The 572,928-nt window shown below is 45.7% G+C and overlaps 13 protein-coding genes and 1 long non-coding RNA gene across 36 annotated transcripts; 5 read left to right on the top strand and 9 right to left on the bottom strand.

Annotated features, from left to right (window-relative positions):
• Positions 1–72,778: 72,778 nt before the first annotated feature.
• Positions 72,779–95,215, bottom strand: SEC22C (SEC22 homolog C, vesicle trafficking protein). 4 transcript variants are annotated; one of them, XM_009085765.4, is made up of 8 exons: positions 95,154–95,215; positions 90,803–90,991; positions 90,147–90,356; positions 87,407–87,570; positions 85,856–86,038; positions 78,358–78,476; positions 77,699–77,764; positions 72,779–76,306 (listed from the first exon to the last, which is right to left on the bottom strand). In XM_009085765.4, the coding sequence occupies exons 3-8, from the start codon at positions 90,326–90,328 to the stop codon at positions 76,106–76,108; spliced, it is 915 nt and encodes a 304-aa protein (XP_009084013.1). In that variant the 5' UTR covers positions 90,329–90,356; positions 90,803–90,991; positions 95,154–95,215; the 3' UTR covers positions 72,779–76,105. The 4 variants fall into 4 exon arrangements, with proteins under 4 accessions (XP_009084013.1, XP_018764683.1, XP_050827767.1 ...); XM_018909138.3 differs by having other exon boundaries at positions 90,940–90,991; XM_050971810.1 differs by lacking the exon at positions 95,154–95,215 and adding an exon at positions 92,413–94,780.
• Positions 94,871–97,710, top strand: LOC108961510 (uncharacterized). The gene is made up of 2 exons (XR_003945160.2): positions 94,871–95,109; positions 96,970–97,710. It is a non-coding gene; the product is annotated as an uncharacterized LOC108961510 (long non-coding RNA).
• A 17,224-nt stretch (positions 97,711–114,934) lies between these two features.
• NKTR (natural killer cell triggering receptor) lies at positions 114,935–153,232 on the top strand. 14 transcript variants are annotated; one of them, XM_030232149.2, is made up of 17 exons: positions 114,935–114,996; positions 115,249–115,328; positions 123,458–123,532; positions 126,388–126,495; positions 127,114–127,158; positions 128,844–128,931; positions 136,785–136,814; positions 137,633–137,778; positions 139,458–139,680; positions 140,221–140,373; positions 141,418–141,505; positions 142,873–143,018; positions 143,927–146,857; positions 147,449–147,544; positions 147,673–147,732; positions 149,046–149,144; positions 150,851–153,232. In XM_030232149.2, the coding sequence occupies exons 2-17, from the start codon at positions 115,271–115,273 to the stop codon at positions 150,927–150,929; spliced, it is 4,425 nt and encodes a 1,474-aa protein (XP_030088009.1). In that variant the 5' UTR covers positions 114,935–114,996; positions 115,249–115,270; the 3' UTR covers positions 150,930–153,232. The 14 variants fall into 14 exon arrangements, with proteins under 14 accessions (XP_030088009.1, XP_050827755.1, XP_050827754.1 ...); XM_050971798.1 differs by lacking the exon at positions 114,935–114,996 and having other exon boundaries at positions 115,023–115,328; positions 139,458–139,653; positions 140,224–140,373; XM_050971797.1 differs by lacking the exon at positions 114,935–114,996 and having other exon boundaries at positions 115,023–115,328; positions 139,458–139,653.
• Positions 153,233–175,768: 22,536 nt separating this feature from the next.
• Positions 175,769–195,443, top strand: ZBTB47 (zinc finger and BTB domain containing 47). Of its 2 annotated transcripts, none has more exons than XM_050971805.1 (6): positions 175,769–176,268; positions 186,876–188,240; positions 191,551–191,698; positions 192,209–192,324; positions 192,678–192,822; positions 193,668–195,443. In XM_050971805.1, the coding sequence occupies exons 1-6, from the start codon at positions 176,266–176,268 to the stop codon at positions 194,033–194,035; spliced, it is 2,145 nt and encodes a 714-aa protein (XP_050827762.1). In that variant the 5' UTR covers positions 175,769–176,265; the 3' UTR covers positions 194,036–195,443. The 2 variants fall into 2 exon arrangements, with proteins under 2 accessions (XP_050827762.1, XP_050827763.1); XM_050971806.1 differs by lacking the exon at positions 175,769–176,268 and adding an exon at positions 185,957–186,091.
• Positions 195,444–200,432: 4,989 nt separating this feature from the next.
• Positions 200,433–211,853, bottom strand: KLHL40 (kelch like family member 40). Its single transcript, XM_009085762.4, has 6 exons — positions 210,540–211,853; positions 206,907–207,067; positions 205,373–205,480; positions 204,143–204,328; positions 203,030–203,176; positions 200,433–202,047 (listed from the first exon to the last, which is right to left on the bottom strand). Exons 1-6 carry the CDS (start codon positions 211,683–211,685, stop codon positions 201,936–201,938), a joined length of 1,860 nt encoding a protein of 619 aa, XP_009084010.2. The 5' UTR covers positions 211,686–211,853; the 3' UTR covers positions 200,433–201,935.
• A 3,932-nt stretch (positions 211,854–215,785) lies between these two features.
• Positions 215,786–234,452, bottom strand: HHATL (hedgehog acyltransferase like). The gene is made up of 12 exons (XM_050971808.1): positions 234,239–234,452; positions 232,505–232,655; positions 231,770–231,837; positions 230,875–230,988; positions 229,938–230,132; positions 228,675–228,884; positions 225,283–225,454; positions 223,802–223,946; positions 223,428–223,463; positions 222,159–222,360; positions 218,928–219,069; positions 215,786–216,935 (listed from the first exon to the last, which is right to left on the bottom strand). The coding sequence occupies exons 2-12, from the start codon at positions 232,608–232,610 to the stop codon at positions 216,811–216,813; spliced, it is 1,515 nt and encodes a 504-aa protein (XP_050827765.1). The 5' UTR covers positions 232,611–232,655; positions 234,239–234,452; the 3' UTR covers positions 215,786–216,810.
• A 6,909-nt stretch (positions 234,453–241,361) lies between these two features.
• On the bottom strand, positions 241,362–268,343 carry CCDC13 (coiled-coil domain containing 13). The gene is made up of 15 exons (XM_018909124.3): positions 268,195–268,343; positions 265,364–265,584; positions 261,473–261,621; positions 259,316–259,458; positions 256,940–257,029; positions 256,613–256,729; positions 255,697–255,801; positions 254,379–254,543; positions 253,662–253,838; positions 252,054–252,248; positions 251,162–251,238; positions 247,986–248,114; positions 245,573–245,727; positions 241,949–242,048; positions 241,362–241,757 (listed from the first exon to the last, which is right to left on the bottom strand). The coding sequence occupies exons 2-15, from the start codon at positions 265,576–265,578 to the stop codon at positions 241,676–241,678; spliced, it is 1,899 nt and encodes a 632-aa protein (XP_018764669.3). The 5' UTR covers positions 265,579–265,584; positions 268,195–268,343; the 3' UTR covers positions 241,362–241,675.
• Positions 268,344–269,573: 1,230 nt separating this feature from the next.
• HIGD1A (HIG1 hypoxia inducible domain family member 1A) lies at positions 269,574–275,152 on the bottom strand. Its single transcript, XM_009085760.4, has 4 exons — positions 275,079–275,152; positions 273,115–273,222; positions 270,576–270,710; positions 269,574–269,731 (listed from the first exon to the last, which is right to left on the bottom strand). Exons 2-4 carry the CDS (start codon positions 273,215–273,217, stop codon positions 269,682–269,684), a joined length of 288 nt encoding a protein of 95 aa, XP_009084008.1. The 5' UTR covers positions 273,218–273,222; positions 275,079–275,152; the 3' UTR covers positions 269,574–269,681.
• A 2,577-nt stretch (positions 275,153–277,729) lies between these two features.
• Positions 277,730–283,962, top strand: ACKR2 (atypical chemokine receptor 2). 2 transcript variants are annotated; one of them, XM_009085761.4, is made up of 3 exons: positions 277,730–278,503; positions 279,072–279,129; positions 280,797–283,962. In XM_009085761.4, exons 1-3 carry the CDS (start codon positions 278,309–278,311, stop codon positions 281,912–281,914), a joined length of 1,371 nt encoding a protein of 456 aa, XP_009084009.2. In that variant the 5' UTR covers positions 277,730–278,308; the 3' UTR covers positions 281,915–283,962. The 2 variants fall into 2 exon arrangements, with proteins under 2 accessions (XP_009084009.2, XP_018764670.1); XM_018909125.3 differs by lacking the exon at positions 277,730–278,503 and adding an exon at positions 278,586–278,756.
• A 200-nt stretch (positions 283,963–284,162) lies between these two features.
• Positions 284,163–285,818, top strand: LOC103812684 (7-alpha-hydroxycholest-4-en-3-one 12-alpha-hydroxylase). The gene has a single exon (XM_009085759.4). The coding sequence runs from the start codon at positions 284,175–284,177 to the stop codon at positions 285,702–285,704; it is 1,530 nt and encodes a 509-aa protein (XP_009084007.2). The 5' UTR covers positions 284,163–284,174; the 3' UTR covers positions 285,705–285,818.
• A 142-nt stretch (positions 285,819–285,960) lies between these two features.
• On the bottom strand, positions 285,961–467,311 carry OBSCN (obscurin, cytoskeletal calmodulin and titin-interacting RhoGEF). The gene is given in 118 exon segments (XM_050971811.1): positions 285,961–288,858; positions 289,228–289,377; positions 289,950–290,025; positions 290,477–290,700; positions 291,796–292,035; positions 292,870–292,990; positions 294,324–294,494; positions 296,766–296,888; positions 297,315–297,482; positions 297,592–297,702; positions 298,870–298,995; positions 299,560–303,142; positions 304,015–304,092; positions 304,521–304,566; positions 305,282–305,434; positions 305,721–305,747; positions 306,291–306,463; positions 306,586–306,663; positions 307,285–307,345; positions 307,872–308,072; positions 308,555–308,636; positions 310,075–310,243; positions 311,881–311,993; positions 312,352–312,485; positions 312,813–312,936; positions 315,551–315,790; positions 331,867–331,972; positions 333,053–333,182; positions 333,751–333,853; positions 334,667–334,834; positions 335,685–335,798; positions 337,664–337,841; positions 338,844–339,002; positions 340,840–341,004; positions 342,359–342,475; positions 342,945–343,104; positions 344,976–345,149; positions 347,322–347,404; positions 347,747–347,947; positions 348,892–349,031; positions 349,758–349,886; positions 350,192–350,211; positions 350,313–350,379; positions 351,112–351,330; positions 351,803–351,901; positions 351,994–352,026; positions 352,445–352,642; positions 353,541–353,659; positions 354,018–354,096; positions 354,777–355,055; positions 355,604–356,956; positions 357,977–358,249; positions 359,741–360,028; positions 362,271–362,543; positions 363,704–363,976; positions 366,207–366,473; positions 370,253–370,525; positions 371,171–371,437; positions 373,034–373,300; positions 374,766–375,032; positions 375,616–375,885; positions 376,730–376,996; positions 378,843–378,966; positions 378,968–379,119; positions 379,888–380,160; positions 381,907–382,173; positions 383,391–383,657; positions 384,339–384,605; positions 385,675–385,941; positions 386,596–386,859; positions 387,213–387,479; positions 388,818–389,081; positions 390,124–390,387; positions 391,288–391,551; positions 391,847–392,110; positions 392,859–393,122; positions 396,084–396,347; positions 397,207–397,473; positions 398,325–398,588; positions 399,832–400,098; positions 401,147–401,413; positions 402,358–402,621; positions 403,550–403,816; positions 404,767–405,030; positions 405,642–405,911; positions 406,790–407,056; positions 411,143–411,415; positions 412,974–413,240; positions 413,990–414,256; positions 414,960–415,229; positions 416,091–416,357; positions 417,414–417,680; positions 419,761–420,027; positions 420,824–421,093; positions 421,703–421,969; positions 422,632–422,736; positions 423,456–423,617; positions 424,949–425,102; positions 426,070–426,182; positions 426,477–426,743; positions 428,120–428,383; positions 428,681–428,950; positions 429,612–429,878; positions 430,452–430,727; positions 432,237–432,512; positions 433,373–433,648; positions 434,749–435,024; positions 436,131–436,406; positions 440,556–440,831; positions 441,500–441,775; positions 442,656–442,931; positions 445,856–446,128; positions 450,217–450,492; positions 451,803–452,069; positions 453,161–453,463; positions 455,926–456,186; positions 459,321–459,590; positions 466,213–467,311. Coding segments are annotated over 118 exon segments (29,631 nt in total). The 3' UTR covers positions 285,961–288,680.
• Positions 467,312–487,276: 19,965 nt separating this feature from the next.
• LOC103813045 (uncharacterized) lies at positions 487,277–515,775 on the bottom strand. Of its 2 annotated transcripts, XM_009086255.4 has the most exons (9): positions 515,691–515,775; positions 510,305–510,431; positions 506,106–506,214; positions 505,726–505,892; positions 503,882–503,983; positions 501,592–503,371; positions 498,586–498,708; positions 496,766–496,946; positions 487,277–494,026 (listed from the first exon to the last, which is right to left on the bottom strand). In XM_009086255.4, exons 2-9 carry the CDS (start codon positions 510,340–510,342, stop codon positions 493,785–493,787), a joined length of 2,742 nt encoding a protein of 913 aa, XP_009084503.4. In that variant the 5' UTR covers positions 510,343–510,431; positions 515,691–515,775; the 3' UTR covers positions 487,277–493,784. The 2 variants fall into 2 exon arrangements, with proteins under 2 accessions (XP_009084503.4, XP_030089622.2); XM_030233762.2 differs by lacking the exon at positions 515,691–515,775 and having other exon boundaries at positions 510,305–511,205.
• A 7,851-nt stretch (positions 515,776–523,626) lies between these two features.
• Positions 523,627–529,600, bottom strand: IBA57 (iron-sulfur cluster assembly factor IBA57). Of its 2 annotated transcripts, none has more exons than XM_050971807.1 (3): positions 529,434–529,600; positions 527,500–527,831; positions 523,627–525,285 (listed from the first exon to the last, which is right to left on the bottom strand). In XM_050971807.1, the coding sequence occupies exons 1-3, from the start codon at positions 529,583–529,585 to the stop codon at positions 524,894–524,896; spliced, it is 876 nt and encodes a 291-aa protein (XP_050827764.1). In that variant the 5' UTR covers positions 529,586–529,600; the 3' UTR covers positions 523,627–524,893. The 2 variants fall into 2 exon arrangements, with proteins under 2 accessions (XP_050827764.1, XP_009084005.1); XM_009085757.4 differs by having other exon boundaries at positions 529,189–529,528.
• A 10,388-nt stretch (positions 529,601–539,988) lies between these two features.
• Positions 539,989–570,733, bottom strand: GJC2 (gap junction protein gamma 2). 3 transcript variants are annotated; one of them, XM_018909120.3, is made up of 2 exons: positions 570,635–570,733; positions 539,989–542,188 (listed from the first exon to the last, which is right to left on the bottom strand). In XM_018909120.3, exon 2 carries the CDS (start codon positions 542,166–542,168, stop codon positions 540,918–540,920), a length of 1,251 nt encoding a protein of 416 aa, XP_018764665.1. In that variant the 5' UTR covers positions 542,169–542,188; positions 570,635–570,733; the 3' UTR covers positions 539,989–540,917. The 3 variants fall into 3 exon arrangements, with proteins under 3 accessions (XP_018764665.1, XP_018764668.1, XP_018764667.1); XM_018909123.3 differs by lacking the exon at positions 570,635–570,733 and adding an exon at positions 560,246–560,341; XM_018909122.3 differs by lacking the exon at positions 570,635–570,733 and adding an exon at positions 546,118–546,264.
• Between the last annotated feature and the right edge of the window lie 2,195 nt (positions 570,734–572,928).

Below are 572,928 nucleotides of genomic sequence, written 5' to 3'. Positions count from 1 at the left end.
CTTATCTTTACTTTGCAATGCCATATACTGTTCAATTTCAGATATTTGGGTCAAAGTATTTACCACATACCCAAAGACATCCAGACTGAAGAGGCAGCTTGAGTTTCTGAGGTTTCAGATCCAACCATCCCACTGAAATTGCCACAGTGGAGTCTCTTGTCTCCCCTGCAGTCTGGTCCTCACCATGATGCTGATTTTCAACCCTTGGAGGAACTGGATGATTCCCCAATCCCTGCTGGGCTAAAAGGTCTGAGATTAAAATCCCAGGGCAAAGGAGGAGTGGGGATTGCAGCCCTGGAGAAGGGTTTCTCAGGCACAAAGAGCTTTGTGATGGCCCTGACCAGAGACCCTAAATTTGGTGTTAAGCAATTCATGTTTCCTCAGGGTCACTTCTAGAGAGGTATTGGGTGGTGTCCCTTCAAATGAAATATGAAATTGCCTGCAGGCTTTTTATTTATTCATTTATTTGTCTACTTATTTATTTATCTCCTGTGAAGGGGAGAGATATCTAAGTGTAACCTGCTCCCTGCCACTCACGCTGTGAAATTCAACCTCAGTGACACAATTTGTCTCTTTCTATAAGTGTCAGGAAGCATTAAAACATTTTTGAGCTGATAAAGACTGGAGAAAGTGATCTCAGACCATGCAATCCTCGATTCTTGCTGATATAAAAACTACAGTAAATTCTGAGTTCTGGAATGGGGCTTTGGAGGATTTTTTCCTTCAGAATATTCATCCTGTTTAAGAGTTGTCACATCAGATTATAAGTGACACTATAATTTGTACATTAACACTTCAGGGTCTTCTGATTTTGAATATTCCTTTAATAAGTTATTTTTTCCTCCAATTTCTCCAAGGAATTCCTGGTGAGGAACAGCAGGAATTCCTGAGTATGCATCTCCCTGCTAAGAGCTGGCAGCGATTTCCCATTTGCAGATATGAACTCTGTACAAAGATGTGCAGGAGGAAAAGGCAACTTCCTACACCTGCCCTGCCACCTTTGCTGCTGAAGGACATTCTGGATTGCTGGAGAAGGACTTTTCGGATAGTTGCAGAAGGACATTTTGCATTGCTGCAGGAGGGCATTCTTGATTGAAGCAGAAGAACGTTCTGGATTGCTGCAGAACATTTTGGATAGCTGCAGAACATTCTGGATTGCAGCAGAAGAGCCTTTTGGATTGCTGCAGAAGGACGTTTTGGATTGCTGGAGAACATTCTGGATTGCTGGAGAAGAACATTTTGGATTGCTGCAGAACATTTTGGAGAGCTGCAGAACATTCTGGATTGCTGCAGAAGAACATTCTGGATTGCAGCAGAAGGACATTTTGGATTGAAGCAGAAGAGCATTTTGAATTGCTTCAGAAGAACATTTTGGATTGCTGCAGAACATTTTGGATTGCTGCAGAACATTCTGGATTGCAGCAGAATAACATTTTGGATTGCTGGAGAAGGACATTCTGGATTGCAGCAGAAGGACATTTTGGATTGCAGCAGAAGAGCATTTTGGATTGCTGCAGAAGGACATTTTGGATTGCAGCAGAAGAGCATTTTGGATTGCTGCAGAAGGACATTTTGGATTGCAGCAGAAGAGCATTCTGGATTGCAGCAGAAGGACATTCTGGATTGCTGCAGAAGGACATTCTGGATTGCTGCAGAAGGACATTCTGGATTGCAGCAGAAGGACATTCTGGATTGCTGCAGAAGGACATTCTGGATTGCTGCAGAAGGACATTTAGGATTGCTGCAGAAGGACATTCTGGATTGTTGCAGGAAGGAGAAATGGTGCCTGGGACTCTGTCAGTGCCTCCCAGGGCAGCAATCCTGGCTCATTCCTTGTACATGGCAAGCAGCTCCTGGGGGATGTTGTACCCCTTGCATGAGATCTTTTGGAGTGCTCCACAAACAGGACTCTCTGATGCCTCTGCAGAAGTCTGAGCCTTGAAACGTGTAGTTTGTTATTATTATTAAATTAATTCTTTGTTGTTAATACTGTGGTGGGCTGACACTGGCTGGATGGGCAGCCAAGCCACTCTGAGCCTCCCTTCTCCAAGAGGGCAGGGGAGAGAAAAGGTTCATGACCTGGGATAGGGACAGAGACACATCAGTCACCAAATGCAGTCCCAGGCAAAGCAGACTCAATGTCAGGGATGTTAATTGAATTTACTATCAACAAACTCAGAGCAGGGTGGTGAGAAGTAAAATAAATCTTAAAACACCTTCCCCTCATCCCTCTCTCCTTCCCAGCTCTGCCTCCTCCCCACCAGAGGTGCAGGGAGATGGAAATGGGGGTTGTGGACATTCACATGTTGTTCCTGTCACTTTTTAGAGAGAGGAGCCAGAGTTCTTCCCCTGCCCCTTTGTGAGGTCCCTCCCACAGGAGACAGCTGATCTCCACATGAGATTTATTATCTGCCTCATAAGGATGGAAAAAAAAATATTCCAGCCTTTCATTATCACAGGGGAGGTGAGGCAGGAATGGCTGAACTGTCTGGCCATGCCAGAGGGAGCTGAAGCACAGATTTATCACAAGGGCTGCTTTGGGCACCCAGGCCTAGAGGGGATCCTTGCTCAGGGGGCAGAGGGGCTGAGGGTGACTGGAGCTGCCTCCCTCCCTGAGAGCCCTGCTGGCTGCTGGAACTGGCCTGCTCCTCAACAAACACTGCTGAGGAGGAGTTTTGACCTTTTCATCTGCTGTTTTGTCTCCCACATAACATTACTGTAGGCCCTGCTTATGTCTGTTCATTTTTTTCTTCTTGACAGATGGTCTGATACAGCCCTTAATTCTTGACAGCAAAGGAGCAATAAATATTTCTCTGACTTTCCTTTTTTTTTTTTTTTAATTTATTTTACAGTACTTCAGAGTCCCAGAAGCATTATTGTAAAACTTGTTTTAATGGTACCCCTGAAATCCCAAGAATTAAAGCCAGTTGAGGGAAGATATATGTGATATTTTATTATGATGTTAGGGAGTCTCTCCCAGGTTAAGCAATCTGTTTCACTAATATGCTCCTTCTGCATTTTCATTCTTTTCTGACTCTGCTGCAGCCCAACAAGATGTTTCTATCTGTCAGTTAATTCTTCCAAGATCCTCTCCTCCTTTCCCTTTTGACATGTAAATGTAAATTATCTTGCTGGTTGGATTTGAATAACTTCTAGTTCAAATTTTAGAATTACAGTTTAAAAGCTTAAATGCAGACAAGGGGGAGTGGCTTTAAACTTAAAGAGAGGAGGTTTACACTAGAAGTTAGGGAGAAATTCTTCCCTGTGAGAAGAATTCCAGGGTGGTGAGGCCCTGGAACAGCTTCCCAGAGAATCTGTGGCTGCTCCCTCCCTGGAAGTGTCCAAAGCCAGGCTGAACTTGGAGCACCTTGGGACAGTGGAAGGTGTCCCTGGCCATGAAAAGGATGGACCAAGATGAGTTTTAATGTCCTTTCCAACCCAAACCATTCTATGTTTCAATGCTCTTTGTCCCTGATTTTTTCCAAGGGTCATTCCCACCAGAGAGTTCCTCTTTGAGGGCTTTGTGGCTTTGTTAACTCACAGAATCCCAGAATTCCCAGAATGACCAGGTTGGAAGAGACCTTCAAGGTCATTGAGTCCAGCCCAGCCCCAACAGCTCAACTCAGCCCTGGCACCCAGTGCCACATCCAGGCTTTGTCAAACACACCCAGGGATGGGGACTCCACCACCTCCCCGGGCAGAACATTCCAGAACTTTATCACTCTTTCTGTGAAAACTTTCTCCTGCTCTCCAGCCTGTATTTCCCTGGGTGCAGCTGGAGGCTGTGAGCTCTGGGTGTGTCAGTGCTGCTGCAGACAGAGCCCAGCCCCAGCTGAGCACAGGCACCTTTCAGGAGCTGTCAGAGGGATGGGGGCACCCCTGAGTCTCCTTTTCTCCAGGATAAACAAGAGGTTTAACTCCATGGGTTTCAACCCCTCAGAACGTGCTAGAAAATCTGAGGACTCTGCTAAAACACAAATGAGTCCAGTATGGATTGCACAGGATGGGGATTCAGGCATCACCTCAGGTAGAGCTCTTGCCTGGTGCCAGAACACACTGCGCTGTCAATTATTGCAGCTGAAAACTCTTGCCATGCTGGCTCATCCCCTCGAATAGGCAAGCAGCCGGGTCAATAAATTCAACATATTTTCCATTACCACAGAGAGGTCCCACAGAGTCACTGCTCACCCCTGTGAATTCCTGTGCTGCCAGGCTGACACAGCAGCAATGGACACGGGAGGTCTTCAGCTCTGCAAAAGGATCTCAATGAGAGTGGCTAAAAATGAGCTAAATGAGAAAAAAAAAAGAACAAACATAACCCCAGCTTTGAGTGATGTCCATAGAAATTCAGCTTCCAATTTTTATCATGTTTTTGCTTCAGTGTTTGTATCACATTTGAATGCTTCTGAAGCTGAGATCTGTTGGCTGGAGAAACCTTAAATACACATCAGTTCTTTTCCTTTTTCATGGAAGGAGGTAGAAAACCACTAATATTTTGTCTAAGGAGCCTAATTCCTATCAATTTGCTGGAACTCTTGCTCTCAAGTATCTCTTAGTGCAGTTCTCAATTCTCACTTGTGAAGGGGCTAAAACTGAGCCCAGGATTTGAGGTGTGGCCTCAGCAGTGCCCAGCACAGAGGGACAAGCCCTGCCCTGGCCCTGCTGGCCACACTGCTGCTGGCACAGCCTGGGGCCACTGGCCTTCTTGGACAGCTGGGCACTCCTGGGCATTGTATTTGCTGTCTGTGTCCTGACAAGGCAGGGATGATGAATCTGACTCCATGTTCTCAGAAAGCTAATTTATTATTTTATGGTAGTATATTACATTAAAGAATACTAAACTAAACTATAGAATACAGAAAGGACACAGGCAGAAGGCTAAAAAGATAATAATGAAAACTCCTGACTCTCTCCAGAGCCCTGGCACAGCCTGGCCCTGATTGGCCAAAGAGTGAAAACAACTCCCAGCAGAATGCAATGGAACAATCACCTGGGGGTGAACAATCTCCAAACACATTCCACATGAGCACAACACAGGAGAAGCAAATGAGATCAGAATTGTTTTCCTTTTCTCTGAGGCTTCTCAGCTTCCCAGGAGAAAAACCCTGGGTGAAGGGATTTTTCCAGAGAATTTGAATGCCACACCTGGCCTCATGTTCAGCCCCACATCCTGTAAAGGATGGAGATTCTCCTCAGTCCTCTTCTTGTTGTTGATGTATTTACAGAAAACTCTCCTTTTATTCCTGAGTTCCACACAAAACTCTCAATGGGGCCAGGCCTATCTTCTTATGTTTTAAATTTTCTATCTTCTCCTTGCTTTGAATCTTGTGAGCCACAGGCACTGACCTTGTTTTTGTGCTATTTCTCTGACTCTCTGGGACCACTGGGAAGACTTTAAGAACATTTTGCCCACAAAAGTTTCCACTTTCCAGCAGCTGTGCAGAAATGAAGCCTTAAATTTCCTTTTTTTCAAAGACAACACAGATTCTGGAGCCCTGTAACTAAACCCCATTTTTGTGGGAGTTTGGGAAGGTTTTCTCATGGGTCTCACACAGCTGAGGCAGAGGAGGGGGAGGAATCAGGGATCTCAGACTGAATGAGACTGTTTGTAGCCGAGAGGGGAAAAGCAGCTCTCTTTTCTTTCAAGGTTTTATCAAATATCCTGCTGTGATTGCCATGTCTTTTATCTCAAACCACCTCAGCCTAGCCCTTAAAGATGAGAGGTTTTCATAGCACACTGATCATGAGCATGAATTTGTGATGATGCCCAAAATACAATAAGAGGAAGAGTGAGGAGAGTGCAATAAAGGACAGCACAAATAAAAATTAAGGTGAGTATGAAGTTCTTCAAGTGGCAAATTCTCAGTGAGGGGATGAGGGGCTCCCTGCAGAAATGTTGGTTAATATTACTGAGCTTAGTGAATTGTGGCATAGCTGGGTGTGATGCTCCTGCTGGGTATTCCCTGTGCAGATATCCTGGGCTTGTATTGCAGATCAAACCCAGCCAGGGCAAATTTTTATTAGCCCTTCATTAGAATTATTCATCTTCAGCTTTTTATGAGCAGAATATCTGTGATTTTTAGTGGCAATTATACCCCTGCAAGGACATTCAGTAGACCTACACTCAGCACTGCAGTCTCACACCTCTGAGGTATGTCCTGTCTCCTTAAAATTGCCCACAGAATGAAGAATGAGCACAAATCACTGCTCTTGGCAAGAAAACAAAACAGCTTCCTCTGAAAGACTTCAGGGTGCATGGCTTGGATTGCTTTGTTCATGCACTCACCTTCTTGTCCTAATTTTGGAAAGGAATTGAGGCAAAATGAAGCGGATTGAACACGGTGAATAAATAATGCCTTGTTTTGATACAGCTTTAAATAAAAAGCTTTTATGTAGCTTTTTCTATAGCCCAGCCTCACAGAGTCCTTGTGGCAGTGCTATTCCAGGCAGCCTGCACCTTATGTAACAGAGCTGTCCTACTGCTGACTTTGACATGGATTTGCTCTTGGCCTTCAAATCATCTCCTGACAGATCCTCAGCTGCTTCTTCCAGCAGTTTCACTGCTTGCTGTTAAATCTGCAAAGGGGAACGTGGAGTTCTGCTTTCTCCAGGTGAGCTTCAGCTGCCAGGTGCATCCTAACAGCAGAAAAATGTTGGAATGAGAGAATTTCTCCCCACACATATTGTTTTCCTATCGCATCATCAATAATACCCTGCACAGAATGAGGGGAAATGATAAAATTCACAACTCTGTGTAGTTTGCCACTTCTTACTTTGTTGGATTGATAACACAGATGGTTGAAATGAGCTTTTCATGTCACCCCAGCCACCCTGTGTTGTTTAAGGAGAGGATAAAGCCCCTCCCAGGTGTAATTTACATCACCCAAGAGGAGGTATCCAAGAATAAAAAACTCTCTGCATGCCTGCTTCTACAGGTGATGTTCTGTGTCTATTACATCTATAAAATGAAATAGTCTTCAGTTTAATTCTATGGAAAGCAGCTTTGCTTCTGAATATAAGTTGTAATTTTTAGACATAAAGACCTTTCTCAAAACAAGTCTGATTCAAAAAGTGGCATTTTCCAAGTTCTTGTTTGTAGAATCTTAGGGGGGAAAAAAGTGTTCCTATTAACTAACTATACTTATTTGATAATTTTAGTTTTGTACTTAAATTATTTTTCATAAAGTAGCTCAGTTTAGTTCCTAATATAGCACAGAGCACAAGCCATCCAGAAATCTTGAAAGTGAGAGGTTTTCTTTTAGCACTTTATTTTTCACACACCACAGGAAAGAACAGAGTGTTCATCTGAAAGCAGGAGAGCTTGTGCCTGATTATACCCAGCTATTTAAATACTGGTCCTTATTATACTGCAAAATATTGCATGCATTTATTAATTTTTTTTTCTTATTCTTTCAAGCTGAGGTAATCTATTTATTGATGTGCCATAAATCATTCTGTTCCACATCCTAATCAAAAGAAAACACACTGGGTGACAAGAATCAAGTGACTATTTGAGTCAAGGACATATTCACTGGTGTCTTTCCCAAATACCATATTGTAAATATAGAATTATAAAAGAAATTTATCCTTAAAACCAAAGAACTCTGCAAAGTAATTTCAAGAATTTTGTTTTTACTACTGTTCCCATGAGGGACCATTTTTATCATATGGTCTAAACATTGAGCCCAAAGTGAAATATTTTGTGTAGTGACTCGTGGGGGGAGCACAATTTCACTCTTTCATGTGAAAACAAACATGACTGAGAAAAGCAGCACAAAAACACTTGTGAGCTGACACAGACTAATCAGGGAATCATTTTTAAGTAGCATGACTGCTGGAGGCAAAGCAGAAACATCTGTGTGACACTGAGAACAATTGGGCTGATCATATTTACCCATGGGCAGAGGGGAGATTTAGATATTTATTTGTTTTACTCATGCTAAACCTGCAAATAACAGAATAAACTGAAAACCTGAATTATAAATTCTAAGTTTAGAATTTGGTTCCAAGGTTGGCTTGAGCAAAGCCAATGACAGCCCAAGGTATTAATGTCTCATCCCTCTTCCTGGGATGGCTCTGTCCCATCCAAAACTCCTCAAAAAATCCAAAAATCCCAAGGAATATCCACTCCAGCTGAAAGGATGAAGTGACCACGTTCATTTGGGAGGAAGAACTGAATTCAGTCCTCTGTGTGCTAGCAACAATCTCATGTTTTAAAGTCTGTGGCCTATTTCATTTCCTGTTGTGGTTGCAGTCTGTGGATCCTTCTCTCACATCCTGGGGTGAGTTGTTATTCCAAGTCAGTGCTGTGGTGTTGCTACCTAACCTAAACCTCACCACATTTCAGGTGCTTTTCCTCTAAATTTATTCACCTCAATTCAAGCTTGACATTCAGAACTTTGCAGGTGTTCTGGATATTTGTATGTGACCAAGAAACCTGGCCCTGCTGTGAGACATGGGCCAAAGAGTGGATTTGTGTGACAGGAGCTGGTGGAACAACTCCTTTGCCTCGGACTTTTGAGACCACAAACAGAAGCAGATAAAATTACAGTGTCCCACACTGTCATGGTGCTTTTGCCAGCACCATGAAGAACATCTCAAACCACAGAATAAATGTGGCAGAGGGAAGTTGTTGGCAACAAGAGTAGGAGCAGTTTGCATTTGTGATTTTGAGTTTCTCACTGAAAAGCAACTCTTCCTCAACAGCTATCCCAATAAAATGACTGCCACAAGACAAATATTTCCATTCATCTGCTTAGAGAGGGGCTCCTTCTGCATTATGTCCTAAAAAACCTAAAAATGTGTTCACCATCCCTCAGAAAGTTTTCCCCAGAGCAGCAACTGCTCTGATTATCCCCATTACTGCACCCCTGACTCCTGGCTCCCAGTCAGAGAAGAAAAATTATATTTGCTTGGACACTTTGGAGTTTTGAAACACTTTTACTGCTGTGGGAGACATCCAAGAGGCAGAACATTGAGCTTGTCTGACCTGTTTGCCATGGACCACTTCAGTCCAATTCCTTTGGTATTTCTCATGTCTATGGGGCTGGATTACTACACTGAATTTTTTTTTATGAATGCTTTATCAGTTCCTTTCAGCCAGGATTCAAACTTCCTCCCTCTGCCTTCCTTTGCTGTGTGTAAAACTCCATTTCCTTTCCCTTTATGGGCAGAGAAGATAAAGTGATCCAGAACTGAGCAGTGTTTGTTTGGGGCCAGCTAAAAGCCCCACAGAGAGGCTGGCTGATAAACACCAAGAAATATCTGGATTTGATTGGGCCTTTCTGTCTTTTAGTTTTGGGTTTAAGGAGGAAAATGGAATCACCTGGGGAAAAAAAATTAGAGTTCAAACTGAAAGAGGGGAAATTTAGATTACATATGGGGAAGAAATTGTTCCCTGGGAGTTGGTGAGGCCCTGGCACAGGGTGCCCAGAGCAGCTGTGGCTGCCCCTGGATCCCTGGAAGTGTCCAAGGCCAGGCTGGACAGGGCTTGGAGCAGCCTGGGATAGTGGAAGGTGTCCCTGCCCATGGCAGGGGTGGAATTGGATGATCCTTGATGTCCCTTCCAACCCAACCCATTCTGGGATTCTGGGATTCTGTGGCTCATTACTCTCATGGTGGATTGAAGGGAATTGGCATTATCTAATGTGCAGCACACTCATACCTGGAGTTGTAGCTGATTGCTCAACCCTCTTCCTCACCACTTCTCTCTCCCCTCCTAGATCCATTTAATTCCAGGACATAGAAGCCTGTAGGAAGAGAGAGGGAGAAAAAGGAGAAATTGGTGGGAATGGAGTCAGAGAAAAGCTGTGAGGTGAGTGGGTTCATGTAGAGGGATTTGAATTCCAAACCAAAGGTGATAGAAGGAAGCTTGAATGAAATTAAAACCAGCACAGTAGGGTCTGGATCAGCTCTGGATTGTCAAACCAGACAGGGAAAAAGGATGCTGCAATGTTTTATCAGAAGAAAAGTTCTCTGAAAGGGCTCTGAGAGCTGAGGAAATTCAAGATTAATGAAATTGGAACCAGCAGTGATGAGGGACAGCAAACATCTACATCTGGGCTGAGTGGAGCTGTACAGTTGGATGGAATTTAGAGATTTTTGAGGTGTGGGAATGATGCCTCAGGTTTCAGCTTTTATATTTTCAGATTCTGTGCTGCTTTAGTGTGTGGGGCTGAGCTTCACATCAGGGCATGGTGAGCTCTGTGCACAGAGCAGGGAGACAAAACAATTCCTGCTCCAGCTGGGCACCAAGGACAAATGAGCCAAATCTCAGGCCAGGAGCACAAACCCCGTGGGCTGGAGAGAGAAAAACAAGCAGGGTGGGAGTGCCTGGGCTAAAGCTGGGCTGGGACAATGAACTGCAAGGTGGGAATGGAGCAGAGCTGATCCCAGGGAGAGACCCCGGGAGTGCTGGTGCATTTTGGGGCCATTTTGGGTCATCTTGGGTGCAGCCCTGGCTGGGCTCTGCTGCTGCCCAAGGTGCATCCATGGAGGAGATCCTTGGAATAAATCCCTGCTCTATTCTTTAGCTCTGTCCAGCCTCTGTTCTAGCCCAGCCTGCACAAGGCATCAGGAAAGCAACAGGATTTGGCAAAGCATCCCTGTGAAATGGAAGATTAATGGGGGAGAGGTTGATCTTCACCCAGTCTTTGTGACAAGGCTGAGGACAAAACCAGGAGAGCTTAGACAAGATGATATTTGACTGTGACAGTCATCCTAAACCACCAAGGAGTTCAGCCTGTCTCCCTCAGATGAACTGTGAATCCTGATAAACCCATGTGCATGCTTCAAAGAGATTGAAACCCAGTGTAACTAAACCCATATTGAATTACAAACTGCTGCAAGGTTATTCCAGTTAAAACACAGCATTCAGAGGGGAAACATTAAAAAGCACTAAAAAAATGAGCCAAAAAAAAATTGTATTTAAAAAAACCCTGTATATGGGCTAAATCAGCCTCCTAAAACCATCTCCAGGAGGCTGAAGACTGATCTCTCTGCTGTTGGGACAGAAGAGCCAGAGCACAGAGGAGTGAAAGAATTCCTGAGAAAGCACTGGCAGAAATCAGAAAGCCTTGCTGAACTATTTGTTCTCTCCACTACACCCATTTCTTCCTTATTCTCAAGAATGACCTGGGATTGTAAAATATTCCAGGTCTTAGTAGCATTTGGTTCATTGTGTGGTGAGTGTAAAATACCTTTTTTTCATTGTGTCTGAGTTGAAAAGGAAAATAAATATTTAGTGACAGGTTCTTCAGACCATTTCAGCACCTGCTTTTTCTCTCCCCACATTATTATTTATTATCTCTTCCCCTTTTCAATGAGTTTAATGATATGGTACCATATTTAATCTTGTTCTGATGCATTATTTCTTTTTGACTGCCTTGAGTAAGTAAAGATGTTAACAGGAAACAAAACCTAACTCACAAGGACAGGAAATGGAGAACATTCCCTCTGTTTCTCCCCCCCAAAAAGTTGTGCAGAATTACTTTCCTTAAATGGGAACAGAGACTGAAAACCCTGCCAAAAGCCCAAGCTCAAAGGTAAATATTAGTGTCAGAGTACAAGTAAGGAAAACACTTCTAATTTTATAGTGCCTTTCATCCAAGTGTTTCAAAACATCCCCCAGATATTGATCAAGACTTTCTGAGGGATTTTTTTATAGGTCAAGCACGTCAGGATGAATTTCCTATCACAATGTAAGAGGTGAAGAGCCACTAGAATGGAAAAAATGCCTTCTGTGGTTTGTTTCCAACAGCTGAGAAAGAGAAATCCAAATAAAAGAGTTCAATTCTTTTTGTAATTGTAATAATGGGGTTTTTTTGTGTGTGTGTTTAAAGGGGTGTTTGGTGAGAAATCCATAAAGAAAAATTCCTGGATTCAGAATTAACCTTTTTATATGAAACAAAATTGGTGGGCTTTAAATAAATAAACTTTATTTAAAGTTTTTCCATAGACTCTCAGAATAGCAGATCAAATGAAACAGAAATCAGATATGATGAAATTTGTTCATGTTCTTTCCTCATCCTGATTCCAGCAGTTCCTGGAAAGTTGTTTTTCTTCCATTGCTTGTGCAGATTTTTCCTTAACCATTTCTATTGCAGCTGATGCCAGTTTTATTCCAGTTTTACTCCAGCTGATGCCACAGCATCTCATTTTCCATGAGATGCCTTTTCCAACCAGATCCCTTTTGGGTGTAGAGAGTTGAACATAAGGATACAAATACTTTCCACTGCTGGTATGGAGGTACTCTCCAGAGTAACCTACGAGTAGAATCTAGAACAGAAATCAAAATTCACTCAATCAAAATCAACCCAAAATTTGGGTGCCCTCGTGATTGGTGCAGTTTTTAAATTAGCTGTACATTTATATTCTGTTGTGTTAGCTCAGTATCCAAAGGGATTTTCCCACCTTTTCAAAAACAGATTTAGGGGCAGCAGTATAAAAGCTAAGGGAGCTTGAAGGCAGAAAAATTTCTTTCCACTGCAAAATTTAAAATGCAGGAAGGCAGAGAGAAATCTTTAGTATTCAGGAATGTATAACACTGTAGATGGGGTTATTACTCTGACAATTGGAAGGAGAGTTCCAATAAAACTTTGCAATTTAAGGCATTTCTTGTATTCCAATTGAATTCTTGGGGAGCAAGTTTAGGGGAACTATGTACAAATGAGACATTAAAAATGGTCTTTTTAAATTTTTTTTTTCAAAACCCAGTTTCTGTGAAGCTTTAACAGTGACACAGGTGCTGTTTTAAAAAAGTAAGGTGTAATTATCTGAGATTTGGAGAGTTACTAATGGTTCCCAGAGAGAAGGAGAAGCAATTTGGTCGTGCTCTGTTAATGTGGGAAGTGATTTATAAGGGGAGCAGTAATGAATGTTGTCACTTCTAAACAAAACAAAGCACTTGTAAAGAACATTGATCTGTCCTTTTTTTTCCCCCCAGAACTTAGATGGATGAAGATTGCAACATCAGCAAGTTTAACAAAGTTAACTCTGCCAGCTACAAACCATTCTTCAAAGCTATTTCTCTCATTCTACATAAACCAGACTTATTTCATTTGCTGCATAATACATTTCAATTTTGATGCACCTCAAGGCAAGTGCATATTCAAATAAAGCAAAATAAACTGGGAATTAACATTAGCAGTTTTTATTATTTATATCCTCTTACTCAAGATGACAACCAGACTCTAATTTTGTTTCATTCCTTTTTTTAATAAAGAACACCATCCTCATGATTAGAGGAAAATTAAGAAGTTTATAAGCACAAGCCCTGCAATTTCAGCCAAATTATTCTGCTGGCACCTCTTGATTACCTGTGGATTCATTATCCTGTTTAACGTGGCAAAAAAGATCTCATAGGATCATAGAATATCCTGCAGGACTTCTCTCAGTGTAACCCCCTATTTATTTATTGTTGATGCCTCTTTGCCATCCAAAAATGTTTGAATAATGGAAATAACAGGATTTTTTAGTAAATGATGTATTCTTGGTTAAAAAAGATAGAACAAATTTTAGGTATTGCAAAGATAATCAATGAACAAATATCCTCATGAGACACAGAAATTAATTTTAAAAAATTAAATGTGCTAAATATATCGGCTACTTTGCCTCTTATGAAAGACCAAACTTAATGAAATGTGCTTACTAATCTTTCATTTTTCAATTAAACACAGGCAAAATATATTGGACCAATATCCTATTCCCTATCTCTTGATCTCAGGGAGAAAATAAATTCTTTGGTTTCTACAAGGGGACATCCCAGATGCACTTGCCCAGGAAAAGGGTTCAGGTGTCTGAGAAATCTGGGAGGAGAAAAGAACAAACAAGTTGGAGGTTCCAGCTCTTTTTTTTGGTTTTTTTTTCCTACTAAATACTCCCCTCCCCTCCCTCTCCCTGGGAGCAGGATGGTGATAGCCAACTCTCTTTTGCTGTGGGGCATTGGTGGGCACAGCAGATAAATCATTCCAAGGAGTACAAAAACAAATAAATTGTTTGGATCATCACACTTGAGTCTTGATCCTGTGCCATGGCCAATCATGAAGAGGTAGGAACTACTCCATATCCAAACAAATTTAGAATTTTATCCAAATAAAGAGCACAGCAACACTTTTATAGACAGCTGAAAGTCATCCAGAGAAAAAGCAAACAAACTGCAGTAATTTCTCCAGCTGTCAAAAGGCATTTGACAGAATTAACCAAAATTAGTGTGGATATCTCCAGTTTCTGAGTAAATGTGGGTTTGGTTCTCATTTTGCTTTCATAATTGGAACAAGATGCGGTGAAATTGTCAGGACGCCTCGGTGTTGGAAATAAATTAGTTCCCCTTCATAGTCTCTTAAGAAGAGAGACTTAGCAAAGCCTTCTGCTTTCTGCTTATTTACTGAGGCTCTGCCTGTGTAACAAGGCAAATAGGACTGGCTAAGTAATGAGAATACAAATGGAAAATGCAATCTCTGAGGGGCTGCCTTTGGGCACAGACAATGATTCTGCTGCACACACCTATCTGCATTTATTTCATCGGGTTGGAACATCAGAGCTCTACCACAACATAAGCAAACGTGGTTTGGACTGAAAGAAGTGCCATGAGGGGGAGTTTCAGATTCTCAGCCACCATAATCACACCCTGAATGACTGCAACCCCTAGGAACTGGTAAGGAATTTGGCTCCAGGAAGTACTGAAGAATTTGGTGGCTGGGATCATCTGAGATGACCTAATTCTGCTCAGGGTCCTCCTCGAGGGGATCACAAGCCCCAGTTTGACTGAAATGCCCAGGGATTTCCCTCCAAAAAGAGGTGTCAGGTTTGCTGAAGGTGGATTGGTGCAAAGGAATGATGGGAGAGTGTACTGGGAGTTGGGATAAATTGGTCAGTGCTCAAATCCAGACTGACCGTGAGGTCTCCAGGAGCAAACACGAGATAGGGGAGTTTTAACCACATCTACCTCCATGTCCTTCTCCCCACCTCAAAATCCAAGTTTTCCATGCCAGATGGGAAAGATCTTTATGAGAACATTCCTCCTGAGGCCTCCAACCCGTCTTCCTTTTATTTTTTTTTTTCATTTGTATCCTCATTTCACTCACCTCAAAATCTTAAGGATAATGGATTATCTTCTAGTAATTCCAATATTATTTTGTTTTCTCTCTCCCTTTAACCCCACTGACCTCTCAGCTCATTTCACTGAGCCTGTTGGGGCTGATCTCCCTGCAAATACTTTTCTATGCATCCCGCCCTACCTTTTAGCTTTCCTGGTGTTCCCATCCCATAAACACCAAAAAAAGCCTTTCAAATTCCCATCAGCAAATTGAACAGCACTATCATCTCCCCTGAACTCAAAATAAGGAGTAGTTATTATCCATCCAAAGGCAGAAATAAACTTTACATTCAGGAGCTTTAATTTTGAAGCTCATTAAACTCACCTTTCCCTGAAATTCACCTTGGTTTATGAACACAAGGTGCACCCACCATGGTGAAACAGGTATCTCACACATCACTTCTCATAAACTTAACTCTGGGGTTTTTTTTGTTCCAAAAGACCCCAAATTTGTTTATTTACTTTGTTTGCTTTGTTTGTTTGTCTTTAAGGAAAGCAACAAATAATATTCTGCTCTGGGAAGGTAATAACTTCAGGGCAGTCTCTTGAGTAATCATATTCTTCAGAGAGTAAAATAATTTTTCACAGTTAATAAAAAAAAGCAAGTTAGAGGTCAAATGTCAAGCATCCATTGATATTCTAATATTCTATTTCTTTATTGCCTTTGTTTGCAGTGAGAGAACAAAATTACAGTGACTGCAAATTTTTAAAATAAAATTAGAATATGGTGTTGGTAGATTGATGGCTCTTGGCACTCAAAGTCCTTGAAGAAGCCCTCAAATAAAAAATGCTGAAAGGAGAACCTCTTCTATTAAAGTCAAACTAAATTTCAGTGATGGCTTCCCAAGTCCAGAATTTCAGTGTATTCCAAGTGTTCTTCAAGATTTGATGATGCACTTCAGACCTTGACTTAGACAGAAAGAAAAGTCTTGCCTCTTGTCCATGCTCCCTCCCTGACTCCAGAGTTTCTTTTGGTGATTTTCTTTGCCTTCTCATTGGTCTTCCCTGAAAATGTGAAGAATCCAGTCCTAAAAACTCCAGCAGAGTTTTTTTCTCCTCTTTCTCCCTTCCTTCCACCACCCCTTCCAATGAATTCTTGTGCTGGTCACTTCTGCAGTGCTGCTGACACTGGGTGGGGGAAAAAAAAGAATGGGGGAGAAAAGAATGATCAAAACAATTCTTACCCAGTAATCACCTGCACAGCTGAGGTGTTGGCTCCCTTGTTCACTCCTAAATTTCCTTTTATTTTACCTCAAGGAATATCTTGAGCATTTGTGCTTGGAATTCTGATTTGTTGAGTAGGATTTCAGTTCTCTGGAATTTTCTAGATCTGGCTGTATTGTGGTTTAAACCCAGCCTGGAGCTCAACACCTCACAGCTGCTCACTTCTGATACCAACAGGATCTAGGGAAAATAAATGGGAGGCTAAGAGTGAGAAAACTCACAGGTTGATAGAAGAGCAGTTTAATAATTCAAATAAAATAATAATTGTGACAGAAAACAACAATAATAACAACGATAACCATAGCAACAATAACCATAATCATACCCTTAATACAATATAATGAAAAGGGAAATAACTTTTAAAGCAGAGCGAGCACAATAAACCTGCAGGAAAACAAATGATGCAAATGAAAAACAATTTTTCATGAGCAACCAAGCAATGCCCAGGCAGCCTGTCCCCAGGCAGCCATCCCTGGCCAAATTTCCCAATAGTTTCTGTGCTGAGCATGATGCCACAGGGTCTGGAATACCCCTTGGGACAGTTGGAATCAGAAGAGAAAAGACCTTGACTCTGTGCAAGTGCTGCTTAGAAATAACTAAAATGTCACTGAATTATCAATCCTGTTTTCAGCACATTTCCAAAATTTTAGCTCATATTAGCAACCATGAAAAAAGTAATGCTGCTCCAAAAAGAAATTCAGCACATGGGGTTTTTACTGTGAAGGGGACAGGAAGGGTATCTTGTTCCCTAGAAGTCTTAATTCCTTAGAAGTCTTAATTCCTGAACACCCCCATTGGGACAGACAAGAACAGAAGTTGGCTACCATCATAATGGGGTTAAATTAACAGGGATTCGTGACTTTTGTCTGTTTTTCTCCCTTGTGTCATTGCAGAAATCCCTCCTGACTTCATGGAATCTTCGCACAGAATTCACCACAATAAATACTGGCTACAGAAACACATCACTCACAACACCAGGTTACATTTGATTTACTTCCTGGAACCACATTCCTTGCCAGTTCCCAGGGAGCTGCAGTCATCCAGAGGAACATTCCTTTTCCATAAAAAACCTACCAGAACTTTCAAAAATCCAGCCTCTCCAGTTCAGTCCCAAAGGCATTTCTGGGGGCTGTTCAGTGTCCTGAATTTCCAGGAAGGTCATTAAGCTGGAAGGATGTAAGTTGCTAATAAATTTTAAGTTCTGTGTCCTGTAAATAGAATCCAAGAGAAATTAGGATCCTCTTGCAGGCACTTGATATAGACACTGTCCCACTGCAGTAAATCTTCTCTTTGTGCAGTGATTAGAGCTGTGATTTAGGATCATTTCACACACCTACAGTAAATAACAAGGTTTTTCAGTGGTTGTTTCGTTGTCATATATCCTGCAGCCTTCCCATTCAATTTTTTTGGGGGGATTGATTTTAGGGGACCTACAGGAGATTGCTGATCTGGAATGGCTGAAACTCTTCTTTTCCTGGATCTGTGTCACAGACACATCTACAAAGGCTCCCTGCCCAAACAAAGCAGCAAGTCCCCTTCAGGAAAGCATCCAGAAGCTGCTGGCAAGATCAGCTCAGCTCCAGACAATTGGCTCCAAGCAGTTATGGATGTGAACCGTGTCTAATTCTGGTGCCCTTCATCCAGAGCAGTCCTTCAGTGCCATCCCAGAAAGATTTGTGCATTCCAACACTTTTCTTTCCAACCTATAAACGTGTGAATGAAATGTGTGTAGAGACGGAGCTCTGGAGTGTTACGATGTGGGATTCACAGTCTCTGAACCTGAGAGAAGCAGAGAAAAGAACGATCAAAACAATTCTTGTCTCATTTGCTGTGCCTGTGTTGTGCCAAAGCGGAATGCATTGTGGAAGATTGTTTACCTGAAGGGAATTGGTAAATTGGATTCTGGCGTGTTTTGATTCATTGGCCAATGGAACCCAGGTGAGGACTGTGGGCTGACAGTGATGAGATTCTGGGCAGTTGAGCTGGGTGCTTGTGCAGATTCACTCTAGATGTAGCGTAATATAGTATAGATAATATTGTATAATAAACTAATTAATTAGCTGTCGCCTCTCTCCCGCAGCCGCGGGGCTGTGCGGTGCCCAGCTGGGTGCCCCCGGCCCGGCCGAAGATGCCACACCAAGTGCCACTGCCGGATCCCCCCGGAACCCTGGGCAGTGGTTACCGTCTGCGGCGTGGGTGGCACAGGCGGGATCTCGGCTACCAGGTACCAAAGCAAAGGAAGGAGGAATAATGCCTGTATAGGTACCAAGGATCTTTTAATCTTCCTCAGTGGTGTCAGGGACAGGTGACAAAGATGGGGTCTTGGGGGGGCACTGATAGAGGGAGTGGGTGTGATGGGAGGAGACACAAAGCTCACCAATAGCAAGGACCCAGGGAGGAGCGTGGGTTACAGCTGAGCCACTGAGGATCACACAGGGGAGGGGAAGAACCATACAAATCATCCATGAAATTAAGGAATGAGTGACACAGAGAATTCTCGAGATAAGGGGGGTGGTGACCATGACAGGCAGGGGAGGGGGGGCAGCTGCAATAGGGAGAAACCATTGTGAGGGAAGCACATGGGGGGAACCGAGGACCGAACCATTATTGAGTTACAAAAGGAATAACAGATTCTAAAAACACACAATGCCACAATTTGCCTTCCCATAAGATGGAGTCCTCCTCGTCATTTCTCCCTGCCATGGGGGTCACTTTGATTCCGATATTACAGCTCTGTGTCCTCACATGAGCAAAGAAACCTCCAGTAGTTCCATTTCTGGCTCTCCAAACCGTCTGCCTCTCCCCACCTTCATTCCTCACTCAAATATGGAATCACAGAATCACTGAGGTTGGGAAAACCCTCCACGACTATCGAGTCCAAGCTGTGCCCAATCCCCAGTTTGTCACTCAGTGCCACCTCCAGGTGACACCTCCAGGGATGGGCACTCCAAACCTCCCTGGGCAGCCCCTGCCAAGGCCTGAGCACTCCTTCCATGGGGAAATTCCTGCTGGTGTCCAACCTGATCCTCTCCTGGAGCTTACAGAGGCCATTCCCTGTCCCCCTGTCCCTGTCCCTGACCCCAACCCTGGCTGTCCCCTTGAGTGGTCAAATACTGGAATCATCTGCCCAGGGAGGTGGTGGAGTCACCATCCCTGGATGTGTTCAGAAAAAGACTGGAGGTGGCACTTGGTGCCATGACCTAGTTGAGCTGTTAGAACATGGGTTGGACTCGATGATCTTAAAGGTCCCTTCCAACCTAGAAATTCTGTGATTCTGTGTGATTCTCCTGTCAGGTTCTGCACAAAACCAAGCTCAGAATCAACCAATTCCTCCCCGTGCTGCCAAAAACTTCCAAACTTTTGTGGAGAAAACCAAAAGTGAGAAGGACAATTCGTCTGAGATGGATTCCCTGCTTTGTGGCAGCAACGCTAATAAAGCAAATTTTGTGTGTTTTCCCTGGAAGATGCAATAATGGAATTGAGAGGGCCATGTCTAAATGCAAGCTGTGTTTTTAAAATATATTTTTCTCTTTGCTCTCCATCAACTGCTGAAAAAGTGCGGTTGAAACTTGGTTGGTGTTGGTTTTGTTGTTGTTTTGGGGGTTTTTTTGATTGCTGTGTTCCGGAATAGAAAGTATTTAAAAATTTACATTGAATAAGGGAATTAGAACTGCTAAATTTAAAAATAAAGGGAAATGTGGGTGTTGAAACACTAACACAGGAAATATTTTAGGGTTTTTTTTTTTCTTTAACACATTGATTTAAATTCTAATTAAAAAGCAAAAATAATGGCTTTTGGGTGTTCTTTTTCAAAAAAAAAAAGATTCTACACTTATTTCTCAGCTCTACAAGTCACTACTTCTTTAGGAATTAAAAGAAAGAGATTCTTAGAGAAACAAAGGTAAAACTGTGAGGCAGCTCCACATAATTTCAGGTTAAATTGCCTTCAGCCTGTCTTCTATCACAGCTGCATTTAGTGCTTATTGGGATGTGGAAATTTCTCTGTAGTGGCTAAAAATAAAGAACACTCCAGCAGGGATGGAATGAAAAGCCATTTTTGTCTGTGTTTTAAAGTGCCCTGTACTTCACACACTTAAGTCATAGCTGAGATTTTATTAGGTGGAAAGAGAAACCTTTTTTTTTTTTGAACTTCTAGGAGTAAAATGGTTTTTGAGCAAGAAAAAGAATGCAGTTTTAGGTTTTAAATACAACAAAAACTATGGCCTTTTCAATTATTGCAATGTTTAAAGCATTATTTATTTAATGTCAGGCATAAAATAATACACCATGTGTATAGAATATATACAGTATATACCTTTTAAAAGAGGACCAAAAGGTAACAGTTGGAATAAAACATAAATATTTTGACATTGGAGGAACTCTTGATCTAAAATTTACCTTGCCTTTACATTTTCTTCTTGCCTTTCACTTCTCAAGTCTGTGTAGCTCCATGAAAATTTGGCCTTGAGTCAAGATTTTTGTTGATTTTTTTTTCAGGCAAAGTATTTTACTGGATCATTTCCATGGATTTCAGCCCCTGGTTTTGATGGAAAAAGTAAAGATTGTCCTCTGGTTGAGTCTTTATTTATTCAGGTGTGTGTCTGGAGAAAGTTCTACCTCGTTCCTTCCCTTCTTTAGATGGTCTGTACAACACATCACAGTTTTTCAGACCAAGTCAGAAAATTTCACGTTCAGAGATTTTACTGATGTATTCACTCAAATTCCATGAAGCCAAACTTTGTGAGGCATTGATTAGAAAATCTTAATAACAAACAAAATGGCTAAAATCGTAATAGAAAATATTTCATCCCTCAAAATGGATAACCTTTGCTTCTGAAGGGCTGTTTACTCCTTTTCTCTGACCACACAGGAACAGATATTTAAAATGGCCAGAGCAAATAATTTTTCAGTTCACTGAATTAGGGTAAAATCACTTTAAGTTCATTTTCTAAGCATTTCTTCTGCTGCTAATTTCAATATTGGTTGTGGGCTGAGTTTTCTTCTGGGAGGAGGGATTTTAAAAATTTTTTCTTTGCTTAGTGTTTTGAGGGTTTATTAAATATTTCCTTTCTTTTTCTTTTTGAAGGTGTGACAAATTTTTTCTTCACTTATTAAGGTTGTTTTTTTCCACAATGGTAAAACATCATAACCAATAGAATGCATGAAATGCAGTGTGGTGGTGTTGTCAGCCAGCCAAGGGGAATGCAGAGAAAAGCACCTCAGTTTTTAAACTTCCCACTTTTATTTAGGATTTCTGAAGTTCCCAGTATGATTTATTTCACTCTTTCCTGTGCCTTTCCTATGCCAGAAGTGCCTGTTAACGGCAGAGCCAAAACTGAGTGGCTTTCATCCTTTATCAAATGGCAAAATCCATTTTGCAGGGACAGGACAAGGAATAATGGGTAGAAATTAAATGAAATTTAGGGGAATTTAGGTCAGATATTGGGAAAAAATCGTTTCCTGTGAGGGTTGGGAGGCCCTGGCACAGGTGCCCAGAGAAGCTGGGGCTGCCCCTGGATCCCTGGAAGTGACTCCAAGGCCAGTTTGGACAGGGCTTGGAGCACCCTGGTTGTAAAATTTTAAAATAAATTTATGTTAAAGGAACTTCATCCTTTCATGTTTTTACTTGAGTGGAATTGGATCAAAATCACATCCAGAGCTTGAATTTTTAATAATCACAGACAGATCTACAAAATTAGAACAGATATTTAAAGAAGTCAACAGTGTCAACAAGAATCATCTTTACTGGAAGTCAAATTCAAGATTTTTTTTCAATGTATTTCGTTTCATTTTAAGCTTTTCTTAGTCATTATGTTTTTCTTTTTATTACATTATTGGCTGAGCATATTAAAGTGAATAACCAAACACATTTTGAACCTTTTGCCACAGGGACGTGACAATGTCAGTTTGCTGTAATACACCAAAACCAAACATCTGCTGATGTTTTTTGTTTGTTTTGAAGAATGCTGATAATCACTGCTGGAAAACAGTCACAGAGGACTGAAAAAATACTGAAAATAGTGAAAATTTGGCATGTGATAATTGGTGATAGCACTGCTTCCCAAACTGGACGTGTCTTTCTCATTATAATTTTCTTTTTAGTGTCAGAGTGCATTTTTTACCCTTTGTTTGGAAAAAAAAAATCCTGTTGAAGGGTTTTCTCTCATTTTTGACTGGGATTCATCTCGCTCAGCTACAGAGACCTGAAAGCCTGTGGGTGTTGGAAAGTTTGGCTTTTCCAGAGTGGTGACTCCAGGTGTAATTTCCCATGGGATCAGACAGAATTGCTGAGCCTGGCAGGGCTTTCTGGTGAACATTTAGTCCTGGCCCAGTGCTCTGCACTGATCAGAGCCTCAGCTAGAGCAGGGCCTGGTCCAAACTGCTTTTGAACCTCTCCAAGGATGGGGACTCCCCAACACCCTGGGGAAACCTGCTCCTGCTCAGCCACCCTCTCACTAAACACGAGTTTTCTTACACTTAAACTGAATTCCTGCCTCATTTATGGTATTTCTGGCATTTCAGTTCCTGATTTATTGCTGTTTTCCTGCCCCTGAGAAGACATTTGCTCTGTCTCTACCCCCCAAGCAGGTGTTCACACCCACTGGGAGTTGCCCTGAGCCTCCTCTTCTCCAGGCTGAGCTGTTCCAGTCCCAGCCTGTCCAGGTGGGTCAGATGTTCCCATCCTTCCCCACCTTTATTTGAGGTCCTTCCCTGCCTCACCCCAGGATCTCCCAGTTTCTCCTGTCCTGGTGCTCAGGGCTGCACCCAACGCTGCAATTCTCTCACCAGAGCTGAGCTGAGGGGAAAAAAATTATAACAATAATTATTATCTGGATAACTCCTGCCCAGAAAAATTATGGATAACTCATGCCCAGAAAAATTATGGATAACTCATCCTTAAGAGAGTCCAAGGCCAGGCTGTGTGAGAGCCCTGGTTACTGAGAATTTTCAGCTTTCTGTGCTAACAAACACTGACCCCCAGGAGAACACTGCGTTCAACCTAAAGCTGTAGAAAAAAACTTCCAAAATTAAATAATACAACTAAGATTATAAATATATAGTTTCTGTAATACCACATTGTAAAAAACTTAACATTTTAAAATACAATAATATATATATATAATGAAAGTTATATATATTATGAAAAAATATATATAAAGTGAAAGTTTTAAAACAAAAACTGATCCTTCTTCACCTTCTTCCTCATAAATTTTAGTATTATATATTTTTAAATTTAAAAATTTAAGTGTTACATAATTAAATTTAAAAAATCCCTGAAACACAAGTATTTAATTATTAAATTAAAAGTAAAAAGAATTTGAGCATCATTTCTTAATTAATGTATCCTTAAAAGACCTTATATAAAAATATAGCTCCGTTTTTAATTTATTAAAATAAAATTTATTAAAATTAAATATTGTAAATCTCACAATTTATAAAAACTATCAATAAAAACTACAAAGTCCATCAAAGTCCAAACAAAAAATACCATCTCACACATTTAATCCCATCCCTAACAAAAAAATCCCTTAAAAATTAAAACTCCACAAAGCTGGAATGGGCTTGGAGCAAGCTGGGGTAGTGGAAGGTGTCCCATGGCAGGGGGCTGGAATGAGATGAGTTTCCAGGTCCCTTCCAACCCAAACCATTCTGGGAGTCTGTGCTGGTGCTCTCAGGGGTCCCAGGAGGAGGGAAGAGATGAGAATCTTGACTTGATTCAGAAGGCTGATTTATTATATATATTATATCAAAAGAAAATGAAATAATAAAACTACACTAAAGAAAGAGAAAGGATTTCATCAGAAGGCTAGAAAGGAATGAATAACAAAATCTTGTGACTGACCAGAGAGCCTGAGACAGCTGGACTGGGATTGGCCATTAATTAAAATCAACCCCATGAGACCAATCACAGATCACCTGTTGCATTCCACAGCAGCAGATAATCATTGTTTACATTTCATTTCTGAGGCCTCTCAGCTTCTCAGGAGAAAAAGATCCTAGCAAAAGGATTTTTCATACAATATGTGTGTGACAGGAGCCAGGGAAGGATGATGTCCCCTGACCTGCTGGCCATGGTTCTCCCATGAAGCCCAAGAGGCTGATGGCCTTTTTATGCCACATGGACACACTCATGGTCAATCATCAATCCCAAGGACTCCAAGGGAATTTTCTGCCAAGTTTCTTTCCAACCTGTTGGCCCCTGGTGCATCCTTCTGCATGGAGCTATTCCTCTTCAAGGACGAAAATGAAATGTAAAACTCACTTGGATTTAACACTGAAATATGAAGATGTTGCTGCATGAACCACTCCTGTGGCAATGCACCTGCATCTAATTCCTCTGGGCTTTAATGCATTCCAACAGGAAGCAAGTGCTTATACACCTTTCAAGGGCTGGAACTAATCAGTCTGCCAAAAATCATAGAGAATATGCATGAAGGTAAAAAAAACTCAATCATTAATCCTTTTTCTGTTTCTCAGAATTGCCAGAGTCTTCAGAGCTTCCAGATCCAGTCTATTTTAAATAACCTCAGCCTGACTTCTGATGCTGCTGTTTGCTTCAAGCTCCTTTAATATTTGAAGAAAACTGTTCCAGTCTGAAAATTGAATGGATCATCACTGAATTAAAATCTAAGGAGGGGCATGAAGCTCTGCTGGTCTGACTCACCCTCCCACTGCCTTCATTATTTAATACAACACTTGAGAAGTCACCTAAACTTATGGGAAATTACAAATTCCCTCAGTGCATTGAGCACAAGAAACAATTCTATTTCCAGGGCAGCTTTTGGATCAGAACCCTTTGTTCCATACAAACAGGTGTGTGCTTAAGTCATTTTGCTTTTCAGAGAGCACAAACTCACCCCTTCAGTTTATTCTTCACACCTGAATGAGTCCCACCTCCAGCAGGAACGTTGAGACCTTCTCAGTGAAAAGGAGAGCTTTGTTCCTAGCAGCACATCACACACCAGAGCTGCTCAGAAGGAGAAAGTGTTGCACAAGACTGGGATGGAGAATTGCAGGTGAAGGTTCTCCCTCTTTTCAGGTGTTTTCTTTGTGGGGTCTGAGCCAACATTTGACACCTTGGGTAAACTGAGTGAAACTTTCTCCTAGAGCAACCCCACAGACGCCAAAGGAACTCTCTGTGGAAGGTGCTCTGCTCCCTGAGAGCAAATATATTTTGATCTGTGAAAGATCTAAATTTTGATCTTTCCTGCACAGGATTTGGGCAGACAGATGGATTAAAAGGCTTGTGGTAGACTGAGGGACAGACCCTTTATGTGGCACCTTTTGGGACTCACTCTCCCCTCTGACAGAGTCTGTGTTTTCCATTCTGTGGCCTCCAGCTGCCATCAGTTGCTGTACCTCATGGTGTTCACCCTTGTGTGGGGTGATACCACTCCTCTATCCCATCTGGGAGTGTGCAAAGCAGATTTCTTCTCACATTTGAGGCTAGATTGTTCCTTTATCTAGTAGGTCATTTGATGCATTGTTCACAGGGGTCCCAGGATGAGGGAGGAGATGAGAAAGTTGACTCCATGTTCAGAAGGCTTGGTTTATTATTTTATGATAGATATTATATTAAAAACTATACTAAAAGAATAGAAGAAAGGATTTCTGCAGAAGGCTTAGCTAAGAATAGAAAAGGAATGAATAACAAAAGTTTGTCTCTGACTGAGACAGTCTGGACAGCTGGACTGGGATTGGCCATTAATGAGAAACAACCACAGAGACCAATCCCAGATCCACCTGGTGCATTCCACAGCAGCAGATAAGAATTGTTTGCATTTTGTTCCTGAGGCCTCTCAGCTTCTCAGGAGGGAAAAATCCTAAGGAAAGGATTTTTCATAGAACATGTTGGTGACAGTCATTCTCCTGGTCTTTGTATCTATTTTACCTTTTAATAAGAAGGGAGAGGGACTGGAGGTGATGAGGTGATGAGCACCTGGATTGGAAGGATGCAGCCATGGGAGGTGCATAAACCCAAGGCAGGAAGCATTTTTAAATACCTGAGATTTTTCTGAGAAAAACAAAAAGTACAAATTGTATAATCTGGCTCTGCTTCATTTTTATCCACATGCAAAATAGGAACTGCAATATTAATTTCTCAGCTGTGTATGAAGCACTGTGTCAAACTGGGAAAAAACATCATAGAGTAAAAAAAGGCTGTGCACAACCAGATAATGTTTCTGATAATAAAGGAGACAGTTCCCAAATCCTCTGGTTTATCTCTTTGAAAAACTCACTTGAATCACAACCTTTATTTGCAAAGTGGCCACAAAACTATGAGAGCAAGAGGGTGACAAACTTCTGGACAAAAATCTGTCTTGGTTTGAAAAGACAGGTGAGTGCTAAGGAAGGGAGGAGCCTCCTCTGAAATGGAAAATGTAAACCCCCTCCTTCTGAATTATTATAATTTGAAAATAAGGGGCTCTCAGGCAAAGATATGGGAATAGGAATAACAGCTCTTTACTAGGAAAATTAAAATACAAATGCAATAGTACCAAAAATACAACTGCCGGAGTCAGACCATGCCCTGGCCCCTGTGTGTCAGGCTGGTGGCACAGTCCCATCCCAGGATGGCTCAGGGTGGTGGCACAGTCCCATCCCAGGGGGCTCAGGCTGGTGGCACAGTCCCATCCCAGGGTGGCTCAGGGTGGGGGCACAGTCCCATCCCAGGGGGCTCAGGGTGGTGGCACAGTCCCATCCCAGGGTGGCTCAGGGTGGTGGCACAGTCCCATCCCAGGGGGGCTCAGCCCTCCCGCAGTGCCAGCTGTGGTTCTGCTGGAGCAGGGATCCTGCACAAGGGGGGAGTTTTCCTCTGCAGCTCCAGGGCTGCTGGAGATGGGCCTGCTCTCCCTCTGGGAATGCAGGGCAGCAGAAAGCTGCTCCTCTGGGAATGCAGGGGGCAAAGGCTGCTGGGCTGTTCCCAGGGCAGATTGGATCCAGGTAGGAATGCTTGGCTCCTCCCCTGGGCGCAGCATCTCCCCATGGGATGGTGGGATTTGATCAGCCCTGCAGGGACACTCAGTGGCCATGGACAGCAGAGATCTCCTGGAGGGAGGTTGGGCTGTGGGAGAGATAAAGAAAACTGCCCCATGAACAGAGAGACCTGCCCAACTCTGACAGATAGAAATAGAACACACACAATACCTTGCAATCTAGGACAAAACCCCGCCTCTGAATGGCCTTGCTTTGACACAGTGGGACAGAGAAAGTTGTATTTTAAATTCTAAATGTTTTTTTTATGGCTGAAGAGGGGAATGGAAGGAAAACCCCAAAGCCCAGGAGTGTGTGCAGGTGCCTGCTGTGCCACCAGGCTGCTGAAGCCTCTCAGGAAAATGTCACCTCCCTCTCCTGGGTTCACAGTGACTTCAGAGGTTTAAGAGAGGGAAAACAAATGTTTGACAGCCTCAAACTCCACGGATCAGAGATGCAATGAATATTGTTTTACAGGGATATTTTTAGACTAAACTAAAATAGGTGGGAGTCAGTGCTGGCAGTGGAATATTTGCTTGCAGAGGTGATTGATACTGAGTTTAATTAAAATAGATCCTCCCACGCAAGTCCCTCCTCTCCCATTAAAACCCTTCTAGAAATTACTATTTATTGTTTATACATAGCCAGAGGTTTTATAGCTCATTCTTGGCCTGACCAACGGTAGGTTTGACCTTGGCTTTGAAACAAGTGGGGTTTCGAGTTAATAAATTTTATATTTTCCATTTCATTCCTCTTCCCATACAAAAGTTTGTTTGCTTTCTCCTTTCTATTTCTCCTCAATCATGCATGGATTGTCTTCTTTTGTTTCGTTCTACTTTATTTTCCTTCTATTGCACTCTTATTTCTTTCCTTATCTTCTTCAATTTAATATATGCTCTGTCAGTGTTTGCTCCACAGCTCAGAATGTTTTACATTTATCTGAATTAGATTTCACTTCTACCTATAACATTTAAATTGTTCCTGTTTTCCTTCATCTGGCTACTCCTAATTCCTGAAACTTTCATCCATTAGCTTGAAATATACATTTTTCAATACCCTAGTCATAGTTATTTATAAAAATATTCAAAAAAACCTGCAGACAGAGAGCAGATCTTTCCATAAATCAGCGACCCAGATTTGCTCTGAGCTGTTTTTAGATGGAGCTCATTTAGTGTGACAACCCTTAATTTATATTGGGAAAGAGGAAAATGTAACAAGAACTGGTACTGGAAAAAATTGTATTTAAGCCCCTTTCTCTTGTGTTCAGAAGGGTCTGCCACCCAGAAATAACAAGAAAACACAGTTGTAGGACCACTTAAAAACTCCAACAAATTTGGAAGGTTTCGTTTTATCACCTCAAGACCTCTTTTTCCATTAAAACTTTTTATTTTCCTCACTTTTTTTCTGCCCTCAGTGCACCTTGACTGGCGAGACTTTCCCTGGATCACAGCCTCTCAAGACTGAGGACTTTTGGGAAAAGGGAAAGTTCAGCAAGAATAATGGGGCCACAAAAACCCCTGCCAGGCATTGTTCTACACGAAAATATTTCCATTTTTCTGCAAACAGCAGGATGTTTCTGATAACTGTATTTTCCCTGCAATTTGGCTGTGCAAAGCAGCTCTCCCTGTTTGCCTGCTGCTCATTGGTGAGGTGTGAGCTGGGCAAAGTTTCACTCTGGCTTTTGCAGCAGTGACATCTGAGCTGGGCTTAAAGCTGGGCTTAGAAACGGGGCTGGGCTTGATCTGTCTCATTGTTTTTGTGACTCATCTTTACACAGTGATGGGGCATCCAGATGAAATCCCAAAATTCAAAAAGAAGACAGAAATATTTCCCCTTTTAGGATGTGTAGTCCATCTAAGTTAATTGTCTATATTCTTCAGTTGTGGGTTGAGAGGTGTTCATCAAAATACCAGAATCACAGCTGTCAAACATTGTGCAGCACACAGCTGATATTTCACCGGACATTTCAGTGAAATTAGGAAGAAATTACCCTCACAATAAGGAATTTATTCCCCATCTTTAATCTAAATCTGCTCTTTCATCTTCAGGCCTTTTCTCCTTGTGTAAAATCCCTCTCCTTTTCCACAGGACATGGTTGGGCAGCAGTTTAAATTCCCATTGAACTTTGGATCTCTCTCAATTTAATGTTTTTTAATAAGGCTGGGCACATTCCATATATATGTGTATGTCTGTGTATGTATATATATATAGATATAGATATAGATATATAGATATATAGATATAGATAGAGATGCAGATACAGATATAGATATAGATTATATATAGATTAGGTATATATATAGATATAGATAGATTAGATATAGATATAGATATAGATGCAGATATGGATATAGATATAGGTATAGGTATAGGTATAGATATAGGTATAGATATAGATATAGATTAGATATAGATATAGATATAGATATAGATATAGATATAGATATAGATATAGATATAGATAGATATGGATATAGATATAGGTATAGGTATAGATATAGGTATAGATATAGATATAGATTAGATATAGATATAGATGCAGATATAGATATAGATATAGATATAGATATAGATATAGATATAGATATAGATATAGATGATATAGATATAGATATAGATAGATGATATAGATAATAGATATATAGATATAGATATAGATACAGATATAGATGATATAGATATAAATATAGCTATAGATATAGGTATAGATATAGATAGATAGATATAGATAGATATAGATGATATAGATAATAGATATATAGATATCGATATAGATATAGATATAGATATAGATACAGATATAGATGATATAGATATAGATAGATATAGATGATATAGATAATAGATATATAGATATAGATATAGATACAGATATAGATGATATAGATATAGATAGATATAGATGATATAGATATAGATATAGATATAGATATAGATATAGATATAGATATAGATATAGATATAGATATAGATAGATAGATGTAGATATAAATATAAATATAGATAGATATGTATGTGTGTATGTATATCCCCAAAGTTGAGCTGCTTATTCCCACTGAATCAATTCTGGTGTTCTACGATTTGGAGGGGTGGAAAGATAAAAATAGGAAACTGCTCAGCAACCCAGTTCAAACCCTGTTTGTCACAGCCTTGGTACTGCCATAGTTCCCTTCACAAATTTATTGTTCTGTGCTTTGAATGCAGCTGGCCTTTGTTCCCCTCCTCTTCTTGAGAGGCTGTCACAAAGCCCTGAAAACCAGAAATCCTGGTAATTTCCATTCTATATGCTTTCATATTCCATTTCCACCTGTTTTATCCTGACCCTCCGTGGCTTTTCATTGAAATCTCTCTCCTTCTGCTCTCACCCAGCCTGTTCCCTCTCAGGCTTCATTTTTCAAGGCTGAAAACATTCTCTGACTCCTGGAGAGTTTCCCATTCCCCTGGCCAGCCTGGACACCTCAGTTTTTCCAGCTTGGCCTCTCAGGTTCAGTTGAAAAGTCCAGGAGAGCAGGTAAATATCCCTGATCATTGGAATTTCACAGCAATAGTTATTTTTCACTCTGCTTTTGGCTCTGAATAATGAGTTTACTTTTCATTGTGGTGGGAATACTGGGATGAGAGTGCTGGACTAGATTTAGGGATGGAGCTGGGGCCTGATGTGTGATGAAGATTAACAATGGCTAAAAACATTTACCATTATATGGTTTTTCTCAATAAATCATTTGGTGAAGTTATGCCAGGCCCATTGTCAACATGAAAGGGTTTAAATGAGGGAGAAGACAGAAAATGCTTCCAAACCCAGAGATCTTTCACCGTAATTTGTTCATATCTTGGATCCAGGAACATGAACTGGCATTCTCAGCTGCCAAAGCATTCAGGGATGCTGCAACTCAAATTCATCCTGCTTTTCTCCTGGACACCTGTGTCATATCCAGAGTCATTCCAAGAGACATGTTTATTATTGCAAATACTGGCATGTGCTGAGAGATTTTCTGATCCAGGCATTTGATCTGTTTCTTTTACACCACAGAATTTTTCTATGAAGATGATGTTGAGAAAAAATTTTGCTATTGGCCTCTAGAATTGCACATGGAGCCTGGAAAACACCTTCATCAAAACAAAACAAGAAAAAGCAAAAAAGTAGCAAAACTTCAACACCAAATGTACTGAACTTATCAGAGAATCATAGAATGGGTCGGGTTGGGACAATAAAGAAAATATTTCCTGGTTCTCTCAGGCTTAGGTCTGAGTAGGAAACATGGTGTGTAATTCAGGTTCATGAATTAAAGGAAACAGAAGAAAAAAAATAGGGGGAAAGAAAAGGTCAGGCAGAAAACCTCTGTTTATCTCTCCTGAGCTAAAACTGCATGTCAGGAAAAAAAGTAGTATTTTGTTATTATTTTGAGATGAGACATTAGGGTTCCAGTGCTGGGCAATATAAAATTTTCTACCCATGCTGAAATTGTAAAAATTGTAGGAATTGGAAACCTGAGGTAAATAATCATAGAATCATTTGGGCTGGAATAGATTCTTTAGGTTATTGAGTTCAACCATAAACCTGACACTGCCAGGTCCAGCAGTGTATACAAATAAAAGGTGTAATACACTCTTTTTACCTTATATTTTTTATGTTTTAAATTCTCTTGTCTGTCACAGTCCAGCACCCAAAAGCGAAGAGGGTTGAGCTGGTGATGAAATGGTGAAAAGAGTTAAAATGTTTAATTTTAAATTTGGCAGCTGTGGCTGCAGAAATTACTGCGAGTCAGGCCAGTCTGGGCACGGGGGGAATTTAGGTGGGGTTCCACAGTAAATCATTTCTTTGATAAATTTGGTGGGACATTTTTCCACCCAGTGCTGAAGACTCCCAGCCCACCCAGCTCCTGCTTGAAGTTAATGACAAACCCAGTCTTTTTTAGGATGGTCCAGGAGAGTTTTAGAAGGAGATTGATTGGCCCAAATGTTTCACTATTGACTGATGGTAATGGGGACCAAAACTCAGCTTTTTTTAAGCAAATATTTCCATTATTTTAATTCCTTGAACTGAATTGCAACGACAAAGCAAAATTAAGTTTGTACAATGGTTTAACTTCCTCAACTGATATTTTCCACTTTAAAAAAATCATAGAATCACAGAATGGTTTGGGTATTCAGGGGCCTTAAAGCCCATCCTGTTCCAATCCCTTGCCATGGGCAGTTGTCACCGACATGTTTATGAAAAATCCTTTCCTTGAGATTTTTCCCTCCTGAGAAGCTGAGAGGCCTCAGGAACAAAATGCAAACAATTCTTATCTGCTGCTGTGGGATGCACCAGGTGGATCTGGGATTGGGCTCTGTGGTTGTTTCTCATTAATGGCCAATCCCAGCCCAGACTGTCTTGGTCACAGACAAACCTTTGTTATTCATTCCTTTTCTATTCTTAGCTAAGCCTTCTGCAGAAATCCTTTCTTCTGTTCTTTTAGTATAGTTTTAACATAATATATATCATAAAATAATAAACCAAGCCTTCTGAACATGGAGTCAACTTTCTCATCTCTTCCCTCATCCTGGGACCCCTGTGAACACCATCACAGGCAGTGACACCTCCCACAATCCCAGGCTGCTGAATTAAAGGATAAAATTCCTTCTGCTGTATCTTTACTCTTTGGGATGCTGGGATAATCTCCAATCTGGGTATTATTTGGGCTTGGATTAAGTAGCATTGGAAGGGAGAATAAAAAGATCCTGTGTGCATTCCTAAGATTTAATTCAGGATATTTTCCCATCCTACAGGACACTGAACACTGCTTGAATTTCTAGCAAGATAAAATTTTAGGTATGTGGTCCAATTTGGATTTTCAAAGTCTACAGGACAGAAATCAAATTCATGCAGAGTTAAAAATAAAAACTTCTTTCTTTTCCATTACAACACACCTCAGGGTGATTACTGGACTTTGAATAACTCTTTTTCTTATTTCTTTTTCCTGAACAAATAGTCTTAGCAAATCCCAGTTGTATGACATTAAGTAATATCAATTTAAATAGCAGCTTTATATTCCCATTCTGCCAATGCACTCACTAAAAGATCATCTTTTTCTCTTCACTTCACAAATTTCCAATGTAAACATTGGCTGAATTACCAGCATTTTTGAAGGCTGGTCTCTAATGAAAGAAAATAGAGATTAATTGCTAAGAATAACAAATTATTATAGACAGAAAAATGAGCAAAATCAGTCATTAATGTGAATGGCATTTTGCAAAGAGGAAAATCATCTTTCAGACCTCTGCAATGTCTGAATCAAAACTTTTTTGAGACTTGAAGCTGAGCCGTAATTACTCCTTTTTAAAGCTTGAATGCATACACAGTTCAGTGGGATAAAAATAAATTCGTTTGAAACACAGTTCTGAATAAATAAAATGAACAATAAAGAGCCCGGGAAGGCAAGATCTTTTCAGCTATATCAAAAATAGTAAAACCTTTTTGATTTAGTGCAATACAGAGAATATAAATTTAAAGCTGGAGTAAAAGTTGAGGGAAGTGAGAACACATCTTAACACCTGTGAAAAGGAACAATATTTGCTGAAGAAATGAGATCCCTGATCATTGCTGGGAGGTAACTTCTGTCTTTTTGACCAAGAGAAAAAGAAAATCACATTTAGTGCCAGGTAAAGAGTGTGTGCACTGACAAACCTTCTGCAGATAAATTAGTACTGAAAATTCAAACCTAAATCCAGCCTATTTATGGCTTCTGCTTTAACCTGCATTTCTCATTTGGAAGTGTTGCTTCTGAACCATACAAATTGCTTTTGAGGTGGCTGTTACCATCCTTGTCTTACTGAGAAGCACAAATTCTTCTCTGATACATTTGGAAAACCTCATGAGGTTAGAGGAAGAAAAAAAGTAGCAAGAATCCCATTTTGGATGTTTTGCACTTGTTATTATTTTTGGAGCCTTGAAGAGTTCCCAGTTATACTTTCTATTTCTACTATCCTTTCCCCATAGTATTTGTGCAGTTCTGTGTTATAAAAGCTAAACTGTAAATTTCAATATGTATTTGTGTTAATAAGGGATTTTTAAAACTAGTATTGGGAGAAAAAATAGGATTTTTTTTTGTATTTTTTTCCTTTAAAAATACAATAAGAACCCTAAGAGCTCCTTACTATTGGAAGCTGAAATGAGATAATCTTCAGAAGGTCAAACCAGGACATGCAAATCTGGTGGCTGTGAAATACCTGCACAAAATGTGGCTCAAATATTCATCCAAAATCTCTTGACTAAAGCAAGGACTGACTGCTGGTCTCAGAAAAGTGTTGGCATTGGGGCTGAGCCTCTTGGTGACCTGAAGTGGCCAATACAGACACAAAACATCTTAATATCTCTTCCCCCTGAATTAAAGTGACAAATATAACCCCAGAGAGAACAAGATCCTTTTAGTTTTCATCAAGGACTAAGACTGGACTTTCTTTCCTCACTGCTTTTATGAGTCCTTTGTCTTTGTCAAACTTGTGATGCATTTTAGTCTTCTTCTATACTTCTGCTTTTCCTTTGGAACCTTAGGGCACAACAATGAAAGAAAATCATTTTTAAAAAGGAACAAAAAGTAATAATACAGCAAATCTTTCCTTGCCAGGCAGTAGATGAGTGACTAGGGAGGGAAAAACTGGAGAGTGAGGAAGAGCTTTTGTCTTAGGTTGCAAAATGGGGGTTTGTGTTCTATCCCCATCTGTCAGAGCTGGGGCAGTTATCTCTGTTCCTGGGGCAGTTTTCTTTATCTCTCCCACAGCCCACCCTCCCTCCAGGAGATCTCTGCTGTCCATGGCCACTGAGTGTCCCTGCAGGGCTGATCAAATTCCACCATCCCATGGGGAAGATGCTGCGCCCAGGGGAGGAGCCAAGCATTCCTACCTGGATCCAATCTGCCCTGGGAACAGCCCAGCAGCCTTTGCCCCCTGCATTCCCAGAGGAGCAGCTTTCTGCTGCCCTGCATTCCCAGAGGGAGAGCAGGCCCATCTCCAGCAGCCCTGGAGCTGCAGAGGAAAACTCCCCCCTTGTGCAGGATCCCTGCTCCAGCAGAGCCACAGCTGGCACTGCAGGAGGGCTGAGCCCCCCTGGGATGGGACTGTGCCACCACCCTGAGCCCCCCTGGGATGGGACTGTGCCACCACCCTGAGCCCCCCTGGGATGGGACTGTGCCACCACCCTGAGCCCCCTGGGATGGGACTGTGCCACCACCCTGAGCCCCCCTGGGATGGGACTGTGCCACCAGCCTGAGCCCCCCTGGGATGGGACTGTGCCACCACCCTGACACACAGGGGCTCAGCTCCTGCTCTCTCTCTGTCACTGTTTGTTTTCTTTTTTTTTTTTTTTTTGTACTATTGCATTAATATTTTTAATTTTCCTAATAAAGAACTGTTATTCCTACTCCCATCTCTTTGCCTGAGAGCCCCTTAATTTCAAAACTATAATAATTCAGAGGGAGGGGGTTTACATTTTCCATTTCAAGGGAGGCTCCTGCCTTCCTTAGCAGACACCTGTCTGTTCAAACCAGGACAGCTTTCCTTCTACTACGTTGTGGAAACTTATTTGTCATTGCTGTCCATTGGGGATGGAAGGACAGGATCAGGGGCAGAACACATCCCTCACATTAAATCTGTTTCCTGGGAACATCAGAACCCTTTGGATGAAACATTTCTTGCACTACAGAGAACCAAACTCAGTGAGTTTATCAGTCCTGGACTACTGAACTTCTAAATACTGAATTTTAAAGCTTCAGTCATGCCTCTATCTTTTTCTTTGCTATTTCTCAGTCTCCACATATTTCAAGTGCCTTTGCATCTTGCCTTCTTGTAGTGAAGAACAAATCTGAAGGATAAATAAGATTATCAAAGACTGTTTCCCTTTTTCTTCCTTTTCCTTTACCTAGACTTCCCCAGGCTGGTACTCCCTGAGGCATTCTGTGCTCTCAAATGAAGAACATGTGAAAAACTCACTGTTCTCTGTTCCTGCCAGAGAAATAAATGAGCAAAACAAGAAAATTAGGCATGTATTTAAATCAGAAATGTGGTTTACTCTGAGCTATTATGAAGCTGACACAGGAACATCTGTCTCAGAGCAGCTGTGGCTGCCCCTGGATCCCTGGAAGTGTCCAAGGCCAGGCTGGACAGGGCTTGGAGCAACCTGGGATAGTGGAAAGTGTCCCTGCCATGGGTTGGAACTGGATGGACGTTGAAGACCCTTCCAACCCAAACCATTCCATGATTAAATAACTCCAAAAGTGAAATTAATGTGCTCCTACCACTAAAGTCCCATCCCTGGGACTTGACTGGATTTAATTTGATGCATGGTGCAGAGTTTATTTGTTGAACCCTCATCACAACTATTTCCATTTCCATAACCACTTTAGTGATCTGAGCACCTCACTGACAGAGAATTAGACACTGGTTCTTGAGCCTGGGAATTGTTTCAGGATGCTGTTTGGACCAGGAGGAAGACTTATTAAGGATAATAATGTCCAAGGACCTCACAACATTTTTCCTTGGAGCAATGTATTCACATTTTATTTCTGACTCTTCTTACATGGGCAACACTACCTTTAAAATGAAAACAAATCCATCATTAAATAAGAATGCAAAATGAGTCAGCTTCTTTAGTTTGCACTGCTCTGATTGGAAAGCTGTTCCAGCAATTTCCTGTTGTTTTTGGCCAAAACTTTCCCACTTCCATCTTAATTTCCAGGTGATGTTAGCATACAGCTCAGGGTTGTCAGTGTCAGTCCCAAGTGTCACAGTGTCTGGGACTCAGACTCAGAAGAGATGTGGATTTCTCTGAGCTCAGCAGTGATTCTGGACTCTCCAGAATACCTGGTGAGAAAAAAGCACTTCCTGTTCAAAAATCTCTGGGACTTCAGCGATTCCTTGGAGCTCTGAAAATGAAATTTATTCTTCAGTGCCAGTTGTGGTGCAGCTGTGTCAGGGTTGTGTCTGTTCTTGCATTTAAGCCATCAAGGCTGTTCCAGGGACTCTGTGGCTGTTTGTCTGCACAGATGAGATAAAGGCTTTGGTGTCTGCTTTGAGATTCTGCACAAAACTGGAACCAATGGACTGGCTGAGCAATCAACCACTTAACTGAGTGTTTCACAGCCTGGGGATTTCAAACACTCCTGGAGATTCCCCCAGACATACCCTGTTCAGCCCAGGCCAATTTGTGTGGTTAATATGCTGATGAACACCCTGGGACAAGTGACTCAGGGCAATCTAATGCTGAAGTTGTTGGAAAGTGCAGAGATGTCTGCAAACAAACAGTGCAAACATTGCAGTGGGTGCTGAGATGTTCCCACAGGACAGCCCTGTAGGTGGCTGAGTTTTCGGAGGGTTTTCCTGTAGCCATGATATTTACTGAAAAATCCCTTTGCCAGGATTTTCCTCCTGAGATGCTGAGAGGCCTCAGGAACAAAATGCAAACAATTTTCATCTGCTGCTGTGGAATGCACCAGGTGGATCTGGGATTGGTCTCATGGGGTTGTTTTTAATTAATGGCCAATCCCAGTTCAGCTGTCTCAGACTCTCTGGTCAGTCACAAGATTTTGTTATCACTCCATTCTTTTTCCTTTCCTTTCAAGCTTTCTGATGAAATCCATTCTTCTATTCTTTTAGCATAGTTTTAATATAATATATATCATAAAGTAATAAATCAGCCTTCTGAAACATGGAGTCAACGTTCTCATCTCTTCCCTTGTCCTCGGACCCCTGTGAACACCACCACACTTTCCCTCCTAAAATAATAGGATTATGTGATTAATATTATTGATAAAATGGATTGTAGATCTGCTGGAGGGTTCACGTGGAACCATAGAGCAGCTGAATTATAGAACATGAACTGAAGAGTTTGGGAAGCCTCACCAGATTTAAGTGAAGGTGTTTTTCAACAGAGACCCCTTTGACCAAAGCCAGTGGTGCAGCTTGAGAAATGGGATTTCACACCTGAACATTGCCCTACAATTAGATACTAAAAACCTCTTTGTTTGTTTGGGGTTTTTTTTTCATTTTAACAGGCACCAACCTCTGAGCATTTGTGCAAAATATTTCCTTCAGGATGAAAGGAGTTCCTCTGAAGACTCCATTCTTTAGAGGGGAGAGATGTCTGCTGGCCACAGGAGAGAAGTGGGTGGCACTTTCCCTACCCCTACACTGCTGCTCCATTCACCAAGACACAGTATGAGCCCACATGGCTAAATTCCATTATATGAAACTTTCAAAAAATTGGTATTTCAAGAAGCAATGGAAGAGCTGATGGAGAAATCCATATGTGCTCCATGGCCATTTATAATCCACAGTGCCAAAGCTTTCTTGTTATCTTTTAAATTCGCTGTATTTCACTTTTGCTGTTTGCTTATCAAGACTATTTTTGGCTCCTTACACCATAGCATATAAAATATAATTTAGCATGGTCTGGAGGAGTTTTATTAATGTCAATGTGCAGGCTGAGAAACCACAGGGCACCCAGTATTATTTAAAAATGAAATGTCTTCACACAGCTATGGAAAGGTGTTGGTCCTGTTAATTAATTAATCCAAGTAAATAAAATAGCAAACTATAATTTTTCTAATACCAGAAATTCCATTTTAATATTTTAAGCTCACTGTATCCTTTATTGAGTTATGAAATTCAATAAAGTAAGGGTAAACTCAATTGTAAAAACAATATACAGTCATTTATTCTGTTTGGAAGTTTCTTTTCCTCTGTACCTAAAATATGATGTCATTAGTATCCACCAGGCTGGATACTGGCGATGCAAATCTTTCTGTCAAGGCTTTTTTGTGGTTTTTTCCAGTGATATATAGCAACATTAAAGGAGCATAAATACATTTCACAGCATCCTAGGCCTGAAAATTCAGTTTGCTTCTCCCAGGTACACCAACACTGGGCAAAAGAAGATACAGAACGCTTGGAAAATCAACTCTGAACTGTTTAAAGGTTTAATGAGACAGCAGTTTGGTTTTTTAAATATGTGAGAAGGTTCCCAGTCTGCAGCTTTCCCCTGCTCCTATCACTGGAGCCATGGAGATCAGTCCCAGTCAGCCACATCTTGGGAACAGTGGGCTCTGAAACTGATTTAAATTTGAGACAGCGTGTGTTCCCTCAAATACATAATAAATATATCTATTTTAAAGGTGTCACAGCTCTGTTTGGTAAAGAATCTCTCATGCAAGTATCCCCATGTTTGGCTGCAGGATTTGCATCATTTATCTCTCTGTTATTTCAGTGGGGTATTTTAGAAAGCTGGGAAAGTATTTTGCAGAGGGCTCCGAGCTTCCCCTGCAGGGCAGTAAAGCAATTTTGCCTCAATGCAGGGATTGAGGAGGGCTGAGGGGAGAATTGGAAGATTTGCAGTGTGGTTCCTGACTGGAAGATGAGGTAAACTGGGAACTGGGCTGGGTGCACACCAGCTGATGCCATGGGGGGTTCAGTGATGCCAAGGGAAGTCCCCAAGATCATTTCTTCCTTCAAAGCCATGCCCTGAGCCCTGGGCTGAGCTCTGCCTCCCTGACATCTCCCACTCCCCTCATTAGAGGGGTCTGGGCTCTTCTTCTGGGGGTTGGGAAGCAAAACCTGCAATTCTGGAGCTGTGGAACTGAAAACACCACAGGGGATCAAAGCAGAGCCTGATGCTCCTGCTTTTGGGATGAAATCAAAGGATTTCCTCAGGGCTCGAGGGCTTTGTGCTTCCTACAGCATCAGTTTCTGAAATAATGAAATTACATGAAACAGCAACTTTCCAAGGGGGGAAAAAACACCCAAAGAACCAACAAAACTCTGGACTTTTACTATTGGAGAGAGAAGCTTAATAAATGTTGGAGTGTAATAAAACTCTCAAGTGTTAACAAGGGAGGGTTAAGAACAAAAATCCAACAATTCATTTTCAAAAGCTCCCCCAAACCCATTCTTCTCTCAGTTGCTGCATTTTTAGCAGTTGTGACAGAAAAATGGAAGCTGCTGATAATGAAGTAATGTTTCTGAAACTGATATTGTGCTTCCTCTAACTCGGTGATTTACAGTTTGTGCACAAATAAGCTTCAAATTGATTCTTTTTCTCCTTGGACAGATGGGCTTGAAGGTATTTTTTGGCTGTTCTGATTCAGCAGCATTGAAGCATGGCTAAAAGTGAAATTCTTTCTCTCCTGGTGGCGTGATGATACTGCCAAATATGAAAAATACCAACAGAAATAACACCTGATGTTGAAAAGTCTGTCAATCAAAAAGATCAAATTATTCAGCTGGATGGAGTGGGTTTGAGCACACAAAACAGGGCAACAGAATCCAAAAAGGAGGGGTAAGAAGATGTGATGTGTCTTTGCTTTTAGCTCTGATTACTGAATATTTATTTTAGGTCAGCTTCTTTCAGTATTTGTATCATTCACATAATTTGTGACAGAAAAAACAAAAAAGAAACAAAAAAATCAGAAACAAAAAATATTTCTTCAAGATCCAACAGGTCACAATCTTCCAGATTTTAAAATTTCACTTCCTTACAATTCTTTTTGGCTTTTGATCTTTAAAAAAGAATGATCCAAAGGCTGAGTCAGGCAAGCACCTTGCTGGGGCAGCTGGCACACAATTCAAACTCTGGGAAAGAATCTGAGCACGTTCCTCAGTTTTCTAGAGCTGCCCCAATAAATTCTGTCACCTCAGTCATTAATTCTCCAAATAAACGAGCAAGGGCCTCTCCTGCTCTCTGCAGATACCTCAGCACAGGATATTTCTTAGGACCCAAGGACATTCCCACATTTCCACACCAAATTATTAAATTTAGCTGAAATTGGGTTGGGTTATTGTTGTTTCCTTGGAGTGAATTAGGGGAGGATTTGGTTTTGGTTGTTTTTTTTTTTTTTTTTTTTTTTTTTTTTTTTGGTTTGGCTTGGTGTTTTTCTCTTTTTGTTTTGTTTTTGGCTTTTTTTTTGTTTTGGGTTTTGGGGGATTCATGTGGGAATTTTTTTGTGGATTTGTGTTTTCCACAGAGATCTAAGGGACAACTCTGTGTGCCTTGATGGATGAGGTACAGAGAACAGGGGAGGTGGGCAGGGGGAGGAACACACCCCACGTCCTTCCCAACCTGTCCAGCAAGCCAGTGGCAAAATAAAGAGGGAAAGGAAACGTCCTCTGTTCCAGCTTTTCCTCCTGATGAACTCCTGGGACAAAGAGGGACAAGTCAGTGCCACCAGTTCAGGCTTGGGGCTCCTAAATCAAAAGCAAGATTCTCCAAATCTTCCATTCCTATCCCCAGCACAAAACCCTTCACCTCTGACTGCCCAGCAGAACCAGGAATTCAATTATCTGCAAAATCTGCCAAGTGCTGAAAGTGAACAGTGCCATAAAAATTCCAGATTTTGTTAATATTTCAGTTTTTCTCTGCTGTGGTGTGGGATTCCAAGGAGATCCTGCTGCCACTGAGTGTCTCTAGAAAGGAAATCCCCCCAGAAATTCACACAGCTCTGACTGGCTTTATGTGATTTGTTAGAGAACAAATTAAATTTGACTTGGGCAGGGATTAATCCTCCTCCAATCAAGCAGTTCAGCTGAAAACAGTTTTGAAAATAAAGAGATTTGACAACACAGACATTTATGAACTCTATCTCATTTTATGCTCATCAAACTCTGGTGTTTTAACCTGTGGATTCTATGGCATCAAAGCAAACAAAAACCTGTAAAGTGCATGAAAATGTGGAATACAAAGGGTTCATCTCCAAAGTAATTAAATATTGTTATCAAACATGCTCTGTTATAACAAACTCCACATTTTTGGAGCTCCAGAGCTGCAAAACCTCTTTCAAAAACTAAAGACTTTCAGGACATAAAATTTACCTGCCTACCTGAATATCTAATAGCATTGAACTGCCAGCCAGTTTGTCTTCCTCTATTTTAGGATATAGACAGAACCCTCGTCACCCCCAGCTTAAAACAGATAAACCAGGGAAGAATTTCCTCAACACAAACTCCCATGGCAGAGTGGATCATTCTGGATAATTTTGCAGGCAAAGGCAGCACTGTTAGTACATTTCTCACCATTAAATAATAATAAAAAAACAGATTATTCCAATGTTTGAAGATGTGGGGATCAGAATCTGCTGATTTATAGATTCTGGGAATTTCAGCCTCTCCAAGTGCCACTGAAATACCCAAGAATTCCATTCTTTGTTTATTTGCATTCTTTGTTGATTTATTTAGGGTCTTTTGATGGTCCCAGACTTCCTCAACTCAGACACTGCTTTTGAACCCAATTGAGTCAAATTCACTCGTTGTCATTTGCTGAATTCAGCAGTGGAAATACAGTTTGGGAATGTCTAGACAAGGTTTCTGTCTCCACCCACAACCTGGAAATATACATCTGTGCATGGAAATATACATGGAAATATAGATGGAAATATACATCTGTGCAATTTATACAAGGCACATTTCAAAGGAGTGCAGGAATGTGTGAAGGAAAATTACCCCTGAAACACAGGGGAAAAGCCACATTTGCTGCACTCAGGGCTGTAAATGTTTTCTCCAGCTGGAATTGTAAATGCCAGTGATCTTCTTGCTAAAGAAAGCAATAATGACAATAATAGCAGAGCTCTCATCCCCACTCCTGGGCTCTGGTTCCCACAGGATTTGGAGATTTATTGCCTCTTGCCTTCTGCAGCACCTGAATCTTGGTGCATTGCACAGAAATGCTCTTTTCTGGGAGTTTGCCACTTGTGGGGCTTTTCTTCCCCCTCTCTCAGTAAAGTGGGAATGAATGCAGAGCAGCCATACATGGAGTTAAGGGGTGGATTTCAGGGGTTGGTTGGGAATTCTTCCCTGCTCTGCCACTGCACTGCTGTTTTAGCACAACCTGCTTTTACAATCCTTCTGCAGATCCAAATGGGACACATTGTCCCAAAATTACTCATCACAACAGTGTTCAAACCATGCTGAAATCCCATCTTAGACCAATCCTCATTCTGATTTTTATAGGAGTATATTTAGCTTTTGGCAGAACTAATTTAGACAAGGTAATTGATTTTGGAGCAATCACACCAGGGCTGTTGAGATGGGGGCATTTTAATAAAAATGCTCATCATAATTATGAAGTGTCCTTTTGCTGTTTATTGAAACATTAATTTTATGAGTGTCTCCTCTAGAAAAAAGAAAAAAAAAAGCACCATGTGGCACAGAAGAATGGTTAAAGGATTTATTCATATTTCTACTTGTTCCAGCATTTGTATTCTCAAATTTATTACTCTAATCCAGCTTAAAAGTTCTGCCTTACTGTTTCCCATTACCTCACTGGGATGTTTCACCCCCAAATCAAAATTCCAAATTTTATTTAATTAGGGTCAGGGTCAGGGTTCTCCTGGCACAGCCCTGGGAGCAGCTGAGGCTCATTTGTCTGATCAGGTTATTTGGGTTCCTCTGCATTTGTGGAAATCAATTTATTTTTTCTTTTCCAGAACCAAACACCCCCTGATTTGCAGAAAACCCTGCAGCCATCAGAAGCAACATGAGCATGTCCTAAATCTGTCTGTCTGTCTGGAAACACAAAAAGACCTCAAGCTTTTATCTTTTCTATTCTTGATAACTTCTGCCACTGGTTGAGCTGTAAGCACCTAGGCTAGGCTGGGTGCATTGGAAAATAAAATATAAAATAAAAATAAAATAAAACAAATAAAAAAATAAAATAAAATAAAATAAAATAAAATAAAATAAAATAAAATAAAATAAAATAAAATAAAATAAAATAAAATAAAACCAGCCCAGTTTTAAAAGTTTTAGGTATGCTTTATGCATAAGAATTAGATGAGAGAGCGGGAGAAGGAGCTTTGGAACCCCCTTATACTCAGGTAGGGATGGTGCAAGCACTGGGAGATTCATCTGGAGACAGAATTTTGAATAAATGTGAAATTTTAGAGCCAGACAAAATATCTGGAAGATACAGAACTGTCCAATTCTTCTCTTTTGCTACAGTAGACAACAATTTTTGCATAAACATTCAAAAATTGACATTTTAAAATGTCAATTATGAAATACCATGGCATGAAAAGACTCTCCAGAACAACTGGTAGCATTTTCCCAATTTCCATGCAAACAGGGCAAGGGATAAATCAAAAGTGCTTTGGCAACTGCTGAAAAGGATGACAGCAGTAACAAAAATTCCAGCTGGGAATTGGGAAGTGGAATTACCAGAGCAAACCCACAGCCAACAACTCAGAAACAGAGCTTGGAAGCTTCTGTCCTTCAGGGAAGGAAAATGAAGCTTCCAGTGCAATTTCTTGGGAAGAAATTGGGATTTGGTGCCACCATGAGTTGGATGGAGCTTGTCTGACAAAAAAAGGTCATCAAGGCTGAAGAACAAAGGCCAAACACAATTCCCTGCCTTGCTGTATTTGATCTCAAATCTCATTTTTCCCCTCAAACGTTTGCAGTGGATCAGGTGTCTCTGTTGTCTCAGAGAGGATGGGGAAAGAGGAGAGTGAGGCCAAAAAGCCAACACCAAGGGAGCAGGAATTACATGTTCCTGGTGACATTTTAAATGAATTTCTGTGGATTGCCAAGAGTAGAAAAATCTGAATAAAAGCAAGGAATGTGCAGAAATGCTGCAGAGCCCTCCAGTGCCATGAGCACCCAGCAAACAGCTTGCAGACATTTTTATCTTGAAGAAATACAAGATTGGCTCACGCTGATCTATTTCCCCAAGTCAAATAACTTGCACAAAATTAGGTTACATTGATCACTGAGTGCCCAAATTATTAATTACAGGTTTTATGGGTTTCCAGTTTGGTGTTGGTGGCACAGCATTATCAATCAGGCAAAACCTCACCAGCACTGGTGCTGGTTTAGACTGGTGTGAGGCAGGAACTGAAATGTAAAAGCTCAGAGGAAAGGTTGTGTCCTTAAATGACATATCTGGGGTGGGTTTGGGGGAGTGACTGTTGAGTTACACCAGCAGGGAACTGAAATTCCTGTTTGGAAATGTGACCAAAGATGGAATAAAATAATACTCCAGTAAAAGGGATTTATTCTGTCCATCTGGACATGCAAAAAAATCAGTGGTTTTTTGGTTTGGTTTTTTTTTTTTTTTTTACTGACTGTTGAAATGAAAGTATTTTGGATCAATGTCATGCAACATTAAACACTTGTCTCCACAGGGATTTTCAGAGCAGCAGTCCTCACCTACACCACTCACCTGTGCTCTGCATCATTTGGGTCACACACACCCAACAATCCACAGAACCTCTGCAGAACCAACTGAAATTGGTTGATTCACTTCTAAAAGCTAATTTTTTAAAAATACCCTTAATCAGACTGCTAAACCAACTTTTTTTGATCCATCTGTAACAATTTCTGCTGCACATTTCATTCTCAAGAAGCTGTTTTTGAATAGCACTGACCTGGGGACACAATTCACATAAAAGATGGGGCGCCACAAGAGGGGAGTTTACAAAGAGGGGAATTCTCTTATCTGGTGCAATGAATGAGATCCAAAGGAAGGAAAAACGTTGGCCAGAAGTAAAATTCCTTCAGGGTTTTGAGAGGTGTTTCTGTTAAAATGGGCTTCTCACAGAAACATCCAGAAATTCAAAGGAGTTCTCATCATCTACACGTGCACGAGGTGACATTTTGCTGGTGTCTTGTCAGGCACAGAGAAACAATGGGCAGGAATTGGGAGAAATGTTGTACATCAGGAGGAATTTCTCCATGGAAAGGGTTGTTCACCTTGGAATGGGCTGCCAGGGAGGTGGTGGAGTCCCCATCTGGAGTCCCCATCCCTGGAGGTGTTCAGGAATTGCCTGGACCTGGCACTCAGTGCTGTGAGCTGGGGGACAAGGTGGGGATCAGCCAAAAGCTGGACTTGATCTTGGGCCTGAATGACTCTGTGATAAGGGTTAGATTCAGTTTATAAAATAAAGAGTAAAAGCAGATGTGTTTGTGCAAAAATCTCTTTTCAAGAGAAGTAGGTCAGGAAGAAGTGGTTCAAGAGTTTCCTGTGAAGTGAGAGATAGTTTAAATCTTCTTCTATTACCTTAAATATTAATGATTAGCAAAGTTCCTGGATTTGGAGTGCCAAGACAACACCAGAAGGGGTTAATCTAAGAGGTGTTGAGCAGAAAAAGGAAATTACAGGAAACAGAGGTAAGTGGGGGCATGGCCAACTGTTTTGGTTTGGACAGACAGGTGTCACTTAAGGAAGACAGGAGCTTCTCTTGAAATAGAAAATGTAAACCCCCTCCTTCTGAATTATTATAGTTTTGAAATTAAGGGGCTCTCAGGCAAAGATATGGGAATAGGAATAACAGTTCTTTAATGGGAAAACTAAAAATACAAATGCAACAGTACAAACAAAAAAAAAAAAAACCAAAACCACTGTCAGAGTCAGAGCATGCCCTGCCCCCATGTGTGTCAGGGTGGTGGCACAGTCCCATCCCAGGGGGCTCAGGGTGGTGGCACAGTCCCAACCCAGGGGGCTCAGGGTGGTGGCACAGTCCCATCCCGGGGTAGGGTGGGCTCCAGGGGCTGGTGGCACAGTCCCATCCCAGGGGGGCTCAGGGTGGTGGCACAGTCCCATCCCAGGGGGGCTCAGGGTGGTGGCACAGTCCCATCCCAGGGGGCTCAGGGTGGTGGCACAGTCCCATCCCAGGGGGCTCAGGGTGGTGGCACAGTCCCATCCCAGGGGGGCTCAGCCCTCCTGCAGTGCCAGCTGTGGCTCTGCTGGAGCAGGGATCCTGCACAAGGGGGGAGTTTTCCTCTGCAGCTCCAGGGCTGCTGGAGATGGGCCTGCTCTCCCTCTGGGAATGCAGGGCAGCAGAAAGCTGCTCCTCTGGGAATGCAGGGGGCAAAGGCTGCTGGGCTGTTCCCAGGGCAGATTGGATCCAGGTAGGAATGCTTGGCTCCTCCCCTGGGCGCAGCATCTCCCCATGGGATGGTGGGATTTGATCAGCCCTGCAGGGACACTCAGTGGCCATGGACAGCAGAGATCTCCTGGAGGGAGGGTGGGCTGTGGGAGAGATAAAGAAAACTGCCCAGGAACAGAGAGAACTGCCCCAGCTCTGACAGATGGGGATAGAACACACACCCCAGCCACATCTTGCAACCCAGGACAATTCCCAAGCAGACAAGCTGAATTCCAGGCTTTTCTCCAGGGCTCCAAAGCTAAATACATCCTCCTCCTCCTCAGTGTAGAGCAGTCTGCACAGTCTGCAGCCAAGTCTGACAGCTTAAATCCTTTCCAGAGCCCAGAGAGCTGAGGAGCAGTGCTTTCCCCTCCCAGCAATGAATTCCTCCAAACCACGACACCCTGGACATGATCTATAAGCTGTGGTCAATCAGCACAAAGTTTTAGGCAGCTGCTCCTCCTCTTGCCCCTCTCAGGCTGTGCAGAAGTGACAATTTTGGCTCTGCTGAGGGCAGGAAGGGAGAGAGCCCCACTCAATAAGCAGCAAGGCACCACAGCTCCTGTTCAGGCTGGAATTTGATCCCCTTCCTTCACGGTCACTGTTTAGAACCTGCTTGATCTGGCAGGTGGCTTTTGCAGAGCAGGGTAACAGCACAAGGAAAATTGACAATTGTTTGTTTAGAGTACAAATAACTGGGCATTCTCTGTGTATTTCCACCAGACTCCTCCTTTTGGGCTGGTTTTGGCAAGGGGAGCTCCTGAGTTTGCTCCCAAGGAGGTGAAAATGCTGCCATTCATTATCACAGTGATGAAACTCAGTTCAGCCTCCAGAAAAGCCAAGACCAGCTCTCCCAGGAGACCAGGAGGAGGCACATCCTGGCAATCTGGGCTACTTCTTGTTTTGCTTGAAAGAGGTAAAACCACTACAAACATGCAAAGGGAGCACAGATCTCTCTAGGAAGCCATTTACATGGCCTGAAGAGCACAATTTGCAGACAGAGGTCAGTGATGCAGATGGTTTTAAAAGACTTCTAGAGGAAAAAAGCAAAAAGGAAACAGGAGGAGAGTCAAAAGATAACCACAAGGATGATTCAAAGACTTGAGAAAATCCTTTACAAGACTTGGGCAGTCTGATCTTGGTGGTAGCATCCCTGATCTCACCCATCTAAGGTGATCTTAAAGTCCCAAACCATTCAGCAAAGAACATTTCATTGTCTTTAAACAGCCCCCCACAGGTTGGTGCAGCAGCTTTGTCCCTGGCCAGGATGTGCATTGGGCCAGAGCAGTGTCACTTATCCTGTAAGAGCCCAAAATTGGGGGTTGAATGGCTTTGGGCAGCCTGAATTCCTATTTTAGACTTTCCATAAGAAACCAGGACAATTGTGTTTCATGCTGGAGAGATTCCCTGCAAAACAGGGAAGGAAAAAGTAAAAGGAGTGAGGTGGAGAATTCCTCAGTGCAGAGATGCCACACCTGACTGAGCTGGCTCCTTGTGTCCTTCCTCTGGGGAAAAGCACCACAAACTGCTCCCAGGTCTCCAGATGGGAGCAAATCCTGATTAGCCCAGGGGCAGCTGGTGAAATTTGTGACTTCTGGGCTTTCTCTGGCCACCAGAGCAGCACGGGGACAGAATTCATCCCTGGCTGTGCTGGTGGCACCATTTCTGCTCACTGAGCCATGCAGGCTCCTAGGAGTGATCAGGGAAATGGGGTGATGGTCACAGCTGGGTCTCAGCCTCAGGGTCAGCCAATTCAGGCCTTGCTAAAGCCCTGCTGGGGCAAATGTTAAATCCAGAGTCTCAAATACAAAACACAAAGACACACAGGGCAGTGCACGGTGACTGCTGGTCTTACAAAGGCTTCCATTTGTCCTTTTTGGGGGGAAAATCAGGAAAACTATGTCAGAAATGAAATGATGATGGATTTGAGGTCTTCTCAGAGCCTGGTGTGACCAAATGTCTCTAAATAACTTTTGTAACACTAAGGGAGAAAGATCCAGGCTGGCCCATGCTGACACATCCACATCTCTGAAGAGCACGAGCCAGGTTGGACACAAAAGTCTACAGGTCTCAGAGAGAACAGTTCAAATGAAATGTGGGCCATTTCTGGCTTCAGAGTGGCCAAAATCAGCAGCTTCTCCAGGCTGGGTGCCCAGTGCTGCTGTTTCCAACACCTCAGGGAGCAGGGGAAAGTGTCCAAGGCCAGGCTGGATGGGGCCCAAGCAGCCTGCTCAAGTGGAAGGTGTCCCTGCACATGGCAGGGGGTTGGAACTGGGTCATCCTGAAGGTTCTTTTCAGGAATCTGATGTATTTTATCCCTTTCAGCTCTCTGCCTGCCCATTCAGCTGAGTTTGGTCTCAGCATTCAAGGGCCATCATCCAGCTCTGAGGGCACTTCACTCTGAGACAGAGCAGCTTCCAACCCTCAGGGCAGGCTGGAAACCAGAGTGTGTCCTTCACCTGAGAAAGGCTCTGTGAGGTGGTTCCAGCTCTGGGTTTCTCTGGGCTCTGCACTGAAGGCACTTGAGAGTTTATTTCATGTTCACACTCAGGTGTTTATTATTCCTTATCACTAAAACAGTCTCACTGCTGGGAGTTCAGCAGCTTTTCATCAGAAGGCACAAAATGGCCACAATCTCTTGTTCCAAGGGATTTTAAGACTGAACTATCCAATTCAGAGCTGACACCTGGATTATTTTCCCTTTTAACCCCATAACTGATCCCACAGAGCCCCCAGTGCAGACTTGTCTGCCCAACTACAAAATGCCACCCAAACCCCTGGAGAAGGAGGAAGAAGAAGGATGAAGAAGCAGCCCAGGATGACACCCTGTGCCCTCCATCTTGCTTCCATCCACAAGACCCTAAAAACCCCAAACCCTCAATTTCTCACCCAGTGACACACCTGCACTGCTCTCTAGAATCCATTGCACACTTGTGTGGGTTCCAGTCTGTCTTGGAGTCTGGGAAACTTTCTCCATGAGTGAGGGTCAGAGTCAGAGCTGCCCTGGGGGTCAGGGCACCCCAGAGCAGGCACAGAAATATTCCCAGTGCCCTGGGTTTGCACACCTGTTATTGCCTCAGCAAGATTAAAAAAACCCTCAGAGCAAGGATTAAAAAAAAAGAAATCCCAGCATGCTGGCACCCAGGGTGTGAGAGATATGCCATGGATATTCCCTGCTGGGAGCTGGAGAAGGGCATCCAAAAGGAAACATCTGAAAGGAAATTCTCCTCTGAAGGACTAGAAGCTTTTCATATTAAAACATTTGAAGTTTTCAGGCTTTAATTCAGTTTTTCACTGGTAAAGGCTCAGGTAAGGGACATCCTGGTTGCTGGGGTTTTCCTCTCTCCCATCCTGGTCCTGCCCTTCCCTGGGGGTTTGTCCTTGCAGAGTTCCTTAGCTCAGCCAGCACAATTTCAGCTCAGGGTTCTGCAGGATCCCATGGATTCAGAGCTCCTCATCCTCCATGCCCCTCATTGAAATCCAGCCCTGCTGGGTCACAGCCCGGATGGGAAACCCAAACAAGAGGGGAGAGCAACACAAATACTGGCTGCTGCTTTAGGCTGAGCCTAGGGGCACAAAGGGGAGTGTTCAGGCTCCAGTCCCTCATTCCTGGCTCCAAGGAGGGCACAAATGTTTTACACAAGACAAATTCACTGTGGGGTGTTCAGGGCTCCTCTGCTGCTGAGGGGACAGCACAAGGACATCAAAGACAGGACATCATTTCAAGTGTGGACTCGCTCATCTCAGGGGACTTTCCCAGCCAGAATGATTCTATAATTTTTGGATTTTTCCAAAAATTAAATCAGCCCCTCACAGTCAGTCAAAGCTGTGGAGAGCACAGCAGGGATTTTTGTGTGTGTGGTCGGTTGCTTATTCTGACTTGTTTTATTTTTTCCCCCCTTCCTGTTCCTCTCCAAGTCTGAGTTTTCACACCCCAACCCTTAAGAGGAAGGGTTTGTTCCCCAGATCAAGCTGCCAGGACCCTGCCTGGCTCTCACACCTCCTTCTTCCCCCTCCAGTGCTGCCTTCCCACCTTCCTTCCCAGATTTTTACCAGGGAAAAAAATCTGCAGAGTTTCACTGCCTGTGACTCCCCTGCCCAAATCCTGAGGTTGGTGTTCTCCCTGTGCTCTCCAAGAGCAGGGACTGGGTTTGCTGTGCAGTCCCTCACATATGGGATCACCCTCCCTACCTGTTCCTCATTCCTTTGAGCAGACAGCAAGGAAACATTTCCCTGGGGGGAAGTGGAAGGAATTTTCTGATTTTCCTGGTTTGAAGCTCTGGGGATGGTGTCTGTCCTGCTTCCTGCACCACCACCTAATGGCACGAGAGAAAACAGCACCTGGATCCCAGGGAATTCTGTGAGCAGGAGAGGAACAGCCAGGACTGGGTGGGCAGCTCTGTCACTTTGGATTTGCTGCACAGAGCAACCCCTGCCAAAATATCCCGAATTTATCCTCCCTCACCCTCCACAGGCACAGCAGCCCTTCCCAGGGACACAATTCAGCCCCTAAAAAATTATGGTGTCCATTTTAGATAAGAAACAGAGGCCCAAAAAGGACAAAAGGATCGAAGAGTGGAGGCAATGCAGAGAGAGGAGGAATTAACTCAGGTTCTTTTGTCATCACACAAACAAACAGAGCTCCTTCCTCAATGTCGAGTCTTTAACTTCTTCTCTGCCTCTGCCAAGGTCAGGATTGAAGCACTCAAGATGATATTTCATGTTCAGACTCAGATGTTTATTAGTTCTTATCTATGTCACGGTCCTAAAAACCCTGAGCCCTGCAGCATTCTACTAAAAAGCTACAAAATGCTCACTATCTCCCTCCAAGGCCTTTGAAGGATCAACTGCCCAATTCAGAAATGACACCTCAATTATTTTCACTTTTAACCCAATAACCAACACCCATGGCTGCAATGGGGACTTTTTATCCAATGACACAAAACCACCCAAACACATGGAGAGAAGGGGAAGGAGGAGAAGGAGGAGAAGGAGGAGGAAGAGGAGGAAGAGGAGAAGAGAGGAAGAAGGAAGAGAGGAAGAAGAGAGAGAAGAGGAAGAAGAAGAAGAAGAAGAAGAAGAAGAAGAAGAAGAAGAAGAAGAAGAAGAAGAAGAAGAAGAAGAAGAAGAAGAAGAAGAAGAAGAGAAGAAGAGAAGAAGAAGAAGAAGAAGGAGAAGAAGAAGGAGAAGAAGAAGGAGAAGAAGAAGGAGAAGAAGGAGAAGCCCCCACCCCAAAACCCCCACCTTGCTTTATATCCATCACTGCATTCCAAACCCTCAAACTCTGAGTTTCCCACCCTGTGATATCACACACTTCTATCCCATCTCCACACCCACAATCCCAGCTCTCTCATTCCATTCTGGAAGCTTCTCCAGGCCCTCAGGTCAGTGCAGTGTTCTCCTGGGGGGTCAGTGCCTGGCAGCACAGAAATCTGGAATTCTCACAGCCAGGGCTCCAACACTTCCCTGCTCCATGTGTGCCTGTACCTGGTGTTCTGGGCCAGGACTGCTCAGCACAGCCAGGCCCTTCCAAATGGATTTTTAGAGTCATCAAATGGCACAGGACAATTTAAATTCTGCCTCCCCCTCACACCACAGCAAAGCCACAGATTTTTCTGACCTTTTCCTGCACACCAGTGTGATCCTTCATGGTTTATGTGACCTCCAGCATGCAATGTGTGGATAAATCCTGCACTTGGGTTCAGGATTTTTGGTGCCAGTAGATATTTAAGGTTTTAATTCTTTAATGAGACACTTCAGAGGAAGTTTAAAACCACACATTGCCTGTGTTAGCAATAAAACCCTACTCAAAAAGAGATTTATCTGAGATTTATCTCCATGCTCTTTAGAGCATCTCCCCTCCAAAGATCCACCAGGCTCAAACATTTCCCTGGATTTAAACAAAAAAAAAAAAGTCTGTTTGAACTGTCAGGTACAACAAAAAATGCTGCCAGGCCTGCCAGAGCTGAAAACCACTGGCAGGGCAAGGGAAAAATCAGGATGTGTGTTATGTCAGGAATGTCTTGTCCCTTGAAAGGTGAAACAAGGAGGGAAATCATCCTTCATGGAGGGTCAGGAGCCTCTTGTCACAATCCTGCTCCACTCAGGATCCCCAGCTGCTGATGCTGCAGGAGGAGGAAAGGAGCAATGTTGTGATATACTCAGTATAACTTCATTTAACACTCCTGGGAGTGTTTAATCTGGAGAAAAGGAGGCTCAGGGGGGACCTTCTCACTCTAAAACTCCCTGACCCCAGGGGACAGGGACAGAACCAGAGGAAACTGCCCCAAGCTGTGCCAGGGGAGGTTTAGATTGGATTTTATGGGAAATTTCCCACGGAAAGGATGGTCAGGCATTGAGAGGAACTGCCCAGGGAGGTTTAGAGCCCCCAGCCCTGGAGGTGACACTCAGTGCTCTGGGCTGGTGACACAGTGAGTGTCACTGACATGTTCTATGAAAAATCCTTCCCTTAGGATTTTTCCCTCCTGAGAAGCTGAGAGGCCTCAGGAACAAACTGCAAACAATTCTTATCTGCTGCTGTGGGATGCACCAGGTGGATCTGGGATTGGTCTCTTGTGGTTGTTTCCAATTAATGGCCAATCCCAGCCCAGCTGTCCAGACTGTCTCGGTCAGAGACAAACCTTTGTTATTCATTCCTTTTCTATTCTTAGCTTAGCCTTTTGATGAAATCCTTTCCTCTCTTTTAGTGTAGTTTTAATATATTATCTATCATTAAATAATAAATCAAGCCTTCTGAACATGGAGTCAACTTTCTCGTCTCTTCCCTCATCCTGGGACCCTTGTGGACAATACCACAAGTGAGGATCAGTCACAGCTTGGACTCCAAGGTCTTGTAGTTCTTTCCCAACCTTAAAAACTCTGTGATACTTCAGGGAAAGGCATCTGCTTTTCCTCCAGCCTCTCTGCATCTCCAGCAAGAGGAATCTTACCTTGTTGATGCACTAAAATTATTTATGCCTCTTGGTGTTGAGCTTGCTGAAGGAGAGGGCTCTGCTCCCCACCCACAGCCAGGGTTAAATTTGCTTTCTCTTCACACCCAGTTTCACAGCTCTGGCTGCCTTTTCTCCAGGAGCTGGGATGACATGTCCCTGGCTTTGACAGCAGGGGAAGGAGCAGGTTTTCCCTGCTGGCTGGCATGGGAATTTGCTTCTCTCCTGGCAGGAGCCCACGAGGAAAACGAGCACCACATTTACCCTGGCCACCTAAACCCTGCAGAGCAAAGAGAGGGGAAGGCACCAGCACCCTGAGACCTTTCATGTCCCCTTTGCACAGACAGAAAATAAAATAAAAATAAAAGGGAAAATAAAAAGGCAAACCACATTTTCTGTTTGCTAACACACACAAATTTCAGCCACCTCAGCTCCCACTGGGCTTTAGCTCAGCTCTGCAGAGTCCAAGTGTGAATTGACACCTCTCCTCACCAAATTCTGCATGGGCTGGTGGAGCCCCTGGCATAGTTTAAGCTTTTTTCTGGGTTGTTTTTGTTTTTAAGCTCCCCAAAGGGCTGCTGGGCCACAGGGTTTGGGGTTCAGCTTGTCCCCAGCAGCCAGGCTGGGGAGGAGGAACTCCTGACGGGTGAGGTGAGGATTTGGTGTGGCACTCCTGGTCTGCCCAGTGGCACTGGGATCCTCACTCCAGCTCTGGGAGACCCCCAGCTAAGCCAGGCTTAGACACAGAGCCCAGCTGGGCTGACCCTCCCTCAACAGGAACCCCAGTCCTGGGGCAGGCTCTGCCCCCTCAATCCACTCTGGACCCCCAGATTTCTCTCCTGGCCTCCAGCTGCCTGCTCAGGAGGATGCTGGTCCCTCATAAATGCTCTGTGACACCTGCCAGCCCCATAAAAATGTCTCAGATGCCATTCCCATGGGATTTGGCAGCTGTGTGAGGGAACTGAATCCCACCTGAGATCTGCAGGGTCAAGGGGCTGAGTTCTGGGCCACTGGTGTCTTTTGTTCTCCTAGAAAAGGATTCCTGGGGGACAGGGTTGGATTTGAAATTTGATTTTTACATGTTAGGTAGGATTGATCCTCTGCTGAAAATGCTGGGGTTGCTCAACCTCAATAAGAGAAAACTCTGGGGGGTTTGATAATTCCTACAAATTCCTGAGGTGTGGGGAGGGAAGAAGATGGAGCCAGGTTCTTCTCAGTGATGCTCATTGGCAGGACAAGGGGCAACAGGCTCAACCCAGAGCAGGGCAAATTCCTCCTAGACATAAGGAAAAGATTATTCAGGATCCAGCTGTGGGCAGATTTTGGAGGAAGCCTCTGAATTGGGGTCCTCTAGAAAACAAATCTAAGTGGTTCCCCCAGCTGGGTTGGGAAAAGATTCCTTCAGAGAAAAGTGGAATAAAACTTGTTTATTTAACAGGCAAAGCATTTACTAGGATAAAAATTGAATAATACCAAAGAATAATAGAATTCCCCTGGGCAGGAAGTCAAGGCAAGGAAAGGCTAAACCCAGGAATTCTGGGGGCAAGGAATTCATCCCAGGTCTCCTGAGCTTTTTTTAAGTTCATCTTCTTTCCCACACCTCTTAGAAGCAGGGTTTTGTCTCTGCTGCTGTCCCTGCTTTCTCCATGGAGAAATGATTGAATAGGTACTGGAACCAGCTGTTAGTTCTGCCTGAACCATCCTGATGATACTTCATGGTTGTGATAATGTTTTTGTGGGTTTCCTTCCTCCAGGGATGCTTCACTTCTCCTAAATCCTCTCAGATTTTGAACCAGCCTCAACACAAGGAAGCTTTTCTTAACATTTAACTAAAATCCCCTGTTGTAGCATCAAGCTACGATTTCTGTACCTTTCCCTTTGGAGATGGGAAAGAGTTTGTTCCCTCCACCTGCTCAAAGATAATAAAATCCCCTCAGCTCTCTCTCCCAACACTGAGGAACAGAACTGAACTCCAGCTCCCCCAGCCTGGCTCAGAGCAGAGGGGCTCCAGCTCTTGGATCATCTCCAGGGCCTTTTCTGGAGCCACCCCAGCAGCTCCACATCCTGATGTGGGACCCCAGGCCTGCCACACTGCAGGTGGGGGCTCATGAGAGTGGAGGGGAGAGGAAGAATCCCTGTCTTGGTTTGGAGAGAGAGGTGTCTGCTGAGGAGGGTAGGAGCCTTTCTTGAAATAGAAAATGTAAACCCCCTCCCTCTGAACTGTTATGATTTTGAAATTAAGAGGCAATCAGGCAAAAATATGGGAGCAGGAATAACAATTCTTTATTAGGAAAAATAAAATACAAATGTAATAGTACAAATAAAATTTAAAAATACCCCACAAAAATACCAAAAAAACCCCAAACACCAGTAGAGTCAGAACAGGAGCTGACCCCCTGTGTGTCAGGGTGGTGGCACAGTCCCATCCCAGGGGGCTCAGGGTGGTGGCACAGTCCCATCCCAGGGGGGCTCAGGGTGGTGGCACAGTCCCATCCCAGGGGGCTCAGGGTGGTGGCACAGTCCCATCCCAGGGGGGCTCAGGGTGGTGGCACAGTCCCATCCCAGGGGGGCTCAGGGTGGTGGCACAGTCCCATCCCAGGGGGGCTCAGGGTGGTGGCACAGTCCCATCCCAGGGGGCTCAGGGTGGTGGCACAGTCCCATCCCAGGGGGGCTCAGGGTGGTGGCACAGTCCCATCCCAGGAGGGCTCAGGCTGGTGGCACAGTCCCATCCCAGGGGGGCTCAGCCCTCCTGCAGTGCCAGCTGTGGCTCTGCTGGAGCAGGGATCCTGCACAAGGGGGGAGTTTTCCTCTGCAGCTCCAGGGCTGCTGGAGATGGGCCTGCTCTCCCTCTGGGAATGCAGGGCAGCAGAAAGCTGCTCCTCTGGGAATGCAGGGGGCAAAGGCTGCTGGGCTGTTCCCAGGGCAGATTGGATCCAGGTAGGAATGCTTGGCTCCTCCCCTGGGCACAGCATCTCCCCATGGGATGGTGGGATTTGATGAGCCCTGCAGGGACACTCAGTGGCCATGGACAGCAGAGATCTCCTGGAGGGAGGATGGGCTGTGGGAGAGATAAAGAAAACTGCCCCATGAACAGGAGATAACTGCCCCAGCTCTGACAGATGGGAAATAGAATACACACCCCCAGGCACATCTTGCATTTCCAGCCTAAGACAATCAGCCCCTCAGCTGTTGGCCACCATCCCTCATTCTTGGAAAGGTGCAGCTGGAGGTAAAAGAGGCAATTTAGAAGTGAGGATGACCCAGCCTTTGGCACCTGAGCTCAACCTCTTGCTCTTTTATTTTGAAATCTGAAGAATCTTCTGTTTACCACAATGGAAAGTTGTTCCAGACCAGCTCATGCCCCTGCTAACAGAGCAATGTCCCACCCAGGGGACACACACAACAAATAAACACACCCAAAAATATGTGCCCAAACCCCCTCGTGGTCCAAGGTGTTGAGTTCACCTCTTCTGCCACCTGGCCAGGCTGATCCTCTCAGTGTCACTCAGCTCCTTCCCCCAGACCCTCATCCATTAGCTCATTTAATTGCAGCATTGCTGAATCGATGGGATTCCATCGATTCCCGAGGAGCTGCTCTGGATTTACGTGCTCAAACACATCAGGGCCAGCTGGCAGCTTTGTTCTGTGTCCTCCCCTCCAATCAATACCTGATGGATGAGAGGGATCCTTGAGACTGAGCACACTTTGGGGATGGCAGGCATTTTACACCCTGGCTGTCTGCTTTGTTTCCTGCAGCCCCTTTGCAGTCTGTTAAAATGATCAGAGGCATAACTCACCTCAGAACAAAGCAAAGGCCCCCCTGTGCAGGATAATGCAGGAGTGCTCTGGGCAAACCTCCCTCTGCAGTGATAAATGGGTTTCATCACTCTTCTTAGAGGATCCAGCCAAGCTCTAGAGGCAAAAGTTGTACTTCAAAAGCAAATTCAGCTCGTTGAAATGTCGCATTCATATTCTCTGGAATAATCCCTTCACCCAGGGTTTCTCTCCTGGGAAGCTGAGAAGCCTCAGAGAAAAGGAAAACAATTCTGATCTCATTTGCTTCTCCTGTGCTGTGCTCATGTGGAATGTGTTTGGAGATTGTTCACCCCCAGGTGATTGTTCCAGTGCATTCTGCTGGGAGTTGTTTTCACTCTTTGGCCAATCAGGGCCAGGCTGTGTCAGGGCTCTGGAGAGAGTCAGGAGTTTTCATTATTATCTTTTTAGCCTTCTCTAAGTATCCTTTCTGTATTCTTTAGTGATAGTATAGTTTAGTATTCTTCAATATAATATAGTATCATAAAATGATAATTAGCCTTCTGAGAACATGGAGTCAGATCCATCATTCCTCCCTGCCACGGGGCACCCCACAAATACAATATTGAAGGGGGAATGGTGCTGGGCAGCCTGAGGTAGGTGGAGGTTGGATCTGGTGATTCCAGAGGTCCTTCCCAACCTCAGCCATTCTGTGACTCCAGAACAGCTCCCAGTGCAAACACAGAGGCAAAAAGATTTGCATCATCACAAAACATTTACATCACTCACCCTGCTGCCAGCTCAGTATGTGTCATTCTTGTGGCACCTGTGGTTTTCCTAAAGCTTCAGACCTTCAGATTATGCAAGAATATAAAGAGAATTAGCAAGCCAAGGTCATTGATAGAAGCCTTGGAATGAGGAATGACCCCACTGTCACCTGGTCCTCCTCATTCAAACCAGGGCTGCAGCTGCCTCCAGTGACTCGACTGATAAAAAGGTAAATTTACCCCAAATAAATTCAAGGTGAACACAAAATGAAGCAATGGGAAATAGAGAAATAAAGAAATCACTTCCAGAGGACAAGCCACAGCTGAGCTGGGCTGGCTTTACATCACAGTGACAGCCTAGCCCAGGAAATCTGGATAAAACAGGAGAGCAGGTGATTGAAGCAGGGCCATCCAGCAGATCCAAGAGGAGCTGGGCAGGATTAACCCCATCCCATCATCAGCCCCACCAGCTGTGTGGGTGCCCACGTGCCTGTGTGGCCTTCAGAGAGAGCAGCAGGCACAACTCTCTGCCAGGATTTGTCTGAGGAAGGCAGTGAGAACCTCAGAGAAGAGGAGAAAACAACTCTCACCTCTGTTCGCTGCTCCTGTGGTTTGGCACATGTGGAATGTGTTATGGAGATTGTTTACCCACAGTGATTTGTTAATTCACACTGGTGAAGGTGGTTTTGATTCCTTGGCCAGTTGGATCCATTTGTGTCCTGGCTGTCTCCAGACAGTCAGGGGTTTTTCTGTAGCATTCTTTGGTATAATATCTTATTAGTATGTAATTTAGTATATATTATACTAAATTACAGTATATACTATATATACTAAAAATATTTAAAATATTAAAATATTTAAATATTTAAATATTTTAAATATTTTAAATATTTAGTATAGTTTAATATATACTAAATATTTAGTATACATTATATATTTATAATGTAATAATAAATATATAATATATACTATCTATTTATATATAATATATTTATATTTATATATCTTTTAATATATTTATAGATACTATATATTTATTATTATACATAATTAATATCTAATAATACATATATATTAATAATATGTATTTATAATGATAGTATAACATTTGTTCAGCCTTCTGAATCATGGAGTCAGAGCACATTATTCCCCACATTGGGGTCACCCTGTATCCATGTGCCTGGGAGAAAGGGAGCTCTGTGCTCTGAGGGAGGCACATATTGCACGTGGTGACTCAGGAAATAAATCACTTTTGCAGAAGAACATGAAATGGTGAGGCCAATTCAAAGCCTCAGGGTGCCCAGAGTGGCTGTGGCTGTCCCTGGGTCCCTGGCAGTGTCCCAGGCCAGGCTGGATGGGGCTTGGAGCACCTTGGGACAGTGGGAGGTGTCCCTGCCCATGGCAGGAGGTGAGGCTGGATGATCTTTAAGGTTCCTGCAGCCCCAGGCCATTCTGGAATGGTGTGGTTCCATGATTCAGGGCTGGGGACACTGAGATGTCCACACAGGACTGGACCACAACCCACAGGAGACCCAAACCTCCTGGGTTTGGACCATGGGGCCAAACAAGAGACCTCAAACAAGAGACCCTGTCACAGACATATTTTCTAAAAAATCCTTTCACCAGGATCTTTTCTCCTGAGAAGCTGGGAAGCTTCAGCTTCTCCAGGTTTTGCTACTTTGGAATGTGATTTGGAGAATTGTTTACCCAGCATGGGAATTGTTTTTTCTTAATGGCCGAGGACAGCCAGATGTGTCAGACTCTCTGAGTCTGTCAGGAGATTTTATTATCATTCCTTCCTTTTCTAGCCTTCTGAGGTCTCCTTTCTCTTTCTTTTAGCGTAGTTTTAATATATCATTTTCTTTGAATATAATATATATCCTAAAATAATAAATCAGCCTTCTGAAACATGGGGTCAAGATTCTCATCTCTTCCCTCAAACGCTCAAACACCACCACATTACCCCAAAAGCCAAAAAATGGATACCCAGCACCTGAATGTCCCTGTGCACAACTGAAGGAACACAAACATTCAGAGACACACGTTTGCAGGGCTCTTCACCAGAACCACATTAATATTCAGATGTTTGTCTCACCACTTATGCCACAAATCATTTCTCTTTAAAAGCTGCTTTTGTGTGCTTTGGAGAAATCTCTTTGCAGAAGAAAACCAGCAATTATGTTAAGCTCACTTCAAGTAATTTGAGCCTTTCTCATCCAGTCCCAGTGTCTGCTTGTCTAGGATCTGTACTACACCCTCTGCTTGCATTTCATGAGTTTTATAACCCCTTTTCAGACTGACAGGTTTTGTCTAATTTTCTGGATAAAAACCACACTGCATCCACACTGTCAGAGAGCACCCGAGGTGCAAAATGATGGAAAGACTGTCGAGTAACTTTTAAATTTCAAATCAGAGAAGTCTCCCGTGCTCTTTAGAGATATCACAGAATTATAGGATGGTTTGGGATGGAAGGGACCTTAAAGCTCACCCAGTTCTAATCCTTCCACCAGCCCAGGTTTTTAAACAGTGCCTTCCCTTCATGTGTTAAATAAGGCCAAAGAGGGTGAGCTCAAACCTTCAGACTGAAATAAAACCATAAATACTGAGGGCAAAAACAAAATGAGGGGGAAACACCCCAAATCTAATGATACCAGACATTTAGGCAACTTGCAAGTAGCAAGTAATTCACACCTACAGAACTCAGGTAGGGTTAAAAGTTTATCAGACCTCCTGAGACACAAGATAATGGGATGGGGAAACAGTGGGAATCAAATTAATTGATCATTTATTGTCTGCCCCTGCCCGGGGGGAATGAGCACAGCATGGGGAAGGGGCAGTGTAAAATATCATAAAATCAATGCCCATTGAGTTTCTACATGCAGCAAGTTGATCTATTTGACTCAAAAGGCTCATGCTCCAACAGATTTTATTGGTCTTCCCTGGGTGAACATGACTGAGCAGACACAAAAGGGTGAAGCCTGCAAAAATATTCCCAGCTGGGCACTGGAGGGTTTCTGACTGTATTATTTTGACTATTTTGCTCATTGTGGTTTTTTCATGTTCCTGGGGTCTCTGGCAGTTCTTGGAATGAAATCTCTGTCCAAGACTTGGTGGGTTTGGCCAGTCTTGTGCTGATATATTTCTAATGGATACCTACAGAAAACCTTGGGGTTTGGTTCAGAAGCTGTGGCTGCCCCTGGATCCCTGGAAGTGCCCAAGGCCAGGCTGGACAGGGCTTGGAGCAGCCTGGGATGGGGGAAGGGAGTTGGAACAAAATGATCTTTGAGCTCCCTTCCCACCCAAACCATTCCATGGTGGGTTTGGAGGTGTCAGAGGTGTCTCTGTGACCTGTGGGGGTTTCTGCATGTGGTGTCTTGGGGCTGATTGTGGGGTCCAGAAAACAGAAAAGAGACCCTGGGATAGAGGGAGAATGACAGGGAGGATGAAAATGGGTCAATGGCAGCACCAATGAGAGTGACTGAGAGCAACCAAGGAATAAGAATGAAGTGGTTCTGGTTTTATTTATTGCATCATATTTAAGATGTGAATTTGGAATATTTTTAGTGGCCTTTAAAGTGCAGCCAAAGGTAAATCTGGAAGCCCCAAAGCTGTGCTCGTGCTGAAAAGTATCACATGCTGCCACCCTGACTGCCTTTTAACTTCCTAAATCAGCTGAACAGGAGGGTAATGGATGGCTGGAGAGGGAGAGCAAATGCACACTGAGCAGTTCTTTCATTTGCTTTCCCCAGCTTGTGAATCCAAGTCTCCAGTGGCACTTTGCCCAGTTCATTTTCCTTTAGCAGCTGGTAAATGAATATGTGATCAGGAAGCGTTTCCAATAAATGTAATTACTCCTCTGCTGGGGGGGGTGGTGAGGGAAATGCAGCCCAGCAACATTTTATATGAAACAATTAAAAGGGAGAGAAGAAATTATGAGGAATTCCAGCTTAACTCAGTTCTCATGGGTTAAAGGAGATCACCAAAGTCCTAACCTGGTGAAAATCAGGATGAGCTGTGGAAGGAATTCCCTCCAGTGCATCCACCCACTTTGACACTGCTAGAATGGCAGACCCAGGGAATCATGGAATCTCAGAATGGGCTGGGTTGGAAAGCACCTTAAGGATCACCCAGCCCCATCCCCTGCAGGGACACCTTCCACTGTACCAGGCTGCTCCAAGCCCCATCCAGCCTGTCCTGGACACTCCCAGGGATCCAGGGGCAGCCACAGCTGCTCTGATTGACCTGTTCCAGTGCCTCAGTACTCTCTAAGAAAAGAATTTCAGCCAAGCATCCCATCTAAACCCATTCTCTTTCAGTTTAAAACTGTCTCTCCTTGTCCCATCCCTCCCTGCCTGTGTAAAGTTCATTTTATGGCAGGAACAGCTGGAGGCTCCCCTGGGAAGAGGCTGAACAACCACATCTGCTGCCACTCCAGCTGTGGCTTTTGCCCCCAGGCATTTGGGCACTGAAACTCTGCCCCATCCACTCTGCAGCCACAAAGGGTGGCCTCTCTCTGGGCAAATATGCCATAAAAACACAGCTGGCCCAAGTTCACTCAGCTCAAAGGCACTCCTGAAAGTCCTGCTCTAAATGCAGAAGAGAGGAATATCTGCTTGGAGATCAGATTATTCCTTTCTGTTCAGGTGTGCCTGCAAAAATATTGTTGTGACACAAAAGAAGCCAAAAAAAAAAAAAAAAAAAAAAAAGCTGAGGTGGTTTGTTTATTGGGTTTTTAAATAAATTCTGCTGGGGGGTGTTTAATTGATCCCAGAGTAATGAAGGGGAATGCTGTAAGAAAACCTTCACTTTTCTTTCTTTCACTGGAAGTTCCAAAATGCTGTCTGGTCATTTTGAGTGAAACTTCATCAAAATAGGCATTTTGATTTTTTATGAATTTCTCTGAATTTTTCTTTGGAAGAGAACAGTTCAACAAAAAGGTTCTGCAGCTGTTTGAGGCAGGAGGAAGTGAGGCACAGAGAAAGTGAGAAATCCCCAAATCTTGAGTGGGGATGACAGGAGTCTCACACTGGTGTGGTATCTGTGGATCCCAAGGGAATTTGATCCTGGAGAGCAGATGCTCCAACTCACTGCCCTGAGCTCAGAAACACTTGTTGGCCATAAAAACTGATTTCTGCATGGCTTGAAATCTGTCTGGAGTCACACAGGGAATTCCTGGAGAGCAGGAATTGATCCCAGGTCCCTTCAGCTGTGTCAGAGCCTCCCTTTGGTTCATGGAACTCTCCAATGATCCCTGGGGTGCTCACTCCAAAATTGGAGCAATCAAAGTCTTCCAGTTGGAAAAGCACTGTCAAATGGAGTTATGCTGTAAGCTGGGTTCAGTGGGATGAGTTTTAGAAATCTGTCTCAAAATCTAATTAAAGGAAGGAGGTGAATTCTCAGAGGGGCTCTGGAATCATTCCTGCAGCTCAGGTTCCTCAGTGTGTCCCTATCTCCCTATATCTCATCCAACACATCAACACCTCCTGACCTGACTCCAGCTCCTGAAGTTCCTCAGGCTTCACCTTTCCTTCCCTCTTCCCCACATTTCCATCCTCATTTCTCTTGTAGTGTTGTAAACAGTGACCAACTCTCCCACCAGCCAAAGGTTTTCCCACCAGGACCTGCACGTTTTCCTTTTTCTCCTGAATTTTTCTGAGCTCTCAAACATTCCCCAGCAGGGCTCACTGATCCCTGGCAGGAAAGGTTTGCACTCCAAAGTTACCTCTGCATTCAGCATCCACAGGCCAAGGAAAACTGTTGGAGCCCTGGATACTGAGAGTTTCAGATTTCTGTGCTGCCAGGCACTGACCCCCAGGAGAACACTGCACTGACCTGAGGGCCTGGAGAAGCTTCCAGAATGGAATGAGAGAACTGGGATTGTGGGTGTGGAGTTGGGATAGAAGTGTGTGATATCACAGGGTGGGAAACTCAGAGTTTGAGGGTTTAGAATACAGTGATGGATAAAAATCCTTGTGAATAGAGTGGATTCCAGAGGGAAGAGAGTCCTCACACCAGGGGTTTTTTGACCATCCTGAGGGATGGGGATTTTTGACCATCCTGAGAGATGAGGGTTTTTTGACCATTCTGAGGGATGGGGATTTTTCACTATCTTGAGGGATGGAGATTTTTGACCATCCTGAGGGATGGGGATTCTTGACCATCCTGAGGGATAAAGTTTTCTGACCTCCTAAGGGATGGGGACTTTTGGCCATCCTCATGGATGGGGATTTTTGACCATCCTGAGGGATGGTGTTTTATGACCTCCTGAGGGATGGGGTTTTTGACCACCTGATGCCGTGGAGAAGCTTCCAAACTGGAAAGACAGAACTGGGATTGTGGGTGTGGAGTTGGGATAGAAATGTGTAATTTTGACCATCCTGAGGGAGGTGGGTGTGCAGGAGGTGCCCCAGCTGCCAGACTGCAGTGGGGCTGTGCAGGTTTGAAAAGGCAAAGCCCATCACTCACTGGAGACACCTCCACACTGTGTTTAATGCCCTGACCTTTTGCATTATTAAATATGCTCAGTGCTATAAAAAGGATTGATTTTCCTCCCTGGTGGTGATGGATGGAAAGATCTGATCCAGGGGGAAGAGCTGCTTAATAACCTGGGTCAAAAATATTCTCAAAGGCCTTTTCCTTTCTTGCCCACATCCCCAAGTGTGCCTAAAGCAGCAGGAGGTGCCATAATGAACCAACTGAAGCCCATAATTCCTCAGCACATCAATGGATTTGGGGACTACACAACTGACCAGGCACCGAAGGATGACTTAATTTGCAATCATTAATTTATTAAGCACTTAAATTTTTAAGTCAGTCTTAAAAGGCAATGGGGTCTCCACAAAACTGAGCAGTGAATTTTAACGACTCGAGACTGTCAGAACAAGGGCTGAGAGCAGTTATACCCTGCCTTTAAAATCTTTATGGCATTAAACTCTTTGATCAGAGCCCACTGTTGCTGTTTCTAGGCTTTTTCTGGATGAAAACTCTCTCGAGCTGAACAAAAATTTCATTTTCAGGATGTTTTCTTTTTGACTTTTAGCGAGGTTGAGGCTGAAGGGGAAGTATCAGTTTGAATGAAAATTGCAGCATTTCAAGTTTGCTTTTCTTAAAGACAAGTTTGGATTTTTCTGTTTGTGACTGAAACACCAGAAATCCCAGAATGGTTTGGTTTGGATGGGACCTTAATGATCCTCTGATTCCAATCCCCTCCCATGGGCAGGGAGATCTTCCACTATCCAAGGTTAGTCCAAGCCCTGTCCAACCTGGCCTTGGACATTTCCAGGAATGGGGAAATACAGTCATTCAAATCTGCAGTAAAAAGTATTTTTAGGTCTTTTTTTTTTTGAGGCTGATGTGTCTCTATCATCAGAAAAGGTAATTACATTAAGATATGGGAATAATGCCACATTTCTATCCCCATCACACTTCCTTCCTGCTTTGGAAGGCACTGGTGGTGCCAGGTTATTTTAACTCTCCCATAAACCTATCAGAGACTTGTAAATTGACAGTTTATTGAGTCAGATTCCTGATAACAGGGGGAAAACAAAAGTTTTTCTAAATTCTTTTGATGTCCAATTTCTATCAAGAGAGCCTTCGGGGAGAAAAATTTGATTTAGGGTTGTTGGTGAGGATTTTTTGAATGCTGTGCTAATTTAGGACCTGAGTGCTGTGAGGCAGCTGAGCAGCACCCAGAACCCTCAATCCCAGGATGGTGAAATGCCAGAGATGCTGCTGGGCAGGGACATCAAATGACAGGGTGCCACAGGTTTGTCAGAGCACGGGGATGTGGTTGGAAGGGGCATTAACTCAGGGAGAAGTGGCTGGAAGGGACCTGGAGTGCAAGCTGTGGCTTGGGGCAGGACTGGCACCAGCACTGGGGCACATCAGCTCTGCCCAGACACCATGGGTCAGGCTGGGCATGGAAAAACTGTCACCCACATGTTCTATGAAAAATCCTTTCCTTAGGATTTTTCCCTCCTAAGAAGCTGAGAGGCCTCAGGAACAAAATGCAAACAATTCTTATCTGCTGCTGTGGAATGCACCAGGTGGGTCTGGGATTGGTCTCTGTGGTTGTTTCCATTAATGGCCAATCCCAGCCCAGCTGTCCAGACTGTCTCAGTCACAGACAAACCTTTGTTATTCATTCCTTTTCTATTCTTAGCCAGCCTTCTGATGAAATCCTTTCTTCTGTTCTTTTAATATAGTTTTAATATATTATATATCATAAAATAATAAACCAGCCTTCTGAACATGGAGTCAACTTTCTCATCTCTTCCCTCATCCTGGGACCCCTGTGAACAATGCAACAGAAACCTCATCCTGTGGGAGCTGCTCCAGAGCCTCACTTCCCCCCTGGTGCAGTTTATATCCCACATCCAGCCTGGACCTGCCAGTTGCAGTCACAGAATCCCAGAACCACAAAGGCTGGAAGAGATTTCCCAGGTCCAGCCTCAACCCAGCCCTGGGTTCACCACCAAACCCTGTCCCCAGGTGCCACATCCACACTGCTTTGAGCATTTCCAGGGCTGCTGATTCCAGTCCTCCCTGGGCAGCCTTTTCCAATGCCTGAAAACCCTTTCCATTAAGAAATTTTCCCTAATATCCCATCTAAACCTCCCCTGGTGCTAACTGGGGCTGTTCCTTCTCCTCCTGTCCCTGTTCCCTGGGAGCAGAGCCCGACCCCACCCAGACCCCAACTCCCCAGGGAGCTGTGCAGAACCACAAGGTCCCCCCTGAGCCTCCTTTTCTCCAGGCTGAGCCCCTTTCCAGCTCCCTCAGCTGCTCCAGCCCCTTTCCCAACCCCATTCCCTTCCCTGGACATGCTCCAACCCCTCAATGTCCTTTATTCCCAAAACTCTCTTGAATTGAACATAATATTTCATTTTCAGGTTGTTTTCTTTTTGACTTTTATGGAGATTGAGGCTGAGAGGGAAGTATCAGTTTGAATGAAAATTGCAGTGACTTTTTCCCTTCTGACAAACTGGTTCCAGCCCTGCCAGTTAAGCAGATTTGCAGCCCCAGAGTGATCATCCTACAGTGTCCAGGGTGGTTGATCTCCATTTCAGGAATCCTACAGCAAAATCTGCCAGGAAAAGTGCAGCATTTGTAGGAGCAGGGAGGAAATCTGGCAGGTTCCCCTCAGCTTCCTTCCCAGCCTTGTGCACTGGTGCCTCCCAGTGCCTGGAAAAGGGAGAAGCAGAAAGCTCAGAAGAACTGAAGAATGTTTCAATATTTTTAATTTAAATCAAATTATTCCTTTCTATCATAGAATCACAGAATCTGAGAATGGTTTGGCTTGGGAAAACCTTCGTGACCATCAAGTTCTGAGGCAGGGAAGGGACAGACACCTTCCACTAGACCAGGCTGCTTGAAGGCCCATCCAACCCAGCCTTGAGCACTCCAGGGAAGAGTTATTCAGAGAACTCCCAGAATTCCCAGAATGACCAGGTTGGAAGAGACCTTCAAGGTCATTGAGTCCAACCCAGCCCCAACAGCTCAACGGAGCCCTGGCACCCAGTGCCACATCCAGGCTTTGTCAAACACACCCAGGGATGGGGACTCCACCACCTCCCCGGGCAGCCATTCCAGAACTTTATCACTCTTTCTGGGAAAACTTTTCCCTGCTCTCCAGCCTGTATTTCCCTGGGTGCAGCTGGAGGCTGTGAGCTCTGGGTGTGTCAGTGCTGCTGCAGACAGAGCCCAGCCCCAGCTGAGCACAGGCACCTTTCAGGAGCTGTCAGAGGGATGGGGGCACCCCTGAGTCTCCTTTTCTCCAGGCTGAGCACCCCCAGCTCCCCAGGCTCCTCTCAGGTTTGTGTGTCCCCGCCCTCCAGCCTCGCTGTCCCCTCTGGATGTGCTCAGTGTCCCAAGGTCCTTCCCAAGCTGAGGGCCCAGACTGGGCACAGCAATCCATGGTGACCCCGCAGGTGCCCAGGGCAGGCAGAGTGACCCCCCTGCTCCTGCTGGCCACTCCATTGCTGAGCCAGGCCAGTGCTGGTGTTGACACAGTCGTAACAAACAGAAGAACACCCTGTATTTGAGAGGGCTCCTCTCTTTTCTTTTAGCACCATGCTGTCTTTTAGACCCTCTCACCAAGTTTATAGCTGTTCATGGGCCACAACAGATCAACAGAGAGTTCATGGGTGCAGGGTGGTCCCCACCATTGTTTTCCACCACAATCTGACTGCAGGCCCCTCGTTTATCTCTTCCTCTTGTCCATTTCCACACCAACAGCCTTGGTAGAGCTCCTTTCAGGAATAAAGGCAACTCTTATCAGCTTCTCCTCTTCAGCTAACTCTTCCTGACTCACAGAGCAGCTGTGAGCCCCTTCCACACTGGGTTTGTGTTCCCAGCCCCTCTCCAGCCTCGCTGTCCCCTCTGGATGTGCTCAGTGTCCCAAGGTCCTTCCCAAGCTGGGCACAGCACTCCAGGTGTGCTGCACACCCCCAGTATAGGGGAGTGTTATTTACCTGTTCATGTTTTGGGGGGAATCAGGAAATCCTGTGGGAGCTCAGGGGACAGCCAAGGAGCCCTGGGAATGGGGGGAACAAGGCTGGGTTCAGTGTATCCACCACAAAGTGCTGCTGCTCCCCACCTGCCCCCTCCAGCCACAGAACAAACCAGGAAAAATTTCAAAGAGGAGAAAAATCACTTTATTGCTTAAACATGGGCCAGACTCAAAGCAGGAGCTTCAGTACCACCAGCACAGGGCACCATCACTGGAAGTGCTCAGAAACCTTTGGGTGTGGCACTTTGGGACAGGATTTAGTGCTGGAGTTGAGGATGATGGACTCAATCCATGGAGGGCTTTTTCAGCCTTGTTGATTCTGTGATTGTGACTCTTCAGGGGAATTTTGGCTTCTGAGTCCAAACCAAAAACCCAGCTCTGGGATACCTCAAACACCAGAGGGTCCTGCTCTGGATCACCTGAATTTCTCAACCACCTCTTCCCTGGTGGGCAGCCAGTTCCAGTGCCTGCCCACCCTTTCTGTAAAAAAATCTCTCCTAAAATCTAACCCAAGCCTCCCCAGGCTGAGGGAGAACCTGGCACAACTTGAGGCCATTTCCTCTGGCCCCATCCCTTACCTGGCAAAGGTAACCACTGTACATAAACCTGGGTCACACCTAAAGCAGAGCCAGCACATCCCAGGGTGAGGGAGTGCCCCTGGCCCAGTCTCTGTCCCCTCAGCAGCTGTGGTTGTGCTGTCACCTCCTCTGAGCAGCACTCAGGGCACACTGAACCCCCCCAAACACAGGGGGCTCTGCTGCTGCAGGCCTGGTGGGACCTGCACAGCTTTGTTCAGCACCTTCACTGCAGCTTGGCTGGGGTTTTGACCTCATCTGGCAGGTAAATAGGGAAATTCTGGGGCCAACCAGGCCAGGTCTGTGCCCTTTGCTGCCACCCAAGGCCACCACAGCAAGAGGAGGTGGCAGCTCCCCAGAGAAAGCCTCGTGCTTGCTTTGCCCTCTGGTGGGCACTAAAGCAGTCCAGGGCTGAACTTTGAGCCTGATGTGTCTGTTATTTCCCTACAAGTGCCCATGAAAAAAGGGATTTGGGATGATAATTGTGGAGTCTTGGCTTCTTTTTTGCAAGGGTCAGGATTAAATGTGTGAGATGGAATTTCTTGTTGGGACTCAGGTGTTTATCAGTTCTCATCTCTGTCACAGTCTCACAAACCCTGAGCTCTGCAGCACTTCACTCTCACAAACTGAAAATGGAGCCCCAGCTCTCTCTCTCCAAGGCCTTTGAAGGATCAACTGCCCAATTCAGAAATGACACCTCAATTATTTTCACTTTTAACCCAATAACCAACAACCATGGCTGCAATGGGGACTTTTTATCCAATGACACAAAACCACCCAAACCCATGGAGGAGAAGGAGAAGGAGAATGAGGAGGAGAAGGAGAAGGAGAAGGAGAAGGAGAAGGAGAAGGAGAAGGAGAAGGAGAAGGAGAAGGAGAAGGAGAAGGAGAAGGAGAAGGAGAAGGAGAAGGAGAAGGAGAAGGAGAAGGAGAAGGAGAAGGAGAAGGCCCAGCCTCCACCCCAAAACCTCCATCTTGCTTTATATCCATCACTGCATTCTAAACCTTTAAACTCTGAATTTCCCACCCTGTGATATCACACACTTCTATCCCAACTCCACACCCACAATCCCAGTTCTGCCATTCCATTCTGGAAGCTTCTCCAGGCCCTCAGGTCACTGCAGTGTTCTCTTGGGGGTCAGTGCCTGGCAGCACAGAAATCTGGAATTCTCAGTAACCAGGGCTCCAACAGTTAATATTTTTTTCCCAGCATAATGAAAGGATTAATCTCAGCCCTCCATGCTGTTCTGACTGGTGCTTTACCTTTTAATGGTCATTATTTCAAGCCTTCCTTACCATTCTTACATCCAAAGACATTTATTCCACCAAAGGGAATTTTAAAGGCATTTTGTGTTTTGCTCACTGTGTACTTTAAGTGAGAACAGGAAGCAAAGACATTTTAGGGCTCTTTGTTTGGTGTTGCCATTTAATTCCTTTGTAAAGGATTCTTCCAAGAGCTGGAGAAAAGTGGCCCAAGGGAATCATAGAAGGGACCTCAAAGATCATCTCATTCCATCCCCTGCCATGGGCAGGGACACCTCCCACTATCCCAGGCTGCTCCAAGCCCTGGCCTGAGCTTAGGACAAGTGGCCCAGGGCTTTTAAAGCCATGACCCCTTGAGAGGGGCTCTTCACCTGTGCCCACCTCCTGCCTGTCCCTGCTTTTGTGGCCATGATTTCCTTCCCCCCCTCACAAACAGTTTTTCCATGGAACTGGGTCACCTTTGAAAGGCAGCAGAAGTGGAGTTACTTTGTTTAAAATAAAAACAAGTATTTCTATCACCTCAGGAGTTGTTTCTGTTTCGGCACAGGGACCCTCTGATCCTCCCACCTCCTTTTATCAGCATCTTCAAAAGAGAAAGGCAGTTATAATTGCTTTCTCCCCTCACCACAGAAGAAAGGGAGAGGCTGCTGTTCCCCTCCGCTGGCATCCTGAGGAGAAACATTGCTTTGAGCAATCATTTATTTACAGAATAAAAATAACATCTGGATTTCAAAGGGCAGGGCAGTTCAGAGGAATGAGGCTCTCTCCTCCTGATCCCCACCCCTGCTCTGCCTCTCTCCTCACTCCAGGGGCTGCTCCCTCTCTCTGAGAATTCTTCTGCTTTTGTCACACAATCCCAGAGTGGTTTGGTTTGGGAGGGACCTTAAAGCCCATCCAGTGCCACCCCAGCCATGGGCAGGGACACCTTCCACTGTCCCAGGCTGCTCCAAGCCTGGCCTTGGGCACTTCCAGGGATCCAGGGACAGCCACAGCTTCTCTGGGCACCTGTGCCAGGGCCTGCCCACCCTCAGAGTGGGGAAATTTCCTAATATTTAATCTAACCCTGCCCTCTGTCAGTGTGAAGCCATTAGATACCCCGTGGAGAAGCAGGGAGCAGAAAATTGGGAAGAAATCAGTAGTTCCACAAGCCTGATTTCTTCCAGCTCTTTGATTTTTGCTGTATTTTCTGGTTCCTGATTCAGCAGAATCCTCTGAGTCCTGTCACACAAAGCATCTCTCCCACACATCAACCCATCCCAGTGAGGGAAAAGCTGAATTTTCTGTCACATTAACCCTTTCACTGCTTTAAAACTGATGAATTGGTGTCTTCAGAGCCATTAGCAAAGGTGGCTGAAATTGCCCAAAATAATCCACAAGCTCTCAGTAGGGACAGCTTAATTAACAATCCTGTTTTCATTAAGGCTAAAAATGCACCTGCAAACTGCCACATCCCCCCTGTCCCTGCCAGGCAGCTGGAAAGGCACCTTTGGGATGTGTCACATCTCATTTCACCACTTCAACACACAAATTTTGCAGGCAAAGCCCCTGAGAGTCTCTGAAAATAAAGAGCAGGCTTGTTAAAGCCACAAAGGGATTCCACCCCAGCTTCCTGCAATCCCCTCCCTGGATAACTCCATTTCTATAAATGTGTTCATAAATAAGTTTATACAGTTCAGCTGATGAATTGGCCACAGGGATCACTGAAGGTGCCTGCAAAAATGAAATGATTGATTAACCTTGTTCCTCATGTAATAAATTCCAAACACTCCATGAAGACAAGCATTACAAAAAAAGCCATTTATTAGATATATGTACATATATACACATACATGCAAAATGATTTTATACACATTTACACAGGTTCAATTATTAATACAGTGCAAAAAATGTCTAAAAAGGTACCAGCCCACCTTCTACAAACTCAACAGATCTTTGGGAAAAAGGGAAAAAAACCAAAAACCCAGAGAATTACCAGCTTCATAAAGTGACTAAGCACTGACTAAGCAAACCTGGAAATTATTGAAGTTTATTCTTTGCCAATTTGCTTGTGCTGAGCTGCTGGGGGAGGAGAAGAGTTTCCAAAAGACTTCCCTTGCAAAGTGACAGAATGAAGAAGATGCAATTCAAACCACATTAACCAGTTTAAAGCTGAAAAAAGGGATGGATTTCTCTTTGGGGATTTGATTCAATACAGGAGAAATGCCACATCATGAGTCAGATTTTGTGTTCTCAAACTGCAAGTCATTCTTTTTTATCAAATCTTAAAGCACAGAGATCAATGTAAACTATTCTGTTCCTTGTGGTGTTTTGCAAAGAGAAAATGTTTAACTGTATAAACACTGTGTGGACATGGGATAAATACCAAATTAAAAATAAAAATAGATCAAATTTTGGGTGCTCTGCCTCATCCTGGAACCACAACCAAACCTATGAAGTGCACACAGACAAACCATGAAGATTCCTTTATGTGGTTTACACCTATTACAGGAAAATAAAAGGTTGCAAAGGGATTAAGACCAACACCAAAACAGAGCTTTGTCATTGGGTAGAAAACACCTGAAGATTCAGCCACATTCCCCAAAAATCCACAAAGCAAAAAAAATCCAAGTTTAGGCAAAAGCAGAACTGAGCAACTGATTTGGTTTGATTTTACTGAAATGTTTTTAGGAGAACCAATTCAAAAAAAAGCTGAAATGAACCTTTCTCCACTCTGCTAACTGCACAATTATCCAGACCCCCCTGTTCTAGCCCTCCTCTGCAGAGCTGTGGCTGCCATCCCCTGGCTCAGGGATGGATCTGTTCCAGAACAGAGCAGTTGGATGCTGGGGAAGCAGCAGGAATGTCTCAACTTTTCCAGTCAGCTCTGAGGAATGCCCTCTGGAAATGCTCTGTGAGGGCTGGCTTCAGCCAAGCCCAGGAGAAACAGGAAAAGCTCTTCTGGACCTTTAGCCAGAGTGAGGATAAAAAGGCAGGAGCAGGGAGCTGGCTCCTGTCCTGAAGTCCTTTTCATGAAGATTTGTCTGTCTGTATAAAATGCTTCATCCTTTCCCCACAGGAATCCAGGGGGTTGATATCAATTGATGCTCCTGGAAAACACCACCAGTCACCAGATCCATGATCCTTAAACTGTTAAATTTCTAGTGTCAGATGTTTGGGGTGCTCTTTTTGCAGATTTTTTTTTAAACTTGTAATCCAAACCTGTAACTTTTTTTTTTTTTGTAACTTGTAATCCAAACTCTGAGTGGCTGAGTTCCCTTCAGTCTCCAGAAGTGATTTACCAGGGAAAACTGGGAATGAGCAGTATGAAAATTAAGAGCAGCACAACACCCCTCACATCTGTGGGGTCATCTTGGTGTCTCAGGGACAGTGCTTGAATTGTGACTTCATTTCTCCACTTGCAGCCTGACAGAAAACTGGGACAATGACAGACAAACCAATTTAATCCCCTCCCTTAGAACAGAAAACCTTTCCCTCATGGCACACAGCTCCAGCTGTGTCCTTAAATGCCTGGCTGAAATATTCCTCCATCATTCCTACCAGACTATTCCTCACACTTTGGAGGTTTTTATCACGTTGCTGTTCCACTTGCTTTTCCAGTGAAAAAGAAATTCCTACATTTTCCTCCTGGGAAAAGCTCTGGCACTAAGTCTCCTGATGTCCTAGAAAGTGTCCAGGTTGGAATGAGCTGCCTATGGATGCTGCTGCTGCAGTCTGCTGCATCCAGAAGTGCTTCCAAAGTTCAGCAACTACAAATTTGTGGTCTGATCTTCATGTTTGCATCCTGAGATTCCAGGAAAACTCACTGAGACAAAAGCAAGTAATTTTGTCAAGTGTTCTTGCAAAAAAAGACAACTCTGCTGCATGTTAATCTCTTTGCAACCAGAGGTAGAGACTCTGTGAGAGGAAAAAGAAATCTTTGGTGAAAGAAATGGGGATGACCAGAAAAAAAGAAAAAAGGAAATTTTAGGACCATAATTCCACAATAACATACTTACAGTCTGAATCTCTACAAGCCCTCAAGGACAGCTGCATCAAACTGCTATGCATTTTTTTTAACAGCCAGCCTAAATTATTCATCTATGCCCTAAAATGCCCCTGTGCACCTGGATCCATGAGAGAGCAGAAGAGCCAGTGCAGCAGAGGTTGGGAATTCCAGTCCCCAGTTCCAAAGTGCACGCCCAGAAACTCAATCTGAGTGTAAGAATTCACCACCATTAACCACAGGTGTTTTACAGAACAAAGAGAACCTGCTCTTGCTTTCCATTCCTGGAAATGGCTTTCTAGCCACCAGCTCCTCATTTTATTACAAAAAGGTGAAGGAGACAGTGGCCTGTCATAAATAGGTTTGGAAGATTTATTACCCAAGCAGGCCAAGCAAACATGGAATTGCCCTTATCCTAAAAGTGACCTTAGCCAAGGAAACAAAGGCCACAAGAGCTGACAGATCACTTACACCCACTGGGATTATTTTCTGCTGCCCCAAGCATATTTGCCATTAACCCATGAGCACACACCAAACTGCAATGTGCTGTTCAGCCAAGGAGATATTTATAGACTTTATGGTTTATAAAAGAGCCCCAGCCTTTCCCTGTCCTTCCAAATCTAGAATGACCCTGAAGCTCACCCTCAGCATTTTTCCCACTGATTCTGCACTCACCTAATTATAGCAAACAACTCCTTTACTCACATTTACCAAGAGAATCTAGAAACAGAAATGTTACCCATCTCTTTACCCTTGTTTTACTACACAAATTTGCAGCAGCAGGGCAAGACTGACCTGCCAAGCTGTCACAGAGCCAGGGGGACAAATGGCAAAATGCTGTCTGGATGGTGGCAGCCAAGGAGGAGAAGCCTGCTGATGGTAAGAACTTCCATCTGTGGTGACACCTGACAAGCTCCACCATGCACCATGTCAAACACAGCTGCACCCCTTGCCCTGTGCAGGACATAGTTACAGGATCCTGCTTATCCCAGGTTGCTTGGAGCTGTTCTCCTTGCAATAACCATTGCCATGGATGGTTAAAAAACACTCTGAGCTATTTCTGGCCAGGTGAATACAAAAAAAAGGAGTTATAAAAACAGAGTAGCAAACCCCAAGTTTGTTTTTAGTTTTTTTCATACACCACAGTCAGGCTGCTTCTCCAGGAGCTGCCTTGTCAGGATCTGGTAAGAGGAAAGAGAAGCCACTCCTATGTGGAAGGAGATTTGCCAGAGGTTCCTCAATCCATACAAGTAGATGTTGCATGAACAGACACAGAAAAGGAGCACAAATGTCTTCACCTTCCTGGCTGAGCTGTAGAAGAGGTACAGGTAACACTGCAAAAGGAGCAGAGAGGGAGAGTTAGCACTGAACTCTGCACAAAACCAGGGATCCAGCTGGCAATTGCTGCCTGGGACCCACCCACTGAGCATGTGAAGGGCTAAACCCTCACAGGAGAACATGAAAAGCTCCCAGTGCTGACAGAGGAGTCACTTCTTCCCCTCAGGCAGTGGCAGATCAGCCTTTGTCAGCTCAGGTCACAATTTCAGCTGATGCCATAGGCAGAGGTCAGCAGGTGGAAAGCACTGCAGGTTGTGCACAGCTTTTGGGGAGCAGCTGCTATAAATCAAAAGGAGAAGAGAGAATTCTCCTTTATTCAACTTCCTGGCTTCAGGTATTCACAGGGAAAGAGGCAGCACAGAGCCTTCCTTTGTGAAAAACAACTTGCATCAAGTACTTAAATCTAAATTAATTTATTAGATCTAAATTCATCTATTAGATCTAAATTCATCTATTAGATCAAGATATAACTATTAGATCAAGATATATCTATTAGATCAAAATAAATCTATTGGATCTAAATTCATCTATTCGCCGCAAAGCTATGCCATGAGCAAAGGTGTAAGAAAGCTGAAAGACACTAAATTGTATCATAAAACAACAAATAATGCCATAAATGCATCAAAGACTGCAGATAGTGGTCCCCAAGCCATGATCCAAAAGCAACAAGAGCAATGAATACACTGTAGGCATCAGTTATTCCTAGAAACAAAACTGCAGCACCTTTCTGCAATGCCAGGCTGGAAGTTGAAGATTTTCCAGCATATATTGCTCTCAAGTTAAAGGTTGTGGGATTTTTTAGGAATTCAAGGAGCCTTTCAAGGAAAACCAATTTGGAACATGTTGTATTTTCCTCACTCAAACTCTTCTGTGTAAGATCAGAGGAAATAACCCCATTATGGAAAAAACTGAAAATGTGGAAAATATGGAAAATATGGAAAAATCCCATTAAGGACCCACTAGGATTCAATGTGTAAAATCCATTCAGGATTTTTCATGTAAATTACAGCATTTTCAATAATGCTGCTGTCCAATATTTGCTCAGTCCTCAAGGTGGTTGTGCTGCAAAAGCCCATCACTAAGTCTGACACTGGCAGGAAGATGTGTCCATGCCTTTGGGAACAAACCATCTTTAGGATGGCATTTATCCATCACACCCAGCCCCCCCTCTGACTTGTCAGAACCTGGTAGCACTGAAAAAGCCTGCAAATGCAATTTTCTAAGGGTCAAAATGTGCCTTGAACTGCTTTTGTGCCACTTCACTGGAATAGCTCAGTGGAATCACCTGGGTAGGATATTAAAAACTTCTGCTTAGCTGCAAATGGCTCTGTCTTGTGAATTGCAACAGCAAAATAATCAGCAAAAATTTTTATTTGCAGTTAACATACCTGAAAAATACAGGCTAGAAAAGGTAGAAAAAAAGCTATCACATTTCCAATTCCTTCATGGTCCTCCTGTTGGGATTAAAAGAAGTGACAACTACGTCAGGCACAGCTTTTAGCAAGTGCTGCTTGATATCTGAGAACATTTTAAATATAGTCAAGAACCTCTCATCCCAGTTTATGGTGATTGACTGTAACAGTGTCAAACAGCAAGATCAATATCATTGGATAAGACACCAAGAACTGAGGCTTATGTGACAGTTCCTGCTAAATAAAACTGTGTCAGGATACAACCAGGACACTTTTTCCCCCCCTTTTTTAAAGTTGTTTACAGACTCATGTTTATTTAAAGAAAAATACAGAAAAGGATCTAAAATAAAATGCAAGAATGGAGAAAAAAAAATCCAGGCAGCCTGGTAAGAATCAAATATTTCTCAAAATTTAAACTTGTATAGAACAGAATAAAATGCAGAATATTGTGATGTACAGCAAAATACACAAGGTACAGCAGGTGAGTAACCAACTGTACATTCCCTGGAGAAACAAAACACTTCTTGTGCAGAGATGTGTGCTCAGCTGAGGGGCAGAACAGGCACCCTTGCACCTGGTACCCAAAAACTCTCTGCCCTTCACTCATTCTCAGGTCTGGGAGCACTCAGGCTTACCTGAAAGGAATATTCTGCCAGGTGAACTCCTCGGATGAGGTTCAGAGCTCCACACATGATGTTCAGAACGAGTGACAGAATCCCCAGGGGGGTCACAGGCTGCATTCTGTAAGTAGGGACTTGAAATGAAAACCAGACATTAGTGAAAGTTTGCACTATTACTTTCAATCTTTTAATAGAAAACCTCACAATTACCTTGTGTGGTTTGAAACACTTTCAAAACCTTCCATGCTTGCTCCAGGGAAGATTGATTATGAACAGAAACCCCCTCCTCCTTATTTTTTTTTTTTTTGGTTGAATTGCACTATTCAGTTCTTCAAACATCCAGAAATCATCAAGAGCTCTGGAGTATTTTTAAACAGGTCAGCAACAGATTTTTCTTGACCTATTTGGCATCAATGTCTTCTACTATGGTGCAAATAGATAATTCTTTGTTTATTCCAGCAGATGAGGATGCTCAGCACTCCTCAGGTCAGCAGAAAAGCCAGAGGCCTTCACCACCCAAAGGTCTGGGGAAGGGCTTAGATTTCAGCCACCCACCACAGCAAGGCAGCAATTCATCTCCTCCTTAACCAGTAATTAAATATTTTATCCCCCTTGAGGGCTCAGGCTGCCCCCATTTCCCAGGTAGTGAATTATCTGCCTCCTTCCTTTCTCACCTTCTCTGCTACTACTTAACACCCACACTGCGGAACAGCACTTCTGCATGATAATCTCATTGATACATCCCTAATTAAGGTCAAAGTAATTATCATAAATGTGTGTTTAGCTTTGGAATCTGCTGCCTTTAATTCAGGCTTGGCCAAGAGCACACCTCCAGTTTTCCTGCACTTGTTCAACAACAATTCCACACCTTGATCCTCACCTACATTTCATCCCTGCCCTTGGATCACCACCACAAGGACACTGTCAGTTTCATCAAAAATGATAATTTGCAGTTCAGAGATCAAATGCAGATGTTCTCCTGCACCCAAGACACAGGAGAGAATGAATGAGCCCTCAAGGAAACCATCTCCTCCCTGTGCCCAGGTGTCCCCAGATCCTACTGCTCTATTTATCTGTTTATCTGACCATTACAGATCAACTGCACCTCTGGCTCCCTCTGAGTGACAGATGAATCCCCACAACAGCCACCACATGATTCCAGAGAGGAAAACACTCCTGCCTACTCCTTCAAGCCAGATTTTTATAGATGGATGTAAAAGACTCTGGTGCCAAATTAATACAGGGATGTAAAGCACCTTTCATCTGTGTCTCTGTAATTAATTTGTCTGGCATGCACTCACACACCCATAATTTCAGCTCCAAAGGAACTGGATCAGCTCAATTTGACGTGTGACACTTCAGGGAGCATTATTGGGTGTTACAGACAGAATGGTGTAACTCTGTCACTCAAATTTGGCTTTTCTTTTGCTACACAGTGACATTTCCAAAGCATTTGTAGCAGCATCTTTATTCATTCCCTGACCCCAGAATTCGGTTTCCTTCTATTTTTTCCTGCTATTCCTACTTCCTACTTTGTTTTAATTAAAAAATGTTGCAGCTATATATATGTGTAACTCCCCCACAGATATTTCTTAATAAAGACTGTTCCTCAAATTTTAAGGTTTACTTCAGAGGCATAAATGTCTCTCAAACAAATTATAATTATCAAATACAAATATCATTCATTGAGCAGAATAAGCAAGCCACACGTGCCAAGAGGTCTCAGTCCCTAGGGAAGAACAATGTAGGTCTCAAGATATTGCTTCTGCAGCATGAAATATTATGTAAAAGTTACTTTTTTTTTTTAGTCCAGGAGAATAAAAAGAATTGCTGTCACAGATGCAGGGGAGATTAAAACATCCAGTTGCTCAGGGTTCAGAATCTGTGAAAACTGGGCTTGAAATGGTTTGCTGCAGATTTATTTGTGCTGTTAAATTCTGAGGTTTAACTCACAAACTGAAATTGCACAGAGAAGTGAGATGGGTCCTGCTAAGGGAAAATTATTTCACTTCCTTGGGTGAAGTCAGTCATATTTTTATAAGGAGAATTTCAAACTGGAATGGTCTATTACATTAAATAAGAGTACAAACACTCAGTCCAAGACAGCACCACTCTGCACAAGCACAAATAAACACTAATTAGGCTCCACACTGATCTGCCTCCTCAAGCACTTGTGCACTTCAGAGCACAAGATCCACACAGAAACATTCTGGGAGCTGTGGGTGATGCACCAGCAGGTTTGAACATGTGCAGAATAACCCCACACAGTGAAGAAATTGAAACCTCTGCCCATGAAAGATTTTCTGGCAGAAGCCTGTGGCCATTTCACTGGAGGGAGACACCAGAGTGTGCAGCAGCTTGGATCTGCCTGCAGGCACAGCACAAGGCTGGACACTGAGTCACTCACTCAGAAAGAGCACCAGGAGTGAGAAATGAAATCACTCCAACAGCCTCCACTGAAACACAAGCACACAAAAGGCAGAGAGTGAGACAGCTTCAAAGGCAGCCCCTGAAAAGGCCTCTGAAGGACTCCCTGTGTGCCAGTGGGAGATGAAGAACACTCCCCAAGGGGAGCTGCAGGATTCACCAGCTGGCTCACAAGAGCAGTGGCACAAGTTGTTCTGATGCTTCCCAGAGGCAGCTGTGATGTGCAAACCCTCCCTGGCCACAGAGATCCCCCCTGTGCCCTCACTGACACCAGGGAGGCTCTGAGCAGCAGCCAGGGCTGTGGGGGTGCTGATCAAGGGTGCAAGGGAAGGGTTGTTAGGCTGGGTTTAGTTCACAAAAGGAAAGAACAAACAGCAGAAAGAATGGAAGTAAGAAGGGGGAAAAAACCCCTCTTGTTCTCAAGAATACTAACCAGGACAAAGCTGCCCTGACTTCTCTGGCCCTTTTCTCAGCAGACTGAAGAGCCAGAGGATGAGCTCAGCCACCCCCAACGAGGCCAGCAGCAGCTCCAGCCATGTGAGGAAGGGATGTTTGGATCATCCCTGGATCAATCAATCTGCACCAGGGAGTGCAGGCACAATTCAATCCTGCTCTCCTGCAGCCACAGCATTTCAAACAGCCTCTTGTAGAGCAGAGCCACGGTATAAATAACATTAATATGGAACAAACACTGTGCACACAGCTAAACTTAGAGCAGCAAAGTGGGATTCAGCTGGGAGGGGATGATGAGAGGAGAGAGACACAAGCCAGGAAAGCTGACTCCAGTGGAGGCAAACAGATGATCATAAACATGAGCCTTAAAATAAAGGCAGAACAATCTGTGAGAGTATTTGGGTTAGACCAGAGAGAACAGCCAGAAATAAAAAGCCAGATGGAAAGTAAAGGAAAGCAATTAGGAATAAGAGGGAAGTGAAAATATATTTCTGATCTGTGGACACAGACTAGATCACAAATATTTACTGGCACTGAAGCTGTTCAAAATTTAAAGAAAAAGTGCAAAGAATTTCTAAGCCCTGTCATAACATGAAAAGATTTAACCTTCAAGCACAGCTCTGAGGAGCACTCACAAATCTGACTGGCAAATAAAGTGCTTTCCATTCTATTTTTAATTCCTCCTGGCCAGTGCCCTTCCATACTCTAATTTAAAATACCTATGTTAAATTAGATTCTAGCTCATCTATCAGAAACAATAAGATTGAGCCACTGGAACTTAATTTTATTAGTGTTTCATAAGCCAAGAACAGCAACAAAGAAAAGGAAATATAAGCTCCTGGCACTCCAGCTGCATCTAAACCACCGTGCTAACAGGATTAAAACAGAGAATGGTTTAGTGGTGCACTTGGTAGGGTTTGGTTTCTGGTAGGACTCAATGATCTGCAAGGTTTTCTCCAACCTAAATAATTCTCTGATTTCATTTGTGGAGGAGGTAGGCAGGACCTTGACTGTGCAACTGAAACACAACTAAGAGGTACCATTGTTATAATAAAGAATTAGAGGTTGGTGCTTCAAAAGCAGATAAAACATCAGGTTTTGGTATTAAAAAGGCCCCTGTCAAGCCTCTGGGTTATTTATACAGATACACAAAGCCTCTTTCAGAATTTTAGTCAAATGGATTAAATTTTAAAAAAACTAAGGTAAAAGGAAAAAGCAAAGAGGGGAGAACACCTCAAGCCAGACAATGTGGGAACAAGAGGTTACCCTCAGCTCATATTTTTCTCATCTTCTTTTCCCTCAAGGCTGAAGAAACTCATTCAGACTGTAATTACAGATCTTTCATTATGAGTTTGCAACCAGCAATGAATGAATCAGTGGAGATTCTTTAGAAATCTGAACAAACAAGGATTTGAAGAGAATTCCACATGGAAAATACCAAGCCCAGCCTATATTTTCCATACAGAGAGGAAGCTGTGAGGCTGGAAAAAGACTCCACAGCAGTCTCCAAAGCTCTGCTGCATACCTGCTGCAATGTAAAGCCCATATGTTGTTTACTATGATGAAAAAAGCCTTTTTTTGGTTTCACACACACAGTGTAAATAAACATTTCTTGGTACACAAGGAACCCCCATGTGTTTTTCTGCCATGTGCTGTGGGCCATAATTCGTGACCAAAAAATTAAGCACAGTAAATTTGCCCATCGATTTAAATCTAACTGCCAAAACAAAAGTGACTCTTGAGGTAGAAAAAAGAAAATAGCAGCCTCAGTATTGGCCCCTGAGGGTGCTGCTGCAAAAACTTTAAAAATGCTAAGAGAATTAAAAGTGCTCACTAAGTAAGCAAACCACTGCCATGTTCCAGGCACTGAGTGAGCTGCTAACAAATGCCAGTAACACCAAGCATGTAACACTATAAAACCAAGCAGCAAAAGACTTTTCCACTGCTTGCCCATGGACATAACTGCCAGGACTTGGAAAAGATGTGCTGCTTCAACCTTTCTTCACACTCAACATCTATCCACATCCAGAAGCTGAAGGAGCAAGTAAAGGACTTAAAAGCTGAGAAGAACTCAAATTATTACTACAATGAACTTTTCAGACAATGGGGTTGACAAGATGGGTTTCATCTTCTGCCAAACAGATTTTGTGGGTTGTAATCATTGTTTTTATCATTTTACTCATGTTTCCCTGTTTATTCAAGTATCTACAAAAATCCACTGGGAAAGACTTCACAGTAGGAAAAAACAGTGGAGTTGAGGGAATGAAATAATCCAAGCTTTGCCCTGGAAAGATCTACCATGGAGTTTTCCCCACCTAGGCTGAAAGAGAGGACTTCCCCCATGGTGCTCTGCAGCACTGCTGCCAAGCTACATTAGAAATCTCTCAGTTTGAACAGACAGGTGTCTGCTAAAGAAGGCAGGAGCCTCCCCTGAAATGGGAAATGTAAACCCCCTCCCTCTGAATTATTATAATTTTATTTAAATTCCCCTATTGGCCAGTTGACCCTGCCCATCCCAACTGTTCATCCTCATGCCCCCTGCAGCTTGCTGCCCTTGGCACCATCCCTGTACCCTCAAGTCACTGACCCCATACTTAAGCCTGTGCAGACCACATGGTTTTGCCTCTGTCCCTGATTCCTTTGGCATGGTGGGTGCCATAAACCTTTCCTGGAATACATCACACAAAGACCCTTCCTGTCCTTCTTCCCCTGAGCTATGTGTGGTGTGTGTGTGTCCATGCACTTGAAATGGCTCTTGTGGCCTCACTCAGAGCAGCTGCTGAAGGAGATGCTTTGAGGGAGGTTGCAGCATTGCTATTGTTACAGATACATATTGTAATATTGGCTTTTTGAAAATATCAAAATAGATTTTATATGTGACATGCTAAAGCAACTTTGTAAAAAAGATACAGTCTTTATTTCTGTTGTTAATTAAGCTTAGAGAGACTAGTGAAATAGCTGATATGTGTTATAGATAAATATCACAATATTGGCTTTCTGCAAAGATTAAACTAGATTTTATATGTGTAATGTTAAAGTAACCTTGTTATATAGTTTTTATTTCTGTTGTTAATTAAGCTTAGACACAGCAGTGAAATAGCTGATATAAGTATGTGCTATAGATACATATTATTGTAATATTGGCTTTTTGCAAATATTAAAATAGATTTTATATGTGACATGCTAAAGCAACTTTGTTATAAAGATATAGTTTTTATTTCTGTTGTTAATTAAGCTTAGAGAGACTAGTGAAATAGCTGATTGTGTTATAGAAAAATATCACAATATTGGCTTTTGCAAATATTAAACTAGATTTTATATGTGTAATGTTAAAGTAACCTTGTTATATAGTTTTTATTTCTGTTGTTAATTAAGCTTAGACATAGTAGTGAAACAGCTGATATGTGTTATAGATAAATATCATAATATTGGCTTTTTGCAAATATTAAAACAGATTTTATATGTGTCATGTTAAAGTAACTTTGTTATATAGTTTTTATTTCTGCTGCTAATTAAGCTCAGTGAAATAGCTGATGTAAGTGTGCTTGTGTTAAAATGCCTGCTGGGATGGGATAACACCCAGTGCACACAGGATGAGCACACCTGGACACATCTGCCAACCATCAGCACTCACCCTCTGAAGGCAGAGTGGGCCAAACCCCAAAAACTGAAGGTGATAAAAAAGGACTAAAACCACAACCAAGGAATGTGCATCCTTTAAAAAGGTGGAACCAAGGAGGAGCCAGGCTGAACAATTTTTGGAACATGTAAACTAGTTTGGGGAAAGGATTACTATGCATAAGGATCTATGAATATGCAAAGGATTGATGTAATTAAAAGGTATTTAAGGGGCAGCCCTGAAGATAACAGGGTGCTCTTGGCTCAGTGCCAAGATGCACCCAGCCATAATAACCCTTGCACTATTGTCCTTGTCTCCTACTGTCCTTTATTAAACTTTCTACATTTTCACAGGAGAGTGTCCTAGATTGCAAGGCAGACTGTGTTCTATTTGCCATCTGTCAGAGGTGGGGCAGTTACCTTCTGTTCATTGGGCAGTTTTCTTTATTTCTTCCACAAACCACTCCTCCCTCTGGGGAGACATCTGCTGTTAATGGGCCATTGAATGTCCCTGCATGGCTGACAAAAATTCCAGCATCCCATTGTGGGATGCTCCACCCAGAGGGAGGAGCCAAGCATTCCTACCTGGATATAATCTCAGTTTTTGGGACACCAGAGCAGCCTTTCCACTGCATTCCCAGAGGAACAGCTGCCTTTTCCACTGGATCTTCAGAGGAAGACTCCACCCTTCTACAGGATCCCTGCTCCAGCAGAACCACCCCTGACACTGCAGGAGGGCTGCAGCCACCATTCCAACTGCACTGCTCCCAACACCCTGACCCACAGGGCTGTGTTCTCAATCTGTCAGTGGTTTTTCTTTTGTATTTTGGTTGGTTGTTTTTTTTTTTCCTTTTCCTAATAAATTGTACTTCTGACTTGAAGTCTCTCACTCTTTTGCTTTCAAACCAGAACAAAGAGTGAACGTGTTTTTCACATCTACCAGCGTGCCACCTGGCAACAAAGAGCAGGGTGAGGGTGAGGAACTCTCCTGTCACCTGGTGGAGAAGTAACTTACCAACCTCCACATGGCCTCCTGCGTGCCCTCCGTTGCTCAGCCCGTTCAGCAGCTCCGTGGCCTCCAGCTGCAGCTGCACTGGGGGCTGCAGCTTCAGCTCCTCCTCCACCCTCTCCCAGCTGCCCTTGGCCCTGGAGCCACGGCTGCTGTTGAAATGGTGTTTCACCTTCTGAATGGTGTTATCTGAAACAGCAGGAAAAGCTGCTCAAGTCACCTCTGAAAGGCTGCTTAATTAATCCTTAGTGTTGTTAAAACCTTAATTGTGGTGATATTTTATTGTATCATGGCGATTTGATTGTTTTAGTTTCTTCATTTCAGTTCAAAAAATTCCAGTGCTGCTTAGGGAGCAAAAATACTTCTTTTAGGTATTTTATAGCACAGAAAGGTTTGGGATGGAGGGGACCTTCAGATCATCCAGTGCCACCCCCTGCTATGGGCAGGGACACCTCCCACTATCCCAGCTTGCTCCAAGCCCCATCACACCTGGCCTTGGACACTTCCAGCGATCCAGGAACAGCCACAGCTTCTCTGAGAACCCTCCCCACCCTCATAGGAAAGAATTTCTTATAATACCTACTCTAAAAAAATGATAAAAACTATCTGTAACTGCTTAACAAAATATTAAAATCTTGAGCCTCAAGCCCATCTTAGATCCAAGCACAGGAATGGAGATGATTAAATAAATAAATAAATAAATAACCACACAGCAATATGAGGCACTCAGCAACTTCATAAATAGTAAAAAATATTTTAGAAATGTATTTTTTCTTTAAAAAAAAAACCTTTATGCAATTAAAAGAGGCTAGAAATTCCCCAACTCCTACTCAAGTTTAAAAAAAAAAAAAAAAAAAAAAAAGTAATGTGGATCTCAATATAAAATTACATCCGGACTGTAATGTGCCCTGGAGGGAATCCACCCAAAATCCAAGATGGCTCTAAAAGAAGCTTTCCTAATGGATTTTTTAAGATTTTAAGCCTGAGTTTAACACTGTTACTGAAATCTGGACTGAAGTGTGCAAACTCACTGCAGGATATTATCCTTTCCCAGAAAGCTTCTCACTGCAAGGAAATTGTGTCTTTCAAAGGTGTGAGGTTCACTAGAGCAGCTGCTACTTGGCAGGAAAACCAATTATTTCAGGCTAAAAAAGAACCTCTGGGCATGGTTCTGAAGTATTGTGACTCCAAGTCATGCCAGAAATAAAGCTGCCCATAATAATCTATTCTGTCTCCCTTTTTTCCTGTACTCATCTGTCCCCACATGCCAGATTTTTTTAATTAAGTTCAAAAGTGTCTGAGATATCAATTTCTTTTTTCTTCTCTGCTTGTTCATCAATCACCACAGCATTTTGTTCATAATAGATGCACTCTCAGGAACTCGAAACCAAACATTTCAGTAGTTTAGGGCATTAAGATCTCCCCCTCCTCCTCCACATGCAGGCAAAGGCACACCCAGAGTCACTTTCATCATCAGCCTTTAGCCAGGAGATGTTGTTTAACACCATCAATTTGGCAGAGAGAGGATTTTTACTATTAGAGAACAAAGTTACCAACCAAATTCAATAAAAGCATATGGTCTGGAAGCTGAATTGATGCTCCTTGTGTTGTAGGAAGCAGCAAATTCCCAGCGAAGCTCTTCCAGGAAACAGAAGGCCATGATGGTTGAGTAGCTGCTGGAACAGATTGCCATGCAGGCAATATCCCCAGAAGAAAGGAAACTGAAATAGAAAATTAAAAAAAAAAAAATTACATCAACAGAAAAAGGTGAAAATCCTGCTGAACGTGAGGATGAAGCTGTGCTTTCTGTCAGAACAAAATGTACAGACTGAGCTGAGAGAGCAGACTGAAAAAAAAAAAAAAAGGGATTTTTGTTGTTGTCAAAGTCCTGCAATTCCTGTAGATCTATTTTTTCTTACACAATTATTTATTCTTAACTCATCCAGGATGGCTGAGCACAGTGAAGAGCACAACCCAGACTGCATTAAATTGGTACATCAGTACAAATCGAGGACATTCTTTTCCCAGGCTGGCTTTAAATCGCCTGAATAAAAACCAAGGTGGTCAGAAAACCAATTTTGAAAGAAAATGCAGAAAAAAAATAAAAGCAAGGAATTTTGTTCCCAGGAAGCAGATGGATTCCTTCCTTCCCTTGATGGTAACATCATATTAACAGCAAGAAATACTTGCTAATTTGCACAACCCAAGATTTTCAAACAATTCCTGCTACATCACAATGAAAATTCTACTCTAAGAGGGGCTCCTCTAACTCTGAATCTGTATTTATGTAAAAGTTTCCACCTGCAGATGGTCCAGTCCTTCCAGGAGGTTTCTCAGGGACATCTTCCCTTGCAGCCCAGCCATTTGTCAGCAGGAAATCAGTTTAACACCCAAGTTTTGAAACTGAACAATTTGTCTCCTTCCTCCTGTTCCTATATTTTACCCCAACTTCAATTCCCACTCACGGCTTCTATTTCACCTCATTTTTATTTATTTCCTGTACTGTGGACTTGGGATTTACAGTTTTGCTTGGCTCTGCCAGCCCAGTTCCACTGGGGGGACTTCCCCAAATTCCAGCTGCTCCCAGTTCCCAGCTGGGATCAACACCATGCCTGCCTAAAAGCACCTTTTCCAAGTTGCCCATAATTTATGGCCTTTTTGCCACGGATCCAATTGCACTGCTCTCATTCCAGAGCCAGGCTGAGCTGCTGCACACACCACAGCAGATTAAAAACTGCAGCACTTGCTGGCATCAAAGGGCACAAGTTGGCTTTGAGAGAAAAGGAATTGAGATTAAAATCTCTGCTGGAAATTCCTGTATTTTTACTCCCCACAAACAGGGATGCTTAGTTTTAGTTTAGGGTCACTTAAAGTTCTCTTCCATTTGCTCACCAGAAATGCAACCACAAGCTAAAATTCTTTAAACAAATTTCTTCATTTCTTTCTCTGTAATTTCTTTAATAAATTTCTTCTCCTAAACTAAATCATTCCAAGGTACTTGGATGCCTTATAAAAGGGATTTGTAGAAAGCCATGATTCTCCAGCTACTAAGAGTAACAAGCACTGCCCATTTTTGTTACACAAAATTAAAATTAACATGAGCAAAATATATATAAATAAGAAACATAAATATATAACTAAATGTATATAAATATTGTGTAGGTGTTGATTAATATATAACTAAATGTGCATAAGTACTGTGTATATATATATAAAATATATAACTAAATATCTATATACTGTGTATGTATATAAAATATGTAACTAAATATGCATAAATATTGTGTATCTATATAAACTATATCACTAAATACATATAATAATTGTGTATGTATATAAAATATATAATTAAATGTGCATAAGTATTCTGTATATATACATAAAATATATAACTAAATATGAATAAATATTGTGTATGTATATAAAATATAAAACTAAATGTGCATAAGTATTGTGTATATATATAAATTATATAACTAAATATATACATACTGTGTATGTGTATAAAATATGTAACTAAATGTGTATAAATATTGTGTATGCATATGAAATATATAACTGTGCATAAGTATTTTGTATATATATAAAATACATAACTAAATAGATATATATTTACTGTGTATGTATATAAAATACGTAACTAAATATGTATAAATATTGTGTATGTATATAAACTATATCACTAAATACATATAAATATTTTGTATGTATATAAATGTATAACTAAATGTGTATAAATATTGTGTATGTATATGAAATATAAACCTAAAAGTGCATAAGTACTGTGTATCTACATAAAATACATATGTATATATATTGTGTATGTATATAAACTATATAACTAAATGCATAAATATTGTGTATGTATTTACAATATATAACTAAATATGAATAAATATTGTTTGTGTATGTATATGTAAATATGTATTAATATATGTGTATTTATATGTATAAATGTAAGTGTAAAATGAAATCTGTCTAAACATAATACAGTATAAAACAAATAACAGTTATGTAAGTGTATTTATATAAATTAAAATACAAAATACAACATATGAACATATAAATACATATATAAATATATAACTAAGCACATGCTCACTACATGGAGCAGGAACTGAGGAATAAGCTTCAAAATCATTGGAGTTCACACCCTACACAAACAGTGTGGGATTTCTGGCTGGAATCAGGCACTGCAGACACAGCCACAGCATTATTTCAATACAATTCTAACCCCCAAGAGCAATATTTCAAATATTAAAGCCAAAAAGGCCCAGCAGAGCATTCAGGGACTCACTGGATGCTGAGGTTACGTCCTTTGGCCGTGCCCCGACTGGGATACCGCGCCAGGATGGAGGACAGAGCCTTCAGCCTCTTCCTGCACTCCAGAAAGTCCTGGTTGAGATGGAAATCTGTGGAGGCTGAGAGGGGAAGCCCATCCCTCACCCTCACCACACAGGCAAAGAAGATCATGGACATTCTCCACGGGAGTATTCATGAGGACAACCTGGAAATGAAAGGTTTGAGTCAGTTCATTCTGAAATGCCAGGCAGGATGAGGGTGAATTCACCACTGGAACTGAACAGCACCTCTGGTGACACCTCTGCCCCTGCAAGGCAACCAAACTGCTCTCAAAACTCATGGCTCTGCCCAATTCTTGCCTCTCAGATTAAAAGATGAGGCAGGGGGTTTGATAGGACAATTATCAACCTGAAAAATAGGAATTCCTGTTTCCCCTCCTGCTTTGCCCAAAGCCTCAGAGAGGCTGAGTAAAGCTCTCCCAGGTGTTTGTGGAAGCTGCTGTGCTGATCCCACATCCCACTGATGTGCTGCATCTCCACTGGAGCTCCAAAAAGCTGCCTGAGCATGGCACTTCTCTATTTTCTAGTGTAACACACAAATCCAAAAATAAATTTTAGGCTAGAGCCCATCAGGTTCTTTTTGCAGACTCACCTAGGGCTAAATATAGAATAAAAGTTGCCCTCTCTTGACTTCTTCCTCTTTAAGAGGTCACAAACTCCCGTGGAAAGTTATTCTTGGGCTTCACCTGGCATATTCAGAACATGCAGAGATGTGTCCTTCAGACATACCATGAGGATCCAGGGCACGGTGTCAGAGGATTAACAGCACTTCATATCATCTCTGAAAGAGAATCAGAATGAACTGATTAAAAATTAGCTTAAAAACTTCATTAATTACCTGTATTTACCATCACATCTCCTGTGCAGGGGGAAAACAAATCCTAGGAAGTGATCTGCCTGAAGGAAAACAAACAACTCATTTTCTTATCCAACATATTCATTTCTAGACTCATTCAAAGATGCTGTGGAATGACATGCTAAATATTTATGATGCCCCAATCATAATTTTTTACAATTATATCAGTAAAAGAGCAGCTCTAAATCAGCAGATTTTAAGGGATTATCACAAACAACTCAAGGAATTAAAAAAAGGGAAAAAAGGAAAACCAAAGGCATTTACTTGGCTTCAGGCAAACTACATAAATAAAGCATTGGGGAAATAAAAAGAAGGGAAAAAACACTTTGTGAACTCAAACTTTTGACAGAGAAAACAACTGCTTTGACCAGCCCTGTATCACAAAATTCATTAGGATGCTCAAAGTGTCTTTGAAATGTGGCTCTTCAGGACGAGCTTTTCTTGTCTGAGAAGTCCAGAGAGCAAAACCATCTCTAATTCAGCACCACAAACTCTCCTGATGTCTGATAAGGGCTGAGTTCTTGCCACAGGCAACACTAAGAGGGTCTCATTTCTACCCCACAGGAACCATTCCCACAGAAATTGTGGGAACCATCCCTCTGTCCAAGGTGCCAGCACGTTAAAGCAACTGCAATTATCAGAGGACAATTATCAGAGGAATTAGCAGAAAGCACAATGGCTCAAAACTTGTTTCCTTAGAAAAGCAGATAAAAACTACAGAAGATCAGACATCTCTTGAGAAGTGTTATCTTGAACTTTTTAAACAGAGATTAAAGAATTAGATGTGATTTTTTTCCCACAATCCCTCTGACAGTTCTCTTCCAGCTGTCATTTAAGTTGTGAAAGCAAACTAAGCTCACCAACTCCAACACACATCAAAAAGAATTTCAACAATAATCATGATTGTTATAAATCAGTTTGAAACATCCCATCAATCTTCAGTGTGCCCATAAGCATGGATAAAACAGTGTAGAGAATTTTCACGTGAAAGTGAAACACACCCAAAAAATATGAACTTTAACAGAAATATTAACTTTAACACAGCCAACTTGTTCCTCAGAATTGCAGTTTTAGAGTGAAGGGTTGGTAATGATGATGAAATTGAGCTCCAAAATAACTCCAAAACAACCACAAGATGATCAGGACAATGAAAAAGCACCAAACTGAGAAATCAAAGACATTTTCTAAAACCTACCCAGCCCATGAAATTATTCAGCTCCCTATGCTCAGAACAGCAAGAGTTTAAATTTAAATATCCAGATTTTTTATTAACCACCAAGGATAACATCACCTACAGTTAACCAACTGCACACAGAGAATTTTCCAACTTTCCAAGATGTACAAACCTTCCTGCTGCAGTGCCTAATGCTGCCAGCTGCCCATCAGAGGGATCCTTTGGTCTGGGAAAGAAAGATCCAGGAAAACTTCCAAATTAAATGCCAGGCTTCACTGGAGAAAGGAATCCACTCTCCTTCCTCAGAAAAAGAGGTCTTGGGTTTTCCTTTGGCACAGCCCTTGCTGCTCTCCCAGCAGAAGATGTTCAGAGCTGTGTGGTTTTGGCAAGTGACAGCCACCAATGGCACTGCCCTTGGAATTTTAACTACTTGCAAGCCAGTTCTGCCACGTCACCTGTGCCCAAGCACAAAGTGTCACAGCTGATCAAGGTGTGCCTGCAGGCAGGTGGCTCAGTGCTGTCACTGTGTCATCCTGGCTGCCCTTTCCTCCTGCAGTCCCTCTGTTTGCTCACCATCAGCAGCCCAAAGATCTGCCACTGCCAGGACGTGGCAGCTCTTTGACCTTGGCTCTGAACTTGGACAATGAACTCAAGGCTCTGCTTTCCAATCTTGCAGAGTTCACAAGTGATAACATCATGGCAGCATCTGGCACAAAGCAGAACCTTGGGAAGTATTTCAAGCAATTATTTCAGAAGAACAGGTTATACTTTAGGACTGAAGGAAACAAAGTTGTTTTTTTTTTCATTTCTTGAAGCACCTGTACATCCAACAATGCTTCAGAGTAAAACTGCCTAGTGCAAGACTCACATTAACACCCCCAATCTTAGAATAAACCATTCCTGAGTGTATCTAAGTGACCTGGAGCACAATTCCCCCTTCCCTCACTTCCCAAGGAGCAGCCAACTCTCCCCTGGCTGAGCAGGGATTATTGGGCAGCCTCAATCAGACCTCCTGCACTTAACTGTGTGTTACACAAGCTCCTCTGGGTAAGAAGATTACACCCAACTCACCAGGCCACACTTCCCCAAATGCTCAACAAACTCCTGCCTGATTGCCTGGACTTAGAAAACAATCTGCTCAAAAGGCTGTGAGAGCAAATGCAAAGTAGTGCAGAGTTCATAAAGGAGATTGTATCAAAAACCTGGTTCTTTCAGAAATTATCTCACCAGCAACAGCAGGTTTCATTCCAAGAGTGGCACACTGCTCCCAAAATATGTGACCAGGATTTCTCTCAAGTATTCTTTCCCTGTTCAGACACATTTCCCTGCTCTCTGGAGGTGTCCAGCTTCAACCCTATCTGCTTTGTCCAGCTCTGACCTTCCTGCTGAAGGAAGAGCCAAAAGCTTTAGTGGATGTTCCCATGGCCCTGATGCAGAATGTGAAATTTTTTGGACACTTGACAACTTGATCTATGACCACAACTACTGCCCTAAAGCATCCTTCCTCAGGCAGGTAATCTCCAGAGGGAATCCTGGACAGCTGCAGGTGGGATGAACATGAAAGAGATTCAGGTTGACTCATCAAACACAAAACCTGAGCTGCAGCTCCAGTGCTGCTTTGGGTCTCACCCAACAAGGATGTGGTTCATGAGGGAGATTTATCACCTCCCTGAGGGATCACAAAGTGGAGTTTATCTTTTTCTCAGATATGTAAAAAACCAAATCCAGACCAGTGTAAAATTTCCCATTTTCTAAGACTGCACCAGTATCCACCTGATCCTTCCCAGCTGAGCTGCCTCCAAGCCCCCAGCAGTGCTGAGCAGCTACAGACACCCCAGACCCACCTTCCAGACTGAGCAGTGAATAAAAGCAATTTGAAAACACACTGCTATCTCAAAATGTAACACAGGATTTGTGCATATCCAGAGCTTTTAGGCTCCTATAAATCCTACAGGCTTACTCTTATCCCCAAGGGGAAGCATGTGGAAAAAGCCCTTACCATCACAAATCTGTCTGCACACACTCCTGTGGATTACCAGAAATGAAGCACACACAAACCCCAGCATCCAGCTCCCACATCACTCCCACTATTCCAACAGACAATTCTCCAAACCACACTGCAACAACTCTGTGATGCTCTGAGGCTCTGCTCCACCTTCATCTCTCAGAAACACCAAATTCACCTGTTCCCAAATATCCACCCACCCCATCCTCCTCAATCCTGATGCTTCCCCAAGCCCAGCAGCTCATCCCTGTCCCTTCAGGAGCCCACCTAAGGACCCATCCCACCTCCATCCTGTTCCACTCACATTATACAGAACTACTCCCCACTCACACCTCTCCTCCCCCGCATTAAGCATCCTAAAATCCCCAGAGGAACCCCCTTCCCACACTCTTCAATAAACCCGGGCACCTCAGAAGCAAACACACGCATGCCCCCACCCGGGGCTCTGCCTTGTGCTGACAAGGCCTTCCACACATCCCCCGAGCGCGCAGACACCCCAAAACCTTACCCCATCCCCAAACGCTCACGTTATCCCCGCTCATCCCAAACCATCCCCAACCCAACCCACGGCTCCTCCTCCTCCTCCTCTACCCCTCAGGCACCCCAAGGAACCCCCAAATCCTATATCCTATATCCCAACACACACATCCCCTCGCCCCCCACCACATCCCCAAACTCCCCTCATCGCCTTCCCAAGCACCCCAATCCCCCCCAGACAGCCCCACACCCCGGTTTCACCCCGGTCCCTCCCAGTTCGCTCCCCCCACACATCCCGGACGGCCCCGCCCCGGGGACAGGGACACAGGAAGAGGATGAGGAGCAGGCTCGGTGTCCCCGTGTCCAGCCGGGATCCTTCGGAGCAGGGTGGGTGTCCCCCTGCCCAGCCGGGACCCTCCACCGCCGCTCACCTCCCGTCCCCCGGCGGCCCCGCGGCCTCGGCCCCCGCTCCGCCCGGCGCCGGCCCCGCCCGCCTCACCAGCGAGGAGCGGCGGGAGCGGCCGCGCGGGGAGCGCCGGGACAGCGCCGGGAGGACCGGGAGAGCGGGATGGGAACCGGGCTGGGAACAGGAGAGCGGGATGGGAACCGGCATTGGGAACCGGGCTGGGAACGGGAGAGCGGGATGGGAACCGGGCTGGGAACAGGAGAGCGGGATGGGAACCGGCATTGGGAACCGGGCTGGGAACGGGAGAGCGGGATGGGAACCGGGCTGGGAACAGGAGAGCGGGATGGGAACCGGCATTGGGAACGGGAGAGCGGGATGGAAACCGGGATTGGGAAGCGGGCTGGGACCGGGAGAGCGGGATGGGAACCGCGAGAGCTGGATGGGAACCGGGATTGAGAAGCGGGCTGGGACCGGGAGAGCGGGCTGGAAACGGGACTGGGACCGGGAGAGCCGGCTGGGACCGGGAGAGCGGGCTGGGAACGGGACTGGGGAACGGGGCTGAAGAGCGGGCTGGGAACGTGGGGAGCGGGCTGGGACCGGGGATAGGAACTGGGCTGGGAACGGGACTGGGGACCGAGCTGAGAACGGGGCTGGGGGTGGCTCGAGATGGCGATGGCCTGTATGGAAACCCCGCTGGGAAAAGGCAGTGTCCATACAGGAGACAGAGGATACTGTAGCTTCATTCAGAAAAGGGAGAGAGGCCCCAGGGGCACATCCCCGCGGGGTTTTCTCTCTCTCTCGGTTCCGGAGGGCGCAGGCTCCTTTATCCCAAACTCTGCCGCTCGGTGCCCTCTGCCTTCCCCCTCTGGCCGAGGTACCAGGAAGGTGCTGCCCTCCCGAACACATCCCCCCTGGAACAGGTTATTTACCCCAAAGTTTAGAAATTCAGGGTTGTGCGGCCCCATTTGGCTGTTTCAAACTGCCCGGGCTCTGTAACAAACCTTCGGCTGAAGTTGGTAGAGACATTAAACCCCTTCTCAAAGGCATTAACAGCCATCCCCTCCCCCTGGAATTGTTTGTAAAGACATCAGCTCACACCTTCCCTGTCAGGAATGAGGATGGGGTTAGGGATGAGAGTGGGAATGGGGACAGGGTGTAGGGATGGGGTTGAGGTTAGAGACGGGGATAGAGATGTGGATGTGGTGTGGGAATAGGGATGTGCACAGGGTTGGGATTAAATACCTGAGATGGTATTTTTTGTTTGGATTTAGATGTTTATTCGTTTTTATCTATATCACAGTCTCACAGACTGTGAGTTCTACAGCACTGCACTCTAACTAAAAATGGAGTCTTATCTCTTTCTCCACAAGGTTTTTTAAGGATAAACTGTCTAATTAAGAAATGACATTTAGATTACTTTTACTTTTAACCTAACAACTAACTACCTGTGGCTTTTAATGTGGAATTTTATCTAATTACACAATACCACCTAAACCTATGAAGAAGCAGGTGGAGAAGAAGGATTAGTCTCGGTCCTAAAACTTTCATCTTGCTTTATATATATTACTATATTCTAAAACCTTAAACCTTAAGTTTTCTACTATGTGATATTACACATTTCAAACTATACACTTATAATCTCAGTTTTATCATTCCATTTTGGAAATCTTCTTTACAGCTTTAGGTCAAATGCAGTGTTCTCTTGGGGGTCAGTGCCTGTCAGCACAGAAAGTTGAAAATTCTCAGTAACCAGGGTTCCAACAGGGATGAGACTGGATATCTTCAATAATCTTCCCAAACCCAAACCATCCTCTGACATCATTCTGTGTTTCGCATTGCAGGTGTTGCAGCAGTACCACAGCACAAAGTGCTCTCACAGGACATTCATCTGAAAAACCAGCAGAATAAAAAGAGTAAACAATAAATCATTGCTGAACAAGGGAGCTCTGAACTCAAAAGCCATGATGTGGAGCTGTTATCTGAGTTGTTGCTGTCTCTAAGCAATAGCAGCCCTGCTCAGCACCACGAGCAGTGAATAACCCCTGGTGTTCTGCTGTTCCTCTGACAGCTTCCACTCCCCACGAGCACATCCCACTGCTGCAGGCCTGCCTTGCTTCACAGTCTGACCATCCCTGCTGTGAACACATTCCACAAGCCCAGGTTGCTCCAAGCTCTGTCCAACCTGGCTTTGAACACTTCCAGTTTGATTGCTGAGTCCAAATATTCATAATGAAAAAAAAAAAATTTCCATCTACACATCAGCAATGATCTACCCAGTGGCACAGGAGAGAAACAAAAAGCTGATTTTTCCCTTGCCACAACCCCAGCTGTAAGAATGTGAACAATGAGGCACAGAGCACCACTGAAGTTCCAAAGAAAACAAGTTTACATGCAGACAGGCTTGAGCCAGATAAGCTGACACAATCTGTATCCCATATGAGAAGCTTTGCCAGGGAATTTGAAGCCAATCTTTGCTTCCATTTTGAAGCAGAAAATCCTTATGTCAAAGAAAAAAACTGTAGAGAAAAGCATGGACTGAGTATTTGGGGCAAAAGGCATAAAAATAAAGCTGCACCACTGAATACTGGAGTATTGGGAGAATCTGTGTTAAACACTACAAACAAACAAACAAAAAAAACACAAAACAACCAAACCCAGAGCACATTCTGAAATGGCAGCATGGTTTATGTATATAAAATAGGAATATATTTTTAAAGGTTTCCTTCCTCAGGAGGCTGTGGAGTGGGGTCAGCACACTTTAGAAATGGCACATGCAGGGTCAGGCAGCCTAGACAAGGGGGGTCACACAAACTCAGGCATTCCCTAAATCCTCAGGGAGCTGGGGAAATGCCAGCCATCCTGAGCAGGGCCTTGCTGTGAAAATACCTTGCAGTTATTTCACTGAATGGGTTTTTAGGCTGTATTAAATGCAAATTCACTTCTTGCCATGGCTTGGGGGTTAGAAAGAGGCAGGACACTCATCTACTCATCTCCCCAGGGCACTCAGAAAAATGTGATTTTTTGACTGTCCTCCTGTTTGAATTATCCTGCCAGCCTCAGAACAAAAGAATGCTTTATTAGATTGCTTGCCTTTGGGATTTTTTTAAGAGTTAATGATCCTAGCCATAACTGGGAAAGAACAGAGCATGTCAAATACTGGAACTTTCCCTAAAATTTTAAATTAAACTAGAAGAGAACACACTGACATGCAAAACCCTTGACAGCTCTCTGGATGAATCCAAGCTGGCATTTGGTGGTTGTGTTAAAATAGACATGATGGCTTGTTAGAGCTCAAATGACTTCACCACTACTTCCTGAGTGAGCAGGAGGGCTGGACACTATCCTGGGTTTAAAAGGCCACAGTGCTGGTTCCAAGGTAAATAATTGTGAATTACTCAGGTGATAGCACACAGCTCTGCCTGAAAGGAAAGGTACAGCCTGGTCTGACAGACAAAGCTCTGGCAGGCTTTATGCCTTTCACAAATGCTTATTTATGGTTATGTGGATGCACCTTGTGGGTGTCTGAGTAGTGGAGTGAAACCACTGCTGTGTATCTGAGGGTTTATTTGGGATATTGGCATGGAATTCTTCCCTGGCAGGGTGGTGAGGCCCTGGCACAGGGTGCCCAGAGAAGCTGTGGCTGCCCCTGATCCCTGGAATTGTCCAAGGCCAGGTTAAATGGGGCTTGGAGCAGCTTGGCATAGTGGAAGGTGTTCTGCACATGGCAGGGGTAGAATAGGATGAGCTTTAGTGTCCCTTCCAACCCAAACCATTCTGGGATTCTGGTGCCTTAGATATGCAAACAGAGAATCCAAAACATTGCAAAGTGGGGAGGAGTGTAAGATGAAAACTTCAGCACACCCATTTTACACCTGTCCAGAAATCAGAGCCTCCATGAAAAGGTGCAGGAGGAGGTATCAGTCACTTTCTAGGAGGAGGTTTGAAGTCTCACCCACAACAGTGGATCATGACACTGCTCTGCCAGTGGCTGGCAGGACCAGGTAGCTCAGCACCTTCTGCAGCAGCCACATTTCTGTCTCACACTGTCAGAAGGGTGACAGGATGTCATGAGAGATGTCATTAAACATTTTGTGTCATCAGCACATCAGTGTAAGACCCTGGCTGAGGTCTACATTCACACAGTAATGACAGTCTCCAAATCACATCATAATGCTCATTTCATTCCTTCCCAAAACATCCATGATGGAGTAACTTAGGAAATAAAGCCTTAAATTTCCATTTCCTACGAATCTGGGAACCAGATTTATTAACCTCTAGAAGAACTGATTTAATACTGTAGCAGGAGGTAAATCCTTTTATTTGCTGTACATTATTGCAGAAGAACATGTCATAACTTGTAATCCAAATCCTCAGTGTTGTGAGCATTGGATGAGCACTTGGGAGGTTTATTTGTCTGACTGCTCTCCCTGAACTGAATGCATCCATGCCTTTAAGAAATGTCATCTTGGCTTGTTTAAATGTGCTCAGGATATAGGGTTTGTTTTAACCTTCATATGGAAAGAATCATTGAATATTTATTTTGCTTTTTAATATTCATGTTAATGTTTTCTTGTTAATATATAAAAAGGACAGGGATAGTGATTTCCAAAAGTATCTAGAAGCACATGTCAAAGAAAGGATAAGTGATATTTCCCACATGAGCTAGAGCTTCCAACTACTCTCATCCCAGAGAATTCTGTGAGCCTTATGTGGTTTTTCTACTTGGTAATCCTCAGCAGGACTCTCTAAAGTAATGTCTTAATTTCCTTTTCAAGCCAGGAAAGCTTTCTCCATCCGCAACTTCTGACAAGGAGTTCTAAGGTTCAGCTGCCCACAGCATGAAGAAACATCTCTTCTTCCCCTGTATTAATATTGAAATATGCAAATCCACAATGACCTTCTTTTCTATGTCTGTTGTTCGGGTTTTTGGCTTTTTTTTAAATGATGAATTTGCTCTGAGTTCTCCTGTCTTTTCCATGTTGTCATGGCTTACATACAGGTAATTTCCATTGCTCCTGCTGTCCCTGTGCCATGAAAGTGGAGCAAACCCGGAGCCTCTGGGTTTCCTCTTCCACTCCCTGGCTCACGCTCCAAGGACAAAGAAAGCAGCCGCATCCTCGAGGCAGCTCCCAGCAGCTTTTCACTTTCTGCCCAGCTTTTACAGGTGCTTAAACAGACACAACTGCTTGAAGTCTTCTGACACCCTGCTGCTCATCCCTGTCCCGCTCTACCACGGTGGTTTTGGTGAGGGCAGATCAGAGAATGAAGGCAGAAATAAGAGGAGATTCACCCACTCCTCCGTGCGCGCTCTGTCACGGAGCCCCGGGGCAGGCGGTGCAACCAAAGGAGCAGTTCAGGAGGAGGTGAGAGTGTTTTAAGCTTTGAGCAGGTTTCACGTTACGTTTACCCTGGAGTCAAGCAGCAGCTCGGAATATTTTTATCAGCAGGAGCTCCGAGTACTTTGACTTTTAAAAGCCTGAAGAGCATAAGCAATAAACCAGATGTGCTTTCTGTCTGCTAAATGCAGCCCCATCACTGAGGTTTCATTCTGTGTCCATTTACAGTCCATGTGAAACGGGGACTACAGGGCATGATGTCTCTGGAAAGGGAATGAATAATCAATTCCACATTTATACTGGCAAAGAATCCCACCATTGTAATCCTTAAGTGACCAGAATGGGAATAAGTTTTGCTTTTATTATATTGCTTCCTACTTCCCTCTGCCAGGAAGAGCTGCTTGGCAAGGCAGGGCAGGCAGAGCCAGATCTGCACCCCAGCTCAGGCAAGGACCAGGGGCACGGTGCTGAAACAGAGCCCTCAAGCCCAGGGCTGCAGGTTCATGGGCAAAAACTCCAAGCAGGAATTCTCAGGTTTCCATAGCAGCCTGATCGAAGGTTTCAGCTGCCCTGCACCAGGGCTGACCCCGAGCACCTGCAGCCAAATGTTGGGAGGGGCAGGGAAGAGGCTGCAGAACCTGTTGGTGCACTCAAAGCTGTGACAGTCACCTCCTTTCCTACCACATTGTATTTGTTGGGAATGTCTCGATGAGGGCAGGAATGATGAATTAGACTTTATGTTTTTAGAAGGCTAATGTATTACTTTATGATACTATATTATATTAAAGAATACTATATTAAACTAAAGAATACAGAAAGGATATTTACACAATGCTAAAAAGATAATAATGAAAACTTGTGACTCTTTCCAGAGTTCTGACACAGCTTGACCCTGATTGGCCAAAGAGTGAAAACAACTCCCACAGAATGCAATGGAACAATCACCTGTGGGTGAACAATCTCCAAACACATTTTACACGAGCAAAACAGAGGAGAAGCAAAAAGATAAGAATTATTTTTCTTTTCTCTGAGGCTTCTCAGCTTCCCAGGAGAAAAATCCTGGGTGAAAGGATTTTTTCAGGGAATGTGAATGGCACACCCACAAGGTTACAAAGGTCCCGCTGTGGAGGAGCAGGTGTGAAATTCTTTGTGCACAGATATTGTCCCTCAGAGGCCACATTCACCTCAAGGTGTCCAGAGGCCACCAGTCTGGGGTGCAAAGCTCTGCAGATGCTCCCAACAGGCTCTGCTGTGCTGGGATCACACCAAAGGGGCTGCCAGCAGGGCAGTGACGTGGCAGGGCTTCTGTGCCCTTCAAGGAAGTGTCAGGACTTCTGTCCCCTGCTGTACCCTCTAAAAGGGCCACAAAGATGTTCTGAGGGCTGGAACACTTCTGCTCTGGAGCCAGGCTGAGAGACTTGGAGAACAGAAGGCTCCAGGGAGACCTTAGAGCAATTTCCAGTAGCTAAAGGGGTTCCAAGAGAGCTGGAGAGGGACTTGGGACAAGAGCCTGGAGTGACAGGACAAGGGGGCTTCCCACTGCCAGAGGACAGGGTGAGATGGGATATTGGGAAGAAATTCTTGGCTCTTGAGGGTGCTGAGGCCCTGGCATGGAGTGCCCAGAGAAGCTGTGCCTGCCCTGGCTCCCTGGAAGTGTCCAAGGCCAGGCTGGACAGGGCTTGGAGCAACCTGGGACAGTGGAAGGTGTCCCTGCCATGGCAGGAGGTGGAACTGGATGATCCCTTCCAGCCCAGGCCACTCTGTGATTCTATGAAAGGTGTTGGCAGTCACTTCATCCATCTGGGACTGTGGCTGAGAATGAAGGGGACAACCCTGTGTGCAAGGCAGAGACCCAACCCTGAGAGTGCAGGACAGGGCAGGACAGAGCCAGGGCACTCAGGTGGGGCAGTGACCTGGAGGGGAATGGAAATGCAGGTGAGAACCCCTGAGAGCCTCCCAGTGTGGGCCTGGTCCCACAGCACCTGGGCAAGGGGAGCACAGCAGGTCCAGTGACAGTGGCCAAGAGTCCAGCAGATGTCCAGCAGACAAATCCAGAGCATGGAGGCAGGTCCAGGAAGACAGGAGCAGGTCTGGATCAGCCAGGCAAAAGACAGGGGACACAGAGACCTCAGCATCCCTCAGGCAAGGGAATGAGCTTCGGTGCAGCTCCTGAAATACAGGAAAGAGACCCCAGACAGGTCCTCCCACACACTCACAGCTCAGCAGAAAGACCCAAGGCCATGGCAGAACCTTGGCAGAACTCCCCCAGGACAGGCAGCCACAACCCCAGGGAAGAGAGGAGGCTGCAGAGCTCACTGGTGCATGCAAGGCCCCGAGGAGATCTCCTCTCTCCCTGTACACCCTCTTGTCATGCTGCATTAACATTTAGGACCAGACACAGGCCAGGAGCTACTCCAGCTGTCTGGGACTGTGAGGGAGCTCTTTGCAGCTTTGTGCTCCTTAAAACAGAGCCTACCTCTCTCTCTTCCATTTCCTCCTGTAATTCACAGCACCTTCATGATTTAAAAATTGTCAACTGCTTCATACTGGAGAGCTTAGGTGTTGGGAACTAACAGGTTATTCAGAATAAATGTTATGACAGTTCTTCCATCATTGCTGCTCCTCCTCAGGAGGTGCTGTGGCAGCTGAAAGCACTGACAGGACATGGTTTAAAAGCTCAGCCATTTTTCTGCCCCACAAATGAGCTAATTGACAGTATCTCCACCTGTAAATACCAGGGGTCATCCTCTGACCTGAGAGCAGGGCTCCTGTTGATGCAGTTGAACTGTGCTCCTGTCCTCCCCACAGGACAGGCTGGCTCCTTCCTTCTGCTGGTCCATGGCTCTCTCAGAGCCTGAGTCAGTCAGGAGATGCCAACAGCATCCCAAAGTGATGCCAACACCTGCACAGTACAGCCACAAAGAAGTGTCCACACCAGTGTCTGATCATCTTCACTGGTTTGTAGGTGTGCACGGAGTCCTTGGGGTGGATATGCACTTAACTCTTTGTAAGATTTGATTCTAAAAACTGTCTCATTTTCTCCTCTGATTCCCAACTCAAAAAGGGAGAATTTCAATGTACCTGCCATCCACAGGTTGCTGACTTTTACTTCCCCCTCTTACATGACAAGTTACAGACTGTAGGGAGAAATACTTGGGGGAAAATCCAATCCCAAATGAGGTCAGACAGGAAATTTCCTCATCCCTTTTAGCTCTCACTATCTGAGGACTTGGGTGCTGATACTTTTGCCTTTTCCAGCTTTGTTTTTTTTTGCCTGACCTGTGTCACTGACCAGTCTGGCTGAGCTGGGGGTCCAGCTTTTCCCTCAGTGCCAGCATGTAGGAATGCAGCACTTCAGAGAGGCAGGAACGACCTTGGTTTGCAGCATCTCCTGTCCCCTGTGGCACTGTCAGACACCAGATAAAGAGCCTCTGTGCTTGATGAGTGCTCTTGCTTTCTCTGAGCCAGAAGGAATATTTCAATTTCACAGCCTGAGTTTCTCTTCTTAACCCTTCCCCTGCTCTCAGGGTATTTTTATTCTTCCCAGTCTCCAAGAAGATTCAGACTGCAGGTTATGTTTGACTAATTAGCAGTAGGCAAATATGCAGTTTTATAATGTTCAAAGAACCTTTTTTCCCCCTGGGGATTCTTAGAATTAGAGATTTAGAGTAACAACATCACCCACCACACAAACACACACTTCATGCTGAATGCACAGCAATCGAGAGCTGCAAATTTAAAAAAAGCTTATCAAAAGTGGCCAGGGATAATTAGAGAGGGAATTAAGGTCTGGCAGCAGCATCCAGGAGCCCCAGAGCTCACAGCCCCACTAAAATGCTGTTGTTTAATGAATCCTGATGACAGGATTCACACAGGAGGAGGAACTGTGACACCTGCAGTGAGTGACAGTACTGGTGTAGCACACCCTGCTCATCCAAAGAGAGAGGAACAGTTACTGCTCCTTCCAGCCCTGCTTCATGTCCCTGTCCACAGGGATGCAACCTTGGAGATGTCTCATGGATTCACTGAATCATTTTGATGGAAAAAATCTCTAAGATCATCAAGTCCTACCATTAAGCCAGCACTGCCTGTTCACCACCAAGTGTGAACCATGTGAACCACCATGTCCCCAAGTGCCACTTCCACCCATTTTTGGAACACTTTCAGGGAAGTGTTTTACTACAATGTGTAAAATATGAGGTTTTAAGGTTTAAAATTCTGGGATAATGGGAAACCAAGGAAAATCCTTTCCAGAGCAAAGGTACTTTGTAGATATCACAACAGGAGAGTAAAGCAAAACTATGAATCCCTGCAAGCATTTCTTCAGAAAGCACCCCAGCTGTCTTTGCTTTAAAAATCTTAGAGGCTTTAATTTGGGTTTATGATCCTTTGGAGTTGGACTGGGGGGATGAGCATCTGGAGATGATGTATCCAGATACCACAGAAACTGTGCCATGGCAGGGACACCTCCCACCACCCCAGGCTGCTCCAAGCCCTGTCCAACCTGGCCTGGGACACTTCCAGGGGTGGAACAGCCACAACTTCCATGGATGACCTGTGCCAGGGCCAGAAACTTCCCCATCTTGCTGCCACATCCTTTAAGAGCTCATTGCAGCCTGATCCAGAGCTGCTTCCTGAGCAATGCCCACACATCCCATGTGTGGCACTCACATTCCCTGAAAAAATCCTTTTGCTCAGGATTTTTCTCCTGGGAAGCTGAGAAGCCTCAGAGAAAAGGAAAACAATTCTGATCTCATTTGCTTCTCCTGTGCTGTGCTCCTGTGGAATGTGTTTGGAGATTGTTCACCCACAGGTGATTGTTCCATTGCATTCTGCTGGGAGTTGTTTTCACTCTTTGGCCAATCAGGGCCAGGCTGTGTCAGGACTCTGGAGAGAGTCAGGAGTTTTCATTATTATCTTTTTAGCATTCTGTAAGTACCTTTTCTGTATTCTTCAGTATAGTTTAGTATGGTATTCTTTAATATAATACAGTATTATAAAGTAATAAATCGGCCTTCTGAGAACGTGGAGTCAGATTCATCATTCCTGCCTTTGTTGGGGCATTTCCCTGCAAATACAATACCATTGCAGCCTGCAGAACAAATATTTAGTATGGAAGGATGTAGAAAATGACAATGTGCTCACATTTACACAAATCCCACCAGTTACAGAGGCAGGCTGAGCCTTACAGGTGGTTTCAGTGTTGTTTTCTCAATTTTCCTCCCAAGAGCCCACATTTCACTGCTCTCAGCAAATGATGCCTTTGCTCACAAATATTGTTCCTTCCAGAAACCTCCCTTCTAGGACAAAGCTCATCCAACCGTGGCACAACAGCATTCCAGTTACATTTAATCCAAATTAACTTGTCTCCGTTTTCACACATCAGATACCACCAGTGCTGGTAACAGCCCATAAAACTGCAAGGGAGACACCAAAGCACCAGGAAAATTATTCAGAAAGTCTGCTCCATTAGGGAGAGAACAAACCAAAAGAAAATCACCAGCCTCGGGAACAGAAAATGAGCTGTGTCCCTCAAACATGATGTTTGCTGGGAATAATGTGGCATATTCATGCTGACTTTTGCAAATGCTGCAATTACTGTCTGGCTGCCCTAAATAGTCCCATTTATCTTGGGAGGCTTTCTCTGCTCTGTGTGATTTTTCACGGCTCTTCCTCAGAGCTGTTTGCTCCCCAGCAGAGTTGTTTACATGCTCATTATTTTTATGGTTTTCCCCTTCATTTCCCTGTAAGTAGAACAGCAAATAAAAGGTGTGGAGAGGGTGAGTTCCTGCCAGGGGTCAGTGGCAGCTCAGTCAGGCCAAGCAGCAGAAGGTGGTTCTGACAGCGGGGTCATCCTACAATTGTTTGAGACAAGTCAATGGCTGAGGTTGACTTAAGAGAAGGAAAATGATTGATGTGGTGCTCTGGAAGGAAAACAGGAAGAAAATTAAGGCAGAGACACAGTTTTACTTCAAGAAATAAATTGCTTTCACCTCAGAATTAAAGGACACATTATTCACATTTATAGCACCAGGAGGATTTGATTCAGCCACACCTTACTTGTCAGTAACAGCAGAGATGCAGGAGAAAATGTGGCCATGGAGATGTGATTAAATACCCTTTAAAGAAGTTTTCAAATTATTTTTCTTGGCTCATATGTTCTAACTAGACCCAGGTGAATCCAGTGTTTGGGTCAGAAATTACACTCAACACTTTTCCTGTTCTGTGGGTTTCAGTTTGGTCAGCCCTGCAGATGTTGGTCAGTAGCACTGAAGTGGCAAGCACTTAAAACATTTTCTAGTATAGCCAGGACCTAAGAGCCTAGGCAGAAAGAGTCACAGAATGGAATCACAGAACTGTTTAGGTTGTTAAGGTCCTCTAAAATCAAAATTAACCATTAACACTGCCAAGGCCACCACTAAACCATGTCTCTAAGTGCTACATCTAAACATCTTCTAAATCCTTCCAGGAATGGTGACGCTCCCACGTCCCTGGGCATCTTGTTCCAATGCCTGACCACCCTTCCCATGAAGAAATCTTCCCTAATATCCAATCTAAACTTCCCCTGGTGCAACCTGAGGCCATTTCCTCTTGTTCTGTCACTGTTCCCCGGGAGAAGGGACCAACCCCAAGCTGGCTGCACCCCCCATCAGGGAATTGTAGAGATCAAAAGTCCCCTCTGAGCCTCCTTTTCTCTCCAGTTTGGGAATCTCCAGTTTGGGATTCATATACAAACCTATATGTAGGTTTACAGCTGTTTATTGCCTTAGAAGCTGAGGCTGAATCTGTGCAGCCACTCCTGTGTTGATCCTGATTTATGTTTATAGACATTGTGTGATTTTATCACTCCTTCATTTACCCACATCTTTAACACTTCCACATCTGACTGTCTAGTTAGATACCAACTGGCAGCAACAGCCTCATGGCTGGATTTTCCCTCATTCTGTTCCTTAATTCACCATTAAAACTTCATTATTATTGTGATGGTAAAAGGCTTAGTTATTCATTATTACTGTCCCAAAGGCCAGGCAGATCCCCTGGACAAACACTTGGCAGATTTGAGCACCAGGACTAAATCTAACAGGGTGATGTAGAATGGAACAGAAATTATTTCCAGCTGATCCATAATCCTCCATCAGAAAAGCAACATTTATCTGTCTTTGACTGACAAGAACACAATTTGATCAGCTGCAGGTACAGGATACCTCACCTACATGACACCTGCAAAAGATGATCTTTAAAAGGTCTGTTCCCACTCAAACCTTGCTATGATTTTTGAAATCTCTGTGTGGTTTCTCACATGGCCAATCATAATTTCTCAAACTGGGAGGGAAATTTTGGCATGCCTTGGAAGCAAGCAGGCTGGAGTTTGGCTGCTTCCTAATTCACATTTTACTTACCTGTTTTAATTCAGGTTGTACTTTAAGCTCCTATCTTATCATAAGGCAAACTCTTCCTATGCAGAGGCATAAAAAGATTTTCACTACATCATGACAGAGTTTTATATATCTCTGTCCACCAAGATATCTTTTAGTATCAAATTAAGTGAGGCACTGAACTCCCAGCACAGATATTTTGCTGCTGCTGCAGGAAAGAGAAATTGTCATTCCCAAACAGATCAATGCAGTTTCCTGTCTCTGACAGTGGCCAGTGCTGAATGTTTCAGAAGACAATATAAATCCTTCCCTTCTTCCAGCCTGCTCTATCCATAAGTGCACACACTGCACTTAATTGTTCAAGCCAGAAAAATAATACCTTCCTAACCTTAGCTGATTGTAATTGCATAGAGCTTTATTTATATCACCATCAATATTCATCTGGATGGGTATTACCAGCACTGCTACCAGGAGGCACTGAGTGTTTTATTACTGCTGTTCTCTGAAGGCACTGTGCCAACCCAGGACTTCTGGCAATCCTTCATTCCCCTATAGAAACTGCCCACTTTGCTGGAACTCCCTGCAGGAATCCATCCTGCCTGTGCCCACAAGCCAGAATTTCACAGGGTCATCAAATCACTGAATTATTTGGGAAGGAATGGACCTGAAAGATCATCATCTTCCAACCCCCTTGCCATGGGCAGGGACACCTTCCACTGTCCCAGGCTGCTCCAAGCCCTGTCCAGCCTGGCTTTGGACACTTCCAGGGATCCAGGGGCAGCCACAGCTTCTCTGGACACCCTTTGCCAGGGCCTGCCCACCCTCACAGGGAGCAATTCCTTCCCAATATCCCACCTAACCCTGCCCACTCTTATTTTGAAGCCATTCCCCCTATTGCTGTCACTCGGGGCCCTTCTCCAAATTCCCTCTGCAGCTCTCCTGGAGCCCCTTTAGGGCTCTGTGGTCACCCCAGACCTTTCTCTCTTCTCCAAGTGAACACTCCCAGCTCTCCCAGCCTGGTTCCAGAGAAGAAGGTGTTCAAGCCCTCGGAGCATCTCCATGACCTCCTCTGGACCAGCTCCAACAGATCCATGTCTGTCTTGCACTGAGGACTCCAGAGCGGGACAGGGCACCCCCAGGTGGGGTCTCATGAAGACAGAGTAGAGGGGAAGAATCACCTCCCTTGACCTGCTGACCTGAATTTCTCTGTGCCCTCATTTATTACCAGGATTCTCTGTTCATTCCTCAGGTTCAAGAGAAGGGAGCTGTTCCCTTTTGCCTACTCAGATCCTCTGTGAATTCCCCAGCTCGCTGCAGCCACGGCTCTGCCAACTGCTCAGCTTTTCCTTCCTGGCACTGCTCTTGCTGTCATTATCGCTCTGCTCTGGAGCCTCAGCTGCAGCTTCACTGCTTTAACACCAGAACAAAGCACTGTATCAATTAGTTTGACCTCCCAGCTCACAGGGGCCACTACATTTCACCCAGTTCCCTTCAAGCTGTGCCTTGAATTCTTTATTTTTAAAGCAGTGGCAGCTGTATGGATTTATCCATTCCCGACATGGCTTTGTGTGGAGTCAGCGTGGTTTCCATATGATTTAATGGTTCAGGACCAGCAGTGCATACAAATGGAGCTGCACTTGTTCCAGGGCCAATTTGGGTCTCAGAGCGATGCAGAGCTCAGCTGGTTCTGCTTGGAGCCAGCTCCAGCCTCTCTGTGCCACATGTCACACCCCTGGAGCAGAAGTTTGGGACAGCAGTGACAAGGTGTCCCACCAGCACTATGTGAAGTCATTTCTGGCTCAGCACAGCAAAGTGATGAATCTCTGCCGCTCTGCAGAGCTGCTTTGATGGTCCCCAGCACAGGGAGGGCCCCGAATCTCTGCCTATATTTGCATCTCAGCTAATTAACAATCCCTCCTGCGAGCTGCAGAGGCTGTCTGAGCTAAAGTTAACAAGCTCTGAAGCACCTGAGCTGACTCAGATTCAAGCGTTTCAAGCTGCATAACAGAGTGTTCTCAGATGGTGCTGGGTGAGAATATCGAGCTGGATTTACACATCTTTAATAATGCAAAGGCAAAAAGGTAAATTAAATTTCAGGGGAAAAAAAAAGAAAGGGAAAATCTAGGGGAGAGGAATCATCGTGCCATGTTCCCCACAAAAAGGTATTAATTAAATATTAGTTCCAATCGGAGTGATCCTGGGGATATCACAGCCTCTTACAGGGTTGTGTGGTTGCCTCCAGCAATACACAGGAATTTTCTTTTTCTACTTTCTCAGTACCATTTTTTATTTCTAATCTCTGCCTTGGTGTCACTTCTGAACAAGAGCAGGCTTTTAGGCAAAATTGCCTTATCCCTTTTCCCGACAGCAGACCGATAGAGGTTGTCAAAGTCCCTACCAAAAGCTCTCCGTTGTCACCCACTCTGAGAGCTCAGGATTTAATAGGAGAGACAAGAGGCACGGGGAGACAGATGGAAGATGGCAAGAACACAGTAACACAAACAGTCTAATTTTATTGGGAAGGGTAAAAACTCCCTTGTGCTGCTGTTCTGCAGCATGTCCCACTTACTAGCTTTCCACGTAAGACTCCACATGCAGAACCAGACATGGCATCATTAACCTCCACAATCTCCCAAATTCACTGGTTAATTATACACTACAGAAACGAACCCCTTGTTTTTGACCTAGTTTGAGTGCTACTGAGTGGGTAAAGCATGTCTGATATGAGGTAATACACTTCTGCCTTTGCATAAAGAATAGTTTTGAGTGCTAGCAAGACATCAGGGTGGGAGTTTTTTTCATAATTCTGAATTATAATTATATACCCTGAAGTAAATTAAAAAAAAATCACTTTGGGGTTGGGATCAGGCCAAGTGTGATCTTGAGACACTCCCAAGACCCCAACCCACACATCAGGCATTTATTAGTTAAGGAAATGTAAAATCATCAACCCTGTTATCTACACACAGTAGAATATTTTTTAAATTGTATTATTTTTGTAAAATTATTTGGGGAGAACTCATATTAATGCAGGCAGGGGTGCAAATAAGCATGTAGGTAGACAGGAAGGTTGTGGAAGTAGGGATCACCCTGCAGGAGCTGGGATGAAATGTGGGTTTCAAGGCCTGAAGAAGCCACAAGCACAGGAATATTCCCTGCCCCATTAAGCAATTCACACATAATGGATTAATGAGTTGCTGATATTTCTATCCCGCTGGGACAGTCATTAACAAATTCTGTTTACTGCCTGGATAGCAGATGGGGCCACCTACTCATGCCAGGGATGGAAACACTCCTAAAGCTTCAGGGCAGCATGGGGGGATGCTCAGTAATCCTTCAGGAAGTGTGTTAGTGGTTCAGGTATTAAGTGGGTTCACAGGAAATCCCAGGGGAAAAGGAAGCCTGAGTGAAGAGAACCACAGGCAGCCTTGGGATGTCTGAGGTTACAGATACCCTGTACCCTGTCCAAGTGTGTCCCCACGTCAGTGCTCCTTCCCAGAAAAAGTCCTGGGATAAAAGCTTTGCTTGAGATGTGCTATCTCCTCCCCTTTGGCTCTCTAAACTCAAATGCTGACCTGGGGATTTTTTAATGAAGCCCCTTTTTGCTATTCACATAAACTGCCTACCAGCCTTTCACTTTTAACTTCAAGTGTGCTCAGCACTGAGGCTTGGCATAATTAAAGCCCCTTTTCAGCTATTCTGGACTGCAATATTTACTTTTTGTAACAAATATCAAAGAAATGGCTTTGCATGACTGACTGACTGAAGGAAACACTCCAGGTGCTCGTCTGTTCTTCAGTAACAAGTTTTTTTTAATTTAAATGTAGAGTTTTCCAGCTCTTTTTTTATCTTTCAATGCTCAAAGCCTCAGTGACCCCCATGAAGAGCTCTGAGTCAGTTCTTCTCCTGGTGTCAACACTTTGCATCCCCTTCCTGGAGCAGAATCTGTATGGAACAGTGAAGAGTGAGATTTTGAACAAGCAGCCATGAATTTGTCTCACCAAAGTATTCTGAGCATCAGCCCTGAACCCAAATGACCCAGATAATGAAAAGCTTTGTTGGAAATTCCTTCTCCTCCTTGAGTAACAAACTAGGTAGGAAAATACTCAGCACCAAGGAGTAGAGCAGAGGTTTCTCAGGCATTAGAGGTTTCTCACCCTCTACCAACAACTTGTGTTTTCCATTGCAGTCTCAGGTTCCAGGCATGGAATTTGCAAAAAAAAAAAAACACCATAAGGAAAAGCCTCTACAAATACCTAAACAAAAGCTGCTTAGTTCAAGCTTTCATGGCCACATGGAGACTAACAGTTATTAAGCAATCAAAGACTGTTTGGAAATTAAAGTGTGTACCCCAGTTCAAGCAGTTTTACCCCAAAGTGCCTACAGGCTCTGTAGCTTTGCAGCCTCCTACTTTTCAACCTTCCAGACCAAGAGGGCTCTGTCTCGGGAAGAATGCAGTTTCCAGCCAAGATTTGTCAATGTGCATTCTTAGGCATGAACTGCACCACCAAGAATCTCTAAAATCAATTTGAGATAGGATAAACTTGGATCCGTGGATCTCGGTATGCTCAGAAGTTGTGTCTTGGACTGGAAAATAAATAATCAGGAAAATTTAAGGAGGGTGTTTTAGAAACTTCTGGCTTATCAAAAATTAGAATGACACAGAAGCAATTATTCATAACTGTGCTGAGTGTGGTGCCCCTCACACATCCTACACCCAGAGCCACTGCCATCAAAGGGCACTTTGTCACTGCTTTCAATGGACACAGGATGTGACCAGAGCAGCATCTGCAGCAGCTCCCTGAGAGGAACACAAGGGAAAAAAAAAATCTTCATTTGTAACTCAGTGTTTCATCTTTCAAAAGATCAGCTTCAGATGTGCTTCGGAAACTCTTCTTTTGGGTATCTCTTTCTTCCACCAAGCTGCATATTTATCAGCTCTGTCCTAGACATGATCTTAGGAGCTTATCTCCCTAGTGATCAGAACTTCTTTCCAATTTGCTTTTTTATTAAAATAATCAGGGCTTGAAATCAGCTTCTTTTTTTTTTTATTGCTCACAATCTTTGCTATTTTCATCATGAGCAAGCAGCACATTTCCCTGTATTTTTTGAGACTTTCTCTTATTTATTTGCTCATCTGCCTCTAGCAAGTTCATTCATGAGGACAGAAAAGCAAGAAACTGCAGGTGAAAGGGGAAATCAAGAATCTATTTGAAGATTAAAGAAATCAAGGAGATGTGGTTTCAAATGTTAATTCTGGTAAGGAATTCCTGCAGATCTCCTGCAACTCAGTAGCTTTGTTTCTCAGCTACCATGGAAAAGTGAGGCAGATAATACCCTTCTACTTTATGAGAGCATTTCACAAATAATTGAGGACCAGACTTGCTCCTTTTTTTTTTTTCACTTTGTTTTTTTCATTTTTTGACAGCTTACCCTGTAAGTGTCCCCCCAAGGACCAGCAAACCAGCGTGACAACTCCAGTGACAGGATTCCTGAGGGACCACTTGCACAGTCATGTATTATTAGACCTAATAAAGAATGACAGAATCTGGCTGTTAAGACTTCAAGAGATCCTCAAACAGTATCATGACAGCAACCATTAAACTATAGATAAATTACATCTAAAACAATCCCACTTTGCTGCATTCCCAACTGCTAAAACATCCTGTGATTTCAGCATTGCTACTTTATTCTCAGCAGGGTTTTTATTTTTTCACCTAAAACCTCTGAATTTCTCCTCAGACAAGGACATAATTGCAGATACTGCTGCCAGGTAAAATTACGGCAGAGTTCTGGTTTGTACAACTTTTGGGAAACATTGGAAATAATTTGTTTTTTGAGTGCTGAGGACTAAATGTCCTTCCTGCTTAGAAAGAAACAAAACTTCTGGAGTTACTACAGGTACTGTTACAAGAGGATTTATATAAATTAAATTAATAAACCAAAGTGGTTTAAGCTTCTGGATATCCTTGGTGTGAAGTAATTTTGCCTGAAGGATGTGTTAGTCTGAGGATTTACAGTTTTAACATTCCTTCCTAAACACTTTGACACTTCAATTTCTTGTTACCACTTCTACACTCCAGCACGGTCCAACATTCGCAACGCAGAATAAATAACCTATGGCCTGCTGCAATCATTAAAATGTATTTGGTTTCATTTTTTTGGAGTTTTTAAGACTGAGGCTGAGCAAGAGGCAGGATGACCCCGGGCTGGCAGCAGCCACATTCTCATCCTGAGGGGGAATCAGGAATTCATTGCAACGATCATTTTCCATCCATAATCTTCTGAGGGCTTATTTATACTCGCAAAAATATTTTTCTTTTGCGGAGAGTTGTCTTAGACACGTCAAATTAAATGGGGTGAGGGAACTGGGGGGGTCCCTCAGCATGGCCATAAGGGTGAGGGGTCAGGGCAGTGAGATACCCCGACCACGGGAATTATGTATTCTGTAAAGGTTGTTTATTGTTATTTGTGCAGTGTATTTATTCTGCAAAGGTTATTTATGATGCTATTTATTCTCGTTATGTATTCTGTAAAGCCCCTTCCTCCTCCCCGAGCCCCGTTCAAAGAGGTGGGCAAGCAAATTCCCACTCCCATTTGTACAGAGAGGGGAAAACACCAGAGGGAATCGAGCCGCTGTTTCCAGGATTCAAACTCACAGCCCACCACTTACAGGCAATTACAGCTCCCATAGGGGGAAAACATGAGTTAAGAGTTGGATTTTTTAATTTTTTAACATTCATCGTTTTAAAGGCGGCAGAGGGGAAGCTCGGTCCCGCCATGTCTAGCAGGGAACGAAGCCCCCTTCCCCTCACGGCGCCAGTCTCTTTCCCGCCCACCGCAGCAAAGCACGAGTTAAGAGCTGGATTTATTTTTCACACTATTTTTATTACTATTATTTAAACATTCATCATTTCAAACGCGGCACGGGGGAGGCCGCTCACGCCTCCCCTCACGGCACCGCCCCCCGGGCCCCTCACGCAGAGGGCGGGAAAGCGCGGCGGGCAGGGCGGGCAGGGGGCGTGGCCTGGCGCGGCCATTGAGGCCGGGCGGGTAATGGCGGCCGGGGGCGGCGGCGCCGCCTGGCGGCGGGGCGGGGGGGCAGCGGGGGCTGAGGGGGCCGCGCCGTGAGGGGACAAAGCGTCGGAGCCGCGAGGTAAAACCCCGGGAGAAGGGAGCGATGGGCCGGGCTGGGAAGCGGCTGGGAGGAGGGGATGGGCCGCGCTGACGGCGCCGAGCTCAGTTGCGTGTTCGCGGCAGGAACCGCTTCCCCTCAGAGCGAGTTCCCCCCCGCCGCCGGGGTCGGGGCTGAGGCGGAGCCGCCCCGCTGTAATTGAAGCCCTGGGTGAGGAGGGAGGGACGGAGGGAGGGAGGGACCGCGGGGGCTCCTTCTGTGCTTTGTGTCCAGGTGGCGAGGCCGAGGGGCGGCCATGGGGGTGCAGGACCGGCCCCAGTGCTTCTTCGAGATAGAGATCAACAGGGAGCCAGGTAAGGCTGTGTTCGGGGCTTTTAAATCACATTTTTGCCCGCATAATGGGCCCAAGCCGCTAGCAGGGACTTTGGCCATTGATGCGTTATTTCTGAGTTACTTTTTAATAACTTCGGCTGTTTTCTGGGGTGCTGGATGCTCCTCGTTGCCCCTTGAGATCGATTTTTATTCGCACGCGTGAATATAAAGGTTCGGCAGGGCTGATAAACGCTGTTCTGAAGGTAAAAAGCCGTCTGGTGATGTACTATACCTTTTCTATTATATTTTTTTATGCCACTTCTGTAAACTGTGGAAAATCAGGGCAGGCTATGGGCACACTGGATATTTACTCCTATAAGTATTTTTAATGATGCAGTAATTAGAACTGGGAAGGAACTTAGGAGGTCATCTGGGCTAAATCTTTCTCAAAATGCGTCTTCTGAATGTAAATGAAGAACTGGGCATTTAATCACAGAAGCACAGAACACCTCACTAGCTGGCCTGTTAAAAAAAAATCCAATAATTAAAAGAATTCCATCTTTTAACTCATAGTTTCCCTGTGCAGGTGTAATGCCCAGAAGCAGTAGGCTGTGAGTTTTAATGCTGAACAGCAGCTTGGTTCCCTCTTGTGTTTTCCCCCTCTCTGTAAAGATGGGAGTGGAGATTTTCTCACCCATCTCTTTGAACGAACATTTATCAATGCGTATTAGTTGTCTCACACGTACTCCGTGCTTTATCTTGCTACCACTTGTCTCTAGAAAAATGAATGTATGTGATGGCTTCATTAGGCTTTCACTTTCATTTTCTGCTTCAATGTTTCTCTGAAAATCTTTGAATTAGGAGCTTATATCTCAGAGATTCCAAATTTCAGCCTCATTCAGATGCAACTGAAACCCTTTTTAGCGTTTTATTTTCAACACAGTTTCAGAAGAGAGGTTCTGTTCTAACTTCAGAGACCTGATAGGGCATATCTGTAAATCTGTTGCTGTTGTAACTCCTCTCTGAGTTATTTTGATTGGCACTGTGGTTTCTGAATACTTCCAGTGAGGAGATAAGTGATGATGTAAATGGTGTTTTAACGTGTTCCGTTGCTTTAATTTCAGGTGAAATCTACTATGGAATGAGACAACTAAAACTGTTTCAGGTTGGGTGGGTTTCCACTTAGAAATGGTAGTTTGATGGGATTGGTTTAGAGCAAAGACAATTCATTCTCAATCTCATTTGCTGTTAATCTTTTTAGGTTTAGTGTGGGTTTCTTTGGTTTTTTTTGTTCTGACTCCACCTGAAGGATCTCTCCCTGTGCTGTTCTCTCTGCTCTCCCTGCACAGGTTGCTGCTCCCATTTCATAATCTCTCCTTCTGCCTCGTCCCCTCCTCAGCCTTAAGCTGTTCATCTCCAGTGAAAGTGGATTACCTCGTTTTCCCCCAAACCTATTTGGGTTTGGTGACTGATAGAGCTGTCAGGGAGGAATTGCAGTGTTGGTGTTCTTGCTGGTGCAGAGCTTGGGTTACCTGGCAGACCCAGGGCTTTGGCTCTGTTTGTGTCTGTCTGCATTTATTTTCTTTTGGAAGTAACAGGAATCTCCCAGCTGCACATCAAACTTGGAGCCCTGCTGGTTTCATTACACCTGACTCATGGCTTGGATTTTTGCAGGAAAAATACCAGTTTGTAAAATTGGTGTTGGGACTTGTGTGCTGTCTGGTCATGCTGCTTTATTCTGGTGCCTGTTTATTAATTCACCATGCAACTCTGGCTCAGGATTTAAGGATATATTTAAAAAGCTTAAACGTTGCTCTCTTAGCTCTAAGATGACCTTCAAAAGCTGAATCAAGTGGTAAATCAGTGTTTCCAGATGACACCAAGCACTAACTCTGAGAGATGTGCTCTCCTGCTGGCACTAGTGAGGTATTCATTTTAACTTTTAAGCTGCCAGCAGATTTCCAAATGAACATTTTGCTTATTTTGACTTCAATAAATCAGCTGATAGGCTTATTGCATTTTAGGAGAAGTGGGCAGCAGAACAGCCCTGCATTTTTTTGCTAGCCAAGAAAAAAGGCCTTGCCCCACCTTGTGTGCACTGAAAAGCTGAACCAACATCTCCACAAAATGCAGAGAGAAGGGGACATGCCTCTTGCAACACTGGAAGCATCTTTTTGCCTGCAGAACACAAAACTGTCTCCTTTTTTTTTACACTGTAGTTTGCTGCCAGTCCAAAAACATTCCCCCCACGCAGCTGCCAAATCTTGGCTCTGCCCTTCCAGGCTTTGCTTGCCCAGGGTGTGCCAGGATACCTGTAGCAATTAAAAGTCAGGTCAGTTTTACTCTAATAAGATCCCTTGGAAAATGCAGGAGTGCAGCTCTGTTTTGGCTGTGCTTCCAGAAGCTTTATTACAGCTTTTGTGTCCTTATTTTATTACAGCTACAGAATCTTGGAATAAAACTCAGTGCCAGCTTGTACTTGCCTCTTGTAGTGGGGCAAACTTTGTTGGCTTGGTGGTTTTTAGAGCTAAATTTAGTCTGCTTTTAAATAAGTTGCCTGTTCAGCATTTTTTTAATGAATGCAGGTTGTGGCTCATAATTTTTAAAGGGCAAATGGAAAACAAATCAGGAAGAAGCATTTCTTTTGATACTGACACAAACAGTGCTCCTCCTTTCTTCTGGGCCCCCCACCATTGATGTGCACACAGGATTAAACTGCTTACAGTATTCCAAGAATTTTGGGATGGAAGCAGATGCCTATTTAAATAATTCTGTCTTTACTCTGTGAGGCAAAATCTGTGTGAAGCTGCAACCTTTCAGGTACCGTGGTAATTGGAACAGATGTCCCACTAGGATGTCTCAGATGCAGTCTGCTGCTCTGGCAGCTCCTGTGGCCATCCAAGATCTTTTTCCCACATCTCACCCCACCCCCTGACTGGTTTCATCCATCATGAAGTTTGGTAAATTTCCTCAGTTTTGCTTTGTTTCATTCTTATTCATAGAATAATTTTTTTTTTTTTCTCCTGACTTCTGTTCTGTTTGACCCCTGGCTCATTGATTTGTTCTACTTCAGTTTCTTTCATTGCTGGTATGTGTCCCTTCCCAGGACAGTCAGTTTGGTCTTTCCTTACTTCTCTCTTTCTGGTCCCTTTAGCCTGAAGTATGGTGTATTTTGGGATTTGCTTTGAATTTATGTGAAAGGAGCAACCTTGCAAAAATCATTCTCCTTTGCCTCCAGTGATAGACCCGGTGATGCCTTGTGGGGTTTTTGTTAAATTCCTAAAGACAGAAACTGTTCTCAACTGGCTCCACATTAACTTTGAATCTTTAGAAGGGAAAAAGTTGTCTATTTGCAGAAAATAGAACCCAGAACTTTGGCTGTCCATGAGCCCATGGGCAACCACTGTGTGGGACAGCAGGAGCCAAGGGGTATCCCACATGGAGAAAACCCTTCTCAGGGGTGGGAAATGGAGATTTGAAAGGAGTTGATTCAATAAAAATTTTATTCAGAATAATCATGTGCAGTTGTTGTCAGGGCAGGATGAAGTACCTTGAAGTCTCACCTTGAGCACTGGAACAAGTTGGATCAGTAAATAAAAGAAAAACTGATCAGCCTCTTCTGCCAGGGAAGGCCACATCTTCCATATCCCTGGGGAACTGAACCCAAGGAATGTTTGATGTGTGCAGGACTGAAATACGTTTGGTTTTGTGGAGAATGGAGGAAACTTCAGGTGGTGTTTGTGAAGAATGGGCTTAGAGAGCCAGGGAGAGAAATTTATGGAGGTTTTCCTTGCAGAGAGTGCAGGTGGGGCACGGAGTTGTTAACAAAGTGTTAATGTGTCAGGCCTGCAGATCCCTGCTCAGGGCAACTGGGACATCCATTCTTGAAACTCATATTTTAAATAAAATCTGTTCTCGTTCCACACTGAGGTTTTATTTCCTTGAAAACTGTAGCCACATTTCTACTTTGAAGCAGTTTTTTTAAAATTCATATGCCTTAGCATTGACAGATTTGGGGATAAACAAATTAATAAAATTCAAATGGGATCCTTTTAGTGAGCTGTTATTTAAACTTGTATGCAAATCTGTCTGAGCCTTTGGGCCCTTGGCAGCCATCCTGGGCTGTGCATTGTTGTCTCACTGGTTGTGATCCCTGCTTTCTCCTTCAGCAGGATATTCCTGGGAAAAATACCTCTTGTTTGGTTTACTCTGAAGAAATTGAGAAAAGATAAATCCAGTAGATACAGTTTTGAAAAAACAGGTTTGTTTTGGAAGTGTGTAGCTGAACTGGATACCTGTGTGGTTCAAACATAATAAAATGTAGCAAAACACTTCCCATTACTTGGAAAATAACTTGAAACAATGTGTGTTTGGCTCCAAAGGTTTTTTCCAAAAGGTTAAGCCGCTGAATTAGAGGATATACCTTTGAAACAATAAACATTTGAAACCAATGATTATTTTAATAAAGGCTCCTGCTAGCAAAATTTATTTAAGTATAGCATGGACATTCCTACCCTGAGTTTCTACCACTTGATTTTAATCAGGTACTAACTAGCTCTTCCTCAGCTGGAAAATTATTAAGGAGTTCCAAAACAAAAGAAAAAAAATCATCTTTTAGTTTGAAGACAGAGTTCTGAAATTGGATTATTTTTGGTCATTTTGCCTTCTGCTTTCTCTAATTGGTACAGCTCGTTAGCTGCAGAGAGCGCTTCATCAAATTTCCAAACAGCTTAGATTTTATACAGGCATCACTTACATAATGTATCACTTAAGTGATGCACATATTTCTTTCACCACTTACTCTGATTCTTTAAAAAATAAGTTCAATGCCTATTTACAAATAATACTTTATCAAATTATTGTTTCATAAATAATAGGCAAATGCAATCCCAGCAGTTTTTACTTTTTTTACTTCAGCCTGGAGTTGAGGTGTCTGTGCAGGCTCATTTCTTGGTTAAAACCAACTGAGAACTCTGGGTAGGTTTGTGAGCAGCTTTTGCTTACTTGATTGACTTTTTAGCGATTTTTGTTTGTTTATTTTAATTTACTGTTCAAATATTATGGTTAGTCACAGAGAACTTGTTCCCTGATCACATCACTTAACCTTTGCATTGGGAAATGAAGCTGAAGAAAGCTTTGGAAATTGTCTGCAGTGAAGGTGGATCATTTCAGAGGAGAGGTGTCTAAATCTGGGCAAATAAGTAGCATCTCAAATGCTTTTTTTAGCTGTGCTATATCAGCATATACCTCAGTTCCAAGTTTAAAATGAGATTTTTCTCTTTTTTTTTGGTGAGGGATGAGGCAAGAGAAAGATTTGTAGGTGCTAATCATACATGCTTCTATTTTTTTTTTATTAGCTGCTGTTCTTTCCTGCATCTTTGACCAAGGTGTGAAAATGGGTTTGATCTTTCCCTGGCACATTTCATTGCCTGTTTGTCAGTGGAAAATACAACCTCTCGGTGATAATGGTATTCATGCAGTTGCAGTAAAATGCAGCCAGTAACCCAGCAGATGGATTCACAGTGTGTGGTTTGTGTCTCAGGAGCAGACAGCAGCATTTTGTGTGGCTGGATGGAGCTGGGTAAGCAGTGCTCCAGGTTTTATACAGCCCTCATCTTATAAACTGGATCTGTCATCTTTGGATCTTGGATAGATGTGCATTGCAATTTGTAGGATTAAAGGGCATAAAAAGATCAGGCTGGATGGGCATGGAGTAACCTGATCTAGTGGAACATGTCCCAGCACATGGAAGTGGATGATTTAAGGTCCCTTCCAGCAGGAATCATTCTGTGATTTTATGAGCACCTGGCAGACTTTGTTATTGACAAAGCACTGGTGAAAAATACTGCTGAAACTGCTACCTTAGTTATGAATGCCTCCTTCCATCTTCTGCCTTGTCAACTGCAAGAACATAAAGAGAGTTCTTCAGTGGAACACCACAGTGGTGGTGTCTGCTGCTTCAGGTGCTAAATGTGGTGGGTTTGCAGCAAAATCCTTCTGCAATTTATGCCTCAGAGTACCAGTCCCTTCTGGGGCCTGCAGGGACTAACAGGCCTCAGTTACTTGGCAGCTGGCACCTTGGGAAGCAGCAGCTGGGCTGAGAGCAGAATGGGGGTAGTGACAGCTTTTTTCCCTGGAAAGTGTCATGTGTTATTTCACACAGTGAATGCAGGAGGAATCTTCTCCTACAGAGACAGAGTTGGGGCTGTTCAGCCTGGAGAAGAGAAGGCTCCAGGGAGATCTTAGAGTCTCCTCCAGGACCTAGAGGGGCTCCAGGAGAGCTGGAGAGGGACTCACATGGGCATGGCGCAGTGGGACAAGGTGTTAAACTGAATGAGAATGGGTTTATATGAGATATTAGGTAGAAATTCCTCCCTGGGAGGGTGCTGAGGCCCTGGCACAGGTTCCCAGAGAAGCCGTGGCTGCTCCTGGATCCCTGGAAGTGCCCAAGGCCAGGTTGGACAGAACTTGGAGCAAGCTGGGATAGTCTAAGGTCCCTGCCTATGGCAGTAGAGCTGGGACTGGATGAAGTTTAAAGTCCCTTCCACCCCAAACCATTGTGGGGTTCTCTTCCATGATTCTGTACAACCTGCATGTGGCTCTGTGGAGCATTCAGTCACTGCTCAGTTCAGTGCTTGTGCAGCAGAGAATGGGAGTGGGACTTGTGTTCTCCTAAATTCCTGGGCTAGAATGAAAATGGGTAACTCCTCAACTAAACTGTCACAAACACTGTGTTGTGTTCCTTGTAGGAATCTTCAACCCTCACAGCTTAGAGTGGTTTCTTTACCTGCAAATAGCCATCCTGTCCTAGTGGTAGTTACAGAGCTGCTGTTTGATGGGGGATCTTTGAATATTCTCCATTCCTTCATTCTTTGGACACCCTCCCTACCCATTTCCTTTGGATTTTCCTGCTGTAGTGATGAATGCTTAGAGAACATTCTTGCTGCAGTTAATCAGACCTTTCAACAGCTCAAGGCATCTTGAATTTTTATCTAAGATTATCAAGTACTGATGCTGTTATTTTATTTCTTCCTTTCTGAAGCAACAATTCACCATCTTATAATTGCATATATTTGGACAGAGCCTTAAAATTGAATGCAGTTTCTTAGGAGCCTCTTTTTTTTTTTTAAGTATTGAATGAAATACATGTCAACCTAATTTTTTTTTCTTTAAAAGAAAGAAAAGAGAAGTTAATCCTGGAGTAGTTACTTTTTAAAATGAAGTCTTACCAGTGTGCACCACTAGAGTGTAGTGCTCATTGTCAGATTATTGCTGGTCTCCTTGTAATTCTGCCCTACAGTGAGGCTGCTATGGATTATTTTACAACCTGCAGAGATACTAATTTTTTCTTTATTAATTATGTATTTTTTTAAAGATTTCATATATTTAGGAGCAGTTTGTCATGGATTTTTTTTTTAGTACTTTACATCGCAGTATCTTGGAAAATAAAATAGAAAATGTAAATCAGTTTTAAAATGTAATCAGTTTTCTTTATATTCAGCCACTTTTCAGCAGTATTTTAAAAGATCTGGAAGGTACAACTACCACCAGTAGCAAAAAGAAAATATTTGGTTCATAATGTCTGGCAAGTGGAGCATTAGCCCTGCCTGCCTTTCATCTTCCCTGTTTGATTCATCTGGGTTTTTTTTAAACTGAAGGATTTTAGGCCAAGAGTGCCAATGCAGCTGTAATCCTCAGCACAATATGGAGCTAAGCCAGTTGGACTTTGTAGGTAATGATCACAGGGAGAACTGTGGAAATGTGATTATTAATGTATTTGGATAAACACAGTAATTGGGGAGGGAATTGCTCCAGCTCTCTGAGGACCTGTATTTATGGGAAATCATTTCAAAATGGAAAAGATCTGACATGATTAAACTATTTTAGTAAATCAGCTTGGCTTTCCAGGTTCAAATCACAATGGAATCTCTAGGTCTTCTGATAAATTGGATGGAATGTTAGTACTTATTGTCTATTTTTACTCTTCTGTTATTCTTCTTTCTTGCTGTGTGGTTTAATATATGCATACTTAAGATGTTTTCTTATTCTGCTTGATAAAATAACCTTGTCTCAGAAAATTACAATCTTAGAACATATAGATTGATTTATATTCAGATTTCCTTATTCCACACAGTTCTAAAACTCTAATTTTTTTTAAATTATTTTCCAGTTGGTCGAATTATGTTTCAGCTCTTCTCAGACATTTGTCCAAAGACTTGCAAGAACTTCCTTTGCTTGTGCTCGGGTATGTAGTTGATATTTCAGATTTTTATTGTTAATAAATAACATTTTTAATGTTCATGATTTTATTGATAGTTATGAATGTCTTCTTCCATCTTCTGCCCAACAGTGAAGCTTCTATGGATTATTTTACAACCTGCGGAGATACCAATTTATTCTTTATTAATTGTGTATTTTTTCAAGATTTCGTACATTTGGGAGCATACATTTGCTTTTCATTTCTGGGTCTGCAGTAGAGGCAACACTGGTGATGTTCTGTTGGTACAGGAATGTAACCTGTTTGTAATGTTTGAATAAGTTTAAAATTAAAAATAAATAGTGGATTTTTATTGATAATGGATTTTTATTGTTAATAATCATTTGTTTATACAAATACAAACCACAGCCATCTGCAAGGCCTGTGCCCACCTAAGGAGGTAAATTACAATGGAGAGGGGATGCTGTCCCATTCTGGACCATTTCATCTGCATAAAGCCATCATCAAGCCAGGGTATTTTTGGCAGATGGAGGAGGACAGGGTGATCCTGGCATTGCTGACAGAAGTAAATTTGGCTCCTGGAAATGTCCTTTCTGCCCAGTGAGAGAGGCTTTTAAATTCCAGCAGCTGGCCTTGTAGGTGCTGCCCACCTATGGAACAAACCTGGGCCCATCTGCTGTGGTGCTTTGTCAGGAGCTGATTCCCTTCTGATCTGAAAGGTGCCCCAGTTGGCACCCAGTTCACAGTGGGTCACACTGAGCTGCCAGTCCAGCTACTACCAGGGCAGCCAATTCTCCTCTGCCATCCCATTTCCAAGGGCTTTGCAGGGCATGGAAAGAGCTGCTTAGGCAAGATGGGGCTCAAAGACAATGATTTTTCTTTTCCTGACAAAATTCATGCATGTCTAGAGCAAAAAGAGCAAGGCTGGTGTTTGGCCTGAAACAAAAGAGAAGCTGAGATCAAGAGCACTGTGTTGGATGTTGTGTGAAAGTGTCTGAGCTTGGGGAGGTGCTGCAGCTCTTGCCAGTGAACAACTGCTGTGTCTTTTACCTGACTGGGAAAGCCCTGGCAGTACTCAGGGGGGTAAGAAAAGGGACTGGGACTTCTGGCCACAGCCAAAGCTCCCATCTCACCCCCAGCTCTGTTTGAGGGTTTTAATTTTAGTTTGAAATGGAACAGAAATGTTATCATTTATGTGTTCATAATATATAACTTCAGAAAATACCATGAAAGTATTACAATGCCATGAAAATACTTCATTTGTGTGAAGTACAGCATAGATCACCCATTTCATTGTTAATTTTTGAAGTTCTAAAATGTTTCTACTGATGTAATATTTGTTTGGAAAAGTGTGTTGAGAACTCTCACTGGAGGGTTTTATGATATTCCATCTTATTGAAACAATTCAAATGCAGCCCCTGGAGTCTGAACTGCTTTTCACTTCTGGGTCTGCAGTAGAGGCAGCCCTGGTGATGTTCTGTTGGCACAGGAATTTAACTGTACCAGCTCAAGTGCCATGCAGGATCCCATTCTCCGAGGGGATTTTCCATAGCCCTGAGGGACATCCTGAGACATGACCAAACATGCAGGCAGATATTCCATGGTGGTGTTTGATGAGAGGTTTTCAGTGCTGTACAAAGAGGGGAGGAGTGTGTCCATCCCTGTAATAAACAGCTTTGCTTGCTTAACTCACGTGGAAAACAAAAATGGGGTAGGAGGAGGTGTGGATTTGGATTAAGGGTGTGGAGAGCCAGGTAAATAACTTGTACTCCATGAGTGGAGGATGATGAACAGCAGTACCCTGAGTGGGTTTTGTGCCACAAAACTGCCCTTTGCCCTCATCCTGGCAGTGCTGGGCTTGGAATGGCAAGTTTGGGATGATTGAGCTGGCAGGTAATTTGGGGTGGCAGAGTAATAGACTGCAGCAGGGGAGCGTTGGCTCTGGATAATGAGTGTATCTGCATTTCTGAGAGTGCAGAATATTTGATGAGATGTCCTCTAACCCAGTGTCAAATACCTATTCCATAACCAGTGATGGGGTGAAACTGAACTTTGGGTTATTTATTCTGTTAATTTGTCTTTCAGTGCACTGCATCTCCTGTACATGTGGATAATGTGGGGCTTTAACTGCTGCACAGTGTAAAATATTATTATTATTATAACCTTTTACTGTTAATTGCCACATTCTGCCAGCTCCCCTGCTCTGGGAAGCTCCAGTCAGTGTCTCTTGACCAGTATAAATCCCTCATGGACCTACTGCCCAGAACCTCAGCCCTGCCAGTCATTTTCACCTCATCCACAAGTCCAGGGCAGCTTCTCTTCTGAATTTTGGCAGAAGTGCTAATGAAACTTGAGGTTGTGGGACCACTAACTCAAAAATCACCAGCCCACCTGATCTGCAGCTGCTGTAAAGGGGTGGCTAGACACTGGGCATGGACTGGGGAAGGTGTGGAAGCTTGGAGTAGCTCAATCCCACTTTTCCAAGTGTGGGTCACATTGAAACCGAGTTGAAACCTGTTTTGCTGGCTTTTTTCCTGGGAATCATCTGGCACATCCAGAGTGATGTGAGTGGTTTGAAAAGGATACTGTACCCACAGAAAATAGCTAACCCACCATTATCCTGAACTCTTTTTCATAAATTACCCTGAGTAGATTTACTCACTCCTTCTTGAGGGGGAAAGGAAATTTTTTTTAAGAAAAAACTTAATTTTCTCCTTAGAGTCCCCTTGTAAAGATCTCCCTTCGGGATGGTGAAAAGCCATCAGGTAGGACTGTGTTATCTTTTGGTTATGGCTGCCGTGTCCATTAGAACTAGAGGGGGAAAACCCTTGGAATTTGTTCAGTGACAATCTGTAGATTGTTTTTGTTTCACCTTCTTGCAGGTGAAAAAGGAATTGGCAAAACAACTGGGAAGAAGCTGTGCTACAAAGGCACCACATTCCATCGTGTGGTTAAAAACTTCATGATTCAGGGTGGGGACTTCAGTGAAGGTAAAATGGGCTTTTAAAACTGCCAAGTTTGAAATGGAACAGAAATGTTATCATTTATGTGTTCATAACTTCAGGAAATCCATGAAAGTATTACAATGCCATAAAAATACTTCATTTGTGTGAAGTATAGCATAGATCACCCATTTCATTGTTAATTTTTGAAGGTCTAAAATGTTTTTACTGATGTAATATTTGTTTGGAAAATTGTGTTGAGAACTCCTCACTGGAGGGTTTTATGATATTCCATCTTATTGAAACAATTCAAATGCAGCCCCTGGAGTCTGAACTGCTTTTCACTTCTGGGTCTGCAGTAGAGGCAGCCCTGGTGATGTTCTGTTGGCACAGGAATTTAACTGTTTGAATAAGTTTAAAATTGATAATAAAGCATCGAATGAGCTAGAAATGTCTCCAGAAGGATTTCTGGATTTTTAATTCCTTTCCTGAAATACTTGTCCTTACCAAAATGTTTGTTTTCACTGTGTCCTGAAATCCTGGGCCTGACCAAATGAACCTGAGGAGGGAATATCCTATTTTGAGACTCAAGTGCTGGTGGAATGCTATGGACAACTATTGTATAAATGAAACAAAAAGGTTTAATTGCTGCTTTTTAATCTGTAGGTAATGGAAAAGGAGGTGAATCTATTTATGGTGGCTATTTTAAAGGTAAGAGCAAATATGTCTTTGCAGATTCTCTGTTCAGTCCTGAGATAAACAAGTCTTGATTCCCAAACTACTTAATGAAAGCAGGTTCACTCATAGATCACCTTTTGCATGAAACTAATGTTGCATGAGAATTCCTTTTATATGCATGACTTTCAGATAGTTTTTTGTTAATATTTAACTTAAATTGACAATTAATTAAGGCTAACATAATTGGTTAAACATGACTTTCAGCATGGAGGCTAGGCAACTTTATTCATGAATAAACTCCTATCTTCCTGCCTAAAACTGTCAACATATTCTTTTGTTTATAGAGAATGTGGTCTTTTGCAAAATGAAAAGGTAAGAGACAAAAGCTCAGTAACACAAATTCAAACTCTGTTCCCTTGTCCCCTCCCTGGTAAATATATAGACAACTGCTAAGTCCCTTTGTAGATGGATATCTGTGTTGCTTGGAGGAGTAAACAGTTCTGTGTTTAACCTTTCTGAGGGTTGATGACTTATTCTGAGAGAAAATCCACATAGTTCCAGCTCTAAACAGTGATTTCTTCTTTTGTTAATGTCCCTTTTCCTCCCCTTCCCTGCTCAAGGTTTGTATGCTTAGGGTTAATTTCTGACTTTATTTCTATGCTAAACAAGTCATTTTCCTTGCAAAGAATTGATAAATAAATGTACAATGACCTCTTGTAAAAATCTGTTGGAAGGAAAATGGTGAGTTTTAAAATTATTTGATTATTTCTTTAAAACCACAGGTGGTTACTGATATTCACGTGTTAAGACAGTGAATATATTTATTTACAGCCTCTGGTTCTGTGTGTGTTGCAAGTAGCTGTGGCTAGATGTATGAAACCAAGTTTCTCTTAAAAAAGAGGCACAGTTTGATGTGGGTCTATTGAAGTTTTTAGTCAAGGGAAGGCTTGAACAGATCCATTTACTAAGAAGTTACTCAGGGTTTGTTTCTCAGGGTGAATGCTAAATATGCAGGATTGTGTTTTGATATGTGATCTAAAAATTAATAGCTTTGTACATTCAAATTAGTATTTTTGTCTTTGGAAACGACGTGGAGATCTGGTTTTATATTCTGCTGTACAACCAGAACTCCTCTTTAATTCACTGCAATATAAAATGCACGTTCTATTTATTCTTAGTAGCTTTTATACTTAGATTTAGATACAGAGAGGTTTTTTCCCTTCTGTGCTTTGAGACTTCTAGTTTTGAGTTTTGTTTGTCTAGTTTGAGTTCTGAGTGCAGAGGTGGCATCTTTTAGTGTGCCATACCAGGGAAATAAACAGCTTTTTCTCCTGACCTTTCCACCTGGAGTGTAAATAACAGCATCATGTATGTTAATTCTTGTTTTAGAATGTCAATAATTCTGCCAGCCTTGTTCTTACCCAAATAACTCAGGATTTAAATCCATAATCTAATGTTTATTGAAGACACTCATAATGAATGAATTATTTTTAATTAGAAATGTTTGCACTATATCTGCACCATTTTAAGAAACAAAGTTTTGTCTCAGCTGTAATTTGAAGAGACTTGTTTAAACCTGATTGTTGTTTTTCCTCCAACCTGTTCCCGTTTCTCCAGCAGCAGCAGAATTTCTCCTTAGAGCATCCATAAGTTACTAAGAAAACAGCCTGCCTCCCTTGCCAGGGAAAATCTGACAAACATATTTTTTCTTCAAACAGATGAAAACTTTATTCTCAAACATGACAGAGCGTTCCTTTTGTCAATGGCAAACCGAGGGAAACATACCAATGGTTCCCAATTTTTCATGTGAGTAGAAGTGATCCCACAGTGGAGCTTTTCTTACACAGAGAAGCGCTGTTCATGAGAAAGATGGTATTGCTAAATTCTCCATATCCATGTTCTCCATCTGATCCTGGCTAGGACTGAGTGGCACCTGCAGTAGGAATTGATAGAGATCAGTATTTCTTTGTGGCATTCATTTAGATGAAAGCTGGGGCTCCATGGATGTTCTTCCTTTGTGGCTTTTTTCCCCTAAAAATATGATTTATGTTCAGTTCTTAGCAGCCAGGAAATCGATTCTTTGCTTTGTGGGTGCACAAATCTCATCAGATGATCTGCAAGTGACAGTGATGAGCACTGTATGTAAGGGGGAGTGAGATCTAGAGGTGTTTTGTATGGTTTTGCTCTTAAAATATGATGATTTATGATTTACTTTTGGGGAGGGGGTGTTTTTTTTTGTTGTTTTTTCAGGAGAAGAATGAGTGGGGATTTTTATTTGATAATTGTGATTACTATTAATTTTTCTTGAGTATTTGTTCCTGACATGCTTTTTTAATATATCATAACTCTGTTAACTTGTGCATATACCAACACTATGTAGAATTATGTGTTGATAACCAGATTTTTCTTTCATTACCTTTAAAAAATGCCATTCTAGTAACCACAAACTGTTAAATTCTAGAAGTTACAGAAAACACTTTTACTCATAATTAAAACACTCAGGTCTGATAGTTGAGGGTTTCCTGGTCAAAGCAGTTGTATTTTATGTTGAGGGTCAGGTTTTTTTAAGCTTGCAAACTTTGATGTGATTATTCCTTTTGTTAAACTCCCTTCTCAAAATTGCATCCTGTTGATGTTTACCAGTTTGTATTTGGAAAGAGCAGGTTGATAACTTTAGTCTGGACATACTCTGTGACACATCACTGGGATTTGAAAAGTCAATTTTAGCATAGTTCCTTAACTAGAAGAAGTCTTTTTTTCTTTGCCATCTTTCTTGGGGGATAAGAATGAATGGCGCTTCCCTGTCTTCAGTAAAGGAGTAAATTGTCCTCAAAAATCTTGGGTTTTTTTCTTTGCCTGAAAAAGATCTTCAGTATGATATGATGTAGTTCAGATAAGAAACATTTTTAGGTCTTTTCCTAAAAAATGTCCTGAAAATGGAAGATGCTTAAGAACCTAAAAGAAAGTCTCACACTTAACACTGTTTAGACATTCAAAAGAGATAAAATTGCTCCAAAAGCTTGTGTTCTGTTCCCTTCAAAGGATGTTTTACATGTTGTGCTTCATTACAATAAATCTGAAAGGATATATTTGCACATTAATATGGAAAACAGTTTATATAAATACAACTCCATGGCTTAATAAGCTCTCTGAAGGCATTGCTTCATTATTTTTTACTTGATGACTTGCCTTTGGGTTCTCTTGCCTTAATTTTCCATTTTTAAGCTTATCTGAACATTAAACATGAAAACCTAATGATGTCACATCAGTCAAGCAGCTGTCATTTGAGGGCTCTAAAGTTTCTTTTCTCTCCTGCATTTGATTCCAAAGTCATCTTCTTTCCCTGATGCTTGGTAGGCTCAGCTTGTTCAATCAGATTTAAACACCTTGTCTCTCCCCACACACCAAAACAACCCAAGGTTGTGTTGGATACTAAATTATAATTAATATAGGCCAATAAGTGAAGATTATTTAAAAGCACTTTCATCAAATACTTCAGTATTTTGAAAGATGCAGATTCCTTGAAAAATTCTGATTTTTTTTCATAGAATCACTTTAGGGAGAAGTGTGAGTTCAGTGGGAATTGAGGCAGAGTAAGAGACCTGAAAACTTCCACGTGAGCTGGATTCAGCTGAGCTGCCTGCAGGAATCCAGAGCTGGGTTTAGCTCTGGTTAGGCTTAGGTTTAGGCTTCTGGGGTGTCTTCTGTGGCCTTCAGGATGAGGATGCTCTCGAGTTCTTGCCTTCCCATGCAGATTTCTGGGGTACCTCTAATGTCTGAAAAGGCACCAGCCTGCCCTGGAGCCAGGGGAGAGAATCAGGATTCCAAGTGGGGAAACAGCTCCTAAAGGTTGTATCTAGGCAGTTTGTGCCTTCACTTCAAAATGCAGTTTATTAAAGCAGTTAGTCTTGCTGGGTGGCATTTGGCTGATTACTTTAGGGAATATACAGTGCTTCTAGAGAGCTTTTCTTTAATAAAATATTTTCTTCCTTTACACTTTGAGCTGAAATTAAAATGTGTTTTTTATACTCCCAGTAATGCTCAGTTTCTCTGTAGTTTATCATTAGGTAAAATATTCTTCAAATGTTTAACCTGAAAAGTGTGTGAAAGGCAATATTCAGTGGTAGCCTTCAGATTTATTCTTTAATATTTGTATATATTTCATTTCATTGAATAAATTTCTAGAAAGGGAGATAGTTCATCTGAGCTTCCTTAGAGCTCTGCATTTGTTCTCAGGGATGAGAACTTTGTATCTTGTACACATCTAGTGTGGCAGATAAGGAGTGCAAATAAGTGATTTTCTTTTCTATAACAGTTTGTCCAAGTAGGGCTAAAATAATAGCAAGGATCCTGACTATAAGAGTTCTGTTAATTCATCATAATTCTCTGCTCTCCAGAGAAAAGTTTATTTGGAATCATGAGTCTTTACAGGAAGTAATCAGGCAGCAAGTGTCTCCTTGGCGTATTGCACCAGCAAACCAGGCACAAGGCTGCAATGCCTAAAAGTTGATTCAAAGTGGACAGTTTTACTTCAAACAGAATCTCCAGACTCATCTTAATGTAAACAGACATCTGAGCCATCCTAAAAAATCATCAGCTTTCTTGGAGTAGTCAGCAATTTCTCTGGCAGGAAAGAGCTTGGAGGATTTATGGGCAACAGTGAGAGCTGGGCATGGGAAAGGCAATGGAAGTGATGTTAGGAGGCTTGAGGGAAAACCATGGACTGAAAGCCAAGTGTGCTGGAGAGTGGCACAGTGCAGAGGTGGAAGGAGGCAGAAATGTGTCTGTGTAGTATCACAAGTGCTGGGTTTAGTGCTTGTAGACTAATTCCCCTTTTTTCCCTTAATTGAGTGGGAGCAACAGTTGGGTGGGAAGGAGAAAGTGTAGCTGAGGGAGGATTGTGAGTTCCATGCACATGTGCTGTAAATAGGCCAAGTCTGTTCTCATGTGCCTGAGGAACATTTCCTGCTCTGGAGGAACACAGCATTTTGCAGTCCAGCAGAAAGGATCCGGAGAGAATCCCTCTAGATTTGTAAAATACTGCAGTTTCAGTGTTCTTTACCCAGAGGTTTGTAGCAGTTCATTGCAGTTGGAGAGAGTTGCAAAGGCACCAGGTTAGAAACTGGCTCTTGGTGTTTCCAGGGAGCCCACTCTGATTTTTTTTTTTTTTGTGAAAAACTTTCTGTAGAACCCTCAGTGATTTTACAAGTGTTCTAAACCCATGTGGGGGTGTAAACCTGTAACTGTCCTGTTTCCACGTGGGTCCTGAGCTAGGAATCTCTAGGATGGGGCAGAGATTGGCAGGAACCACTCCAGAATCATCTTTTTCTCTATCTCCAGTAGCTGCTTTGAATTGCTGCTGCCAACATCAGCAGCAGTTCCTGGGGGAGCACAGACAGAGCTGATACCCAGGGCTGTTCTGGATTTTCCAGCTCAGTGGCTGGATTCCTTTGGGTGATGTTCTGGAGCCATGTGCTCCCTTCTCTTTCTCTGGAAATCTCTTGTCTCCTCACAGCCATTCCATCATTCCTGTGGCCATCCCCACCTGCCAGTGAGGAACTCCCAGTACAGAATAGGGCAGCCCTGGTGAAAATGAGGGAATAAAGTAACATTAATGACTCCTGATCCTCCAGCTGCTCAGCTCTGTTTCCCCTCTCACGCCAAATCTGCCAAGCTACATTTGTAGCAAACCACAAGTGCCCCTGCAGAAGAAAGAGTAAAGCAGGAATAGGAAGGAAAACAAAGTAACCTCTTCTTGAAAAGAGGGAAGTTTTGTGTCATAGTTGTTTAATTCTAATTCAGCTGTGGAATAAGCCCTTAGTGCAACCTAAAGAGGAGTCCTGGATTCTGTTCCTTATCAGTTCAAATGCTTGGAGTTCTTGTCTCTCAGTTCCACAGCTATTTAAAACTTGAGCCTGATTTCCTATTACTGACAGATTTATTTTTTTTCCTTATTGAGGGTGTTGTTGGTTTAATGTGTCTCTCAAGCTCTGCTTTCTTGCCCAGAACTAAATAGGATTTTTTGGTTAAAAAATATTTTAGCATGTGGTGCCATGCCCAGTTCATAAACTGAAACAAAGGAACCACTTTGATCTGCTAAATGAAGGATAAAATAATTTGAGAGTACACTTGTTTTGATTTTACAAATTATTTCTGAATGTTACCAGCTCATTAAAAGTAGTTCATATCTTTTTGGTGTCCCAAACCAGGTATTTTTCTAATCAACAGTTAATAATTTCCATAATTTCCTTTTTTTGTTGTTGTTGTTGTGAATGAAATACCTTTGAGGTAATTATTGAACAGTAGACTAATACAAAAATGAAAAAATGTCAGATGGAAGGGGCTGATGTTGCATTATCTTTCAGCATTATTGGTACACGTGCACTTCTCACACAAGCAGGTCCCATTGGCTTGATCAAAAGTTTATGGAAAAATGAAAACATTCCCAGGAGACTTTAATGTGCCATCATTACCAAAGAGATAATTAATCACTGATAGTTTGGTGGGGGTGGAGGGAGGGCTGTGGATGAGCTCAGCTGATAATGCAGTTTTCAAACATTGCTGCTGCTCAGAATTACACCAGGGTAAAATCCACTATCAGCTGCTGCAGCTGTTTGGGCTTTTTTGCACCTGCAATGTGGTTTTCATTCTGAAATTCTGAGCAGAAGCAATCAATGCACATATTTTAGAGAAAACACCGATTTTTCTTACTTTTAGAAAAGCTTCATGGTAAGAGGAGGATGTTAGCTAACGATGAACTGGCTGAAGTTGGCAACTCCTGGCTGTTCACATTTCCTCTGTTTAGCCAAAATTTGCGTGCCAGCCTGGGGAGTTCCTGCTTAGGAATGGATTCAGCAGAACCTCTGAACCCCTGTGGAGCTGCAAGCATGTGAATAAACCCACAGAAAATGCTTATTCATCTGCTTCAAGTTGGGCATTTTTTGCTGGATTGAGACTTAGAGGGGAGTGGGGGCATCTCTTTCTAACTGTTTTTGCAGTTTTGCAAGCAGGTTTTGTCTCGAGTTTTCTTTTTGTTTTTAAGGAGAACTTTAGTTTTCAATGTGTATTCTAAAGAAAATTTAGAGCCCTCTCTTAGGCATCCTTTTTCTGCATACAACTTGATTAATAATAATTTTAAACTTGTATTTAATAAAACATAGACTCAGTTTTGTCTGAAAATGTATTACAATTTATTTCTGCCATTTTTGTGTAAAATTTACAGAAACAGTGTTACATCGTGCGCTCCAAAGGTAATGTCTCATTCCTCTAAGGCTGTGTCCTTTCCTTTTCTTTCTGTTTTTCTCTTTCTTGTTTTTCTGATCATATTGTTATGTGCATTGAACCCTTTCTTAGGCCTGAGGTTCTTTGGGGGGGTGGGTGAGAATGTGCTTTTATCAAAAAGATGATTTTCTCTTCAGCAGTATCTTAAACCAATTTAAACTTGAGTGAAGAAAGGTATTTGTCCTTCTGTAAATGACCTGCACAACAGTGTCTATTAAAAGGCAGATTTTGAATGGTTTAAATGATGAGAGCTCTACATTGAAATGTTCTAATAAAGCATTATTTTGGGGGGATGAACTCATCGTGGCTTTAGGTTTCCATAGTGCCAAGACAGGAGGTAGGTTTGCTCCTGGTTAAGTTCTGAAGCCAAAGCAAATATTCAAGGATTGATGCAGACAACCTTGGAATGCTTTTTTAAAGTGCACCTTTGCAGAATAAATGTCACATTACAGCCCTGACACCGAGGTGAGAAAACTTTCAAAGGTACCACGAGGTTTTGGGGCTCTGCTTTCCATGGGAAGTTGTTCAGTCACCCAAGTCCTTGTGGTGCATCTGAAAGGTTTCCCTGTGGGACCAAGCTTCTCCTGGAGTTCTCTCTTGGTGAACAAGGACAAAAGCCTGTCCATTTTACCTCTCAGACTGCCAGGGGAGCTGGGCAGCCTCTGCATGGGTTTTAATGCACCAACCACCCCTTCCTCTGCTCAGTAAGCACCAGTCCAAAGGCAGCTCCTGCTTAGGTAATCTGCTTAATTAGTCTCCAATGCTGCTGCAGGAGCAGGAGCACCTGCAGCCTCCCCAGCCTCCCCAGCTCTGGTTTTCAGCCTATTGCTGTTTCCAGCTAATTCTAAACTCTCAGTCTTCACTATTATTGGTTTCATTGAATTAACCCACTTCTATTTTTTTCACCCCTTTAAATCAGCTTCATAATTAAAGCTACTTAAACTGTTTACTTAGCAGCAGGTTGTTAATGCAGTTAACTCTTGCTTCAAGAGCTTCAAAAGCCATAAGGATTTTTCTTTTTGTAGCAAAATGCTGTGTTAGCAAGGAAAAATCAAAGAACACCCACTGCTATTGAGAAATTTAATGTTGTGTTAATAACATTTATTCCCCTGTGTTAACCCAAAGAAACTTTCTGTATGATTCAGTAGTAACGAAGTGGGTGGGCTGGTTGACATTTGGAGCTTTAAAAAAAATTAAAAAATCAAGAGTGTAAACACTCCTGATTCACATTTCCACCTTTTGAGATGTGTTCAGCACTGCAGGGTTTTGTGACCTAATAGTTTAAAACTCGAGGGGAGAGAAGTGTTTAAGAAGTAATATTTTATTCTAGCAGTGAAAAACTGACTTTTTCATACCAAATCTGTGTTATTGTAAATCTAGAAAAATCACCTGTGATTGATTATTTATTTGAGAGAGGGGAGTTCATTGGAAGAAGGCTTTAAAAGCACAATAGTGCTTGGAAGGAGAGAGAGAAATAATGTTTTCAGAAGTGATTTCTGTTTTATTTCTCCTCCAATATTTGAGCAGGCTCTGATGTTCTTTACTCAATATTCCTGCATAGCAGGATCCCCTGTGCAGCAGGAATTCAGGCTCACTTGGAGAAGCAACTTTAGTTTGCTTTTGGAAAAGGATTCACAGCATTAGAATCCAAAAGATTTGTACAAAAGGCAGTTGCATTTTCCATTCAGGCTCAATGTGAGCAGCCAAAAAATAGGGAGGAAATCTCCATTTATCAGTGAAGTGTAGGTGGCACAGAATGTCTGCTGTTGATTTTGGGAAGCCTGTGAGGTTTGGAGCTGAAGTGTTTGATGATTTAAGACACAAATATTGCTTTGTGTTCTGAGTCAGGGGGCCAAGCAGGTAAATGGGGAGTGAGAAAGAAGTGGTGTGAGGTGAGGGGAAGCAGAAAATCTCTCACATATCATAACTCTTCTTTTTTAAAATAAACTGTCTTTAAAGTGACCTTGCAATCTAAGAAGCTAACAAGCTCAGAAACATTTAAATCCCACTGGTCACCTAATATTTATCACCAAATTGTATCTTCTCAGTGATTAAAAATCATAAAGTTACATTAAATGTGTATTTAAAGACACTTGGAAATTGTTTACTGCATGCATGAAATGGTACTTGGTACAGCTTTCAGTATGCACACTTAGCTAAACTTCAAACAAGCACCATGTAAAAGTTTAAGAAAGCCTCTGTGTATAATCTGTAATTTTAATTTGTTAATTCCATGTATTTAACTGCGTTTTTTCACTATTTTTGTCTTACCTTCACCTCTTTTTTTTTTTTTCTGTGTCATTCTCCTCTTTTACTTCATCTGAATCCCTGATTTTATTTTATTTTACCATCTTCCCATCTTGCTGTTTGTCCAACAGAACAACAAAACCTGCTCCTCATCTCGATGGGTAAGAATCCTTTCATATTACTCAAATGATTGCTGAAGTTTGAGGGTTATATTGAAAGTAGACAACAATGGGGAAACAAATCCTTAACTCTGTGGAAGTTATACAATGGGATGGGATGAGATGGAAAACAAAAGTTTCAGTCCTATAAAAATTTCAAGTCACAACTTATTTCCTAAAGCTGGACAAAAACTTGAATTGTCTTAAATCCTAGGATTATTTCTTTAAAACTGCTCACTGCCCTCAGCCCATAAATCTGGGAGTTGAATTGCCAAATTTAATATATTTGAGCAGTCATCTCTTTTGGGGCTTGTTTTTATCCCTAAAATTTATGGGGCAAATGGAAGACAGAAAGAGAAATGTGGTACCATAGAACAAACCCAAGGATTCCTTTATTTTAACTGTCCCTGCAATGCCAGGGGGGAATTGTACCCTGGGTTTGTAGAGATCTATAAATTCTGCTCCTCTGGGGAGGAGTTCTGTCATGTTTATAGACGGGCTCTTGATCTCTCTTGCACAAAACTGCAAAAATAGAAGGGTGGGTTAGGAATTTTAATCTGTTTACCCTGCCCTTGTTGAGGAGAGGAGGCTGCTTCAGTTTGAGGGGAGTACTTGATGTCAGAGTGGATCTTTGTTTCACATTGCATAAAATCTTAGCACTGTTGTCAACGTTCAACTTAAAATCATTAAGAAACCTTATTTAATGCATTAAGAGCTCAATGTGTCTATCTCAGACTGACTTTTTAAATGTGAAACTAATTGGAAAACCATCCCAGTGACTCACAGACGTTTTATACTTTGTAAATCCTTCCTTTCTGCAGCGTGCACGTTGTCTTTGGGCTGGTTATTTCTGGGTTTGAAGTCATAGAACAGATAGAAAATCTCAAAACCGATACGGCGAGCAGGCCCTACGCAGACGTGCGAGTCATTGACTGCGGGGTGCTGGTCACCAGGTCAGCCAAGGATGGTGAGTTCCCAGAATTATTCATTAGCTTTAATTCAATATTCCCAAATTAGTGATGTTCCTGTGTGGGGAAATGGATTTGTAGGGAATTCTGCAAGCCTGGCAGAAGGCTCACACAGTGTGTGCATCTGTGTGCAAACCTTGAGGTGAGAAATGCTGACTGGGAAATGCCATGGGATGGACAGACATTGCTGAGAGAGAAATGGAGCCAGGAACAACTTCAAAGGGTGGCCTTGCAAATAAGGCTGGATCCTTTGGAGAAACAGAACAGGGAAGAGGCATTGGAGTGGGACCCACGAGGGGTAATTTTAGATGGGGGCTTTAAGGCATTTTCAGCATGGTGTGGATAAAGCTGATAGGCCAAGAGACACTTATAATGTATGGTAATTAGCTTCTGATTGTGATGGTGTGAGTGATAACATCTTTATTGTCTCACCCTTCGCATGAGACTGAAAATGGAATAAAAGATTTTAAAACACTTCTCAGTTGCCTCAGCTCTGGGTCAGAAAAGGGTTTAATCCAACATCCCCCTCCCAGGAGCTGTTCCTGATCTCTCTTCTTGCTGTGCTGCAGAACCTGCTGAATGACAGAATTCCTTTTGTTCTTCGTGGGCCTCAGGGTGGTTTGTCCACTCTTGAAGCAAACAGGGAAGAACTCAAGGTCTGCTGGAGTTTAATCAATATAATTGTACCCTGGGAGTTCAGGGATTTCCCCCAGAACAGGAGGGACTGTCAAAATAAGATAGGTGATGGTGTATCAGAAGTTTAAACAGAAATGAGTGGGTCAGAAAAGGGCTTAATCCAACACTCATGTTCTCAGAGAGTACCACAATTCCACCAACTGCTAAAAATCATTATGGTAGATGTGTAGAATCTTTTTTAATTCTTGTGAGCCTGCAAAATATAAATCTTGGTGTAGGGGAGGAAGGCACAGCAAAAAAAAAAAAATCTGCCCTCAGCATTTTTCCTCTGTTCATGTTAGAGGTTGACTTGACAAACTCAAAAAGGAATGAAAAGTTATTTTTCTGTGTTTGAAAGAGGGAAACACAAATGCACTTTTCTCAAAGTTGGATTTTGTGCACTCTTCAAAGGTTTATTTTAAGATTCTGTAAAGTTAATATATGCAATATATGTGGTCAAAGTCTATTTTCCTTTTCATGAAGATTCATAGAGAATGAATGATCTTAAATATATGTTTGGACAGTCTCTGTAAATTAGTGAAGTTTGCATTTTCTACCTAACTTCTGATTTTCCTCAGGATAGGGTGGTAATTTATGTCCTTTAGAGGAAGTCAAGAGGAGCTCTAGTGTGAAAGTGTGAGGATGCAGAAAAGAGGAAATAACAGAGTTTTAAAAATAAAAAATACACAACTGGGACAGCAACTAATTTGTTCTTAATCTTTGATTTGCAACCTGTGCATTGTTTCCAAAAGCACCTTGGTTTTTTTACTATAATGGCCTTTGATTATATGTGTTATCTGTCTTTGCTGACTTTGTGCCCAGTCTAAATTCATGTTGGTATTATACAATCAGATGAGCTTTTGATTCTTTGATATTGTGAAAAAGTTCACAGAGCTTTTCTAAAATGACTCATTTGTATATTTATACATCTATAAAATGATGTGCTTTGTGCTTTTACATGCACACACATGTGCACAGTGTCAATTGAAAATATCTGTTCAAGCTTTGGAGAAGAAGAAGAAAGTTTGCTCTGACTCAGAAGCCTCAGAGTCCTCTTCCAGTGCATCCAGCTCTTCAGAATCCTCCTCTGAGAGTGAGGCTGAGAATGAAAGGAGTAGGAGGAAAAAGAGGAAAAGAAGAGCTAAAACCAAACAGTCCAGAAAACGAAGGAAGGAGGAGAGGAAGAAGGAGGATCCAAGGTGCAAGCGAACCTCAAGCCAAAGACGGTGACTGGTCTCTAAAATCTACAATTGCAGTAAAATCTGGGGAATTCTGCTTGGTTTTCATGAAGTGCTTAAGCAGTAAATATGAAAATGTTTTTAAGTTTGGGGTTTGGTACATGATTTTATAAACAAACAGCCTTAAAACTGAGCTTGTTGTTGAGTTTTCCATGAAATTGAAGATATTAGTAGATAAAAGCAAGAGTGATATTGAAATTACTAAATTCAACCATGTGAAACTATTCAAGGCTCAGCACACCTATGTAAAAGTGAGACTCTAGGCAAATTGCAGAACTTTGTACATATATTTGATTATACTTTAAAAATATCTCAAAGGTGTAAATGAACAGCACAATTACTTGCTGTAAAGCAAGAACTGAACTTTCTCCAGTAATAATGGCCCATCCTCCCTTTAGCCTAAAATAGGTTGTGAAACACATCTTGGTTTTTAAGCCACCTTTAAGTTTGATGCATCTTGTCTTGGAACCCAGTTGGACAAGGGATTTCCCAGCTAACTGTGATTTCTCACCCTGCTCTTTCCCTCAGCAGCCTTTCTGACAAGAGCGATGTCACAGACAAAGTCGACCTTAGCACCAAGCGGGACAAGCCCGTGGTACGTCCTGAAGAAATCCCCCCAGTGCCTGAAAATAGATTTTTGCTCAGAAGAGATGTGCCTGTTGTCAATGTAGAGCCTGAACTGTAAGGAACTCTGAGCTTTTTATTCTGACTTGCTGAAATCTGTGCATGAAATATTCCTGTTAACATTCTCTTCCTGGTGCTGCTGACTGCAGTGTCAGGATTGCTGCATGTGGTCATTTCACTGTCCTTTTTACAGTTTCTTTTCCTTGTGACCTGTGCCAGGGGTTTTCAGTGAGATCTCGAGATGATTTCATTGACCTTTAAGGTGTTAAACTCAATTAAAAACAATTAATGAATCATTTCAGAAGTAATCATGCAATGCAAACCACAGGAAATACTTGATTGCAAGGGAGACTTGGGATTGGGAGAGGTGATTTTTTCATCTTTCTTAGACTGATGAAGAAACATTGGTTCAGAATCAAGTCCCTGGAATTTCATGACTTTAGCAGTGTTTGAGAATAAGAGAAAATGCTCTTCTTTTGCAACAAAGGAAGTCACAAGTTCACAAGATGCTTTCAGATGTGTTTTGCACCTCCACTGTCAAATTTCATTGCTTTTGTAGCTGAGCCAATCCAGTACAGTGGATTAGCTCTAAAATGGGTGTTGGGTTTGTTGGGTGTTGGGTTTGTTGGGTGTTGTGGTTTTATATTCCCTTAATGGTACAGTCTCTTGTAAGTCTTTCCTTGGAACAGCACTCACATCCCAAAGATTTACTCACTGTTTTTGGGGATATTACGTAGGCTGAAAGAAGCAAAGCTTTAGAACCTGTGACCTATCCTGAACTGGGATCCTGAAACTCTTCTGCCCATGTTGTCTTCAGGATTTGTGCCCCAAACACAAGCTAACCTCTTGTGACAGTGTTTTGCAAGTTCATTGTTAGCATTAATTTCTGTGTCAAGAGATCAGGCTGCACATTTGGTTGAAAACAAATACATGTTGATTTGCCTTTTGTTGCAGAACTCTCTTGCTTTGTTTCTTGAAAAAAACACTGAATTCTGTCTGAAAATAAAGAAGATGATGAATATTTCTCATTTTTAACTTAAACTAATTGTAAGTTAATTGTGTTTTTTGCTGTGTAACTTCATACTTTATTAATTTATGTAGGAAGCTTCTTGATGCTGCACCAGTTCTGACTGACCAGAAGCCATCAGTCTCTAAATCTGGACGAAAAATTAAAGGAAGAGGCACAATAGTATGTGACAATTTTATTTATTTCTTTATTTCCTCTTACCCAGAGTAACATCCCTGACTTTGAGCTTTGAATTTCCCTGGAGAGCTTTGTATGACACTTTATTTACATGTTGAAGGATCCAGTTTAGACAGCACTGAAATCCTGTCAGGTAGTTGATTTTATAACACTTCTTTTCCATCCTTCCTCTTACTGTCTTTTAACTTAAAGATTGTTTGGAGAAAAAAAAAATGCCTAAATGGAATATCTGGGGAATACTTATGTAAATAAAGACTTAGGGAAAAATAACTTAAAGCAGAGTGGAATTGGCTTCTGCCAGATATTGGGGTTTCTGTCTTTTTTTTCATCATTTTGGCACCTTCTCAGCAAAATTAAGAATGAAAAAAGATGTCATTTAGGGCTGGCAGTTGGAGAAACACATTTTTCTTCCATCTCTTGTAGTCTTTATTAGCACAGTTTCTGTCCAGGTGTGGTGTTTTTCAAAATCCTTGTTTGTAGGTTCCAGAGTATAAAATGTGAGAATTAGGGAGGTCCATGACACCCTGCAATCTTTTAGGCCATCCTTCTGTAAAAGCTGTTTTTAAGTAGTCATTGCTTCAGCTGAAACAATAGGGAAGCTCAGATTATCTTGATTTTGGTTTTTTATATAAGAAGGATGTTTTAAAGCCTTTTGTAGTTACCTGGATAAATAAATACATGCATCTTTGTGATTTTATTCTGGGGGACAACACTTTTTTTTGCCCCATTTTATTGCTTTTATAAGTGGCTCAAAACAATTGAGTCAAATCCAGATGTGCTTTTATTGAGTCAAGGAGGATCTGATTTCCTCCCAGAATTTACCTAAGTGTGTATCCCACTGGGTAATGGAAAATAATGAGTTAGCAGTAGCAGAGTTCTTCTTTCTCTGCTGCACAAGTAGCTCTTGTTGCCTACTTAAATGCTCTGCCTAAGCATAATTTTTTTAAATGTGAAGCTCTTTTTTGTGAAAGAGTTTGTGATTTTTTTTGTGTTCAGTTTCTTATTTTTTTAATTGCTTTAAAGTGACTTAATCTGGATTCCCATTTCTGGGAGTTGAACAGAAGAGTTGAACAGCAGTAACTTTTGAAATGGGGTTTGTCTTTGCTCCTACAAACCATGAAAAGTGACTGAAGTGAAACATCTGTGCTTTAAAAACAAGGGTGGTTATCTGCAGTAATTGCGTTATTCCAAAAGGGAATCCATGGCCTCTTCCTTGATTCTTCCTTTCATGGTTCCAAAAGCTGGCTGTGCTGCTGGCCTCTTTTAGGCTTCAAAGTCTATACAAAAAGTCTGAAAGATGCAGTAGTTGTGCAGGAAAGCCTTGCTGCAGCTGTGTGTGTTTGCTGTCCCAGCGCTATCACACCCCGCCGCGGTCACGCTCCTGCTCCGAGTCGGATGATGAGGAGAGCAGCGAGACCCCTCCCCACTGGAAGGAGGAGATGCAGAGGCTGCGGACGTACCGAGCACCCAGCGGCGAGAAGTGGAGCAAAGGAGACAAGTAAGAGCCTCAGCACCACAGCTTTGAGATCTCCTGGCCTTTGGCAAGCCCTCACTGGTTGTGTGGATGTAACCACGGCAGTACCAGGATGAGAGGAAACGGCCTCAGGTTGTGCCAGGGGAGGTTTAGATTGGATATTAGAAAATTTTTTCACAGAATACACTGGAGCAGGCTGCCCAGGGAAGTGTGGAGTTACCACCCCTGGAAGTGCTCAGAAAATGTGGATGTGGCACCTGAGGACATGGTTTAGTGCTGAACCAGGTGGTGGGACTTGGTGATCTTAAAGATCTTTTCCAACCGTAAGGATTCAGTGATTTCCTTCTCCTCAAAGTGGATTACACAGTTTCTTTGGAGTAAAACAATCACATCCGCTAAGCCTTTATTGTGTTAATTGTATTTTCTTTCAGCAGTTGCAAACTGTGTGATGGATGGAAGTCAGCTCTCCAGAATTCCTGATGGTTTGATACTAAATAGGAGCTTCTACCAAATTACAGGAGATAAATCTTAAAAGGCAAACCTAAAAATATTATATGTAACTAGGAGTGCATAATTGCAAATGTTTCAGATTATTCTTTTTTATTTAAGTGTGGTTTAAAGATCCTGTTTTGCAGAGGTCAAAGTCCTGCAGACTGAAGCAATTTAAACTTTAAATCTCTTTACACAGGTCCTAAAATATGCAAAACTTGCTTGTGTTGGCTGATTTATTTCTTAGGGAGAGGTAGCTCTTGATAGTGATGCAATTCTACATCTTAAAATGAGTGTAAGGAGCTCAAAGCAATTCTCTGGTAATAAAGTGTTTGCTAGGGTTTATGTAAACTTACTTAATTTTAAGTTTAAAAATACCTAATTTATCTAAAGGTTTTTAAAGCTTTTGCACTTAGTCTGGGGCTTCTTTGTTTGTTTTCCAGGTTGAGTGACCCCTGTACCAGCAGATGGGATGAGAGAAGTGCATCCCGCAGATCCAGGTCTTGGTCCCATAACGGTTATGCTGATCTGAGCACTGTGAGATACTCCAGCCATCACAAGAAGCACAGGAAGGAGAAGAAGAAGGTGAAGCATAAAAAGAAATCTAAAAAGCAGAAGCATTTCAAGAAGCACAAGCAAACAAAGAAAAAGAAAACATCAGCCTCATCAGATGTAGAATCCTCTCATTCCTTCCACAGGAGGACAAAATCATCTTGTGATCGTGAGAGGAAATCTCGTTCTTCCTCATTGTCTTCCAGGCGTTCATCCAGGAGGGACTGGTCTAAATCTGATAAGGAAGACCAGAGCTTGTCATCTTTATCAAGCAGAGGGTCTCGATCATACTACAGGTCCAGATCCAGGTCTAGATCTAAATCAAGATCTTACTCCAGAAGAAGTTCTAGATCAAGATCGGCCTCTAAATCATCGCGATCTCGGAGTAGGTCGCGGACAAGTTCTAACCCCAGGCAGCAAAAGACTGTTCCCAATTCTCCACGAAATATTTCAGCACGGTTAAATGACACCAAGCTGACCAAGACTGCTGAGCCTGTCCGAGCAGTGATCCTGCCCAGTGACAAGGTTATCGTGCCACCGGTTGTCCCAGAAAACCTCCCTGTCATACCCTTAAGTGACAGTCCCCCACCTTCAAGGTGGAAACCTGGGCAGAAACCTTGGAAGCCATCGTATGAGCGAATTCAGGAGATGAAAGCTAAAACAACCCACTTAATTCCCACCCAAACTAATTACAATTTAGTGGTGGTTAAGGAGGCCAACACTTCCTCCTCCTATCGCAAGCAGGAGAGGAGCTCCGAGAGTGATCGGAGCGGTTATTCCAAAGGCCGCAGCGACAGGAGCTCGGAGAGCTGGCCCAGGTCCAGGAGCAGGTCCTCTCGAAGCCGCTCCTACTCAAGATCTTACTCAAGGTCTAGAAGCCCATCAAGCTCGAGGACAAAATCTCCTTCCTCTGGCAGGTCACCGTCCCCAAGTAAATACCGCAGTGACAGGTCGGGGTACAGCGAGTCCACCTCCGACTATTCCCTCAGCGATGAGGACAGGCACAGGAGCAAAAGGAAATCCACATCCAGCAATCCCAAAGCTCAGGGCCTCAAACTGAGGCAGGAAACGAGCTCTGATAGCACTTTACCTTACAAGCACCCAAAGGACTATGATGAGTCTTCCCAAGGGTTGAAGGAGAGTGACAGTTTGTCATCCTCAGACTTGTCCTCCGATAGCGAGCGCTCTGCCAAAGCGGTCCAAGAAAAAGAAGGTCGCTTTCCATTAGAAGGGGATGCTGAGAAACAGGATAAAAACAGCTTAGGGTCTGAGAGAGGGGAGGAGAAAGCCAAGGGTGAGCGGGATTCTGATCACTCCAAAAAGAAAGCAGCTAAGGAGAAATGCTCAGAGCAGCCCAGAGGTGGTGCAAAAACAAAACGCAAATCCTACTCAGGTAGCAAATGGGACTCGGAGTCGAACTCTGAAAGAGGAGAGGCAAAGCATAACAGGGGGGATTCCAGACCCTCCTCTGGGAAAGAAGAAGGAGAGGCCACCTCAGGGTCTGACACAGAGCTTAGTGTTACCAAAAGGATAAAAAAACAATCCAATTCCTCAGAGGGCTTTTTGGGTTCTGACAGCACGTGGAAGACAAGCAAACAGTTGTCGTCTTCTGAGTCTGAGAGTTCTTGTTCCAGCTCAGCAGACACTCGAGGCAAGTTGAAAAAACACAAACATGGGTTGAAAAAGACTCCTAAAAAATCACATTCCAAAAAAGCAAAAGAAAAATCGAAAGGCAAAAAGGAGAAAAAACACAAAGTCCAGAAAAGAAAAGAAATGTTTCATTGGCAGCCCCCCCTTGAGTTTGGGGAAGAAGAGGATGATGAGATAAATGAAAAGCCGGTCACCAAGGATGATAAAAAAGAAAAGCAGCTTAGCAGGGACATAAAGGATAAAAAACAAGTTTGTGAAAAGGATGAAATAGTCACAGATAAAGTGGGAAATGGTGAAAAGTCGTGTGTGAATGAAAACCTTTTAGATAAAAACACCATATGTGGAGCCTCGCCAGATTGCAGCAACCTTAATAAAGAGCCCATTGAAACAAGCACTTCAACTGGTATTTTAAACTCAGGAATAAGCGTGGCTGCCTGCAAGAGTGAGATGAAACAAGCTGAAGAAAATAACCAGAATGGGCTGGAAGATGTTATTCAGACAGATGACAACATGGAGATTTGTACTCCGGATCGTAACTCACCGGGGAAGGTGGATGTGGATGTTTTGTCTCCTGTCATTCTCACTGCTAAACCTTTAAGTGCTGGTGTAAAAAAAGAGTTGCAGGTTGAGACCCCTGAGCAAGATGCTGTCAAACTGGGAAACAATACAAGAGACTTTATTAATATTAAAGAAGAAAAAGAAACGGGAAGGCAAGAAAATAACTCTGCCCCTGTGTCTGGTGCTAAAGACTGTAGTTTAAAAAGTGAAATTTCTGAAAATACACCAAGCAATATGATAGACAATAAATGGAAGCCTTTGCAAGGTGTTGGTAACTTAAAACCAGCAACAATCAGTACAACCACAGAGGTTAAAAATGTAGCATCAGCACCAGAGCCTAAACCAGCAGGTTTAAGAATTGAAATAAAAGCAAAAAATAAAGTAAGGCCTGGGTCTCTCTTTGATGAAGTGAGGAAAACAGCCCGGCTAAATCGTCGGCCAAGGAACCAAGAAAGTTCCAGTGAGGAGGAATCTCCGAGCAGAGATGACAACAGCCCTTCCAGGAGTCTCAGCAGGTCACGAAGTAAATCTGAGTCTAAATCCAGACACAGAACAAGGTCCATATCCTACAGTCACTCGAGAAGTCGATCCCGAAGTTCTACATATTCATACAGGTGAGAAGCACGTGCTGCTCGCACAGCCAGCCCTGGCAAATTGAATGTTCCTATGTTTCCAAGGAATGCTTTTCAGGTTGTGTTTTCTGATTTTTAACAGCCCTGTGTTATAGAACCACAGAGTGGTTTGGGTTGGAAGGGACCTTAAAGACCATCCACGGGCAGGGATACCGTCCATTATCCCAGGCTGCTCCAAGTCCCATCCAGCCTGGCCTTGGACACTTCCAGGGATCCAGGGGCAGCCACAGCTTCTCTGGGAAACCTGTGTCAGTGTGAAGTGACCTCCTTATCCTGTCCCTTCATCCCTTGTCTCAAGTCCCTCTCCAGCTCTCCTGGAGCCCCTTTAAGCCCTTGAAGGGGCTCTGAGCTCTCCCTGGAGCATTCTTCTCTCCGGGTGAACATTCCCAGCTCTCTCAGCCTGGCTCCACAGCAGAGGGGCTCCAGCCCTTGGATTAACTCAGTGGCCATAACACCCAGCAAGGATGGAATAAATATTTAGCTAGAAAGCTAAAGATTTCTAACTTCTTCTGGTTCCCATTTTCTGCTGCTCTTCTCCTCAGCTGTGTTCTCTCTTGGTGTCTTTGGCTGTAGGTCCAGGAGCTACTCGAGGAGCCGGAGCCGGGGCTGGTACAGCCGAGATCGCTCCAGGAGCCGGAGTAGTTCCTACCACAGTTACAAGAGCCGTAGGTGAGTTCATCCATCTGGAAACGGTGCCAAACATGTTCTCCTCCTCTTGTTCCCCCTCTCCCCCTGCCCTCTTCAGCACTTTTGGTTTCTGTTGACTAAAAACCCCTCTGTGGTTTTGATTTTGTCAGTCGGAGCTACAGCAGGAGCCGATCCAGGAGCAGTTCCTATGGGCACCACAGTCGATCCAGGTATGGATTTGATGTCTTGTGCAGTCTGTCCTGGAGCAGAGGCTGGACAGAGCTAAAGAATAAAGCAGGGATTTATCCAAAGGATCTCCTCCATGGATGCACCTTGGGCAGCAGCAGAGCCCAGCCAGGGCTGCACCCAAGATGACCCAAAATGGCCCCAAAATGCACCAGCGCTCCCGGGGTCTCTCCCTGGGATCAGCTCTGCTCCATTCCCACCTTGCAGTTCATTGTCCCAGCCCAGCTTTAGCCCAGGCACTCCCACCCTGCTTGTTTTTCTCTCTCCAGCCCACGGGGTTTGTGCTCCTGGCCTGAGATTTGGCTCATTTGTCCTTGGTGCCCAGCTGGAGCAGGAATTGTTTTGTCTCCCTGCTCTGAGCACAGAGCTCACCATGCCCTGATGGGAAGCTCAGCCCCACACACTAAAGCAGCACAGAATGTGAAAATATAAAAGCTAAAACCTGAGGCATCAGATTGTCCTTTTATACAAACTCTTGCAAGAAATGTGCTGCCCATCAAATCATCTTAGTATAAATGTACTTTTATTTGCATTTCTTTAAAATAGACTTTATTATATAATTATTGTCTATGATACTATTATAAATTGCACATACTCCCTATTTTATTATACATACTGTAATACAAATGCTTATCTAAATACATATTTATTTATAAAAGTACTTTTAAAGATTATTTTAATTTCATAAAATCACAGAATGGTTTAGGTTAGACAGGACCTTAAAGATGATCCAACTCCCTGCCATGGGCAGGGGCACCCACCCCTAGACGAGGGTGCTCCAAGCCCCATCCTGCCTGGCCTTGGACACTTCCAGGGATTTGTAGTACTTAAAACTATTATAATAATATCATGATGGCAACTTGAATCAAAGCAAAAGGAACACAAGACACTTTCAAAAGCTAAAAATAACCAGACCATCCTGGCATTACAATTGTAGGTAATGCTATAAGTAGTAGTGAACACATTTGCTTTTGTTTTTTTTAAATAATATTGAGTTACAAATGGAATTGCTTGGCTTGCTTTCAGAAGTATCAGCAAAGAATTTTACTAGGAAAACAAGGGACAGCACAAAGCTTTTAAAGGCTTACTATGTCCTTCCTAATAAAATTTGAGATTTTTCCTGGTACTTTGAAGCGTGTTATTGTGTTGCTTTAACCTTCATAAAGCGTAGAATTGTTTGCCACATCCTTGACAGTAATTTCTGTACATCCCCTCATATCTCTATATAAATATCCTTTAAACCAGCACTTTAGACCAGAAATTGTGAATTCAGTATTACTTTTCCCCCCCTCTAAAGCAGGTCCTACACCTATGACAGTTACTACAGCAGGAGTCGGAGCAGGAGCAAGAGGAGCGACAGCTACCGGAGATCTCGGAGCTACGACCGGAGATCCAGGTGGGTCTGACCCTACTTGGGTGCACAAGGATTTGCTGAACACAAACACAGGGTGTTTACAAGGCCAGAGTGCTGCTTTTTCCCCAGAAGAATAAGAAATTCGCTCAGCAAAAGTAATAATTCACCAAATTCTAATTAAAATCAGAGCGTGTGTGTGAGCGAGGAAGTCGGAAGTTCTGACGTTCCAAACAGGAGGATGGGGAAGCAGCCAGGATAAGGACAAGTTGATTTCCAGTTCATTGTATCCATGCTTTCAAAATTAGCACCTTTTCCCAGAGAAATGATGAAGTCCCTATCCCTGGAAGTGTTAAAAACTTGTGGCAATGACATTGAGGACGTGGTTTAATAGTGAGGACAGTGGGGCTGAGTTTGCTTGGTGATCTCAAAGGTCTTTGCCAACCTTAATGATTCTATGATTTGATTTATTATATTTTTTAAATAATATCAAGTGGTTTTTAAAACCCACATAGCTCACAAGATTTAACTCAAGTGCTCTCTAATGGATTAAAAGCTGCCTGGTATGCAAAGAATTCCACTGTATAGTAAATTCTTTTTGGTTATCCTGCAGAAGTGGATCTAAAACAATCTGGAAGGGAAGTTAAAAGTTTTGCTGCAATTGAGATTTAATTTTTAACTTCATAGAATGTATTTTGAAAGAATATTTTTACCTGCAAATCTGCTGAGTTTAGAATAAAATTTATTCTCCTCAGTCCAGGGGATTTATATAAGTGTAAGTGAGCACATTTCACAGAGATCAGAGATATGGAGAGTTGTAGATACATTTAATATCACTGATGATTTGTTTTATACCTTTTAATATGCCCCCTATTACTAATAAATCAATTTTCTAAGACTACTGTACATTTTCATCCTCTCTTCATATAAATTTTTTCACAGCTTTATACCAACTCTTAATGGACTTTGCTCTCACCCATTTGCACAAGACAACTTTCATCTTATGTTGGAGGGAAAATTAATGAGATTTAATGAAGAATGTGGAAATAAACTTAGAAACCATTGCTTTATTATGTTGAGGAGCTTCAGTGTGGAATTAGGAATTGCTCACCTTTCACTTAGAAAGCTTCTCTTACAGGCAGGGGGCTGGAAAATCTCTGAAAGCTTGTTCTGTGTAATTTGAACGTGTCCTGTGGCTTGTCTGAAACCATCTGGGCTCTGTGTTGACATTTGGCCAGGTGCTGAGCTTGGAATTTGTCTGGAGGAGCCAAAACATTTTAAATACAATTTCCACACTGCAGACTCACAAACACACCTCTGTTGTGGTTATGGGGCCTAAGTTTTAAGACCCTTCTTCAAATAAGAAAATAAAATTTATAAATCAAGGATTTGTGAAATTATCCTCGTTGAGAAATGATTGCAGTGAAAAATTCCACTTGTTAGAATACACTTCTCACTCAGCTCAATTAGCTTCTATAAAAACACTAATTTTGGATGGTTTTTAGCTGTAACAGAGAAAGCAAGAAGTTACAAACAGTTAGACTTGAGTTCTACAGAGTTTTCCTCATATGAATTTAATGATAATTTCCATTTTGAGTATCCTCTAATGAATCCTTTGCTTAAAAGAAATACAATCCTGTAAAAGGCTGGTGTGTTTTCTTATCTGTGACAATTTTTTGGCATGATGAAATCTTAAATTTGAAGCTCAAACTGCAGCTTTGGGGCATTTAAATCCTTTTTTCTCCCTGCAGGTCCTACGGCTCCGACAGCGACAGCGATCGCAGCTACTCCAACAACAGGAGCCCCAGTGAGAGCAGCAGATACAGCTGAGAATGTTCCTTTGAGGATGGAAGCTCTGCTCCAGAATTTTTTCAGTGTTATATTCAAAAAAACTCTTCTGACAGTGTCACAAGTGAAGGTTATTTGCTGAATTAGCTGAAACTTTCCCGTTTAACAGTGAACTCAACTCTGCTTACAGAGAGAAGGACTGAGCTCGACAGCTGATGTTATTTTTTATTTTTTTTATGTCAAATGCAACTTTTACAAAATAATAATAAAAAACCCCAGTTTGGTTTCCTTGAATCAGCTTTTCCAAGCCATGTATTACACTTAGGTGAATTGCTGCTGCCACTTTTTGGGTGCAGCAGTCAGGACTGTCTTCAAGTCTGTTTATAAACACCTTAGGAAAGATGTGCTAGCAACAATTAAACTGTGAAGTCAATTTCTTAAAAAGGCTGCCATTTCTAGTTGATGAAAATGCTTTTTTATTGCTGGAAGCTGTTTCCATTCTGTCTTGATTGTTGATTATTGCATTCTGTACAGGATATAGGTGAGGAAAACAAAGTCTGCCACTCTGTCTTAATCCCTCCTGAACTGTGGTGTTCTGGAATTCTGCTGGAAAAGGTGAGCTGATGCCCAGTGGGAATTGTCAAACTGACAAGCACTGAGCAAAAGTGTGATGAATGAGTTTGGAGCTTAATATCCAACCTGTCTAAACTTTTGATGTTGAAAAGAGGAATTTAGTGATGAACAGCAGTGTCCTTCAGAGACTAAAAATGGGTTTCTAAACAATTCCTGACTTTGATTTCAGTTCCTATTACAGTGCTTGGCATCCTTCAACACACTTTGAATGTTGTAAACCATGAGTGTGTCATGAGTTTGTCCAAAGCACTCTTTCAAACACTGACATGATGATAATTTTTGGAGAAAACCAGCCATAAAGGTTCCTTTATAAAAGCTCTGTATCCCATTCACCATAGGGAATATCAGATATTGCAGATATTGAGCTCTATCTTGTTAAAGCAGGACTACAGAAATACTGGGATGCCTCATAAAAAGCATGAACAATACCTTCAAAGTAAAGTTTAGTACAAAAATTACACTTGAGTTACAGGCAAATGGCTTGCAAAAAAAAAAAAAAAATAGATTCAAGCTGAAGACCATTGAGTAATTCTTGCAGTATTTTGACTCAGTTGATTTAAAATAATCAGTAAAGATTTTGGGGGTGTTTAGAAAGTTGTGTTCTGAGAACCAGATTTTTTAATGGCATAATGGAACCTGGAAATTGGGGTCTGTAGTGACAAAACCAACATTGTTTGATGAGAGCTAACAAGCACTGTTGTACCATAACAGTTTCCATTACTGACTTTCTGTGGTATCTGGAGATGCTTTCATTTGCTCAGTTTCAAATATTGGAAATTATTTTTCTTAATCTCATCAGGACCCAGTAGCTTTGAAAATTAAAAGCAGTAATTTCTCACTGAGGCATCAATTCCTTCTCTCTTTGATTGAATTAAGCTCCCCCAAATTTCATTTTTTTTTTGGTACACTTATGAAAAGCAAGTTCAAAGGGAGATGGTGATGATTCCCTGCATTGCTGTCCACCCACAGCACATTCCTGATACTGAATTGGCCATGGAGGTTTTTCACTTTTCCAGAAGTACCCAAATCTCTGCTCTTACCCCTTTCCTACACTTACGAGTTTAGTGACAAAGTGTTTGCATGCAACCTCTCCACCCTTTGTCAAACTTCTGATGCTTTTTAGCATTAAATACATTTAATACCCCAGGCAAGATACATTTACAAACTTGTTTCTAAACAGCAGCAGCCATCTCAGAGTCCTGAACAAATATTTCAGTGATATTTGTTGTAGTTTCATCATTTTCAGTACAGCTGTATCTTGGTTTTTTTCCTTTCTAAGAAAACAGAACTAGAGGGTTCATGGTCTCACAAAGTATACAAATATAACCATTACTATTCAATACCTATTAGTGAAAATATTACTTCAGGATCAGATTTTTACCATATTGCAAATCTGATTTGACTTTTTAAGGCCAGGAAAAGGTAAGAAGAAATATAAGAAACAATTAACTGTAGTTATCAAAAATTACTGCACTGTCACTAAGTCTTGCATATCTTTAGTCAGAGGTTTAGAAAGAAATTCCATCAGGTAGAGAATGGTTGGGGAGGGGCTGAGGGAAGGGCTGGGGGTATTTTTACTTAATGAAATCTGTTAAATTGTGCTTCAGATGGAAAATGTCCCCCTGAGCTGGTTTTCTAATGCTGCTCTATGTTTTTGCAATTTTGTTATTCCAAAGTAGTTGCTGTTTGTAAAATAAACTTTTGTACATATCTGCAAATGCTGTTTTCTCTACATCTGGAGAAATCCGTGGTGCTACTTGAAGGAAACAGGCAGGGAAATTAAAAATACACTTTCAGAATCCACTTTTGTCCCTTGCAAGACTCAGACCCAAGTTGCTTTTCCTTTTCTTGACCTACATAGGAGAGCAGTTCCTCTACAGGACTCTGGGTTTACATAATAGTCATTGGAGGAGCAAATATTTTGAAATTTCCAAGTGATTTGAGGTCTCACCATTTCCTCAAGATCTATAAAAGGTTCCTTTCCTTGGTGAAAAGAAACACTTGACAGATCTGCATGGAAATCTGGGAATGGGCTGAGCTTATCCACTCTGCTGAACCTCCCTTCCCAAATGCACATTCCCAGCCCCTTCCCTCAGCATATTGGAGCTGTGCTGTTAGCCCAGGGCAGCAGATGTGGTGGCTTGCAGACCTTCTGTTCCACAGAAACTGGACTGCAGTGGAAATACTGCCTTTGGCATGAGGAGAGGTGGTTCCTTGGTGATTCCAAGGTCTTCGGTGTGCTCTGGATCACCTGGCACTGCCTGACCTTGGAGGGGGAGCAGATGAAATGGTGAGTGTTGGACAAGCTCTTGTGTCACAGGGCAGCTTAAACCAGCTTGTCCTGGAGTGACTTGGTTGGAAGGGACCTTAAAGGGGATCTCAGGGACACCTTCCACCATCCCAGGCTGCTCCAAGCCCCATCCAGCCTGGCCTTGGACACTTCCAGGGATCCAGGAGCAGCCACAGCTTCTCTGGGAGACCTGTGCCATTGCAGAGAAAATTGGGAATTTCTTCCCATTGTCTCATCTAACCCAGTCCTCTTTCAGTTTGAAGCCATTCCCTGTGTCCTGTCCCTCCAACCCTTGTCCTCTCCAGCTCTCCTGGAGCCCCTTTAGGCTCTGGAAGGGGCTCTGAGCTCTCCCTGGAGCCTTCTCCTCTCCAGGGGAACATTCCCAGCTCTCCCAGCCTGGCTCCAGCCCTTGGAACATCCCCATGGCCCCCTCTGGACCCCAGAGCTGGACACAGCCCTGCAGGGTGGGGTGGAGGGGCAGAATCCCCTCCCCAGCAGGGTGTTAGAAGTAGTCACCAGCCTTTCTTTCAAGAGCACAATGTTTTTGATCCTTCCAGAGCTGTGCTCCCTGCAGGAGTCAATCCTGGGGATCCCAGGGCTGCTCTCAGGTGCTGCTGCTGTGGAGGTCAGGCTGTCACCCTGAGCTGGCTGTGGAGGCAGGGCTGGAGCAGTGCTGGGTAAAAATAGAGTGGTGACACCCAGGCATGGACTGCTCAGGGTTGAAACAGGTCTGAAATCCTGCAATGAAGTGAAATTAGTGCTCAGTTAGGAGTGATTTTATCAAAAAGAAAAAAAAACGGTTCTAAGCAGGGTTTGGTGGGCAGGTCTGGGGTTATTCTGGGAATGGGTTATCCACAGGATATTGTGGAGTGGCTCTGTCTCCAGTTGCAGGTGAGTGCCTTGTCTCAAATACAACAACATTAAATGACCCATCTGCCTCTCCAACAACTACTTATAAATCACAGATTTACAAAGCCACAGCATAAACAGACTTTGCCTGCACTCTCTCTGTGCCAAGAGATTCCCTTCCCAGTCTGTCACTTCCAAACAAGGGCTATTTGTCCTTGAACTCAAGGGGAAGGAGCATTCCCAGTGTTCTTCCTGAGGATCCCTGGGTCTGTGGCAGTGGATTAAATTTCTCTTCTGGCTTTGTGTGGTTCCTGATGATCCCACTCAGAGCAGAGCACCGTGTTTGGATGACCTTGGGCTGCACCCTGGAATCCCATCTGCTGTCATTCCCAAAGGGAACACTGCCTGGGATTTAAATCAGGAGGAAATCAAACTCTGCATGCTCCACCCCTGCTTCACATCCATGTACATAATGCTTTTTTAGGTGGCGGTGAAACAGGAATGATTTTCCACCTGGTACATTAAAACTGCTTACAAATCATCTGAGCAATTAAAGGGACCCAGGCCTGAATTTCATCATATCCATGTAATCCCTGGGAAGTGGATGGGATTGCAGGAGTGGAATCAGAGGGCCTGTGGCAGGTTTGGGGAGGGTTTCTGATGAAGGTAATAAATGTGTGGGTTTGTGTTCTGCAAAGATGCTTCTTCAGGCTTTGAAGCTGTATTCATTTCTTCTCCTTCTGCATAAGGAATTGGTTGTTGCATTCATTGTTGCATAAAATTCGAACTGAAGGTGGACACACAAAGAAAGGATTTGCATTAATTTGGGATTAATTGATATTTCTGCCGTGCATCTGTCTGTGTTGCTGTGTGTTTTTACAAGTTTTATTGTTTCCATCACAAAAGATAGCTATTCTCTGTTAGTTAAAGAAATGGTTTGATCCTTTGTACCCCCATTTCATCCCCTCAGGATGCTTTCCCCCTAAGTTGTTTACTCCCTACTTTTCCCACCACTTGGCTGTCCCTCAAGATAATGCCCCTGTCCCTCCCCTCATGTCCTTAAATGTCCATGTCAATCCCAGCTGTGCTGCCCACCTTCCCTGTCAGTCACTAAAACCACCCTTATCTCCTTCCAGAAAGTTCTGTGTCATTCTGTCCCCTGTTTAGCAGATTATTTGTCCCTGGGGCTTCTTCCCTCCTCTGTGTGGTCCCTGTTGGTTCTGTTGGGTGCTGTCCTGCTCCCCTTGCTTTGCCCTACTGCTTGCTTTGTGTTTCCACCGCTTACATCCACTCCTTTTATAAGAGCTGTGCAAACCCAGGGCACTGGGAATATTTCTGTGCCTGCTCTGGGGTGCCCTGACCCCCAGGGCAGCTCTGACTCTGACCCTCACTCATGGAGAAAGTTTCCCAGACTCCAAGACAGACTGGAACCCACACAAGTGTGCAATGGATTCTAGAGAGCAGTGCAGGTGTGTCACTGGGTGAGAAATTGAGGGTTTGGGGTTTTTAGGATGTTGTGGATGGAAGCAAGATGGAGGGCACAGGGTGTCATCCTGGGCTGCTTCTTCATCCTTCTTCTTCCTCCTTCTCCATGGGTTTGGGTGGCATTTTGTAATTGGGCAGACAAGTCTGCACTGGGGGCTCTGTGGGATCAGTTATGGGGTTAAAAGGGAAAATAATCCAGGTGTCAGCTCTGAATTGGATGGTTCAGTGTTAAAAACCCTTGGAACAAGAGATTGTGGCCATTTTGTGCCTTCTGATGAAAAGCTGCTGAACTCCCAGCAGTGAGACTGTTTTAGTGATAAGGAATAATAAACACCTGAGTGTGAACATGAACTGCTGTCTCAGTGCCTTCAGTGCAGACCCAGAGACACCCACAGCTGGAACCACCACAAGAGCTGTATGGACCCTTTTCCTTGGCACTTGTCCCTGGTCCCACTGAGGAATAAAGCCTCCTTGGTGTCCACATGAGTGTCCTTTGCCTTGTTCCTGTGTCTTGGATCCTGGTAGCCTCTACATGCCAGCATCACCCACGCCGTGGCACTCAGCACTACCTGGGTGGGCTCTGTGAGAGCCTGGGAGTGGCTGCTCTGGTGGCACCCTCCAGTCACACAAGGAACCACAGAATGACATCATCTCAGGGCTGGAAGAGACCTTCAAGATCATCCAGTCCAACCCGTTCCCTGACACCTCAACTCAGCCCTGGCACCCAGTGCCACATCCAGGCTTTGTCACACACACCCAGGGATGGGGACTCCACCACCTCCCGGGCAGCCATTCCAGAACTTTATCACTCTTTCTGGGAAAACCTTTTCCCTGATATCCAACCTGGATTTCGCTTGGTGCAGCTGGAGGCTGTGAGCTCTGGGTGTGTCAGTGCTGCTGCAGACAGAGCCCAGCCCCAGCTGACTACTGTTGTATTTGGGTTGCCCCCAGACGATGGAAGGCAGGAAGGATGGATCTGGCTCCATGTGCTCAGAAGGCTGATTTATTAGTTTATGATACTATATTATATTAAAGAATGCAATACTAAGCTGTACCAAAGAATGCAGAAAGGATACAGACAGAAGGCTAAAAAGATAATGAAAACTCCTGAGTCTCTCCAGAGCCCTGACACAGCTTGGCCCTGAGCAGTCATTGAGTCAAAACACACCAGAATGCAATGGAACAATCACCTGGGGGTGAACAATCTCCAAACACATTCCACATGAGCACAGCACAGGAGAAGCAATTGAGATCAGAATTGTTTTCCTTTTCTCTGAGGCTTCTCAGCTTCCCAGGAGAAAAATCCTGGGCAAAGGGATTCTTCCAGAAAGTAGGAATGTGACAGACTCCAACTACCCTTCAGGAAACTGTGGAGAGTGATAAAGTCACCAAGCTGCTAGCTGGTGTCCCATCACTCCTGTGACCACGGTGACAGCCACACCTGTCCTTACAAGAATGGGGTGCATCCCAGGGAAAGTGATGTCCTTATCCCAGGGATTCTCTGACTTTGCACCTGGAATTCTGTGTGCAATGTTGGACCCCTCAGCACAAGAAACACTGAGGGGCTGGAGAGTGTCCAGGGAAAGGGAACAGAGCTGGGGAAGGGTCTGGAGCTCCAGGAGTGGCTGAGGGAGCTGGGAAGGGGCTCAGCCTGGAGAAGAGGAGGCTCAGGAGGGATCCTGTGGCTCTGCTCTTGTGGGTCAACAACTCCCTGACAGGAGGGGACAGCCAGAGGGGTCGGGCTCTGCTGCCAGGGAACTGGGACAGGAGCAGAGGGAATGCCTCAGGCTGGGCCAGGGGAGGTTTGGATTTGAGAGCAGAAAAAATTTCCTCATGGAAAGGGTGGTAAGGCATTGGGAGAGGCTGCCCAGAGCAGTGGTGGAATCTAGTGGAATCCCCATCCCTGGAAGCACTCAAAAAATGTGCGGATGTGGCACTTGGGGACAGGATTTGTGGTGAACAGTGCTGGGGTAATGGTTGGACTTGATTTTGGAGCTGTTTGCCAGCCTTAAGGATTTTGTGATTCTGGCACGGAGAGTTCTGAGCTCAACACAGCTTGTGAACACTTGTAGCTCCCACTCTGCCATTATGTCCCACTCCTGGCCTCAGGCTGCAAAATTCCTTAATTAGTTCCTGCAGACAGGAAGGGGCTGCTCTCCCTCTTGGGGTTGCTTTTTCTTTCAGCTCATGGTGCACCCTGTGAGGGAGGATGAGGAAGGTCCTTCCTCTCTCCTTGGTGCCTTGACCACCAACTTGGGCAATATCCACATAATTTAACCCCAATGAATTTTGGCAAATGAAAATGATGCCTCAGGTTTTAGCTTTTATATTTTTCAGATTCTGTGCTGCTTTAGTGTGTGGGGCTGAGCTTCCCATCAGGGCATGGTGAGCTCTGTGCACAGAGCAGGGAGACAAAACAATTCCTGCTCCAGCTGGGCACCAAGGACAAATGAGCCAAATCCCAGCCCAGGAGCACAAACCCCGTGGGCTGGAGAGAGAAAAACAAGAGCCCAGCCAGGGCTGCACCCAAGATGACCCAAAATGGCCCCAAAATGCACCAGCGCTCCCGGGGTCTCTCCCTGGGATCAGCTCTGCTCCATTCCCACCTTGCAGTTCATTGTCCCAGCCCAGCTTTAGCCCAGGCACTCCCACCCTGCTTGTTTTTCTCTCTCCAGCCCACGGGGTTTGTGCTCCTGGCCTGAGATTGGGCTCATTTGTCCTTGGTGCCCAGCTGGAGCAGGAATTGTTTTGTCTCCCTGCTCTGTGCACAGAGCTCACCATGCCCTGATGAGAAGCTCAGCCCCACACACTAAAGCAGCACAGAATGTGAAAATATAAAAGCTGAAACCTGGGGCATCAACAGGATGAGGGGAATGGCTTCAAACTGAGAGAGAATAGGTTTATATTGGATATTAGGAATAAAGTCTTGGCTGTGAGGGTGGTGAGGTCCTGGACAAAGTTTCCCAGAGAAGCTGTGGCTGCCCCTGGGTCCCTGGAAGTGTCCAAGACCAGGTTGGACAGGGCTTGGAGCAGCCTGGGACAGTGGAAGGTGTCCCTGCCATTCCAGGGGTGGGACTGGATGATCTTTTAGGTCCCTTCCGACCCAAACCATCCTGGGATTCTGTGATGATTTTAGGGGCCATGTTAGAAATTTCATATTCCATGCAGACCTTCAGGTCCTCCACCTCTGGCTAAATAGGAATCACCCTCAGCCCATGGGCTCTAGACCCTGAGCCTTTCCTCTCCCTTCTTCAAAGATCAGATCTTCCCCTTGTGGCAAACGATTGCTCATTTTAAAAATGAAAAATTGTAAAAAAAAAAAGCCCAAGAGAGAAGAGGATGTCAAGGACTCGATGCTCTCATCTGTGGGAAGCAGGGCTGGTGAGTGGGAGCCCTTGCAGGGACTTTGAGGTGCATTTTGGTTTCCCTGTGCCACCAAAGCCACTGAAAATCATCTGGGACAATTGTCTGCTCCTGAGAGTTCACAAGTTGCTGTGAAGATGTGATTCCCTTCTGGGCTTGGCAGGGTTGGTTATTACACAAGTGAGAGCTGTCTGAGGAAAATCTGGTCAGCAGTACAGAATCTGGGAACATGAGCTCACATCACATCCAACCCAGGCTGCCTGGTCGTGTCTCTGGTGTGATTTTTGATTTCAGGAATGTAACACTACACCTCTCTTCTATTAAACCAGGAGGGAAAACAAAGCAAAAACAAATCTGTTTTATCAAAACTGCTCTCTGCAACAAAACCCACACACTGATGGAGAAATCCAGCTTCAGCCATGGATTTCCTGCTGACTTTCTGCAGGAAGCTGCAGAGATTCCATGCTCATCTTTCACTTCCATGAATAGCTCTGAATTGACACCTTTCACAAGGAGTTTGTGCCAGAGAACATGGCAAAAAGGGCCTTTCCAGCTCTGCACAGTTTCCTCCTTTGCAGAGTCAGGATCAACTCCAGCTGTACAAATCACAGCACTTCTTATCCAACCAATCTACGAAAAAATTTTCAGGGCTGATATTGAGCAGTTGGACTGCCAAAACCAAAATTGCCTGAACTATGCACTACTATGCACTTTATTAAAAATAAAAATCCAAAAAACAAACCAAGACAAAATCTCTGACTTTGTTGTTGTCTAAATTAAAGCTCATTTTCTGTTGCATAAACCCATCACTGCTGGTCACAGAGAGGAAGAGAACAACCTATTTCCTTCTAAGAAAATCAGAGAATCTCAGAATGGTTTGGGTTGGAAGGGACCTTAAAGCCCATCCAGCCCCACTCTGCCATGGCAGGGACACCTTCCACTGTCCCAGGCTGCTCCAAGCCCTGTCCAACCTGGCCTTGGGCACTGCCAAGGATCCAGGGCAACCACAGCTTCTCTGGGAATTCTATTCTAACCCCTCAGCACCCTCACAGGGAAGAATTCCTTCCCAAAATCCCATCTAACCCTGCCCTCTGGCAGTGGGAATCCATTCCCCCTTGTCCTGTCACTCCAAGTCCCTGTAAAAGTTTAGACAGAGGGGAACAGACTGCCTGAAATATTTGTAAAAGCTCTAAGGTAGCAAGGTAGCTCTTGCCCAAACCTTGTCTTCTCTGCAATACATAACTCCAAGTCCTTTGATTATTTTGGGGGAGCCTGAGGGGTTTTTGGAGTTTGTTTGGATTTCTTTTCCAGCTCCTGTGATGATAAACCCCTGGTTTCCACCACCAGCCCATAACCTCCTCAACTCCCCACATCTATGCAGACAACCCACTCCTGGTGAGGATCCCTGGATCCACAGGCATCTAAATCACCTCTCCACGTTTCCTGCAGGCAACATTTCCCTGCCCTTGCCTGTGGTTTGCTGCTTGTCCCTCAGAACAAGGAGGGCTGCCCATCCCAGACAGGGCTGTGACGCCTCTGCCCCATCCCTGCTGCCCCATTCCCTCCCCAGCAGCCCAGCTCCTCTTATACAAGCAGCATTTTCCCTTTGTTTCTCCTAAATTGCAGACTGGTTTTTTCCCCAGTCTCATTCTCTGCTGCACCAAGCTTGTTTTGGAGTCCCAGCCCATCCTCCAGAGCGCTCCCACTCCCTCCCTCCTCGCTATCATTTGCAGCTGGAAGAAGAACATTTTCTATTCATGCAAGTAATTATTAAAAAAATATTTTGAGCAGTACCAGGCCTGGGACAGATCCCCAGGGAGTCCCAGGCTGTGCATCTCCTCGCTTTCCTGGCGGATCATAAAGAACTGCTGTGAGCAATGTTCCCTCTTCCAGCACTGCTTTCCTCCAGCCCCTCCAGTGTCATCTGTCCCTGCCATCTCCCCTCTTCCAGCTGTGCTGGAGCTGCAGGGATGGGAGCAGGGGCTGCCTGGTGTCTTCAGTTTCATTTGAGCTTCAGCTTCTGGATTTGGGTCCTACAAAACCTTGGCTGAAGGTGCCTGGGGTTTGTTCTCCATTGCCACCCTTGGAGCCTTGGTGTTCCTAAACCCCACTGTAAGTTTAGCCTTGAAAAGCTGAGCTTTCCAGCTGGATTTAGCCCGAGCTTTCTACCCTGAGACACCTCCTCAAGGCCTTGACATCACCCCTGTGTCCTTAGATCACAGAATTAGGGAAAACCTTGTGTTGGGAGGGACCCTAAAATTCATCTACTCCTACCCCCTGCCATGGGCAGGGAACCTTCTCTGCTCAATATTTCAGCACAAATACCAGCAGGTAATGGGGATTTTTGGCACTAACATAAATCAGACTATTTCTGTGGGATCTGCATCCTGGATTTTTTCTTCTTTTGATTTCTTGTTTGGTTTTTTGGGTGTTTTGTGGGTTTTTTGTTTGTTTTTCTGTTTGGGTTTTTTTTTTTTTTTTCCCTGTGTGGGTTTTGGGGTTTTTTGGGGTTTGGTTTTGGTTGCTTTTTTTTTTTTTTTTGGTTGGTTGGTTCTGGTTTTGGGTTTGGGTTTTTTGTGTGGTTATTTTTTGTTTGTTTGTTTGGGGCATTATATAACATGGCTTAAGCAGGGGAGGAAAACTCACCGGATATTTCCAGTATATGAATATTCCCAGAGTAAGATGGTTTCTTGTCTTTCATGTTACCAATTTCACAGAATCCCAGAATGGTTTGGGTTGGAAAGAACATTAAAGATCATCCCATCCCACCCCCTGCCATGGGCAGGGACACCTTCCACTGCTCCAGGGTGCTCCAGCCTGGCCTTGGACACTTCCAGGGATCCAGGGGCAGCCACAGCTTCCCTGGATACTCCTGTTTTGATGGATCCTGTGGATTCCAGGGACCTGAGAGCCAGAGGGGAGAGATCAGTGTAAGACTGATCACAGAGGGGCAGTGAAATTATTGCTGTTCCTAGGTATCTGCTTTGGAACTCCAGCACTTCCACAGCAGCCTTAAAAATCAGGAGTATCTAAAGAAGAAGAAGTAAGAATCTGTTCTAAGAAACCAGGTAAAAGGCAGGACTGATAATGGGGGATTTGAAAGGTGGGGCTTGATTTCGTGCTGCATCCCTGAGCAGAAAACTCCTATTTAGGGCAAAGTTTCCCCAACTCCCTGGAGACTCTCTTGAATATAAATGCATCTCCGGGTATTTCCTGTAATTCTTGATAATTATTTCAATCAAGGTATCAATTTGTGACTTCCTGGCTAATGAAAAGCTGCTTCTTGCTGCATTCTCCTTTGATATGCAAAGCTGCCTTTGAGCTGCCAGCCCCGTGCTGGGCAGAGGCTGCAGATCCACACCTGGCAAGCCCAGGGGTGACCCCAGCGCCCTTCAGAGCTGTCACAGCGACCCCACCCTTAACTCTGCACACAGGAACCATTCCACCCCCTTTGCACTGTGTGTTGGATGAGGGATGAAGTTTATTGCTGGTTTAGGTTTATTGTTTATTTCTTGGTGAAGGCTGCAGGTGCTGAGCACTGATCCAAGTGCTTCTTGCTGCCTCTGGGAGAGTCTGCTCCAGTGCCTGCCCCATTTTTCTGTGAGTTTATCAAAACCCTTGGTCTTTTCCAGAAGCAAAAGGGAGGCAACACTCCAGGACCAGGTTTGGAGCCTCCTGGTTTGGTGGGAGGTGTCCAGGAGGGGATGAGCTTTAATGTGGAGGCCCTGGGGGGCATCCCCTAAATTACACCCCATTGGCTCCTTCCCCTGTTCCTATCTCTGTTCCTGTGATCCTGAGCCACTCCCTCCCATCTCCCTGACTGTCCCTTATCTTTGTACTGCCCCAAGACCAGACTCAGCCCCCAGGAACCTGGAGAGAAAAAAAGCAGGACCCTGAATGTGCCTGGGGCCTGAACACCTCACCACACAGCTGAATTAAACATCTGTGGATATTCTGTAAAAGCCCTTTTTGCTTCTTTACCTTTGGACTTTACTGGTCAAGCAAGGAGATCTCACTTCATTATCACAGAGAAAGCCTAATCAGGGGGTTTTATGTGTCATTTATTATTATTCATCGTTAATTAGTTCTTGGTGATGCTGCTTCCATGTGCCACAGCTCCAGCAAAGGTGAGCAGGGAGCTGGGCAGGATTAAATTGGGAGTTTAGATGAGAAAAAGACAATTAAATCCTCCCAAAATGCACGGCCTCAGAAGAGGCAATAAACCAGCATTCCACTGGTTCAGGTAGAGGAAAAGGGAATGTTTTTGTTTAAGCAAACCTGGATTCCTTCTCCATGGAATTTTACTTGACATGACAAAACAAGAACCCAAATCTTTGCGATCCAGGTGGCAGCTCTGGGCACCAATCTGATTTCCCACCCTTGGAGATCCATGAAGGGAAGGCAGGAAGGGGGAGCCCCCAGGACCCTTCCCTGCCTGGAACCCCCTGGTTTTGTCAGGAGCAGGGAGGACACCAGGCACCACTGCCAGAGCAGGACCAGATCCCTTCCCAGGTTGGGTGTGTGGGTAAAGGAACCCACGTGGAAATTGGTGGAGCAGCAGAAGCTCTGCACAGCCCTGGGGCTCTCTGGCAGTTTATTGCAGATTTAGGTTTATTGTTTATTTCTTGGTGAAGGCTGCAGGTGCTGAGCACTGATCCAAGTGCTTCTTGCTGCCTCTGGGAGAGTCTGCTCCAGTGCCTGCCCCATTTTTCTGTGAGTTTATCAAAACCCTTGGTCGTTTCCAGAAGCAAAAGGGAGGGAACACTCCAGGACCAGGTTTGGAGCCTCCTGGTCTGGTGGGAGGTGTCCAGGAGGGCACAGATGATGAGGATCCAGAACACAGCAAGGCCAGGGGAAGCAGCAAGGGCTGAGAGCCAGCTGGGAGCAGAGGATTTGGGAATATACACACAGGCTTTACAAAAAATGCCACGTTTTATACAAATCACCTCTGGGTATTTACACCTGGCCCCAGGACAGCCCCAGCCACTGTTCAGCTCTCCACAGGCTCTGGCTCCATCTTGGGCTTTTTGCTTCCCAGGACTTGCTCATCAAAGAACTTTCTCTCTTTGGCTCACAGGTGGTTCTTTAATGTGTTTCTGCCTTCCCATCATCAATTCATCCACAGCAGCAAGGCACAGATGATGGCCTCAGGTAAAACAGCACATCTGAGATCAATCTGGTGCCATCCCCCAGGACCTGGTGCAGGTTCTTGGTGTCCTTCTCCCTGTACACCTCCTTCAGGTACCCAAACACCAGGTCCAGCTGCTCCTCATCCTCCTAATGAGTCTCCACACAGGTAATGTACCAGCTGGAATTCAGGAATTTCTTCAGCCAGCAGGATTGTTTCCTGTTGTGGTGTTGTGAGGGTCCCCAGGACAAGGTGAGAGATGACAATCTGACTCCAAGTTCTTAGAAGGCTGATTTATTATTTTATGATATATATTATATATATTATATTATATTATATTATATTCTATTATAGTATATTATAGTATATTATATTATATAGATTATATTATATTATATTATATTATATTATAGTATTGATATTATATTATATTATATTACACTACATTACATCATATACATCACATTACATTACTTACATTACATTATATTACATTACATTACATTACATTATATTATATTACATTGATTATACATTACATTTCATTATATTATATATATATTACATTGCATTACACTTACATTACATCATATATCATATATATTATATTACATTATATTACATTATATTACAATTATATTATATGCTAAAACTACACTAAAGAAAGAGAAAGGAGACATCAGAAGGCTGAACAAGAATGATAACTAAAACCCATGACTCAGAGAGAATGACACAGCTGGACTGGGATTGGTCATTAATTAAAAACAATTCACATGGAACCAATCCAAGATGCACCTGCTGGTGAGCAACCTCCAGAGCACATCCCAAGCAATCAGATAATTATTGTTTACATTTCTTTTCTGAGGTTTCTCAGGAGAAAAATCCTGGCAAAGGGATTTTTCATAAAATATCATGGTGACAGTTTCCCACTTTTCGAGATCCCCAGGAGATGCTCTTCAGCCCCTTTGGTCCTCACCATGAGCTCCACCAGCTTCTTCTCCCTGTCCCAGGCAGCTCTGGTCCTCGCAGGGAGGAGCTTCCTCGGGGGTTTCTGGGTGGGGTGTCTGTCCCTCTAGGACACAAAATAACTCAACATGGACACGCAGCTTTCTGAGGGTAAAAGAGCACTTTTAATTTCTGACTCCAACATTTATACATTTCCAAAAGTGACAGTGGATTGGACAGTGCCCCCTCTCCAATGACACTGGACAAACCAGCAGCTCATCAAATCTCTCCTCCTCCATAAAAGAATGCAAACCAATGAGTTACTTATATAAAGTGTGTGAGAAAGATTGTTACAAGAATGTAAACAACAGAAGGCTTAGAAAATCTTATAAAAAACAGGACAACAGGTCTGAGGAAGACTGTCCAGCCCCTTCCTCCCCTGTGTTTGGGAATGCCATCTGCAGCACACTCCGGTATCCCTCTTTCCTCACTGGAGGAATACTGCAGGAAGGAGCAGGTGAAAGAATGACAGCCCACTGGGATCCAACAGCCCAGGAGCAGCTGGAGGCACCACTGGAGTTCCCTGGAATAGTTCTCCTTGGCTCCTTGGATGAGCTCCTGCTTCTCCCCACAGTCAGAGTGCTTCAGGCTCTTCAGGGACACTGAGAAACTTTTTTTCTCCTCACTTGTGGTGCCATCTATGAGGAGCACACAGGCCCTCCAGTGCTTTCTGCTCTTCACTGCTTTCACCACTGCTGGCCACTACAGATAGGCCCACAGCTTGCACCACACAACATCCCTTCCTCGAGGAATTTGGGTTCTCAAGGGGACAGAACACTTGGGAAATTTTCCTCCTCTTTGGTGACACCTCAAGGTCCCTCCAACCCAAACCATAGGAGTTTATGATCTCTATAATTTGATAATAACCTCACATTCACTGACTTCATCGCCTTCAGGATTTGCTGCCCCTGGTTCATAAGCTCTCAGGAGCCTTCTCTTCTCCAGGCTGAACGACCCTGAGCTGCCATCTCACCTTGTAAAGCAGCTGCCCCATCCCAGTGGTCATTTAATTGTTCTTTCTTCTTCTCCAACACCACCGTGCTCCCCTTGGAGATCAGAGTTATCAAAATGAGAGCCCACCAGGGTTTCCTGCAGCAGCAAAGTGAAGCCTTGAGCACTGGATGTGTGCAGGGCACGCTGAGAAATTTCAATTTCTTGTCTCTTTTTAGCTGCCACCTTGAACACTCCTTGGCCACGCGCTGAGCCGGTGATTTCTGGGGGCAGTCCAAGATCTCAGCTCGTGGTGCCAGTCCCAGCCTTGGCATAGCACCAGAGCTGTTCAGATCTTTTTTTCTCCAGGTGCTTTGCTTTATCTATTCTTACACCAAAGCTTATTCGAAATTTCTTCTCAGCTTTTTCCATTTTTTTAAGAGCCTTTTGGAGTTTCTTGCCCTCAGCGTGGCGCTTGATGCCCTCAGAAGATCTCTCCTGCAGAAATGGAGATGTGGGGCTGCTCTTGCTCCTGCAGGTTGTGGGTGAGGATGTTGACAAACCCTGGACTCAATCTCTGCTGTACCACATCCATCCCAAGAAATGACTGTTGAAATCTCTTGCTTTCTGTCTTTTCCACCAGTTCTCAGCAGCAAAAGGACCTTTCCTCCAGTCATGTGACAACATAGTTTCTTTAATTGTATTGTGAAGGGTTTTAAAAAAAAAAAAAAAATAAACACCTGTGGTTTTCCCACCTAGATCATAGAATCCATGTGCTTTATCAGGAAAAGGTTAAATTTTACTAAATTTACTTTTGCCCAGTGCCCTGAACATCACAGGGGTTAAATTGTTCATGCAGGAAAGCAGTAGCCAATAGTGGCTGGAGAAAGGCCGGGTGGGAGAATAAAAATATTTCTTTCCCCAAAAATGTTGAAACTGCCAAGCCAAGTTGTTAATAGAGATTGTTCCTCCAACACAACAGCAGTGAGGACAGCTTGGCTCGGGCTGCTTGGCTTGGCTCAGCTCGTCTTGCAGAGCACAGACCTTGGTTGTAAAACCTGCTCTTAAATAACTCTCAAAAAAGCCCTTTTCCACCCAAAAGGAAGACCTGGCAATGCTCTGCTGTAACTCATCCAAAGGGATGAGCAGAGCCAGCTCCAAAAGCAGGGTCATGGCAGCTGCTCTGTGATCCCCTCACATTTAGGAGACCCACCTGCCCCTGGATCCCTGGAAGTGCCCAAGGCCAGGCTGGACAGGGCTTGGAGCAGCCTGGGATAGTGGGAGGTGTCCCTGCCATGGCAGGGGATTGGAAATGAAGGATCTCAAGGTTCCTTCCAGCCCAAACCATTGTAGGATTCCATGAGAACATCCCCCAGGGCCCCAGTTCTAATGAGTCTCGCCGCTAACGAGTCCATGTCTGCCAACACCAACACAGCCGGGGATGCACAGACACTGAAGCCACGCTGAGTCAGGCAGCGTGAGGAGACACAGCACAGCCTCACCTGGCTCCAGTTCTGCTAGCCTAGAAGTACTTCTCAGAGTCCAACAGCTGGGCAGATGTTTGGGCTGGGATGGATGCAGCTCCAGCGTGGGCCAGGAACTTGCTCCTGTTCTCATTCCCCCACAGATCTACAGGTGCTGCCAGGAGCCTGCCCCAACTGGGCTCCCCACTGGGTCACAGGGTCTTGGAGCATCCCCCAGCTCCAGCATGGGCTGCTCCATGTCCTGCAGGTGGATCCATGGGCTGCAGGGGCTCTCCAGGGGCTGCACCATGGAATCTCAGGGGAATCGCAGCTCCAGCACCTGCAGCATCTCCTGCCCTTCCTGCTGGGGGTCTGCAGGGCTGTTCCTCTCACATATCCTCACTGCCCTTGATGCCTTGTGAGGGCTGATCTAGAACAGAGACTGGGCAGAGCTAAAGAATAAAGCAGGGATTGATTCCAAGGATCTCCTCCATGGATGCACCTTGGGCAGCAGCAGAGCCCAGCCAGGGCTGCACCCAAGATGACCCAAAATGGCCCCAAAATGCACCAGCGCTCCCGGGGTCTCTCCCTGGGATCAGCTCTGCTCCATTCCCACCTTGCAGTTCATTGTCCCAGCCCAGCTTTAGCCCAGGCACTCCCACCCTGCTTGTTTTTCTCTCTCCAGCCCACGGGGTTTGTGCTCCTGGGCTGAGATTTGGCTCATTTGTCCTTGGTGCCCAGCTGGAGCAGGAATTGTTTTGTCTCCCTGCTCTGTGCACAGAGCTCACCATGCCCTGATGGGAAGCCCAGACCCTCACACTAAAGCAGCACAGAATGTGAAAATAATAAAAGCTAAACCTGAGGCCTCATTCTCTCTGTCTGCAGCTGCAGAGTTTTTTTCCCACTGCCTAAATCTGTTTTCCCCAGAGGTGCTGCTCCCATCTCTGATGAATTTGGCTTTGGCCAGGCTGGGTCAGTCCTGGAGCTGGCTGGAATTAATCTGCTGGACATGGGGGAACTTTCCAGCAGGTTCTCACAGAAGCCACTCCCGTAGCCCCCCACTACCAAAACCTGGCCACCAAACCAAGTTCACTTCTCCAAGCATTTTTTCATTAATTCTTGGATCTTCTCATCGCTGTGTGCTAACTCAAAGGTTAAAACTTCCTATCATTGGCATTTCCAAACATAAAATTAAACCTGGAGATTACAAAATTGATAGAAAAAAAGGCCTAGAATCCAACATGAGCTCCTCTGAGAATTGAAACCTGGCTGCTGCCAAATCCAGAAGATACCTGTGGGTGGATAAATTCTTGGGTGCATGAAAAATACAGAGAAATACAAATTCACTGGGGTTTTTATGAGTCAGGGTCTTACTTGCAGTGTGGATTTCCCTCCCTGCCTCAGCCAAACAGAGGCAATAAGTCATTCCTGGTGAAAATACCACCTGCCATGGGGCAGAGAGGCATTTGCAGCATTGGGAGGTGGTGGTTCCATCCCAGACAGCAGATCCTGGGTCAGCCAGGGCTGGGATTTGCAGCAGTGGATGGATGGGCTTGGCACAGACGTTGTGCTTGAGAGTGGAGTAACAACGTCTTCCCTGCTTGGATCACAGCCCTTCCACGGCTCAGGGCAGGATAAACACCAGCCCAGAGCAGGATAAACACCAGCACAGCCACTGCTGGAAGGGGAACAGCTCAGGGGGCTTCACCCACCTCCCCACCCAACCCTCCTGAACCTGCTCCCCACTCACCATGGGAGGGTTTCACCTGGACCCAGCCAGCCCTGCCTGGATCATCACTTTTCCTTTTAAATGTCTTTTTTATTTTTTTTTCCCACCCTCCCTGCCCTGGAGGCAGAAGTGAGAACTCCAAGAGAGAGAGAAAAAAATAAAAAAGGAAAAAAAAGAAGAGAAGAATCGGGGTCAACACGAGCAGCAGTATTTCAGCCGTCCTTTGAGAGCTTGTCTATACTCACTGTGGGTGTTCTCCTTGCAAACACTGAGCAGGAGATGTTTTCCCTTAGTAGGGCAGGATCCTGTGCTCGGCCCTCCTCGCCTGGCCATAAAAGGGCAGCGTTTTCTGCAGGACCCCCGGATCCTCCGAGGCCTGACGGGTTTTTGGGAAGGGGCCTGCCCCAGCACTGCTTGCTTTGGACCTCACAACCCTGGTCTTAGTGCTATTTTGGCTCCTTCTTTTCTTGTGCCTTTTGTTTTGTCTCTCTCCTCCTCCTGCTCCTCTCAGGAGGTTGGAGGGAGAGAGGCCAGAGAGCCTCCAGGAATGTTCTTGCTTCCCCTATTTTTTATTCTTCCTTTCTCCCTCCCTTGGCCTGATTTGATCCCTTCTTTTCCATGATCCTGCTCAGAAAACCAGCTGCTGAGTGAAAACCTCTGGCCAAGCCCAGGATATGTCCCTAACCACGTCCCCAGCCTCCATCCTGTGTCCCAGGGGAATCTGGAGGGTTCTTCCCTCCTGCTCTGCCCAAGCCCTGACCTGCTCAGGAAGGGGGGACACCACAGAACCTCCTCCCACCATCTCCAGGAGCACCTCTCCATGGGAATTCCAGCCTAGAGGAGATGCTCAGCAGAGCACAGCTGTAAAAGCAGGGAATCCCAGGCAGGCAGAGCCATGGTTCCAACTTGGAATTCATCATTCCAGGTCCACGTGGCTCCTCACAGAATCATTAAGTTGGAAAAGACCCTCAAGGTCATCAGGTCTGACCCTTAACAGCCAAGCACTGCCACATCCACCACCAAACTCTGTCCCCAGAGCCCCAGCTACACAAACACCTCCAGGTTCTTGCGTGGTTCCTCACAAACCCAAAGCTCCCTGAGCTCTTACAGGGGCTCAGCTTTCTTCTGGTCCCTTGTCCTTGATGGTCCCTTGTCCTTGATGGTCCCTTGTCCTTGATGGCAGTTCCTTTGGGGAAGTCTGAGACCATGGAACTGCAAATGGAAATACCAGCTGTCAATAGCACCACGGAAGCAGGAACCTCTCCTGGTTTCCCTAAAGTTTCCTCAGTGTTGTTGTGGCTGGTCTTTCATTTAAGACCCTCTGTGACCTTGCAGTTGCCATCTCATGGCCTGGGAAGGGGGGACACCACAGAAACTCCTCCTCGAGGAAGAGGTGAAGCTGCAGGAGATGTCCCTGCAGGAGATGTCCCTTTTGTGGCCACCACGCTGCTGGGAAGTCCCAGGGAGGAGACCCAACACTTCTGTGTCAACAAGCTCACTCCATGTGCCCCTTGTTGCCTGTTTCTCCAGATCTTTGCCTTCCTGGAGAACCTGTTCCCTAACAGGAACTGAGCAGAGCTCTGGGCCCTCAGATCCCTCTGTGGACCCTGTTCACCTTCCCTTCATCATTTTTCACAGCCAGTGATGCTGTGCAAGCTGTGCCAGAGCCATTTCCCAGCCCACAGCCTTCCAGGAAGACACCAGAACTTCCAGAACTTCATATGAAGGCACCAAGAGCTCGGAGTTACCCTCAGCCAGCAATCCCAGCAGCTGAAGAAGCTCCAAGGAGGGGTCAGTCCCCCCCATGCCCAAGAACCAACACCACAAAGCCCCCAAGCCAGGCTGGGTGGGATCTCACCAGGTGGGGTGGGGTGGGATTTGCAGGGACCCTCAGGAGGTTCTTTCAGCAGACCCCATGGAGCCCCTGGGGGGCTGTGGCCAGGAAACCAAAACCTGTGTTTTGTCTCTCAGGAACACTTCTGTGCTCAAAAGGAAGGGTTTCCCACAAGTGTGTCACTGCTTGTGCCCCTCCCAAGGTTTTTCCCCTTGTCCTGGTGGCCCCTGCAGGAGCAGCTTCTCCCTCACCAGGAAGGAAAACTGCACCTGGCCAAGACCACATCTCCACGTGAGAGATGGGCTCAGCTTCTTCCAAAAAAACCTCTTGGTGAGCCCCTCAGAGTGGCTCCAGGGCTTTGGCCACCCCTGCAGACCTTCATGTCCCAGAGCTATGAGGACTCCAAGTTCTGGAGCTCCCTGGTCCCCTGTGCCGCATCCATGAAAAGGCCACAGGGATTTGGGCCCTGGAGCAGAGCTTAAATCCCTGTCTCCCACCTCCAGCCTCATCTCACCCTCACCCCCAGCACTGGCTGCATTTCCAGGAGCTTATGTAGCTTTTTGGAAAAGTTTCCAGGGTAGGAGAGATGTCAGACAGGCCGAACACTCATCTCACAAAAACCTTTCTGACAAGGACCATGTTCTGGTGGCACTGGCCAGGAATTTTTTTTCCTCTGGAGCCGTGCAGGGTTGAGAATGAGAAAGAGCATTAAAAAAAATAAAAAAAATTAATTAAAAAAATAAATCTCAAAAGCTCTGCAATGAACCCAGCAGAGGCAGGACGTGGCCACGGGGACGTTATGCAAAGAGCTGCTCACATCTGGAAGGAGTTACTGAGCACAGCAACCAGGGCTGAGTCTAAACAAGTGCAGGACGTTTCCACAGGGGTGTCTGCAGCTGGGAGTGGCTGGGGGAGCCAGAGGAGCTGGGAAGGTGGGATGAGAATGCCCAAGGCTCTGGGGATGCCCCCAGTGCCCTTCAGAGCTGCTGTGCTGCTCTGCTTTCAGGCTGGTGTGGATCCATGTGCCACTTTGGGTGGTGTCTGCAGGAGGGTTGGGGGCAGGAATGGCTTTTGGAGGTGGTCACCATCCCAGTGACCCAATGGGATTTTTGGGGTGTTCTCCCGCTGTTTGGAGGAAATGGGGATCCCCCACCTGGATGTGTTTAAGGCATGTTTGGTTCTCTTGGATCCTGTTATGGCAGGGGAAACTGAGGCACACAGCTCCTTACCCCTCCCCAAACACAATACAAGGACTCAAAGGCTTTTGGAGGCATAAAACCTCGATTTGAGGTGTCGTGGAGCAATAGTAATTTGATTAAAATGGGATTTTTGGGGTGTTCTCCTGCTGTTTGGAGGAAATGGGGATCCCCCACCTGGATGTGTTTAAGGCACATTTGGAGCATTAGTGGGAGCATTCCCTGGATTCTGCTACAGCAGGGGAAACTGAGGCACGCAGCTCCTTACCCCTCCCCAAACCCAAGAAAGACCCCAAGGCTTTTTGGGGCCATTAAACCTCAATTTGAAGTGTTGTGGAGTAATAGTAATTTATTTAAAATGGGATTTTTGGGGTGTTCTCCCCCTGTTTGGAGGAAATGGGGATCCCCCCCTGGATGTGTTTAAGGCAGATTTGGTTCTTGGGAGCATCCTCTGGATCCTGCTATGGCAGGGGAAACTGAGGCACACAACCCCTCACCCCCTCCCCAAACCAAATAAAAACACCCCAAGGCTTTTTGGGGCATAAAACCTCAGTTTGGGTTGTAGTGGTTGGTTTATTTAAAAATGGGGTTTTGGGGTGTTCTCCTGCTGTTTGGAGGAAAGGAGGATCCCCCACTGGGAGGGTGTTTAAGATACATTTGACTTTAGGGAGCACCCTCTGCATCCTGCTGGGCAGGGGGAAACTGAGGCACACAACCATCACCAAGGTCACCATCAGAGGAGCCCCTCCTGGGGGGGCAGAGCCTGTCCTGGTGCTGGAGGTGGGGGAGCACCGTGGGACTCTGCACAGGGCCCCCACAAACACCGTGAACGAGGATTTTGGGGAGCCAGCTCCTGGCTGAGGCTGGGGGTGCTGGGGTGATAAAATCCACCCCTGGCTCAGCACCAGGGAGAGTCAGGCAGAGCTGGGGGTGAAATAACAAAGCTTTGCTTTCTTTTGGAGGGTGTTGGGGGCTGGCTGTGTCCCACAGGTCCTGAGGGGGTTTGGGGGATCCCTCTGCTGTAGGGAAATGTTCCTTAAACACCATCCTGGAGGGGGATCCCCATTTCCTCTGAACAGTGGGAGAACGTGCCCAAAATCCCCTTTCCTAATAATTAGTGTTGCCTCTTAACTCCTCCAATTGGGGTTTCAAGCCCAAAAAATGTTGAGGCCTTATTGCTGGAGGGGGTGAGGGGTTGTGTGCCTCAGTTTCCCCGTCCACAGCAGGATCCAGAGGTTGATCCCAAGAACCAAATGTATCTTAAACACCCTCCCAGTGGGGGATCCTCCTTTCCTCCAAACAGCAGGAGAACACCCCATAACCCCATTTTTAAATAAACCAACCACTACAACCCAAACTGAGGTTTTATGCCCCAAAAAGCCTTGGGGTGTTTTTATTTGGTTTGGGGAGGGGGTGAGGGGTTGTGTGCCTCAGTTTCCCCTGCCATAGCAGGATCCAGAGGATGCTCCCAAGAACCAAACCTGCCTTAAACACATCCAGGGGGGATCCCCATTTCCTCCAAACAGGGGGAGAACACCCCAAAAATCCCATTTTAAATAAATTACTGTTACTCCACAACACCTCAAACTGAGGTTTTATGCCCCAAAAAGCCTTGAGGTCTTTCTGTTGAGTTTGGGGAGGGGTAAGGAGCTGCGTGCCTCAGTTTCCCCTGCTGTAGCAGAATCCAGGGGATGCTCCCACTTAATGCTCCAAACCTGCCTTAAACACATCCAGGTGGAGCATCCCCATTTCCTCCAAACAGCAGGAAAACACCCCAAAAATCCCACTTTAATCAAATGGACATTATTCCACGACACCCCAAAATCGAGGCTTTATGGGCCCAAAAAGCCTTAGGGTCTTTTTATTGGGTTTGGGGAGGGGATCAGAGGTTGTGTGCCTCAGTTTCCCCTGCCATAGTGGGATCCAGAGGACGCTCCCAAGAGCTAAATGTGCCTTAAACACATCCAGGTGGAGCATCCCCATTTCCTCCAAACAGTGGGAGAACACCCCAAAAATCCCATTTTAAATAAATTACTGTTACTCCACGACACCTCAAATCAAGATTTTATGTGCCCAAAAAGTCTTGGGTCTATTTGTCGGGTTTGGGGAGGGGTGGGAGGGGTTGTGTGCCTCAGTTTCCCCAACTGTAGTGAGATCCAGAGGATGCTCCCACTTAATGCTCCAAATGTGCCTTAAACACATCCAGGTGGTGCCAACCACCAGGAAAACACTCCAAAAATCCCATTTTAATCAAATGGACATTACTCTGTGACACCCCAAACTGAGGTTTTATGTGCCCAAAAAGCCTTGGGGTCGTTTTATTGGGTTTGGGGAGGGGATCAGAGGTTGTGTGCCTCAGTTTCCCCTGCCATAGTGGGATCCAGAGGATGCTCCCAACTAATGCTCCAAACGTGCCTTAAACATATCCAGGTAGGGCACCCCCATTTCCTCCAAACAGCAGGAAAACACTCCAAAATTCCCATTTTAATCAAATCACTATTACTCCACAACACCCCAGATCGAGGTTTTATGGGCCCAAAAATCCTTGGGGTCTTTTTATTGGGTTTGGGGAGGGCTAAGGAGCTGTGTGCCTCAGTTTCCCCTGCCATAGCAGGATCCAGGGGATGCTCCCAAGAATCAAACGTGCTTTAAACACATTCCGGTGGGGGCACCCCAAACAGTGGGAGAACACCCCAAAAATCCCATTTTAATCAAACGGACTTCACCACACCCCAAATCGAGCTTTTACACCCCCCAAAAAAACCCGGGGCTGTTTCGATGCGGTCGGGCCGGGGCTGTGCGTGCCTCAGTTTCCCCTGCCCGGCGGGGTCCAGGGGATGCTCCCGGGGGATGCTGCGCTGCAGAGGCGGCTGTGGCGGAGCGGTCGGGGTGCGGGGACAGGGGACAGGGGGGTGTCCCCGTGGGGGTGGCGGTGGCTGCTGTCGCTTTAAAGGGGCAGCCGCGGCCCCAGCTGATGCGGCGGCTCCAATCAGCGGCCCCGGGGCTCTTGGCAGCCGGAGCCGCCGCCGCTCCGCATTCCTCCGGCTTCCCAAAAGGGGCGAACATGGCGATGGGCAGGATGAGGTGAAGAGGAAGAGGAGGAAAACATTAAATTAGGAAAAAAAAAAAAAAAAAGAAGAAGAAGAAAGGAAAAGAGGGGGGAAAAATAGATAGAGCAGGGGGAGAGGAAAATGATGAAAAGGGAAATATAAGGGATAAAAAGGAAAAGAGGGACGGGGATGCAAGCAGCGCTGGCGCGGTGATTTCCTCCCCCCCTCCTCCTCCAAAAGGCGAAAAAAAAGGAAAAAAAAAACCAGAAATAAGGAAGCCAAAAGAAAAAAAAGGAAAAAAAAAAGCCACCAAACCAGCAACCCACCCAACCCACCAATTCCTTGTTTTTTTCATGGAGAGCACAAACCCCAGGCCAGCGGAGGAGGACCGGGACTCCTCAGCGCGGAGACCTTTGCATCAAAATGGTAGAGCCTGAAACCCCCCCCTCCACCCCCCCCCCCTTCTCCCTTTTCTCCTCGCTTTTATTCCCCCCTCTCCCTTCCCCTTCCTTCCTCCGTCGCTTCCTCGCTCTCCCGGGGCTTTGCCGACTTCCCAAAGGCCTCGAAACTTGCCCAAATCCCGGCCAGGGCGGCGGAGGTGGATGCGGGAAGGGGGGGGAGGCTGCATGGGCGATGCTGCATCCACGCCTGAGGGGAGAGGGGAGGGGGCCCTGGGTTCTTTTTTATATTTTCTGGGGGGGTTTGGGGGGTACAAAAAGCGCAGCCCGGCCGGGTTTGGGGCCGGTGTTGCTCTGCTTGGGGGGGTGCATGGGGGTCCCCGCTCCTGCAAGGCGAGGACGGGCTGGGTTTGGTGGGAATGGCATTAAAAACGTCCCCCCCCCGCACCAGCAGCACCTTTGGGGTGCTTTAGAGGGGGATGGGGGTGCGGAAGGGCCGTGAGGAGGGGTCTGAGCCTTCCCTTGGGAGGAGCCCGGCCCGGCTCGGGGGTCCCTGGGGGGATTTGGGGGCACGCACACACTTTTGGAGCCCCCCAGGCCGGAGGATCCGCTGGAGGGGGGGGCGCACGAGCTGCCGCTTCCTCGGCCATTCCCATTCCCCGGATGACTCCATCCTTCTGCCAATTCCTGCCCGCCTTCCCCCCCCTCTCCACGGCTGGTTCCCGTCGTGGGCCCCCTTTTCCCGGCGGGTCTGGGGGGTCTTGGGCGCTCCCCAGAATCCCGGAGGAGCTAGGCTGCAGGGAGGGCGCAACATCCCCCCTCCACCTCTGAAAAAGGGATGTTCCAGCGCTGCTGTTAAAAAATAATGATAATAATATTAATAATAACAGCACCAGAGCTGGGGCTCTCGCCTGCGGCAGTGACCTATTTTATCGGCCGGTGGAGTTTTTTTTGGGGGGTTTAGTTGGAGTTGCGGAGGGCAGGCCTGAGCTGGGAAGATCCACGGGAAATCCCCCTGGGATGTGCTGCCGGTGCCTCGGAGCCTCCCCCATCCCAAAAAGTGCGGGGTTGTGGCTGACCCAGCGCTGGCTCCGTGCCCGTCCTGCCGCCCCGGGAAGCGTCCGAGTGGAATTTTGGAAAGGGCAAGAAAGTGCAAGCTTGGAAAAATAAGGGAACGGTGATGGATGGGATGGTGGGATGGGGCTCGGCGCCCCCCGGGCGCGGGGGTTTATTAATCCTGGGGTTGAAGTGGCCGGGATTGGGTTTGGGTTCGCGCAGGGCAGTCACACTCGGCCTGTGAAATCCCGGCTGGATCCTGCGCCTGCATCCCTTGCCAGAGAAGATGCTGAGGGACCAGGGGACACCCCGGGGTGTTTTGGGGAACCTTTCGAGCCCTGAGGTGGAGCTGGAGACACCCAGAGCCCACCCCAGAGAGGAAGACAGGGAAAGTTGGGAATTCAACCTTCCTTCCACACCCTGCCTGGGCAAGAACCAGAGGAAGATTTGCTTTACAAAGCAAAATTCCTCCTTGGAAAGACACGAAAGGATTTATTATTTTTTTTTAATTTTTTTTTCCTCTGGATCTGTGGTGAAATCTCACTGGGTGCAAACATTCTGCCTCCAGCTGCAGAGTTTCCCTGAGGATGCTCAGTACCGCTCCGGGGGGCTTTTCCCGGGGTGGCCGCAGGGTCCCCTTTGCCACCTGGGCTTGGGATGACGGCGGAGCTTTGTTCTCCCCGGCAGGAATTAACGGAGCGTTCGCTTATCAGCAGGCGAGATAACCGGCCCTGTGCTCCTGTCTCTGGTCTGGAGCAGAGACATTGGCACCCCCTCCACAAAAATAACCCGCTGCCACCTTTGGAGATGGATCCTTTGGAAAAGACAGGGAGGAACGGGAGGTAGCTTGCCCCAGAGTTGATGGAATATCGGTTGTTTTTAAGGTGCAGGTTTTTCTGCTCGTGGAAAAATAAGAGGGAAAAAAAAAAAACCCAAGAAAACAACCCAAACCTTTTGAGGATGAACTGAATGTGTCAAAACATCAGAGGGTCTTTGAAGGTTTTGGGGGGAATTGCTGATTTTCCTGTTTTCACTCCTGGAGGAGAAAACTGAGGGCTCTCCCATGCTGCTGCATTTAAACCTTTATAGAGGGGACCTGGTGATGGCCCTGACAAAGTGACTCCCCAGGAAGAGCAAGGGATGAAGTTTTTAATTTGCTGCCACGTTTGCTTGGCCCCAAAAATGTGGATGTCTAGATCCTCTGTGTGGTTTGCATCCTGGATGTCCCTGTAGAACTGGAGGAGTGGATGTTGGTGGGCAGGATGAGCTCTGTGCCTCCTGCCCCTAATTTTCCCTTATTTCTAAAGGAAATGGGTCATGTTGTTGGGGTGGTTTGTGCAGGGCAGGGGTGGCCCCATTGGGTTTCCTGTATGGGGACTCACCTGAGGGCTTGTCCCCATGTCCTCTGGGGCTGCTGTCCCCTCTGCAGCCAACTCAGTGTTCACCCACCTCTCCTGATGGTGAAAACTGGGATGCCTTTGGGTGTGGGGAAAGACTGGCCATGGTGGCGCAGATGTGATGGGTGGAAGACTTAATTACAACAAACTGTCTTTTTTTATTATTATTTTTATGATTACCTCTTTTGCCTGGAGCCAGGGCTGACACCCTGTCTGAGTTAAAGCTCTGCTCCCCGAGCTGCAGGAAAAATGGTGATAAAAATAAGGATAAAAATAAATGTTCATAAAAATGTTAGAAGTGTTGGGCAGGAAGGATCTGGTGCATCCAGATCCTTGATCTGGGCAACTGGATCTGTAGGAAGATGGCCCATGGCAGAGAAGTTGGGACAAGATAATCTTTAGGGTCCCATCCAGCCCAAACCATTCCGTGGCTGGATTAGAGGAGCTTGGCTGGTGCTTCCCAAAGAGCCCTGATCAAGGCTGGGTTAGGATGGATCTGGAGGTGGGGACCATCCCTGGGGTCAGAGCCAGGGTTTGGAGAAATGCTCTGGGATGGAAAGTCCTGCCCAGCATGCTGGGACAGGTGGAATCTTGAATCTCTCTGGAATCTTGGATTTCTCTGGCAAGTTTGTGGCTGGGTTAGGAAATGCTGTGGTTTTGGGCTTTACTGAGGGCTGAGTGTGGACAAACCCTGCAGGTGTCACATCCCACCACCCTGCTGTTCCTCCTGGAATGTCAAGGTGGCTGCCAAAGGAATGGGAACTGTGGTGCCAGGCAGGGGATGCTGGAAACCTCATTCAGCAGCGCTTGGGAGGAGGCTCCATCCATCCATCCATCCATCCATCCATCCATCCATCCATCCATCCATCCATCCATCCATCCATCCATCCATCCATCCATCCATCCATCCATCCATCCATCCATCCATCCATCCATCCATCCATCCATCCATCCATCCATCCATCCATCCATCCATCCATCCATCCATCCATCCATCCATCCATCCATCCATCCATCCTGCTGGGGATCCCAGCCCCTTCCTGCATCCCTGGCTGCACCTGGCAGTGGGGTGCCTTGGGGTTACGATGACTTTGGGCTCTGCACAAGTGACATGGTGGCTGCCCTGCTGCACCCACCCATCCCTGTTCCTGCACCCATCCATCCTCATTCCTGCATCCATCCCTGCTGCCCCCATCCCTGCTCCCAGCACTGAATTTGGGGTTCCTGGGGTTCCTGTCAGCTGTGGGGGGCTCTGAGCACCGCCTGTCCTGTTGGATCCACACCCTCCCGCAGTGGCAGTGGGGACATCCCTGGGCTTTCTGGGGGAATGTTCCCCCCGGGCTGGACAGTGGTCTGGAGCTGGCCCCTGGCACAGCCTCTTGGCTGACAACCCATCTGGGGAGGTCAGCCTTGGGTTTTGTCCTCGTTTCCTCCCTCAGCCTTCCCTCTGCTTGTTTTTCTTGGGCAGGAGGGGGAGGGGGTCGGTGGCTTTGCGTGTGTGTGTGCGCCTGTCCCCTGAGCTCTTCCACCCAGGCAGTGACTCTGTGGGTGCTCCTGCATCCCACAGATGGAGGGCAGCATCCCATCCCCTGCCATCCCCTGCCATTCACTGCCATGCCATCCCATCCCATCCCATCCCAGTGCCAGCACAGTGGCTCAGGGACATCTCCACCAGCCGGGTGTCACTGGCTGTGCCAGGCACTGGCGGTGCCCCGTGGCCTGGCTGTCCTGTCTGCCCTCAGAGTTTGCCAGGGCCATGCCAGCTCTGCTGGAATCCACCAGCATCCCTTCAGGATTTAACTCCAGACCTGGCTTTGCCCGGCTCTGGAATTACCTGCAGAGCTTTTGCTGGGTCTGACTGACCCACACCTCCTTCAGCCCTGACCGAGGGGACAGGGACACTCAGAGTGGTTTTGGTGCCTCTGCTCTCCTGGATGGATTGGGATTTGTCCTTGGATGAAAACAATGTGGTGTTGCTGAAGCCTCTGTATTTTTGCAGCAGAGGCTTTGCCTGAGCAGGGGATGGTGCTCAACTTCCCACATGTTGGGATGGGCTCCCAGGGCTTGGACTGCCCTCACTGTCACCCTGGTGGAACAGAGGGACAGTGTCCTCCATGCCATCACGGTGGTGGCATCCCCCAGGAGGAGCATCACCTCACTGGGATGATTTGGGGATGGGGTGTGACAGTGGGGTTGATCCATCCATCCTTGGAAATGTCACAGTGGCTTTGCAGCTCTGTGTGCAAAAGGAAAGGAGAAAAGCACCCAGAGCAGCTGATTGGGTTTAAAAATTTTTAAAAATATGAGATTAAAAAAAAGGCACAAAGCCATTAACCCTCTGTGGGCTGTGGGGCTGTGCTGCTGGGAATGAAGTGCCTGCTCCCAGAGGGTGAAGCTTTGTGTTGCTCATCCCAGCTCATCCTGCTCCTCTCCCCACAGTTCTGGTGGCCATGGAGCTTCCAAAAAAACCCCAAATGAACCTTTTCCCCTTTGCAAAGGTGTTCCCTTGGCTGCAGGGAGACAGGGGAGGGGGAAGGAGCAGTCCCTGTTCTATTGCACTGATGGGCCTGGTGCTGCTACCGACTCCCTGGGAAAAGCATCCTTCAGCCAAAGCCTGGAAATGCTGGATATCATTAATAAAAAATTAGGAACAACCAAAAGGGAGGGGGGGAAAAAAAAGCCTGTGAAGCATCTGACTGTCCCACAGCTGGATTGATGCTCTTCTTCACCCAGCACAGGCTGGGAGATGTTTTTTGGGGTGCCCCGGGATGAACCAGGCTTAGGGAGCATCGCTGAGCCCCTTCCCCTCCACTACTTATCTTGGCTCTGCGTTGGACACCCTTAAGCTTTTTAGGCAACACAAAAATAAAAAATCACCGTTTGGGACGGTGTCAGCAGCATCCTCGGGCCTGCGGAGCGGGACGGGCACATCCCGGCGGGCAGGATGCCGGCGGTGGGCGCTCGGGGCCGTGCCGGCCGGCGCCTCGCCAGGCGGGGCTGTGGCCGGGCTATTGTTTTCCCTTCCTGCTTGTTTTTCCGGACAACCCTCTCGTAATTAAATAAAAACACCCGTCGGAGGAGCGAGCAGACCCCACCCCCAGCGCGGTCCCGTGCCGAGAGCACCCACGGAGAGCTCCCTGGGGAGGGAGGGGACAGCAGAGCGGTGAAGGTAGGTGACAGGAGAGGGACAGGAGCTTTGGGATGTGGTTTATCCCTCCTGCCAGCTCCCCATGCTCCAGGAATGGGTGGTTGGGCAATGGGATGTGCACGGTCCAGGCGGCGCTGCTCGTTCTGGGCTGGTGTATCCTGGTTTGGGGAGCTGTGGAAAAACACATAATTTCGAAAAAAAAATCTTCTAATGGCCTCAAAAGTAGGGAGAGAAGGCTGGAGGTTTCATACAAGGGTCTGGTGACAGGAGAGGGACAGGAGCTTTGGGTTTATTCCTCCTGCCACCGTGCCCCAGGAATGGGTGCTTGGGATGTGAAGAGTCCAGACAGTGCTGCTTGTTCTGGGCTGGTGTTGTATCCTGATTTGGGGAGCTGTGGGAAACCATGTAATTTTGAAAAAAAAATCTCCTGATGGCCTCAGAACTAGGGAGAGAAGGCTGGAGATTTCATACAAGGGTTTGGTGACAGGAGAGGGACAGGAGCTTTGGGATGTGGTTTATTCCTCCTGCCACCATGTCCCAGGAATGGGTGGTTGGGCAATGGGATGTGCACGGTCCAGGCAGTACTGCTCGTTCTGGACCAGTGTATCTTAATTTGGGGAGCTGTGGGAAAACACATAATTTTGAAAAAGACTCTTCTAATGGCCTCAGAACTAGAGAGAAAAGGCTGAAGGTTTCATGCCAGGGTCTGGAAGGCAGAGGGCAGGTTGTAGGAGGGTGGGGATTAAAACCGAAAGCGCGAGTGTTTGGGGTTTGTAAGGATGCCCCTTTGTGTCATTTGAAATTTTAACAGATTTTTAATCTGTAAAAATGGGGGTTTAATATTATTTCTTTCTTCAGTGAAAGGCAAGTTTTGACATTAAATAGTTCCAGCCCAGTTCTTTTGTCCTGAAGTGCAGCAATGTCCAAATTGAGAAGAGGGCATGGGGGACTTCTTTTTTTTTTGAGGAGCAAGTGCTGACATTGTATTTAGCTCCTTATTAAAGCACTTTTCTTTAATGCAATTTAATACTGAAGGTCAACTATGAATGCTTTGGTGGTTGGAAATGATACAGAAAAGCAGATTGCTTCTTTTTTTTTTTTTTGGTACATCTTGAGGGTGAAAAATTTAAAGAAATCCCCAAATCCTGTGCTGAATGGAAAGTGGTCCACAGGCAGCTGGTCTTGTCACCACTTCAATGTGAATTTTATGCCCTAAAACCCCCTGTCCTTGTGCTTATGTGGGAAAGAATTACTCATGGTCCTCGATGCTGTGGTGATGAGGGCGCTAGAAATGAACAAATAATTAATTAAATAAAGAAGAGGCTGGTGAAGGTCAGAGATTCTTCTGGGGGATTGAGGATTTGAGTATTTAAATATATCCAGAGTGCCCCAACCTTCTGGTCCTTTGGGGAGGTTTAGAGCTGTAGGAACGTTTAGGGATCTCATTCTCAATAGCTGTTTAGAGAAAGTGGTTTTTGTCATGGTACATCAATTTAAATCCAGCAGCAAAGCCCTTTCAGGGCAGGTGGGCAGGTGTTGGTGGGGCTGTTTAGGGAAACTGAGGCACGTGGCGGGGTGCAGGTGGAAATGGAGCTTGGGCTCCCCCTCCTGTGGTGGGATTTTTGGTGGTTTGGATGGAGAGAGGCTGCCCTGCCCCAGTGAACACCAGCATCTCCCTCCGCCATTCCTCACTCATCCTTTCCTTCCATCCCCTGCCTTCGGGGCTCATCCCACCCCAATCCCTCTCCCCGAGCATCCTCCCCATCCTCTGGCCATCCTCTTACCCCAGAGGCCGTTTTGGGATGGGACTTTGGCAGCACCACGTGAAAACTCTCTTAAAATAGAGCTGGAGGGCAGCGTCAGAGCGGGGAGGGCTGGCTGGAGGCGCCGCCGGCCCCTCGGGGTGCAGACTCACGGCCACGCTGCTTTCTAACAAATTTTAGGGGTGTTTTTCTGCGCTGATGATGCCAGAACTTTGATTCGAGGTTGGAAGTGTCTGGGGGACCCCGCAGTTTTGGGGTTCACCGTGGTTTAGTGCATCCGGTGAGCTGCCCAGGGGATGGAGATGGGATGGGTGACCTGCTCCTGGCCCTGGACAGAGCCACATCACAGGCTGGCGGTGGTGGAAAAGAGCAAAACTCGTGATTCTTCTTCTTCCTTTTTTTTTTTTTTTTTTTGAAGATGTACTTTAAATATAAGAAATATTAAAAGGGATCTATATTTCAAATATTTGCGTTTTCCCAGAGGAAGAGCCCTGGATTTAACCCTGCCATTAATCCCCATTAGTCAGGCTGCTCCTCTCCGCCGGAGCCGCAGGGACGGCAGCTGCCGGAGAGGCATTTTGGGGCAAGTTGGGGTCTTTTTGGGGATCTCACCCCGGCAGGCGCCTCTCGTCTCGGCCGGGGCTCTGGCTCGGGGCAAACTCACGAAAAGCATCTGAGAGCAATAAAGAGCAAAAGGCTCCCGCTGACAAGCCCGGGCTGAAGTCACCGGCGGGACGCGGCCAAGACACGCATTGTCCTCGCCGCTGCTGGGACTGATTAGAGCCGCCTGGCAAGGAGCGCCGCTGGGTGAGGGATCAGCCCCCTCTGCCAAAAATCCTCCGTCCGGAGGGCAAAAAAAGCCGCCTTTTGTTTTCCAGGCTGGGCCATGCCGCCCCACAGACCCGTTTCCCCCTGTTCTGCACCTATTCCTTCGCGGCTGCGCCTGTGCCAAGCTTGGGGTGTCCTAAATGAGATGGATCCCCAGGGGAGAAAATGAATTTAGGTTTTATTTTTTCAAGAGAGAACCTGGCAAACAGCAAGCTGCTCTGCTGAATTCCTGCTGTCTCTTCAGTTTTTTGATATTTATTATATCCTTAATTATTTTCTACGTGTCTTGGGGGGCTGAACCATCCAAGATCTCATTGAAATGTTCTTGGCAGTCGCGAGAGGCTCGGGAAATGGTGAGGTGGATGGATGTTCCAGCTGGGATGCAGCATTTTGTAACGAGTACATACATAAAGAATGTTCATGTGTTTATATATTTAGCTATTTTTATATATAAATAGTTTAACTACATATAAGCATGAATGCATAAAATATTGAAAATACTAAATATATATAAATTATAAAAATTATATAAGACTATATAAGCACCCAACCCTTTTCCTGCCTCTTTGCCCTGGTGCAAGCTTCAGAGCCAAGAATTTGGAGCAGAACTGGTTTTTCCATGTTTTCCCTGGGTGCCAGCACTTGCTGGGATTCTCCAGGGCTGTCAGGACCATGCAAAACTGAGATCCCTATTGGCTGGATAGGTTGGTTTTGGAGCAGAAATCCAATGAAAATGAAAAAATTTGGCAGGGAGGGGGAAGAGGTTTTTTTGCTTGTTGGGAAAACAGAGACGAAAACACCCTTTTTTATTATTTAAACATTTCTGTCTGTGTGTCCTTTTGCCTTTGGCTCACCAGAAAAAAAAAAAAAAAAAAAAAAAAAAAAAAAAGATAAACAGAACATGTCTTGCTGGAATTTGTGTGTTGATCAAGAGCTGCCATTTGTTCCAGAAAAAAATGGGAGTTGAAAATCTGTTTTTGGAGCAGGAGGTGCAGGGTAAACCTGGCAGGCTGAACCCTCCCTCTCTGCCACTGTTCTGCACCATGTCCTTGGTCACATCCTACAAAGGTCAGGAAAGAGGCTGTTATGGGGTCTGGGTGTGTCCCACCTTCTTTTCATGCAGGACACAGGATTTAGGGCATGGGATATCCCTTGGATTGGGATGGAGCAGACAGACTCGTCCTGGGGCTCAGCTATGACCAGGAGAGGGTGTGAACACCAGGGATAGTCTGGACCATGTGAAATACGTGGGAGTTGGATTAAATACCCAGAGAACTCAGCCTGGGGAGGGTTGGCAGCACAGCATTCCCCAGCCCGGGGGTGCTGCTCCCTGATTTGAATTTTTCCAGGTAGTGCCTTTCCCCAGGCAATGGAAAATGAGCATTAAAAAGTGCATAAATCATGCCCATGAATCCAGCTGTGAGTGAGCTGCTGTCATGAGCGAGAGCACACAGCATAATTCAGAAATATCAGAGGATGTTGGGCTTTGTGTTATTATCTGCAGAAGCAGGGAGCTATAAATTCCTAATTTCCTTTTATTTAGGGGGTTCCATCTCAGCAGGTGCCTAAAATTGGCTTCCAGCCTGGCCCAAATACCCACCTGGATCTCCATCTGGTTCAAGAGGTCAAGGCATCCCCTCTCCTGTGTGACATCTCTGAGTGAGTGTGGACACCTGGGCCTGCCTTTGGACCTCCTTGGTGGCCATGGTGCCTCCTACCCACCTTGAAGGGATATCAGGGGGTGCTGGTGTGGTCCTGACCTACCCTTTCACTGGGCCTTCTCCTCCTTGGTTGAGTCTCCTGGACTCAAGCAGGGGATGGAGCTTCTTGGTTGGTGTATTCAAGCTGGGCCTGGTGGTGGAGCTGCTTGATGTTCCAAAACCAGGGATGGTAGTGGAACTTCTTGGTCTTCCAAACCTGAAGCTGGTGGTGGTGGAGCACTTTGGTTGACATGTCCAAGCTGGGGCTGGCGTGGAGTTTCTTGGCTGGTATCTCCAAACTGGGGTTGGTGATAGAATGTTTTGGTTGGTATCTCCAAACTGAGGTTAGTGATGGAGTGTTTTGGTTGGTATCTCCAAACTGGGGTTAGTGATGGAGTGTTTTGGTTGGTATCTCCAAACTGGGGTTGGTGATGGAATGTTTTGGTTGGTATCTCCAAACTGGGGTTGGTGATGGAATGTTTTGGTTGGTATCTCCAAACTGGGGTTGGTGATGGAGTGTTTTGGTTGGTACCTGCCAGCTGGGACCAGTGCTAGAACTTCATGGTCAGTATCTCCAAGATGGGGTAGGTGACAGGACGTTTTGATTGGCACCTCCAAGCTGGGGCTGGCAGTAGAACTTCTCAGGTGACATCTCTGACATGGGGATGCATGAAATGGCCAGAAAGGTGTTTTTTGGGGGGAAGAAAGAGCCCTGAATGATTTTATTTCTTTCCTCCCCACAGCTGATAGTCGAAAAAACGACTGACTACCCTTCGGCTGAGTACTCCCTGGTGGAGGATGTAGCCCTCCACTTCACGTGTTTGATGGACAGACTGAACGAGCAGCGCCTCTTTCAGCCAGACCTCTGCGACGTGGACATCGTGCTGGTGCAGCACAAGAGCATCTTCCCGGCGCACAAGGGGGTCCTGGCAGCCTACAGCCAGTTCTTCCACTCCCTCTTCACCCAGAACAAGCAGCTGCAGCGCGTGGAGCTCTCTCTGGAGGCCCTCACCTCGCAGGGCCTCCAGCAGATCCTCAACTTCATCTACACCTCCAAGCTGCTCGTCAACTCCTGCAATGTGCAGGACGTGCTGAACGCGGCCGCCGTGCTGCAGATGAACAACATCGCGTCCTCCTGCCAGGACCTGCTGGACACACGCTCGCTCAGCCTGGCCACCGACATGGCCCTGCCCGCCGAGGGCTGCGCCGGACCCCCGCCCTACTACTGCGAGATCAAGCAGGAGGTGGATGCCCCCCACCCCAAAATCTACGCCCGGGAGGGCAACGACCCCTTCTCGGTGCGGGTGGAGGATGGGACGGGCAGCGGGACGCTCCCCCCCGGCCCGGCCAAGCAGTACTACAAGGAGGAGAAGGATGGAGGTCCTGGTGCTGTCTGTAAGATGGAGGGTGAGGAGTCTGAGGAGGACCTGGACAGCCAGGGCTCCTACAACCGGGAGCAGATCATCGTGGAGGTGAACCTCAACAACCAGACCCTCAACGTCTCCAAGGGCACGGAGGGGAAGGCGGCCGCCAGCGAGGCGGCCGTGATGGGGCGGCCGGACGGGGATGGGCGCAACACGGAGGAGGATGGGGAGGAGGAGAATGAGGAAGGGGAGGAGGAGGAGGAAGAGGAGGAGGATGCGGAGGTGGGGGAGGAGGAGGAGGAGGAGCGCAGCGAGGAGGAAGATCTGGAGGAGACGACGGAAGAGGAGGACGATGATGATGAAGATGCCTCAGAGATGAAAAGGGAAAAGAGCGGGCAGCCCCGCAGGGGCAGCCGGGCATCCAAAGCCACTAAACCTGCCATGGCAACCAGGTCCCAGGAGATGGCCAAGGTGGAAGAGGAGGAGGAGGAGGAAGAAGAAGGCCAGAGGGGAAGGAAGAGAAAGAAAGAACAAGATGGCTTGGGCCAGAAGGTGAAGCTGGAGGAGAAGCAGCATTATCCGTGCAAGAAGTGTCCCCGGATCTTCAACAACCGCTGGTACCTGGAGAAGCACATGAACGTCACGCACAGTCGGATGCAGATCTGCGACAAGTGCGGGAAGCGCTTCCTGCTGGAGAGCGAGCTCCTGCTGCACCACCAGACCGACTGTGAGAAGAACATCCAGGTGAGCACGGGTCCATCCAGGGCATGGATCCCACTGTGTGAACGCCCCACCAAAGGGGAAATGCCTTACCCCAAGGTGGAGCATCCCCCTAGAGATGGATGTCCCGTGAAAGGGGGAATACCCCACCAAAGGAGATGGATGTGCCATCAAGGTGGAGACATCCCACCAAGGGAGGTGCATCCCACCACTGTGGGACATCCCAGTGAGGGAAGGGCATCCCAAGGACCACGGAGGTCATCCCATCCAGCTACACCATGGGATGGGCCCATGCTCAGATAATATTGATGTTGCAGTTGGCACATGTGTAGTGGTTTTGGTTGTTAATTGGAGATTTTGAGAATTTTGAGAATTTGAGATTTGAGATTTTTCTTCTATATGCAAAACCAGCACCACATGACCATGGGGAGAGAACCTTCCTCCACCCATGACATGAATTCAGACTCAGGAGGGTCCCACAGTGGCCTGGAATTAGAGGATTTGTGCCAGCGGGGCTGTGGCTTCCCCTTGACTGCATGGGTGGAAACACGGAGTTAATTTTTGAGGAGTAATTTTTCTTTTGAGCTTATTCAGTTAATCTGGATAAAACACTGTGAACCCTTGATGGAGACACACTCCAGCATTCCCACCCAGGCTGAACCCATTTTAGCTTAATTTGAAGATTTGCTGACAGGAGTTAAAATGGTTTTAATCTGCCTTTTGTGCTTTTTTTGTGTGCATTAGCAAATTTCTGAGTGCATTTGACATCCACGCATGGCTCGGGCTTGGTGTGGCCTTCCCCTGTGCTAATGAGATCCTGTGTTGGCAAATTGACTTTGTTAAATCAGTGCAGTTTTGGGGGGATAGGGAGGCAGCCAATCAGAGCAGCAAACGTGTGTTCCTGAAGATCCCTCCAAATTCCCATCTCCTAATTCCTGATGAGCTGTTTTACAGGATGCTGCTGCTAATAATTACAAATATACCCATTTATGGAGAGCTTCTCCCATCACCTTTCCCACCAGCAGTTTGAGTGATCGGACAGCTCTCCTTGATGGAGGTAACACAACCCAGGTGCTACTGGAGCCCTTCACTGATGGCATCCCAAATAAAACAGGGAATGAGGCAGATCTTGGCAAGCAGGGAGCACAGAAGCAGGAGCAGTCTTGGCTCATAAGTGAAGCAGTCACTGGTGCATCTTCCTGACAAATTCACAGCATTGAGCTTGCTTTTTTTGGATGCTTTTTCCCAGAATGGTTGAGTGTAGCTCCAATACCTGCGTGGTGGTGGCTATTTCAGGGCCTAACAAAAAAAAAGTTAAAAAGGAGTTTTACCAGAATGTTTACTCAGCTTCCTCTGCTTTCCAGGTGGATAACATGGGGCTGTCACCTCATTGCTTGTTTTTTGTTTTGCCCTCTCCTTTTTATCCCTTTTCCAAATCATTTTGGAATAGGATGAACCAGAACTGCCTGTATAGTGACCTCCTTCTGCAGAAAAAAGGGATCATTGTCTCCCACTTACTTAATTAAGCATTTTTAATTTTACAAATAGCCAAATCCACTCAGTTTGCTCTTATAATATTTAATAACTTTATCAGCATCTCATGGAATTATGTCTGGGTGGAAAAGGAATTTTTTTTGGCACTCTGCCTATAACAGTTTTTATTTCTTGTGTTTTAATCAGATCCATGGAGGGACTATCCACCTTTTCTCAGTTTGGTCTGCTGTTTTCTTTCCCTGTTTTGTCCCCAGATTTCATCCATAAAGGTTTAGGATTTAAGAACCATCCTGCTCCCTGTGTTCATTCCCCATCTCCATAATGTGCATCCTACCTCTACCGCCTGAAAAGTGACTCAACCTTTGCTTGACTGAGCTGTCCCTCAAACTCTTTTTATTGCCAGCCTCAGTATGGTTTTCCTTTTAACCTGCAAGAATTTATATCCTCATTCCCCCCCCTCATTTGGACATTACTTCCTTATTTTTTGAGTGATGATTTTCAGTAGGAAGTGAGGACACAGAGCTCAGTCCTCCAGGGTGCTTGGTCCCAGCCCTGGAGGTTTTCTACCTCTGCTGCTTTCCCTCTACCTTTCATTTTAAAATTCCCCTGCCTCTTTCATTTTAAGTGGAGAAAATGGATATTGATGTGTCTTTGATATCAGGCTCTAGTCCCGAATTTGCACTGAAATATCCCTTAAGACAGGCATAAAGCTGTTCTGATCCATGGAAATACACACTTGGGAACAGCAGGACTTGGAGGACTGCTCATGTTGATGTTTGAGCATGGCAAGATGAAGATGATGAGGCTTGGGAATGGCTCTGTGACCCTAATTTTCCCTTTGGGGCACCTAAATATAAATATGGGTAGAAAAATACAGTGACTTCACAGCATAATGATGTTTTCAGTGGTATCACAGCAAAATTTGGTTGAAGCCCATCAAGGAGCCTCTGTTCCTCTGGGAAGGAGGGGAAGTGGAGGAATCCCTGCCCAGGTTCACTGGTACAATTCAGCCACGTTGTTGCAAGATGCCTTCAAGGCATGAATAATTCTCTCACCAAATCTGCAAGGAGAGGAGGGATGGTTTTATCCCTGTGGACCAAGAGGAATGTGAGCCATGGAAAGGTAAAGAGGAAGGAGTTGGCCCTTGGCTCCTGGCATGGTTTCCTTGGTGGATATCTCTCTCCTGTGTTTCCCTGACCACTGAACTGGTCTCACATGCCTCCAAGAGGTCTCACACAGAAGCTGGAGCTTTTCCTGGGAGCTTCCAGAGGAACATTGAACTTGTTGGAGCTGAAGTGATTCTCTACCTTAACTTTTTAAAGAAGACTGTGTGTCACCTTGTTCTTCTTGTGCTGATGGACTGGTGGTTCGGGTCCATTTTGGTCCTTTTGGATATCATGGAATCATAGATCTGCTTGGAAAACTAATTCAGTGATGAAGTATCCATTATATCTGCTGAAGACTGAAGTTGTACTGCCCTGGATAGGGATTCTCCTTCTTTTCATATTTTTTTTCAAATTTCCAATGCATGGAGGGTCAGGATATTTTAATGTAAGATCTTCATTTAGGAATAAAATTCCTAGCTGGGAATAGGGCATGAGCTGTTGCTTATCCAAACCCTGATACAGCCACTGATGAAGATTCCACATCCTTCCCTGGAAGGTCATTGCTCCTTGCTCATCCCATGGATAGAAATATGAAATCTGGAGGTTTTGAAGTGACAAGGTCTGTATCAGACTTGCTGGTAGTTCCGATTTTTGATTTCAGCTGTAGCTTTCATTACGATGTTCCCTTTCCATGGATGAAGCTGCTTCCCTGACTGTCTCCTGTGTCCTTGCAGTGTGTGACGTGTGGGAAGGGGTTCAAGAAGCTCTGGTCTCTCCACGAGCACAACAAGATCGTCCATGGCTATGCGGAGAAGAAGTTCTCCTGTGAGATCTGCGAGAAGAAGTTCTACACCATGGCCCACGTGCGCAAACACATGGTTGGTGAGTGTGGGAGGCACCACGGGGAGATCTTACTGGGGGTGCTGGTCCATCAGTTTGGCAATGAAAGGTGTTTTCTGTTGCTGTCATGTTGGCTTACTCTTGGGTGAGCTTTCTCACATCTCCATCTGATGTGAGATCTGAGCTTTGGCCTGGTACTCAATGCTGAACCAAAGTCTGCTCAGTGCTGGGTTTGGGCGTGGTGCTGGGGAATCCCATTTATTTTATTGATCAGAAGTGATCAGAGGAAGGTTTGAAGTGTAAAAGGATCAGACCACACCAGGGCTGGGCTTTGAAAAGCAGCTTCCATGTGACAACAGTGGTTGGGTCCCTGGGCCTTGGAGCCACCAAAGAGATCCAAAAGAATGGGGGTTTGGAAGGGAAATCCTTGAAACGTTGCTGCCATTTACATTCCAGAAGTGCTTTGAGTTTGCTGGGGTGCCAGAGCTGGGGTGTGGGGAGGTGGATGGTGGAGGTGTGTGGAGGCTGCTGACCTGCCCCTGTCCCCACCAGCGCACACCAAGGACATGCCCTTCACCTGTGAGACCTGCGGGAAGTCCTTCAAGCGCAGCATGTCCCTCAAGGTCCACTCGCTCCAGCACTCCGGGGAAAAGCCTTTCAAATGTGAGGTAAGGCAGAAACACTGAACTGGGGAGAGATCTTCCACTCCCTGGGGCTCCCACTGTGCTGTATGGCAGTGCAGCTGTAGGGATGATCCCATGCTTTTCCAAACTTTGCATCACCTCCTGGTTTGAGAGTCCCACCAACTTTATGATGAAACTTGTTCTATGCCAGGATCTGTCCCCAACAGATTGCCTGGACTTTGCACCCAGCCAGCCTGCAAACCTGGCTGGGTATGTCCCAAAAAACCTGTTTTGGGAGTGGTTCTTGGGGGGAAAAAATGAGATTTCCTTGCTGCCAGTGATTTGAGGGGAATGGGGGGATATTTTGGGTGCTCATCAACAACTCCTTGCCCCTGCAGAACTGCAACGAGCGCTTCCAGTACAAGTACCAGCTGCGCTCCCACATGAGCATCCACATCGGCCACAAGCAGTTCATGTGCCAGTGGTGTGGCAAGGACTTCAACATGAAGCAGTACTTTGATGAGCACATGAAGACGCACACGGGTGAGACCCGCCCCTTGCCTGGCCTCAGATCCCTGCAGTCAGGCTCTCCCTGGAAAGACTGATGGCATGGGGGTAACATCTTTGGGTGGGTGGCAGGATGGGGTTTTAGGAAGCACTGGTAAAGCCCCAGTCAATTTATTCAACGAGTCTTTTGGAAGGGCTTACAATGGTTCATGATCTCTGAGCTGGACACACAGGAGAAATACCAACAAGGTCTTCTCAAGAAGTCAGAACAACTCAAAGGTTTGCTGGCAAACTTGAGAAAAATCAGGGAACTTTGACAAAAGGTTTAGTACAGCATCCAACCAACATAAAACTTCTCACTGCATTAAACTTGGCCCATTCAACTTAGCAAACACTTAATACGTTTGATGTTGAGCTACTCAAAATATTCCAAGGAGAGAGAATTAGAAGAAGAAGGAGGAGGGAAAGACAGAAAAGATACAAAAAAAGCACATATAGGTAGTTGGTGGCACAGGGTATCAACTCCTGGGTTCACACAGAACTTCCAAGAAAAAGGTAGGGTCTAGATGAACATGTTGGCCTGGTGTTTGGTTTTAAATACCCTCTGGTCCTCAAAGGCCTTTCTCCCATGTGGGACTTCTGGTCATTTGGCCCTCAGGAGGTGGATTAGGGGAGAATGGGGCACTGCCTCCCCATGTGCCATGGTTGACAGACACTGCCAGGCTGGGATACAGGCTCTAGGGCTGGCATGTGGAGCCGTTCACTGCCTCACCAGGGCATGGCACAAGCATGCACCCCAAAATATCTCAAGACATCAAATCTCTGCAGTGTCTGACACCCAACCTAACCAGCATCTTCTCCCCCTCTCCTCCCACCCTCAGGGGAGAAGCCCTACATCTGTGAGATCTGCGGGAAGAGCTTCACCAGCCGCCCCAACATGAAGCGGCACCGCCGGACCCACACCGGGGAGAAGCCGTACCCCTGCGACGTCTGCGGCCAGCGCTTCCGCTTCTCCAACATGCTCAAGGCCCACAAGGAGAAATGTTTCCGCGTCACCAACCCCCTGGCTTCGGACACGGCCGTCCCCCAACCCGCCACCAGCCCGGCTCCGCTGCCCCCCGGCCCCGGCGTCTCCCCCCTGCCCCTGCCGCTGCTCCATCCTCTTCCACAGACCCTCCCTCCTCCTCCTCACCTACCACCACCCCCTCCCCTGTTTCCCGCGGGGAGGATAAATTCAAACAACAATTAGGTGCCCTTCCCCCACCCCGGCCATGCGCCTGCACGGACTGCTCTGCCCTTCGGGAACGCCTTTCCCCCGGGGAGCCAAGGCTTTGCTTGCTCTCTACCCTGCCTTCCTCCTCGTTTTGGGGTTGTTTTTGGGTTTTTATTCCTTTTTCTCACCCGTCATTCTCTGCAGAGAGGGGGAGCAGGAGGAAGCCTCCCCCCGAGGAACATGGGTGTTGGGGGGAAACCGCCGTCCGTCCGTAAGGGTGTAGGTAAAAGGTGTCACTCTCAGTTTCATCTTCCCACACGCTGGCATCACCTTCCTGCTGGGATGCTGGTGAGGCTGGGAGGAGCAGGATATCCGGGCTTGAGCTTGCTGGCCGGTGCATCAATAATTCGAAGCCGAATCCTAGTTAGTGGTGCTTGAATCCCTGTACTGTAAAGCTGGTCTTTCAAGTCAGGCTCTTCACCCACGGGGTTGGAAGGTGGGCACCCCAGGGGAGCCCGCCACTGCCAGCCCCAGTGGCCTGTGGCAAGCGAGCAGGTGTCCCCTTTGGAAAGCCATGAGCATGCCCTTGTTAGCAGCCCTCGACACGTCTTCCTTCCCTACAGCAGGTTTTCCTCCTCCACAGGCAAAAGCACAAACACCCGCCTTGCATCTCGGGGCATCTGCAGCTCGCTGTCGGTTCAGTTCCGGGGTGCCCTAAGGGAGCTGGGTTCTGGTGTGCCCTTTCTGCTAATCCCAGCAGGAGCTGGGCTCCTGGGGATGCTCTGGAGCTGGGGAGCTGTTCCTGGGAGAGCTCAGGTACCTTTGGGACCGGCAGGAGGGTAGCCTGGGTCAGAGGAGCAGGACGCTTCTGTTTCTCAGCAGAATCGGCCCAGAATAGTGCCTTAACAATCTGAACAAAGCCCTGAGGGATGGGTGAGCTCCAGGTCGGTCCCACTGCAAGGTTCAGAGCTAAAGCAGGACCACGTTCAGCCTGGGGATGATGATGTCCCAATCTCCAGTTTGTTGCCTGCTTTGCTTTCCCAAGCTTTGCTTCTCCTTGTGGTGCTGGCATCTGTTGCCCTGTCCTGGTTTGGGGGGGGCAGAGGGGACCAGTGAGGGTTGTGGTTGCTTTGGTGATGCCCTGTGGTGTTGCTTAGTGGTTGTTGAAGATGTTGAAGTCGAGCTGGTCTTTGGTTTCACTTACAAATAATAATACGGCTGGCTTCATGCTGAGGAGGAGGAGAAGAGGAAGGCTTTGCTGTCACCTTTTTGTTGGGCACTGAGCTCCCAGCAGGGCCTCTCACTGCTGTGCTCTGCCCCAGAGTGCCATGCATTGTCCTGACCATGGCTGTGTGGTCCCTGCCTGGGGAAGTGTCCCCTGTGGAGTCAGAGAGCACCCAGCATGGGCAGAGAAGGGCTGGCAGGAGGTGGGGGGGTGTTCCAGCTGATCCTGTGCTTCTAAAGCCAGTGTGGGTCAGGTCATGGAGGAGGTGGTGGAAGCTGTGTTGGTAGGTAAGAAGGACAGAGGTCACTGAGTGGGCTGCTGGAGCCTTTTCTCAAATGCAGCTTGTGCTGGGTGACAGCAGAGTGCTGGGGACAGGGAGCCACATCTGGCTCTGTGAAAAGCCTTGGTGCTTCCTCTTCTGGACCAAATCAGCAAAGCACTGGCAGCACTGGGGCTGTGTCTGCAGAGATGGGAGGATTCAGACACATGCTCAGGGGCTTTGCTGACTGGGGACATGCAAGAGCCTGTTGGGGACAGGACCTGGGAGCATCTGCTGTTGTCCTGAGTGCTCTTTGAGGTGTCTGGCGTCACCTCCTGCTGAGTGGTGCCCCACTGGTGTCCGGTATCTTGGGAAAGCTGACTGATGTTAGCATTTTGGAGCCACAAAGTCCATTTCATCTTCATGATGGCTGGGATCCTGTGGATCCCCGGCGTGGCTCTCAGTACCAGTGAGCTCTCACCCTCATGTCCATCTGCTCCAAGCACAAGGAGATTTCTATGGCAGAGCTTCCTCACCTCATTGACCTTCTCAGGTGGGTTCCAAAGGCTTCTCTGCTGCCCCCGTCCATGACCCTGGGGCTCGTTGGGATGGTGCAAAGCCTCAAACACACCTGTGAGGGATGAGGGCTCTTGGGGCCATTGGCTGGCTGAGGGGACCATGACCTGTACTGGAAGGTGTTTGCTTTGGGGAAGCATTCAGTGAAACCCATGGAGGTGCTGGAGTGGTCCGTGCTGTCTCCTCCTCTGCTGCCTCCCAGATCCCATCCCCTTGGGCTTCCTTGTGCTTCTTTCCCCTCATGTTCAGCCTTGAGACAGGATGGGAGCGCTGTGCCCTGAGGAGGGCTCACCTTATTTTATGATCTTCTGTGATGGAGCCCATCAACTGATAGGCTTCCCCCCACGTAAACATCCATGCCAACATTGTGCTCCCTTATTCCACTCACCTGGAGGTGGCTTTCCCTGTTCCTGTCCCAGTTCATCCTCTCCCAGTGAGGACCTGCCCCCCTTGGACATCTCTGTGAGATGAGAGCACTTCCTTGAGGCTGGAAGCCCAGCGGAAAGCCCAGTGACTGATCCCAGCCACGTCCGATCCCCTTCGAGAGCCTGCTCCTAGAGCCGCTTGGAGACGTTGAGATGTGACCATGCACACAGCACTTTGGAGAACCAGATCCCTGCTGCTCCCTCCCCTCTCCAAGGCCTGGGTAGTTCCCAGGAGTCCTACAAGGCCTCCTAGCCCTTTTGTCTACACCCTGACTCAGCCCCAGTGTGTCTCCATGTCTGGTTTTCGTTTGTGTATTAAGAGCTCAGACGAGTCGCTCCCGCAGTGCCTCGTCCATCCCGGACCCATCCCGGCCTGCGCTGTTGCACCCCTTGGGGTTAGACAGGCCAGCAGGCAGGGAGAGTTGGGTCCATTGTTTTCAAGCTTTTTATGTTTTACTTAATTTTTTTTTTAATATTTTTGTTTTTTTTTTTTAACTCTTGCACCTTAATCTCTCACATCCCTTCTTTGACAGACCGCGAGGGTGGAGAGGGGCTCGATTTCCATTACGCAGTTCCTGAATACGCCGTAGCGCGACGTTCAGCTGACAGCTCTTCTCACACACCCAAACCCCAGACCCGCCTGGGTCAGAATTTTTTTTTCCACCCTTCTTTTGAACTTTGGGGAGGGAGGGAATCATGGGGGAGGGTCACTTTTGGTTTATATATCCCAGGAGCCTGGTAGCACAGACCAGTTCGCCTCACGTATCCATGAGGCACGGCTGGCCCTTCGGACCACAGCCATAACCCTGGCACGGTGGGAAGGTGATGGATGGACGGATGGATGGATGGACAGATGGGTGGGAATGGCTGTGACAGTGCAATAGAGACGAGCATCCGCTGCTAGACAACTCCTCTGAGGTGACTCTTGGTTTGCCCGAAGTCAGGAGGGAAGGACAGATGGACAGACGCCCTTTGTTCACACGGACGGCCAGAGCTTCCCCACACGCAGCCCTGCCTAGAGACACGGAACCACGACGGGAGTTGGGTTGGACTTACAAAGGAGGAAAATAATAATTAAAAAAAAAAAAAGGAGAGAAAAAAAAAATAGGAATAAGAACAACCTCTGTAGCATGGAACTTGAAGGAAATGAATGAAACCCCCCAAGCACTTGCCTCAAAACTAGTTTCTCATGCCTGGTGTTTGGCTCTGAATTATTTTACGGCATTCAGTATCAGTTGCCCAAAAATGCCAAGTTAAGAGTGTATTGGTGGCTCTACAAGTGTGAACAAACTAAACGAAGCACTTTATTCTGTATAGATTAAGGGAAGGCGGGGAGGGGAGGGGAAGCTTGGATGCTTTTCGGAAGCGTCTTAAGTAATGTTCTAGGAAATGTACTATTATTATTATTATTATTACCTTTTTTTTTTATGACCATGTGTAATCAATATATGTTTATCTTTAACTCCAAGTACAGCAGTTACTCTCTTTGGGATGGTGTGAGGAGGGGGAGGCTGAGATGGTTGGATTAGTCCATCCCCGTGGGGCCAACTGAGGCAAGTCATCGTCTACCGCAGGAACGGGCGAGTCTTGCTTCGTCAATGGTCCCGTTGGCCAATGTCCGGGAGGTCCCAAGAGGTTCATCAAAGCCACCTCCCAGGGCACAACTCCCAGTCAAACAACCCCATTCCAAGCCATCTTCTGCCTGGGGGTGCTGGGGCTGCTCTGTGCTGCCCACGAGCGCAACAAGTCACGGTAGGGAGGCTGGCTTGGGTTGTCCCTCAAGGCCAGGTCGTTGGCCATGCTTTGAAATCTGCTTTTGGCCTCTCACCAAGGCACGTTGGGGCTCGCTGAGCTCTGAAACTGGTGAGAGGTCAGAACTGGGCCTTTCCACTGCGTTCTCCCAGTCTGGAAGTGTTATGACTGTTACCAAAGAGGTTGCAAGTGGAAGGACTGAATCAATAAACGATTTGTCTTTTATAAAAGAAAACCGAAAGCTCCACCACTTTCTTTTGTTACCTTACTTTTGCTTTATCTTTTTCTTCCCCTCTTTTTTTTTTTTTTACTTTTATTTTAAAAGGGTTTTTTCCAGGCAACTGTGTGAGCAGTCAGAGATGGGGAGGATGAGGAATCCTGTGGAATGCTGAGTGCTGCCACTGCTTCACATGTGCAGGCTCTGTGTTGGGTTTGGTGGGAGGTGTGTGTGCGTGTGTGTGTGAGACAACTTGGCTGCTGTGGGGCCAACAAAAAGGAGCTTTTCAGGCAAGGGTGATGGGTGGATAGAAGAAGGAATTCGGTGCTTACAGCCCTGGGGTAAGGACTGAGCACCTGGTCCTACTGGCTCCATCAGGTCGCTGTGAACTCTTGAGCAGGGGCTCTCTGCTGGCAGAGGAGAAGCCAAGGAGCACATCCAAAAGCACCCAGTGCCTTTATTAATTTAAAATGGAGCAGGGGGAACGTCCCCAGCAATATCAGCATGGATATTGGGAAGATAATGGAAGAAGAGATGGTTTTCCCTCAGCCTTTGGATATAGTCTTTGCCACTGTCATTATCTGTAGGGGGACCTGTGCCTCTGAAGCTGTTGCATCTGAGCCAGGAAAATTCCAGGCATCAGGGAAGAGTGATGTCTCTCTGAGCATTCCTGTTGGCATTCCTTATCTGTGATAGCCTTTAAACTGACACAGCTTCTTGGAGATGTGGAGGAACATCCCCAGGCCACAACTTCACTTGGTGATGTCCAGCTTTGCCTCCTTCCTCGGACCAGCATGTGCTGAGATTTGCCTCTTGTTGCTCAGGCAGTGGGATATTTCACATTCTTCTGGGTATTTTTATACAACAGCTATTTTTCTATTTTATAGTTTCCTGCCCTGTGCCAGTGGTGGCTTCTCCACAGCTTTGTAATGGATGTGAACCACACGTGAGCACTGAACTCCAGTTTATTTGAAAGATCTTGAGCCTTTATCAGGGACCACATCACAACAACTTATGGAAAGTCAACAACATTCTCCTGCTGGCTTCAAAAATCCCAGAATTCCTCCAGGAGAGCCAGGAAATGTGGCAGGAGGTGAGTGGGGATTAAACCTCTCTCAGGATCATCAACAGCTTCCCAGCCTGCATTCAGCAAGGAGAGCTGAAGCAAAGGTCACAGAATCACAGAATCATTAAGGCTGGGAAATACTTTCAAGATCACTGAGTCAACCTTTGACCAATCACCACCTTGTCAGCCAGACCAGAGCCCTGAGAGCAACTTCCACTCATTCCTTGAACAATTCCAGGGATGGTGTTGCTAGAGGCATGAGGTGGGATCTTGACACTGCAATAAATGACTTTTTAAAATGATCATTCTATGCAGGGATTTTTTTTAAAAGATTTTTTTTTTTCTGCCAGAAGCAATTTGGAAGAGTCATCTTTAATTAGCTTGGGAATTGTCTACATGAATTTCTGCAGAACTAGGCAGAAGGTGTTTATTTCTTTTTCGTGCGTTTTTCACACATTTGATTGTTTCAAAGATTTTTGTTCCTTTTTTTTTTTTAAGCTACTTTGTGACAGCCAGTCACCTTGGATTTCTTTTTCTTTTGAAATATTTCATTACTGTTCTGATGTGATTGTCCTCTAAGGAGCTTATCCTGTAACTTCTTAAATCCTTCAAATGAAACCAGGACAAGACTCTGGTTCCTTTACTTCACTTGAATTCTCTTTCCTTCCAAACATATTTCAGTTTCTCCACAACTGCTTTTTGACCTAGATTTGTGATACCAGAATTTTCATACCACTTTGAGGCAATTATTTTTCAAGGTTTATTTTTGTTCTTTTTTTGAATTATCATTGACTGTCAACCCTGTTAATGGTACTACGACATCACGGAATCATAGAATTGCAAAGGTTGAAAAAGACTTTTAATCTCATTGAGTCCAACCACCAACCCACCACCATGTTCCTATGTGCCACATCCACATCCACATTTTTGGAACACTTCCAGGGAGGGTGGCTCTATCACTGGAACTCCACTGCTTTTTCCAATGCTTTTTAATCTTTCCTTGAAAAACCTCATCCTAATGTCCAATCTAAACCTCCCCTGGCACAGCTTGAGGCCGTTTCCTCTCACCCTGTCAGTGTAGGCATCCAGCTTCCTTCTAGGTCTGGGTAAACTCCTGATTGTGACATCCATAGGGAAGAGCTGTAAGGATACACATCCTAAAATTTCAGCTCTCAAATGAGGGAAAATAACAAGAAAAGATGGGGCTGTCCATGGGGCTGTTTTGCTGCATGTGTCCCTCACAGCTTGTGCTTAGTCCGTGTCTTTGTTTGCTGTGAAGGATCAGTTTCAGCTTTATCAATGTGCAGACTCAGGGGATTTCTTTTGGAATAGTCACATTTATTTTTAAATAAACCACTGGTCAGATGGTGTGGGCATCAGGAGATTTTTGCTCTAACAGATCTTTTTTCCTGCTGCCGGTACAGTCATGTCTCTATCAAAACTTCATTATTGACAACGTTAAAATAAATATGAATTCTTCCTCAGTCAGAAGCTCTCTTTGAGCCAAACACATCTGAGATCTTAGCAAAGTAAAATACTCTTTAAAAAAATCTGAACATGAAAAATAAGAAAAAACAGCAAAAATATAAAACCTTTCCCTAAAAACCAGCATTTGTCCATCCATAGGTGAGGACATTGTGATCTGTGATTGAAAATGAGGAGCCCAAAAGGCTGGAGGTGACCACACATGGCATCCTCTGTTCATCTCTCCCCCTTCCCACCCTACAACTTCCCTGACTCCTCCCTTCCTGAGACTCTGCTCCCAGCCTCTCATCACTCCAAAGTCAAGGTGGAGGCAAAGAACTAAGATTATCTGCTTATCATCACATCTTCCAAAGTGCTTCTGCTGCTCACATGACCTTTAACTATCTCATCCCAACAACCCTCTTCACTCAGGAACTCATCAAATTCTACCAGGTCTCTCCTGTTCCACTTGGCTTTAACCCTTCCTTCTCCTCTCCAAGGAACACTGTGCTCACAGACACCTTAGGCTGGGAAATACTTTGTGAATGCCTTTCCCTGGGGAATGTCATCTTAGTCCTCACTTTCTGCATCCCCTGTTTGTTGCGGGGATCCAACAGCAGTTGAAAAGATGGGAAAAAAACATGGAAAAATACGTTTTAAAATGTATGATCTAGTTGTCCTGTCTCTTGAGACTGGAATAACTAATTTTTCAGTGCTTTTCAGTCTTCCCCAACTCCTTGCAGGCTCCTGATCCCCTCTTTAATTACCTTGTGAGCACCTTCAAGCTCCCAGGAGGTTTTCCAGATACTCTCCCCTCTTTCCCACACATCCAAAAAATTACCAATCACAGATGCAATGTCCTGGGCAGTGTCCAGATGCCACATCTCTGAGAAGCATCTCCCCATCCCTCCTTGCCCCAGCAGCCCGTGGAAAGAGGACCCTTCACTCCTGACTACATCTTGGTTAGGCGCAGGACGTTGAGGCGCACGGGCAGGAACGTGGCACCGGAGGCGTACTGGATCTCCCGGAGAACCCCTTCCCACTTCTTCTGCTCCTCATCGTACCTGGGGAGAGGCAGGCAGACAATGGTGAGGAAAAGTCTCCTCTCCCTCCCTCCAGCCACTCTCCATAGGGGTGGCAGCCCACAGGAGTTATTTGGCCACAAGAATTCGCATGAATTTCAGCCCTGGCGTGCTCTGCTTTGGGGGACGTGGATATCAGCAGGTGACCCTGCAGGGGAGGGGATATTTTTCTTCTGGGAGTTGGGTTGATGGCACCAAGGTGGGACATCTGTGGTGAAGGACAGCAGGATCCTGCTGAGGGTGCCAGAGCACTGAATTGAGGGACAGGAGCAGCCAATGCTGCACTAGCAGCTGTCACTAGAGTCCTTTCTGCCCACTCCTCTTGCATGTAAGACTATCTGCTTCCCAGCCCAGACTATCTGCTTCCCAGCCCAGACTATCTGCTTCCCAACCCAGACTATCTGCTTCCCAGCCCAGACTATCTGCTTCCCAGCCCAGACTATCTGCTTCCCAGCCCAGACTATCTGCTTCCCAACCCAGACTATCTGCTTCCCAGCCCAGACTATCTGCTTCCCAGCCCAGACTATCTGCTTCCCAGCCCAGTCTATCTGTTTCCCAGCCCAGACTATCTGCTTCCCAGCCCAGACTCTCTGCTTCCCAGCCCAGACTATCTGCTTCCCAGCCCGAGCACTGGCTCTTCCCAGGGAGAAGAGGGATTGCACAGATGCTGCTCCACACCAAAGGGGAGTCTGGAACCTGCTCCAGGCAAAATGTCAACGCACAACAAAGCCAAAGGAGCAAGTTTTCCCTGGTCTGTTGCTGTGTGAGGCTGGGAGAGATCACTGAAGCACCAATGTGCCCTCCAGCACAGCACAGGGCAAAATTCCCAGACACCAAGTGCAGAGCCTGCAGCCTCGTGCTGGGGTGACAACCTCCATCTCACACTGACAGCATGAAAAAAGGCAGAAATTATCTATTTCATTACAAACATCCCTCCCATGCTCCCTTGGGGAAGGTTTGTCACCTCCAAACGTCGTTCAGCTCCGTTGGTACCAGCTCTCCCGACTCGGTCTCCACCGTGGCGAAGCCCCCGAGCAGGTAGAGCACCCCAGAGAGGCTGACCAGGCTGACAGAGCTGCGCTCCTGGGGGAACTCAGGGAAGGTGTCCCACCTGCCACATGAGAGAGGGGACAAGTTCACAGAATCAATCACAGAATCACAGAATGGTGAGGTTGGAAGAGACCTCCATGATCATCGAGTCCAACCTGTGCCCTAACACCTCAACCAGACCATAGCACCAAGTTCCACGGTCAGGCTTTTTTTAAACACATCCAGAGATGGTGATTCCACCACCTCCCTGGGAAGAGCATTCCAGTACTTTACTATTCTTTCAGTGAAAAATTTTTTCCTAATATCCAACCTGTACCTTCCCTGATGTAGCTGGAGGCTGTGTCCTCTGGTTCTGTCAGAGACCGACCCCACCTGTCTCCAACCTCCCCTCAGAAGTTGTAGAGAGCAATAAGGGCACCTCTGAGCCTCCTCTTCTCCAGGCTAAACAGCCCCAGCTCCTTCAAATGTTCCCCAAAGTTAGAGCATCCTGGCCACCCCCAGGCTGAGGATGGCCTCAAATCAGGATTCAACAGCTGAGCTCACTAGGGACAGATCCAGTTGTGCAGGTCTAGGTGGGATGGGACCATACCCTGGCTGTTTTCAGGGAAACTGTTTCCATCATCATTGTTCAACTTTGTTTTACTTTGGATGCACGGACCAGTACGTCCCAGTGCTGGGGCAGCAGCTGCAAGAGACATCCAAACTAAGAGGGTTTATTGTGTTGGGTGAAGCTCCAGGGAACCCAAGGACAACAGGGTGGGTGAAACCACTTTGAGGACAAGCCTGAGATGATCCCCAGCCCAGCCACTGTGACTTTGGGGCTGCCCAGCTCTCTGATGAACCATAGAACCCTAGAATGGCTTGGGTTGGAAGGGACCTTAAAGATTATCCAGCTCCAGCTCCCCTACCATGGGTGTATAAACTGGAGGAACTGACATCAGGAGCCACAAACCACCTCCAGGATGGTTGGAAGTTGCTGAGCCTACACCTACACCTACTCCTTGTGTAACCACAACTCAGGACATACTTGTTGGTGGCAATGTCATAGACCTCCACCGAGTTGGTCAAACCAGAGTCGGTGACACCAGCTGCCACGTAGATTTTGTCCTTGTGCACGGTGGCTCCGAACAGGGAGCGGGCGGTTTTCATGGGAGCCATTTCCTTCCACTCAAACTTGGCTGGGTTGTAGACACACATCTTCTTCAGGCACTTCCTGGGAAAAAAGGAGAGGGAAAAGGAGCCTTGATGGCTTTCCAAGGGGTGGTTTTGCCCTGCAGGAGTTTGGGGGTGTCTGCTGGGAAGAAGGTGGGGCATGAGTGGAAGAACCCACACCCTTTGTTGGGTGTGCACCCAAGGATGCCCATGCCTGGAGTCACCACCTGTGTGTGTAACACATCCCCTCCTGCTGTATCTATGGATAGGAGTCCTGACAGCTCAGCTTGGTGCTCCCACACCTGCATACAGGTCCAGGCAGCCTCTTAGGACCTCTCACAGCCTTCAAGGCATTGATTTATTGCTCCTGATCCACCGTGATGCTGCAAAATACCCTCAGTGTCGTTCCTGTGGCCAGGTGGGCAGTGTGAGGATGTTCACACCTTTCAGACCATAACCTTTCCCAAGCAGGACCAATCCTTGCTGGGTTGTGGAATGTTTGCTCTGCAAACAGCCACATCTGTGCCCTGCAAGGCAGCCAATGTGATGCTCCTGAGAGAGGCTTTTCCTGCTGAGCTCGTCTCCTGCAGGAGGGTGGGATGGGGTCAGGGTAGATGAAGTTTTTCCCTCCTGTTGCAAATACACGTCTGGATTTGACTGTGGTGACCACTCTGCTCCACAGGCCCAAGACAGGACACCCTAAAGGTGAAGGGACTTCTTGCTCTTCAATGCCTCTCCCAGTCTGAGAGACATTTATTATTTTGTGGTTTGATTTGGAAGGATCTTTAAAGAGCATCTCATTCCAACCCCCATGGGTAGGGCCACCTTCCACTGGACCAGTTTCCCTCAAAGCCCCCTCCAGCCTGCTTCCAGGGATGGGGCAATACATTCTCTCTCCTGTAAAGACACTGCCATCTTCCTGATGTCCCTCTTGATCTCCTAAGGTTTTGGAAAGGGCTGCAGGCACAGAGGTGAGCAGAGAGGGAAGGATCCACATCTCCCATCCCTTCCAGCCCTCCTTAAACCAGGCTGAGGAGGTACCAGCTCTGCACTCCCACTGGTTTGGGGGATTGCCTCCTTGATTTTCTCTTGCTTTTTGACTTACTTGTCACTTCCTTTGCCCCCAATGACGTAGACAAGGTCCTTGTGTGATACCACTGCGTGTCCATAGACTGAGTAGGGAAGGGGATCAGCCTCACCCCACTTGAAGGACCTGGAAAAGATGGGGAAGAAAAAGATGGCTCAGAAAAAGATGGGAAGCAAAAGGATTTGAGGCTTTCTGGATGACACCTAGAAGACATGGCATTTCCCAGACCTAGAGGTGAGCACAGGGCTGGACTCAGTCTCAGAAAAACAAGGTCTGCAATGGGGCAGGCTCAGACAATAAATGTCTAATGATCCTATAAATAATTATAATGATCCTAAAAATAATATTAACGATCCTAAAAAAGGGTGACAGTAAAATAAGCAGAGTATTTATGCTAATATCTATTATTTTCTTGATTATTTTCAGGTAGGGATGGGGAACAACTATGACCCCTTGAACCTCTTTTTCTCCAAGCTGAGCCCCCAAGTTCTTTCAGCTGCTCCTGCTGCTCCAGGCCCTTCCTCAGCTCTGTTCCCTTCTCAGGGGGCACTCCAGCCCCTCAATGTCCTTCTTGTCATGAAAGGCTCAAAACTGGATGCAGGATTTGAGGTGCAGCCTCACAGTGCCCAGCACAAAGGAAGAAACATTTCCCTGGTCCTGCTGATAGATCCAGGATGGATGGATGGCTACAATCCACTGGCCCTCTTGGCCACCTGGGCACATGGCTGGCTCATGTTCAGCCATGTCAATCATAATAATATCAACCAAATAAAACCAGAGATAGAGTGGTGCTGATCACATCTCTACCAGCTTCAAACTGATACTCAACCACCCCCAAGGATTTAGGGGAGGCAGACAAATTCTTTCCCAGAGTCTGCAGGGGCAGATAAATGTCCTGCTCTGTGGGAATGGAACTGGTTTCAAATCTCTGCCTGTAAAACAGACTTGGAAGTGCACACATCTAAATATAGACCAAGCAAAGGCTTGTGGATGCCTGCTGCTCTGTCTCTTTGGGGCAGAGAGCAGCAGGCTTTGGACGTTTCTGTCTCCTGAGAGAAGACAAGGATGGTGCCTTTTAAATAAAGCTCATGAGCTAGCATGGGTCAGAGCCCATTGTCCAAAAATAATTGGATATTAAGCCTGGTATCAATCAGGATGAGCCATTCTGTGACACATCTGAAAAGTTTAAAAACAAGCTTTTCTGTTCAAACCTCTTTTGTTGAGACCACAGTGAATGTCACTGATCCTTTAATCAATGGGCAAGAGCAGAAGATTTAGCAGAAGAAAAAGACACCTCTGTACATGTCTCACATGAACATCTACTAATATCAATCCCAGATAACAAAACATCCCCATAAAGGCTTCCCTCTCCAGGAGGCTCAGTAAAGGGAGCAGCTGGAGTGGGACAGCTCAGAGCCCCAGGGCACAGCTCAAGGCAGTCCCAACATCCTGATACAGAGTTCCAGCCCTTCTCCCAAACCTTTTGACCCATGGCAGCTGCTCCATTTCTCCTCCAAGCCCCCTCCACCCCACACTCACAGGGGACACTCACAGCCGGTCGTAGCACAGGACTGAATCCAAGGTCTTCTCTCCTTCCTTCAGTTCCTTCCCTCCAACCACAAAAATTGAGTTTTCTGCCTCCCCCAGGCCGAAGAGGCAGCGAGGGGAGGGCAGGGGGGGCATCCCCAGCCAGTCTGCATCCAGATGGTCGTACTGGAAAGGAAAATATGGTCATTAGTGTGTGCCCATTTGATTAGCAAGAGGCAGGGTCCAGAGGTGGAGGACAAAGTGTGTCCTCATGTGCAGCCTGGTCACCCCAGCAGCACTCTCTGCAATGCTCCTGTGCCTGTGTCAGCTGGAGCAGGATGGGAGATCTGAGAGCAAACCCAAGTCACAATTTGTATGATAGACCTTTAATGACAAGGCATAAGAGCAGAGATGGGTCTGCAGCAACATGGTCTGCTCTGTTCATCAAATCCTAGACCTTATAGAATTATGTAAATGTTGGAAAATGCCTCTGGGATCATTGGCTCCAACCTTTGACCTGTCACCTCCTTGTCAATTCCATGTCACTGAGTGCCACATCAAGTCATTTCTTGAACACCTCCAGGGATGGTGACTCCAGCACTTCCCTGGGCAGCCCATCTCAATGCCTGACCACCTTTTCAGTAAAAAAATTCTCCATGATGTCCAACCTGAACCTCCCTTGGTGCCGCTTGAGGCCTTGTCCTCTCACCCTGTCCCTGGTGGCCTGTGAGAAGAGGCCAACCCCACCTGGCTCCAGCCTCCTTTCAGGGAGTTGTGGAGTGATAATCTCTCTCCTGAGTCTCCTCTTCTAACCTGGAACATGGAATAAGCTTGGTCATCTTTGGGTGAAAGACTTCTTGCTGCATTTTAAATGGATTAATTCTGGGACTGGCGGAATGAAAGCATTTAAACCCTAGAAATTTTCCTGAACCTTTTCATGCATAGAACACCCCACAGTATTTCATCCTGGCATTTTTCATCTCTGCCAGGCAACAGGGTGCTGCCAGCAATGTTTGACACACAGATAAAGTGTGCCAGACCCATCTGGCAGATGAGCAAGCTGCTGGATCAGATCACCAAATCCTTGGACATCTGTAGATCAAAGCATTGCCTCATCTCCCACATGTAAAAAAAAAAAAAAGTAAAAAAAAGATAAATTCTTAGACTGAAGACTCTGAGCACTGTGGCTTAATGGGAACTTGGGGAAAAAAATCATTATATCTTGATGGAGGAGGGAGAGATGTCCTGCAGCCAATTTTGTGGGGCTGCAGGATGGAGCTGTGACGCAGCACTGCCCGGAGCATTGTTTGCCATGGGCTCAGGCCAAGGAGCTCCAGCCTGATGGGTTGGCTCCAAAGACTCGCCCTCAGCTGGGTGCCTGTGGTTTTTGTCTCTTTGTAAGCTGTGGTCCACACATGTGTTATTTATAGTGCAACCCTGAGCAGTTCAGTCATCGGGATAGTTCCTGCTTCTTGATGGATTCAGCATTGTTTTCGAGTCATCAATCTTGCAAGTGACAAAGAAAGGATACCCTTTTCCATCTGAAATGTCAATGGAATCATTTTGCTCCTGCCAAAATCTGCAAGGCCCCTGGGATTTATCAGCATTTTTATATTTTGGTGCCTGTCCTTAAATCTAAATTATCCCTGAACTAATGCACCTGGCTTCAGCAGGGGGAATGTGAAATTTGGGGGGATAGAAGGAGTCAGAAGGTGTAGGGAGCTGTGGCACAGTGGCTTGTCATAGAGCTGCATGTCTAAATGTGTTGTCTGAGCTGAAAAAAAGGGCTCAAACCCTCTCTTGCTCATACAGCAACTGTGAGCTACATAATGACACTGATGTAAAAAATTAAACATTTGCAAACTGATGGCACTCTCCAGTCCCAGGGCTTGTCTGATTCTCCAAGCATGAGTGATATGGTGATGTGTGAAGAGACCCTTCTGGTGGGGGAGAGCTGAAACTGGCCCCACGATGCTCAAGGCATTTGCCACTGAGTCAGTGGCAAACTGGGAGCTGAACAGAGAAATCTTGCTGTTTGCAGCTTAGAACCACGGAATACTTTGGGGGAAGGACCACCAAAGTTTTTTTATCCATGCCTGTGTTCAAAGTGGCACGGGTTTGGAGTTAGAGCTGTTTCCCAGGGCTTTGTGCAGTCAAATATTAAATGTTTCCAAGGATGCTACCCCAACCCTGGAAGTGTTCAAGGCCAAGTTGGATGGAGGTCTGAGCAGCCTGGTCTAGTGGGAGGTGTCCCTGCTCATGGAAGGGGTTTGGAACTAGGAGATCTTCAAGGTCCCTCTCAGGAGTCCATAGAACGGCCTCCCAGGCCAATCTGTGATTCTGGGGAAGTTCTGCGACCTCTCTGGACCCTGCTCCTCCTCTGCTGGGAAGATTGATCTTTAGGCCCAGGTTTGGCTGAATGCATTGGCCTGCTCTTCACAGATAACTGATGGGGCTGCCCACACCTCTGTCATCATGGACTGGACAGTGTGACAGGCTGTATCTCAAACAGGACACCCCCAGCACTTCCTCAGCTTTCCCACTCCCTCCTGATACACAGGGCTGGGGTTTCTTCCTCCTGGCTTCTCATTCCCTGGACTTCACCTGGCCTGCTCAACCCCCTGCCCCTTTCCAGGTGAGGACAAGCCTGGTCCCTGCATGATGTGCAGCCCCACTGATGAGGGCAATGAGTCAAGGCAGGGATCAGGGCTCTGTGTCTCAGCTTGGCAACCACCCTCATTTTATCCTTTCTGCCTGGAGATGTTATTGTTTTTCCCAGAAGATGTGAGCCTGAGACACATTATTGTTTCTTCCCAGAAGATTTGAGCCATGGAGAGGAACAAAAAAAGGATTTCTGAGTATGGGAGGAAGAATAGAGGGTTTGCTGGATTCCTTGGGGTCAGCAGGAAGGGCAGGAGCCTTGTGTTAGCTGTCTACAGGGAAAGAAATCTGGGCTGCAGCCCAGGCTGGGGCTCAGATTGCCTGCACAGCTCAATCCAGTCACAGCTGGGTCACTGCTGAGTTAGAACAGCCACTTTCCCTGAGGGGTGTCCCCAAAGACAGCTCGTGGTGGTGATTTCCCTCTCAGGATGGAAATAGTTGAGGCAGAGACTCTGAGCTGGACCAAGCCCATCTCCAGGGACAGGAGCAGCACTGGGAATGGGGCACGTGTTGGGAGATAGGGACGTGCCCTGTGTCCTTGGGGTGTTTGCTCTGTGGCTGCAGCTGCTGCTGCTCCTTTTTCAGCACCTGGCAGCATCACCCTTGGGTTTTCCTGGGGTTCATAACCAGGGAAGGCAGGGGATGCAAGGTCTGATACCACCAACCTCCCAGTTTGTGAACCCTGTGACAGCCAGGGCTGGGCCCAATTCACTGTTCTAAACAATCCTCTCCTCAGGATTTGAATCAGGAAGGCTCATTCCTATTTCCTACTCCTTCAAACCTTCTTCCTCAACTACCACAACCAAGCCCTCAGTGGCATCCACCTCAAAAATAAACGGAAAAGAATCTCCAGTAAAGCAACCCAGATCATTCTCCTTTGTCTAAAACTTTCATTTTAACATCACATGACAACAAATATTACGGGCTTTGCATGCAAGCTAAAGCTTGGGGATGTTCCCAAGTGGTCAAAGAAACAAAAGAAAGACAAAGGTAGTACCTGTAGGAAGTAGGAGCTCATGGGATCCTCTTTGTTGTCCTCGTTGTAGTACAGCCCTCCAACAATGAAGATCTGATTCTCTTTGGTCACCAGACTGACGTGGTTCTTTGGGATTTGAGTAGACAGGGAGGCAAAGTAGCACTCGTTGGCATTGGGGTCATAGGCCACTGCTCCACTGTCGCTCACCATGAAAATCAGGTCCTGGAGGAACATCCCAAAGCGCATCGTGTCATTCAAGATCCCAGGGAGAGCATCCTCCTCCGTATCTTCCCCTTCATCCACTGCTCCATTGACAACATCCTCCTTTGCTTGATTCTCACTGTTCTTCTTCACTTTCTTCTTCTTCACCACGGTGAACTTGCCTTTCTGGGCGTCCTTCACCATCTGCAGCTTCTTGAGCAGCTCAGGGCTGGACTTGACCACGGCGTGCTTCTCCACGTGGTCCCTGATGTAGTCGCCGGGCATGAGGCGGAAGCGGATGCTCTCGAAGATGACAGGCAGGGCCTTCTGCCGGCTCTCGCGCTCCTTGGTCCCCACCCACTTCATCACCACCTCGAAGACGCTCTCCTCCTTCTCCACGTTGAGCGAGTCGCTGGAGATGATGGCGATCAGCTCGTCGGGGGAGAGCTGGTAGAACTCCTCGTCCCGGGAGACCAGCGCGAAGCGGTCGCAGATGAAATCCCGGGCGGCCACGGCCAGCCGGGCGCAGTCCAGCATCAATCCCAGCCGGAAGATGGCCAGGCAGTTGCTGAGGCAGAGCCTCTTCTGCAGGAAGGACACGCACACGGTGAAGATGGAGGGGATCTGGAACATGTTGGCCACGGAGAAGATGTCCTGCACGTTCTGCTCGGTGATCTCCAGCTCAGAGGTGTAGATGTAGTGGAGGATCTTGCCCATGACGTCTGGGTCGACATCTTCCAAGCTGATCTCCCTCTTCTTGCTCTCTTCCATGTCTGAGAGGAACATGGCCCGGAAATACGGGCTGCAGGCTGCCAGCACCAGCCGGTGGCAGGGAAACTCCTTCCCTTTCACTTTTAAGACACAGTCCAGAAACTTATTGTGGTCCAACATGTCTTTGAGTCCATCCTGGAGAAGAGTTTGCTGGTAGAGACGCAATTCTTCCACTTGATCAAGAGGCAAGCCCATGGTGGTGAAGAACCGCTCGTTCTTTGCCCCAGTCCTTCTTTTATGGATAAATATTGGTGGCTGTACCTAAACCTGAGTAAAGAAACTTGCTCAGAGCAGAGCTCACAGCCTCACGGGCTTCCAGACCGCTGGCACACCGGGAATGTGAGACGCTCACGACGCTCCCAGCTGTCTGTGCACTTCAGCTCCCAGCTCAGGGCTTTATATATAGACACAGCACTGCAGGGCTTAAGGAATCCATAGTGCAGCATGTGTAAGCCGATCACCCTTTAATATGACACATTGGACAAGGAGGAAGGGAGGGGGGGCCAGGGGAACAGCTGTAATTCCAGCCCCAGGAATTCAGGAAGGGTCTGTCAGCTCGTGAGTCACCGCGGGGAGAGCAGCAGGTTTGGCTGCTGTGACACCATGGGGGACACGTGGGTTTGGGAAGAGGCCTCTGGGTGAATCGAACAGCCCAAATTGCTGTTTGGGTCATGGGTGGCAAGGCTGGGACTTCCTCCTGATGATGCTCTGAAAATGCTGGACCTTTAGCTGTGCTGAAAATAGGCCATGAAGTCAAAGCTGGAAGGATGTGCTAAGGGAAGGTCTTGTGTGGGCTTTGTGGCATCCCCAGCTCCAGCCAGCTCCCACCCAGGCCTGCTTTGCTCCACAGATTTGTCCTTTATTCTCCTCTGGAGTCACTTTTCAGGGGTCTGGAAAGGGGTGGGAAATGGAGATAGAGGTGTTTATTTACAGCCCTGTATTGGATATGAGACCTGTGCTGGAAGTTCCTTTAAAATCCTCACTAAAGCAGGAGATTTGAGGACTGTGGGAGAGGAATGGCTATTCCACCTGCAGTAGGTGGTGGAGTCACCATCCCTGGAGGTGTGAAGGAAAGACTGGACACAGCACTCAGGGCCATGGTCTGGTTCAACCACAGGTTGGAGCCAATCCCAGGGCTCTTTTCCAGCCTCACTGATTCTGTGACTGTCAAACATGCAGATGGGCCCCAGTGGCACAGTCTCTGGGCACCTTGGCACCAATAAATCCATCCTTTCCAGATCCTGGTGACAGAGAGTGTCTGAGGCAGAACAGAAATAAAGGAAATGCAGTAGTGGGCTTAAGCTCACAGATTAAAACATCTAAACACAAATACCTTCTGGCAAATTGAGGGTCTCCTGCTCAGGCCTTCTGGTTCATCATTCCCCTCTGGATGAAGTCTAGAGGCACAGCAGGACAACCTGCCTGGCCTGGAGCTGATGCTCCAGGGTGGCTGAGCTCTCCAGCAGCTTTTGTGTCCTGCTTGCCTGCCCATGGATGTCTAGGAAGTCCCCTGGGCCATCAGATGGCCAGGTCAGGTCCAGCTATTCCCACAGAGCTCACAAAGAAGCAAATTAGTTTTGACAGACATGGGTGAGCAGAGTAGCTATAATTATTTATACCCATAGTAAAACTTGCACATGAATCTGTTTTATCTCTTGCTGTGGACCCTCTGGGCTGTCTGACACTCAGTGATGGCACAGATTTAATTAACGATTTAATTAAGTCTATGAAAAAATATCAGCCATTATTCTTGGTGTGTTTAAAGCCACACAACCCCTCACCCTGGCAGGGATGTGTTTATAAAAACTTCCATGGTGGTTATCTCTAGAAGAGGGAGGGAGCTATACCAGTATGAAGCCCTTCAGTACTGGTGTGGCTCCAGCAGCATCTGGGAGGTACCAGTACAGCAGGGAAATAATCACAAGCTGTTTCCAGAGCTCACATCATGAGCTCTCCAGTGCTGCTCATCTGTGCCAGGATCAAGCTCCGAGTGCCAATCTTTGAACTGGGTCGAACTCCAGGAATCTTTGCTCCCTGACCTCTGGGGCTGGACACCCCCTCCCTCCCCTCTCTGCCCCCTCTGCCTCAGCTCTGTGCCATCCCAAGTTTAATCCTGTGTTGTTGTGCCACCAGCTGGGCTTTCCCCTCCTCCCTCTGCCTTTAATCTCCCTTGAGCCCTGCCTTGTTTTCCTTTTCCTGGTGCTGCCAGCTGAGTTTTGCTTCCTTATCCCCCACCCCACGGGTGCCACTGCTAAAATTCAGCTGCAGCCCTTCCCAGAGGAGCTCTGGCACCAGGTTGGTGGCTCTCCCAGGGAAAGGGCCCTGTGCTGATCCCAAACCTGCCCTGGGGACTCCAAGGGCTTCAGTGGCTTTGCCCAGCAGCTGGAGCAGCTCCAAGGCTTGGGGAAGCAGCCCTGGGTGCACTGTCCCACAGATCCTACAGCCAGGGATTTCCAATGACCAGTGGATTCCCACAGTCATTGAATCTGTCCCCAAGTGGGCAACAGTCCCCCAGGACATGGCAGTGGGGGGAGGTCCTGGTTTCACCGGGGAGAGGTCATTTTCCTCCTGCAGTGCTGTGCTTTTCCTGATTTAGGATGAGGATGACGCTGACAACTCACCAATATTTTGGCTCCTGCTGTCATCCTCACCCTGAGTCAAGGACTTTCCACCTCTCACACTCTGCCAGTGAGGAGCTGCACCAAAGGCTGGAAAGCAGCACGGCCAGCAGAGCTGACCTGAGCTGGCCAGAGGGATATTCCATACTACAGAACATCACTTCCAGGATATAAACTGTGGAAATTACCCAGAAGGGAGCCAGTTTGCTCTCTGGGGACAGGCTGGGCATCAGCCAGTGGGTGATGAGCAATTGTTGTGCAGCACTTGTTCCTCTTGGGCTCTGTTGCTCTTTCTCCTCTCCTCATCATTATTATCATCACTACATTTTGTTTCAAATGTTAAACTGTTCTTGCCTCCACAGATTTACCTGTTTACCTTTTCTTTCTGATTCTCCTCCTTATGGGGTGAGGAGCAGTGAGTGAGAGAGAAACTGTGTGGGATTAAACCACAACAGTGAGGACACACAGACACATCCTAAAGGGATGCAGTGCTGCAGGATCCCTCCCACCAATATAAAATGTTACAACCAAAAGGATGGATGAAGGAATTTCAGCCACGTCAGGCTGAACAAGAAAGTGTCCAGTGTAAGGCTGTCAAGTGGGATTTATAATTGCAATAAAAAAATTGCTTTTCTTGGTAGAGTTTTATGAAGGGGCAGGCAGTAACCAGAGGGGATGAGATGAGAGACGAGCAGTGGATAAATCCCATCCTACAGAGGCATTCAGTGAGGCTGGGGGTGACCTGTGCAAAGCTGAGCTGGTTGAGACAGCACCAGGGGGCTCAGACCTCCTGGGCTTGTCAGAGCAGCAAAAGGTGAAGGGATAACTCCTGGAAAAGGAGGGCAAAGCCCAAATTCTCCCATGAACTGTCTCTAACAGATCACTGGCTGGGCTGGTGTCTAAGATTAGCTCCTTCTGGCAGCTTCAGCAGATGCAGCTGCTGGGTAAATATAAACTCTTAGTGAATGGGCTATTTTCTCTCCTGAAGTGTCCCAGTCAGGAGGGCAGTGCAGAGTCACTGGGCTTTGCCATGTGAGTCACCCACTTGGACGCTGGGAGGTGACTCTGTCCTCCCAGGCAGCCACAGACCTGAGCTGAGCCACCTCAGTGACAGAGCCCATGGTGCCAGCACCTCAGGGAGGTGCCACCTGTGCAAGGACACCCCTACAGAGGGCAGGAGATGAACCCAACCCTGCAGGAAGCACACGGTGGCAGAGCTGGTTGGATGGAAAAAGTAAATCTGGAATAAGGAAGACACCAAGAAACACCTATGAAAATCCCAGCAGTGACAGGTGTGTCAAAAAGGGATGTGACAAGATGCTACCAAGGCACAATAGCTGCCTCTTACTCCTACATTTTTGGTCAGGCTCCCAAAAGTAAAACCAACCTGGCTTCCAACCCAAAACCCACGTGGGTGAAGTTTGCTGGCCACAGGCTCAAGATATGTACAAAACCAGAGTCAAAATAAAGGTGAATATGAATCCAGCTGCAGCCCAACCTTCTGTCTGGTGATGACAAATGGGTTTGTGCTGAAGTCACAAATGTCCTGTGCCACTCTTTTGGGGGGCAGGTGAGGACCTGCAAACAGATCCTTGTCCTCTCAGCTCAGGCATTTCCAGGGGTGTCACCTGCAGCCAGCAGCATTAACAGGGATGAGCAGCAGGTGCCAGAGTTATCCAACATTTATTGGCTACATAAATAAGAGACATTTACCAGGGACTTCACAAATTACTTTGGCAGAGCTGAAAGCTGGCTAGGAACCCATCCTGCTTCCCCCACAGGGATGCACCAAGGTCTCCAGCCCACTGCAGAGGGCTGTGGATCCTGCCTCCAAACAGACAGAACTCAGACTTAAGGCCACTGAGAGTTACTCTAAAGTGCAAGAGAGCTATTTCTGTGTCACAAACCCACCTTTCCCCCAAGGCACTGTGTTTCACATGCTCCCAAAGTCTAATTCTCCAAGGAGTCTCCCATGGGCTTTCCCTCCACCACCCAGCCCCACTCCTTGCCCTTCCCCTGGGGTTTTTCTCCTTTGATTGTGTTCAGCTGTGTGCTCACCCAGCCCTGCAGCAGGGCTGTGCACACCAAAGGCAGCTGGGGAAAGGGATGGAGGTGAGCAAGGGGCAGCTACAGCACGTTCTGCCCCTCAGCCATGGGCAGGAATGTGAGCTGAGACCTTTGTCCATGGCATGTAAAAAAATCTGAGGTGGGGTTTGGCTTGAGTCCCAGGACACATGTCACAGCAGGGTGGTCGTGGTGGCCACAGCAGTCTCAGATCCAGCAGTGCAGGACCCTAAAACCTCCAGCCATGGGGTCTGGAGAGTCTCCTCTGGGAGACAAGGGCTGAGGGGGAGCCCAGTGCTGGTGCACCAAGCCTTGAGGGAAGCAGGGGTGAAATCTCTGAGCCTGCACGCTGTCAGAGGGTCAGGAAAACAATGGGGATGGCTCTGGCATGGGAGAAACATCCTGGGAGCTGCCTCAGCATCCTGCCACGCCTGGGGAGACTGTGAAACACCCGCTGTGCCTGATGGAAGATCTTCCCTGCAGCAAGGGGGTGACCTGTGCCTTCCAGGTGACCTCTACATGGATGAGCTACAGCAGTCCGATTGTCAGGAGGGCTTGGAGAGCCCTGGCCAGTGCCTGGCCTGGCAGCAGTGGCTGGGAGGGAGATGAAGCTTCAGGGCAAGCCTGTGGTGCCTCCCCTACTCCAGCTTGGCCTTGTCCCCCTTCTGCTCCTCCTGGAGGGCCAGGATGCGCTCGCGCTCCTTGATCAGCTGCACGCCGCAGTAGGTGATGAACCAGATGGACAAGGTGCTCTCAGGGAAACCTAGGGCAGGGAGGGAGACCTGGTCATGCAGCTGTGCTGTGCCTAACCAGGCCAGTTCACCACCAGCACAGCTGCCTCTCAGGTGGGCTTGGGAGGTCCCACAAGCTCATGGTGGCCAGTGACATTTTTCACCGTCGATCCAGCCCTGCAGCTTCACCAAGAGGAAAATCCTCAGGGCTGGATTTTAGGTGAAGCTGTGCCAAGCCCCCCAAGGCACCATGGGCTGCAACTGAAGTGAGGATGTGCTGGAAGGGTTTTGAGCCCCTCTTACCCCCAAAAATCCTTCTGCTCCCCAAATTCAGAAGTCATGGTTGACTTTCTGCCCATTGAACCTGCCCATGTCCATCGTTGCTCAACACTGTGACCTTCTGGAAGCTTTGGGCCCCATTGATGCTGAGGATCAACACCAGCTTTGTCCTGCCTCATTTCCTCTGCTCCAGCAGACACCCTGCACCATCCCAAAGGTGGCAGGTACAAATCCTCATCCTGCAGTCTGTACATTTCTAATCAGGGCATTGTGGCGCTGTTTTGAAGTCTTCTTGTCCTGCCCTCAGTGGGGACACAGTGTCCGCCCAGGAAAATACATATTTCTGTCACCTACGTCAGTGACAGAGCTCTCCCTCCTCTTCAGAAGGGTCTGACGGTGTTTGCAATCACAAATCTGGTCTCCACAGCACAGGGGTGGATCCAGGGTTTGTTCCTGCTAAAACAGGAGCTGTGCAATGAATAATGCAACCAGCAAAAGCCAGCCAGCTCAGCGGGCTGGCACTCCTGGCACAGCGAGTGTGACATTATCCATCCCCATCCCAGAGAGGGCTCCTCAGGGCTATTTATACCCTGGGCAGCTCAAGAAGGCTTCAGAACAGTGCCACAATGCACTGATTAGAAATGTACTGTCCCAGATTGCAAGGCAGGATGTATCTGTATGGCATTGTCCTTTGTCAAGCAGGCAATTCCCCTTATCTCTCTCTGAGTGATCACAATCACTCCTCCCTCGGGAGGGGCACCTGCTGATAACAGGCCATTGAATGTCACTGCATGGCTGATAAGAGCTACAGCATCCCACTGGGAGATGGGAGCCCAGGGGGAGGAGCCAAGCATTCCTACCTGGATATAGTCTGGAGATTCTGGAACATCAGCACAGCTTCTCCAGTGGATTTCCCAGAGGAACAGCTGCCTCTTCCCCTAGATTGTCAGAAGAAGACTGCACCCTTTTCTCCAGGATCCCTGCTCCAGCAGAACCACCCCTGGCACTGCAGGAGGGCTGAGCCACAATTCCAATGGGAATGGGACTGCTGCCAGCACCCTGACCCACAGGTGTCAGGCTGTGTTCTGACTCTGGCAGTGTTGTTCTAGTTTACTGCAGTGTTTATTTTATCCTTTTTTTGTCTTCTCTATCAAAGAACTGTTATTCCTACTCCCATATTTTTTGCCTGAGAGCCCCTTAATTTAAAATTTACAGCAATTCAGAGGGGTGGGGAGGGTTTACATTCTCCATTTCAGGGGAGGCTCCTGCCTTCCTTAGCAGGCACCTGTCTGTTCAAAGCAAGGCACGTACAGACTGCAGGATGAGGGTTTGTACCTGTCACCTTTGGGATGATGCAGGGTGGCTGCTGGAGCAGAGGAAACGAGGCAGGAGGAGTCAATCCCTTTCTCCAGCAAGGGGAACATTTCACAGGCAGGGACTCAGCCCTGCTTGGTGAGGTGAACGTGACCTCTTCAATGCTCCAGGGAGGCTAAACCAGGCTCAGGCTGTGCCAGGAGCTGTACAAGCACACCTGGCAGGCAGCTGGTACCCCAGAACACGCAGTGAGGAGCAGGGAAGGGCTAAGAAACCACTTTTTGCAGAAGAATTAAGGCCATTTGCAGCAGCCACATCACAAGCCAGTGGCCAGGGCACTTTGGACCCAGAAGGATTCAAGCTGCCAGTCCTCAGCTGCCACAGCAGTTCAGACAGGGGTGTCTCAGTGGGGAAGGCTGGCAGCACCTTACCCATCACAAGGAGTCTCTTGGTCACCAGCAGAGCAAACTCCAGGCTGTTGAGGGCCAGGATGTTGTAGAGGACGATGGCCCAGAAGTTCACAGCCCCAAAAGCTGCCCTGATCCGCCGAGACATGGCCCCTGACAGCTTGGCCTGTGGAGGAGAGAGGAGCAGAGGGGAAAGGGTCTCTGAGGAAAAGGGGGAGACTGGGGCAACCCCAGCTGGGATCCCAGAGAGGAGGCAAAAATCAGAGCAGCTTTTAGTGCCTCTGTGATGAAGAAATGAAAGGACAAGGAAAGGATAAAATTGCTCTGCTGCTTTGGGGACTCTGGGCTGGGTCCCATGGGTAGGGGCAAGATATTAGACACAGTTTCATGGTAATTGTAAAATCACAGACACATGGAAGGGTTTGGGTTGGAAGGGATCTCAAGGATCACTCATTCCCCCCCTGCCATGGCAGGGACACCTCCCACTGTCCCAGGGTGTTCCAAGCCCTGTCCAGCCTGGCCTTGGACACTCCAGGGATCCAGGGGCAGCCACAGCTTCTCTGGCAACCTGTGCCAGGGCATCCTCACCCTCACAGGGAAGAATTCTTTCCCAATACCTCATCTAACCCTTCCCTCTGTCAGTTTAAATCCATTTCTCCTTTTCCTGTCCCTCCACATCCTTGTCACGAGTCCTGCAGCTCTCTCAGATCCTCTTTAAAATGAAATTATTGAATCCTGCTTTCTCCACCTCTTGCCACTCCTCAAGGCAGAAGAATCTGTTATATCCAGGATTATTATTAGATTATTATTACATGCAAATCACTCCTGGCTCCTGGTAAAAATAGTTTCTTAGGAATTAAAAAAAAAAAAAAAAAGAGCTCAAAAGCCAATGACAGCAGCAGAGGGGAATTGTCAGTGGCACATAATCTCCAGGATCAGCTGCTGTGAGTGGAGCAGGGATGGAGCTTAGAGCAGCCTTCAAAGAGCACGGTGAGCCCCCAGGCTACTTAGGGCTGGGAATTGTGGAGCTGCAGGGAGGGGGATTGCACTGCCTTGAGAGCCTTCATCCGATTAGGAGTTCAGCCAGGAGAGCAAACGGCAGGATTGCTCTCCACGGCTTCTATTCAAAACAGATCTTTAACTAATTTAGGACCTCCAGGATTTAAACTGGGAAAAAGAAATGAGGAACTTGTGATAATTTATTTGGAAGGAATTTGTGATGGGATTTTGGAATTGTCGTTTAGTTTTTTATATTTTATTTTTTTATATATGGTTTATATTTTATATATTTATTTGCATTATATTTTTATATTTTAATGGAAGAAATATATTTTTGGAAGGAATTTGAGATGGTATTTTTGAATTGTGTTTTATTTTTTTATATGTGGTTTATATATTTATATTTATACTTAATTTTTTATAGGTAGGAAGGGTGAATTTGGTTTATATTGTTATAATCTGGTTTAAAGATTTATAAGATTTTTTAAAATATTTATTTATAAGATTTAAGGAGTTATTGATTAATAAAATATTGTTAATAAGGATACTTATGTCTTGGATTTAATTTTAAAATATTTTGTTTTATGGATTTCTGTTATAGTGTAAGGTTTTTTTAGTTAATTGATATAATAATAATATATAAATTATATATAATTATAAATTATATAATATACATGTATATCTTGAATTATATATAAATTATAAATTATATATAATAATATAAATATATATTATATGTATGATATATAAATTTATAGTACTGTATTTTAATTTTTAGGGTTTTTTGTAATTATTTTAATTTTTTATATTTTAAATTTTTAAACTTTCAATTTTTAAAATTTAGTTTACCATGGTTTTGTTTTAAATTATAAATTTATATTTTTGATTTTAGTATTTAAGTTTGGAAGGTTTTTTAAAGGTTTTGGATTAAATCTTGGGTTTAATTCTAAGGTTGGGTTTACAGGTCTGAAGTTCTGAGAGTTTCTTGTATTTCAGATTCCAACAGGAAAATAATTGTTTTCAGGGTGGAAGTTTTGGTTCCAAACAAAGACAGGGCACGAATTATTAAAATTATTTTGAAATTATTATTAAAATTATTATTAAATTATTATTATTTTAAAGTAATTTGTTCTAGCACCCAAACACTTGATTTTAAAAGAAATCAGATCAAAAACACTGAGAATGCCAAGATGCTCTGTGGAACAAGAACAAATTAATTCCATAAGGAAATATATAAACATTTCTCCCCATATCTGGATATTCCCCATATGCATAGACCTATCCCCAAGGACAGATATTGACAGATATCTCATATTTTGTGTCCATCTGTGGCACTTTGATGCCTCATTGGAGATGCATTCCTGCTTCTCTTGGACCTCAGTTTTCCCTCTGGAATTTCCCCCGAATCTAAATTCCCTGTGAAGCAGCACAGGGTTTGTTTGCTCTGGGTGGGTGACAAAGTGCATGGAATGAAGGGACCAGAGCACCAGGACCTTCCCTTGCACAGCTCAGTAGCTGAAACCAAGGATTGCCCAGGGATGTCACCATCCCTGGAAATGTTAAAAAACCCCCATGGATACAGCACTAAAGGATGTGGTTTAGTGGTGGGCATGGTGGTGTATCATGGACATATTTTATGAAAAATACTTTTCCTAGGATTTTTCTCCTGAGAAGCTGAGAGGCCTCAGAAATGAAATGTAAACAATGATTTTCTGCTGCTGTGGAATGCAACAGGTGCATCTGGGATTGGTCTCATGGGGTTGATTTTAATTAATGGCCAATCCCAGTCCAGCTGTGTTGGAACTCTGGTCAGTCACAAAATTTTATCATTCCTTTCCTTGCTAGCTTTCTGATTAAATCCTTTCTTCTATTCTTTAGTGTAGTTTTAATATATCATTTTCTCTTAATATAATATATATCATAAAATAGTAAATCAGCCTTCTGAAACATGGAATCAAGATTCTCATCTCTTCCCTCCTCCTGGGACCCCTGCAAACACCACCACAGTGGTGGTCCAGCTGGCTGGACAGCTGGACTTGCTGGTCTTTCCCAGCATTAATGATTCCATGATTTTGAAGGCCACAGCAAAGACCTCCAGGTCTCCAGGCAGGAGCCCCACGGCATCCTCAGGGATTCTGCTCTTCCTCCTCACCCAAAAACCTGACCCCTCCAAGCCAGTGTGAGCTCCCTCCAGGCACAGACATTTCCCAGCAGCAGAGCTTGTCCCAGCCCCTGGAGCTCTCCCCATCCCCTCACCTCCAGCTTGGCAAAGGGCCCCAGCTGGAAGAACTTCTGCACCCAGAGCTCAAAGTTGAGGCCGAAGCAGTTGACGAGGGACCAGATGTAAACGACCTGGCAGGGCCCCAGCCAGAGGGTGGTGATGGCAAAGGTGGTGATGCTGGCCACCAGCTCCTTCAGGATGTTGTCGTGGTTCTCTCCAATGTGGTCATACACGTACCTAAAAAGGCAGGGAAGGTGGTTAATGTCACGGATGTATTTTATGAAAAATCCTTTTGCTAGGATCTTTTTCTCCTGAGAAGCTGAGAGGCCTCAGAAATGAAATGTAAACAATGATTATCTGCTGCTGTGGAATGCAACAGGTGATCTGTGATTGGTCTCATGGGGTTGTTTTTAATTAATGGCCAATCCCAGTCCAGCTGTCTCAGACTCTCTGGTCAGTCACAAGATTTTATTATCATTCCTTTTCCTTTTGCTTGCCAGCCTTCTGATGAAATCCTTTTCTTCTACTCTTTAGTATAGTTTTAATATATAATTTTCCCTTAATATAATATATATCATAAAATAATAAATCAGCCTTCTGAAACATGGAGTCAAGATTCCCATCTCTTCCCTCCTCCTGGGACCCCTGTGAACACCTCCACAGGTTGGTGCTCCCTGTAGTCCAGGAGATCCCTCTGGGGTTCCTTTTCCCAAGCTCCTCACAGAGAGGTCAGTCCAGAACATCCCAGTAAAACAGGAGGGATGTTCTGGCAATAAATTGATTTCTGCTGTGCCCCAGCTGCTTGGGACTTGTGTTCTTACAAACCCATAAATACTCAAGGACAAAATATCCACCTTCCCCACTCTGGCAGGTAAAATCTGGGGTCTCTCAGACTTGCTGGTGCTCAGGATTTTACCACAAAGCAGCCACCACTCTCCTCAGGAGAGGTTTGCTGGTGTGAACTCGTGGATGAGGGGAGCTGAAGGGCTGAGGAAGATGAAGATGGAGCTGCAGTACTCAGCTCCCCTTTCCTCCTGGAGAAATATAAAGCTGGCTCTTCTTCCTCTGAGGGAACCCTAAACCCACCAGACTTAAAGGGATTTTGGGACAGCAATCTTTCATTGCCAGCTTTGGAGGAGGGGCTGTTCCTTGTGCAATTAATTCAATGGGTTTGGGGCTAAACAGAACAAATAGTGGGATTTATCCAGAAGAGAGGATGTCCCAGCCTTGGGATGAACAGCACGTGATGCTTCATTGCTCTGGGGTGGATGAACCAAACTAGAGGTGGTTGACCAGACACTTACTTGCACAGCCAGTCATTAATCCCTCTGTCAAAATGCCTAAAAATAAGATTATATGAACATGTTAAAACACACAATGACAATAAAAACCTTTGAAACAGAGAAAACACCCAATCCCCTGGCAAGGCACATCATGGACCTTGCTCTCAGAAGTCCTCCAGGCTCCTTCCTTGGACAGATGCCACTAGAGACATGGTTTAACTTTTCTCCTTATCTGTTTCTCCCCACCTAAGAATATTTCCCTGGGTCCTGGCCAGGTCTAGGCTATGGTTTCAGGTGGTCTCCAGCTCACAGACCAGCTGCCCAGGAGAGCCCAGGTGTCCTCCCCTCCACACAGGTCCTGTCCAGCTCAAACACTCTTCATTCAGGACACTCACGTTTCAGCAAAGATGTAGAGCATGGTGATGCATTTTGGGGGCTGGGGGGGCTCCAGGTGGTCCAGTCTGGCAATGGTGTTGATGACCCCAAACATGACAGCAGCTTTCACCCAGTCATACACCAGATTGGAGTAGGCCAGGCCAGCTGGAGCAAAAATGGGAGTCAAAAAGGGAAAAAAGGAACACAGAATGCATCAGGATTTCTGCAGAGCAAATCTTTTAAAACTAAGTTTTATAAGAGGCTGCAACCAAAGGGCAATTTCTTCTCGGGGTATGAGGGAGCAAACTGCTCATTGGTCCTAGTGGTCCAAGAAATTCTGTAATTTATTCCATCATTGTGCCTTCCCTCTGAGGCTTGTTAGGCTTTGATGAACTCATCACAGTACTCAGGTCTGCCCTCTGAGCTTTTATTGGCACCTCCATCAAAATTCCCCCCACCCCAGCTCCCTCTGGTCATGGATGTCCATGCTACAGCAGAGCCAGGGTCAGAACCTCTGACTTTGAGAGGTGTCTGGCACTGGGAAGCAAACCCTGCAGGGACAGCTGTGAAAGATTTCAAATGCCTCTGCAAGGAGCTGCTAAAATGTCCCTGTCTTGGTGGGATCCAGCTCCCGGATTAAGGGAAAATCTGACCACTCCCAACATGGTCAGTCCAGTCAGAGGAGCTCAGCTCCCTCTGGAGTAACACAGGGTCCATCTAGCCAGGGCTCTTGGGACACCCTAAATCCATATTAGTGCCCCTCCAGCTGCATTAGGATTTTATCCTGGCCTCGAGCTGCCACTCTGGAGTGACAGGAGGCTCCTCCAGCCCCTGCTTGGCCTCTGCTGTGTGGTGGTGTCTGAAATGCTGCCATCAGACATGAATGTGATCATCTGGAGCCCTCCCTCCAGCTGCCAGTGCTGCTTCCATCACTTTTCCTGGGAATTTGCCTTCTGGAAGTCTCTAGCCCAGCCATGCTTGGAGAACACCCACCTTTAGGTAGAGATTATGTTGCCCTGGACACTGTCCATGTAAGTGTTGAATAGACTCTTTTGGGACAATCCATAACCTCTCTGGGCACCTCTCCCAGAGTCTGACCACTCTGTGGACAACTTCCCTTACATGCAATCAGGCTTTGCATTGCTGCACATGGTTTGCTTTATCCTGCTGATTTTTCAGAGGTGCTGAGCTCCCTCCCAGTCCAAAGGTAAAAAAATAATTTGGTGCTCAGCTTCCTAAACCCCAGACTAACCAATTTACCCTGTGAAAAGGCCAGACCAGCACTGTGTGCTTTCCAGGGCCACCCAACCTCCAACCCAACCTCCAGGACCACCAACCAGCTCTGTGCATGCCCAGCGTGAGGATGAGGGGTTTTTTACTCAAACCTGTCCAACACAGGCATTCCCAAAGCCTCTCAAGGGGGGTGGACAGAGATCTGGATCATTCCCCACTGCTTTGGAGCTGAGGACAGGGGTGAGCATGCCCAAGCATGGCCACTCACCCAAGGACCAGTCCGAGAGGCGGTTCACGAACTTCAGGTCAGAAGGGAGGGTGAGGATGTAGAAGAAGTGGAAGAAGATGTCCACAGCCACGATGGCCCCCACGTGGAGCAGGGCATTGACACGGATGCTCTTCATCTCGTCGTCCTTGCGCCTCAGCTCTCGGGTGCTCACCTGCAGGAGGGACAAACAGGGCAGGGCTGAGCCCAGGGACAGGATGGGTGTTGTTCCTTCATCCACAAGGATGGCCAAGGCCCAAACTGGGACTGATTCATCATTCTCCTTTAGAGGTCACACCGTGGACTACGTGGCCCAAATTTCCACTGATTAAGGAATTCCCAAGGGCTGGCTGAGGTGAGCACATGCACAAGGAACAGGACATGTCCCACCCACAGCAGGGCTGAGGACAGCAGGGATGTCCCTGCTGCATCATCCTGCTGTTCCCAGGGGTTTCCCAGCAGGGCAGGCATGTGGTCAGACAAAGGCCTGGCTGTCCTCAGGGACTCCAGGTGGGCTGAAATCCACTCTGACCAGGGAGCTCCCAGGGTTTCGTGCTCTTTCTGCCGTGATGTGCTCGGGAAATCAACTTTGCTTAAGGACAACCCCTTCCAAAAGGCACTAAGAGGGAGCAAATGCTTGCACCCATCACATCTCCAGGATGGATTCCAGGGTTGGAATCCCAACCTGACAGCTCTGCCTGGGCCTGGTGTATTTTTGTCCAGGGTCATCTGGAAGGAGGAGGAAGAGGAGGAGGAGGAGGACTGATGATGGCTGAGGCTTCTGCCTCAGAATCCTGCTCTAACCGAGAGGGAGACTTGCTCGAGGGGCTGTCCTGAATTGGTGGGACCTGATTGATGGGGATTTCATCTCTGCTGTGTCCTGCACAAACAGGGCCTGGGGTGTGCCTCCAGGAGCTGCCACATCCCTGCTTGCTGTCACATAGCCATCAGCAGAGTGAGCTCTCAGGATTACATGGGGCAGAGCCACGTCCTTGCTTCCCCGCATCGCCGTAAAATCGCTGCTCTATTCAAAATCCTCTTATGTTTATTACTTCCCCTTTATTCCCTGTGAGAGGTGGGAGCTCTCCCTGCATAATCCACTGGCTGCTGCACTAGCCCTGTTGTCAAATCCAGATGATTCCTGAGAATTAAAGCCTTTGCCAGATTTTTTTTCTGTGCCTGTTAAGTACCAGGTGCTTTGAGGATACAAAGAGGTCGCTGGTCCCTGAGCTGAGGGAGGACAGGGTCTGGCATGGAGATGTGTGGGTGGGCACAGAACCTTCCTTCCATGGAATCACAGGATGGCTTAGGCTGGAAAAATCCATTAAGATCATTGAGTCCAACCATTAACCCAGCCCTAAACCCTGCCCCAAGTGCCACATCTACACATCTCTGAAACACCTCCAGGGATGGTGACTCTACCACTGCCCTGCAGAGCCTGCTCCAATGCTTAACAACCATTTCCCTGAAGAAATTATTCCTATTATCCTGTCTAAACCTTCCCTGGTGCAACTCGAGGTTTTTTGCTCTCATCCTCACACCTGTGTGAGGTGCCAGCACTTGGCCACCACCCCCTTGGGATCAGGACTGCGTCACTAACACTCCCAACCCTAGAAAGGGGGATTTTCTCCCTTGATCTCAGTAAAAAAGATGATTCTCCACCCAAATTTGGCTGGCCAAGCCCTGGTACAGGTGAGTTCCCATCTCACACAGGGATGCAAGAGCTCCACCAGGATGTAGGACCAGTAGGATCCAAAGGGACAGATCTGATCTCTAACAAGGCCACACATCCCACCCTGGGGAAAGGTTCCATCTGCCTCCAGCCCTAATTGCTCTTGGGCAAGTAAGAATTCACCCCTGCAGCCAGCTGCAGCTCCAGCAGTGCAGGGGGGATGTAGCCAGGAGATGGCAGTGGTGGCCAGGCCAAGCCAGGACCCCCGCCCGGGGCAGGGGAGAGGGGCTGGGGACTTCATCCTTGTGCCTTTGGGGTCTGAAGCAGCAGAGAGGGGAATTGCTCATTAAGTGGCTTTAGACAGCCTGGTTTGGGGTTGTGCAAAGGAGCAGGAAATAAAACTCCCCTGGATGTGACTCTGAAGGAGCAGTGGGAGTTCAGGTGTTGGAGACACGAGGAGTTTCATGTTCCCATTTGCAGGTACCTGGCAGCATCCCTGACAGGGACACCAGAGCTGACCTTATGATCTTCAGGGTCTAAAAATAATTTTTAACATGTCCAGTAAGACCTGAGGACTCTTGTTCCTTTTAAGAGGCACCATGAAGTTGTTAATTCCACAGGTGAAGAGCAGGCAAGGAGCAGGACTGGGATCATGGCTCATCCTGGAGGAAACATCCCAGTGCCAACCCTTTCTCAGGCAACCAAAACCAGCTCCACGTGTGAGAGAAGGTGCTGGGCTGGTGGGCCTTCAGTCTTCTCCTCCTCAGGAGGCTCTGGCTGCTCTCCCCTGCCCTAGGCTGGTCTTTCTTCTGAATCCACAAATATTTTTCCAAAACATTTTTGTATCCAGGCATGAATCTGGGTCCAAAAACTCAGTGTAGCTGTTCTTCTGCAAAAGGAACCGGGGGTGGTGGTGGTGGTGGGAATCCTCCACAGCACCACTGCTGCCCAAACACCTCCCTTTGCCAGCATCACCAGCTTGCTTCGGTGGCCAAGGCTGATCCTTGGTGCAGAAGGAGGCTGAGGTGGGAAGAGTGACAGGGGACACAGCACTGCTGGTTTCCTTGATCTTGGGCTGTGGAACAGCTCCAGAGGTCCCAGCCCAGGCTTCTGCTGGTGTTTTCCAGTTCTGTTTGGAGTCTGCTCATCCAAAAGCTCCCTTGGTTGTGTGGAACAGGCAAAGATTTGGGGCATCAGGGAATGTCATGGAGCCCTTGATTGCTGGAGCTCAGCCTTCCACACAGCCTTATTTATTTCCTGAGAAATAACTTGCTCTAAAGACACACAAACCCTCTCTGGAAGCTCCTGCTCCCTGGGTGAAGCAGATGGATAGAAATGGGAGACAGAAGTGTCCTTGCTGTCACAGCCTGCAGAGGTCCCATGGGTGGGCTCTACACGAGTGGCCCTCACCATGAATGTGCTGGGGTGACAGCACAAGGAAACTGAGGCACAGATGCCCAGGAAGCAAGGACATCAGAGCAAGACCCTCCGTTGGGAATTGGTCAGTGAAAATGGCAAAAAACCCAAAAAGAAGGTTAAAAATCCATCAGTTTATGCCCTTCCCCACAAAAATGCACAGCCACAGGCCAGAGGTGACCACAAGAAATTCTACAACCATTTGCACCTTCACTGTGGGGAAAGTTGGGGTTTTTGTAGACATTGACCCCAAGCAAATAAATTCTGGGGAGAAATCCTGCCCCAGCCTGGCCTCAGGCTCACTCACCTGGGCGTGGAACTGGTCAAAGGTCATGACAGGCCCGAAGAAGAAGAATGGGAGGTAGAAGTTGTACTTGAGGAGGTCGAAGATGGAGAAGATGCCCTCCTCCTTGTCGGAGCTCTCGAGGGCGAAGCTCATGCAGCGCACGATGGTGAAGGTGCAGCCCCCGTAGAAAAGAACATCTTGGAGATCAAAAGCTCCCGTCACAAACCCACTCTGGGCAGGAAACAGAGAGTTACCAACAGGAACATGGTGTCCCTTCTGTGCTGCCTCGCTGTGTGGGGGACACCACTCCTGGGGCAGCAGAGAATTGTGTGGGTTGGGGGGACATTAAAGCCCCTCCAGGGCCACCCCTGCCATGGCAGGGACAACTTCCACTGTCCCAGGTTGCTCCAAGCCTTGTCCAGCCTGGCCTTGGACACTGCCAGGGATCCAGGGGCAGCCACAGCTTCTCTGGGAACCTGTGCTGGGGCCTCCCCAGCCTCACAGTGAATTTTTTTCCTAACATCTCCTCTAACCCTGACCTCTGCCAGTTTAGTTTTCAGTTCAAGGAAAACCTCTAATTATGCTCTGACACAATTGTCTCTGAAGTTAATGAGCTGGAAAGAGAAAACTGGGGCTCGATTTCCCAGCTGGCTCCTGCAGCTCAGAGCAGTCAGGAAGTGGTAGATCCTCTTGGCCATGTCACCAAGCAGCTGTTGGTCACACAGCTTTGGTCTGGGGTGACAATGTCACCCTGTCACAGGTGTCCCCAGAGAGTAAAGCAGAGCCAATTGCTTTGGGATTGATGGAGAGGGAGGGAACCCATCTTTGGAGGCAGGGAGAGACAGCACTGTCCTGCTGAGGGACTGAATATTTTGGTAAAGTCCTTCCTGGGCTTCTCTCCACCCACCAGTGAGATAAAATCTTAGCTAGGCTGTGACCTAAGAGATGGGCATCACTGAATTTATTCCAGCTCTGTGTTACAGCTGGGGAAACTGAGGCACAGGGCAGCAACAGGCTGACAAATTGCTGCCTGGGCAGCAAGAAGGACTCAGATGTCCTTTGTTCTGGAACAGCATGAAGCCACCAAAACATGACACGAGCACTGTGGGATTACTCCCACGCTCACACCTCAACAGTCCCTTCCCTCTAAAATGCTGTGAGGGCTCTGATGCAGCCAGGAGAAATGGCCAGGGCCTGGGGCTGCCCCTCCTGGGGGATGGCCCCGAGGAGATGGACACCAGTGGGCTGGAAATGGGGCAGACACACGGCCAGCACAGCACCCACCTGCCACGAGCCAAAGGGCTCCACCTTGAAGGAGGCGAGGCAGCAGAGCCCGGCCACGTAGCAGAGCCACTTCTGCTTGGCCAGGGCCACCGAGTAGAGGAGCAGGCAGTGGGACAGGATGATCATCAGGTAGACCAGCCCCATGCTGGCCAGCACAGCCAGCAGCCCGTAGATCATGTACATCACAGCCCGGTGCTGGGGAGAGAGCGGTGTGGTCAGCGTGGTGGGAGCCCTGAGCCCAGAACACCCCCAAAACCCCTTCTGTCAGAGCCCAGGACATCCCTCTGGCTGCCCTGGGGGACTCCAGACCCTGGCAGGGGGCTCAGAGACCTTAGCATGGAGTCAGACACACCTGTACCTTGGATTTTAGCCCATGGAAACCATTCCCAACGTTGTGTGAGGAGTTACAAGCCACAAGGGTTTGAGTAGAATGACAGTGAATTTATCACAGGGTGAAAATATAGAATTTTGGGGATTTAGATTGGGGGTTCAAGAGGCAAGATTGAACAATCTGGGCGTGTTCTGTCCTTCTTCCTCTTGTCCTCCATCTTCTGCTGTGATGGTGGCACTTCTGGATTGGTTTGGAGCACAGACAGACTGTCTAACACAGGTGATAGGTATTGGAAAATTATTGTAAATAAAGTACAGGTAGTTCTTAGTATAAAAAGCCAACACCACCCCAAGGGCAGGAACTGTGCCACAACCCGACCTGCTGGACAGAGCTCAGCAGGGCAGAGAAAGAATGGAATAGATAAGAGAAAATAAACCACCTTAAAAACCAAATCTGAAGAATTTTGACTTCTTCGATTGCGAAGCTGGAAAAAAAGACTCTTTAATACCTCGGGAGCCATTTCAGCAACACTAAACCTGAGACCCTTCCACAGATCCCAGGCCACCCCTGGTGCTCTCAAATCCACGCCAGCACAGCCCTGCTCACCTGTGGCACGGTCATGGAGCAGATCTTGCCGAAGAGGACGTGTCCCGAGAGGGCGAAGATGATGATGTTCCTGAACGAGGTGAACCACATCACCCACTCAAAATCAGCCACGTCCTGCAGGAGCAGCACCAGGCACTTTACTGCCCCCAGCTCCACAACTTTTAGAACTTTTTGTTCCCATTTTCCACCCAAGGGCTCCTGAGCTCTTTAGCTCAGATATAAAAACCCAGGAGGGACGTGCAGAGGTCGCTCGTTCCAGGGCACTCAAAGTGGAACATCCACAGCCCTGCAGTGATGCCTCAGGTTTGGCTTTTATATTTTCACATTCTGTGATGCTTTAGGGTGTGGGTCTGAGGTTCACATCAGGGCATGGTGAGCTCTGTGCACAGAGCAGGGAGACAAAACAATTCCTGCTCCAGCTGGGCACCAAGGACAAATGAGCCAAATCTCAGCCCAGGAGCACAAACCCCGTGGGCTGGAGAGAGAAAAACAAGCAGGGTGGGAGTGCCTGGGCTAAAGCTGGGCTGGGACAATGAACTGCAAGGTGGGAATGGAGCAGAGCTGATCCCAGGGAGAGACCCCGGGAGCGCTGGTGCATTTTGGGGCCATTTTGGGTCATCTTGGGTGCAGCCCTGGCTGGGCTCTGGTACTGCCCAAGGTGGAACCATTGAGGCCTCCTAATAAATCCCTGCTTTATTCTGTAACTCTGTCTAGTATCTGCTAGGTCAGCCTTCACAAAACTTCAGCAGGGCTGGTGTTTTTCCCACTACTTTAGGAAGAAAAACACAAGTCAGGTGGACCTCACAGAAGCGTGTCAGCAGCAGAAAACCCAGCTCTGTTTCTCCACTGACCAGGCTGTCTGTAGCTAGAAAAGCCCAAGCCCTTCCTCACTCACCATCTTCCTGCCAAAGTAGTGCCAGCCTGGCTTTATGCCGTCCCGAAAGGCTTTCCTGTTCATGCTGTCTGCAGAAGAACCAGAGTTACAGGCAGAGAAACAGCTCTGGGAAGCAGGATCTGTGTTCAAGCCAGGGCCAGAACCTTCATCATTGTGATAATGAGCCACCAGGGCTCAACACCCCATCCCAAAAGTGCCTCATTGCCATGGACAACCAAAAGAGTGACAGCAGGTCTCTGCAGGAATTTTCAGTGAAGCCTTTTTCTCATTACACATTGCCTGGCTGATCCCATAATGTTTTTGGATTTGTGGGCTTCCAAACAAAACCAAAACCAAACCAAAACAAACACACACACAAAAAAAGGCCAAAAACAAAACCAACCAAACAAACAAACAAAAAAAAAAACCAACCCAAACCAACAAAAAAACCCCCAAACCAAATCAAAAAACAAAAAAGGGAATCAGCCCTGCATGGGCAGGGTGGTGGTGGTTGCCTGGTGTAGCACTACCTGGAGAGCTGTGACATCCCACAGCCTCTTACCCTGAGCCATGGAAATAGGGACATAAAGGCAAAAAATCCCTTTAAAAAGGATTTCCAAGCTGTTTTCTGCAGCAGTTAAAGCCGGGCATCTGCTGGTGCTATCAACAGCTGTAAAAGCAGGAGCCTGGCACCCATGGCCCCTCCCGGGGGATGGCACCCATGGCCCCTCCTGGGGGATGCGGGGGCAGCGTTACCTCTGGATGCCTCGAAGATGCCGCTGCCGCTGTAGAGCACGGCACAGGTCACCACCAGGGCATAAAACCCCAGCTCGTAGCTGGGGAGCATCGCCTTAACCCCCATAGTGGGAGGTGACAGCCCCGGCCGGCACCAGGGAGGGATCCACACCTGGGGAAAGGAGAAAGGAGAGGGAGGAGAACCGGGGATGAGAGCTCCCCTGCCCTCCTGTCCCTCAGACACCCTAAAATCCTGCCGCTCCTCCCCAGCTCTGCCTTGTGGGCTTCCCTGAGGGCTGAAGGGAAGGAGAGGCTCGCACCTGGGGCACAACTCAGGTGCAAAGAGGTTCCCGCAAGCCCCACCCGGGAGCCAGGATTTGGGGTCAGGAGTTCCTGTTCTTCCCATTATCCCGATGTTCAGAGCCGCTCCGGGATGGGCTTCCTCCAGCGTGTCTCTGGTGTCCCCTCCTCCAATTTCTGCTTAGATCCGTGGAGGGGATCCAGGACAGAGCACGGAGACACCTCTGATGGAGGGGTCGCGATGGGTTTCTCCATCTCCTGCTCACCTTGCCCAACCTCCGGCTCTTGGGGTGCTCCCAAAGCTCCGTGATCCCAAATTTCCGCTGCCAGGAGCCTTTAGGACCCCGCAGACACGGCTGAGCCCCCCGGCGGCATCAGCAGCAATTAGCCCTAGGGTTAATTACTCCTTCGAGGCTAATTAACCTCTGCGAGACGTGCCTTGCGGCTCCGCAGCCTCCCCGGCTGTGTCCGGCAGCTGCCAGAACAGGAGCAGGCGGGATGCGGGGGACAGGGACAGGGGACAGGGACACCCCGGTGCTGGCACCCCCCGCCACCATCCCTGAGAGCGCTGAAGGGATTAAGGCGCAAAAGGCGCCCGGTCACCCTCTGAGTGCTCTGGCAGCCGCGTTGCAAAAGCTTCTGCGGTTATTAAAATCACTCCATATTAAAATTAAAATATTATTAAAATTAAAATAATATTAAAATTATTCTTTTCATTTCAAGCGTTTATTTTTTGTTTGGTCGCCGAGGTTTTTAAGCGGGGGGGTGGGGGAGGTCTTTGGCAGCAAAGCGGGGTGACCCCATCTCCCCCCGGCGTGGACCAAACGCGTTTCCTGGGGAGAATTTCGGGTTCATCCCAGGGGGAATTTCGGGTTCATCCCAGAGGGAATTTCGGGTTCATCCGGGGGGAATTTCGGGTTCATCCCAGAGGGAATTTCGGATTCATCCGGGGGGAATTTCGGGGGTGGCCCCGCGGTCACTCCCGGTGCGGGGCCGCTGCGGGCGGGCGCTGCCCCCGCGCTGCGGTGCCCCTGCGGCGGGAGGGCGCGCACGGAGGTGCCTGTAAAAAGCTTTTTTTTCCTCCTTTCCTCTCTTTCCGAAGCTTCTTTTTATTTATTTTTTTTTCTTCTTTGGCGAGGGAGCTGGCGGCAGGCGGTGACCAACCCTGCGGGGGGCTCGGGGGCTGGCGGGGACCCCTCGGATGATTTTAACTCCTGATCGCTCCGGGCTGCCCAGGGAAGCTCGAGGGGGTCCCAGCAGAGCCCCCGTGGCAGCAGGACAGCATCATCCTCATCATCCTCACCATCCTCACCACCCTCACCCCCCGCTCCCTCCCCGGCCCCCGGCCGGGCGCTGGGGACACGCAGAGGTGACAGAAAGCCCCGAGGAGCGGGAGCAGCGTGTCACCAGCCGCAGCGTGGCCCCCCCAGCCCAGCATCGCTCCCCGCTACTGACCTTGAGCCCCGGGGCCGCGGGGGGAGGCGGGCGAGGGTCGGGGATCCAGCGTCCGGCAGCGCGATGGGGACAGGAGGGGGGCAAGGGAGAGGGGACAACTACCGAGGGTTTGGGGACGGCTGATTTGCCCTAGAGCATCTCTCAGCCCGGCTCGGGGAGGGGGGCAGGGGTATTTTTGGGCTGCCGTCCCCCCAGCTTGCCCCTGGAGGAAGTTTGGCTGGGAGTGGAGCGGAGCAGGCGGGAGGTATTTTTATTTTAGAGCAGCACTGCAGAGGGGGGTGGCTCGGGAGCTGTCTGTCACGGCAGCTGCTGAGAGGACCCGTGCTGGCTGCCAAAGCTCACCCCGAGCCAGGGGAGCCGGCCCTGGGAGCCCCGGGGCTCGGCAGCCCCAGGCAGGGACCGGCTCCCTCCCGGGGTGGAGTTGGGTCCCCACTTTTAGCCCTGCAAGGGAGGGGTTGCCCCCATCACCTTGTTCCAAAGGAAGTTATCATTGTGTGGGGATGGGGAAACTGAGGCACGGAGCCAAAGGGAAGTGTGGTACCTACTCAGCCTGGGCAGGGTTTAAACCTGAGTGAGGCTCAGAGGCTGCAGCATCTCCTGCTGCCAGGTAAGAAGCGTCAGGACAAGAGGAAACAGCCTCAAAATGTGCCAGAGGAGATTTAAGTTGGATACTACTGAAAATCTCCTCAGTGAAAGTGTTGTCAGGCACTGGAACAGTGCAGGTGGAATCACCATCCCTGAAGTGTTCCAAAAATCCCGTAGATGTGGCACTCTGGGGACACGGTTTAGTGCGTGGTTAGCACTTGGATTCGGTGATCTCAGAGCTCTTTTCCGACCTTAACGATCCTGGGATCTCCACAAAACACCTTTGGGGTGTTCCAGCATCCCCAACAGGGGACAGAAGGGGCAGGGCTGGGTTGTGGCCTCTGTTATCTCAGGGTGGGCAAACACAGCTCAGCCAAGAGGAGAGGCCAGTACAGCCTCAGGCCGTGCCCAGTGCCCACATCTGTCACCAAGCCCCTGTGACATCTGGGCACGGCTCACCCTGGGGCTGGCTCCCTGAGCATCCCTGGGCTGCCTGAGAAACAAGGCAGAGACTTTATAAAAATGTTATATGTTAATAATTTTATATTGTATAAAGTTTTATTGTATAAAATTTTATAAATCCCTCAGTGGTTGGTTTGTTTAGGGGTGAGGTGCTGTGTTCTGGGAGGGAGGATCTGCAGCCCTGGGATCAGCCCAGCTCTGCTGTTGCACTGGCTGTGAACAAAAAGGCCTTTTTAGCATGGTTTTGTTTTTCACCTGGTGCACACAGAGAGGCTCTCCCCAGCCAGGGCTGTGTGGTGATAACGAGGTGCTCTAATCTTGCAAAAAACAAGGTCCACTCTCCTGTAAAAATTTAAAAGTTTAAGGACAAGAGGAGGAAAAGACAATAAAGCAAAGATTTATGGCTGGGTGCTTGGTTTTCAGCCAAGAGCAGACCTGCTGTTTTGGAAACACCCTTTATATACCACTTCTATGGATCAGCCTGTTACATATTCACAATTATGCATATTAAACTTTTCCCCAAACTAGTTTACATGTTCCAAGAACTGTTTAGCAGGGCTCTTCCTCGGGTCTGCCTTTTCAGAGTGTGTTTATTTCTTGGCTGTGGTTTTATTCTGTTCTTGTTATCACCTTTAGTTTGGGCTTTGGTCTATGTTTTCTACTGATGGTAAGTTTGATAGTTGGCATATCAGAAGTAGGGGTCCTCTTCATATGTCCAATGAATGTTATCTCAACCAAGCAGGAATTTTAACACAAATATACTTCTATCAGTTATTTCACTGCTATGGCCAACAAAATAAAAACTATATTTTTATAACAAAGTTACTTTAACATTATCCATATGGCATCCATTTTAATATTTGTGAAAGGCCAATGGTATAATATTTATTTATAACAATGTGGATGCAGCCCCTCGGATGGCCCAGCCCTGAGCCTGCTGCTGCAGCTCCATCCCTGCCTGGGGGCTCCCAGACCTGCTTTAATTGACTGGCTAATTAAGAGATCTGTGCAGATAAGCACGGGACACAATTCCTCCCAATTCCTCCATCTCCAGGTGCCCGTGGCAGGCAGGGATTTGTGGCCAGCAAGGAGGGAAAAGAAGTCTGTGCACACGGATGGACATGGGCTTGGTGTGGTGGTGGGGAAGTGCAGGGAGGCAAGGAGGAAAGGCAGAGCAGTGTCACCCCCCTGGCTCCCAAACCCACCACTCCCCATCCCAATCCATGCAGAAAGCAAAGGCAGCCCTCAAATCCATTAATTTCCCTTTGGGTTTTTTTTTTTTTTGTTTTTTTTTTTTTTGTCACAGCCCCATCATGCTGCTCCCCCTGGGCACTGGCATCATTTAGAGAGTTTCAGGCAGATGGTAGATTTTCACCTTCTATACTATTTTTTTTTTTTTAATCCTGAGAAATCTGTGATCCTGCTGAATTCAAAGTGCAACACAGGTGAAGGACCAAGCAGTGGTTTCTCATGAGGCTCTGGGAGCTGTGGTGATAAAAATAATTTTGCTTGAATTTATAGATATTTTAAAAAATTAAACTCCCCCCTTGCTCATGATTTCTAATATAATAGGATTTATTTTTAATTTGACCAGGGTGTCTTCCTCAGCACTGGGGACATTTCTGTGTTTTATGGCTTTATGCCTTTTAACTGCTTCAAGTGATGTTTTTTCAAATATTTGGGGAGTTGCTGGAAGTTGTGGCACAGGATTTGAGGCCAGGCCCCTCTTTAGTGCCTGAGAAAGGTGGTGGGGTTCCAGGAAAGGTGTTTGGCTTTATCTCAGGGAGCCTTGGGACAAACTGGGGATGTTATTGGGGACACCAAACGAAGCCCCTGGCTGCTGTGACGCTGCTGCTGGAGCAGAAATTTGAATGGGAAGCACAGAAGGTTTTAATCACAGAATCCTAGAATAGTTTGGGTGGGGAGGGATTAAAGTTCCTCTAATCCCACCCCCTGCCATGGGCAGGGACACCTCCCACTGTCCCAGGCTGCTCCAAGCCTTGTCCAGCCTGGCCTTGGGCACTTCCAGGGATCCAGGGGCACCCACAGCTGCTCTGGGTACCCTATGCCAGGGCCTCACCACTCTCACAGCCAGATATTTTTTCCCAATACCCCATCTAAACCTACTTCCTTCTGTCAGTTTAAAGCCATTCCCCCTTTTCCTACACTCCATGTCCTTGTCCAGAGTCCCTCTCTGGTTCTCACAGGCCTCACATGGATTATTTTCACTGCATGAGGTTGTCCCTTTGGGTTCCTCATGCAAACATCACTGGGAACATGCCAATCCCACCAGGATGGCTCAGGAGAGAGGGATGTGACCATCCATCACTTCATCCATCATCACTCCATCCATCCATCCATCCATCCATCCATCCATCCATCCATCCATCCATCCATCCATCCATCCATCCATCCATCCATCCATCCATCCATCCATCCATCCATCCATCCATCCATCACCCCTGTCAGCACCCCCAGAAGGGCTCTGCCCATCCCCCAGGGCACCCACTGACCCATCCAAGCTCCCAAACCTGCAGCCACCCCAGGGGAAGGCTCTGAAGAGGCTCCCACACCTCCCCTCACCCAGACCAGGTCAGACCCAGCTGCCTCCAGCTCCTCCCCTCACAATCCCCTCCCATTCCCCAGAAATGCCCCAGTTAGCTCAGTGACAGGCTGGAAAACCCCTCTGCTCCTTGCTGCCTCCCCCAGATCCCTCTTCTCCCTGACCAACGAGCTGCTCTGAGCCCAGGATCCCTGCCTGGGATGGTTCTGGAGCTGTAAGTGGAGATCCCAGGGATTGAGGTGGCATTTGTGAGTGAGGCCAGCCTGTCCCATGGGAGCAGCCAGCTCAGGAGCTGGAGGGAGAGGATGAAGGGAGGAATGAGAAACCCAATACCCCTCTTGGCTCTGTCGTGGCTTAATTTAGAGCACAGGGGCTCTGCCAGAGTGTTTTTCCATTTAAAGCTGAACCTCTTCCCTTTTGTCCTGCACTGTGCCTTGCAGGGCAGTGGCAGCTGATGGCTGGGGCTGCTGGGGGGGGCGTCAGCAAAGCAGTTTCCAACTCAGTTCCCCTTTGCCACCAGCTCCTTCCCCGTTTCTCCCACATCAAGGACTGAAATCCATCTCCTCCTGCTGTCCCTGTCCTGCTTTGGAGCCTCAGGGAGGGCAGGATCCACCCACAGCCCCAGTCCACAGCTCTGAATTCCCATGGGATGGGCTTTGACCCCCCAGCTGATCCTGTGCCCCTTGTCCAAGCAGATCCCAGGGCAGGGAGAGCTCTCCTGTGTCAATACTGTCTACATTTCACCACCCTCATGCAACTTAATTCATGTTACAGCCACTTTGGAAAGCTCTTTGCAGGTAAACTGCTGGCAACAGGCCCAAAGGAGAGGACAATTCATCAAAGATCATTTATTCCCAGCAGTTCAGCTGTACTTTGGAAGGGGATGCATCCATCAGGCACTTGATGGCTGCTCCATGGAAGAGCTCTGCCCAGCTCCAGGGCAGGAGACAGATTTTGGGTCAGCCCAAGTGTTTGGAGCTCATATTTGGAGTTAAGAACTGCCCAAATCCTAACAAGGAGTGCCCATAACTAAATACTGGCAGCAAAATTAACCTTAACTGTACCCACCAGCCTGTGCCAGAGATGTCACCTTTAGCCTGTCACCACCATCAGCTGCAGTGAGAGGCTGAAAAAACTCAGAGCTTATCAAAAAGCTGCCTGGGACATGGCTTCTCACTGGATGAGGGTTGTCCCAGTGAGGAAATGCTGGGCACTCACAGTGCTTTTATCTGAGAGAGGCAAAGCGATGGCTGGCTGCAAACTGGAGCCAGAGAAATTCAAATTTGAACTGAAACACAGGATTTTAACAGGCTGGTGTTTATCCATGAAGTAAAAAAAAAAAAAAAACTACTGAAAGTTCCAAGGGAAGCAGGGGCTTGTGGTGATTTCATATCAGGTGTATGAAATATCACCTGGAGGAATGTGTGCTGGAGAGATCCTGGGGCTGAGATCTCCAGTGTGGGGATTTTGCAGGAAGAGAGAAAAATATTGTCACTAATTTTGTTCTCTGAGTGATGGGTTGGGGTGCAGGGGGCTGCTGCTCCCAAGGTCTGCCAGGGTTTCTTATATTTAGCAAAATGCTGCAAGAAAATTGGTCTCATCCTTTGAAAAGTGGGAACCAGCAAGAGCCAGCACAGGAAGAATTCAAGCCAGGTCGCTCTGGGAAAGTGCATTTCAAAATACAGAGAAGCCCTGGACATTCTGCAGTCCCCACTCTGACAGGAGACAGATTGCACATTTCCATGAGCAGCAGCTGCTTACAGGTACAGGCTGCCTAAATAAACTGCTTTATACTGGTTGGGTTCTTTCTGTGATAAGCATGTGGTGGTGCAGAAAAAAGGAGAAAATGCTTCTGTGCAGCAGCAAACAAGCACAAGGTTAAAGAAATGAGTGTTGCAGCACTTGAGGTTTTCAGGAGAGTCATGTGTGTTCTGTGAGATCCCAGTTTCCTCCCTGTGCTTCAGGGGCTGACTCAGAGCCCTTTTCCTGGAGAGAGGTTTGCTCTTCACAGCTTCCCTGGGACAGGGCACAAGGAAGGGCAGCAGATGCCTCTGCTCTGCTCCTGGGAAAATATTATTGATTCACACTCCTGTGTAAGTGAAATCAGAACCTGCAGCCCCAAGTTACAGCCTGAATTTAGCAGCCACTGCACAGCACAGCTCCCACAGCCCTGCTCCTGCTCAGGCAGCTTTTCCAAGGGATCTGCTCACTCCTGCAGGTCCTTAAAATCCCCACCAGAGGATTCCTCTGCTCTGCAGAGGCATCAGGATGGAGCTGAAACCAAAGCTGTGGCTCCTCTCAATCCAGGATTTATTCCTCAAGTTGTCCAGAGATGATTGAGGGTTACAAGATGGTTTTTCCTCTGATGCTACTGGCAGGAAAAATATTGCAATGGATGGTTGTGCTTTTTGTGAGAGAGCTGGGCTGAGCTCTAGGGCAGTGCAGAACCCTCATGAACACAGGGAGAGTTAATTCCCTGCTAACTCCCAGCTTATCCCCAGCTCCCTGACTTCCTCCATCAGGGACCTCAGGAACTGTTTGAAAAGAGACATTTTTTGAAGAGAGACATTTCTGAACCTAAACAGGAAAAAAAAGACAGGGACAACACATCTGCAGTGACTCCTGCTCTGCTTTTTTCCACTCTGCACAGGGGAGTCAGGATGAAATCCCTGTGCTGGGGAAGGGAGCAGTGGTTTTCATGCCTAAAAATCCACTTTGCACTGGTGGTGCTGGCTGGGGTTAAAGCCTGACAAACTTCAGGCTCATAAAAAGAGGCTAACAAAGCAAAGGAGAAAAAAGAAAAGCTTTCAAGACTTTCAAGTGAGAAACAAAGCAGCACTGTACAAAAATGCCTGGCTCTCCATTTGCCTGGAATCCCCAAGGCTGCTCTGCACTGGCAGGCTGCATGGCAAATGCCTGATTAGCTTGCACTCTGTGTCCTCACTGTGCTGCAGGAGAGAAGGACAGGGCTGGCAGGGTTTGAAGCAGCTCCAAAAGTCCCAGCACTGCTGCAGTGAAGACCTGCCTGCATTTTATAGCATTTCTTCCCAGGGAAAACAAGATCTGCCTGATGGATGAATGCAGAGACCCAGAAACAGGGAATTCATAACCTGGATGGCAAGTTTTGTATGGAATGAGCTGAATTTAAGGTAGGTTGACTCATTACAGGGGTAATCTGCACAGCTCTTCAGTGGAAACTCAGTGGAGTTTCAGAAAACTGCTGCCAATATGTTCAAGCAAAGGAGGAGGTTTGGAATGATGAGAGGAGCCCACCCAGAGCTGATTTTGCAGATAGTCCCAGGTCAGGCTAATCCTGTGCCTGAGCACTGAAGTGCTACAGAAAGCCTGAGACAGGCAGGTAGCAGTGTGGGATAAAAACAGAGCTTGTTTTGTTCTAAGGAAGGGGGCTGGCCCAACTTTTGTACAGCAAATTCCTTCCTGAGCTGATAAAGGCAGCAGCAGATTGAATATCGAGCCCTCCAAGGGAACACTGAGCTTAAACCTGGAAGGTTTTGTCCCAAATCCCCCTGCAGAATTGCAGCTTCCCAAACAACACCCACCAGCCCTGCTTGCCAAGCCTCAGAGACAGAAAGTGCTGACACATAAAACCTTCACTTTTTGTATTTCATCTCTGCTTCTCATGCTCTCCTGCAAATGCTGAAGAAGTGACACAATCTGAGGCTGCAGAATGACACTGCTGCCTGGGCTCTGTCCCTGCTCTGCAGCCCAAAGGACTGGCAATATCTGGATTAACTCTTCTCTGGTGTATGGTGCTGAACAGCCTCTGCAAACCTATCCCTCACTTCCTCCACTGTGCCTTGGTGCAGTTAAAAATCATCCCCTTTGGCTGTCACAGTGTCCTTCAGAGCAGCCTTCAGACTTGTGTTCTCATCCACCTGGAAGCCAAGCCTGCAAGGAAACAAAAGGAAAAAACCTCCCTGTGAGCTGGAGAGCTTCCAAGCAAATTGAGAACAGTCACCTCTGTTCTGGGGAAGGAACACTGAAACCCAGAGCCCTGAGAAAGAGCAGACTGAGCACTGGCTCCTCCTCTCCCTGAGGCAGGACAGAGAAATCCCAGCATGGAGAAAGGGAGAACATACCTCCTGCTCAGCTCCTCCACCTGAGACTCCAGGGGCAGCTCAGACAGGGATGAAGAGAGCTCCTCTCTGTCACTCTCATGCAAGGGGAGGCTGGGCTGGGCTGTAGATTCAACCACAGAATGGAGTTTAGTGAAACAGCAAATCAGTTTTGGCAGCATGCTGAGTCAGTGTCAAAAAACACTGAATTTGTTCTCTCAAATAATGTACTTAACCTCTTAAACAAATATTTAATCTCCTAAATTCTATGTTACATCCATAACATATCATAAATATATAACAGAATTATTTTAATTCCTTCCAGCAAAATGAAAACAGGATGAATTTACATTTCAGGGCTAAATACGTGCCTACATATGGAGGGAGAAAAACAATGAATTCCAAATATTGAAGTGACCAAAACAAGAGGTTACAAACAGCTGAAAAGGATTGATTTGATGTTAATCTTGTAATTGTGTTTCAGATTATGACAGCTGTAGCTTCCTGAATGTCTGGGACAAAGTTTGCCCGTGGCACCCATTGAAACAACTTTTGTAAAGCACTTTGATCCTCAGCATAAACAAAATGTAGGTTAAATGTACTTCAAGATGTACTTCAAACCAAGGTTCTACCTTAAGAATGCTTTACTAAATAAAAGTCTACCTAAAACATGCAGCTCTGGCCATCCCCCAAAAAAAAAAAAATCAGAATTTTTTTCAGGGTGATAGAGAAAATGTAATTCAAATTTACAGCTGGGACTGGAGAAGCAAAACCTGTGACCAGTGAATCCCTGCAGAGGAAGGAGGAGCAGAGAAGTGTGCAGGGAGCTCAGGAAGGGAGCACAGCTATTGCAGAGGATGCTGAACTCATCCCAGCCCTGAGGGACTGCAGGGTGATCTCTGATGTCCACGGAAGGCTGAATCATTTTAGCCAATGTCAATGAATGGCTTTCTCTAAAATAATCAATAGCCAGCACTACCTGCTGGAGCCAGGTGACAGGAGGGAAGGATCTGTGTGGTTCAGCACCAAATAAATGATAAAAATCAAGAAAACAGCTAAATGAAGAGAACAAGAGGCTGGAGCTGGCTGCAGTCCTTACAACTGGGAATCCAGCACCGGGACAGGGAACAGCCAGGCTGGAATCTGTGCTGTGCTCCTACTGAGCACTGCAATTGCTGGTTTGTGCTTGTGTTGTCACATTGGCACATTTGTGTAACCCTTTTCCCTATTCATATCCCTTATAACATCAAATATCTTCAAATTTGGTATTAAAACACTAAATGCTCCTTGTGTGGAATTATCTGAAAGTACCTGGTTGGAGAGTACTGAACTCTGACAAAAAAAAATGAGAAGAAAAGGCTGCATTGTACAGCTAAAAAATGCTTTTGATCTTGAGGCTGTGCTTTACAGGGCTGAGAAAAACCTGCTGTTACTTACCTAGCCCTCCTCTGGGATTATTCTTTGATAATTTGGAATTTGGATAAAACAGGAAAAAAAGCACAGAAAATGAAAAGCCTGAATGATTTTAAAACACAACTGGCTTGTTTGCAGCTCCTTAGCATCATTATCTTCTTCCCTTGAATTGAAGGGAGCAGAAACATTAGACTAGCAATTAGATCAGCTCTCTGCAATTTTTTACTTTCAGAAAGAAAGGAAAATATTATATTAATTAGCAGGTTCTCTAGTCTCTATTTTGTATTCAAGCTTTTAATTTTTTCTTTCTTCCTCAACCACTGGCATGAAAGCATTGAGGTAACCTCCATGCTCTGCTGAAGAGGTGTACTACAGACTTGTAGAGTTGGTTCTTGTACAAACTCCAGTTCTGACACATCACAAAGCTCTCATCAAAGCAGGGGAGTGGAATAGATTGTTACCTACTCATCTCATGGATTTAGAGAGGATTTCTCCTTATTAGCTTTACAGCCAATCCTTTTCTACTTTTGCTTTTAGTCCTTAAGCAAGCAGATTAATGAACTCACTATTTAGTGAGAAGGGATCAGTCACTGGTGAAAACAGCTTCCTCCTCTGGCTATGAAATGCAGCCAGCAGAGGGGAGTCACTAAAACTTTATACAGCACAACAAAACTTGACCAAGAAGCCTCAGGACCTGGAGAGTTTGTCTCTCCTGGAGCTTTCCAGGGGAAGATTTGATAACAGAACACATCAACACTTCACCAGGTTGTGTAAAAGTCAGAGCACTCAGAAAGAAATTCACTTAAATTCTGCACAAAACTGCACCAAAATGCTCCCAACACTTCTGGGATGTAAGTTTTTCTGCTCTCAGCTAATACAGGTGAGACAAGAATCAGTTCTCATAAAAAACCACATGAGAATGAGTCAGTGTGGGCTGGAGCCCCTTCCAAGGACACAGCAATCCTGCTCTAAGGAACAAATCCATGTTTTACAGAGAGAAGCAGGTCTGAAGCACCCACTCAGTCCCCATTCAGTATAAAGGTTCCTCTGAAGGGCTCATCCAAGGTTTCTGATGAGCCCTGTGGTCCTTCTGGTCACCCTAACTCAGCCTGACACCACCCCAACATTTACCAAATTGAAATTCCCCTCCCTGCTGTTCATCTTCTGGCATTTGAAGTCTTTTCACTTTATGAAAATACACATAAAAAGGGAAACCACTGGAAAATTTTCCTTAAGAATATGTGCCATTTTATTGGTTTAGACACTTTACAGAATCAGAGTCCTTAAGCAATAAAAGGATCTGATCAGGGAAATAAAAATTTAACATCCACCATGAATTCTTCTTCTTTAACTACGCCAGGGAGGCTTTCATATTTATAGCAGGAGATTATCACGTTCATGGGATAATAAATTACACCAGATCTAATTACTTCATCACCAGCAATAGTTTTTCATAGACACTGACAGGCCTTAAATTGGGAAATGTCCTTTAATTCTGCTCTTAACCTTCAGCTGAATCCCTCAGGCATGAATGCAAAGGGAGCTCTGGGCCTGGGGGCAGCACAAAGCAGGGAAAAGCTTTTTTTCCTGGAATTATCCCATGGAAACACACTGCAAAAATCCTGGCCCCCCTCAGACCTGTGGGAAAACCCTCTTCAGTGAAGAAGGGCCAGGATTTTGCCTCCTGCCTTGCTGCTGGCTCTGAGCAGGTCCCATCAGCATGTGCAAGGTCAAGCACTGGGCTGGGTTTGGCAGGTGGAGCCTGAATGTTGCTGTCTATAAAGGCCAGAGGTGAAACAGGGGACATGGCTGTGGCTGAGTGTGGCAGTCATATTTTCTGGAAAAATCCCTTTGCCCATGATTCTTCGCCTGGGAAGCTGAGGAGCCTCAGAGAAAAAGGAAAACAATAGTTATCTTATTTGCTTCTTCTGTGTTTTCTGCTTTGGAATGTGGTTGGAGATTGTTCCATTGGTTTCATGTGAATTGTTTTGACTTAATGACCACTCAGGGCCAAGCTGTGTCAGGACTCTGGAGAGAGTCAGGAGTTTTCATTATTATCTTTTCAGCCTTCTGTCTGTATCCTTTCTGTATTCTTTAGTATAGTTTTAGCATTCTTTAATATAATATAGTATCATAAAATAATAAATTAGCCTTCTGAGAACATGGAGTCAGATCCATCATTCCTTCCTTCCATGGCACACCCCACAAATACAATATCTGAGGGTTCCCCTTCACCTTTTCTGCTCCTCAGGGCAGGCTCCTGGGCAGTTGTGCTGCTCCCTGGATCTACCTGCAGCTTTTCAAGCTCCTGTTCCAAGCTGTCACTCTCCCACTGCTCCTCCTGGAGCTTCTTCTCAGTTTCCAAGACTTTGTCGCTGCTTTCCTCCACCCTGACAGGCAAAAAAAAAAAAAGAATTAAAAAAAGAGTTCAGCTCATTTGTGTCATGTCTATGTCAAATCTGTCTTAGTACTGAATCCTGCTTCTTCCTGCAGAGCTCTCAACAGAAGGGAAAGAACTTTCCATGCATCCAAAGGCAGAAATCCCAGTGAAATTGTATCAGGTGACATCTTCTAAATATGCAAAAGAGAATTAACTAATGAGTACAGTTGGAAACAATGGGTTTGTTTGCTCAGATCCCTAATTCTGGGTCCCTCTGTGAATTCACCCCTCAGATGAGCAGGGAAGCTGCAGATTGCTGAGGAGAGATCTTTTATAACAGGAATAATAAACTGAATTTTTTAGCCACTCTGGGAAAGCTTGGAAGGCAAATAGTTTATAAAAAAACAGTTTAACATTTGCGTCAGTTATCTGAGAGGAAGAAAAGAAACTTCTGCTTTTAATAAACTTGGCAATTAGACATGACCATGGATGGGAGAGGGTGGAAAAGGAACTGGTGGTTACATCACAAAAAAGCAAATTGCCTCTCTCCATCCCGAATGATATCTCAGAAAATTAACTGCAAAAATCTGATGTGCACCCAGAGATGCTGCCAGTGGGGCAGTGACTGACACCAAGTGGTTCCAAGGAGTTTAAAGCTAAAAAGAAGCACAGATTGACTCACTGGATTGCACTGAAAAAGAGCATTTCCCTCCTGACCCCATGGGTGGAAGCTGGGTACTCTCTGAATCAAGAGACTTGATTAGTTTATTTCCCTCCTAACTGGCATAACTAAAAAAAAATTATTACAACTCTAATAAAATTATATCACTGGTTTAAAAATGTAGCTGCAGGCAAGACTCGACCTCCTGTGGCAGTGAATTCCCAGGCTGGTGATGTGCTCTGAGACATTTTATTCCTCTCAGTGGTTCTGCATTCACTAAATTTTCATTTGACCCTGGTGTTCCTCTGGCATCCACTTTACACAAAAACTGGAGGAAAAATGGCAAGATCTGTGGGATTTTTAATGGAATCATCTGCCAATAGGAATAATTCAAACTAAAATGCTGTAGAAAAATCCCACTTATAACAATTCCCAGGGCTCTTCTCTTGATTTAAGCATTATCTGTGTTAGCTGAACTTTGTTACACTCCAGCAGTGGAGGGAAGAGGAGGAAAACCTGATTTTTAAAAATATATTCACATTGAAATCTGCTGGTGCTATATTACCCTGAGGTCTTCCAAGAGTTATTGCACACAGTCTCACAAAATTTATGTTACCTGCTTGATAAATGTGTGATAACTGTGGGGCTGCTGAATCATCAGTTTATGGCACATTTTACAAGCAACTGTGCATTTCATTGACTCTGTTTTTCATTATCCCATATTGGTGGTGGCCACACTTCAGTTACCACTCACAGCCCCATGCTCATCTGACTGCACAGCTCTATTAAAGTCACTGGGCTTACAAACATGAAAAAGATTTTTCCCAGCATGTATTTCCAGAATTTGGCTTTAAAAGCACCTTTTCCACAGTTCTAGAAGAAAAAAATCTATTTTTTTTCTGACTGTGATTATGCAGGACAAAAGTGATACAAGTGAGAATGATAACTGTGGTAAATTAAAGCAAGTAAGCAAACAGTGCTTATTGTATTGATAAGCACACAGACAGGAATATACTTCCAATATTAGAATGCAGGTTTGAGAATCAAAGAACACATACTGAGAAAAAAAACAGTAGCTGAAAGGCATCAAAAAAAATTGCTTTCCCTTCTCTCCTAAAACATGGTTGGCTTTTAACATCATCTTACATTGAACTGAATCAGGGAAAATAAAATTTAAAAAAAGAAAATCACTGCTATGCCTCTGTTAAAACAGAATAAATTAATTTAGAAAAGGATACAATGGAACTTAAAAAAATGTGAAAAGCTTTGGAAGAGAATATTATAACAATAATTACAGTATTTACTACTGATGAATAATATTGCTGCCTCAATAAAGCCATGCATATACAAATACAGCAATTCTGGTTTTATCTAGGTGCAGCAAGCTGGAAGATGGCTCCATTTTTTTTCTGCCCTTTGTTCTAAAAGAATAATAAAAAGAATGAATCATCAGCCAGGCAGGGAAATTGAGCAGAAAAAACCTGAAAAGCCCCTATTTAAGGCAAGGATGGCAGCGTGTGATGTACTGTAGTGCACGTCCCAGACTCTGCAGTGCTCCCTGGTCCCAGCAGCCCACAGAGGATGCTGCTGGCATGATGAGGCTGTACCTTTTCTGCAGCACAGCCACCAGCTCCAGGAGCTTTTCCTTCTTCTCTTCAGCAGCCTGGCACAGAGTTATCTGTGTTATGAGCTCTCCCAGCAGCACTTTCCAGCTCAAGCTGTGTGTGCCAGCAGACCTGAGGAAAGCACAAGCACAGAGAGTTTGGTTCCCACTTCTGGAATGAAAGGAATGAAACAAAGGCAGGATTTGAGCACTATCTCCAGTACACTTGACTGAAGGTGAAGGCAGAATGCAGAGCTCAGCTCACTACCTCCCCCCAGCACCCATCTCTAGACTGCAATAAATGGAACAGAAATATTTGGCTATAAAGTCACAAGGAATGTCATTAAAAAGCTGCTTCCAGGATGTTCCCCCTCCCCATCACCCCTGAAAACAAACTTCCACCTCTGATCAATTCATTATCCCTGACTCTCCTCCCACTGCTACTGCCAAAGTAAAAGGAGATTCCATCTCCCAAGTGCTACACTAAACTATTAAATGCCCTGCTATTGATTTTCTCCCTCTGAAAGGCTTCAGGCAGCACGTGCACAATGGCTGTTCTTGTGTCCAAAATGTGCTGAAAGGAAGGGGCAGTTTTCCCATGCATCCCATTATTATGCAGTTCATTACTTCTCTGACCTCTCTGCTTTCAGGAAGACCTTCTTAAGACCAAAAAAAAAAAAAAAAAGCAGGAGAAATCTTGGTGGTTGAGAGTAAAAATGGAAAAAATTGGTGTCAAACAAGCAGTCAATTAGAGAATTAAAAGAGAAATCAGATGTTAAAGCTCTTAGACAGCTTCAGGTAGGAGGGATGGTGCAAGAAGCTTTCATTACAGAAACAAGGCAGGTAAGACAAGGATTTCCAGCAGCTTGCAGAGCATGGCAGAGCACCTCCCTTGCTGATAATGAAGTTGATATACCCACCTTCCAGGTGGGATGAGGAAGAAAGGCTCTGAGGCTGCTGACTCCACGAGCACATGGCCCATCGCGGACACTGTGCTGGGGGGAGGAAAGTGGGGTTAGGGCTTCACACAGGGCAGTCTTCCCAGAATTCCAGTCCTTCTCCAAAGTCTGTGTTTTGTGGGGAAGAGCTCCCTCACCTCACACCTTCACCCAGCACTGGCACAGGCAATCCCAGCTCTGTGCAGTTTGATGGTGTTTGCATGTCACAGATTTTCCTAACAAAGCGACCCCTGCTCTGCAACAGAGGGCACAACTTGGATTTCCCAATGCCCTTTAAAATATATATTTCACACAGCTTTATATATTTCACACAGCTTGATGAAATCTGCTTTGAGAAAACCCTCAGGAAGATCAGTCAGGTTCACTGTTGTAAGAGGAGGAGCCAGCTGATAACACTGGAGTATCACCGCCAGCCTGGATGAGTTTTGTGTATAATGACGTGTTGTTTGGGACATCCCATTTAGGTGTGTGTGTGTTTGGGACATCCCATTTAGGTGTGTGTGTGTTTGGGACATCCCATTTAGGTGTGTGCCTGCTTGGGACACCCCATTTGGGTGTGTGTGTGTGTGTTTGGGACATGCCATTTAGGTGTGTGTGTGTGTCTGGGACATCCCATTTAGGTGTGTGCCTGCTTGGGACACCCCATTTCAGGAGGTATTTGTTTGGGACACCCCATTTCAGGAGGTGTTCATTTCCTCAACACAAATTCAGCTGCCCAAAGCCAAGTCCCTGCAGACTTACCCCACATTTCCTTACTTTAGCTGTAGCTAACAAGAGGATAAAGCCTTAGAATTGTGCAAGTGACAGATGTGCCTTCTGGGCTAGGAGTGGTTAATCCTAAAATCAAGGTTCAAACTGACAGCCTTGGCCCAGTCTAAAAATGCAGATTTTTACTCTGCCATCTCCAAAAGGTTTAGCATCTATTTTTAGAGTTTTTCATTTCACCTTTTCTGATAGGAAAAGATGATTCACTACAGCCAAACAGAATTGAGAGTTCATCAGCATATTAAAGTTAATGGAAGGAATGAGCCTTGGTGACCAAGTTATTAACAGCTCTCAGAGTTTTTCAGGATCATTCATTGCCCACCTGACACGTCAGCTCTTTCCACGAGCCCTTGGCCCTGTACACAAGCAATAATTTATGCATTGCACTTAGTGGTTTCCACAAAGCCATTACCCAGCTTTGGTTCCTGCTTACCATCAGCAGACATGTGAGGTAAAAGAAAAGGGGATAAAATATAGATTTGCTCCAGGAGAGCACAACTTCTGCAGAGTTAGAAGGGGGAGAATTAAAACAGTCAGAAGGGTACAGAAGCTTTCAAATTAAGGATGTTTCAACTCCAACTCAAAACTCAGAATTCTTCTTAAATTTTATAGTAATGCTCTACTTAGGGATACTCAGCTGATTTTAAAGCCAAATTAGGTATCTAAAGTAATGAGGTAGGAAATGACACAGAAGAGATCAGCTGTAACTTTATCTTGATGAAAAATTTTCCCCATCCCCATCAGACCAGTCTCAAATCCTCACTATCAATTAGACCATGAACTCTTTAGCAACAAACTCAGCAGCAATTTAACAGGAAAGGATATAACTTGCTGTGGTACCATGGTCTCTTTACACAGCCAGAGTGACCCAGAGTCACATCAGTGTAAACACAAATCAGATTTATTGCTGCACTAAGATTAGTGTAATTTACACAGTCCTCAGCGAGGCTTTAAAGAGGGTGTTTGGTAAGAACAAATGTGGTGTATTTTCAACCACATTTTCAAATGTGGTGTATTTATATTTCTGCATGTAAATCCTACTCAAAGAGCATTTATTGATTTAAATAATGCACCAGTGATTTAGTGCTTACCTAAAATGGCACTTTGCCTTCATTCCCCACCCTGCTCACAGAATTCTCGTTAGAAAGTCCCGTGTCTCATAAGGGAAAAGACTCCCAGGCACTTAAGCTGACCACATAAACATTAGCTGAGCTGCAGGAGGAGAAATAGCTGTACCACCACCATGCCAAATCTAGTCATGTCTGCAAGTCTGCACATCCTGCTCAGTTCCAGGACAAAAGTCCAAGAGATAATGTGATTAGAGATTCCCATATATTGCAAACAGGCTGCCACAGCTGTTGGCACAAAGCACTTGTGGTTTGATGAAACTCCCTGGGAAAACCAAGCTCCTGGATTACTCAAACAACTTGAAATATTGACTTTCTGATCTTCTTACCAGGCAGATTTTGTCCTTCCAGCCTCAGGTGATCCTGAGTGCTCAGAGTGTGGTGGATGAGCAGCTCCTGACTTGTCCTGTGGATGGGCAGATTTCTTCTGTTAATGGTGGAGCATGTTATAAAAGCAATTACACAGTTCAGAGGAAAACAGCTGCACTGATGCCAAAGCAGCAGCTTTTGATTATTGCTACAAGCAAGCCAGAACTTTTGATTTGCAGGGCCTCCTCAGAAGCTTTGCTTTAATTCCCATCCGTTGCAGGATAAAAACAAAGCAGAAGTCAGTAAAAAGGGCAGTTTCATTTGAAATCAGAGTGCACTAATAACCCCCAGTGCAGCAGCAGCACTGCCAGCACAGCTGGTTTGTGTCCCTAACCCGGGTTTCATCCTGGGTTCAATGCTCCAGCCCCCATTCCTGAGGTATTTGGGAGATTCACAACCTCACCATAACCCCAGGAGGGTTTTGGATCAATGAGAATGAGAGCCTAAACACTCTTCACAAATCCTGACTGTGAGACAGCAGCAGCTGCTGATGTTGGTGTGACACATTTGGTTGCTTCCTCCTTCCAGCAGCCAAGGGTGCTGAGCACTGAGGGGTCCCCAGTGCAGCCCCAAGTCCTGCTGTCAGTCAGTGACAGTCCTGACATGGCCCATGTGTGGATGTGATTGGTATTTCTGTGTTTGCTGCTGCTGAAACTGCCTCAAGTTATGCACCAAGGAACTGAGGAGTTACAAAAGAGAATTCCTGCTTTATCACTCCATCAGGAAAGACTGTCAAGGAGGACAGGAATCACTGTCTGGAGGCAGCAGCCATCTCAGATAACAAGGGACAAGGAAGTGGAAGAGCAGATCTGAAGTGATTACCAAGTGTGCCCCTCTAATTAGTTTGCTTACCTGATGTGTGAGCTGCCCAATCTCCTCCTCTAGAGTTTTAACCTTTGTTTCTCTGTCAGCCACCAACTGCCTGAGCTCATCTATCAGGACACTTAGTTTCTGATTCTCAGGGTCCATCGTCTGCTCAGACTCCTTGTTCTCATCCTTCTTCTGGCTCAGGCCCTTCAAGATCTCCTGCATTTGCTTCTGCTGGCTCTGGTAAAATAGAAACAGGTGAGATCTTTATTTTGAACACAATGATTATTTTAAATCCCCCCAAGACAAATATCCATTTAGGAATGACAGGACAAGCCCCTGCCCTGCCAAGCCCATTCCTCGGTGGGAGCACACTGGTGTCACTGGTGCCACTTTGGCAATTTGATTTGTCATGTTGACCTAAGCAATAGTCAGATTCAATTTGCTGCCAGCTCTGTTGCTCAGTGTAGCAGAAAACAGAGCAAGAAAGGCTGGCCTTTGATAAAGAAGTGACTTTTTCCATAAAGTGAATGAAACTCAAGATTTCAATGTGCTTTTTGTGGAATTAGAACATGATCAGATCATGTGATAGTGATATTAAAAGCTGAGGCTACTGTGGGGTGACAGATACAAGGCCAGGCTGCTTCACCAGTAGTTTTGGAGGTTTTTTCCCACACTGACAAATCTAATACCTGTCAGGCAGTTTGTTCTGTCAGGCCAACAACCTGCAAGTAAAGTGCTTTTGTGATAGAAGGGATAAAAGAGATTAACCATCCCTTCCCAAATAAACTTGCATCTTTCTGTACTAATTTTAGTGGGAATACTCAGAAAAAGTGCCAAGTGTTCTTTGGCACTCCTAATCAGCTGGTCAGCACCCACAGTGCCTTGGTGGGAGAAGGGTGAATGGCAGCTGAGCAAAAACAAAGCAGAAGTGTCTACTCACAGCAGCAGGGAAATCTGAGTGGTTTGAAACTAGTGAGGAGTTGGATCAGGAAATCCAGAATAAACCCTGCTAGGAGGTGGCATATTCTCTAATAAATTTGCTATTTTAATTGAGGAAGGCTGTTTAAAGCCATGGCAGGACCATGACAGGAGCCATTTATTTCTTTCTCAGCATCTTTGAGCCTTTGTTAAAACTCCTGGTTTTGAAGAGGCCAAATCCTCTCAGCTCCTGCATGTGAGTGTGCACATGGTTTAGTGCTCATGGTTCAGCTTGTGTGTTGTGGGCTGTGTAACAAAAGAAATGGAAGTTTTGTTACAAACAAAAAAATTCCTACTGCAGGACTGCAGGCATTCTAAGGAAAAAAAAAAACCCAACAAAAATCTACCAGTGGAGCTGAAAGCAGAATAAAGAACACAGGCCTTGAGTCAGGACTGAAGCCCTTTTTCTACCTACTTCAATCCTTCTGCAAAATGTTTCTGCCAGTCCCTGCAGCTCAGGGCCACTTGGCTGTCACTGTCACACCTGGTGCTGTCTCACAGCCCTCACATGACCTGATCCAAAATGCAGGAGGATTTCAGCTGACAGGGAAACCTCTGGCTGTCACAGTTGGATCCATCAGGCTCCTGTACACCCTAAGGCTGTGTGTGCCATGAAAGGACATCATGCTTTATCACCCAGAGGAACAGGGCTGGGACCAACACAGACTGTACCAGCAAGGCATCTATGAGCTCATCATCGTGTTTCCCTTTCTCCAGCAAGGTTCCAATCTGTCCCTTCAGCATCTTCACTTCTCCACACAGCATTTGGTTCCTGGCTCTTGAGGCATCAAGTTTTTTTTTCAATTCCTCATGGCTTTTTTGGAGAGTGTTGTGTTGCTCAGAGAGTTTCTGCAGTGATGTAAAAGGAAATGAAAGTTATACCTTATCACCAAGTCCCAGGTGCTGTGGTGAGCAAAAAGAATCACACATTACCTGGAAGAATCTAAAAAATGGGACTGGAATACTGTTTTATTCCTAGGGAAGTAGAAATTATAAATGCTACTGGCTGCCTGCTTGGCAGCATCCAGAAAGGGTCTGTCTGCTCAGGAATCCAGGTGGTCTGGGTAGATTCTCCATTATTCTGGATTCTGACTCTCCATTATTCTGTTCAAATGGAGAAGCCCAGAGCCCCACAGATCCAGGAGGTGTGAGGGGATGTCTGTATTTGGGATGAAGAATGCACACCTGGCCAAGGGGTGAGAGGGCTGCTGAGGAGTTTGGGTACAGCTGTAGCAGGGCTTGCTGTGAAGAGGGGCAGAGCTTCCTCCAGCACACCAGGTGGGTTTGTGGAATGGTTTTAGGCAGGGTGTAACACACCCTGAAGGCAGGACAAGTTATTACACACTGCTCCACACCCAAACAGGACTCTGTCAGCTCACAGGATTCTACCTCCAAAGATTCCTTCTTTTCTTTTTCCAAGCTGCGAATCTTCAGCAAGTTCTTCTCCTGGACTGACAATTTCCTTGGATCAGGAAATGCCAGCAACCCCTCATCCATCTGCAGCAGTGAAGCTCTGATCTTTTGGTGATTCAGTTTATGCTCCAGCTCGTGAACCTATGGCACAATAAAGACAACTCAGCCAGAGCTTTACCAGGGGTACAGGGCAAAGAGGACACAGCCAAAGGCAGCTCAGATTATTTATTGATATTTTCATGGTTAACTAACACTAGAAGTGTCTGGTCTTTCAAACTGAAATTTAGCTGCTAATAAACATGCAGATTTTAGGGCATCTGTGCAGGATGGAGATCTGGGACACATGGGAGATCAGTGCCTTTGTGGAGCCACATTTGGAGGCCGGACAGGCACTCCAGAGCACTGGAATTGCTGCAGTGTGGATCCAAGGGAACTCAGCTTGTCAACTGCCCACTGCAGGCTGCTTTGATAGTGGAAGGAACTGGGCACTTCCACAGCTCAGTTCCTCTGCCCTGCCTTGGAGGAACCTGCCTCACTTTTGATCCAGTGACTGGATTGACAAGATCCCCACTGACTACAGAAGGGGCCTCAGGAGTCTGGATCAGAAAGAGAACAGTAGGAACAGTGGTCAGATGAACCTCAGGCAGGGATAAAAGGGGGAAATGGAATTTGCTCAAGGGAAATCACAGGTTAAAAATCTCAGTCAGAATGCAAAAAAAAAATCACAGTTTGATGGCATATAATTGAACAGCAGGAAAATAGGAAAATTACATCTCAAATTGCCTGAGAGAAGTTTTATTTAGATGTAGACAGAACTGCCTCCCTGCCTCCTGCTGACATTTCAGCTAAACTCTGCCCTTCAGAAGACTCAAGAGTTAAAGATTTTACTGAAGCTCCTGAGGGAACAACTTGAAAACCTGATCTGGCCTCAATTCTTCCCATCTGACTCCAAGCACTGAACAAAGGTGTCTAAGTCAGAGCACAGACACTGACAGGGCTCCTTCTGTTCTCAGTGGAGAGAGGCACCTTCAAAACACCCTGGGACTTGAACTAGGCTGCCACAGCTCTCCAAGGTCACTGAACTCCTTCCTTTGACACAGATGTGAAAGATTCCCAGCTGAAATACCAAAGCTTGCAGGGCTGCAGAGTCATTAACATGGTGTGCACACTTCAACCCAGAGATGCTAAGAATTAATGAAGAACTAACAGCACTTTTACCTTAAATTGAGGTGATATCTCTACTTAGAATTCCAGCTGAAATGTGTTGCAGCCACTGTGCAGGGCTGTAACTCACCTTGCTTTGGAGAAGGAGAATTTGCTGAGCTCGCCCACGCCAGCTGCTAGAATTGGTCAAGAGACTTTGGATGTTCACATCTTCCCCAACTTCTTTGGCTAAAATCTGGGAAAAGGGATTAACATCAACAATAAGGCTTAAAAGGATGTGTTGGGGAGAGGAAGGGAAGGAAAAGGAGCTCTCTCTAACAGGGAGCACAAGCAGTTTTCAATATACACAATTATTTTTGGTATGAGGAATATTTACCCATACCTAACCAGGAGCAGAGCAGAGATATTGTCTTCATACACACCAGGAATTGAACCAATCTCCCTTGCAAAATTCTGACACAGCTAAACTTAGTATGAAGAGCATTTAAATTATTTATAAAAAGGTCAGCAGAGTTCTATTTTTAGGACCATATTCTCTACTCTGATCTGCATTGCAGGTCTCCTACACAAAGTAGGGAAACCAAAGAGAATCAGAGCACATAATAACACTTAAATCCATCATGAATCAGAGAAAAAGCTTATTGTGGATGTCATTCCAACAAACTCTTTAAACACATGCTTTAGTTCAAGGAAGACCTTTAATCCCATTGATTCCCATGGCACTGGAGCCTACATTAAAAGTAAACAGATAATTAAATGTATGGGAAAGGAGGAATGAACCTGGATGTATGTCACAAAGAGTTCTGCTGATCTGGGACTTTAAAACTCAGAAGGATTTGTGTCCAATGGACAGTGGGAGGCAAAACATGACATCCCTGTGTCCAGGAGCACAATTTCAATTCCAGCCCCTACCCTTGTGTCTTCCTCACCTCCCTGCTCCACTGGAACAGCTCATGGGGGCCAACCAAAGGCCAAAAGCCTCCCAGTTTCCCAAGACTGAACCTCCTGCAGGGGTCCCAGCCCCAGACTGCTCCCTGCAGTGGTACCTTTTGGGTCAGCTTCAGTTCCTGTTTCAAATTCTGGAGCTGGTTTCGATATTCTGTCACTTTTACGTTGGCTGTGCTCAATTTTTCTTGTAGTGCTTTCACCTCTGGATTTTCAGCCTTGGAGGAAAGGAATGTACTTGGTGAGAACAGAACCCTCAGGGGAAAACTGAAGGGATTAATATCCATGGATCCATCAGGACCACTGAATTATTTTTTCCAGACCTGGTTTTTGGGGCATAGAGGGGGTAGAGGGGAATTTGGTCCCAAAACTTCTACAAAGGAGCTGAGTATCAGCTGCTGATTTCCTCATTTCAATACAATTCCTACCAAGTTTCCTTCCAGCTTTTTCAGAGCTGATTCCTTGATTCCTGCAGCATCACCACCAAGGGAATGGACTTTTTCTGCAGCTGCCTGTAGCTGGAAAAGAACCCCATTGTTAGTGTAGAATGGATGCATCCCTTCACAGAGTATTAATCAGCAAAAAAGTATAACTTGGATGTTTATGTACTCAAAAAGAAAATAATCTTATTTTCCCTTGTTTTTAACAGTGGTTTTTATCAGTAGGAAAGCTTTTTTTTTTTTCTGAAATGCTTCCCAAATAATCATGTTACATTTTACTGTGGAACAACTTCAGAAGATGTCTCTGACTTGAGGAGATGGGATCAAATTTCAAGTATGGAGACTTCTGAGGTATTTTATCACCAAAAGTATCTCAAATTAATGCTTATGTACATAAATCCAAATCCTGTCCAGCCCAGAATATTTCATAAAAAGCAAATAGTACTCAATAGAGAAATATAAAAGGAGAAATCTACCTGACACCCTAAAACTGAGATTTAATGGTGTTAAGGTTCTTTTTAGAACCTCCCTTTTTAGCTGGGAGCTCTAAAGCAGCATTTTTAAACTGCTTTAAATAACTTAATTTATTATTTAAGGATAAAAACTCAGTCTCCTCTTGCTTGCCACAGCAAAGGAAAACAGACACACAACCCCTCCTGCTCTGAATCATGCCCTATGTTGCTGTTGCAAAGATTTCTAAATGGATGAGAGTGCAGGAATTTGGGGCTGGAAAGGCCAGGAAATGTTACTTTAAAAGTTTGGGACTTCATTCTTCGAGGTGGGTGGAAAATCTTGATTATTTGCCTGAATTAAAGAAGGCTCTGAGGAAGAGCTCCTTCATTAAAGGGACATCTGGGGAAAAACTCACTCAGGGCCAGCTCTAATTTGACCCTTTTTCATGGGTTAGGGTCAGTCTTTCTATCCAGTTCATAAAGTTTTGGATGAACTGATAATGAGGATTTTCAGCTGGAGCTGGCAGCTGCTGGCTCCAGTTCTGAGGAAATTTTCTGCAAACATCCCTTTGCTTTCATGGCCCACCCTTTGCCAAGTGATTGTTCAGTGGCCACACCTTCCATTCTGTTTAGTGGAAAATAATCATGGTAAAATACTTCTGATTTACAGATTTTTCAGTTTTCATGCAAGGAAAGAGCTAAAAATAGGTAAAATAACAGTGTTTTCTACCTATCACTCTACATTTTTGATAGATACCTCCTAGTGTCAAACCCTGCTTTCATTTCACATGTAATTTCCATCTTCAACTTCTTCCTGAAATGTTTGTGCTCCTTTCTTTTTGGGCCAAAATCTGAGAATATTTAATGTTTCTGTTTGAATAATGGTCATTCCACTTCTGCAGTAGGGGAGTGGAACCAAGTTGATTTTTCCTTAAATTATTCATGAATTGCTCCACTACTTGTGTGATTTTGTAGGTCCCAAACTACACCTGATACTTATTTGCCAACCTGCCAACTGTTTGACAAGACCCCTGTGACCAGAACACTGTGGATTTATGCAAGAGTTTTGCAAAATTTAATTTAATCTATGACTTCTTGATCTTTCAGGTAGCTGGGATGCAATTCAGGTAGATGCATGACTCATGATAAGTGATGGTGAAAGACTGAGTCAAAATGCAGCTGGCAGCATTATTGATTCATTTAACTGATGTTTTCTAAGAAAGCAAAGTTCAGAAAAAAAATAAAAATAATAATAAAAAAAATCACCAATACTGTGTAAGGAAGAGGAGCAGTAGCCAAAGGACAAAGCAAATATTGACATCAGGACATCTCATTTCCAATTCAGCAGCCACCTGAGTAAAATTACTTCTGTGAAAGGTTGGAAAAAGTCACAGTAAAGTAGAAAATTTAATCTGTCTGAGTGAAGATTTGCTCTTATATTATATAGTTTGGTGTTGGCTCAGCTCTGTAAGTATTTATTCCAGAAAACAGCTTTCATTACAGGGATAACAAAAGCTTAGAAGAATAAAGAACTAATTAGTGACTGGTCTTAACGAGGTGGAAATGTAAGACAAAGGTGTGAAATTTGCTTCTCCTCACAATAAATAAATAATAAGAGAAATAGCACTGACAAACTGGTAGAAAAGTCTCTGAGCTTCTACAAATGATCACTCCTAATTGCTGTTTAATAAATCCTTGGCTCATTATAATTTGGGGATATTCTTTCCTGGTTCCTCCTGTCTGCAGAGGTGAAACAGCTGAGGGAACATCATGGACAGAAATGACCACACCCCAAAGCCAACCCAGATTTAAGAGCAAATTCAACATGGGAACACGAACTAAACTAATTTTCTATCCCAGAGGCTGGATTTCCATGTTTTATTATGCATAAGGAACAAGAAAAATGCCTCACTTCTCTCTCCAGCTCCTTGACTCTGTAATTCAGCTGCTTCACTCTGGCTCTCTCACTCTCAAACTCAGCAGTCACCTCCCGGTTCCTTTTGGCCAACTCAACTATTTTAGTGGCAGCCACGTCTCCAGCTAAACCAGACACCCCTGAAAGGACACATCAAAGCAGAGAGCACATCTCACAGGCAGGATCCAGAACAGAGCATGCTTTTGTTCTCTGTCACAATGAACTTGCATTGTCCCATCCCTTCCTCGCTGAGCTGTGCCAGGCACTCCAAAGAACAAGTGAGGGAAGAAATGTCAGAGGTGCCAGCTGGATGGGTTGGTCTTTGATTCAGCAGCACGCCACAGCCACATTTCACACTGTGGCAATGTTTATCTACATAAATCCAAATCCTGTCCAGCCCAGAATATTTCATAAAGAGCAAATAGTACTCAACAGAGAAATATAAAAGGAGAAATCTACCTGACACCCTAAAACTGAGATTTAATGGTGGTTGTAGGCACATTTTTACCTAGAGAGGGCAGTGGTGTTTCCTGCTCACTGGTGGGAAGGAAAGCTGGGAACAGGATTTTTTGGCATTATCACAGAAAAAGACAACACTCTGCTTTGCCTGGTTGTTTACTACAGGAGGAGCTGCTGGAACAGAGGTGTGAACGTTTCTAGACATCAGTCCTCAAAGGTCAGGCACAATATGACAGCTGGGTCCTGGACAAGATTCAGGAAATTTCATTGTGCCTATTTATAACTCCCTAGGGATTGCACAGGGAGCTTCACTGGATGACTCTTTTAATTGCTCTTTTAATTAGCCACGTCACTGGCTCCCTCATCAGGGAGGGTTTGATTAGTGCCACAAACAAAGCAAACCCCAGCCAGGCCTGGCTGTTGTGTCACCTGGTTAACACCACACAGGTGAAGCAAAGCTCTTGTACAAGTGCAGAATCAATGTCATGGCAAACAATGTCCACAGAAACTTCCAGCTCAGCAAGGAACATGAGCCTAAAACAACAAACCCTTGGTGGGGGTGTGAAGACTGAACTTGGCTGCTGTCATTGCTCTTAACTCTTTCATCCTCCTTCAGAGCTTTGCAGAAATCACTTTTTTCTGATATTCACGGACTGGGGTGGGATGAGAGGTGAGAGATCACTCCCAGGTGAATGCTGAGTCCCATGCAGCCCCAGAGACATTTATGGGGCCACACAGAATACAGCTGGGAACAGAATTTGTTCCTATGCCACTGTTTAAAAAGAAGATAACATTGTTTTAAAAGAATTTATTTTAAAAGCATTTAAAATGCTTTTTTTAAAAGCACTTTAAAGCAATTCATTATTTTCAAAAGCACTGTTCTCACTCCTTTGTGTGATTTGTGTTACCCCTCCCACCTAGGAGCTACTTTTACCTCAGTTTTCAGGATAAATAATGGCTGCTGAGAATCACAGTAAATACTAAATTAACCAAAGCCAGGTTGCTTCTTCCATGTTAAATATCTGGTCTTCAAATGCACTGCACACACTCACCCAAGGCTTTTCATTCCTAAGCAATGTGGGAATTGCCACAATGCAGAGGGGGAAAACAGAGGCAAGGGCTTGGCATCAGCCAGAGAAGCTGCAACAGCACCTCTGGCTCCTGGTCCTGACCAGGAAGAGATTATCACCTCTCCTAAACACAAACTACAGCTGCTTAATCAAGGATTGAAGTGGAATTTAATGTTTAGTTCTCTTGGTTGCTGGCTTCCCCCTTCTCCTCAAGCCTGGTCATCACTGCTGTCCTGACCAACAGTGGCACCCAGTGGAGGAGGTGCAGCCTGCACAGTTCACTTGTCAAAAAACACCAAAATCACTTTAGAAGCTGAATTTTGCATTCATCCAGCATCCTGCCTGTGCCCTGTTCAGGCAGAAAAAAAAGGAGCTTGAGTAAGAAATTTAACCCTACAGAGCAGAGAAAGCTGCAGCACAGCTCTTTGACACTAACAGCAAGTATCCCAAAATAATATTTTTATGGAACATCATTATTTTTGTGCCACTAATAGCAAGCTAACAGTTTTATGAGGAACAGAAATCACTGTGTACCCTAACAGAGCACTATTCTTTTCAGGGGTACTTTTTGGTCATCAGCATCAAGCACACCAACATGAGCAGAACACAGAGTTGCTGTGTTTACCTGACAGAGCCAACCTCTCCTCCCGGACTCTTTTCTGGAGCTCCTTTATTTCAAAATCTTTCTCTGCCATCAGTCTGTAGAGCCTGCAGTTCTCATCCCGGAGCTCTCGGAGCTGATCCTGCAGCTGCTCATTCTCAGTCTCAAGGAAACTGGGAAAAAAAATTAACTATAATGGCAAATAATGCACAAATAAGTGCTCCTAAAAATAAAATAATGAAATAACTGCATGATAGATGGGCTGAGATTATCAGGAGTGAGTTTACTGAATTAGGCAGAATGTCCTAAACCTCAGATAAAGCACAAGCTGATTATCTGATCTATTCAGATAACATCTTCTAAAAAAAAAAATTAAAAATTGCACTTTCTTGAGCTGTCTGGGGTAAAACACCACAGAACAGGTGTAATGAGGTTACCAAATAGTGTCATCTCAGTGTTACTTACCTGCTTCTTCAGAGGAAATCAGACAGCATTCAGCATGTGGGACATTCAGGCTTTCTTTTCTATACTTGACAAAGCCAAGAGAAGCCAACAGAGCATTGACTATAAAGCTGCCCCTGGGATCCTTTAAAAATCAATATTTTAGAGCAATCCATAAAAGACCAATTTCCCATGTCCTCAGCTGATTCTCCTGGAACCCTGTGAGCACCAGTTTGTATTGTTAATGGTGCCTCTTGGAATTCATTTAGAAACAGAGAATACCAAAAAAAGCCCTCTGAATGGAAAGAAACAGCCCTGCTTCTCCTGTTCTTCAGGCAACACTGAAAGGTTTCATCTCTCTAAGACATCCAGAGAATTAAAAACTTTAATCTCTTTATGGCCCTGATGTGATGGGTCCTTCAAATATAAAATCCAGGAGCTGTGGCCTCAGGGGCTCCATTCAATTGTGGGATTTCAGAATTATCTGAGCTCCCTGACACGGGGTCCTTGAGAAAACCTGGGATTTAATACAATTACCCACTCACAGGTGACATTTGGGCTGCCCACCTGACCCCAGCTGCTGCTGGTGGAAGATGCAGGTCTCCAGTGTCCTGGGATTCCCATGTGGAAGTTCCTGATAACCTACAGCATCTCAGTTATCCAGACCCTAAATTAGCTGGATGAATTGATTCCTAGATTCTTGTTTAATCCTAAATATTTACACTTTGGAGATGTGATTTGGATAAAGCCCAGTTGTTACAGTAGGTACATGTAGACGCAACCAAGCCAGATGTCTCAAAACCATCTCAATTATTTTATTCCAAAGTTTTAGCAAGGTCTTAGCACCCACTGGACCTCTTAAATGCACCCTCCATCTGCCCATGGCAGAAAAATGACCCCTTAAGGCACTGCCATAAACAACACAGCTAGTTTAGCAGAGGATTCACAATGCATAATTAAGAAATGCACTTGTGTTTCAAAGCTGCAAATCAAAGGGAGATCAAAGGCAGCTGTTCACAAAGGCGAAGAAAGCAAGGAGCAATGTGAGCAGAGAGGCAGAACTGAGTAATTCCCACATGAATCACTCAGAGGAGTGAGCAACAAAACTCAGATCCAATTAGAGACACCTGAACCAAAAGATTTTGAACAGTTGGGGGATTAACATGGAAAGAAAGGTTCTAAGCTCTTAACACACCTGAGCAGTGAAGTCTTCTGAGAGCTGGAGTCCAAGTCTCGAGGAAAAGAACTTAGAGGAGGAGAGAAATCCCAGCTGCACAGAGATGGAGCCTTCACCCCATCCCAGAGTGACTCTCCCTGTTACAGAGGCTACAGAAAATGAGCCAAAAGAAATGGGCTACAAGAGGTGCCCCTTTTCACTTTCCTTCAAGGAATCAAAGCCAGGAGGAACTTATGAGCAAGGCTCTGCCTGGAATTCAGGTGGTTCCCCAAATTGCATTCCTGTTCAGGCCAAAAGAAGTCATGAGTTAATTTAAGTTTTGTCAAATTGTGTCTTTCCCCACTCTTGTTATAGATTCTCCATGTGAGGGGGAGAGTCACTTAGATACATTCAAGTACACCAAACAGAGAAGGGAGGATAAAGTTACAGAGAGAACATCACAGAAAAGCAGAAATATCAGCTAAACACTTGTCTAAACAAGGCTGGGGAGTAGGATGGGAGGAAGGAAAAAATAATTTTTTCATTATTATTTATTCCTCTGAGCCTCCCAAGGCTCAGAGGAAGGGAGACTTCTGAGAGGAGAATGTTTTCTGATTGCTGCTATAAACAGTGACAAACTCAAATCACTGTCACTGCAGGCCATGTGGAGTCCTGTGATGCTGGAACAAACCTCTGATGTGTTGTCATGGGAATATTGCAGAGAACATCCCAGTGAATCCCTTCCAAAAACAAATCCTGCCTGGATTTGATCACTCACAACCACTCTGCTGAATGTACACAAGCAAAGGACAATCCAGATCTATCTGCCACACCTGCCATGTCAAACAGAGACTTTTGACAGTCAGTGACACAGCAACAGGGGTAAATAAAAAGTCTGGGATTACTCAAGCCTAAAGTATTGAATTCTAAACAGCAGAGAACTACTGGGCTTTCCTGTACTCTGCACACTGCCCAGGCTGTGCCATGGGAGCACCTAAATCCCTTTCCTCTGCCAAACATCTAACTATGGGAATCAGCCTCACAGGAATCTTTTAAAAATCAAATTTGCATCATAATCTTCTACAGATTATCAGAAAACGATGTTGAAGGGAAGAGGACAGCTGGTAGAGGTCAGATTGGGGGCTTAACTTGGCAAATCAGACAGCTCTGGTGAGGCACCAGTGCATGAAGTCATTTCTCCACCTGGATTCCCCACTGACACAGAGCAAAGCCCTGAACAGCTGATGTTGCAGTAAGGTTGAAAAATCAAAAAGAAAGGTTTCATAAAATCAAGCCTGCTCTGTTAAAATCAATCACTGGTCTGGTCAAAGCTAATACTTTGCAAGTTCCCATGTGAAAGCAATCCTGGTGAGCAGTTCATTTACATAACAATCTATTCCTGGGTGAAAAACAACTGGCACCTGTATAAACTGTTTTTACACAGTTAGAAAAATGAAAACTATCTCTCACTAACAACTTTTCCTGCACTACACTCCGAGGGTTTGAGTGACCAATCAATACAGAATAACAACTAGGTGCTAACCAATAAGTAATTGGCAAGTAAAATACTGACCAGCTGGAGTCCCACAGAAGGTCTGTAAAACTGAATAAAAAGGAGTTACGGGACTAAAGAAGGGGCTTTTTCCACCATGAAGAAATGGAGCCCGTGTGATTTATTCCCATAGGCAGCAGCGCTGACACCTTTGGGTGTGTCCAGCCCCAGACCTGCTTTAGTCAGGAGAAGTATTAATTGGGTCAGAGAGAAAGGCTGACTGTGTCCTGGGAGGAAGAGAAATTATCTGAGCTGGGGCTTTAAATCTCTGCTCCAGTACTCAGCTCAAAAGAAAACACAAGATTGAGGGAGATCCATACCAAAATGCCCAATATCCTGGTAATCTTGTGATCCAACAAATCAGGATATACTGCAAAGAAATCCCAGGGAAATCTTCTCCACTGCAAGCCTGTGCATTAGCTGCTTTGCCTGTGTCCATCTTTGGAAATTATTCGTGTAGAGAACCTATTAGTTTAAAGCTAGGCAGGAACTAACCAGCAGTTCAGAGGGTGCCAGTGACCCCAAAAGGCTGGATTGTGTCAGCTAGTACCTGGCTGCCCCTTCATTTGTAAAATACTGACATTAAAGAGCACAGCACAGTGCCCTGAGGATAATTATGGACAAGGAGAATCTGCTCAGGATAATGAAAGCCCAGTGTGTGAAGACAGAAAGTTTCCTGTCAGCTTAATAATACTGAGTTTCATGAGATCATAAGCAAAATACACTCCAGTGACTTCCTGAAGGAATGGTGCTGCCAGACCTTTACCTTTTGCTGGCATCTTCCTTTACAGGAGGTCCTTTTTGAAACAGGTTTAGATCACTCAGGGCTCTTACAGTCTCCTTTGTGCTGCCAGTGTTCTTCTGCCTGTCCTGCTTCTCCTTCTTGGCCTCCATCAAACTTTTCAGCCGCCTTTGCTGTTGCTCCTGATAAGCCTTAAACTGGCTTTTGAAATCTTCATTCACTTCTACCTCTGGCTCCATTGTTTACTGAAAGCATAAGGAGAGGAAAATAAGAAGTGACAGGGAGCAGAAATCAGCACTGTTCTGGAAAACATCCCCTTCTGGCAGCTGCTCTGCAGCTTTTCCTCACTGACCTTGCCCAGTCTCCCACCTCCTCCTCCTCCTCCTCTCCAGCCTTGCTTCAAGTGCCTTTTTCCATAAATGGCTTTTAAACAGCCCTTTGAAAAAAGCTGTTTGGTCTTTTTTACTCCAGAATTCAAAAAGCAACGTTTCCAAATGTTCCTAACCAGACCTGTTTAAATAAACATTTTAACAGAGTAGCAGGTTGGAGCCAAATTCCAGCCAATGTGGCAGCCAGGTCACACTGGAGTGTCTGGGACCATCCAGCCTCCCTGCCCACATCCAGGAAAGGTAAAAATCCCTCCCTTTTTGGGTTCATGAGAGAGAAAGAAAAATATTTTTTTCCTTATGCCCTCTTTGGGCAAGACAAAACCGTGGCTTACACCTTTCCTGCAAATTTCTAATCACTGAGTGATAATATTAAACAACTAAACAATTATATATTCATTATTAAGTATATTTTATTTAATATATTCATAATTAAGTATATTTAATTTTAACAATATATTGTGAATATCTATTTATATATCTATATCTATATCTATATCTATATCTATATCTATATATAAATATATTATATATATATTGTGAATATATATTTTTTTAAATAATAATATTGCTACCCAAGCATTTTCTTAGGATGACTAAAGACAGTTTTCTGATAAACTGCAACCCCTTTCTCCTTCTGTTTGACATTTTTGGTGGGCAAAAAACCCTATTGCACCTTTGGTCTAGGAAAACTAATACATAAATACCTCCAAAGGCACGCCCTGCACTGAGTAATTAACACGGGGCCTTTCCCACCCTGAGGGAAATCCAATTATCCTGATAATTGCAGCAAAAGGCAGTGTCCCTTTGTGTATTTTATGGGCAGAGAGTCACCTGAACAAGGTGCAAAGAGCAGAGTCTGCACAGCCCACAGGGCTCTGGGCATGAGGGATCAAAGAATTACTGAGTCAGTGAGGTTGGAAAATTAATTTCAATTGATTAAAGCCGATTCTGAGATTTGGAAAAAGCCTACAGAGATAAGGAGTCCATTTCATTTACTTAAGCAAACTGGATATTAAATTTAGACAGCTTTTCTGGTTTCAATAACCTTTGGGTTGATAATTAAATTTATAATTAGATTGGATCTCTTGATAGGTTTAGCTACTGACCTTAAAGATAGCAAAGATAAGCAAGAACATCTTCAAACAGTAGTTTCTGTTCTTAAAATATCCTAGAATTCTTAGCACAGTAACTACTTTAGGCTTCATGATTTTTCTCAGAATTTTCTTTACTTAGACTGCACTGCTGATTAATTTATTATTTCATAACTTCTGGAGTTATTTACTTATCCATAGGCCAGAAATGTGCATGGTACTCCAGGTGCAGCTCCAACCCCACAATGCTGTGATGGAAAAGCCCTCTCAGATCCTCCAGCCCAACCATTAACCCAGCTCTGCCACCAAACCTTGTCCCCAAGTGCCACATCCACGTGGGATTTGAGCCCTTCCAGGGATGAAGCGCTCCACACTGAAAGGTTTGTGAAAAATGCCAATCATTTGTTTTTAAAACTTTAAAAGTTTAATAGTAATAAGATGGTTATAAAAATAGTAATATAATTAGAGTAATAGCAATTTGGACAGTTTGGATTAGGACAATATGAGACAATAAAAACAAAGAGTTATGGACGGTCTGGGTACTTTTTCTGGGGCAACATAAGCCTGAAAAAGGACAGCCCTTAACAAAGGATTAACCCTTAAAAGCAACAGCCTGTTGCATATTCATACATCTCATACATGATGCATAAATTCCATCCAAACACAGGATTCTGTCTGGGCAGTGTCAGCTTCTTCTTCTTAAGCTTAACTGTGTTTTCATGGCTGAGCAAGGCAGGAAGAAGTTTGTTTATTTGATAATGGAGCAATAAATTCTCTTACTCTGAAAGATTTAGGTGTCCTGTGGCTGCTATCTCAATGTGAGTCCTTTCTTTAAAATATCTTACATAGCATAGTTTCAATTTGAACATTTTGTTATAACCTAAAACTATATTTAACACATTACTAAAAAAATTAATACAGCATCACTTTCTAACACAACACATATAATACTCATTTTAATATTTGCAAAAAGCCAATCATAAAATACGCATTTTTCACAAAGTTCAACACTTCCAGTGATGAAATATTCCCGAATATCTCCTCTACACCATCCTAGGCTCCAGCCAGGAGGGCTCCAAGGCGGGGTCACCCGGAGCAGGTGACACAGGAACTCACCCAGGTGGCTTTGGGATGTCCCCAGAGAGGGACACTCCACGCCCTCCCTGGCCAGACCTTTCCAGCGCTCTGCAGAAAGAATTTCTCGCCCATTTTGAGGCAGAATTTCTGGTGTTTACGTTTATATATTTTAATTTCAAACGTATAGCTGTAATTGTACCCCTGTGACCTGCCAGGACGTGCTAGGTCCCGGCAGCGCCGCGCTGTTCCCCCATGGCGGGAACTCCTGCCCGCGCTTCCCTCACCTCCCCCGGCCTACCCGAGCCGCGTTCCCGAGGGCAGCGGGAGGGTGGCACCGGGAGGGTGTCCCCGGCTGTCCCCGTTTCCTGCTGGGCACCGGCGGGACCGGAGATGCGGCCCCGGCTCCCGCTGCGGGCCCGATGCGGTGCCCATGGCAACAGGAGCGCGCGCGCGCGCCCTTCCCCTCAGCGCAGCCGCCATGATGGCTGCCCCTCACGCCGCGCTCCCTATCGCCATTCCCGCACCGATCCCGGCCCCTCGGCTCCTTCTCCCCGCTTCGCGGCGGTGGGAACAGGAAAAGGCACCAGCGCCCCATCCCATCTGTGTGGGAGCAGCCAAGGGCAGCAGGGTGATAGCAGGTGGGAGTCATGGAGAGCACCAGGCTGGGAATTCACTTTCTCTCCTCAGGGGATTTTTATTTTGCTCACGCCATCCTTCTGTTGGGGATGGGAGCCCCCCGCCAACAAATCCATAGGCGAACAATTATTACCTGCACTGCTCGCTTTTCTTCGTGTTTAATCCCCCCCTGTTGTGTACAGGTCACAGAGAGGTAGGTGCAGTTTGTACCTTGTATGGGTAACATCTGATACGGTCACCATGGAATGTCAGCTGACTGGAAAATATGTGCTTTTTTAGAAATTGGCTTTTATTTTCATGACTGCTGTTGTACAAGGAAGTACAAGGAGTTTGAGCATAAAATAACTCACAGACAAGGATTTTAATACCTCAAAGGTGATGGGGGGGCTTTCCAGATTTAAATGTTTAAAAATTTTCTGTGGGGAACAGTACTGCAGAAATCAGCTAGATTGTACACTTTTAAAGCATTAAACCACCAAATTAAAGTTCAGTTTTCACAATCTGTATTTTAAATGTTACATTTAGATGTTACTCAGAAGAACACCCTAAATAAAGTTACAAAATACCATAATCCAAGGGTCTGATATAGCAAAAATAGGGAGCCTGTGTCTTCGTTAACAATGAATAAATATAACATTTAAATAGCTGCGACATACTTATCTCTATGCTTTAAATAAAAAATATAGATGTTTATATAGCTCTCAATACTTTAGGAGTCATTAAGTGCTACAGGAAGCTTCTAAATTACAAAGTTGGAGGCAGAGGATAGAAAATGACAGCAAGACTTTCCTGACATTTCCTGACAGAAGCCAGTTCAGACATCATGGGTTTGGGTAACAACAGGAGAAGAAAACAATTTCTTCTGATTTAGGAAGTTTTAGGACTGAGCTGAAGGGGAAGATAGAGGGATTGCACTCCATGATATCCCTTAAAAACTGGGATATGGTGGCGTCAATCAGAGAGACCCAGATCCCAGTAGCCACAGGTCACATTCTGAGGCTGCCAGGTTCAGCACAGTGTACCATACACAAAAAAGAACAATTCTCTAATGCCATGTATTATTTGTTTTCTTCAAGAACCCCTCAACAGGAGCTTTGGAGCTGCAGTACACAGGCCACCACCAGGACAGGGATTTCAGACAGCTTCCCATTATTCCTTGGGCTTCACCACATACTCCTGGAACATGGAATACAGCACTCCTGCAGGATAGGAAAAAAAAACCACAATTAAAGAACTGTGTTAAATTAGAAATAATGGGCTTCAAAATCTGACGATTTCTCAGCAAGACAAAATTTCCCTTCCTCCTCAGCTGCATTTTTTTAATAAACACTACAAAATTCTTCATATACAGAGAAACTGGGTATGAAAAGATGCAATTTATAAAAATGCAGATCCTGAGCTAATTCTAGTTGATTTTGTGGCCAAAGTCAAGCTTTTCTGATGTTCCTGCTGGGAATCCAGTACGGACAAACAGTGTTTCATGGGATGGACATTTACACACAGAGGAGACCTGGGATGTATAGATCAGGGGCACAGTGTCCCTGTACATTCAGACACACAAGTCCAGTCCTGAAAAAATACATACATATAAATATATATATTAAAAAAAATATATATATTATATACAAGATATGTATATATACTGAATAAATATGTGTGCGTATATATATATATATATATATGTGTGTAATACTATGGTCTACACGTGCTGTAGATCTTCCAATGCATAAAATGCAGAAACAGCAACATATTTAATGTCAGGTGAATGTTTTCTTTTTTTGGTCTGTAAGAGGCAGAGATGCAGAACTTCACATTCCACATCTAGACATAATCAAAACTGCTACTCTGAGATGACATACTTAAATACATAAAATCAGATTACTCCAGCAAGGCTGATTGAGCACCAGTAAGGAGCACAAACATTCTGCAATAAACGTTCTGGATGCTTCCACCCAGCCATGCCAGCTCTGTGATCCACTGGAGAGATCCAGGACGTTCTCCATGGTTTTGCATTCCCAAGGACAGCTCCCATTCCATACGTACCACACGTCAGGGCTCCCACGGCGAAGCCCTGGGCTGCCACACGCATGTGGATCAGGTGCAGGGACAGTTTCATGTCACCTCTGTGCTTCAGCTTGTACAGCCCGTAGGCAACCACGGCGGTGAAGCCAGCCATCCCTGCAAGGCAACGAGAGCATCCCTCTGAGTGGAGATCCAGGGCACCAGGAGTGAAGGGACCCACCTAAACAAAACAGCCTGTGAACCACTGAGCTGTTTGGGTTGGAAAAGACCCTTAAGATCACTGAGTCCAACCATTCCACCCACTGCTAAACCAGGTGTGGAAACCCAGGGCACTGGGAATATTTCTCTGTCTGTTCTGGGGTGCCCTGACCCCCAGGGCAGCACTGACTCTGACCCTCACTCATGGAGAAAGTTTCCCAGACTCCAAGATAGACTGGAATCCACAAAAGTGTGAAATAGATTATAGAGGATAGTGTAGGTATATTTAGGTTTTGGGATTTGGTGAGAAATTTAGGTTTTTGGGATTTTTAGGATGTTGTGGATGGAAGCAAGATGGAGGACAGAGGGTGTCATCCTGGGTTTTTTCCTCATGCTTCTTCCTTCTTCTCCTTGGGTTTGGGTGGCATTTTGTAATTGGGCAGACAAGTCTGCACTGGGGGCTCTGTGGGATCAGTTATGGGGTTAAAAGGGAAAATAATCCAGGTGCCAGCTCTTAATTGGATAGTTCAGTCTTAAAAGCCTTTGGAACAAGAGATTTTGGCCATTTTGTGCCTTCTAATGAAAAGCAGCTGAACTCCCAGCAGTGAGACTGTTTTACTGATAAGAAATAATAAACACCTGAGTGTGAACATGAACTGCTGTCTCAAGTGCCTTCCATCCAGACTCAGAGAAACCAACGACCAGTACCGCGGCAAGTGGGACCCCCACAGCCATGTCCCCAACTGTCACATTTATACAGTTTTTCAATCCCTGTGTGGATGGTGATTCTACCACTGCTCTGGGCAGCCCCTTCCTTGAAATTTTTCCTAATATCCTAAACTTCCCGTGGCCCAACTTGAGGACATTCTGTCTGATCCTAAAATAAGCCTGTTTTGGTCTAATCACTCTGGTATTGTGTAGTGATAAATCCTAGCCGTGATTTCACTCTAGTGCCACGTCATTCAATGCACACATGAGTGCAGGGAAGAGCAAGAGACTTCCATCAGCATTAAAATGCCAAAGGATTCTGGCATTACAGCTCAAGGTGTGAGAATTCCCTAGATATTTTTCAGACAGAACCAGGGCTGCTCACACCTCCATTTCTGCATGGACACTCACACCCAAGATCCCCACCCAGCTGATGCTCAGACTCTCAGTGTGTGGATGCTCCCTGATGTATCCACTGGCCTGCTGCAGTTGCTATTTTGGGTGTTGTCACATTTGGCCAGGTGTCACCAGGACAGGACAAGTCACATGTTATTGTCCCTAAGCTGTGAGGAGGGAGGCTCTGCCAGCTCTCTTTCCCAGGGTCAGAATTCACGGATAGTCCTTCAGCAGAGCAACCAGCCCCAGCTTTGCCAGCTCCAACACTGATGCTTTCACAGAATACACAGAGCACAACCTTTTCCAATTCCACAACCTTTTCCAATTCCATTTAATTTCATTTTTAGGATTATTTACACAGTTCATGGTCCATGCCAAGTTTTAAGAGCTGTGTATATTTTACTGAGCAGAGCACGGGCAGTTTGTCTTCCTTGAGCCAGAGCATTACCAGTGCCACCAGAAAGGTGTAAACACTTAATTCACTCTCATTAAATATCAATTAATAGTTTTAGGGCCTTCAGCCCAGCTCTGACACAGGTCAAAGGTGAGTTCTGCCAATCTGCTTCAGAGAACTGGAACTCCTGGAGTTCATGGTACAGCCCAGCAAGGTGGAGACAAAGTGCAGCGAGCACGGAAGCAGTGACGGAAATGTGCTGGCAAACGCTCGGAACAGTTCACCCCGAGTGACCCCGCTGCTCTCCATTTAAGGTGGCTGGAAATCAAAATGTGTCTCCCTGCTCTCCTCAGAAGCTTTTTGGGAGTCTCAACAGAGAGGCTGAGAACTGAACAACTTCCTCGAGCTAGAGTAACATAAAAGTTACTAAAAAAATGTATTTTAAACTAAGCGATGGCAGCAAAGGCCTGAAACATTTACCAGACAGGCTGTAATTTAAATCCTTCTAGTTTGTATTTTTACAGTTTTTAAGCCACTTTGTAGTGGTCACATAATTGCCAGGAACTGTGCTCCAGAACAGCTGCACAACACACTCCTTAACCACTTGACAGCATCACCTTCACATGTTTTCTAGCCTCACCTAAAAAGTCTTTCAGGTTTCTTGGTCTGGGGTTTTTTCTTATATTTGTAGGTTCTGATTTTTTAATTTAAGGTAATAGACCTCATTAATTTCCCTCTTTCTTTTAGGACAACTATTATGGGGAGGTAACTTTTAAGTAATTTCCTGTTTACAGAAGAAAGGTGATCAGTCATGGTGTTTCCCATATCAGTTGTGCAAACACATTTCTCCATTTTTGAACTCACCAATGGGCACAAATGGCGTCTCCTTAAACTTTTTTATCAGCTTCGAGGTCTGGCTGGTCTCTGTCTCATAGTCAGGGTAAACAGATTCCTGGCTGGGTGACATTGTGGCTGTGAAGACAAAGAACCTCCTTTCAAGTTTTGGAAACCCCAAATAAAGAGAATCTTTAGGCAAAAAAAAAAAATCCCTTATCACAAATATCCAGGTAATGAGATATAATAACAGGCACCGTGGACAGATGGTTTAATTCAGTGAAGCCTTGGGAGGCAGGACTGTGCTTACCAGGAGAGGTAAGAATGAAACAAAACCAAAAAAAAGTAGGAGGGCAACAAATTTCTGCTATCCAGAGATGGCAGTGACCCCCTCCCATGCTCACAATGACCCCCTCCCATGCTCACAGGCAGCCACAGAAAGCTTTGGTCACTGCCTGCCTTTCCTTTTAGGAATTCCATGCCTCACCACTCTGCTTGGCTTTCGCAGGCTGGTCCTTTATGGCAGCTCTGACCTCAGCAGAGTTCACTTCTCCCCCCTCATTCCCTGCCAAGAGCAGCAGCCACAGCAGTTGGGCTGGGAAGCACGAGCTGCTGCATAAGGTCAGCCCTGCCTAGCAGTTCCTCAGTCACCACAACCTATCCCACATCAACAGGATTCCAAATTCCTGGTGGAGAACACAGGGATAGAGAACAGCCACTGCCAAGGAGTTGAGCAAGTCCTGAAGCCTTCAATGGGTGCAGACTCAGGAGGAGAAGTCACATCAGGAGAAGTCATCCACAGGTGATTCCTCACCTTCCCCCAAGGAAAATAAAAAGCAGCAACAGCTTGAAAAGGGCTCCACTCACAGAACCATCATCACCAAAGTGAGACCATCCTCCAGAACTTCCCAGCTTTTTGGGAAGTTGGGAAGTTGGGAATTACATGGATTACACCAAGACCTCTTCCCTCCTCAGTGCTTGGCATAAGCCTCACTCAGTTAGTGACAATTTCTGCCAGTGACACCACAGAGGGCCCTACTAGAAAAATCTCTACTGCTATTGTTCAGCTCTGCCACAAACAGCAAAACACAGCTCAGGGGCACTTAGAAAGGCTCCAAGCTCTCAGAATAAACTAAGAGGAATTTCATTAAGCAGGCGCCAGTAACCTTAGGCAGCAGAGACATTTCAAAGGTGGCCGTGCTCTCTGGTTATGCAGCATTTCGAGCACACCCATGTGAGCAGACTGACTGGTTCTCAAATCATTTCCTCTGCAAGGTTTTGGTCTCTATCTCTCTAGGATTTGGCCCGTTCTATAACCACTCTTATTTGCTGAATGTAAACTATAATTTTAGCCTGACTCATTCAGAGAAGGTAACAAGAGCTCTCCATCACTCAACAGAGGAGGACACAGCCAGAGGTGAGATTTACACAAGAAAATTATATTAAAAGTGAAACAATTCATCCACCACGGGAAGTTTCTGTGACCTTCAGCTCAGACCAAGATGGGCACGGGGCAGAAGAAACTGGTGAAACACACAGCCTGGCTGCCCTGACCTGCCGACACCGAACAGGGAGGTCAGGGCACCTGTATGACCGGTGCCACCCGCGGGGGAGGGACACCGAGGGAGGACCATAGGTGGGAAGGTGACAGGTCCCAGCATCCCTCCCGGCAAGGGGAAGGCCCTGGGTACCCCCATGCTGCCTTCCGCCTGCCAGCTCCACGTGGGGATCCTTCCCCACTCCAGCCCCAGGCCCCCGCAGCCCACATGGGGGCTCTTCCCCACTGCGGCCCAAAGCAACTTCATCGCATTCCGGCCTTCTGCCCCACGTCCCCACACGAGGCCTCTGCTCCACTCCTGCCCAGTCACTTTTCCCCCACATGGGAGCCCTTCCTCGCTCCAGCCCCAGGCACCCGCACCACCCTACAGAACGGGGGCTGTGTCCCCGGCGGTGCCGCGGGTCCCGCCCGCCCCAGACCCAGACCCGGCTCTCACCACGCTGATCCGATACCGGCCGGCGTCTGCCGCGCCCGGCCCCGCCCCTACCTCTTATTGGCGGCTTCCGCCCCGCCCCTCCGCCGGGACCACAACTCCCAGCGTCCCCCGCGCCGCGCGCCCGCCGACAGCCAATCCGGAGTGGGGCCGCGACTACCGCTTCCTTATTCGGGCGCGGGGGCGGGGCGGGCGGTGACGTTTGTGCGCGGCGCTCCGCATTGCGGCGGGGAGGTGGTGGCGCGGAGTGGCCGGCAGGGGGCGCTGCGGGGCCCAGCCCGCCCCCAGTCTCGGCCTCAGTCCCGGCCTCAGTCCCGGCGTGCGCCTCGGCAGTACCGAGAGCCGGGCGGGGGCTCCGGGTCTGGTTTAGCCCCAAAACCAGCAAAACAGCGGTTCCGGTATCTTTTGCAGGGCGGAAAAACTCCCTGGTGGTTCTGCAGCTTGTCTGCTTTTCGCTTCAAAAACTTGCCGTGTTGTCACACTGTGACGTGGAGTGAGATGGAGAGGGACTGTTGGCAGCACCACGGAATGACAGGACAATGGCGAGCAGTTTTAAAGAAAAAAGGAAGAGCTTTAGATTAGATATTGGGAAGAAATTGTTCCCTTGGAATTGGTGAGGCTCTGGCACAGATTGCCCAGAGAAGCTGTGGCTGCCCCTGGATCCCTGGAAGTGTCCAAGGCCAGGCTGGATGGGGCTGGGGCCAATCTGGGATTGTGGAGTGTCCCTGCCCATGGCAGGGGATGGGATTGTACAGAAAGTCCCGCTGGGAAAAGGCAATGTCCATACAGGAGGCAGAGGATCCTGCAGCTTCATTCAGAAAAGGGAGAGAGGCCCCAGGGGCACATCCCGGTGGGATTTTCTCTCTCTCGGTTCCGGTCCCAAACTCCATCCCTCGGTGCCCTCTGCCTTCCCCCTCTGGCCGAGGTACCAGGAAGGTGCTGCCCTCCCGAACCATCTGCTACACATCCCCCCTGGAACAGGTTATTTACCCCAAAGTTTAGAAATTCAGGGTTGTGCGGCCCCATTTGGCTGTTTCAGGAGTCAAACTGCCCGGGCTCTGTAACAAACCCTCAGGTGAAGTTGTAGAGACATCTCAAAGCCAATAACAGCCATGCCCTCACCCGTGGAATTGTTTGTAAAGACATCAGCTCACATCTTCCCTATTAGATGAGATGGTCTTTAGTGTCCCTTGCCACTTAAACACTGTGGGAATCCTTAAAATCAGAGGGTTTTGGGAAAGCTGCAAAAGGCAGGCCTCAGAGACAGCAAAACTGTGATTAGAGTGAAACAGCAGCCATAAGATTGGTCAGCAGAAAAATTATATAAGATGTAGAAAGTAAAGACAGATAAAACAATGGTCTGTGTATTAACACTTATCTAAAATAATTCCCTCAGCTACAAAAAAGTCTATCTGGTGATATTATTGTATATCTAGAGATATGTAGTATCAACTCTAATAGTATATCTAGAGATATTAAGGTCTAAGCTTTATAATAGAGCTCTGTGCATTGTATCTCAAAGCTTACAAGCAAGTGTTGTATTCAAAATAAACAAGCATTGTTTAACCAAAGGTACATGTGCTTATAGTAGTTAGATAGAACTACTGTCAATGTGCTTTTGCTTTGTGTAATTAGTAAAAAAACTTTTAAAGTAAGTTATAACATTAAGTTCTTGGTCTGCTGCCTGGGATGTGAGCTGATGGCATCTTCCCATTGTCATGACCATGTAATGAGACTGATGCTGGAAAATAAAACAGCTCAAGAGGCGTTCCCCAGCAGTCCCATCCTGTTTGTGATTTGTACATAAACCCCCAACGAGCAATAAACACTTCTGAGATTCGGTGAAATTTGGGCTCTTAGTCCTTTGCTGAAGAGCTCCCACCTGATGTCAGAATCATGGAATGGTTTGGGTTGGAAGGGACCTTAAAGTTCACCATGTTCCACCCCCTACCATGGGCAGGGACACCTTCCACCAGATCAGGTTGCTCCAAGCCCCATCCAACTTGGATGGCTTCAACACTTCCAGGAATGGAACAGCCACAGCTTCCCCTCAGCCTGACTTTCTTGCTGCTGAATTATGTCATTGACTATGTTTTCCCATATTTCAGCTTTCAAGCAGACCTCATTTTACCCCTACTCTGTGCCAGGATTTTGATGCTCAAAGACAGTCTAGAAATTGCTCCTGACTTAAACCATATTCTGGAAGAGAAAGAAGAATCCACTGGGATCCCAAGGATGCCTAAAACGTTCTGTATCTGAGAACAGCTTGTCAGAGAAAAACAGCAAATATGAATCCTTTTGTCCCTAAGCCCAGTGCTCCTGTGTGCTGTTTGTACCTCCCCATCTCCGAGCTGGGGGAAGGCAGAGCTGCTGCTCCTGCAGGGTCACTCTGCCACAGACATGTGGCATTTTGGGCAGCACAAAATAAAGTGGCTCAGACATCAGAGTGGCCTGCATCTCTCTAAATGTGCTGCCCATTACCCCTAATCTGGTTACTTTAATTGTCCAAAGCCATTAGGGCCCTGCAGTCTGAAAGGAAACAAAAAATCGATGCAATTACCAGCCCTGAAATTGAGTTAAAATCTTGTAATAAATTACAGTGAAGGCCACTTTCTCCAGTGACTCTCAGAGGCATATTTAATTCTCTGCTTCAGGGCAGAAACTCAATTAAAAACAAAAACTTAATTCATTTTAATTGCTGGCCTAATGAGACCTCTGTCACCTGTAGCTTCCTTGCGTGTGTGTCCAGTGTCTCAGCTCTACGAGTGGCTTCTTGCTCTCTGCTAATGTGTGTGTTGCACACATATTACAGTAATATATATTTATTAGAGGGTATATTTTAGGTGCTGCAGCAGCTGATGGTGGCAAACATGGAAATTGGTAAAAATAATAAGTTTCTCTCTGTGAATCCCTGTGGATGTGGAGCTGTGGCCATCTGCTCCTCTGCTCTCCTGTTTTTACCAGGCTGGTTTGGGGTGAATAAAATGCTCTGGGATTGGCACAGCCAGGGTGTTCCCATGGCCCTGTTTGTTGGTGAGATGAGGAAACAAGCAGGAGTGTGACACTTCACCCGTTCTGATGCCCAAAAACTCCTCCAATAAACCACTTCATCAGAAGTGCCTTTGGCAGGGGCCGTTTCTGGTCTGCCAGGGATGAGGATCTTGCAGCATCAAATTTCCTGGAAAACACGAGGATTTTTTACAGCAGGGGCTCAGCCCTGGGAGCTGTTGTAGATGTTGTGCTCAAACGCAGGGTGGAGAGCATTCTTCCAGTGCTGCCAGGGAATGATAAAAAGCAGGAAAACAAAACAAAACCAGGGAGGGTATGCTGAGCTCACATTTCCTGACTGTCCTCTTGTGCAAACAAAAGAAGTTCCTAAAAGCCTGGTTCAAGCCTCCGGCAGGATGGAAAGAGGAGAAGAAGCTCCTGTAAGTGCCTTTTCTTCTTCTTGCTTGTAGACAAGGTCACACAAGAAACCTGGCAAGGCTCTCTTGTGTTTTTGAGGGGTAGCCAGCTTGGGGCTGGGATTAATTCCTGAGCTCAGCCCTCCCTTCCACTCCGAGGTATGGGTTGGGGATGTGGACGCCAGTGCTGGGCTGATGTGGAGCAAGAAGGATGTGGCAGAGGGAGAAAAGGCATCTCAGTGGGCTGGAAGAGACCCCAAATGAAATTTCAGGAATGGTTTGTCCTGGTGTGGGCAGAGGGGGGGGTGTTTATGAGTGAGGGGGAAGGTGTTTATGAGTCTCGGGTTGCTGTGATCAGCAGGGTGTGCAGCTTTGGTTTCACCTCGAAGGCCTGCAGTCACAGCTGAGGGTGAATTTCCTCCAAAATATGACACAGAAAAGAAATTTTTAAAAGCTCATTCCCAGACAAGTCTTTTTGTTGCACTTTCCCAGACTGCTCTGTCTGAAGTGCTCTGCAGCACTTGCCAAAGGACTGTGAGACAGCTCAAAAACATTTCAGTCCAGCTCAAACCCATTTTTCTCTTCTTTTCAGCTGCCTGGAATGGCCTGGAATGGGTATTTCAGCAATTTCAGTCATGGGAGCATAGCAGGTATGTCCAGAGCTTCACCCCTTACAGCTGCACACCCACTCTGAGCTCTGGGGTGGAGGGGCACCCCTTTCCCTGGGTGTTTGTGGGGAGGGAGCCATCCCTAAACCCTGCAGATCTCTGCAGGGACAAACAGATCCTCGAGGAGAGACTGGAGCTCTGCAGCCAGGCCTGTTTGGGATTGCTGGAAAATGAGTCCTAGGTAAAAGATGGGGAGCTTTGGCCATGGCTGAAAAAATGTCTGCTTTAGGGGTAGAGCGGTGTTTACATAATTTTTTGCAAAACCTTTTTTGTTTTGCTGCCAAAAGATTAACCTCGATTATTAAAATCCTCATTAATCTTCAAAGTGCCAAAAGCACCAGGCAAATCCCATCTCCTGCTGTGTGAAATGGACTCATTTAGTGGGAGCTTTTTTCCTTGAAAATCAGATCCCAAAAATAGGAGGCTCCCAATCACTCACCATTTCCTGAAATCTGGGCTGCAGCCATCTAAACAGTGATGCCCACAGTTCCAGGGAGTGACCACTGCAGGGGTTGTCTCATGCCTTGTCTCATGCAGAAGTGATTCCAGCAATGTTCTTCCAGCTGAATCTCTCCCTCTCACCATAATTCAGGACTGGATTCTGGTGCCTACATGCCCTTACCTTGGATGAGTCTTTGAGCAGCCTGGGATAATGCGAGGTGTCCCTGCCCATGGCAGGAGGATTGGAACAAGATGTTCTTCAAGGTCCCTTCCAACCCAAACCACTCCAGGATCCTATGAATTCTATATTTTCCACTTACTAATGCCTTTTACCAGAATCCATGTCTTGTTGTCCTTGAGTTGGCATGGAGAGGGGTCTTTGTCCTCCAGGAGCAGGGAGATGTTCAGCATTTCCCCTTTGGGAACAGCCCCACTGACATAAAGGTGCTGCTGGCAGGTTCTCCTTTACCAGGAGTTGAGATGTTGCTTTCTCAGTAGTGACCCAGGTGAATATTAGCAGCTCACAGTGAGCTGTGGTGGTGGATTTCCTGTAATTTAGAGCAGAAACTTCACTAAAAGCTTGTTGTGGTGCCAAGAGGAAGTAGTGACTTATGTCAGAGGAAATCATGCTCATTCATTTTTGTGTCTGAGTAAGGAAAGCATAATTAATTTTGGGTTTTGGTTTTGTTTTTTTTTTTAAATATGTACATATAGATAGCTATCCCCATACTTAGGCAAAGGCCACGTTGTTCAGGACCCAAAATACTCACCAGACAGTGGCAGAAATTTAAACCCATGAAATTGCAGTACCCGTGTGGAGCCTACAAGAAAGACAAAGAGGGGCTTTTTACAAGAGCATGGAGTGACAGGACAAGGGGGAATGGCTTCCAACTGAAAGAGCGTGGGTTTGGACCAGATATTAGGAGGAAGTTCTTTGCTGTGAGGCCATGGCACAGGTTGCCCAGAGAAGCTGTGGCTGCCCCTGGATCCCTAGAAGTGTCCAAGGCCAGGTTGGACAGAGCTTGGGGCAGCCTGAGATAGTGGAAGCTGTCCCTGCCATGGCAGGAGTTGGAATGAGATGATCTTGAAGGTCCCTTCCAGCCCAAACCATTCTGTGATTCTGTGAGCTAAAGAAAAGCCCTCTGTGATATGCTGTATGCTTCCTGTGTGAATTAGAACAACACTTTGATCCTTTTCCTTGCTCCTAGGCAGCCACTGGTCGAACACAACCTCAGGAATGACAGCAAGAACCACAGACACGTGGCTGGATGCTGCCTATTCGAGTGAGTACCCGTATGAGTACCTGGATGAGGAGGATTATGGGCTCTATGGCCTCTGCACCAAAGAGGAGGTGCTGTCCTTCAGCAGGGTGTTCTTGCCATCATTTTACACGGTGATCTTCCTGGTTGGAATGGCTGGGAATGCTCTCCTGTTTACTGTCCTCCTCATGTACATCAAGAAGAAAAAGAAGATGACTGAGCTGTATCTGCTGAACCTGGTGGTTTCAGACTTCTTCCTGCTACTGACCCTTCCTTTCTGGGCTCTGTACATTTCTCAGTGGGTCACCTGGGACATCTTGTGCCCATTCTTGAATGCCATGTACACTCTGAACTTCTACAGTGGCATTTTCTTTGTGAGCTGCATGAGCCTGGACATGTACCTGCAGATAGTTCATGCTTGGTCTCCTCACAGCTCCACGGAGTGGAGGAATTCCATCCGCGTCTTGCTGGTGATGTGGATCCTTTCCATAGCTCTCTCCATTCCTGATGGCCTCTTCACCAGCACAAGGCAAATTCACAACAAAACCATCGTGTGCACCCAGGATTATGGCCAGCAACACTTATTTTGGAAAGTTGTCTTTCGGGTGATTCAAAACACCCTGGGATTCCTTTTCCCCTTCCTCTTCATGACCTTCTGCTACTCCCGCATTGCCTGTGCGCTCAGCACCTCCCAGATACCTGGCTCCAGGAGAGCTCTCTGCTTGGTCCTTGCTCTGGTGGGGGTCTTCTTTGTGCTGTGGTGTCCTTACAACGTTGTGCTCATCCTCCACTCCCTGCAAGATGTGGGTGTGATCAGGAGCTGTGAAAGCAGCAGGAAACTGGACTATGCCCTGCAGGTCACAGAGAGCTTGTCCTTTGTCCACTGCTGTCTCAACCCCTTGCTCTATGCTTTTGTGAAGAAACGGTTCAGGGCATATTTGCGGAAGATCCCTCAGGTCATTTTCAGGAGAGGCGCTTTCTTTTCCATCCAGGACTCCCAGACGAGCCCATCTTGCAGCAGATATGCAGCTGAGATAGAAATGTTGAGCATCACAAATGCCTCATAAATATTTACATTAATTACATTATATGTGAGCCCTCTGTCCTGTCTGTGATGGAGTTGGTGTGAGCCCACAGCACTGTGTAACCAGATAGTTCATCCTAGCAACAGCCTTGAGGTGAGGACTTTCCATACTGGGATGGGAAAAGTACATGTGGGATCAGTTTCTGTTGCAAGTGGAATTATTATGAAATAATTGTCCTGGATTTACACTAGTGGAAGAAACCCAGTTCCCATCTGGAGCATGTGAGGCAGTAGCAAATAAAGGATCAGATTTCTCAATGTTGTGCCTTAAAAAATGCAAACTAAAAGTTGAAGAGAGATTCTCCTCCTCCCTGGCATGTGCTTTCCAAGGATGGAATTCCATGCTCATCCCTCAGGCCAGAAAGACTGCCAAGGCATGGCTTAGCTTCTCCTGGCTCTTACCATCTGCCAGATGATTTAACCAGGATAATCTTGTTTTCTACCAGAGATAAACAGGAATGACTGGACACCTTTGAGCTGAGTTGTTCTCTGTCACAATGAGCTGTGCCACACAGATCTGCTGAGCAGGGAACTGTGGCTCTCCAAGAGGCAGAGCCTTGGTTAGAGATCAGTTCAATCATCAGCTGATTTGGGACAGTTTGAGCAGAACAAAGTCCAGACCAGTAACAATCAGTGAGAAAGAGATAAAAAGGGGCTCTGCAGAACAGTGCTGGAGGTATTTGCTTTCCAAGATCCGGTTTGACAAGATAAAAAAGATCCATGGGTACCACCAGTAACATAAATATTGGCTTTGAAACACAACAGAGTGAGAGCATGGCATGAACAGAAGAGAACAATGAGCTGATGGTCAATCCTTATTACCCAGTGCAGCTTTGAAGTTCAAGGTTCTGAGTTTGCTGACTTTTATTTAAAGGCATTATTTACCCCAAATGCTCCTGAACCTTAAATGGTCCCTTTCCATCCTGAAAACCTATTAAGTCTGAAAGTTGCCTAGAGTTGTACAAATAAAATTATTAACTTCAGAGCACTCATCACATTAATTTTATTACTACATAAGGTTACAGGACTGAGACGGGCTTTGAGTTGATCACTGCTGTTATTTTTCTTCCCAACATTGCTACAGTGTTTTTCCAAAATGGTAAGGTTGGGAGCTTTCCTTTCTTTAGAAAAACAAAGCCAGAATAAATATTTAGCTGATGCTATGATGTGGCCTTCACTCCTCGGGTCAGGTCACTGGAGGGAACGTGGAAAGGGACAGAAGGAACAGCAGCTGGGAAGCTAAAAAGATGAAGATTGTGATCCCAGACAGAGGAAGGCTCTTGGGACTGTGGAAAACTTCTGATGGGATGCTCTAGGGAAGAGCAAAGGTGAGGAATAGAGAAGAATTAATGTCACACACCATCCTGCATGAGAAGAGGTCCAAGCACCAGTGGCTGGGACAGGCTGTGGTGGCAGTCTGGGTAGATCAGGGTGGCACCACCCAGAGGAGCAATGCCAGGGGACAAGGGGTCCCTGACATTGTCCCCAAACCCCATCTAGAGAGAGGTAACAGGGGACTTTGAGAAGAAGAAGGAGAAGTGGGTAAAGCAGAAGTGCTGTGGTCCCTATGGGCACTGTTCCCCAGCCAGAGGCTGGATGGAGCATCTGGAAACTCTGGACTCCTCTGGTGCCAAGCAAATGCAGTGGCTCAAGCTCTCCTCACTCATGGGGCAGCTCAGCTGCTTTGCTTTGCACTCAGAGCAGTAGCACTTGCACTGTTCATTGGAAAAGCACTCCTGGGACAACATGTGCTGTGGAGAACACCAAAATGTCAGAGACTTTTCCTTCTCTTGGCTTTTGAGACCAAATCAGCTCAGCTGTGACCTCCTTATCTTGGTCCTGTGCTCATTTCCAACATCCACTCTTGGTTTCATTTTTTCAGTGGGTTTCCATAGCCTGGTCTTAAAGGCAAAAATCACAGAGTGGGATTCTCTGAACATTTTCCTTATAAAATCTGAGCTCTGTGCAGCCTAGAGAAGGGAATTTGCCTCATGCCAAAACCCATCCCCCTAATACAACATGGATACTCCAACAGGATTCCAACATACCTTCCACCTTAAAAATCTCTGTTCATCCAGGGACGAGTTCACCTCGGAGCAGAGCACTCTGCAGGGGCAAGGCAAACACAGCCAATGAGGACAGAGGCTGTCAGCTCTGCCTATCAGCTGCTGGGTGGGGATAAAATGCACATTCCTGCCCCGACCTGCCTCTAGTCCCAGCTCCTGGACGGGCACAGAGCTCTCATGGTGCTCTGGGTGGTTCTCCTCTGTACCTTGGTGTCATCACTGCTTGGTGGGCTCTATGTCCTGGGTGTGTTTCGGAGACAGAGACCCAATGAGCCACCCCTGGACAAAGGTACCATTCCCTGGCTGGGCCATCTGCTGGAATTCAGAAAGAACAGCTCAGAGTTTCTCAAAAGGATGCGGAGCAAACACGGGGATGTTTTCACGGTGCTGATCGGTGGTTACTACTTCACCTTTGTGATGGATCCCTTCTCCTTTGGCACCATCGTGAAGGAATCGCGATCCAAACTGGACTTTAGGACTGGTGCAACAAAGCTGGTCGTGCAGGTTTTTGGCTTCAAGCCCACCGAAGCCACTCATAACATAGTTCATACATCAAGCACAAAGCACCTGATGGGAGATGGCCTCACTGTCCTCACACAAGCCACCATGGAGAGCTTTCGGAAGCTGCTGCTTTTCAACCTGAGCTCTGGAGAGAAGAGAGTGTGGCAGGAGGAAAACCTCTTTCACTACTGCTACAACATCGTCTTCAGAGCTGGCTATCTGGCTCTGTATGGCACTGAGCCACCCCAAGGGGCAGGGAGCCAGGAAAAAGCTGAAGAGCAGGATCGCCTCCACTCCAACCAGCTCTTCCAGGAGTTTCGTAAGTACGACCGCCTCTTCCCTCGCCTGGCCTTTGCTCTGCTGCCTCCCAAGGACAAAAGAGAGGCTGAGCGGCTGAAGAGACACTTCTGGAACATGCTGTCTGTGAAGAAGGTTTGGCAGAAGGACAATATCAGTGGCTGGATAAGTGATCAAGAGAAACTTCTGGCAGAAAACGGTGTCCCTGAGTACATGAGGGAGCGTTTTATGTTCATGCTCCTCTGGGCATCCCAAGGCAACACAGGCCCCACTGCCTTCTGGCTCCTCTTGTATCTGCTGAAGCACCCAGAGGCTCTGAAGGCTGTGAGAGATGAGGTGGATAAAGTCTTGAGGGAGAGTGGGCAGGAAGTAAAGGCAGGGAGCCCCCCAGTTACTGTCACTAGGGACATGCTGAACCAGACTCCTCTGCTAGACAGTGCTCTGGAGGAGACCCTGAGGCTGGTGGCAGCCCCAGTGCTGGTCAGAGCTGTCCTCGAGGACACCTCCCTGAGGACAAGCACTGGGACAGAGTTCACCCTCCGCAGGGGGGACAGGGTGGCTCTGTTCCCACACCTCTCCGTGCAGATGAACCCAGAAATCCACGAGGAGCCTCACAAATTTAAGTACGACCGTTTTGTAAACCCAGACGGCACCAGGAAAGATTTCTATAGAAATGGGAAGAAACTGAAATTTGTCAGCATGCCTTGGGGGGCAGGAGTTTCCACCTGTCCCGGGCGCTTCTTTGCTTCTGCTGAAATGAAACTGTTTGTGTTCTTGATGCTGAGTCACTTTGACCTGGAGCTGGTCGATGAGGAGGAGGAGATCCCAGCCATAGACATCAGCCGCTGGGGATTCGGGACCATGCAGCCTGTCCGCGACGTTCGGTTCAGACACCGGCCGCGCTTCTAACCTGGGGAGGTCTGGGGTGGTGTTTGTTCTGGTGTCACCTATGGGACAAATTGTCTGATCCCATGGTTGTCAGATCCATGCAGTGACAACACTGATATGATCTTGTTTGCTCAATGTTTATCATGGCTTTTGTTGTTACCTCCTCCTCCTCCTCTTCCTCCTCCTCCTCATGTGTTGTGTTGGTTATGGGATAGAGGGTAATCTGCACAGAGAGACAAAATGTGCCCTGCCAGGCTACTCCCAGCCCCATCCTGGGGTCCATGAGCCCACTGAAGGCCAGGAGGAGCACAGGGTGGAATTGTCAGGTGGGAATTCAAATTCAAGGCTTCCAAGGAATAAGGGTTTATCGAGGTTCGTCCCAGGGCTCCCCCAACAGACCATCATCCCCATGGTCCCAGCATGACTCCCATGGAGATGTGTCATCAGGAACAGCTCTCTGGATCACCACCTGGGATAAGGGGGATTGTGTCAAGGCAGGGGAGGTGCCTATGCCGTGTAGGGGAAGAGCATTTTGGGACTGCACAGGACTTTAGATAATAATGTGCTTGAGGGAGGAACCAAAGGGGGATAAAGGAAGGATTTAGGTGATTTAGGGAGAAAAAATGAGATGTAAGGGGATGGAAAGGGCTGGTTGGGTGCAAATAGGTGACTGACTGGTCCCTAGACTTGTCTGGTCACACCCTGCACCTGATAATTTATTTTCCACATGAAGTATCATTGGCAGGATGGCATCAGCTTGTGGTGAATCCCTGAAAGGTCAGAGAGCAGCAAATATCCTCTCCAGGGATGTAAGAATTTCCTTGGGGAAATTTTGTCTTGTTTATGGTTCCCTTCTTGTATCTGATGAGGCCTCCAAAGAGAGAAACCTCAATCCCTTATGGGCTACAGCCACTGTGATCTTATAGCCCTCAAACATATTTTTTATCTGCTGAATCAGTGCAGGATAAAACTTTGCTCTACAAGCTCTGCTTTGCTTTATCACCCTTCAACAATTAGGACTCTCAACACTTGCTTACAGAAGTTAAACCCAAGTCTCTCCTTTGTGGAGAACAGTGGATTGATTTTAATGCTGTCACTAACCTTGAACTTTGGAGATTATTTGGGGTTGAAGAATGTGTCCAAACATCAGATCCAGATTCTGCTTTGTCCTTGAAAGGGCAGGATGATGTTGTAACTGCATGTTAAGGGCAAACTATCCCAGCCTGCCAGACTGGTCATTAGCCCTGACCTCATGGTGGTGGTGGAAATTCAGGCAGAAACTATCAAGCAGTTGTGGCTGGACCAAGATAAAAAACTACCTGTAAGGCTTGACTGAGACAGCTGATATTTCCTTTAACAATTCCAGCACCTTTTCACTCCTTCCATGCTCCAGCTACAGCTCTCACCTATTTTTTTGTCATCCATCTGAAGCCCTTCTCACATTCTGGTCAATGCAAGTTCCAAACCATGCCCAGGAATTCCTTGGGGTAGCTGGGCAGCTCAGAGCCATCATCCCATCCTGACCAGGTGATGTCCTCCTTCCAGAGCTCTAGGAAAAGGATTTTTCATGTGGATGTCCTGCATGGAAGTGGTTCCCAGCTAATAGACAGTGTTCCCAGCTAATAGATAAAAAGCCCAGGTCAGAGCTGAGGGGTGAGGGATGTGTGCTGCACAGATGTGGGTTGGGATGTAAAAGTAATAACAATGATTCAGCAGAAAAAATCTGGCTTTATTTGCTCATCAGAATGGTTTATTTAACCAAACAGTGTTGAGTCTATAAAAGAGCTCAGACATGCTCAAATGCATGCAATTGTGAGAAGCAAAAGGGAAAAGTCATACATGGAAGAGCATGAAAGCTCCAAATGAGTTATTCTATAATTAAGTTTTTTATGTTTAGGTAGGCTTTTCCCTGGCACTGACCTTTCCATCCCAAAGTGCACCAGCAAGAGCAAAGAACCAGCCTGTGCCAACAAAAACCTGACTGGATTTGTGAGAGAAGTTAAATTGGACAGGATGCAGAGTCCTGAAAGGTTTCCTGGGGGGCAGCCCTCATTGCAGTGTCTGTCTTGTGTAACTCTCCTCTCCTCCCAGAGAACTGAGCACGGAGTCTGGCCCTAAGCCCTTGGGTTTCTCTCCTCTAGCACACTTCAGCATTCCAAATTTTACAGTCTATTGAGTTGGTGCCTGCTCTCCACAGCACAGGGAAAGCTCCTCTGCTCTCAGTCACAATTCCTGCTCTGTGTGCTCAGCAAGGGAAGGAGTCCTGATGCTCCATCTTTCAGGTTTGGAAGAATATGGGTTAAACTTGCTGGGAAGGAGCATCCCTGGATAAACAGCCTCACTTTTAGTATTGAACTGTAATGTATTAGGAACTGTTTTCTTGTTCACCTTCCTCTAAACACAGCCAGACACAGCTCTGAGAAAGCCTCTTCTTGTTCACCTTCCTCCAAACACAGCCAGACACAGCTCTGAGGAAGCCTCCTCTTACTGCTGCTCATATGGGGAATTGAGGGATACATCAATCACTGCAGAGAAACTCAAAGGAACACTGAAGTTATGAGTACAAAGCAATGACACAGCCAACACCATCCTTTGCAGAGGAAAGCAGGGTTTCAAGGTCAAAGAGGAACGTGACATTTCAGGATTTTTAAAAAGAATTAAAACACTCAGCCTTTGCCAGGGACACTGCTGCCACATCTCCAGGTAGATGTGGCCCTGCTCCCCAGGGAAGAGCAGCTCAGCTTCAAAGTGGCAAAGTCTCTTAGTGGTACAAAATCTGCGTGTTACAAGGTCACTGTTGGGTTTGCTGCCTTCACTGTCCAGTGTCCCACTTCCCCCCACAAGTCACACATACACAGAAACAGCCCGTGGCAGGAAGGACACACGGACAAAACACGGTGGGGTGGGGCAGAGAGCAGCTTGGCAGGAGGGTTTGGTACCAAACACCCAGTGCAGGAGGGCACAGGGAGGAGATTCCCATCTGTCACCACATCCATGTCACTGTGCAATCATGAGGCCATACTTGGAGCACAGCAGGCCTCTCTTCTTTTCCCGTTCCATGAGGAAATTCCTCAGTTTGGTGGTGGGGAAGGTGACCAGTGCCTGCTGCCTGTTGTCCAGACCTGTCTCCTGGAGCCAGGGGCTCTGGAGGCACTCGGAGGCTGAGGGCCTTCCCCTAGGACAGACAGAGGTGAGGGGTCAGTCAGGGGTCTGTGCTGCATGGGGAGGCTGTCACAGACATATTTATGAAAAATCCTTTTGACGGGATTTATGAAAAATCCTTTCTCCTGAGAAGCTGAGAGGCCTCAGAAAGGAAATGTAAACAATAATTTCTGCTGCTGTGGAATGCAACAGATGCATCTTTGATTGGTCTCATTGGTTGTTTTTAATTAATGGCCAATCACAGTCCAGCTGTCTCGGACTATCTGGAGAAAAAAATCCTTGCAAAGGATTTTTCAGAAAATATGTCCATGACAGGAAGCTCCTTGCAAGTGGAGGGAAGGGGCAACACCCAGGATGTGCTGGGAGGGCAGCAGCCTCTTACCAAGGGTTTGCACACAGAGTGCTCTGGAGGAAGGACACTGCTCCCCCGGAGAGACCCGCGTAGCACCGCGCCAGCTTCAGCTTCCCCTTCCTGGCTGTTCTCAGGAACTCACAGGGTACATCCGAGCTGATGGGGTAGTTGGCACTCAACCTGCCCCAGGAGGAGAGAATTGAAAACATGAAGTTGCCTCCAGCTCTGGGGCTCTCAGCAGGAGGAGGATGTGGAGCTGTTGGAGTGAGTCCAGAGGAGGCCACCGAGGTTAGCAGGGAGATGGGGCGCCTCTCCTTTGGGGAGACTGAGAGAACTGGGATTGTTCATCCTGGACAAGGCTTCAGGGAGACCTTATTCCAGTGCCTAAAGGGGCTCCAAGAGAGTCTCCAAGAGATCTTCCAAGATGGACTTTGGATAAGGGCTTGTAGTGGCAGAACAAGGATGAACAGTGTTAAATTAAAAGAGAAGAACTTTATATTAGATATTGGGAAGAAATTCCTCCCATTGAGGCCCTGGCAGAGGTTGCCCATCCATCCCCTCCATCCCCCAGCTTTCCATGGCATTGCCAAAGGAGGGGCACAGCTGAGATTTAACTCTCTGAAACTGTGATTTTAAAGCCACTCACAGGGTAGAGAACAATCAGCTGACTCATATGATGAAGGCTGTGATTTAAAATCTGAAACTGTGATCTTAAAGCCAGTAACAGCACAGGGAGCAATCAACTGACTCACATGATGAAGGCTGTGATTCCAACAGACCAAATATCAGTCTGGGGAAGGGCTCCTTGCTCTGTCAGCAGTTCTGGAGCTGGAAAAATAAACTTGTGTGAGACAAGCTCCTCTCCAACACACTGAGAGCAGCACAAAGGCAGTGGATACTTTTATGCTTTGCTGCCTTCCCAAGAGGGAAGAAGAGGCAGCTCCCAGGACAGAGAGCTGGTTGAGGAGCTTCCACATGGATGCTGATTGCAGTGAAACCATGAGAACCTCTGGGCAGATGGCAGCAATGCTTTATCCCTGGATAAATGGACACATGGATGCCAGCCAGGGTGGCATTGCTGTGAGCTCTGTCCCCTGTGGTCTGCAGTGGGACAGCTGTCACCACTCACTGCTCCCACAGACTCACACTGGCACTGGAGAGCAGCACCTGGAAGGCTTTTCTTGGTGAAACCACCTGCTGCCTTGACCAATGTTTGGGTCTTTCTGTTTATCACAGACTGCAGATAAGCCCCAGGTCGCTGTGACTGAGCTCTACTCACCCATGGTCTCCACATAGTCCGAGCATTTGTCCATGGTAATAAACTTGTCTGGTGTGTAGAACTGTGCATTGCCAAAATCCAGGAGTTTCAGCAGGTTGGGCTCAGTGATGATCATATTCTCAGACCTGAGGTCCAGGTGCAGGATGTTGTGGGCATGGAGGTACTCGGTGGCACTGAGGATCTGCCACAGGTAGTCTCGGACCTCCACCTCTGAGTATGATGTCCTGGTGAGAGAAGGGGGATAGAAAACACAGGTGTCCTGTCTGCATGCCCCAAAATGCCTTTCTATACCCACTGTCACCCTCCCCTGGGTGTCTGATACCATCAGACCCTTGAGAGTGAAGAAGAAACAACTCTAGTTTAGCAAATCTCTCTGTGTGGAGAGGCTGGTCCATCCTGTGAGTCAGGTTTACAGATGCAACAAAAGGATGCTGTAGAGCTGAAAGAGAGAAAGCAAATTTGATGCCTACAAGTCCCTCTTTTTTAATCACAGGATTTCAGTAGATCCATTTTGTGCCACTGTGAGAAACAACAAATTTTCCTGACCATCAGTAACCTCCATGGTGTTGGGGTTAAAAGGTGTTGGTGTAAGGAAACCCTTCATGTATCACATGATGGGAGATAGTGTTGCCTCAGGTTTAGCTTTTAAATTTTTCAGATTCTGCTTTAGTGTGTGGGTCTGAGCTTCACATCAGGGCATGGTGAGCTCTGTGCACAGAGCAGGGAGACAAAACAATTCCTGCTCCAGCTGGGCACCAAGGACAAATGAGCCAAATCTCAGGCCAGGAGCACAAACCCCGTGGGCTGGAGAGAGAAAAACAAGCAGGGTGGGAGTGCCTGGGCTAAAGCTGGGCTGGGACAATGAACTGCAAGGTGGGAATGGAGCAGAGCTGATCCCAGGGAGAGACCCCGGGAGCGCTGGTGCATTTTGGGGCCATTTTGGGTGCAGCCCTGGCTGGGCTCTGGTGCTGCCCAAGGTGCATCCATGGAGGCCTTTTAATAAATCCCTGCTTCATTCTTTAGCTCGGTCCAGCCTCTGCTCTAGCTCAGCCTGCACAAGGCACCAACAGAGTTTCATATCAACCACTGTAAACTTTCAGCATCTCAGCTGGGTTGCCCTGAGTTGTCCCTCTCTAGGGAACTCAAGGAATTTTTTTATCTCACAAGAAGATGCAGAAGAAACACTTTACAAATCCTGTGTGCAATGACAGCACAGTGGAGGAGATGGAGAGGGATGATCCAGTTTGTCAGTAGAAAGCAGCTGGTATCTTCCTCCCAACAGCAGCCCTGCCTGGAAAGCTCTTCCCTCGTGTTCTTACCGTAACGCCAGGGAGTGGAGCAGCTCTGGCCCCACACACATCTCCTGGATCAGCACCAGGTGCCGGGGGCTGACGTAGGCACCCTTCAGCTGGGCTATGTTGGTGTGGTGGAGCTTCCTCAGCACCTGGTACTCCAGCAGCACAGCCTGCTTGTCCTCTTGCCAGTAAGGGATGATTTTAGCGGCCAAAGTCTTGCCGGTCACCTTCTCCCGGCACTGCCGGACGATGCTGAATCGGCCCCTGGTGCAAAGGAACACAAAGGCACCTTAAGCTTCTCTCCTGTTCTTTAAAACCACCAGGATCCCATGCTGTGGTTTTCATCTGTGCCTGGTGGGGAGTGATTGCATCTACTGTCACAGTTTGCACATCCTCCTGTGCCTTTAAACTGTACAGTCACTTTAAATTACAGGAGTGAGAGCTTAACTCCTTTGGAGAGAGAGGAGAGAGCAAGAGAACTACCCCTGCTGGCAACAGAAATCAGTGTCTACTAGGCAGAGAAAGCTGAATCCCAGCACCCTGACTGCAGTGCTGTCTGCAAAGGTTGATGCAGCAAGAACAAGAAACTTAGTTAGCCCTGGGCTTATTTTATGATAAATCAAGTGGCTGCCCCCCTGCCCAGCACATCTGTTGTGATAGGACAAGGGGGGATGGTATTAAACTGAAAGAGGGTTGATTTAGACCAGATTTGAGGAAGAAGTTTTTTTTTACAGAAAGGGTGGTAAAACAACCTGGTTTTGAGCACTTCCCAGGGACCAGGTAGCCACAGCTTCTCTGGGCAGCCTGTGCCAGGACCTCCCCATCCTTACAGGGAAGAATTTTCTCCTAATATCTAATCTAAACCAACTCTCTCTCACTATGAAGCCATCCCCTTGTCTTGTCCCTAAATCCCCTTATGGAAACTCCCTCTTCATCTTTCTTGTAGAAAGGTACTGGAAGGTGCAATTAGGTCACCCTGAAGTTTCTCTTCTCCAGGCTGAACAATCCTGATTTTCTCAGCCTTTCTTTGTAGGAGAGCTGCTCCATCACATGTGGGATTTTCCTCTGGGTCATTAAGAACTCAGTTGGGTTCTCTACCTTTTGATCTCAGTTTGGAAGGCGTAGGTCTGGTAGGTTGGGAAGGGCTCAGGAGGTGAGATCACTTCACTCTCTTCTTCAGGGGCAGCTGATGGGAACTCCTGCGTGGCAGCACGAGGCTCTGCAGGGAGAAGGGGACAGGCTTTACATGGGAAAGCAGCTCTGTGTGGAAACTGGAGCCTCTCTGAGTCTCCCCTGCTATCTGTGAACAACAACAAGCAGAAATTTCTCCAGGGGACTCTGTGTTCCAGCCGTGGCACCCACTCCTACTGGAATGCAGCAGATTCTGCTCTGTCCACCCCAAAATTCCCTGAGATGGCCACTGCAGACAGAATGAGATGGATTCTGTGTTCTGTGCCATGGTATCAAACCTCTTAGCCACTGTTTCTTATTTTCTCACACAGCAAATCCTCAGGACATGGTAAAAACTGCCAAGAAATTAGAAACTTTAGTTAGAAATTAGAAGCAATTAGAAAAATTGTGGTTGGACATTTCAGAGCAGCAGCTGGAACTCGTTGCTCTGGTTCTGGTGTGTGGTTGTGTCCAAGCACTCCCTGAAATACTAAAGCATCCCTTTAAAGCATCTGGTTGGAAAAGCTGAGATATGATAAGAAATCCTGAGAAAAAGGAAAGCAGAGGAATTGGGGTGAGTTAAAAATATCTCTGTGAACCGATTTTTACAGAGCAATCCTCTCCATTGGGAGGAAATTCCAGCTAGAGCATCCTTCTGTTTCTTTACAGAAGGGACATTTCCCTTGCCATGAGGATATGCTTGCTGTGGGGCCTCTTGATTTTAAAAACATGTGTGCACTACAAAGTAGTCAAGCAGGTGGCAAAAACAGTAAATCAAGATTTCAATACTTCAGAGACAAAACACAGCCGGAAAATTCACCACAGAAGGACAATAATTCCCAATGGAAAATTCTAGAAAAGTTAACTACTGAATTTAGGACTTAGTCTGTAATATAAGCAAGTCCAGAGTTTTCACCAGTGCAAGATCTGTATCAGTAGATAAATGCCTTCAGTAAAACATTTTTTGTACAAGACCCATTTCCTCATAATCTCAAATCAAAACTGTGTGTTCAACAGGTAATCTACAGCTCCCAGCTTGTTATTTTATTATTAAATTTATCACATATTATTTTAATAAATAATAAACATTTATTTTTTCAAATTCTTTCATATTAAATTTTATGTAGTTACACATTGTTTATATTTACACTGATGTTGTTATCTTATTGAGGTTTTTAATATGTTTATACTTATTCCCCTGTGTCCAGACCTAGAAAATAATTAGAAAATAATTTAATTTTAGATGCAAAAGCCCTGAACAACTCTGAGCCAAGTGGAGTTTGCCTTGATTCACTTGCTCTTGGCTTCTGGGTCAACAGCTAAAGAGATGCAGCGGGTTTGATGCAGGAAAATCCCAAAGTTTTCTTGGTGTTTGGTCTTACCCATCTGATCCTTGCCAGTGACTGTCACTTTGGCAGAGGGGTGGCTGTAGGGGCCCATCCCTGCCTTGCTGCTGCAGGCTGTCCTGAAGCTGTAGGTGAAGCCCTGGGGGAGATTTCTGGCATGGTAGCAGCAGTCAGTGATGTCAGAAGCAAGAGTTGTCCACTCCCCATCTGAACCAAGAGCAGAGAGAAAAGAAATCAGGATTCATTTTAAGGTGGTCACAATGGCTTGGAGATTTTTTGAGATTTGGGGTTTTGTTTTGTTGTGGTTATTTTTGCTGTTTCTCTTTTTTTTTTTTTTTTTTTCTACCAGCTTTATTTATGTGCTGGGAATGTGGAGAAACCAACTTACCATGGCCAACTTTGGGGCTCTACCTGTATCATTCTTCTGTAAAATCAGCTGGTTTGTATCTGGTAATTCCAAATTGTGCCAATATTGTTCCAGAGGAGTGGTGACATTTTCCTGTAGTTTTTTCTCTTTATTGAATTTATGCCACCAAACTCTACTGGAAATATATGTCAAGAACTCCAAACAAAGGATAAACCACTATTTTTTTTTTCCTGTTGGCCCTGTCTTGAATCCAGCTGAGACCATGAGGTGCAGGATTCCTGGACAGAACCATCCACTAACACCATCCCAGCAAACCCAGTGTTTGAAACATGGGGGTTTTACTCAGCTTTTATGAAACTCAGATGATTTACCATGGAACTGGAATTCTAAGTGCATTCTGGACTCATTATTCATGGGACTCAGTTAGGAAGGAAAAAAATGCCCAGCAAACATTTAATCAGCAATCCTCCCACATGATGTGCCCCCTGTTTTGCTGCTGTGCTCAAGGCTGAGCCCAACTCCCTGCAACTCCCTGAGATTAAACCTTCCATGCAAATAAAATCTGGCAAAGAGCCTCAAACCATTGGATAAGCAGCAATTCCCCACCCAAACCCAAGGTATCAATGATTTTACAGGTTAGTGGTTGAATTGGGGGCTGTTTGTGCAAGAAGGAGCAGATAGAGCTTAGAAATACAGAAAAATATGTGCAGAAACAGCACAGAAAAGTCTGTTTTCAAATAATGGGTAAAAAAAAGAAATTTATTCCTGGTTATCTTAATCCTCCTGTGTTCAGGAGAGCAGGATTTTGCAAATTCCTGCCAAATCCACAGAACACAGTGGAAAATTGTAGATGCTGTTTCCCATTTTCCTTCCTAATTGGAAGAGCTTGTGTTTGTATCCTCCCCAAAATGTCTCCTGCAGTTGTGTCAAAAGGAATAAGGATAAAGAAAGTGGTGTTGGAGGGAAAGTGACTCACACCAGCTCCAGAGGGAAAGGGCAGAGAGCTGCTGCCCATGCTTATCCAGGAGGGAGGGATCGTGTGTTTGTTTGTTTGGAGAATTAAGTGAAGGAACAGGGAGCAGCAGAATCCAGGCTGTGTTTGTGTGGCTGCAGCAGGAATTGCTATCAGACATCACACTCATAATAGCAACAGCACACCCACCCCAAGAGAGACAGAACAGCCTTGGGGATTTGATACAAAGCTTTTGTAACTAAACAGGAAAACATCCACTTTTGACAAGGGCAGATAGTGACAGGATGAGTGGGAAGGACTTTAAACTGTGAGAGACTTAGATTAAAATGTCAGGAAGAATTTATTATTCAGAGGGTGGTAAGGCCCTGGCACAGGGTGCCCAGAGAAGCTGTGGCTGCCCCTGGATCCCTGGAAGTGCCCAAGGTGAAGTTGGATGGGGCTTGGAGCACCCTGGGATAGTGGAAGGTGTCCTTGTCCATGGCAGGAGGGCTGGAATTTGATGGTTTTTATGGTGCCTTCCAACCCAAACCATTCCATGATTAAATGATCCACTGACTTTCACCAGCCTCTGGACCAAGCCTCAAAAGAGAATATCAAAGGAGTAATGCAGTTTTGTCAAACTCTGGTTATCTTGTCCTGGCTCTTTGCCCTAAGCTTCCTCCATAGTCAATGGAAAAAGAAAGCACAGCTGGTCAGCAGAGGACAAATTGCCTGTCTGATAAATCATTTTTCTCCAGGACTATACAGAAAGCCTGAGCCTGGGATGATGTTGCTTCATTAGTGTCTCATTTTGTCAGATTACTCAGAGCTGAATATCAGACCAGGCATTTTCTCCTGTAGCTGCTCACTTTTTGGTTGTAGCTTCCACACAGCCTCATTTGATTCACACTTTAGCAAAGCCTTGAGACCTATGAATATGCAAATTCCTTGAAAACTATGAATATGCAAATTTCAGGTTGATTTAACCAGCACAACCCCTAACTTTTAGATAGTTAAATGATAGCTGTATGAATCCCATTCCTAACTCTAGACTGGGGAGTTAAATCAGGCTGTTTCTGAATAACAGTAAAATTTCCAGCTGGTAAAGAGATCATACAAACCAAGATGTTCCTTGCAAAGCAACAGGACAGCCCTTTACCTTCAGTCTTGCACTGGACAGTGTAGTGGACAGGGGTGTTGGTTTCCACAGGTTTCCAAACCACCTGCACTCCATCCTTGCAGACTTCCACGATGTCAGGGGGTGGAGGGCTGGGGGGAACTTCTGTGGAGAAGAGGCACAAACCCCATGAGTGTTAATAGCAGCACTGCTGTGATACAAAACTCTACACCCAGCATGTCTCAGCTGCAGATATATTATTTATATAATTTATATAATTTATATATATATTAAATATGTGTATGTTTTTTATGTATGCATACATGTACACACGGCTAGTGGAACAGCAATTTTGCCATCCCTAATTTAAAGTCAGTACTAAGATTTTGTCTTGGAGTGGCTCTTAATCCAGGAGAGAAAATTAAGAGTGGAGAAGAGGGAATGAACCCTGCACAGGCTGTGGACCACAGCAAGGGAGTGATCTTCCTCTGCACCCATGTGCAGAAATCTCAGCTCAAAGGTATTGATAGGTTACATTTTTGGGGGCAGAAATATTTAAATACCTATTTCTGTAGCTACTCATTCTCTCACCTGCTTTTCTTATGACACAAGAGGTGGATGCTGAGCCCAGAGAGTTTGTGGCCACGCAGGTGTAAATACCAAAATCCTCAGCATTAACAGAGAGAATGGTTAACAGCTGGAAGTGTTTGAGCGTGGAGGAGATGAGGATCCGGCTGCTGCCCTGGACAGGTGTCCCATCTGGAAAGCAGGAGATGGGGGACATAAGTACCCTGCAAATTATACCAAGATGTACTTTGCAGGCCCTGTCCTGAGGGTCAGGGGCTGTCTGGAGGGATGGCAGTGTCACCTCTGAACCAGCTGATGTGCAGGGAGGAGTGAGCTGCAGTCCGGCACGAGAGTGTCACGCACTGTCCGGCGGCCGCAGCCTGGTCCGTGAGCTCCTCCGTGAACGACGGGGCTGCAGAGAGGAGGGAAAGGGGGGATTCAGGATGGCCTGGATGGAGAGCTTGGTGGAAAACAAATCCCTGCAGGACATCAGAGAGCTTTTTTTAATGGTGTCAAGAACCTTTCTGCTTCATGGTGTCCCATTCCTTTGACCACATTTGGAGAATCCCTCAGAGCACACAGCTGAAGGAACCCTGTTCACCCAGGGGTGTGACAGACCAGATGGACCTTGGAAAATCCATGGGGAATATCTGCATTGCCCAGCCCTGGTACAAAAATAAATCCCTTCAGGACATCAGAGAGCTCTTTTAATGGGGTCAAGAACCTTTCTGCTTCATGGTGTCCTATTGCTTTGACCACCATTTGGAAAATCCCTCAGGCACAGAGCACACAGCTGAAGGAGCCCTGTTCACCCATGGGTGTAGTGTGACAGATCCAGATGGACCTTGGAAAATCCATGGGGAATATCTGCATTGGCCAGCCCTGGTACAGCTAAAGCAGCAGAACAGCTCAGAGGAGAGAGAGACCCTGTCACAGCAAGGGTTTTCCTCAGGCCAAACCTAAATGTGGGGACAAAACTGAATTATGGAATTTCGAGGATGAAGGGATCAAATAGGACAAGAGGAAATGGCCTCCACTTGCCCCAAAGGAGGTTTAGTTTGGATATTAGGGAAAATATCTTTATGGAAAGTGTTGTCAAGGACTGGAGGAGGATGCCCAGGGAGTCACCATCCCTGGAGGGATTTAGGAGATGTGTGACACTTGGGAATATGGTTTAGTGGTGGCCTTGGCAGTGCTGGGGTAATGGCTGGACTCAGTAAACTTGGAGGTCTTTGCCAACTAAAGGATTCTATGATCAAGACAGCACGAGAGAAGAAGATGGAAAGATGGAAACTGAAGAAGAAAAAACTCTGTAGAGCATCAAATCTGCTCCTATCTCCATGGGAAAGAGGGAACTCAGGTTTTCTTCTGCATTTCTCCACAGTGGCCAGGGGCTGCCAGCCTCCCACAGCTGCCCTTCCCAGTGTTTGTCTGGGCTCTGCTGAATGCTGGGACAGTAAAATGACCTCAGAAAATGCTCCTGATGGAGCCAAGGGGAAACTTGACAGGAATAAAACAATTCTTTCCTGAATCACCCTCTGAGGGTAAAACAAACCAATGACTCCTGCCACAGCAATACCTTTCTCCTTTGGGATAAGGCTTGGTAGCTTGAATGAAGGGAGTGCTGATTTCCTCTTCAGAGATCCTTCAGCCCCTATTAACAGCTCCTTTTCTGCAGCCTCACTTCCCAGCTCACCAAACTCTGCTGTGAGAAAGGATGAGAAGTCATCCAGGGCCATCCTTCTCCCCGTGGCATCTGTCTGCAGTGACAGTTCTGCCTTCACACATAAATAGTCACAGGTTCCCTTATTAACCAGCCTTTGATGAACAGGGAAGTCTGTGACAGCTGCTGCAAACAGAACAGTGCCCTGGAAGAACAGGGACTATCCACGGATGGCAGAGAAGAAAGGACAGACCCCCATGTCCAGTAACCAGGGTGACTTCAGCTTTCCCAGTCACTTTAACCTGAGAGATTTGCCATGGACAACAGCAGCAAGGAAAGCATCACCCAGCCCTGGTCTGCTTCTGTGCAACCTCAAACAGGGAATTTGAGCCCCTTCCATCAGTGGATTAACCCAGCTGGCTCTGCACTGAAGCCAGCCAGTACCAGAGACCTGATGGTGGAGACTGCTGAATTCAGAACCTGCCACGACCAGATCTGCAATTCCAGTCTAACCACAGCTTCAAACATGCTGGGGAAGAAAAGGGCAGCTGTAGCAGAGCCCAGTTATGGCAGCAAATCTGTGAAGGAACAGAGGGAAATAATTACCTTCCTCTGGCTCAGGAGATGTTTTTCCTTTTAGGATTCTTGAAATGTGAGCGACAGAAGCTTTTACTTTCTTCTTCAGACTCTGCTCCACCAACTGCTCCACTGAATGAGACCTTGCATATGGCTTAAAGAGTCCAGGCTTGCTGTGGAAGGAGCTTTTCTGCTTCCCACTGGAGTCCTTTTGGGAGCTATACATTGCTTTATGGCTCTCTGCCCCTTTCCTCGTGGCTAATAAGTTAGCTGCCTTTGAATCCTCGGATATTTCCAAACGGTTCTTCCTGTTCTTGTCTTCCTGTTCCCTGATACACAGTCTTTTATCCTTATGGAGATGTCCTGCAGGAGGGGACCTTGCCCTTTCACCAAGAAACATGAACCGTCTAGGAACTGGTTTGGGTGAAGGCTTCTTATAGCTCAGAAACTCAAATGGGAAATAAACAATGTCATATAAATCTGAGAAATTCAAATAGGCTGGCTCCACTTCTGAGATGTCAAATTTTTGGGGGCCGCTGCCATGACTGGGTGTTTCATCTGACAGGTCTTTGATTTTCACCAGAGAAACTTCTGGGTGTTTGCCAGTGTCCTTGATCACTGGCACGTGGATGGGTCTTCTTGGAGTGTCCAAGCTCTCTGTGGAGGAAAGGCTCTCTGGGCTGGAAGGGGAGGTCTCAAATGCCAAGTCCTCCAGGTGCTCACATTCATGAGGAACTGTCTGTGCTCCCTGCTCTTCCAGGACTCCTGGCTCCTCACTCACAGCAAGGTAGGGTTCTGCAAGGTCATCCTGCTCAGCGAGTTCTCCTCTTCCACCCTGTTGGACAGAAGGGAAGGAGGTGTCCATGTGTGCTTGGCTGCCTTTGTAGGACATCTCTCTGTGAGGAGAAATGTGCCTCTTGCTTCCCTTCTCTCCAGAAACTGACTCTGCCCAAACATTCATCTCCTCAGAGAGGGAAACCATCTCATCCACCAAGCCCTCCAGCACAGCAGACTCCTCGTCACTGTAAAAAGAAGATCTGTGGTGTGAGAGCTCCTGGCCATGATGATCCCTGCGGAGCAGTGGTGGGGCAGCTTTTCCAGCATCACATCTTCCACTTTCTAAGGCAGTGCCTCCACCCTCACCATAACCCTCTGGATATTCCTCATATATCAGTTCATAGGCTGAAGCTGGAGCAATTTCTGGTTGTGAAGCAGTTAATGCACCTGAACTGCCACTCTCCAGACCATCCAAAATCCCAGCCCTGTGCTGCTCAAGCACCCCATGTCCAGCCTTGGGGAGAGGAGCAGCCACAGCTTGTCCAGCTGCTCGGCTTCCACTTGCTGCCACAACAGATCTCATCTCCCTGTGAACTGACACCTCTGTGTGTTCTTGGTTTTCACCCTCCCAGACCTGAGGGAGGGCAGTGCTTTGGGAGGACTCAGCTCTGGCTGGGTGTCTGCTCTCCAGACCAGCAGGCTCTGAGCCATGGCCTTCAGGAAACTTCTGGGGTTCAGCTCCTTCATGGGCCAAACTGGAAACAACCCCTGTGACAGCTGAGCTTTTACTCCTCGGAGCAGCAAGTTTCTCCTTGCTGAGAGCCTGCTGTGCTCCATCAGAGGCCAGAGCTGGCACTGATCCTGGTGGTGGGATTTTGGGAGCAGCGAGCTGCTCTCCCTTCAGGACAGCTGCTGCTGTGTCTAAGTGAACAGGAGTCTGCTTGTGTGCTTGGCTTTCATCACCGTGGGCTGATGGTGCAGTGATTCCTGTAACAGCTGCTTCTGCTTCTTCCAGGACAGCAGATCTCATATCTTTATGGGTCTTCAGCTTCTGAGGAGCACCTTCACCAGCTGGGAGGGTACCTGGCTGTTTGCCCAGCATGACAGTAGCTGCTGGAACACTTTTCCCAGGAACTTCCTCACTTTTGTCTTTACATACTGGAAGTGATTCAGTTTCTGTTTGTTCTGTTGGAGCAGCAGAGCTTTCATGCTCCATGAGTTCTGATTCAGCAGTGCCATGAGCAGAAGTCTTTTCATCTGAATGTTTCTGCCTTTTGTCTTTCCAAGGTGGGGCTGGGGCTGTCCTTTTGACAAGCAAGCTTCCACCTGTTAGATCTGGGTGGGTGTCAGTGGGAGCAGATTCCTGAGGCAGACACACACCTCCCTCACTTGGAGGGGATGACTTTGGGGTGGTTTCTGACTGTGTGAGGGTTGAAATGAACTCTTTGCCCTCCTGAAAAGCAGAGTCCGAGGCATGGCCAGAGGCAGATTTACCCTCTGTGCTCTCGTGTTTTGGAGCTGATGGTGCTGTTACATCTGAGCACTGGGCAGTTGGAATGGGGCTTTTACCCTCCAAACATTCAACGTCCTCCTCAATCTCGGTGGCTTTTGACTTCTTCAGTAAACGCTTCCTATTCTCACTCCTGTGAGGTGACACTGGAAGTCCCTCTACCTGTTGTACAAGGGCAGGTGGGCACCCATTCCCCTCACAGTGTGTGGAGGCAGAGGGTTTCTCTCCTGAGCAATCCTTGCTGGCTTTCCTGGCGTCCCCTTGCTCTGCCGTGCCCGCAGAACATCCCTTGCCAGGCCCTGCGGAAACGTCGCAGTGATCGCTGCCTTCAGGGCAGCTTTCCTGGGATAACACATCACAGTCCTCCTCCAAAATCTCTTCTTCCCTCAGGGATCTGGAGGCTCTCAGCCTGTAGTCATCCAGGGAGCGGCTGCGGCTGCCACCAGCGATGGCAGGGTGTGGGGGCTTCCTGGCCGTGTCAAACGATGCGGATTTGGTCAAGGATCCCAGCAGACCTTCTTTGTGATCATCTCCTCCTCCTTCTTCTTCTTCTTCCAGTTCAAACTGCTCAAGGAGAGGTTCACGGAGGCCACTGAGGGGCACCTTTGAATACCCAGCCTTCCGGAAAGTCCTCCTGGCTCTGTCCAGGTGCCTTCTGAACTCCCTGCCTGGTGACGAAGGCGGCCTCGCCGGCAGCTCCGTTGCTTGGCTGTAGAAGGTGCTTTTAATGACACTCTGCCTGGGAACATAGGCAGATGGCTTCTCTGCCCCGTCCCCTGCCTCTCCACCTCTGTCCTGTTCAGATAAAGGTGTGTCTGGTTTTTCTTTCTGATGCACAAGCGATGTGCTTTCCGTGGAAGCCCTCAGGGATGAAGGCTCAGCAGCACCACTTTTTTGGGATGGCTCTCCCCGAAGGCTGGGAAGGAGCCTCTCCTCTTTCTCCTGTAAGACACTCGCCATGAGCTCTTTGCTTTCTGTGGGTGATTTATCCCCCACCTCAGCTTTCATTGAAGCATATTTCCTCCTCATGGGTTTTACTGGTGGGATGGAGCTTTTGGAGTGCTCCCATTCACTTGCACGTTTCAGAGGCTCGGGGTGGCTCGGGGCATCAAATACGGGCAAGTGAAGTTCAGGGGTGGAGCCAAAGTGCCTCTTTTTGGGGAAATTCGAGTTCTCGTTGTCTGAAGAGGAGCCACTGGTGCTGGATGAAGTGCTTTCCTCAATGAGGTGTCGGGAGATGGCCAGGGAGCTGTTGTCATGGGTCCTTTCCAGGATTTCTGGGATGGACCTCATCACCAGGATGGATTTGTAGCACATCAGGGAGCGCTGAGAAGGAAACACAACACAGCACAAGGAGATGGGAACGTGGTGGGAGTATGGAAAGCCAACACACCAAAATGAACTCCTGCACCCTTAAATACCACACCCATGAGTCTGATTAGGCACTGCCACCCTCTGCACCTGTCACCAATCCAGACCTCATTTTCTCTCCAAATCTTCCTCTTCACTGACATGACATTAAATTGGCTTTAGGGAACACACTTATTTTGGTGACCGGGAGGAAACAGGACTCTGTTTGAGATTTCCAAAGCCAATCTGGCCACTCAAAACAGATGGAAAGGAGTTTTTGATGGAAAACATCAGATGAGAGACTCGCTGGAGTAAATGGCTTTAAATCCTTTTACTGCAATACAAGCTACAGTGACTTAGGCCAGCAGAAGACCTACCAAGTGCAGGAGATGGGATTCCTCTGCTCTAAATTCTGCCATGAGGGGCATCTCAGTTGAAGCTGCTCTCCTTCCAGCCAGCAGAGAGAAACTGGCATGTTCAGAAGGCAATCAATCCAATTATTTGAGAGAACTTCAGGAAAAGAGGCACTTTCTTGGCACCTGTCTGTAATTCAGCTCTGATTGCAAAGGCAGCTGAGGGCACCCAACTTAGACACAACCTTGTGTCTTACAGGCTCCTGCATGGGTTTCCAGGCAGTAAAAGCCTAGATAATTAATTCCTGACACTTCCATCTCACCTGGGCTTTTTCCCAACTCCCAGCCACACTCAGATCTCTGCTGAGCTTGCTGTCCTAGCCCAAAAAATTTTCAAATGTTCAGATATTAAATCATCAGTTATAATATTACATTATTCAGCAATTTAAAATAGATGTAACTAAACAGAGTTAACACAGATTAGGGGCAACTCACCTGCCACTTGCTCCGAGCCACAATGAATTTGAGCTGTTTGGTGTTAATGAAATGAGCTGCTTCAAGAGGGACGTTGTGCTGCCAGGTGGAATGAGAGGAAAACCACTGGTTAAAAAATCCTGATTTCATTTCTTGAGGCGTTTTTGTTGGCTTTTTTTTTTTTTTTTTTTTAGAATTCTCTCTTTACACAGTTGTTTAATTTAGGAAAGTTACAGTAGATCAAATGCTGCAGTTCTTTCATAGTTAAATTGCAGACAAAATCAGCTTTTCAGTGATTAAATCAAGCCCTGTTCAATACTTGTCATTAAATCTTTTTTGCTGTTGTTAATTTTTAACTGTTTTCCTTAGTGATTTAAGGCTTTGGAATATAAACTTTGGTCTTGCAAGGCCAGTTTCCTTTCTGTACTGATGTGACAGAACAAGAGGGAATGGCCTCAGGTTGCACCAGGGAGGTTTAGATTGGATATTATGGAAAATTGTCTAATAAAGGACCAGGACAAACTTACCATGAACCATTTGTGGGAGAGACAGTCCAAAGCACTTGGCCTGGATCTGGTAAGAGAACAGATTGAATTTGAGTAGGAGATCCCCTCCAACAGCAATCACTGATCTTCCTGAAGGTGCTGCTGCATGCTGACACCCATGTACACTCAGGGCTGTGGCCTTGGGATGCTGATTTGGAGCACAGAAGCCAAAAAACACACAGCGGCTTCCAATTCAAGGTTTCCTTCCCCTGAGGGGAAAACATCCTCCTTTTTCAGTCTGACACCCCCCACAGATGCTCAGGAAGAGCTCCTGGCTCTTTGCAGAGCTCAAGAATGTCCAGAGCAGCTCTGAGAGTGCCTTTGCCTCTTTAGGGGTCCAGAATGAAAATAGCTTTGGCAGCAGGCAGAAAGAGTAGGAATGAAATGAAAATCAAATGCCTGTAAATATGCCTTCAAGCCAACTTTTGTACTTGAAGTTGCTTAATGAATGTGGTCAATGTTATTTAATTCCCTCCATACCAGTCTGTGCTCTTCCCACTCGTCTGTGTCATTCCAGAAACTCCTCAGCCTGGAGGAGGCAGGGAGCAAAGACATCACCACGCCAGGGAGAGGCCAATTTGGCAAATATCTGAGTTGTGGGTTGGGTAATAATGAGGAAGAATTAGGGAAAAATACAGCACATCTCACTCAGCTTTCTACTTTCCAAACCAAATGATGGGCTGGGATGTGCCAGCTGAGACACCAACAGCTGTGCACAGAGGGAGGCACAGGAGGGCACTCACTTGGGCTGCTGCTGCAGGATCCCTTTCATGAAGTCCTTTGCATCTTCACTCAAGTGAACAACATCAGGAATGGTCCATGAAATTTCCCCGCTCTGGATATTTAGGAGAGTTTTCCTGTCGTTCTCCCCAGCAAATGGAGACTTGCACGTGAGGCTTATTTATTGAACACCACAAAATGAAAGGAGAGAGGTTTTAGGTTTGTTTTTTTGTTCAAATGACAGAAGCACAAATGCTTACATGGGTTTTTTAAATACTGGAGGGGCTCCGTGCCTGGGACCTGCAGTGTTTGTGAGGAGCAGCCAGGAAATGAGGAAACCACCAAATAAATTGTCCTTATGATGGAAGGACTGAATGCTCCACTCAAATCCCTCACTTGAAAGTGCTGGAGGGCTCTGATGGACAAAGGGTTATGGAGGGAATGTTTCCAAGATTTATTTACCTTAAGTAGGTGATGACTCCGACAGCCCTGAGAAGAGAGGGAACACAAATGTCACTTTTGTCACTATTTTTCCATCCTTCTCGAGCCCCTCTTCCTGCCACTAGACACCCTGACACAGCAAGATCACCTTCTCCTCACCTTTCAATAATAATAAATCCCAAAAGCTATTGGTTTTTTCCATTCATTTCCCCCCTTCAAATTTTTTTAATTGTTCTCAAGCAATCCTGAATTTTTAAAGCACAGATAGAGGAAAGGACTCAAAATAATTCCTTTTTTAAACTTTTTTTTTTTTTTGCCTTTTCTAGAAAGCTCTTTAGGATTATTTCTTCTAGTTGCTGCCTGGAATAGAGATCATCTCCTCCAAGATGCTCCTTTGCATTAATTAGCAGTCAGAGTTCAATTATGGCTGAAAAAAAAATTAGAAGGAGCTTTAAAAGAGCCTTGATGGCTTTTGGATTGTCACTTTCAGTTTCCTGTGTTATAATCACTGCTCCATTTACTAATTAACAGCTAATGGAAATTCAGGCCATTGAGGGCCTGGAGAAGCTTTTTGGGAAAATGAGAGATTACCAGATATCAGTTGCTTTTGACACTGGTGACTGGGAAACAATTTCTGGGGCAACAAACTCTGGAGAGCCGTATTTGCTGTACTGGGGCTGCACGGGTGTGATCCTCTGGGCAAACCCAAAGTCACAGATCTTCAGGTCTTCCCTCTCAGGATAAACCATGAGGATGTTCAGTGGCTGTTGAATGAAAAATAAATAAATAAAAGGGGGATTTTTTTCTTGAGAGCAGGGAGTGTTTTCAGTTGTAAGAATAATCCAGAGAACACCCAATCCCTGGCCAGCAGGTCATTGTTAATTACCTTGATGTCCAAATGAAGGATGTTGTTGTCATGAAGATATTTGATTCCTTCCAAAATTTGCTTGATGTACAGTTTGACCTGAGAATTGAGCCCATTATTAAACAATTAATAAATAAACAATTATTAAACAGGGAGAGTAAATGGGAGAGTCCTGATTTCACCAAGATTTGATCTTTAAAGGTCCCTCCCAGTCCAAACCATTCTATGATGTTTCCCTCTGAGAATTTCTCAAAAAAAAATTATTTTACCAATAAATATTGGACACCTTAGCTACTAGATGGGAGATGTGAAACATTTTGAACTTTTAGCACCAAGGATGTAAAAAAAAATCTCTTAGAAACCAAAATTTCATCTTTTCTTTTAAAGACAGAACAGAAGTAGATAGAATACAGTTACAGGGGGATAAAATGGTACTGAGTAAGTGGAGATAGGAGCTCCAGATGACAGATAGCAAAGAAATTATGACAAGAGAGCAAATGTCATCTTTTTTTTAGGCTGAATGCAATCCTGGTGGTCAATCCCCCTGGCTGTTTGTAGTTATTCCCCAAAGAAACCCAGCTAGCAATGAAAGTTGCCAGGAGCACATTGTAAAGGCTGATTCTGCTTTGATGGATTGTCACTGATTCAGAGACATTTCTCATATTCCAAAAGGAAAATGCAGAAAGAACCAACTCTGGGTTGGTTCAAATGAGAAATTACCTCAGCTTCAGTGACCACGCTCTTCTTGAATAAACGGTCCAGGAGCTCTTCATTGCAGCATCTGACAGTGGCATTAAGGGACAACAGAACCACATGGAAAAGCTTATTTTGACTCTGGAGCCTCCTCCATCCAGCCAAGAGCAGAGTTCACCAGGTGATCTCAGGCTATGGGATCATCATGAAAGCCTCTGCTGCAGCAGAGACTGGGCTGGTCTAAACCTGGTGGTACTTCTGCTAAAACCTGCCTGTTGATTTTTGGGTTTCTGTTCTGCATTTCCCTCATGCTCACTTGGACTGGATCTCATGGAAACAGAGCTCATAACTTCCAGATGTTATAAATAACTAATTTTGGTGCTTAGTGGCTCAATCACACTTGTATATACAAGTCTGATTTTTCTCACCCAGCAGAAACTGAGGATTGGAGTGGAGCTCTCACAGAGCTGTGCTGTCCTGCAGTGCAGAGAATTGTGTGTGCCCTTTTCTCTCAGGAAAAAACAAAACAAATTTATTAATTACTTAGATATTTAATAAATGAGCTCTACCCAGTACGTCCCAGCCTCTTCAGCCAACTGCACAGAAAAGGATACAACTCCAGAATCAAAATCAGCGTTTTTCGTGTTTCAAACTCATCCAAGAGCCTGGTGATTCTGTCGTGGGACAGAGAGGCAAGAATATCCCTCTCTTGATGAGCTCTAGACTTGGTTTTGCTCCGCAGAGGGATGAATTTGGCAGCACAGGACACCCTGTTCCCCTTGTGCACCACCCGTTTCACGAAGCTGAAGCAGCCCCTGTGCAGGAATCGAAGGACAAACCCCGATCAGACCCGGGCAGAGATTTTCCCCCAGCCTGGCCTTTGACAGCTCCCTGCTGCTCCGTGCTTCAGTTCTCCAGCACGAAAAGCTCATTTTGCTGTGTGTGAGGTGCTGTTGCCCTCTCCTGGCTGTCTCCAAAGGGAAGCAACTTGTTCCCATCGAGGGAAAAGCTGTTGCAGCTGATGCAGGCTCGTGCTGGTGCTCCTGCATCCCTTGGACAGACCAGATGTGACAGACTTGGGATGCTCCCGTTGCCAAGAGGCAACATCCAGGCACTATCTATGAGCCTTTGGATGTTTTTTTCTGGTTGGAGCTGCCCCAGCACACCTTGGAGTGAGATCCCACTTCTGCCTTTATTTCCAGCTTCTCAGGACCCACCTCTGCCTCAGCAGCTCAGATGGGCAGTGAGATATTCCCTGGCTATACAGTGATGCTGTACAGTTGGAAAATTCACTTACCTCCCAATCTCCTGCTTAACCTCATAATGGGAGTGGAGCTTTCTCCTGGTGGCCACTTTCTTTCCTTCCTGGTCTTTCTTAGCTTTGGAAATGAAGAAAAACAAAAGGGTAAATACTCAGACAGCAACGCCTTGCTGATAGTGTGAAAAGTTGTTGCAGGACAATTTAAGGCAGGAAAAATTAGAGGGGTCTTCTAAACTTTTAAGGAGAATTAAGTGGAGTTGTTTGATAAGAATGTGTCAAAATGAATTGTGGGGTTCTCCAGAGGAGGGGCTGCCCCATCCCTGGAAGTTTGTGAAGGTTGGATGGGGTTTGGAGGAACCTGGGATAGCAGAAGGTGACACTGCCCATGGCAGAGGGCTGGAATTAGAGCATCTTTAAGGTTCTATCCAACCCAAACCATTTTGGGATTTTGTGATTTGATTTTATCCTGGATCCTGCCATGCTGGCCATATAAAAATGCTACACAGGAACACAGAACACATCCCATACAGGTACCAGAACATGACTGCAACAAATTACACATTGCCATGGCAGTGGAGGCAACTCCTGCAGCTGAGAGGGTGGCATTGCCCTCCCAGGTGACAGGGTGGCATTGCCCTCACAGGAGAGAGGGTGGCATTGCCCTCACAGGATAGGGGTGGCCATTGCCCTAACCGGTGAAGAGGGTGTCATTGCCCTCACAGGGTGCGGAGGGTGCATTGCCCTCACCGGTGACATGGTGGCTTGCCCTCACAGGTGAAGGGGTGGCATTGCCCTCACAGGTGACCGGGTGTCTTGCCCTCCAGGAGGAGGGTGGCATTTGCCCCTCCCAGTGCGAGGTGGCATTGCCCTCACAGGTGAGAGAGTGGCATTGCCCTCACAGGTGAGAGGGTGGCATTGCCCTCACAGGTGAGAGGGTGGCATTGCCCTCCCAGGTGACAGGGTGGCATTGCCCTCACAGGTGAGAGGGTGGCATTGCCCTCACAGGAGAGAGAGTGGCATTGCCCTAACAGGTGAGAGGGTGGCATTGCCCTCACAGGTGACAGGGTGGCATTGCCCTCCCAGGTGAGAGGGTAGCATTGCCCTCACAGGTGAGAGGGTGGCATTGGCCCTCCAGGAGATATATTGGCAGTGCCCTTCACAGTTTACAGGGTGGCATTGCCCTCACAGTAAGAGGGTGGCATTGCCTCCCAGGTGACAGGGGGCATTGCCCTCACAGGTGGAGGGGCAATTGCCCTCCCCAGTGAGAGGTCGCAGTGCCCTCACAGAGATATAGTGGCATTGCCCTCCCAGTGCCAGGGTGGCCTTGCCCTCACAGGTGAGAGGTGCATTGCCCTCCAGCGATAGAGTGGCATTTCCCTGACATGTTCCAGGGGCATTGCCCTCACAGGTGAGAGGGTGGCATTGCCCTCACAGGTGACAGGGTGGCATTGCCCTCACAGGAGAGAGGGTAGCATTGCCCTCATAGGTGACAGGGTGGCATTGCCCTCACAGGTGACAGGGTGGCATTGCCCTCACAGGTGACAAGGTGGCATTACCTTCACGTACGACAAGCTCTGCTTTGCACAAAACCTCCCCTCCTGCATTTCTGGCAACACAGGTATAAACACCACCATCTTCCAGGGCAGCATTGTCCACAATTAAGAAATATGTTGTTCCTTCCTTCCCCTGATGGACCCTGTCGCTGTCTGTCAGCAGTGAAGTGCCCTGAGGGAAGGAAATGACATTTTGGCACTGGAAAATCCAAGATGGAACAGATGTTTCTGCTCTTCTGATGCCTGAAGTTTCAGCTTTTATATTTTCACATTCTGTGCTGCTTTAGTGTGTGGGTCTGAGCTTCCCATCAGGGCATGGTGAGCTCTGTGCACAGAGCAGGGAGACAAAACAATTCCTGCTCCAGCTGGGCACCAAGGACAAATGAGCCCAATCTCAGGCCAGGAGCACAAACCCCGTGGGCTGGAGAGAGAAAAACAAGCAGGGTGGGAGTGCCTGGGCTAAAGCTGGGCTGGGACAATGAACTGCAAGGTGGGAATGGAGCAGAGCTGATCCCAGGGAGAGACCCCGGGAGCACTGGTGCATTTTGGGGCCATTTTGGGTCATCTTGGGTGCAGCCCTGGCTGGGCTCTGCTGCTGCCCAAGGTGCATCCATGGAGGAGATCCTTGGAATCAATCCCTGCTCTATTCTTTAGCTCTGTCCAGCCTCTGTTCTAGGCCAGCCTCTCAAGGCATCACTTCAAAAGCAAGATATGGGAGCAGAGCTACAACACAGACTATTTATGTGAGCAAACCTCATGGAGAAAATGCTGCTCAGGGGAGTGGTGGAATCACCATCCCTGGAAGTGTTTAATAAACAACTGGATGTGGGTCTGGTTGACAAGGTAGTATTCTGTCAGAGGATGGACTGAGTGATCTTGGAAGTCTTTCCAACCTGAATGGTTCTGTGATTCTGGTTTTTTGCTATGAAGAAAGGGGCAGGATTGAATGTGTGTGATAAAGAGCAGATTGTGAGTGTTTGCAAAAGGTCCCTATGACAGTAAAAAGTGAGATTAAAAATATATAATGATAGGTACATATATGTCTATAACCCGTTTTCCCACATAAAATCTCCGTTTCTGAGGTTTTCCTGATTAAACTGTAACAAAAATTTAAGTTAGAGTAAATCACTCCACAGCAGCACCAGCTCAGTGCTTGATGGGATTTAAAAGGTATCAGATACAAGAAATTATTGGGGAAGAAATGAAGGATAAGACACAAAGCATCATTTGATAAATGCTTGATTTGCCCATGGTGTGGCACTATTTGGTCCATCATCATCAGTGTCCTCTGTAAGAGCTTCCAGATGAGAATTTACAGCAGATTGGGGCTCTTCAGCCTGGAAGGGAGGCTCTAGCAAGATATAACAACAATGTTGTAAGGAATAATAAATAATTTCTCTCCCTTCTATGGCATATTCATTGTCCTTAGTCACTCTGATTTTACCAAGTAGTTGCAGGAAAGATACAGAGCCTGGAAGTCACACTGACAATTGGGATAAGCCACTCAATCCCATTCCTGCCCCCAGACTGCAGCACACATCTCAGTGGCACTCAGGTAGAAACAATTTCTCTTCCTGCTCTTTTTGGTCCCCAAAACCATCCCTGTATCTCCCTCTCTGCAGGGTGACACGGTGACAACACAGGGAGGGATGCACAGGTGCTGCTCCAGTGGGAACAGCTGGTTCCACAAACTCTGCAGACACGATCCAGAGTCAGTGGGAGAGGTGTGGGAGGAAAGAGTAGATGAAATTCCCCGTGGAACTGTGCACTAGAGTCCTCACTCTCAGCCAGAGAAGAGTCTGCACTCACCTTGAACCACAAAACTGTGGGCTGAGGGGTTCCTTCAATGACTGCCTGGAATTTGGCACGTTCCCCAGAGTTCACCTGCACGTCCTCTATTGTCACTTGCATGTAGGGAGGACCTGGTGAGAAAGGAGCATTTGCTGCCTGCACAGCACTGCAACTTCTTTCCCAATGTGCTGACAGAGGTGGAGTCACTCAATGGGATTTACAGGACAGGCCATTTAAGATGCAACAGCAGTTTAAAGTCAAATCAAGAGGTACAACAGCAATATATTTGGGGTTCTTCATGCTGACATTACTTTTAGGCTTCTTATCTTCACACTTAATTATTACTTTTTGTTTAATAAACAGTTACCACTCAAAAATTAAAAAATTAATTTAAAAATTTTAAATTAAAAAAAAAAAAACAGTTGGGAGTTGTTACCAAAAGAGAAGACAGTGAGAATCATGGGACTGGGAAACAGAGTTTGGTCTTACTTGTTGGAGTCTTCTCCTCAGTCTTATACACTCGAGTTCTTTCTGTGGTCTCAATGTAAACTTCACTGTGCACGTCCCAGACCACGTCTCCTTCTCTCCTGTACCAGCCTCCTGCCCCTGCATCTGGGGATGTTCTTTCAAGAAACCCAAGAGAAAAGATCATGGCATAGCCACATACAAGAGGTGCAGGATCACACCCTGCCACTGATCTGTTTAACCAACAGACAAAGACTTATTTGCTTAAAATTAATACAGGAAGAATTTTGGTTTGGGGGGGGGGGGGGGTTAATTTCTCTCCAACATTTTTTTGCTCTTTTTTGACAAAGCATTGTCACCAGGATTCTGAAAATAATGACAAACCTACAAGAAACTGTTTGGGTCCACCACAGAGGACTTGCTTTTCTAGCACCAAAGTCAGAAATCCACGTGGATACCCTGGATATGTGGAGGTGGGTACTCACCTGTCGATGGGAACAGTGCGCTCCCCAGTGCTTTCCCCTGCAGCAGCCTCCTCTTCCCTGGAAGGAGCAGGGCTGGGCTTTGGCACCCCTGGTTCTTCAGCTGGAACCTCCCTCTGAGCTTTGGCTGGCAGCAGAAATTGGCCAAGTTAGACATGCCACCCGTGAGACCACAGCCAAAACCCAGAGCCAACCTCTGGAGCCGCCTCTGGTGTGCCTCGTGCCAGAACTGAGCCCACCTGACCTCAGCCACTGAAGGTTAGAGGAGAGTTTGGCACTTTTGCAAAAAGCACATGAAACAAAGGGCTTGGGCAGCACCAGAGTGGTGGCACTTGGCTGACTGGGCTAAACTGACTGCTCTGCAAGGAAAGGCACACAGACAAAGGGGGAAAGGCAGCTGGTAGGGACAGGGAAATCCAGGAGAGCTGGAAGGATAGTGTGGGTTCACACAGCCTTTGAAGGGGATAATTTAACCATGTCTGAGTTCCAGCTAATGGCTGTGAGGAAGTCATGGAATCACAGAAGCATCCAGGTTGAAAAGGACCTTTAAAAACAAGTCCAGACATGAACCCAGTACTGACAAGTCCACCCCTGAAATGCATTCCAGGGAATAACCCAGTCTTAGCTTTGTCCACATGAATTCTTCCATTCAGCTTTGTGTTAGAGCAGTTCCTGACTCACTGCTGTGTTCACAGACAGCACCAGGGACATGCATGAGCCCACATCCATGTGAGCTGGTGGTCACAGCAGGTCCTGGCTGAGGATATTCACAGAATTCCCAGAATGATCAGGTTGGCAGAGACCTTCAAGATCATCAAACCCAACCCAGCTCCAACAGCTCAACTCAGCCCTGGCACCCAGTGCCACATCCAGGCTTTGTCAAACACACCCAGGGATGGGCACTCCACCACCTCCCCGGGCAGCCATTCCAGAACTTTATCACTCTTTCTGGGAAAAACTTTTCCCTGCTCTCCAGCCTGTATTTCCCTGGGTGCAGCTGGAGGCTGTGAGCTCTGGGTGTGTCAGAGCTGCAGTGCTGTGGTCTCTGGAAGAGCCCAATATCAATATGATTGATATGGAGGTAATATGGACTCTTACAGAGGACCTGGTGATGTTTTAGCATCAGCATTGCTGCACCTCCACTGGAAAATATCCTTGTACAGCTCTGAGTTACACCAGAACAAGGTCTGGCACGTGGGGCTTGATGAAACCAAAAAATGGTGCAGCTTGATGGCCCTTTCCGTTATTTTTCTTCTTTTAATATTAATTATTTTATCAGATATAGATTCAAAACCTGGTTTGATCTCACATTCCAGAAGTACCTGATTGTCTTGTGATATTGACCCTTGGAATTATGCACTGACATAAAGTGCATCATCTCCTTTTTCATTTCAGGAGAAAAAGTTAAATCCAGAGGAGTTTTCTACCCAGCAGGTAGGAATATTTTAGGGAGCACTTTAGGGATGTTTGGTGGTGGCTGGTTTTGGAAAAGAACAGCTGTTTCTAGAAATCACATAAAACAGCTCAATTGGGGTGGAAAACATGGTTATTCAAGGATTTAGTGGATCAGAGATCCCAGGTTGTGGGATTGTGCTGTCCTATCACCAGCACTATTGAAATATTTACCTCCTTTTCATTTGAGGCATGTGAACATAGAGAGGGGTGTCAAGTCTCCATCTGATTAAAATAATTCCCATACCAGGTTTAGTTTAGCACAGATGAAAGACCTGCCAAACCATCTCATTCCTAATTTTATTTTCTCTTTAGCTGTGACTGAGGAAATAATCGGCTAGGTGACATTTTACATAGGATCTTTGAGTCATCCCACTCCACCAGAGGATTATTTCCAAAGATGATTTGTGACTAGAAAGGAAAAAAGGTTTTAAAGCCCTGATATTTTTATGCTGTTATTTTGGGTCTGATTCCATGAACAGCTTTTATTCCTGCTAAGTAAGAATATTTATTTTTAAAGGAATTATCTGGAGTTTGAGGGGTGAAAGTTACTTGGTGTTGCCCTTTGAGTTAACAGTGGTGGAGAACAGTTATTCTGAATTGACACAGAGACAGCTTAGACAAGTGGTTATGGCAGAAGCAGAGGAAGAGTGGAAGGGTTGTCGCTCATCCATGATTTTTTAAAACAACAAAAAGACAAAAGAATTGCTCTGGCAAGACAGAGTCACATACACAGCTGGTTTTAGTCACTCAGAAGCTGCAAGGAGTCTGTCAGGCTCCAGGGTCAGTGAAATGCAGGTGAACTTGAGGCACCCAACCCTCTGGAAGTCTCTGACAGTTGGTTTACGACATTAAAGACATTTCCAGCTTGTTTATAGCAAACAATACAATAAAGAAACCTCCCTTACCCACCCCACCAAATCAAAACCCAAATTATTCTCTGAATGTCAAGGAGGGATCTCACCCCAAAAGTACTTGAAGCAAAACCAGAAAAAAAGCCCAAAGGTGGAAAAGATCCCCTATGCCTTGATTTTGGGCAGGTGATGAACCAAACTCTATTTCAGCCATGGTTTTCAAACACCTCCTGCTTCCAGAAAGATCTGCCCCAAACTTAGATCCAACCTAACCCCAACCCACCCTCCATGGTCTGAATGCTCTCTCTCTTAATCTTGATCTGCTCAAAACACAACAACAGAAAAATGAGCTTACGAGCATCATTACTGGCATGCTCAGTATTTTTCTGTCTCCCACCTCCCGGGGGACATCTCCCAGCTTCACAACAAACCTACCATGGCCTCCAGCAGTCTGGGTTTGGGTGCTGGCTTCATGAACCACCACAGAGGGCTCTGAGGGAGCAGAGCCAGGAGGGACAAGGCCAAGGCCACCCTCTGCTCTCATGCCTGGGGGAAGAGTCACCAGCAGTGACGCCGAGTCCAGCAGCTTTCTCAGGGCTGTCTTGATCTCCTTGTCAGCGCGCTGCAGCGACGCCTGCACAGAAGTCTCCATCTCTGGCTGGGGGGAACTCATTCCTACAGACAAAACAACAGCTTTTCTCTCTTCAGGGCAAAAAGGAAAGCAGCAGCACCATCCGACCCATGGAAATATCTGCCACCGTGTCATTTTCCCCTCCTAGAGAAGGGAGTTGATGGAGAAATGCTCATTCCAGCAAGAGGGGTTGTAGTGAGGGTTAAAATAAGAAGGCTGGCAGAAAACACTTTGGAGAGTTGTGTCTCAGCAGGCTGGGGACATTGTGCCACCTGTGTGAACACCTGGCCTGTTCCCAGACAGTGGAACAAAGGATCCATCTCCCAGCTCAACCCGACATTGGCTGGTCTGTCAGAAATACCTTTATTAATCCTAGAGTCACAGAATATCCTCAATGGGAAGGGATCCACAAGGATCATCCAGTCCAGCTCCCAGCCCTGCACAGCCACCCCAACAATCCCTCCCTGTTCCTGGGAGTGTTATCCAAACACTCCTGGCAGCTTTAGAGCCATGTCCATTCCCTGGGGAGCCTGGGCAGTGCCCAACCACCCTCTGGGGAAGAACCAGCCACTGGGTGAGACAATGAAATGAACCCATTGCACTGATACAGACCCTACATGAAGGAAGATGTTATCTCACAGGCAAGGAGAAGGAGTGAACAGGAATCAGCCTCATCAGTGACTCTGGAGAAGGGCAGGGGAATGAAGGGGGGGCTGTTCTTTCTTTCTCATCAAAGTCTGGCAGAAAAGCCACTCCTTGCTCTAGGGTGATGTCTTCGTCCTGCTTCACAATGCCTGAATATTTCTGATGGGTTGGGATGGGATCACAGACTGTAGGAGCTCATCTCACCCAGCCTGATAAACCTCCCACAAATCCTGAAAAGGCACAACAAAGGGATGGATGTACCTAGGGAAGCCTCAACGTAATCATGAAGACAGAGAAAATGCAGGTCAGGTTAAGACAATGATCACGTTCATGATGCAGATGCTCACCAATCAAGAGAGAAAACTCAAATCATCACATGGTTTGAGAAAAAAAAAAAGAGCATTTGGAATAAACAGCTCTGACTTGTTTAATGTCATTGACATTAATGAGCATGCCCTGTAGGGGTTTTGATTCTGTTCTTTTCCTTGCCTCAAGAAAGTCAATTCCCATTATAGACCTGAGAAAATGAAGTTGAAGGCTATGTGTGGATGAAGACCTCTCACTTGATTTTTGTTTTCAATGATCGTGATGGTGACAAAATACTTATTTCCTGAATCTGTCCATGGAAAAATAGCAAGATTTGCTCACATGATGTCCCAGACTGCCCATCAGTGTTCATCAGCACTGGGCTGGCTGGAAGACATTAAATACTTTCCTAGAGAAATACCTGGATTCTCTGGTGTTCCTGCTGTGATTTCTGCCAGCTGGTGCTGTCCTGTGAACTGGGCAGCTGCCAATGAGTGACATGATTGGAAAGGCATGAAACATTCAGTTAGGAAATATATCCTCAGGTGTATAGATATGGATCTAGAGGTTGTATACAATCACTGGTCTCTTCCATGCTCTAACACCATCACTTCCCTCCCTGCCCAAGGGACACTACACCACCTCCTTCTTTTGGACAGGGATTCAGGCTGAGGAACTTTGATATCCCCCAAGATACACAGACCTAACAAACACCACAAGGATGATGCCCTGTGATGGACAACCTCTTTCCCAGCTCTAAAATCTCAGCCTTGAGCCTTCCCACCCCACGACTTCAGCCCATCCCCAGGAACTCAAGACTGACACATCTTTTGAAGCTCCACTTCGGTCTCAGAGAAGGACCCAAGAGTATGTGAATCATTCAAGATTCCTGAGCTGGAAATATCCCTAAAACTGGATTTTTTCACTTCAATGTTCCTGAAACTGTCCATAAAAAAGAAGCCAGAGCCCAACTGCATTAATATTCTTGGACTGCAACCCAGTTCCTGCTGAAGTCAGCAGGAGAAGAGGATGAGCTGATGGAATACCAAGTGCTGTAACAAAGAACACAGAAGCCCAACAAGTCCAGTGACAGCTGATGCAAGACATTTATTGATTTAAACCCAGCATCTAACAGCATATCTTGCCCTTGACTTTTTTTTGTGTTTTTTTTTTCTTTTTTGTATCTCAAGCAAACTGAAGTTTCCACTTTATTAATACCCATTTACCTCCAGGAATTTCAGTAAAACATTCACTGTATTAAAATCTTTCATACAGCTGTATCTTTTCATCTACAGGAAATAAATCCCCACACAGCTCATTAGTTATCTACACAGTTTAATCACTTACAAGCATAATTTTTAACCTCTAGGAAAATATTTTGAAAGTATACGTAATGAACTTTTCATAAACCTTTCACTTTTTGAACAAAGCCCTGCATAGGATTTTGAAAATTCCCTTCAATTGATTCTCTTTTGCTTAAATATCAAAAGAAAATGTAAACAGATGTTAATTGCTTTGTGCTAATGAATCAAAGTATAATTATTTCTTCTATGACCACCTGAAGTGCAGCCTTAGAGATTCTGTAGAAAAACCTGAGTGTCGACCACACCAGGAGGAAACCTCCACATTCCTTTACACATCCTCATTATCTTTTGTTTGAATATTACATTTTTGGAAGACAATCACAGGGCAAAATCTTTTCTCAGCAGTATCTTCATAAATCTGAATAAAATCCACTTCCTTCTGTGGAATTATTCGAGATTGACACTGGAATAACGGTGATCAGAATCAGGCTCAAAATAAAAGAAATATTTTCAGCTTTGAAAGCATTTCCCTGTTGTGTGTGTGTTACTCTCCAATGTACAGTGCAATATATGAAAAAAGCACTAATATATATATCCATCGTATTGCTTCATTATAAAACAAACAGTATAAACCAAGGAGATGTTATAAAAAATGGGATAGTACCATAAAGGAAGCTTGATTTCCTTCACCACTGGAAAAGCATCCTATATCATGAAGGTAGTGCACACGACATCCTGAGTGGATGTTGAAAGTGAAAGGCTGTGAAATCAATCTGTTCATTTTAGTCAGCACAAGGTGCAGCTGCAGAATGAAAAAAAAAAAACTTTTCTACAAGCACCTTCTGTGAATTCATTCCCTGTTGGCAGGAATATTGCCTCCAAAACAAGCTCCTCAATACCACCTGGCTGGGAAACCCTGAGCCAACATCATCCATTCCTTCCCAAGGCAGAAACTCCCTCCACCCTCTCTCCTCACGCTGCTAAGAAATTCAGCTGTGCCTGAGCGTTCCTGGTTTCCCTAAACCCCAAATGAACACTTCTACAGAGCTCAGCTGGGACAGGGTGTGGGGGCTTTTCACCCCACGTCTCTGTCACCAGAGAGGGCCAGGGCAGGGTCCTGCTGAGATCAGTGAGCTCCAGCTGACTCCAGCTGGCACCAAGATGTGGGCCTGGGAGCTCATCTCTTTTCAGAGCAGCTTGTTGGAGGTCTGGGCTGCATCCATTTTTGGTGAAGCCAAGAGGGATGGGCTGTGCTCAGTGCACCTCAGCCTCCCCCTCATGCAGCATTCCTGCTGGAAAGCTCCAGAGGAACCCCACAGTCAGTCCCTCTCGGAGGCATCTCGACCTTCCTGGTTACAGTAAAATGATGCAATTGCAACTGGCAGCCCAATACATTTGGAACAGATCTATGTTTCAACTGAATAGTTATGGTAAAGCTCTTTTTTCTCTCTTTTTTTTAAATTTAATCTGTCTTTGTGCTCCTGCTGCTTTGCCATAGCTCAGTGGTAAATTCCTCTTATCACATATAGGGGACATCATGGATTAATCTGTTAGTAGGAATGTTTCACCACTGGCACATTCAGGAGAACAAATCCTCATCCAGTCATATTTATTGGCAAAGACTACATCTGTGGTCCTCTGAAGACCACATTTGTGGTTCTTTGTACTTGTTAATGTTTGATTGCAGATGCAGAAATTATTTTGTGCAGCACATTAATCTTTCAGTGCATGTTAACTGAATTATATTTCAAAAGATATGGTTTATAAATCCACCACACTAGAATGCAGAATAATGAAACCTACATTATCAGACAACTAGGAAGTGGACTTGAAAATATCAGTCATTTATAAAAGACAGTCTTTTTCACTTAAAGAGAAGAGAACAACAAAACTCTTGCTTCCTCACAACAGTGGGACTCTCCCCACTGACTAGAGTCAAACTGGGATTTCAACCAAAAAATGCCTGAGCAGCCCTTTGAATCCCTGGTATATGTAATATCGACTATATATATATCTCATGATATGGCAGAAGACTAAAAAAATGCAACCAGACTGTGCATCTTGAAAGGTTTATGAAGAAATTTTGGTAGAGCTAATTGGTGTCACAAGTGTAGAGCAGAGTCAAAGCACAGTGAAGCTTCATGACCTTTGGGCCCACACGGTGACAGGAGACACCCCCTGTGCTGGGCTACTGAAGGATGCTGAAAAGCTTAGATACTTTCACCTCCTTGCCACACCAAAAACTGGCACATGAAAAAATCATTAAGTTTATGGACAAAAAAAACCCCACACTTCTTCATCTATATTTCTGTCATAGGTAGAAGAATCAGGCTTTTCCTAAACCTCCCATCACTGCTCCACTATGGAATGATACATGTTCACCTAGATCAAAGCTTTTAAAGTTACAAACTGTTCTGACAGACTGTTCCCTTTAAGACTGGAAAAGCTTGACACATCATATTTAAATACATTCCCTTGTAATCTTTGCCACCCATTCCCCTTGCCTACAACAATTCTGATTTATTTTTTTTTTAACATAAAGCTGCTTTCTTTGCTGTTAAAAATCACGCTTGCGTCCGCTCAGCTCTGGGAGAGATCTTCTGTGCTGATGTGCAAGGTGACAGGCTCGCCAACAGTCCCGTAGCTGAGGGTTCTGGTGGAAACTTCAGTTTTGAAGCTGGACTGCCCGTTGTCGGCGGAGCGCTGGACCTCGGTGCAGAACGAGGGCTTCACCGTGAAGGAGGGGCCGGGAGGCGCCGCGCGGGCGTCGCTCACGCGGAAGGAGATGTTGGAGGGGCCCGAGGGCTGCACACCAGCCACCCGAGAGGCTGACAGGAACACGGCCCCGGGGACGTGCTCCTCGTACTGGCTGAAGAACCTCTGCCTGGGCTCTGGCACCACGGGCCTGACCAGGCTCAGCAGCACCGGCTTGCCGATGGTGGGCTCGTTGATCTCCGTCTGCAGCACGGAGATCTCGCAGGGTTTCTCTGCCGTGGGTTTCTGATCCTCACACCTGTAGGTCTCGCCTTCCTGAGGGACATAATCCTCCAGGTCCTCCAGAGTTAAGAGTTTGCCATTGTGGGTTAAAATCTTGCGGTCCCGGGTGCTGATGTCGTCGGTGTGTGGCTCCTCTGGCTCATCCACGATGATGTCCTCTTCGGGAAGGATGTCCTGTATTACTTCAGGCACCTCCTCTCCAACAGGCCAAGACACATCCACTTCATCGAGCCCTTCCTTATCCTCTGGACTCACTGGGGAGAACAGAACTTGGTGTTGGTCTCCAGCAGCTGTCCCAAAACTGAAGACCAAAGGCTCGCCCCCGCAGGCGAGCAGAGGGGAGGTGGCGCCTGACCCGCAGTCAGCACGTGGCTCCTGAGGGCAGCTCTTTCCTTCAGTCCCATAATCCATAAATGAATCACTTCCTAATTGTTCGGACCCACACGGGGAGTTTCTCTCTTCGCTGCTGACTTGAGGTCCTTCCTGCTCGGTCGTATACACCAGAGGCTGGATGTCACCTTCAGAGAGCCCCTCATTGGGCAGAGACTTTGACTGTTCCACCAACTTATTGTTGGAGTTGTTTGTGTTTGGATCATCTTCTGGGGAGCGCTTCGGCCTCGAGCTGGGAAAAGTGAACGTTAACACCCCTGACTCATCTTTTTCTTGTTTTACTGGGGAAGAACCTCTTTTCCTGGTGGGCTTTGGTGACTTTTTCACCTTGAATTCAATTATTTCTTCCACTTCGACCCACTTGGGCTTTTTCTCTTCCACTGTGCTCTCCACAACGACGTCTCTCGCCGCTGCCCCTTGCATGTCCTCGTGTTCTGTGACATACAGCCTGGGAACAGCAGCAGACTTTGGTGCTGCCTCCTGGTCGTGTCTGTGCACAGGCTGCCTGATCTTGGAGACATAAACCGGCTCCGGAGCCGGCTCTGCCCGCGGGGAGCGGGAAGGAGAATGACCTGAGGGAGAACGTGCAGGAGAAACCCTTCCCCTTTGTCTTGGGCTCTTCACCACCGTGGTTATGGTCTCCTCTCTGGTGGCAGAAAGGGGTGGAGTTGGCGGGAAGATGAGACTTTTTGGGGAGCCCCACTCCACCAGCACATGCCGCGGTCGGCCGAGGCACCGCGCGGGGTTAGTTTGGGGTGAGCATTGCAGCTTTTGGGGAAGTGGTCATTTTGGGAGGGACACACACGCAGAGCACACACCCACATGCCCGTCTCCTCTCCCTGATCCAGGGAAAAACCCTGAGCCATTGCCCTTTTTCCCAGGGAAAACCCCGGCTCCGTGAACTCCTCAGGTGTGAGCGCACAACGAGCACGTCCAGCTGAGAGATGCTCTGCTGGGTGCTGCTGTATTTCATGTGCTTGTGTTGATCACCTACTCTGCTACTTTGGACCTCCCCAAAATTTTAAACACTTAAAGACTTTAACCTTTTCCTGAGTATCCTTGGCTGAAATCCTAATTCCACCCACCTCAATGGCTAAATGCCCTTTATTGCATTGTAGGGTTGGTGTCTTCTTAATAATATTTAATTAATGCAACATATCTCTCTTTTTTTTTTAATTACAGCCTATTTTGGGACCAGAGATCTGCATTTCATGCAGATCATGCAGAACAGTTATATTGAAAGGGATTAACCCTTAAAATGTGGATGATCAGGAAAAGAAAGTTTGAACATCTCCTGCACAAGTCATCCATGCCAAAAGGATTTTTTTATTTACTCTTCACAATACCATTAGTGCAGACACAGCCTGATCCTACTGCCTCCAATAGACACAGGAATACCAAGCCAAACTGGGATACATAATTATGATTTCTCAGTACATTTCTGCTGGCTTTACTTTAGATTTTTTGACTGATGTTGGGCTGGTGGTAGATGCCTCTTCCCTGGAAACATTTAAGGTCAGGCTGGATGGGCTCTGAGTAGCCTGATCAAGGTGAAATTGTCCCTGCTCACAGCAAGAGGTTGGACTAGATTATCTTTAAAAGTCCCTTGTAATCCAAGGCCTAAACCCATACTTAGCATGCAGTTTTTCCTGCAGGTTTTTCCTGTGGTGTTTCTTACCTTTATTTTAGGTAAATACCTTTCTGCCAGTGTTTTCCTGGGCAGCACAAGGAAGCCAATGCTCCACATCTGCTCCAGTGGAAATCACAGCAAAACTCATTTTGTTTCTGTGTTGAGATTCTGTCCCTACCTCCAAGGAATGGGGTTAAAAACAAAGAATTGACAGAATGGTCAAACAGTGGCCTGAACTGAGATTAAGAATAGAGACAGCAGCTTTTTAATTCCTCTCTTCCTCCTCACCATTCTCCAGTCACAGCCACATGGAGCTGAAGGCCATCCCCTCTGCTCCTCAGACATCTCTGCTCTTTTGCCCTTGAGAGTGGAGAACCTGTTTGTAGCCACCATGGAAGATGAATCCTCTTGGCTTTCCTGCAGCCTTTCTCATCTTCTGGTCTTATTTTTGAAAACTTGTACTTCTTCCTTCTCCTCTGGAGATCAGGTTTGTTTCCACCATCAGTCTCTCCTTTTGAGGACATGGTGGAGTCCAGGACTGGATCAGCTACAGGGAGATTTACTTCCTTGCAGAGCACCCTCTTTTCTGCTCATTCCCACTGCTTTACTCTTTTCTCTAAGTTTTCTGCAGTTTTTCCATCGACCTTTAAGGTCTGTGCAGAGCCTTCCTACTGGCCGTGGTGCCTTTCTGAATTGCACAAAATTAAATCATTTTAGATGAGAATGAATCCTTGGGTGCTTGCAGCAGACCATGATCTATGTTGCAAAGTCAAAATGGGTTTTTTAGGGTCTGGGATTTGCATATCTGGACATTGTTCAATCCCATCTCTCAATTATCTATTATTTTCTGCCAGTAATTTTAAAGCTGTTTCTGTTCATCAGCTTCCTACAGATTAAGAGTTGGAATCTGCCCTTTCAGAATTATTCCCAAACTTTCCCCCATCACTATCCCAATTTCAGCTGAGGTCCAGCCTTATTTAAGGTTCATGACCACAAAAGGAGGGGAATTTCTGCCTGAGATCCCACTCCTAAATTTACCAAACTCCTTTGAGGCTGCAGCCCTTGATTTAGGAATCTCTCCTGGAGCTGTCCTGAACAACAGCCTTCGGAACTGAGATCTCTGAAATTTAGAAATCAACTTGACTGATGGTATTTTGTATTAATGAATATTATTTGATCCACCAGTGTTAATGCTGCTGCTCCAGATACAGGCACAGAGATGTGGTAAAATGAGATTTACCATGTTTTAGATGTGGACTGGCTCTGAGATTCCCTCCTGCTCACAACTTTCTCACAATATTTCCGAATGTGATATTAAAAATAAATAACTCTCTGTTCAGTTGCCCCAGTCTGAATCCTGAGGTAATACAGGTAAAAACACTTTATTTTCTGGTTTTTTTTTTTTTTTTTTTGCAGGGTGAAAAAGGTCTAATGGCTGGAAATTTAACTGAGCTTATCTGCAACTTCTGGGAGAGAACACAACTTATAAACCACTGCCTCCAAAAGGGCCAAGTGCATGGGTCTGAAGGAAAAATCCTCACAGACAACAATAAAAGGGATAAAAGGGAAGCAACTCTAAACCATCCTTCAGTTGCAATTTTATGCCTAAAAAAAATAAAATACATCCACTTCAGCCTCTTGTCCAAGTCAAGGGCTGATTTTAGAACAGTGCAGCAATTGAGGGAAGGCATTTCTCCAAAATATCCATTGCATAACTCCTTCCTGCCCTCAGGACATGGTTGGAGTGGCTGGGAGCTGCTCTGAAATCCTGACCCAGGTCAGAGTCCCCCTTTCCAGCACATGAAACAATTTGATTATGTATTTTTCTATGGTACTTGAGAAGATAAATTAAGATTTTAATGGCTGCTTGGCTTTTAGGCTTTGTATGACTGAGAAAATACTGCATTTTGCAGTAATTATTCTTTGTATTTTATAGGCATCCAGTATAAACTAGGCTCAAAGTATCTAAAAAATACCAAGTCATCAAGACAATTATTTATATTAGAAATATAGAGATAGAAGGGGATAAAAATATTCATCTTCCTTCTGCTTCATCATACAAGCCTTTCTTGAAAAATTTAAAATAAAGCCAGAAGAAATCACTCTAAGTTCTGAGATATTTGTTAAATTGGTAGATATTTTCAGGTAAACCACTTTCAGTTTGTTTTTTTCTTATGCATTCAACACTGAAAGTCAGGCTCTACCTTCCCCAGCTCTTGTGAAACTCTACCAGCATTAGGAGCAATATTTTTCCTGTGTAATATCAAAAAATAACTGTCCCAGGCTGTGTCTAACACCAGTGCTGCTATTTTTGGAAAAGAACAAAAGGACTTTTTTTGAGGTGGTCACTTGACATGGCACAGAATTCTCTGGGATCTGGGAATGAACACACTTGCATGGCCAATGGACACAAGCTTGTTATTGGATCATGCAAAGGCAGCAAAGCAAAAAAACCACAAATGTTACCCAAAAAAAAAAAAAAATCAGCACTTACATGATGATGGTTTTCTTGGGCACTTTAGTCTCTTGCTCAGTGACTACAAAGAGAACAGTATGAACAGCATGGGGTTAAAGAAAGGCAAAAGCTGAAATGATTAAATTATCTTTGCTCAGTTCATCAACATAAACTGGAGTGAAAAATAACCAACTGTACCATCCCATCCATGCTTTCTGTGGTTATTTCCAGCATCATCTTTAGTGTTGCTGACCAGGAATGAGAATCCAGAATGCTCTCTGAACATTTGGCTTTGAAATTAAATATTTTGTGGAGAATGATTTGGCAAAAACTGTTTATTCTACCATTTTTGTTTGGTAGGTCAAAGCTAGGAAACGAGGTCCTTATTTAAATTTTCTTTATCCTATAACAAGGTAGTGATGGTGTCAGAAACCTGAAAATGCCTCAAGCTGGAAAATCCTGGAGAGCTGAAATTCTTTAAGCTGGGATTTCACTTCCTAGGAAAAAAACAGTTCCCCAAACACTGGATTGTGGCCAAACTTTTATGGACTGGATGCAAAATCCAACTGACAAATATAAAAACTAATACCATTATCATCAGTAGAGAAAATCAGCATTTAAAAAACCCCAAACCCCAAATCCTAGGAAACCAGGAGAGCCCAGTGTCTGCTCCATCTCTTTTTTTTCTGCTCTAATTTGCAATTTTTCCTGACCCTTCTCCCATAACCAACTGGAAGCTGTTGATGAATATCAAGATCAAAAATTAAGATTTCATGGTGTTGCAAATATTCCCTAAAACTGACATTTTTAAAAAGTAGAAAGTTCCTGTTTGAAGAACTGACTGATTTTCAGCAGGTTTCCCATCCTCTCCACTGGAATAAAATTAATATACTTTTTGACCAACCCTGCTTGGAGCACGCTCTGAACTGCTGAACCTATTTCAGATCTAGGAAAAAAAAACCCATCAGCAAGCCCACTTTTTATTTAATAAACTAGCAAAATATCTAAAAAAAACCCCATAATTTAATCTCCAGCAATTGGTTTTCAGTTTTCCAGCCAGCCTATAATAAATAGGCTCTGGTAATTTTCAGTCAGTGCAATTTAGGTGAACTGCTTCTTAAAAATCTCTATAAAATCAGAAACAGTCCTTGCCCAGGGAATCTGGACTGTCTGTATTATTTGTTTAATAACTGGTGATTAGTGCTGATGTTTTCAATGGTGCCCCCAAACCTGCATTGACTGAAAATTAAAAATACATTTACAATATTAAATGGTATACTTTAATCTAATTTTCCTTCCACTTCACTTCCAAGGGCTCTTCCCTGCCTCAGGTAAAACCACAAATTTGACCATAATGAAAAAGAATTTTGTGCAAATATTGATGTTCATTTCTGACCTAGAGCTCATGTTTTTTTTTTTTTTGCAGAGCCTTGTCTTGTTTATGCCTGTAAAAATCTGGAATAATTTCCCAGAGATTCAAAGGAGCTGTTGCAGAACTGGGTGAGTTTAACCAAAATCTGTTTGGAGATTTGAATTTAAACTAACTGGGTAAGTAAAGGGCAAAATTATTTTCAAATATTTATCCCTGGACACAATTACAATAAACCCATTTACATCCTTAATCAATATTTTTTTCTAATAACTCAAACCTTGTTTTAAATAGTGGAATTATAATAATACAGTGATGGCAGATGAACTGAGTGCTCAAACAATTTACCACACTCAGGTTAGAGATTTTCACTGAATTTTTAAATCACTATTCTGCAATTTTCAAATAACTTTTAGAAATCTCATTAAATAACATGAGATAAATCCATATTCATTGAGCATATGAGTAAAAATTCTGAACACCTGATGGAAATGTTTTAATTAATTGCATTATACACCTGATAACAGGTTATTTCAGCAACAATGTATTTAGATGAGAATTAAGTAATATAAACTAAATTGCTGAACAATGATCCAACTTAATGGAATCTCACAAAGTCTGTAAGAAAAAGTCTCTTTCATGGCTGCTCTATTAATGCCTGCTCTTGAATTCCTCCCAAATGACACCAACTGTGATATTTCTATTTGTAGTGGATGTCAAAGAGATTCAATACTCAAAAACTCAGCAGGCCTGGGATGAGAAAGCTGAAAATGGCATTTAATAAATTGTATATGTGCTGTCCGAGGTGTGAGGGAGGATTTGAGCAATCCTATATTGAAGGATAGAACCACACGAAAGTAGGATGAGAGAATTTGGGTTTCTTTTCTTTCTTTTTGGTTTTCTTTTTTTTTTTTTTTGTTTTGTTTTCTTTTTTGTTTGTTTGGTTTTGGGTGGTTTTTTTTGTTTTGTTTTGTTTTGTTTTTTCCTGTTGTTTTTCCCCGAGAGGAAAATATTCTGCATCCATTTTTAGCATTGTTTAGGATTTATCATTTCAACTTTTCAAGAGCATTTTAAGCAAACAGCTTTGCAAAGCAGGAGCCCCTGATAAGCAGGTTAAAAGCTGTAAGCATTAGGGACAGCCCAGACATCTCTTTGGTTAATAGATTAAAACATTGGCTTACAAGTGATGGAACACTGAGTGAGTTCTCCTTGCTCTGGATGGATGGATGGATGGATGGATGGATGGATGGATGGATGGATGGATGGATGGATGGATGGATGGATAGATATTTATTTGTAGCCTTTATTACAGTTTTTAAAGCTCTTTTCTCCACTCACAGAAGCTTAAACCTATTTCTGCTGCTCAGTTCATGCTGACATGAACCAGAGGAGCACTGCTCTGTTTTCACCTCCTTCTGCTACTTGGAGGTTAATCTGCAAAAGCTGACAAGAACTGCTAAAAGTAGTCCTAAAATGAGCAATTCTTGCAATCCTTGAGGTTGGAAAAGACCCTTAAGATCACTGAATCCAACTGCTAAGCCAGCACTGCCACCTTAAACCCTGTCCCCAAGTGCCACCTCCACAGATCTCTGAAATCCTACAGGGCTGGTGGCTCAACTCATGAATATAAGAGTATTTTTATTTATACAAATGGGATCTCTCTCAAAAATACCCCACCAAAAACTGTACAAACAAACAAAAACTCCCAAACCCAAACAATGAAAAGGCTCCACTCCTGCAGTGACTGACACGGCTGCAAAGGCAGATGGGCAAATTCTCCTGAATTTGCACTGGGAACTCTGTGGTCTGGCCAAAAATGAGACTAAACCATGGTGATAAGAGAATAAAAATAACGAGGTAAATACTCTAATCATCACCCTAATCAGTGAACATCCCACAGGAGGCAAGCTCCTCTGCCCTATTTCTTTGTGTTTTAAATCTTCCTTGTTAGAACTTCATAAGTATTTTGGTGATTTTTAGCAAGGTGGCTGCTACAAGGTACCTGAAGAACCTGCCCAAGGCTCTGCATGAAATCTGGGGCAAATCTGTGAAGGAATTATTGTTGCCTGGCTGTAGCTGCTTTGGGAATTTTTGTTTATGGCTTTGTCTCCTGACTCCTCCCCTTGTATTGACTGTCTCCTTCCAGGTCTGCCCATCCATATGGAAATGCAACACCTTTCCAAGGCACTGGGCTTTGCTTTTCTTGACAAATAATCAAGTTAGTGAGCCTGGATGGATAAATCACACCAGAACATGCCAGAGCACATCAGCCCAGGTGTGCCGTGTGCAGGTTAAGCAGCGAGGTGCAAAGCAGACACAGTCAAGTGGAAGTCAAAGAGAAGGATCTTCTTTCAGCTACACTTTTTTTAAAGTGTCTCAAATTCTTCCAATATCCAAAGAAAGAGGATTTTTTAAAGCAACCCTCCATTGACTTCAGTGCAGCGACCAGGTGTGGCTGAAGGCAGATCTCAGCACACAAGGGATCCCTTAGCCCAGTGGTTTCCATCCTTTTTGGATTTGGTCCATCCAATGGACCTGCAAAACCCCATATTGGGAATTTAAACCAAAGAATTTTGGTTTTTATACCCACGGTCTTGGACTGAGCACCATCACCAACTGCAGGTCAGGGGCTCATGAACCACTGGACTAATGGTATCCCAAACCATGGGTTTGGTTCAGCAGAATAAACAGTACAGAAAGGCAGGAGGATAAAAACTAAAATCATTGCCCCTTGGGTGCCTCGTGAGACCCAGACAGTGGGAATTTCACAGGAACAGAGATAAATCAGGTGAAACTCAGACCCAGGGTGCAGTGAGCCAGGAAGCAGACACGGGATCTATTTCCTGTTGTGAGAGCAGTAATGTTGTCCTCTTGGTGAAGCTACGAGTAATCCCATGTGCACAGACAGGAAGGATTGTGAGGATGGAAAGAGCCTTGATGAGATCCACCTGTCCTCCAAGTCTTTGCCAGATGAACCTGATTTTTCCCCAGGCAGATCAAGGCTGGTTACTGATTCTCAAGAAAGCAGCGAGTTCCCTCCTCGGTCAGGAGCATTATGCCAAATTCATCCCTGGTGCCATTCTGCACACAACAATCCTCTTGCTCCATGGATGAGCCTATTTTCTCCACTGGCCTGAAGCAGATCTCCCTCTGTTTCTCCCTGGAGATGACTCAGGGATCTATTTTTTTTCCCCTATTACTGAGTTCAAGCAATTGCACACATCACAGAACAAATTTATTTCATGACATTTCTGAAGCTTCCAGGCAAACTCCAATTATATCTTTTTAACCAAGCTCACAATGATTTTTTTTTTTGTTTTTGTTTATGATTACAGAATAACAGCAAATGAGAAATTTGGGGCTGAACACACACATTTGCAACCCCCAGAGCTGAAAATGCTCCTAAAATTTTATACAACACTTGTTTGCTTTTATAACGTCTGCCTGAAGTAAACTCCATCAATATACACCACCCTGACAGAGATTTATTTGTGTTCCTCTACATCCTGCACACAACTTATTTTTCTCTCTTTGGGGCATAGAAAGGAAAAATAATTCAAGTACTTGAAGGTTTATTTGGCTAAAAAATTCTAGTGTTTCTACACTTACACCATCCTCCCTGTAATGCTTTTTGATGGGACTCTGGGAAAGAACTAAAAGGAAAACATGTTTAAAATGAAACCAAGAAAGTTCATAGATCAGGATGCTAATCTTGATAATTTATTGTGGATGAGCCCTCTTAATGTAATAGCTCAACATTTGTGTCTACAGAGGGCTGGCCCAAAGGTCCAGCCTGACCAGGCTCCTGTCTCAAACAGGGCCAACAGCACAGGACTGTAGAAAATGATGGAAAAATATGAGTAGAGGATCATTTATCCTTGAATATTATTCCAGACTCCAGCATTTTCTGCCCAGCAGCTTCATGAGTCAGAATGTTGGCTCTTAATGGAAGTTGATAATGTCAATTATGCCCTTGAACTGGGATAAACACACTTGAACTCCTGTTATTATCACAAGACAGTGTTGGAATACCAAAGTTGAAGAAAGAAGGTCCTAGAGCTGTTGGTAAAACTCTGGCTTTTGTTGACCATGCCCCCACAGAAGCCTGTAAACCAAGGTTTGCTGGCATGGAAAGGCCTGTGCCTGTCCCAGTCCTCTCTCTTGCCCTCCAAACCTGTCCCTTACCTATTAAAGGTGGTCCCTTGGCTGTATCACCTCCTGAGCTGTCCAAGAGAGACAGGACTGGCTGGTTCACACTCAGCCACACAAGGACATTTACAGGATGCACAAAGAGTCAATTCCCTATGCCAGGAAATGCTCCCTAGGGAGATGTGGCCATGGATTTAAACTGGGCTGTGATGGGTTTATAGCAAGCACTAACACACTCTGTGTGGAAATCCCTGGGATAAGCAGTAATCCCTGGAATTTTGGCAGTAATGACTAAAAGTTGTGAAGGAAGATGCGTTTTTGGGTGGGTGTAAAATCAATTCTTATTGCCCTACCAACCCAGGTGAAACTGGCAGGAAAAAAAAGGAACAGGCTCTATGGCTATCCCTGGAGAGTCCTAAATAATGGATGAACTAATCATTGCTCAGGACACACTGCTGTCAGTTCTGCCTTCCCAGTCATTCCCCATGTCCTTCAGTGGTATTTCAGGAACAATCCCAACACACCTCCGCCTTTACCCAGTGGCCCCTGTAACATTTCTGCCAGGCTGACACACATTTCCAAGTCTTCCAACAACACACAACATTTCTTTTTGCACTAGTGGTGGCGTGACAAACCCTTCATTTGCTCCTCCTTTTCCATATAATGCATCCACATTATATGAAGTTGATTTTCCAGGCTTGGAAATCAACAGATGATGATGGGCACAGAGCCGAGCTGCCCTGTGCCCATGCACATCTCCAGAAGACATACAGGTACATGGACACCAACAACCAACATGGGTAAGATGGCAAAAAATACTGGAATTTTGTTGTTTTTAGGGCTGGTGTACGTACAGAGCTGGGCAAGGGTCGTACCTTCAATGGTGATGGCTTGGTCTCCTCTCCTCTCCTGGGTCAGGGCTGCGGCGCTGTGGTGGTAAAGCTCTGCTCCACTCTTGGCAGACCCTAACCTGTTCATCAGCTGGAGAGAATGGTGCAGTGCCAAATGAAACACAGTTGTTTTTTGGGGTTTTTTTTTGTCATGATAAAACCCTGCCTGTGCTACCCTTGGAAATTCAGTGCTGGCAGAAATGGGTGAAGGTGTGAGAACAGTGCCGAGCTGGAGTTTGAAGGGACACTTTGCTGCTCGATGGAATTCGTGGTCTTTTAACAAAAATGATCCACACAGACAAGTTACAACACATCTGAAAACTTATTTACTTAATCACTGGCTGTTTGCTCTGCAGCCTGGGATTTGCTCCTGGGGTAACTCTGTCTCTACTTACAGGCCCAGATTCCTGCTGCACTCACACTGAGGTGCCCACAAAGAGGATTCTTTTTGATTATCATCCAATAGCTACTGAGTTTTACTCAGCCAAGGGAATACTGGACCTTAGGATCTCGGTCAATGGCAAGTGCAAGTTAGTTTGGTTTTGCTTAAATTCCAGTAGAATTCTTTAATGTATATCAAACTTCCTAAATATTTATGTGAGCTGAACCATTTCCCATGGAGCAGCTGACCCACACTAATTTCCTAAACCAACACAAATTTCTTTTATTGCCAAGCCCTCAGAACTTCTTATGTTTTATTACAATGAATGCATAGACTATGACTAATTTTCATAAAATATCTTACACTTTTAAAGATTTATCAGCTACTTCCACGTATGCTTGCTAAACAAACAGTAATTTCAGTGCTTTATCCTTCTGTTTAGACCTAATTTCTTTTTTTTTTTTTTTTCCTCTGGAGGGTTTCTTAGTCATAATTTAAAGACGATCCAGAAACAAAATATCACATAACAATGGTCACAAATTTTGTAAGAGTTTCCTCTAGAGATCTAGATCTGAGTAGAAGCTTCAGAACAAGCTCCATCAACTCTTACTTGTACCAACAAGCTGTCAGAGCAGAATATTCTGGAGCTTTTTCACAATCCAGATCTAGCTCAAGACTATCTATAACATTCTTATGAGCAATTCCTCAGCCATGGGTCTCTGCCAGTAAAACGAATTCTCCTGCCTGTACCATTTCAGATGACAGATATTGAAATATCTCCGAACTTACCTCACACTCATAGTGCCCCATGTCTTCATTGGAAGGGTTCTTGACCACCAGGACTGCAATGCCACTCCGTGGTTCACTGAAAGTCTGGTATTTACTGGTGTCCTTCAGCAGCACCCCATCCTTGTACCACCTGAGTGGGAAAACATGGAGCATAAGCCAGGAAAAAAATTATGCAGCATCAAGAGGTCCCCAAGATCACTGATCCATCCATCAAACAACTCCGGAGTTGATCCTCAGACAAACATTTGGATCCTGGAAGGGAGGGCTGCAGGTGGGTAGATCACACCTGGGTATGAACCTGCACACCTTTATGAGGTTCTTCCCAAGAGATCTCCTCAGTCAGTGCTGGAAAAGGGCTTTAAATGATGACAAGACAAGAGTTACTGAGCTTTCTGTCTGAACACCTGATAAAATCCAGTCAGGTGTAAGGCAGGGAGGATAAACAATGATAAAATGTTTTCCAGGGCTTTAGATTGGACAGGGTGCTCCTCAGGGTCTATCTGCAGGTATTTCCTTTCAAATTCTAGCTAGAATTAATTGCTGAGAATCTCAGGAATGTCTGGATCATGAAGAGCCAGCTCTGGGATGGGGTTAAGGTAGAAAATACCAGAAAGAAAGGGTCATAAACTCAAAATGACTTTTCTGACTATGAAAAATGGGAAACCAGGATTTGTTCCCATGTGAGCTGCAGGACTGACCTGATCTGAGGCCTGGGTGCTCCTTCCACAGTGCAGGTGAACTGGACATCTTCACCCTCGACAAGATAAGCATTTCTGACCTTGTTCACAAACCGTGGGGGAACTGCAAAAAGCAAAGGTAAGTGGTAGCTGGAAATATGAACAGATAGGAAGGGCATGTTCCTGACCAGATAATTTTCACAGGGTCTAAAGGATACCATAGACCAAATTTTTTTGACCTAAAAACAGCTGCCTGCACCTGTATATATATATATTTTTTTTTAAATATTATCCAGTTCATGTTGTATAGAACCTCTGGAATGTCTTAATATTTGTAACATCATAGAAACATAGAATCATTTAGGCTGAAAAAGATCTTTGGGGTCATGGAGTCCAACCATTAACCCTGCTAAGGCCAACAGTCAGCCACATCCCCAGGTGCCACATCTAAATGTTTTCTGAGCTCTTCCAGGGATGGTGACTCCACCAGTTCCTTGAGAAGTTTGTTCTGGTAGTTGGCAACACTTTTGGTGAGGAAATTTTCCCTAATCTCCAACCTAAACCTCCCCTGGCCCAGCCTGAGGCCATTCCCTCTCCTCCTGTCCCTGTTCCCTGGAGCACAGCCCGACCCCCCCGGCTGTCCCCTCCTGGCAGGAGCTGTGCAGAGCCACAAGGTCCCCCCTGAGCCTCCTTTGCTCCAGGCTGAGCTCCCACAGCTCCCTTCTTTGTCCTCCAGCCCCTTCCCAGCTCTGTTCCCTCTCCTGGACACGCTCCAGCCCCTCAATGTCCTTCTGGTCATGGCAATCTCAAAGCTGACCCCAAGCCAGCACAGGGGACAGTCACTGCCCTGCTCCTGCTGGTCACACCATGGCTGGTACAAATTTAAGGCCTTTCATAGCAGACCCCCTTAAAATACTGCATCTGGGCAGGACTTTACCTTGAACAAGGATCTTTCCCAAGGTGCTGGCATTCCCAGCAGGACTGGAAGCAAAGCACATGTACTGTCCTGTGTCAGCCCCTGTCAGGTTGTCCAAGATCAGTGTGCAGGAACCATCAGGATCCTCTATTATAATGTGGTGGGGATCCACCTCCACGGGCTTTCCATCTGAAAGGGAAATTATTTCTTTTAAAATAGCTTACTGAGAGTTTCCTCCTTAGGGATTTCATCCAGCTTTTTGTCCCTAGAGGGCTGAGAGCTGTATTATTGCAGCTGGTGTTGGGAGTTGAGGAATCAGCTATTCACCTTCATCCAGCTCTCTATAAAACATCATCCAGGGCAAAGTAGTGTTGGAGGACCTCACACATCACCACTCCTCATTTAAAAGTGAAATTATCCCAGAGTACATTCTGTGCTGTGATAATTCTGCTTTTCCAGCCAAAGGAGCACACCCCAAAATTACAATTTCTAGACTTGAGTATCTCTAGGGTGTCAGCTCTTGGAAAATCCTGATTTTTAAAACCTTAGGTTTTAAGTTTTTCTGTTCTGTGTTGGTGTGCAGCTTTTAGCTTTATATTAAGTGTTACTGGGATCTTTTCACAGGGTGATGGAGACCAAACAATCCCATTCTAGCTGGAGACTCCAGGACAATCTCTTCAAACTTCAGGACCAAAGCATGAACAACATGGAAAGAGGAGGCAGGAAAGCAAGCAGAGAGGATGAAACTTCATAATTTAAAGCCATTAATTGGACAGTTAATTCCAATATGCAAATGGACTAAAACTTATAAAAATATGAGATCTTGTGTCCAAGCCCTCTTTGGCTTCCATCTTGGAGCCATCTGGGTATTCCAGGGTGTGGCCTTTGAAGGCACCTCAATAAATCTCCACTTTATTCCCCTTAACTCTGTCTAGCCTCTGCTCCAGCTCCTTAAGGCACCAACCCACAGCCCAGTTATCACAGCAGTATGGACAGGGAGCACGTTTGGAGGGTGCATTTCAGACCCTGCTGCTCATACCTTTGTACCAGCTGATGGATGGCTTGGGAGCTCCTGTCACCTTGCAGGCCAGCTTGACTGTCTCTCCCAGCTCAGCTGTGCAGTCTGCCAGTTCTTCCTCAAAGTCTGGAGGGACTGAAATATCAGAGGAAGCGTGTTAGGCTGGAGGAAGGGGCTCTGTCCATGGCATGGCTGCTGCTAAGTGAGATAAGAATAATTTCTGCAAATCTGTGAGGTTGAGAATGGAAAAAGTGAACAGGAAATTTTAGCAGCTCAAGACTTAATAGGTGACATGCTCTCCTTGCTTGTCTCAGACTAAATTCAGTCTGTAACATGTCTGCTGTTGGCTATAAAGTTAGACCATATGAAAAAAAAAAGGGAATTTGTTGCTGAGCTGGAATTATTTTAGACCCTGATTTTAATAAGCACATCCATTATTCAGACAACACACATCTGTCACTGTTAAGGCAACTCCTCAAATAAAATACAGCCTGGATATCCAAACCAGCATTCTGCTGGTGCCCTAACAATAAAATCTATGCTTTTATTGAATCATAGAATTATAGAGTGGTTTGGGTTGGAAGAGACCTTAAAGATCATTGCATTCCCACCCTTGCCATGGGCAGGGACACCTTCCACTCTCCCAGGCTGCTCCAAGCCCAATCCAGCCCGGCCTTGGACACTTCCAGGGATGGGCAAGCCACAACTTTGGGCAACCTGTTTCTTTATTAAGTGACATTTATTTTAACCCACTGCTACCGTATGAAACCATACAAAATTATTCTGATAGTCTTCCTCACTAAAACACTTTACTAAAGGCACAAAATGAAGTGCCCAGACTTGTTTTCAGTGTATATGGACTAAAGCCAATACTGTTCTGGCCTTTTAAGATGCCAAATATCCTTGCACTATAGTGGACACCATTTGTAGCTGATGCCTGGAAAATAGAAAGATCTTATATCCCTACTGATAGATTTTGTGGATTGCAAATTGGTGGAATCTCAAATGACACTGAGACTGATGAAACATTATGACCTGACAAAATTCCAAAGTAAACCCAAATGCAAAGATAGAGCAGTGTAAGCCAGGAACTGAGTAAAGAGTCTGGAACCCAGCGAGGTCACAGGGTCATTTGTACTGGGTATGTAGGACTCTGGATCAGGTACAACCCCAATTCTCCCTGCCTTTCCTCCAGGAGAAGTGTTTCAACCTTAAAATTATCTTCTAGGCCTCTCCTGGACTCACTGCACCCGCTCCATGTCCATTTTATTTTGGAGACCCCACAGCTGGACAGAGCACTGCAGGTGGGATCCCACAAGAGCAGAGGGATAGAATCCCCTCCCTGGACTTGCTCCCACATTTAACGACCATAAAGAGGGAGCTTCTCTCCCTCTTTTATAACTTCCTGAACCTGATGATTCAGGTTTCAGCTTTTATATTTTTCAGATTCTGTGCTGCTTTAGTGTGTGGGTCTGGGCTTCCCATCAGGGCATGGTGAGCTCTGTGCACAGAGCAGGGAGACAAAACAATTCCTGCTCCAGCTGGGCACCAAGGACAAATGAGCCAAATCCCAGCCCAGGAGCACAAACCCCGTGGGCTGGAGAGAGAAAAACAAGCAGGGTGGGAGTGCCTGGGCTAAAGCTGGGCTGGGACAATGAACTGCAAGGTGGGAATGGAGCAGAGCTGATCCCAGGGAGAGACCCCGGGAGCGCTGGTGCATTTTGGGGCCATTTTGGGTCATCTTGGGTGCAGCCCTGGCTGGGCTCTGCTGCTGCCCAAGGTGCATCCATGGAGGAGATCCTTGGAACAAATTCCTGCTTTACTCTTTAACTCTGTCTAGTCTCTAGTCTAGAACTCTGTTCTCGGTCAGCCTGCACATGGCATCAAACCAAGGAGACCATCCAAGAAGAAAACCAGTGAGGTTTGGGTTGTCTGGTGAACCAAGGAGACCATCCAAGAAGAAAACCCGTGAGGTTTGGGTTCTCTGGTGCCACACTTACTCCAGATGGGCTCGCTGATCCTCTGCTGGATGCCCAAGATCTCCTTCACCCAGGAGTTCTTGATGTTCACGGTCCGCGCCTGCAGCAGGTACTTGCGCACCAAGTCCTCCCGCTCGTGCCAGATCTCAAAGGCCCGGTCATCCCCTTCCACCAGGTCATTCACATCTATGTTGTTCAGCTGAGTGACAGAAGGGGCAAGAAAGTCGTCACAAATCCTGTGTATTTAAGGAATTCCCGACAGCAAAAAAGGGGTAATTTGCGCTTTCTTCAAAGATTTTTCAGATCGCGTGAGCAAGGCAACCTGGCTTTGGATGAAGAGCAATCAGAGCTACTTTGAGAGTTACTTTCCCTGCTGTATTTGACTTTCTGGTTACCAAACTGATATTTTCCTGGGGTTAATTTTTCAGGAAAACAATGTTCAGCATTAAAAGTTATCCCAAGGGTGGAACACACTGGCCCTGAAGGGCTGGACCCAGGCAACATGGAAAAAAAATAGAGAATAGGCAGTCTCTGGACAAAGCATGGAAATGCTTCCTTTTTTTTTCTTGGGAATAAAATCTGCCTATGAATACTGATAAAGACTTTCAGAAAGTCCTGGCTGGGCTTGGTCAAGAACTCCATGGGCTTTCTGGTTGGTTGGCTGTTTTTTCTTGGAATTGAGCATTTCCTGCCTTGTGAAAACACTTTCCTCAATTTCTGGCACTTTTAACCCTGAATGTCTGAAGATGAATGGGCCAAATCCTCTGAACCTTTCCATTTCAGAACAGGAATTGGTGTCTGCAAAGGACATAACCAGCAGAGAAAACCCAATGGAATTTAGCAAATAAGATTCCTTCTGATTTACTCCCAGTATTACAGATTGCCAAAACCAGAGATTTACAAATGCAAGAAAATATTGTAGCAAAATCCACATAAATATATTTATGCTGGTTATTAAATGAGGTAACAGAAATAAATAAATGCTTGTACTTGTAATGTACTTGCTGCATGGTACAAGTCCACCGTGATGGTTTCTGACATGCTTAAAATAGATATTTTGGGATAAATGTAGATTCTACTTGTGCTTCAAAGAGTTTTTGAAAGGAATAGCTCAGAAGGATTAGAAGAACGTTCAAGCTGGATATATATTGAAGCTCTAATTGACAGAGAAATGCTTTATGTGAGGATAAAGGGATCAGACCTTCATGATGTTCTTGAAGATGTAGCTGTAGGTGTCTGTCTTTGTGTCTCGCTTTGGTTTGCAGATCACAATATAATTTTTGAAGAGGAAAACATGTCTTTTGTGTCCTTTCCATGCCATTCGAGCTCCTGGAGCTCCTTCCCACACAATGAAGTGGCCCTGACAGAAAAAGAAGGAAGAGCACATAGTGATACCTCTGGAATAATTAGCACAGTTATGTCTCACCATCATTTTTCAGTGCCCAGATAATAAATGTTTCCTATTGCATCAAGCCCTGATGTATCTCTGGTTTATTAAAGCACAGCAGATGGTTTCTGATGATAAAGGTGACTCATCAGGCACAGCCAGTTGTTGTCATTCATGGACATTTCAATGGTATTATTTGGTGCCAGGAAAATAGACAGCCCTTGTCAGGTAGAAAGAGTCTTGGAAATATTAAATGAAAATTGTATTTTGTGTGTTGCACAGCCACTTTATATGGTGATTTGGTCACCTTCACCAGAGCAGGACATTCAATTCACACAGCTTCAGACACAGACAGCTCAATTTGGGACATGGGTTTCCCCTGGCATCTCTAGGGAGAAGTAAACACTCAAGGGGTGTGACTGGACAATTTTTGGATGCCTACATGTGGAGAAGTGAATGCCCACCACAGTGTCACTGTAATTCAGCCTTACAACTCCAACTCAGCAGTACACTGTGATTCCCACAGAAAACTTCGGATGCAGACAGAATAAACTATTTGCCTGGCAGAACACAGTAAATCTATAAAGAAACAGGAATTTGAGTGAGGATGCTGGAGGTCCTAGGTTAGAGTGTCCTAATAGCTGAGTGACCTAAAAAGCCACACACCTGGATCATGGGATAAACCTGGGGGAGCACATGGGTCTGCTGATGCCACTAACTCCAGGAGCTGCCCCATATTGCTTCCCAATAATGGGTTAAAACCCTTTTAGATCATGAAGGGGCCCAGAATAATTTTATGTCTGTTTGATGAGCAGGTCACAAAGGCAAAAAACTGCATTATGTGTGAATTATTCCATAAGCATCCATGCTCTGCTGTTTCAAACCTTAGTGGTGCCAGACCACCCATTTCTGGAGAGCAGTAAGTGAAATAAGCAAATCATCTCCTTCAGATAATATAATGCAATGCAATTCAATGCAATGCAATGCAATGCAATGCAATGCAATGCAATGTATATTTTTATGTATAAATGTAATATATAACATATAATAATTTATAATATATAATAATAATTATAGAACAATTATAATAACTAATATATAATTATATATCGATGTAACAATATTAATGTAGCAATAATATAGTAACATTTTGATATAGTAATGAGATATAATAACAACATATTAATATAATATAGTATAATATAATGTAATATAATGTAATGTGATATATATAATATAACATAATATATAAATATTAATGTATAAAATTAATTCTATAACAATATGATAACCAATACATAATTATACATTAATATTATTACAATCTTAATATAGTAATAATATAGTAATATATTAATATAGTAATGAGATATTATAATTAACATAACTATTGATAATGTAATGTAATGTAATATACATTATGGATGGAGTGGAATGGAGTGGAGTGGAATGGAGTGGATGGAGTGGAATGGAGTGGAGTGGAGGAGTGGATGGATGGAGGATGGTGGAATGGAATGGATGGATGGAATGATGGAATGGAATGGAATGGATGGAGGATGGATGGATGGAATGGAATGGAATGGATGAATGGATGGAATGGAATGGATGGATGGAATGAAGCTAGAATAGTAGATAGATGATAGAATAGAATAGAATAGAATAGAATAGAATAGAATAGAATAGAATGTAGAATAGAATAGATGAATGTAGATGATCGATAGATTTCAAGACTTTTCTCCTAAGAATTAGAGCTCCTCAGAAGCTGGGGAAGGCCCACAGGGAGCCAGCAGGGCTGGCACATTGCAGTTACCTGGCGGATGGGCTCCCCAAGGCTCTCCAAGGTCCCTGGGTAGTTCTCAATGAGTGAGACGTGCAGGTTGTTCTCTGCCCTTCTGGTGAGGGCAGACACAATGGCATAGGCCTGCTCCAGCAAAGTGCAGTTCTGGCTGTTCCTGGCCTTGTTTCGGATTAATTCCTGTGGGTGAACGAAGGAAATATTAGTGGATAATCAGAGAGGAAATAAGCAGTTCCTTCAGAGCCAAAGATTTTCTCAATACCTGCTCTGTCTCTTTCATCTCAGCAACTTTTATCCCATTTTTTTGCACCACAAACTGCTTAGATAACAAAGTCTTTTCTTTCCTACCTACTCAGCAGTATTAAAGAATAAACAGCATTAAAGTATTAATACATTATTAAATTATTAATAAAGTATTAAAGACTAACCAGTCTGGCTTTTCCTGACATCAGTTGAGGCCAACCAAAGATAAAGTTGAAACAAACACCAGATAGGCTTTGGTGGTTGAGAACCACAAAAATTCCAAAGTGATCCTAAATGTACCCATTGCATTTCTGTTCTGCTTACCCTCACAACAGCAGAGAACAAGAAATTCATGTGCCCATGCTGAGTCAACATTAGATTAATAAAAACAGAGGCTAGGAAAAAAAGTGAAATGTCATTTTCCCTGTTTTCCCCACATTTGTTCCTGTTCCTCTCTTTCAGCAATGAAGGCGTGGAAAATGCCTTTTCTCCTCCAAGTGACCCTTAAAAATGTTGGTGTTGTGTGCAAAACTGTGTTCAAAAGTAGAAACCTCTTCAAAATATTCAAGCTGCTCATTTATACAACACTAGAACACGTTAATATTTTGCCATAATTATTTTCTTCCTGAGTATCCTAGTGCTATTTCTCATGAAAATACTGTTTAAAATGCTGCTCTGAAATGTTTGCTTATGGTCTAAGACAGTGGGACAGATGCAAGCCTGAAAGACAAAATATTTCAGGGTGGTAGAATGGGGCAAGGCTTTTCAGAAAACAAGAATTTCATCTTACTGTAATATCAGTAAAAAAGGAAAAGAAGTGCTAAGTCATTATCTTAGACATGGAAATGGCTTATTTTTAAAACATAAATGGTGCTGAGTTTGAAGCAAATTTATACCTGCCATCCAATATAAATAATATAATATAATGTAATGCAATATTAATTTATATTATATTATACCATATCATATCATATCATATCATATCATATCATATCATATCATATCATATCATATCATCATATCATATCATATCATAATATTTTTACATATATTTAAAGATGAAGCTCACTGAACTTTATGGGCTTGGATTCTGTGAACCTCCACCTGGATTTATACTTACAAAACTATTTAGAGAACACCACCACTGGTGATGATTAATCTCTTATTTACTCAAGCAGTTTTCAATTCTAATTTTATCACAGGGAAGCCAAGAAAAAGGAAACAAAAAAAAAATCATTTTCTGCACAAGCTTCAAAGAGCAGAACATAAACCTGTAACAACATCTCTTTACCTTAATTATTGTCTGGTACTGCTGGATCCTGTTTATGGGTTTTTCCAGGTAGTGCTGCAGTGGTGGGATCAGTGGCTGTGAGGGATCTTCATTAGTTAAATATTCATCTGTGTATCTCTGAAAAAACACATGGAATAACAAGGAAAGGTTGTTATAAAAAGCAGTAGAAAAAATCCTGAGTAGCTGGAGCAAGAGAAATAAGATTTGCTTATCTATATTTATGATTTATGTGGTTCTCTTGGTCTTATATGTGGTGACCTTTAAAATGTCCCTTAATTACAATTACATAAACACAGCCACAATCACGGCTGCATAATCTTGATAATATTAATAAATGCATAAGCATATGTAAATATGTTCCCATATTGGCCATATTATCAGAAAAAGCTAGAAAGTGAACTAAAAATTTTTAGTTTTCATCACTTTTAAAGTTTAATTAATTTTAAGTTAAGAAGTTTTTGCTATTATATTTAACAAAAGATGCTACAAATACTTTTGAGGTTCACATTTATGATAAATAATGACATTTCTTGATGCAGTGGGTTCCAGGATGAATTTCCCACATGTGCTTGGGCTCCTGCCTCACCTTGTAGAAATCCTGGACAGCTTTGCTGACAACAATGGACTCTGCCTGAACCCTTCCCACCAGGTACTGGATGTACTTGTTGAACTCTGCTTCGTGCTTGATGAAGCACATGGCCACGTCATCATCAGTGTCACAGCCCTGCAGGCTCCTCAGGAACACACTGTGGGGACAGGAGCACAGCACCTCTCAGGAATGGGCTGGAATGAGGCTAAAAGCAGCCCCAGCTGCCAGGCTGGGAATCAGGAGATGTCAGGTGAGCACAAATTATTGTGGGAGAATTGTCCTGGATTGTAAAACATGGGGGTATTCTATTGCCATTTGTCAGAGGTGGGGCAGTTATCTCTGTTCCTGGGGCAGTTTTTCTTTATCTCTCCCACAGCCACCCTCCCTCCAGGAGATCTCTGCTGTCCATGGCCACTGAGTGTCCCTGCAGGGCTGATCAAATTCCACCATCCCATGGGGAGATGCTCTTGCCAGGGGAGGAGCCAGCATTCCTACCTGGATCCGAATCTGCCCGGGAACAGCCCAGCCAGCCTCTGCCCCCTGCATTCCCAGAGGAGCAGCTTTCTGCTGCCCTGCATTCCAGAGGGAGAGCAGGCCCATCTCCAGCAGCCTGGAGTGCAGAGGAAAACTCCCCCCTTGTGCAGGATCCTGCTCAGCAGAGCCACAGCTGGCACTGCAGGAGGGCTGAGCCCCCCTGGGATGGGACTGTGCCACCACCCTGAGCCCCCACGGATGGGAGGACTGTGCCCCCCACCACCCTGAGCCCTCTGGGATGGGACTGTGCCACCCACCCTGAGCCCCCGGGGATGGGACTGGGCCACCACCCTGAGACGCCCATGGGGGATGGGGACTGTGCCACCACCCTGAGCCCCCCTGGGATGGGACTGTGCCACCACCCTGAGCCCCCCTGGGATGGGACTGTGCCACCACCCTGAGCCCCCCTGGGATGGGACTGTGCCACCACCCTGAGTCACAGGGGCTCAGCTCCTGCTCTCACTCTGGCAGTGTTTGTTTTCTTTTTTTGTAGTATTGCATTCATATTTTTAATTTTCCTAGTAAAGAACTGTTGTTCCTATTCCCATATCTTGGCCTGACAGCCCCTTAATTTCAAAAACTGTAACAGTTTGGAGGGAGGGGTTTTACATTTTCCATTTCTAGGGAGGCTTCTCCCTTCCTTAGCAGACACCTGTCCAAACCAAGGCAGAAATGATGGGGGGCAATAAGGGGTGTTGCCACATTAGGATTAAAGTGCCCAGCACAACACCATTCCTCTCAGCTGGGGCTTTGGACAACAGCCTGAAGGACAAGAGAAGGGGGAATGGCTTTAAACTGACAGAGGGCTGGGTTAGATGGGAAATTAGGAAGAAATTTTTCCTTGTGACAGTGGTGAGGCCCTGGCACAGACTCCCCACAGAAGTTGTGGCTGCCCCTGGTTCCCTGGAAGTGTCCAAGACTAGGTTGAGAAGGTCTTGGAGAACCCTGGGAGAGTGGAAGGTGTCCTGAAATTCATGGATGCTGACATCAGTTTAACGTGGATTAATACCTCTGTGACAGCACCACTGAAGGGCCTGTAAGATCTTGCTGCTTTTTTTAACATAATTCACTATTGCTCAGTTAAATTCACTTAAAAGAGTAAGAAATGAGCTGGACACAGGAAGCCTTGAAGTTCTGAAGGGGATTATGGAAGTCCCAACCCTGTGGCAGGATTTAAGCCATGCCATCATTTACCCTCCTGAAAGGAGCATCAATGTCCTTGCACCTCAGCACTGCCAGTGCTCCACATCAGGAATAATAGTAAGAATTGTAGTAATAATAATAGAAGTAATAATAACAGTAGTATTCATAATTATAATAATGATAACGATAATAATGCTAATGCTAATAATGCTAGTGATGATAATGATGATGATGATGATGAATATGATGATGATGATATAATATGATATAATAACTAATAATAATAATAATAATAATAATAATAATAATAATAATGATGATGCTACTCTTTGGTCTTCACTGAATGCCCACCTGGAATGGAAGCGACCAATGTCATCAATATTCCTGAAGATGGTGGATTTCTGACTGGCAACAGCTCCTGGCACACTGGAACAGGTCTCAGTGTACCTAAGGTGATGAGTCTGGAGGAACTGTAAATCCTGAATGTAATCTTCCTCTGAGATCAACAGCTCCTGAATGAGAACACTGAAGGGGAGACAGAGAAGCAGAAAGAAATCACAGAAAAATCATCACAATTGTCCTTGAGAGGCTTTTAGGCTGTACAGCCCTAAAATGATCAGAGGAACTGACTCCTGGGGTGTGTTGAAAGATCCCCTGTGGGGATGGATGGATGCATGTGAACACTTAAGTTTTAGCTTTCATATTTTCCAGGTTCTGTACTGCACTGGTAAATAACTCTGAATTTCATATAAAGTGTTAGCAAGTTCTCCTCAAAGTGTAGTCAGACAAAACAATCCTTTTCCAGCCCCAGAACTAAGGACACCATTTCAGGCCCAAAAAGGACAAACAACCACAAATTGAGAAGAGCACTCTGGAAGGATGGGACTGCATAACCTGGAGCTGAAACTGGACAATTAAACCAGTATATAAATGGACCAAAACTTATAAAAGTGTGAGAACTTGTGACCCAGAATCCATCTTGGGTGTAGCGCTGGCCAGGCTTTTGTACTGCCCAAGGTGTATCCTTTGAAGGCCTTTTAATAAATATCTATTTTATTCCTTTAACTCTGTCTAGCCTCTTTTTTAGGTAGCCTCTTAAGGCGATGGATGGATGGATGGATGGATGGATGGATGGATGGATGGATGGATGGATGGATGGATGGATGGATGGATGGATGGATGGAGGGAGGAGGGAGGGAGGGGAGGGAGGGATGGATGGATGGATGGATGGATGGATGGATGCTGGATGGATGGATGGATGGATGGATGGATGGATGGAGGATGGATGGATGGCTGGATGGATGGAAGGGAATGGGATGGAGGGACGGCGGTCTCTGCCCTCACTCTGCCCTTTTTTTTCGGACAGGGAGGGAGGGAGGGCTTTTCTCTACCCCCGGTTCTTTACCCGCGAGGTCTTCCTGCTCAACCGGCTTGCGCGGTTGTTTCTTGACTTTATCCGGGGGAGGAGGGAAGATTGTTTGTTTTTGGGGGAGGGAGGGAGGGAGCGGAGGGAGGGAGGGAGGGCAGGGAACCCCCCTCGCCCCGTTCCGGCTGCCAGAAGTCCGGACTTCTTTTCCCCCTCCCCCAGTCCTTTTCCTTTCGGGCCTCCCTGTATCTCCCCCCCCCCATTTGCCGTTGACTCTTTCCCCCCCGCACGTCTAGGAGGGATGGGGGGAGGGAAGGGAGCGCGAGAGGAAGGGAGGGAGGTTTCCCGCGTCGTGTCTCCCGTGCACCGTGGCTCCTCTCTTTTTTTCCTCCTTTCACTTCCCCACTCGTCCTTGGGCCTCTTTTCCGGTACCGTGCGTACAAGATCGTCCCCCGTCCCCGCGATCTCTTTCCGCTGCCTCCGTCCGGTGCTTCCTTACCTTTCGCCCCCCCCCAGTAGGGAAGGGAGGGCAGGGAGGGCTGTGTTCGGCCCTAGGGACTTACCCGTCTTTCCGCGGGTTTCTGCCGATCGGCGCTTCCCTCCCCGTTCTCCCCCCTGGGAGGGAGCGGAGGAGCTCGCGCGTTGTTTTCCCGTAAGGCTTTTCTTTTTCTCTCTCTTCTTTCTCTTCCACCCCCGCCCGCGCGGCCCCCCCGGGAGTCTGTTCTCGCCCGGACTGGAGGATGGATGGATGGATGGATGGATGGATGGATGGATGGATGGATGGATGGATGGATGGGATGGATGGTGGATGGAGGATGGATGGAGGATGGATGGATGGATGGATGGAGGGAGGATGGAGGAGTGGAGGATGGATGAGGATGGAGGGAGTGGATGGATGGAGGGATGGATGGATGGATGGATGGATGATGGATGGATGGATGGATGGATGGACTGGATGGATGGATGGATGGATGGATGGATGGATGGATGGAGGGATGGATGGATGGAGGATGGATGGATGGATGGAGGATGGATGGATGGGATGGAGGATGGATGGATGGATGGATGGATGGATGGATGATGGATGGATGGATGGATGGATGGATGGATGGATGGATGGATGGATGGATGGATGGATGGATGGAAGGAGTCCCTTCCCATAGAACTCATTGACACTAGATACTATTTAAGGTCCCTTCCAACCCAAACCCTTCTAGGATTCTGTGATCTTGATTGCCTGGAATTTTCCTAAGCTGAAATCAATCAAAAATACAAGTGGTTCAACAGGCAGGAAAATTCAAAGGTGCAAATGCCAAGTGACATTAGCTCACCTTAGCTTCCTTTTGTATTCATCTTCAGAAACAAACTCTCCAGGAAACTCTGGAATTTCTGTTGCTCCCCACTCTGGTGACAACTACAATATTAGGAAAAGAAATTAAAACAATTATTGGAAGTGAACAGTGCTTTTATTTATACATACTCAGGAATATCTTTCATGTGTTCACAGTCCTGTTTAGTCCAACAATTACTAAACCAGCATGAAATTTCTTTTGTACTGCAGAGTTTTTAGGTCTTTCCAACCCAGAAACCCCTGAACAGACCAGAAATACTGTCTAATAAAAACATGAAAAAGTACAACCTTCTTCTAGCCCCCTCCAACAACCTCACTGGCATCACTCCTTGCAAAAGGGATCACTCTAAACTGCAACAGGAACAAGAAATTTTAAATGCGAAATAACCAAATGTGATCAGTCACCTTTAATTTCTTGTCCAGATAAGCTGGAGACACCCAACCCTGTCGAGAGGGACTCGATTTCGTGGGTTTAGTCCTGACCAGCCATTTCAGAGGATGAGCTGAATCCAGGACTTCCACGTACTGTCCTTCCTTCAGGGTGATGGTCTCCTTGTCCGGCGCCGCAGGCACGTAGTCAGCAGTGACCATGTAGACATCAAAGATCTGCAGGCACCAAACTACAGTCACTTTGTGCTCTTCATTTCCCGCATTAAGAACTTCCCAACTGTGGAAATCCTTAAAATCAGAGGGTTTTGGGAAAGCTGCAAAAGGCAGCCTCAGAGACAGCAGAACTGTGATTGGAGCTAAGCAGGAGCCATGAGATTGGTCAGCAGAAAAATTATGTAAGTAGAAAAGTAAGGACAGATAGAGCAATGGTCTGTGTATTAATGCTTGTCTAAAATAACTCCCTAAGCTGCAGCAAAGTCTATCCAGTGAGATATTAGGGAGTTCTAGGCTTAATAATGGAGCTCTGTGCATTGTGTTTAAGGCTCACAAGCAGGTGTTGTATTTGAAATAAGCATTGTTTAACCAAAGGTACCTGTGCTTAGAGTAGTGGATGGAACTACTGCCAGTGTGCTTCTGCTTTGTGTAATTACTCAAAAAACTTATAAAGTGAGTTGTAACATTGAGTTCTTGGTCTGCTGCCTGGGATGTGAGCTGATGGCATCTTCCCATTGTCATAACCATGGAATGAGAGTGATGCTGGAAAATCAAACAGCTCAAGGCCCGTTCCCAGCAGTCCTGTCCTGTTCATGATCTGTACACAGCCCCTGGCCAGTGATACCCAACAAGATTCCTCTGGCCAACTTTATCCAAGGCCACAGAAAATCAAGTTCTGACTTCCTAAAGTTCAGCCATGAGAGCAAGAGGAACCAAGTCATGTTTTGACCATGTTGACTTGAACCACTTGCTCAGGATCACAGGGTGAGCATCAGAATTTGATTCTCTGTGCTATGTATCACAGACACAACATTAAACTATTAAATACAGCTAAAAAACCCTGAATTACATCATGAAAGAGGATGGAGATCCCTACACCACAGTAGGTTGGTCATTCTAAGCTTAGTTTTCTACTTGTATCCGAGTTGTCCATAGAGATGTCATACCTCTCCTCTGGAATCCCCATCTTCAGATTCAGAGGAGGATTCCTGAGCAATGGATGAAGGTCTGGACCGTCCATGGCGAGGAGATGCAGAGGGAGTTCTTGACTCATCATCACTTTCTGCACCGGGTACTCGAAGTTTGGCTGAAGAGCAGAGCAACAGCAAAGTGTTATATAAGTATCCCCAATTTAAACATCAACCAAATCTATCATAATTTTTCTTCTTCCTGGGAAGACCATTCATTTCCTATTGATTTCCTGTTGATATTTAGGATTAAATGAATAATTTGGATGTTTTAACACATGGTGTTGCAGGCCTAGTGCATGTATTGCCACTGCACTGCAAGAATGTTTGTTGGAGAGTTAATGCCTCTATTTTTGCTCCAAGTTAAACTTTTTCTACAAGATAACCAGGGCAGACACAAACCAGCATTTTTAATTCAACTCAACAAATCATTGGATTACTGCACAGCTGTGCACAGAGTTTTCAGCCTTAACTTGATTTTAAAATTCCACTGTGAGCTAAAACTTGAAGATGTGGGAAGTACAGAAAACAGGATTGCTTTCTGATTTAGGAATGATGAATATCCAAGGAACTCAAATACCTAGGATATGCAAAGTACACTTATATTTTTAAAATTTACTGTAATAGCTTTTTTCCTAGTTCAAAATTCTAGACTGAGATGTGCAGATTGGATGGACTTCTACCTAAATTTCTTACCCCTAAGCATTGACAAATGTTCATTGGCTTATCTAAAATGACTGTCTCAAAACCTGCTGCATAAATCTCACTTAAAATTAAACAACACCTAAAAAAAGAGATTTTTTTTCTCCCTACCATAATTGAACTGTGTTTTCCAGATTCCTTACCCTGAGTTATTTTTGCAGATACCATTTCTGAGATGCGTGAGGTAAGTTTCTGGAAGAACTCTTCTGAGCCAACATCAGCTAATGAAATAGGGCTTTTGGGCACACCTTCTCTGCCAGCTTCAAGGTCTCCTGGAAAGAAAGAGAATTTGTTATTAAGCTGGCAGTGTCATTGAAAATTCATCTCTTTTTGAGTAATAAAAGCTTCTGTGGAAGGAGGGTTTAATTTTCTTCCCTTCTCCTGTTTTTAAAACTGTGCTTGCTTTTAGTTCATCCAAATAATTCACCCTTGAACAGTGAGCAGTCCTGAAAGGTTCCAACATTTCAGACAATCTCAAGAAAAGTGGACAAAAATGAGTGGATACATGAAATACATTGACAGCCTCAGCTGTAGATATGGAGGACGGGAAGAAGAGAGAGAAAACAGCTTCTCTTACCTTCAGAGGACTGAATAGTTCTGGAAAAGAAAATAAAGCAGAGTTAAAAGTGGCAATAAAATAGGCAGTAAGGAGAGCTGACTGAGGAACACGTCCCCCTGCTCCCACACATCCAACTTACCCCAGTGTGGTCATGATGGCTTCTGACACCATCACACGCTCCTGGGTCAGGACTTCAGCCTCTTTCACTGCAAGATTGGGGTTTGTCATTAGAGGATAGAAGGCACAGAATGTCCTTTTTTAGCTATTCAGTGCAGGCACATTTTCTAGATGTGGATATATATTCCCAGTCCCGTGGTAGCAATGGTTTCCTCCCTCCTCTCCCTGTTCATGAAAATATGTAATTGCCCCATTTCTCCACACTGCTCAAGTTATGCTCCTGCAGCTCTTGGTACAATAAAAGTGTGGGATGCAAGGCAGGATGACAGGAAAATGGAATCCTTCACAGCTCTGCCCCAATTCCCAGTATATATCTGTTTTTCCCCCATCTTAGTGTGTTAAAAGAGGCCTTGGAAAACTCTACAAAAATCAAATAACTCTAATACAAAATACCTCAGCAGAGTGGAGCACTCAAAATAATTTTTCAAAAGGTGACTTTCCCCTGTTATTTTACATTGCATTTCATTTTTTAAAATTTGTACCTAATTTGGTTGTTCCTTAGACTTGCCTTCTGTTTATACAGAAAAGGTGCTGCTGTTAATACAAGACACAGTGAGAACTCTGAAATATTATAGAAGTAAAGAGTGTAACCATTTGCAAGACAAGCAAAGTCATGGCAGCTCTTGAGAAAATGCATTTTTTTGGGTGTGATTGGATAGTTTCCTTAACAGCCACACTTGTTGGTTTGTTTTTTTTTTTCCCTTAGGGACTGCATAAAAGGGAAATAGAGAGAAATTGATAATGTTGCAGCAAAGATTTACCATCTGCAACTTCCAGGTTGGCAGTGCAGATGGACTGGCCAGCCTTGTTGGTGGCAATGCAGGTGTAAGCTCCACTGTACTTCTTCTTGACATCCAACAGGATCAGGCTGTGGTGCATGTTGGAACTGGCCAGCTTGTACCCAGGAGTGTCTGGTTTGATCCACAGGATGTCTTCCCGAGACTCTTCTTTCATCCAAGTGATTGTTGGTGGTGGATGTCCTAAGGGGAAATTGGTGCAATAAGCTTTACTCTTCCTCTTTGTGTTCCTCCCTTAAAATGACGAGCCTTGCTGTGAAAAAATGCTGATTTTGATCCATTTTCTGATACTTTCCCAGCAATAACAGGCATAATATGCAATAAAGGAGGATAAACCATTTTACATCATGATCATAAACGCATCAAATCTTTCCATAAAACCAAAATTGTCAATCACCATACAATTCATGATCAATGTACATCATACTACAAAGTGTCATTTATCCCCATTTTTACATAGAAAAACATGGAGCTGAAGAAAAATAAGATAATACTGTGAAGTGTTTGTAAGAAATGTAAGTTGGGAGTAGAATCACAGACTTCAGATAGAGGAAATGAGGTTGCAATGACTTGGGGGCAAAGAGAGAAGAATGTGTTGTAAAATGTTGACACATTTCAAGTGTTATTCAGAGAGATGAGGTATCTGCTCACTTACCTTCAACTTTCACAGATAACGTGATGCTTGCACCCTTTTTCACCTTCTTATTTGTAAACCTTTCAAGGAATCTTGGTGGTATCAGCTGCTCATGGGAATCTAGAAATAATATTATTGATGAAGCACAGTGAGTTTAGACTGAAAAATTCCTGGGGCTTCTGTTCTCACTCACCTGCTGTGACTTCTCTCACCTGTTTTGGATGGCTCTTCTTTCTCATAAGGATCTGGAACACAAAAAAAAAAAAAAAAAAGAAAAAAAAAAAAAAGAACATGACAAATCAGTGTCAATCCAGGAGCTGCAGAAAACAGCTCCCAAAGTGACTCCAGTGGAGATATTACACAGAAATATTTGTATGATTTGTAAGAGCCCCTAAGTTTTAATGAAATGAACTTTTAAGGTTAATGAGGATGGGCAAGAATAAAATACCTGTTTATGAGACAGACCACAGAGAAGTGGCATCATCATCTTCTTAAACACTAAATTTATGGGTGAATAAATAAAGAACCAAGAGTAAAGCACATCACCTTTTACCTTCAGACTTGCCTACCTCACCTGAGTTACGCTGAGAGGTTTCCTCAGTAAAAAATAACTATAGACATGGCAAAAACCTCTGAAGCAGCCCAAAACAGAGCAACACCCACCTTTGACTACCAGCCTGGCTGAGGAGTAGGCAGAGCCAGCAGAGTTGATGACAAATATCAAGTACTGGCCGGCGTCTGCTTTGGTGACGTCGCGGATTTCCAGGGAGTGGAATTCCTGCCTGTCAGTCTTGAGGATTCGATCCGAGGCCTTCAGGGGCTGCCCATTTTTGAACCAATAGAGACGAGGCTGAGGGTACCCTGTGAGGAGCAGTTACAGACACAGAGAACAAAATTCACTGGCAGAGCTGATTTGGGAGCGTCTCCAAACTGCCAGATCCTCTGCTGTTTCAAGGGTTTAACAGGGCTCCTGTTTCAAGGGTTTAACCAATTAGGAAAGCTTGAAAAGGCATTAAATTCCATTTATCTGTTAAAATTCTTTGCTGTCTCCTCAGTTTCTGGCACTCCCCATATTGTCTGCATGTGCAAATGCCTTGGAGGTTGAAACACCAACACTTAGATCTGATTTGAATGGTTCAATAAGAGAAATGTTGAAGCCAAATGCATTCTCATAATTTTTATAGACAGCAACAGAGAAAACAGGAAAATCCCTACCTCTCCCTACCAGAGTCAACAACAGAGGGATGTTTGCAGTTTTTACATTGTAGGAGCAGCCTCTTAATGGACGAAGGCAAGTTCACAACTGTTTCATTTACTGAAGACAATGAAAGAGACTGACTTTATATGTATTGATATTATAATATAATTATGATTACTATTAATATATTATACTAGATATATTTATTTAGGTTATATAAATATATGTAATATATAATTATAGGTATTAATAGGGATGATTAAAATAATATCAAGTTTACTGTTTCTTATTGCTGCTGTGCTCAGAGAAATCCAGAATTCAATTTTCAGAAGCACATGCCTGTCATTATGCCTGGATATATGGACACAAAATGAGGCTTAACCTGCCTGAGTCTGCTCCAACAGTCCCTGTTCAGCATGAACACATTCCCCAGCTGGTTTGTGCAGAAATGGTGCAAGGTGCTCAACCCATAGCTGCAGAAGAACACCTTAGAAAACCTTGTCCAGCACTTTAACCTGGTATCAGACCTGGAAAACTGACAATACTGTGGGATCCACTCACCTTTCACCTTCAAGTGAAATTTAGCCAGCGATGCTCCAGGTGCCACATGAATATCATGAAGCTCATCAAAGATCTGGGGCAACTGCTCCTCCTCAGTGGTGGATTCCTCCTGTTCTCGGCTAAGCAGCAATTGGGATTAGAAAGAGGAAAATCAGGATGTCAGGTAAGAGTGTGGAATCAGAATGATCTCTTTTAGGTAAATTCAGTCTGTGGTTTTGGCATCCTGAGAGCAGACTCAGCACCATCTGACATTAAAAGTAACAGAGTGAATCCTTGAGGAAATACCCCAGCTTCCCTGAAGGCTCAAGAGCAATTCTGCCATGATCAATGTGCAGCTGTTGCAGTTATTGAATCTCAGCTGGGCTGGATGCTCCTTTATAGCATTAAATTTGCTCGACACAGCAAACCCAGCCCTGACATAAATTCACAGATTGATCTCACCCAGTCAGAGGTTAGAGCCACAGTTCCCTATTTTACCTTGAAATGTATTCCTTGGCACTGTAGTAAGATGATGTCTCTGTTGCATCTGCTGCTGTCTCATAGTCCGTGCTGGTCACTGTTAAATGGAAGAAGATATGTCTGAATCCTCTGAGTTTTGAAATTATTTTTCTTGCTAAAATAGTTCTTACTGATTTTTGTTCCCTGACTAATTGGAGTGACTGGCAGGTGGATTTTATATTGTAGTGCAGCAGGATCCCACACGTCCCTGGATTACGGAAAACACCTCTGCTCACCCCAAAAGCTTCGCTCTGAACCTCGCCTTGGAGTTAGCAAAACCCAGCTGAACCCAAGAAGTTTGCAAGTGAAAGTTTTCTGGCCAAAACATCTTCCTTTAAAATGTAAATGGTGTGGAGATTCTCAGTTCAGATGAAGAAAGAACAGAGATAATTTCTCCCAGGCTGAGCCTGAGAATATTAGAGGAAAGAAGGAAAACAATTATATCTCTCTTTCTGTAACCATTCTTTATAGTTATGGTTCTTCACAGTGTGCTATTCATAGTCACTAATAGTGTGACATGTTTCTACTTTGAGACCAATCAAGGATCACCTTAGCAAGTCCCATTATAAAAGACCCATTACTTTCATTAAAGTTAACCTTCTAATCCACCTGAGGACTGGAATCTTTCCATCCCTGACTCAACAGCGTCAAATGGTGCTTCCCTTGGGAAAAAACAAATTAGCCAGGTCTCAGCAGAACTCCTTTGGTTGTTTTCTCTCCAGTGATTTTGAGACTTACAGTCCACACGGAGCTCAGCCTTGGTTGAAGCCACGCCCATGTTGTTCTCAGCGAGGCAGCGGTAGACGCCCATGTCCGTGGGCACCACGGCAGTGATGATCAGCTGGTGACACCCTTCCTGGTCCTCGTTGATCATGTAGTGATCGTTTTCCTCAATGGCTTTGCCATCCTTGAACCAGCGAACCGTGGGCAGGGGTTTGCCAATGACGATGCAGTCAAAGCTCACTGGGTACCCGTCCTGCACCTCTTGGTTTTGGAGCTCGGTCATGAACATGGGGGCTGAAGTTGAGGTGGTTGGAGAGAAGAAAGGAAAGTTTGGTTTTATCTAAAGGTATGTTTTAGGCCCTTGATGCCCAGGTTTCCAGTTTTTTAATAGAGTAATATCTTTTCTCTAGAAAAGAGTCAAGAAACTCCCTAGCATTACAAAAATCAGCACAGCAATACCACAGCTGCCAACTATATATTATCCCTGCTCCTATCCTTGCCAAAATATCTTGTCTCCCTCAGAACCATTCTAAACCCAACATAATTAATTTAAGTACAATAATCGTATATTTATGGTCATGTTGTAGTAGGTGACATTTCTAGCATGAAAAGGGGCTTCACAGATAAGTCAATAATTGTAACCTTCCCACCAGTGTGCCTCCTCTCCTCAAAATGAAAGAGAATTAAAAGTCACTATTTTTTTCTGAAAGGGCAAAGCTTTCATAAAAATATCAGCACCAAATTAAAAAAAAAAAAAAACAACTTGCTTGAGAGTTAAAAAATTACATTTTGACCTGTTCCCACTGTCTTTTCCAAGGAATAGGCAAGATTTACTTCCCCACCTGTGTCAGAAGTCAGCAAAGGTGGTGGAGGTCTCGCTGGAAGTGGAAACTTCCCAAGGGTGGGAGGTGATGCCTTCCCAATGCGCAATTCGATTTTTTTCGGGCCTTGTTCCAAGATGTCGATCTCCACTGGAATTCCCAGAGCGCCAAACATCTCTCTGAACCTTGTGGCGGCCGTTTTGGCCTCGGACATGACTTCAAACTTGATGTAGATGTACTGGTCATCCTCACGGTACGTCTGGTGGTCAACCACGTCTATGTCCCCTTCGTCTGCGCTGACAAAGAGCTCTTCCTCCACATCAGAGATCTCCGTGGAGATCTTGGCCCTGAAGAGTCTGTGGAGTCTCCTTCCTGCTTTTCGGAAAGCGTCATCCAGCTCGCTGCCGGACGAGCTCTCCGTCTCGCTGTCGGTGCTCTGCTTACTCCTCTTCTCCTTAGCAAGAGCTTGAGCTTCCTGAGCGCCAACCACCACCTTAGCGCTGTGTGAGACCTTGCCAAACTTATTGGATGCCTCACAGGTGTATTTACCTGCATCCTTCCTGTCCAGGCCGGCGATTATCAAGGAGCAGGTGCCATCGCTGTAGCTGTCTATGTGGTAGTAGCGACCATCCGAGAGCTCCTTGCCGTCTTTCAGCCAGCGGACGTTCATGTCGGTTTTGCTGTGGGCCACACACTCCAGGTGCAGGGTGCTTCCAGGCTCTCCAGAGAAATCTTTGAAGGTCTCAGTGAACACCGGGCACTCTTGTTGCTTGATCTCTTTTCTGACTTTGTAGCCTTTGAAAGCGGCTTGGATCTTCACAGCCGCCTTGTTCATGGAGGGATCGTCTAAATCTGGTAGCTCTGGTTCAGCTGGCTGAGCAGCCGTGGTGGCCACGGTGGTCTCCACAGTGGATGTCTCCCACTGTTTCCATAGCTTTGCTGTGGAGGTGGACTGAACCTTGCTGGTAATGCTGGTGCTCTTCTTCCCAGCTTTCTTGAGGTAGTTCACTAGGGAAGGAGTCCCAGCTCTAGACTCGTCATCAGAGCTTGTGAAAGAGAAATCTGCCTCTCCTGTCCTGGCCAGCTCGTCACACGTGGAGTACTCCTCCGAGTAGTAGTGAGACATCTCTGCTTCCTCCTTCCTCAGCTTCTGAAGCTTCTCATCCTCCTCGGGCACCTCGCTGATGGAATCCAAGGTGGGCTCCCGGCTCATACGGCGCTTCTTGGCCAGGGCTTCCCACAGGAGGTGCAGATCTCCCTCCTGGGCAGCCTCAGGAGGCAGGCTGGGCTGGATGTGTCCATCCACCTGCTCCTCAGCCCGGCTGGCAGGGGGAGCTTCCCTGGCAATCTCCTTCAGCATCGACACTGTGGGAACTGCAGGAAGTGAAACAGATGAGAAGTTAAATATCTATGAGTTTTGAGAAAGCACATGGAAATGTTCTACATTGGAGAGTCTCAGAGGCATCTAACTAATCATTATACTGAGAAAAACATGGGAATTTACAGAATCACAGGATGGGGAAGGCTGGAGGGGATGGCTGGATATCATCTAGTCCAACCTCCCTGCTCACACACAGTCCCCTAGATCACATTATTCAGTGTCTAGATGGATTTTGAATATCTACAGAGAAGGAGACTTCACACCCTCTCTGGGAAGTTGATGTAATTGAATCTGGTCCTGGTGAACTTGTCCTAGCTGACCATGCTTTGAGGAGGAGGATGGACCACTCCATCTTCAGGAAGTGTGTTCAACCTCAACAGTCCTGTGATTCTATGCATGCACTTACAACATTCACAAACAACTTTTTTTAGAATTCATTTATTCCTTGCACATTTGAACCCAATTGATTTCTGCCTTTTTAATGTTGCAGCTGTTAAGACTGCCAGTGGAGCCTGGAAAGCTACCCAGGCTCATCCAATCTCCCAGATATGTAGGGCTTCCCTGTCTTTCCTGAAAAGATCTCCAGTGGCTGTGCTGGGAGCTGAGACACCCATGTCATATGGACACACCTGCTTGGTTGGATGTGCCTAAGCCTGAAGGTGTCTGGGACACATTCACGTGCCTCTATATGTTACCCAGTCCCTTCTGAGATGCTCCAGGTTGTCTGGGACATCCACAGAATACCCTAAAGCATCTCAAAAGGCACCAAAAACTTGTGTAGAGACAATAATGTCACGCCTCAAATATGTGTCTCTAGAAACTCTAATCTGAGCAACTCAAAACTATTTGGGATGCAGGAACATACTGGGCAATGCCAAACAGGAAAATAAAAATTCCTTGTGGATTGTTATCATAGCTTGTAAAAGAAAATTAATTCCAGTCCAAGCTGTGGAGATGGCCCTGGATGTCCATACCAGATCTGATTTATCACCTCACCAATGCACACTTTGTACCTTCAAGACACAGGCTGGCAACAGATTTGACTTCTGGAGAAGCCATGCAGGTGTAGCTGTCCTGATCCTCAGGCTTAAATCCACGGATAATGAGAATCTGCTTCGTTCCATCAGAGAGGATCTCGTATCTCCCTCCAGCTTTTATTTGCTCTTTTCCCTTGAACCAAGTCACTTTCTCCTCAGTTTTACTTGATAATGTGCACTCCAGGCGAGCCACCCCCCCTTCCGAGACAGATCCTCCCACCAAAGGTTGGGTGATGGTAACTGGAGGCTCTGCAATTACAAAAATAAAATGAATTAACACAAAGAACAATCATCTGGCTTTAAGGCACTCCACTCCATAAAATATCCAAGCAACCCATCCATAATTTACAGATTTTTTCAGCTGTTGTAGATAACTAAAGGGAAAAAAAAAAAAAAAAAGACTGGCAGCATCCAAAGTGTGCACTTCCAAAGATAATATCTAAACAACTTTCCAAGCTCTCCCAGTGCTTACACCAGCTCCATCTAAGCACATACATGCAGAAGTGGTTGCATTTTCCACATTTCTGTGTCTTTGCTGGTCTTCATTTACCCATCATCAGTATAAAAAAAGTTCTACAGATTTTTAGATCTTAAATGATTTGAAGTGAAGAAGTTGTGATGCGAGACAAAAAAGAAAATAAATATAATTAAAAGAGATTATTCAAAGTGGCATTCATGTCTGCCTTGAAATAAAAAATATATATATATATATATTTATGCTATCTTAGGAAGAGCAAGAATTATCAAAAAGCATAAATAATTTAACCAAAAAATTCTCTGCATTTTCTTTACTTTGGAAGGAGGTCTACCAACAGAATGCTGTTTGCAGAACGATGATACCTCAAAGAAAAACACATTAAACTCAGAGATGTTGACTAGGATGTAAAAGAGGATTCTGGGTTCCCAAAAGCAGCACAACCCTCAAGGTTACCTTCCTCTCTGCACATTTCACCAGGGTGAGAAGATTGCTGCCCAAAATGCTTTGGGTTTGTTGTTGACAAAGGCAGCATGTGCAGAGTCATCAGGGTCCAGCACTGGCAGCAGTTATTGTTGCAAAAAAAAATGTCATTGTGCACCTAAACCTTAAGCAAAAGAGCATTTTTCTATCATTATACTCATTTTGAGGAATTTCGATGAGTGATACTGGAGAAAGAGTTGCAAGAAAAGAAAGACTCAGAGAGAGAGAGCCTCCCCATCCCACTGAAGCTTCCAAAGTTTCACCATCAGACAGCAAAGAAACTGTGTCCCCCAGCATTTCTTTGTGGGGATTCTTAAAAAGATGCATAAAAAACAAAAAAAAAAGAGAAAGATGGGTGAAGAAGACAACATTGCCCACTCATGGTCACAGTCTTGGTTACCCCAAACACATTCCAGCATGCCCTTTTTCACTCATTCTGTCCTAACTCCACAAGAAAAGACACTCATGGCCCACACATGGGTGTAAGTGCAAGAAACCCATGGTGAGGGGCCATCACGTGGAGGATGCAGCGCAGGCTGCGAGACAGCTGGATGCAGTTTGGAGGGAATCAAAGAACAGTGCTAAAAACACAGCAGCTTTTGTTCACAGCAGCCCAGAACGACTCTTTTTATCCCAAGCTCTTCCTCCTCTATTGTGCTGGCAGCCAAGCACTGAAAGATACTGCACTGGGAGATGCCTGGAATGGGTGAAGCAGGCATGCCATGCAAACTGTAGGGTCTGCAGGAGCTTGCAGTCCTCGCTGAGCCTGGGTCCATCCTCACCTAACCGCACGGTCTGGGGGAAGTGCAGCGCCTCGCTGGCCCCCGCTTTGTTCACGGCCGACACTCGGAATCTGTAGGGCTCCCCCGGGGTGAGGCCATCCACCGTCAGCTCCGTGTTTGGGACGAGGCCCTCACTGCAGGACTGCCAGCCAACTCCTGGGATTTTCCTCTCCACCTTGTAGCCCAGGATGTGCTGGCCGCCGTCACCCAGCGGCTTGTGCCAGGACAGGGTGACGGAGTGGCTGCTCTGACTCAGAACTTGTGGCGCTTCGGGTGGCTCGGGGAGGGCTGGGGGCACAACAGAGGTGCTGTGATGTATGATGTGAGCAGGAACACTCCATCCTAAAACACCCGAGAGTGTAGGAGTGTGCCCCTTGCTGACAGAGTGACAAAACTGTCCTTTGTCCCCTTAAAAATGAAAGAAGCCCAGAAGTTTCTCTACTCAATTAGATGAAAAGACATCTCATAGGTTTAGGGGACTTCACCTCAGACTTAAGGATAGATAATTGGACAGGAGCCAAAAAGTCCCACCTGGGCAATTTATTAGATAAAGAAGAGAACAAAGAAACTAATGGCTTTTGTGAGGTGTTTTACCAGGAGCAAAGAACTCTTACACCTGGCTCGGTTTTTCTCTGTAAAGAGTTTTGTTATTTTGCTTTTTATTAAACCTTTTTGTTTCCAACACTGCAACAGAAGCCATCCTGCTGATTTTATCCCTTCTAAGGTAGCTGAGCTATCTTGGGTGTGAAATAGACCTCCAAGAGCTGATGAGACCTGGCTCGAGGAGGCTCCAATTTCACAAGAGCCTTCTGCAAGCCTTGAGGACAGAAGCACAATGGACTGAGTATTCTCCTCGCTGTAAAGCTGAGTGTAAAGTCATCAAAAAGTCACAACCTGTGCCTGTGCAGCACTGATTTATCCTTGTCTGCCCTGATCTATGCTGCCAATGACAAACATTCATCTTCCAACTCTCATCTCAAATAACCTCTTGTGTATATACAATTAACCTCTTTGTCCCACCAAGCTTAGAATAAAGATAATCCTACACAGTCCATATTAACAAGGAATTTAACTGAAAATTTATTTAATCACTTAATTTAATTTATTAGCAAGGAATTTAACTGAAAATTCCAAGCACATTTGAGCCTTGATTGTGTTTAAATCTGGCCTTAATTGAAATCAAGTTATGATGGGACTAAAGAATAACTCAAATATTTTAATAACGAGTCAGTCCACTTCTGTGTAATTGCAGTATGTGTCACAGCATCAGGCAATAAAAAATAAATATGTGATGGGAATGATCTGGTGCCCTGCTGTCCATGATCATAGAATGGTTTGGGATGGGACCTTGAAGATCATCTAATCCCAATCCCTACACTCAGCACACTGGAAAATGTTCCTTGCTTACATTACACTTTGGCCTAAAAGACAGAATAATTCTTTCAGTCTTGAGTTCAAGACATTTACAATGTAAATGACCTGCCATGATATGCCAGTCCAAAGAATTAAAGGCAAATATGGTCAACAGCCAGTTCTTTTAACTCTGGACACCACCAGAACAACATCAAATCTTTTCTCTGTTGTCAGCCAAACTTGTTAGAGAAAAATCTGTCAACAGGAAGATTGCATTTTTATTTTGAAGTTCATTAAATATAAGTACCCAAAATTATAAAAAGATTATTTAAATCCATCAAACTTTTTTTTATTGTGGTGAAAATGACTGCAATGTGTAACAGAGATCCCTTAAGTCTCAGAAGTCATTAGACAGAGATTGCCTGTAATCATTTAAAGTATAGATAGATGGTCCATCAGTGACTCTTTAACATCTCAGCTACAGCCAAAATACATTTAATTATCTCATAACCATCACTGGGGTGGTGCTGTGTGACCACTGCTGGGTCACCCACCTGTCCCACTGCAGGAAGGAGCCAGATCCTGGGTGCTGGAAGGGACACTGCTGGCATCATCCAGCCTGCTCCATGAGGGAATTACAGAATTATCATCTTCTCTACTCAACTATTAACTCTGTGTCTCTGAAGTAGGAGGTGTGTGCTTTGTGGGTGTCCCCCACCTGAGGGTTTTAATGTGCTACTCATTAATCTGGAAGACTGTTTGCCCTGCACCTGAGCTGATTAGCAGATGTCAAAGATTCCTTTGCTGTTCTGGATAATTTTTCCACATGGACTCTAGCTCAGCTCCCTCCTGTGTCTACGTTTGCCAAGAGTGAATTGAGCCCTGAGAATACTGATTTCCATTAGAGTTTATGTTACATTTTACAAAAGACTGCAGCTAAAGAAAGTTGGGGAGCATCCCTACCATCACTAGCCTGATATATTTTTCTTCTGATGAGGTGGATTACTTCTGGTCAGAGAGCAAGTTGCCAGTAGTACCTTCTCAGCCTAAGAACACTATTTTGGTTCATGTGAGGCAAAATGGAAAGAATCAGCACAAAGACTGGGAAATTCAATGCTGTAGGTCAATACAAGTGTGAGATTTCGAGTGCCCCTGGGCTGGAACAACACACACTTACCAATCACAGAAAGCTTGGCTGATGAAATGGCCTCCCTGGAAGCAAAGGTCACCTCTCCAGAATGATGCAGTTGGGCTTTTTTCAGAATAAGTTTGTATTTGTTTCCATCTGCTTGTACCTCCCAGTCCTCCCCCGACTGGATCTCTATGTCATTACTGTACCAGGCCACTTCATGAACTGGCACAGCTTCACTCAGGACACAGCTAAATGTTGCTTTTTCCCCCAGAGACACTTCCACATCCGTGAGGGGCTGCAGGAACTGCAGGCGCCACCCTGTAGATTGAAATCAGTGATCAAGGCCTCAGTTACAGAAACAATCAGGAGATTTTGTGAATATTTGTGCTGAAGTTCTGAACAGCCAGGCCTTGGAGAGCAAGGAGATCATTAAAGCTTTATGTACATTGCCAGAACAGAAGGTTTGGAATCACAGAATGGTTTGGTTTGGACTTTAAAGCCCATCTTGTTGCATCCCCTGCCTTGGTCAGGGACACCTTCCACCAGACCAGGTTGCTCCAAACTCTATCTGATCCATAAGTAGGGACTAATCTCTGCTTTTGTAATCTTATTTTCATGTACAGAAAGGGCTTCTGGTCCCCACTGGGGTCTCCTGTGATAGCATAAAGTAAAAGGATGCAGAGCTAATGTTGTTGCTGATAAAACCCTCCTCTCTGAAGCCCTGAAGTGCCTATTAGCACAACCAAACTCATCAGAACCATGACAGCTCTGAGACAGTCATCTGCTGCTCACTCAGTGCCAACTGGTACTGCTTATAAACCATCTCCCATCCTACAGAGCAAGAAAACAAGGAAATTGTAAAGCATCATCCATTTAGGAGTGAGAGCATTGGATTTTTTTCAGATTTTTGTTTTTCAGGGAAAACAAAAGGCTTTGGGATGACCTAATTTGCACTAATCTAATTCCAGTATATGAAAGGAGTGGAAAAGAATGATGGAGAGGGATATTTTGCAAGAGCATGGAGTGACAGGACAAGGGGGAAAGGATTCAGATGGACAGAGAATAGGTTTACATGAGATATTAGGAAGGAATTCCTTGCTGTGAGGGTGGGGAAGCCTGGCACAGGTGCCCAGAGAAGCTGTGGCTGCCCCGGGGTCGCTGGAAGTCTCCAAGTCCAGGTTGGACAGAGCTTGAAGGAACCTGGGATAGTGGAAGGTGTCCCTGCTCATGGCAGGGGTGGCCCTGGATGGGCTTTAAGGTCCTCCCCAGCCCATTGCATTCTGTGATTCTGTGGGTTAGTGGTGGGTTTGGTGATCTCAGAGATCTTTCCCAACCATTTTTTGTGTGGAAAGAACATTTAGATAAGAAACAAACAACAAATGCAACATTTCCTTGCTGCTACTCATCATATTTCCCTGGTTTCTTTCCCCCTTCCAAGCAGAAATGGAAGATTTCCCCTGCCCAAGCACCTGAGTTACCTTTCACTGTGAGGAAGGCTGAGGTCACTGCATCGCTGCACATGAAAGTCACCCTGCAGCTGTCCTGGGGAGTCAAATTCTTCAGCAGCAGGAGATGCCTGAGTCCATTTTCAAAGTAAACCATCTCAGTGTTTTCTGTGGTCTTGGCAGGTTCATCATCAATCAGCCAGTTGTAATTGTAGGTCTCAGGCTTGGAGAGGTAACACTCAAACAGGGCTTCCCCTCCTTCCACAGCCTCCACGTTCTCCAAGCCCTGGACAATGCTGTTCTTGGCTAGAAAAGAAGGACAATTAACACTATTAATTGTTTGGATATATATCTCTGAATATTAGCAAGCCTCGGAGCACTGGATGGTTCCCACTGCTGCAAAGCTGCTGGAAAAATGTGGATGTGATAAACTGTGCTTGTAGGTTTAATTGTTGATTGCAATCCATCCTCTAACATAGTATTACAATAAAAAGATTTAAAGACAGTTTAAAAGTAGTGATAAACCTCTAGAACCTCCTGCATTTCATCTAGAACCTCTAGCATTTCACCCAGATTTCTTCCAAAAACCTGGTTTTTTTTTATTAATAAAATAAAGAATGGATGTATTTGTATGGATCAGGCCAACAGTCAATAGGAAGGCATCGCTCAGGAAGATAAAGTGCAATCAGATTCCTTTTGTCCTGTGACAGTTTCCCAAAGATCTCCCAGACAGCACAATTATCCTCATGACAGGGGAGATGTGAACCCGCTGACAGCTCATGATAAAATCTCATTGCTTTTCTTGCAAAGCAAATGTAAGAGAATATTATGGCTGGCAAAGCTATAGTGACAACTATCTGAGATAATTCTGCCTCTAGGAAACACACAAAGTCAAAATCTCTATCAAGGTTACATTGAATAGTAAATTTCTGAATTATTGTAAAAGCTCTGTGCCATGTAGGTTTATTTTCCCATGCTGTGTGGTGAGTTGTGGGGTCAGAAACGTGCACAAAGCTCCACACCCCAGCCATGCATCAGCTGGCACCTGGACAGAAACAATCAGCTCCATGCCAAATTAAATGTGGGCTGGTGCATGTGGGTACAATTCCTGCTGCTGCAGGGACAAATGACAGGCACAAGGGTTGAGTAAATACAGTTTGCACAAATGCCACAGAATGCTCAGCATGGTTTGTGTTATAAACCAAGACCCCAAGACATCCCTGTTTGGATCTCTACAGATCATTTGGAACCGTGCCCAGCAAAAAAAATAAAATTAGTAAGAATAAATAAAATGTTAAAAAGCATCCAAACTGAGACATTTATTTAATGGTAAAAACAAACAAACATACCCAAAAAGCACAAGCCACCAGATATTTATTAACTTATTACTAATTACAAGGTGCCCAGAGATGTTTTGTGTGGACTCCCCATCCCTGGAGGTGTCCAAAGCCAGGTTGGTTGGGGCTTGGAGCAACTTGGGACAATGGAAGGTGGCCCTGCCCATGGCAGGGGGTTTGGAACTACATGACCTTTAAGGTCTTTTCCAACTATTCTGGTCTTCTATAATACTAAAAATATTCTGAATTTTGTAATATTTGTACTTACAGAGAGCAACGAGGGGGTTGCAGACTATTCTTGGAGAATGCATAAATTTTTTTAGAACAACCCAAATAGTTTATCTGTGTACTTTGGAAGCACTGGTTTCCCTAATTAAAGCAGCCAATTGCTAACTCTACCTCCTCTGGGATGCTTTTGGATTATGTTCATTAAAATCTTTTTAAATCCCTATCATGGAAAGTGCTTACCAATGTAGAAAACATTATAATAAATAACACCCTGCACTGACAACCAACTACAGTTAAGCAAGAAGGCAAAACAGCCACAAATATTCAGAAATCAGAACCTGCTGTTGCTGATCACACCAATTCACTTGGTAACCAAACCCAGGAATTCCTTACGCAGCAGAAAAAAATAAAAAAAGAAATTTCCATGTAAAATCCTAACTTTTTGTTAATTTTGTATATATTATTCCTCAGGGTCTCCAGAAATGTGAGTGCTGAGTGAGGAGGTAATTCCTGAGGGATCACTGCTTGAAATAGGTAAATTACCAAACTCCTTTACTCAGCAAAATAAAATGGAATTCCATGCTATCCATTAGTTACTGGCTTTATGTAAAAAGTGCTCTTTCACAACAAAACAAAATTTGTATTATTCTTTTGGACCAACAATACACCTGTGATTTTACAGTTCAGCAGGACACATCCCATCACCCTCACATCCCATTCCAGCTCACTGCAGAAGAGGTGAGCTGGCTCAATGCTGTAATGAGTGAGTGTTAATTAGAAATAAGATAACCCTGCAGTTTCACATTCAATTCCCATTATCCCCAATTATTTTTATCCTCATTTTCAGCACTGGAGCGAACACCAAGAGCAGGTATCTGATGTGTCCCTCATTGCAAAAGCCTTGCCATGGTTTTTCTACCTCATTTATTTGGAACCCATGGTAGTCTTCCTCTCTGGCTGGAAGACCTCACCTTGAACATCAAGTGTAGCCATCACTTTAATGCCTTCAGCTTCACAAGAATAGATGCCAGTGTCTTCTGGGACCGTGGGGTTAATTTTTAGCATGCTCACATTCCAGTCCTGATCGATAATCACTCGCTGCCCATCTGCATGTATTTCCTGATCATTTTTCTTCCAGATGGCGTGCACTGGCCTAGAATATTGGCATATGAACTCTGCTGGGCCATCTTCATCAACAGTTATGTCCTGCATGGGACTGACCACTTCAATGGTGGGATCTGTTAACCAACACGTCAGGAAGGACATGCATTAGTGGATCCCCGTGGAAGTCACCCCTTGGAGGGTTTTTGCCAAGCACAGAGCCCGTGGGGAGCAAGCAGTGGCAGTGCAAGCAGGGGGATTAGCAGTTTAGTCCGTGCCTGTGTCAGCATCAAGCAGGATGGAAGCCAGACTGGTGCGTTAGAACGTGACCATGACACTGGGCAATGGGTCACCAGGAACTGAGGCTTGTGCTGGAACAGTCCTGAGTTTGGACTGCTTCTCCAGTTTTGTGTTTCTTCCAGTGTTTGAGATTTTCCAGGCTGGGAAGCACTGGATGGGAAACACTTCTGCTTCCCGAATGTGGAGCAGAAGTGTGATGCAGAGGACTGCAGAGTGAGTGGTTCCCTGCAACTCTCAACCTCACAGAGCAATAGGAAAATACCACAAACCCTACTGGAAGCTCCTTGTTGACTAAAATATAACTACTCATCAGAAAGAAACACAGTCCCCAACTGCAGACACTCATTCCTGTCCTGGAGTGGTCTTGGCTGTCAGAAATCATGTGAAGAGCAAATATCCAGGACAACTGTGACAAAAAAAGGGCACTCCACAGGAGCAGATGAATATTGTTTTGATTATTTGTGTGTTTCTCTGCAGCAGACACCTTACTTGGAGAAAAACAATAGGATTTCCTTTACAGTATTTAATCTAGAGATCACTGAGAGATCATAAACCACTGACATCTCAGACTGAGAGCCCATTAAATGCTGACAGCAGCTGGACATGCAGCTCCTCTAAGGTGGTGAGATCCATGAGGCTGCTCTTCAGAACTTTTAAAACCCAGGTTCTGCTTCTTGTGAGGCAGCTGCAAGGCACAGTAGATATAGCTGACCTAAAATAATGTGAATTCCCAAAGCAGCCAAGAGTCCCTCCTGAGATGTCAAACACCAGATGGACTGGATCATCCATCTACAATGCAATATGCAGGTCAAAAGGAAAAATCTCAATGCAGTCTGAAAATGGAAGTCTCTCTGAAACATCATTCCTAGCAGAATTATGTCAACTTAAAAATAATATATATGATAGGGCTACAAAGGGACATAAAAATTTGACAGTCAGAGAAAGCTGGGATATCCTCAGGAGCTTGACATGATGATCCTTGAGGAGCCCTTCCAGCTCAGGACATTCTGTGATATCCTTATTCTTCAAATAGTTGCTCTGCTCACAAGCCAGCAGGGACAACCCAACAGGATCTCCGTCTGGAATGCTCCTCTTGAATCTGCTGCAGCAGGCTGAGCCTTTGGGATGCTCCTGGCAGACCTTGGGGAGCAAAGAGAGCTTTGCAAACACCATTTGGAGACCTGCTGCAGGGCTTGGTCCCACTCACTGAGGTTCCCTCTGCCACGTGTGTTTGTGGAGAGGAGGCCTCTGTGGAAGATCTTGGAGATGTTTTGCTGACTGAAGAAACCAGCAGGTGTCTGTGCAGCTGGGGAGAACAGTCTCATCCCCTTCCAAAAGATGTAGAAATGTGCTTCTCACAGCAAATATCACCTGTGGTACTGGAGAAGGTCCTGGTTCCACTGTCCCCTTGCTGTTGCCTGTTATTGTCATATTTTATGAAAAATCCCTTTGCTAGGATTTTTCTCCTGAGAAGCTGAGAAGTCTCAGAAACGAAATGTAAATAATAATTATTTGATTGCTTAAAATGTGGTTTAGAAGTTGCTTACCAACAGGTGCATCTTTGATTAGTTCCATGTGATTTGTTTTTAATTAATGACCAATCCCAATCCAGTTTTGTCAGGACTCTGGTCAGTCTGGCTTTTTATTATCATTCTTTTCTGGCCCTCTGATGTCTCCTTTCTCTTTCTTTAGTGTAGTTTTAGTATAGTGTTCTTTTAATATAATATATATCATAATATAATAAATCAGCCTTCTGAAAACTTGGTGTCAATTCTCATCCCTCATCTCGTCCTGGAGACCCTCAATAATTAATAACCACAGTTATTAATTACTAATAACCACAGTTGGCCAGGGCAAGGATTTTGGTGGCCTCATTCACCTGTGCAGCTCTTTGGGACTGAGGTGCCAACGTGTGCCCTGGAACCTGCAATTCTCACCTGCCCAGAAGAGCTGGGAAACAGCAGCAGCTCCTTCACCCTTCTCCATCCTCCCCCCATCACCTGTGAACCCTCACTCCAGGTCATGGAATGAATGCAGTCGTAGGGCAGTGATCTTGTGGAGGCCCAGCACGGAAAGCTGAGCTCTCCCTTGTTGCAGAATAAATCAAATTATCCACGTGCCTTAAACCAGGAGAATGAGGTACAAGGAACAAAGCCAGCTTGCTCCTCGATGCAGAGCAAGCCATGGGTGGCTTGGTAGACTGAAATATATTTCAAACAAAGATTTATGCTTAAATTTGTGGACAAAATAAAATGTACAAAATTGTCAATACAAGAAAGGTTGGAATTTTAAAAGTGTTTCACTTTTCTGTGAAATTAAGTGTTACTGAGCACAGAGCAACTGGGGTTATCCCAACCCAGTTATAAAGTACTGCTAGTGTGATTCAGGTTTGCAATTCAGGAATCTTGGCTTCATGGAAGCACAAAATGTCCACATACATGTGTGTACCTGCACAAGCTCTGGGGTTGGACTGGATGATCTCCAGACATTTCTTCCAAAATCAGTGATTCTGTGATTCCAAGAAATGGAAATATCTCAGGACCCTGTTCACTCACTGAGCAGAATACCTAACAATGCATTCATTTTTAATTTATGTTTTAGGTCCACCGGATCTTTTTTTGCCTGGAGATCTCAGAACCAGGTTCTGTCTCTGAAAATGCAAACTGACACAGGAGTTGTGGGGTCTGTCCACTGTGTTGTCACTGCATCATTCTATATCATGAAGAAGTGATTTCACATTTTATCTTTGCAGACAACCAAATTTCCTGAATGTACAAGGGACACGATGCAGAGAAGGAGACATCAACCACTGACTACAATTCCATATTGTGGATCATTCCTGTTATGGCCCAGTTAAAGCACAGGAGTAGATTTACATAAAGATATTTTACCTCTTTATATCTCTATAGATCCATTTTCCAAGCAGGGAATAAGCCTTAACTTTGCCTGAAAAACAACAGATCTTCCCCACAGCTATAAAAGGACTGGGTGGGAAGGAGCTTGCTTTATCAAGTCTGGAGCTCAGTGTTATTTGCAGCTTTTGGCTACCCTTACCAAATGGGAAAAATATTTCTTCAACAGACCAGAAAGATTTGCCAGTGCAGGGATGAGCTTTCAAAAACAAGGCACATTTTGTCTCTGAGTTAGTGGAATGTCACACACCCCTTGGTTTCCAGGAACAGCCCAAAATCCTGTCCTGGGAACATGCTGAGCTCAGCACCAGCTGTGGAGCAGCCCAGTGGGAAATTTGGGAATTACCACTACCGCAAGATTTTGGGGTATTATGGAAAAAAAAGCTGAAGTGGGGATATAAAGTCAGGTGCTACCACAGATGTTTATGTTTATCTCTTCTCTGATGTCAGGTGAAAGCAGCAGCCCTGACCCTGCAACCCTCCCTCACCTATAAAATCAAAAACCACCCGAGGGCGAGGGGAAAAAATAAATAAATCAATGTGGTGGAACCCAGAAAAATTCTGGGGTGAGAGAGGGTGACTAGCAGAGTGGGAGGGTTGCAGGGCACATGAAGGATTTAGTAAGGGTAGCCTGGAAGGCAGAAGCACCAGCACATGGAGCAAGTCCAGAGGTGGCCACGTGTTTCTTGCTGGCAGGGAAATACCTTTGACTAATAATTTAGCTGAGGATATAAGGGAGCCAGCTCTGAAGGTGACAGTGCCCGAGTCGTGGCACGCCACGTCATTGAGGGTTAAAGTGTGGATCCTGCCGTCCTGCTCAGAGATCTCAGTCACCAGGTTGTTGTGGAGGGGGGTCCCATCCAGCCACCACTGCACGTTCCTCACGCCCGGGTGCGAGAGCTCGCAGGTGAACGTGGCTGACTCGCCCACAAAGACGTCTGTGCTCCTCAGACCAGACACTATCACTGCTGCTTCTTCTGCGTGACAGAGCAAGAGAAGGTGCCAAAGGAAAAGAGAAACAAACGCGCACGGCTCGCTCCCTGCAGAGCTAACCCAAGCCCGAGTGCAGCTCCAGCAGAGTTAAACTTGTAGGGCTTTTCCAAGCGGAAAAAAAAGAACTAAAATTGTCTTGAAGAGGGTTAGAAACCATCTTCCATCCCTCCAGCTGCTTGTAGGAGCAGTGTGTGTGTCTGCAAACATCATTTCACTGGGAGGAAACTCCACTCCTTGCCCTGGTCATGCCTGGCCCTGCTGTGTTTTCCAACCGTCTGCAGAAATTGTATGAGTCAGGGAGGTACTTAAAGATTTAAATGTTCTCTTGGGTGCTTTAAAGGAGTAATAAGATTATCAGCAATGGTAGAAGGTGCAATCAGTTCTAACAAGAATTGCAGTATTTTTATGACCACTGCTCCAAGTTTTTCAGCAGTACCACCACCTGTTCTGAGACACAGTATGGTCAGTACTTTAAACTAGTTCAACTTCAAAAGACGGGTCAAACCTCAGCCCGGAATCAAGAAAGAAATAAATGGACTTTCTGCTGTTTGGCCAGTTACTGTAAAGATTTTGGAGCAAGAAATCCAGGCAGAAAAGCAGAGCATTTCCACCATGTTCCACCACCTTACCTTGCACATACACAGACCCTGTGGTGATCTCGTATCCAGTGCTGCAGGTATAATCCCCACAGTCATCAGCTTCTACACCATGGATGATCAGCTCAGCCACGCTGCCCTTCAGCTTCAGCTCGTACTTGTCACTGGGCTGAATGACCACCCCTCCTTTCCTCCACTCAACGGGAGCATCCGGCTTGGAGATCTCACAGTGCAAAACTGCTGTTCCCCCTTCTTCAGCCTCTACGTTTTTCAGCTCTTTGTTAAACAGCACTGGCAGTACTGCGGTGGAGAAGCAACTGCATCAGTGACAGCGCTCAGCGGTGACAAACCTGCTTGTGACTTCTGCAGCTGGGCTGCTCTCCTCTTTCTGGACCACAGCTTTGCCTGCTGGCCACTCGTGGGATCAGTTGCTGACGCTGCAAAGGTGTCCAGTGCTGCTCTGGACCTCTGAAGGTCCTCACATGGCCATACTCACCATTCTCAGTGGGAGCACACACAGCACAACAGCACCAATCACAACACTGAGTCAGAATCCTTTAGGTGGGAAAAGACCTTTAAGGTCAAGTCCAGCCATTAACCCAGCACAGCCAAATCCACCACTAAACCACATCCCCAGGTGTCACATCTACACATCTTTTAAAAATCTCCAGGGATGGCGACTCCACTGCTTCTCTGGGCAGTCTGTGACAATGCTTGGCCAACCTTTCAGCAAAGATTTTTTAATACCAAATATAAAGCCACTCTGGTGCAACTTGAGGCCATTTCCACTCATCCTATTGCTTGTCACTGGTGAAACAGACCAGCCTTCACCTCACCACAACCTCCTGTTGGTAGTTGCAGACTGATGACATCTCCCCCAAGCCTTCTTTTCTCCAGGTTAAAAAACCCCAGTTCCCTCAGCTGGCACTTGAGATTTTGGGTGTTTAACCTCTGAAACCACATGCTCTGAGCAGGAGTTTGTTATGGTGACTAAACTCACAATCTAAAAGTGCGATTTAATCTAAAAGACTTAGAATTCTAAGCACAAATTGAATAAACTGTAAAATCACAAACCCATAGAGCTTTTGGAACAAAATTAATAAAACTGCAAAATCCAAACCAATAGAATTCTTAATACAAAATGAATAAACTGTAAAATCTCAAACCATAGAGTTCTTAGTACAAAATGAATAAAACTGTGAAATCCAAACCAAAAGAATTCTTAAAACAAAATTAATAAAACTATAAAATCAAAAATCACAGCCACTAAGAAAGGTAAAGAGTCACATTTCATGGGCTGCTTAGGCACTAAGACATACAATGGATCAATTTAAAATGGACTTGTCCTAGGTATGGTGAAATACTTCAGTTTGATTTCACAGAGTACCAGTGAAAACTCAGCAATAAAATTTCCCTGTGGCTGTGGCACTTGGGGACATGGTTCAGTGGTGGACTTGGCAGAGTTGTGTTAATGGCTGGACTCAGTGATCTCCAAGACCTTTTCAAACTAAATCAGAGAATGGTTTGGGTTGGAAGGGGTCTTAAAGATCCAGTTCCTGCCATGAGCAGGGAACCTTCCACTACACCAGGTCTCTCAGAACCCCATTCAGCCTGGTCTGGATGACTCCAGGATCCCCACTGTGAAGGATGGTCAAACAATCCTTGTCCTTTGACCTGTTGGTAGTTGCAGAGAGTGATAACATCTCCCGCAAGCCTCCTTTTCTCCAGGTTAACAAACCCCAGTTCCCTCAGCTGGCACATGAGATTTTGGCTGTTTAACCTCTGAAACCACATGCTCTGAGCAGGAGTTTGTTATGGTGACCAAACCCACAAGCGTGATCTAATCTAAAGGACATAGAATTAGCACAAAATGAATAAAACTGCAAGGCAACCTACCTTTGACCTGCAGCGAAGCCGTGGTCTGCTGATCCCCCGAGTCACAGGTGTATTCTCCAGCATCCTGAGCCTCGGCCCCGTAGATGAGGAGCTCAGCTCGTGTCCCCTCCAGGCGCATCTCGTACTTGTCCCCGGGCTGCAGCACCGTGTCCCCTTTGCGCCACTGCAGGCGCGCGGGCGGCCGCGTCAGCTCGCAGCGCAGAGCGGCCGTGCGCCCTTCCTCCACCTCCTCGTTCCTCAGCCACTGCTGGAACAGCACGGGCAGGCCTGGCCAGGAGGGAATGAGAAACGGGTGAGGCAAAAGGAGAAAACAGAGGGGTGTTTTATGGTTAAGTGTTTAATGGTTTATGGATAGAGATGTTAGCGAAATTCATGGACAATTCTGGTTGGGTTTCCTTAAGGAGAGTGTGCAGGGATGCCAAACCTAGATAGAGAAGGAAGAGGAGGAAGGGGAGTTAATCAGCACAATAATAATAATTAATCAGAATAGTCTATGTGAGCTAAATTTCTCTCCCCATATCCCAGGCTTCTTTTCACAAAGAATTCGAAGTTCAGTAATTATCACTGAAGGCCAGACAACTTCCCATCCTTGAAATAAGATCACAGAATGGCATAAAATCACTCAAAACCCATAAAAATATTAAATAAATAAATAAATTTTAATATATACAAAAATATAAAAATATACATATGTGTACATATATAATATATATTAATATATATTAGAATATATAGAACATATTAGAAAATTAGACTATAGAATATATAGTCTATATAATAATATATAGACTAATATATATTCTACTAGTCTATGTATTCTATAGAATACATAGACTAGTAGAATAATATACAAAATAGAATTTTATATATATTATATACAATGTTATTAATATAGAAAATAATATATGTAGATTATATTAGAATATATACAGAATATAAATCTGGGGTCACAATCCAAGACTTCAGATCTTGTAGCCAGAGATCAATTGCAAAATAATTAAGGCTTGCAGGGACCTCTGGAGAACCCCCATGGATGGAGATCCCTCCACTCCTCTGGATCTCAGTTCTAACATCTGACCACCCCTTCATGTTAAAAGTTTGGCTTTTTCTAATCTGAATTTCTCTCACTGCAGCTTACACTTGTTGCCTGTCACCTCTTTACTTAACCCTCCAAGAAAGTTCTTTCTGTGCCTCTCTCCTCTGTAGATCTCCACCAGGAAGCTGCAGAGACCACGAGGTCTCCCTTCCACTTTCTCTTATCCAGTCATCAAAATCAGCTGCCCTCACCTCTGCTTATACTTAGATCCCAGAATGGTTTAAATAAGAAGGTACTATCATCTTTTTCAGATATATGTCCCTGCCACTGTGAGGGACACCTTCCACTGTCTCAGGATGCTCCAAACCCAGTCCAATCTGGCCTTGGACATTTCCAGGGATGCAGGGGCAACCACAGCTTCTCTGGGCAGCCTGTGCCAGGGCCTCACCATCCTCATTGTAAAAAAAAAAAATCTTTCTTATACCTATTCTAAATTGTCGCCCTTTTGCTTTAAAACCATCACCCCTTGTCCTATCACAACAGGGTTTGTCCATGTCCTTCACGTGCTCCAGCCCTCCGACAGACTTGGTGGATTCTGCTGCACTTGCTCCACTGATCAGTGTCTCTCTTGAAGTAGAGATCTCTAAAAATCGATGTTCCCTCCTCTCACCACTGCTGGGCACAGAGGAACCCTACCTTTGACCTCCAGTCTGGCCGTGGTCTTGCCAGCGGCCGTGTGGCAGCTGTACTCCCCGGAGTCGGCGCGGTTCAGGTCATGGATGAGCAGCGTGTGCACCTTCCCCTCCTGCTGGATGCTGCACTTGTGGCTGGACTGGATCACAGACGTGCCCTTCTTCCACTCCACAGGGACATCAGGCTTGGACAGCTCACAGGACAGGTGGGCAGTGCCACCCTCCTGCAGCTCCAGGTTGTGCAGAGCCTTCACGAAGGTGACTGGGGCAGCTGTGGGGAGAGGGGACCAGCACTGCTGCAGCATCCTCACCCAGCATCACCCCCAGGGCAGGGCTGGGGCTCTGTGGTTACATGTGGAACCAGGTCGAAGAGGAACAAACAGCACAAGGCATTGGTGTGGGCCATCGTTCAAAAATCGTTCTATAAATCTTAAAGGAAAGGTTTTTCAGAGCTTTCAGACATTTTTTTGTAAATATGATCTAAAAGCATCATAAGTAGGAGATTAGTCCAGAGTATATTCGTGACACTCTTCGGCATTGATTGTGACATGTGATCAGCTGCGTAGTTGGATGGTCTTCAAAGGATGTTAATGTTAATTATTATATTAAATAACATCAAAGGATGTTAATGTTAATTATTATATTAAATACCATCAAAGGATGTTAATCTTCATTCCACGTACAATAAAAACAACTGGAACGACTGGCTCAGATGTACCTCTCTAAATTGCTAAATTAGATTAGCAGAATCTCCCAAGATTTCCAAGGCTCCCTAATCCCAAATACACCTCTCCAGAAGTCAAAGCAGTGCCTGCCAGTACCTGCTCAACCCCTCTTCCTGGGAGGCTGCTCACCTTCCACCTTCAGCTGCGCTGCTGACGAATGCTGCCCCACTTTGAAACTGATGGACCCACAGTCCTCCAGGGTCACTTTCCTCAAGATCAAGCTGTGACGTGTCCCTTGCACTCTGATCTCATTCATTTCGTTGGATTGCAGGGGAACATCCCCCAGGAACCACTGGGCATCCTGAGCTGTTTCCCGGGACAGCCTGCACTCGAACACCGCGTCTTCTCCTTCGTAGGTGGCCACGTCCTTCAGCCCCTCCACGATGGTGGCTGCTGCTTCTTCATGGAAAGGGCAACAGAGGTTGAGATCTACTTTTAAGTGATGCTTCCTGGGTTAAATGTGTCGTTAGGCTCTTTCTTGACAGAACTATGTTGTTGTTATTTGAGGCCCTAAATAATAAATCTGGGGGGGGTTCAGCTTGGAAGAGAAGGATTATGAAGGCTTATAAAAGAAGAGGAAGAAGGAGTTTTTATAGGGGTAGATAGTGACAGAAAAAAGGGGAATGGGTTCAAACTGAAAGAGGACAAGGTTAGCTTAGATGTTAGAAAGAAATTGCTCCCTGTGAGGATGGTGAGGCCCTGGCACAGGTTGCCCAGAGAAGCTGTGGCTGCCCCTGGATCCCTGGAAGTATCCAAGGCCAGGTTGGATGGGGCTTGGGGCACCTTGGAATGGTGGAAGGTTGGAACTAAATTATCTTGAAGGTCCCTTCCAACCCAAACCATTCTGTGATTCTAAACTCATGAGAATATAGGTACACAGGCACGTAGCAACATATTACAATGCTACAGATGCATGATTCATGTCTGCACGAGTATTAAATGCTTGCAAGTTATACTGCGTTGCGTGCACAATAAATGTTTAATGTGTGTATAATCATAACCTGTGTGCTGTGAAAAAATTGTCAAAAGATTCCCATGGGTGAAAATTAATTATCATTAAACCACAGAAGCAGTGGCCAGTGACCCATTTCTAGAGGTAAGTGACACAGTTCTTAGCCCTGTGAAACCTCTCTCATCTCTGAGATCCCCGTTTCAGGACAAGATTTAGCTGCCAAATTAGTCAGTGCTGTGTCCCTGCCGTGGTGCCCAGCTGTGCTCAGCCCTTCCCCACGCAAAGCCCCACCTTTCAGCTGCACTGCTGCCGTGGTTTGCTGGTCCCCTGTGTCACAGGTGTAGTCCCCAGCATCAGCTTCACTCAGGTTGTGGATGGTCAGCTCAGCCACGGCCCCGTCCTGGCGCATCCTGTATTTGTCACTGGCTCGCAGCACTGTCCCCCCCTTCTTCCACTGCACAGGGGTGTTGGGTTTGGAGACCTCACAGCTCAGAGTGACAGTGCCACCCTCCTCAGCTTGCTGGTTCTGGAGTGGTTGTGTGAAGGTGACTGGAGAAGCTAAATCAAGAAATATTAAAAAAGAAAAGGTCATGTGAAAAGGTCATTGCTGACTGTGTAGCAGAGCCTTGTGTTTGATGAAACTCTGGTGCCATCCTAAATTTGGTTCAAACTCAATTCCAAAGTTAGTTTAAAAGCAAAACAAGGAATGACAGAGGGTGCTGTGGAGGAAATGGATTTGTAGAGACTTCTCAAAGCCTGACAGAAGGCTCACACAGTGTGTGCATCTGTGTGCAAACTTAGAGACAAGAAATGCTGACTTGGAAATGCCATGGGATAGCACAGACATTGCTGAGAGAGAAATGGAGCTAGAAAAAAGTTTAAAAAGGTGGCCTTGCAAATAAGACTGGATCCTTTGGAGAAATAGAACAGGGAAGATGCCTTGGAGTGGGACCCACGAGGGGTAATTTTAGATGGTGGCTTTAAGGCATTTTCAGCATGGTGTGGATAAAGCTGTAGGTCAAGAGACACTTATAATGTATTGTCATTAGGGAATAATTGACTTCTGATTGTGATGGAGTGAACTATAACATCTGTATTGTCTCACCCTTCACATGAGACTGAAAATGAAATAAAAGTTTTTAAAACTCATCTCAGTTGCCCCAGCTCTGGGTCAGGAAAAGGGTATTTTCCAACAGTGCTGGATTTCCAGGAGCTCTAAGCACTCTGCACTCCTGAAGAATCACTGGACTCTGCGTGCAGTGCTCATACACTGAGCACCTCAAGGGTTATGCTCCTTGCACAGGAACTGTCATGGATACAGAGTTTGGAGCATCTCAGTGCATGTATCTCCAAATGGGCACCAAAACCAGACCTCAAAAGCCTTCTCCTGGTGTCCAAGTTCTTGTGCATTTGGGAGAGGGCATGGAGAAACATCTTTCTCTAAGATTCCTTCTTTGAAAACTGGACCAGCAGAGAAAGGAACCCTGGCAGTGTCTGTGCTGATTGCATCACTGGTGGCTCAAGGTGGAGCTTTGATGGGTGGATTTATGAAGTGCCACATGTAGAAGTTTAGCTCCTCAAGACCAGTTCCATGGAAGAACCACAGTGGCTCCACACTTATTGGTGTGTGTGTGTATATTTATTTTTTTTCCAGCCAATTGGCTGAATTGCTATTTACAGTGTGACTGCACAGGCTTCCTCAGCTTGGAATTTTTGCCAAGGAGTGCTGGAGTGGCTGAGACCACACACAGAGACACAAGTTGGCCATCAGAGGACCTGCTCACAGCACCAATATTCTGGTATCCTTGAGTTGTGGAGTCGGTGTGACTGCAGGCAGGTGCATGCCCTTCATGGGAGAGCCCTCAGGGATATTTCAGAAGGTGAGATTTAACAATATCCTGGCTCATCTTTGTGTTTCCTGATCGTGTGTCTCAGAAAAAGTCACCTTGATATTGTATTTGTGTCAGATTTGAAAAAAAACCAGACATATTGTCACATTACATCTATTTTAAAGACCTTTGGCACTAGAAGCATTTAGGTGCCTTGCTCACCAGCTGGAGTTGTGTCCAAGTTTGAACAAATTCACCTGGATCACCATTTTTTCAGGCAGAACTGCAGCTCAAAGGATGATTAAGCATCAAATATAGTCCTGTCCTAATTTTAGCTCCAGCCCTGGTTGTCTGAGTGACCAGAGAGGGTCTCAAAGTGTGGAAGTAATTCCCACACTTCGGTCCCTGCATTTTCTTTGCTAAAGACACAGGATACAAAAGCAAAAGCACTCAGCTGCTTTTTACAGCACAGCACATCTGAAATCAAGGACAGTAGAAAAAAATCCTCTTGGCAGAGTCTAACCAAGGAAGTGGAGCAAGTTTCTTATCTTAAAAAAAAACCCAACACAAGCCACCTTTAACAGTCAAAGTGGCTGTTGTTTGTTCATTTCTGTTATCACAGGTGTATTTGCCAGAGCCCTCTGGTTTTTAGTGATAGATCTTTAAAGTATGGGCTGATTTATCAGTCCTCATGGCTGAAAATGAAAAATTTCATACTTGGAGAGATCACCTGAGGGCCCATTTCCCATTTCACCTCAGCACTGGGCTGGGAGAGCTGGCAGCAGAGGACAGCTGTGTCCTCCTCCTGCCCTTCCCTGCTCTGCAGTTTCTCCTTAAAGACTGGAGGTGGCACTGAAATTACAAACAAAGCAAAGGATTTGTTTGGCTTTGTTTGCTTTGTTTTCCAGGCACCTTTGTCTTGGTGTTAAAGCGATGGCTGAATGGTTGAGTATTAAACAAATCCTCTGACTTCTGTGTTATTTACTGAGGGGGTAAAAGAAGCTTCTCCTCTTGGGAAGGAGAAAGATTTTGAAAAGGAGAAAAGGGAAAAGAGAGAGGAGAGAGAGGAGAGAGAGGAGAGAGAGGAGGGAAAAGGAAAAGGAAAGGAAAAGGAAAAGGAAAAGGAAAAGGAAAAGGAAAAGGAAAAGGAAAAGGAAAACAGGAAAAGGAAAAGGCAACGGAACAGGAAAAGGAAAGGACAAGGAAAAGGAAAAAGGACAAGGAAAAGGAAAAGGAAAAAGGAAAAAGGAAAAGGAAAGAAAAAACAGATCTGAGCAACGTGATCTAGTTGAAGGGGAAGGATTGGACCAAATGGCTTTTAAAGGTCCCTCCAAACCCAAATTATTCTAGAATTCTAAAAGGGTGGTAGAAGCCATGAAAATTCCAGGTCTATCCACCCAAGAAGTGAAGCCAAGCTAGCAGTTTCTCCAGGAATCAGTGAGCTTTGGGAAGATGGCAAAACATGCCCTGTTCATCCCTGGTGATTCCAGCCACAGATGCTTTGAAGCACGAGCACCCCCAAGACACAGGGGGTGAATTTTGGCCTTGAATTTGCTGCCAGCACAAGCAAAGCACCCCCTGCTCCCACTGGCCCTGCTCCACAGCACAGGGAGCCCTCACCTTTCACTGTCAGCTCTGCTGTGGACGTGTGGGGTCCCACCCGGAAGGTGACGGTGCCAATGTCCTGCTCTGTCACCTTCCTCAGGGTCAGGGTGTGGATCTTGCCCCTTTCCACTGAGATCTCGTTCATCTCGTTGTTCTGCAGAGCCACATCCTGCAGCTTCCACTCGACATCCCTGGCGTTCTCGTGGGACACCTGGCACCTGAAGGTGACATCGTCCCCTTCGGCCACCACCGTGTCCTTGAGGCCACTCACAATGGTCACATCGGGCTCTGCAAGGAGGCAGAAATGGGAAATGAAAGGGAAAGCATGGATCAGATCATGGAACCATGATTTGGGAGTCACCTGCTCCAAGCACTGCTCAAAGCAAGCCTGGGTTGCTCAGCACCTTGTCCTTCAAGGGTGGGGACACTGAGAGGCTGTTCCATGCTCTACTTGAATAAATGTTCCATTTGTGCATCATCTGGAACAGCACAGCCTCTCAAACCCCAGTTCAAACTCTGCCTTCAGTGTACTTGGCAGCAGGATAAATGACTTTTGTCATTTGTAGTGGCTTTACCACTTGTCCTTGATAGGAGACACGTTGCATATTGTTTTTTTTTAATTATGCTTGATTGGGTGAACAAAGCCTGAATGCTGGTGCCAAAATCAGGATTTGGAAATTTGTTGCATTTACACTTAGACATCTTCACAGGATAATATTAAACCTGACCCTCTCTCTTGTATTTCTGTGAACAAATTTGCATTTACTCCATGCTGATGCCCCAAACTGGCTGAGGCCCTGGCTGGCTTGGTCCTCCCAGCAGGACTTGCTGTGGTGGTGTGAGCACAGAGCTTCTGCTCTGCAGTTTGCCTGAATCCTGCTTCCAGGACAGCTGGACACCTGTGCAAGGATCATAGAGACAACCCCCAGCAGGCAGAAGCTGTGAATACCCCAAACCCACTGGGGAATACCAAAGGAATCCTAAAATCACTAGGGTTGGAAAACACCTTGAAAATCATCGAGTCAAACCATTCAAAAATCAGCCCAGTGTCCCTCTGAGCAAGCACAGTGGATATTCCTACCACTGAGGTCACCATCTGCACGAGAAATGGTGCAGCTGGGTGTGATGTGCAGGGGATCTACGACGTGGAGTGGCCTGTGGAGATGCTGGGGGTGTTTGTTCCACACCAGTGGTCCAACCTAAGCTCTGCAATGACATTAAGGCCAGATGCAGCTGCCACATGACTGGAAGCTGGGGCTGGACCATCTGTTCAGTCCCATGCACATGATGTCAAGCAAATATTCCAAGCCATGAGTCAAAGATTACAGCTGACTTATCCTCTCCTGTCCACCAAGACAATCCTTGCTTTGGTGCATCCATTGACCATAAGATTTTTTAAATTTTTAATTTTATTTTTTAATTCTAATTTTTAATTTCATTTTAATTTAATTTTTATTAATGTAATTTAATTTTAATTTTTATAATTTTTTAAATTATACCCTTCCTATGCTCCGTGTTGATCACAACTGTGGCATTCACATTCTCTGAAAAAATCCCTTTGCCCAGGAGTTTTCTCCTGGGAAGCTGAGAAGCCTCAGAGAAAAGGAAAACAATTCTTATCTCATTTGCTTCTCCTGTGCTGTGCTCATGTGGAATGTGTTTGGAGATTGTTCACCCCCAGGTGATTGTTCCATTGCATTCTGCTGGGAGTTGTTTTCACTCTGGCCAATCAGGGCCAGGCTGTGTCAGGACTCTGTAGGGAGTCAGGAGTTTTCATTATTATCTTTTTAGCCTTCTGTCTGTATCCTTTCTGTAATCTTTAGTCTAGTTTAGATAGTATTCTTTAACATAATATAGTATTATAAAGTAATAAATTAGCCTTCTGAGAACATGGAGTCAGATGCATCACTCCTGCCTTTGTCAGGGCATTTCCCTGAAAATACAACACACAATAACTCATTTCGTGTGTGTGTATATAACTCAATCACGTTGGGAAATCTTAGAAATCTCCTTGTTCCAACACACAGGTCTTGCCTTTCACGGTGAGTTTGGCAGAGCTCGTCTGGTCTCCAGCCTTGCAGGAATATTCCCCAGCATCCCCAGGCTGCAGGTGGTGAACACGGAGCTCCCGGAGGGTCCCATCCTGCCACATTTCATACTTGGAGCTGGGGTGCAGCTGGACTCCATCCTTCCTCCACTCCACCTCTGCTTTGCTGATGGAAACCTCGCAGCGCAGCCTGGCTGTTCCTCCCACTTCCACTTCCTCGTTCCTCAGCTGCTGCTTCAGCTGGGGTTTGATGGCTGTGAGAGGAGAAGTAAATAATGCATCAGCTCTCTGCTCGAATGCCAGCTCTGCACAAGTCAGCACTGAGCTCTGGTGCTGCAGCACAATTTTGCATTAGGTGGTGATATGATAATAAACCCATTTTTTTCCCTATAAGCAGACCTATATTGCATATATCCAGAGGATCAGAAAGTTCCCCAAGTATTTTTATGTCCCATAAAGTCCAGAGCATCCACATCACACCATTTATGCATCTCCTCAGCATATGGGAAATTCCAACACACAAAGGTTTTGACTAAGCAAAACCTGGCACTTTCTGTTTAAACCAGTGTAAGTCTTTTGACTTTTACAGAAATACTCCTGATTTTCAACAGCTAAATAATGTAAAGCTTTAAACTGATTTCTGATTTCTCAGCTGTCTTTTCAAGACCCAGATCATCATCACTGAGTCCTTCCAGATGATGCACAAATGGACATTTATTGAAGTAGATCATGGAACAGCTCAGAAAACAGCTTGCCACTGCTGGAAGCAAGGAGGGGATATCCATGGGGTGTGTGCAGTTGGAAAAAGAGGAATCTCAGTGCCTGTGGTTCCAGTAAAAACTCTGCTGTGAGACAGGTAAAGCAACCACTGGGCTCTTTCACCCATAGTTGACCCCGTGGCTGCTTTTTGAGTCAGTCAGCAAAAATATGTTGTTTGAAAGGTTATGGCTTAGATCAAAGCCACAAATTCCACCCAGCTTTGAGACAAACACAAACATTTCCTAGATGGTGCTGGCATGGCCCTGTTTGAGCAGGGAGGTTGGACCTGTGACCCATTCTGTGATTCTGTGATCAATCACAGACATTATTCCTGGTTAGGTTAAACCCAGCACTCTCAGGACCTTCACAGAGAGATTAAAAATAGCAACCTCAAAATGCTTTTTTAAGTGATGTGTTATTTGGCTATTGATTCAAGTGAACCAGCAAAGCTGCAAAGTGCCAAAAGAAGTTTTGTTAGTATTTCAAAATCCCCACGACGCAGAATTCCTTGCTTTTATCTTATCAGAGGAAGGGGTCAGTGCACTGCACTCTTTACAGGCTCAGACAGGAACCCTGTCCCACCAGATCCACTTCTCTGTGTGCTGCTTTATGCCTGGGCAGCTCTTTCCCTCCTTAACTTTTGGATTAACTAACACCTTTCACACAGTTCCACCAACGCCTCTCCTCCAGCCCAGGTGGGTGCAATGCTAACCATTCACTCTGAGGACTGCAGTGCTCTGCTGGTCTCCTGTGTCACAAGTGTAATCAGAGGCATCCTCTGGCTCTACATTGTGGATCACAAGCTCAGCTCTGCGCCCACTTAATTTAATTTGATATTTGGCACACGGGAAGAGCTCCATGGTGCCTTTCCTCCACTCCACGGCCGCGTTATCCTTTGTCAGCTCACACTGGAATTTCACCGTGGCTCCTTCTTCTGCCTCCTCATCTCTGAGCTGCTTTTGGAAAAGAACTGGCAGAGCTAAAAGAGAAAAGAAAAGGATCAACAGGATCTTTTAGTGAAGCCTGGTTAACACAGACTGACTCCTGGAGAACAGGATACTCTGCTTTCCACTGTGATATTCCTAGGTGGGATCCATGTTTTTCTGATTTTCCTGGCACAACTAGGAGGTCTTGCTGCATCAGAAGAAGCCATCTGCACCCATAACATTTATTTCCTTTGTTCCTTCACTCAAATCCTTCCCAGTGGTGAATTCATTGAAGGACTTTATCCCTCAGTTGATCTAACAATGACCTCAAGAGCAAAGAACTTCAAAACTCCGTGGACAGCCTTGAGAGGTCAGGGATGTCGTCTCTCTTCTTCCAGTATTTGAAAGAAAATATTTATTTTAAATATTCAAACAACACGTTGTGTGAAAGGTCCAGATGTTATGTGAAATCATTGCTTTTTCTTTAATTTCTCCTCAGGCACAAAGCTTGAAAGTATTTCCTATTAGAGCCTGAAACTCAAACACAGCACTGGAAGAACAAAGCATCATCCTCTTCCATTCTCATTAAAAATAAAAAAATCCTAATATATCAGATGAAAAGGAAAATATTAATAGAGAATAAGAATAGTACACTTAAAAATATTCCTATTGAATTGGGTTTTTTTGCCTGTTGGAGGAACCCATTCCCTGAGGAGTCAGCTCACACCACGTACCTTTCACGTTCAGAGCTGCCCTGGTTTCCTGATCCCCCGTGTCACAGCTGTATTCTCCTGTGTCTTCTAACCTGAGGTTGTGAATCAAGAGCTCTACCAGGCATCCCCTCTGCCTCATTTCATATTTCTGGCTGGGCTGCAGCCCCACGCCTCCTTTCCTCCATTCCACTGCAGCACCAGCTTTCGACAGCTCACAGCAGAACGTGGCTGTGCTTCCTTCCTCAAACTCCTCGTTTTGTAAAGGTTGCTTAAACGTGATGGGCAGTGCTGGAAAATTTGAGAGGAAAATGTTTCAAGAGTGTTTTAGTGCAAGAAGGATCCAGTCCTACCATCATCCTTCAGCTATGGCTTGTTCTAATGATCCCATAATCCTGGGGATTATGCAGCTCTCGTTCTTGGCAGAATCTTTCTTGAGCCACTAAAGGAACCAAGAGGTGAGGACAGGCAAAGTTAGGGAAGATCTGCTCTTAGTGGTCAAGAATGGCCTGGTTTGGGGTCTGAAGCAGTCAGACTTTCCTATGGAAGAGTTTCCATGCCAGCTATGGATGCTTTAGACAAAGATCACTGGGAACAGCCCCTCTTACACAGATCCCTGTCCCTTAATAGAAGTCTGTGAGTTTGAAATATTAAATAGATATTTTCTGCCCCAAATAAGGCTTCTATCAATGTCTAAAAGGTCAAGTTAGTATTGATCTCTTGGTAAGAGACCACAGTGAAGAGATAAATGGGAGGGAAAAATCCAGATATCAGTCAAGGATGGTACAAGGAGTGAAGGAACTCAGGTGTGGATTCAAGATGTCTGCAGTCATCATTTCATTTGCACCTGAAGTTCAAAGCCTCCAGTAGCAATGCAGCACATTCATATACCCTAGAAATCTCCTGTCCCCTAATTGGTGCATCTCTTACCCATCCCAGGCAGGATCACATCCAATTAGGCATCCTTTATCCCATTCCCATATCCAGGAATATTCCCATATCCCTGCACTCAAGGCAGGAGGGTTCAGCATTTTTTTACATCACAACAACCTTCAAAGCCAGCCTGGTTGGACCTCTGAAAAACCTGGTCTAGTGGAAGGTGTCCCTGCCCATGGCAGAGGGATGGAAATGGGTGATCTTTAAGGTCCCTTTCAACCCAACCTAGTCAATTGCTTTAACTGCCATTAATCCTCCAGACGCCACAAGAAGAACCTTTCTACTCTGCTCCCTGTGTGCCACGGCCATGAATAACATTTATTCTGGCATGGACCAGCAACAAAACAAATCAAAGGTTGCAGAGATCACCAGGAAAAGCTCCTTTCACTGCACTCCTCCTGAGCCAAGGGTCACCACTGCCTACCGTGCACGGCCAGCACAGCTGTTGTCCTCTGGTGTCCAGAGTCACAGGTGTAAACTCCTGAATCTTCCACTTCCAGGTCATGAATGACCAACTCAGCAGCACAGCCCTGCTGCCTCAGCTCGTATTTCAGACCAGGGTAGAGAGTGGCATCCCCTTTCCTCCACTCCACTGGAGCCTTGGCTTTGGTGAGCTCACACCTCAGGGTCACTGTGCCACCTTCTTCTGCCTCGGTGTCTTGAAGCTCTTGTTTAAAAAGGGCTGGTAGGGCTATAAAATAGAAATATCACTTGGACCTGCTGCAGCTGGGGCTTGGGAAAAAGGAAGTAGAGGGAAAATTAAAGCACCAAAAGAGAGGTTTTTTTCCAGATGTCTCTAAAACTCAATGATCTAGATTCAAACTATGAAGCTATTTGCCAGAGAAGTAAGAGAAATATCTGCAGAGCAAGAAGAAATGGATTACAAGGAGTTACATTTGCCATGAAATATATAGAACCTAATCTATGATCTAAAAATGGAACAAGAGTTTTCCTGCTGTAAAAGCAGCCAGTGTGCTGCCCCAGTCACTGAGGAAGTGTTCTGAAGATCAGCAGGGAATTTTCTGAGTTCAGATTCCCTCCTAATACAGAGACTTGCAAGAGTTCATACTCCCTCTTAAGGCAGGGAATTTTAAGGGTTCAGATGCCCTCTTAAGGCAGGTTACTTGCAGGAGAGGTTTTGATTATTCTGACAGCAAAATACAGAAAAAATGCACTTAGTTCTGCATTGCAGTTCCCATTTTCTGCCTGGCCACTCCATGAGCTGCATAGACCAGGCTATTCTGCACACCTCATGATTTACAATCTTTTCTTTAAGCAACACTAAACCACAGCTGTTATTTTAATTTTCAGAAAGTATTACAGCCTTTTCCCTTTATCTTTTTACCATTGACTGTCAGCGTGGCAGTTGTCTGCTGATCTCCACACACACAGGTGTAAACTCCAGCATCCTCCTCCTCCAGCTCGTGGATAATCAGCTTTGCAACAGCACCATCCTGACTCATTTCATGTTTTCTGCTCTCTTTGAGCACCTCCTGCCCTTTCTTCCACTCCACCTCAGCAGGTTTTGTCAGCTCACACTGCAGAGCAGCTGTGCCATTTTCCACAGCTTCCAGGTCCTTCAGCTCTCTCTTGAATTCTGGAGGCAGCACTGAGGAGTAAAAGAGTTACCACAGAGAGGGTGAATTTTCCTTAGAATGCAGCTTGGTGTGTCCTGGGGGAGAGGTTTCATGGGGCAGCACCAAGGCCTGATCCAGGTCAGTGGAACACGATGGAAAAACTTCCCCAGCTTCCCTGGACACTGGATCAGGGCAAGGAAAGTGAGATGAACCAGCAGAGCTGAGGGGGACAAACACCAGCAGGGAATGTTTTTCCGAATTCTACAAAAGGAGGAAGCACAGAGAGTCCAAAGGAACAAAAAGCCCAAGCACACAGAAAGGGACAGGAGCAGACCATAGAGATTTGGGCAGGTTGGGAGAACGTTCCCCCCAGGGATTACATTACCATGAACTGTTAATGCAGCTGTGCTGGTCTGGTCTCCACACACACAGGAATAGTCCCCACTGTCACTCAGGTCCAGCCCATGGACCAGCAGCTCCACAGCACGTCCCTCCTGCCTCATGCTGTACTTGGAGCCCGAGGTGAGGATGTGCTGGCCCTTCCTCCACTGCACACAGGCAGGGGCTTTGCTCAGCTCACAGTGCAGAGTGGCTGTTCCACCTTCTACTCCTTCCTGGCTGGTCATTTCTTCTTGGAAAAACGGAGGCACAGCTGAAGGATGCAGGTAAAATGTGTTACAAACTGAGGGTGTCTCCAGGGAGGGGTGAGGAAGGGACAGGGGAAAGGTGTGGAGGCTGTGACAGAGGGAAGCTGTCAAGGAAGGGTGAGCATCAGCCACAAAGAGAGGAAAGAGAAGTGAAAATATCCTGGTGGGAATAGGCATCCTAATCAGTTTGGATTTACCCTGGCTTCCTACAGCAAAGCTGCACAGTCTTCAACAGATTTAGACCTGCTTTCTACCAGCTTCCTCCTCAGAAAAAGCAGAATATCAGCTCTGAGCTCCTCAGTTCACATGTCCTGGTGTCTTCCACAAACTTCATGGCTTTGCACTCTCTTTTCCTACTCACAGAGCTGCCCTGCTGTGCTCTGACTTGGCACAGCTCACTCCTTCTTCCTTGAGAGATCCTTAAAGAGGAGCATCCAGGACTCACAGATTCTTCTTGACCACAAAGCAAATCTCCAGCTGCTGAATTCCAGCCTGGGTTCTTGTCTCAGAACACATTTTTCTCATTTAACATAATTCTTGTGCCCATTGCAGCTTGCATCCTTGAAATAAATGTGGTGACCTTCACATATGTCCCTCTATAAACTAGGTGGGATAATGGGATATTTCATCTGTTTAACAAGGTTGGATCTCTCAGATCTCAAAATTAGTGTCCAGTATTAGAGACTTAGTTAAAATATCCAGGCTAGAACACAGGCTTAGCCCTGATTTGGCACATTTCCCATTCCAGCAGTGTTAAGCTGAAACACCAGCCAATGGTTCTTCCAACACAGGAAGACCAGAAGGAGGTCACAGAAAGAATTTATCCTTTCTTTAGAAAAATCAGTCTTCTAATGGAAATCTACCTTTGGGCATCAGGACAGAGACTGTGGGCACAAACCCCAAATGGACACGACTTAGTGCAGAGGAAATTACAGCTAACAGAGCCTTATTCTGGATAGTCCTTATTCCCTGTATTAAAGTGGTTGTTGTTGAGAATTCCAGAAAGGAATGGCAAAGAATAAACAGATTTGTGGTTTAGAGAATAAATGCAGGAAAGGAAAGACCAAAGAACAGTGGGGTTACAAGGCAGGAAAGGAATGGCAGAAGGGAAAGAAGAAAGGAGAGCAGGCTTGTGTTTAAGGAAAGGAAAAAGATGGCACAGAGAAATGCAGACAGGTATTTTCCAATTCCCACAGCTTGCAGCTGAGGAAGGGCAGGGAACATTTTCAACTGAATGGAAGTTCAGTTAAAAAGGATGAAGAGACAGATGTGGAAAATTGAACAGCTCAGAGTAGAGGACAGAGGTTTCCAGCCGGGAGAGAGGAGGTCAGGGATGGCTTTACCCTGTACTGTCACGACAGCTGTGGTCTGGTGCTCTCCACACACACAGGTGTAGTGTCCTGCATCCTCCTCAGCTATTTCATGGATCACCAGCTCTGCCTTGAGCCCCTCCTGCCTCATTTTGTATTTCCCACTCGGTTTGAGGATCCTCTGGTCCTTCTGCCACTCCACTGGAGCAGCCTTGGAGAGCTCACAGAGCAGGGACACTTCTCCACCTTCTTCTGCTTCCTGGTCCTTCAGCTCCTCCTTAAAGAGCAGTGGCAGAGCTGGGGGATGCAACATGGACAAAGGGACAGCAGAAAACCAGAATTAAACCCCACATTTCTATGTTGAGATTATTTCTCCTCTTGCCTTTTTTCCAGCCTATTATAGATATTCTTAGCCATAAGCAAGTCCAGAAACTCTGAAAGTGTCTTTCTTTGAGAGTAATGTGGTTTCAGTCAGGCTGAGGGATCAGCTCCCTGGGTTTTTGTTGTTATTTGTTGTGAAAGAGCAAAACAGAAAGACCCAGACCTCAGATCAAGAGCCCTCACAAATAACACTGCTGGATACAGAACTGTTTTACCCAGACAAATATTATTTTTTGGAGGCTGCTGTTACTTTCTGGTTTGTTTTTATTAAACTGTCACAGCCCTGTCTATACAAAAGCAGACAGACATCCAAATAAAACTACTCCTGGTTTTAAACTGAACTTTGAAGGGCCATTACATCTAATAAGAGTTTTAGATTCTTATTACTCCTCATTTTGGAAATCATAACTCAAAGACAAAACAACCTACAGGAATTAAGCTCTGGAATGATAACACTTATCCCACTCTGCATGTCTGACTTCTTTAAAGAATCTGGAGTCTTCAAAAAAAAAAAAAAAAAAAAAAAACAAAAAAAAAACAAAAAAAAAACCAACAAAAAAACCACCATGGCCAGAGAATTTCCTCCTCTTTCTGCTGCCCAACCCTCACTTCTCCTTTTCCAGTTCCTGGAGAAGAGCACCTCACAGCCCAGAGCTGGGTGGACAGAAACTGTGGTGGACTGAAGTGATCTATGGGGTCAGAGCTGGAAAATGCAAACATCCAAGAAGAGGAGACTTGCACAGATGGAAACTTCTCATTTTCTCCTTTTAAAGGACAGATTAATAAAGACTAAAAAATTCACCAGGAGCAACTCTTTCCAAGAAGAAAGGAGTTATAAATAGAATGAAGGAAGAGGAAGGGACAAAAACAAACTACTGACCCAGGGAAGAAACCACTACATTTCAGAATTATGTCTAACTCAAGAGATATTTATCCATTTTAATAAGTTTTTTTTTACCATGAACTGTTAAGGTTGCTGTTGTCTTCTGGTCACCACACACACAGGTGTAATCTCCAGCATCTTTTACTTCTAGGTCACAAATGACCAGCTCTGCAGTGGTGCCAGACTGTCTCATTTGGTATTTGTCACTTGCTTTGAGCACTTTGGGCCCTATTTTCCACTGCACAGGAGCTCCTTTGGTTAATTCACATCTCAGAGTCACTGATGCTCCTTCTTGGGCTTCTTCATCCTTCAGCTCTTCCCTGAAAAGCACTGGCAGGGCTGGGGATGGAAAGCCAACAGAAAGTGTATTTAAACTAAGTGTTCAGCATTGTGAATTCTCAGCTGAAGTCCAAATCTGGCCAAATCAGGGGGTTGAGGTTGAGGTTATCACTACAAATGATGCCTCAGGTTTCAGCTTTTATATTTTCAGATTCTGTGCTGCTTTAGTGTGTGGGGCTGAGCTTCCCATCAGGGCATGGTGAGCTCTGTGCCCAGAGCAGGGAGACAAAACAATTCCTGCTCCAGCTGGGCACCAAGGACAAATGAGCCAAATCTCAGGCCAGGAGCACAAACCCCGTGGGCTGGAGAGAGAAAAACAAGCAGGGTGGGAGTGCCTGGGCTAAAGCTGGGCTGGGACAATGAACTGCAAGGTGGGAATGGAGCAGAGCTGATCCCAGGGAGAGACCCCGGGAGCGCTGGTGCATTTTGGGGCCATTTTGGGTCATCTTGGGTGCAGCCCTGGCTGGGCTCTGCTGCTGCCCAAGGTGCATCCATGGAGGAGATCCTTGGAATCAATCCCTGCTCTATTCCTTAGCTCTGTCCATCCTCTGCTCTAGGCCAGCCTGCACAAGGCATCACAAAGACCTGGAAAACCAAACCCAGCAGTGAGACATGAAGTGCTGAGATGACAGGCCAAAGTACAAGATTTAATGTAGAATTCAAAGGATTTCTCACAGGACAGAACATCTCATCTGCTCTAACATTTCCTGAGTGCAATTCCCTTTAACCTACAACACAGCAGTGTGTCTGCAGGGAGAGACAGTCCTGAGCTCAGCTCCCTTTTCAGCAACACCAGACAAAAAATAAACACCTGAACAAGACCTGGACACAAGTTAACAACAGGTGGACAATCCATGGGGGTTTCAGAGGAACAGAAAATGGACAATAATCTGCATTTACCCTTCACAGTCAGAGAGGCCGTGCTGTGCTGCTCCCCACACACACAGGTGTAATCTCCTGCATCCTGCAGCTCTAGGTCACAGATTTCCAGCTCTGCCAGGGTACCCTCCTGCCTCATGATGTATTTTTCACTTGCCCTGAGTATTTTGTTCCCTTTCTTCCACGCCACAGCTGCAGCCTTGCTCAGCTCACAGCGCAGAGTGGCTGTTTGGCTTTCCGTGCCTTGCAGGTCCTTCAGGTCTTCTTTGAAAAGGGCTGGCAGGGCTGAAGGTCACAAAATGCACAGAGGACATTAAAAATGACATGTGGCACACGGGTGACAGGAGGGGTGGGGTGGTACAGAAGCAGAGAACACTTTAGGGTGGAAACAGGGTGTTTTCCTCATCATTCTGGGACATTGGACAAACCAAAAGACAGAAAGAGAAAAGCAGCCTGGGTACAACCAGACCTCACAGAGAGTTTACAGATTTAAAGAAACAATTCAGCCACAGGTGCACACACAACCAATATCAAGGAGCTGGCATAAAACCCCACAATAACACAGATAAATTATTTTTACCATGCACTATCAAGGCCGCTGTTGTCTCCTGCTCTCCACACACACACGTGTACTCTCCAGCATCTTTCAATTCCACATCCTGGATAAGCAGCTTCCTGACCGTGCCCTCCTGCCTCATTTTGTACTTGTCACTGGCTCTGAGCAAAGTGCTGCCCTTCCTCCACTCCACGGGGGCAGCTTTGGTCAGCTCACACCTCAGAGTGGCCGCTTGACCCTCGGTCACCTCCTCGTCCCTCAGGCTCTCCTGGATGCCTGCAGGCAGCACTGAGGATGCAATGGGAACAGGGTTAAAGGGAGCAGCAAACACAGCCTGCAGGTGAGGGCATGGGTGTGAGGCCTCAGGTTTCAGCTTTTATATTTTCAGGTTCTGTGCTGCTTTAGTGTGTGGGTCTGGGCTTCCCATCAGGGCATGGTGAGCTCTGTGCACAGAGCAGGGAGACAAAACAATTCCTGCTCCAGCTGGGCACCAAGGACAAATGAGCCAAATCTCAGGCCAGGAGCACAAACCCCGTGGGCTGGAGAGAGAAAAACAAGCAGGGTGGGAGTGCCTGGGCTAAAGCTGGGCTGGGACAATGAACTGCAAGGTGGGAATGGAGCAGAGCTGATCCCAGGGAGAGACCCCGGGAGCGCTGGTGCATTTTGGGGCCATTTTGGGTCATCTTGGGTGCAGCCCTGGCTGGGCTCTGCTGCTGCCCAAGGTGCATCCATGGAGGAGATCCTTGGAATCAATCCCTGCTTTATTCTTTAGCTCTAGGTCAGATTACACGCGGCATCAGGTGGGGAGGTGTCTTCAGGCTTGACCTCACATCTGCTTCAGGAATTCGGTCCTAAAATCACTTTGTACATGGAACTGAGGAAAGGTTTTACCCCTAAATCACAAGTTTCACCCTCGTGGTCATGCCACACAAGGTCAGACTCAGAGGAACTGCACAGATGACAATGGTCATGTTGATAAAAGCAATTCAAACCATAATCCCAACAATGATGGCATCCAGATGGAGTTGGTCATTACCATGTACTGCCAGGGAAGCTGTGGACTGCTCCTCCCCACACACACAGGTGTAGTGCCCAGCATCACTCTGGGTCAGGCTGTGGATCACCAGCTCTGCAGTGACATCCTTCTGCCTCATTTTGTATTTCTCGCTTGGTTTGAGGGCTGTGTGTCCCTTTCTCCACTCCACTGGGGCAGGTTTGGTCAGCTCACAGTGCAGAGTCACTGCTTCACCCTCCTTGGCCTCCTCATCTCTTAACTCCTCTTTGAACAGAGCAGGAAGGGCTGAGGAACAGAGCAGCAAAGGTTCTCATGACAAGCAGCTCTTGACCACCAAAATGTTCAGCAATATCTATGCCTGCCTTTTAGTGACATGAAGATCATCACACAGAAGGAAAATGCTGATTTGTATCATAGACAAAAAGGGTCTTGCCATTTCTTTCAGCAAATATTAAAGGAATTTGCTGATTGGTTTAGAGAAGTATGGAAAATAAACAGCAGAAATGGGGAAACTTTGTGTATAGTCAAAACTGCAACTTTCTCAGTAGAACCCAGTCTAGAAGATTAATACATCAGGTTACACCATGATCAGGAAAAAAGCTAAAGGAAAAAAAAATATAACCTTTTAATTCACATTTTAAGGATGACCTCAGACCTAGCCCAGAGTTAGGATAAGACTGAAGAGAAGAATCAGAGAGAGATCCTGAAAGTGCTTGGGTAGGAATAAGAAGGAAAGAGAAGGATGATGGAGCCACTGCAGAAATCTGCCATAATTCCCTCACCCCAGGAAGTTCAGGTGCTTCCTGGAACCTCACCCCTTTTGGAACAACAAACAGAATTATTCAGACTGTAAGGCTGGATGGAAATGTGGCAATATGTGGAAGCAATAGGATGGGATGATATCCATAAGTCTTTGGAATGGGGTGGGAACCACATTTGGATTTAAAATAGCTAAGAAAGAGCTTGAGAGAATGGTCTCCAACTCCTGACCCTCACCAGCAGGAAAGAAATAATTGAGAGTAAGGATGTGAGGGATAACTGTGCAGACATTATTGTAAATAGATTAGAAGGAAGGAAAACAACAGGGGAGATGCTGGTCTGCCTCTCTTTCAGGAATGTAAGTTGATGATGAGTGGACATGGGGAAAGCTGAAGTGTTTAATTCCTTTCCCTTCATTATTATTAAATGTTAGTTTTAATTAAGGAAGTAATAGAAATTCTGGCTTGGAAAAGTAAACAAAAAAGCATTAGAGAGTATTTAAATAAACATCTTCTCAAAGCAGCTTGGTGTGATGAAATTTGTCCTGGAATTCTTAAAGTGCAGGCACAACCAATTTCAGACACTGACAGTGACACTGGAGAAACCAAAGAGTGTCTGATGTTCCTCAAGTATGGAAAAAGCAGAACTAATAGGTGAAAAACATATCTCTGAAAGATACACATAAAGTTCTTGCTGTGTAAACTGAGACTCTAAAATCCCAGAGAGTAAAGAAAGGAAAATCACTTGTGTGAAGTCAGTGGAGCCAGCAGAGCTCCAAATGTAAATGCCTGCTTTAAAATGAGCTGGAGGTGTCCCTGATTCCCATGGTCTGGGTTTGATAGCTCTCCATTGACAAAAATGGGATTTTGGGAATACTCTTCAGTATTGAAGCTGAATCCCATTCATGATGCTTGTCACAGAAAAAAAGAGAGAGCAGAGAGAGGATCCAAGGAATTATGGCCATCTCAACTTAATTCTTTGAAAAACTCATCTTTGCCAAGAGCTTTTCTCTTCATGAAGTGGACCAGGATAATTTTTTATTATACCAGGTATAAATTAAGCTTCCTTGACAGAAGGACAAATTATATGTTCTATATTATTGTTATTTTAGTCAAGATCTAACTTTGATTTAGGTGGAATTACAGAAAGGAAGTGCTACTAATCTGAAAACCAGTTACAGGATATTGGACCGGGGTTTACACTCACAATGAAAGAATGAATTGAGCAGAGTTTCTCACTAGCCTGAGCTCAGGATTATTCAGCATTTTCTGTAGAACTTGGACAATGAAATGCAAAGTTTCAATAATTTTGAAGATGATCTCAAGGTGGGAAGGGAGAAAGGGTAAAACCACTTATTTAAACTGGCTTGAGATACAGAAGATTTGTACAAAGTAGTTGTGACAAAATAGGCTTTAATTCAGCAAGGGCAGGTGGAAAATATTTAGGAACAGTCAACAACACAACTACAAGAAGAAGCAGATCTGCAGTGAGGGATTTACAACAGTTTGTGGAGCAAATTCAAGTCAAAAATTTCAAGCCTGATGCAAATAAATCCTCATAATTGAGATGTGTAGCCTGGAGTGTCACATTACTTCTTGGTTTAAATTTTATATAATATTTCTGTGCTTCTATAAGAAGTAATTATTTAAGCTAGTTCAAGAAAGACTTTTGTTGATATAAAGAACTTTCTGGCAGTAATGATGGTGACTTGGGGCTCAAGTCCAAGCCCATTTCAATTCTATTTTTCATGGTTAAATTGGAAGTTCAAGACTGAAGCAATCCTTGTTGTATTGGCAAACGCAAGGATGGGCAGAAAAGCAAAGAAATCAACTCCCTGAATTCAGACTTCATGGATTTCCAGGTGAGAAAGAGGCTGAAACTACTTCTGACTGTCCTGTGTCAATAGTGAAAATAAAGTTTCCCTTTCTTCCATGGGAAGTTTGCAGATTAATTTGGCTGAGGGCTGTGAAATATTCTCCTACTCTAATGCTGAGTATTCTGTAGTACCTGAATAAAAACCAACATTTTTCTTGGTCAGAGTTACAGAGAAAATTACACTGAACCAAGTTTTCTTTCCATTATTTAAAATTACTTGTCAAATCCCAATGCAACTTGAAATAAAATTGCTCTTTTAAAGAGCTATGAGTGTTCTTTCTGCTCCATCTGTCTAGGTTCAAGTCGAAAGTGAGTAAAACAGAATAAAAAAAGGCATATCTGTGATATTCAGGATATTCAGCCTTTTCAAAGGAAAACAGCCCTGCACCAACAAGAGCAAGGAGAATAAACAGGGAAAAATTTAGTAAAATCAGTGGAACTACAGTCGTGGTTAGAATTAGACAAAAACCACAATAAAAAGAAGGAAGCCTGTTACAAACAGAATTAATGATGGCAAGATTAGAGGAAGAACTCGTGGTGTGTGAGTACTGAGGCCTGCAGAGGAGGAGGGACAACCACCACCCAAAAATGTCCCATTTCCGTGCTCTTTACCGTGCACTGTCAGTGCTGCTGTTGTCTTCTCCTCTCCACACACACAGGTGTACTCCCCAGCATCCCTGAGCTCCAGGGCATGGATCAGCAGCTGGGCTCTGCTGCCCTCCTGCCTCATTGTGTATTTTCCACTGGGTTTGAGCACTTTGTGCTTCTTTCTCCACTCCACGGGGGCAGCCCTGGACAGCTCGCACTGCAGGGTGGCTGTTGCACCTTCTGTGGCTTCCTCATCCCTCAGCTCCTCCTGGAAGTGCACAGGCAGGGCTGGGGGGGTCAAAAGGAGCAGAATGTGGGACCATGGCAGCAGCTCCAGTAACCACCTCGTGTGGTCTGCCAAGCACAAGTGATAAGCAAAGCCTTTCCTAACCAAATCCACCGGGATTGATGGCCACTCTGAGAACCATGGGACTGGCTTTATAAAGCTGGAATACACCTCATGCACAAGTCAGAGAGGGATTTTTATGGTGAAGTCCATGATATGAAGTGAAGAACCACATCAGTCTCAACTTCAGACCTGCCTGACTGAGACCTACCCTGGATATTGCCTGCTACAATGGAAAATAAAGCTTAACCAAAGCATCTCAATTCTATGGAAATGCAAATTTTTACTAAAAATGTTCATAAATATATAACTATATCTGATCAGTTTCACTTTTCCATTAGGGGCCTTTAAAAGGTTCTTTCCAACCCAAACAATTCTTTATTTTCACCTCCTACAGTGGTCTAGCAGTGCTTAACCATCAAATTATACTGGAACACCGATAACAGTCACAAAAACATCTCATCAAAAAATCTTCTCAGCTTTATGATTGCAACATCTTTACAACCAACATCACAAAAATGTGATTTTCCATTCCTCAGCACCTACTGCTGAACGTAGGAATCAAAAAAATGAGTTAGCACCAGGATGAATATCTGCAATTTTTGCCATGAGCCTCCAACCTGTGCCTGACACTGCCCAAAGCATCCAGGAATTTATTCCCATGTCCAACCAGATTTTGCTAAACCCATCAGAAACAGAGCTGCACTTTCAAAGCTGACACTCCCACGCTCTTAAAAACCCAGAAAACTGTTTGAAAACCATCTCTAATTTCTGATGCATTTCCCTCTTTTTGGTTTTTACCATTCACTTTGAGCGCAGCCGTGGTTTCCTGCTCTCCACAAGAGCACGTGTAATCTCCAGCATCTGCCAGGACTAAATCATGGATCACCAGCTCAGCCACCGTGCCCTGGCACCTCATGGTGAACTTGTCACTTGTCCCCAGGGTTTTGTCTCCTTTCCTCCAGGCCACTGCAGCTCCAGCTTTGCTCAGCTCACAGCAGAAAGTGGCCGTGCCATTTTCTGTGCCTTCCACGTTCTTCAGCTCTTTCTTAAAGTGAGGAGGGAGGGCTGAATATCACAGGTGAAAAAGAGCACCTTAAAAATGAGCAAACACCGTGCCTTGACTGCTCCACTGAATTAAAACACTTTTAAATGGTTTAGAATGTACAGAACCTGGGAGCAAAAGATGATTTCAGGGGCATCCCTGACTTGTGCCTTGCAAGACACCACATTCAGGATCTCACAATGACTTGGAAATCAGTGCTGATTAATAACTCTGAGAACCATAAAAGAGTGAGTTTGGACAGCTGGAAAACACCTTATTCATAAATCAGAGGGTGTTTTTAATGATATGAGACATGGCAAAACATGGAGAACCACACCAGTCTCAGTCCCTGAGCTCTCACTGATTTGGAAATCTGTAAAACTAAAATATCAGTACTGGAGGTATGTTTTAAAAGCATTTTAAGATATAACAACAGAAGGTTGATCCCAAGATTTCAAGGAGCTATGCACAGGTCTTTCTCAAAACCAGATTAAGAATTAAAATGAACACCACGCTGTTTCAAATTACAATTTCATCACTTTTCAACTTCACCCAAGAATACCAAGTGAAATATCAGTGATATACCCTAAAGAAATTAATGTGTGAAAATACTCCAAAGGGCCATTTCTGACTTCATCAAGCTTTTCATTATCCACTTCCAGCTTCCATCAACAGGAAAGAATAGGGACTCAAAAGAATCTGTGATGCTGTTTATCAGTCCCAAAGGAAGGGTTTTCAGTGGAAGATATTCCCAGGGGTTGGAACAGCTGCCACAACATCTTAAAATAACAGAAGGGACCAAGAGCAGATTGTGATCCCACAGGAAGATCACAGATGACAATGCAGAAAATTCCTCTTAACCCAGATATTTTACCATGGACTGTGAGGGAAGCTGTGGTTGTCCTGTCTCCACACACACAGGTGTAATCTCCTGCATCTCCCTCCTCCAGGCTGTGGATTGTCAGCTCAGCAGTGGTGTCCTTCAGCCTCATTTTGTATTTTTCACTGGCCCTGAGCACCTCCTGCCCCCTCCTCCACTCCACTGGGGCGGGTTTGCTCAGCTCACACTGCAGAACAGCCGTCCTGTTTTCTGTGCCTTCCACATTGACAAGATCTCTTTTGAACAGTGCAGGCAGAGCTATGGGGTGTAACATAAACAGAGAGGACATCAAAACCATTAACCAGACCTTGGGGAACTCAGGGCTGGGGCCTGTGGCCAGTCCTTCACCGTTACAGGAAAACAAATCAGTCTGGAAAGCTGCCCCCAACAGAAAACTACTGCAGGATCCCACTGGGATAATTCCATCATGACCTGTTTCTAACATTAACTTGTTCATGTTCACCTCTTCACAGCTGATCCCAATACTCCTCTCTACCTATTTCACGCTGAAATAATCCATCTTGAACATTAATTACCTGAATTCTGATTAAATTCATGAGCCAGGGTGACAGCACTGCTGGAGATCCCTGCCTTTCCTAACATCATAATTTATATTTCTGGTTCAGGAAAAAAAAAGACAGTAATATAGCTTCAGGTGCCCCTTTAACCCAAGATTTCCAAGAACATAATGACACTAAAATCAGGATTACAGGGGTTTTTAGCAGCATTCAACAAGTTGTCTTATGATGTGCCACTAAAATAAAATGGAAGTGACTTGCATAGGGATGAAAATGATAGGTCAAAAGAGAGGAGGAACAGAAACTCCTCTAGCTGGGAGAAAGAAGATGAAGAAAAAGTATGCAGAAAATCTGGGAGAATAGTTTTGCCTCCTCAATTTCCCCTTGTCCTTGCCAGCTGTTCTTAAATAAAAGCTGTTCTTCCATCTATGGGAGCTGTACTCGAGCTGCTCCTTCTGGAGGGGCAACCAGAGCTCATTCACCATGGCAAAGCCAGGAACAAAATTCCCCCCATTATTCCCTAAGCCAGGACCTGCAGAATAATGCTGAGGAGTGGGCATTTCTATAAGTACCATTTTCTCAGCAGAATATACCAAAATCCTGCAGAAGAGCAGGGTGGTCACTCATTCCTGAATGGGAAAGCCTCTCACTGACTGAGCTCAGCAGATTTAAAGAACTTTCCTTCAGGTTAAGCATGAAAATCCACTGATGTCAGGGAGACACAATGAGAAACCCCCTGAGAACAATCTTCTGCTGGAGGTCTGCTCACCCTTGCTCCCTGGGATGAGAAATTCTCACAGCTTTTCTTTACTCTGATATAAAGCCATCAGTTTCAAACTGACAGACAGTGGGAGATGGGATGAAACAGCACCAGCCAACCAGGAAAATGAGGCAGAATCTAAACACCAAAGCAAGTGGGAGGGAGAGAGAGAAAAGGGATGTCCTTGGGGTACGGCTGTACCAACGGAGAGCGGCTTTTTTACCGTGGACTGTCAAGACAGCCGAGGTCTTCTGGTCTCCACACACACAGGTGTATTCTCCTGTGTCTTCCACCTCCAGATCTCGGATCAGCAGCTCTGCAGCTGTATCTTCCTGTCTCATCCTGTACTTTTCACTTGGTTTGAGTGCCTTGTCCCCTTTCTTCCACTCCACCGGGACGCCCACCTTGCTCAGCTCGCAGCGCAGAGTGGCTGTGGCACCGTCTGTGGCTTCCCTGTTCTTCAACCCTTCCTTGAAAAATGCAGGCAAAGCTGAAGGACAGCAATATCACCAGTGAGATGTAGCACTCCAAAGAGTTAAAATTACGCTTAAGTTTCCTTTTCCCCTCTTATCCTGAACTTGATTTATCAACACAAGAATAGATTCTCATAGGTCTCCATGAATCAGCGTTGGGAAAGAAATGTCATCACCAGGAGAGGATGTAATGCTTGCAGTAATCCATAGAGGTCTTTTACACAAATCAATACAAATAGAGATTAAAACACCATTTTTTTTCCCTGTGAAATTTCAATCAAAAAGAACAAACACCAATTTGAAATTTCTGGAAAGAAAATGGTTTTCTTTTATGACATTTTAAACCACAACGGGAGGATGTTTGCTGTTTCCACATACTTAAGCAAACAAAGAGACATTTTAAATTTTTTAAAAAATGAAACACTGGAGTTTCATTTTAAATGTCAGTTTGAAATGAAATTGTTCATTTCAATACATGGTGGGAAAACAAGCATTTTCACCTGAACTGACATACCCTTTCAAAGATGTCAGGTTCAGTAAAAATCAAAGTTCTCCCTGAGAATGATTGTCCTTTAAAAGTTCTGGGCTTGTTTTACACAGAACACCAACTGAATTCCATGACAACTGGGCTGTAAGCATAAAAGCACTTTGTTGTCTCAGTAATGGAGTATGGGCATAAGATTCCACAGAATGACCTAACCTTTTGGAATTTTACAAAACCTTAAAATCCCTAAGACGTAATCCCTTTGAAGCAACCCGTTTTTGTCTTGAGCACAACGTGGAGTCTAATAAAGAACTTTTCAAGGGAATATCAAAAGGAAGGCCCCTAATTAAAAGAGTGGCAGCAACCCTGGTGGCCTTACTCTGAGCTTGGACACCAATCTCCCTCTCGTGCCACACATTCCAGCTGCACGGGTGCCAATGGATGCATTTCACTGGCACTGGTGAGCTGTGGATAAAGGTCTGGCTGAAGAAGGAGATGGGAGGGTAACCAGGGGTCTGCCCAAAGGAACAGAGAAATCAGGGTAGTTACTTTCAGGATGTGCCTTGTTTTGTTTGTTTTACCATGAACTGTTAACACTGCCATGGTCTGCTGGTCCCCACACACACAGGAATAATTCCCAGCATCCGCCGTGTCTAGGTTTTGGATTGTAAGCTCAGCCACGACACCTTCCCGCCTCATTTTGTATTTGTCACTCGGCTTGAGGGTCTTGAAGCCCTTCTTCCACTCCACGTTAGCAGCAGCCTTGTTCAGCTCACAGCTCAGGGAGACACTTTTACCCTCAGTGGCTTCTTTGTCCACGAGTCCCTTGGTGAAAAGAGCGGGCAGGACTGCAGAGCAAACACGGACATGGCATCAACCCTGGGAAAGCCTGAATCCATGACTCAATCCCTCTCTTATCTCCCTGGAGCCACCAGACCTTCTTGGTCTCCTCCGGATTTAGTTCCTCCACAATTTTTCTCCAGCCTCTAACCCTTCAAAAGGGTTAACACTTCAAAAGATAATTCGGTCTAATTTTTTTTTTCTGTCTTCACGCTTTAAAACTTTCTTTAAATTCAAGTCTATCTGCAAATTAGTTGACAAATCAACTACCTTTTACTTTATACACCATAAAATCAAAGACATAAAATTAGAGGCTGTATTTCAATATGAGACCCAGAGCATTTTGCTTCCTTTGAGAAAAGCAGGAGTTCTACAGAAGGGCCTGATTCATGGCACTGTCTGAATTTTTATAAACAAAAGTCCCTTAAAGCAGAGCAGTTGCAAACATGCTGTCAGGTTTTTGCAGAAATAAAATATTTGCTTGAGAAGTATTAAGCCAAAATTGGTAAAAAAAGAGCTGGGAATAGCAGGAGCATCAAAAGCCTATTTTTTTATTAAGGCTGTCCTTGTCTAGCGCCATACACTGATGAAAACTTGTTCCTCTTAGGAGCAACAAGTGCCGCAGTCTAAGTGATGAAATTTCAATATTATTCCCACTTTTAGATCAGTTGCTATGGGAAAACTTCTAAACAAGAAGTTATTCTGGACTAGGGAGGTTGTGTTGAGTTGGGAACCTGTTCTCCACTTGTCTTTTGACTAAAGCACCTTGGAAGCACATCAAGAAGGTATCAGGTGAAAGGAGAAAGAGAGAAGGAAGAAAGGATAGGAAGATTAATCAGCAGAAAGGAGGATTGGAAGTACACAGGGATCAGAGGAAGCAGAAGTAAGAGAGGAAGAGATCTTGGAATTACAGAGGCTGGCTTGGAACATGCGCTGAGAATTTCTTTTTTACCATTTACTGCCAGAGCAGCCGTAGTCTGTCGGTCTCCACACACACAGCTGTAATCCCCAGCATCTGCCAAATCCAGATCCTGGATTGTCAGCTCCACAAAGGGACCTTCCTGCTCTATTTTGTACTTTTCACTCGGCTTGAGCACCATATTCCCCTTTTTCCACTCAACTGGGGCTGGTTTGCTCAGTTTGCAGTGCAAAGTGACTGCCTCTCCCTCTGTAGCTTCCTTCTCCATCAGTTCTTCTTGGAAGAGGATAGGCAAGGCTGAAGGATGCAACACCAACAGAGAAGGAGTCAGCACCAGAATGAAATGAACTGGAGTTACTGGGCTGCAGTGTGTACACTCAATGAAAAATGCTCTGTTTCTAGGTGGGTACAATTGAAAAAGGGGGTAAAACCTCCTAGAGGAGACAGAAACAAATTAAACAATGTACGACATACAGGTGGCTGTCTCAAGGCAAAATAAAAAAAATAAATCACAAGGGAATATTCACTAGTAAGGTGACTCTCTGGCACTACAGAGCCACAAAAGAAGACAAAAACCCTAAGAAATCACACTCTTGTTGACCAGGAATGCTGCCAAAACTGCTATGTTTTTGTGGGAATCCTTAAAATCAGAGGGTTTGGGAAAGCTGCATAAGGCAGGCCTCAGAGACAGCAGAACTGTGATTAGAGCTAAGCAGTAGCCATGAGATTGGTCAGCAGAAAAACTGTGTAAGAAGTAGAAAAGTAAGGACAGATAGAACAATGGTCCATGTATTAATGCTTGTCTAGAATAACTCCCTAAGCTGCAGAAAAGTTTATCTAGTGAGATATTAGGAAGTTCTAAGCTTAATAATGGAGCTCTGTGCACTGTGTTTGAAGGCTCACAAGCAGGTGTTGTATTTGAAATAAGCATTGTTTAACCAAAGGTACCTGTGCTTAGAGTGGTTGGATGGAACTATGGTCAGTGTGCTTTTCCTTTGTGTGATTGGTCAAAAAAGTTATAAAGTGAGTTGTAACATTAAGTTCTTGGTCTGCTGCCTGGGATGTGAGCTGATGGCATCTTCCCATTGTCATAACCACGGAATGAGAGTGATGCTGGAAAATCAAACAGCTCAAGGTACGTTCCCAGCAGTCCTGTCCCATTTGTGATTTGTATTGGCTGGAGATACGTTTGGGCTTTAAAGAGAAACATGGGTGGGAGGGTTACCATTCACTCTCAAAGCAGCTGTGCTCTCCTGCTCTCCACACACACAGGTGTAGCTCCCAGCATCCGTCAGGTCGAGGTCTTGGATCACCAGCTCGACAAAGCGCCCTTCCTGCCGTGTTTGGTACTTCCCGCTGGGGACCAGCTCCTTCCCGTCCTTCCTCCAGCGCACGGAGCCGCCCGGCCCGCTCAGCTCGCACTGCAGCGTCGCTGTCCCGCTCTCCGTGGCCTCCTCATTCCTCAGCTCTTGCTTGAAACGGACTGGCAGGGCTGAGAGATGCACAATGGACAGGGATTGCCACCCTAGACACCCCTCAGAGGTTGATTTGTCGTATGTCTGCCTAAGCCTTGCTCCAACACCCTGACCCCTTAAGTGTGGCAGTTGTATTTTCTGGAAAAATCCCTTCACCAGGATTTTCTCCTGGGAAGGTGGGAAGCCTCAGAGAAAAAGGAAAGCAAATTCTTATCTCATTTGCTTCTCCTGTGTTGTGCTCACATGTGGAATGTGTTTGGAGATTGTTTCATTGGTTTCACATGAATTGTTTTGACTTAATGACCAATCATGGCCAAGCTGTGTCGAAGCCCTGGGAAGAGTCAGGAGTTTTCATTATTATCTTTTTAGCCTTCTCTAAATATCCTTTAAGTATCCTTTTATACTTCTATAAGAATCCTTTCTGTATTCTTTAGTATAGCATTCTTTAATATAATATAGTATCATAAAATAATAAATTAGCCTTCTAAGAACATGGAGCTCATAATTTCTTCCTGCCTCGGGGCACCCCACAAATACAATACTTAAGCACATCCTGTCTTTTTTCATGGGTGGTAAAGGAAATTCTCTATTGAATTGTCCTTTGGAAATCAACAAAACCATGATCTTGATTGGCTGAGATCATGCATAAAGAGAGACAAAATCATTCTCATCATTACACATTATGAACCCTCTGAAACAGAAAATCTTAAGGAATCTTATGTTTCTGTGCTAATTCAGAAAAACACACATGCAGGACAACATCCTTCACTGGAGGGAAGGTGAGAGAGACAAAAGAACACACACATATCCAATATGAAATGGAGACTGGGGACAGGAGTGACACCAGCAAGTGGATGGACGGAAGCAGTGGAGGCAGGACATGAAGGAAGTTCATGTACAGAGAAGGAGGAGGAAAGAGGTGGACAAAAACACTCCAGAGTTTCACAGGTTATTTCTGCCTTTTTACCATTCACTGACAAAGCTGCTGTGGTTTTTTGGTTCCCCACTAGACATGAGTAGTCTCCAGCATCCTTCGGCTCCACGTCGTGGATCAGCAGCTCAGCCACGGGGCCCTCCTGCCTCATCTTGTACTTGTGACTGGCACGGAGAAGAGCTTGCCCCTTCCTCCACTCCACGGGGGCCTCTGTGCCCAGCTGGCACCTCAGGGTGGCTGTCCCACCTTCCACAGCTTCCACGGGCTTCAGCTCTTCCTTGAAGAGCACGGGTGCAGCTGAGGAGTGAAGCATTTTCAGTTTACTGCAGGCGCATCGTCACCACCTGGTGACCTCACACTTCCAGGACTTAAAGCCAACACAAATTCAAATTCTCTTGGCACACACAGCAAAGAAGCTCTGACCTACCTGTGCCTCCAGGAGTCTGCTGATACTTACAGTAGAAACAAGAGTTTTGGACCAAATAAGAAAAGAACATTTCCTAGTAATTAGAATACCAACATAATTATCCTTCTGCTGCCCAACGTTGGTCACAGACATGCAAAAACTTGTTGAGAAAGCGGAGAGAAGAACAGAATATTCTTCAATAAAAGGTGTAGCTGAGATCCTTCTTACCTCTTGGCTTAGACCTTGGACAGTAGCCTCTATCCAAAGCATAAGAGACATTTCATAGGGAAGAAAAGATATTATTTTATCAAGAACCTTTGACTGATACATTTTAGCATAAAGTTATCATCCCAAAAAACAAAGAACATAACGGACCCAGCCAGAGCTGCTTTTTGTTTGTGCTGATCCTTGTTCTCCTGAGCACTCTCTCAAAGTGCCCAGGGTTAGCAGGACCATGGCAAGAACAACAACAAATGGTCACAAGCAGGTGTCTCATTCCTACCATGGATTTTGACTTGGGCTGTGGTCTGCTGGTCTCCAGTGTCACAGGTGTATCTTCCCGCATCTTCTGGCTCTGCATTATGAATCACCAGCTCTGCCACTGTCCCCTTCTGCTTCATTTCATATTTGGCACTTGCCTGGAGCGTGGCTTCTCCCTTCTTCCACACCACGGTGGTGGCATCAGCTTTTGTGAGTTCACAGCGCAAGGAGATGGATTTCCCTTCTTCCACAGCTGTGTTCTCCAGGGCTTGTTTGAAAAGCACAGGCACAGCTGGAACACAGAGGGGGGTTAGGACAGGCCCTCCTGATCTGCTCTGCATCAAGTCCCCCCATGAGAGCTGTCACCTCTTAAATCCAGGCCTTTTCCATGTGAGCAGAGCAGCCCTAGGCCCTCCACTGCCTGTGTGGCACAAGGAGATTCTGCCTGGGAGCAGGAATAAATCTCTCCCTCTGATGTTACCATCTCACTGTGGATTCCTAGAAATGTGGGGCAAGTTTCTTTTATTTTTCAAAAGGACCTTTTCAGATTCCTCTGGGCACCATCAGCCAATGAATTCCCTGCTCCTGCAGGGCTCTGAAATAACATTCATATCCTATGTTTCTCCAGCTTTCCGCTCCAGCACACACTGCTAAAGGCAGTGCATTTGTTTAAGGGCAGTGGAGATGGCACCTAAGAGTTTTTGAAAGGATGTTTTGGGGAGTCCGGAGTCTATTAATTACTTGTCCACCTTCAATTTTCCAGGGACTGGATTCCTGTTTTCACAGTCTTATACTCCAGTACTAGTGAATTCCACCTCCAACTTCAGCTTTAATCACAGCCATGTAAAGCAGCTGATAGGGCAGGAACTACAGCACAGAGAAAATTAAACCTCTGCACTTAATTTTCTTTTTTTTCCCCCCAGTGGACAGTTACAGATTAAAAACCCCAGACACAGAATATGAAATCACATGAATGAAACACATCCAGGTGCTTACAAGGGTGCAATATCACCTTTAAATTTTACTTACTAAAGATGATGCTGCCACAAAAAAAAAATGAAGTGTCATGTGATTTTTGTCTAATAGATCCAATGAAATGTTATATAATTTTTGTTTAATAGCTCTATTAAGCACCTGATTAAGTGTGGCAATGTCTGAAACTGTACCCACCATTCACTTTGACCCGAGCAGTGGTTTTCAGTTCCCCAGCACTGCAGGTGTAGTCCCCAGCATCTACAGATTTCACATCTCGAATTATGAGCTCTGCCACAGTCCCATGCTGCTTAAATTCATACTTCTCACTGGCATAGAGAACCATGTCTCCCTTCATCCACTTCACTGGGGTGCCAGGTTTGCTGAGCTCACAGGTCAGCCTGACCTGCTTTCCTTCCTTGGCTTCTTCATTTTGGAGCTCTTGCTTGAAGAGAACTGGTGTTTCTGAAAAAGGAGTAACACAAATGTTAAAAGAAACGTGTGAGGCTGGAAATTACTTTTCTCTTTTAGAGTCAGACTTTGTTTTTGAGACAGAAAACCACAGGAATGAAAAAGCATTAGCAAAGAGTAACATCTCACATCTGGCTGCCGGCACTTTACAGCAGAAAAAACCCCAAACCCTGAGACCAGATGCTTATTTTCTTTTAAACCACTATCTGCACTGCTGAAGGTGCTGCTGCTCCTACTGCTTTCATTATTACCATCAGTGGCAGATGCTGCACTGCAGTTCATGACACAAACTGTGCTGCTGATGGCTGCTCAGAGCACAAAAAACATAAAACTTCACTGAGGTCAACTCACACACAACACAGAGCACACAGAGGAATGGCAAAGCACTTTCTGTCGTGACCAGCAGTATTGATTTCTCATCATAAAACAACCCTACAGTGTAATTATTTTTTATCCAGCGTGAACAGAGATTTAAAACCAGCACAGAGCAAACACAGAGAGGGAAGCACAGCTGAACGTGGCAGGGTCCCTGTGGAGATCCCCCTGCAGGCTCTGTCACAGCCTGGGATTCAAGGCTTTCAGGTGAGCTAGTGCAGGGAAGGCACTTTTGGGGGAAAATAAACTCGACTGAAATGTTCAGATAAGGAAAAAATAAATTATTTCTTCTTGAATTATGCTGCCTTAAGAATATACAAGTCAGCTACTGACCTGTGATGCACTAAAGCTGTGGCTGTTGGAAATTTACACCCTATTATCCTGTTCCCCTTTTACCTCCGGTTTGGGACACTCAGTGTCACATGACTACTGAATTTCTCTTTTCTATTTCTGCATTCTGCTGTTCTGATGTGACTCTGACAGATGAAGGAAAGTTTTCCAACACTGAAATTCCTTGTGAAATTCCTTGTGATATCCTTATGACCTGACTCCTTAACCTGAATCCACGTGTTTAAATCCTACAACCATCCACACCCTTCTCTGCGAGGGGAAACATGGGGCTGCTGTGGGAGCATAACAAATGTGGTTCTTTTCTAACAGAAAATTGTTCATCCAGGCCCTACTGGAGTCAACAGAGATCTTTGTTTTGTGTGTAATGGATAGTGGGGAAATATCCTTGTGCTACAGAAAGACAGAACATCAGGATCATTAACAACCAGCTCTTCTTCATTGCATCATCAAGGTCTTGTCTTCCTTGCACAGCCTCAAGTGGGTTCTTTGTGCTCCAAAAAAATCCTGTGAGGGGCCTGACCTCCCACTTGGTGCTCTGGCATTCAGGTTGACCATTCCAGCAACGCAAATTCTTTTTTTGTTCCTGCTGACTTCCCCAGTCCAGACACAGCTTCTGATCAGTCCCTCCCAGGTGTGCAACCCCAGCTGCACACAGGACATCCTCTGGTCTGGATAAACACAGCCTGTGCCTATAAAATCCTCCCTGGACCTGCTCAAACCTGCCCAGGGCAGTGATTTAACTCACAGAGAGGTTTAACCCACAGAGGCAGGAGCAATTATAAGGTGATACTTGGTGGGCCTGGTTCTGACCTGGATGAGACCCAACCCATACCCAACTCAAGGTTAAAAGACTCACCTAAGAAAGGAACTTTTGCCTCAGCTCAGACAACAGCCCTTTAGACCATAGAATCATAGAACACTCTGGGCTGGAAGGGCCTTTTAAAGCTCATCTATTCCAACACCCCTGCCATGACCCAAGACATCTTCAACCAGATCAGGCAGCTCAGAACCCCATCCAACCTCATCTTGAATGTTTCCAGGGATGGAGAGAGAATCCACCACCTGGCAAAATCCTAGAGTGTTTTACCACCCTCATTGCAAAAAATCTCTTCCTTACATCTGTGCATTCACATCTTCTGAAAAATCCCTTCACCCAGGGTTTTTCTCCTGGGAAGCTGAGAATCCTCAGAGAAAAGGAAAACAATTCTGATCTCATTTGCTTCTCCTGTGTCTTGCTCCTTTGGAATGTGTTTGGAGATTGTTCACCCACAGGTGATTGTTCCATTGCATTCTGCTGGGAGTTGTTTTCACTCTTTGGCCAATCAGGGCCAGGCTGTGTCAGGACTCTGGAGAGAGTCAGGAGTTTTCATTATTATCTTTTTAGCATTCTGTCTGTATCCTTTCTGTAATCTTTCGTATAGTTTAGTATTGCATTCTTTAATATAATATAGTATAATAAAATAATAAATTAGCCTTCTGAGAACATGGAGTCAGATCCATCATTCCTTCCTTCCATGGGACACCCCACAAATACAATATTACATCTACTTAAATTAACCCTTTTTAACTTTAAACCATCTCCCCCTGTCCTATCAAGCAGGAGAGCACCTCCTGCCCAGTGATGCTCGTTGGGTGCATTGCTCTGAATAAATTGGGTGCATTGCTCTGGCAGCCTAAAGCAATTGCAGACAAATGTGGGGCTGTGAGCTCCCTCCTTGGGAGAGCCATCACTGGGACAGCTCCAGGAGGTGATCCATCCTTTCTGGGGATTACCTCTCAGCCTGGGGTGTTCTCCTGCTGCTCTCTCTTTGGGAGAGATGATTTGTGTACCTTCCAACCCAAAGCATTCTAGAATTCCATGATTCTCAGAGGCACTAAAGCTCCTCAGAGCCAGAGCCAGGTCAGATGAAGGACTCTCCTGTTTCACATTCCGTCACCTCTCTGGCAGCTCTTCCAGATGACTTGATGAGAACACCTCAGTGCACACCACAAGGTTCCTTCTCAGTGTAGTTTCATGTTTTTCATTCCAGTTAATTACTCTGGGCTCAGTGTTAGGACCCAAATCACCCCAAAAGTTCTTAGCCTTGACATTAATAACTGCACCCCTTTTGGCTGCTCCAGCCTCACACTCACATCTGTCTCTTTCTTCAGCCCTGTGAATCACAAGCTTGGCTTCAAACCCTGACTGCCTGATGTTACATTTGGAAGAATTCCTAAGGCTTTTCCCATCTTTGCACCACTTTCTCAGGGCTGTCTGACTGGAGGTTTCACACTGCAGGCTCACATCCTCTCCCTCAGTGACTTCAGTGTCCACCAGGTCCTTTGTGAAGACACAGGGCTTCTCCAGATTCATATAAAAAAACATCTGACACGGTTCAGAAGAGTTGTGGATTCTCAGATCACAAGTAATCTGTGAGATTTGGATCCAGGATTGTTTGTATGAAAGCTATAGGTCAGGGTTAGTAACAGATAATTCGGTGATTGTGATTATGAAGCTCTCAGGAAGGCACCAGTGATGTTCTAAAGTGTTGTTGAACTGGTAAATTATATCTGGGAGAAACTGAGAAGAAAATATTCCCGCTGAAGAAAATAAATAATTAGCCTTTTGCAAATAAAACCTTTCATTTTCCCTCAAGAAAAAGAAATCCGTTTGCGTTTCTGCAGCTTAGCGAAATTTGGGCAAATTTTCAACTTTTGTAAAAAAAAAGTTCTTCTAAATAAATGTGGTTATTGTGGAGAAAAATGAGATTATGATCTGACACAGTGGAAACTGTGTGTTTAACATCTTGGCCACAAGAAGTATTTATATTTCCAGTAAGGAAGCATTTCTCCAATCCCACATTCTTGGGCTGTCTGCCATTCATTTCATTCATTTATCTTTGCTACCAAACACTCCAGTTTTACCTCAGTTTAACTTCTCCAGAGAAAACAATCCATTGTCCACAATGAATAGTAGAGAACACGTACAATATTTCCTTTCAAACAATGAAAACTAAATTTAAAACTTACTGGTTGCTCCTTTTTTTTTTCTATTGAATTAACTGATTTCTCCTCATGAGTCACCACCTTATCAGCTTGAGGAAAACCGAGTGGGGCATCCACTGAACCATCACAGCATTATAACATTCCTATCTAAATCCAATAAACACTCCAAGAGCTGTCCAGGATTACAAAGAGTTCATTCTCCAGCCATAATTTCATTATATAATTATTGTTATTCTTGAAAATGCACAGATATACAATGATGGTGCTAAATTTGAAGCACTTTTGCTCCTTTTTTTTCCACCTACCCCCATTAACCCCACCTTTTTCCAGTCATCATTTCCTCTCCTGCAGTTGTGATGATGGATTTACCTTTAACAACCAAACTGGCAGATGTTTTCTTATCACCAGCTTCAAATGTAATGAGCCCCGAGTCCTTCAGGGAGAGCTTTCTCAGCGTCAGCAGGTGATATCCACCAGGCTGGGACTGGATCTCATTAAGTTCATTGGTATGGAGTGGGGTTTTATCCAAAAACCACTGCACTCTGCTATAGTCTACGGGAGAGATTCTGCACTTGAACATGGCAGATTCTCCTTCTAACACAGTGACATCCTCCAGGTCTTCTGTAATTAGCACTTTCTGGCCTGAAAGGAACATAAATACATCAATTACTGCAATCTTCAGTTTCTGGCGTGAAAATTGACGTGGGAAAGCTCCCAAGATTTCCCACGTGAGCATTTCAAGTGAGAAACATCTTCGTGACAGAGAAGATTGAAACAGAATTCCCCCAATATTGACCACAAAACCCACTCACAGGAAGATAATATATACAGGACACACACCAATAATAGGGCAAAGACAACTTTAAAGCACCAGAAAACATAAAGCAGAACAAGTAGCCAGTACAATGCAAATCCAGGGCTGTAAATTTTCTCCTAACGAAATCCCTGGAAAGGTTGGAGTCTCTGACAGCATTACTGGGCTCTAAACATCACCAAGAAATTATCTCTCCCTTGACAACCTGGCTGGCTTTCTACAGCAAAAGTAACTCCCTTTCTATGGGATAGGACCACTGATTCCACACTTTCTTGGAGTTCAGCCCAACCCCTAACACAGCAGGAAATGGAGAAAATGTCTGAGTGTGGATTTGTTTAAAAAATCCCAAAACATCTGCCTTGAAACCCTCCCTGTATAGATAGATACATCCCTGTATAGATAGATACATTCCTAACTAAAAATTAATATATAAATATAAAGAGACAAACAAAGATAAACCTCACTATAAATATATATAAAATAAGGTTAGCACTGTATACAAAAATATCTCTGATATTCCTCCTACTCATAAAACCAGCACAGGGATGTTTTTACTTTGATATTTGTGACAGAGAAGTGTTTCTTTCTTTCAGAAAAGCTGGTGTTAAAAACCTCAGAGTGAATTCAGACAGCTCAGAGCCTGAGATTATGATGGGGATTGAACACATTTCTTTGCTTCTTGAGGATGCTGTAGCAGATGATCAGAGGAGTCTGACTTTACCCCATTGTCCTTAAAAACTGCAACAATTAGCAAGTGGACACTGCTGCTGCACCTCCATCTGATTATTCTTGAATCATTTCTCCAGAGGACAGGGTCAGGTGGGATATTGGGAAGGAATTCTTCCCTGTAAGGGTGGGGAGGCCCTGGGAAGCTGTGGCTGCCCCTGGATCCCTGGAAGTGTCCAAGGCCAGGCTGGACAGGGCTTGGATCACCCTGGGATAGTGGAAGGTGTCCCTGCCCATGGCAGGGGTGGCACTGGATGAGCTTTAAGGTCCCTTCCAACCCAACCCATTCCATGATTCCATGGACCATTCTATTTTTCCACCACCTTTTAGGAACCACTTCTGGGAAGAAGACTCAAGGGGTATGGAGAAAAGCATGAAGGCAGGATAATTTTCCCTCATCCAGCAGCAGGCACTGTGAACCACATCCATTTTATGTCCACAGAGGAACACCAAACTCTCCCCTCACATGAGCCTTTAAATGACACCCAAAATACTCCAGGTGTAATTGTAACTGCTCTGCATGTCCAGCTTTACATTCCCATATTTTTGGCCACGTGTTCCTGCCATCCTGAGTGAGGCAGAACCAGAAATCAGCAGCTCTGCCTGTGCATGCTTCCCATGGCAGAAAAGGGATGTAAATCACATTCCTCTCATCCATACCTTGCACAGTTAGCTTGGCTCTGGACTGGGCATCCCCAATGTCACAGCTGTAAGTGTCACTGTCACTTTTCTCCAGGTTCTTTATGGTCAGCTGGAGGACTTGTCCTTTCTGTGTCATCTCGTATTTCCTGCCAGCCCTGAGCTCAGCGATGCCTTTCCTCCAGACCACAGAGGATGCAGCTCTCTCACTCTGGCACACAAAAACTGCAGTTCCACTCTCATCCACTTTCAGGTCTGAGAGTTCCTTGACAAAATAATTAGGTTTTTCTGGAAGGAAAAAGAAATAATTTTAAAAAATGACCAAGACAGATTTGTCACCCAAACTAGTCCTGAGCATCCAGAATCATCTTGGATCCTCTCTGCTCCAACTCACAGAATCATCAAAAAATAATCATAGAATCATTTAGGCTGAAAAAGACCTTAAGATCACCAAGTCCACCTATTAACTTAATTAAACCATATTCCAAATAGCCACATCTACACATCTTTTGAATCCCCCCTCTAGTGGTGACTCCACCACTTCCCTGGGCATCCTCTTCTAATGCCTGACCCACCCTTTCCATGAAGGAATTTCTTCTTATATCCAATCTAAAACTTGAGAGCACTTCCTCTCATCCCATCAGATGGAATGATTCTAACATTCTAACTGTTCTGACACCAGGTCCCCTTCCTGTCACAGGACACAGCAGCTGAAATATCTCCAGGGAAGTTTAATGCCATGGTCCATGGACTGGTGAGGTCTCCTCTTGCAAACAATTGTCATCATTCATACTCAAAAAAAGAATAATTCAAATTGCTAGTTTTGATTGACTTGTTACAGAGCCCCTAAGATTGTTCAGCATCCAAAAGGTGCTTTTTCATATCTAATTTTTTTAAAGTTTTTAATTAATCAATGAAGTTTTTTTTAAAACTAAAAATTTATCCTGCCCCGGGAGATGGAGGAGAAGAAATCTGTGGTTGTAGATATTTACACCCAACCTCTGAACCTGCCAGCTCCTCTGCTCCCTTCAGCTGACCTTGCACTGTGACCCTGGCTGTTGTTTTGGAGGTCTCAGTCTCACAGGTGTATTCCCCACTGTCCTTGACCGTGGAGTCTCGGATGATGAGAGTGGCTCGTGTCCCCTCTTGCTGCAGGTCGTACTTCTGGCTTTTCCTGATTGCTTTGCCATCCTTGTACCACCTGATGGTCACATCAGCTTTGGACAACTCACAGCTCAGGCTGATGTCCTGCCCTGCTGGTGATGTTTTATCTTCCAGCTGTTTTGCAACCTCAGTAGGTTTTTCTGCAGAGATTAAAAAAAAAAAACAAATGGATCTTTGAATGAAAATCTTCTCTGTATGGTTGGGGTTTTTGCAATTCAAATCATAGAATCTCAGAATGGTTTGGATTGGAAGGGATCTCAAAGATATCCCATCCCACCCCCTGCCATGGGCAGGGACACCTTTCACTATCCCAGGTTGCTCCAAGTCCCATCCAACCTGGCCTTGGGCACTTCCAGGGATCCAGGGGCAGCCACAGCTTCTCTGGGCATCTGTGTAAGGTTGGAACAAGATGAGGGAAGGTTCCTTCCAACTCAAACCATTCTGGGATTTCCTGATTCTATGGAAAAGGACTAACTGCAGATTATGAACCATGTCTGGAAATTACTAATTTCTTCTCTCCACTGACCACCTGAGAGCCTTGGGTGAAATTATCTTTGATGCACAGTCTGGGCTGTAATTATCTGTACTACAGATAATAATTATCTGACTACACTACCTAGTGTAGTCAGTTCTCAAATATCTATTAAAAGCTTCAGAATTTCACTTGTTTTTAAGGCAAAATCTCAGTTCTTCAAGGCTCACAGGAAAGGGAAAGGAGATTTTTTAAGGGAAAATCTCAGTTCTTCAAGGCTCACAGGGAAGGTTGCTGTTGACTCAGACCATAACAAGTGTTTGCTGGCAAACCTTATGAAAATGCACCCAGGACTTTTCTGATCCCATTACCTTTCACAAGCAGGGAAGCCTTGGAGGTGAGACCACGGGCAGTGAAGATGACTTCCCCAGTGTCACCAGGAATGACATTTTTGATACTCAGTGTGTATTTCCGACCTGCATTGGAGGCTTTAAATCTTCCCCCACTTTCCACTTTTCTCCCATTCAGGGTCCAGTTGAAGTCATCAATGCTTTCATGGGACAAAATGCACTCAAAAGTGCAATCTTCTCCCTCCTGGATTTCAGTGTTCTTGAGCCTTTTGGTGATGCCAATGTTCAGCTCTGGAGAACAAAAATTACATTAATACAAGTCAAAAATGCTTTTATGATAGACATGAGTAGAGCAATAGCATTTTTAACTCATAAGAGGGGTTTATCAGCTAGACTGGCAGGACACCACTGTATTCCTCACAGGTGGCTGTGACATGGGAAGGATTTTTCAGGCTCAGAATCATCTCAAAGTTGTACAAAAAGAGAAATGTGAATCTCTTGGCTGTGCTCAGGAAGGACTGAATGAAGAACAGCTCAGTGGGGAAGATTAAAGATTTAATGAGTTAGAGAAGAGAAAAGCTGCCAGAAAAGAAGCCTCTGGGACAATGGATGTAGTTCTCCTCCGTGCTGATAGAAGAAATGTTTGAGTTTTTTGACTCGGTACTCCTGGTGTTCAAACCAGGCAAATTCAAATTTTTTTCTCATTAACATTAAGAGTTTGGAAGCCATGAACAATTCTTTGTCCTTCAGGCTGACACAAGGATTACAGGGCAGGCTGAATGGCTGGGTTCCTCAACAGATATTGTCCTGCTTTTGTGTTCCTACAATGGACTCTGAGTCAATAGCTCAAAATAGGAAAGAGCTGCTTGGGGGATTTTTTGTGGTTAGTTGGCTTCTTTTTTTTGAGAAATTTCTGCTTTTTTGAGAGGATTTCTGGACTTTAGGGATGTTCAGGAAGAAAATGTTGTCTTTACATTCCTGACACCTGATTTTCACTTAGAAACCCCAGACATACTTACACCAAAATTAACAGGAATTGTTCAGACATCACAATATTATGTGAGATTTGTTGAGGAACAGCTAAGAGCCCAAGGGACAAAGCCCACCCATATTTTTAACACTCCTTGAGAGGCCACTGTCTACAACACTTACCCTGAACGCTGACCTTTGATTTGGCAACATCAGTGCCGATGTCACAGGTGTATAACCCTGCATCTGTCTTTTCCAGGTCATGGATAAGGAGGCACAGGGTCTTGCCAGACTGTATCTCCTCATACTTCTTGCTGGAAGTGATCTTCACACCATCCTTTTTCCAAACAGGTTTGACCTTCTCTTTGGAGACTTCACATTCCAGTTTGATCACTCCGCGCTCCTCACCGAAAACATCATCCAGGGATTTCATGAAGACAGCAGGTTTCTCTGAGGGTCAAGAGGCAAAACAGAGAACAACCAGGATGTTTGGGATACTTTCAGTTGCTATCAAATATTTAGAGACATTAATAAACCCTTGGCAATATTGCTGACACCAGTGCAGAACCTAAACCAGTATGGCACCCCCAATTCCCTCATCCTGCTCTCAATCCTTCATCCTGCTCCAAATCCCTTCATCACAAGATTGTGTTGACACAAGGGGCTGCCCTGGCCCAGGTGCAGCACCTGACACTGGCCTTGTTGAACCTCAGGAGGTTCACATGCTCTCAGTTCTTGAACGTGTCCATGTCCCTCCTGATGGCACCTCAACCCACAGGCATGTCACCTGCCCTACTCAGCTGGTAGTCACCTACACACTTTCTGAGGGTGCCCAAGAATGTGTTAAACCACAAAAACTCAGTTGTGTGACTGAGCTTTCAGACATATGAAGGACAGAGGAAACTGTCTTCTCATGGCTGATTGAATCCAGCTCCAGAACTGACATATTAAAAACCACAGAATTACAGAAAATCCTGAGTTGGAAGGGACCCACAAGGATCATCCAGTCCAACATCTGTCCCTGCACAGACATCCCAACAACCCCACACTGTCCCTGAGAGTGCTGTCCAAACATTCTTGGAGCTTTGGCAGCCTTGGGACCATGATCATGCCCTGAGGAGCCTTTCCAGTGCCCACCACCCTCTGGGGGAAGAACCTTTTCCTGAAATCCAACCTAAACCTCCCACCACTGAGGCCCAGCTGTTTCTTCAAGTCCTGCCACTGGCCACCAGAGTGAAGAGATCAGTACCTGCCCCTCCACTTCCCCTCACATGAAGATGTTGAAGACCACAACAAGGACTCTCCAGCTGACCAAACCAAGTGACCTCAGCTGCTCCTCTCAAGGTTTCCCCTCCAGACCCTTCACCATCCTCATGGCCCATAATTAATAGCTCAACATTTTTTATCTATAAAGCAGGATTGGATCCTGTTTACCAAGTCCCCATGGATTTGGTAAATAATGGCTCATTTGCACCTCTCATTTTTATTCTGGTGATCTGGACCCACCTATCACCTTCAGCCGCACGGTCTCCGACACCTTGTCAGACTTCATTGTCACCGTGCCAGCATCCTCGGGCTTCACCTGCTTCATGGTCAGCATGTAGCACTTGCCCACGTTCTTGATGTCGTTGAAGTTGTTGGTGTAGAGGAGGGTGCCATTGAGGAACCACTCCACATCCTCGTCGTCGTGGGACAGCTCGCAGGAGAACACAGCAGAGCTGTCCTCCTCAATCTCCACGTCCTGCAGGTGCTTCAGGACCTCTACATTGCGGGCTGAGGGAAACCAAGAGCGATCAGTTGTGGGTGTCTCTGGGTCTGCACTGAAGGCACTGAGACAGCAGTTCATGTTCACACTCAGGTGTTTATTATTCCTTATCACTAAAACAGTCTCACTGCTGGGAGTTCAGCAGCTTTTCATCAGAAGGCACAAAATGGCCACAATCTCTTGTTCCAAGGGCTTTAAAACTGAACTATCCAATTCAGAGCTGACACCTGGATTATTTTCCCTTTTAACCCCATAACTGATCCCACAGAGCCCCCAGTGCAGACTTGTCTGCCCAATTACAAAATGCCACCCAAACCCATGGAGAAGGAGGAAGAAGAAGGATGAAGAAGCAGCCCAGGATGACACCCTGTGCCCTCCATCTTGCTTCCATCCACAACATCCTAAAAACCCCAAACCCTCAATTTCTCACCCAGTGACACACCTGCACTGCTCTCTAGAATCTATTGCACACTTGTGTGGGTTCCAGTCTGTCTTGGAGTCTGGGAAACTTTCTCCATGAGTGAGGGTCAGAGTCAGAGCTGCCCTGGGGGTCAGGGCACCCCAGAGCAGGCACAGAAATATTCCCAGTGCCCTGGGTTTGCACACCCCACCATCATCATAAATCAGTTGTTATCACAAACAATTTCATGGAGTTTATTAGATGATTTGTTCTGGTCTGCTGCACACCTTTGGTTACCACGTTTCACTTACTTGGTTCTGCACTTGCTCCAACAGGAAAAAAAGATCTACTAAAAAGGCTAATTAAAATTGTCTAGAACCCTCAGTTCTCTTTTTATATATAAATAAGTTTGGAGGTTTTGTTTGTGTTTTATTCAAAAATAAGTAATTTTTTTTCTAAAATGATGTTACAGTCACCTTAAGCAACCCACAGAGCTCCAATCCCTGTGTGCTTGTCACTGCACACACAAACACATTTTAACTAAATTTTCCCTCATTTCCAGGGAAACTGTGACACAGAGGATGAGATGAAGACAATGATTTTAGCCACAAAGGTGTGGTGTTACAAAGAGGTTAAGCAAGTTGCTCAGGTTTAGGGAGTAAAAAGATTTTGATTCATTTCTTTCCCAGTCCTTTGGCAGAGATTTCTCTTTGCAGCTTCTCTGCTCATGGAATGCTGTTTTCAAGGATGAAATAACTCAGAAGAGGGTTTGGGACTATTACTCGAGTCTTCTTTTTCTTTTTTTTTTTTTTCCTTTAATATATATATTTGTTTGGATAGAATAGAGTCACAGAATCATTTAGGTTGGAAAAGACCTCTAAGATTGAGTCCAACCATTCCCCCAGCACTGCCGGGGTCACCACGAAACCACATCCCAAAAACTTTTCAATCCCTCCAGAGATGCTGGCATCACCACTGCCCTGAGTATTTAATTTCAATGTCTGACAACACATTCAATGAAGAACCTCTGCAAAGCCAAACTGCTACCAAGAGCTGCTCCCTGGACTTTTGGAAATGATTCTGTAGCTCAGCTCCAAGTCTTTCTTGGAGTGACACAGTGAACATCTTTTCTTGTAGTGTCACTTGAGGGGAAGAACTGGCTAAAAACAGTTCAGAGCCTGGATGGGGTAGAACATCACTATGAATAATAATTGTATTCAGATATATAATAGTAGCTATAAAATACATTTATAGCAGGTAGACAAATGTATACAGTTGTAAAACAATACAAATGTATAACAATGGCAGATAGAGAAGCTGACTCAGAAAATGAAAACCACAGCCAAGATCACCAGAACTGGAGGCCTGTAGTAGTTTAAGATAAAGGATATTTTTAGGTGAAAGCCCCAGAGGTCTAATTCCTTGTATGAAATGGACAATGATGTGCCTTGACAAATGCTAACTTGTGCCTTACCCAGATGCTGCCCTCCCACACGCCTTACCAACTTCCCAGCAAGAGATGGATTTCAGGATTGTGGAATCAGCAGTTCGCTTGTGACACTGCATTTATATAAAATCAGAAGCTAACTGTGGGAATCTACCTCTCCTCAGGAGGAGGAACCTTGAGTGAAACAGAGAATCATAAAGACCAGCACCAGGCCAGCCCTGCTGCTGCAAACCTCCCGTACCTTCAACGCTCAGCGTGGCTTCGGTCTCGGCGATGCCAGCCCTGCACTTGTACACACCAGCATCCTCGGGCTTCACCTTCATGATCTTCAGCTCTGCTGAGTACTGGTCCCTCTTGATTTTGTACTTCTCCGAGGGCTCAATGAGCACTTGGCCCTTGAACCACTTGACGTGCTTTGGGGAAGGCCTAAAGTCACAGGACAGGATGACCGAGTGTCGCTCCAGGACGGTCTTGTCCTCCAGCTTCCTGGTGATCTGGATGTGGTAATCTGCCAGGCAGAGGTGGGGAACAACAATGGATCAATCTAAAGAAGAGGAAGGTTTAATCTGTATTTCATACCCATTAATTTAACATATGACTTTCTGTTTTGTAAACTGCTCAGTCCTGCTGCAAGAGTCTCTAAGAGATCTCATGTGGTTTGAAGCTACAACAGCACGATGATCCATAAGGAAAGCTGATTTCTGTAAGATAATACTGTGTATTAACCACCAAATTCATGGTTCACTTCTGGCTCGGTGCTTGCTGAATTGCTCTCTAATTGAGGTTTTCATTCAAGTAAAAGTAAATGAAAGACAAAACAAGGACTTCAGGACGTGACTGAAGAGATTTACCATGGTGACAGCAGAAGATAAAAAGCCTGGAGGCTTTGTCGTACATCAAGTCAATGACAAAATGAATTAAGTAAATGAGCTATCAGACTTGTCTAGTTCATAAATGGGACAAAATAAACTCTCCTGGCAAATTTCATCTGTTTTGTCCTCCTTGGTAAAGTCAAGAGAATAAAAATAAAACAGAAACCAGTTTTAGCTTGACAGATTTGAATACCAGGGACACCAAAGTCATTTAATCAGATCCCTTCCTAAGACATTTCTGGCTCTGTTGGTGCATCCAGCATTGCTCCCAACAACCTGCATCTGGGAGCTAAACAGATGTCCCAGGTACACAAGCATTTCCAAGAACCCAGCCCACAATAGAGAATATTTATAACAAATTACTTTCCAGCTACTGTGAGAGGGAAGGTCTTGGTTCTGATTCAGGTGATATAAATTAAAAAACCACATTACCTCTGACGAGCAGGTTCGCTGTGGATTTGGATTTGCCAATGGAGAACTGGATGGTGCCTGTCATATCAACACTTGTTTTTATTATTGTCAGCCTGTGGAGGGTGCCTTCCTGCTGCATGATGATGTTTCTGCCAGCCTGCAAGGCTGCTCCCTTCAGGAACCACTTGGCAGGTTTCACAGATGGAATGGATGTCTCACATTCAAAATTGGCTTCTTCAGGCTCAGTCACGTCCTCATCACACAATTCTTTTACAATATTAATGGCTTGCTCTGGGTGGAAGAGAGCAGGGATTTAGTAGCCATGAAAGCTTTTCCATTATCAGCCTGAACACTCAAGACATCTTTTCTGCACTTATGAACTCAAAAGGCCTTAAAACATCTTTTATTCTGTATGAAAGCAAACACATATTGCTGGTCACAGGCCAGGAAGTGAATCTGTATCTCCTGATTCATAGTCCTAATTCTAAAGTCATCTTCCTATCATGATATCAAACATTTAGTGCTATAAAATGGAAAAGAAGGTTCATTGGAATGCAGATGTTGATGAAAGGAGCTGCAACATTCATCTGAAAAACTTCAGACTGGATGAAAGACTTCATCCAATACAATTGAATAAATGTCTCTGGAATGGGAATTCCCTCATTTTCCTTAGGAGAATTTGGCAGATATTCATTTTTCAGCACGTTCCTGCGTGTAAAAGGATTGAACACCAATGGGCTTCAGAATAAATAACATTAAATAAAAATGTTTTTAAGCAGGATTGTGTTTCCAAAGTAGACAACGAGTGAGTCAGACCCATCCTTTCCAAAGTAGACAACAAGTGAGTCAGCCCATCCTCCTCCCAGTGCATCCTAGGGGTGAAAAAAAGAGGTTTTCTACCTTCAACAAAGAAATTAGCACTGGTTTTGTCATCGAAGGCATCACAGGTGTACGTGTCCTCATCCTCGTAGTCGGCGTCGTTGATGACGAGTTTCCGATAGACGCCCTCGCTCACGATCTCGTATTTCACACCCGGGTGAATTTCCACGTCCTTTTTGAACCACCTGACCTTGGCATTGGCTCGGGACACCTGGCACTCCAGCACCCCCCTGTGCTTCCACAGGGCGATCTTATCCCGCAAGGGCTTCACGATTCTCACGGGCAGCTCTAGGAGGGCAAGGAAAATGGAGCAGTCAGTACAGCCATAAAAGATCATTAGCAATATTTCTTTTATGTTCAGTAATTTGGATGATGAAAAGAATCCTCGCTATGCTGAGCACTCAATTAACTAGTTTAATTAGTAAGAGTTAATTAAAGGGAAGCTTTTTCTCTGTATTTAACTGTTGGAGTCAATGAACAGCAGAAGTAACAGGTGGTTTTTCCTCAACACCTCACAGCAGCGCTACAGCAAATCCAGGTTCTGATCTCCAGTTTCCTGAGCTCCTCAGCAGTGTGGTAATTCAAACATCTTCCTTTTCTCTCCTTCTATTACATTGTTTTAGTCAAACACAACAAAAAATGCTCGTTTTTGTTATAGCATACACCAGAAAGTGAAAATGCAAGAAAAAGTCAAGCTACAGCTTTTTATGCTCAAACTTCACACACAGCTTTAAATGTCAAAAGGTGCAAATCCAACCTCCTGAGAGAATTTAACTGGAATTAAACCAAAATAAACTCCCAGCTGATATTGACCAGGCAGCAAAGTAGGCAGGTTTTCTTTCTCTGAACACTGTGGGACTTTTTGCAACCCTCACATGCCAAGTGAGGGAAGTGAATGGGTTTGTAACGTGAGAGAGCAGAAGCAGCGCTGGCACGAACAGCAGAATTACCTTTTACAGTCAGCTGAGCACGAGATTCTGCCTTTTCTGCTACGAATTTGATCTCAGCCGCATCCTCAACCTGGACACGTGCGTACGTCAGGGAATAGGTCTTTCCTGGGAACAGACACACAAACACAGCTCAGATATCCCAGAGCAAAACCCTTTTTCTAGTCTCCCATGCCAGCCCTTCCTCCAAACCACCCCCACTCTATGGTGGTTCCAGCTGTGGGTTTCTCTGGGTCTGCACTGAAGGCACTGAGACAGCAGTTCATGTTCACACTCAGGTGTTTATTGTTCCTTATCACTAAAACAGTCTCACTGCTGGGAGTTCAGCAGCTTTTCATCAGAAGGCACAAAATGGCCACAATCTCTTGTTCCAAGGGCTTTTAAGACTGAACCATCCAATTCAGAGCTGACACCTGGATTATTTTCCCTTTTAACCCCATAACTGATCCCACAGAGCCCCCAGTGCAGACTTGTCTGCCCAATTACAAAATGCCACCCAAACCCATGGAGAAGGAGGAAGAAGAAGGATGAAGAAGCAGCCCAGGATGACACCCTGTGCCTCCATCTTGCTTCCAATCCACAACATCCTAAAAACCCCAAACCCTCAATTTCTCACCCAGTGACACACCTGCACTGCTCTCTAGAATCCATTGCACACTTGTGTGGGTTCCAGTCTGTCTTGGAGTCTGGGAAACTTTCTCCATGAGTGAGGGTCAGAGTCAGAGCTGCCCTGGGGGTCAGGGCACCCCAGAGCAGGCACAGAAATATTCCCAGTGCTCTGGGTTCCCACACCATTCCAGACCAAAATCCCCATTTTTTCCTCTTACCATCCTGCCGCATTTTGATGTTGTCCGAAGTCTTCAGCTTGTTGTCATTTTTGTACCACTGGGTTTCCACCTCGTCGTGTGAGATCTCACAGATGAAAGATGCACTCTCGTATTCGTTCACTTCCACATCTTCCAGTGGTTTTACAATCTTGACATCTCGGGCTGTGAAGCCATAAAGACAAATATTTATTTGAGGCTTTCTCCATAATGTGGTGTGTTTACTTTCTGCATAATTTCATGGGGAAAAAAGGGGATTGTGTTCTATTCTAGACCAGCCTTTCTTCCTGGGTAGTTTCTCTCTTCCACACAGTGAATACTTTTTATGGCTGAAGCTTATTGTAAGAGGATTTTATGGATGCTGGAACTTCATGCAGTTAATAATGAAAGAAATACACATATTAATGAAAGCAAATTGGCCAAGAAAAACTTAACACAAGTCTGCAATCCTAGGTCATTATTAACTTGCCTCATTCATGCTTCTCTGCATGCTCTCCTCTGTTTTACATAGGAGATATCTTTTTCCAGAGTCTCTGGAATTTAGTATGATCCTCTTTTACTCTGCACCTTTGCACTCCCTTTGTCAGAACTGATCTATTTATCTGTGCTACTTTATTTATTTATTTATCTGGGCAGCCCTTTCTTTTTGAACAAGAAGGTCTCAATACCCCTGGTCAGCCTCAGGAGCAGAGCTGAAATGCAAACAACAACCCATCCCAACCTCAAAACCAGGGAGAAAAGGGGGAGTCCATGGGGCAGATGTCCATGAAGATACTACAGAACCCAAGTGGCCACATGAGGACAGCATCTAGTAAGCAATGAGAAAGATGCTCTGTCTTTCACTAAGAAAGAGCTGATCTGTTTTTCAGATGCCCCTTTAGAAAATAGCATCTGCCAGGGCACAGCAGAGCTGTCTGCTGAGTAGCTTGCCTTTATCTCAGAGCTTATCTCAGGTGCTTCAGAGCCCGGTGACAAACCACCCCTGGTGCTTCATCAGCTGCTCAGTGCAACACTCAGGTGGAAAAACTGCCTCGAGCAGAAAGGAGAGGTGCAGGCAGAAATAACCACCCTCTCCTTAGCATTTACAACCTAAAAATGAGGGCACTTCTTGAGCTCATAGCCAAGGCTTGTCCAGTCCCTGTCCAGGCAAAGTACCCCTGTGACAATGGTGCCACCAAACCACATCAGCACCAGCCACTGAACCCCTGCTTCAGGCCAGGCTGTCCAGTATTTCCTGATGTGCCAATCCAGAAACACCATTCAGATTCCAGACAATGGAAATCACTTATGAGAAATGGAAAACTGAGTTAGGACCTCTTCCAAAAATACTGCAAGGATAGAGCAGGCACAGGACAGCTTTGCCAGCATTTTCTCAGCAGGAAGAGAAACATAACCAAAATGAGCAATTGTGAAAAACAAACACTCCACAAAGAATTTCTTGCTGTGTAGCCAAAAATGCTGCAGTAAATGTATTTTCCTACTTCAGCCAAACATACCATGAACCTTTAGAGTAGCTGATGTCTTGTCTTCAGCTGCTTGACATGTATAGGTTCCCTGGTCTTCATATTCACACTTGTGAATAATGAGGCTTCTCTTATTTCCTTGGGAGATTATCCCAATATTTTTACTTTGCCGGATCTCCTTCCCATCCTAGAAGGGGAAAAGATCAAAGCAGATCACCCTCAACTCCTGGAGATCTGCAGTGAGCAAAACAGACATTCAGAGCTGTGTTTATTTCATACTTCTTGTTGGACTGAATGGAAAACTGTGTTTAAAGGAACATGTGTTGGATATTCATCACATGGCAAAGATTTCAGGAAGTTGGAATAGCTGAAGAAATTTTGGATGATCTCCAGCACCTTTTTTGAAGGCTTAAAACACTATGCAGGGCTGGCAGTGAGTCCCTTCAGACATAAATGGTTTTAAACTAAAAGAGGGTCAAATTTAGACTGGAAAAAAAGAAGAAGCTTTTCACATTGAGGGTGGCCAAACACGGGCGCAGGTAGCCCAGAGAGGTGGTGGATGCCCCATCCCTGGAAACATTCCAGAGCAGGTTGAACAGGGCTCTGAGCAGCCTGATCTGGTTGCAGATGTCCCTGCTCACGGCAGGAGGTTGGAAATGAGATGACACTTCCAGCCCACATTCCACCTTGAAGAAGTGCTGCTACCCCAAACTAGGGAAAGTATCAGCTGTGCCCCAAGGGAAGTACAGGAAATGCCAGAGCTGATCCCCAAAATGACTCTGTAGGGAAAAGGAGCTGGAGTGTCACTGACAAAGGAAATTGAGGCTTCCCTTTATATTCCATTTCCCAAACAGGCTGTAAATCCTGGGTGAATACTGCCTGGTGTGGAGTGAAGCACAAGACTGCCAATCTGTAACAGCAGTGCTCACATTCTGTGCAAGAATAGAAAAGTTTCAATTCAGTTCATAAATACAGTAAATAAAACTCAGAGAGTGATAAATTGGGAGAGTAAATGAACATAAGGACAAGAGAGCAATGCTGAGAGTTTTACTGCAAAGGCTCAGGCTCATATTCCCTGGAAGTACAATTAAAGGCTCCCATTCCCTTCCAGAGAAGTCAGAAATTAAAATATCATAATCCATCAAGTGCTGTACCTTGAACCACTTCACATTGGCATTGGGTTTGGACAGCTCACACTCGAATGTGGCCTTGAGCTTCTGAGTTACACTGACATCTGCCAAGGGTTTGCTGATCCTCACAGGCAATTCTGGGAAAGAAAGACAAATGGGGAATGGGGTCACACAAGCACTGATGGGTAGGTTTCCATGATAAATAAAATTTGTATTGGTTTGGACACTTTATAATTCCCTCCCACTTTGTCATTGTCCTGTGGACAGTGATGCCACAATGACCCAGTTGGCATCAGAAGGAAACGTTACTGTGCTTTACGTCCCTTGCAGTGACCAGGAAAATTTGTTGCCCTCTTAAGTTTGCCCTCCAGGTCAGGAGAAGACAATTGCATCCAGGCCAAGCAGGGTTGGAGCCTTCTGTGCCTGTGTACCTTTCACAGTGAGCTTCCCCGATGAGTTAATGCCCTCTGCTTTGAAGGAGATGAGTCCTGCATCTTCCAGAGCCACTGAGGAGAGAGTCAGGGAGTGTTTCTTGCCCAGGACACCGAAGCTGACGTTGGGTGCAGGTTTCAGACGAACACCATCCTTCTGCCAGGTCCCCTCCACGTCCTCGTGGGACACCTCCACCTCGAAGGTGACCGTCCCTTTCTCAGCCACCTCCAGGGGCTGGAGGCCTTTCACCAGCTTGATCTGCCTCACTGGAAAGCAACATGGAAAAGTTGGAGATCTCACACCTGTGAAACAGCCTGAGGACTTCCAAATTGATTATTTCCCCATTGCTCACGCGCCTGCCAATTAATTGGTATTTGCCAAATAAACAATCACTTTTACAGGAAATAAAACCTGTCCATAACCACAGTGACAACAGAGCTACTATTTTTTAAATGGATGTTCTCATGAGACAAAAAGGTCAACCAAATATCACAGAAAACACCACTGGCTCCTTTTCTGTTGAAGTCTACCAGATTTTAGAAAAAAAAGACAAATAATTCCATGGCAATACTGGGCAGTCCTTCAATTAGGATAAAACAAAGATAGGAGGAAAAAGCTATAGTAAAAGGAAAATAAAATCCATGCTTGGTGCAAAAATGCTGACACCTCACAGGCTGGTGGCCAAAGCAACCTGTCCACCCAACTAATCCATGGTTTGGGTGGATATTACCTGTTCCTGTGACAAGACATCCACGACCTATCATCCAGTAAAATGGATTTAGTGTTTAAACTTGCATCACCACTAAAAGTTGCCAATTAAAAAAAAAGGACAAAAACCACAATGAAGCCTCCAAGATCTCTCCAGACAACCTATTCAGTCCTCTGACCATTAAAAATCTTTTTTAGAATATAACCTAGCTCTTTCTCACTGCACCTGAAGTCCATTATTTCCTGGCATCATGGAGATTGTTCCCTTCTACTTTGTAAGACTTGAAAACAGTCTTTTGGGTGTTTGAAGTCCTTCCTCTAAATAGGTTTATTAGTCCTTCCTAATAAACCTATTATTTAGAACCAGTCCAGTACCAGTTGGTGGCAAGGACTTTATGGACAAAATAAGCCAGTCCTTGAGTACTTAAATCCTGTTTTCAAATATCCAGTGACAATTATTACAAAAAAAATGTAGGAAAGAGACAGAAGTACAGGGCTATGGATGAGGCACCATTCATTTACCCAAGAGTGAAGCACCCTCAGGGAGAAGATTTGCTTTTGGAGTTTTTTAGACCTTGACTGAATATAAAGAGACATTCTGAACGAGGTGGTTTGCAGAGAAAAATCAGGGCAATGGATGGCTGAAGAGGGATTTTTGGTAAAAAATCATACTAAGGAAAATACACAGAGCATATCAGGGAGTGAGAAAGAAAGGAATGAGAAGAATCTTTCAATCAGCTTAAAGGTCAAAGCTGGTGGGATGAGATGGAGGCAACAGGAACCAGTCAGACATTCTCTGTTCATGGCTTAGCTTTCACCTCCTCTTGCTCATTTGACTGGCTTTGTCCCCGTGTCCCCATGACAATGCAGAGACCAGAATCCACCACCAAACCCTGCCCAGGGTATTTTTAGAACTGAGGGCCACTGAACTCACTTTCCACATTGATCTTGGCTTGGGTCTTGTCATCAGGGCTCTCACAGCAGTAGAAGCCCCGGTCTGCAAAGGAGATGTCCTTGACCACCAAGGTGTGCTTTGTTCCCTCAGCTTTGATCTCTATTTTGTCACTGGGCTTCAGCACAATGCTGTTCCTCATCCACTTCACCTCTGCAGGCTTGGTCAGCTCTACCTCCAAGGTCACTGTCTCCCTCTCTTCAACTGTTTTGGGCTCCAGCTTCTTCTTGAAGGAGATTGAGGCCTCTGCAAGAGAGGAAATATTAGTAGGAATGTGGAAGATCCAGAAAACAGGCTTTGAAAGAAAATTAAACCAGTGGCTCGTGTACCTCCAACCCCAAGCATTCTGGGCACTCCTATTCAGTGATGCTAAAGCAGAAATTCCCTGCTGCCAGCATAATTAATTAGAGGGAAATCCACATAAAACAACATCATCATAGAATGGTTGGGTTGGAAAGGACCTTAAAGATCATCTAATTCCAAGCCCCTGCCATGGGCAGGGTGACATTTCCAGCCTGTCAAAGGGGCACTGCCACCTCTTACCTCTGACTCTGAGGTTGGCTGTGCTCTCCACGCCCTCAGCATTGGCAGTGATTTCAGCTGCATCTTCCAGTGTCAGGTCAGTGATGGTGAGGCTGTGGTTGGTGTCCTTCTGAGAGATCACATATTTCTTGCTGGCTTCAATCTTGGCACCATTCCTGAGCCAGGTGACCACGGCATCACTGGGGGAGACGGTGCACTTGAACACGGCCTCTTTTCCTTCCTCAGTCACCACGCTGTTGAGACTTGTGACGAATTTCACCACTCTGGGAGCTGATGGAGAGAGGTAAAACATTCAGGAGCACGTCCTTGAGGCACGGCACGAGCACCTCCAAACAGCCAAAAGCTTCCATGGCTTTCTTGGAAGCAGCAATTTGAGTACAGCATAATACTGTGCTCAAATAAATAAAGGAAACTCAGTAAATACAGTAATAAATACTTAGTAAATATAGTAAGTGATCACAAAAGTGGATCATCATATTTCCCATGTCTGACTTTCTTGGAAGCAGCAATTTGAGTACAGCATGACACTTTGCTCAAATAAATAAAGGAAACTCAGTAAATACAGTAATATATACTTAGTAAATATAGTAAGTGATCACAAAAGTGGATCATCATATTTCCCATGTCTGAGTAAATTTTATGTACAAAGAGAAGCAAAAAAAGAGGGGAAATAAAATCCCATCTTTTATTTGGGAAAGTGAATTCCAGCCTCAAATGCAATATGAAGGTCAATCTTAAGAGACCTGAGCCAGGTCTCACAATCATGACTTTCAGAAATAGAGGTTCCACTGACACTGAGAGGACAGTTCTGTATTTTGTTCTCAACACAGGAGTCACCCCAGACACATGAAAAAAAATCAGCTTTGCAGGGTTTTAAAAGCTGAGGACAAAACCCAGGGACCCCTCCACACTGCCACCATCAGGGACATACGTTTGGGGACGATGGTGATGCTGCTCTTGTCATCCCTGGACTCGCAGGAATATTCTCCCTCGTCCTCAGCCCGGATCCCCGTTATGGTCAGGCTCCGTTTGGTTCCCTCCTCACGGATCTGGAAACGCTTGCTGGCCTTGATCTCCACACCATTCCTGCTCCACGTCACCTTCCCCTTGGCGTGGCTCAGCTCACAGCTCAGGGACACGCTGCCACCAAGCTCAGCTTTCACAGCCTCCAGCTTCTTGGCAAACTTCACTGGGATTTCTGAGACCCAGGGAAAGCGTGAGGGGGGGAAAAGAGAAGAAACCTGTTCTAAGAAACTGGTTCTGCCCAACTGTGGGAATAAATAAATAAATATGTAAATATAGTGGCCCTAAGTATTTAGGGAGACAAAATCTAACCAGAAATGTGGAAATTCAGGCAGATTCCTTTCACATGGTATTTTCAGATCCTTGTCATTATACAGGAGGATACAGAAACAGGAGGGGAGCAAACACCAGAAGTACCCATCATAGGCTTCCAAACTGGCCAGCAAAAGACAAAAGCTGGACAATTTTTGGACACTTTTTTCACCTTATTTTTGATCTTTTTTTGACTTTTTTTTTTACATATTTTGACTTTTTTTTAAACTTTTTTTAAACTTTTTAAATAATTTTTTTGGTTTTTACTTTTTTTTTTGGAAGCTGGAGAACTTTGCTGGCCCACGGTGGGGCATCCTGGGAAAGTGCAACAAGCCTTGAGGTTGGAACAGTTTCCAGAAGAGTTTGGATTTCACCTCCATCCCATCATGAGGGAAGTGCAGCTGTTGGGCTGGGCCATGACCTGGGCACTGCTCACCTTTCACCTGGACTCTGAATTCCTGCTTGTCATCCTTTGTCTGGCAGGTGTAGAGGGCAGAGTCTGTGCTCTCAGCTGCATTCACTGTCAGCGTCCTGGATGCCCCCTCACTTTTGATCACACATTTCTTGCTCGCCTTGATTTCTGTGCCATCCTTGAACCACCTCACTGCAGCTGTTTCAGGTGTGACTGAGGTTGTCAGTGTGATGCTTTCGTGTTCTTGAACAATGAGAGGTTCTTTCTGGACAACTTTCTTTTCAAATTTAGCCTCTGGTTCTAGAAAAGATGATAAAACAGGAAAATTAACAACTTTATGCTCAAATCCTTGAGCAGTTAAAAAAAAAAGGCAGTTAAAAAAAGCAGTTTAAAAAAAAAAGCATAAAACAAAGGAGTTTTATAATGCTCCCTCTTCAGGACTCACACCACCAGGTCATCCATAACCTCTAATAATCCAGGGAATATGGCTCAATATTTGTGGCTGGTGTAATCTTTTCCTGAGCAAGAAGAAAGAAAACAGTCTCTGAGGCAACCCAGAGCTTTTGTTTACAAAATAAGCAGAGGAAAGAAAATGCAAATATTTATATTTTATCTGCTGCCCATAAAAAGCTTGTTTTTTAGAAGTAAAATTACATATATAATTCTTTCCCTTCCCCTTTTTAGGATCTTAGATAAAATTAAGAAGAGACATTAATGGGCTGAATGAATGGCCTATTTGCTCCACTAGAATGAGGGCTGGAACTCAACCTTTAAGGCTATTTCCAACCCAAACCATTCTGTGATTCCAGTCCCTTCTTTTTGGCCTCCTTTCTATCTTGTATATTGGTTTTTCTGGGTCTGGACTGAAGGCACTGAGACAGCAGTTCATGTTCACACTCAGGTGTTTATTATTCCTTATCACTAAAACAGTCTCACTGCTGGGAGTTCAGCAGCTTTTCATCAGAAGGCACAAAATGGCCACAATGGTTCCAAGGGCTTTTAAGACTAAACCATCCAATGCAGAGCTGACACCTGGATTATTTCCCTTTTAACCCAATAACTGATCCCTGGAAGCCTGCAATGTGGACTTTTCTGCCCAATTACAAAATGCCACCCAAACCCATGAAGAAGGAGGAAGAAGAAGGTAAAGAAGAACAACCTGCCTCCACCCTAAAACCTCCATCTCACTTCATATTTATTTCTCTCTTCTAAAATCCCAAACTCTAAGTTTTCCACGCTGTGATATCACACACTTCTAACCAAACACACACCCACAATCCCAGTGCTATCAATCAATTTTGGAAGCCTGTTCCATGACCTCAGGTCAAATGCAGTGTTCTCTTGTGGGTCTGTGCCTTTAAGCACACAAAGTTAAAAATTCTCAGCATCCAGGATTCCAACATCTGTACAACCTTTTGCCACAAAACCAGGCATTTTGGGGGCACACACAAGCAGGAGACCTGGATTTCTGAGTCACTTTTCCCATAGCTCCATTGCTACCCTGCAAACTTCCTACGTCTACTTCCAACTCTCTTGGAACTCTCTTCCAACTCTCTTGGGGAACTCTTCCACTGAAAGAGGTTAGGTGATATGGTGTGTGAAAGAGACAAGCAAAAAGCTATGTAGCATTTCCAGACCCCCAGAAAAGTCAAAATTTCCCACCTCTACACTGCTAGATTAAGAATTACTGTGTCACGTAGCTCAGTGGTGTTTCTCCAGGTGAGGCAGTGGCTGCGCCAAGGCCGCTGTGTCAGGAATATCCTCTAAGCCACAGGGACTGGTTCTTCCCACCACAAAGTGAGCACTCACCAGTTGGCTCCAGTTTGAAGGTCATCCTCTGGCCTGCAGCCTCACAGATGTATTCCCCAGCATCCTTCTTCTCCAGCTGCTCCACCACCAGGCGCCGGGATTTGCCCAAGGTCTCGATTTTGAATTTCCGAGAGGACACGAGCAGTTTTCCATCCTTGTACCACTTCACTTCGGTTGTGTCCTGTGCTACCTCACACATGAGGGTGGCACTTTCTGTCAGGACAGCCTTCACCTCCTTCTGGACCTTTTCCTGGTTTATAAATGCAGGTTTGGGCTCTGAGCACAGGAAAGGAAGAAAATAATTGTTGATGGGTTAAAATTAGATTAATTTTACAGATTTCTGTGGAGATGTTTGGAATGTATTTAGGTTGCCATTGCCAAAACCAATTGCCATCACTTAGCAGTGTCTACCCTTCTGTGGGGTGGAGCTGCCACTTGGAAAATTGGGAACTAAGAGCCTAGGAATGGAAAGGACCAAGAGAAGCCTTGACATCAACCCTACAGTTGCAAGTCACCAGATAAAATTGTATTTCATTTGAAATTTCCCAAAGAACATCTGTCCTGCATATCACTATAAGCTCCCAAATTCCCTTTACTTAAGATCTCAGAAACATTAAGCAATCTCCTGGAATATTTCACAGCAAAGGAGCATTTAGCACCTGGCAGAAATAGTAAGACATCTCAAAAAACTGAGATCTCAATAACACAGTAGACAAAGGAAAAAAAAGTGCTATTTACAATCTGCTGCTGATACTGCAAATGACAAAATATATTCCAGCCTCTAAATCTTCTAAATGGGATTGCAAGACAACAAGGAAGGGATTCTGCCATGGCTCCTTGCTTTCAAGAAGTTCAATGTCCTTTGGGACCACAGGAATGGAAGGGATCTGAACACTAATTATTTTCTTTATATTCATAACTACTATTAAACCTGCTAAGAATGAGACAGAGCTTGTACCATGCTAAAGGCAAATATTCCCATTTCCACAAATCCAGGCAACCAAGCACAGAAAATCAGGTGAACCCTGCAGGCTGCAACAAAACCAAGACTATTGCAACTGAGCAATGGTGGAATAGTTATTTCAATTATTGCTGTATTGGCCTCTATTGAATTCTCACAGAGAATCTTCTCCTACCTGTGACATCGATCCTGAAGGTGAGTTTTTGGCCTGCAGCCTCACAGGTGTACTCCCCTGCATCTTTCTTCTCCACCTCACCCACCACCAGACGACGCGATTTGCCCTTCGACTCCACCTTGAACTTCTTGCTGCAGGTGATGAGTTTCCCATCCTTGTACCACTTCACCTCTGTTTTCTCCTGGGCCACCTCGCAGCTCAGAGTGGCATTTTCTGACAGTGCAGCCTTCACCTCTTTCTGCACCTTCTCCTTGTTTGTAAACACAACTTCTGGCTCTGGAAAGAGAGAGAAATCCAGACTTTCTCTAAAATATGATTTTGGCCAATCTCCTTATTGAGGCTTCCAGGAAACACTGGAAAAAAAAAACCCCTCTGACATGACAGTCCATATCTAAGCCTATCAGAACATGCAAAGGACCTTGTGGTGGTTTATTTGCCTGGTTTGGGTTTTTTGACAGCAGTAATCTCTCTATGGCTCATAAGAACATTGACTGGCAGGACTCAGTCAAGGCAGGAAGTGTTTTCATTTAAGTTAATTGCAACCTATCAAATTTAGGAGGAAGAATCTGTTCCATGCTGCATTATAATCCCATAAAATTTATTTCTTTGATTCTCAGCAGCTGCTGCTGCTACTTCCTAGATCATTTGGTGAAGTGAGAAAGGTGCTAGACCAGCAATGACCCATCCAGGACCCTGTTATTTGTCCTCAGTGCCACCTTGAGAAAAGCTCAGCTCATCTCACATCCAAAAGGTGAAAACCCCCTGTCCTCCAGAGACACATCAGTCACACCATTTGCAATTGGATTGGGAAGCTGTGAGGAATCTGAGAAGCTGAATCCATTCTACCTCTCTACAGCCCCAGTAGGGAAATACAACTGGAATGAGTCTCCATGACACCTTCTTTCCTTACTTGCCATTTTCTTGACACCTTAAAAACCTTAATACATATCAAACCCTACTTCCATGACTCCCTTCAGGCTGGAATGAGCACTTCCAAAGGAAATAAAAGGAGTGTGGACATTGGGCAGGCTCTGCACCATGACCCTGCACTGAGAACGAGCTGTGGTGCAGATTTGTTCTTGTTGCACCAAGACAGAAGGAAGGTGATGCACAATCAGTATCTTCTTTATAACAGCCTTTTTCCTCCAGTGGCGGGTAGCTTCCAAAATTTTCCAGGGATTCAGCTCCCTGGTTTAAGGATTTCAAATGTTTTACAAAGAATATATGAAGAAAACTTGCATTTGTACCCATCCTAGGCCACGCCACTGATGTACTCCAAAAATTTGAAGCGTAACACGAAGACGACTTATAAAATAATGTTAATTTCTCTAAAGATTCTAGGAATAAGACTGATGGGCCAAAGAATCTTCTCCTACCTGGGACATCGATCCTGAAGGTGAGTTTTTGGCCTGCAGCCTCACAGGTGTACTCCCCTGCATCTTTCTTCTCCACCTCACCCACCACCAGACGACGCGATTTGCCCTCCGACTCCACCTTGAACTTCTTGCTGGAAGTGATGAGTTTCCCATCCTTGTACCACTTCACCTCTGTTTTCTCCCGGGCCACCTCACAGCTCAGAGTGGCATTTTCTGACAGTGCAGCCTTCACCTCTTTCTGCACCTTCTCCTTGTGGACAAATGCATCTTCTGCCTCTGCAATTGAGGGTACAAGGGCAGATTTTGAAAATTCACAGATCCCTTCCCAAATGCACACATCACCTTTTCAATTATGTTGAAATAAATTTCCCATTCACATTCCCTGCTGCCAGCACCTACTGAATTTTTAACATTTGAATTACATCAAGTGCCAGTGAAGGAGTCATTCTCATGTAGACCAAGACACAGCTTCAAAATTGCTTTAATTTCCACCACTATCTTTCTTCAAAATCTGAAGAAAATAACATATCCCAAAATCCAACAGCAGTAAGGTGGATGAGATCTCTCAGAATTAAATTTGCTGTAAGAGGATGAGCATTAAATTATCCAACCAAGCCTAGAGTCGTAGTTTACTTTGCCAACAAAACAAAGATAGTGTTGGGAAAACAAACTTTGTGAGGCTATTCTGTGTCTGTATCTTTATTTCCCAACTGTTCTCAAGAAGTGAAAAAATTATTTTTCTCTAATGAATGAAAATTAGCCAGCTCCAATTGTATTTGCACCGTGCCATGGCCAAAAATAAATCTAATGTATGAACTCTTCAATTTGCTTTAAATTCATCAGGATCTAACTGAAGGATGTCAAGATTAGAAGCTGTCTTGAATATTAAGGTGAAAAGAGCTGGTTTCCTCATTTTCTGCTTCTGAGAACAGTTCTGGCATTTCCATCCAGTTGACAGAGGCCATAATATAAAGGTTTCCTCTATAATAAACTATATTCTAGAAAGGAGTTTTCACAATAGAATGCCTGTGCTCAGATTTGCTGCACCCTTTAATTTCTCCAGCAATTAGTGAATTCTCAGTTTGCTATCAGTGCATCTCCCCAAGATTCCCAGGGAAATTCCCCAGTGATCTTCACCCTGACCGGAGTTTGGGGCTACAGAAATCCACTGCATGCTCAGTTTCTGAAAAACAAAGACAGCTCTAACAGCATGGACACAATTTCATGAATAAACCAACACCAGTTAAATGCTGGCTCAGTCACTGCCTGTTGAGATGGAGCTTGACAAGCCATATAACCTTCCCCTCCTTCAGTTTCTCAGGATGATAACAGGGATTGCAGTTTTTCAGGGTGTAAAACAGGGATGCAGCATATTCTCTCACCTTTGACATCGATCCTGAAGGTGAGTTTTTGGCCTGCAGCCTCACAGGTGTACTCCCCTGCATCTTTCTTCTCCACCTCACCCACCACCAGACGACGCGATTTGCCCTCCGACTCCACCTTGAACTTCTTGCTGCAGGTGATGAGTTTCCCATCCTTGTACCACTTCACCTCTGTTTTCTCCTGGGCCACCTCACAGCTCAGAGTGGCATTTTCTGACAGTGCAGCCTTCACCTCTTTCTGCACCTTCTCCTTGTGGACAAATGCATCTTCTGCCTCTGAAATAGGGAAAATATACAAGATGTAAATATTTTTTCCCAAGAAGTTCTTACTTGTACAAGGTGTGGATGTTCTGCAGGATCCTGGACTTGGCAGTGCTGGTTTCACCATTGGGCACGACAGCCTTAAAGGTCTTTTCCAACATAAATAATTCAGTATTAAACACTTGTAAGTAACCCAGCTTTGCAGTTCTATTTATCATATAAATAAAGCAATGTACCCTCCCAATATAGTCCATGTAATTATCATCCCTCTCTGACTTGCCCTCATGAACAGCTCAACCACCCCATTTGTAAATTTCTTACAATTAATGTAAAAATGAATGAATATCAAGATGAAATTCTCTCTTGTGTCTTGATGATATTTCTACTCCCCACATTTGGAACGAGCCAAATGCAGCACAAAGGTGAGTTGCCACCTCCACTGTCACATTATCTAGAGGATTTTACCAGTTATTTTAGATCAAAACTGGGTGTTGCTCACAAAATACCTTGTAACCCAATCCCAAAGACAGGACAAAGACATGGATCTTAATATGGAAAAGCACTTGATGAACATTACACAAAAAACTAGCATATAAAATTTGAAGTATGTCACCATGATATTTTATGAAAAATCCCTTGGCCAGAATTTTTTCTCCTGGGAAGCTGGGAAGCTTCAGCTTCTCTCTGATTTGCTGCTTTGGAATGGGATTTGGAGAATTGTTTATCCTGGCATGTGAAATTGTTTTTAATTAATGACCAATCCCAGTCCTGCTGTCTCAGACTCTCTGGTCTGTCACAGGTTTTTATTATCATTCTTGTTTAGCCTTCTGATGTCTCCTTTCTCTTTCTTTAGTACAGTTTTAGGATATAATTTCTTTTAATGTCATATAATATCATAAAATAATAAATCAGCCTTCTGAGAACACAGAGTCAAATTCTCATCTCTCACCTCATCCTGGGGATCCGCAACACCACAGAAGTGTATTTTTATTTCCTAAAAATCTGTGATTTCCCAGCAAACTGGCCTCCTAACAGGAGGGTGCAGCCGTGGGGAAGCTGGGCTCTACTCCCAGAGAACCAGAGACAGGAGGGAATAGCCTCAAGCTGGGCCAGGGTGGGGTCAGGTTGGACATCAGCAGGAATTTCCCCATGGAAAGGGTGGTCAGGCACTGGAAGGAGCTGCCCAGGGAGGTTTGGAGTCCCCATCCCTGGAGGTGTCCAAGGAACACCTGGACATGGCACTCAGTGCTCTGGGCTGGGGACAAGTGTGGGCACAGCTGGGACTCCATGGTCTGGGAGGGCTTTCCCAGCCTCAGTGATTCTGTGAGCTGGGAGGCTCTCGGGAGTGCTGAGCCACTTCCATCCCCTGTGCTACTGCCTTCCTCTCCCCAGTCACCCCTGCAGCCTCCTGGGCCATCCTTGGCTCCTCCTGGACGATTTTCTCCTGTCTCCATCACGTCTGTGCTCCGAGCAGCAGCAGCTGCCTGGGAGGGTGAGGAGAAGGGTAAGCTCAGGCTGAGCTCCTCCACTGCTGACAGTGGCACCACCTGTGGTCCTGGGCCACACCACAGCCTTGCTATGAATATTGCACAGTCCACAGAAAGACAGGAGTCCTGCAGGGAGCAACACAGAGCAGGAATCCAGCTCAGGGGCTCTGAATTTGAGCTCCTCTGTTTATATTGGCTGCAGAAGGGGTGTGAGGAGATGCTGCTGTCATTTAGAAGGCACATGGTCTGTGCTGGGTAATGCAAAGCTCCTCAAAGGGACGTGTCAGCAGCATTTTGACATCTGAAAGGGCTCAAGCTTTGCATTCAAAACTGATTGAAAAAATATTAATATTTAAACTCCCATCTACAACTCCAAGTGTGAATATGCAGAGTGTATTCAAAATAGGTTATAAAAGAAATCTGTGTTCATGAGGGCTGTATTTTAAATGCCAGGTTAGCAGAGCAGAAATATTCCAGACTCATCTCACTTGTCCTTTACATTCTTGACCTTTCATATAAACCATTTTTACACTGATAGGAAGTGTGACTAAAACTTTTAATCAGCTTCCAAAGTGATTTACACCAGTTAATAATTTCTTTTAGAAGCTTATTTAAAATTTAAACAACTTTTCAGTGAAGATGACATTTCCAACCTTAAATGAAGCTGGTTAGTGAATATTCAGTGGAAATGAGGAAAAGTATTTTCAGGACATGAAACTTTCACTGATTTATACCCTGAATCCTGAAATACTGGTATTTCAGAATCAGCTCTTTTTCTGTGTGCGCAACTCAGTCCCAAGGTGTGCAGCAGCTGATTTATTGTTTTTTTATTAACCCAAAAACTACAGTGGCATCCCAAAACCCAACACTAACCATCTAACCTTCAACCTGTCCTTAAGCAGGGAAGGCTTTGTGCTTCCAGTGGAGCCCTGGAGTACAGGAACCCTGAAAATCTTTCCAAGTGCAATGGCACCAGGATAAATTAAGACCCAGAAATCCTGTGCACTCTGAGATAAACGAGTAGGAGAAGGATTTCTGGAGCAGAAGAGCCAACCACTCTGAGTACGCATAATCCCTCCTGACTTTCACACTGGATCATTTTCCAGCCAGGGCTGGACTTGCACGTCGTGGTACAGCTGTCCCCATGAGCAACACAGCAACGGTAGCTAGGGCAGGCTGGTGGCACAGGGCAAGGGGTCACATTACCCTGTGCCACCGTGGAGAGAGAGCTGGAAACCTTTCTGAGGCAGACAGCCCCCTCAGAGAGACAGGTTCACGTGTAAAACACTCAATTTCTGGTTTCTGACTACGCCTCTGCAGTAATGTAGGAACCAGTGTCAGCAGCAAACAATGAATTTGGTTTATAACAATTTTGCCTGGAGAAGCTGTGGCTGCCCCTGGATCCCTGGAAGTGTTCCAGGCTGGGTTGGATGGGGCTTGGAGCAGCCTGGGATGGTGGGAGATGTCCCTGCCCAAGGCAGGGGGTGGGAACAAGGTGATTTTTAAGGTCCTTTCTAACCCAAATTACTCTGTGTTTTTATGATGGTCTATCAATGCCCACATAGAATTTTCTCTGGAAGACACCTCTCAAATCTATATTAATTATCCTTCCTTCCTTACCTATCCTCCACTGAAGCTGGCAGCTCCCTCAGCCAAAGAATGAGCTACACAAAGAATGAAAAAGAGCCAAAATGCCTCAGCTCACAGCCTGGGTACCCCACACAGAGTGGAGTCAATAGATTCCCAACACAGCAGTTCCTCTACACTGCTGATAAAATGACAAACCTCTGTTTGGCACTTTAAAAAAACAGAGGTGAAAATTGCTTCCCTGTTCTGATCACCTCTGCATAAGAGACAAGAATTTTAATGTTAAAAAAGAGGGATTTGGCTATAGAGATGGTGGAGTGTTATAAATATTAAAACAAACAAACCCTTTTTCTTAACATCACAATCAGAAATGATCACTCAGAATGTAGCTGGGGATCCACGGCTGCCTGTAGCCTGAGATAAAATTCACCAAATATTTTGTAAAATATACTGAGGCCAAAAAAATCACAGAAACATTTAGGCTGGAAAAAACGTGGAAGATCACTGAGTCCAGCTGTTCCTCCAGCACTGCCAGATCCCCAAGTGCCACATCCACACAGCTTTTAAACCCTCCCAGGGATGGGGACTCCACCACTTCCCTGGGCAGCCTGTTCCAATGCCTGACAACCTCTTTGGTTAAGAACTTTTTTCCTTATATCAAAACTAAACCTCTGGTGGAACCTGAGACCATTTACTCTTGTCCTACCACTTGCAAAAAAAGAGGAAGGAAAGCAGTGATTTCCATGGAAGAATACCCATAACAGGAGGAGGAAAACCAGTACTGGTGATCAAAATGAAGAGATTTTTTAACACAGTGCCTGCTATTGAGAAGTAAATTTGAATATATCGAGAAATCTTGTTTGTTTCCTCAGCTGAAGGAGATATACAGGGAGGTGAGGAGCTGACACCAGGATATGAACAGGTCAGCTCCAGATCTGCCCAGTCCTACACAGCCTCACTGAAACAGCAGCTCAGACCTGCATCAGAAAGTTCTTCAACAGCTTTTCTAATATTGCATCAGAGAAAATGGAGGAAAACACCCAGATACAAAGAAAAGCCAATGAAATGCAACCCAAAATCTGTCTCCTACCTGTGACATTGATCCTGAAGGTGAGTTTTTGGCCTGCAGCCTCACAGGTGTACTCCCCTGCATCTTTCTTCTCCACCTCACCCACCACCAGACGACGCGATTTGCCCTCCGACTCCACCTTGAACTTCTTGCTGCAGGTGATGAGTTTCCCATCCTTGTACCACTTCACCTCTGTTTTCTCCTGGGCCACCTCACAGCTCAGAGTGGCATTTTCTGACAGTGCAGCCTTCACCTCTTTCTGCACCTTCTCCTTGTTGATAAATGCATCCTCTGCTTCTGTGGAGTGGGAGAAGTCATTTTAAAATCACACACAAGCTGATGCTGTCCAAAGTGATCAAACCCAAATAAAAACCATGACAACTTCCACATCTCTGGTATTTTTTTAATGCTCAGAAAGGATGTGGGCTTTTGTCATGTCTGAGGACAACACATCAGCCATTTCTGAGAAAAATGATCCCATGCCTCAGGATTTCAGCTTATTCCCATCTCCACAAGAAACCCATTGCTGTGTTCTAGAATGCAAGGGATAAATAAATACCAAATCTCATTTGCCACTGGGACCCCTATGGAAGCCTTGTTCACTCTAGGAGCCCTGTTTTCCTACTTCTTCCAGACTTATTTTTCCTACACATCTGGGAGACACCTTACCTTTATCCTTATAAAGGCATGGAATGGAATGGAATGGAATGGGATGGGATGGGACAGGACGGAATCTTTCTATATTTCCATTACTGGGAAATCAGAAAACGCCAAGGGGCACTGAGGGGGATTCAGCCCCATGGATAAAGATGTCCAGCTGTCAGCATCAATGTGACAGTGGATGAGTGATTGATCTCCATCCCTACTCAAAGCAACTTCAGGCTGCACAGAAACTGGAGCCCAAAGTGTGGTACAGTTTTCAGTAATAAAGGACCTTTCTGTGATGAGAATGAACAATCTCCCACCTGTGACATTGATCCTGAAGGTGAGTTTTTGGCCTGCAGCCTCACAGGTGTACTCCCCTGCATCTTTCTTCTCCACCTCACCCACCACCAGACGACGCGATTTGCCCTCTGACTCCACCTTGAACTTCTTGCTGCAGGTGATGAGTTTCCCATCCTTGTACCACTTCACCTCTGTTTTCTCCTGGGCCACCTCGCAGCTCAGAGTGGCATTTTCTGACAGTGCAGCCTTCACCTCTTTCTGCACCTTCTCCTTGTTTGTAAACACAGCCTCTGTCTCTGTAAGAGAATCCCAACAGTCACACGCAGCTTTTTGCAGTCACTGTCTCTGGTGTTTAATCAAGCTCCTCCTATTTCACTGCACTTGCCCCCACAGGTAATATCATGATGGGTAACATCATGATTAGTGCAAGAAAGCACCTTCATCTCTGTCTTGCTAAGAGGTGAATAGGAATGGGAACTTGGTGGGAATTCTGGGGTAACGTTAAAAACTCACAGTTTTAGGACAGATTTAAATGTAGGACTTGAAGCACCAACTTGTATCGCCTGAACCCTCCTCCTTCTTCTCTCTTTCTCTCCCCCTGTCTCTCCAAGATCCCAGTGAATCAGAAGGGAGTAGCACCTGTATCCTTAGGTCCACAAACCATTATTTTGCCTATTTGGGATAATTCTATTGTTTTCCATCTAATCATGGAATTGTGGAATGGTTTGTTGGAAGTGACCTTAAAGATCATCACACTCAACCCACCTGCCATGGGCAGGTTCCACTAGACCACATTGCTCCAAGCCCCATGCAATGTTTAAGGGTGGGATCTAATCAGAGCTCTTCAAACACCTTCCCCTTTATCCATCCCTCTGCTATCCATCCCTCACACTATTTTCTCATGGGAGTTTTTCTGCAGACACACCAGCTAATTGTGAGAGGAGAAGGAATTTCCATCCTTTCCTATGATTTTTTGTGGTCACAACCAGTCATGGATGTAGAACCAAGTGTATAAAATATTGTTGTGAAAAAAGTAAAAAAAAAAATTGAGTGCAATGGTTGAGGTCTGGGTTGAGATCTTTCACCCCAGGGAGATTGTGAGATGATCCTCTGGATGCAAGCCACCACTTGAAATGGAATTCTCCTTTACCTTTGGAACTCCTGGCATTTTCTCACCTCTGACTTTGACTTGGAATGTTGTTCTGTCGTCCTTTGTCTCACAGGTGTAGCTGCCTTGGTCTTGCTGTGTCACCTTCTTGATGATGAGCTTGCGTTGTGTCCCCTGGCAGACGATTGTTGTCCTCTGGTCCTGCTTCACCTCGGTCTGATCCTTCCTCCACACCACGGCCCCACCTGCAGCTGACACCTCACACACCAGCTCCAGGCTCTCAGAAGGACTGACTGACACTTCTGGAGTCGTTTTGGGCTTGTTGACAAAAGTAACAGCTTCATCTGGAGCGGAAAAGAGAAAATGGTTTGAGCCTTGATGCAGGTTTATCTGTACAAAGTTAGGGTACAGTGGTTATTGATCTTTATTTCATTATCACACACTCTTGATGCCTCTCTGACAGATGGTGCAAACCCCTCTGATCTTCAGATAAGTGCTCTCAATTACAGTGAAATCCCCCTCATCTGCCCTACATCCTTCTGGATCTTTCAAATCAAACTGAGCCCTCAAGTTGCTCACACTTCATTTTTCACTCCTTGATTCTGATGTCAAGCAAGCTCTGGGGGATGTGCTGATGTCTGGGAGAAGAAACTGCTTTGAAAAGACCTGAGAAGACTCAGAAGAACTAGCTAGAGGTGATGAGGAGCCTTTTTAAAATTTTTCTGAGCCCATTCCTGCAGCTCCTCGTTCAGCACCAATCCTGCTGGACTAATTCTTCTCCAGGCCACGGCAGATATGGGATAATCTCATTGATAGAACATTCTCCAACTTGGGAAAAAGCTCTGAGCAACCTGGTCTAGAGGAAGACATCCCTGCCCATGGCAGGGGGTTGGAAGGAGATGGTTTTTAAGGCCCTTTCCAACCCAAACTATTCCACATTTCTATGAACATAGGAGTCAATAATCTCATATCTTTTGGTTGAAACTCATCTTCCCAGCAGAGAACTCAGAGCTGCTCTCACAGCTCAGTGGAGGTTCCTGCATGGATGGCTCAGCTCAAACCCTGCTGGCAGCACAGACATGGGCTCTGCAACAAAGGGTATTTATCATGTAGGCAGCAACAATACAACATTTTTATCAATTAAGACTCTTTGCAAAGGCAATAATCAAAGATGGCCTGTCTTTGAAGACAACCAAGTGAGGACAGAGATCTCGGTGTAAAATATGAGCAAACCTCTCCAACAGACCCTGTCCCTAAGCCAAGGAGCAGTGTCTGATGGGCATGTCAGCTATCTCAGAGCCTTTGTTCCACCTGGCCTGAAGAGCAGGCTGAGGGCTGTCACTTGGAGCCAAACTCAGCTCAGTACTGCATTTCCTCTAGCAGCAACTGCTGCTTTCTGTCACTGAGCACCCCGAGGACAATTGCCAGGACAGGAAAGTATTTAATTAAAATGTGCATTCATTAGGACTGATGTATCCTTCCACAATTAGCTGACCAGAGGGAGGTGGTGCCTCCAGAATCCTGCTGTTGAGGGTTACTGGGGTGTCTCATTACCCTCCAGGCAGACTGATTCCCTGCCCTGAGACCACCCCCTGAGTGTGCAGTGCAGCTCCCCAGCACTCTGGGAAATGTTTATGGTGACACATGGAACAAGGAGGAAGCTGCCCTGGCTAAGGTGTTGTCACCAGGTTGTAACTCAGCCCTCTTCCTCACCCAAAAAGTTTGGGGGGATAGAACATAGCATAACAACTTCACACTACCAGAGGGCAGGGTTAGATGGGGTATTAAGAATAAATTCTTTCCTGGAAATTGGTGAGGCCCTGGCACAGGGTGCCCAGAGCATCTGTGGCTACCCCTGGATCCCTGGAAGTGCCCAAGGCCAGGCTGGATGGGACTTGGAGCAGCCTGGGGCAGTGGAGAGTGTCCCTGCCCATGGCAGGGGTGGAACTGGATGAGCTTTAAGCTCCCAACCCAAACCTCTCTGTGATTCTGGAATTTAGCAGACACCAGTTTTCTTTGCCTCAGCCATGTGATAGGAGTTACAGGTGAGACTCACCCAACCTGCCCGTGGCCAGCAAAAAGTTTATACCAAGCTCAGGCAATCCTCTGAACCTGATGCTCAGACAAAAGCACAACCAGAACACTTCCACAACACAGCTTTGACAGCTCTGATCAGTCAGGATAAATAAGATTGCACAAATTGCCTTTTGAGGGGGCAGTTAGGACAGTGCCTGGTTTCAGACCAGTTTTCCAATGGGTAAAGTCAGGGGATGGGAATTACACTCCAAGAGAAATTGCAGGATGTTGCATTCTCTGAAGAGAACTGGAGGTGAGATGCAGAGTGAATACCTGAGCAACCACCAGCTGGAAACTCTCCCTCCAGCTCACTAAATCCTGCAGCAATCCCTCCAGATAAGTTCTGTCCTAAATTAATCAGCTTTGCTGAGTCTTTAGTTAGCTCATGGACAGCATCACAGTAACCTGGATATTCTGTTACAGGTCATGAGCACTCAGTTGTGCCTTCTCTTCAATTGCATTGTACTGCAGACATGCCAGGAGAAGCCTTCAGGAGAGTTTCAATCTTAAATTTAGGACCAAGTTAAAAATTGGGCTCCAGGCACCAGCCAGAAAACCCCATTTAGGAGAAAGTTCCCACAAGCATGCAACTCAAATCAGTTGAATTTCAAAGATATTGAATTTCACTGATGAGTTCTTGTGTCATTTTATACTCTGGCTCCATCCTGGGCTGGAATGCAGTGGTGACAAGCATTTCTCTTCTGGGTTTGTCCTGACAGCCACGTGCTTTGTGTGATGGGCACGTGACTGATGGAGTCACAGCACCACAGGGAGGGATCCCTGAGATCACAGCGTCCTTTGGGAACAGCAGGAGACGTTTAACACTCAAAATCAGGAATTAAACTTGTCAAAGGAGTCCCAGCAAGGCTTTGAACCCCTGACTGAGGGGATCCTAAGATGATGCGCAGGCTGAGCTGAAAGAATAGAGGCCAGATGTGGCTGCCAGCTGTTTTTTGGGTCGTGCTCCAGCCCTGGAAAAAGCTTGAGCTGACTCAGATAAATCACAGCATCACTCTATTATTTGCCCATACTCTGGGTTTGCACCAGGATCACAACAAGGGTCAGAACCTCTCCAAGTGTTGTGCAACCTTGGCCCAAAAATCTGTCAGTTTGTAAGGCAGGACAAGTCTAAAGAACAAAATCCTGCATTTCCCACACAGACTCTGATCCCACACTTGCAGTACAAACTCACCTGAGACTTTTAGATCAAAAGTAAGGGTGTCATCCCCGATTTTGCAGGTGTAAGTTCCTTCATCTTCTTTTGTCACAGCCGAAGCCACAAGCTTGTGCAGTTTTCCTTTGTCTTCCATGGTGAATTTCTTGCTGGCTGTGATCTCCTTCCCATCTTTGTACCACTTCACCATGATGTTGGCCTCAGAGGTCTCAGACACAAGCTCAGCCTGTTTCCCAGCAGTGGCCCTGACAACTCCTCCTGTTTTCTCTTTGTTTACAAAGTTTGCAAGTGCTGAAACAAACCAGGGACACAGCTCTGGTAAAGGATTCTGTGCACAGCAGAAAAAATGTGCATTGACATCTACATTTGGTATTCATTCTGGAATTTGGTAAGACAAAATCTATTCATTTAATTATGGATCTAATCACTTCATTCCAAAGCAGAAGCAGACAAATTTCCAACTATAATCCTGATTATCCCATGTCCAAAAATCAGAGCACACAGAGGGCACAAGAGGCTGAGTCAGGGAAAAGAAGCCCCAGGAAACAGAATTATTATATTATTAAAATATATTATTAATATATTAATATATTATTTTAAAGGAGTTGAGAAAAGAAATAAATTGGAGGTAAAGCCAGGAAGGTTATTCAATCATTATATTGTAACCACCTGGCAAGTGAATTGACTCTGGAAGGTTAAAATATAACCTAGATAAATTTAATTACTTAAAATTAATAACCTATATGGATACCTCACAGGAATTAAATGACAATAAATGTATTCCTGGAAATTAACTGGAGCATAGAAAATAAACAAGAAATCTGGCATTGTATTAACATGGAGTGAAATAATTGAGTCACCAATTGCCTCAAAGCAAAAAATTCAAACCCACACCAATATCCAAACTGAAACCACAGGGGAAGGGGAAGAGAAGGGGAAGAGAAGGGGAAGAGAAGGGGAAGAGAAGGGGAGGACGAAGGGGAAGGGAAGGGGAAGAGAACGGGAAGAGAAAGGCGAAAAAACGAAAGGGAAAAGAAAGGGAAAGAAGGGGGAGAATGAAGGGGGGGAAAACGGGGGAAAAGGAGGGGGAAAACGGGGGGAAAAAAAGGGGGGAAACACAAAGGGGGAACAAAAGGGGGGGGAAAAGGGGGACCCGGGGGGAACAGGGGGGCAAAAGGGGGGGAAACCAAGGGAGGCAACCAACGGGGGGAAACAAAGGGGAAAACAAAGGGGAAACAAATGGGAACCAACAAAGGGAAACAAGGGGAAACAAACGGGGGAAAAGGGGGAAAAAGGGGGAAGGAAAAAAGGGGGGACAAAAGGGGGAAAAGGGGGTGAAAAAAGGGGGAAAAACGGGGAAAAAAGGGGGAAAAGGGGGGAAAAGGGTGGGAAAAGGGGGGGGAGGAAAGGGGGAAAAAGGGGAGAAACGGGGGAAAAGGGGGGAAAAGGGGGAAAAAAAAGGGGAAAAAAGGGGGGAAAACAAAGGGGAAAAAAAGGGGAAAGGAAAAAAAGGGGTTAAGGGAAGGGGGAAAGGGGAAAGGGAAAAGGGACAGAACAGGGAAAGGGGAAAAGGGAAAGGGGGAAAAGGGCAACAGGGGAGAAAAGGGAGGAAGAGGGAAAAGGGAAAGGGGAACAGGGAACCGACAGGGGGCCAAGGGACAGGGGACACAAGGGACAACGTGGAAAGGGAAAGGGGAAAAGGGAAAGGGGAAAAGGGAAAGGGGAAAAGGACTGCCAAGACATTCTTTCCCCAGCATTACTGAAACTCAATCCACAGGTTCAAGGTTGTGGGAGGAAGAAGAGGGAGATGAGTTCATTCATTCACCTTCCCCTTCCTCAGAAAACCAGAGTGAAAAATACACCCAGAGCAGCCTGAAGGAGACGTCTCAGATGTCCCTTGTCACCACGGGAGGTCAGAGGGTGCCTGGCAGTGGAGCTCGGGGCACTGCAGGGGCTGCAGTGACAAAGGGCAAGTGCATTTCTGGCTGGGCTGGGCAGGAGGCCCAGGCAGTGACACAGTGGCCATGGCTTGGCACAGTGGCCCCTCAGCAGCCACCTGATGCCCACGTGCCACCTGCAGCTGACCTGCTCCTTAAATGATCCCCAGCTGCCTGTGGCTGATAAAAGGTGGTGATGATGGAAGGTAAAATGTTGGTACAGCATTTGTGAGGCTCATCCCACAAGGATGAGAGGTACCAAAGGTGATTCACCAGGAATCAAGCTGTAAACAGCAGACTTTAAATCACAGCTTGTCAATGCAGACCAACATCATCATCATCATTATTATTATCTTTTTATGCTGTTCTATTATGTCATTACTATTATGTTATTTTAAATAATAACATTGATCACTCATTTGCTAGGCACACCCCAGTGAAAACCACATGGAAACATCCATTAAGTAATTCAAATAAATAGGGACAGAGCTGTCAGAATAAAAAATAATGCTAAAGAGGCAGAGCAAGAGAGGAAAACAAATAACCAAATCAAGAGGAGGTGCCAGTTGTAGACAGAAATTCCTCTCTAATAGATTTAGTCATATTTGGATTTTTTTTTTTCAGCTCTCTCAAGTTTGCTCCTTGAAATGACCAAACAAGTTGTCAAATGAGGAAAAAAACCCCACAATGTTCTCAAACTTTGCTGTTCCTACAGAGACCAAGGAGGGTGAGGTGCCAGCAGAACATGAAGATGAAACACCTCAGACTTTCTCCATGCAGGAACTGTGAACATGCCTGGGAGGAAGGTGAGGCTGAGCTGTGGGACAAAACATGGAACTCAAGTGGCTTTACAGACTGAACTTGCCAGTTCAAAGGAAAACAGGTTCTGAAATCCCTCCAGAATTGTTGGGAACAATGCAAAGGTGAAAATTTTTATATAACTTCAGTCAGGGTTTTTTTTTAATCTTTGTGCAGGGGAAAGGAATTGAAGCTTCTTTTCAAAGAACTGTATCACCACCTGAGGCCTGATGAGTTTAACACCTCAACAGACTGGGGGTAGCACAGGAGATATAAAAGAGATAACAACCATTAATGAACATCAACTCCAGACAGCACCCCTGGCATGGCTGGAGACACCTGGTCTCAGAAAAGATCAATAAGAGAACAAATGAGAACCTAATTAGCATTGAAGGCAAAGGGATCAATAACCAAGAGGAAACCAAATACTAAAAAATGCAGAATTTGGGACCAATGAACACTGAACCAATTAATTTCTCTGGGTTTTGACTGTATGAGTCAGTGAAAAACCTAGTAACCCTCATGTGTGATGGCAGGGTTTCCTCCCATGACCCAGGCAATGTGTGGATGAAATTATTTCTGTTGCACAGCCTGGACAGAAATAAAGTGATGCCTCGATTCTCTAAGACTGAAAAATGTTGTTGGAGAGTTTTTGTTTTTCCCTCACTTTTGGTGACAATCTGACACCAGGCTGGACTGGCCTGGAGTAAGATTTTGTGCTCTGAACCTCAGCAGACATCTGATGATCCACATGAGGAATAGTTTGGGGATAGATTGCGGGTTTTAGGTAAAACCTTGTCCCCTGCAAGGCAGAGACAGCTCTGCTCTAGTTCATAAAATCTTGCACAGATGGAAGGTTTGCAAGAAGGAGGCTTAATGCTGTTGGTTTCAGGGTAAAGGTAGAGACTGTCATGAAAGGAAGAAGAGCCAAAAAAAAAGGGCAGCTGTAGAACTGTGCTGGTTCAAGAAATATCAAAATAAAGTGCCCCCTTGCTGATTTTTCTACACATCTGAACACCCTGTAAACAGGAAGGGGTTAAGCCATCCAGCATACCCTGGAAAGGTCTTTTATCAACCACTGTATTGACAGAAAAGAACAAAAAAAATCTCAAACAAATAATACAATTTAAAACAAACAAACAAAAAACCCAAAAATCCCCCAAAAAACCCACCAAAAACCCCAAAAACAAACAAACGAACAAAAAAAAAAAAAAAACCAAAACCAAACAAACAAACTCCACAATGCCAAGATGATCTTGTACAATCAGAACTGAAGTCTCTCTTCAGTGACTTGTCTGATGTCACACAGCAAGTGTGGGACAGACACAGGATCCTGTGCCATGTCCTTCCCCTGGGGCTGGATTTCTCCATCTCAAGAGCCCTTTTCCCTGCCCACCACTCACCCTCACAAAATTACACCAAATTCCCTGGAATATGAAGATGCCAATTGGAGTGAGAGCACAGCTCTCAGCACCTGGCCAGTTGCTGCATCTGCTCCCCAGTCCTGCTGTGGGACACATCAAGGCTGGATGTTGATGGACAATCACCCAACTCCCTCTGGAGTGTCCCTTTGTGTGCCTTGATGGCTCCATGGGTTTAGGGCAGGAACATCATCAGTGCAGAGCAGCCCAGGCAGTCACTCACCTTTCACTGAGAGCTGATAAACCATTTTATCCCCTTCACAGACACACTCATAGACTCCAGCATCCTCCTCAGCAGCGCTGCGGATTTTCAGGATGCGCCTCTTCCCCACACTTTGGAACTCATATTTTTCACTGGCCTTGAGCTCCTTCCCATCTTTCATCCACTTCACAGTGGCCTCTGTGTCTGAAAGCTCAGCCTGGAGTTTGGCTTCTTCCCTCAGCCGAGCTGAGACTTTTTCTGTGTCTTTGGTCTTGTTGGTGAATCTCACTGCAGCTCCTGCCAGGACAAGAGGCTTTGTTATTTCCAGTTATATCATGATAATTTATCCCTGATACAGGTGGGCTGTAGACTGTGAGAGCTCTGAAGGTGTTAGATCCTGTTCCTGCCCTCACCCACTGTTGGAACCCTGGCTGCTGAGAATTTCAGATTTCTGTGCTGCCAGGAACTGATCCCCAAGAGAACACTGCAGTGACCTGAGGGCCTGGAGAAGCTTCCAGAATGGAATGACAGAGCTGGGATTGTGGGTGTGGAGTTGGGATAGAAGTGTGTGATATCACAGGGTGGGAAACTCAGAGTTTGAGGGTTTAGACTACAGTGATGGATATAAAGCAAGATGGAGGTTTTGGGGTGGAGGCTGGGCCTTCTTCTTCACCTTCTCCTCCACAGGTTTGGCTGGTTTTGTGTCATTGGATAAAAAGTCCCCACTGCAGCCATGGTTGTTGGTTATTGGGTTAAAAGTGAAAATAATTTGGGTGTCATTTGTTAATTGGACAGTTTATCCTTAAAAGGCCTTGGAGAGAGAGAGAGATGGGGCTCCATTTTTAGCTTGTTAGAGAACAGTACTGTAGAACTCAGGGTCTGTGAGACTGTCACAACACTCATGTCAATACTGTGCATTCCCTCTCAGTTCAGAAAACTTTATCTGTTTTTACCGTCAGAGTCACTAAGAAAAAAAACCCAACACATTTTTTTCCTACTGATAAATAACACTCTAAACATGATTCTGCAGAGATCTTCTCCCAAGCCAAACACATCCTTCCAGAAGAAATGATTCATTATGAATTCATTATGTTTTGCCTTGCAATATGGTAGGTACAGATGTTACTGTCATTTCATAGAGGAAACCTTGATTCTTAAATCAAGCTCCAGCATACTAACTTTATATCCCACACATGGTGGACTAAAACACCTGCAAGAAAAGCTGTGTTAGTAATGAATGCTCTTTTACTTTTGAAAAATCATTACAGTCAAAGAGACTGGTCAAAGCTAGAGCTGAAATTACAACTTTAGGTGAATTAGTTGCAGATTTGGTGACAGAATGCAATGACAGATGGTTGTGAATGACATAAATTTGACAGAAATTCGTGAGCTGATGTGAAGCAATCTAGTTCAGATACCACCAGCTGGCCAGAACAGCTCTGTCTGAGCTGTCATGTGAGGTCATTACCAGGACACACATTAACAACATGACACAATTTCAGGTGCTTCCCACAGACCAAGGAAAGCCTCCAGCCCCAGTTTTAATCCTCAAGCCCCAGTAACCACCCCCTGAGTGGAGCAGGATGGACAGCATTAACAATAAATACCTCTCACTCTCATCTTGGTGCTGGTCTCAACGTCGTTGGCAACAAATTTCACTTCTGCCCCGTCGTCTTTCCTGGTGACATTTTTTACGACCAGGGTGTGAGTGGTTTGGGTTCTGTTGATGATGTAAGTCTCACTTTCCTGTAAGACTTTGCCATTCAGGTACCAAGTGCCAGAACATGTCTTGGTCAGGTCAACAGTGAACAGGGCATCACCTCCGGGTGCAACTTCAGCTGTGGTCAGGGGGTTCTTCACAGCCAGGATGGGTTCTAGGGAAAAACAACACACACCTCTGAGAACAACTCTGTCATGGAGGATAACTCATCTTAGGAACCAAATTGTCAGGGTAAACAACACGTGAGAATTAATTAACGTAGCTTTATAAAATTCTCATCCACTGAAGGAAATGCATGGTTGGTCTAAAGGATTTGTTTCCTTCAGCTGCAGGTAAGTGACCTCTGGAGTCCTGTTTTTGCAGGTCTAGAAAAACAGGTGTATTTTACTGATTTTTTTTTTTTTTTTTTTTTTTTTTTTTTTTTTTTTTTTTTTTTTTTTTGTATCCCTAAAATGTATAAAGGCATAGGCCAGAAACACCTAAGTCCCCTACAGGTGTGCTGTTTATTGAATAGCCAATATTGTTCATAGATTTCAGAAGGAGGGACTTCTAGATATCCCTATGAGTCAGTTCTAGATATTCTAGGACAATGCAAGCATGTTCAGACAGCGAGGGACAAGGATGACACAATCACAAGACACGCTATGATCAAAGTTTGTGTGGGTCTTCAATATCTGTACAGATATTTTCTAGTGCAGTGATTCAAAGGAAGAAGAAATCCCATTGCACCCAATGATTCTGTGGGCACATTGGCACCCTAGAAATAAAACAAAACCCTTGAATTTCTCCTAGAAATTCTTAGATGAAAGAGAGACTAGCTAGAACTTGGTTTTCATGATGGTATGATCACCCATAAATATTCTCCAGGTGCAAGATCAATATCTCATGTCTACATATTGAAAATTATACCATAAGGTCATCTCAAGTTTTCATTGCAGGAAACAAGCATTTACAGGTTTAAGGTCCACAGCAGGGAGCTCTGCCTCCCCCACAGCCTGATGTGGGATATGGAACACGAACGCACCCACAGCTCTGCCACAGAAACCCAACCACCCTCACTGGGCTGGGTCTGCACTTTTTCCTTCCTCCCTTTGGTGAAGGTCAGTGGTTGGCATGAGGCAGGAGAACCAGCAGTGAAGGCAAAGAGGATTTGCTGGGCTATTTCTCCATCCTCAAAGCCACGGGAAGTGTTTCCAAAGCACCCACGTGTCCGACCACCCCGTTTAGTGCCGGTTTCGTGCTCACCGAGGTGCAGGCTCCCAGGGAACTCCAGGTAGGGGCTCTGTCCGTAGGCATTGACAGCAGACACTCTGAACTGGTAGTCAGCCTCTTCTGCCAGGTTGCTCACTGTGAGCTCGGGGCTGGGGACGTGGGACTCGTGGCACCTCACCCAGGTGAAGCCGGTGAGTTTCTTGCGCTCCACGATGTATCCGTCCACCGGGATGGGCCGCTCCATCCTCGGAGGGGACCACGCCAGGGTCACTGAGGTTTCTGTTTTATTTTTCACCACAGGGTCAGCTGGGGGTTGGGTGGGAGGTTTTTTGGGAGCTGTGCAAGAGAAAGAAACAAAACAAAACAGAGCAGTGAGTTACGTCAGAGGAGAAAAGCCAAAATAGCTTACGCTGGACTAAAAGTTCATTGTGCTCAATAAACCTCAATAAAACCTTGATCTGAGATGGAAAAGAAAGAGAATGGATGGAAGATGCTTTGAGGATGTTTTAAACAAAGATCACAGAGTCATTTTCATTCCAGATCAAGTTCAAATTTTGATGTCCAATACTTGTATTGCACAGCTAAACATAGGTGATTTCTACACACAACATTAAACAGTCAAGACAATCAGAGAATCTTCAACAAACATTTTGTAGGCTTAAATCTTCAGTGCTGGATACAGACCCACATTTCTGCCTTTCACAGCTCCTGAGCAAAGCAGACTAACACTCAGCTTCCTATTTTCACTCTGCTGATGGCTTTACCCATCTTCTAAGGTTGTTCAAATCCTTAAAGAGTTATGGGGGGCCTGGCTTGTTACACAGGCTTGGATGTTCCCTGCAGCTTCTTTCATCTGGGTATCTGTCCTGCCCCTGAATTTTGTGCTACCCCCACTCAGAAGCTGTAATTTTGTCTCCCAAGAGTGACATCATTTGGGATCATTATTTTAGTAATTTATGCAGAACCAGCTTCTGGGACTGGGGAATTAACTTCAAAAGGAGATGACATAAAGAAGTGTCCCCACCATGAGAACCTACTATTGAGGAGATGTGGCTATTTAATGGTACCTGAGGCTACAAACGTATTCCTGCAGGTATTTGCATAGTGAATATTTATTTTCAACCCTCCATTCCTCTTGAACCTTTAGAGAAGGCTCAAGTCCCATCAGGATCATTCACTATGTGCTGCCACTGATATGGTCAAGAGGAATTACCTGATGTGCTCTCGTTACACCTCTACGGACATGGGCCAGGATTAATTTCATTTAATTTTGGCTATCTGAAAGGTGCCTGGGTTAAGTCAGTCAACCAGACTCCAGCTGTGATCCCATGAACAGCACACTCAGGAGCAATTAATCCAGCTTAAAGAAGGTCTGGGAGGTGAGTGAAACACACAGTGGACATACTCAAGAATTCCTGACTGTAGATGGAGCCTCTTGATGAGCCTAAACTAAAAACTGAGCTCTGGGACAACTGATCTCCTTCCTGCCTCAGTTTCCCCATCCTTAAAATGGGCATGGTAACGATGCAAGATGACAAATAATACACAAACACGGCCTGTACATTATAAAAGATATCAGAACCACCACCAATCTCACCCAGCTCATTGAAAAAGACGTGGACATAGCACAGAGGATTCTCCAAGCAGTGAATCTGATATGCACAAAGTGTAAAAATAGGAAATCTCAAGGCGATACGCTTTTCCTTCCTTACAGAAATAGACACAGAAGTGGTTTGGGGTGCACAGTTACCAGCCTGTCAGGGACTGCTGGTCACAGATAGATGTCAAAGGTCCCATTAGGGTAACATTAAGCTGAACACTAAGCCCTGGAATGGGATCTCTTGACCTTGCCATCAGAAATGGTAATGCAATGTTTTCTTCAGCAATACCTGTGGGAAGGCAGTTTCTTATAATTTCTATTCCATGAATCAACCCTTTCTTCATAATTTAAACAGCAGTGTCTGAAATCAAACTGAACTTTATTGTTGCCATTGCATAGGTGCTTGCTTGGATGGTACAGATTTACAAATACCTTAGAAACTGTCACAAAACCAAATGTGACACTTGCCTCATTTTTTCCTCATTTTAGTTCAATGGCTTCAGAAGGCCCAAACCAAGTTTATATAACTCAGCAGTTACATATTTGTTAAATAAAAGATTTCTTTTTGCCACTGACCAATTGCAGTGGTGGAAGAAAAGATTTACTCTTCCTGAATTGTGACTGGAGTGGGTGGTTTGTTCATATATGAACCAAAACTGCAACAGAGCCAGAAATCTTATGTATTTTTGTCTTAAACAAAACAGATTTCACCTGAGAAATGCAGTGCCATCAAAATAATGCCAAATAAAATTAGGCAGCTTCACCAATTTCATTTCAGGTCCAGTCTTGACGATGTTGCACCTGCTGCTACTGCTCTGTCAAGTAAGATACGATTGTGCTTTGGTCTTTCCCCAGCACTGCTTTTAGAGAAACCGTGGATGCTCCACCCCTGGACATGTTCAAGGCCAGGCTGGACAAGACCCTCACAATCTTGGTCTGACGGAAAGTGTCCCTGCCAATGGCATGGGGTGGAATGAGGTGATCCCATCCAACCCAATCAATTCCATGACTCCACAGATATTCTCTCTGTTTGGATCCCTCCATACACCTCAAACACTCACAGTCAGGCTGTTGGCTTTTTGTGGCAGACATAAACCTTCAGCTGCTCTTGGACACCAAAATTACCACAGTGGCACTCGAAACAACAACAGTGCCATGGGAAGACACAACCCCAAGGCCAAACTAAAGAGAAGCTTACTGGTCACAGTGAACTGGGTGGAAGTCCTGCTTTCATCAGCCAGGAAGGCAATCTCCCCAGCATCTTCCACCTTGCACTCCCGGATGGTCATGGTGTGCTGTTTGCCAGAGCAGGTGATGGAGATGCGGTCGCTGGGTTTGACTTCCTCTCTGTTCTTCAGCCACCTGACGTTCTGGCAGTCGTTGTCCAGCTCCACGCAGAAGGTGGCAGTGTCATTGATGAAGACAGCAGTTTTCCGTGGGAGTTTTTTAATGATGTTCCCTGCAGATAACAAAATAATCATAGTCAGCAAATGGCAAATATCAAAAGCTTTGGATTGTCCAGACTGAAACAGGACTAGCCCACACCCAGTCAAAATATTATAGACACCATGCAGACACCTGAAAATAAATTCCAAGGCTCCGAGTCACTCAGAGCAGATGACCCCCAAGGATTCATTTCGGCTTTCAAAGAGAGAAAAGCAGATCTTATTTGACTGCAGTCACTCAGGTTTCTTGTCTACCAAGCAGAGCCAGATGCTGGGTAAACACAAAATATATATGGCCATGCAAGAAATAGATTTGACAGCTTTCATTGCCCATATATGCTGGGAATCCAAATCACAACTTTGCTGAAGTAGATCAGTCTAAAGCCAGAGAGGTCTCTCCTCTGCCTTGAGGATTTCACCTCCATCAAAGTCCCATAACCAACATGGCAGACACAGAAGTTATCTGAATTAATGAGAAAGACACTGAAAATCTCAGGTTCCTTCTTAGTGTCAGACCAGAAATTCACACTGAATGAATTTACATCCTTTCCAAGTGACTGTGATTATCATCACTCACTAGGACAATCTCAAAGCTGTAAGATGTGAATATTCACAGAAAAGATTGGCCAAACCATAAAGAGACCCCTCCCAAATGACCAACAGTGGCTGGCTCCAGCTCCAGGGCAGTCCCTGAGAGGTTGGCCTAGGCAGATCACCCAGAGCTGTTTAATGAACAGCAATGCTGATAAAATAACAGAATAACAATAAAATAATAACAATAAAATAACAGAACAGGCGCAGGTTTCACCACAAGATTCAAGACTGGATTCTCTGTTTATCCTCCTCCTTGACCTCTCTGCCCTCAGCACTGACCTCATCCCACAGCTCCTTACCTCTGGCCAAGCTCTCACATCGTCCCCACCCCACCTTGCTCTCTCCAATCCCCTCCCAGGGCAGGCACAAGGCTCCCCCAGGAAGGCTCTGCCTCTTCTCCCTCTGGAAAGCTCCACCTGGCTCAGTCACTCTCTTTTGGATGGAACATACCATTACAGCACAAACAAGTGAAAAAAATACCAGCTGTCCTACTGGGAGCAAACACACAGGGGTGGGCTACTCCAGACCCAACAGAAGGTGTAACAAAAAGATGTCAGTCTGAACTCTACCAAGTCTCTGGACTAAATTTTCCCTTCTGCATCCACCTATGTGCACTCCCAGCTCTTTTCTGGTGGTACAAAAAGGAATTTGCACAACGATGCCCATCACCCAGCTGTCTTGTAGCAATTTATATATGAAAAACTCCTTCTGGTTTCACTAGGAGCATACTCAGGGTTCAAATGAGTCAGGACAAGATTAATCCTGTAGTTGTGGCAGCCTCCAGTGCCTGCAGCTCTGGGGTTTGTGTTTACTCACTGACAGACACCCACACCATGCCCAACTACACCTACTCCCACTCCAGCCTGAACCACCAGACTCAGGACAACTAGACATGGCCATCCACACTTTGTCCTTTTCCTTGTCCCCTTGTCCCAAACTCCAGAGAACAGCCCCCAGGGATCTGGAGCTGTGTTTTCCAATCTAAACCATGACTGCAGCCTGCAGCACACATCTGGCCACAAACCACAGCTGCTGAATCCCCCTTTCCATTGTGGTCAGCACCATTCCCAGGCAAAAGTCACCATTCTGCTCACTGGACTCTGGGCAAGATGGGTGTGACAGTGCCAGGGGACACAGCTGGTGCTTGGAGTCATGTTAAGGCAATGCCTTAGGATTTAGATTTTATATTTTTCATATCCTGCACTGCTTTAATGTATAGCTCTAAAACTCCACAGCCTGTCAGCTGCTGTTCTCCCATTTTATTCAGACAAAACAATTCCTCTCTAAGCCTGAAACTCAGGGACACCCAACTGTCTCAGGCCCTGAGAGATGTAAACAGTGAATTCCCCTCAGGCTGTGTCCAGGGAAATACAGGTTGGAGAGCAGGGAAAAGTTTTTCAAAGAAAGAGTGATAAAGTTCTGGAATGGCTGCCCAGGGAGGTGGTGGAGTCCCCATCCCTGGGTGTGTGTGACAAAGCCTGGATGTGGCACTGGGTGCCAGGGCTGAGTTGAGCTGTTGGGGCTGGGTTGGACTGGATGATCTTGAAGGTCTCTTCCAACCTGATCATTCTGGAAATTCTGGGAACTGGGGGGAGAAAACTTGGAGTAAATTACTTCATTACCTGAAGCTGTAATTGGAGGATTAACCCCTGGTATGTAAATGGACCAAACTTATAACTGCATGAGAAACTCATGACCATCATCCATCCTGGTTGTAGCCCTTCTTGGAGGTTTCTGCCCAAGGTGAACCTGTTGAAGGCCTTTAATAAATACCCACTTTTATTCTCTTAATCTTGTCTAGCCTCTGTTTCAGGTAGCCACTCCAAGGCATCAAAGAGAAGTCTACAGGGCCAGGCCACAGCTGGAGGAAGCTTCTTTCAGCATAGATTCCCACTGGGTGACATCTTGTGCAACACAGCCTGTCCCTGCTGTGTGGCCCTTTGTCCAGACACACCCTGCCAGGAGCCCCAAGGACCCACTGACCACATCTTCACACCACAAAGGACTCTGCTCCTCTTCAGTGGCAAATCCTGCTCACAAGGTCAAACCCAGAGTCTCACCTGTGAATCCCACACTTTTGGCCAATCTGAAATACCCAGGGCTATTCTTACCTATAGCAATGTGCCCCCTCTTGACAGAGTGACAAAACTGTCCTTTGCCCCCCTAAAAAGGAAATAAACCCAGAAGTTTCTCTCCTCAATTAGGTGAAAAGACATCTCACAGGGCCTGGGGGACTTCACCTCCAACTTAAGGATGGCTCATTTGACAGGAGCCAAAAAGTCCCATCTGAGCAATTTACTAGAAAAAGAAGAGAACAAAGAAACTAAAGGCTTTTGTGAGGTGTTTTACCAGGAGCAAGGAACTCTTGCACTGTTTTTCTCTGTGAAGAGCTTTGTTATTTTGCCTTTTATTAAAACCTTTTTGTTTCCAACCCTGCCACAGAAGCCATCCTGCTGATTTTTATGCCTCCAAGGGTAGCTGAGCTATCTTGGGTGTGAAACAGACCTCCAAGAGCTGATGAGACCTGGCTGGAGGAGGCTCCTTTTTCACTTACCTTGGACAGAGAGCTCTGCAATGGTCCTGCTCCCTTCTTTCATCTCACAGATGTAAACAGCATCATCATCCGTGGTGACGTTCTGCACGGTGAGCCGGCGGTAGGTGCCCTCCTCCTCGATGTTGTACTTCTTGCTCTGCTGCAGCTTGGTCTCCTCCTTGAACCAAGCTGTCTCTGTCCCAGCCACGGGCACTTCACACTGGAAGGTGGCAGATTCCTTCTCCCTCACCTCGAGGTCCTTCAGTTTTGCCTTGAAGGGTATGGTGGGTTCTTGAGAGGGCAAAAAGAAGAAGGAGAATGAGAGATGAGAAGAGGTTTAGATGGGAATTTAGGAAGAAATTCTCCTTGAGGGTGGTGAGGCCCTAACACACATTGCCCAGAGGAGCTGTGCTGTGGGTTTTAGGATGAGGTGAGAGATGAGAATTGACTCTAAGTTTCTAGAAGGCTGATATTATATTGCATTACATCATATTATACTATACTGTATTATATTACACTATACTATACTATATTAAACTATACTACATTATACTCTACTATATTACACTATACTATGCTATATAATTATACTATACTACATGATACTATACTATATTACACTCTACTATATTATTATATTATACTATACTACATTATTCTATACTATATTACACTATACTATCATATTATACTATACTATACTATATTATATTGTACTGTTATATTCTAAAATTATACTAAAGAAAGAGAAAGGAGACATTAGGAGGTTAGACAAGAATGATAAAAACTTGTGACTCAGAGAGTCTGACACAGCTGGCTGTGATTAGAAATTAAATTAAAACAATTTACATGTTGAGTAAGCAATTGTCTAAATTATATTTTAAAGCAGTAGAACATAAAGAAGTTGAAGCTTCTCAGCTTTTTAAGAGGAAAAAAATCTTAGTGAAGAGATTTTTCATAAAATATCACAGTAACAGAGCTGTGGCTGCCCCATCCCTGGAAGTGGTCAAGGCCAGGTTGGAGTAAAAGGAATCCCTCTGGAATTGGATTAATGACAAACAAGCTGGCCGTGGGACAGAGCACAGGGCAGAAATTCCAGGTGGGAGTGAGCAGCTGAGCTGGTGCAAGAAGCAATGTTTTAAGGGTCTTGCAGCAGAAATCATCTCAGCAGAGCGATCTGAAAGGGCACAGAGAGCTGTGAGGTGGCTGTGCACAATCAGATGTGGGGGGAAACACAAAAGGAGGAGCTGTCTGTTCTCCCCACCAGCCCCAAAGGCTCTCTATCAGCTTTTGCCCACAAAAATAAAAGAGAACGAGCCCCAGTGTCCCAGCTGCCTCAGCCCTCCTCCAGCAGTGGGGCTGCAGTGCTCTGGCTGGGGGCCAAACCCCAGCAGAGATCAAACCCACAAAGCAGCTGCACGACAGGGAGGGAAGTCACTTTATCAGCTGAACAAAGTCAAATTGCAGCGACAGCTGCGCTGTGACATCACCCTGGTACCCCAGCCCTGAAGTGGGGAGGGGGGAGCTGGACTGAAGAGCACAGCTGGTGGTCAGAGCCATGGGACTGGGGCCACAGTCACGTCACACACTTGGATTAGCCAGGGCTGAAACACTGCTCATGCTTCGTGAGAGATCACACCTTGATATGTACCTTCATCTCCCAGCAATGGCTGTGCCAGCTCCCAGCTGGTTCCTGTGACTCCATCCCACCTCACCACTCTCACAGTAAAGAATTTCTTCCTAATGTCTGATATAAACCTCCCTTCTTTCAGTTTAAACAAGGTACCAGAGCCTAAAGGCTTGACAGGAGAGCTGGAGGGAGCAATGCCATGGACTACCTTTGTTATCCTGAGGGTAAAACCTGACTGGAACCCATACAATATGTCCAGGAACAGGAAAGTGACACTGTCCATGTCAACTTGGAAATTATTGGTTTTTTAATGTTATGCCTAAATACACCTCAGTTTAAGGCAAGTCAAAGTCTTGCCTGGAAAAGCCTTGAGCTATGGTTACACAGATCTGCTCTGCCCACACTCCAGATGGTGATTAGCCCTTTTTCTTTTTTTCCTGATCTTTTTTTTCAGGGTTAAATAAGATATTATGATGAAATTCTTTATTCTGAGGGTGGGGATTCCCTGGCACAGGGTGCCCAGAGCAGCTGTGGCTGCCCCTGGATCCCAGGGAGTGTCCAAGGCCAGGCTGGACAGGGCTTGGAACAACCTGGGATAGTGGAAGGTGTCCCTGGCAGGGGGCTTGGAAGGAGATGAAGCTTAAGGTCTTTTCCAAACCAAACCATTCTGGAATTCTGTGAGGCCAAGCAAGCTCTGATCAGAAGGATGCAGCCCTCTGGCAGAAGGGAGGCTGGAGCTGCCACTGGGAACACTCAGACCTGCACAAGGGCCAAAAAGAAACACAAGCTGCACCTGAGAGGCACACAAGTGGATCCCCATACTTGGAGCAGCTGGCCATATCATTAACCCCTCTCCCTTTACAGACACTAAGCAGTACCTAAAGTGAAAAAAAAAAAAAAAAAAAGCTATTCCAGGAAAAAGCTCTTAAACTTTCAAGCACAGCAGGGTTGGTTGACTCTTAGGAGCATGCTGCAGTAACAGCACTGCTCTCCCAGCCAGGGAAAGGCAGTGCAAGGCTATCTTTGGCAGCTTGGGGTCACAGATATCCTCTGAAAACAACTCTGCTTTCGTCCTGCTGCCATGTGCACACACATCTTATCTCCCTCTGAATGGAGCTTCGGAGCTACAGCAGCTGATAAACTGAACTGAAGCCTGGGATGAACCCAGCCCAGGGCTTTTGGAGATGTCAGAGTGGTTCCAAAACCCACCAGCCTCCTCCCCCTCCTCCTGAGCATCCCTCCATGCTCTTTACAAGGTCTGGAGTGTGCCTGCTCAGGCAGAGGGGTGGATTTGGGTCAGGGGACTACAGAAGGACCAGAGGTCTCCTGAGAGCAGGCATCCCAAATCACCTGGCCCATAACCAGCACCACACCCAGGCCAGAGAGGTGCAAATAAAACAGAAAATAAGAGAGCTGCCAAAACCTGCCCACTGGGAAAAATGTGAGAGCCACAGCAGAGCACAGCACTGAGGGAGCACAGAGCAAGAGCAGCTCACAGAATTAGCAGGAAACTGCAAGAACTCAGATCAGAGACTCATTTTCTGCTTATCCTGAGGAGATATTTCTCCAGTCTGTCACAGGCTTTTTTGTTTGGTCCACAGCAAGCAAACTGGCAATGACAGGATGTTATTTTTAAAAAGCAAGTCCTGCTAACACATATTTTGCTAAGAATAGGTGCAGCCAGCAAAGAAGCCCAAAGTTTTCTTAACCTTATCAAGGTACATCTGCCCTCTGGACCTCACTTTTTCACTTGCCTACATTTCCTCTTTCTTATTGCTGGAATTCTCACATTTATAATTCCAGAGGCAAGTTTTCCCTCTGCCTACTGAAAATGATCCAGGAAAGGCAAAAATATGGAAAATCCTCCCAGTAAGAGCAGGCTAAATGTGGATTGAAAAGCTTTGATCTTCCTAGTAACTGTGCTTTCCAAATTTCCTTTTTACCTCCTCATTTCCCAAGTTGCAATTCTCTTTCAGATCTCCAATGTCACTGCCATGACAGTGACCATCCAAAATCCCATCTGATCAGAGGGAGAATAAGGTGGCCTCAGCACCAGGGTGCTTTTCCCATCTCCATCCTGTTTGGCTTGCAACCTTTAACCTTCTCATCCAGTATCTGGTTACTTTATTCAGGGACTCCAGTGACCCTTGGCCCAGGGTGGAGACTTGAATTCTGTTCTCAACAACTTTCCCCATGGCCTGGGGAAATCTCCAAAGCCTTCAGCAAACCCAAGCTGGTTATTTATGCTCCTCCTTGATTTGTTAAAGGTTTATTCTTGGCCACATTTCCCCCAATTCCTTTTACAGCTCACATCTCAGTGCACAGATTGTGATTTTCTCTCTGCTCCAGACACATTTCTGAATCTAATCAGTATTCCTTGTTTAGGAGAGTGATTCTCTGCCCTGTAGCCTTTCTTTGTTTAAGTCTGATTCACTAAATCTCATTTAGGAACAGCTCAAAAAAAAAAAAAAATCCCTTTTTTTTTTTTTCTTTCCTTCCCAGCTCAGTGATCTGTGAGGCACAGGCTCAACAAAGAGTTCACTAATTTTGGGTTCCTGTGTTCTTAGGACCCTAGGATATAGATTGACAGAATATAGGAAGCTTTCCCATCCCTGGAAGTGTTCAAGGCCAGTTTGAGCAGGACCCTGAGCAGGTCTGGTGATTGGCATCCCAGCCCATAGCAGGGGGTTGGAACCAGATGTCCTTTGAGGTCCCTCCCAGCCCAAACCATCCTGATCCTATGATTCTAGGGGTGGCTGCTTGGAGAATTTACCCTCTCCTACATGGCTGAGCAAAGAGGAGTTTGCATGGCAAGATGATCTCCCTCCCTAAGCCTGAGAGCAGATGAACCAATGGCATCACCAGTGACACAAACAACAGAATTAAAAGCTCAACAGAATCAAAAGCTTTTTCCATCTGCTGCATCATTCTGACCTGTCTTGGGAGGGCTGAGAAGAACTTCTGGTGACACAAAGGAGAGTCATTTATCAGGGCCTAATTATAACCAGCACACGTAGATTTTCCATGGCAGCCTTGGCCTGGACAGGGAGCCAAACGTGGTACAGCATAAAAAATAAACAATCCATAAACATTTCCACTTCAGCCTCCTGACTCACAGGCAGGGATCAATAACCCTTTCCCATGGTGCTTGCTCCCAGACTGGCTGCTTCCCTTGCTTTCCCCACCTCCCTTGGAACAGGTTGCAGCCATGAGAGCAAGAAGATAAGCACAGGCAGAGCAGGGGGGGTTTGTTTTTGCAAAGTGTTGGGCAGGGAACTGAGCTTGATCCATCCTCAAAGTGATCACCCACCCAAGGGCCAGGATTGATCTTCAGCTCTGAGTTCCAGCTCATGAGGTAATCACAGCCTTATGGAACAGGACAAATGCCCTTCCCCACGCCACTCAGCACCTCCAAGGGACAGCAAGGGGTGGGACAAGTGCCAGTGAGTTCCACGGATCAGGTGTCACTGATGGGCACAGGGACTGAGCCACTTTCCATAAAAGGGAAAACACAAAATCAAATAACACCTGAGAGGCTCAAAGATGAGTATGAAACACAGATAATTCCTACTTAATTGTATTTCTAATTTATTTTGCTACAGTGAAAAATCCTCGAGTTTTACGGCTCGAGTGGCCAAATGTTTTGTCTCTGACAGCTCATTTACAGGTGCTGCCTGGGTTGCAAACTGCCTGCTGCCCCCTTTGCCAAATGGGAGAGCAGCTGGAAAATTTAGAGCTTCCTAGATTGTTCAAGGCCAGGTTGGATGGGGCTTGGAGCAACCTGGTTTGGTGGAAGGTGTCCCTGCCCATGGCAGGAGGTTGGAATGAGATGATTCTTAAGATCTCCTCTAACCCAAACCATTCTGGGATTCTATAAAAACTGTGTGTCACGCTTTGGTTGCCATTCTGAAGAACTAGGACTGACCTTCACAAGTGTGGAGTGACCCTATGGAAGGCAAGTTCTTCACCACTGACTGGCAAACAAAGGCATCCTGGACCTGGGAGGTTTTCTAGGAGCATTCAAGGAACACAAATTATCCAGCAACCCAAGCTGGGAAAAGGCTGAAGAGCCTGGCAAGAACCAGGCTGTTGGTGGGTCACTGTACAGGAAAACTGAGCTGGACTGTAATTAGAATTGGAGTAGGTCCCCCAGGGGATCTGAGGCAGCCTGACACGCTCATCTTGTAGGGAGGGCTTTCCACTACTACGACAAATTGCACGTCTGAGTAAACCCCATGGTGAGCACAAACCCAGATGTGATTAAAGCCTGGAGGGTGAGACAGGGCATTGGCAGTCACTGACCCAGAGCATGGGAATGGATCTCTTACATCACTGTGAAACCAAGACTGACAGGAGCCTTAGGGATCTGGTGCACCCCAGCTGCCCCACAACCAGCTGATGCCTTGTGCAGGCTGACCTAGAACAGAGACTAGATGGAGCTCAGGAATAAAGAAGGCATTTTTTAGGAGGCTTCAGCAGATTTACCTTGGGCACAAGAGCCCAGCCAGGGCTACACCCCACGGGAACTTAAAACGGTTACTAAATGCACGAGCACTCACGGGGTCTCTCACTTTTATAAGTTCTGCTCCATTTACATATTGGAGTGAATTGTCCAATTACAGCTTTAGCCCATGAAGTCTCATCTTTCTTGTTTTTCCCTCTTCAGCCCACATTTTTTGTGCTCTTGGGCCTGAGATTTAGGTCATTTGGTCCCCAGCTAGAGAAGGAATTGTTTTGTCTCCCTACTCAGTGAAGAGAGCTCACCATTCCCCGATATGAAGCTCAGACACTAAAGCAGATCAGAAGCTGAAAAATATAAAAGCTAAAACCTGAGGCATCACAGCCAGTTCTGCCTCATCCATCCCAACCTTGCACCTCTTTACTGCCCCTCCTAAGAAACACCAGCAATGGGATTCTGTCCCCAGGTCATCTATTCAAGTGCCCAAGCCCTTTCCACCAGGAGAGCTTTATTCAGCCTTTCCCAGCTTGGGTTGCTGGATACTCTGTGCTCCTTGAATGCTCCTAGAAAACCTCCCAGGTCCAGGATGCCTTTGTTTGCCACAGTCAGTGGTGAAGAACTTGCCTTCCATAGGGTCACTCCACACTTGAGAAGGTCAGTCCCAAGTTCTTCAGAATGGCAACAAAAGTGTGGCACATCTAACACACTTCCTTGCAGCAGTTTGGAGGCAGACTTTCTGTTCAAACCAAACCACCCACCCCACCCCAATCCAAGGGCGTGTCCTTGCAGGCACACCCACCCTGCTGAGAACCACATCCACCCACCTTTGACAGTGACCAGCACAGAGCTGTAGGTCTGCCCCGCCAGGTTGGAGGCCGTGCAGGTGTACAGCCCGTTGTCCGTCTGCTTGCAGAAGAGGATCTTCAGCACAAAGTTCTCCTGGTCGTCCTCGTAGATGACGTGCCGCCGGCCTTCCACAATGACCTCGTTGTCCTTCTTCCACACGATCACGGGCTTGGGCTCTCCCGTCACGTAGCAGCTGAGCTTGGCGTGCTTGCCCTCGGTCACGCTGCAGGTGCGCGTCAGCGCCCCGAGCGCGGCGTTGCGGGCGCCCTTGGCCAGCCCCGCCGCGCGCTCGTAGTCCCGGGACAGGCCATAGCCCAGGCTGGACAGCCCCTCCACCGCCGAGTAAGCAGAGGAAGAGTCCAGAGTCCCGTGGGAGATGTCCATCTTCCTGATCTCCTCCCGCCTCTTCTGCAGGTGGGACAGCAAGGATGCCGTCTTGCCGCTGTCGGGGTTGGAAGAGCCGCGCTTTTCCACCACCAGCGCGGCCGAGGCGCTGGCGGAGCCGATGAGGTTCTCTGCCCGGCAGGTGTAGGTGCCACTGTCCCCCAGCTGGGCACACTGGATGGTGAGAGCGTTGGAGTCACCAGCAGACTCGATCTGGAAGCGCCCGGCGTCTGCTTTGTTCCTCAGGTATCTCCCGTCCTTCTCCCAGTTCACCGAGAGGGGAGGGCTGCCCTGAACTTTGCATTTGAACATGGCATCTTCTCCCAGGGTCACTTTGATGTTGGAAGGTTTCTGGATGAAGTAAGGAGCTGACTCAGTGACTGTGGTCTCCTCTCCCACCTTGATGCTGACAGCAGCAAAGGCCTCCCCGATGGTGTTCTTGGCCCTGCAGATGTACTGGCCGCTGTCCTCCAGGCTCAGGTCGTAGATGGTTAGCCGGTACAAATCCCCGTCCTCTGTGGTTTTAAACCTTCCCCCAGACTGCACTGGAAGTTTATCCTTTTCCCAGCTCACCACTGGGATGGGGTTTCCAACGATCTGGCAGCTCAGGGTGGCATCCTTCCCTACAGACACCATGAACGCCTTGGGCCGGGTCAGGAAGCGCGGGACCCCGCTGAGCGAGCTGTAATCCATCCTGGCTTCCTTCCTGCAGGGGCACAGAGAAAAGTGTCAGCAGAGAGCAGGGCACAGGGTGCACCCGAAAAAATCACTGCCTCCCGTGGGATCAGGGTGTTTGTCACCTGGAACCCCCATGTGTGATGGTGTTTTCCTCATCTTCAGGACGAGGGAAGAGATAAGAATCTTGACTCTGTGTTTCAGAAGGCTGATTTATTGTTTTATGATCTATGTATTAAATTAAAAGAAAATTATACACTAAAACTATACTAAAAGAATAGAAGAAGGGATTTCATCAGAAGGCTAAAAAAGAAAGGAAAAGAATGATAATTAAATCTTGTGACTGACCAGAGTCCAACACAGCTGGACCTGTGATTGGTTATCAAGAAGAAACAATTCACACAAGACCAATTAAAGATGCACCTGTTGCATTGCACAGCAGCAGATAATTATTGTTTACATTTCCCTTCTGAGGCCTCCCAGCTTCTCAGGAGAAAAATCTTAGCAAAGGTATTTTTCAGAAAATACATCTGTGACACCCATGTTTTCAATGCCCTTTCTCATTCTGGGTGAGAATGCCTTGGAATATTATTGGTCTTGAGGATTTCTCATATTTGAGGTTAACCATCTGCTGCATAAGGCAGCTTGCTTGCCCACAGAGCCTCTGGGCAAAACAGAACTCTTTGGGCTGTCCGTACAGCAGGAACACAGTGATGCCTTTCCTCTGTGGCACTCAGAAAGTGACCTGCACTGAAGCTGTCAGACAGATGGGCTGGTTCTGCAACCACAAGGAACAAACTGGACACCACATTCTGAGAGATGGGTCTGCCCATCGAGATACTGCCTCCATCTCAGAATGGTTGGGGTTGGAAGGGACCTTGAAGGTCACCTCATTCCAACCCCCTTTCATGGGTAGGAATGTCACCCTCTAGACCAGGTGTTCCAAGAAGATTTGAGTGCACCATTTCTCTTCAAGGTGTTGTGATGGATGAGTAATGTGATGACTGACTCTCACAATTAACAGACAAATATCATGTATATAGGTTAATAAAAGCCTTATAGATTTATAGTTATGTTGTACCCCCTCATATGGTTATCAAGGGACACATGGGAGGGCTGGCTGTCACTATGGTGACATCTGACCTCCAGTCAGGATTTGAGGAAGAGATCTCCACCACTGGACAGCGAAGAAGGGGTTGATGGACAGAACTTTGGGAGGGGTCAAAGGGTTAAAAAGGGAAAAACCTTCATTGTGAGGGAACTGAGCACGTGGCAGGGAAAATCTTTTGCTCTCGGCCCTGTAACCTTTTTTCTTTATTCAGTCCCCTGTTGTATTTTTGATAAGGTTTAATAAACCTTCCCAAACTATGAAAAGTGAGAAGCCATTTCTCACACTGTTTAACCTCTGTGGCCTCATGATGCCAGACCCCTCTGTCCTGGCAGCTCCTGTCTGACCATGGGAATGGTCCTACTCCAGATGAGCACATCCCTGCTTTTTCACCTTCCAAGTGCTGCACACAGCAGAAGGACCAGGGCTCTGGGTGCTGTAACTCAGAAAGGAAATAAAACCCAGTGAGACAGAAATATCCTTCTTAATCCTGCAGCAGTTTGGCTTCCCTGCTGGCCACACATCCACCCACTCTCTCACCCAATGGCCGGTGCTCTCACCATCTCCCCCCAGCTCCAGCAGAAATCAATAGGAGCAGGCCAAAAACCTGCTTTAATTTCTTAAATCACCATTTCTCCATCCTCCTCCAGCTCCTGTTAGTGCATTTTTGTTAATGCACAAATCACTGATGGCATCAGGGACTGAGGGTTGGATCAGCTTGCTGCATGACCTGGGGAAAAATCACTTATTTTACCAATTTCTTGTCTCCCCAACCACTTCTTCAGATCGAGACAGGGATGGGCTGACAAATAATTATGTGCACAGTGTATATATGACAATGTACTTGCTGAGGTAAATGACAAATAGTGCATGAAAATTAATAAGAGATTACAAATTTAATTCCAATTATGCTGCTGGGGGTTGAAAAATACAAGTTTACCATTAAATCCATACACTGGAAAAGAGGTGTCACAAAAATACAAAGTGGTATTTGTAATGAGAGCCCAAGAAACTTTTGGAAAACTGCCTCAGGCACAGGGTGAGATTCTTGGGGTTGTCCTGAGCAAGGCTAGGAGCTGGACTCAATGGTCTTTGTGGGTCCCTTTCTGCTCAGGATATTCCATGATTTTGGGATCATTATTATCATTCCAGATGGCATTGCTGAGCCAAACTTGAAACTTCATCTGGGTCACAGATCTAAGGCAAAACCAAAAGTAACCTTTCTACATTTAACAGAAAATCTACCCCATGTCCTGTCCTACCCTGTGTCTCCCACTCCAAAGAACACACAAAATGACAAGGAGCAATCAAAGACTTTTCCTTTTAGATGAGATCAGCCCTTTTTAAACTATTTCAATTTTGGTTACTTTTGTTTCCTGGCATTGAGCAAATTTCACTATTCTGACACAAATCTTTAGAAAATAAAGAAACAGGTATCAAACACTAAATCTGGGAGGGGTGAGAAAAGGCCATGGGGAAAATTTAGTAAATGCTGAGAGGGTAGAGAATGATTGTCTTGCAGCCATCAGTGCTAAGACCAACTGACTTTCTGCCAAGTGGCCACCTTCAATACACAAATCTTTCTCTTGGTCTCAAACTGGTCTAGAAATCTGTGAATTAGTTTCAGCTTCTCTGGATCCTCTTGCTACCTCCAACCTTTGCCCTCAGCTGAGCTTTAAAATGCATTTTCCATAAATGCTGGTGCAGCTGCAAGCAGAGAAGCTGCATGAAGGGTTAGAAGGGGCAGATAGGAGCCTGGGGCTTGAGCCAAAGCACACTGGAGTCAGTGGAAATTTCCACTGAAGTCAATTGATTGACAATCAGAGTCCCCTGCTCATTTGGGGAAGGACCACCTCAATGCTCAGAAGGAGATGCTGAGGCTCAGCTCAGTTCTGGAGAGCCCAGCAGAACCACTCACTGCACTGACCAAGAGTTAACAACCTAAACAAGACTCAGAGCTCACGTCCTAACACTCCTCAGGCATTGGCTTGAACTTCAGGCTGCACTGTGCCATCAAAGCACTTGGATTCACCTTCAGAGACCCTGCCATGTCTCACCCTTCCTGGCTTCCTATTGTGCCCAATAAATGCATCACTGAGTTATTTCCAGCTTTTCAGTGCCAAAAAAAAGAGCAGAAAAATAGAGATGCTTCACTTCTCCATCAGACTGGGCTCTGCATAACATGGACAAGTGCCTGGAGCACTGAGGTGGCTTCAGAGACACGAGAGGAGCTGCCAGGGACCTCTCAGCAACCAGGGGCTTCCCTCAGCCCACCTGTGTGCCAGTTCCATCACCTGGGTCCCAGGACACCTTTCTGGGCCTGGAGGAGCAAGGTGAGGGCTCCCAAAGCCTGGCTCTTACACTGCTCACTTCCTAAAGTGCATCCTTCTCTCCCTTCTAAGCTTTGCCCAAACAAACACACCCCAGATGCTCCCTGGTATCTCAGAGAGTCAGCAACAGCCAAAAAACAGTCAGGAACAGTCAAGAAACACCACACTCCTGCTGGTTTTGCTCCTGAACCAAACTGGTGCAGCAAATCCATCCAAGATGCTTCTTCCCAGTGGTCTCCAGTCCAGCCTCCCTCTCCCACGGCTCCCAAAAACTCATCTGGTGTTTGCAGATGATCCTCCCCATCCAGTTCAAGATCCTGTGTCCACATCCCCTGCTCTTACCTTCACCTTTCACCGTGTACCCTCACACTCTATAATGTTTTTTACACTCTATAAGGTTGTTTTTTTTTTTCTGGCCAGGATGTCAGAAAAAACCCCAGGGATCAGTGAAAACTGTGCATGCTCATAATTATTTTAGATATTTTTCTAACATGGAAAAAAAAAATAGGGTTATTCCTTGCTCAGCTGCTGGCTTGCTTTTATAATTATGAGATAGACACTCCAGTTCTTGTATCTTTAGACCCCATCTGAAAAAGAGGAGGGGAAAACTTGGTTTTTGGGAGTGGAGAGCATGAGATGCAGTAAGAGGCATGAAATCCTAACCTGCAGCAAGGATGAGGCTGTGGATGTATCTAACACATCTAACAAGTTAGACTGCACAAGATAAATTACATTTTATGATTTCAAATGGGATAAAACTCATCACAGTGGATTAGGATGATAAACAGATTTAGGAGCCAGGAGAGGACAGACTTGTGAATGTACTGAAAAGACAATATTTAATATTTCTACTGTGTAACTTGTCAATCAACTTATTCAATAATTACTCTGATTTCAATTATTTACATGTTCATTCAAAGTTTAAAAAAGCCCAGTAACTCTGAAATTTAAAAAATAAATAAAAAAAAATAGTAACTCTCTGCAAGTGCCAGGACAGCTCCCTTGGAAGCAACAGGACCAGCAACAAAGCATGAATAAAGCCAGTCAATGCAAATGCCCTTTCCAATAAATCTCAGACATTTGCCAGTGTCACATTTCCCCATGTAATCCCTCTGTGATGAATCATTCCCAGCAGAGATCACATTCCCATCTGGGCCATTTCTGAGCACGCCAAAGGCAAACTGGCAGCACTTATAATTTTGCTTATGTCTTTATTCATTTGGATTTTCCTTGGTTTGGGTTTGGGGAAAGAGGCAGAACTGCACAGAGCTGTCAGATAAATAAATCACTGCCCTGGAGCCAACACACAGCTGGTCCAGGCCTCCTGCCCACTCTATGCCACCCCTGCCAGTGTCTGCTTCCCATGGCCAGGGGAATGAGTGCCTTGGGAACCACCAGAGAGTGGTCCAGTGCCTGATGGAGTACTCAGAAGTGGGACAGATCAGGAGGTGGAGAGCCCTGATGGTGGTGCCACCGAATCCCAGAATGGTTTGGGTTGGAAGGGACCTTAGAGACCCATGGTCCACCCGTGGTAAACCATCCAGTTCCACCCCTGCCATGGGCAGGGACACCTTCCACCATCCCAGGCTGCTCCAAGCTCTGTCCAGCCTGGCCTTGGACACTTCCAGGGATCCAGGGGCAGCCACAGCTCCTCTGGGAAACCTGTGCCAGGGCCTCACCACCCTCTGAGGAAGAATTTCCTCCTAATATTCTACCCAGCCCTGCCCTCTGGCAGTGTGGAGCCATTCCCTGTGTCCTGTCCTCCATCCCTTGTTCCCAATCCCTCTCCAGCTCTTCTGGAGCCCCTTTAGTCCCTGGAGGGGGCTCTGAGCTCTCTCTGGAGCCTTCTCTGCTCCAGGCTGGACACCCTTGGCTCTGCCATCCTGGCTCCATCCCAGGCTCCTGGGATTCACTGTGCAGTGCTGCCTGATGGGTTGGGTTGGTTACATGTTGCTTCATCCATGCTGATCTGCACCTGGAAAACCTTCTGAGAAGGCAGAGGTCCCCCCATGGGGAACTGTCCCCCAGGCTGTCTGCAGCCTGTGATGAAGCTCTTTGTGAGACAGGACGGGGGGAACAGGTAATTCTCTGTCCAAGCCTTTCCTTTCAAGGATTAGAAAGAGAATCCTGTCCACCACATTAGGGAAATTAATCCCCAAACCCCAGAGGTTTATGTCCAAAAGGAGACAGAGGAGTCCTTTCTGGATTTATTCCAATCAAGGCAGAGGCCATGGGGCATTCCCCTGGGGTCTCTCTGATTTTTGAAGGATGCAGCCTCCCTTTTTATCCCAATTTCCCAGCCACATTTCCCTTCTCTCTTTCCCCATTTCTGAGGTACTTGAGAGGTTCAGACTTCCCAAAACATCTGATCCCAAAAATTCCCCTCTAATGCACAACTCTCCCTTTTCATTTTTAATTCTTATGGAATTCAGGGGTTCTTCTTCCCCATTGTTTCTTTCATCTTTCAATGTCTAATTTCATTCATCAGCAAACTTAAAGTTTATTTGTGAAAGCAAATCTCTTTTTCCATTCATCACTCAGTGGAACCCTTCCCATTGTTTCTTTTCTCTCCCATTGCTGGTTTTATCCACCAGCAGACCCACAGCTGGTTTGGAAAGACAAATCCACCATTCCTCTCAACCAGGACTCAGAGCAAAAAGCACCATGCAACCCATCCCATAAAACATTCCCAAGACAAAGGTGGCCTTGAGTAGCAAAATTAGAGACTTTGGGGACATAATTAAACCTAAGGTCCAAACACAGATCAGCAGCACAGAATTTCAACTCCACATGAAAGCCTGAAGCCCCATCATGACCCTGTTTGCTCATTTCCTCAATCCTCTTTTAGCCTTTCTTTGCCCAAGTCAAAAATACGTTGATTTGAGGTGTTTTTCTTGCCTTTGGAGTTTATGTTTCCTGAACTTCCTCTGCAATGTTAGATTCTAATCCTCTCACTCCTTTTCCTGACAGGAAAGGCAAGATTTACAGGGAACCTCCTGTCTCTGAATCCTGAGCTTTCAAAGAACATCCCTGAAATGAAAGCTCCAGATAAAAATCAAGGCAGCACCGCTATTACTGCAGTTTACACGACTTATCTGCTTGTATTGTTCCATCTAAAAACATCAGGAAATGGAATCCGTGGGTGGGAAGGGAAGTCCATGAGTTGTCAAATGGGAAGTTTGGGTTTCCTTTGATGTTTAAAATCCTGCTGAGGGGAAACAGCAGTAACCCAGCTGCCCTCTGGCTTCCAGCAGCCTCCCAGGGAATGGACAACTTTGGAATAGCACAAGTGTTGGGTGTCAGCTGCAGGCTGGGTGACATCAGCCGGGCTCTGGTGGGTGCCTGAGAGCCACCAGAGCAGACAGAGAGCTCTGGGGTGAAATGCACACCAGCACAGCCAGTGCTGCCTGCCCATGACACCCCTAAATCGGGGCCCGGCGCTCTAATCCGGGCAGGCGGGATTTATCCCCTTCCAACGGTATCTGTGCCTCGGGAGCTGGGCTCAGGGCTTAGCTTGGCCTACTCTGAATTCCACTTCAGTGAGGGAGAAGCGATTTTGGCATGTCCAAAGGTCACTGGATGAGCAGATGGGAGAGGTTTCTGTGGGGGATCCATTCCTGGAGGTGTCGGACACAGAGAGCCCGCAGCGCACGAAGCCTTTTGCAAGGAGCTTCTAACTGGGCTCAGAGGAAGGCTTGTCTGCATTCCCTCCCATCCACAGCCTCCATCCTAAGCCAAAATCCATGGGAGATGGATTTTGAGGGATGATTTTTTGAGAGATGTCGAGGGAAAGCTCCTGGCAGGTCAGAGGTGTTAAACATGGTGAGCAGCCCGCAGGGAAAAGGAGAAGCTCGAGACAATTCTGATCTTCAGGGTAGGGCTAAAATGCACCAAGTGCCTCAGAGGGACCTGCACCCCCTCATGCTCCCCCTGTTAATCCCTTATCAATAACCTGGGTGTTCCCAATCATTGGTAGCAAACAAGGGTTCAGACATTTAGGGAATTCCAACGAGGAGCAAGAACAAATCATGTGGTTTGTGCACGTCACTGGGAAGGGGGTCAGACACCTCCCAGCCACGTTAGCAGCACACACTTCATAAAAACCACAGCAGATTCAAGCCACTTAGTGATTTACATGGTTAAAACACTTTTTATCTTTCCTCTCTACACAGACAGACCTATCTTTGAAAACTCATCCCACTTTCAACCTCCTGGCCAGAAATCATTTTCCATCAACACTGACAGCTCCAAGGAACTCCATGCAGGGAAGGGATTTCATCTTCCTTGGGTTTTACTGCAACATGGGGACATCACATCCCATCCTTGATGGAGCTAAAAAACCACCCCTGAAACTCCCAGAGGCCTCAAATTGCCCCTCAGGACTCAACAGCAGCCACTTTTCCTTCTATTTTTCTGAGTCTCCCAAGGCTTCTCTGACAACAGCAAAAGGCCAAAGCACCAAGGAGGTCTGGGCACATTGTGATGTTCACTGCTGTTCTGGGGGGGCTGAGAATAAAGGAGGCAAATGGAGAGAAAACACACAAATTCTGGGGTTTCTCACCCAGGAGACAGAAAAGGAGCGATGTAAATCTAGAAACTTCATCACAAATTTCACCCAGCTGCATTTTGCTTTACACAGAGGCCAGGAGAGAAGCAGCTGTGGCAGAACCCTGAAAAAACAGACTTGCAAAGCTAGAAATGCTCCTGGTTTAACCCATGTGATTTCCTCCATGAGGGAGCTGCAGGATCACAGCTCCCATAAGGACAAAGAATTCCCTTGGTGACAATCAGCCACGACCTAAGCCCTTGTATTTTAACAAGTGGACGTCATTGTCATTACAGTCACTCCACCCCATTGAGCTGTAGGGCCCAAAATAGCCTCAGCTGTCCAGCTCCATCTCTCCCTATCTCCCCTCAGAACCATTTGGAGAAACGGGAGGAGGGTGGGGGGCTGCAGAGTGAATCTGTCTTGACACCAGAGAGGAGCTCAGAGAGGAAGAAAGTCCTGGCTGAAGAGAAAAGCTGCACTGAGATGATGCCCTGGAAATAAAGCTTTTTGAAATGCTCCTTTCTGCCACCTCTCCATGTGTTTTCCAGGCTCTCCATGCCCAGTGGTGTCTCAGATTTGGGGACAAAGTGTATCAAGTTGAGTCTGCAGCTCTAAACCTGACCTTTTTCACTTTCCTCTTCTGGAGGCTGATCTTTGCTCAGAAGTAATTAAGCAGAAAAATCCACATTTGGCTCAGAGCAAAGGAAGGATGGATTTACTACCTGCACCTCCAGCTCCATCCCCAAATATGTTTCATAAAGCAAAACACCCTCAGGCATGGCACAAAAACAACTTCACCCCTCCCTCAGCTCCCAAGGACCTTCTCCACTTCCTGCTGGACATCAGCAAACCCAAACCCACCTCTCCTTAGCCAAAGGTTTTGGTCTTACCTGGAATCTTCTCTGAGTCTGAGGAGGACAAAGCTCTGGGCAGAGGAAGAAAAATCCGATTCCTACTGAGATGAAAGGAGGGGGAAGAGGGAAGAGGGGAACAGAGGACATGGGGAGACCATGTTGGCTTGGGTTCCCCCCCCCTTTCCCCTCCAGGAAATAAAACAGAAACCCCAGCGACAGCAGGGAGGTGCAGCAGGTCCCCCCAAGTCCCCCTGCAGTGGCTCTGCTGGCCTGGGTTAGGCTGTGCCACCCCCCTGACCCTCCTCTGGAGGTTGTCCTCCTCCAGTCAAATCGCTGACGTGCTTCTCCTTCCCTCCAGAGCCGAGCTCCAAAATAGCTCTGGGTGTCATTTACCGGGGAGATTAAATTTCCTGCAGCACACAGGCAAAAGGGCAGAGTTTTAGGGACTCACTGCCACAGCCCAGCAACAGCAAGGGGCAAAAACCCCAAAAGTGGGGCTTTGGGTGGGCTGGGGGACAGGCTGTGGGGACAAGGTGGGTCAGAGCTGTTCCTCAAGGGTCCATCCCACAGCTAAATGTGGTGTGGGCACTCAGGAATGAGGGGCTGCTGAATGATCAGCACACTGGACAGGAATTCTGTCCCAAAGGCAGCAGATCAATAGTAGGTTTATTTATAAATAAATAAATAAATGGCTCCCAGGCAGGAGCCAAATCAACAGCAAGTTAATAATCCTAAGTGTGTCTCTGCCCCTTCACCTTGTATATATATATAAATATATATGTGTATATATATATATATATATAGGTTATATATGGGTTATATGTTTCCCCACCTGTTTGCCTCATGAATACAAACTGTGCACAAAAATCACCTGAGCAGCCAATCCATCACACCTCAGAGGCTCAAGATCATAATTCCTGTGTTTACAAGTCAAATTTCTAGTTTTTAAAAACAATTTCCTGGAAAGGGAGTCCGTGCCAACTCTTATTGGCAATCACAGTGTTTGAAATTGAAAACTGATTTTTGCTAATGGCCAAAGAGCTACAACAGAGCTCAGCAGGCTCCCCCACAAGCACTTCAGCTCTGTGCAAGTATCAGGAGTGAACTGCAAGATATGCTTATTTTTGGCAGTAAACAAAGCAGATAAGGTGCTGCACAGCCCAAGGCCCTGAAGACACAGTGATAAGTTGTGTTAAATCACTTTTCAGGGCACAAAACCACCACCAAGGCAGCAAAAGGGAGTTCTAGCTGGGATTTTTCAAAGCAGAGCTTGAGGAGAATCACAGAATTCCAGAATGGTTTGGGGTGGAAGGGAGCTTAAAGATCATCTTGTTTCATCCCCCAGGAATTGTCCATGGCCAGGCTGGACAGGGCTTGGAGCAATTTGGGATAGCTGGAGTTGTCCTTGCTCACAGAGGAGGTGGAATAAGATGAGGTTTAAGGTCCCTTACAGCCAAAACTATTCTGTGATCCTCTCAAAATTAATAATAAGATTACAGGATTGAGGAGAAAAAGAGATTTAAGGTGCTACCTGAACACCCTGTGCATTGGCTGAGGGACTTTATCCAATGTTCAGCTCTGTGAAAAACTCATCCCCTCCTAAAGACACTGAGCCCACTGTGCTCATTCTGACCTCTCTCCTGAAGGTGGATTAAAGTTTCAGCTGTAGGACTCAACAGAGGCTTCCCAAAGACACAGGAATGTGCCCAGGCTGTGTTAGCAACAGCTCTCAGCAGGATTCTCTCTGAATCAGCAGGATTTGGTTTCTGAACAGGCACTGCTCCACAAACTGGACATCAGCAGACCCCAGGGTCTGTCCCCAGCTGATCCCTCAGGTTTCAGCTTTTATATTTTCACATTCTGTGCTGCTTCAGTGTGTGGGGCTGAGCTTCCCATCAGGGCATGGTGAGCTCTGTGCCCAGAGCAGGGAGACAAAACAATTCCTGCTCCAGCTGGGCACCAAGGACAAATGAGCCCAATCTCAGGCCAGGAGCACAAACCCCGTGGGCTGGAGAGAGAAAAACAAGCAGGGTGGGAGTGCCTGGGCTAAAGCTGGGCTGGGACAATGAACTGCAAGGTGGGAATGGAGCAGAGCTGATCCCAGGGAGAGACCCCGGGAGCGCTGGTGCATTTTGGGGCCATTTTGGGTCATCTTGGGTGCAGCCCTGGCTGGGCTCTGCTGCTGCCCAAGGTGCATCCATGGAGGAGATCCTTGGAATCAATCCCTGCTTTATTCTTTAGCTCTGCCCAGCCTCTGTTCTAGCTCAGCCTGCACAAGGCATCAGGAGCAGTAATTTGGAATATTCCAGTGTCCATTTGGAGCAAACCAAAGGAAATTGGGCTGTTCCCCAGCCCTTCATGTCACCACCTTGCATTTCCCTGCCCTGTGCAATTGCCAGAGGCACCAGGTGGATTTTTATGGGATTAAATGAGCAGTGCCTTTCCTTTAACACCTTGGTGACTTTGAGGAAGATCTCAGAGACTTTATAATCTCCACCCTGGGGGTTTTTTGGGAAGGTACCACCTGTGTGTACCAGAATTGCAAAGTGACTCCACCAATGCCCTGTACCAGGGCTTAGCAACACCTTCAGGGAAGAAATTTTTCCCAATATCCAAACTAAACCTCCCCTGGCACAACTTGAGGTAATTCCCTCTCCTCCTGTCCCTGTTCCCTGGGAGCAGAGCCCGACCCCCCTGGCTGCCCCTTCCTGTCAGGGACTTGTGCAGAACCAGAAAATCCCCTCAAACCTCCTTTTCTCCTCTTTCTTTTTGCCCTGACATCAGTTGGATTGCCTGAGCTACTCCTAAAAGTCACTAAAAATTGAAAAGAGAGGAGTATCTCCAGTCCCAATGAGTTATTAACTTATTCAGGAACTACAGCTTGTCATGGGTTTAAAGTAAAGGAGCATCTTAAAATGATGAGCTAATAAAGTTCCAGTTTATGGAGAGAAGAGTGAAAGGCTTGGAAAACACCCTGAATTTGGATGAAGACAAATAAAATATCATCAGGCACGACTCCAGTCCCCTCCTCTTTGAAATAAAAACTGAGAGTTTTCCATGAATGTGTTTTCTCCCCACAACAAACATCAGGAAGATGTGCTTGAAACAGAAACTTCTGCAGTTTTAAAACACAGAAAAATCTTCCTTTGTCCTTGAAAACCATATTTTGGAGCTCCAACCCTGCCCATCTGAACAGTTCAGTTGGAAATAAAAGGATGCCAAACAGAATTAACCAGAGTTTGCAAGCACCAAAACAAGCTGTGCTTGGGTTTTCTCCAAGAAATCAATTTAAATTATTTGAATTATAATAACTAGCAAGGCCTGAGGTATTACATCTTATTTCAATATTCCTAAGAAGTATGAGATTTTTTGCATAAAAAGGCAGGATTTTCAAAAAAGAAATATTATTACTGCTTCTCTCTGTGGGATAATTTAATTTGATTTTTTCCCCATGTGACACTGCACAAGAATTTAAAAGCTGACACCATTTATTTTTCCTCAGTATGTTTAGATTTTACAGCTAAAACACCCTGATGTGTTGTCTCCCAATCTGGCATTGTCAGAAAAATAAAATTAAATAGAAACCAATGCTAATAAAAACTAAACACAGAAATAAGTTACAGAAAATGAGATTTTTTTTTTCCTGACTACATTTAATTCTCATGGGGAAGAGCTCCTAATTCTGAATTAAACCTCACAAGAAATTCCCTAAGGCACTTCTAGCACGAGGGAACAAGTTCCCCTAAAAAGTTTGCTTACACCTGGCGATGTTAATTGAGAAAGTCATGGAGGACACAGAAAATTAATACATAGAGGCAAAATATGTATTACATTGATTTAAAAAAGAACAGAGGAACTGGGTTAGGTGGATTAATTTTTCTTAATTTTTTTTTTTTTTTTTTTTTAGAATTTCAGGATAAATAAATTTGGAACAAACAAGGCTGAAGGGACACATCTTGCCAAAGCTTCCAAAAAAACTCATAAATGTTCCTTTATATTTTATGCTTTCCTGAGCTTCTCTGCTCTCAACATTAAACCTTTTTCTATATTGCTAATAAAATAACTAAAGTTAAAAATTCCTGCTGTGATTTAACCCAAACATTTTGTCAGGATGCCTGGAGATGTTTGAACATTTGTGTATCCCATTGTGGATTTTTGCCCATTCCAAAACAACTGAGGAGCTGCTGATCCCAAATCCACCTTTGCTTCCCAGTAACCCCCAAATCTTCCCAGAGCTGCACCCGAGCAGCATTTCATGGCGTTAAGAACTAGGCTGAAAAAATAAAAATAAAATAAAATAAAAAAAACAAATTAAATGAAAGGTTAAAAAACCTTTTCCTGAATTTTGTGTTGGTGGAAGTCTAAGCCCGGCTGAAGCCTCAAGGGGCTCTGCCAAAATCAGATTTTCAGTAAAAATATGGCTCTGATGGCAAAATCTGTGTGGTTCTGTTGGGCCAATCCTTCCATTTTGACACTAAACCTTCAATAACCACACAGTGAATAAAGCTTTGCACCACAATCCAAAACTGTCCACAGTCTCTCCAGTGCCAAGTTAGGAAACTACAGGAAAAAAAAGAATTTCATGCTGGCAGAAATGCACATTTTACAACTTCTTTTGCACTGAGGGCAGTGTAATTGGCAGAGAGAAAGAGCACACTTGGTATAAAAATGGGTTTTTGGCCACAGAAGGTGTGGACTCCCCATCCCTGGAAGGGCTCTGCGCCAGGCTGGGTTGGGCTCTGAGCAACCTGAGAATTAGTTCTGTTAAAAAACCCAAATCAATAAACAATCACAGCACAAAGCAAGCAGAAGCCCACAAACCAACAAAAAAGAACATAAAAAAAAAAAAACCCAAATCAAGCAAACATCAAAAAAAAAAAAAAAAAAAAATCCAAACCAAAAAAATCCAAAAATCCAAAGTGTTATTTGGGTTGGAAAGGACCCAAACAAGTTCTATTAAAAAACCCAAACAAAGCAAGCAAACAAACAAACAAACAAAAAAAAGAACAAAAAAACCCTAAAATAAAGAAACACCAAAATCATTTTAAAAAATACTCCAATAAACCAACCCAAAACACCAAACAAAAACCCAAGCAGTTAATCCCAGAGTGGTTTGGGTTGGAAAGGACCCAAACAACCTGAAAAATAGTTCTTTTAAAAACCCAAACAAATAAACAATCACACTACAAAGCAACAAAAACCCAAAAACAAAAAACCAAAATGAAAACTGAAAAAAATTAAAAATACCCAGAAAAACACCACAAAACCAAAAAAAACCAAACCAAAACAAAAAAAAAAAAAAAAACCAAAAAAACCCCAAACCCTGAGAAAACCCAACCAACCAACCCAAAACAAAAAAAGCCCAAAACAACAGAAGTCCCCAACAGAGAATCCCAGAGTGGTTTGGGGGTTGGAAACAACCCCTAAAACCTCATTTTCCACCCCTTCTTTCCACGCTCCACTACCCCAGGTTGCTCCAAGCCTCATCCAACCTTCCCTATGTTAAAAAACCGTTCAGCCAACAGCAGGACACCAGGAGTCTGTGGCTGATTTGCCTTTTGAAATGTCTTTTTCTCAAGAAACTCCATCCCTTCCAGAGAGTTACCTGCACAGAATATCCATTTTCAGGTGCTGAAGCAGCACCATGGGCTCTCCATGGCCACACTCATCCAACCCTTCCTGGGTTCCAGCTAAGGAAGATAAAATGGGCTCATTCCCTAATCCCAAACACTGCCCTGGCCTTGGCCAGTGACTCAGCTCATCCCACTCTTTCTGCCTCTGCAGCTCACCCTTCATCATCATCATCATCATCATCATCATGAGGAAGCCCTGATGGAGCTGGGGGTGCTCAGCCTGGAGAAAAGGAGACTCAGGGGTGCCCCCATCACTCTGACAGCTCCTGAAAGGTGCCTGTGCTCAGCTGGGGCTGGGCTCTGTCTGCAGCAGCACTGACACACCCAGAGCTCACAGCCTCCAGCTGCACCCAGGGAAATACAGGTTGGTGTGGAAACCCAGAGCCCTGGGAATATTTCTGTGCCTGCTCTGGGGTGCCCTGACCCCCAGGGCAGCTCTGACTCTGACCCTCACTCATGGAGAAAGTTTCCCAGACTCCAAGACAGACTGGAACCCACACAAGTGTGCAATGGATTCTAGAGAGCAGTGCAGGTGTGTCACTGGGTGAGAAATTGAGGGTTTGGGGTTTTTAGGGTGTTGTGGATGGAAGCAAGATGGAGGGCACAGGGTGTCATCCTGGGCTGCTTCTTCTTCCTCCTTCTCCATGGGTTTGGGTGGCATTTTGTAATTGGGCAGACAAGTCTGCACTGGGGGCTCTGTGGGATCAGTTATGGGGTTAAAAGGGAAAATAATCCAGGTGTCAGCTCTGAATTGGATGGTTTAGTCTTAAAGCCCTTGGAACAAGAGATTGTGGCCATTTTGTGCCTTCTGATGAAAAGCTGCTGAACTCCCAGCAGTGAGACTGTTTTAGTGATAAGGAATAATAAACACCTGAGTGTGAACATGAACTGCTGTCTCAGTGCCTTCAGTGCAGACCCAGAGACACCCACAGCTGGAACCACCACAGGCTGGATAGCAGGGAAAAGTTTTTCCCAGAAAGAGTGATAAAGTTCTGGAATGTTCTGCCCAGGGAGGTGGTGGAGTCCCCATCCCTGGGTGTGTTTGACAAAGCCTGGATGTGGCACTGGGTGCCAGGGCTGAGTTGAGCTGTTGGGGCTGGGTTGGACTCGATGGTCTTGAAGGTCTCTTCCAACCCGGTAATTCTGGGAATCAGCAGAGAAACCATTTCCTTTTTTGCCAACCCCCCACGACCAGTGGCAGTGACTGCTTTACCCCAAAATAAAGATTTCACGGCCACATTGTTATTGGGTGAGTTCTGCTTTCCAGGAATTCCAGACTGAGTGCACATCCTGTTTGTGACTCACCTTGGAAAAGCCAACAGAGTTGTTTAAGCTCTAAATTCTTCCAGCACCCCTGAGGGATCAATTCCAGTACAATCCAATCAATCCCAGTACAATCCCAGTACCAGCAGTGCCTCCATGAAAAGCTCAGTCTGTCAGAGATGTGACATGCTCAGCAAAGGGGCTACAAAGACTTGATACACACAGGAAAATTTGGATAAAAAGCTGACAACCAGGTTGTTTTTATTAATAAAACTATTTAAAATATTTTAATTGCATGAAAATTACCTTGAATTCATTTTTATATTAATAAAACTAACTTCAATATTTTACTTGCAAGAAAATGACCTTGAATTATTTTTTACATTATTTGAACTTCATATAAATATTTTGTTGTTTGGGTTGTTTTTTTTCCATCACCTTCTGGAAGGCAGACAAAGATCCCTCAGGAAAGAGAGAAGGAGCAAGCACCAAGGTTTTATTCAAGAGTGCTCTCCTCAAAGGGCCCCATTCTTTTAATTATGGATATTTATATAATTATACAACCATTGGCTGTAGTCAGTGTCACTCACAGATCTTTAGTGTGATTACCTCCCAACAGGATGCACACCCACACTTGAAAAATACAAAGTGCCTGCACAAGGGATTTATCATCCTAGAAAGGCAATTTCCACATCACAGCAGGATTCAGCCCTTAAATGTTCCTCAGCTGGAACATAAATCAAGCATTTACAAGATGATTAAGCACCCAGGAAAGCTTTCACTCACACACATTTACACCCCAGAAGAGCTTTGCTCCACAACTGCTGCCAGAAGTTGTCTGGAAAATCTAACTTGGACACTCTGGCTGAATTTTGAAGTGATTCTGATAAAAGCAAAATGTAACTTGGCTTGTGATAAATGATGCCTCTGCTGAACAGAGGGAAAAGAGTTCTCTCAGCTCAGCAGTGGCCTCAGCTGAGCTGCACCCACCCTGGGACAGAAAGAGCTGCACAAACAGGAGAACCACCTCACAAACTTCACTGCCAAGGGCTGAGAGGGGAACTCGGGACAGGGACCTGTTCTGGGAGAAAAGGGAATGGTTTCAGATAGGAAGGGAGCAGGTTGAGATGGGATACTGGGAAGGAATTCTTTACTCAGAGGGTGGTGATGCCCTGGCACAGGGTGCCCAGAGCAGCTGTGGCTGCCCCTGGATCCCTGAGAGTGTCCCAGGCCAGGCTGGACAGGGCTTGGAGCAACCTGGGACGGTGGGAAGGTGTCCCTGCCATGGCAGGGGTGGAACTGGGTGATTTTTCATGTCCCTTCCAACCCAAACCATTCTTAGATTCCATGATCTGCAAGAAGAATGGAGTAACTTACTCTGGGAAGGTCTGTGAAGGCTGAACAAACACCCAGGAGTGAATTCCAGACACACCTCCATCCCTGTTCCTTCCTGGTGACACCAGCACAGTCATTTGAGCACCCTGATAAAAAACCTTGACATGAGCCAGATTTTATTTCCCCCATTTATAGCTGGGATTTCTTCTCTTCAATGCCTCTCAAAGAGCTGTTTGTTTTCCTTGACATGGAATTTTAATGGAATTACCTGTAGCCCTTGCAGTGCCAGGGGTCTACCAGGATAACAAATCCATCTTTTCCAGTAAAATCTCCTTCACAACTGGTCAGACATCTGTTGAAAACAGATTTATGGATTCCAGAATGAAGAAAGCAACACCCCACCAATTCAGCCAATCCTCTAAACCCACTCATTTCTGTTTGAATTTCTGACACACCATCACCTATCTTATTTTGATTACAGTCCCTCCTGTTCTGGGGGAAATCCCCAAGCTCCCGGGGTCACACTGGTACAATTATATTGATTAAACTCCAGCAGACCTTGAGTTCTTCTCTATTTGTTTCAAGAATGGACAAACCACCCTGAGACCCACAAAGAACAAAAGGAATTCTGTCATTGGGAAGTTCCCATACCTTCTTGGTGACTTCTCATGGGCAGCTCCTCACAGCACAGCCAACCAACTCCAACTCTCTTCTCGACCAGCTAACCCCCTCTTTTATAGCATCAACCTCATTGGACACAGCTGTGGCCTGTTAAGGGCAGGCCTGTTCCTAATCTTTGGTAATTAGCACAGCTGCAGCTCCTCAGGGGTGAGATTGCCTTCTGCACCATCTTTATTTCCTTTCATTCTATCCCCACACTCTCACTCAGCAGGTTCTGTAGCACAGCAAGAAGAGAGATCAGGAACAGCTCCTGGGAGGGGGATGTTGGATTAAACCCTTTTCTGACCCAGAGCTGGGGCAACTGAGAAGTGTTTTAAAAATTTTTATTCCATTTTCAGTCTGATGTGAAGGGTGAGACAATACAGATGTTATCACTCACACCATCACAATCAGGAGCTAATTACTGTCTAATTACAATACACTGTAAGTGTCTCTTGGCCTATCAGCTTTATCCACACCATGCTGAAAATGCCTTAAAGCCCCCATCTAAAATTACCCCTCGTGGGTCCCACTCCAATGCCTCTTCCCTGTTCTGTTTCTCCAAAGGATCCAGCCTTATTTGCAAGGCCACCCTTTGAAGTTGTTCCTGGCTCCATTTCTCTCTCAGCAATGTCTGTCCATCCCATGGCATTTCCCAGTCAGCATTTCTCACCTCAAGGTTTGCACACAGATGCACACACTGTGTGAGCCTTCTGCCAGGCTGGGAGAATTCCCTACAAATCCATTTCCCACAGGAGGAAGCTGTGGGTTTTCAGCAGGGGAGGAGCTGAAGAACTGGGAATGCACCAGAGCCTGAGCTCACCAGAGGACACTGCACCTTCTAATTATTGATGAGATTATTGATGATCCCAGGCTGGACAAGGCTGGGAGCAGCCTGGGACAGTGGGAGGTGTCCCTGCCATGGCAGGGGTGGAACAAGTTGAGCTTTAAGGTCCCTCCCAACCCAAACCAGTCTGAGATTTAACCAAGTGACTTCTCACAGCTCTGAAATCCACCTACATTTCCCAAACCAACGTTTGTCAGCAGAGTTAAAGATCTGTGTTACCATAAATTCTCTCTGTAAGTCAGAATGCCCCCACAGCTCCTTCAGTCATGACCTACCCAAGGCACAAAGATCTGGGAATTCTGTGCCACAAGCAACAGCAGAAACTTTTTTTTTTCCCATTTATCTAAATTCCCTGCTTTTCCAACCCAACCCTCTTAAATTAAATATTTATCTAAGCAACCTGATTCATCAGCTCCAAATCAAAGGTCTCCTCAGTAAGTGGAGGGAGCTGGTACTGTGGAAACACAGATTTTATTTTTTATCTGGCACTACTATTCAAACCAGAGCAGCACTACTGAATTTCACAGCTTTACAAAGCCCAGCCTATCACAAAAACGTGCATTTAAAACACTTTTGGGTAATATTATTTAAAAATCAATGTAAACCACTGGATGTTATCAGACTGATTTGGGAAGGACCCATTTCCCTGTGCCTGCTTTGCAAAGTATCTCCACTGGCAAGCTGCCAGCACAGCCCCACTAAAATAGCTGCATTTATTCCATCACAGGTGTTTTGGAACAAGTATCAAAGCAACCAAGAAAAAGAGGAGGCTTCTTGGCAGGGTCTCCAAAATTCATTTATCAAACACGTGTCCAATCAGCAGCAACAGCAGAAACCTGCTCAGAAGGGATCATTTGGGATATTTGAGGTGCACAGCTCAGCTGGAGATGGAAACACCTCAAAATTACATCTTTAGATTATCCAAAGCACCATTTTATAACTTCTAGAACAAGTTTTATAACTTCTTCACCAAAGAAAAAAAAAATCACACCAATAATTTTTTTCTGCCCATCACCAGAAAAGAAAAAATGCTTTTAAATTTTTAAACTCTAAAGCAAGGAACTTTTCCCAGTCAAGGTTTAGAACATCACACTCAACTGCACAGGACAAACCAGCCAAATTCTGTTGTTACCTGTGCAATTCTTGGCTTTTGCTTCAGGTCTCTGCCAACAAAACCAGATCTGGGACTTTTGTCAATTTATTTTGAGAAAAATGTTAAATTCATCCCAATTCCCCCATAACATCCTCACTGAACTCTTCTCTGAATTCTCAACTACCTGATGCAAATCTGAATTTTCTGGGTGATCCAAGAGATCCCTCAGCCCCAAGTTCAACAACTGCCCAAACTTCCACAGAATGAAGGCAATTAATTCTTCCAGAATTAAGGCAATAAAACCAGTCACAAAAAACACAAAGGGTTTTAATTTCTGTCACAGAACAGGTCAATTCAAGGTAGAATTACCAAACTGAAATTCAGCATGAGAAACAGTGTGAGTGGATCTAAACAAGCTGTCACCATTTATTAGGGACATCCACACAATACAGGTGATTGTTTAAATAAAAGGAATCCAACCACATACATAGAAAATACCAAAAATTACACTGGCCATGACTTATTACAGAATTCTCCTGTTTCTGAAGACTCACACACGTGACACAAACCCCATCAGTTCAGTACAGGTGGACATAGCAAGGCATCCTGGTGGTCCACAATAAAAAAATAAATAAAAGAAAAGGAAAAGCAGAAGAAATTCCCAAGTTAAGGTGCACAACACCCTGTGGCATCAGAGCACATCTGTGAAGGGGAATTTTAAGGATGTTACACAAGAGGTAGAAGTAAGATTTTTGCAGCGTTCAAACATCCACAGTTGTTTTACAGAAACACTTAAATAAGCCTAAATTGATTAATGATTAAAATCTTGCATAATCAACAAGTTTTTTCAGCTAAGTTATAATTTCACATATTTCTGTTGGGCCCAACCAAAATCTCCTTCAGTAATATTTCACTAGCAGTGTAAAATGGGGCATTTTAAGGAAATGAGTTTGACCAACACACAGGCAAGTGATACACTTCAAACAGTAATATTAAAATAGAGACACTGTTCATCTTTGTGTATCTGTCATAAAAAATAAAAGGAAACTTATTTTTCCCATCTATATATTGGAAACAGCCTAATTCTGTGAAAAAACCTATGCTCATTAAGTAACTATTGTGCATAAACAAGTTGTGTTTTGGTCAGCAAAAAACAAAGCAATCTTTGTCTGGCAATGATTTTTATTCTGATTTACTCTCTCTCTAACCAGTGCTTTTTTAAAATACACTATATGCAAGTATTTTCCTTTTTAAAGCTCATTTGGCAACAAGCAAAGAGGATTTATGACTCTAGTTCCTCAATTTGTTTAGAAGTTGCTCCTAACCCAATTATTTTCCATCTCTAACAGCACAGACAAGTACATTAAACACATTATTTTGCACCTTTAATTACAGTATTGCTAATGAAGTAAAATAAGGACCTTCCATTCTGTAGCACTGATAAATTTGCTTGGCAAAGTTATAATTTTATTTTAGAAAATTACAAAGCAGTTCTCTACCAAAAAAATAATTGATATCTCAAGTGCTACAAACCAAAAAAAAAAAAAAAAAAAAACCCCAAAACCCAAAAAGTGCTGGTGACTGCCATGGATAAACTGCACAGGGAATAATAAATCAAGTCTCTGCATGGTTAAGGCTCAATTTCCCTCGAAGCAGAACAGGAGAAAACAAGGTGCAAAAATTGCCAGAAAACCCCCAGTTCTTGCAGCAGGTACATTCCTCAGCTTTGAGAGAAATCAAAATTATCCAGGCCAATTCCAAGAATCCTTCTAAAAGAGGCTGGGAGCTCATCCCTCCAGAGTTTCTTGAAAGAAGTTCAAGGTGAGTCACTGAGTTTGTGTTTAATGAGCTCCTGAAGTCAAGGCAAAGCAACAAACCCAAATCAAGACAGAAATCTCTTAAAAGCTGGGGCTTCAATGGAAGCAGGGCCACACTCAGCTCTTCAGCAGCCCAATTATTCAAAAATAATAATTCAAATATATATTCCACAGTCAACTGCCCTCATATTGACTGATGGGAAGTGCTCCCTGCTCCTGCTCAATCTACAAACACTAAATAATCAATAACTCAAAGTTTTTCCACTTCAACGACTCCATTAGGAAAAATAAATGAATAAATCTGTAGCAGACTGTGGCCATAAAGAATTCAACATTTAGTTTTGCAGCTAAGAGCACATACTCTGCCACAGAAATAAAGAACAAAATCCCCAAACCCCACTGCTTTGGGCTGTGCCACCTCGCAGCATTTGTGAAAATTGAAACTCTTAAAGAAGGGGACAAAAAATAAAAAAGAAAAATATTCCAATGCCCAGCTTCCAGAGCAGGCAAAAATAAAACTTTTAAAAAATAAACATATAGGCTTAAGGTCTGTTTGTTGCATAATTTTTACAGTATTTCAACAAAACCAAAATCCAACTTCCTGCAGAATCAGAGCTAAGACTTAATGGTGACTCAGTAAAGATCTCACAGAGCCAAGGTGGATTCTGCCCCTGGGGGAAGAACAGACATGAACCACAACCAAACCCATCCTGTGCTCACTTCTCCTCGCTCTGTGTCACCTCCCAAGTCTGGGAAATAAATGGATAAACTGCACAGGGAATAATAAATCAATTAAATCCTGCCAGCAGCCAGGAGAGGAGCTGATCCTGATCCCAGAGGGACAACCTCGTGTCCTGGGCTGGGCCAGCTGTCCCCAAGCCCTGTCCTGGCCCCTTTGGCAGGAAGGTTGGCCACCAGGGCAGGGCAGGAAGAAACCAACTCTGCCCAAATCTGCACCCTGCCAGCATCCAGAGGGGAAAAGAATCTTGATTCAAGCCAAGATTCCTGGTCCCTCAAGCCCTCCCTGAACATGGAAGGGAAAAGAAGAGAATTCTCCACTGGAATTTGGGCTCCTTCCTTCTTGAAGCTCCCTTTTCCTCCTTTTTATCCCAAAAAAAAGGGCTGCAGGTCAAAGACACTGCCAGGAAGTTGAGCTATGGAAAAGTGCAAAAACCTGGACTCTTCTCAGCAAAAAGAAATCCCTCAGCAAACCTCTCACTCACCAAATCCCCACCTTCAAACATTGATTTCCTTCAAAAGAAATAACCATAAGAGACTTAGCATGAACTGGAGCAGCAGTTCTCAAATTTCAAACCACTCTCAAATTTCACATACCCAGGGACAGACAAAAATGTTGGTCCTGGTGGCAAATTCCAGCAGCAAAGAAAAATATTCAGTTTAAAAAGGATAAAAATGCAATAGCAGCAGTTTGGGGATTAAAGTCACCCACTCCTGAAAAGGCCACAGCAGGACAAGCAGCATGAACTCAAATAACCTCCCTGCATGCTGCTCTCATGGAAATAATAAATAATTCCCAATTTCTGAGTTTTGGTTTATATAAATAGCATCAGAGCAACTTCACTGCCAGAGGGACCCTGTGGGTACAGAAAAACAGAGGTACAAAACCTATAAGCAGAAAAAAAAAAAAAAAAGAGTTAAAAAATAAAGTAAAAAATAAATAATTAAGAGTTCTTCCCTGCTGCTGGCCTCCCTTCTGAGAATTAATAAGGGTGAATCACCAAACCCCTTCAGTTATTTACACAGAATGCAGAAATAATTGTAATTCTGAAGTCTATGCTGTACTGGACAATCAATTTGGGATTTTAAAGCATTACAGGTTCACTAGCAGCTATCAAAAAGCACCCTGGTAATAATCCTGATTTAAAAAGGGACAGCTGGGTGTTTTTATTTCAAGAGGAGCAGTCCAGTGTCCCTGCCACCAGGACTGGCTACAGCTCTGCCACCTTCTTCAGCTCACCCCCAAAATTTTAAAGTATTTCAAAACAGGCCAAAAACCCCAAATAATTAAATCTCATGAAAGGTGATTGCAGGGGTGGAGGTAGAAAAAAGGGGAATAAACTGAATTTTACCTGATAGCTTCTCAAAATGAGGAGGGAAAGGGGCAATTTTTTTTTCTCTCTCTAAAAATCAAAACCAACTCCTAACCAAAACCACCTCTTTGGCTTAAATGTGACCACAATCCTCAATTCTGCTTTCCCTGAAGTCAATAAAATGTGAATACAATTACTCCCCTAAACCCACAAGCATTCTACTTGTGCTTATTCACACCAAAAACTCAGTGCAAGACTTGCAGGATTTGTACCTTGCAGCAAAATTAAACACCAGGCAGCAAAAATGATGTTCTGACTGACAGAGCCACTGCAACTCCAGGTGTTATTTCACAAAATAAAGTGGTTTTTTTCCCCCTTAAAATTCAAAAGGTTTTGTAATAAAACAACAGAAGTGGAGCATTCTGAAATTAGGAACTGAAGACACAAATTCCTTCTAGGTCTGCTGCTGTCCATGGCCAAGTCCTTCAAAGAAAAGAGCACTAAAAAAAATATTAAAACTTATTTTTTTAAATAAAACCTTATTTCTGTTTGAAGAGCTGGAGTTTTTGTGAAGGAAAGTGAGCGAGGCCAAGTGAAAGAGGAGCATTTGTAGGGCATGAGCAGGAGCAGCTGACCCAGCACATGATCCAGGGGGACATTCCAGAGCCCAGAGCTCCCTTAGGAACCCAGCCTGGAGCAGCTCCTGAGTGCAATTAACATAATTAACAACACCAGCTAATTGCAGTCACGTGTAACCCTTTAAAAACGCATTTTTTAAACAGAAATTGGAACCAGAAGTGACCACACAGCTTTTTAACGCTCTGGAAAAATGAGATTGTTAAAGGCACATTAACTATCAGTTAATTAAGATCATTAATTAACAGGTGAGTAGTACAATAAGAACCAATCACACCCTAAACATTCACCACGACAAAACAACCCTGGCTGTGTCAACAGAAAAAAACCCCAAGACCCAGACTCTGAAATTCTGATTTCCTATCAGCACAGCAATGGTAAATTAATTTTAATTTGGGTAATTAAGCCCCCAAATCACCCAGGAACTGAAATCCTGCAAACTCCACTTTTAAGCTGTGGAGTACAATCAGCTTCACAAATGCAGATTGAACCTTCTTAAATTAGTTTGTGCAACTAAATTCCACGTACACAGTGAGAAAACACTAAAATAACTCTGGTACCTGTTTTTTAGGCTAGGGCTTGAAATAATCTTTTAAGTGGAATTCACTTCTTTTAGGGGAAAATGCATAATTTTGCTATACTAATTATCAGATTTCTATCTACTTTTGCTTTTAAACTTCACCCAGTGGATTACAGTGAGGCCTGGGTGAATTATAGCTACAAATTTCCACGCCTCAATAGAGTTAAGGATGGCACTACTGAGACAAAATCTGCTCTAGAAACATCCACAGATCCAGAACCACACAACTGCATTTGGAACAATTTTGCAAGTACAAATATCTACATGAACAGCTCTATAATTACCCACAAAAATGTCAAATTTGACACTGAACACCACATGACATAAAAATCTTCATTTTTGTCCTTCAAGTGTTGCTTATATCCCCAACTTAATTCACTTTTAACTCAAGAACTGCTCTCCAAATCTGTTCATTAATCTCCTGACACTCAAGAACCTTAATTATTAGTACATGTTAGGAGATTGTGGAACAGTGAGACAGTTGTTAAAGCATTAAAATATTCCTAAATGCCATAAGATCACCGCTTGAATTAATTATTCTTTACTAGTTTTCACCCTGAACAACCACACTCTGATTGTCTAAGCCACACAAGGGAGACTAATGAACAGCAATTAAATATATTAAACCTTCCACACCAATAAAAATAATCAGTGAAAGAGCTTTGGTAACCTAGTACATAATTAGCTTTGTGTAAATATTTTGCAAACATCCCTTTCCCAAAAAAGACCCTATATACCACGTGTATATTTATATAATAATGTACAGAGTTCCTGAGTAAATCATTAAATCTCATAATTCTGAAGATTTGGCAAAATATTTAACTTCATATTACTAAAATAGATTTTTAAAAGAAACATTCAATGAAGGCATTAAAATAAATATGGAATGTGTCTGAAAAAATTTATAGTACCATGAACACATATTAGTAACAAATAATATTTTTTTATATATAAGTGCATACTGTGTTATAGTGTTACTGGTTTTAACCCCACTGAGGAACCAATAAATCTGATTTCTAATCCTGAGCAAGTTTACTAACACCTGCTAATGTGCACTTCCATGCAGTTCACACTGCAAAGCTACAAAAATCCACTTTTTTAATGGAAAAACCAGAGTGGACAATTCTATGGGAAAGCTCAGCTCACACTGGTTTTGCTGGAAACTGGACTGGCAGCACAAAACTCTCTGAAAACCAGCACTGAACACTGATTATTCCTGTCAAACAGAGAGACCCTGTCCCAAAAAACACCACCACAGCAGCATGGATTGCTCCTGACACAGTGATGGGGTGCAAGCTACTCAGTGATCACTTTGGCTCTGGAAAGAACTACACATGGTGCAAAAAATGAAAATAAAAGAAACCCTGAATGACTACTGAGTACCTTTAAATACCCTAAATTAAGTTCTACCAGACTCTGGTTGTTCAGGTCCTGGCTGGGCTCAGAGCCTTGGGTAAGCACAGGAGGAGAGCTCAGCTCTTGTTCAGCTCCTCTGAACATGACAATTCTCAGCAGCAGACACCTGCAATGTTAAACTGCATCAACACTCCCACAAGCTGTGTCTCTCCACACCACAATCACAGTACCACAACTGCAGCACTGACCAGGCACCTTAATTAACCCCTTTTTTTTAATTAACCCCTTCCTGACATCCAATGAAATCCACCTCTGGCGCTGCTGGGCAGGACCTGAGCCCTTCCCTCCCCATCCTCAGCTTTCCGTTTATTATCGCCGATTATTCCAAAATCTTCCTGGCTTCCTCAGCTTTTTCACTTCCTCTGCTTTCCTGCTCCAGGCTGCTTTTTTCCTGGCTGCTTGTGCTTGAAGAACGAAGCTCTTGCAGGAGTTGTTGTTGGTTTTCAGGTCCAGCAGGAGGGGATTTGGGCAGAGTCAGCTGCAGCGCGCACCAGAGCGCGGTGCGAGCCCTGCGCGTGGCTCCGGCCAGGGCTCGCAGGGCAGCTGCCAGGGCCAGCACACCTGCAACAACAGGGAAAACACATCAGGGGACAAGCCTGGAAATGTTATTGCCAGGTTTTGATTTCTATGATGAGGTCTCTGGTGTTGAGATGACCCTGAGGTGTTAGAAAGTCTCTTTTTCCCAGCCCCAAGATTGAAGAAGACTCGACGGAATTCCTTGGCTCTCATTCTCAAGGCTGTTTATTTTCTGTTATCTATAACATTCTTTTCTCTGACCTGCTGAGATCTGTCCATGGCACACTGACCACCTTCAGGGCAGAGTTATCTTTTATACTAAAAACTATGTGAACATTATTTACAATAACTACCACCTGTGTTAGACAGTCTGTCTCTAAACCAATCCAGAAGTGTCACCATCACAGCAGAAGATGGAGGACAAGAAGAAGGAGGAAGACAGAACACACCCAGATTGCTCCATCTTGCCTCTTGAACCCCCATTCTAAAAAACCCCAAAATTCTACTTTTTCACCTTGTGATAAATTCACTGTCATTCTACTCAAACCCTTGTGGCTTGTAACTCCTCACACAAAGTTGGGAATTGTTTCCATGGGCTAAAATCCAAGGCACAGGTGTCTTTGACTCTATGCCAAGGTCTCTGAGCCCCCTGCCAGGGTCTCAAGTCACCCAGGGCAGTCAGAAGAACGTCCTGGGTTCTGACGTTTCTGCCTCTTTTGAGGTGGGGATTGAAGGCACTTGAGACAATAGTTCACATTTAGACTTAGGTGGGTTTTTTGTTATCTATGTTACAGTCTCACAAACCCTGAGTTCTGCAGCCTTTCATTAAAAAGGAACAAAATGGCAAACTAGCTCTTGTTACAAGGTCTTTTAAGGGTAAACTATCCAGTTAAGAAATGACACCTGAATTATTTTCACTTTTAATCCAAAAACTAATCACTCAAAGTCCGAAATATGGACTTTTCTGTCCAATTACACAAAACCACCCAAACCCATGGAGAAGAACCTGAAGAAGAAGGACCAGCCCCGATCCCAAAACCTCCATCTTGCTTTATATCCATCACTGTATTCTAAACCCTCAAACTCTGAGTTTCCCACCCTGTGATATCACACACTTCTATCCCAACTCCACACCCACGGTCCCAGTTCTGTCATTCCATTCTGGAAGTTTCTCCAGGGCCTCAGGTCAATGTAGTGCTCTCTTGGGGGTCAGCGTCTGGCAGCACAGAAAGTCTAAAACTCCCAGCATCCAGAAGTCCAACAAATTATTAATTTTTTTTAATTGTATAAATGTGTTCAACTCACAGCCCAGAGCAAACCGTGCTCAAGGAGCAGCTGTGCTGCACCGGTAACTACAGCTGCAACATCTCACGTGAACTGACTGTGCAAAAAGGGTCCAAAATGCTGCAAAAGGGCCCAAAATGCTGGTGGATACTGGGCAAACTGGTCTGCTGAGGCTGCAGGCTGTTTTTTGATTTTGCAGGAAGGAGGGAACACTGATTTTTGGATGGACGAGTAAAAGCACAAATACCTGCTCAAACACAGAAATGAAATCGTAAAGCAGCTCCAAAGGGGATTTGTTTGCAACTGCAAATCCTGCAAGGCCAGGGATTGCAAACCTGCCCATTTCCAGCCAAAACTGCTGATACTGCAACCTTTCAGACAGAAATGCTGGTGAAATCTGGGACTAAGTGGACCAAGCAGCTCCTACACTTCTCTGGGAATTCAGGAGGGGAGGGGGGTCTCAAAAAACCTGTGACTCAACAGGAGGGACCAGGACCTGCTGATGCCATAACTCCTTGTAAGAGATGACAGAGCTCTTATTTACAGTGTTGGCAATATTTAGATGCTGAATTGGCATTAAATCTAATCATAATAATCCACTTAACCACTGTGTCCTACTTCTCCTGCCTGGCCAAGAATCTTCCTTCTACTACTCCTGACTCACACTTGGAATTAAAGTCACACGAAAGTTTAAAAGCCAGTTTGCATAGAGGACTATTGTTTTAAGGGCATGACATTTTACATTCCTTTTACATTTTCATTTTTGACACCTGAATTAAAAAAGCAATTCAGTTGGCAAAAATTATGTCAATTCATGTCTTCTCTCTTCAGCTTATCACAAGAGCAGCTATTCTGCAGCCAAAGGAACCTCATTGTCCACTTCATTTCAGCAGGAAGAAGTGAATTCCTCTTTTGTTCTGAGACCCAGGTATTTTCTGAAGATAAAATCGTCTTTAACCCCAAACCACAAATTGCCACATTTACTGCTGCTACAGGTTATTCTGGCTTTCCTTCAACAGAATTTGGGAAATGTGGAATGTCATTCCTGGTGGGTTTGTGATTTAGGGAAGGTTGACAATTGTTCTGCACAACACTGGCAATTTTTTAATTATTTTATAAGCTGAAGAGAAAAGAAAGTTTAGCCAAACCAGGAAATAATTCCACCAGCTTAAAAACGAGAACATTTTTGCTTTTAGGACAACCACTTATGGCTGTATAACGTCACTGAGGAGTTTTTACAGTTGTCTTCTAGTCAAGAGGAAAAAAAATAGCAATTTGTTAAAAATAGGAGCAAGAAAACAAAACAAAAAAAACAAACAAAAAAAACAGTAGAACTCAAAGTAATTTAAAGTCTTCGAAAGTAACAAGAGTGTATTTGCAAACTTCCTTGCTGAAGTGACAAGAATTGCTGGGTATTGCAAACTTAAAAATGTAAGTGGAACAAGCTCACAAGTAAACCCCTGAGAAAGCTCTGAGGGCTGCAGGAATGATCAGCATTACCTTTCTCGTTGCTGTAGCGTGGTCCCCTGTGACTCTGGGGGTTTGCAGCATTCCCAATCTCATCCTTCCGACGTGCCTGGGCCACCTGAATGGCTTCCAGGTGCAGCTCCAAGGTCCTGGAGATGTTCCTGTGCAGGGGAGCACCACAAAGCCTCTCCATTCTTCCTATCAGTGCGAGCACCTGGCAGAAAACTCAAGCTATTGTTTCACGTCCTTGTTTGCTGTACTATTGCAACTTTTCCACTTTCAGACTTTACAGCTGCTCTAAGTTCTCTGCTCTTTCTGCTCCTGAGTCCTGCTTTCAAAGAGTTCTGAAAGTCTTATCTTTACTATTACCCACAATCCCCCCTCTCCCAAATTTGGTAAATGCCCTCACAAAGATCAAACAGCAACAGCACATCCCTTCATTATACAGAAACCTCTCAGCATGTAAAAGATAGATGCACTGTCCCAGTGGGGAGCAAAACTAGAAGCAGACCTTTATTAGAGACCATGTCAAAACCCACCATCCTAAAGCTATCACAGAAAACTAATAACCCTATGGAAATTAATCAGTAAACTTTATCAAAGAAAAACATAAGTACCCTTGAAAATTTAATAAACAGCAATTGTAAAAAAATCACATCACACCCACAAACAGTCCTGTATTCATCATCCACAAAAAGACTTCTAACTCCTAGAGATTACATCATAACCTAAAGAAAAATCAATAAAGCAATCAAAAACATGACACCCCTCCAACCAAGACTTCCCTCTCTATCAATAACTCCAATAAGCTAACCTCTAGTTGGCTTCAATTTAAAAGACTGTCTTCATAGTTTAAAAGGCAACTACTTTCATCAATTTAAAAGACTATCTTCATAGTTTAAAAGGCAAATACTTTCATTAATTTAAAAGGCTATTCTCAGCATACCATTCCATCCAAAAAGCCACCCCAAAGTTCACCTTTTCAATTCACAGAATTCACAGAACCACTGGGCTGGAAGAGACCTTAAAGACCACAGAGCCCAACCCAAGCCCCAACACCTCAACTAAACCCTGGCGCTGAGCTCCACCGATCAATTCCGATTATGAGAGAACCCAACCACCAGTTCCAACTATCAGCCAAAGAACCACCACAAAACCACCAAACTCCCTGAGGCTGATGAGTAAAAAAATCCCAATTTGTTGATGAATAAACAAACAAACTGAGAGGTGCAGGGGTGCAGCCCCCTCAGGCATACCCGGGCGTGCTGGCGGGCCTGGTCGGTGAGCAGACGATCCATATAGGATGGAACCCAACCACCAGTTCCAGCTATTGGCCAAAGAACCACCACAAAACCACCAAACCCCCTGAGGTTGATGAGTAAACAAATCCCAATTTGTTGATGAATAAACAGACAAATTGAGAAGTGCAGGAGTGTAGCCCCCTCAGGCGTACCCGGGCGTGCTGTCGGGCCTGGTCGGCGAGCAGGCGATCCACGCGGGATGGAACCCAACCACCAGTTCCAACTATTAGCCAAAGAGAACCACCACAAAACCACCAAACCCCCTGAGGCTGATGAGCAAACAAATCCCAATTTGTTGATGAATAAACAAACAAACTGAGAGGTGCAGGGGTGCAGCCCCCTCAGGCGTACCCGGGCGTGCTGGCGGGCCTGGTCGGTGAGCAGACGATCCATATAGGATGGAACCCAACCACCAGTTCCAGCTATTGGCCAAAGAACCACCACAAAACCACCAAACCCCCTGAGGCTGATGAGTAAACAAACAAATCCCAATTTGTTGATGAATAAACAGACAAACTGAGAGGTGCAGGAGTTCAGCCCCCGCAGGCGTACCCGGGCGCGCTGGCAGGCCTGGTCGGCGAGCAGGCGATCCACGCGGGATGGATTCACAGGGAGCCGTGGCACAGGGCTGGGGCTTGGCTGCCCTGGGAAGTGTCTTGCAAGGTCAGCCTCAGCCTGAAAGGGAAATAATTTGTCAGTGTGATGGTTTGAAATTAGTGCAATGCGCTCAATCCGGTTTTGGCGCTGTTTGGAATTTTCAAGCGGATTAGGAGTGAGGGCCCTTCTGAGGGCATTGAGAGAAAAATATTCCCAAATATCACAGGATCCCAGAGTGGTCTGGGTTCAAAGGGACCTTAAAGCTCATTTTATTCCAGCCTGTGCCATGAGCACCTTCCACTATCCCAGGGTACTCCAAACCCTGTCCAATCTGGCCTCGGGCACTCCCAGGGATCCAGAGCTTCTCTGGGCACCCTGTGCCAGGGCCTGCCCACCCTCACAGGGAATAATTCCTTCCTTCTTCCCTGAGAAAGAAACTGAACCACCACTGGTTTAATCCCAAACTCCCTGGACATAGATTTGCAACAGAATGATTAGGTTGTGAAAGGACCTCCAACTTCCACTACCCCAGGGTGTTCCAAGTCCTGTCAAGCCTGGCCTTGGACGTTTCCAGGGATCCAGAGACAGCCACAGCTTCTCTGGGAATCTGTGCCAGGCCTCAGAGCCCTGACAGAGAATAATTCCTTCCTTGTTCCCTGAGGGAAAAGCTAAACCACTGCTGGTTTAATCCCGAACTCCCTGGACATGGATTTGGGTTGGGAAAGGACCTGCTTGTTACAAGCCCTATCCAGCCTGGCCTTGGACACTTCCAGGGATCCAGGGGAAGCCACAGCTTCTCTGGGCACCCTGTGTCAGGGCCTGCCCACCCTTACAGCACAAATTTCTTCCCAAATCTAATCTAACCCTGCCCTCTTTTGGTCTGAAGTCATTCCCCTTGACCTACCACTACATGACCTTGTCTGAAGTCCCTCTCCAGCTTCCTTAGGGAATATTTCTCTAATTCAGCTCTCCCTGGAGTTCAACGCCTCTCACTGGTTCTCTCAAATGTCACATATTATGATTATTTAAAAAAAAAAAAAAAAAACACTGGATGATAGCAGCAGCATAAATCACACCTCAAGTGCATCAGGATAAAATCACATTTAACATAAGCTGATACCAGCTCTTTAAGCCAGCAGATATTTTTCTTTAACAGAGAAAATCTTTAACACAACAGCCAAACTTCCACTAAAAAAGAGTGGCTTAGCCAGGGTCTAACACAGACAGTGACTAAACATCACCAAACCTATTTTTGGGTAGGAAGTTCTGACACTGGAGTAAAAAAGACACAGCAACAGTAGATTCCTTATCTCATTCCTTCTCCAGGGTACCATGGATGGAAGAGAGAGGGTTCAGGTGCTGCACTGCAGTTCAAGGCAAGGCTAAGTCCATACTGTGCATATTTGTACTGAAAGTATGTGGTGAAGTCCTTCTCTTTTCACTTTACTTATTATTATTTACTTATTATTATATTATTATAATTTAATTATTAGTATTATTTAGGCCCTTCCCTGATCTGACATGGATGACAAGAGCTGGCTCCACCTGTGTTCATCACCTGAGGAGCCTGAAAGGCATCCAGAAAAAAAATATGGATGGAGAAAAGGTCATGGATTCATATAATGACACCAGGTAATTAAGAATTACAGTTAATAAGCAATTAACTAAACTACATGTACATTTAACATTGCAGACAATTCCTAACTTGTGGAAATGCTTTAAATGTGAGATCCCTGAAAAGTGGGGTTTATGAAAGGAGCCAGGTAAGCTGAGACCCCAAAGCAGCTGCAAGGAACAGGTTTCAGAGAGCTGGAAGGGTTGAGTGACTAGACAAGGTAGAGAGAATTGAATCCCAGGAGGAGTTTCTCTCTCCTTGCAGACATCCCCTCCTGAGGAATGTGGTTTGGCTGCAGGAATGGGAGCCAGGCTGTGGCTTGGAGGACTGAGTTTCTGTTCTGTAACCATGAAACACCCTGCGAAACCCAGAGCAGCTCACTGGGATAAAACTGGAACACTTGGAATGGACCAGAGCAGGGGGTCAATTAAGCCCCTTTGATTAACGAGTATGAGGATCAACAACCCTCCTTTCATGATGAAATAAAAAGCAGGAGACAAAAACTATGAGTTGGTCTTTGCAAAGGACTTAATTGTCCCAAATCCTGCCTGAGAACATGAAACCAACACTGGAGCAAGGATCATCCCTTGCTCACTTCCAGAGCATTCCTGGAAGGCCAGACAGGCACAGAGGAGTCTTGTTTAAAAGAATCCATGAGAGAACAACACAGGCACCTCCATTCACAATTCCAGAAGTCCATTAGCAAGGCCCCACAGCTGATGATGGAAAGAAAAAGGGGTTTTCCAGGTCAAGTCTGCTCAGACTTTATCCAGTGACCAGGAGGCTTCTCACACGTGGGAGCAGCACCCAGTGCATTATTAGAACCAGGGATTATGGACAATGTATTTTCTGAGACCTGGCAGGGAATTCAGGGATTTGACCCTCTTGGGAAAGTTCTTCCTGCTTCTTTGGAGCACAGAGTTTTCATTCCCAAGTGCAATACCCTCATTATCAGTGAGATCCTTCCCCTGCCAACAGTTCTGGGCGTGAGTCTGAAGCAGGAAAGTGACCATAATGAGAAGAGCATAAACTGAAATTCCCTTTGAGAACAAGAAAATATTGTAGGTTTTCTCTAGAGACACACAGAGGGTGCCCAGATTAGTTATTTCCTTTTCTTTCTTACTACAGCCTGAAATTTACTACAACAAGGAAAAAAAAAAAAACAGAAGAGAAAGCTGTGACTGTATCATGGACAGTAAAAACAAAACTAAAAAAGAAACAAAACCCCAACACAACCAAAAAGAAAAAAAAGACCAAAAAACCCCAACAAAGAAGAAACACCATAAAACTTTCTCTCTTAAAACCAGCCAAGTCTTTATCAGGAATCATCAGCAGCTGTGTTTTACCTTCTTCCTCTCCTTCTCCAAAGCTCTCCACTGCTCGTAACACTCCTCCAGGCGGACGTGGAGCTCGTTAGTGGGGCCGCTGTGGCTCCTGGGAGGTCTGAACTTGTTAAATGGGGCTGGGAAGGCAAAGCAGGGGACAGGGATTTCCCCAGGGAACAGCTCACCCATGAAGGGACTCAAGGGGTTGAAGTCGTCGCAGTGAAAAAGATCGACGAGGTCCGAGAATGGGAACGGTGGCGGAGGGAAATTGAAAGTGTTTGCTGATGGAAACAGTTGGTGATTAAATGGAGGGAAGCTGGGATTTTGTTTAAAATCAGACATGAATGGGAAGGAAGGAAGCAGAGAAGGATTGATTACATCTGACAAGCTGCCACCGCTCTGCTCGTGCTTCTTCGGATACGCGTTGAAGGGCTGGCGGTTTGGGGCTGTAGATCCCAAATGAGGGATCCAATTCCTTCTACCTCTTCTGTCATCTTTACTGCCACTTTCCTGGCTCTGCCCCTTTGGGAACCTGTGGTATTTCTCAGCAGAGTCTTCACCTGCAGCCTTCTGCTGCACGAGGCAGTCAGGTGGAAATTGAACGGGGAATTTGCGGCGCCGCCCGTCCTTGTTCACCCTGGCATCCTCCTGGGACCTCCCAATGGGTCTCAACTGCTTCTGGCTCTCTGAGATGAAATGAGGAACCCCCAAGTGACTGGAAACTCCATTTGATGTCTGTAACGTCCCATCTTTCCTGGGAGGAAGGGTGGGAAGGAGCTGGGAGTAGAAGGAGGGCTGTGTGAAAGGCTGGTGGGTGGGAGAGCCCCCAGACATGGTGGAAACCCCTGATGAGGACTGGGGGCTCGTTGCCATTTGTTTTCCATGTGGAATTTCAGATGCAGCAGCTGCCAGACTCTTCACATCCAGCCATGCACACCCCTGGTATGAGGAGTAATTCCCATTTTGCACAGAGTTTTTCACAGATAAATCACATTCAGCTGCTTGAGGAGAGCTTTCCTTAGGGCCCATATTCACTTTACACTCATTATTATTATTATTATTAAAAGCATCCCCCAAAATAAAGCCACAATGGCCATTTTGCACATGGCTTTCCTGGGGTTTTCTGCCTGTTCCTCCAGAAAATATATTTTCCTTAGGGGGTGGATTGAAAAAATGGAGGGATGGATGGACAGGTGACTGCAGCTTGTGAGCAGCTGGGAAGTTCTCATATCTCCTAGAGAACAGGTGGCTGTCCTGGGGTATTTTATCCCAAGAGTTATCACCAGGCTGATTGGAAAGATCAGGGGAATACTTAGTTTGTCCATAATTTTTCAGAGCTTTTCCTCTTTTCCAAAACTCCTTCTGGGCACTGGGGCTTTCCTTCATCCTGTTCTGAGGAGAAAAAGGGCTAAAACTGGACCCACATTCTTCATAACCTCCATTGAACCTCCCCTGGTCAGAGGGGCACAAATGCTGGTTCCAGCCCCCACTTGGGAAGGAAACCCCACCCTGGGGAGCTGTGGTGCTGTTCTGCAAGGAGGGATGGTCAGGGTTCCTCAGGGCATTGCTGGGATGAGCACAGGGAGAGAGCCAAGACTCCAGGAGCTGAAGGTCCCCCAAACCTCTGTGCAGCATCTCCACCTCAGGAGGCTCCTGCAGCGGTTCCTGATGGCAGCTGGAGCCCAGCAGGTTGGGAAAATCCTTGGTTTGGAGCCAGTGCTGAGCTGGCAGCCCTGGGAACTCCCCATTGCTGCCCAGATCAGGTGCCCACATAGGGGGGAACAATCTTGACAGAGAATTCCTGGAACAGAGTTAAACCAAATCCCATCAGGATTTAAAACATTTCTTGCTTTAAAACAATTCACACATCATGTGTTACATTATTGACCAGCCATGCACAGCTCTCCTCAAAACAGGAGGAATATTCCCACTGCAGCTGAGCAAGTGTTCTGTGAAATCTCATCACCCACTCTGTTTATTCTCCACATTCAGAAATGCAAACTTTATTTGGATTTATTTAATATCTCAGATTCCACTGGATTCTGTCAACTCCCTACTGCTTAAAATTAATTATAATCTTCTTTTTTTCCCCTCTTCAAATGCTGTAAAGCTGATGGAAAACTTTTAGAAATTTGCATTTTTAACAGTTCAGTATTGATTTTTTTACTGGTAAATGAAGTAAAGACATTTCCACATTTTAAAAGGCTGTCATTACTCAACTCTGAAATAATTAAAAATGTGTATCATATCTGGGTGACAATGGGCATAAAAACCAGCAGAGAAATTTTAAGAACCCTCAGAACAAACTCACCAATCTGTCACTGGCTCTGCCTTGTTTGGCTCCTCTAAAATGCTCGACACCAACCCAAACACATCAGGGCCATTGCCAGAGTAAGAAAGATTTATTGGTGTCCTGAAAAAGAACCACCAAAAAAAAGACCAAAGTAAGTTTTAAATAAGTAAAACTTAAAGTTTTCTCCTAAACAAAACAGACAAAAAGAAGATCAAACCTTTCTTTTAGCAGCATTTTTTAGTTCTGAATTTAATGTATCCTCAGCATCCCTCCACAGGAATCCCTTCCCGCATTTGTGAAGAGCCCAAGTAAAGTAGAATTATTTTCCTTTTTGTTTCACCAGAGACTTTCCAAGCAGCAAAAATTTTCCTCTCTTTCCGAGAAAAAAACCTGTTTCATGGACATTCCTTCAAACCTTGACTGCCTTGTTTAGAGCATAAATAGGATCAATATTCTCAAAGTCTGGAGCACTCTAATTTTCCTACTACCAAATAATTCAAAATCTATTATGTTAATTTTAAAAAAATATATGTAAGTTATATATACTTAACTTGAACCATTTTTTAATCCTCTTTTGGACAGGTCAAAATTTTACTAAATATCTCTGGTAAACACCCAAGGTTTCCAACATTTTTTAAATAAACCCAACTTTTACTTCAGGTGCAAGATCAGATTTTTATGGAGTTGTTTGGAATGACTCCTGACTCTTCCTCCCAAGTTAATTACAAAGCTCTCCTTCCCTCCATCCTCATTATTTTGCTCCAATAAACTTCTCTCTCCCCACCTGGAATCCCTTCAGGGTCCCTAAAGATCTCTGAGATTTCCTGGTCCCACCTTACCCAAACCCCTTTGGCTACCAAATAATTGCTCACTGACTTTGCTGATGAACAGAGACCATAAAATCAGGACAAATTCATATAAAAATCACATTTTAATCTCAGTGAGAATCACTCCCTGCTGCCCTCTCAGACCTCACCAGAGTTTCACCTCTAACTCAGTCCCAGATTCACCCCAGGACTGCTCAGTTTTCTCTCCAAGAAACCTGGATTTAATTCAGGATGCTCAGAAGTGCAAAGACTCTTGAAAATGTTTTGTGAATGCAGAACAGGTATTTGATAAGCAGATCTTTTCTGTGTCTTGGTCAAACAGCAAAGTTTTTTTTTTTTTTGTTTTTTTTTTTAGGGGGACCTCAAGGAATTTTGAGTATCCAGAGGCCCAGAATGGGTGCAGACATGGATTAACTCTAATTCCATAACTTTTTTGTTTTTTAAAGCTACCTTGCAATAATCTAAAGGCTGCTTTAAGAAAATTCTGTATATTTTATATAGCAAATTGTCACTTCTTGCTTAAAATTAACTCTCACAGCTGGCACCAGAGCTGTGTGATCTTTTATTCAAAAATACACATCACTGACACTTCCCACTGAAAACCAGCAAAACAATTGGGGTTTTTTGCAATCCATTATCTTTATAACTGTTTCCTTTCAGCACCTTGTGAGCCAGAGGACTCCACTTTTTCCCCACCTCAGATTTTGTCTTTCTTATTAAGCAAATGATCCAAAAAATGCAGTAAGGATTAGAAATGCTCATTAAAAGGGCATTTTCTCATCAAAAGCTGTTGTGTCAGTCTCTATCACCCAATTCCCTCCAAAAAAAGGCAATATTCTGTCACCACCACTTGGCTCTAGGAGGGAAAAAAGAAAACCCACACTCTTTTTTTTTTCCACAACCTCAGTCTGAACCACCACAGAGCAAAGAAAATCTGCTGAGTTTCCAGAGATGCCTGAAACTCTCCTCAAAAAATATCCAGAATTTGTTCTGTAACACAAAAAGGGACCCAGAGGCCCCGAGGGATGCTGATACCTTGGTTTGGGGCACTCCTGGAAGGCACCTTGGGATCCAAAATCCTCAGCACATCCCAGCCAGTCCCTGCACAGCTGGGAGGGCTCTGGGGGCGTGGGGGGACTGGGGACTGCTCCCAGGAATGGGGAGAACAACTGGGTGTCCATGGTTTGCCTCCTGCTATTCACCTGCATGGAAGAGAGAAAGAAATATTTAATATTTCATGTTCATCCAGTGAGCAGGAAAGGCAGCAAAGCTTTTGTTTCCTGAAATAAATTAATTTTTCTCTGTAACGTAGCCACAACAAAAGGATCAAGTGTAAATCATGTTCCCTCCCTCGCCTTAAATTAACCCAAATCTGTCTTCCAAACATCAAAATGCAAATATCAGAGCTGACTTACTGCACAGTGATAGGAATTCTCCCCAGGTTTCACATTGTAGGTGTTGGTGGGGCACCTCCACACCTCTATGAGACTGGGAATGCACCTGTGCCAGGCAAACACATCCCCTCTGGAAAACAAGAGCCATCATCCCTGTTAGAGCCCAAACCCACCAAATATTCCAGTGAAGAAGGGAGGGGCATCTGGGAACTGCACAGAGCAAAATGTGGGTAAAGAAAAGTAACCCAGTGCTTCTGCAGAAAAGAATATTGCAAATAAATTATTTGTCCTGAGGTTATTTATGCCAAGAAAGACTGGAGCAGATGATATTTGAGGCCTTTTCCAACCTGGAATTCTCTGGATTTAATTTACTAATTAAATCCAAAGAATTAATTTAATCCTTGGCCTACTGAAAGCTGTCCCAGACTCAGCTCTCCCTTCCTGGGGATTTTCAGAAAAAGTTGGACAGAAATATTCTCTGGCCATGTGTGTTCCTACCAAGAGCAGGGTACAACAACCCTGCAGGGAATGTTTTTAAATAAATAAATTATAAGTTTACACTGAGAGTTTACCTCTTGCTAAGCACTGATTTTGCACATCCAAACCAATCCCTATTAAGTAACAGAATTAAAGGCACCAGGACCCCATGGAGGCCACACAAATATCCTGTAAAATTCCACAGAAACACTATGGAACATATGAACAGTCAATATTTACTTAACAGGCCAAATTCCACAAGAATTCAGCAGCAAACCCTCAGCCCCTGGTCCTGTTTGGCTACCAGGGAGCAGCAGAGAGAGAGAAATTCCTGCTCCTTGGCCAGAGAATAAAACACTTGTGCACAGATTAAAAATAGGATCTGTAACAAATGGATTTATGTTTTATTTCCAGAGCCATTCATCACTGCTGATGGGAGTTGTGCAGGACAATGTGTCTAAAGCCCAGGAGAAGAGGGACTTCATGTACCCTAGATAAGGCTCAGTGCTTCCAGAACACTGGACCTGTCCTAGCCCCCAGGCAAACACTAATTCTCCTCTGGGGTTTACACAGGAACCACCAACAAGCAGGGGAAAAAAAAAGGGATGGAATCACTCAGAAAGTCAGAATTAAAAATCCATTAATTAAATGCTGCCTTTAAAAAAAAAAAGGGAGGGAAAAATCAAATTATTTAGTTTATTCCTCTGCAAATGCTGGGAGAGCCAGTGGTCTTAATAAATTACCTTCAAAAACAACAATAATAAAATACATCTAAAGCCCAGACAGGTATATTGGATTATTTGTTTTCCATTCAAACAGTGAAGGAACAGGCAAAAAATGTATTCACCAAAACCATTCACCATTTCCAAAAGCCTCAAGCAGTTCTTTGTACTTAAATTCTCTTCCAAAGTTTCTTTTGAGGAGAAATACACGAGCACAACTTCATCAGTAAAATGTTAATGTTTCAGGTATAAATATATACAGAATTAAACAGTATCACAGCTATTAGACATGGATATTGTTGTGGTACCTGTGAATGAAAAAGGGAGATATTTGGATCAGACACAGAGAAAGTTGTTCCCTGTCAGGGTGGGGAGGCCCTAACATGGATTCCAAGAGAAGCTGTGGCTGCTCCAACCCTGGGAGTGCCCAAGGGTAGGCAGGGGCAACCTGGAATAGTGGGAGGTGTCCCTGCCCATGGCAGGGGAGAAATGAGATGATTTTTAAGGTCCCTTCCAACCCAAACCATCCTGTGATCTGCAAGATCAGTGAAAGGTGTGTCTGAGCCATTTTCCACTCAGAGGCTTCTCCCAGATGGGGCAGCTGGAAACAGAAACCTGCACCTTGGGAAAATGCTCCCTCTGCCAGGATTCCCCAGCAGGACCCTGGCTGGAGCCCTGGCTGTGAGAGTTTCAGATTTCTGTGCTGCCAGGCACTGACCCCCAAAAGAGCACTGCAGTGACCTGAGGGCCTGGAGAAGCTTCCAGAATGGAATGGCAACTGGGATTGTGGGTGTGGAGTTGGGATAGAAGTGTGTGATATCCCAGGGTGGGAAACTCAGAGTTTGAGGGTTTGGAATGCAGTGATGGATATAAAGCAAGATGGAGGTTTTGGGGTGGAGGCTGCTCCTCCTTCTTCCCCTTCTCCTTCTCCTCCATGGGTTTGGGTGGTTTTGTGTCATTGGATAAAAAGTCCCCATTGCAGCCATGGGTGTTGGTTATTGGGTTAAAAGTGAAAATAATTGAGGTGTCATTTCTGAATTGGGCAGTTGATCCTTCAAAGGCCTTGGAGAGAGAGAGCTGGGGCTCCATTTTCAGTTTGTGAGAGTGAAGTGCTGCAGAGCTCAGGGTTTGTGAGACTGTGACAGAGATAAGAGCTGATAAACATCTGAGTTCAACAAGAAATTCCATCTCACACATTTAATCCAAACCCTGGCAGAAAGAAGCAAAAGAATTGACAGACACTCCCCTGTTACTCCTCAACACTGGAAGGGTTTTGCTCCCAGAGTTGTCCAAAGCTCTGGCAGCAGTTCCAGACTTGTGGCTGCCATTCCAAGATGCCCATTGGGCAGCCTGGAAGGAGTTTTAGGAATTTTCATGAAGAATCCTAAATTATGCCAGGGATATGAACATCTGGGGGACAGAAACAGAATGATTTGAGTTTGGAATGGACCTGCAGCTTCCACTGTCCCAGGGTGCTCCAAGCCCCATCCAACCTGGCCTTGGACACTTCCAGGGATCCAGGGGCAGCCACAGCTTCTCTGGGAAGCTGCTCCAGGGCCTCACCACCTTTAGGAAGGATTTCCTCTTCTTTAGAGGTGAGAGGAGCTTCTGGCTCATATCAGATTAAGAGCTCTCTAGAAGATATTTTATAAGCTGAAAAATAACCTAACCACAGCTAAATATTGCTTCATTTTACAATCAGAAGAGCTGCTTTCACTGACATGAAATCCCACCTGACAGAGCTCTTGATTTTCCAAAAAAAGCACTAAAATTAGCCAAAAATCTTTTTAGAATCAGTTATGGTAAAGCTGTTGGATCTCCCTGCCCCAGAGCACTGCAACAACACCCCTGAAAACAACAGCAAAGAGCAGCACTGCAGCATTTCACATCCACACTGAGGGAATTCTGCTCTCCTTCCTTGGCAGGGGAAGTATTTCCTGTTTATTCCTTGGGTTTTGTTTCTTGGCTGGATTAAACAAGCACAAAAAGCACTGTTCTGGGGCTTTTGAAAGATTTTTAATAGTCCCCACCTATGGATATCTTAATTTGTAGCACACACAGGGAATGCCTGACTCATTCAGGGTGCCCTGCCAGGGATTCTCTGAAAGCACTGGATAAAAAAAATAAAGTACAAAATAAAAAAAGCCCAGAAATCTCTAAATTTCTTTTTTGGGTTTCCCAATAAATGGACCAGCAGAAGTAAACAGGCAAAAAAAAAAAAAGTAAAAATACAAATTCAGGGAAGAAAATAGGTCAGTTGCTCAGACCTCTTAATATGAGGGATAAAACTATAAAAATAGCAGATTACTCAAGACTTCCCTCTAAAATCCTGAACTCACATCATCAAAAAGATTTGTTGCAGCAGCAAAAGGAAAGGTTCCATTTCAGCAGACAGAGAAAAAGTTTCTTGATTCTTTTTCAAAGGAAAAGAACCCAAGTCTTCCAGACTCCTCTTAGCTGAGTCAAGATCACCTTAAAAAAAGCACCTTTTAAGGAGGGGGAATAAGATGTGTGTGGGGGAATGAAAGTAAAATAAATTTTAAGAGGTGTGTGGGAATAAATTAATAATAAAAAAAATAAAATGAATAAATTTATGAGGTGCTTGCTGAATACATGGGTTCTGATGCCAAATTAAAATTAAGAATATTCACAGGCCCTTTGTTTATTTTGTTTTAACACAAGCATCTAAATACTCATTTCATACTAATTCAGACTAAATACCCATTTCAACTAACAAAGACTTTTTGGGGGGTTTTTTTTTGGGTCCATGGAAACTCCCCACAGTTGTTCTCCATGACTTTGTGGTGAGTGTGACAAAGACAAGAAGAGCTTGGAAGGATGTGCTGCATTTCCAGGACCAGAGGATGGCTCTGACACAAGCAGGGAAAGCTGCTCCACCTGGGATGGAACATTCCCTCCAGCTGCTGGGCTTGTTCTGTAAGGTGATTATTCACTATAAAACAAACCCCTCAGCAAAGCTTTTATTTCTGCTGCCCTGCAAAAACTCAGTTTTGGACTCACCTGTGGCTGGCACTGCCCAAGGGTGGCACCTGGACCATGTCCTTGGCATCAGCAGCCAGGTTCTCTCCTCTGGAGCGAGCAGCATGGCGTGCAGGAAGGGATCAAGGCTCCTAAGGACCAACTTCTCCTGGTCAAAAGCAACAAAAATCCCCCAAAAAAGCAGTTACCAGGTCTGCCAAAGCTGCATTTATACACAAAACTCATTTCTAGCCCCCCTCACTTGGCTCCTCCAGTCCAGCTATCCCTAGCCCAAGGCCAGATGGGGAAGTCCATCCTGCCAGGAAGGGGTGATAATTCACTTGTGGGGAATTTGGGAAGGAATTTTATCATTGCTGCTGCTTTTAATGAAGGGATGGGACTATTTTGGAGCTAGGAACAATTTATTGCTCAGATAAACCTCAGTCTCGGAGGCTGTGAGATTTTAGAGGAGTGAGCCATAGTTCAGAGTAGTCAATTTCTTTATTACAAGACAATACAGAACTTTCCAAACTATCAGAGTTGTCACAGGTTTATTTTGCTTTTCTAACCTATCACCTTTACTCACTTCTACTACCCTGTGGATATTTTTGTCCAATGGGCTTGTGTCTCACATGCATAGATGTATTTTTGTTATAACTTCTGAACTTTCAGCTCACTCCATACAACCCCACCCCTACATTATGAACCCTTCACCATCTTATCAGTACAATTTCTCACTTCTTTAAAGCCCATTCTTTCTTACAACTATAGAAACATAAGTTTAGGATTTTTCTGCTTGATATCTGTGTATTTTATTTTTACATCAATCCCAGCTACAGATCAAATCCTTCAGTGTCCACAGAAATTTTTCATTTGTCAATTCCCACAGAATTTGAGACAGGACTTTCGAATTGTTTTTGATGATGTAGATTATTTTTCTTGTCTTTTGCATAGATAGGAAGGGTGAGTTTGGTTTACACCTTTATGGTTCAGAAGGTTACAGGACTCTTAGGTACCAAACTTTTTAAGGAGTTATTGACCAATAACACACTGCTAACAAGGATATTTGTGTTTTTAACTTAAATGCATGAATCAGAAATGCAGGGAACTCTCAGAACTTTGGGCCTGTGAGCCAAAGCTTAGAATTAAACCCAGGATTTGATCAGAGACCTTGGAAAAGGCTTCCAAACTGAGGTGACAGAAGGGAGAATGTGGATTTGAAGTTTAAAGCAGAGACACGTTAAGCTAAGTAGAGGAAAGTTTAGAGTTTTAAAGTTTAAGATGTAGAAAAAATAAAAGCAGATGCAGAAGTAAACAAGGAATTTAGAGTGCAGCACTGTGGGTTTGTGTGTTATAACATGATTGGCTAAGAGAGCTCACACTATGGCATGGGTCCATAAGACAAAATATTTAAAGATTAAATCAAAAAACAAATATCCTATTGGCAGTGTTTTATTGGTCAACAACTACTTAAAAAGTCTTGTAGCTAAGGGTCTGGTGACTTTCTGAACCATGCAGTAGCAATGTGAGCCAAGCTCACCCTTCCAGCCTGTGTAGAAAATAAACTGCACCATCAAACACAATCATTATGTTCAAATATATAATCAAATACATCTCAAATCCCTCCCAAAATTCCCCACAAGTGAATTATCAGAGCCAGGCACTGGAGCAGGATGGCAGGGAAGGGGTGGAGTCCACCACCATCATCCCTGGTGGAATCATCACCAGTGCTCAAAAGGCATCTGAAGGTGACAAGTGGGGACAGGGCTTGACTCAATGACCTGAGAGGTCTTTTCCAACCTGAACAATTCCCTGTTCCCAAGAGCACTCCAGGTGGAATGTTCTGATCCCAAAATCCTTCCACTTGGACCCATTACAGCACAACTTCCCTGTCACAAGGGACTGTCCAGCTGTGGCTGTCCCCTGCCACACGTGTGGCACTTGTCAGGACACAGCAGTGTCCCAGGTGAGAGAATCAACACCTGCACAATCCTAAGGCTTCATTTTCACTGAATGGCACCCAAAGCTTTGTGGCAGTGCAGCTTTTATGATTAAGATAAATCAGGACAAATCTCACAGCAGTCACGTTATGATAAATTCTCCAAACCTGACAAAGCAGCTGCTCCTGTCCTAAAGGAAGGAGATGATGTCAGACTGTTGGAGCCCTGACTGCTGAGAATTCCAGACTTTCTGTGCTGCCAGGCACTGACCTGAGGCCCTGGAGAAGCTTCCAGAATGGAATGGCACAACTGGGATTGTGGGTGTGGAGTTGGGATAGAAGTGTGTGATATCACAGGGTGGGAAACTCAGAGTTTGAGGGTTTCGAATGCAGTGATGGATATAAAGCAAGGTGGAGGTTTTAGAGTGGAGGCTGCTCCTCCTTCTTCCCCTTCTCCTCCATGGGTTTGGGTGGTTTTGTGTCATTGGATAAAAAGTCCCCATTGCAGCCATGGGTGTTGGTTATTGGGTTAAAAGTGAAAATAATTGAGGTGTCATTTCTGAATTGGGCAGTTGATCCTTCAAAGGCCTTGGAGAGAGAGAGCTGGGGCTCCATTTTCAGTTTGTGAGAGTGAAGTGCTGCAGAGCTCAGGGTTTGTGAGACTGTGACAGAGATAAAAACTGATAAACACCTGAGTCCAACATGAAATTCCATCTCACACATTTAATCCTAACCCTGGCAAAAAAGAAGCAGAGACTCCACATCCCACTGTGGCTGATCCCCCTCATCCTGCAGCACCAAGGATTTGGCTGATCTGATGTCCAACCTGGATTTTGCTCCCAGAAATGGGATCTCACCACATCAACCTTTTCTCAGCTTTTTTTCTCTCAAGGCGCCCCTCACCACACACATTATTGACCTGGTTAATCATTACCTCTGTGCCACAACCCATCTATTTGCAACTTTGGCAGTGGATTTCACAAATCTAGATTTCAGGATATTCATTTTTCATGGATCTCCTGAAGCCCAAACAACAATCCAAGGATCTCTCTAAAACAGGAACTCCCTGAAATCATGGGAAACTCCCAAAGTGTTGCAGATGCTCCATTTGGAATTCACAACCCACACAAGAGTCCAAGTGAAGCTTAAAATTTACACAGGTGCTCAAAACCAGCTCTGGTGCTGCCCCTATGCTCCAGCCTCCTTCAGAAAAATGGATTTTCTGTCTGTGGCTGCCACAAACAGATGTTTCTTACACTAGTGGCAAAAAAAAAGGAGATTTCAGGGAGGAAATGGGGAAGGACTGAGAACTTCCAACCACATCACGAGCTCCAGAATCAGGGACCAAGCTTGAAGAACCACATTTCTCTCTAACCCATCTTCTTTTTTTGAATTATTTTATATTTAGGCCTATCTGCTTTACAAAGCTACATGGCAGAAAGGTTTTGGGGCTAAGAGGTTCCAACCAGCTCCTCAATTCCACCCTTGAAAGAAGGCAGTGAGTCTTTGTCAGGTGCCTCTTCCTGAGCCAAAACCCCCACCCAAACACACAGAACATTGCTGCAACTTTTATATTAAAGCTTCTAATTCATAACCTCTCCACTGACTGAAATTCTTGCTTTATTAAAAAAATTAATTTGCCAGCAGATAGGTTAGAAACAAAGCCCTGCTCAGCCATTCATTTAAACTATTCCTAAAAGTTACTAATATTGTTTTTACTGCTAGACCTTACAGCTCTACACACTCCTAATTGTTGCCCAAAGCCACAAGGACTCTGAACACGCCAGTCCCACTATTTCAAAGTATATTTTACTTACAAGTTTTACTAGTTTCACCTTTTTTTTTAATGCATGCTCCATGCAAATATAAGGGAATGTAATTCACCTTCACTTCCAATTCCTGTCACACTCCATTATCTCCTGGTAGTCCCAGGGAACACAAGGGAATTTTAAACAAACAGGTAATGAGATTTTACTGGACTTCCACTCACTTTAAAGTCAAATAATTCAAAGGTGCTACAAGTCCTGATTTGTAGATAATGCCCTGTGCTGTAAAAAATATTATTGGTACAAAAATAAACATTTTTGTTCAGGAATATAAAATTCCAGCTGGAGTTACAAAATATTCCTCCTAATTCATTCTGACCTATCCAGTACAGTTTAAATTCCACTAAATCAAACTCTTTCCAGATATACCTTAAAGCACACAAAAATGCTGAAATTATCCATTGCTGAACGGGGAAAACACAAACTTACTGAAGTTACAAACTGGTGTAACATGGGGAAAAATAAACAGAACTTTTTAATCACCTGAACAGGGATGAGGACACACTAAATGTTATATAAAAGTTTGTGTCTTAATTTCATTAGACTATTCAAATGAGATATAAACCATTGTTCTACTTGACTTCCTCCTCACTTTGTGAAATTAAAGTCATAATTAGGTGTCCTCAGGACCACAAATTGGAACAAAATGCTGTTACAACATCCCTTCAAACACCTAAACTGTTTTTAAGGAGAAACAGACAAGTTTTTAATGTTGTCATTACCTGGCTGTGAAGTTACTGCACATCTCAGGGGAGAGATGACAGCAAGATTCCCAAATTTCCTATTCACTTTGAGAAAGACTTAAAGCTTCCTGCCAGAAGACTCCGGTGCTCAGCACCACGAGATACCTGGAGAAATCTGGGTTTTGTCAGGCACTGGTATCAAAGAACCACCTGAAAGCACTGAGAAATCTGAACACTACTAGGAAAGTAACTCACCACGCTTTTCTTTAAACTACAACAATCTCAGCCAACGTTACAGCACAGACATCACTGTAACATCAGCATCATGAAATCAACATCAGCATCATCAAAATCAGCAGAAATCGGTATCCTGGGTGCTTTTCCAGATGTTTAAACAACCAGCATCTCTCTGGACACCCCAAATTATCCTCTGGGCAGCCCAAGCATCCCTCTGGACACCCTGAGTTAGTTATCCCCCCCGGATACCCTGAATTATCTTTTGGGCAGCCCAGTCATCCCCCAGACACTCTGAATTAACCTTCGGGAAGCCCAAGCACCCCTCCAGGCACCGCAAGTTAGTTATCCCCCCCGGACACCCCAAATTATCCTTCAGGCAGCCCAAGCCTCCCCCGGACACCCCAAATTATCTCTCTGGACATCCCGAGTTAGTTATCCCCCCAGACACGCCGAATTATCCTTCGGGCAGCCTGGTGCCTCCTGGCACCCCGAATTATGCCTTTGGACACCCCGAACATCCATCCAGGCACCCCAAGTTATCCCTCCAGACACCCCGAGCTTGTTATTCCCCGGGCAGCCCAAGCATCCCTCTGGACACCCCAAATTTGTTATCCCCTCCGGACACTCCGAGTTAGTTGTCCCCTCCGGACATCCCGAGCATCCCTCCCGGAGGCGCAGAAACCTCATCCCGCACCCAGAACCAACTTGCACCGAGACCAACCCGCGCGGCCATCGGGTCCCACCTGCCATTCCCCGGCTGCTCTCCCTGTCCCCGGCAGAGATCGCGGGGAAGCGGCCGGAGCCGAGCCCGTCCCCGGCAGAGCCCGGCGGGGAAGGAGCGGCCGGAGCCGAGCCCGTCCCCGGCGCTGCCGTGCCTGGGCGGCAGATCCCCGCTCAGCCCGCGGTTACCACACGCACTCTGTTGCCAGGCTATGGCAAAGCGTCTCCTCCACCCTCCCGGAGCCGCGGGACAACGCGGGAAGCGGCGGGAAAGCTCCGGGAAAGCGGCGGGCTCGGGGAACGGCCCCGCCGGGCGCAGCGCGCCCCGAGCCCGCCGCGTCCCCGCGATGTCACCTCGGGCTGGCCGGGCCACGGAACCTCCCGGGGCGCTGCCCTGGCACCGGGGCCGGGCTGCAGGGAGGCCCCGGAGGAGACGGGAGAAAGCCGAGCTCACATTCGGCCGCTGTCGCTGCCCAGCCAGTCCCGGCCGTGGAGCGCTGATGTCACCGCAGGGCCGGGAGGCGCGGGGACTCTGGGAATTGCAGTCCGTGCCCCGTGTGCCAAGGATGGAGATTGGGAATTGCGGTCCGTGCCCCGTGTGCCAAGGATGGGGATTGGGAATTGCGGTCCGTGCCCGGTGTGCCCAGGATGGGGATTGGGAATTGCGGTCCGTGCCCGGTGTGCCCAGGATGGGGATTGGGAATTGCGGTCCGTACCCGGTGTGCCCAGGATGGGGATTGGGAATTGCGGTCCGTGCCCGGTGTCCCCAAGGGTAGGGATTGGGAATTGCGGTCCGTGCCCGGTGTCCCCAAGGGCAGGGATTGGGAATTGCGGTCCGTGCCCGGTGTCCCCCAAGGGTAGGGATTGGGAATTGCGGTCCGTGCCCGGTGTCCCCAAGCGTCGGGACTGGGAATTGCTGTCCGTGCCCGGTGTCCCCAAGGGTAGGGATTGGGAATTGCGGTCCGTACCCGCTGTACCCGAGGTTTAGGATTGGGAATTGCGGTCCGTTCCTGGTGTGCCGAGGACTGGGATTGGGATTGCAGTCCGTACCCGCTGTCTCTGAGGTTTGGGAATTGCGGTCCGTTCCCGCTGTGCTGAAAGTTGGGAATTGCAATCCCTTCCCACTCTCCCGAGGTTCGGCATTGGGAATTGCGGTCCGTTCCCGGGGTGCCGAGGTCGGGATCCCGCTGCCCGCGGGGTTTTATAACGAGCTGAGCCGTTTAATGAGGAAACGCTGCCCAGGTGGGAAAGCAGCGCCGGCAGCTTCGGGAAATGCGGCTTCTCCTCCCTAATTAGCGACTAATCGTGCTCAGGTGATCACTATCCCGTAGTTACAGACAAATATAGACTATTTCATATTTTTTATATATAAAAGTAAAAGTATATCTATATATAAGTATATTGAAGTATATAGTAATAAAGCAAAATATAATAATAAGTAAATATATCTATTTATATCTATATAAAAGTATATAAGCATAAATATATAGAGAGAGGTATGTATATGTGTATGTATATGTATATGTATATGTATATGTATATGTATATGTATATGTATATGAGTATGTGTATGTATATGTGTATGTGTATGTATAAAATTATATATGTAGAAATATATATATATCAAAGTATGTGTGTATATATGTATATATATTTAAACTATACATGGATATATAAATTAAAAAGTATATGTATAAAAGTATATAGAGCAATTAGAGCAATTTGCATGTGTATATATTTATTTGTGCATGTGAAAGTACATCTATAAAAGTGTACAAACATATAAATAAGCATGTATATATATGTGTATGTATATTTAAAGTATATATGTGTAAAAGTACATATATTTAAAATTATATAATTATTAAATATATATATATGAAAGTATGTATGTATATATAGTTAAACAAGTATAAATAAAATATTATAAATAAATAAATATAGTTAAATAAATACATTAAAATGTATATATATATTAAAAAGTGCATATATGTGTATATATTTTAGGTGTGTGTGAAAGCACATATATAAAAGTATATAAGTATGAATATATATGTGTATAAATATTTCCATATATTTAAAGTATATATATGTGTAATAGTACAAATGTATAAAATTAAATGACTAGAAAAGAATATATATAAAAGTACGTGAGTATGTATATTTCTGTATATTTAAAGTACATATATGTGTAAAATTATACATATATAAAATTATATAACTATGGAAGTATACAATAAAGTATGAGTATATATGTATATCTATTTAAATTATATATGTACATATAGTTTTAAAAGTATACATAAAAGTACCTACAAAGTAATATATATATGTGTATATATATTTATATGTGTGTATTAAAGTACATATATAAAAGTAGATAAGTATAAATATATATATCGAAGTATGTCTATATAGGTGTATATATATTTAAGGTATACATATGTGTAAAAGGACATACATGTAAAATTATGTAACTGTAAAAGTATCTATATCAAAGTATGTGTGTATATATGTATATATATTTAAACTATATATGTGTGAAAGGATATATGTTTAAAAGGAATATCAGTAGAAAAGTATATACAAAAATACATAAATTAAATTACATATATATAAGTGGATATATTCATTTATATGTACTATATTTATATATTTTAAATATAATATTTGCCTTGGTATAAATATAAATATTTATATTTGTATATATTTGTGTATATATACTATATTTATATACTTATATATGTAAAACAAATATATATATATATATATATATATATAAATAAAAGCATGTCTATAGATTAGTGTATATGTACAATACTTATAGAGTAATAAACTATGTATTTGACTATTTCAAACCCACTTAAGCTGTAATCAGGAAGCACAGCCCAGTAGGGAAATTTTAATTGCTTTAACAGACACAGCAATTGACAATGCCATCATATTTCACAGTAAAAGGATTGTGCACCTCTTGTATCTCTGGGGGTTTGGCATCTCAGATAATTCACTGGAATTCACGTGGTTTTGGTGGTCGTGGCACTTCTGTTCCTGTGTCCCCACTGAAAGTAGCATTAGAAGGAATTAAAAATGAAGTTTATTTTACGTAAAGGCTTCCTTCCATGCCAAGCTGATTTCCCCTTTATCAAATTTCTCTGTGACAGTTGTATTTTATCACCTTTTCCACACTTTTTTCCCTTAATAAAATCATGGTTTTCCCACAATTCTTTGCCTGAGATTACAAATCCTGACCATCCCCCCACATCGATCTATTTTTAGCCCCACCAAAAAAAACAAAATAGCAAATATAATTTCAGCAAGTAAACGTATCCAGAGACAATGGGAATGGCAAACAGATCCATCTTCATCTTCCTGAAGAAAATGACACAAAACCCAGTTAAAATGCAATTTAGTTGGGTTGCTGGGAAGTGGAGTCCATCATCAGTCAGGAATTATTAATCTTGAGATTGGAAAAAAGAGAAACTAAATTTCTCTTTGCTAAATTCCCACTAAATTAAAAAAAATCAAAAAATTTACAAAAGCTACCTTTGACATGCATTTATTTAAGCTAAACACCAAAATTTGAATGAAACTGCTCTAATAAAAGAGAATGTGAGTGGCACACAGCACACAACCTTCTCCAAATATTCAATTTTTTCCCTTCAGCTTTTCTGACACAGCAATAAGTAGGAAATGAGATCAGCTCTAAAAACCCAAGTTTTATTTGCTGAGTTGCTGTTCCCCCTCTGGTTTGTCCCAAAACTTCCAGTGACATTCCCAGACAGCCTCCAGCTGCACAACTGGAGAATAAAATAATATCTAAAACTGAAACAAGAAGATTTCTATTCATTTCTACTTTTTTCTTTTTTTTTTTTTTTTCCCTCAAAACCCTGAAAGATCAAAAATCTCAGGCAGGGATGGAGGAAAACAGAGAAAACCCAAATATTTCCAGAGTTGTGGCAGCAGAGCACTGAAGCACAAACTGTGATTTTAGTGGTGGGAGCAGACAGCAGAATTCCACACTCCTTTGGCCTGGATGGACAGAGGGAAAGAGAGAAAATCCAGACACAAATCCACAAAAACACTTTAGGCAGAAATTTTTTCTGCTGCCTCAAGAACAGGGTTACAGCAAAAAAAAAAACAAAAAAAACCCAAGACTTTTCCTTGAAGGGTTCACAGTCTAAAAAAGCCAAATACCACACAGGGAAAGGGTTGGAAAAAAAGAATTTAAAGCCAAAATGTAGCATTTGTCTTTGTTCCTATCCAGCAGAAACTGTGCTCCCAAAAATATGAAATAATTAGAAGAAGAAGGAGCTACACCCTCCTCTCAAAGTACCATTCAAAGTGCCACAATGGCCATGCAGAGAGTGCTTTCAGCAGGAATTGTGGGGAAAAGGGGATGAAAGCTGCCAAATTTCCCAGCCCTGAAAAGCCTGGAGAAATTGAATCTCCTGGAAAAGCAGCACCAAGGCAGCCCATGAGGAATAAACCCAATTTGAGGCTCTCATCTGGGCAGTTTTTGGACACCCTGAAGGCCTGAAAGGGCTCAGCACTGCCTCAGTAGCAGCAAAAAACAATCCAAATATTGATTTAAGCTACAAATATTGGTGAGGCCTTCTTAAAGTCATCCAGAGTCAAGATGCTCACCCAAAACCTGGGCACAGCAGTGTCAATCCCTAAGAGTAATTATATTTTTGATAGGGAATAACAGTGGTTTTGACAACCTGCAGGAGAATATATATATATAAAATATTATTTCTATTTATATGTTTATAATATATTTATTTATATTTATTATATCTATAAAATATATATATGTGTAGATATAATATAGAATATACAGAATATATAGTAGAATAAATATATCTCAATGTACAGATATAATATAGAATATGTAGAATACATAGAATACACATTATATATAGAATATCTATCTATATATAGAATATATCTGTTATATTATATATATTTCTAGACATATAAATAAAAATATATATCTCAATGTATAGATATAATATAGAATATATAGAGAATTTATATAGAATGACATATTGAATAAATATCTATATATAGAATACATAGTAGAATATACATGGAATATACATATATATAGAGTATGTAAAAAATATATAGAATATATATATAATATATAGTAGAATAAATAAATAAATAAATAAATAAATTGTATTGTATATATTTCTATTTCCATTTTTATTTATATAAAATAGAGTAGACTGAAGTATAAACAGTAATTTTTCTGGACTCTTCACCACACCAAGGCAACTTTTTTTTGGCATTTTACTATGACAGAGAAGGTAAAAACATGTAGCAATGAAGACAAGCCCTGGTCCTAGAAAATGGAAAAAAAAAAATTAAAGGCAGAAAAAAAGAGGAAAATTTTTTCCTGAAAGCAACCATTTCATGTATTCCCCTCTGCAATCTCTGCCAGTGACTTCTGTCTTATCCCACCGGGATTTCAGGTTATTCCAGGTGTTTACTCCACTCTTTTCCCTCTGAAAGCATCACTGAGGCAGCAAGTGGAGACTCACAGAAAAAGGGGATCAGGAAGGGCCCCACATTTTCCAGCTGTTTGGGTTGAGGCTGGAAGCTGAGCAGGTCACCTGAGAGCCCCCCTTGGGCACCGTGTTGGTGCTCAGGAAAAATTTCACAGAATTCCCAGAATGACCAGGTTGGAAGAGACCTTCAAGGTCATTCAGTCCAGCCCAGCCCCAACAGCTCAACTCAGCCCTGGCACCCAGTGCCACATCCAGGCTTTGTCAAACACACCCAGGGATGGGGACTCCACCACCTCCCTGGGCAGCCATTCCAGAACTTTATCACTCTTTCTGGGAAAAACTTTCTCCTGCTCTCCAGCCTGTGGTGGTTCCAGCTGTGGGTGTCTCTGGCTCTGCACTGAAGGCACTGAGACAGCAGTTCATGTTCACACTCAGGTGTTTATTATTCCTTATCACTAAAACAGTCTCACTGCTGGGAGTTCAGCAGCTTTTCATCAGAAGGCACAAAATGGCCACAATCTCTTGTTCCAAGGGCTTTAAGACTAAACCATCCAATTCAGAGCTGACACCTGGATTATTTTCCCTTTTAACCCCATAACTGATCCCACAGAGCCCCCAGTGCAGACTTGTCTGCCCAATTACAAAATGCCACCCAAACCCATGGAGAAGGAGGAAGAAGAAGGATGAAGAAGCAGCCCAGGATGACACCCTGTGCCCTCCATCTTGCTTCCATCCACAACACCCTAAAAACCCCAAACCCTCAATTTCTCACCCAGTGACACACCTGCACTGCTCTCTAGAATCTATTGCACACTTGTGTGGGTTCCAGTCTGTCTTGGAGTCTGGGAAACTTTCTCCATGAGTGAGGGTCAGAGTCAGAGCTGCCCTGGGGGTCAGGGCACCCCAGAGCAGGCACAGAAATATTCCCAGTGCTCTGGGTTCCCACACCAACCTAAACTTCCCTTGGCCCAGCTGGAGGCTGTGAGCTCTGGGTGTGTCAGTGCTGCTGCAGACAGAGCCCAGCCCCAGCTGAGCACAGGCACCTTTCAGGAGCTGTCAGAGGGATGGGGGCACCCCTGAGTCTCCTTTTCTCCAGGCTGAGCACCCCCAGCTCCCTCAGGGCTCCTCTCAGGGTTTGTGTTCCCAGCCCCTCTCCAGCCTCGCTGTCCCCTCTGGATGTGCTCAGTGTCCCAAGGTCCTTCCCAAGCTGAGGGCCCAGAGCTGGGCACAGCACTCCAGGTGTGACCCCAGCAGTGCCCAGGGCAGGGCAGAGTGACCTCCCTGCTCCTGCTGGCCACTCCATTGCTGAGCCAGGCCAGGAGCCATTTGCCTTTCTGGCCACCAGGGCACTCTGCTGGCTCGTGGTCAGTCTCTGCTGACCAGTGCCCCCAGGTCCCTTTGTGTCACTGCCCAGCCACACTGTCCCCAGCCTAGAGCACTGCAGGGGTTGTTGTGGCCAAAATGCAGGACTGGGCACTTGGACTTTAATTAAACTTCACCTTGTTAGACTCTGCCCATCCCTGTAACCATTCCAGGTCTCCCTGCAGAGCCCTCCTACCTTCCAATTTCCTCACTGGAAAGGTCAAACCCTGAACAGGCTGCCAAGGGAAGTGGTGGAGTCACCATCCCTGAAAGTGGCCAAAAACTGTGTGGATGTGGCACTTGGGGACGTGGATTAATCATGGATTTGGAAGTGATGTTAGTGTAGGAGTTGATGATCCAAGAGGTCTTTTCCAGCCTTAATAACTCCAGGGCTCTCAGGGAGGCAAAATCCCTGCAAAAATCAACTCTTGCACCCTCCAGCCCCAAACTCACCTGGCTCCAATCATTAAAGGTGGAGAAGACTATGAGGGAGAATAAAAAAATTAGGGATAACATGGATTGGGTTATCCTCCATCCATCCCCTCCACTTCTACCTCATTTTTTTGTTTTCCAGAATCAAACACCTCTTCACCCCAGCACCACCTTCTCATGTCTAACATTGTGTCACCTGCAGCTGCTGGCAGCAACAAAAGCCTTTCAAACACTGTGAAGAAGACAAAAGAAACGTGTGTCTGAGGCAGAAAAGATGCAGGGCTTCCCCAAACAGAGGAGTTTATTCAGGGTTTGTCCAGGCTCTGCTCACCCCAGGACAATAAAACCATTCTGAGCAGCCTTTGCACAATGGGTGGCAGAGAGGAAAGGCTGCTTCAGGCCGAGCTGGGCAGCACAGCCTCATTTTTGTGGCCTCTGAAGGGTCCAATTTCATTTATTTTCTCAGCAGAAAGACTCTGATACCAATCCCACACCTGACCATCAGGCTAAGGCATGGTTCTTGTCAGCAAGCAACCTGAAAATGCATTTATTCTGTTTTATGTCTTCACACCAAGCAAAAAAAAAGGCATCTTCTCTTTCAGATGAATCCCACTTAAATCAGAGGCAATAATTAATGAGGTATTCCACAGCATCATTTTACAGCAACCATAGAATTTTAATCAATATAAGCATTTTTTTTACAGACAAATTCCATTCACAGTAACACTGGAAGAGGCAGAATGTGATTTGGGACTGGTTTTGTTACAAATATTCATGCAAAGGCTTTTTTGATTTTGTTTTGGACAAAATGGGATCTCACCTGGACAGCTCTCTCATTGTGTAATGGATTGATTACAATACAAAAATAAAAAGGGTTCCTATAAATCACTGCAGGTTGACAGGGTCAGGAGGCACAGAGCTGGCTGGCTTTGGAAAAAGAGAGGAATATGTTGCAGCAAGAAGAAAAATTGAGGAAGCAGAGGAGTGCTGGCAGCCAGAAAAAATGAAGCAAAGAAATGCCCAGGCATTGGGCTGCTCTGAAAACCCTGGGGCTGGTGGATGGAGAAAACCCCAGCTGCAGGTGGCAGCAGGGACAGGGTGAGTGGCACAGAAAGAGCCAGAACATGGTGAAAATCCTCCCTCAGCAAGGCCAGGCCAAGCCAGCACATGTGGCACTGAAAATATCCCTTTCCTCTCCTAAAAAATGGTTTGAGTGAAGGGAGTCAGGAACTGGCTCTGCTCCCTCCACTGGCACCAAAGCAGGAGACAGGACAGGAGGTTTGAGACCTTTTTTCCCCAGCTGGGATGAGTTAAAATCAAGGTCTGACACATGAAGCACAAAGTGTTCCTCTTCCTGAACACAATTCCACTGGTGGGAAGAAACACCAGCCCCATCAGCAAGTTGAAGAAGCTCAATGCAAGGAGCAATTTGCAGCAAAAAACTTCAGCCTGAGAATACATCTTAATAAGAGCAGCATGATCTCCACTCAAAAAAACCAACAGAATTATAATACCTCAGAATGGTTATTATGAACCAATAAAATTATAATACCTCAGAATGGTTATTCTGAAGTGAAAAAATCAGTGCATGGAACAGGGAAACTCCTGATCCCACTGCTTGGGAGAGCACAGTCTGAAGGAGTGAGTGTTGGCCTGGAGATCCATCCAGAATCCAATCCAACAACACAGGGCACCCCCTAAATGCACAGGAACCCAAAAAGGCACCCCTAAAAAAGTAGGGATTACTCTCAGGGAAAGCTGCAATTCCCTGGTTTTGTCTCTCCACAGCAGATCCAACCCAGTGATCTGCCACAGCTTTGGGTTCTCTCTGTGAGGAATCCTGCAAGACCCTCCCCACAGAACAGCAGCATTCCCAAATTCCCAACCCACCCCAACCTCTCCCTAAGCTGCTCCCTCACCTACTTAGCAGCAGCTTTTGGCCACCACTCGGGCGTGGTGGCCCTGAGCTCCACCCTGTCCCCTGCCAGGGGGATGCAGAGCGGCTCGTGGAGGTGAGCCAGCCTCAGCAGGGCTATGCCCAGCTCTCCTCCTCCAGCACGGAACTTTCCAGCACGTTTTCCTGCCTGGGTGAGGATCTCAGCCCCCTCAGGGATGCCAGCAGGGGGAAGGGGCCCCGGGAAGGTGACGGGCAGCAGGCGCTTGCGGATCACGCCCATGTGGTGCGTCCTGGCCGTCAGCTCCTGGCCGATGTAGCAGCCCTTGGTGAAGCTGATGCCGTTCATGAAGGCCAGGTTGGATTCCAGGGGCAGGGCGACTCCAGGGGGGAGATCCTTCACCCCTTCAGGGATTCCTAGGGTGAGAACAAAGGCAGCAGGTTGGTGCCTTGAGAAGGATGATCTAGAACAGAGGCTGGACTGAGCTAGAATAGTGTAGCAGTGTGCCTCTCCTGTTGATGGAGTGACAAAACTAATCTTTGTCCCCTTAAAAAGGAAATAAGCCCAGAAGTTCAGTATGGAGGGGGCTTGACAGCTGGCCCGCAAGCACAGCTGAGTTAACAGAAGAAATAACAATTGATGATTTTTGAGTGTATCCATAGCAAGGAAGAAGACAAAGCTGTCAGCATGGAAACAGATTAGGAAAGATACATGAACATTTCTGTAAGCTAGACCACGTGCATGAGTAGGTGTGTACAGGTGCCTTATTACAGTTCTGTAAAACTTCTGCCAATCATATTGACATTGATTGCTTTGCACCAATGAATAGAATGTTACTGTGATGTAGTTAATGACTTGAGATCCTGCTTTGTTAACAGTATACAAGCTGGAGAACACACAGAATAAAAACTTTTTTCTTCTTAGACGCTGATCACGTGTGTGTGTGTGTGTGTGTGTGTGTGTGTGTGTGTGTGTCATGTCCGGCCTACCAGTGCCATTTTCTCTGCTCAATTATGTCACCAACATGTTCTATGAAAAATCCTTTCCTTAGGATTTTTTCCTCCTAAGTTGCTGAGAGGCCTCAGGAACAAACTGCAAACAATTCTTATCTGCTGCTGTGGAATGCACCAGATGATCTGGGATTGGTCTCTTGTGGTTGTTTCTCATTAATGGCCAATCCCAGCCCAGACTGTCTCAGTCACAGACAAACCTTTGTTATTCATTCCTTTTCTATTCTTAGCCAGCCTTCTGATGAAATCCTTTCTTCTGTTCTTTTAGTATAGTTTTAACATAATATATATCATAAAATAATAAACCAAGCCTTCTGAACATGGAGTCAACGTTCTCATCTCCTCTCTCATCCTGGGACCCCTGGGAACAATGTCACACGATTAGGTGAAAAAAACATCTCATAGGCTTGGGGGACTTCACCTCAAACCTAAGGACAGCTCATTAGACAGGAGCCAAAAATTCCCACCTAAGCAAGTGTCCTGGTCTGAAAAGGAAGTGAGTTTTTTGGGAGTGTCAAACCACTACAGCAATTACTAGAAAAAGAAGAGAAACTAATCACTTTTCTGAGGTGTTTTACTGGGGGCAAGGAACTCTTGCACCTGGCTCAGTTTTTCTCTGTAAAGAGTTTTGTTATTTTGCCTTTAATTAAAACCTTTTTGTTTCCAACACTACCACAGAAGCCATCCTGCTGATTTTATCCCTTCTAAGGGAGCTGAGCTGTCTTGGATGTGAAATAGACCTCCAGGAGCTTATGAGACCCGGCTTGAAGAGACTCATATTTCAGAACAGAAATAATAAAGAATAGAAAGAATTAAGCAAGGATTTATTCCAAGGATCTCCTCCATGGATGCACCTTGGGCAGCAGCAGAGCCCAGCCAGGGCTGCACCCAAGATGACCCAAAATGGCCCCAAAATGCACCAGCGCTCCCGGGGTCTCTCCCTGGGATCAGCTCTGCTCCATTCCCACCTTGCAGTTCATTGTCCCAGCCCAGCTTTAGCCCAGGCACTCCCACCCTGCTTGTTTTTCTCTCTCCAGCCCACGGGGTTTGTGCTCCTGGCTGAGATTGGGCTCATTTGTCCTTGGTGCCCAGCTGGAGCAGGAATTGTTTTGTCTCCCTGCTCTGTGCATCCTTTATCTGCATGGACACACTAAAATCAAAGGCACTGGGGCTCCCAGGACTGAGATCCCTGTCCAGTCTCTCTGACCTTGGAATTAACCCAGCAAATCCAGCCACAATGTTCTTAGGAAGCCAAGTCTGGGTGTTTCCTTTTCCTTCCTCAGCAACAAGCAAATGCCTGGGCTGTGCATCATCCCAAAACAATCAAAATTACTCCAATCACAGAAGCTTCTCTCTAAGAAAATGAATAATCCTGGCTTTCTTTAAGCATTCCTGACCAATCCCATAATCTGAGTAAGAGAAAATTATACCCACACATTGCCACCAGACAGAATTATAACTACCAGCTCACATTAACATTCAAAGCAGCAATTAATACACCTATTAATGAACAAATGAAATGCATTAAAACATGAGAATGAAAGGTTTATAGCTTATTACTGCCTTAAATCAGCACGTGGACTCCCAAAACCCATAGGGCAAAACAGGGCTTGGCTTTACCTTGTTTATACCTGTGCCTGTGGTAATCCTGCACATCTCCAACTTGGCTCCCAGGGATAATCTCTGACAGGTTTGCTCCTTTCTTTGCAATCAGTCTCCAGCCCATGACTTCTGCCCTGGGGTCAGGGGTTAGGAGCAGAGCCTGGTCTGCACATTTTGGGAGGGAACTGGTGTCCCCAGGGATGACAGCCCACAGGGAGAGGTCGGGGCAGGGGGTGATGGTGACTTTCCTGCGGATCTTGTAGAGTTTCAGGTGTTTCTGGATGGAGTCCAGCACGCTGCTGTCGCACTCCAGCAGGATGTGAGGCTCCTCTGCTGTGTTCCTGTGGAGCCTAAAAAAAAAAAAAAATCGCACCCCCAAGGTCAGGAAGACAAACCCCCAAAGCAGCAGGAGCCAAAGTTGGGTATTTATTTGAATCCTGGTGGGAATGCACAGAGGGATTTCTGGATTCTGCACAGAAATTTCGGTGCAGATTTCTGGATGGCACAGAGGGAGCAGCACCCACATCCCACAGTGAAATAACTGAGCTGTTTCAGCCACCTGCTGTGGCTTCCCTAGCAAACACTGCCCTCACTTCTCCCAGGGGCAGAAACAGGTCTGGCCATGTGGAATTCTCTGTTCTTACCTACAGTGAAGGGAATTTCACAGAATCACAGAATGGTGAGGTTGGAAGAGACCTCCAAGATGATGGAGTCAAACCTCTGCCCTAACACCTCAACCAGACCATAGCACCAAGTGCCATGGTCAGGCTTTTTTTAAACATATCCTGAGATGGTGATTCCACCACCTCCCTGGGAAGAGCATTCCAGTACTTTGTTATTCTTTTGGTGAAAAATTTTTCCTAATATCCAAGCTGTACCTTCCCTGATGTAGCTGGAGGCTGTGTCCTCTGGTTCTGTCAGAGACCAACCCCACCTGTCTCCAACCTCCCTTCAGAAGCTGTAGAGAGCAATAAGGGCACCTCTGAGCCTCCTCTTCTCCAGACTAAACAGCCCCAGCTCCTTCAAACCTTCCTCACAGGGTTTGTGTTCCCAGCCCCTCTCCAGCCTCGTTGCCTCCTCCAGATGTGCTCAATCATCTCAATGTCCTTCCCAAACTGAGGGGCCAAACCTGGACACAGCTGGGGGAGAAGCTTCATTCAGCTGTGCCTTCCACTGTCACACAATCCCAGGATGGATTTGGGTTGGGAGGGACCTTAAAGCTCACCCAGTGCCACCCCTGCCATGTCAGGGATACCTTCCAACATCCCAGGCTGCTCTAAGCCCCGTCCAACCTGATCTTGGACACTTCCAGGGATCCAGGGGCAGCCACAGCTTCTCTGGGCACCCTAGGCCAGGACCTCAGCACCCTCACAGGGAAGAATTCCTTCCCAAAATCCCATCAGTGCCGCTGGAAGGGCCCTGAGCTCTCCCGGGAGCTCTCTCCTCTCCAGAACACCCCCAGCCCTCACAGCCGGGCTCCAGAGCAGAGCCAACATCCACGCGTGGGGATATCGCACCCATCACACTTGTCTGCTGCGGTGTTCCACAGCAGCTGCACCGAGTGACGGCAACACCCACGGAGGAAGCGCTTTTATGCATGTTAATTTTGACATTTTGACATTTAAGCCAGAAATGTCAGGAGCCACCCCCCGCCACCCTGCAATGGTCTCTCCCAACCCCCCCCCCCACTGCGCCGCTTGGTCTCACCTGTACAAGATGACGTCATACAGGCAGCGGCCCTGCACGTTCAGCGCGTGCGCGTAGAGCGCGGGAGGGGCGTCGCCCTCCGCCACTAGTTGCGTGACGTCATTAGTGAGCAGCCCCTGCAGGAAGGGGGCGGCCTCGGCGCCCCTCACGCCCAGCAGCGCCCGGCCCAGCGGGAAACAGGCGGCGGCCGCGCCCCGCTTGCCCCGGCACCACCGGCGCAGCCCGGGCGCCGTTATTGCCCTCACCAACATGGCCGCGCCGTCACCGAGTCCCCCCACCGCCGCTGCCCGCCGCCACCGCCGCCATCTTGTGTGTGTCCGCCGGGAGGGCGACACCTGCTGGCGGGGCCGGGGCGCCGCGGGACCGCCCCTTTCCCAGTAACCACGCCCTCTTCCATATAGACCACGCCCCTCCAATAGACTCGGCCGATGCCCTGGGCACGCCCACTCCTCCATAGCCACGCCCTCTGTGTTTGGCCACGCCCCCGGTGCCGAGCGGCCCAGAGCGCTCCCCGCGATCCCAAAGGAGGAATTTGGGATCCCCCGGCCATGGAACAGCGGGGGGACAGTCCAGAGCGCTCCCCGCGATCCCAAAGGAGGAATTTGGGATCCCCCGGCCATGGAACAGCGGGGGGACAGTCCAGAGCGCTCCCCGCGATCCCAAAGGAGGAATTTGGGATCCCCCGGCCATGGAACAGCGGGGGGACAGCCCAGAGCGCTCCCCGCGATCCCAAAGGAGGAATTTGGGATCCCCCGGCCATGGAACAGCGGGAGGACAGCCCAGAGCGCTCCCCGCGATCCCAAAGGAGGAATTTGGGATCCCCCGGCCATGGAACAGCGGGGGGACAGCCCAGAGCGCTCCCCGCCATCCCAAAGGAGGAATTTGGGATCCCCCGGCCATGGAACAGCGGGGGGACAGCCCAGAGCGCTCCCCGCTATCCCAAAGGAGGAACTTGGGGACCCCCTGGCCATGGAACAGCGGGGGAACAGCCCAGAGCGCTCCCCGCTATCCCAAAGGAGGAATTTGGGATCCCCCGGCCATGGAACAGCGGGGGAACAGCCCAGAGCGCTCCCCGCTATCCCAAAGGAGGAATTTGGGATCCCCCGGCCATGGAACAGCGGGGGAACAGCCCAGAGCACTCCCCGCTATCCCAAAGGAGGAATTTGGGGATACCCCGGCCATGGAACAGCGGGGGAACAGCCCAGAGCGCTCCCACGTCCCGCGGTTCGGGTCTGGGCATCGTCGGGGACTGCCCAGCCCAGCTCTCCGTGTTATAGATGGATAATGAGATGATTGGCTCTCGCAATTAAAAGGGAACTGTTGTGTGAATATTGAGAAAAGCTTTAGTGAGATGTCCTCTGTTCTCCCCATGGTTCCATTTCCTCCCCTGTATCGCTGCCATCACACAGCCTGGGCTGTCTTGGACAGGTACAAAGAAGCTGCACAGGTGTCCCTTGCATGGGGCAGTTGGGAATGGAAAAGCTTGGTGCTTAGGGGGTGAGGCATGGCCACACCTGACCTCCAATCCAGTTACAAGAAAGCAGTCTGCACTGATAGATGGCAAAGAAGAGCTGAGTGACAGACTTTGGAGTGGCCAGTGCTGGCTGATGCAACCCCCAGGGGTACAAAAGCCTGAGCATCCCTCTTGAAGATGAACTGGCCCCGTGGTATCCACATGCAGCAGCTTTTTCCTTATGTAGTCCTTTGTTGTATTTTTGTTAAGGTTTAATAAACCTCTTTAAATTTTCCAAGTCAGCATTTGTCTCTCACATCCCTGTCCCAGCTGCTCCCTGTTTAATTGGAGAATCAGCCAGGCTGGAAAGGGCCTTCGGGGTCATCGAGTCCAGCCATGCCAACCAGAGCATGGCACATCCAGTCATTCCTTAGCACCTCCATTCCTGCCCCTAAAATCCACTGGGAGCTGCAAACAGAGAGGGCACAGAGCCATTCTCCCCCTCCAGGCACATTTTGGCTGTCAGGGTGGAAAAGAGAGTCCAAAGCTGCTCTCCATCCTCTTCTAACACCCTTGGAGAAACTGTCAGTGGAGTAAATTATAATGTTTGGTAGTGGGAATTTCTGCTAAGTATTGCATGGGAATAAAAACATGGAACCATGGAGTGGCCTTAAAGGTCATTTAGTCCAACACCTTGCAAGGAGCAGGGGCATGTTCAGTCCATCAGGGACAGGTTCAATCCATCAGGGATAGGTTCAATCCATCAGGGATAGGTTCAATCCATCAGGGGCAGGTTCAGTCCATCAAGGACTGGTTCAATCCATCAAGGACAGGTTCAATCCATCAGGGACATGTTCAGTCCATCAGGGACATGTTCAGTCCATCAGGGACAGGGTCAATCCATCAGGGAGATGTTCAATCCATCAGGGAGATGTTCAGTCCATCAGGGGCATGTTCAATCCATCAGGGCAGGTTCAATCCATCAGGGGCAGGTTCAATCCATCAGGTTGCTCAGCCCAAACTGATCCTGAATATTTCCAGGGATGGGGAATCCCTTTGTTAAACCCCCCAGTTAAACCATGGAGCTGAAGTGCTGTTTCCCTCTGGTTTTCCAGTGGCTGCTGCTCGGTTTGAGCCCATCCTGCCCCTTCCCTCTGCCAGCACCAGCAGCTCTCCGGGCAGGGGGAGCCTCCTGGCCCCAGTGACCCCACTAAAACCTCCAGGACAGGCAGCACCAGCACAAACCCACCCATCCTAAGCCCCTGAGTGAAGGGAGGCTCATTTTCCAGGAGCTGCAAATGTGCTGAGTTGATGCAGGGCTGGGCTGTCCCCTTGTGCCCCACAGTGATAACCTTATCACACATCCCCCAGTGTGCTCTGATAGCACTGAGACATGTGGGGTGTTCACCCTGGAATTCATTCCCCTCTGGAATTTGGGGCTGGCCCTGCAGCTGGAGAAATAAAGGTGTGGGCAGAGGTGACTCGAGGTGACCTTGGCACCTGATTGTGCCCTGCCTGCCTGCTGGCACCAGCTGTGTGTCCAAAACGGGGCTGGGCAAACCTGCCTGGCTCTGGGCCAGCTGGAGGAGCAGAGAGCTGATGCCCAGGGTGGTTCTTTTCTCTCCCTGGAAATGGGAATGTGGCCAGAGCAGGAGCTGGGTTTGCTTTTTGAAGGAGAAAGGGGAAAGTCACAAATCTGGAAGCACAGCTGGGCTGGAACTCCAGAGTCCAACAGGCACCATGGAGGCCCATCTAGAGCCACACTTGTGGGTTTTTGACCTGTTCCACATCCCTGCTTCACCCACCAAGCTGTGGGATGGTCAGTGGCCATCCCACAGACAGCCCTTTGCCATCTCCCTGCATTCCCAGCCACCACAGGTGTGCTGTATCAAACCCCACAGAGATATTTGAAAGGGCAGCAAGGGGAATCAAAGTGAAAATGAAAACAATCAGGCAGCCAGTTTGAGTCTTTTTTTGTTTTACCACTTCCTACTGCTTCTATTCCCTTCTCTCTGGGTTTGCTTTCCTTTTCTCATGGAGTTATTCACTTATTACATGCAAAAATGCATGGAGTTATTGCATGGAAAAATGCATTTTTGAGTCCAGAATATTGAAAAATTTCAGTGTCAGAAATTACAACTCTGCCAGTTTGGTGCATTAAATGAGCTCAGGGGATGGTTTGAGACAATCCATAGTGTCCCTGAGAGCCCTGGGAAGGTTTGTGCCAGCCCCCAGTGAGTGTGTGCCTGTCTTCACTCACAATGGGGGGCCTGAAGCCTTGGGTGGGAGGGGCAACACAATTCCCACAGCTTCCATGACTTTAATTTCTACTGGGAGGTGTGAAATCCTAGTGGGAATCCACTAGAATTTCACATCTAGTGGGAAACCTCTAGTGGGAGGTGTCCCTGCCTGTGGCAGAGGGTTGGAACAAGGTGATCTTGAAGTTCATTTCCAACCCAAACCATTCTGGCATTCTGATATTGCCCCTGATGGATCACCCCCCAGCAGCTTTGTGATCTCTAGGGGTGTTTGTGGAAGCAGAGCTGGTGGCACAGGGTGACAGGACACAAATCCCCACCTCTCAGCCAGTGAGATGTGTCAGGGTGGCTCAGGATCCTTTCCCACAGCTCACAAGGGGGTGACAAAGGACAGAGGTGCCCTCCCTGTCCCTCAGCAGCCCCTGGGTGCTTGCACAAGCTGCCAGCAGCCTCCTGCTCCTTCAGCTTTCCACTCTCTGCTCTCCCACTGCCTGAAACCCTGGACAGCCCGAGGCTCCCACTTGAGAGGGCTCATCCTTGGCATTTAATTGTCAATAACTCATCCTGACCAGGGATAACCTCTGCAGCCAGCCCTGCAGGGGAATGCTGCCATAATAAACTCATTTTCTCCAGCTTTTTCTAGGGGTTTTAAGCACAACACCCATGTGAATTGCAATTATTCCTCCCAACCCCTGTGCATGAAATATTCTGGGAGGTCAGCCACAGGCAGCTGGGACACAGGGCTGTGGTAAACCATAGCAGCTCTTCTGGGACAATATTCCACAGCCTTGGAGAGGGATTGTGGCAGCCTGGGCAGTGCAGAATCACTGCTGATAGGGGGAATTGCAAGTACAGCAGGCAGGAATAGAGCAAAGTGGAAGCTGAGCTTGGGGGAGTGAGTTTGTGCATCCAAAAGGCTGCTCTGAAAAGAGGATGGGCCCCACTCTTTTCTCCCAGGGAACAAGTGACAGAGGAAACAGCCTGAAGTTGGACTGGATGAGGTTTGGATTGGATATTAGGGAGAATTTCTTCACTGAAAGAGTGGCCAGGCATTGGAACAGGCTGCCCAGGGAAGTGGTGGGATCACCACCCCTGGAAATGTTTAAAAACCGTGTGGATGTGGCCCTGAGGACAGGGCTTGGTGCTTGTGGTGCTGGGTTCATGGCTGGACTCAAACTCAGAGGGCTTTTCCAACCTTAGTTAAGGGCTCTGTGATTCCTGCTGGGGGGACTGAGGGGAAGGGACAGCTCTTCCTGCATGTCCCTGGTGTGGCTTTGTGATGGGTGTTTTACTCTAGCTGAGAGTAAAAAGGAACAGGTTGTTGTGTTGTCTTTATATATAAACTCTTTATTTTACATTCTTTTAAGCTCTTTCGAAGGTGAGAGTTCTAAGGGGATATATTGTTATTTTTGCTATGGTAGCAGAAGTGAAATAGTAATAATTGAGTGGAATTTTGAGTAGGTAAGACCTAAGCTTACATTTTGTCTGGGGCAGGTAACCTTGTAGAAATACCACTACTATGGTAGAATTGTGCCTGTGAGCAAAACGGCCTCTGCTCTCTCTCCAGATATTAGATCAAGGCACTTAGTGTAAGTTTCTACTAAAAGCTAAAATCTATATTCCAAATCTATATTTCTATTTCACTTTGTAGCTTCATGTATCTCAGTTTCTCCAGGGGTTTCAGGTCAATCCCTGTGCCTAAATTTTCCCTGTGCCCTGAGGGGCTTGCATTCCAACATGCTGGGAGGAGGGATTGGGAGCCAGGGGGATGCTGTGGCTGGAATTCTGGAATTCTGTCTGCAGGAGGAGCAGCCATGGGTGCTGTGACCCCAGAGAGAACTGGAGAACCCCTGGCAAGTTCACTCTGGCTTTCCAAAGGAATGGGAGGGGTTGTGTGGGGCATTCACATTCTCTGAGAAAATCCCTTTGCCCAGGATTTTCCTCCTGGGAAGCTGAGAAGCCTCAGAGAAAAGGAAAACAATTCTGATCTCCTTTGCTTCTCCTGTGCTGTGCTGATGTGGAATGTGTTTGGAGATTGTTCACCCCCAGGTGATTGTTCCATTGCATTCTGCTGGGAGTTGTTTTCACTCTTTGGCCAATCAGGGCCAGGCTGTGCCAGGGCTCTGGAGACAATCACGAGTTTTCATTATTATCTTTTTAGCCTTCTGTCTGTATCCTTTCTGTATTCTTCAGTATAGTTTAGTATTGAATTCTTTAATATAATATAGCATCATAAAATAATAAATCAGCCTTCTGAGAACATGGAGTCAAATTCCTCATTCCTCCTTTCCTCAGGGGTCTAAGAAAATACAACAGTCAACTTAGCTCAACCTCCAGAGAAACAGAAAAAAATGCATGTTTGAGTCCAGAATTTTTTCCTGAGGACATTTGGAGAGGGCTTGTGAGTGCCCAGTGTCTGATTTGATGGGAGCAGCCCACACCAAGGTGCTTGGCAAGCCAGGCTCTCTCACAGAGTGCTCTCCCATCATTTGCTCAGCCTGAATCATCAGTTTCTCCCAGACTCCCCAAAGTTTTCTTGCTTTTGAAAGCCCAGGCTTCCCTCAGCAGCCTGAGCTCTGTGCCTGAGGGATCTGCAGTGATTCATCAGGGAGACAAGGCATCCCAAACAACACCAAGGTCAAACGCTTCTTAAGGCAAAACTATTCTGGGATGGTTTGTAGCCATGGCTGGGAAAACAGAGCTCCAGGGAAAACATGGCCAAACCAGGCCTGGCTTAGATGGGGAAGGATTTCTCCTCATCACTCAGAGCCCTGCCCAAGCAAGCACCACACGCTTTACGTACTGTAACAAAATGTAAGTTTTATTCCATATATTAGTAATGGATGTGGAATAGCCACAGTAGAGTTGGACTGATGTCCCTTTCCCTTTTGACCAGTGGTTCATATTCTAACTACAGCCCAGATGTAACATTTACACTGAAAAATACTTACAGATTCAACCTCATACTCCAAAAGTTTCTAGTACAAGTACAGTTAGTAAATTAAAAAAAAAAAAAAAAACAACCAAAAAAAAGAAAAAAGAAAAAAAACCCCACCAATCCCAGACACTTTGTAACAGCACAGACTGGTTATGGCCTTGAGTTTAGTTCAAGTATTTCCCAGTGGAATGCAATGCAAGCAAGAAGGTAATCTGGCTTTTGTGGGACATTCCTGGCCCTGAATGGTAAGAAGAGAAATGTAAGTGTGGGCACTTTATCTGACCAAGTTTAGTGAGAGAGCCAACGTTTATGATTAGTTCAGCCACAAAGCTAAACCTGTCTTGTGTGTGGATGAAACTGCTACCTGGAGAAAAGACAGAATAAAAGCAAAGCATTAATTATAGCATTGGCATTTCTTCCATGGCTGATGCTCCACCCTCGAAATGAATTTCCCCGAGCTGCTGGTTGAGTTAGGAACAATTGTGGTGGGGATTTTGCTTGTGGCTGGGAATATTTTGCTGCTCTGTCCTTTTCCTGCCCCCAGTGACAGGATGAAAGAAGGGACTGATGCTCCTGCCTGGAAAGGAGTCATTTCTGCAGAGTCATCATTGCATTTGGTCACCTTTGTGGCAGTGACTCAGTGGAGAAACCCAACATCCTAAAGGGATTACAGGTCACACAGTGGAGGAGGAAGGGGGAAAGCAAGCAAATCAGTATATAGAAAAATAATAATAATTATAACAGTAATAATCTTTTCTGTTCCTAGGGCTGTCTGACCCATGCTGGCTCCTGTGTTTGGCCCAGATGGGATCTGGGAGAGCTTGGATCCCTCCTCCCCATGCTCAGAGGATCAGCAGTGTCCTCCAGGCTGGCTGGGACCTCACAGGCAACTTTGCATCCCTGCCAGGCACCCCTGACGCCAGCTGGGAATGCACCCCTGTGCTTGAGTCCCTGGCAAAACTCTTGGAAAACATGGGAAAGCAGGATCAGCTCCCATTGGGATGATGTTATCCAGGGAAGAACTCCAGGCCTGAGGGATGAGCAGGGCTGGGAATGGTCACCCCGTGTCCCTGCCCAACGAGGGGGTTATTGATCCCCCAAGAGTCTGCCCTGGCTCTGGCACCCATCAATATTGCAGTTATTGACTCTCCCTGCAGAAAACAGCCTGTGCATGTGAGATGTGAGGGTGACACCAGCTGGGGAGAGGCTCCAAGCCCTCTGCAGGACCCAGGGGTCACTCAGAGCCCCCTGGCTCATTGTGTGACAATAAAAAGGGGGTTTGAAGGAGGGCAGGAAGATTCTGACTGCACCACCAAACATCTGGAGAGGGGAGCAGTGGGGTTTTGGGGAGGAGCAGAGTGAAGGAAGAGGAGGAGGGAGGGAAGGTGACACGAGGAGCAGCACTGCCACGCTGCTGGCAAGACTTCAGGTGGCTGCTGGTGGTCCAAAGACACCAGGGAAAACCATCCTAGAAAATCAGCCCTTGCAGAAAGGTTGGTGGGGCTGGAGGTGTTCAGCCTAAAGCACATTTGAGGGTGAAAACAGTCTCCAAACAGCCAAAATCAGCTGAGGTTAAAGGCATGAGACTTCTCCATGTGCCATGGGGTGCAGAGAGGGGGTTCATGTCACCCTTCAGGGAGTCATTTGCTGGTGGCAAGTTGGCCAGAAGATCCATGGTCTTTTCCCACCCTGCTGCTCTGCAGCTGGAATCTCCTCCTGCTGGGGTACTGCTGGGGCAGCAGGCCCAGCCCTGCTGTATAGACTGGGTTTAATGAGTTCATCAGGTCTCTGTGACCAGCTTTGGGGGTTTTGGCTTAAAATCTGCCCCTGGCTTTCCCCACTGTGAGGTATTTGCCAAGATTTTTCCTGGAGCAAGAGCAAGGGAGTCACATTCCTATCCCTGGTGTGGTGACTCAGGGGGGACCTGCAGGAGAGGCAGATCTGAGTCACCAGCAAGTGCTCAGGCCATGAGTGATGCTGAGGGAGGAGGGAGGGGAAGGAGAAACCCAAATTCCTGCACTCCTGCCTTCCAGCATCGTGTGGGAAGCACAAGTTTAGCTGGGGCTGTGGGATTGTTGCTCATGGAAAAGGAATCAGAAGAACCCAGGCAGCATCCAGTCATGGTTATCCTCAGAGTTTCCCTCCCTCCCTTGGGATCACACAGTTTCTCCTGGGACATAGGGCTGGCAATAAAGGAGAAGTGCCACTGATGTAGAGGCCAAGCTGGTGCCCTGCACAGCTGTGGAGACCAGGGAACAAACTTCCACCCAAGGTCACCTCTCTCTCCCCCTCAGTAGCCTGGGCTGTGGCCCTGCAGGAGTTTTTTCTTTCCAGGTTTCAGCAGCCCTGTGAGCAGCCAGCCTCTCCTGCTCTGCCCAGCACCCCCCCAGCCAGCAGGGAGCACATTCCCACACACAGGACAGGGACAAACAGAGCAGTTGGATATGTTTGTCTCCACACCACCGTGGTGTGACCCTTCTGAGCCCTTCCTGCAGAACTCCCAGCAGAAGGGGATGGATGGATGGATGGATGGATGGATGGATGGATGGATGGATGGATGGATGGATGGATGGATGGATGGATGGATGGGGGATGGATGGATGGATGGATGGATGGGGGATGGATGGATGGATGGATGGATGGATGGATGGATGGCTGGGATGGATGATGGATGGATGGATGGATGGATGGATGGATGGATGGATGGGGGATGGATGGATGATGGATGGATGGATGGATGGATGGATGGATGGATGGATGGATGGATGGATGGATGGGGGATGGATGGATGGATGGATGGGGGATGGATGGATGGATGGATGGATGGATGGATGGATGGATGGATGCTGGATGGGGCTGGCTGGGTGGATGTGGCTGGCTGGGTGGCTGGGGGATGGCTGGCTGGATGGTGATGGTGCTGGGTGGCTGGGGCTGGTGTGGCTGATGGCTGGATGGTGGGGGTGGCTGGCTGGATGGGGGATGGATGCTGCTGGCTGGATGGATGCTGGATGGATGGCTGGATGGATGGGGTGGCTGGATGGATGGATGGATGGATGGGGGATGGATGGATGGATGGATGGATGGATGGATGGATGGATGGATGGATGGATGGATGGATGGATGGATGGATGGATGGCACTGCTGGCTGCTGCTGTGCTGATCCTCCTCCTGGACCCACTTACCCTTTTGTGAGGGGAAGATCTCGAGCTGCAAGAGCAAACAGCATTCCAGGATTTTACTGATGCCTTCAGTAGGACCAGGAGCAGGCCTGGAAGGTTCCCCAGACAGCTACACAAAGCCACAAAGCTGAATATTTGCTGCTGGATACCTTGTAGGATGTTTCTCTGCTTTCCTTTTAATTCTACTTCTTTTTTGCTTCCAGGACTGTGCTCTAATGCATCACACAGCTGAGCCAAAGTTGCCAGGGGATGAAGGGCATATCCAAATTCCCTGCCTGTTCCCAAGAATGGCCAAAGGGAGCAGGCATCCTCAGGGCTGTTAGGGGCTGACCTCAAGGACATGAGAGGGATGTCCAGAGAGAAGTCAGGAATATCCCATGGATAAGAAATCCTGGCACAGCCCGAGGGAACAGCTTGGCACAGGGACAGTGCAGTGCTCAGGGAGAGTTTACTTCTTTTGCAATAGGTTTGATCCTGAAGGCTCTGCCTGTCTGGGTTCTTTGTGGTAGAGATGAAACCACCCTCTGACAAAGAACAGCAGGAGCCTTGGAGCTCAGCAGCTTGATTTTAACACACACCCAAAGTACTTTAAGTGCATGAAAACCACCCCAAAGTCAAGCCCAGCTGAAAAAAATTCCCCATAAACTCAGAAAAAAACTTCCTGCTTTTGTCCTGGTCCTGTCCCCACTGAAGCCTTCGGCAAAGCCCCCCCCCCCACCCCCAGCAAGTGTGGGACCCCTCCCAGTTCCCCATCTGGGGCTGGAGGCTGAAAGGCCCAGGATGAGCTCAGCCCCAGCCCTGGAGCAGCTGGGTTTTCTCAGGGGAGGTGCAAGGCTCTAGGAGGAGCAGGGGGTTGATATCACATTTACACCTAGCTCTCGATGTCTACGTTCACACTCAGGTGCTCATAGTGTCTGTATCTACACATGGACACACACACACACCACTGTGCATAGATCTGCCTCCTGCCACTATTTGTAAGGGTTTGATTAATCAGAAAAACAACAAATTTGCCAACAGTGCTTTTCCTCGATTAATCAGAAAAACAAATTTGCCGATGCCGATTGCTTAAAATTCAGCAAGTAAAAGAGCCTCAACCCTTTACACTTTTGTTTTCCTGGTTGCATAAAGGCACTTTCTGATGATGTGAAGCAGCAGTTTGTTAAAAACCCTGTAACTGCAACAATTCCCATCACATCTGTAGCAAGTGCTACGCAGGCACCAGTAGGATGCAATGTCACTGCTCGCTGCTGCTCCGGAGGGTTTGGAGCAGAGGAAGGAAAGATGAAACCTTCAGTCCTGTGCTGGTTTTGGGTCCATTCGCTGTGTTCCTGCCCCAGACCCGACTTGGGTGCCAGCTCTGGCTCACAGCATCCAACGAGGCCTCCATTGGCATCTGCCAGCCCAGGCAGGCCATCAGCTGTCAGCCTGCCATGAAGGTCCCTGCAATATGTCAGTGGTTTTCTTACCAAAGGATCAGGAATTAGTTTGATTAAGGGTGTTTAGTAATTAAACACTGCCTGGCCTGCAGCACTCGAGCCTTGCCGTGCAGGAGGGTGGCTGATCCCTGTCAGCCTCACTTCCCTCCTGAGCCACCAGCAGCTCCTCTTCCCAGCACAGCACATTGTCCAGTCTCTCCTGGGGGCTCTGCTGCTGAGCCAGGGGCTGGGAGGTGGGGAGGGTTTGCTGTTACTCACTGGAGGTTCCCAGCAGGAGAACACGTTGGAAACAGGGAAGAAATGTCTTTTGTTAACTGGAAGACAGCACTAAACTGGTCCGAAACTCCTTTTTACTCTCTTGACTTCCACACAAAAACCGTGCCCTGCGAAACAAACGCGAGATAACACCGAAAACCAGAAAGGAACCAAAATCAAAACCCCGCTCACGCCTTCCTGACACAGTTATATCCACACGGACGTCTTCCCGTCTTTGCTGCTGGAGCTGCCTTTCTCCAGCGAGGCCTTGGGCTTAGCACCTTGTTTCTCCTGGGCGGTGTTGGCCCTGTTCTGCTCCACCACGGTGCCCCCCGAGGCGGGGCTGCTGGTCCGAGAGGGCTGCGTGTTGGCCTGGGTGCTGCTGTAGCTCTGGAAGGCGATGTCCAGCTGCTCCTGGGCCACCCGCAGGTGCTTGTGCAGCGTGGACAGATCGGCCGGCAGGTTCTCGTCGGGGCTGGTGCACTGCTGCTCCTGAGCCACGTTGGCCAAGTTCTGCTCGTGGGCCATCAGGCTGTTGGGGATCTTGGTGGACTTCTCGGATTTGACGACCAGGTTGTACTCGGGAGGGCAGGAGATGTTCTTGGGGTAGGCGTAGTTGTAGGGCGGCTGCCGGAAGCTGTTGATTTTCCGGTTGCGGATGGCGTCACGGATGGTCCCGAAGCCCAGGTGGAACATCTCGCACATGTTCAGCAGCAGGCACAGGCAGCTCACCACGTACATCACCAGGAGGAAGATGGTCTTCTCCGTGGGCCGGGACACGAAGCAGTCCACGGTGTGGGGGCAAGGGACCCTGTTGCAGACGTAATAAGCTTCCACCTCGAAACCGTAGAGCAGATACTGCCCTATCAAAAAGCAAACCTCGAAGGAAGCCCGGGTGAGGAGCTGGAAGACATAGATCTTCATCAGTCCCTCCTGCTGGATGCGCCTCCTCCCGTCGTGCTTCTGCTGCTCCTTGCCCTTGGGCTGTGCCTTGATGGCCTTGTCGTGCTCGGCCGCGTCGTCGGAGATCATGGGCTCCTCCTCGTCGGCCTCCATGGCGTCCTCCATGTTGCGCACGGCCTGCCAGTTGAGGGCAAACTGCTTCTTCTTCTTGAAGCCCTTGAGCTTCTCCTCCTCCTCGGCCGAGCGGGCGATCCTGTGGATGGCGTAGCCCAGGTACATGACGGAGGGCGTGGAGATCATGATGATCTGGAAGACCCAGAAGCGGACGTGGGAGAGCGGCGCGAAGGCGTCGTAGCAGACGTTGTCGCAGCCCGGCTGCTTGGTGTTGCAGGTGAACTTGCTCTGCTCATCGGAGTAGATGGACTCGCCCCCCACCGCCGTCAGGACGATGCGGAAGACGATGAGCACCGTGAGCCAGACCTTCCCCACGAAGGTGGAGTGATTGTGAATCTCTTCTAGCAGGCGGGTGAGGAAGCTCCAGCTCATGTTGGTCATAAGGGCTGCTCAGTTAGAACCTGCAGGGAGAGGGGGAGATAAAAGAAACAGGGATGGGAGGTGACATCTTGTGCCAGAGCAGTGACTGACCCTTGTGCTGGGCACTGGTGGGGCCACACCTCGAATGCTGGGGTCAGTTTTGGGCTCCTCATGACAAGAAAGACGTTGAGGGGCTGGAGTGAGTACAGAGATGGGAATGGAGCTGGAGAAGGGGCTGGAGCACCAGGAGAGGCACTGGTGGGGCCACACCTTGAATGCTGGGCTCAGTTTTGGGCTCCTCATGACAAGAAGGACACTGAAGGGCTGGAGAGTGTCAGGAGATGGGAATGGAGCTGGGGAAGGGGCTGGAGCACCAGGAGGGGCTGAGGGAGCTGGGAAGGGGCTCAGCCTGGAGCAAAGGAGGCTCAGGGGGGACCTTGTGGCTCTGCACAGCTCCTGACAGGAGGGGACAGCCAGGGAGGGTCGGGCTGTGCTCCAGGGAACAGGGACAGGAGCAGAGGGAACGGCCTCAATTAGGGGAGGTTTGGATTGGATATTAGGGAAAATTTCTCCACTCAAAGGCTGGTCAAGGCTGGAGCAATGGAGGATGCTCCCACAACACAGAGACTTGCCCTGCTGAAAGATCTTTCATTAGTAAACCCAGAAAAATGCAAAGAATCAGTGAAAGAATGGGAATATTTATGTTTACAGGCCGATGGCCCTTTTAAGTTCCTCTTGAAACAAAGCAAAACAAAACAAAACTTTAATCAAATACAGACTGCTTCAAAAATAAACCTTGAGAAGCTTTCAAGAGAAAACCAAGGATTTATTAGGAGACCTGGACAGCTGGGAAGGAAGAGTTTGTAACAAGCATTTTGTGTTTAGCTTAACGTGCAGCAGGGCCTCAGCCCGAGTTCCTTGGGTGACCTCAGGCAGCACTAAAGACAGGAGGGAATTTCACTGCTTGACTGGCACAGATACTGAGAGATGAGAGCAGTAGGGAAAGCACCTGCACCCAAAAAAAAAAAAAAAAAAAAAAAAAAAAGAAGACAAAAGAGAAGGGAAAGGAGCTGTTTAAGGAATGTGGGCATCAAGCAGAACTCTCCATGCTGGGTGAGCATGGCTGAGTGGGGGAAATGTTTATAGGATCTCAAAATCTTATAATTTTTGGGGGTTGGAAGGGACCTTAAAGATCATCCTGTTCCGTGTGCAGGGACACTTTCCTCTAGACCAGGTTGCTCAAGCCCCATCCAACGTGGCTTGGTGATGCCATGAGACACCAAGCCTGGATTTGCACCACTGGAGACACAAAACTCTGCAGTAGGGTTTCCCTGGTGGGAGCACGGCCCCAGGCAGCAGCAGGAAGGGAAACATGCCCCACTCTGTTCTCCACATCCAGCCCTCCTGGAATGCAGCTTTGCTCCCACTGCTTCCCAGGAGAGGAGCCAAGCAGGGCTGGTTTGCTCAGCGCTCTCCAGAGCAGGCAGATGGAATTTTCTAACCCTGCTATTTCCAGATCAAACAAATCCCCTGCGAACACAAACCCCCAAGTCTTCACACGCCGGGCTGAGCCTGTGGGAGAGCTCTGCAGATGGTGCTGTTCTTGTCCTGGGGCTGGGGAAACTGAGGCACAGCTGGGTCATCAACCAGAAGGAGAGAGGGGGAAATTCTCCTCTCTGCCACCGACCCTCGAGGCTGCTGGGAGCAGAATCCCCCTCTCCTGGCCCAAAAGTGATGCCTTGGTCAGTACAAATGTGCAGGTGGGGTAATTCAGCAGAACATGGGAAGTGATGCCCACTGAGATGTTCTTTATTTACAGAGGAAATTTGGTTTATTCAGGGGTGAGATGGGCAAGTTCCCTGTTTGAGTGGCTTTTTTTACTTCCTTACAGTGGTTACACCCTGAGGGGTATTTAACTCTTCCTCTGTCCTGTTCACATTCAGGTAAGGGCAAACTGGGGTGTTGAATGATTTGCAGAATTAATCCAGGCACTCAGCCAAGCTCCAGCTGATGTGGGGCTGGGAAGGGAAGACCCTGCTGGGTGTGGGGCATGGTGCATCTGTCTGTGGAGCATCCGGGTCTGGGTGAGGCAGGGCTGGCTGCAGCCCCACCTTGGCTGGCCCCATCCAGGTGTCCAACCACCCACCAGCTCCCAAAATTAGCTGCAAGCCCCAAAATGTTCTTAAAAATGCACTTTAAATGTCCCCTAGAGCAGTTCATCCAAATTTCAGTGCTGCCCCAAAGGGTTGCTGAAGGTTACACTGAGGATAATTCACCCCTTTGCAAGAGTCACCCATGGACACAATTCCCAAAGCTCCAATGCACCTCCCAGGAGCTCTGTGCTGGGGCAGGGAGGGTCTGAGCAAGGCTGTGGCAGCTTTTGGAGTAAATGTTCCAGTTCTGAAGTGCTATTTGTCAGGGTTGTTAGCCATGCTCCCCCTGTCTCCTCTAGGAGACAACCCAGTGAAGTGCTCCCAAATCTCCCGAGCCGAGGAAAAGGAAGGAAATTGTAAAATAACAGAAGTGAGGGGTTGTTGCTTTGAGAAGAACATCCCTGACTACCCTGCACCCTGAGCTGTGGGTCCTGCCCCTGCCCCTGCTGCCCAGCCCTCTGTGCACATCTGGATCTGCAGGAACATCTGCAGGGAACAGCCCCGAGCTGTTCCTGCACCTTGGGACCCTCTGTGTGGGGTCACACCTTGGTGTTGGGGACACCCCTGTGTGTCCCCTGCCCTCCTGGCACTGTGTCTGAGAGCAGGAGCCAAAGGAAATGAGGTAAAATCCCCTCCCTAAAACCAGTTTGGTTAAACTTCCAGTGGGGTTTAGGTCTCACTGGTTACAGAGACCAAACTGTGGGATTTCAATGCTTTTAATTGCTTGGGTGGGGGGTTAGTGCACCACGAAGTTTTGGAATCAATTATAAACAAAACAAGCTTCCAAGGAAAGACTTGTTCATAGAGCAGGACTGGCACTAGGAGAAGGCTGTGCCTCCTCTCCTCACAATCCCAACCATCAAAGCACAAAACACAGAGTTTTGCATCTTTCCACCTGCCACAGACCCAATTCCTCTGTGCAGGGTGAAAGTTGTGCAGTGTGGGTAAAAACCAAAACCCATCTGAGTGGATCTGCAGCAAGCAGAGGGATTAGATGATGTAGGTGAATTATCTCCCTGAGAAAGGACTCCCCATCCCTGTGGCTTTGAAATCCATCCATTCAGTCATCCATCACCTCCAGAGGTGACACACAGTGTATAAAACACACACAGGGTACAAACTGCACTTCAAAACAGCTACAAAGGAGGGGTTGGACTGCTCAAACCACCAGCAGCTCCTGAAGCAGTCAGAACTGTGCAGGAATGAGATGTTCTCACCACAGTGACTTCCCCAAACCCTCTGACCCCTCCACTCAACCTCAGGCACAGCTGTAGGAACTGAGAAAACTTCAAAAACTGAGTCTAAAACTTGCCAAAGAATGAGAAATGTATAAATCAGTGCTAGCTGGCTGTCAGTGGTAGCTGGATGTCAGTCCATTCTGCACGCTTCTTCAACTACAGGATAGATTCATGTTGCTGAATTATCTCCCTGAGAAAGGACTCCCCATCCCTGTGGCTTTGAAATCCATCCATTCAGTCATCCATCACCTCCAGAGGTGACACACAGTGTATAAAACACACACAGGGTACAAACTGCACTTCAAACAGCTACAAAGGAGGGGTTGGACTGCTCAAACCACCAGCAGCTCCTGAAGCAGTCAGAACTGTGCAGGAATGAGATGTTCTCACCACAGTGACTTCCCCAAATCCTCTGACCCCTCCACTCAACCTCAGGCACAGCTACAGGAACTGGGAAAACTTTAAAAACTGACTCTAAAACTTGCCAAAGAATGAGAAATGTATAAATCAGCGCTGGCTGTCTGTCAGTCCGTTCTGCACGCTCCCTCAACTACAGGGAAGGGGAAAAAATCTACTTACAGAGACATGATGCTCCTCGTGGTGGCTTTCCCTCCTCCACCGACATTCCTGTGCCTCCAGTCCCTCCTCCTCGCCCTGGATGAAGCCCCAGCAGCTCGGTCCAGCCCGCTCCAGCGCTGGCCAAGGGAAGCTCCCTATTTAAGGCGCTCAGACCCCGCCTTTGCCGGCAGCCCCTGCCCGACCCCCACCGCCTGCCCGACCCTCCCCAAGCCTCGGGAGAAGCTGGGAAGGTGCTCCACAGACAGGCCAGGAGAGAGAATGGCACTGGTTTGAAATCCAAACAAGCCGCCGGGGCTGGTTTTAGGAACGCCGCCTGGAATTTTGCTTGTGTCGGTCGGGAGTAAATTAATAGCATCGGCTTGTGGCACTGGTGAGAGGTTTGGAAAGGCTGAGAGCGTGACTAATGGGGAACATGTGGAAAACGCATTCTGGCAAAAGCTGCTTGGCCGTTGGGGGTGAAAAAATAATTTAAAAAGAAATTTAAAAATAAATAAAATTAAAAAAAAAAAAAAAGGAGGGGAAGCTCGTTAGTGGGAAAACCCGCCCTGAAGGTCCTGCTCTGCTGCACTGCCAGGAAAAGCTGTCCCTGAAGGAGCTGGTTCCCCTCTCTCCAGGCTGGTGGAGGGAGCAGAGAGCAGGTGAAGGATGGGAAAGAGGCTTTGAGCACCTACAGAGACTTTTCTGGCTTCTTTGGAGCTGCAGGAAGGAATAGCAGGGATGGGGATGCACAGGAAGCCTGAGGCAGGTGATTCTCAAGAAGAAATCTCCACCCTGATGGTCCAAGGAGCACCTGCTCCATCCATGAGGAGCTCTGGCATTGCCATTCCAGCAGCACCAGGGCTCGGGCTGTCAGTGCTGTCAGCAGAATAAATAACATTTCTGCCTGTGCTCAGAGTGGAAATGGACAGCCAGGACAGAAATTCCAGCAAGGATCAGATCCCTGAGGGCAGAAAACGTGGGAAGATCTGTACTGGGGTTACAGGGGGTGTTGGAAACTGTGTGGGTTATTGGGAACTTTTATCCCTGGTGCTGACAAAGCAGGATATGCAGAGCTCTGAGTTCCCAAAAAGCCTGAATGGACCTGGAAGGGCAATTCCTGCTCACTGGAACTTGTTGCCTGGATGCTCTTGCAAGGAGCAGCATCTGCTGCATTTTCTTGCAGCTCCATTCCTTGAGGTTTCCTGTTACTGACTCATCACTCACTTATCATTACTGATAAGTTTATTCCCTGGTTGGGATTAGTCACCCAAGACAGGCAGGAAAAGCCCTGTCAGCTGAGTGAGGTGTAGGGATGAGCACACCTTGGTGGGAATTATGCCACGCCAGGAAAACCAGGGTTTGGGAGGCATTTTTGGGGAATAAACCTCTAAAAAAGTTCAATTGCCACAACCCTGGCTTCATGTTTCAACTTCAGCACGTGGCACAATGACAGCTTGCTCTCCCAAAGGACACAGGGAGGTTCCAGAGGAGAGCACCAGGGCTGGAGATCTCCAAACCCCTTCAGGGATGGACATCTCCAAACCCCCCCAAGGGTTGGAGATCTCCAAACCCTCCCTGGGCTGGAGATGTCCAAATCCCCCCAGGGATGGAGATCTCCAAACTGTCCAAGGGTTGGGGATCTCCAAACCCCTTCAGGGATGGACATCTCCAAACCCCTCCGAGGGTTGGAGATCTCCAAAACCCCCCCCCCAAAGGGCTGGAGATCTCTAAACTCCTCCAAGGGTTGGAGATTTCCAAACCTCCCAGGGATGGAGATGTCCAAATCCCCCCAGGGCTGGAGATCTCCAAACTCCTCCAGGGCTGAAGATCTCCAAATCTCCCCTCCAGAGCTGGACATCTCCAAATCCCACCAGGGCTGGAGATCTCCAAACTCTCCAAGGGCTGGAGATCTCCAAACCCCTCCAAGGGTTGGGGATCTCCAAACCCCTCCAAGGGTTGGAGATCTCCAAACCCTCCCAGGGCTGGAGATTTCCAAACTCCTCCAGAGCTGAGATCTTCAAACCCCCCCAAGGGCTGAAGATCTCCAAACATCCCCTCCAGGGCTGGAGATTTCCAAACTCTCCAAGGGTTGGGGATGTCCAAACTCCCCCAGGGCTGGAGATCCTGAGAGATCTCTCTCCCACGGAGAGAGTGAGAACATGCAGCAGGCTGAGGCCACATTATCCCTGCTTATTCCTGGGGTAGGGATTGGCCTCCAGCACGCTGGGGCAGTGACCTCCTTCCCCTCAAGGTCCTTCAGCTCTGGAGACAGCAGAAGGTCACCTCGTGGTGACTCCACAGGGACACTGGGTGCATCCCCCACAACCAGGGTCCCTCGTGCACATGTCCCTCCTAAAGCCACATGCTGTGACACCCACCAGAGCTCAGGGATGGCCACCAAGAGCTCGTTCCCACCCAAGTCAAAGTCCCACCTGCTGCTGCTGGTGCAGGGCCGAGCTGCAGGGAAGTGCTGTTGGTTATTTAAAAATAACCAGCTGAGAACAACTCCCAGGCTCAGCTCAGAGATAAAAGGCAGCTCAGCGTGGTCCCAGCCCCGTGGGTCAGGCAGATTTTCCAGGCCCTTTTCTTTCTAACCATGAGAGTTATTTATACACACAGCTCTCGTGGCTGGGGAAAGATTTCTGGGGCAGCTGTGCTCCAGGAAGGTCAGGCAACATCTGCTCCTGCTCCAGCCATCACTGACTGGCAGGGACTGAGGGCTTCCCATCACCAAACCAGCTCCCAGGCAAGGAGGCAGAGCCATAAAGTGTTCAGGGAAAAACCCACCCCAGCAGCATGCCCTGTCCTCAGTTCAATGCCTGGCCAGGAGAGATGGGAATAAAAGAGAGGAGACAGAGGAGAAAGGGTGTGATGGAGCTCTGGATAATTCTGGCTGCTGCTGGGAGTCACCTCTCCAAGGCACCTCTCCCTCAGGCACCGTTTGTGTTTCAGAGCAGTGATCTGTACAGATTTATTTAAATGTCCTGTGGAAATACAGAAGTGCTGTCACCAATGATCATGAGACCTGGTGTAACATCTCCTGCTGCACCAGGGAGGAGGAGAGACCATAATTACCCACTCTGAGCACAAGCCTACAAAGCTCTCTGCTGGATTGTGCTGACAGGTCATTTTCTTCTCTGATTTTCCTCTTTTGGATGTTCATTTTTAAACTAAGGGCAATGAAGGTGTGCATCTTTGGGCTGTTTTTAAAACAGGGCCCGCTGTGTTGAGACAGATGTGACAAAACTGCAATAAATAAAACCACCATCTTTTTACCTTATTGATTATTGTTGGATTTGAGCTTTTGAGATGATGGAATTTCCCATCTGAGAAGCAAAAATGTTTGAACACCACAAGCAAGAGCAAGATGTGAAGCAGCAGTTTTAGTTCTTACCTATTTCCTCTTGGATTAACTCTACTAGAAACTTTTTTCCCCTGACTATTGGAGGTGGGATGCAGGACTCATCCTCACCTTTGGAGGCTGTGGGTGCTGCCCACTTGGAAAGGGATTTGTGATGGAAAGTGTGGCAAAGGCAGTGCTGAGAAGGAATACTGGGATTTGGAGAATACTGTTTTTCTTTTGCATAGATAAAACATCCGTGGAATTTGTTATTATTCTTATTTGCCAGTAATTAGGTGGCAAAATAAGAATAATATGGGGGAAAAAGGGATCTGGGGAGGCACTCTGAGGTTTTATCCCCTTCAAGATGGGCTTCAGGGGTTGACACCCCTTCCTCAATGTGCCCTCCTTTCCTCCACCCCCTCCTGGGCTCTCAGAGCTGCTGTGCCAGGAGCACACAGGTGTGGGGGATCCATGGGTTTGGAAGAGGATTTGGGCTCATTTTTACCCAGTTTGGTTCCAGCCAGCCCTGAGAATTGGACATTTCTAGCAGCACGTGCCTGGCTGATGGGATGAGGTGAAGGGAGCCCTGTGGAGAATCCCAGAAGGGTTTGGGACCCTAAAGAGCCTCCAGTTCCACCCCCTGGCCATGGCTGGGGACACCTTCCACTGCAGCAGGCTCCTTGGGCCTGAGGTCCCAGCTGTGTCCCCCTGGAACATCTCCATTTGCATTTCCTGGTGGGAGAGAGGCCACAGCTCCCACAGGAGCCCCTTCTTCATGGCTGGAGTCTCCAGAGCCTTCAGCAACCCCAGGACCCAAGCTGTGTCCCCAAGGGCCCAGGCTGTGTCACCCGGAACCCAAGCTGTGTCCCCAGGAACCCAGGATGTGTCCCCCAGGAACCCAGGATGTGTCCCCCAGGACCCAAACTATGTCCCCAAGGAACCCAAGTTGCTAAGTTGTGTCCCCAAAAACTCAAAATGTGTCCCCAAGGACCCAAGCTGTGTCCCCAGGAACACAATCTGTACCCCCAGAAACCCAAACTGTGTGCCCAGGAATGCAAACTGTGTCCCCAGGAACCCAATCTGTGTCCCCAGGAACCCAGGCCGTGTCCCCAAGGGCCCAAGCTGTGTCCCCAAGGACCCAAGCTGTGTCCCCAAGGACCCAAGTTGTTAAGTTGTGTCCCCAGGAAGCCAAGCTGTGTCCCCAAGGACCAAGCGTGTCCCCAGGACCCAAGCGTGTCCGACCAAAGTGTCCCCAGGAACGCCAAGCTGTGTCCCAGGCCCAACGTGTCCCAGGACCCAAACTGTGTCCCCAGGAACACACAACTCTGTACCCCCAGGACAACGCCCAAGACCGTGTGTGCCCAGGAACGTGCCAAGACACGTGTCCCCAAGGACCCAAGCTGTGTCCCCAAGGACCCAAGCCGTGTCCCCAAGGACCCAAGCCGTGCCATTGCCCCGGTGACCTGGCTGGGCTGGGCCACATCTCCTGGGTGCTTTGGGACAGGCCAGCAGCTCCCAGCAAGGATGGGAGCCCCATCCTGGGATAGGGGTTGGGTGAGTGGGTGGAGGGGCCACACCTGGGGTCAGAAGGAGCCCATTTCCTCACGAAACAGAAACCCAACCAACAATTCCAGGGGTGGGGGGATCAGGGACAAGCCTGGCTGTCCCAGGAAGCTGTTCAGGAAACTGAGGCAGGGGTGAGCAGTGGGAATGGCCCTGGTGCTGCTCGACTCTGCCATGCCAGCCCAGGGCTCCCAGGCTCATTTTCAGTCCCACCAAACTCCCTGACTGAACAAAACCATCCCAGCTGTGCAAACTTCTTCCCTCCTTCACACCGAGCTTTGGGTGCTCTCCAAGATTTGGGGCTAATCAGGGCTTGCATCCCAAGAACTCAGCCAGAACCTTAACTCTCTTTAAAAAAAAACAATTTACAAGCAGCAGAAAAAGCTGTGCCAGGGTCTGCTGCTAAAATCTGCTCCTTCACAAAACTCTGCTCAGGCTTTTCAGGGCACTGGTGACACCAACCCCGATGCAAATGTGTCACTTGAAGGACAGAAAGGCAAAATCTCTACTTATTCACCATCAGCTTGATTTTTATCCTGCATCCAGCTCTGTTGGATGAACCCAAGAAGGTTTTGATGTGGAAAAGAATGATGTGGTTGGTCTCTGGCTCTTTGCAAGGATGAAACAGGGAAAATCTGGTCTTACACATTTTTCCAAAGCCCGTGGGGGTTTTGGCTGAATAATGCAAGAGTGTTTGAAAGCGAGGTGAGGGATGTTTTCCTTCATGCACTCTGAAAATGTAAACTCTGGCTCTGAGCTGCCATGACATTTGGACCACAGCTATGCCTCAGTTAGCACAAAGATAGGTCAGAAAATGGAATTTCTGTGAAGTTTGCATTGGTTTGTGCCTGGAGCCAGAAGCCTGTGCTGTTAGCAGAATAAATAACATTTCTGCTGCAAAACAGGAAAAGTTTCCTTCAGATATCGCTGGCTGATGACTGCAGAAAGGTAAAAGCACTTTGAAAATGACCTAAACCTTATCTGATTTGCTTAAATAACAACAAGATTTAAATTCTAAAGCACAAAAGCCCAGAGGAAATGTTTAAACCCAGGCTGGAGAGCAGAAGCAATTTATTCCTGCCCTTCCCAGCTGAACATTTCTCTGATGAACACATTCTTGAGATAAATTTCAGTGCTGAGAAAAAAAACACATTCATTTTTCCCAGGGGAGACCTGGAGTGTCAGAGGTGGTGAGATGACACTGAGGGGTGGCAAAAGGGACTTAGGTGGAGCCCTGGGACGTGGCTCAGCAAAGCCCTTTATAGCATTTTTTCCCCAGCATCTATTGCTGCTCCAAAGAAAACATCTGCCTCGATAGCCAGAGGTCAAATTGAGCCATTATTCCCTCCTCTATTTGCTTCCCTTTCCTGAAGTAGCTGGGGGAGCAGTGGGGATGAAAGGCCACCTCCAGCCCCACCCATCAGGGTCATCCCTGGAGCTGGAGCTGCCCCTGTTCCTCCTGGAATCCCATCCTGCCTCCCTGAGCTCTCATAACAGGAAGCAATAAAATTTCCACTCAGTGTTGCCAGCCCTGTGAAGCCAAGCCAGGCCTGACTTGCTCTAGACCTTCCTGAATTCGTACAAAAGAGTGAAAAAAAATTTTAAAAAATTCAATTAAAATCAGAGGAAATCCATCCCCGGGCTGTGCAAAAGTTCACAGCTCATCTCCTCCTCCCTCTGTTGTCCATGAGGACATTCCTCCATCCAGCAGTGCCTTAATGCAGGTGGGGGCAGTGGAAAAGGGTCAAGGGTGTATGGGAGAGGTTAGGGAATGCTGGAAAAAAAAAAAAAAAAAAAGGGAAACAGACACATTTTTGGCTGCTCCAGCAAGGTGTGGGGTTGGTGGTGTTGTTCCCAACACCTGTGGATGGGCAGAGATGGAGAGTTAGGAGGGAGCTTGGAAGAGCCCCAGGAAAAGGGGTCAGGAGAGGGTGAAAGCTCAGCCCAGCTCCTGAGCTGCATTCAGGAGCTGCTGGTGAGGCCCCTGACTGCTGCCAAGTGGTGAAAAGAACATTTTTCCTGATTTTTCAGGAGCATGAAAACCACATTCCCAGTGTCAGAGTGGGAAGAGGGAAGGGGATGGAAGCAGCAGCACCTTAGGGACAGCTTGGGCATAAAGACAGCAACCCTCAGAGTGGAGGTGGAGCAGTTCTGTCCTTGGTACCCACCCAAAGGAGGGCATGGAGGTGACAGAGCTGCTCCAGGGCCGGAGCCCCTCTGCTCTGGAGCCAGGCAGGGAGAGCTGGGAATGTTCCCCTGGAGAGGAGAAGGCTCCAGGGAGAGCTCAGGGCCTTGCCAGGGCCTGAAGGGGCTCCAGGAGAGCTGGAGAGGGACTGGGGACAAGGATGGAGGGACAGGAGCCAGGGAATGGCTCCCACTGCCAGAGGGCAGGGATGGATGGGAGAGTGGGAAGGAATTGTTCCCTGGGAGGGTGGGCAGGCCCTGGCACAGGGTGCCCAGAGCAGCTGGGGCTGCCCCTGGATCCCTGGCAGTGTCCAAGGCCAGGCTGGACAGGGCTTGGATCACCCTGGGACAGTGGGAGGTGTCCCTGCTCATGGCAGGGGTTGGAACAGGATGGGCTTTGAGGTGCCTTCCAACCCAAACCTTTCCATGATTCCATGGCTCTCTGAAAGCTCAACACCTCCTCCAGCTTTCCTCACCAATCTCCCCTGCAAACACCTGCAGCACTCACAGCTTTGGGGTGGTTTTGTGTGTGGAAAATGCTTTGCAATGTCACAGCCAGGCTGCTGACCCTGAGAGTTTGACTCTTCTTTTTTTTCCCCCAGAAGTTCCAGTGGAAAAAATGATGGTGTCACTTCTGTCACCACACACCTCATCCATGTCAGACACTGCATGACCTGCTCCCACCTAGCCAGGACAGCCATCAGAAATGGTCCAAAGTTATTTAATGTTTTTATCTTCTCTTGGATAACAAGTGACAGGACAAGAATAAATGGCTTCAAGTTTATGGCACCAGGGGAGGTTTAGATTGGGTATTAGGGAACAATTCCTCCCAGAAAGAGGTGTAAAACACTAGAACAGACTGCCCAGGGCAGTGGTAGAGTCACCATCACTGGAAGTGCTCAAAACTGTGGATGTGACACCTGGGAACATGGTTTGGGGGTGGTTATGATAGTGCTGGGTTGGCTGGTGATGATCTTAAACAATTCTATGATTCTAATTTTTTACAAATGCAAAAATATCTGTAATTTGCCAACCAAAAGAAACCTCTCAACTCTAACAGGGCCAGGAGCTTGCAGTGAGCAAGTGCTGCATCAATTTGTCCAGGAACAGGACCCACAGGAGCCAGCCCAGGTGTTTGCATCAGGTCCTGGTTTGTCTGCTCTGCCTGGTTCTCAGGATTGTCCCTCCCACTGCCCTGGCCAGAGCCTGGCACCACTGAGGACTGCCCTGTCCTACACCCTCCTTGGGGCAGAGCTCATGTCCTGCTGCTCTAAACACCCCTGACAACTCTGAGGTGGTTAAAGACCACCTGGGGCTCGTTTGGAGCAGCTGCTGGGCCTGAGAGCACCTTCAGGGTCCTGCTTTGCTGTGTCACCTTCTCAGGGTGCTGTCACACCCTGGGGCTCAGCCTGCTCTGCCAGCAATGGAATCACAGAATTCCACAATGGTTTGGGATGGAAGGGATCTCAAAGTCCATCTTTAAAGCCATGGGCAGGGACACCTTCCACTGTCCCAGGCTGCTCCAAGCCCTGCCCAGCCTGGCCTTGGGCACTGCCAGGAATCCAGGGGCAGTACCCTGTGCCAGGGCCTCCCCACCCTGCCAGGGAAGAATTTATTCCTAATATCCAATCTAAAGCTACCTTAAATCAATTTAAAGCCATTCCCCCTTGTCCTGTCCCTCCATCCCTTGTCCAACCCCCCCTCCAGCTCTCCTAGAGCCCCTTCAGCCACAAGAAAGGGCTGCAAGGTCACCTTGAATCCTTCTCTTCTCCAGGCTGAACAATCCCAATTCTCTCAGCCTTTCCCCACAGAAGAGGTTCTCCATCCCTCTGGCCTCTCAAACCCATCACCCACCACAAGGGTTCTGCTTGCAGGAGCTGAGGTGAAGCTCAGGCAGCAGGACTTGTGAGATAAGACAAAATTTTACCCCAACCATCATATCTGAAACACCAAACCTTTCTGCAGATTCCAGCATTCATGGCTGGGATATCTATTTTCTCTATTTCCCAATCTTTTGGCTTTGGAGAAGCCTCTGACTCGTCAGGTCAGACAGAGCCAAAACAGTGAGGCTGCTCCACGATCCAAGTGTTGTGCAAACAGGGACAAGGGCTGGGAACAGCTGTCAAACCCTTCTCTCCCCCATATAAACCCATCCCTGTGCCCTCCCCAATAAATCTGCTGCACACTCACCACCCCAAATCACCAAAACCTCCTCCTGAGCCCTGGACACCAGATTTTCTTCACAGTAACAAAATTTTTATGGTCAAGAAATTCAACACCAATTTTAAACCTATACTGAAGACAACAAGAAATTGCCCAGAGAGGCTTTGCCCTCTCCATCCATCCCTGGAGCTGTTCAGACCAAGCTGGATGGGGCTTGGAGCAACCTGGGACAGTGGAAGGTGTCCCTGGCAGGGGTCAGAATTAGGTGATCTTTAAGGTCTCTTCCAAGCCAAACCATTCTGGGATTCTATGGAGACAAGAAGGAAAATGCCAAAGCAGATCCAAGACACTCAGGTGTGACTTCGTGGCCCATTTCCCCATTACTAATTAGACCTAAATGGAATTAAAAGGGAAGGCAGAGACTGGAGCAGGAAAAATAAGGCAGCAAATGGGTTGGATGTGCTCTTGCCAGACTGTTCTGAGATAACAGACACAACAGAAAATAAGGAAAAAAGGAAACATCATTTCCACAAGTGCTTTCCTACCCTCCTGGCTGGGTTCCCAGCACGACCAGGGCAGGTTCCCACTCTGCTCACTGAGATATTTCATTACACAGATATCACCAGCTAATATTTAATAACCCTTAAGTAATTAGGTACAGACTCAATTACACAGCCAGGTTTGCATGCAAAGAGGAGGATGAGAGAGAAAAGCCCAGAGGAGAGCCCAGGGCTGGGAGAGCAGCACGGTACCTTCCAGAGCTGCAGGCTGGAGCATCGGCGAGGGCTGCAGGTCCTGATGTGAGAAGGGTCTGATCTGAGGGCTGGAACAGGGACAGGAACCTTCCTGGAACTGCTTACATAGGTGGCCCCCACCCGCTGACGTGCAGAGGTCAGCAGCTCCTGCCTCACATCTGGACAGCCCCAGGTCCCCCGTGCCAAGATGGGACACTGCCACAGTCACATTTCCTGGAAAAATCCCTTTGCCCAGGATTCTTCTCCTGGGAAGCTGAGAAGCCTCAGAGAAAAAGGAAAACTATAATTATCTGATTTGATTCTCCTGTGTTTTACTGCTTTGGAATGTGTTTGGAGATTGTTCACCCCCAGGTGATTGTTCCATTGCATTCTGCTGGGAGTTGTTTTCACTCTTTGGCCAGTCAGGGCCAGGCTGGGTCAGACTCTGGAGAGAGTCAGGAGTTTTCATTATTATCTTTTTAGCCTTCTGTCTGTATCCTTGCTGTATTCTTTATTATAGTATTCTTTAATATAATATAGTATCATAAAATAATAAATTAGCCTTTAATAAAATATAGTATAATAAAATGATAAATCAGCCTTTAATATAATATAGTATAATAAAATGATAAATGAGCCTTCTGAGAACATGGGGTCAGATCCATCATTCCTTCCTGCCACGGGCACCCCACCAATACAATACCACACCATGTGTCTGGTCATCCCCAAAGCCTGCAGGGGGTTGGATCAGGGTCCCTCTCCCCCCTCAGGAGTGGGGCAGTGCCATGGGGAAGGTGTTCCCAGGCTGGCATCCAGGTGGGAATGGAGCCAGTGCCAGCTGGCCCTGGGCCACGCTGCTGCTCAGGGCAAAGGCTGACCCTGAATCTGCACTGCTGGAGTCCTTTGGGCACCCAGGGGGCTCCAGCAGCTCCTTCTCCACCCCCTCACCACAATGGCCATGAGCCACACCTGCCTGTTGGCCAAAGCCTGCACCAGCAGCACCAAACTCTGCACCAGCACCACAAAAATCTACACTACACCACCAAACCTGCACTGTCACCACTAAACTTATACCAGCACCACCAACCCTACACCATAGCACCAAACCCTGTACCAGCAGCACCAAACCCTGCACCAGGAGCACCAAACCCTGCACCAGCAGCACCAAACCCTGCACCAGGAGCACCAAACCCTGCACCAGGAGCACCAAATCCCTGCACCAGCAGCACCAAACCCTGCACCAGGAGCACCAAACCCTGCACCAGGAGCACCAAACCCTGCACCAGCACCACAAAAATCTACACTACACCACCAAACCTACACTGTCACCACTAAACTTATACCAGCACCACAAACCCTACACCATAGCACAAAACCCTACACCAGCCCCACAAAATCTACACCACACCACCAAACCTACACCAGCAGCACCAAATCCTACAGCAACACCACCAAACCTACACCAGCACCATGAAAAACAACCCAACACCCCCAACCCTGCACCTACACCACCAATCCCTAGCCCACCTTCACCAGACCCTGGAGCATTCCCCAAACTCGTGGTGTGCCCAGGCTGGGACCATAATCCCAAGGGTTTGCTGTGATCCCACCACGCTCCAGGCCAAGGCAGATGATCCCAGTCTTGCTCCCTGCCCTGTCCTACCAAAGGATGGACCAAGCTGGTTGGATAAGGATAAAAGGAGCCAGGAGATGTGGGCTGCAGCCAGGTGTCCTCAGGGGATTATTATGGGATGGCACCTTCCTCCCTGCCCAGACAGGATCCATTGCATGACCCCACTGCAGGAGCACATAATCCCTTCCAGCCTCAGTCCTTCATGTGCAGGTCATGGAATCACAGAACCCTGGAAGTGTTGTGGTTGGAAGGGACCTCTGGAGATCAGCCAGCCCAAGCCCCCTGCCCAGGCAAGGTCACAGAATCACAGAATGATGAGGTTGGAAGAGACCTCCAAGATCATCGAGTCCAACCCATGCCCCAACACCTCAACCAGACCATAGCACCAAGTGCCATCTCCAGTCTCTGTTTTGCTCCAGGTCACCTGAAGCAGGTGGCACAGGAACTCATCCAGGTGGGTCTGGGGTGTTCCCAGAGAGGGAAACTCCACACCCTCCCTGGGCAGCTGTTCCAGAGCTCTGCCACCATGGGAAGAAGCTTTTCCTCATGTTGAGGTGGAACTCGCTGTGGTTTTGTTCATGGCCATTGCCCCTCGTCCTGTCCTGGGGAGGTCCCCAGTCCTGGGGGGGACAGCACCCCTCAGTGCCCCTGGGGCAGCCACAGCAGGCCGTGCCCCACTCCAGCACACACTCTGCTTCCCAGCAGGGGGAATGAGCAGCAATAAAAAGCTGGAGAGAAGAAAGGATGATGTGGAATCCAGCTGTGAAAACAGAGATTCAATCCCTCTGGGCCCGCGACCTCCCTTGGCCGGCGCGCGGGAACAGACGCGCCAACACCGACTCCTCTCTGCATCAATTCCTCTCCTGACCTCCATCCAGCTGGGAACTTTTCATGAATGAGCACGGTGGGGAGGAAGGGAAGGCAGGAAGGTGGAGGAGGAGGAAGAGGAGGAGGAGGAGAGCCCTTCCATTACAGAGGGGAAGCTGCAGCTCGTGAGCCAGCAATGTGCAGCGCTCAGGGCTGATCCACAGCCTGAGACGAGGGGAGAGGAGGGCTCTGCCTTTGTTTTCAGGTCAGCCCTGATACAGAGATCTTCCCAAGGGAGCACCAGGCCTGTGGGTGCAGGTAGGAATGTGCCCCCTGTGGAGAGAGTGACCAAATTATCCTTTGTCTCCTAAAAAAGGAAAAAAAGCCAGAAGTTTCTCTCCTCGATTAGGTATAAAAACACCTCACAGGGCCCTGGGGACTTCACCTCAGACTTAAGGATGGCCAATGGGACAGAAGCTAAAAGGTCCTGCCCAAGCAATTCAGCAGAAAAAGAAGAGAACAAAGGAACTAATGGCTTTTGTGAGGTGTTTTACCAGGAGCAAGAGCCTCTTGCCCCTGGCTGGGTTTTTCTCTGTAAAGAGTTTTGTTATTTTGCCTTTTATTAAACCTTTTCCGTTTCCAGCACTGCCACAGAAGCCAGCCTGCTGATTTTATGCCATCTGAGGTGGCTGAGCTCTCTTGGGTGTGATATAAATCTCCAAGAGCTTATGAGACCTGGCTTGAGGAGACCCCAAAATCAGGTGCAGGTTTTGCTAGAGAAAAGAACAGCTCAGGTGAGCCCTGCCCTGCTCACCCCAAACCCTCCACCACCCCTGGGAAGAGGGGAGCTGCTGCTGCCAGGACAGGAACCCCTGGTGAATTTGTCTGGTTCCCAGGCAGGGATGCCTGAAGCTCCACTGTGAGGCTGGGATGGGACACAGAGGATGTTGCAGTCATGGTTTAATTCACAGTAATACTGAAATCCCTCCATGACGTGCAGTGAGCCCCTTCCCAGGCTCCCAGTCTGCTGCTCACATTTCTTCCACCCTTTCTGCCAGCCCAGGGCTGGTTCAGCCTCCTCTGCTAAGCTTAAAGAGGCAATCAGCACAGAAAATGCTGTGGAAAGGGGGTATTTAAGGAAAAAAAAACCTGATTCTCCTTCACTTAGTGATAAATAGAGCTTAAAAAATGTCAAGTCAGAGTCTCTGACCTCCAGGCAGCTTTTGGGACATGTCTCAGTTGTTGCTCAGCTGAGGTCCATCCTCTTTGCTGTGCACCCAGCCCACCACATTTCCTTATTCCAGGAAACCCCCTGAGAATTTTCTGGAGTGAAAAGCTGCAATCACTGACCCTGGCCATCACCAGAAGCTGAAGTTGTGGGAGGCTCTTCTTGAAAATTCAGTCTTTCCATCCCTGGTTCTTTCCCTCCCTTCCTCTCCAAGTCATCCTCCCTTCAGCCTCCAGACAGAAACAATTAAGAAACCACACCACCATCTGTGATTTTAAAAAACTTGAAGAAACAACTTAACATTGCTCCAAACCCCCAAATCATGTCCTGCTGGGGGGCCTGGAGCCAGAGGAGCAGCCCCACACCTGACTGGTGGCACCTGACTCCCTGAGCTGTGATAAATACTGAGCCTCTGAGCTTCCTTGTGTCATTTCAAAGCAGATTGCATCCATTATAATCTTTTTTCCTGGCTGCTTTTTTTGGTCCCTACTGACCTCAAAGCCTTGGAGCCTCCACTTGAGTCCTCTGGAGCTCATGTCAGTGCTGCTTGGCCAGCTCTGTGCTGCCTCTGGGGTGACTGCAGGCAGAAATGAGCAGGAGATCCCTGTTCCATGCCCTTTATTCCCTATTCCACCCCTGTGGAATCCCAGAGGGGCTTGGCTCCAGTGGTGGAGTGCTTGCTCAGCCTGTGTGAGGCAATGGGATTGGTGCCTGCATTCTCCTCCTGGGAGCCAGATGATCTTTAATGTCCCTTCCAACCCACACCATTGGAGTCTGTGATTTCCCCCTCTCCCAAGGAGAATGAGGGAAGTCTTGGTTTTGTCCTCCCTTGAGCTGTGAGGGTCCTGCAGACCAGGACTGACAGCACCAGACTCAGCCCTGGGGTGGAGGGTGGCCCAGATATGACGAGGGAAGGGACTTGCCTGGTGGGGGACAACATCCAAGCCAAGCCCAGGATGTCCCACAGAAGGTTTCTCCCATGGCATTGTCACCCTGTCCCATGTGGGACCTGATCCCAGCCCTCCTGCATGGATGTGCCCCTTCTGCCATGACAAAATTCAATATTATCACCCTGCCATGACCCAGACCCAGCTTTGTGTCCTTTCCCCCTTTTCTGGGGCTGCTGGCCCCAAAAGTGAGCAGGCCTTCTCCTGGCACACCTCAGCAGATCCAGCCCTTGTCCTGCTGCTGCCCAGTCAGAGCTCCTCACTCCACCCTTCCCAAAAATCCCGCTGACCAAGTGGGATTTCTCCTTTGGCCGAAGCCCTTCTCTTCTGCTCTCCATCTCATTGCCAAGAATTTCCAAAACCTGGCGGGAAATTAGAGAACCAGCAAACCCTGCCCTGCCTTGGAGCTCATTTCCTGCCAGCCATCCTCTGTCAGGCACTGGGAGCAAAATATTTCAGGCCTTTCCAGGCACTAAATCACCCTGTTGGGCTGGTAATGGGGGCAGCTGAACTACACCTAGTTCCACCTATTGAAATGAGGGCAGCAGCCTCCATCCCACAGGAACTGACCCCTCTGCTGCAGCTGGAAGTGCTGATGACATCCATTTCCAGAGGTGTTGGTGGAGCCCCTGCAGAGCCTGGGGTGGAGGGCTGCAGGCTGCAGGGAATGGAGATGGCATGTGGGGTGTCCAGCCCAAAGGAGAAGCCAAAAGCTTCATGGAAAAGGAGAAATGAACAAGCTTCATGGAGAAGAAATGAATACAGCTTCAAAGCCTGAAGAAGGAGCATCTTTGCAGAACACAAACCCACAAATTTATTACCTTTATGAAAAACCCTCCCCAAACCTGCCACAGGCCCTCTGATTCCACTCCTGCAATCCCATCCACTTCCCAGGGATTACATGGATATGATGAAATTCAGCCACAGTGGCCTGGCTGAATTAGCCCTACCAGACTAATCATTAAGGGAAATTAAGGTTGGAAATGAGCTCAAAGATCATCAAGTCCAACCATCAAACCATGTCCCCAGGTGCCACATCAACGTGTATTTGAACATTTCCAGGGATGGTGACTCCACCACTGCCCTGGGCAGCCCCTTCCAATGCCTGACCAACCTTTCAGGGAAGAAATTTTCCCTAATATCCAATCAGCACCTCACCTGGTACAACTTGAGGCCATTCCCTCTGCTCCTGTCCCTGTTCCCTGGGAGCACAGCCCGACCCCCCCAGCTGTCCCCTCCTGGCAGGAGCTGTGCAGAGCCACAGGGTCCCCCCTGAGCCTCCTTTGCTCCAGGCTGAGCCCCTTCCCAGCTCCCTCAGCTTCTCCTGGTGCTCCAGACCCTCAATGTCCTTCTTGTCATGAGGAGCCCACACATGAGCACAGAATTCAAGGTGTCCCAGCAGTGCCAGCACAGGGGGACAATCCCTGCCCTGGCTCAAGCCAGGTGTCAGCTGCTTGGTCAGAATGCTCTGCACACCAGCCTATTCCAGCCACAGAACCAGAGGAAATCCAAACTGGAAGGGATTTCAAGGACCAACCCTCTCCAGTCACCACTGAAGTTCTACATTCAAAAACACCTGATGTGGTCACTGGGCTTCACAGGACTGAGAAACGGGGCCACCACGGGGGTCACCATGGGCTCCTCCTGCAGCTCTCAGCAAAGTCTGCCCAGCACACAAGTCCCAGCCCCAGCCCCATCCTGGCCACCCCAAGAAGTCATTGCTGCCCACCAGCTCTCCCTGCCCAGATTTCTGTCCAGCTCCCACTTTTGCAATTTTGGGTGCTTCCCCTTGTGGTTTGGGAGATGACCAATTTCACCCTGCCCATCCACACAATTCCCTGTTAAACTAGGAACAAGAAGGGGATTTGGGAACATTCAGTCTCTCTGCTGTGCAGTGGAAGGGGCTGGGTGAAATCTGCTTTCCTGGGCAGGCCTGTTTTTGAACAGCAATTACTGGCAGGGAAGACCAAATCCTGCATTCCTCAGTGAAGGAATCTGGATGATGTCACCTCCTGCCCAGTGGCAGGAGCATTCCTGCCCGAGTCCTCTCCTCCAGGCAGCCCCTGCCTTTCCTCCAAATATTTGTTTTGGCTGGTTTTTGGGAAGCTTGGAATAACAGCAGGATGGACTCTCCTACTGTAAGGTTTGTCCCTGAGCAGCACGTTCACAGGGCCATGGGTTAACAGAGGCTCACATGTGTCAGCCAAAATTTTACTGCCAGTAGCAGAAGTGGGGGATTTGTTGGTTTTGTGTCTTTTTTTTTTTTTCCCCTCCTCCTTTACAGTCTGTGTGGTTCAGTGCAGGCTGAGAGATATCAGAAATCTCTTAAAATAGAAGGTTCTCTGCCTCGCTAAAACACTTTGAACCAAATTCCTTGAATTTTCTTGTGTGTGTGACTAGACTAGAGGCACGTAGATGTGCTTGTTATGCTGGGCCCTTCCTTGCCTCCTTCCTTGTCAGGATCCACCCAGCAGGACACATCTACTGAGGTGCCCAATGCCGGCCAGGACCTTTCCTAAACAGCTGGCCTGGAATAAAGTGCCCTTTTGCCTGGCAGGAGAGTCCCAGTGGATGTTTCTGGGATAAGGGTTGCAGGGTATGGAGCAACTGTGGGGTGATGCAGAGGCAGGACCTCATGCCATGGTCTCCTCAAAAGGATAAAACCTCTGTGGCATCCTCCAAGACTGGTTTTAGGGCACTGGGGTGGGATTTCATTATCTAAATTTGGGTAGTCATCCCTCCTTGGAGCTGGGCACAGATTTCCCAGAGGAGCTGTGGCTGCTTCATCCCTGGAAGTGTCCAGGGCCAGGTTGGATGGGGCTTGGAGCAGCCTGGGACAGTGGAAGGTGTCCCTGCCCCTGGCCCTTCCAGCCCAAACCATTCTGGGATTCTGTGACATCCAGGGGCTGTCTGGGACTCATCTCAGTTTCCAGCTCTTCCCTCCACTCCTCTGGATGTCACCACCTGCTCTGAGGAACCAGGAGACCCAAAGCACACCCTGCCCAAGGTGTGGCATCCCCCTGCAGCTCCTTCCTGCTGCTTCACATTTTACACTGCCCTAAGGGTTCCCCACCCCACAGCAAGGTGCTGCTCACACCCCATGGATCACCCCCTGCTCCTCAGCACCTGGAGAAGGGATGGTGGACATGACTGGAGGGATCAGGAGCTGATTTTAAAGTAGGTCTCTGATGGCAGGTGGCTAAATTCTTTCCCTATGCTCCAAGGTGCATTGCTGGCCCCTGAAAAAGTTTCCTGCTCTCAGACTAATTCTGCAGGACTAATGGGAGAGGGATAATCCAGTGGAAAATGAAGAGCAGGAGGTTGTTTCTCGTGAGGTGCTCATGATGTTCAATCACTCCAAATCCAACAGATGATGTTGGGGTCTCACCAAGACACTGATTTCACTAAAACTTCAGCTGGGACACCGAGATCCTACAAAGACTTGGGGAGGGGAGTGATGGGATAGAAATGAGCTGCGGTTCCAACACCAGCACGAGGTGTTGCCCCACATCTGAGTTATAAAAAATTACCACATTTAAGCAACTGCTTTTTTTCCCCAAGCTGAAACCTCTTACATCTGCTGATCATCTTGTTCTGTCAGGCTGTGAGCAGGGACAGGAGCCCAAGGCACCACCACAATCTGTCCCTTTCAGTGCCAGATGTGACCTTCACTGGCCCAACCTGGAGGGATCCCACCCTGCTGATGGCTGAAATCATCTCTCCTTCCCCATGGGGACTGCAGCAGCAGCCCCTCAGAGCCAGACATTTCACAGCCCCAGCCCTGACTCAGCCCCTCTGCAATTAGCACAGGACTTTTCATCAGCTCTCTGTTGTTTTTCAGCCCTGGTGATAAAAGGCTTCAGCGAACATTTCCAGCCGTACACAAACTGCAGCCTGCCAACATAAACACCATAAAAACACTCCCAATAAATCAGAGCTCACCCTCACTAGGACTATTCCAGTTCTCTGGAATGGCTAAAAAAGTGCTGTGGGCTGCCAGGAGGCTCTGCAGCCACGGGATCCTGGAGGGAGGGAGACAAACAGGGAGAAGGATTGAGAGGAAGCTGGAGCTGAGCTTCCTCCTCATCCTCCCACCCCGGGATCTCCGGCAGAGCTCTGCTCCTGGAGGAATAAATAAAGGAGCTCCACGCCCACACGTGTCCTGGCCAGCACACAAAACCTCGGGTGTTTGCCCTTAGACTCTGAATTTCTTGCAGAAAGCTGAACCTGGGAGTTGGCCACATGCCTCTCCTGTTTTCCAGGGTATCCCTCTGTGCTGTGACCCCCAGGGGTAAGGTCACCCCACACAGCAGCTTCAGGAGCCCCCTCAGCACTCGAGGATGGGCACAGGAGATCAAACCCTGCATTTGCCACTGGAGTTCTCCCGGATCTCCAGGCAAAAACAGCCTTGGCCAAACCCTCCAGCAGCCCCAAGAGCCCGGCAGGGTCTGGAGCAGCCCCCAGGCAGGGTCCAGCCCCACTCTGCTCATTTTGCCGTGGGTCCCACCCACAGAAAGACCAGCCCCAGGTCACCCCCCAGGCTGGGGCCGCAGGAGAGGGCACACAAGTCCTCCCTTCTCCCAAAATCCCAGAGACACACAGTCCCTCTCCTGGCCTTCCCAGCTGAGCTCCTCACCTCTCCACTCACACCAGGATGCCAGGCAGGTCTCCATGCCCCAGGCAGGGATGTCTCATGCTCCACCAGCCCAGTTCTGCCCAGCACACGCCTCCTCCATCCTCTGCAAACCTCTGGCTCCATCCAAGCAGGCGCTGAAGCTGCGGCTGATCTCACCCTGGAAAATGCTTTGTCCGGGGATTCTGCGAGCCTGACAGCGACCACCTCCCACCAAGGCCAGCCAAGCATGCAGCAAAGCCCCGTGGGAGGCAGCCTTGCTCTGGATGCCCTCGGAGGAGAGGCTGCGGGAGCGGCGAGCGGCTCCTCCCGAGCGCTGCTCCGGCAGCTGCAGCATCCTTGGAGCCATCAGCTCTCCCCAGAGCCACGGCAGAACTAATGGGCTGTGGCATCTGGAAGGACCCTAAACACCTCCCCAGACCAGCCCAGGGGCTCTGGGCACCAAGGTCAGCACAGGGTCCTGGCCCTGGTGGTGTCCCCTGTCCTGGGGAATCTCCCAGAGAAGCCACGCTATCAAACGAGGTTGTGTCTACAGGAGGGATTGCTTTGCAATGCCCCTGGCATCATCTTTTCCCTCTCTTTCTCCTCCCCTCCTCTTCTCCTGTTGTATTTGCAGGGATTCCCGTGGCAGGGAGGAATGATGGATCTGAAGGTTAATTTATTATTTTATAGTATTGTATTATATTAAAGAATGCTAAACTATACTATACTAAAGAATACAGACAGGATACTTACAGAAGGCTAAAAAGATAATAATGAAAACTCCTGACTCTCTCCAGAACCCTGACAGCTTGGCCCTGTTTGGCCAAAGAGTGAAAACAACTCCCAGCAGAATGCACTGGAACAATCACCTGTGGGTGAACAATCTCCAAACACATTCCAAAGCAGTAAAACACAGGAGAAGCAAATGAGATAAGAATTGTTTTCCTTTTTCTCTAAGACTTCTCAGGAGAAAAATCCCGAGCAAAAGAATTTTTCAGAGAATGTGAATGCCACATCCTCCAGCCCCGCTTTTTATCATCAGCCTGATCTGCTCTGAGTGAAGCCGGCGCTGGCTCCCACCTTCCCCGGGGCACAGGAGGTGCAGGGAGGGAGCAAAGTGATGCTCCCGAGCCCCGGGGCAGCGGCAGTGCCGGCACAGGCCACCGGGTCACTGAGACATCGTCTGATGATGCTCTGGAGAGCGGCTCCTCCCCGGGGACACGGGCAGGGCGAGGAAAGGAAAGGAGGACATTCATTTCTGAGCCAACCTGGTTAACTGCTTCTGTCTGGCAGCACAGAGGAAAGGGCTGGGCAGAGCCCCGAGCAAAGCCATTGTCAGTGGCAGAAAAAAAAATAAAAAAATAAATAAAGGATGATAAAAACGTGCCTGGAGGAATTTAGCTCGGGTTCATGTTTGAACCGGGTGTTCTCTGGGGGCTGGCACTAGCAGGGAACAGGATTTGGGGTCGTGGCATGGATTAACCCTGCCTCGATCCAGAGGAGGGATGGAAGCAGCCAAAGGTGCTCAGGGCTGGGCTGGAAGTGATGCCTCCCCCAGTGCGTGACGAGCCCATTTCAGGGCTGTTTTCCCGTGATTTTGCCCATTTCCATCCCACTGCTGGTGCCAGCAGGGGCTTGCTGCCACCCTGGCAGGTTTAAAAGGGTGTGAAAAGGGGTGAAAAATAACAACACAAAGCAGAAATGCAGCCTCAGAACTGCTGCCAACCTTCCTCAGTCCTTGCTTTGCCCAAATGGACCTGATCTCTGGGGAAATGGGGATTCTGGGTGTAAACCCCTCAGAAAATAGGGTCCTGTGGCTGGTGCCACCCTGCCACCCCCCTGTGATGGTGACAGGGCCCAGCTGGTGGTGGCACCTCCCAGGGATAAGGCTGTGGAGTGTCATTAATGATCAGGGTGATGGGACCAAGTTTGGGGGGATGGGGAAGCAGTGCTGCTCTGTGTTGCTCACAGACATCCCAAAAATACTCCATGGAAGGACAGGATGCAGCCAGAAGAATTTCAAGTGGATAGGAAATAAAATTCTCCCTGACAAACATTGGTACGGGGAGCTGGTGACATCTGCACCTCCTGAGGGACCTCCAGCCTCTGCTGGCCTGTGATTGCACAAGTCACCCTCAGATCCTCACCTTGCTCAGCATTTCCACACCTCCACACCCACTGGAGCCAGGAAAAGTTGGCATCCACCCCCAGAGGAATGGAGAAGGAGCAAAAAATCAAACGGCACAAGAAAGAGAGTGTGCAGCTCTTGGAGGAGCAATTCTGGCCTGCTCGAGGGCTTGGCTTGTCCTTATAAAGTCACTTCATGTCAGAGCCCAGGACATCCCTCTGGCTGCCCTGGGGGACTCCAGACCCTGGCAGGGGGCTCAGAGACCTTGCCACGGAGTCAAACACACCTGAGCCTTGGATTTTAGCCCATGGAAACAATTCCCAACTTTGTGTGAGGAGTTACAAGCCACAAGGGTAGAATTGAGTAGAATGACAGTGAATTTGTCACAGGGTGAAAAAGTAGAATTTTGGGGATTTAGAATGGGGGTTCAAGAGGCAAGATGGAGGAATCTGGGTGTGTCCTGTCCTTCCTCTCCTTCTTCTTGTCCTCCATCTTCTGCTGTGATGGTGGCACTTCTGGATTGGTTTAGAGACAGACTGTCTAACACAGGTGATAGGGATTGGGAAATTATTGTAAATAAAGAACACGTAGGTTTAGTATAAAAAGATAACTCTGCCCTGAAGGTGGGCAGTGTGCCACAACCTGACCTGCCAGACAGACTCAGCAGGGCAGAGAAAGAATGTAATGTAGCAGATAAGAGAAAATAAACAGCCTTGAAAAGCAGAACCAAGGAATCTCAACTTCTTGCAGGGCTGGGGAAAAAAGACTTTCTGATACCTCAGGAGCCGTGTCAGCCACAGAAACCTGAGAACTGCATTCCTCAGGGACAGCTCAGGGTGGGACATGGGATCCTCACCTTCTGAGGGAGCAGCCAGAGAAACAGTGGCACAACCCACAGCAGCAAAAAATGGGAGAGGCAGGGAGATAAACAAAATGCTCCAGCAAAGTTTGTTCTCATGTGCCTTAATTAATTTATAGCATGGGGCTCCTCCTTTTCTATCCATGTTCTCTGTCTTCTACTGCTACAGCCCCAGGCTGCAACGTGCAGAAAGCCCACAAAAACTCCTTTATTTTCCCTTCTCCTGGCAGCAAGGAGCAGAAACCACGTGGATTTCATGGTTGCTCATCAATCTCCAAGGGACAGAGCAGGTCAAAGGGAGCTGGGCAGCCTTAAATCTGACCCTTGGGATGCTGGGGTGAGCACTGGGTGGAGGAACTCCAGCCAGGCCATAAATAAGAGGAGAAGAGAGTTCTCCCCAGCCCTGGGATCATTCAGGAATATGGTGCACACCATATTGCTGGGGAAGGAGGGGTTTCCTTGTGACAGGCACACACACAAAAATAAAACCTGATATTTTGGTCTTGGACAAGATCCAAGGATTGTCTGGGAAATGGCTCTCCCAGCTTGCAGGAGGAGCAGGAGGAGCAGATTCCCCATCTGCCTCATGGCTCTGTTCCTGTTCCCATTGTCTGGAGCTGGGATTTCCTCCCCCTGCCTCCCTAAGGAAGTTTGGACAGAGGGCAGGTTGCCCTCCTGTGGCATTTGGGAGAAAGGAGAAGGTGCCTGTGGCCTTCCAGGATTTAAGGGTCTGTTTCCCATTTGGGGGGTCATGGAATATTTGCTCTCCTCCCACCAGGAGAGGACACAGCTCTCTGCCATCAAGCAGAGCTTAAATAAATTCATTCAGCCCAGCTCCTGTGCTTGGGATGGAAGGGAAGGGTTTTTTGGGATGGGAGGAGATGGGGAGAGGAATGCCCTCCTCTCCCAGGCCACCTCATGAACAAGGGGGGGGGGGGGTCAGAAGCTCCTTCCAGCCCCCTCCTCCAGGAAATTCTTTGGACAAACACTGGTGGCAACTAAACCTGCAGAGATCTGGAGGTAGAAGGGACAGAGCTCAGGGTCATCCACCAGCCATGGGGAAGATCTTTAGAATTTTGAAGGATGGGACAATTAAAAGCTGTGGAACTTCAACAGCATCTCCACATGAGGTTCATCTCAGGAGCTTGAGGTGGGGATGAAGGATCCAAGTTGGAGCTCCCAGCCCAGAGGAGCATCCTGGGTGTTTGGTAGCCAAAGGAGAGTTTTCTCTCAAGGAAGGTTGGCCAAGAAGATGAGGCCACCCGAGAGCAGGTTCAGCTCCCACTGGTGGTGATGCTGCCAAGCCAGGCAGGCTCCACCTGCCTCAGTTTCCCCAGGAGGGAACACAGCCTTTGCAAGGTGTTTGGGATGTGAAGATGAAAAGGGTGCTCACGGCCTTGGATCTTATTTTAAAAACAAGCCAAAAGCACCTTACAGAGAAGATAAACTCATCATGGATTAGAGACACCAGCTGCAGATCCACATCTGCTGGGATGAGCCCTCATGGCTGCTGCTCTCCAGCTGTGCCTGGCCTCACAGCCCAGCCCAGCATGCAGGAGCAGGGGGATCCAAGTTGGTGATCCCCAAGCCAGGAGGATGCAGATCCCAAATTTTGCAGAAACCTCAGGAATGGAACACAGGCTCAGCAGCAAAACCAGAATCTGGTGTTCCTCCTTCCAGCTTGGGTGGTCTGAGATAAGAGGAGGTTTGGGATGGGGACTGGCCAGGAGGTCCCAGAGCACAGAGGGGTTTCACAGAATCCCAGAATGGTTTGGGGTGGAAGAAACCTTAAGGATCACCTCATTGCACCCCTGCCATGGCAGGGACACCTTCCACTGTCCCAGGGTGCTCCAAGCCCTGCCCAGCCTGGCCTTGGGCACTGCCAGAGATCCAGGGGCAGCCACAGCTGCTCTGGGAAGCTGTGCCAGCGCCTTCCCACCCTCAGAGGGAAGAATTCTTTCCTTTTTCCGTGAGGAAAAAGCTGAACCAAGTTTGTTTAATCCCAAACTGCCCGGACACGGATCTGCGCTGCCCTGCGTGCCGGGGGATGATTCGCGCCAGCAAAGCGTGCACAAACCGATGCCAAATAGGGATGTTGAGGCTCTCACCCCGGCAGGAAAGGCACCACAGGAACAGTCAGTCTCAGCAAACGCATTTCCCACCCCAATAATTGGGAAAGGGCGGAAAATGAAGAGCGGGGTGGGAGCAGAGCGGGGCTGCAGCTCAGGGAGGGGATCTGCGCCGAGCTACGAACCACCGGCAACACCAGGAGGAGCAGGAGGGAGAACAGAACAAAACAAAACAAAAAACAAAACAAGCACGAAAGTAACATACGGAGAAGCTCTGGGCTCAGTCCTTCCCAAAATTGTCCCATCCTGGCCAGCGGTGGGTGCCTGGATCCCGTCCGGTGCCGCTCCCAGCGCCGCTCCCCTCCCTCCCTCCCGCCCGCCACCGCCGCGCTCTGACGTGGGACGGGAAAACTCCTCTGGATCTGCATCCCAGCTCCCCAGAACACCGAGGATTCCTTTGCTTCCCTCGATATTTTTTGGGGGGTTTTCCTTCCCAGCCCGTGTGAAAAAAGCTATAAAAAAAAGAGAGCGAGATGAATTCAACGCGCTCGCTCTAACAGAGCCCAGAGTGGTGTTTATGGGAAAAAAAAAAAAATCAAATAATTCAAATAGTTGAAGGGTTTATGGCTAAAAATAGCAAAAAGAGCTCCTTGGAGCAGGAGAGGAAGGCGGGAAGCGGAGGTGCTGCAGCTGGATAAGAATGTTTCCTTCTTGTTTGGGATTTCTTTTCCTTTCTGCACCAAACCCGGTGGAAAGTTGGCACAAACTCTCCCTGTCCTCACAGCTGCAGTGAAACACTGCAGCACCACCAAAAAACTTCATTTCCCCCTCTCTCAATTTTTATGCCCAAAGCAGTGCCTGTTGCCTGAAATTTTGAATGTTAACGTTTTTTGTTGAGCAGAGGCTCCTATCCCAACCCCGTTTTGCAGGGCAGGGGGAACAGCTGGAAGGGAAAACAGCTGGAAGGGGACAGAGGGACATTTTCCTCCTCCCCCAGCCCCTCCTGCTCTCTGCCAGAGGGATTTCTCTCCCCCATGAGCACATCCCTGCTGCAGATGGGGGGATGTTGCCCCTGACTCAAAGCCACAAGCAGGGATTAAATAATTGCCCCATGCAAAGGCCACAACCTTTGGCACGTCGTCATCTGCTCCTTCCCCTTGCCAACCCGCATGATTTTCTGGCTGACCTCACAAAAATTGATGTTTTCCTTAAAGGCCCCGTGTTGTGAGGGGAGATTTGGCTTCCAGGAGTTCAAATCACTGAGGTTTTACTGGCTGCAAATAAAGAAAACCCCAAAACTGAGCAAATCTGGCATGAAGAAGGCCCTCAACCTTTAAAATCTGGTGGCTCTTCATCTCTTGAACATACACAGTGCATCCTAAGCAGCTCCCACCATGTGAAACTCCTCAAAATAACTTGTTTTTCCTGGTCTGAAGGAAATTTTAAGAGATGTCCTTGCTCCTCAGAACAGCTGGGATGGGGCAGCCAAGTTTTCATCCCCTAATTTAATTTCTCCAACGTGTTTCTGCTCTCCAGCTGCTCTGGGGGAGGAACAGGCTGGGAAGAGCCTGGCTGACTGGGCAGGGGTGATGTGATCCCAGGAGAAGTTTTCCAGAGGAAATCAGCTCTGGGATGCTCCAGGGATGGAGAAGGAGGAGGAGGAGGAGGAGGAGGGAGGCAGCAGCACAGCACTTGCTCCTGCAGCTGCTGCTGCCCTTGGCACAGTCATGAGCCCCAAGTTCAGCCCAGGATTTCAAGGAATTTTGGGCAAGAAAATTCTCAGGGAAATCCTTTTTGTAACCACACAGCTCAAAACCAACCTTAAATAGGCTCCTAAAAAAAATATCTCAGCCCTGCTCTGTATCAGACTCTGAGCAAACTCTCATTCAGCCCTGTGCAAAAGGGTTCTGAACAAAATCCTGGATTCAATTTTTAAAGGATTCTCCAGACCCCAATGGAGTTGGATTTCTGTATCTTATGCAAATATTTAATACAAAACATTTTGCAGGCTTAGACAGAAATCATCATTTTCATGGCTCTCCAATGCTGCCTTTATACATGCAATACACAAAATAGAATAAATACAGAATAAATTGCAAGGATCAGTGAAACAGTGACACCGACTCCTGGGGTGAGGAACTTCACTTCCCTCCCCAGTTCGTTTTGCTCCCAAATCCACAATCCCACCCTGTCAGTGCCCCCCCAGACAGGCCCATCCTGCTTAGGAGGTGAAAATGAAAAACCATAAAAAACACTAAAAAAAACATAAAAACATTAAAAAAAAAATTACCCATCATTATAAAAAAAACCTATAATAACAACTTCAAGACTTAAACCTCTACAAAATTACTTACATCAATTTAATTTCTGCCTCAGCTACCCTCAAACATAACATAAAAACAATTAAACCAATTAGAGTATTAGTTAAATAAAAAATCAATTCTACTTCCATTGCCATTAATGACACAATAAGAAATTATGACACTATGTTATGTCAAAATACCAATTTGTTATAATAACAAATATGTTATGCTATACCATTATAACAAATTATGTTAT

Source organism: Serinus canaria, chromosome 2, assembly GCF_022539315.1.
Source record: "Serinus canaria isolate serCan28SL12 chromosome 2, serCan2020, whole genome shotgun sequence".
In the NCBI taxonomy this organism is placed as follows: Eukaryota; Metazoa; Chordata; class Aves; order Passeriformes; family Fringillidae; genus Serinus; species Serinus canaria.
This window is presented reverse-complemented; position numbering and strand designations above follow the sequence as displayed.

Coding starts and splice junctions, on each gene's coding strand:
- CCDC13 (XM_018909124.3), bottom strand. CDS start 265,578: ATGGAGCCAGAGGTAGAAGTGAATGAAGATTTCAAAAGCCAGTTTAAG. Junction 261,622..265,363: donor AAGGAAGATGCCAGCAAAAG/GTAAAGGTCTGG, acceptor TTTTTTTCCCAG/TTTCCTTGAGACTGAGAATG. Junction 248,115..251,161: donor GGAAGGACAAAATCTGCCTG/GTAAGAAGATCA, acceptor TGCTTTCCTCAG/GTCTGCTGGCACACACAGCT.
- HIGD1A (XM_009085760.4), bottom strand. CDS start 273,217: ATGTCACCCAGCCAGGAATCTGTTTACCCTGACTATGAGACAGAGACC. Junction 270,711..273,114: donor GACGCCATTTGTGCCCATTG/GTGAGTTCAAAA, acceptor GTTGCCTTGCAG/GGATGGCTGGCTTCACCGCC. Junction 269,732..270,575: donor CGTGGGAGCCCTGACGTGTG/GTACGTATGGAA, acceptor CCTATCCTGCAG/GAGTGCTGTATTCCATGTTC.
- ACKR2 (XM_009085761.4), top strand. CDS start 278,309: ATGTTGTGCTCAAACGCAGGGTGGAGAGCATTCTTCCAGTGCTGCCAG. Junction 278,504..279,071: donor AAAGAGGAGAAGAAGCTCCT/GTAAGTGCCTTT, acceptor TCTTCTTTTCAG/CTGCCTGGAATGGCCTGGAA. Junction 279,130..280,796: donor CAGTCATGGGAGCATAGCAG/GTATGTCCAGAG, acceptor CCTTGCTCCTAG/GCAGCCACTGGTCGAACACA.
- LOC103812684 (XM_009085759.4), top strand. CDS start 284,175: ATGGTGCTCTGGGTGGTTCTCCTCTGTACCTTGGTGTCATCACTGCTT.
- GJC2 (XM_018909120.3), bottom strand. CDS start 542,168: ATGACCAACATGAGCTGGAGCTTCCTCACCCGCCTGCTAGAAGAGATT.
- KLHL40 (XM_009085762.4), bottom strand. CDS start 211,685: ATGGGCTTGCCTCTTGATCAAGTGGAAGAATTGCGTCTCTACCAGCAA. Junction 203,177..204,142: donor TATGACATTGCCACCAACAA/GTATGTCCTGAG, acceptor CTCATGTGGCAG/GTGGGACACCTTCCCTGAGT. Junction 202,048..203,029: donor GAGCTGAACGACGTTTGGAG/GTGACAAACCTT, acceptor GCCTCTCCCCAG/GTACGATGAGGAGCAGAAGA.
- ZBTB47 (XM_050971805.1), top strand. Junction 192,325..192,677: donor AAAAGCCTTTCAAATGTGAG/GTAAGGCAGAAA, acceptor TTGCCCCTGCAG/AACTGCAACGAGCGCTTCCA. Junction 192,823..193,667: donor GCACATGAAGACGCACACGG/GTGAGACCCGCC, acceptor TCCCACCCTCAG/GGGAGAAGCCCTACATCTGT.
- HHATL (XM_050971808.1), bottom strand. CDS start 232,610: ATGGGGGTTAAGGCGATGCTCCCCAGCTACGAGCTGGGGTTTTATGCC. Junction 230,989..231,769: donor ACTACTTTGGCAGGAAGATG/GTGAGTGAGGAA, acceptor CTGCTCCTGCAG/GACGTGGCTGATTTTGAGTG. Junction 223,947..225,282: donor CCTCTCGGACTGGTCCTTGG/GTGAGTGGCCAT, acceptor TTTTTGCTCCAG/CTGGCCTGGCCTACTCCAAT.
- SEC22C (XM_009085765.4), bottom strand. CDS start 90,328: ATGTCCATGATCTTCTTTGCCTGTGTGGTGAGGGTGAGGGATGGGCTT. Junction 87,571..90,146: donor GGACGTAACCTCAGCATCCA/GTGAGTCCCTGA, acceptor TTTCTATTTCAG/TTTCCTTTCTTCTGGGGATA. Junction 86,039..87,406: donor ATATGCTTTTATTGAATTTG/GTTGGTAACTTT, acceptor CTGCTGTTTCAG/ATAACACCATTCAGAAGGTG.
- IBA57 (XM_009085757.4), bottom strand. CDS start 529,439: ATGTTGGTGAGGGCAATAACGGCGCCCGGGCTGCGCCGGTGGTGCCGG. Junction 527,832..529,188: donor TATGACGTCATCTTGTACAG/GTGAGACCAAGC, acceptor TTTTTTTTTTAG/GCTCCACAGGAACACAGCAG. Junction 525,286..527,499: donor CAGGCACAGGTATAAACAAG/GTAAAGCCAAGC, acceptor TTCTCACCCTAG/GAATCCCTGAAGGGGTGAAG.
- NKTR (XM_030232149.2), top strand. CDS start 115,271: ATGGGGGTGCAGGACCGGCCCCAGTGCTTCTTCGAGATAGAGATCAAC. Junction 123,533..126,387: donor CTTCCTTTGCTTGTGCTCGG/GTATGTAGTTGA, acceptor ACCTTCTTGCAG/GTGAAAAAGGAATTGGCAAA. Junction 147,733..149,045: donor GGGCACCACAGTCGATCCAG/GTATGGATTTGA, acceptor CCCCCTCTAAAG/CAGGTCCTACACCTATGACA.
- LOC103813045 (XM_009086255.4), bottom strand. CDS start 510,342: ATGGTCCAGGTGCCACCCTTGGGCAGTGCCAGCCACAG. Junction 503,984..505,725: donor CAGGAGTGCCCCAAACCAAG/GTATCAGCATCC, acceptor GTTCTTTTTCAG/GACACCAATAAATCTTTCTT. Junction 494,027..496,765: donor ACGCTACAGCAACGAGAAAG/GTAATGCTGATC, acceptor CTGTTGTTGCAG/GTGTGCTGGCCCTGGCAGCT.